The following is a 576,716-nucleotide window of genomic DNA, read 5'->3' as shown; positions in this document are numbered from 1 at the left end:
GCACGGAGTTGGTGTTCACACCCGAGATCAGGGCTGGCTCCGTGGAACGTCGGGCCCAATCACACTTGATTCAGAGAAATAGAATGGTCACTTCTTGATGAAGTATAGCCAGATGTGCAGAACATAGGACCACGCCGAATGGGGGGATACAACCAGATCTGCCCCTGCCAACCCCAGCCTGCACGTATGCCCAGAGATCCCCTCTCATTTCAGCCCAGGTGATGGGAACCAGGGGGGGAGGATAAAGAAATTTGCTTAGAACCAGCGTCACTCAAGCCTAGGCACTCCTCGTCCTAGGCATCCTCCAGTCCCTGGCATGCCCCAACTCCTACTGGTGGCTCCATGAGGAAGAGAGGTGGGACTGAAGCGAGACATCATGGAGGACCCCAACCACTGCCAGGTGCTAGGCTTGAATGAAGCTGAAAGCTTCCAGTAACCAGGAGCTGGGGTTCTCAGCTATGGATGTTTCTTAATGCTGGTCCTTGCCTGCTTTGAGAGCCATTTCAATTCAAGTGGGGCTTCCCAGGTGGCGCCAGTGGTAAAGAACCTACCTGCCAACGCAAGAGACATGGATTCAACCCCTGGCTCAGGAAGATCCCCTGAGGAGGGCATGGCAACCCACTCCAGTGTTCTCGCCTGGAGAATCCCATGGACAGAGGAGCCTGGCGGGCTACAGTTCATAGGGTCACAAAGAGTCAGACACGACTGAGCAACTAACGCTCGACACTCATTTCAGGCAGGCTCACTTATTAACATTAATCATTAATTTCTGATTTCCCTTTTATCTGTTTCTACAGGTATTCAGAACACATTTTACTTCCATCATGGCTGCCTCTTGTTTAATTATAGTGGTGACTTTGAAGAACATTCTGGAATACATTTTACCATCCTAAAAGTCTTCATTGAGGAAACCTCCAACCTATCACATATGGCCCAAGAGGAGACTGGTTACTCCCTCGGTGATAGGTACTTTGCAGGGGGCGGTGGGGGGCGGTTCTCAACACTGTGTCTTGGCCAGGGACTTTGATGTGGCCCCGTGAATGACTCAGGATGGAGGGGGTACCGACAGCCGTGCTGTTCCCTCCCTGGAACCTGGGCTATATTCTTCCCTCCACTTAGCGATTGGGAAAACCGAGGCCTTGCCAGCAACCAGGTGGATGCGGAGGTGTCTAGCCCATGCTTTCAAAGTAACACTCTTGAAGCACCTAAGTGGCAAGAGAGAGTGGCCTGTCCCGGAGAAAGCTGCTGAGAGCCATTACATAGTCACAATTCTAGGCTTGGCCACAGCACTGTAAGTTAAGAACGCGCTGCAGCTGAGGAGGCCTGGGGCTCTTGGTTCAGGTGTGTGAGCTCTGACTTTCCTCTCAGGCTCTAAATGCCCATGGAGCTTGCGCTTCCTTAGAAGGGTGCTCCTCTTTTCCTTCTCTTGGGAGGTTTGTTCTCTGGAGTAACGTTTCATCCTGTCTTGAGACTTTCCTATAGAATTGTCTGAGCCTCACTTTTTTTCCCCTGTGAAATCCTCAGAAAACCTCTTGGAGGAGAGAACATTGCTTTAAAGGAGGCTGAAATCTCCTCCCCTCACTCCCACCTGGATCTGGAAACCAACAGATTCCTATGCGCTGCACGGCGCAGCTGCAAGCCCTCCCAGGAGGGTGCGGGAGGCCTGATCCCAGTGTCACCCGCTTGCTCTGTGATCTCTGCTAAGCTTCTCCATCCTTCTGCTCTGTCATGTGCAAACCAAATGCTCCTGGAGCCACCCTGGCTTCTCCACCGCAGAGAGGCAGCATCAGAGCTGGAAGCTGTTCTCGGACTGAGCACTGCAGGTCCCTTTTTCCTGACAGTGTGTCTCAGATTTCTTCAGGAATGCCGTAGTTACCAGCACACGAGTAAGGACCAGACCAGGGTAACCAGCCATCCGGTGTGTTTAGGCGTTTCCTGGTTGGACCACTGAGTGTTCTGAGCCCCAGAACCATCCAATCGATCGCCTTGCCTGCACTCCCCTTGGCTGTGAGAGGGGGAGCTGGTGGTGTGTCCTCCATCCCTCATATCTTCTCTGCTGTAATTGAGACTGCGGGTGGCTCCTCTGCCAGGGGTGACGGAAGGGTAGAAAGGTAGAAAAGACCCATTTAACAGAGTAGAGGGAAGAGGAACCTTCAAGATGTCAAAGAGCCGGCCTCTCCTAGCTTCAAGTTTAACCAGGTTGGGATTTCTGGCCTGGTCCAGACCACCGAGGTCCTCAGCTGGGGCCCACTTTTGGTTCCTGCCTTGCTGGGTTTCCATGTGGGGCCAGGCGTGGAGATGCCCCCTAAATGCCTCCTCGCGGTCACAGACCTGATTAACCTTTCTCCAGAGGCCCTGCTTTCGCGGCCAGGGCAACTGGGTGTGCGCCCACACATGTTCTCCCCCAGCCAGCACCTTCACCTGCCACCGGGATGCTAGGCCCACGCACTCACAAGCAGTACCCAGAGCTCAAGCAAAACACCCACTTGGGCTATGCAGGGAGGGGCGCTCACACAGACACACACACAGACACAAGGACGCAGGGAGGAAGGCTTGGGAAACGGTATAGCCCGGCAGAAGATCCATGGAGACACCAGGGCATGTGTGCTCGGGGGTGGCCAGGGTGTTGTACACAGCACACACCTCTCACCCCAAGCGTCCCCAGAACTCCAGTTTGGCATCAGTTTGGGAGCAGGCCTTGAACTTCAAGAGATGTCACCCTCCCTCTCCCAACCAGGCAGGAGCCTTTAATTGGCCAGACCTGTGTGGGTACCAGGGCCTTCTGGCCCGGCTCCCCAGGAGGACAGGCAGGCCCAGGCGTGCTGCACGAGAGAGCAGGCGTGTGGAGGGCGGCTCTTACACAATCCCATCCGGGCTCGGAAGGGCGGGAGAGTTGAAAGGGCCCTGGCAGCTCCCCAGGTCCTGATGCCTGGGCAAGGAAACCACAGCCTGAAACTCCTGGGTTTCTAAAGGCGGGTCTTTTGGAGGCTTGTTCCTCTCAGACTCTGTCTTTCCTCTGAGGCCAGAGGGGCTGCCGAGGATGTCAGGCACCGAGTCACAGGCTTCCAGAAACTCAACTCGGCTGGTTCCCTCCCTTCCCACCGAGTACAGGAAGAATTTGCTGAAGACATTGTTCCTTTGTCCAGAGTCCTGCGAAAACTGTGAAGCCAACCCACTTAGGTACAGATGGCAGCTGTAAAGTGGAATCCTGAGAACCCGGACAGCTTTCCTGGTTGTGCCAGACCCTATTTTTAAGCACTTTCTGCATATGAACTCGTTCAGTTCCCACCAGAACCCGTGGAAGGTAGATACTATTCTTGTCATCTCCATTTTTCAAAGGTGGGAAGATAACTCTCCCAAATTCACACAGAGAGCATATGGCAGAGCTGGGATTTGAACCTAGGCAGCTTTACTAGCATTGATATTCTTTTTGGTCTCTTGGGTATCGAAATTGTGAGATGACCAATTAGGAATATGTTGGAAATGGCTTTGGAGCAAGAATTATAAACTTAAGTGCCTACAGGGTGAGGCAACTGAAAAAAATGTGTGCCCCAGGCCAGCAGAGAAAGGCCTGTTGTCCAGCTGAGAGTGTGCAGGCCATACAGAGGTGTCCCTCATGCCGATTCCCTAAAACCAAAACTCGCCTGGAGGCCAACTGGGTCCCCTGGCTTAAAGCAGCTCTAACCTAAGCCAGTACGCCTCAGGCTGTAAATGACCAGGGACAGGACATGTGGGCTCCCAAGGCATTACCAGTTTGTCCTGGGGTGGGGGGTGGGGTGTTGAAAGGTCACAGAAGCAGCAAAGGGCAGAGAGGCACCAGTGAGTCAAAGTGACAGGGGAAGGGGAGAACAACCTGTTCAGAAAGAGCGAAGGAGGCCAGGGGTTGCCTGTCACTGGACATATGGGACTTTTTCCTTTTTTGGCTGTGCTGAGTCTTCACCGCTGTGCTCAGGCGTTCTCTAGCTGCAGCAAGTGGGGGCTCCACAGCATGGATGCTAGGCACATGCGCTTCAGTTGTTGTGGCTGGTGGGCTCCAGAGCACTGGCTCAGTAGTTGTGGCACCTGGGCTTAGTTGCTCTACATGAGAGCTTCCCAGATCAGGGATTGAACCCATGGCAGGAGGATTCCTAACCACTGGACCATCAGGGAAGTCCTAGAATGAGGCTCTCCATTAGCCTAAATAACACCTTCACTTCAGTTCAGTTCAGTTCAGTCGCTCAGTTGTGTCCGACTCTTTGCGACCCCATGAATCGCAGCACGCCAGGCCTCCCTGTCCATCACCAACTCCCAGAATTCACTCAGACTCACATTCATCGAGTCAGCGATGCCATCCAGCCATCTCATCCTTTGTCATCCCCTTCTCCTGCCCCCAATTCCTCCTAGCATCAGAGTCTTAGGAGGTGTCAAATACCACATGCCTACGGCAAGATGGAGGTTCAAGACCATAGTTGATTCAGGGCTCATTTAACAACAAAGATTTCCCCACTCTAAGGTTTTAGCCTCAACTTGGTCACTGATTCACTTGGTTACCGTAAGTTCCTTGTTATAATCCCTTGGTCCGCTTTCCTGACCTGTTAAAAAAGGAGAGTGATAGCATATTAGAGGTTGAACCTATAAATCTGCCGATTTTCAGTTGGTTTTGACATTCAAAAAAACATCAGTTTCATAAAATCCAACCCTATAATTGTCCTACCTACTTTGGAAAGTGTGGAGAATACCTAAAAATGCTTGAAGCATGAGCCAGAGGCTCACTGCCACCTACACAGCAGGCACCCAGTGTGTGCTCAGTGAAGGGAACGCTGGTTCCAGAATCAGGTGGGCATGAGCCTTACTTACCCACCTAGCCAAGCCAGCTGCACAGGGACAGCCGTCAGGCAAAGCAGTTCTTCGAGGGAAATTCACATTCACCCAGTTCCTCCCAAGATCTGCCCCTTCCCCTCGCCTCCCCTCCCCCGTTCACTAAGGTCAGAATCCAGAACAATCGTGACCGGTTTTCGGCCATGGACACAAGAGACGACTGCCCAAGGCCACTATCCATTTAGGGAAGAAGACTCAGTCGCTCAAATGCAGCGCAGAACAAACTCTCAATGCATCCGCGTTTCATGGACTAAACAATCCCTTCCAGGGTAACGAGAGTTTAAGGGTCGCGCCGCAGGAGGCGCTCTTGTACCCCATGTAAGAACCGCACAATCCCTCCACCTTTTGGGATAACGTGATACAAAGGAAGGGTCGCAGCCGCAGCGGCCAAGGAGACCCTTCCTACTCTGGGGCGAAGGGCGGCCCCGGTCTCCGTCTCAGCAAAGGCAACTGACGGCGGGCGGGAGCGGAGTGAATAAAAAGGTTGGGACGCGTGGCCCCGGGGGACACCATTTGCCAGTCTTTTGGTTTGGCAGGCGCCCGCCCTGGGGGAGAATCGCACCTCCAGCCATCGGGGCGCCCTGGGGCAGGGCGGGGACCCGGCGGGCGCCCCACCTCCGCGGTTGCGTACCCAGGACAGGATGGCGACCGCCAGGCAGCGGGAGGTGGCGCGGTGCTCTGTCCTGTCCAGCACCTGCCCCACGTTCCCTTCTGCCAGAGGACAGGGAGTCCGGGCTTCTCTTTTCCCCAAAGGACAAACTCGCTCGGGAAAGCCCCCACAGGCCAGCGGCCAGAAAGGCAGATGTAAACGGGGATGCGAGCCTGAGAAGCGAGCGACAGGGGGACCCCGACCCGAGTGGCGCCCCGGCACTGCGCGCCTGCTCCCGGCTGGGCAGCGGAGTCTGTGACCCGAGAGGGGTGCAGCCAGGCGAGTGCGCGCTGAGCTTAGTTAAGGTGGGGGGGGGTGTCTCGCAGTGGGAACAGGGCCACGGGTCCTTGACTTAAATAAAAAAGAAGGGCGACCTAGTCTCTTCTCGCCCCCCGACTTCAAGCACTGCTGGACTTGGCAATCGTCCCTCCTCCGCGATCCCAGACTCCGGGTTTTCTCCATTCCCAAACTGGCGGCCCCCAAGAGACAGACAGAGGAACCTGCCAATGGCAGGACGCAAAGCGTCAACTTTGTGTTCGCCCGCCACTCTCAGCCAGTGTGCGATCGCTTCTCCCGAGTCCCGCCTTCCGTGTCGGGCGCCCCCTTCTGGCAACACGAGGCTGAACACTATCTGTCGCCATCTTGTGTGTGGCACAGGTATTTTTTTTCTCTCGAACGTCTTTGCACTCACTTCGATCTTTCCTGCCACAAAGCCGGTGTCTCAGCTCGACAGTCAAGTGCGATGGCAATAAGAAGAGGGTCGCCTACGGTTTTTGGATCGTCCGAGTGGGTTGGGTCGCCACGTCACGACACGCTCGCCGAGCCCAGCGCCATCTTGAGTGTGGCGTCCAGATGGTTCCCTTCGGGCTCCGCGTGTTCTCTAAATGGCGCCCAAAACTTCAAGGAGCCCCCAAGGACTAGCCCACCCGGTCTGAGGGACGATTACTTCCCCTCGAATAACCTAGCAAGGAGATGTTCAAGTGCCCTTCACAGAGCTTTAAGTGGGGCAGGAGAGCGACACTCGAAGGCCGGGTTCTAGAAGCATCCCAGTAGTTGTCGCGACGGCAGTGACCGCTCGGGGCAGGCGCAAACCAGAACCCTTAAGTGCGGGCACCCGCTGTGTGTTGCGACGCCCGTGGGCTGTTCAGCTCGACGACAGAGCCCATACCGGCCCTCGAGTCCCCTCTGTGCACGAATACCCCCAATGTGAATGCTTGGCACGAAGCCCACTCGTCGGCTGGCTTTGGCGGCGGGCGCCTAGGCTGGGTAGTGGGCGAAGGGGTCACCTGCCCAAAGACTCGGGGCACCCTGAACTAGACGCGGATAGAGGACGTAGGGGGTGGCCCAGGTACGCGGGTCTCGGCCTCACGCCCTCTTCGCTCGTCGTGGGGCTTTCCACCGACTTGCGCTGGGAAAATTCGTGGTGGAACGTGCCAAGCCGCGGGGGTGGAGGGGTGAGCATCCCCGGGCACTACACAGGGCACCGCCCGGGGCGAGCACAGCCCAGCACCCGGCCTGCCCCTCCCCCTCGCTGGCAGCCGTCGTACGGGCCAGCCGCCTCCTCCTCCTCCTCTTCTTCCCTACCCCCCTCCTTCCGAGCATCCGCGGGGAGGGGTGAGGATGGAGTATGGGGAAGGTGGGGGCTGGGCGGGCAGCTTTGCCGCGCTTTGGCTTTCTGCGTCAGCAGCACCGAGCAAAACAGCGGCGGGAGCGCGCGCCCTGAAAGCGAGCGCGCGCCCCTCCCCCCGCGGCGTCGGGCAGCCGACACCCGGCAAACTCAGACCCCGAATGACAGGGCGGCCAGCGACTGCGCAGCACGGACGCACCAAGGCACTGCCGCTTTAAGCATGCTTGCCCATTGTTCGGAATCGAGCCAATGAGCGAGCGCCCGCTCCCTGCCCGCAGCCAATGGCGTTCGGGCAAAGGAGGCCGAGCGCCGCCCACTAATCTATATTAAAGGTTCTGGCGCCGCGTGAGTTCCCCACTGGCTGCTCTGAAAAGCCATCTTTGCATTGTTCCTGTCTCCGGCTTCCCCGATCGCCGCAGCCACCTCCGCCGCGCGCCATCTCCGCCGCCGCGGACTCCGGCAGCTTTACCGCCAGAGTCCTCGAACTCCCGCTTTTCTTCTCAGTCCGTTGCATCGGATCACCGGAGTGCCCCATCATGTCAGACGCGGCCGTGGACACCAGCTCCGAGATCACCACCAAGGTGAGGTTAGACGCCGCCCGCCCGCCCTTTTGGGGTCCGCGCGCCGCTACTGCCGGAGCGGTGTTTAGCGCGCCGCACCCGGTTCTGCCCCGAGCCCGCTGTTACTCCCATTCGCTGCGGAGCCCGCCCGCTCCCGGCCTAGGCTACTAGGTAGCCCACTCTTTGTGCGCGTGCGGGGGAGGGGGCGGGAAGCGCCGTGGGCAAACGTGATGGCCATCCGGGAGTGACCTGAGGGCCCTCAGGGACCCGGAGATGCGAGTGCGGAGGCCAACAGGCTCGAGGGGAGGCTGCTGAACGGGCTCCCGAAACTTGTTTGTGACTCTTAGGAGTGGCGGCCGGAGGATAGGGGCCAGGCTATGGGGTCGTCGGCCCACGGGGCGCGCTGAGATAACTTTGAAACTGGAGCGCTTTTGGAATCGGAACTGCCGGCGTTGGGGGGGGCCCGCGTGTGCGGGCGCGGACCGGCTGTGGGAAGTGGCGGCTCCGTGGCGAGCGCCCGTCCGCGGCGCTGCTCTTTGTTAGGCGCCGGGCGGCCGAGTTTTCGCGCCTTGTAGTGGATCCGAAGAGGTTTATCTGGGCTAGGCTCCGATAAGGCGGAGTGGGGCGGCGGGGCCGCGGTGTAGGTTGTCTTGCCGCGGAGGTGTGAAGGTCTCCTCCGCTCTGGCTGCCCTCGGGGAGGGGAGGTTGGTTTCCCGGGGTGTGGAGGAGTGTGCCAGGAGCAGCCGCCCGGCCTCAGTAATTCACCAGCGGTACCAGGCATCGCTGAGGAGGCGGCGAGCCCACGCGCCTGAGGGGAGGAAACGGAAAGTGAAGGATCGGCGCGCCGGGGCGACGATGGGCGCCCCTCGCGGCTGCCCGGGGGCACCGAGTGTGCGGCTGCTTCGGGGACTACGCGGGCGAACAAAAGCTGCGGCCACGACTACCTTCTTGCGGGCCGAGCCGCGCGCCGGGGGCTGTTGAGGCCCGGTGATGCGGATTCACTGCCCTCGGTTTTGAGATCCTGCGCGTTTGGCGCAGCTCCGCTCCTGCGCGGCGCGTCGGTCCCGCTCCCTGCCCTGGGGAGTGTCTCCGCCCTTGGCGGGAGCACGGCACTTTGAGAAGGAACCGCTTTTTTTAATCCTTTGGTCCTTATTCGTGCCCCTGCGGAGACAGGCGCGATTCACCTTGGCGTCTCCTTAACCCCTGTGCCCCTGGAGTCACCCCTGGTTCTTTCCCAGGGGCGACTCCCCGAGAGGAGCGGGGCTTGGGACACGGATCTCCCCCGGGGCTCTCTCCGGTCCTCTCTGGGTCCAGCCAGGGAACTAGTTTGAAGGAGAGGGTCAGCCCTTCCCAGCGCGGGGGTTCCCTTTTCCCCCAAGGTGATTTCCCGCTAGGAGCCCTAAATGCCCCTGTGGAATGCGTCTCCGAAGGCCTCGGGCTACGGGACTGCTAAAGCCCCGCGGACTTCGTGGCGGCCTCCCGCGGGACTTTGCCCGCCAAATACAGAGACGTAGGCCCGCGCATTTAGGCCTGCGAGGGGAGGCGGCGGGGGCGCCCAGAGGCCCAGAAAGACTGGAGACCAACTGGCGCGCGCCCGGCGATGCCAGTGCAGCCAGCGGGCGCCAGGTTTCCAGGGTCAGGGGCGCACTCCGAGGCCCGGGGGCCACGTGCTCCGCGCGCGCGGTGCGTGCAGAGGCCCGCGCGCAAAGCCCGCCGGGCGGGGGTGCGCGCCTGCGCGCCACGACCTCCCCGCCCCCACAACTCCCCGGGGCTCCGGCCGCCAGGGGGCGGGAGCGGGCGGTGCCGGGTCCGCGCCGTGTCGGACAGGGAGCACCAGGAGGATGCGGCCGGCAGGTGCCTCGGGGCCCTTCACCGGAAGGCGTCCGAGCGGCCTCCAGTTCCCGGGCTGCTCGAGCCTGTTTGTGTTGGCGGTAGTGTGCTGCACTGGATGGGAAAAATTACGGGGCAGTGGGGTGCCCGCGGCGGCGCTGCCCCTTGGGGCTCGTGGGAGGCGCGGCCTGACGGACACCGAACTGGCCCTCTGTCGGGCGAGAGAGCCACGGAGGAACATTTTGGCGCTCCCAACTGCCAAATTTCAGGGACTGCGCGCCTGAGTGCAGCAAGGCCTCACTCGGGCCTAGGAGTGTGTCGCCTGAGCCGGTGCCCAAGTCCAGGGCTGTGGTCTGCCTCCTCCTGGGATGGCTGTGGCTTACGGAGGGATCGGTGGGATTCTGGTGCCTTCAAAGAAAGCCCTGCGCTTGCCAGATCGTGGGCTCCGAGCTCGAGCTCGGCTGCGGGGCCTCTGGCTGGAGAAGCGGCTTCCCCAGTTTTGCCAGTTAGTTCCCTCCCATTCCCCTTCCCAGGCTAGTCCACCCACGGGAATCCTCCCGCAGTGTCAGGGCCCTCCCCCATTGCCTTATTTATTTATGGCACATACCTGCTGTCTTCCAAGAAGGATTTGTGAGAGGCGGAGCTCTCTGGTTGGAAACAACTCTGTGATGAGAGAGTGTGAGTGAAGTGTTCCCGGGCTCGTCTGCCCGGCCAGACAGGTTTCGGTCTGTGGTGCCACATGGCTTGTTTCCTAAGAAGCATGAGTAAAGGTGCGGTGGGAACCGCTGTCCTGGATCCGTTTTTAAAAATGTGTGTGTTTTTAAGGGTAGAGAAGTAGGATGAGATCCCGGCCACAGACACTCAGTATTCTTTGCTCTCTCCCACCTGCAGCTTCGAGCTTGTTACTTGGGACATCAGGATTGGCACTGAATCCCTCCTACCTGTAGATTCGGGCCCCTTTGCCAGCCCTAGGCTACTCAGAAGACTTACTGGTTCCCTTTTCCTTTTTGAAGGACTTAAAGGAGAAGAAGGAAGTTGTGGAGGAGGCGGAGAATGGGAGAGAGGCACCTGCCAATGGGAATGCTGTGAGTGTCTGTTGTGGTCATGACCCCCCCGGCAGCTCCTGGCCTGGAGTTCTTAAGACTTTGGGCTTAATCAAGGGTCGGGCGGGGGGCCGAGGCCTTAGCCAGTTCTGTATTGGGATCTCTGGCTGGAACTTCAGGGGTCATCTCTCCGGGGGTCTGGTCTGTAGAAGCCCAGGGTAGGGTCTGGAAGAAGTGATGTTGGGGGCAGAGTGATGTTCTGTCCTCATCAACAAGCTGCTCTGCTTTCTGTCGAGGAGAATGAGGAAAATGGGGAGCAGGAGGCTGACAACGAGGTAGACGAAGAAGAGGAGGAAGGTGGGGAGGAAGAGGAGGAGGAGGAGGAAGGTGATGGTGAGTAGCTTTGTTCCTCTAGTACCTTCTGGTCTTCCTAGCAGATGGGGAGGGACTGGGGTCTTTCTGGGGGGGGTGGCAGGTCCAAGGCACCACCTCCAACTGGGCTTGTAGCCACAGAGCCAGCATCTTTCTCACTTTAGGCTAGTGACTGTGGGGCTGTGCCCCTAGCACCACACTCAACGCCCACTGGAGAGTGCCCTCCATGCCCTGATCAGTTGGTTGGTGGGGCTTCTCTGGTTTTGCTTGGGTCTTACCTCTGATGACAAGCTGCCCGTGATGGGCAGTGTGGGTGCAGTGACTGCCCAGCTTGTCAGGCAGCAGAGATGGCTCAGCGGCACTCAACCCTGGTTACTCTGTTGCTGGAGATTGCCCAAGGAGCTGCAGTTTTCCTGTCATCGTGTCCACCCCCTCACCCTACCTGTTGCTGCCTGCCGCTGAGTGGGAGAGTCCCAGGAACCACTGTGCCCGGTTAGTTGAGGAAGGCAGAGCGGTTTACCTGGGCTTTGTTCTCACCAGGTGAGGAAGAGGACGGAGATGAAGATGAGGAGGCTGAGGCAGCTACGGGCAAACGGGCAGCTGAAGATGACGAGGTGGGTCTGGTCTGGCTTGAGTTGGGCCAGAGGGCTGGGATCTGAGACAGTAACACTGGAGGGCTTGATGGAACTTAAAAGTGGTTATAAGATGCGGTGTGTGGTCCTTCTCCTCTTGAGCTGGAGTGGTGGGAACAGGGGCCCTATGGAACCGCGCATGCCTGGTTTTAGTTTGGCCCTTAGGAGCTCAGCCAGTGGGTGGGTAGGCCCAGGGGATTGGAAGAGTCCTTGACAATCCTTCCCTTCCCAGGATGACGATGTGGATACCAAGAAGCAGAAGACTGATGAGGATGACTAGACAGCAAAAAAGGAAAAGTTAAACTTAAAAAAAAAAAAAAAAAGACCGCCGTGACCTATTCACCCTCCACTTCCCGTCTCAGAATCTAAACGTGGTCACCTTCGAGTAGAGAGTCCCGCCCGCCCGCCCCTGGCGGGCAGCGCCACCCACAGACGACAGCGCTCTCCACCACCCAACCAAAACCACAACGTGAATTTGCAACAGGGGAGGAAAAAAGAAAGAACCAAAACTTCCAAGGCCCTGCTTTTTTTCTTAAAGTACTTTAAAAAGGAAAATTTGTTTGTATTTTTTATTTACATTTTATATTTTTGTACATATTGTTAGGGGTCAGCCATTTTTAATGATCTCGGATGACCAAACCAGCCTTCAGAGCGTTCTCTGTCCTACTCTGACTTTACTTGTGGTGTGACCATGTTCATTATAATCTCAAAGGAGAAAAAAAACCTTGTAAAAAAAGCAAAAACAACAACAAAAAAAAACAATCTTATTCCGAGCATTCCAGTAACTTTTTTTGTGTATGTACTTAGCTGTACTATAAGTAGTTGGTTTGTATGAGATGGTTAAAAAGGCCAAAGATAAAAGGTTTCTTTTTTTTCCTTTTTTTGTCTATGAAGTTGCTGTTTATTTTTTTGGCCTGTTTGATGTATGTGTGAAACAATGTTGTCCAACAATAAACCGGAATTTTATTTTGCTGAGTTGTTCTAACAAAGCTGTCTCAGGCCTGGTTTTTCTGTTTTGGTTTCTTTAAGCTTTCTCCAGAGGGGCAGGGGCAAGAAGAGGGGAGGATCTTGAACCTGCTGTCCTTCCTGGGGACAGTGGGTTGGAGACCTCAGTTGGGGGAGGTGTGCCCCTTGGCACCAGGGTCTGGTGGGTGGCCATCCTGTAGTCAAGTACTGAGCTGCAACTGGCTAATGGGGACATGATGGAGCACTATAGAGCTATGGGCTGAAGGGGGAGCCACTTACCAGCTTCATCCCTTCCTAGGATTGTAGTGAGAGCATCTTCACTGAAATTGTTTAACCCAGTTTCATTAGAAATCTGCCGACATCTCTATAGGCTGGGGGAACAAGCTACATGTGGGGCTGCCCTCTGGATCCAGGAGGTGGGGTAGGGGGTTGTCCAGGCCCAAGTGAAAACTCAGGGCCAAAGATCCCAGAGATGCCACCTCCCTGTGGGACAGCTGCTAGCTGTGCCCTTCACCTCAAAGGCCTCACTGGATTATCCTGGCCACTGAATGGCTCCCCCTGGTGGTGACACGTGGCACCTTCTGGTCCCTTAGGACAGACATTCCAGGATACTAATGCAGACTAGGTTTAGTAACTAAGAGCTAAGTCTGACCATTGGGACCCTGTAGATTGTAGCCTGCGAGGCTACTCTGTCCATGGGATTTCCCAGGTAAGAATACTGGAGTAGGTTGCCATTTTCTTGTCTAGGGGACCTTCTGGACCCAGGGACTGAACCTGGGTCTCCTGCATTGCAGGCAGATTCCTTACCAACCTTGCACTTATTCACAACTCCGATCTCCAGAAGAAACAAATACCTCGGTTGGGGGAGAGACACCCTGCCCCTTCAGCACAGTAAGGGGTGATAATGTGAGCTGCTTGGAATTTTCAGACTGGTGAGGAGCTCTCTTAAGAACCTTCTGGGGTCTACAGATAAGCTTCATATGTCTGGTGTGAGGGTCCACAGAGGAGCCTCGTGAGTGATGTAGGGTGTCCACAGCAGAGCCTTGTGTGTGATGTGAGGTGGCCAAAGCGGAGCCTCGTGTGTGTGGTGTGGGGCGTCCACAGCGGAGCCTCCTGTGTGGTGGGGGGGGTCCAGAGGAGCCTCATGTGTGGTGTGAGGGGTCCACTCTGGAGCCTCGTGTGTGTGATTTGGGGTGTCCACACCAGAGCCTTGTGTGTGTGTGTGTGGTGTGAAGGGTCCACAGTGGAGCCTCGTGTGTGGTGTGGGCGGTGTCCACACCAGAGCCTCGTGTGTGTGTGTGTGTGTGTGTGTGTGTGTGGTGTGGGGTATCCACAGTGGAGCCTTGTGTGTGGTGTGAGGGGTCCACAGCGGAGTCTCGTGTGTAGTGTGAGGGGTCCACAGAGGAGCCTCGTGTGTGTGGTGTGGGGTGTTCACAGTGGAGCCTCCTGTGTGGTGGGGGGGGGTCCAGAGGAGCCTCGTGTGGTGTGAGGGGTCCACTCTGGAGCCTTGTGTGTGTGATTTGGGGTGTTCACACCAGAGCCCTGTGTGTGTGTGTGTGTGTGTGTGTGTGTGTGTGTGTGTGTGTGGTGTGGAGAGTCCACAGTGGAGCCTCGTGTGTGGTGTGAGGGGTCCACAGCAGAGCCTCGTGTGTGGTGTGAGGGGTCCACAGAGGAGTCTCGTGCGTGTGGTGTGGCAGGGTCCACAGAGGAGCCTCGTGTGTGCTGTAGGGTGTCCACAGTGGAGCCTCGTGTGGTGTGGAGGATCCACAGCTGAGCCTCGTGGGTGTGGTGTGGGGTCCACAGCGGAACATCGTGTGTAGTGTGAGGGGTCCACAGAGGAGCCTCGTGTGTGGTGTGAGGGATCCACAGCGGAGCCTCGTGTGTGTGGTGTGGCAGGGTCCACAGTGGAGCCTCGTGTGTGGTGTGAGGGGTCCACAGCAGAGCCTCGTGTGTGGTGTGAGGGGTCCACAGAGGAGCCTCGTGTGTGTGGTGTGGCAGGGTCCACAGCGGAGCCTCGTGTGTGGTGTGAGGGGGTCCACAGCAGAGCCTCGTGTGTGGTGTGAGGGGTCCACAGAGGAGCCTCTTGTGTGTGGTGTGGCAGGGTCCACAGAGGAGCCTCGTGTGTGCTGTAGGGTGTCCACAGTGGAGCCTCGTGTGGTGTGGAGGGTCCACAGCTGAGCCTCGTGTGTGTGGTGTGGTGGGGTCCACAGCGGAACATCGTGTGTAGTGTGAGGGGTCCATAGAGGAGCCTCGTGTGTGTAGTGTGAGGGGTCCACAGAGGAGCCTTGTGTGTGTGGTGTGGGGTATCCACAGTGGAGCCTCGTGTGTGGCGTGAGGGGTCCTCAGCAGAGCCTTGTATGTGGTGTGGGGTGTCTACAGACGAGCCTCGTGTGTGTGGTGTGAGGGGTCCACAGCGGAGCCTCGTGTGTGGTGTGAGGGGTCCACAGAGGAGCCTCGTGTGTGTGGTGTGAGGGGGTCCACAGCGGAGCCTTGTGTGTGTGGTGTGAGGGGTCCACAGAGGAGCCTCGTGTGTGTGGTGTGAGGGGTCCACAGAGGAGCCTCGTGTGTGTGGTGTGAGGGGGTCCACAGCGGAGCCTTGTGTGTGTGGTGTGAGGGGTCCACAGAGGAGCCTCGTGTGTGTGGTGTGAGGGGTCCACAGAGGAGCCTCGTGTGTGTGGTGTGGCAGGGTCCACAGCAGAGCCTCGTGTGTGGTGTGAGGGATCCACAGCGGAGCCTCGTGTGTGGTGTGAGGGGTCCACAGAGGAGCCTCGTGTGTGGTGTGAGGACTCTCAAGAGTCTTCTCCAACACCACAGTTCAAAAGCATCAATTCTTCGGCACTCAGCTTTCTTCACAGTCCGACTCTCACATCCATACATGATCACTGGAAAAACCATAGCCTTGACTAGATGGACCTTTGTTGACAAAGTAATGTCTCTGCTTTTTAATATGCTGTCTAGGTTGGTTATAACTTTCCTTCCAAGGAGTACGTGTCTTTTAATTTCGTGGCTGCAATCACCATCTGCAGTGATTTTGGAGCCCCCCAAAATAAAGTCAGCCACTGTTTCCACAGTTTCCCCATCTATTTCCCATGAAGTGATGGGACCGGATGCCATGATCTTCGTTTTCCGAATGTTGAGCTTTAAGCCAACTTTTTCACTCTCCTCTTTCACTTTCATCAAGAGGCTTTTTAGTTCCTCTTCACTTTCTGCCATAAAGGTGGTTTAGTTCAGTTCAGTTCAGTCGCTCAGTCGTGTCCGACCCTTTGCAACCCCATGAATCGCAGCACGCCAGTCCTCCCTGTCCATCACCAACACCCAGACTTCACTCAGATTCACTCAGACCATCGAGTCCGTGATGCCATCCAGCCATCTCATCCTTGGTCGTCCCCTTCTCCTCCTGCCCCCAATCCCTCCCAGCATCAGAGTCTTTTCCAATGAGTCAACTCTTCGCATGAGGTGGCCAAAGTACTGGAGTTTCAGCTTTAGCATCATTCCTTCCAAAAAAATCCCAGGTTACTGTGGGGCAAATAACTGAGCCCTGCTGGGCCTCCATCTCCTACTCTGCCTGAAGGCAACACTAGCAGGAGGTGTGTGCCATGGCCCAGAGCTGCCTTTCCTAGGGTCTTAAGTCTGCACTGTGAGCTCACCACACTCATTTTCCCATCCGTACTGCTCACCCCTCCAAAGGTTTGGTCTGGAACAGCCCCTGCTACCTTCAGCACAACCCACTTCTCTGTAGTCCTGAGTTTCGTACACAATTTATCACTGCCTGGGACGTGTCCTCCGGGTACAGGGTCGCCTGGATCCTATTCAAGTTCTCTCCAAGGGGAAGGACAGGATGCCCGGGACCCCAAGTTGGAAGATTTGTGGGGAATGGGCGCCCCCTGGTGGACATAGAGAAACTGCATGTGGCTCTTGTGTTCAGCACCTTCCAGGAAAGAGCCATTCTGGGCCCTGGCCCCTAGCAAACGCAGCCTGGGCCAAAAACAAGAAGTTCCTCCCTCTCTGTTGCTGGAACCCCAGTCAGACATGAAGGTAGGTGGTCATTTCCCAAGCCTTCCCTCTGGACAGCTGATGGCCCATCTCAGGGTTCTGATCCTTTTTTTCCTGGAGTGCAGACCGCAGGCCTTCCAGAGCCACAGCTGAGGCCAGGGTTGGCTCCTCTGTAGTCATGGGAGTCCCCTGGATTCTGGACCCTCTTGTTTCAAACTCCCTCTTGTTTGAAAGTGTTGGTCACTCAGTCATGTCTGACTCTTTGCGACCCTGTAAACTGTAGCCTGCCAAGGCTCCTCTGTCCATTGCCCTTCCCTTCTCCAGGGAATCTTCCCGACCCAGGAATTGAACCCGGGGTCCCCTGCACTGCAGGGAGATTCTTTACCGGCTGAATACCAGGGAAGCCCTCTCTCTTGTTTAGTTCTGTTGAAATGCATGGTGTGCAGAGTGTCCTCCTAGGGCAGGCATAGCTTTTGGCCACCTCTGGGCCCTATTGTAGGACTCCACACAGTGGCTGCTGCTCTGATGAGGCTCTAGTGCCTCAACTGATTGGATTTGGGGGCAGGGGGCAGGGGTTCCCAGCTGTACTCTCTGGAACTCTGCCTCCCTTCCAGGCTGCCCCAGGCCTGAGGGCTAGGATCTGGGGTCACCTCTCCACAGCTCCGTTGCTGGCCCAAGGGCCCAAAGGCCGCCCAGGTCCCAGTCCTTCCAGGACCCTGATGCCCAGTCTCCCCTGTGGCCTCCTGTGTCCTGGATGCAGGCCAGTCCTGCTTGCCTCAGGTCCCTGGCCACTTTGGTCCCTCCTGGTGGAAGTTGTTTCGTGAGGATGGAAACCCTGATAACAGCTTTATTTGAGCTGGTCCAGTTCTGCTGTGTGGCTGCTTGTCCCTCCCAACCTCAACCCTTTATAGGCAAGGACAGGGCTATCCTCAGCCTATGGAGACCTCAGTCTATGCCCACAGGGTCTGGTCTGAGCTCAGAGAGGTGATGAAGGCTCAAATAAGGAAATAGAGGTGAAACATTCTAAAACCGCCTGGGACATTGACCTTATATACTAGGTGAATGATATGTGTACTATTTATGGAGATGGCCTAGCAGCCAGTGACTGTTGTGGGATTCCACGAAGTTCTGGGCATAGCCAAGAACCCAGTTAGAAGGGTGTATGTGCCCTCGGGAGCTTTTCATCAAGGCTGCTGCCCATAGCAACATGAAGTGCCAGGTGGTCATTTGAGACAAGCTCATTTCACATACACCCATGCTGGGGCCCAGCTGTGAGGCTCTTGGCAGCAAGCAGATCCCTTGAAGGAAGCAGATGCTAGTGAAGATTCCAGAAGGTACTGGGGACATCTGTTGTTTTTGCAACCAGCAGTCTTTACTGTTCTCTTGGCAATAATCTGAAACTGTCCAGTCTGCCTCCTGGATAATTTCCCCTCTCCCAATCTTAATCAAGCCTCACAAGAAGGATGTGGTTTTGTCCTGGCCAATCAGTGCCTAGAGGCCCCCTCTGGCTAAACAGATTGGCTCAAGTTGATCCAATCAGAGTGAGCCCTGAGATTTTTGCCTGAGTTGCTGGGAAGAGAACAAACTTGATCTGAGCCTTGGGCATTGAACTTGGGCAGCTGAGAAAGAAGCTGAGGCTGCAGCCCACATGGATAGCAGCAGAGTTGAGCCAAGAAGCAGAGGAACCCTGAGTTTTCTGATGACATTGCTTGAGCCCCTGAGTCTAGTCATGCCTGAAGCTAGAACAATCTTTTGACTTGTTAATTATACATGTCAGTAAATTTCTTCTTAGCTTAGGCCGGTTCACGTTGGGTTTTTTGTGGTCTCTGAGTCATACCAGTGAACAGGTGAATAGAGGGCTCCAGGCTCCAGTCTCCAAGGCCAACCAGGCTTCCATGAACAAAGACAACCTGAAGGAGGAGGAGCATGGAGGTGTGGGGGATTGCTTCTCTGGTGAGGTTTCCAGGTTGAGAGGGAACAGAGGGAGGTGAATCTGCCTTGGAAGAGGCTGTGATGCTCATGGCCTATCTCTCAGCAGGATGGCAGAATACTGCTAGATTCATTCTCAACTGGGGGTGGGCACTGGGGAGAGAGGGCCCGGGTCATCTGAGCTGCCCCTCATGTATCACCCGCCTGGAGACCCCCTTTCCTTCATCTCTAGTCCCAGGACTCTCTGGTCCTCTGATCTCCCAGTGACTCACTGAACTTCCAGAATTCCCACCTATGCCTCACAGTCAAAGTCTCACTGAACTAACTCAATTGCTCTCAAAGGCCAGAGGTGAGAGGTGAGACTCTGTCTTTATGCCGCCTGGTGCCTCCCAACTGTCTCTCTGCCTCAAGTTGGGCGTGAGAGGTGAGATCCCCTGTGTGGAGAAGTGCTAGGCTAACCAGTGTCCAAGTGTCTTCTTTCCACAGAACTCATGGGATCTTTAATATACCAAGGAGTCTGCAGGAATAAGGTTTAACATGCAGCTCGTCCCAAGTTTATTTGACCTGTATTTTTTTCATAGTAAGTCTATTAACATGTTGAAGGACATTCATGTCCAGAAAAAGCTGATCTTGCACAAGGACCATCTGCAGGGCTCAGGGAATATTTGCTGAACTAAGCAGATGATGGGAAAGGATTCCCTTGGGAACTGGTTCCACAGTCTGGCTTTCAGAGCTCTGGAAGGGCCTCACGCAGGCTCCCTGGGCTGCAGGTGGCCTGGGGCCCTGTGCCCACAGCAGTGACCCTTGTTAACACAGCCTGGGAGGTGACCTATCAGTAGGTTAGGGGGATAACAAAAGGGGAACTGGTACAGACCCTTCTAGAAAGCATTTGACCCTAAATATCAAGATTCACAAAATATGTACATACTTTTTTGTGATAGAAATTCACCTGCAATGCCATTCTGCATCCTAGAAAAATCTCTACCTCTTCTCACCCTTCTTGCCAGTCTCCCCACAATGTCCCAGGTCTGACTCTACTGGAGCCCAGGGCTTGGCCTGCTGGGCAGTCACCCAGCCTCAAAGAGGCTGACGAATGGTGCGGGGTGGGGCGGGGAGAGGGGAAGGGTGTTCCCAGTCCCAGGGGGAAGTGACAGTGGCTTCTACAATTCTGACCCCTTTGTCAACATTGTCCCTGGTGAGCCGCTCTAATCATCATCATACCTACTAGTGAGTGTCCCTCCCCAGGAAAAGCTCCTTCCTTTCCTCTGAGACCAGTGTGGTCTGACCCATTTTAACATTTGTATTTATTTTATTTATTCATTTTTGGCATGTGGGATCTTAGTTCCTCAACTAGGGATCAAACCTGTGCCCCCTGCATTGGAAATGCAGTCTTAACCACTGGACCACCAGGGAAGTCCCTGAATCCATTTTAAAGAAAAAACATTTTACTGACCTTGGCACTTAAGGGGTCCCATTATTAGGTGGGTGGGCTTTCTATTATTTTCCTGTTCTGCTTGGGGAGGGGATGGGAATCCTGCCAAAATCACAGATTTGACTTTTAAATGGTAGTCTTTTGTTATGCAATGACATTTTTCAGATGGGTACTCCCAGTGGCTACTGGCCTCCCAGGGAGGTCAAGGAGGTGTTTGTGAGCAGAGGCAAGCTTTCCTTTGCAAATAATTGTGTCCTCCAGAACACCACCACATCCACAACGGAGCTACCAGAATTCTGGGTCATAATGATACTATTTGAGAGCCTGGAAACACTGAGGATCACTATTGGTCATAAAACTATTTCAGTATCATGAAACATCTACTTTTAAGTAAATGTGAACTCTCCAAGAGTTTCCCAGGTGGTGCAGTGGTAAAGAATCTGGCCTGTCATTGCAGGAGACACAAGTGATGCACGTTTGATCCCTTTGTCAGGAAGATCCCCTGAAGTAGGAAGTGGCAACCCAGTCCAGTATTTTTGCCTGGAAAGTTCCATGGACAGAGGAGCCTAGTGGTCTACAGTCCATAGGGTTGCCAAGAGTCTGACATGACCGAGGGACTGAGCCTCCATGCACGCACGCACAAACCCTCCAAGAAAAACCTTAGTCTAATTCTACCAAATACATTATATATGGTTGCTGAATACAAGTCAATTAAAATAGAGTAACACTTAGACAATCTGCTGGAAGAGATGAGGTGGATTCAAGTTGTAGCCAAGGGTTGTGGTCCAAGTAACCAATATGTATGACTGACAATGTACCAGGAAAGAAAAGAAATGACCATGATCAACTTCTGTGAAAATAGCACAAAGCAGTGGAATGAAATTCTTTTTCTCTAAACAGGTAGACCAATCACGTACAGCTTGATTATACAGGGGTGTCCCGTGTACCATGCAGATGGCATATTGATAGCTCAAAATACACATTTTAGCCCAACACAAAAGCAATAATGATAATATACCTGAAACATTCAAGGTGACAATAATTTTCCTTATTCCTTTATAATTGAGAAGAGCTATTGGGGGTTGATTTGAATGAATCAACTCACCTAAGAAATCATTCTAAAAAAATTGAGTAAATGCTATTTTTTAACTTTGAATAGATTTCCTCCAAAAAACTGCAAGACTTTAAAAGCATTTCATGGAAACACGCAGCTGTTTCAGAGTTCGGACCTGGGTGCTTAATACCCCTTTGTTGGTACTGCTGTCAGTGATGGTGATATTTGTGTGTTTAAGCATGTTTCTAATCCTCTGAAAGACATAATTTTAAACTAAAGGTTTTATCAGAGAGCCCCAAATGCTCTCTGTTCACAGAAATCTTTGTGTCTCAGAAATGTTTTTCACAGTGCAACTAGACCAAAACAAATAACTAACAATTCTCTTTATTAAGTAGTTAGCTCTGAACAACTTATTCAGTATTAATGTCCTACTTACTAGCTGTCATATTATTTTGGAAAAAGAAAAGCCACATAAATAGAGAGCAAAAATATTTTTATTTCATTTATAATCACAAGGACTTACGAATGGAGTGTGTGTGCCTGTGGAACCCGGCACATCTTTTCCAACCTGGAGTCATATTGGACCACAACCCTCATTTCCTCTTCACAATGATTTTCAGCAGTCCTGGACTGATGTCCTGGACCATTACATTGCTTTTAAAAACTAAAAGATCCTGTGCCACCCCTGTGAATTCACTGCAGTGCTCTGGGGTGCCTCAGTGTACAGACTGGGAAACAAATGTATTGGGTTGGCCAGAAAGTTCGTTTGGGTTTCTGGTACGCTGCCATAGAAAAGCCCAAACGGACTTTTTGGCCAGCCCAATATTTACTAAATTTCTGCTTCTCACTCCACTGCATCGCATTTCTCAGGTTCTTCAAAGCCATAGTCAAAGTTGCTCAGTTTCATACCAAATAAAAGCACCTGAAGGAGCTGCTAAGTGGCTTCATGTTTTCACTTTGAGGGCCATTTTAACGGTGCATTTATGGAAGGCGGCAAAACGAGTACCAGGTCACTAGCCAGAAATTCTAAAAATAAACTCGCCAGTACACAGGGATTGGTGAGCATATGCACTCCCTGGGGCGCTCTCTGGTTGTGGTGTGAAGGATAAATGGGGGTGCGGGGCAGGCATGCCGCTGGCTGGACCGGCCCCAGAAGGTTATAGGAACTTTAGCAGGGGCGGTGGGGATGGAGGACACGATGGGGGAGATGCTTATGGAAGCTGAGTCAACAGGGTCCCGTCTACTGGATGGCGGGCAGCCCACCCTCCCTACTAGCCTCCAGAAGGCCCCATCATCCCCCACACCTGGGAAGATTAAAAAGAAATAATAATTATGCATTTATTTGGCTGTGCAGGTGTTTCTCGAGTTTCCGTGAGCCCGGGCTTCTCTCTGGTCGCAGTGCGCCTGGGCTTCTCGCTGCAGTGACTCCGCTTGTTGCAGAGCGCGGCCTTTCTTGAGCGCGCCGGCTTCAGCAGTTGCAGCACTCGGGCTCAGGAGCACAAACTCAGTAGCTGCGGCGCACGGGCTTAGCTGCTCGGCCGCGTGTGGGATCTTCCGGGATCAGGGGTCGAACCTGCAGGAGTTGCATTGGCAGGCAGATTCAACGGCTGAGCTACCAGGAAAGTCCTAGGCAGATGTTTCTATCCGGCCATCCCCTCCAGGCCTGAGGGGTGGAGAGCAAGGATGTCAGCACGGGCATCTGTGCCCTGCTTCCTCCTCACCCTCCTCTCCATCTTTCACCAGGTGGAAGGGGCAGGTGGTCACTCCTTCCACAGGGCAGGGCTTTCCCCATCACACCCGGAGGTCTTTGTACTATCAAGCCTGGCACATCTGGTTCTTACTTTGTTGATGACAGGTTAAAGAGTGTAAAAATCTTTCTGTTTGAGTCAAACCTGGCTTTCCAGACTGCTGGCTTGCTGCGGGGGCTTGTCAATCCTTGTTTCAGGGTCAAGGGCTGAATGCTGACTTCTTTCCGTTTTTTCACCTCCTCATTTCAGGCATGATGCCACTGCACTGCCCTGTTTTCTTCAGAGCAAATTGATTACCATCTGAAATTATCTGCTTTCTGTCTCTTATTAGGCACTCGTGGTAGGGACTTCGCTCATCTTGTCCAGCAAGTGTCTCCGTAACTTAAAACAGTGTCTGGCACATAAAAAGTGCTCAATAAGTATGTGTGGAGTGAATGTATAATACTTAAAGAATTTGACAAGTATGTTTGCAATATCAATTCAGTTCAGTTCAGTCGCTCAGTCGTGTCCGACCCTTTGCAACCCCATGAATCGCAGCACACCAAGCTTCCCTGTCCATCACCATCTCCCAGAGTTCACTCAGACTCACGTCCATCGAGTCCGTGATGCCATCCAGCCATCTCATCCTCGGTCGTCCCCTTCTCCTCCTGCCCCCAATCTCTCCCAGCATCACAGTCTTTTCCAGTGAGTCAACTCTTCGCATGAGGTGGCCAAAGTACTGGAGCTTCAGCTTTAGCATCATTCCTTCCAAAGAAATCCCAGGGTTGATCTCCTTTAGAATGGACTGGTTGGATCTCCTTGCAGTCCAAGGGACCCTCAAGAGTCTTCTCCAACACCACAGTTCAAATGCATCAATTCTTCGGTGCTCAGCCTTCTTCACAGTCCAACTCTCACATCCATACATGACCACAGGAAAAACCATAGCCTTGACTAGGCGGACCTTAGTTGGCAAAGTAATGTCTCTGCTTTTGAATATACTATCTAGGTTGGTAATAACTTTTCTTCCAAGGAGTAACTGTCTTTTAATTTCATGGCTGCAGTCACCATCTGCAGTGATTTTGGAGCCCCCAAAAATAAAGTCTGACACTGTTTCTACTGTTTCCCCATCTATTTCCCATGAAGTGATGGGACCAGATGCCATGATCTTCGTTTTCTGAATGTTGAGCTTTAAATCAACTCTTTCACTTTCATCAAGAGGCTTTTTAGCTCCTCTTCACTTTCTGCCATAAGGGTAGTGTCATCTGCATATCTGAGGTGATTGATATTTCTCCCGGCAATCTTGATTCCAGCTTGTGTTTCTTCCAGTCCAGCGTTTCTCATGATGTACTCTGCATAGAAGCTAAATAAGCAGGGTGACAATATACAGCCTTGACGTACTCCTTTTCCTATTTGGAACCAGTCTGTGGTCCATGTCCAGTTCGAACTGTTGCTTCCTGACCTGCATACAGATTTCTCAAGAGGCAGGTTAGGTGGTCTGGTATTCCCATCTCTTTCAGGATTTTCCACAGTTTATTGTGATCCACACAGTCAAAGGCTTTGGCATATTCGTCAATAAAGCAGAAATAGATGTTTTTCTGGAACTCTCTTGCTTTTTTCATGATCCAGCAGATGTTGGCAATTTGATCTCTGGTTCCTCTGCTTTTTCTAAAACCAGCTTGAACATCAGGAAGTTCACGGTTCACGTATTGCTGAAGCCTGGCTTGGAGAATTTTGAGCATTACTTCACTAGCATGTGAGATGAGTGCAATTGTGCGGTAGGTTGAGCATTCTTTTGCATTGCCTTTCTTTGGAACTGGCATGAAAACTGACCTTTTTCAGTCTGGCACATAAAAAGTGCTCAATAAGTATGTGCGGAGTGAATGTATAATGCTTAAAGAATTTGACAAGCATGTTTTCAATATACACTAACTAAAAAAAAAAAAATCCCCAATTTACCAACATTTTAGGGACAGGGCAACTGGAAGAAAATGAAGAGCCTGCAAAGTAACAAGGAGCAAACACTCAGGAAAGGGGCTCGCAGGACCCCAGCAGGTAAAGCAAGAAGGGCTGGACGGGGGCAGGGGCTCAGTGGAGTTCTCTGATGCCTCAGAGGAGACGCGGCCACAAGCCAGGTGAGCAGCAGAGGCAGAGTGCAAAGAGTGCGAGGAGATAATTCTGGGGAACTTGACTCTGTGGAGAAAGAATAGGATGAAGCAGGAGCTGAAGGCTATGCAGGATTGATGGCAAGCCTTTTTTTTTTTTGAATTCATCTTTTTTTTAGGGTAACTTGAACATGTTTTGTTGGCTGAGAGTTGAAGGATCCAGAGAAGAGAGGGCTTTCCTGATTTTTTCTGCACTGCGTGTCATCTCTTCCTTTGAATGCCCACCTTGTCCTTTTCTCGTGGCAGGCACTTATAACTGCTCAACTGGAGACGACGCTCGGAAATGCAGACCTGTGCTCTCTAACTGGTACAGTGTGGCCTGAATGGGCCAGATCCTCTCTGCCAGACTGCGCGTCCTCCAACTCCCACGCCCACCTGGGGCCAGACTCAGGGCTTCACCACATGCCCCATCACAGAAACCATCCAGCACTCGGGCCAGTAACACAGATGGGAAGGTGGATGAGACGGCTGACTCACGTCACACAGGAAACCTTAACCAAAACTCTCTAAATAGAAGTCTGTGTTTGAAAGAGTCTCTTAAGTTCTCCCAAGTCTTTCTCAAATGCCATGCTGCCTGGGGCTTTTCTGTCCTTCTCTAAAGATGACAAAGTTCCTCTGGATGGCCCCAAGCAACTGGACAGGTCAGAACTTGCACAGGTCAGAACAGGCCACTTGCACAAGTCAGAACTGGGACTGCCTTTGTTCCTTAAGCATGCTGCTTAGAGATCTCAGTTTATCTTATGGTCACCAGTGGACACATTATGTCTCTAATACTGAATGCCAGTATTTTGGATTAAAAAAAAAAATGTAAAAGTGGGTCAGCTTTTATTTTGCTTTCCAAAAATGCCTTGTCTTTTCTCGGCATCAACCTGTCTCTTTCCTTTTTCCTGGACTGTCTTCTCCCCAGAATCCACCCAGGGAAGGCTCTCGGGCCTGGACACATCCTGATGGAGAAAGGACTTCCCAAGGGGCTTCTCCACCTGCTTAGACTTCCTTCACTGCCCTGCTCCACTCACCCACCCAGTCAGCACTGTCAGGGACACAGTGTTGTATTTGTATCCCTGTTGAAATACAGGGATAGTGCTGTATTTCAAAGATTGTTCCACAGACCACCTGTAGCAGAATCAGGCGGGGTGCTTCCATAGGCAGGTATCTGGGCCTGACACCTGCTGGGTCATCATTTCTGGGGATGGGCAGATGTCCATAAATGTTAGAGAAACAGTGGCTGTACACTGTGCCAGGTCTGATCTGAATGCATCTCCTTCCAATAACATTTTGTGATCTTTAATATATCCACCCCCAACCCCACACAGATTTTCAGGCATTTGGACCAGCATTCACCCTACAGGGGCTGACCTGAACCCACCAAGGATCCTGGTCCCTGCAGCTCCCGTGTCCTCTCTTTCCACCTGGCCTGTACCACCTCCCTTCTCCTCTCACCACAGCATTCAGTTATCCTCCCCATCAGTTCAAGTCCCACTTGTGCTTGGAACTCCTTGATCAGCATTGTTCCCAAAGCACACGCTTTTCTTCCTTGTTTGTTTCATGGTTTGCTGTTGTTGTTCAGTCACTCAGTCATGTCTAACTCTTTGCGACCCCATGGACTGCAGCAGGGCAGGCTTCCCTGTCTTCCACTATCTCCTGGAGTTTGCTCAAACCCATGTCCATTGAGTCAGCGATGCCATCCAACCATCTCATCCTCTGTCGTCCACTTCTCCTCTTGCCTTCAATCTTTCCCAGCATCAGGGTCTTTCCCAATGAGTTCGCTCTTCTCATCAGGTGGCCAAAGTACTGGAGCTTCAGCTTCAGCATCAATCCTTCCATTGAGTATTCAGGCTTGATTTCCTTTAGGATTGACTTGTTTGATCTCCTTGCTCTCCAAGGAACTCTCAAGAGTCTTCTTGAGCACCACAGTAAAAAAGCATCAATTCTTTGTAAATGTTCAATATTTCCTGAGCACATGTACCTTGGAGAGATGGCAAGCTTCTAAGAAGGACTGGGCCATGGTTCTTTTTGTTTTTCTCAGAGCAGCTAGCAAAGCAGTGCTAGCTGGGTGGGTGAGTGGAGCAGGGCAGTGAAGGAAGTCTAAGCAGGTGGAGAAGCCCCTTGGGAAGTCTTTTCTCCATCAGGATGTGTCCAGACCCAAGAGCCTTCCCAGGGGGGATTCTGGGGAGAAGACACAGTCCAGGAAAAAGGAAAGAGACAGGTTGATGCTGAGAAAAGACAAGGCATTTTTGGAAAAAGAAAAGCTTGACTCACTTTTATCTTTTTTTTTAATCCAACCTTTGGTATTTAAAAATTAGGTTTTGAAGATAACAGATCTAAGAATGGAGTCATCACTGAAAGATGGAGATACAGTACTAAAAATGTTCTGCTTCTTCTCCCACCCACAGATGCAAACAGGCCCTTTGCGGTAACAGATGGAAGGAGAGCAGGGATCTAGGAGCAGGGGCTCCACCAAGAGGGCCCACTCAGTGTATTTTCCCTCCTCTGGCCTCAGACCTTACTACTTTAGGAACCAGAAAATTTTGCTTAAAAAAAAATTTTTTTTGGATGTGGACCATTTTTTAAAGTCCTTTATTGAATTTGTTACAATATTGCTTCTCTTTTAAGTTTGTTTTCTTGGTAGTGAGGCATGTGAGAAGGCATGTACATTGGAAGGTGAGGTCTTAACCCCTGGGCCTCCAGGGTAGTCCCAGAACCAGAAGACTTTTCATTGCTGGTATTTTATTAAGTACAGTGAAGGCTACTGATAGTTCACAGGCAAGTTCCTAAAAAAGAACGCTTTCTTGTTGTTCTCTGTGTTTTGTTTTTTTAAACTCTTTTGGCCACCCTACTCAGCATGTGGGATCTTAGCTCCCAATCAGAGATCAAACCTGAGTCCCGTGCATTGCAAGGCAGATGCTTAGCCCCTGAACCGCCAAGGAAGTCCCCAGAAGAACCCATCTTAGTTTTCTTTCTATTGTCAGACTTAAGAAGCACTGCAGATATAACTTCTGCTCCCCTACACGGGCTCCCTCTGACCTCGGTTTTCAAGGTCTCCCAGCATCCCTCCCCATCCAGGTACTTCCCCATCACTGTTCTCCAGGTGAGTTTAGGGAGACCTTTTCTTCATTTTGTAACTTCTAGTGTCTCGTTTAGGAAGGTAAGACTCCTTACTCGACCAACTTAGAACTTCCAACCTCTCTGGAAACCTCTTGAACAAATGCACATTATAAAAGAAGGGGAAAAGTTAAAAACAATAGACAAATGGAGGGCACGTGTATGTTGTAGAAGAGAGCCACTAAATACCACATCTAAAAGACAAATGTCAAGGTCATGGGTCTTGCTCAAGTGTGTTGTACGTTCTTGGAAAGCAGTTACTGAAGCACTCAGGAACTGCAAGATCTATCAGCCCTCTCTGGAGCAAAACAGAGCTGTGATCCTACAGTCTGATAAATGTCATTCTTCCCATCATGGAGCCAGGTTCACATTCCAAAAAAAGGAGAAATCAAAGAAGTGTCATGCTAAAGACGTAGGAATATTTTAATTAACATGTTTTAATTAATTATGTAATAATAATAATATCAGTCTATTTTACAAGTTAAATGTATGAGAATGTATGAAATAGAAATGGTAGGAAAAAACTAAACACGGGTCAGGAACATGAAGTTTTCCAAAACCAGGGGCCAAAAGATGTGTTGCCTGCAGGGCCCAAGGAGGAGGCAGGGAGGGTGATGGGAACAGCTCGTGATGTGTGTCTGTCCCTGGGTCTACTCCAGGAAGGAGTTGAGGCATGCCCTCTGCCCTGGTCTGGGACTGGGAGTTTATACCCTGGTCAACGGAAGATGGTGGCTTGAGAGAAAAAAGCCATCTGGTTACCTACACAGAGCTGGTCCCCTGGTGGCCGCAGGTGGGTTTTGCCGTAGAAGGAATCAGGGGTGAAAGTGCCAAAAATCAAAGGTATAGAGGAAAAAAGTAAACAGTTTCCTCCATCCCTCTAAAAAAATGAATTCTTGAAATGCACACACATTCTTCTCTCAAACGTAGAAAAGCCTCACTCTGGATGTGCTTACGAGAAGATCGTCGTCAAAAAACTTTGTCTCTATGATAACATTTCCACTGTAAGTCAGAAGAGAGGGCAGAAGAGTGAGCGTGTTAGCAACAGATTTCATTTCCACAAAGTAGTTTCGGTCTGGGTTTACTGGGCCCGTGGACATGCACTCACTTATACAACCTTGGCTTGGGGATATTAAGATCACATGGGGTTAGACATCTCACATGACCTTTTAACTTATGTGATGAGGTTCATCTTCTTCAAGTTTAGAAATTAGAAGAGGGAGCATGTCTTAACCCACAGTACACCCAAGGCCCTCTGAGTGCTCTGCATGCAGAGGTGCCTATAAATAAGACTTCCTGATTCACGTGAAAACCTGAGACCGCAGGGGTGGTATCTTTTCCTATAAAACTCACTCTGGTGGAAGCTGCGGGTTGGCCTGTCCTGCATCTTTCTCCTCACTTTGGGTAACAGCACTCTGTTCTTCTCTTGGGGGAACCCCTATCTCCAGTCCATGGTCAGTTAAGTGGCCCCTCCCTTGACTGACAAAGGGGCAGGCACAGCATATAATTTGAGCCAATCAGAATCTTTCCCTGAGCAAAATCCTTCCCATGGCTGCTCCTTGAGGAATCCATCCATGATTCCTGCCACCTGCATCCTCTAGCTCAGCCCTACCCTTTCAACTCTGTCCTGTAAGCCAGAGTCAGTTTCTGCGGCTTATGGCTCAATAACCCCAAACGATACGCCTGTTTTGCACACAGTGTGCAATTTCATTCTTCTTGGTGGGTATGTCAGTGTTTCCAAATCAAACTCCTCTTGAACTGAGTTAAAAGCAAGAGTGGTGCTATTCTGGGGTTCTAAAAAGTAAGACAAGTTAAATAACCTGAATATATTATCATAGACTTGCTGGTGTTAGCACCTAAAAGAAATCAGGCCTGGCCAAGAAGTCAAGTAAGGGTTAACAAAATCTAAAAAATGCCCATCTACTTATGACACTGTACTTTCCTAGGGTAGTTAATATCTACCAGATACATTTTTGCTGGTAATTAATTATAAAAAAATGGGTAAATAAGGAACTCAAAATCTAACTGACTGATTAAATATAAATTTAATTATTTTATAATTTATACCATTGTGTAGTTATAGTATTTTATAGTTTATACTATTATGTAAATAAAAATCTATCCAAGACATAAAAAAAACCTCTATTTACAAATTCAATGTGATTTTCATTAAGGACCTGTTTAAAGAGGTGATCCAATGTCACACAATTATCTATTTGTGTATATGATTTGCTACCAGCCAGTACTGTTAAAACCTTTAAAAGACTAAAATCTTTTCCCAAGAGAAAATGGTAGGTGGGCAATGACTGATTGATTTGGGGGACAAAGGACAAACTAATTATTCTTTGAGCAGGAAGCAAATTTATAAAAATGGTAAGTGAGTCTCTGAAAAACTACAATCAAACATCATCCTCTAAGACAGAATTAGGACTCTGCCAGATTCTGCTGAGGGTCAAAAGAAGTACAGAGTATCAGAAGTTTGATAGTCAGGAAAGGGAGCAAATTAGCATAGATTTAATTTATGTTATGTGCTAGTTTCCTTACATACGATCTCATTTTATCCTCACTCTACCTCTGTGAGACAGGATTATTAATTCTGTTTAGAGAGAAGTGTAAGGCCCAGAGAAGTAAAGTACATAGCCCAAGTAAAGTACACAGCTAGTCAGGGTTAATCAGGAATTTAGTCTAAAGGTCTAGTCTGAAGTTTTTAATTCTTTCCACTCTATCATACTGTCTTTTTCACGTGACTGACGTCAGTAAGCTGTAACCTTGGATACCCTGGATACTCTTACCCCTGTTCTCAACCTAGGTTGCCTGCCTGCTGAACGGAACCATGTGTCCCATGTGCCTGGACTTGCTGCTTCAAGACACCTCCACCATCCCTGCGGCCCGCTCACTCACGTTAGCACGCTGGCTGGCATCATCTGGGACTCGGGTGCGGCCTCTATCAGGGACTGCCAGGTGTTTGTTGAGTTAGGGATCACAAAGCCAAACTCGAAGAACCATTCTGACGGAAGAAGGAAAAGTGGGTAAGCTGGAGCCCTAGGCAGAGTCTCGGGGCTCTGTGTCCCCATCCTTTTGAGCAAGCCTCTTCCTACCTCAGGAACCACCAATGAAGCCATCAGAAACCTCCCAGGCCAGAGGCCACGAGAAAGGACATGGAAGCCCCCTGAACCACACCAGAGGCCTGTTCCTATGCTCTGAGATCTAAAGGACTAGGACCAGCAGCATTTTCTTATAAGTAGGCTGGATGTAAATTATACACAGAGGCATAGAACAGGCCTTTTCACTTGTCACTTCAGATCTAAGTCACAGAGTGCACTCTTATACTCAATGGTGAAGAAAACTCACTGCAGGGTGCCCTTGCCAGTGGAATCTGTATGTGACAGCATGGAGTGCACTGTACCAGGGCCTAACCAGCGGCTTCCTCGTGACCACATCAGTGACAAAGCTGGCACCACCCCTAGGCCCTCCAGGGTCAGTAATCCTCTCATTGGGCTCAGAGCCCCTCACAGTTGCCAGCTTTGTTTCTGCTTTTTGCCCAAGCTCCCAATCTGCCAGGGTGTAGGAACCCTATCCAAGCTGAGTTGCAAAATGGATGTTATCAAAGCAGGGCTTTAGTTCCCCGAGTCTTGACTTCTGCCCCTGTCACCCTAAGCCCAGATGCGAGGCATGTAGGCAGCAGAATACCTTCCAGACATTGCCCTTTGAAGTAGACTTTTTGTTCCAGGCGGAATTTTTCCATTTGCTCTGCTGAAGAGAAGTTCAATTCTCGAGACACTGCCTTGCATTTGAGGATTTTCTTGGGAACACGGGCTGGTAAAGAAAAAGAAATACTGAAACCATTTCTGGGAGCTTCTTAGAGATGATTTAGAGCATATCTTATCTATGCTAAATCTCAGAGAATGCCTCAGTAACAGAATTATACTTTTTGATTAAAGGCAGAGGTCCCAAATTGATCCAATGCATCTGACTGAAAGATCTTCAAGAAACACCAGATTTAGTGCACAGAAAGGCCTTGTCCAGCCCCTCTTATCGGAAGGAGGCTGAATGGGAGCCTTCTTTCTAGTCTGTCCTGTCGGTTTTAACCCCTTGGTTTTTCTTTTATTTCAGTGAGATAAAAACACAAATTTTCTTTCAGGAAAAAAGTCAAGATCTTACTTTATATCTTTGGGTATGTTCTAGTGCTAAAATTTTAGCACAGAGTTGGTTTTGGGAAGTAGGAGAAAGAAACATAAGGAAGACACTAGAAATCTCAGCATCACATGGATGGACATGCTATGCCTGTAGAGGCCTGCCCACTGGTGGTGCTGTGTCAACTCAGCTCCCTGACGCCCCGGGCCTGCTCTGCGTCATCAGCCCTGTGCAGAAAAGGGTGGAAAGTACCTTCGTGCTCCACGCCAGGGACTGACAGGTCTTCTGTTCCTTGCCAGAGTATCTTCCCTGTCTCAGCATCCCGAAGGTTCATCCAATTTCTGATCAAGTATATTAAGGAAAAAGAAGACCCTAAAGCCTCCTACTTTGTCCTCCAGGTATTTCAGATGTGCTCCTATTGACTCCTGTTTACTTCTCAGCAAGCTGGCCTGACTGCTAAGTGCCAAGAAAGCAAATACAACTGTGGAAGAGAGTGCAGTAGACATCTAAAGAAGATGCAGAGACCCAGGGGAGATATTTTTATCTGCAACATGAGAGCTCACAGATGGTACACGTCTGGCAATTGCAAGAAAGAGGTAGAAAATGAACAGTGCAAAATTTAAAATAAAATTTTCCAACAGAAACTGACCAGCTGAAATAAAAAGACCTGAAGAAACAGGTATGAGAGAAATCCCAGGACATGACTCATGGAGATCGCCCTACAGTGAAAATCACTGTCCACAAGTGTTACTCACAAATCCAGACCTCTCAAGCAATGCTTTTTTTTTTTTGGCTGTGCCACTTAGCTTCTGGGATTTTAGTTCCTTGACTAGGGATTGAACTTGGGCCCAGCAGTGAAAGCATAGAGTCCTAACCACTGCCAAGGAGTTCCAGTTCCCTCAAGTAGCTTTCTTCCCCCCTCACAATCAATATAAAGTCATTTATTTTTAAATTGGCAATAAAATTATCAAGTTTATATTTAAAAAAATGGAAAAAAACACCCTTCACTTTGTATTCCAAATGGTAAGCCCCAGGCCTCAATCTCAGGAAAGCCAGGGTCTGAGATTGGAATTTGGCTGTCCTTGCTGGAGCCAGGCCCGTGAAGGACATCATAGCCACAGGCAAAAGGGGGTCCCCTTGGCTCTGTCTGAGTTAAGTAGCTGCTGCAAAGGAAGACAATGGGCTATGTCTGGGTTAGCTGCTCCCCTAGCCTAGAAAACATTGAAGTCAAAGCTGAGATATCAATCTGGCAAGCTGGCAGGCAGAGACCAGCAGGGAGCCTAAGGAGGTCACATGGGCTCAGCATAGTCTTTACACTTACAAATTTCCTAGATGTTGTTTCTTGCAAGACAAGTGGGGAGGCAGGGACAAGGGATCTACCAAGTCCATTAACCTGGGAGCAGGAAGAGCTGCTGGGCACAGGACACCCAAAGGTCATGGAGATGATATTAAACTGCTGTGGGATGTTCTCAGGACAAACCTAGCCTAGGCAGCAAGAGGGGACAGGCGTCAAGCTTGCCATACCGTCTGTTTGCTATGTAGAAAAACCCAATGGGGACTCACTTAGTCCTCACCCCAAAGATCTACGATTCTCTGAGGGCCTGAGCAGAAAACAAGTTTCCCAATGACATGGGAAGATCACATTTCTATCACAATTCATTGTAAGTATGCGAATGTCTCTTACCTAACTTTTAGCCTGGGTACATGTTAAGTCACTTCAGTCACGTTCAACTCTTTGCCACCCTATGGATCTTAGCCTGACAGCTTCCTTTGTCCATGGAATTCTCCAGGCAAGAATACTGGAGTGGGTTCCCCCTGCCCTCCTCCCAACCCAGGGATCAAAAGTGCATCTCCCGCATCTCCTGCATTGGCAAGCAGGTTCTTTACCACCATTTTGAGGTTATAATATCCTCATTTCCAATTCCCTACTTCCTGAGAGATACATGCATATATGTACATACATGTCACACATATGATTATAAAAATACATTTGGAACACATAAAATGACTGAATGTTCATAGGTGCCTCAGTCTGAAACATCCTGAACCTGAACCTCAAGCACCTCATCCTCGGTCTACTTGAAGACGCCTGGTTATTCTGGGCCTCAAGGCAATGGCTTCACAAACATCACTTTAACAGTAAACAGCCCATTCCCAAGACAGAGACACAAAAACAGTGACCCCACATCTCCAGCCTTTACAGATGACTGTCTCAGGTGGTGCCTCCTTGAGTCAACATGACGAGTACAATATAGACAGAGATGGAAGTTGGCCATCGAGCTGAACACATGAAGAGCTTAACTGAAGGCTGCATTCCAAAGAAGTCAGCTTCCAAGACCAAAATGACCTCTGCTGTTCCCTCCTATTGCCAGGTCAGGGACAATAAGCTGTGAGAACTGGGACCCTGCCCCTGGGACTGCCCCAGTCCCCTGGGATGAAAGACAAAGTTGAGAGATACTTTTAGAAAGAAAAAAACACAAAAGGATAGAAAATGAGAGTAAAGATACAAAAACTGGACCTAGTACAACAGGCTCAACATCTAGCAAATATAACTTTGAGAAAGAAGAGAAAAAAACGAGAGGAAGTCATCAAAAAAATGAATTCAAGAAAATGTCCCAGATTGAAAAGGTCCAGCAAGGGCCTGAATCGCATCACTGTGAACTTGCAGAACATCAAGGTTAAAAGACAAGCTTTCAGAAGGAAAATGAGTTGTTACCCAAAAGGTCAAAATCAGAATGCATAAGACTTTTCAACAGGGACTCTGGAGGACAGAAAAAAATGGAGCAGTGCCTTTAAAATTCTTAAAGAAATGATTCCTAAAACTAATAAGCCTTTACTTTCTCAAGAAACTAATAGTAACATGCTCCTTCAAAATGACAGGGAAGACCAAGGAAGAGGATAACATGGAATCCAGAAAGCAAGGGATCTAAAACAAGCAACAGCAAAGGGGTCCTCAGAGTGATGGTGAAGGAGACCCCAACACAAGAGCTCCTTAACAGGCCTGGAGGGCAACAGGTCCAGGGTCCAGACAAGAGCAAGCCATAACACTCACGGAGACATTTAAGAAGATGAAATTAAAAACAACAAAAACAAAAAGATGAAATTCATATATCTGATGTGTTTATGCTCAGATATGCAGATGATACCACCCTTATGGCAGAAAGTGAAGAGGAACTAAAAAGCCTCTTGATGAAAGTGAAAGAGGAGAGTGAAAAAGTTGGCTTAAAGCTCAACGTTCAGAAAACGAAGATCATGGCATCTGGTCCCATCACTTCACGGGAAATAGATGGGGAAACAGTTGAAACAGTGTCAGACTTTATTTTTTTGGGCTCCAAAATCACTGCAGATGGTGACTGCAGCCATGAAATTAAAAGACGCTTACTCCTTGGAAGGAAAGTTATGACCAACCTAGATAGCATATTGAAAAGCAGAGACATCACTTTGCCAACAAAGATCCATCTAGTCAAGGCTATGGTTTTTCCTGTGGTCATGTATGGATGTGAGAGTTGGACTGTGAAGAAAGCTGAGAGCCGAAGAATTAATGCTTTTGGTGTTGGAGAAGACTCTTGAGAGTCCCTCGGACTACAAGGAGATCCAACCAGTCCATTCTAAAGGATAGCAGTCCTAGGTGTTCTTTGGAAGGAGTGATGCTAAAGCTGAAACTCCAGTACTTTGGCCACCTCATAAGAAGAGTTGACTCATTGGAAAACACTCTGATGCTGGGAGGGATTGGGGATAGGAGGAGAAGGGGATGACAGAGGATGAGATGGCTGGATGGTATCACCGACTTTATGGACGTGAGTCTGAGTGAACTCCGGGAGTTGGTGATGGACAGGGAGGCCTGGAGTGCTGCAATCCATGGGGTTGCAAAGAGTCGGACACAACTGAGCGACTGAACTGAACTGAACTGATGTGTTTATATGGAAAGAGGGTTGATTCAATTAAGGGAGGCTTGGGGGTCAAATTAGTGAGAAGTATAGAAAATTTAAGCAAATTAAAAAAAAGCAATTATTAGCATCAGGGAAAAATTAAATGTGGTACTGGAGAAAGGAGTAGTCACAGCATAACACACAGCTTTATCGCAGCACTGACAAAGTGATGATAAAAGCACAGATCATAGGTTCACCACAATCATCCCTGGAGGACGGGAAAAAGAGAAGAGAATGCACGTGTGATTAAGAGGAAAGTATTGAGACAGAACAAAACTCATTTTCATCATGTAAAGTCGATAAATAATGATTAAAAGGGAAATATTAAGATATAACCACGGTGCACTATTTGGAAATATCAAGATAAACACCAAATAAATCAGTTGGAAAGAAGTGAAAATAGTTTTCTCTAGGGAGAAGAAAATCACAGTGTGAGCAATGAAATACTCTTTGTCTTCAGAAACCAGGGAGAACTATGACTCTATGTGAAGTATAGATACAACTCTGATAAAAATAAAGACTAAGTTTAAAAAAGATAGTCTGAAGTTTGTTTTGTTTGTTTTTAAAGACAATGAACAAAGCATTAAAGGAAAAGAAAATTAATATTCTCCATGCATAGCTGAGCCTGAAAAAGATGGTTAATATTTGTAAAGAGACTGAGCTCCAGACAAATACAGTTGATAGTTTATATGTCTTTTTTTTCCCCCCCTGGCTGTCTAGCAACCAAACCTTCTTCCCAACCAGCACCCCACAGCCTTCTTTCCCCTGAGGGAGGCAGTGAGTGCTCTGCACTATAGCAACTAGAAGATTCAGCTTCTCTCCTAGTCACAGTGCAGCTAGGGGCAAGCATATGACCTAGGCTGGGACACCCCGGGCCCTGAAGCTGTCATCACACAAAGATTTGAGGAAAAGCCAGCAGTTCCTCAGGGTAGGGCAGCAGGTTGTGCCAACCTGACGCTCCCTGCAGTGTGTCCCTTGTCCCTCTGACTGCCAGTCAGTTCTGAAGCAGCAGAAAGCCTCTGAGAGTCTTTTCCATGGGTTGGGTAGCTTGCAGTGCAGAACTCTGAACAACACAGTTGATGAGCATCATTATGTATGGAATGGTTCTACATTTAACCCTCTGGAGAGACTCTTAAGTTTTGCTGCTATATAAAAAAGGTCACAAAAGAGAACCAAGGGTTATCCAGTAGTGTGCCCGAATGTGATTGGCACCTAAACCTCCCGTGCCCTGGACATGCTTGGGCACTGTCCTCGGACATGCACCCACCACTGCTCTGAAATTGTGTTGGTTGTGCTACTCTCCTCTCAGTGTGCGAAATCCTAACAAATTCTCCTGCAAGCTCATTATATCTCTTGATACAGTTGCTCTGTTGCACCTACGTGGTTTTCTCACCTCTTTCATATTTCTACATTCCACTTTTTAATTTTAGCAACTGAATCTAAAAGCAAGTTAAAAGTATCCACATTTGCTTAGGTATCTTAAAAAGTGTAAACGGTTTTTCTTTTCTTGGGCTCCAAAATCACTGTGGATGGTGACTGCAGCCACGGAATTAAAAGATGTTTGCTCCTTGGAAGGAAAGCTATGACAAACCTAGACAGCGTATTAAAAAGCAGAGACATCACTTTGCCAACAAAGGTCCACAAGGTCAAAGCTATGGTTTTTCCAGTATTCATGTACATGTGTAAGAGCTGGACCACAAAGAAGGCTGAGCATCGAAGAAATGATGCTTTCAAATTGTGGTGCTGGAGAAGACTCTTGAGAGTCCCTTGGACAGCAAGGAGATCCAACCTGTTCATCCTAAAGGAAATCAGTCCTGAATATTCATTGGAAGGACTGATGCTGAAACAAAGAGCTGACTCATTGGAAAAGACCCTGATGCTGGTAAAGAATAAGGGCAGCAAGAGAAGGGGGTGACAGAGGATGAGATGGTTGGATGGCATCACTGACTCAATGGACATGAGTTTGAGCAAACTCTGGGAGATAGTGAAGGACAGGGAAGCCTGGTGTCCATGGGGGTTGCAAAGAGTCAGACACAAATCTGCAACTGAACAACAACATACATATACTTACCCATTCTAGAGTCTCCATGTATTAAGAGAAAGCTTCCCCACCTGGAGAAATAAAACAGGCACTACTGCTCTAGCAAGTCCATGCTGAACTCAGATCTAAACAGAACTGCCTTAGACATTTAAGCCCAAGGTTTTCAGAAGACACAGTACTCATTCAACCTGCAGTGTACATGCTTTTCATTCTTTTCCTGCAGATAGTCTCTTATGTACTAATATAGCCACAATGGACACCAGCCTTTCTTAAATAAGAGAACTAAAATTACTTCTAAATTTCCAGGCTCACAATGCAAGTAGGACATTCTAGCAAAACTACTATAAGAAAAGCCTTGGGGAAGTTCTCCTCACAAAGCAACAGATGGATCAGACCTAGTAGCTTCTAGAAAAAGCATTACTGTCCCTGACCCAGGTCAGCAAACAAAAGCCTGGGACCAGGACTTACTCTTCAATCTGTCGAGGGATAAAAAGAAAATAGCCTTAAATTATTCTGTCTGATAGTGGATAGTGAATTTGTTTCCTCCATTTTATAAGGCAGAGAGGCTGCTAAAAACATATAGCTTAATTCCTTAATATAAGCATCTCTTCTCTTTATAAATAATCAGATTAAGGACTTAATTATCTTTGGGGAAAATATAGTAAAAAAAAAAAAAAGTATCTTCGGCCACTTCAACAATTAGGCATTTCCTGTATGTACCCTAATCTGAAATATTATTTACTAGTGTATCATATGTTCATTTCATAATCCTAAACCTGCGACATTTTAGCTTCAATAAATAACACAAAAAGCTTCCCAGGTAGCAGAGAGGTAAAGAATCCACCTGCTAATGCAGGAGACATGGGTTTGATCCCAGGGTCGGGAAGATCCTCTGGAGGAGGAAATGGCAACCCACTCCAGTATTCTTGCCTGGGGAATCCCATGGACAGAGGAGCCTGGTGGGCCACAGTCCAAGGGGTCGCACAGAGTTGGACAAGACTAAGTGACTGAGCACATACATACACACACACCCACACATACAATACAAAGTCAGAGAAATACAAACAGAGCTCCATTCAAAGATACTGGGGTGAAGGTTACTTAGAGACCCTCCAAGTTCTGTGATTTTAGGGGTGAAAAGAAAGGCTCTTAGCTCATGATAGAGATGCAGTCATTTTTGTTGTTATTAGTCGGACACTAAGTCATGTCCGACTCTTTGCGACCCCATTGACTGTAGCCCACCAGGCTCCTCTGTCCATCGGATTCCCCAGGCAAGAATACTGGAGTGGGTTGCCATTTCCTCCTCCAGGGCACTGTCCCGACCCAGGGATCAAACCCACATCTCCTATGGAGTCATTTGGGAAAGCTTTCTAAATCATAAAAATACAAATCCATGATACCCTATCAGTAAAAAGAAATAAAAATGATTGAGGAAAGTGTCTTAAAATAGTAATGAGAAAAGCTGGTCCACAAAAGAAGCAGCATATTTGCCTAAAAGTGCTGGAAATGAAAGACAAGCTCTTATAACTGATAATCATCTGGCTGAACACATTTTTTAACAGCTTTTTGCCGATCAGATTTTTAAAAGAAAAAAGAACCTGAGTTTTAAGGCTCAAAGTTCAAGTCACTTCCTATCTTGAGAGAAGAGGATTAGGTGGACAAGCTTTAAGGAGGGGGAGCTGGAGGACTATTTATAAATACCACCTTCTGGGTCAGCCAGGTCTTTTCTCATTTAAAAGCTCCCTGGTGATTTATATACGAGATGAGCACAGAGGAACGCTCCTTTACTAAGGGAAGCCTGTGCTGGGGAAGAGGGGTTGTCCTCGGTACCTCTATATTTGGAACCAGGCACCCAAAAGGAGATGCACTCTCACATGTAAAATCAAAGCATCTTAAAAAGAAGCTTCAGAACAAAAGCAATAGTTTGTAAAGTATCAAGCTTTACGAAAGTTAATAGAGGAAATAAACTAAGAGAAACATTATGGAAGAATGAGACATTCGGTTCAATGTGGACAGTTGTATAAGCCCTCTGATGTTTTAAAGAAAGACATGGTCTGGTATGAATTAGATGCAGTCCAGTGTAGGAGCTGGGGACAGTCCTAAGGTACAGGCAGTGGAGGTGCAGAGGTGGTAGTGGAGTGGGAAGGGAGCGTGTGGGGGTTGGAAGAAACCAGTTAGATGAGTGGTTGTGGTGGTGGTTTAGTCGCTAAGTTGTGTCCAACTCCTGTGATCCCGTAGACTGTAGCCTGCCAGGATCGTCTGTCCATGGGATTCTCCAGGAAAGAATACTGGAGATGAACTGGGTACTAGGTAAATTTCTCCTAGAGATGTCAGTTCAGGAACTGGGATACAAAGACTTAAACTACTTCATAACAATCATCTATAGAAGCATTTTGGAAGAGTACATTGAGTCTTGTGGGTCTTCAGTTCAGTTCAGTTCAGTTGTGTCCGACTCTTTGCGACCCCATGAATCGCAGCACGCCAGGCCTCCCTGTCCATCACCAACTCCCGGAGTTCACTCAGACTTGCGTCCATTGAGTCAGTGATGCCATCCAGCCCTTAATTCGTTTTAAATGGAAATAGTAAACATTAATTTTTGATTGATTACTGAATAAGATGAACATTCATTATTATACTATATATATAATATGCATTATATTAACAACATTAATATGTTGAACAGAACAGAGTCACTGGACATGCCAGTATCTCACTGGCCAGTTAAGGGAGGGAAAAATGAGGGACATTAAGGCAAGGCAAGGGAATAGAGAGGGAATGAGGAAGGCAAAGAGGAAAGAAACACAGAGCACAAGAACAGGAAAAGGGACTCGAGGTGAGAGAGTTAAAGAAGAACTCAGAACCAAGAGACAGGGTGAGGACAGAAGGGAACAGAGAGGAAGAGGTTCGGCAAGTGGAGAGGTCAGATTCTAGTTTTTTCTACTTTAATATTGCACTATAGAGCGTTTTGGTTAATGACTTTCACAGAATGGTTTGAAACTGATGGGTGGAGAAGGAAGCAGCAATCCAACCATCAAGCCCCTCTGACAGTGTTAATTGGCTGATTCATAGTTTTCTGGCATTTATTATCCAAACTGTGGTTACCAGTGGGGAGAGGGTATGTTTTGAGGGGCAATATAGGAGGACGTGAAGAGGAAGTACAAACTATTAGCTATAAAATAAGCTACAAGGACACAGTGAACAACATGGGGAATACAGCCATATTTTATAGTAACTACAAATGGAGTATAGCTTCCCTGGTGGCTCAGATGGTAAAGAATCTGCCTGCAATGCAGGAGACCTGGGTCAGGAAGGTCCCCTGAGGACAGGAATGGCTATCACTCCAGTATTCTTGCCTGGAGAATCCCATGAACATGTGGAATCTTCCCAGACCAGGGATTGAACCCATGTCCCCTGCACTGGCAGGCAGATTCTTAACCACTGGACCACCAGGGAAGTTCTGTTGCCATTCTTGCCTCCTCCTCAAACCCATTCCCACAGATGGAAGTGGTTTTTTAGAACTGTAAATCAGATGTCAATCCCCATTTTTTCCTTTGCACTTGGAAATAAAAAAGTCCTTTGTGTGGTTTCCAGGGTCCCCCAGTTGCTACCTTCTGCTCACAGTGGGCTCCTTCTATGTCTCTGACACAGTCTCTTCTTCCTGCTCTTGTCCTCACTCTGCACACCCTCAGGTCATGGCTTCAGCGCCACCTCCTCAAAGACACCTGGGACCACTCAATTTCCAGCAGTTTCTAAAATCAGATCTGCCTGATTCCTGGGTCAGGGTTTCTTCTTGCCCCAGGGTCAACACCTGGCCACAGCTGGCTTCCCAAAAGCAGAGGATCTGTGGTACCTTCATCTCCCCTGAAAAAAAGGCTACCCCTCCATCTTTGTGTGTTGCTCTCTTGGTCAAAAACCTTCAATGGATCCTCCCAGACTGATGCAGGGCTCCCCATATATCTGATTTCAAACTATCATTCATTCAGTAAATGCTTACTGACAACCTACTGTGTGCCAAAGACTGACATCAAAGTCACATATGAAAAAAATCTAGGCAATGTTGTTTCATAAAAAGTGACAGGTGACCCACTCCAGTATTCTTGCCTGGAAAAGTCCATGGACAGAGGAGCCTGGTGGGCTGCAGTCCATGGGGTTACCTGACTGACCATGAGTGCATCAGGGTGGAGGGAGATGAGTTGATAGCAATAAACTGGTAGAACTAAAAAAAAAAAAAAAAAAAAGTACCAGGTGGAGGGAAATAATAGTTCTAAATTCATATTATTTTATTAAAATTATGATCTTAAATATGTATGCAAAAGTATTTCATCCACATTCCTTTTTAAAATATTTTTTCATTGGAATGATAAGAAATTGCCTTATATTCAGGGTCACCATATATTTAGGAATTATTTTGATAATTTTGTGGGTTTTCTTTACTTAAAACCAAAAAATTTACTCACTTCTTTAAAGATAATTCATACTCCAGCTGGATAATCTGCAATGATACTGAGATAATTCTTAATGATATTAACTGCAACCCTGATATCAATCTAAGGATGGAAGATACATAAGATCTCAATTCATAGCAATTCACCAAGAAGGGAATTGGTTTATCAAGTGTTATTCTATTCTAGCCTTTTACAAAAATAAACTTTAAATTTTAGAATAGTTTTAGATTTACAGAAAAGCTGTAAGATAGTAGAGTTCTCATATACCCAATACCAGTTTCCCTTTTTATAAAAATCTTATGTTTGCTGCAACTTACGAACCCACACTGATACATTATCATTAATTAAAGTCCTGGGTTCAATCCTTGGGTTGGGAAGATTCACTGGAGAAGGGGAAGGCTACCCACTCCAGTATTCGGGCCTGGAGAATTCCACAGACCGTACAGTCCATGGGATCACAGAATCAGACATGACTGAGCGACTTTCACTTCACTTCATAGTTTGTTCACATTTCCTTAGTTTTAATGTAATGTCCTTTTTCTGTCCCAGGATCCCATTCAGGAATCCACGTTACATTTAGTTGTCGTGTCTCCTGAAGTTCTTCTTTTTTAAACAGTTATATTTATTTATTTATTTATTTTGGTTGTGCCACTATGCAGCATGCAGGATCTTAGTTCCCCATCCAGGGACTGAACTGGTGTCCCCTGCATTGGGAACACCAAGTCTTAACCACTGGACCACCAGGGAAGCCCCTGAAGCTCTTCTTGGCTGTGAGAATTTCTCAGACCTTCCTTGTTTTTGGTGACCTTGATAGTGTTGAGGAGCACTGGTCAGGTATTTTCTGGATGACCATCAACTGGGGTTTGTCTGATGTTTTTTTCTTATGATTAGACTGGAGTTGTGGGTTTTGAGGAGGAAGACCACTAAAGTAAAGGGCCATTTCCATCATATCATGTCAAGGGTACATAATGTCAACATGACTTATCACTGTTGATGCTGACCTCAATTGCCTGGCTGAGGTAGTACTTGTCAGCCTTCTCCATTGTACACAGTCATTTTCCCTTCTTTCCATATTGTACTCTTAGAAGGAAGTCACTGTATGCAGCATGAATTAAGGGGTGGGGAGTTATACTCCACGTCCCAGTGGGAAGAATAACTAGATGAATTATCTGGAACTCTGCAATGGAGATTTGTCTATTTTCCTATTTATTTTTAAATCAAATTATTTATTTATATCAGTTCAGTTGGTTTTATTATCAAATAACTGTGCTCTGATACCTAAATTATCTATCCACATGAAAATATTTCAACACTAAGCAATTTGTTTAAAAATATTTAAGATGGGACTTCCTTGGTGGTTCAGTGGCTAAGACTCAGCTGTCTCAATGAACAGGGCCTGTGCTCCATCCCTGGTCAAGGAACTAGATTCCACATGCTGCAACTAAGAGTTTGCATGCCTCAACTAAGACTTGGTTCAGCCAAATAAATAATAAAAGTAAGTAAATATTAAAAAAAATATTTAAGATGTTCACCTCTAAGTCTCAGGGATTCATTTGGATTGTAGAGGGGAAGACAAACACCACAGGGTATATTAGTATACAGTAAAAGGGAAAGCTGAGACAGAGGAAAACAAAATTGGTTTGGAGCAGAACACCTGGATGAAAGTCCAATTTCTACCGTATAATAGTTGTGTGATCTTAGATTAAGTCATTTATCCTGCCCGAGTTTTAGTTTGTCAACTAGTGATAATACTTTAAGCCTTAAGGTTACTGCAGGATTATATGAAATACTTATAAAAATGGTTTATACACTGATAAACTTGATACAGGGCTATCCAGAAGGCACCATGATAAAGAATCTGTGTGCCAATGTAGGAGACACAAGAGATGCGGGTTCAGTCTCTGGGTCGGGAAGAACCCCTGGAGTAGGAAATGATAACCTGCTCCAGTATTCTTGCCTGGAAAATAGCATGGACAGAGAAGCCTGGTGGGCCACAGTCCATGGGGGCTGCAAAGAGTCAGACAAGACCGAGCACACCCACAAACTTGATACAAAAGTATGACATTATTATATCATAATTATTCAAGACTGGAAAAAGAAAAAAAGGAAGCAACTTCTTCTGAGCTATTTCACATTCTCTAATAAAGCACATTATCTTAAATGCTGTATAATCTTCAACAAGGGAAAAATTACAAGTTTCGTTATATGAATTAATGTTTGACTTTGGTTTATTCACTCAAAACCTTATAACTCCTAGAAAATCTCTTGATGTCCTTTTCGTTGCTCATATATTAATCAGCATTTCTTTTCCCACCTTCATCTGTTTAAATGTACATATGTGTGCTTAGTTGCTCAGTTGTGTCTCTTTGTGACCCCAAGGACTATAGCCCACTAGGCTCCTCTGTCCATGGAATTTTCCAGGCAAGAATACTGGAGCGGGTTGCCATTTCCTACTCCAGGGGATCTTCCTGACCCAGGGATCAACCCCAGGGATCGTCTCTTGGGTCTCCTACATTGGCAGGCAGATTCTTTACCACTGTGCTACCTGGGAAGCCCATATAAGAGTATAGGTGAGACCTAAACCTACTTTATTGGAGAAGGAAATGGCAACCCACTCCAGTATTCTCGCCTAGAGAATCCCGTGGCCAGAGGAGCCTGGTGGGCTGCTGTCCATAGGGTCGCATAGAGTCGGACACGACTGAAGCGACTTAGCAGCAGCAGCAAACCTTCTTTATACTTGTAAATACATATATCCTAAATATTAGATAGATAGAGAGCAGAAATTGTATTTAGGGGTTTGAATACTTTAACCTGAAAAAAAAAAAAAAGGCAGGGATGGCTCTCTTAGTTTTTCCATTTGAAATGAAACCTAGCTTTTATTAATAACTCCTTCTGGCTTTTTGTTTGACTCACATTTTACACTGAGAGGGCTTCCCTAGTGGCTCAGACAGTAAAAAATCTGCCTGCAATGCAGAAGACCTGGGTTTGATTCCTGGGTCGGGAAGATCCCCTGGAGACGGGAATGGCAACCCACTCCAGCGTTCTTGCCTGGAAAATTTCATAGACAGAGGAGCCTGGTAGGCTACAGTCTATGGGATCTCAAAGAGTTGAACACACCTGAGCAACTAACACTTCCATTTTTCACTTTGACTTTACACTGATATCAGTATTAACTAAAATTAAAAATTAGGTGATTTTTTTGAGAAAAGTCACTAGAAAATGATTTTTTCTTCTACTGTACTTGTTAAAGCTAGTTCTCTTGCGGTATTTTTTCTCCTGTATATTATTGATACAATAGTCTGCCAACTAATTTCTCTCCTTCAATCTGCAGTCCATTGTTTTCTTAAAGTGTGGTTTGATGATCTTGTTAAAAACACTGTTCCCAAGGCCTCATCTCAGTCTTAGTCAGAATCTCTTCAGGTGAGGCCTGGCGATGCTCATTCTAAAAAGCAATTCTTATGTGCAATAAAGTTGAAGTACCATTTGTCTAGCCTTTACAATCTATGTCTAGAGTTACACTTCTAAAGTACAAGGTGGATCATATCATTACTTCCTCTTCAAAACTTTTCAAAAGATTTTCACTGTTCCTAATTTTTTAGCTTGGTTTTTAAAGTTCTTTACATTTCTGCTTCATATCCTTTCTGATCCCTTCCTGTACCCCATTCTTATCTAGGCACAGTGAATATACTATGGCCCATATACCTCCAGGGGCTTCCTAGATGGCACTAGTGGTAAAGAACCCTCTTGCCAATACAAGGGACATAAGAGATGCAGGTTCGATCCCTGGGTCTGGCAGATATTCTGGAGGAGGGCATGGCAACCCACTTCAGTATTTTTATCTAGAGAACCCTATGGACAGAGAAGCCTGCCAGGCTATGGTCCATAGGGTTGCAAAGAGTCAGACACAAATGAAGCAATCTAGCCTGCATGCACACGCACCTCTGTGCTCTCTGGTCAGCTTGGATACTCGTCTGAAGTCTCTCATGAGAGGAGCCAGAAAGATCAAGAGAGTTGAGCTGCTTTTTGGGAACCCAATCAAGCATTATGATCACCACAAGGCCACACCAGACAAGCTGACAAAAGGAGATGGGAAGAAACTGGTCTTTAGCTCAGAGGACCCTTGTGGAGGCAATCATGACAGAGAAGCAGAGTAACAAAGACACAGTAATTATCATTGGCAGAGGCTGGCTATAATTGCCCCAGATGCACCAACTGCAGAGCAAAGGCCCCCAGTCATCCCAAGAAAATCTCCCTAAAATATATCAAGTGTGACTAGTCTTTACTTCCATTACTGAGAGAAGGAAACACTCTTTGTGGCTTAAATACTCATTTATGCCATTTTCATATAATGCCATAAATGCTATAGAGCAAAACTTTGTCCCAAAGAACGGCAGTTTCTCATGTGATGAGACTAAGAAAAAGACCATAAAGCAGAGCTGCTCAGTATCCTAACCAAAGTTGCACAGCCAAGAGGCAGCAGCCCAGGATTTGGAATGATGGTCAGACTCTGAAGCTTAAAATCCTTCCACTATTCTCACTGCCTCTCCATGACAGGGAGTAGATTTCTTTTCCTTTCCTTCAAAGATTAAAATCCACTCTTCTATTACAATTTTTAAAACTGTCATGTTTTTTTCTTAATGGGAGTTCCAAACAACTTATTTTTAAAAAGACCCAGAAAAACTCTTAAGTCTTCAGCACTTCTAGAAACACCAAACTGCTCAAGCCAATGGCAATTCCAGTTTCAGTCAGTGGCTTCTACTCTAGGTGAAGCTGATTGCTCAGGAAACTGATTCACAGGTAGAACAGAGCTTTTAATTCTTTCAACCATTAATTCAGGTCTCCCTTACTTTTGCTCATTCGTCCACACCCTGAGTTTTACTGTTTTTGGATGATGCAATTAAGGATGACTATTAGGCGATGGAAGAACAAATACAAGTTTTTAACTATGGATGTATTCAGGGGAGAGAATGAGTCAAGAAATGTGGAGTATAAATGTACTTATTTACAAAACAGAGAGTCACAGGTGCAGAAAACAAACTTATGGTTAACAAGGGGGAAAAGAGATGGGGTGGAGGGATAAATCGGGAGACCCAGATTGACACATACACACTGCTATATATAAAATACACAACTAGTAAGGACCTATTGTATAGCACAGGGAACTCTATCCTCAGTACTGTGTAATGGTCTACATGACAAGAGAATCTAAAAAAGAGTGGAGAGGGAGTTCCCTCGTTGCCTAGTGGTTAGGATTCCAGGCTTTCACGGCTGTGGCCCAGGTTCAATTCCTGACTGAGGAACCGAGATCCCAAAAGCTGTGCGGTGTGGCCAAAAAGAAAAAACCTAAAATAAAAAAATAAAAAGGAGTGGATATATGAATATGTATAACTGATTCATTTTGCTGTACAGCAGAAACTAATACAACATTGCAAATCAACTATACTCCACTTAAAAAAAGTTCCCCTCAGTAAGCAAATCAACTATACTCCAATAAAAAAAAAAAAGAAGTTCCACTCAGTAAACTTTAAATATGCCAATATTATCTATTTCACTTTTAGAAATTGTTGGTTCTTTTTTATTCTCGACTCACGTAAGAGATTTACAAATTACAGATTATTTCCCCTTAAAAAAAAAAAAGAAACGTTAAGTAAGGGACACTTACTTTGAGGCTATCAGCCCACTGTGGCTCCCTTTGCTTGGCAAAGCAACAAAGCTACCCTTTTCTACTTTACCCGATTCCCCAAAAAAATGTTGAGTAAGGAGAAATAAAGATGTTTATGTAAAACAAGCCATGATTCATACTTACTGGGTAAACACTAGAAACATTCCCTTTAAAGTCAGAAGTAGGGCAGAGACATCTTCTAGCACCACTATTATTTACTTTATTCTGGAGGTACTAGACAACACAATTATAAGAGAAAGAAATAGGAAATATAAAAATTGGAAAAGAGAAAATAAAATAATCATTATGGGCCAGTGATATCGTTATATATCTGGAAAACTGAAAAGAATCAAAAGAAAAGTTACTGTAAATAAACAATAAAAGTAAGGCTGCTTGACTCAAGCTCTATCAGAAAAAAACTCTAAATGCTACTGAGGGACATAAAAGAAATATTAAATAAATGGAAGAGCATACCCTAATTTTGGATGGAAAAAATTAATGCCATAGATTCATCCGTAAATTTAATGCAATTCAAATAAATGTAAACTATAGGATTTTAAAAAAACTCGAAAACTGATCTTAAAATTCATACGAAAAGTATGAGAATCATCAGGAAAATCCTGAAGAATAACAAGAAATATATCCTTACAGATATTAAAACTTATAAAGTTATAACAACTAAAATAGTGTTGAATATGACTAGACAGACCAGTGGAAGAGAAAAAATCACATGGAATTCAGTACACATTAAAATTCTTAAAGAGAATTTTTAAAGAGATGGGAAAATTCTTAAAGAGATGGGAATACCGGACCACCTGATCTGCCTCCTGAGAAATCTGTATGCAGGTCAAAAAGCAACAATTAGAACTGGACATGGAACAACAGACTGGTTCCAAATTGGGAAAGGAGTATGTCAAGGCTGTATGCTAAGTCACTTCAGTCGTGTCCAACTCTGGGCAACCCCACAGATGGCAGCCCACCAGGCATATTGTCACCTTGTTTATTTAACTTACATGCAGAGTACATCACGAGAAATGCTGGGCTGGATGAATCACAAGCTGGAATCAAGATTGCCGGGAGAAATATCAATAACCTCAGATATGCAGATGACACCACACTTAGGGCAGAAAGTGAAGAACTAAAGAATCTCTTGGTAAAAATGAAAGAGGAGAGTGAAAAAGCTGGCTTAAAACTCAACATTCAGAAAACTAAGATCATGGCGTCTGGTCCCATCACTTCATGGCAAATAGATGGGGAGACAATGGAAACAGTAACAGACTTTATTTTGGGGGGCTCCAAAATCACTGCAGATGGTGACTGCAGCCATGATATTAAAAGATGCTTGCTCCTTGGAAGAAAAGCTATGACAAACCTAGACAGCATATTAAAAAGCAGAGACATTACTTTGCCAACAAAGGTTCGTTTAGAAAAAAGATATGGTTTTTCCAGTAGTCATGTATGGATGTGAGAGTTGGACTATAAAGAAAGCTGAGCGCCAAAGAATTGATGCTTTTGAACTGTGGAGTTGGAGAAGACTTTTGAGAGTTCCTTGGACTGCAATGAGATCCAACCAGGCCATCCTAAAGGAAATCAGTTCGGAATATTCATTGGAAGGACTGATGTTGAAGCTGAAACTCCAATACTCTGGCCACCTGATACGAAGAGCTGACTCATTTGAAAAGACCCTGATGCTGGGAAAGACTGAAGGCAGGAGGAGAAGGGGACAACAAACGATGAGATGGTTGGATGGCATCACTGACTTGATGGACATGAGTTTGCACAAACTCCAAGAGTTGGTGATGGACAGAGAAGCCTGGCGTGTTGCAGTCCATGGGGTCACAAAGAGTCGGACATGACTGAGCAACTGAACTGAATTGAACATATTAATAGAAACATTTAAAATCAGTGGCAAAAAAAGGATGGGACTATTGAATAAATAGTGTTAGGACAAAAGGGTGGTCATATAGAAAAATTAAATCTCTACCTCAACTCCTTCTATTAAAATGTACTTCAGACAGATCAAAGTTAAAAAAGAAAGAAAGGAAGGAAGGAGAAAAATACAAAGGGAAATATGGGGATTGTTTTTATAATGTAGGATTGGGAAAGGTACAATATGGTGAAAAATCCAGAAGCCTTTACAGAAGTCTCTTCCTTCTCTGACCAAAACTGCAAACTGCCAGAAATCCTCATTTCTTCTGTCATTGTCTTATTCCTCCCATTTAGATCTTCTAGAGGCTATTTCTTTTAATACGTAATGTATTCCTCCATCTGATTTTTTTTAAGAAAACATAGTTCAGCTTTTAAACTGCAAAAGTTTTAGTTTTCACTGTATAACCTTTTATACTATTTGAAAACATTTTAATCTGTATATTACTTAAAAACAAAAGCACAAATAACTTCAATAAGAATCACTTCCTAATTCTTCACCAAAGAAGAGGCCTAATTTTTCATACCCTAGGTCACCTGAATTTCTTTCTCTGGAAGCTTTTCTCGGTAGAGAAGACTTGGCCCTGGCTCCCTCACTGCTCTACTATATGCTAACTTCTGCGGATGGAGAGGATATTCCAGGAGGATCTATTGAATTTGATCAGATTAACCTTTGCAGCAGGTTCTGCCCCGGTCAGTTCTGGAGTCACTGGCTTTATAAAGGCAGTGGTGTGCAGGCTTCTTTAAAAAAGGGGCAGAATAATCGCGTCACATGTTTCTATCTCCTGGCTAAGACAGACACTATAATCCAACATCTCTGAACGAATCAAGATTTAAAAATGAGCCTCTGCTTGCCAAATGGCTCTCCTGAGTGCCTATTTTTGTCTTTCTCTGTCTGATTTTCTAGCACTTGCTCCTCATTATTCCTTTTATTCTGAACACTCAGGCTTTTAGCAGCTGTTTTGTGTACTAGTTACTGTTTCCCTAATTTGGTTTATGGACTTACTGAGGGCAGAGGTATTCCCACTCATTGAGTTGATAGCAAAAAAACAGGGAAATCTTGGGCTATCCTGGCTTTTGCATCACATCAATCAGTAACTTTCCAGTGTGCCAAAAGTTAATTAGCAAAAAAAAAAAAAAATTGGGGGGTTGGGCGGGGTAATAGGGCTAAGTAGAATGAACAAGAATTTGCTTCCAAATTATTAAGTCTAGGGTACTCTGTATAAGGACAGTCAACATTAGTTTTCATAGAGTATGTTTTCTTAGAAAGGATTTTTCTTTTAGGATAAGGCTTGAATTAAGGCAAAAAAGGGACTAATTTCTTAATTAGTATTTTATTTTTATTCTACTTTGTAAAGTACATTTTTTTCATGACACTTATTCTTCCCTGGTGGCTCAGCTGCAATGCAGGAGACCTGGGTTCAATCCCTAGGTTGAGAAGATACCCTGGAGAAGGGAAAGGCTACCCACTCCAGTATTCTGGCCTGGAGAATTCCATCTGAGTGACTTTCACTTCACTATTAACAAGTATCTTAAAGTTATTGTACAGTTCTTGTTTACTGAGGACTTGGTTCTCATTTCCAGTCTTCCTAAAAGTAATCAATTTCTAGACATAATCCTTTTCTTCCATTTTAATTATAGTTAAGAATTATAAACTTTCGAAAATGTAGTCTCTTGCAGATGCTACCAAAATCAAAACAGGGGCACATTCCTAAACTATGCCAGAGAAAACAAAAATCACTAGCTCTGTTAGCTTGAAATTTGACCAAAGAGAAAGGGATAATTTTTAAATGGACTATTATCATTATAAATAGAAGAGTATTCTTTATATTTTCATACTATTTTTAGAGATTGGCTAGTTTGTAAAAATAAACGTCTGTCTGCAGGTCATTTGAATGCACACATTTAACTAGAATGAGGTACCATATTTAAGATCCTGTGATATTCCTTCATATAACAGGAGAGAGAGATTGAGAGAGAAAAGAGGGAGAGAAAAGAGACAGAGATATAGATAGATATGGAGAGGGGGAGGGAAAGAGAGAGGAGGGGAGGGAGGGAAGGGAGGAGAAGGGGGAAAGAAAAATGGGAGAGAGGGAGTGAGAGAGGGGGAGAGTGCCCCTGCTTTTTTATGCAGGTGAATTTAATGTTAGCAGTTTAGAACAGTTGTGTGAAAATGAAGTGTGGCTTTTGTTTGTTTGTTTGTTTGTTTTTGTAAATTACATGGTTTAAATCGCTCTGCAGGAATTTACTGTTTTAAAAGTACCAAATAAGTTATCTAATAAATGGAGAAAATTTTCTGTAAATTAATGTTTAAAGCCCTGATTTGAGATTAACTAGGCATGGGGTCGCTAAGAGTCGGACATGACTGAGCAACTTCACTTTCACTTTTCACTTTCATGCACTGGAGAAGGAAATGGCAACCCACTCCAGTGGTCTTGCCTGGAGAATCCCAGGGACGGGGGAGCCTGGTGTGCTGCCGTCTATGGGGTCGCACAGAGTTGGACACGACTGAAGTGATTTAGCAGCAGCAGCAGCAAATCTCTAAAAGCGAATTTCTGTTTACTGTGATTTCTTCAGGCAGGGCACATCCATGGTAAGTCTTCATTGTGATAGGAAAAAATGCCAGTCATGTTAGTTAACAAATTCTGAAGATTATACTCCAGTTAGATATAATCATATTTCAGATCTGAACCCCCTAAAAAGCCAGAACTTAATTTGTCCCACCACTGTAATATATCTTTCCCTACCACACAAGGCCTCTCTCTTAGAAAAAGATATCTTTGATGTCTTCATAAAGTGACATTTTTTTCTTTTTTTTCCTAAGCCTAAGAACTTGAAGTGCATCATTATCATATCAATGGCACCGTATAATAAGCATAGCTAGGCTTCCCTGGTGGCTCAGGTGGTAAAGAATCTGCCTGCAGTGTGGGAAACCTGGGTTCTGTCCCTGGGTTGGGAAGATCCCCTGGAGAAGGGAATGGCAACCCACTCCAGTATTCTGGCCTGGAGAATCCCAGGGACAGAGGAGCCTGGTGAGCTACAGTTCATGGTGCAAAGAATCATACATGACTAAGCGACTACTACTTTCATTTTCTTTCAATATGACCTCAAGCAAGTGCCAAGACCAAATTATCTGCATGAGGAACAACGTCCAGGGCAGCACTAAGTTTACTCAACCAAGGTAACCTGAAATTCTCGGCTGTATTAGCGTTTGCTGGCAGAGGTGGCTGCTGTCAATTCGCCCCTGTCACATTATTTTGCTTTGTCTCAGTCAGAAGCCACAGGGGAGGGCAACAGGGTTTGCTTCTAACTTGTAACAACAGCAGAGGTTATGGATTCCCTCTGCTGCCTTGATGAACCTGACTCCTGGCTCCTCGCCTGAAAACACGGTAAAGCTGGAGACAGATGTATTGTTACCAAACAGGACAAGAAATCTGCTATTCTATGAAATGTTTGGTTGGCTACTTGGGGAACATGGAAAAGTCTGTCAGAGGAAGGGAAAAAAGGAAATTGTATAGAGCTGGCTTGGACCAGAATGTCTGCTACCTTCGTTGATATCCTTGGTTTCTTTACTCCACTTCTTATTTCTTTTAATACACATTGTAGAGTCTGACTGTAAATAAGATAGCTGAAAAGCAGCTACTTCCACGACTGTTTTGCATGGTTATTCACCAAGTGGACTCTCAGGGTAATCCTAGAAGATATTTGACCCTGGAAAAACAGTAGTTAATGGTACTGTACCAATGCCCCTTTCCTGGTTTTGATAATGTAGCATAGCTATGTAAGATGTTATCATTGAGGGACATTGGATGAAAGGTACATGAGAACTCACTTTCTATTTTCACAACTTACTGTGGCCTAAAACTATTCCAAAATGGAATTTGAAAATAAAAAAACCCAGACACCCATATGTATATTACACTAGTACTAGTTTCTAAGACATTTAAGACTCTATGAGCATGCTCAGTCATGCCTGACTCTTTGCAACCCCATGGACTGTAGTCCACCAGGTTCCTCTGTCCATGGGATTTCCCAGGCAATAATACTGGAGTGGGTTGCCATTTCCTTCTCCAGCAGACCTTCTCAACCCCAGGATAGAACCCGGGTCTCCTGTATTGTAGGCAAATTTACTATCTGAGCCACCAGGGAAGCCCTGCTTCATTCTATACCATATGCTAAATTCCAAATCACTAAAGAAAAATGGTTGATTATCTCATATTGTTTACTATAAAATACTGCAATTGGCCTCAAGAATTACATATAAAAAAATACAGATGAATATGTAACCTAAGGATAAAGAAGGCCTCTCTAAAAAGAAATGTAAAAGAAAAAAAACATAAAAGAATAAAGTGTGTATAAATTCCAGAAAAACAGTTTAAAACCCAAGTGGCTTCAGCAGGAGGGGGAGAGCACTAGACAGAGTGCTCTGGGGACAGAGATTGAAGCAGACTAGGTTTTTCAAACTATTTTAAGTTTTTACAAGAAGAATGTATCCCTATTACTTAATTTAAGAAGTATCTCAAAAGTCAAACCATAGAACACTTTATACCTCAAAATCATCAAAGTTAAGTCAAATGAAAAACTAGAAAAATATGACAGGCAAAGGGACAATGTCTTTACCACAGAAGGAGCACTTACATGAGAAAAAGACAAAATGGCTCAAAAGAACAGTAAGCAAAATCATGCAGGAAATGCAAGTTTTCACCTGTCACACTCCCCCAGCCCAGCCTGGCCCTCACAGAAGGAGAGAAAGAGCTGCCTCCCTGGGACCCCAAGGGAGAGGTGCCTCCTTGAGGGAGGATCAGGTTTCAGGGAAGTGGAGGGCTCCAGGAAGTGTTCCTGGAGGAAGGAGACCATGTTTAGAGCAGAAAAGGATTTTCTGATGGGGTGGTGTTGGGGAGAATTGGGTGGAGTAAGAGGCAAGAGGTGAGACCACCAGAATGGACTGGTGCCTGGAGGAGCCTGCGCTTTGGGAGGGTACAGGAAGTTTATGGAGTCACTTATAGCCTGTTCTCAAGGTTTCCAACTTTTGACAAAATTATTTTGGTACTAAACTTGCCCAAAGGGCTTTGTTTCTTTGGGCATTGACCTTCCTGACCTCTCTTGACCTTCCTTTTCAGTCAGTCACCAAGTTCTGCTATTTTCTTCCATTAAAATGCAGTTTCACCTTTTTTCCCCTCTATCCAATCTGCACACTACTCCCAGACTACTGTTTCTAAAATATCACTTCGATCTTGTCTCCTTCTTGCTCATAAACCTCTCAGTGCTTTCTGCTGTCACTGGGTCAAGCATAGACACACCACGAGGAGTCTCAGGTTCACTTCAAAAACACCTGCTCCAGCCAAATTGGTTCCATCACAGACCTGTCCCTGTATGTGCCACCATCCCCCCAAAACCTTTTTTATGTTTTTCCTATGTCTGATTTCACACTCGAAAGACCCTTTCCTTTTTACTTCTCCATGATCTAGCATTCTTTCATATTCAGTTTCATCCCCTCTTCTCCCACGAGTATACAATGTGCTTAAAGCACAAGAGTGGAGTCTCACAGCCCCGGTGATAATCATGGCACCATTATTTAATAGTTTTGTGACCTTGGGGTCACTTTCTTTATGTTTGCATGCTAAGTTGCTTCAGTCATGTCCAACTCTTTGTGACCCCATGGACTGTAGCCCACCAGTGTTCTCTGTCCACGGGATTTTCCAGGCAAGAGTATGGAGTGGGCTGCCATTTCCTTCTCCAAGGGATCTTCCTGACCCAGGGACTGAACCCAGGTCTCCCTCACTGCAGACAGATTCTTTACCGTCAGAGCCACCAGGGAAGCGATTTCCTTAAGGCTTAGTTTGCCTCAACTCCAAAATGTAATAAATATTTGTATGATTTTTGTGAAGATTCAATGAGAACTGATGTATGTAAAACTAACACAGTGCCTGGAGCACAGGAGATCAGTAGTAATGCCTGGAAGCTCACTAGATAGTACTCATTATTACTGTCCAAAATACATTTATTTTCTCTGAGTATAAAGTTTTTCTTACGATTTGGTGCTTGTGTGCACTGCTATTTTCTCTCTTACATTTAGATGTTTTATACTCATTAACACTGGACGTAAAGCCCTGTGTTAGGTGCTTTACGTACACAAAACCACATGGGTTAGGTACTGTTACTTCCATCACTTCACTTTCTGGATGGGAAAAATTTGGAGATATTAAAAACCAAACCTAATATTAAACAGCTGGAAGGAAGAAGCAGGTGATTTTCTTTTGATTGATCTATTTTTAAGGTTGAAAACTGTCTACGATTTCCATGAATGATCTCTGGACAGTCCTAATGAGTCAGGTCTGGTCTTCCCTCACCGGGAGATTTCCTCCCAGGGAGAACTGAGCACCGTCACCAGATCTGGCTTCAGCTTCGCTCCCCAAACAGCCAGAGCCTGCGCTTTCCTCCAGCGACTGCTCTGACCCTTTGACTTTAAGAAAGAAAGCACACTAGAAGCCCCATGTTTTGTTATAAGAAGAGAGGAAGATCATTTCTGGCGTGAGAAATCATGCCATAAGGCATCAGAACAAAAACCAGGTTTCCATCAACAAGAAGCACCCTGTCTTTCTGAGGAGAAAGAGAGGCTCTGAATAGAAAGAACCCAGCCTTCTGAGAACAGAAGAGGCCAACCTTTCCCAAAGGCAACATTTAAAAGAGTGTGAGTCTTAAAGAGTCAGAAAGACAAAAGGACAAAAGAAGGACAGACCCCCACAACTGTGTATTATTTATTCTGATCTATTACATGAGAGTGCCAGCACGTACAACTAGATTTGTTTGGTAAGAACTGTACGAACATAAAAATGAACCACTGTATTAACTGACATGGTAATTATGTTTACAAACCGATTGCCAGTACAATCATCACACATTAGGCCTCTTTAGGAGCCTACAGTTTCCAGACCATGAGAAAGCACTGCCTCTGTGTGAAACCTGCAAATTTTATCTTGCTAACTCTCAGTTTGTTTTGCCTGATAAAGGTTAAAGAACTTCTTTAAAACAAGCAAACAAAAGAACCCAACAGCCATAAAACAAAACAAGTTCATCTACTTAAGAAATAAACATGTCTCCCCCGCTCTACTGTTTCTTAACTACCAAGGGTACTTTAGAGGCCAGAAGGAGTAGATATACATTCCTATCAGTAGGGGAGCTGCCTACTGCCAGCCTCTGGACAGACACCCTGGGCATGGATTCTCTAAGGCTCAGTGTTAGTAACTTCCTGAGTTGGGAGACTGAGATAGGTGGATGACCAACAGGAGTTTTAAGTTTTCTCCCTTCATTCACCCACTTATCAAATTCTGCTCAGAGGGTCTTTACTTGTGGAAAGAGGGCAAAGAACTTTTTCCTTTACAATGCTTCTCTCCTACATGTTGGAAAAGAATTATGAGGACTGGCGGGATTAAGATGGTGATATTTCCCAAACTGCTCTACAAATTCAACTTAATAAAATCCCAGCTAGCTATTTTTTGGCTGAAATTGACAAAATGATCCTAAAATTCATATGGAAATCAAGGGACTCAGAGAATTCAAACAACCTTGAGAGAGAAAACAAAGTTGGCCAAATCACACTTCCTGATTTCAAAACTTGCTATGAAGCTACAGTAATCAGATGGTGTGGTACTGGCATAAGGACAGACATATAGATCAGTGGAAGAACTGAGAGTCCATAAATAAACCTCACATTTATGGTCACTTGATGTCTGACAAGGCTGCCAAGACAATTCAGTGGGAGAAAGAATAGTTTTTTCAACAGATGGTGCTGGGACAATGGGCTATCTACATGCAAAAAAATAAAGCTGGACCCCCAACATTCACATCATACATAAAAAATAACTTAAAGTGGATCATAGGTCCACATGTAAGAGCTAAAATTACAAAACTCTTAGGAGCAATACAGGAATAACTCTTTGTGACCCTGGGTTAGTTAAAATCCTTCTTAGATATGACAGACTAGAAAAACACGATAACAAAAGAAAAAAAAGAAATAAACTGGATTTCATCAAAGTTAAAAATTCCTATGCTCCAGAGGACACCATTAAGAAAATGGAAAAACAACCGACACAGTGGGAGAAAATATTTGCAGATCACGGAGCTGAGGAGCAAACTGTATCCAGAATATATAAAGAACTCTTATAAGTCAATAAGACAAATAACCCAATTGAAAAATGGGCAAGAATCTGAATAGACATTTCTCCAAAGAAGATACAGAAATGGTCAAAAGCACATGAAAAGATGCTCAACATCAGTAGTCACCAGGGAAATGCAGATTAAAACCACACTGAGATATTACTTTACACCCTCTAGGATGACTATTAGTAGGAAGACATGTGTTCAAAACCATGTAGAGAAACTAGAACCCTCATACACTGCTGGTGGAAATGTAAAATGGTGCAACTTTTGAAAGAGTCTGGCAGTTCCTCAGAAGGTCAAACAGAGTTACCTTATAGCCCAGCTATTCTGCTCCTAGGTATATGCCCAAGAGAAATGAAAACATAATGTTCACACAAAAACTTGTACATGAATGTTGATAGCAACATTAGTTTTAATAACAAAAAAAAACAGTGAAGACAACCCAAATGTTCATCAACTGATGGATGGATAAATAAATTGTGGTACATCCACACTATGGTCTATTATCTGGAATTGAAATGGAATTGGACACTAATATATGCTATAGCATGGATGAACCTTGAAAACATTAAGTGAAAGAAATCAGTCACAAAAGCCCCCAAATTCCTTGATTCCATTTATATGAAATATCCAGAATAGTGAAATCTATAGAAGCAGAAGGTAGATTAGTGGTTTCCTACAGCTAGGATGGGAGAAGGCAATGGCACCCCACTCCAGTACTCTTGCCTGGCAAATCCCATGGACGGAGGAGCCTGGTAGGCTGCAGTCCATGGGGTCGCTAGGAGTCGGACACGACGGAGCGACATCACTTTCACTTTTCACTTTCATGCATTGGAGAAGGAAATGGCAACCCACTCCAGTGTTCTTGCCTGGAGAATCCCAGGGACGGGGGAGCCTGGTGGGCTGCTGTCTCTGGGGTTGCACAGAGTTGGACACGACTGAAGCAACTTAGCAGCAGCAGCAGCAGCACAGCTAGGATGGGAGGGTGGAGGAAATGAAGAATGACTGCTAGAGGAAACAGGGTTTCTTTTAAAAAGGTGATGAAATGTTCCCAAAGTGACTGTTGATGGCTGCATAACATTGTGAACAGAATAAAACCCACTGAAGTGTACATTATAAATGGGTGAATTGTATCTCAATAAAGCTGTTAAATGTGTATTTCAAAAAGAATTACAGGTAAATAAATTTATATTAAAAAATTACCACACTAGGAAAATTAAAAAAAAGAATTACAGGGATATCAAGAAAAAGGCTTCAAAATTAATGAAAAGGTCAGGAAATGTTTCAAAAACAAAAATCCACAAAAGAAGCAGAAAAACACTTGGTAAGCATGCGAAAAGGAAAGCTGTAGGACTAGAAAGAAAGTAAAAACATCCTTGGTCTGGATCTATTCTGAAAAACAAATTTTTAAAAAACACACTGTGGCGGGGGAGGGATAAACTGGAAGTTTGGGATAATATATGAAAACTGAAAGTCTTTGAGACCCCAGGGACCGCAGCCGTCTGAGCCACATTATATAGTAGTGTGTATATGTTAATCCCTGGGCTTCCCTGGTGGCTCAGATGGTAAAGAATCTGCCTGCAGTGCAGGAGACTCCAGTTTGATCCCTGGCGGGAAGATACCTGGAGGAAGGCATGGCAACCCACTCTAGTATTCTTGCCTGGGAAATCATCCATATGATTATATGGACAGAGGAGCCTGGCAAGCTAAAGTCCATCGGTAGAAAAGAGTTGGGCACAACTGAGCGACTAACACTTTATTTCATATATAAAAAAGATAAACAAAGACCTACTGTATAGCACAGGGAACTATATTCAATATCTGGTAATAACCTATAACGAGAAAGAATCTGAAAAAGAATATCTATCTCTGAATATCTCTCGCAAAGAGTCGGACACGACTGAGTGAATGAACTGAACTGTATCTCTGAACAACTTAGCTATACACCTGAAATTAATACAACTTTGCAAATCAACTATACTTCAATTTAAAAAACATATTATATGTCAATTCTATCTCAATAAAACTAGAAAAAATTTAGAAAACACAAGAGGGAGAGTCTAACACAAACTGTTCCCCCCTCTTTTTTTTTTTGCAGTTTTATTTGATATTAATAAATGACAAAAAAGGTCTGGTCTGCACATGGACTCTTTAGATATAGGAAGAGCTTACTACTACTACTACTAAGTCGCTTCAGTCGTTGTGCGACCCCATAGATGGCAGCCCACCAGGCTCTGCCGTCCCTGGGATTCTCCAGGCAAGAACACTGGAGTGGGTTGCCATTTCCTTCTCCAATGCATGAACGTGAAAAGTCAAAGTGAAGTCGCTCAGTTGTCTCCGACTCTTAGTGACCCCATGGACTGTAGCCCACCAGGCTCCTCCGTCCATGGGATTTTCCAGGCAAGAGTACTGGAGTGGGGTGCCATTGCCTTCTCCAAGGAAGAGCTTAGTAGTAGTTATTTCTCATGCCAAACACACCTTCCACCCTAATATTTTCTAAATCATTGTTCTAATAATAATAAAAAGATACAGAATTAGGCTATCAGATTTACTAAGGCCATCAATGAAATCCATCATTCATTTGCATAGAACCTTGAAGTTTATAAATCACTTTTACACATTTTATCTCAGCTGATCCTCTCAAAGCAGGTATCACCCCCATTTTAAAGATGAAGAAATAGCCTCAGAAACATTAACAGACATTTAAAGCCTCACACCTAGTGAGAGGCATAGACAGATTAGAACCCAGGCCACTTTCTAAGTTTATAAAGAAACTGCTCTTTTGTATACAATATTCTTGTAATAAATATAATTTTTTTCTTGTTGAATTTTCTCTTACAAAAAGTGTTCAGAACTAATTTTAAATAGCAGTTTGGTCCATATTGAAACATAGTTTAATATACAGTATAATTATTCTATATTAATTTCAATCATATATTTCATTTAAATATCAAAAAACAATTACATGGGGAGTTCCCTGGTGGTCCAGTGGTCAGGACTTGGCACTTTTACTGCTGTGGCCCTAGGTTCAATCCCTGGTTGGGAAGGTAAGATCCCATAAGCTGTGTAGTGCAGCCAAAAAAACCCCTCAAAAACAATTACTCAGAAATGTACAAATTCCAAGCTGACTGTTACAGAGTTTGACTAATGGCTAAGAAGTCAAAGTAATGCTTTCGGGCAATAACTTTGCTATGCATCCAAAAGTCAAATGTGTATCTCAACCATTTAATTTACTTAATATACTAATATCAGGAAATTGTCTTTCCTTAACTTGTGTTTTCATATCTTATTTAAGAATTAAGGCACTATAATGACAGATAGTATAGTATATGTATGTCCTCCAAAACATAATACCAGCCTGAACATAAATAAATATGGTCTGAAAAGCTAATCCCCAAATTTTGATATAATTTTAGATAGAAGTTTTCCTAAATAATTTCCCCTTTATTTTCCTTCCAGAATGTCCAGAACTCCAGAACGATCATCTACTATTCAGTTGTTAAACACTGGTGTTAAGTAATGATCAACCTATAATTGTTGGGAAAAAAGAAAGAAATCAATTGAATATGGCCAAAGGGTTCTGTATTACAACATGGCTGAATTGGACATTTCATTTGTCTAACTTTACTGAGTATTTATGAGTGTTAGGCTAGCACACACCGTGATTAATAAGACATGACTGTGTGCATGTTCTCTGGAGTGCTCCTCCAGGTAGGGAAAACTATTAGGTAAAAGAATAATTACAATGCAATGTGAGAACAACTATCTATAATGAAGACTTGTACAAAGTACCATCTTTGGCTTGCTTATGATCAGGTCTTGTGAGATAAGATAAGTATCGGTGACTAAAACATGCCTCTAAAGCTGAAGAGCCACTCACTGACCTGTATCACCTTTCAGTACTGTGCCATACCCAGGTGTCTCCTCTCTTCCTGATTTGCATAATCAGGCAAGATAGCCCAGGTTGATAGCACTACTGTCTCAGGTTAAGGCACAAACTCAGATCAAATACTACTCAAAGGAACATAAATTCCCTCATGATCTTAGTAGGTATAGCTCCTGAAGTCTTTAGGTTGTGAAGCGTTTCGAAATTTTTCTCTTCAGAAGAAAAGCTAAGTTTAAAAGCTCAGTTAGAACTACAAATAGGCAAATAAAACATTAAGCCTATTTCTCTGAAATTAAAGACTGTATATTTCTGAACCTTTTATATATAGATTCTGGTAGAGAAAAGGTTAAATGGAGTAAAAGCAGAATTTTTCTCCCACAAAGTCAGCTACCATATATCTTTTAAAAGGTTCCCCAACTATAGAATGTATCTCCTTTCTTCCAATTGTAAAGACACTATCAGCAAAATTATTCCTTTCCCATATAGTGCAACTGGACTTGGTCAAGAATAGAACAGTCAAGAAGAATAGGCTGATAACTTATTTTTTCTTTAGAAGTTGGGGGAGGACTAGTATTTATTCCCAAGTTTGGGAAAAAGGAGGTACTTGAATCTTTTTAATTATAACACAGCCTGGCCCACTATAATATACCGTTGATGTTTTCAAGATTTTGCTCAAAGGATATTTTAGCTTTACATACCATAATGTACACAGTAATGCAGAGGACACTCAAACTGTGAGAGGCATTTGTTGTCTTGAAGCACAATTCCAACTAAACCAAAAAGGATTTGCAGAGGAAATTCAGAAATATAATGCCCTTCAACAGGACATGTAGGCTGCAATCCAAATATCATTAAGGATTCCCTAGGGGGCAGCATCTTCTGGGATGGCAAAGTCAAGTTTTCTGTGTTAAGTTCAAGTGCTCAAAAAATGCTGGTACTCAACTGATGACAGTTGCAAAAGCCTCTGGGAAGGTCTAACCTGACCTCACTGCAATTCTGATGTCTTCATTTAAACACAGTTCCTTCTGTGGACAGGGAAAGCTTCCAAACACTATAGGCTTCTCTAGGAGTTAGTCTCTCAAAGATTCTAGTCAGTATATAAACGTATCTTTTAAGTAAAAATACAATCCTGGGTCAAGATTTACTTTAAACAATATAAAAACCTATTTAAATGATATTTAATGGTATGAGAAAATGTTATTTGTTGGTGTGTGAAAAAAGATAAAATTTTAAAATTAAAAAGTTTACAAAACAAATATAATGTGATCACATTTATTAAAAAGTACATATATATATATATATATATATATGAGGGTTTTTTACCCAAAGGATTCATGTCTATTATAGAAAATTTGGAAAATAGAGGACAAAAAACAATAGCTGTATTCCTATAAACCAGAGATTACCATTTAATATTTGTGTTGGTATTTCCAATTTTTTCTAGCATATATATATGTCCTCCCAATAAATGTAATTGTGAAAAACTTAATCTTTTGCTTACTCATTAGTCTTGCACTGATTAACATATAATGATATTTTAGGAAACTAAGGTAAATTATAAGATTCATGCACATGAGTGGTTTTCAACCTTGGCTGCATATTAGAATCGCCTTGAGGAATATTTAAAATTCCCAATGTCTGGACCACTCCCACAGACCAATTAAATCAGAATCTCTGGAGATGGGACCTAGGCATTAGTATTTTTCAGAGTTCCCCAGGTGACTCCACTGAACACCAGGGTTGAGAACCACTACTTGACAGCTTTCCCTGCTTTGAGTAAAACGTGAGTTATAGCAGTGCTTTCTTAAACTTTCATGTGCATATAAATCATGTGGAAGTCTTGTCAAAATCTAGATTCTGGCTCAGTAGGTCTGGGGTAGGAATTGAGATTCAGCATTGGCTCAAGGGCCATGGTCTGAGTAGCTACAGGGTTCTGGGAAGGAAAACTCTTAAATGGAAAAAAACAATTTACAGCCACTGAAGCCCACGCTCTATGCCACCAGGCAGGGAGGGCAGTCTACCACGGATGGACAAAGAACTGATACGGGGAGTTAAAAGATGTTTCTAAAAAATAAGATTTTAGGGAAGCGAACGTATGGAATAACTACATTTTTCAGGGGAAAACAGTCACTAGAGCTTATATAGTTCATGTGCACAAAGAAGGACAAGAGAGAATGAAGACAAGAAAGGTGGGGAGTGTAAGGAAAAAAAAAACCATCAACTGTCTAAAAGTTGTTATGGGAAAAATAAAATCTTTGGCTGCTGTGCTGGCAATGGATGGAGAAACACTACAAGGAGATCTGTAGAATATTTCACTGCCAAAACATGTTTGGGAAGCAGTACAGCTAATAAACTGAAGTTGGTACAGATTACTAACCATCCTCTATCAACCCACTCCTGGGACCTAAGAAGAGACCCCAGGAGTATAAGTCTCTCCTGGCAGCACTTAAGGAACCAACAACAAACAGTGGACTATTTGCCCACATGCTTCTCACTGTGTGCAGAAAGAACACTGAGATGCTCAAACATGGGGTCTTATGAAGCTTCCTGGGGCTTCCCAGGTGGCACTAGTGGTAAAGAATCTGCCTGACAATGCAGGAGATCTAAGAGAAAGGGGTTTGATCCTTAGGTTGGGAAGATCCTCTGGAGTAGGAAATGGCAACCCACCCCAGTATTCTTGCCTGGTGAATCTCATGGACAGAGGAGGCTGGCGGGTTAAGTCCATGGGGTCGCAAAGAGTTGGACACGAATGAAGCGACTCAGCATGCATGAAGCTTCTTGGCAACACTCTACTTCAGATTTCTTAATTTCAATGGAGATGGAACAAAAACGGTTTTTTTTCCCTCCTGAAAATTAGAAAAGTTTAGCCTATTTTGTAGAATGACAAACTATGTAAGTATTCATAAACAGAAAACATAAGTTTTCATAAATCACCAGACTCTCCTTCAAAATAACTTCTAAAAACAATAAAATAGGAAAACTTTTGCATAAAATTATCTGGAAAATTATTTGAATCAGCTGGTATACTTTATCAGATATTCCTTATCAGCTCAGCCATGTCTGGGTAAAGTTCTGTTCAAATAAACTAAAGAGGAAGAAACTAAAGGGGAAGACTTTACCAAGTAATGAAAAGAATTCTGTCATATGATTCATGTTACACATCTCCTGGATCTAAGAATCTCTGGCAGAATCATACCCAACCATAACGGTTCCACTGATCTGTATATTCAGCACTTACTGTGTAATGGTAATGGCTAACATGTGTTGAGTGCCAGATATTGGCTAAGTGCTTTATCCACAGCTAAGTTAATCTGCACAACCCTATGAAATAGGCATGATTATTACAGTCCTTGTATGGATAATAAATCTGTGGTTTAGGGATGGCAAGTACCATGCTCAAAGGTCATGAAGCCAGTATGTCATAACGCTGGTTTTTGAGTGCCTGATTTCAATACGTATTCTCTTAATATTTATATGACATAAACAGCCCTCCTGTGTGCTAAGTCTGAACCAGGGAAAAACTATACTTAAGACTGGGGGACAGAAGGTAAGTTATGATGTCTAAGCTTGTGGAACAGGACAAGCAGTTCTTCTGGGACACGAGGCTGGAAAGGTACTTCAAACACTGTAGAATACAGGATGCCATATGGTGTTGTGGCATGTCAGCTCAGATTATGCTGCTGGTGTATTCCATGGGTCAGAACTCATTTACCTTTGGGGTCCCTGATTCTTGATCTTTTATATATTCTGGATGAGCAGAAGACATATTTACAAAAAGGACACACTATGTGACTATAGACATAATTTCTTTTAGCTTAGGCAAGCTTTCCAGAAATTACTGACCCACTCTAACCCTATAAAATCAAGGAAGCCACAACAATGTCCAGATAAGAGATCTAGTACTAGTTGAGGGGTTGGTCTCCTCCACATTCAAATGGTAAGGGGTGTTGCTGGATAATCTAGTCCAGTCAGGACTAGGAAAAAAGAAATGTGTCTCATATTGAGGTTTTTGTCTAGAATTTCTACTGAGTTTCTGTAAAAATTTCCAAAGGCTAAGGGAAACCCCACTGAAGGTATTAGCAGAACAGTGGCAACAAAGATCAATAATTCTTAATGAATGATTCATTACCAGTGCAGACAGATAAACAAAGTCCTAACTTTTTTGCATTTCTCAGAGCTAGCTACCTAGCATGCATTCGTGCTCAGTCACGTTCAGCTCTTTGGGACACTGTGGGCTGTAGCCCGCCTAGCTCCTCTGTCCGTGGAATTTCACAGGCAAGAATACTGGAGTGGGTTGCCATTTCCCTCTCCAGAGGATCTTCCCCACCCAGGGATGGGACCCACGTCTCCTGTCTTAGCAGGCGAATTCTTTACCACTAAGCCACCTGAGAAGCCTGTTTCCTAGCAGTCTTGTTCAACTTGGTAACTGCAAACTTAATAGGGAAAAGGTAAACAGTATTTCCAGCCTTATTTGGCTACATTAATCGCTTAAAGCTAGTCTTTCAAAGAAAGAGGCAGGGGAAAGAACTACTATCTGAGTACCTACATTTAATATACCAGTTGAGCACTGTCCTAAGAGCCCCTCCCTTTTCCATTTTTCAACCTTATCTCACTTGATAATGACACGCACATGAAACTGATCTCAGAAGTTCCTTTCTCAGGAACTCATGGGAAACGTACTCAGGTACTCAACACAGCTCGCATTCAGGTGAGGCCTGTCCATACTACATGTTCTTGAAAAGAAGTGACTTCAGGCAGCTGCAAGGTCCTGGGTATCTTTATGAGGACAGGCCTCCAGTGCTAGAAGAGCTGAGGAAACTGATGAGAGGACGATAAAGGCAGGCAGACCTCAAACATTCCACAAAAATGGTCCTTTTGCTCCACCTAACAATGTTCTCTTGGGATATGGTTAGTAGAGAATAAGGACTATGGATTGAGCTATTGATGCTGTACAGCTGTACCCTCAGTTATCTGTGGGGGACTGGTTGTAGGACCCCCTCATATCATAATCTGTGGATGATCAAATCCCTTCTTTATAAAATGGTATAGTATTTGCATACGACTTATGCACATTCTCCCTATACTTTAAATAATCTCTAGAGTATTTATAATATATAATACAATGTAAAGTGAAAGTGAAGTCGCTCAGTCATGTCTGACTCTTTGCGACCCCATGGACTATAGCCTATCAGGCTCCTCTGTCCATGGGATTTTCCAGGCAAGAGTGCTGGAGTGGATTGCCATTTCCTTCTCCAGGGGATCTTCGTGACCTAGGAATCGAACCCAGGTCTGTCGCATTGCATGCAGACGCTCTACCGTCTGAGCCACCAGGGAAGCCCCATAATACAATGTAAATGTTATGTAAATAGTTGCTGGCATGGCAAATTCAAGTTTTGCTTTTTGCAAACTTTCTGGAATTTTTTTCTTGAATATATATATTTTTAAAATTTAGCTGCACCACTAGGCTTGTGGGATTCTAGTTCCCCAACCAGGGATCACACCCATGCCCCCTCATTGGAAGGATGGAGTCCTAACCACTGCGCCACCAGGGAAGTCCCCTAAATATTTCTGATAATGTAGTTGGTTGAATCCCTGGATGTGGAACCCATGAATACGGAAGGCTGGTTTTACTGATCCACAATGGAAACAAGATTCTACTTATGACAGCAGAAGTCCCCTGTTATAAGCTGCATTCAATTAATTAAATATTTTAGATTAATGATCTCCTTGAAATGCAGCCGTGTGTTCAAATATCAGAGTATATCTCCTGCTTTTCTATCCTCTGAACAATAGCATGGATTTCTTATTTGAAAGGAATTCAAGACCTTACAACTTGCTTGAAGGAACTGAAAATTTGTAGTGTAATAAGCAATCTGAAGTTATCTTACCTGACACAGAAAGCTTGTTGTTTATTATAAAGTTTTTGATATAAAGACATCTTACCTTATTCAGCTAATCTTTGAAAAGATGCAAAAGGAAACAAGAAAATCTTAGGTAGGGAAAGCATTTGGCAGTATGGTCCATATTATGACACGGAGGATACTTTGACTGAAAGAGCAGAGTTACTATCTGAATCAATCCTTGCCAACTATAGCTTTGCTCCTGAAAACTAGTTCAGATAAGCAGGTTGACAGTTTTCTACAGACAGCCACAGTAACTTTTATATTTTTGTCAAGATCAAAACTAGTATTTCTCATAAATTCACATAGGTTATTTACTAGTATTTGCCTAGAGAGCCAAAGGAACAATGTTCAGAAAGTGATGACTGAAAGCTTGTTTTACATGGAGGGTAATACTGCTATGGTACTCTTTACTTTCTCACTAAATTATTTCCCTTCAACTCTCCAAAGGGAGCTGCCATTGTTCATTTTCCCTTTTCTACTACTATAATCATGCTAACCATCTCATTCACATACTTACTCTTTAAACATGCATACTTACTCTTTAAACATGCATTGAAGTTCGACTGTGTATCAGGCACAAATTGTACTGGGGATTCTACAGCCATGTTACTCAAAACGTGGTCCACAGACTGGTGCTGGTTTGTGAATGCACTGGTTACCTGTCTATGACAAGGGTCTAAAAAGTTTAACAGGAATTTAGCAGAGTAATTTGAATGCTGATTCTAATAATAAAATTTTTGACATTTTGTATGTCATCTTTCTAATAACTCATTTTTATTTATTTTATGAAAACATCAGTCTATAAAGGATTAGAAGTGAAAATCTGGCTTGTTACTAGTAATAGTTTAAGTAGCATTGATCTAAAGCTGCAGTCCCCAACCTTTCTGACACCAGGGACTGGATCTGTGGAAGATAATTTTTCCCTGGATTGGGGTAAGGGATGATTTCAGGATGATTAAAGTGCATTACAATTACTGTGCATTTGATTTCTATTATTATTACATCATCTCCACCCCAGATCATCAGGTGTTAGATCCAGAGGTTGGGGACCCCTATTCGAGAGGATAGAAAGATAAGACCTTGGCTCTTGCTTGACATGGGCACAATTAATCCCATGTGAGCATTAAAAAAAATCTTTCCATCCTCAGATACACACATTTCTAAGGAACTTTATATAAAGTTCAAGCTTTGTAAATAGGTTTGGGGAATACTGACCCTTTTTTTAAAGGTTGTAAGTTAATAATAGGTTAAAAGAACAATGGAGAAGGGTGAGATAAGAAGGTAGGTCAAGTAGAAAGGACAATTTAATAAAGAACAGGAAACCAACAGGCAGCCAGGAGGGTAGTAGGTATGATGAACTGCTGAAAGCCTGGAGTGAAGTTAAGAGGGTCAGTCAAGGCTTACTGGAGGGAGGAAGACACTGAGTCTAGTCTCAGCCATCCTTTCCATCCTCCAGTCACCTCCTACCTTAGTTCCTAGGCACAGCCTACTCTCCAGCTACCCCTAATTGCTATACTTCCCAAAGACATTATTTTCTTTCGTTTGAGTGTTTAACAGACTAGTGTTCCACTCCATCTAGAATGTGTATCCCCCCATCCAGTACTCTTCTTAAGGACTCAAGTGTTGCTGTCAACCTCTCTGACCATGGTCCCTGACACACCCTGAGGCAAAGCTCTTATCCCTCTTCAGTGCACTTCTACACTTGTTTAAACTTGCATCACATTACTTATCAGAATGTACCATGAATATAAGTCTGTGAGTCAAATTCCATTGGCACTGTATTATTTACCCTTTTCTTCTCAGTGCTCAGCACATAATTGCCTTTCACATACGTGCTGAACCACACTGAGCATCAGAGAGCAAGTCAGAGGGGTTGATAGGATTCTTGTTCAGGCTGAGCAACCAGAAAGCAAGGCTCACTGAAAAGCGCCTAGAAGCCAAACAAGTAGAGCTGCTCATTCAGGGTTCAATAGGCTATGGAAAGGCCAGCTTAGCGATGGAGCTCGGCAAAAAAAAAAAAAGGCAACAGACCCCAAAACCCCATTCTCCTTAGGGAGAACAGTTTCATCACTAAGCCAAACTGTACATGAAAACACACTAGAATGAAAAGCCCATTCTGTATTAAGTTGAATTCATCACTTGGCAGAGTAAATTATACATGGGAATGCGGCTCATTACCTATAGTCTGGAGGAATTTCAAGGTAAGTAGAATTGTCAGGCAAAATGCCTGACTAAGCACAAATGACATATGCTAACGTCTACTATGGCTGACCTGAGCAATAGGAGGCAAAGCGTCAACACCAAGGTCACAGGCATGAGGAAAAACCTCCCCCTTCTCATTCCTCTGGGGTGGAAGCAGCTGCAATGACCAGCAGTAAACAAAGGGAGTTTCTATTTAGTGGTATTCTGAGCATTTTCACCATAGGAGTGCCTTTCTTTGCTCTGCTTTCCTCATTTTTGGTTGTAGCTTTTTCTTTTTGTTCTTGTTCTCTGTACTTTAACACTCTGCCTTTATGATCTCTCCCCTCTAGAACCCTCTCTTCCTTGCTCACTTTCTAAATTCACTTCCTTCTCTTATTCCCATTATCATTCTTTTTTTCTTTTTTTTTAAATAAGGTATTCATTCAGCTATCCTTTAAAAGATTATTTATTTGGCTGCACTGGTTCTTAGTGGCGGCATGTGGGCTCTTTCAGTTGTGGCATATGGGATCTAATTCCCTGACCAGGAATGGAAACTGGGCCCCCTGCTTTGGGAGCACAGAGTCTTAGCCACTGAACCACCAGATAACTCCCCCTGCCTTTCATTAATTCTTAAATACCAAAACCCTCCTTCTAGGCTCCTTCTGCCCTAGCACTGGTTATAGAGAGCATCCTATTTTTTAGTATGTTTAAAAAACCAGTTCTAATTGATGGGCATTTAAACTCCAAGAGATGGTGAGGGACAGGGAAGCCTGGCTTCCTGCAGTCCATGGAATTGCAAAGAGTTGGATATGATGTGGCGACTGAACAACAACATTTTTCTTTGCCCGATAAGTTCCCAGTGATTTTTCCATGTGGTATTTCTCATATGCATGGGGACAGGTGAGAAAATATAAATGGATACCCTGAGAAACTTGGTATCAGTATCCTTGAAACATAGTATGCACACCGTGATCAGTGGTGATATCCCAGTGAAATAATACTCTGGCCTGGCAGAGGTTCTATGCTTGGAAAATGCGTAATCAAAATGCCAACAGGCCTGGGAAAAGAGTGGAGGCAAGTAATTTATAAGGAGAAAAAGATCAGTATTTGAAACATAACACAGCCTTCTCACTAGCAAAGACAAACAATGAAACAAACCTCTCTTTTTCTAGTAGGTGTATTCTTCTACTGATATATGTGTGGCTACGTGCCTGAAACTGCTCAGAAATAAGCTAGAAGAGACATAACCAAAGAGATTCATAGAGACTCCCTTTGCATTTTTACTCACTTCCCAAAACCTCCTGATGGAGGAAGAGACAACACAGGGTACTTTCCCAAAAGGATCAGCAGCTGTTTCTTATACATTATTCAGAGGAATAGGAATATTACCTTAAATCCTATCAAAATCCACATTTAGAGATCCCAAATTTTACCTAGCTTTAAAAATGCTACAGTATTGAAAAATCAACGTCCTCAAGTTATAACCCTTAAAAAAAAAAAAAAGGAAAACCAAAGATGATTTTGGCTTTCAAATGCAGCATATGTGCCTTGGAGGGGGCTTATTTCATCACTCCAGCAGCCATAATTACCCTCCAGAATTGTGAAAAAGGCTTCAGATGTCTAATCTGGAATTAAAAAAAGGATCACTAAGGCTCTGGTTTTATCAACACCCTGAAACATGGAACCTAAAATTTGAAAAATAGAAAGCAATCCTGAAATTTAAAGCAAAGATAAATAACTTAACAGGCTACCATTTTTAAAGTGAGGTGACAAATATTATTCCACTCAAATTTCACAATATCTCTATGAGGCAGATGGAACAAGAATTATCCTTGTCTTATAAGTGTTAAGCAACTTGCATAAAGTTGGATAAGCTTTAATAAGTGACTTCTACTCTTTAATAAAGTCTCTCTGCCTACTCAAGCTACTTCCCTAATCTCTGCTTTCTCAGGTCACCAGATTTCTTGGAAAAGTAATCTATTCTTTCTGAATTTATTTCCTCATCTATTACCCACTTTTTAAATCTTGGTAGTTAATTTGTTTCCCCAAATAGCTACTATTCTCAAAAAGATCACCAAGAAAGGATCATGGAACTTTCAGTAGAGTCTCAAATAGTCAATGAGTGAATGAAATTTCCAGCAATCTCTAGCACTTGTTTTTGATCCTCATCCTTTCTCATTCTTTTTTGTTTTTAATTTGTTTATTTATGGCTGTGCAGGGTCTTTGTTGTTGTGAGTGGGCTTTCTGTAGCTGCAGCGAGCAGGAGCTACTTTTCGTAGCAGTGTGTAAGCTTATTGTGGTGGCTTCTCTTTCTTTTTTAATTCAGCATTTTAATAAAGGATTTTACTGCAGCTTGCAAATTTTGCAGGTTCCACAAGAGAATGAGGTTTAAAGAAGTAGTGTTGCCACCCTGTTTAGCCTGTTCAGGGCACTGTGGGGGTTTCTCTTGCTGTGGAGCACTGGGCCCTAGGCATGCGGGCTCAGGAGTTGCAGCACGTGGGCTCTAGAGCTCACGGGCTTCAGTACTTGCGGCTCGTGGGCTCCAGGGCATGGACTCGGTAGTTGTGCTGCACTGGTTCATTTGATCCACGGCATGTGGAATCTTCTCAGACCGGGGATCATTGCGCCAGCAGGGAAGCCCTCTTTCTCATTTTTGACCCCAACTCCCCCCTGAAATCCTCTCTTTCCTCATTTTCCATGCCATCACTTTCCTTCCTCTATGTTACTGTCTTGTATCTTTAAAATTAAACTGCTCAACACCTACTCATCATCCAAGACCTGATTCAAATGACAATTCTGAAGTCTTCTAGAACGCCTCCAGCCACAGGTTCCACAGTATTCTGAGGTTCCTCAGTACTTCATACTACTAGGCACTTATTGCATTGTATTCTGCTTGTTATCATCTCTGTCTCGGTCTCTCCCTCCCTCATAAAAGCTCTTTGGATACAGAAACTGGCTTATTATTCTGCATCTCTTGGGTTTAGTAAATTACCTGGCAGTTACAGACCCTGCTAACAAATGTCTGAATGAACCACCAGTAAGCAGCAGTCCTAAGGCCAGAGTTCCTCTGCCTTTATCCTTCTCACAGAAAGTGGCTCAAAAGCAAAAGACGTTTATTTTAAATCTCTCAATTTCTATTCCATGAAGGTAAGTGATCAGGCTAGATTCTCAGATTTAGTCCCTTAAAAACGTTTATTTGGCAGTGACCTGCCTACGAATCACCCTTTCCAAGTAGAACTGTCGGCCAGGCAGTGGTGCCACATGTGGTAGAGTTGTGACTCTCCTACAATTTGCCCATCTATTCTCTCTCCACCACGTGAGTACTCAGGGAGAAGGTGGCCAGCTGGAAGCCAGGGACCAAATCAGTCAGTATCTTGATTTTGGACTTCCGAGCCTCTAGACCTGTGAGAAGGCCCCCAGTCTGTGGGGGAAATGTCTTTTTCTGGAAAACATCTTTTTTTTTCCCCCAGCTAATTCTGCTGCTGCTGCTGCTGCTAAGTCGCTTCAGTTGCGTCTGACTGTGTGACCCCATAGACAGAAGCCCACCAGGCTCCCCCGTCCCCGGGATTCTCCAGGCAAGAACACTGGAGTGAGTTGCCATTTCCTTCTCCAATGCATGAAAGTGAAAAGTGAAAGTGAAGTCGCTCAGTCGTGTCCGACTAGTAGCGACCCCATGGACTGCAGCCTACCAGGCTCCTCCATCCATGGGATTTTCCAGGCAAGAGTACTGGAGTGGGGTGCCATTGCCTTCTCCCCAGCTAACTCTAATTGTTAGGAAATTCTCCCTTACCCCAAGCTAAATCCTGCCCTCTGTATCTGAGAATTGAGGAAAAACAAAGAATATAGGGGGTAGGATCACAACAGAAGAGAATAATTTCCAACTGAAAAATAAACCTGTGACTTGACCACTGAGGAAAATTTTCTTTTTTTTTTTTTTTTTTTGAGGAAAAATCTGAAACTCAAAACCGATAATATAGCAACAAAAATAAATTCTCCAGAGAGGCATCATGATATGCTATAGAAAATAGTAAGTTTGTAAAAAGACAAGCCAAGGTTTAAGTTAAGATTCTGCCTTTATCTTAGTGACAACCTTGTCAATCCTTACTTTTCTTGTCAATAAAGTGAGGTTAATATTGCGTAGAGTTGTATATAATAATAATGTAATAATACATCAAAGGGCTTTGAAAAACTGAAAAAGACTACAAGAATGTGAGGTATTATTAGACTATCCCCTTTCTTCTTGCGGCTACATATAAAGTGTTTTTTATATTAGAGCTACTTATGTTTAGTTCTCTAGACTGTATTCAAATTCAGAGGCAAAAATTGCTCTCTATAACTTTGAATCAGTGGATCCACAATACACTAAACAAAACACATTAACAATACTGAGTTCCTAAAGATTTGTCTGAAAAACAAAAAGGAAACGATATCATGCTTTCATTATATCAAATCACAAAAAGTGTTTTGTCTATTTTAGGTGTAGTACATATCTCAATAGAAATAAGCTGCTGAAGAGTCCTTGTTAACTAAGAAAGTTTGTCACCAAATCAAAGAAGTGCATGTTGAAAGGATTTGAGTCCTTTTGGAAACCATCTACTCTAATATCTTGTCTGATGCATATATAATTCCCTTCTGCAATACTCCTGATGGATAGGCATCCACCTGCTGCTTAAAATATTTTCTGGAAAAAATTTTTCTCTTCAGGTAACTCTAATTATTAAAAGTGGGCTGGGACTTCCCTGGTGGTCCTGTGGTTAAGACTCTGCTTCTACTGCAGCGGGTACAGGTTTGATCCCTGGTCAGGGAACTAAGATACTGCCTGCTGCACAGAGGGCCACCCCGCTAAATCCTCCAAGACAAAAAACTGGGCTAAACACTGTCCCTTATAACTGCTAACCTTGTGTTCTCTGAGAGCCACAAAGAATATATTCAATTTTAACTCTTTAGAACAGTTTTCTAAAACTTTACAACACTCATATCCTTTGCCCAATTCATCTTCGGGTTAATCCTCCTCAGTTCTCCAATTACTGTGCTCACATTTTTCAAGTGTCTCTCCTCTGGACCAGCTCCACTTCGCTGTGTCCCCCCATCCTCACTGCAGTCTAAGCAAATTCCTCTATTAACAGTGTGCTTCTTTAGTCCAATCCACTGAGATCTTTATGGATATTGGACTTAAAAAAATATATTTGCTTTTCCTCTCAACTTCAAAATTATCAGCAGGTGAAAAGCAAAAGGAGAATGTTGTTCCTAAAATCTTGATTTGAGTTTTATGCATTCAAGCAATGGTTGGAACAGATTTTATTAGACAAGATGGCCCTGCCGTTATAGTATCTACCTCTGATGCCAAAGCTCAGGAATAGGGACAGGCCCATACTTTTAGAAGTCGAGTCCTCCTCTAACATGGTAATTTGTGGACGCAGAGTCCTGACAAGTGATGCCTGTGAGGCAAAAGTGAGGTCAAGCCTAATAAGAACCTAGAGCTGGCAAACCTCAGCACCACTGCTAGTCTTCTATCAAATACAATGATGATACAACTGGAATTTTCCATGACAGTTTTACTATATTCTGTTCCATTTTTCCAGAAGTCAATACTACATTTCACTATAAATATAATCCTGGAAAGAAATTTAGAAGGTCTGAAGAAGAATTTAAGTTCTAAATTCCTCCCCCAAATGCAAAAGCAGCAATTCCTGTTTAAAAATCCTAAATAACAAAAACAATAGGATGCTATCGTCATTTAATCAATTCAGGATAACAATAACTTCTCCAAGCCCATGCACGAAGGTTCTGGAGAACAGACTACCAATCACAGTCTCCATGCAGGCTATGATCTATGATCAAAACAACCTGTTTGGGGACTTCCCTGGTGGTCCAGTGGCTAAGACTCTGTGCTCCCAAGACAGGGCCCAGGTTTGATCCCTGGTCAGGGAACTAGATTCCACATGCCAAAAGAAAAGATTCTGCAAGCTGCAACTGAGACTTTGGGCAGCCAGATACATAAAATCAATCAATATTTTTAAAAAGTCTGTGTGTTCACAGGTTGTATGGGTGGTGTGTTTTACTTTCCCCAAATTTGGGGTTGATAAGATTAAAACTATATTTTAGGAATTATAAACTCTGGACTCACTTTTAACACTTGGTCAAGGTATCTCTTAGGCAATACTGACATTCAAGCAAGTTCAACAGTCTACTAGTCTTAACGAGGAAATCTAAGTGACTAGATGATGCAAAACCAATTATTTTTGACTGGAAGTAAAGTCAAAGATCAAGGTGCTCTGAGAAAGAGAAGGTGGGGGGATCCAAGAGCAAACTATAGAGAGGAAATGCAAGAACATAAGTGAAAATTGCTTTCAGAAACCTCTGAGTCAAACTTGTTCTTTTTTTTGTTTACTGCCATAAATTGGAATGTGACTAGTTGCTAGAAAACAAAATAAATACTAGGTATACATCAATGCTACTTAACTGAACCATTTCTTTAAAGAAGCAAAACAGATATTATAGCTGTTCAGTAAGAATGATAGCATGAAGTCATTGGCTATACCTCAGAAAAATAAGTGGCTTTCCCTGTTGGCTCAGAGGGCAAAGAATCCACCTGCAACGCAGGAGACCTGGGTTTGATTCCTGGGTTGAAAAGATCCCCTGCAGAAGGGAATGCCTATCCACTCCACTATTCTTGCCCGGAGAATTCCATGGACAGAGGAGCCTGGCGGGCTACAGTCCCTGGGGTCACAAATAGTTGAACATGACTGAGCAACTAACACTTTCACTTTTTTCACTTACAGTAATATTAACATTACTGTTACTGTTAATAATAAGTATTAATGAAGCAAATAATATAGCACTTAACATTTATTACTATGAGCCAGGCACTATACCAATCATTTTATATGCACTCTCATCTAATCCTCTTAACAACCCTCTAAAGAAATGAAATGGATCCTGAGGTTCAGAGTTGAGGGCTCTGCCTAGGGTCACAGTGGTAGAGGTAATAAAATCTGAATCTGTAGTCCATGCTCCAAAGACTGCTCTGTGCTTTGCTGCAGCTACATATACACTTTTGATAGATACCAATCACTTTCCATAAGGTCTTACACAGACACACACACACAGAGAACAAACAAAGTAGCCCTTTTCCCCAATAGTTGCCAACACTGACTATTATCAATCTTTTAAGTTTTTGTCAACTAATTGGGAAAAATTTTTTTTTTGGTCACACCATGAGGCATGTGGGATCTTAGTTCCTCAACCAGAGATCAAGAAACACTCCCTACAGTGGAAGCAGAAGTCTCAGCCACTGGAACACCAGGGAAGTCCCTTGTTGTTTTAAGAAGGTTGTACATCTCTGAATTTATTCATTGGTCATTTGCATTTTTCTTCTGTGAACTGTTTTTCATATTCTTTGCCTATTTTGAATTAAGTATTTATCTTATTGATTTGTAGGCAGTCACCTATATTCTGGATATTATATTAATATTTAGAGTATAAGGAAATGAAGAAATAAAGATAATTGCAATCTTTATTAAAAAATTAAATCACTGCTTCATACCTTATACCAAAGCAAATTCCAGACAGATTAAAAATAATGAGATCATAAAAGCATAAGTCTTTCTTCTGGCAGTGTGTCAGTTTCTTGATATTAACTTAATAAAATTATAGATTTATGTTGAGGAAAAATTAATCTGATAGGCAGAACAGTGCATTACAGCCTACACTACAAAACAAGGCTTTCCGTGACAAATCTATGTCACTGACTGCAACTCAAAGTATTAATACCTATCTTCAAAAATTATGAACATGATAAATTTGTTCAGTTTAAAAAGTTTCAAAATAATACTTATGATTCCATTTAATAAAAGGAAATACAATAAATATTAGCTACACTAGAAGACTATATTAAAATATTAACAAAGGTCATATCTAGGTAGCTGGAGTCTGTAAAAGAAAAATTTATACTATTTTAAAAAATGCATTGCTTTATAAGATATCCCTTCTAAACAGACACAAAAATAGACTTCTGAAGGGTCCGTGACTCATTCATTTTTATGTCCTTTAAGTGCACAGTGTCCTGTTCAGAAATCGCCCAACAGACATTTATTGAATGACTAAAATACAGAATGCAGAATTCACAAACAAAATCTCCATATTAGCTACTTAAATGCTCAAATTCAAAACCTTGCAGGAGAATCACATTTGCTCCCCAAGTCATATTTTATTCACAACTTTAGTTCCTAAAGTGTATGAGCTAAAAGCAGGTGGTGTAGAAATGATGTGAAAAAGAAATCTTGGGAATTCCCTGGTGGTCCACTGGTTAAGGGCTCTGAGCTTCTACTGCAGGGTATATGGGTTTGATCCCTGGCTCGGGAACTGAGATTCTGCAAGCCTGAGCAGCCAAAAAATTTTTTTTTACTATTTCATTTTTGAAAAAACTTATGACAAATATAAAGTTCATGTTGGATTCTCTTAGACACAAAGACTATCCCTGCTTTATGAAGTATTGTTATTCATATTTATTGAATACCTATTATAAGCACATGGGCAAAGTTCTGTTTGTATAAACAGTACATGAATATTTATAAGGAACTTAAATGACTTAAAACACATAACTCTGTGACATATCAATCCTACTGTAAACTATACTAAATCATGCTATAATACTATATTAAACCAATGCATACAGGAAAGGAATGGGAAGAGCTAAATGGATCAGTGAAACAGAAATATTCCAAAAATACACCCAGGTCTTATGGAGACTTAGTACATGTACATGACAAAGATAGCTTTCAAAACAGTGGGGAAAGGATGGCCTAACTACTTAGTAAATGGCAGTGGACAGCGGTCTATCCAAACAGCAGAGGAAATTAGATTTCTACCGCATACCATATGTATTAGCACTTCCCTGGTGGCTCAGAGGTTAAAGCGTCTGCCTGGAATGCGGGAGACCCGGGTTCGATCCCTGGGTTGGGAAGATCCCCTGGAGAAGGAAATGGCAACCCACCCCAGTACTCTTGCCTGGAGAATCCCATGGAGGGAGGAGCCTGGTAGGCTACACTCCATGTGGTCGCAAAGAGTTGGACACGACTGAGCGACTTCACTTCTCTACCATATGTATAAATACATTTCAGGTGAATTAAAGAGCTAAACATTGAAAAGAGAAAAAACATAGGAGGATATTTATTAACAGTAAAATAAGAAAGGTCTTCTTAAACAAGACACAAAATTCAAAAGTCACATGAAAAATATTGATGAATTTATAGTATTAAACTTCTGTTCAACAAAAAAAAAGTAAACCGTCGAGAGAAAACATTGGCAATATGTAATACACACAAAGGATTGACATTACAATAAAGAACACCTACAAAGCAATAAGAAAAATACGCAATTCAATAGTAAAATGGGCAAAAACAAAATCAACAAACAATTCACAGAAGAAAAAGAAATGGCCAGATTTTGTGACTTCTTCTAATAATAACAATGGCAGCGATAACAGCTAATACAATGTGCTTACAGGCATCAAGTGCTTGGCTAAATGCTTTAGATATCAGCTAATTTAATGCTCACAATAACTCTAGGAGATAAGATACTATTTTTATCCTTTTTTAACTGCTGAGGAAATTGTAACAGCAGTTAAAAGAAGCTCCTCAGGGACACACAACCTGAGCTGGAATTCCACTGCAGATAGTAAAGCTCTCAAGCCAGTGTATCTCTTAAACACTATGCTGTTACCTCTCCAGAGATAGCAGTATCTGGGAAACACAAGTTAAAACAAGATGTCATCTACTGTTAAAACTGACAAAAAGAAAAAGACCAACACAGTCAATGTGGAAAATAAGTACTATCAACATTGTTGGCAGGAGAATAAAATGGTGATTTCTTTTTGTAGAAATGACTCTTCTTACAGAAAAAGATACTCGGAACAATTTATACAATAAAAGGTGGATAACAGGTATTTTCTTATTAAAATATTAATTTTATTTTTCCCTGAAGGTAGTAACAAATCCTAGAACTCTCTTCTTTTCTCTCTTAATTCTCGGATGTGACTAAAAGCTACCAGAGGAGGATATTCTGTTGTCTCCACGTTAAATTTTCTTGGTGGCTGCTCCCCATGTGATTTAATCAGCCCGGTCAAATTTTCCCTGAAAGCCTGTTTCGTGATGCACTAAACAACACAGGTTCTACTTTCTATTCTTTTCCATATTTGTCCTTTGCCTCTTTCTCAAGAGCCAAAGTTTCTCTTGAACAACATTCAAGAACCAAGACTGAAGGTGAGTAGCTCAAACTTTCCCTTTTTGGTTTGAAAGACCCGTTCTTATTTTCAGCAACATGTTAACTCCAATCAGATAAAAACATGGCTTCTGAAATCTCTCAATTCTTTATAGTCTTCAGTTTATTGTTTACAGCATAAATGTAAAGTAGCAATATAAATTACTTAAGGGAAAAATAAAATCCACGTCATAGCTTTTGTAACACTTCAGCCATTCCTATCTATAGGCACTATCAGGAAGAGAAACAGGGGAAGGTACATGAAGCTATTAATATGTAAAAGAGGCTGTTAGGAAACTTCACTGCATGAAAGTATTGAAAGTTTATCATGAATGGCAGTAAGCTTAGGTAATATTGCCTTCCCTTAAAAAAAAAAAGCATAGTAGGCCAGTTCCCCTTTGAAAAACTTAATTTGTACCTCCAAAACTTTCTGTTAAACTTTTTTGCTGCTGGGTTCTAAAACTTACTACCAACTTGGTTTCTGATTATGACAAGGCAATGAAAATCTGCAGGGGTGAAATGGACTCTGTGGAAACACAGTCAGCTCAGAGAACAGTGCTTGACTAAATCTCCAGGGGAGGAGCCCTACAGGGATGACTATATGTTCATTAAGAGACGAACTGAAGAATGTTCCATATTGTAAACATAGGATGTAAGAAGAGATTAAGGTCAGCAGGAAAATGTGAGATTGGAACGGAGAAGATTGCACTTTTTCCATCTGCATCAAATAGTCACAGATAAACACTCCATTCAAACACAGTTTCACTATGGTAAGAAGGTAGTATTTGCAGCACCACAACAGGCCCGAGGCAATGATTTCTACACCCTACTAAACCCTACAGTGTCCCCAACGTAATCAAATAATTGCTGGACAGTTCCAGCCTGTCTACGCCTTAACCACACAAACTTGTGCGAGCAGACACACCCCTTCACCAGGAGTCCCAGTGCAAAACCAAAACGCCTCAAGGCATCTCACGCACACATCTAGGGTCCTCATTTCGCTAGAAAGACAACTGAGGAGCTGAGGGAGACTCAGCGACCGTCCAACGCCTCCAAGGGCCAAGACAGAGTTAAGGTGAGGTCCATCTCGGACTCCTCACTCCCAACCTTCCTCCGCTCCAGCCCTGGAAGGAGCCACAAGTGAGGAAGAGAAGTGGAAACAAGAAGGGGAGTGGCGTCTGGGGTGGGGTTGGGGGGTGCGGAGTGGGATGCGAGAACCCCACTCGCATTGAGAGTTCAACACCAGCATCTGTATTTGTCCCACACAAGGTCACTCGCTCCAAGTCACTTTCCCCCTGCTGCCCGGTGGGCTTCCCGCCAGAGGCTGCTGGGCTTCGAGGTCAGCCCACCGCGCCCCCTCGGCACTCCCCTACGGGCCGCAGCCCCTTCCCGGCCTCCCTTCTCGGACCCAAGCGCGCCTCCCCGACTCCGGTTTCCGACGCCCGGAGCCTCTCCCAGCCCCATTCGGCGGCTCCTCTGCCTCTACCCACAGGGCTCCCATCAACGTCCCCTCCTTTCCTCCAGACGCCCCTTTCCCCGCCTCCCGCGCCGGGTCCCGCCGGGGGCCCCCGGACGCCGTTCCTGTTCCCCTTTCCCGCCACCCTCTCCTCGGGTGCCCACCTGGCGCGGCCCCCGCCCCCGGCCCGTCTCCACAGCGAGCGGCCGCCTCCCGAGTCCTCCCGGCCCCGCCCCGCTCCCGGGCGGATACAGTTTGAAGCCCCTCAGGATCTCCCTGGCACGCTCGTCCTTGGCTGACATGATGCGGCGGCCGCCGCCTGCGGCTCTCTCACGCTGGCCTGGCGGAGCCTCGCAGACGGTGCCCAGGAACTGAGGACGGAGCCGCAGCCCGGCCTGAAGACCTCGGGCGAACAGCGGCAGCGGCCAGACCCAAACCGGCCTCTCCCTCCCCTCAGCTCCCGCTCCTTATCCCTTCTCCTTCCCTCTAGCCTCTGAGCGCCCGCCTTGAAGCCAATAGGAAGCCTGCCTCGGCGATTGGCATCTTGATCGACCAATAGAAACACTCAGCGGCTTCACAGGGGGACGAAGAGCGTCAATGGGAAGGGCCCTCACGGGGAAGTCCCGTAGGACAAAATTTTCATTCGGCGTGGTTACCTAGAGTTTGTCCCAGAGGAGAGTTTGCTTCAGATTTGCAGAGGCTCTCCTGCGGCTGGGTACAGTAGGGCTTTGAAATGACAGCACGTTGCCCTGTGCGATTTGGTGGAGACTACACTTCCCAGCATTCCAGGGGGCGCCCGGGGGGACCACAGATCCCAGCACGCAACAGAAAGCCCAGGGACTACAAATCCCAGCATTCCCCGCACTCAGTTCCTCTAACTTCGATTCCAGTGTGCCGCGCAGTGTGCGCAAACCCCTAAATCTGCTTGTAGGCTTGGTGGTTTCTGAATCCCAGGGGTTGAAACCGGGCGGGAAGATCCTCTTCAGCCTCAAAAGATGACAGCCCACAGACAAGTAACTTCTATTTACATGGAACCCAGAAATCTCCTGCAAATCATGGTAAGGCTGAAACAACAAACACAAACACTGATTAAATCATGAAAAAGAATGTAACAGAATGACTCCTTCAAGTCGTACTTGTTTGTTGGCCTGGGGAGCCGGTTAGGTATTTCGCAGGGATTTCTGGTGTGCTCCTGCGGTGGACCAAGAGATGTAAAGGTTGTGTACTCAGACTATCAATGCAGTCAGAATTCAGAGGATTTGCTAATCCAACCTCTGTTATTTTACGTATGAAGAAACTGAGGCCCAGAGAGGCAGAGAGATGGTCGGGGTCACAGAAAGTTGGGGCAGAGTTAAAATTCAGCTCTAAGACTACTGCAGTCTGGGCTTTTTGCACTACACTAGGGTAGTGATATTTTTAGCAACATTGCTATGCGATCTTCCTCTCCTTGGTGAAGTTTTCCTATCAAGGTTGAAACACCCAGAGGATACTGTGGACAAAAAAATGTTGCCTGACATTTCAGTAAACAACAACAAACGTTGCCCACCGTCAAGCCATCAGCCACTGAAGCCACCGTTGAAGATGGGCCCAGAGGAGGATTCAGGAGGGAGAAAAATAGGAACTTGCCCTAGATAATTAAGATGCATGTCTAAGGAATGATTTCAATGAGCCCAGACACTTGCATCTTCCCATGCATAGAAAACCACAGAAATAATTCATTTGAGTTGTCTGTTTCTTGTTAATTGGCAGTAATCTTTTGATGTTCAACTACAAGCTCTCTTTTCAGCAAAAACTACTAATATCCTGGCTCCTCCCTTTCTTTTTTGGAGCAGTTCCTCAGGGCTATATGAGGCTGTCTCCTGGGCTATAGTCCTCAGTAAGGTCCCTGTATAAAACCTAACTTGCAAGTTCTAGGTTGTGTGTTTTTCTTAAGTGGATATTAGGTGAACATTTATTTGGTGACTTTCCTGCAAGTGAAGGAGTGCAGTCTTTGTTTATCCTCAGTCTAGGTAAAACTTGGTGTTTTGATTTGTTCTGTGTTCAAGGGCTTCCCTGGTAGCTCAGACAGTAAAGCTTTAATATGATTTCAGAAACTAGATAAATACTGTAGTTTAAGCTAAAGTTTCTTTAGCGATCTGCTACTCTTTTTCTAGGCCTTCCTTCCTCTTCCTTTACCTCTTTTGCCCATCTGGGCACCCACCTGATTTTTCCTTCCGTGTGATTCAACAAACACCTTTTTCAGTTTTTGTTATTTGTCAGACTTTGTTGGTAGAAGGTGAAAGACATGGTCACTACCACCAGGAAGATAACCATCTAGTTAGGGAAATAAAGAGATTCCACTGAAATTCAAGATGAACTGTTAGGAATGGTACAAAAGAAAGGACATTAGAATGCTACAGAGGCCCCCATGAAAAGATATATTCAGTTGGCAAAACTTGATGGAGGAGGTGGCAGGAGTAGGATTTTTTTCTATGTTAAAATTTTTATCTGTAAATTGTTTTTGTTAATGAAATATAACACATACAGCAAGGGCACAATTTTTGCCTATGTATACACTTGTGTCATGAACCCCTAAATCCAGGTAATGTTTCCAGCACCCCTTTGCCCCTTCCCAGTCATCCTTCAGTCCTGATAATCACTCTTCTGACTTCTATTACCATAGATCAGTTTTGCCTGTTCTTGAATTTCATTTATTTATGTATTATTTCTTTATTTTTGGCTGAGCTGGGTCTGTGTTGCTGCATGCTGGCCTTCTCTAGTTTAGGCGAGTGGGGGCTACTGTCTAGTTGCAGTGCCCTGGCTTCTTATCATGGTGGTTTCTCTCGTTGCAGAGCATGGGCTCTAGGGCTGGCAGGCTCAGGAGTTGTGGTGCACGGGCCCTATTTCTCCATGGCTTGTGGGATCTTAGTTCCCAGACCAAGGACTGAACTATGTCTTCTGCATTGGAGGGTGGGTTCTTAATCACTGGACTACCAGGGAAGTCCCTTGAATTCCTATGTACAGTATAAGTCTGGCTTTTTTTGTTCAGTATTTTTGTGAGATTCATCTATGCTGTATGTAGCAGTACCTAAGTTTTTTATTTTTACTTTTTAATTGCTAAGTAGTATTCCATTGTAGGTATGTAGCACTGTTTATCTTCTCTACTGTTCATGGACATTTACGTTTTCATTTACCAATTTTTGGCTTTTATTAACAAAGCTGCAGTGAACATTCTTAAGCGGTTCTTTTTGTGGACTCGTGCACTTATTTGTAGGAGAGAAGTTGCTGGCTTGTGTGGAGGGTGTGTGATCAGCAATAGTAGATATTGCCAGTTTTCCAAAATATTTGTACCAATTTTCACCTTAAACAGCAACATAAGAGAGTTCTGGCTGACTCTTATCCTTGGCGATAGAGAACAGTGTCAGTTTTTAAAAATCCTAGCCATTTTGACTAAAAGTGGTATCCCATTATATTTTTGTTTACATTGTCTTTGGTGTTGAATCCTTGTCATATGCTTGTTGACTATTTGCTATCCTCTTTTGCAAAGTGCTTGTTCAAGTCTTTTGCCCACTTTTTAAATTGGGCTGATTATCTTCTTGTTGATTTGTAGTTCTTTATATGGTCTAGATACGGAGATCCTTGTCTGATACACGCTTTACAAATATCTTTTCCAAGTCTGTGGCTTGTCCCTTTAGTCTTGTACTGGTGTCTTTTGAGAAAGAGCAATTCTTAATTTTAATGAAGGGCCATAGTTCAGTGTTTCCTTTTCATGATTAGTACTTTTTTAATTGTTTAACTCTTTACCTACATAGTTGGTGGAATTTGAGCAGACAGATATGAGGGAAGAGCACTGCACAAAGGAAGAGAGAGCAAGTCTGAGCCTAGGCCCTGGTGTCAGAGAGGGAAGATCTGAGTCCTGTTGTGTTGGGATGGCATGGAGTTTGAGCTCTAATGGGGGGAGGGCAATGAGACAAAGCTGGATGGGGTGGGGGAGCCATACTGAGCCTTCAAATATGAACATTATTCTGGAGGAACTAGAGGCACAGCCAGAATATTTATGAACTTAAACAAGACTTATTAGTCCTCCTTCCAACACCAAATTTGTCCCTTCTCCTCCTCAGCCCTGTTCACTTACCACCACTTCCAGACAGCTCTGGCCTCCTCAGCCAGAATCCTAGGTGATATCTTCCTTCTCTATCCCTGCATTCAACTGGCTGCCAGGTCTGATAGATTCTATGGTCTAAATGTCTCCAACAAGGACCTTTCTATTTCAAGCCCAACTGCTGCCACCTTTGTTCAAGATCTCACATCTCTTAACCGGAATCCATCAGTCACCTCAAGGGTTTCCCAGCCTCTGCTGCTGCTGCTGCTGCTGCTGCTAGTTTTCTCCATATCCAGTCCATTCCTATAGCAGCTAGTGTCCAAAATGGCAATTATTCAGACCTCTCCACAGCTTAAAAACCCTCAACAACTCCCCAGTGCCTCTAAGATAAAAGAAAACCTCTTTTACATGGCTTGTCCTCTTTCTGATTTGCTTGCTCATTCTTCCAGGCTCAACTCAAGCCTCATCTGCTCTAGAAGGCTGCCTTGAATCACCTCTCCCCAGGGCACAGTCAGGAGAGCCTTGGCTGGACTCCTGGGATACCTGTGGCACCATCTGTCCTGGCCAGACAGGCCTGTCTCCCCCAGAACCATGAACTCTCCCAGGTAGGAACTTTGCTGTATTTAGGTTTTTATGGGTATAGTGCCTTGCATGTGGTTTCCAAGAACACAAGATGACCTGATGCCAGCTCTGCAGCCCCCATCTCTCACCCATGATCCCTGGGCTCCAGTCACTCTGGGTTTCTTTTTTGCATCAGTATACGCTACATAGTGCAGACCTCTTTTCTTCTCAGCTCTTGCCCATAAGATGCCCACTTGCTCTTCCCCAGCGCATTCTCTTCTGTGCTTCCAAAGTGTCATCTCTCTCATAGCACTTAACAGATTGAAGCTTTTTGAGGGCAAGAACTTTATCTTCATAGAACCTTCTAGAACATAATAGGCGCTAAAGAAATTTTCAAAATGAATGTGTTGGTGCTCCGCACCTTTGCCGCTGTCTGATTTCTGCACTTGAATTCACGAAAGGTAAATAGGGCCCTTTTTTTTCCCTTTCTTTTCATTTTCATGACCTTAGTCTGGTGTACATGTTAAAGGAGCCAGCTTAGGTGTTCAGTTGGGTGGCATTCCTAGCCATCTTCCAGGGGAGTTGGTAAATAGCAGATGCAACGCCACAAATATCATTTTGGTCACAGAATCATGGTTGGTTCAACCCGTCTTTTACTTATTTTTAAACATTTTCTGAATAGAGGCGAAGAACATGGTCTTTGGCTTCAGAGAGCCTGGGTTTCAAAGCAGACTTAGACACACTGGCTTTTGGATCTTAAAAAAATGGGAATAATGTTACAGGCCTGGAGTTGTTTTAAGAATTCGACGAGACGGTGTCCAGCATTCGGCACCAGCATATGCAAAGATGCTCTGTACCCCATGGGTAGCCACAGTTAGGCAGGGAGAATGGATTTACGGCCCAAAGCTGCAGATGGCGATGGTTTGGGCCCCTAGTCCTGCCTAGGCTGCATTACTCTCCTCAGGACCCCCACCCCAGCCGGCTCGGACCCCTTTTCTCTGGTGGAGGCCTCACTGGAGCTCCGAGGCTGCGAACGCGGCAGGGGAACCGAGTGTGGGCGGAACTCGAGTGCAGCGGAGGGAGGCTTCCGGGGGAGCCGCAAGGGCAACGGGTCGGCGGAGGCAGAAAAGCGTCGGACGCCGGGCAGATCATGGACGCTTGACAACCTGCGGGCAGGCGCCGGGAGGCCAAGCCAGCGACCGAGACGACAGAGAGGCGGCGGAGGACAGGTAGGGGCCGGCGAGAGGGTGGGGCCCGGCGCGCCAGGCGCGGCTGGGCGGTCAGGCCTAGCGCCAGCCGTGGGAAAAGCCCGCGGCCACACCGCCCCGCCCCCGCCCCGGAGCGCGCCCCTCTGCTCCTCACCCTGCACCCGCGGCCCTGCGCGGTACACGCTGCCCGCCCTAAAGCCCACCCCAACCCGCGACCCTCAGCGTCCGCACTGTGCTTACTCTCGCTTCTCCACTCGCAAAGGCTGCGGCTTTGCCCCTCTGCGGTCCATGAAAATAGCGCCCCCCGCAGGACGGGAATTCTCCCCTGAGTTCCTAGCCGCCTCCTTGGGCCCTCCCACTCCAGAAGAAAGCGGTTATCAGCGCCTCCTTATTATCTCTTTGCCCCCACGGGGTTTGCTTTTTAGGCCGAGATTTTTTTTGAGGGACCGAAGTTCTGTCCATGTTTTTACCCCTTCTCCATCCCCTATCATTCAGTGTTCACACATCTCCACCTGGAAGGGAGGTTTTTGTTTTTTCCTCTCCAAACACATCACCTTCCCCCGACATCTCCCTCATACCCTCCTCTTCTCCCTCCAGTTTCCCCTTTCCTTAGCAACCTTTATTCCTTTTATTTAGCACTTCATTTTTTTCTGTTTCCAACAAGACCTTCTAAGTAACCCTGGTGAAACGACGTACTTGTTCCTGTAATACTATGAAAGGACTGCAGCTCTTGGTGCCTGCCTCCAAAGGAAAACTTAGTTTCTCTTGTAGCAAGCTATCCTTTTTCGGTTTGTTCTCTTCTTCCCTCTACTACTCCTTCATTTTGTCACACTGCCCAGGATATATCATTCTTAGAGAAGTAATTCCTGTAGAGTAGATATACAGCGTGTGTATGTTCACATACACTCAGCTTGTCGTCAGTAGATTGTACAATCGAGGAACCCTCCTGTCCTAATGTCTTCAGGATGGCTATCTTCATTGTTTCCTCACATCTTTTTATTGTTTTCTGGAGGTGTTCTACAAATTCTGAAGTCGTATTTGGTGAAATGTTACATACCAGCAGGAGGCCAAATAAAGTGATTTTCCACATGGACTTAAACAGCATGTGTGCATGTATTCTCTTAGTTTGAATATGTTGCTCTTTATCTTTCAAGTTGATTCCCCTCTCCCCTTTTCTATTCAGTCAGTGATTTTTTGATTAAATGCATCATCTTTCTTGTCTGCCTTTTATTTTTCCTTATCTGTATCTGGTTGTAGGTGGGATTCTAATGACACAATGGAAGCTATAACTGATTGCTTTTGCTTATATCTGATGCCTCTGTGTTTTGACAAGAGTCTCTGCTTCTTAACCAGAGTCTAAAAATGAGGTGAATATAAGACAGCTACTGAGATACTCCTGTGTGTTTCTTCAGGTCCTGGTTAGGTTTAAGGGCTTTGAAGGTGCTGCCTTTGGGGAAGGGTCAGATGGAATAAAGTGGCTTTTATTAAATGTTTTAAACCTCAGAATAAGAACCAAATCCCTGTAACTCCAGGTTAGACCCTACCATGTCACAAAGTGAGATCTGGACTCAGGAGCTGTTTTTTCTTTTTGAATACTGCAAAACTATTCTGATGTCTGATCCGGCATGAAATAAGCACAGATTTTGCAAAGGAGGAGGAAGAATGACTGAAACGCTTTCTTTTGGACAGATCTCAAGGCCAGAGAATGGCAGGTGAACAGAAGCCCTCAAGTAACCTCCTGGAACAGTTTATCTTACTAGCCAAAGGTACCAGTGGTTCAGCCCTCACTGCTCTCATAAGCCAAGTTTTGGAGGCTCCTGGAGTATATGTCTTTGGAGAACTGCTGGAGCTGGCCAACGTGCAGGAGGTAAGGGCAGTTTTCAGATAGTTTCTCTATCTTCTTTGTTTTAAACCTTCCCGAGATTCTCCAGGCTTCCAGGGATTATTGGTGCTGAAGCATTGTGGACCTGTGAGGTGCTATTTTTGAGTGAGGGATGGGAATTGGTGAGGCAGGGGAAGTGAATGGGGATGAAATTCTGGGTTCCGTCTGGTCAGTATTTTCATCTGAATTTGGAGTAAATTGAGATTAGTAGTAGCGTTAGTTGCTCAGTCATGTCCGACTTTTTGTGACCCCATGGACTGTAGCCTGCTAGGCTCCTCTTTCCATGGAATTCTCCAGGCAAGAATACTAGAGTGGCATTCCCTTTGCCAAGGGATCTTCCTGACCCAGGGATCGAACCCCGGTCTCCTGCACTGCAGGCAGATTCTTTACTCTCTGAGTCACCAGGGAAGTGGTAGTAATTTGAAAGATAGGGGAAAAATCCAGTTGAACCTGATAAATTAGAAAAGTATAGTATCAGCATGAATGATGTTACTGGTAGTTCCAGTCATTTGTAGGGACAAAAAGCCTCTGGTGTAAATATGGACATTGAAGATTGGTCAGGCACATACATAGCAGGAAGTATTTGTTATTGAGCATGAGATGGGCATGGATAAAGAATATATTATTTCTGTGAAAAGGGCAGTTGAGTGCTAAAGATGTGTAAAAACAATGTGACATGAAAAGCTGGGAAGTAGTTCTTTTTGCTTTGTTTGCTTGTTTGTTTGGTAGTGGTTATTAAAACCTTGGGTATCACCTTTGGTTGTTGTATCTTAAAATGAGAATAATCAGGTGGAACAGAGCTGTAAAGGATCCTGTACTTTTCCACCTCTGCTTTCCACCTAGGATATTTTCGTATTTATTGATTGATGCTTTTATGTTGATTGATTTAAAAGTCTGGTGACATCTTTATTACATACTTTATTGTATTACATACTTTATTACACCAGGAGCTCTTGGTATGGAAGGCTGGCTTCCTCTACAGTGTCAGAGCTTCTTCCTGGTTGCCCAGTGTTACTCCTGCTCTGCTGAAGGCTGCCATGTGCAGGTCTGGGTGGTCCTTGTTCTTGAGGATCAGGTGCATGATGCTACTTAGAGTTGCCCGGGCTTTCTTGTCGATGATGGTCCACCTAAATCGGGTGACTGACTTTTGCTGGCCAGTTCTTCAGTTCATGACAGCAGGACAAATGCATTTGCCATTGGCTGCTGGCTTCATGCTTATAGCCCTGCTGTGAGTCAGCCCGTTGTAGCAAAAGGAGTTGGGTCTTCAGGTTACTGGACTTGCTGTTGTACATGTGCTCATTCCTCTTGATTAAGAAGCTCGAGCAGTTCCCCTGGATCATCCCGTGCAGGTGTATGGGTGTGGCATCAGTTCCTGTCCCTGCAACAGTTGAAAACAGAAAGACCCACTTTTTTTTTTTATTGTAAATTTTTATTTAACATCAGACTGGCTTGCTGGACTGTAAGCTCTGTGAGGGTAAGGTCTATTCTGCGCACTGTTGTTTTCTTAGAGCTTCTTATGTACTCTGACACACCATAGACTTTCAGTAAAAATCTAATTACCAGAGATAGACAAGGAATCCTGTGAGGAAAATTTAAGAAAATTTGAGTTCTTTTTTTTTTTAAAGACTTAATTGTTTGAGATCAGTTTAGATTCACAGCAAAGTTGAGAGGGAGGTACAGAGAGTTCTAATGTATCCCTTGCTCTCATGCATGCATGGCCTGCCCCGTTACCAGTGTCCCCCACCAGTGTGGAATGTCACTGATGCATGACTGTCACCCGGAGACCAGAGTTTCTGTTAGGGTTTACACTTGGTGTTGTACAGTCTGTGGGGTCTGTGTGTGTGTGTGTGTGCTCAGTGTGTCTGACTCTTTGAGACCCCATGGACTCTAGCTCATCAGGCTTCTCTGTCCATGGGATTTCCCAGGCAAGAATACTGGAGTGGGTTGTCATGCGCTCCTCCAGGGGATCTTTCTGACCCAGGGATTGAACCCATGTCTCTTGTGTCCTCTCCATTGGCAGGTGGATTCTTTACCATGGCACCATGTGGGAAGCCCTTATGGATTTAGAGAAGCGTTTGATGACATGTATCCACCATTACAGTATCAGGGAGAGCATTTCACTGCCCCCAAGATTCTCTTCCTCCCCTCTAGTCCCTGACAACCACTGATGTTGTTACTTCTCCCAGAATGTCATATAGTTGGAAACATAACATATGTAGCCTTTTCAGATTGGCTTCTTTCACTTAGTAATATTGCATTTAAATTTCCCCCATGCCTTTTTGTGGCTTCATAGGTCATCATCTTTCAAAGGAAGAGATGGCCAGGAGTAATTTGTTTCTTCAGGTTTGTGAAAAGCCTGAATGAATATAAACAAGTAGTTGTTTTTTATGGAAGTTTGGGTAAGAGGAGATGGATGCAAATTAAAGTCAGAAAAATGTTACTGATTTGGGCCAGTGGGAGAAATTTTGGAGTGTCTGCCCTAGAGAAAATAGTCTTTTATGGCTAGTTTTGAAATTGTCTGTCTGAAAAGTGGGGACTAGATTTGATGGTCTCATCCACTTCTGATTGAGGACCTCGGGAGATTCTTGATAATCTGAGAAGGTAGGCCAGGGTATTAGGATGCCAGAGTTCTCATTGGCGTGTTCAGCAGAGCACCTTTATCTTCCCACAGTTGATTTTCTTTCCATTTGTGAGCTGGGAATAAGCTAGTTGCCTTTCAGTGGTCAGAAATTACAGATGTAGTTTTTGGAACCTTTTAAAGTTGAGTGGTATTATTATTCTACAGAATGCCACTTGGTTCCTGTTTAGACTTTCCTGAGTTTGGTAAATTGGGAGAGTAACAGGTCATATTTGTGAGTAGGGAAAGCACATAGTTATGGTGATTGGCAGCAGAGCAGAGCAGAGTAGAGCAGCTCTCAGCAGAGCAGGACCACTTTTCTTTTTCTTCCGCAGGTGGCTCTTTGCCATTAGTATTAGTGAGGAGTAGGTAGTTTTAATAGACAGTTTTGTTTGGGGCTTTGCTAATCTCCAGCATTCACAGTCCACTTGTAGTCCTGATACTTGGAGCCACCCCTGTACTTTTTTCAGTTTGGATTAAGAGTGACTTACCCTGTACCCATCAAGCTGGGGTGTTGACAAAGCTGCCCCTGTCCTTGTTTCAATGGTGGGGAACGCTGAGAAAATTCCACTTGCTCCCAGTGCTTATTACTTTGTGTGCATGTATGCGCATCTGTGTGACAAAAGTAGTTCCCTTGGGCAAGCTGGGTAGAGTGTAAAGTGTGTATTCCTGAGAGAGATAATTTAAATATGGGCCCTTAATAACCTTATTTATTTTTTCCCAAAGAATCAGAGTTGGGAGGGATCTTAGGGACCAAGCAATAAAACAGTACAGAACTGTGGCCCGTGATCACCTGCCCTCTGCTTGAATGCTGCAGTGATGGGTAGACAGCTCACTCTGTGAACTGTTTTCTTTTTTCCCTCCTCAGCTTGCAGAGGGAGCAAATGCTGCTTATTTGCAGTTGCTGAATCTGTTTGCCTATGGAACATACCCAGATTACATAGGTGAGTTGGTTAAGATCCTCCACAGACGTCTCTTCATTATGTTACTCTGCCTGGATGTGTTGTCTTCCCGAGGCTCACAGAGGTCTGGGATATAATGGGGTGGGCGCTTACGTGGCTGTTTCTCATCTCACTGTGCTCTGTAGGTGACATCCCATGAGGTCTTTGGTTCCCTCCTTTTATTTCCCAGTGGGTTAAAGGGGGCTATGTTTATGCTCATCCATAAATACAGCCCTTGTGTTTTTTTCAGATGAGGTTCTTGAGGACTGGTGTTGGTAGAGTACTTGGAGTGTTGTGAAATATCAGAATACCCATGTGGAAAGTCTTTAAGTGTTAAATGTTATCTAAATACCATCACCATATTGAAGGTTTGGAAAATAGGGAAAAAAGTCACTTGTAGTTGTACCACCCATAACCACTTTTCGTTTTATGGTCCTGGACTTTTCCTCCCTTGTGCTTATGATTTCTGTAGGTATAATTAGATTATGTGTGCAATTTTATATCTTGCTTTATTCACTTATTTCATAGGCGTTTATCCATGTTTTACATCTTTATAGTCATTTTTAATATTTCATAATCTAATACTCCATAATCTACCCAGTTCTCTTTTCTAGATCATTTGAGTCATTGTAAGTCATTGTACAGCATAGTCATTGTAACTGTCAGGAATGAAGTACATGCATGTCCAAACACTAACTTACATTCCACTCAAACCATTTTTGTCTGGCTTTCCTAGTTTATTTTAGTGGTATGACATAGACCTGGCATTTATTTTAGTGGTGTGACTCAAGGTCCTCACTGTGGTATCCCTGACTGCTCTTTTCTCGCACTTTCTTTCTCCCTGGTCACTTCCACTTAACTCTGTGCTGCCATCGCACTGGACAGTTTGCCACTTGCCAGTTTTTTCTGACCTGCACTTTGTTCCAGTGAGTGAATCCTTTGTGTCCATCCTCACGAAAGAGCAGCATTTTACAGACTCTGGAACCAGGATTCTTGGCTTTTATACTCTGTCTCCACTTCCACCAGTTGTGTGTCCTTTGGCAAATTAAGTGATCTTCTGTACCTCAGTCCCCTCGTCTGTCAAAGGGGAGTGATAAAAAGGTCCACTTCTGCACTTCTTGGGCTGGATGTTTCATCATTTAGAATTTCAGGGATTCTAAAAAGGTTATATGATTTTAAAAAGTTGTATGATGCATATACTTTTTTATGTAACACCCTTGAGAGATGTGGGCAAAACCAGTAATCAAACACATTCAAGTTTTGCAGCAAAACAAATGACTATTCACAACAAATGGGATTAAAAAGCCTAATTCAGTTTAGGTCAGGAATTGGCACCACGTGAATTTCAGCAGGGTGCTCAAGGGGGGAAAAAGGCAGTTTGGATTCACCAATTGGAATCTAGAATTATGGGTAAGGAACCAAAGACATTAGGAATCTGATTTGTGGGGTGGTTGTGAGGACTCCCTGGTTGTGTGTGTGTACATGTGGATCTGTGTGTGCACTTGCACTAAGTACAACTTGCCGTCTGTTCCCTTGGCTGCTGCCATCGCTGTTGTTTTCATTATTGCTGTTGCTCACATTGTGCCCGTCCTTCCACAGTCATCTGAAGCTCCACCTTCTTTTCTGTTTTTCTGTCTCCCCAGTCTGATTGCACTCACTTGTGTGCTCTCTTTTTCCCTTTGTTCTTCTCACCCTCTGGTTGTCTTCTGGTAACTTGTACCTTTCTTCTGGTAGTTCTTTTGCATTTGTAGCTGTTGAAACGTCAGGTGACAACCAAGGACAAGTCCAGGGCCATTGAGTTGCCCAGCTCTGGGTGGTGGTTGGTGCTCCTGGAGTTGTGGGGTGCAGCAGCCCCGAGAAGGCCCATCTTATTCCCCTTGAATCACTTAAGATAGTGCATTGCACATAACAGGTACTCTGGGAAGACATTGAAAATAGTATTCCATTAAGATAATTTTCATATCATTTTGTGCAGTCATGCCTGGCTTCTTAGGAGACCCAGCTTAGGTGTAGACATTCAGTTTTTTTCTTCTTTGGAAGCACATGGTCTTTGAGTGAAGACAGGAGGCGCTGATGGAACATTTGCCTCATGAGTAAGTGCAGAGTCATGACAGTGATTCAGTAGTAGGTTTGATGTGGGGAGTTTGTGTGCTTATTCCATGAAGAAATCCTAATTTTGTTTTGTGTCTTGATTTTTGTGGTGGGTGGGACTGAGCAGCCAACAAGGAGAGCCTGCCAGAACTGAGCACAGCTCAGCAGAACAAGCTGAAGCACCTCACCATCGTGAGCTTGGCGTCGAGGATGAAGGTACGGCCCCAGCCCTTTCCTGTCTTCTTCCTCACCTCGAGGCAGGTATCTCGTTGGCATCAGTGTGGGAACTCCCAGCTGCACATGGCAGAGTTGCATCATAAATGCATAAAATTTGCCTGGCAAAGGACAAAAGAGAATAAGATAGCAGTTAAAATAGTGTAGATAATTACTCACGATTCCGTTTAGGAAGAGTATGCCCAGGAGTGATGTGAATCAGCAGGTCTCAGTTCTGGCATGCCGTGGTACCCCACGTGCTCAAGCATTTGCCATGCTTAAAGGAGACTGCTGTTTCAAGATACAGATTTTTCAAACAGCAAGGCATCTCAAGGCAAGTTAACCACTTCAGCTGTTGCTCAATACACAGTGAACTGTTCCCGTGCTGGAGGAATAACTTGTATGCTGGACTTACTGAGAGGTCGATTTTTTAGTAAGCTGCCTTCCTCTGGGGATTTTCAAGGTTGAATATACTAATTGGAACTTTTTGCCTATGCTGACTTCTGACCCTAACCTCCTGTAAAATACTACTCCACTATATCTCTGAGTTCTTTGTTCCACTCAGTTTAGATGACATGCAACCATCTGCTCATAGCCATTAACAAAGAAGATCCAGGTTCAGTCAATTTATAGTTGGTTTTTGGTTCTCTGCTCAATCCTAACCTAAATGTCTTCAGTTTTCTTGAAGCTGTGCCTTTGAAAAAGTTTGCTCTTTGTATTTTCCCTCTGTGATTGAGCCAGAAAGATGTATATTTGTTTTTGGATTGTTGTTTTCACTAATTAATATTATTTTATCTGGTCTAATCACAGATTTCTGATTCTCAGCTGGGCATTACAGGTGGGAGGCCTGTTTTGTTAGGGAATGAGGACCTGAACTCTTTTTTTCTTTTGTCCTGATCATGGACTTCTCAAGTATAGCAAAGAGTAGTAGTGACTCTTTACCTCGTTTTTGCAACCTCTCATTGTAAGCCCATGTACCAACTCTGGATTTCAGACCTTTAGTCATAGAACACCCCTCAGGTAGGTTTGTCATATTCTCTGCATACATCTTCCTTCTGTCTGTTTCTGCAGATTTGATTGCTCTGTTAATTTTCAAGCGAATAGTGATGTGTCAGAGGAATTGCAGAAAACTGGGTATTTAAATATCCAGTTTCCTTGGAGTCATGCAGAGTTTTGGTACAGCCCATTACAGGACTACTATTGGGGAGTTGACTTTGTTGGGTAAGAGACTAAGAAAGCAAATGTAAATTTCAGGATGACCTTTGAGCTGGCAGTACCCAGTGGCCACTTGTAGGTGGGTGTGTTAGCCTCTAAGTTTTTAAAATTTGTGCTCTGCTGGGCAAGCAGCCAGTTTGTCTCTCTGGTGTCTGAGATTGTTGGGAGTTTTTTGATGACCTAGCATGTTACACAAATTCTGGAAGCTTCCAGAAGGCAGCACAGTGTCAGATACTGAATATTTTTCTCTTCTCAGCTGAAAAGTGAGCAACGTCCACTAGGCAGAGGATGGAGGAGAATGCATTCCTAAGATACTGTGGGTCTGGTTTGGATCCCACTGGTCTCACAGCTCTTTTATCCATCTCTTGTTGCCATGAGTGAAAGTCGCTCAGTCGTGTCCAACTCTTTGTGACCCCATGGATTTTAGTCCATGGAATTCTCTAGACCAGAATTACTGGAGTGGGTAGCCTTTCCCCTCTTTAGGGGATCTTCCCAACCCAGGATTGGAACCCAGCTCTCCTGCATTGCAGGCAGATTCTTTACCAGCTGAGCCACCAGGGAAGCCCAGATCTCACCGCACTGTAAATGTTACTAATTACCACTGACTGCACTTCCCAAAGTCCTGAGGCAGACGTTGGCTATCTGGGTAATAACTGGAATTTTCTTGAATGTTTACCAGTGGTTTTGTAAGTATGATGCACACCTTCTCTACAGTGTATCCCTTACTCCGTGCTGCTGAGGGACCTGGAGATGCGGAACCTCCGGGAACTGGAGGACCTCATCATCGAGGCGGTCTACACTGACATCATCCAGGGCAAGCTGGACCAGCGAAACCAGCTGCTGGAAGTGGATTTCTGCATTGGCCGTGACATCCGAAAGAAAGATATCAATAATATTGTCAAGACCTTGCATGAATGGTGAGGCTCAGAGAAGGAGGCGCCCCCATCTTTGTTGTTGTTTAGTCACTAAGTTGTGTCTGACTCTTTTGTGACCCCAAGAGCTGCAGCCTGCCAGGCTCCTCTGTCCATGGGATTTCCCAGATGAGAATCCTAGAGTGGGTTGCCATTTCCTTCTCCAGGGGATTTTCCCGACCCAGGGATTGAACCCACATCTCCTGCACTGTAGGCGGATTCTTGACCACTGAGCCACCAGGGAAGCCAACTGCCCCCTGCCGCCCGCCTTTAGGAAGCGGATATCTAGCCTGGCCTTTGTGCTTCTGTTTGGGGAAATGTGGTCTTCAGGTATCAGCGGGGGCTGCCTGGGTGCTGGGACCTTGGGACAGCAAGCAGGGTGTGAGCTGCATTTGTGACTATAGCTTTGTGACAGCAAGAATCACTTCAGGCTGCCTAATGTCATAGTTGTAAAATTGTTCTTGTCCTGTGCAAATGGGGGCTATTTAGCAGCAGGCTGTGAAGTGCCCAGGGTTGGCAGGTGGAGTCTCTTAAGCCTGACACTGATCCTATTGCTTTGCAGACTCACCCTCAGCCTTTGACCAAGCTAGGGAATTTGTGTCAGTAAGACTTTGTGGATAAGAGAACCATATTCAGCATCAGTAACATTGGGCTAGTGTTTGTAAAACACCGTGAGGGATATTGAAGACAAGGAATGGGTTATTCTGAATTGGGACATAGACTCAGGTATTGAATATTTGATAACCATATTCTGGTATATAAAAAGGAGTGGGACATTTGCACATATGCTATTTTAATGGAATTGGATGCGTGTGAGAGCTGTTGCACATTCCCATTCTACAAGAATTTGTTATAGTTATTAAAAACCAAGTTGTGAAGGAGGGCCAGGATGAGAGTATAGTTGGAGGTGAGGAGAGTACAGTTGCAGGTGGGCTCATGGCATGTTTGAGATCATGAAGCAGGGCAGGTCGGCTTTGTGCAAGGGGTGGGGGTGAAAATTGTCTTTAAGCAGACTGACTCTCAGACTGACTCTCCGGCTTTGCTGCTGCTGCTGCTGCTAAGTCGCTTCAGTCATGTCCGACTCTGTGCTACCCCATAGATGGCAGCCCACCAGGCTCCGCTGTCCCTGGGATTCTCCAGGCAAGAACACTGGAGTGTGTTGCCATTTCCTTCTCCCGGCTTGGCCGCAGGAGGTGTATATCCAGGGAGGTACGGCCCAGCTTTGACCTTCTAGAGGTCCAAAGCCCTCTGAGCTTCCCTCGCTGCAGCTCCTGTGAGACCCCCGGGCTGTTGCTGCCCACGCTTTACCCCAGGTTCCATCCTAGGTGTGACTCCGTACATCTTCCCTTTACAACATGTGACACAAACAGGAGCTTTCAAAAGAGTGTAAAACTGTTAAGTCAGAATAGATGGGAAAGAAACTTATAAAATACCCCTAACGTGAACATGGTCTGGAAGAGAAGCTTTCGGTGTCTAGTCCTGCTGAAGTTGGCTGTCTGTTTCTGTCTTTGAGATGACCAACACAGTTTTTACCTCCAACATCTGGCGTCAGCGTATTTGCACTCAGGGCTCTCCTAGCTCCCAGGGTGTCTACGAATTCTTACCCCTTGTTTTTAGGCATTGGAGTTAGATTTGAAACAAAGCTGGTACATAGAGTGATATCACAGGTACGGCAGAATGTTCACAACTGCTGACTCTGAAGTGGAGGGGAGGTGGGTATTTACTGTACTATAGCTTCAACTTTTTTTTTTTTACATTTTAAAATTTGCAAAATAAAAAGTGTGGAAAATGAAATAATGAGAAGGTGGGTGGCAACCAGGAAGTAACACACTTCTAAGAAAAAGGGCAATCTTCAAAATAGGATGCTTTTAAAAAATAATTTTTTCTGTTGAGAAAACTGAGCAGTCATTGCCACCTGTGCAGTCTCTCCTAATTCCTTTAATTGCATGGTCTGTGTCACTTTCTTGTGGGACACAGAGGTTGGAAATTGAAACTGTATTCTAAGAAACCACCCCAGGGACTTCCTTGGTGGTCCTGTGGTTAAGACTCTGTGCTCCCACTGCTGGGGGCATGGGTTTTATCCCCGGTTAGGGAACTAAGATCCTGCATTCTGCATGCCGTGGTCAAAAATAAACTCTTAGGAATTGGCTCCATGTCCTCTGTGTTTGTTTCCATATGCCCTGTCTTATGTATTTAGTAACAACCTGTCCTATGGCAGGAGTGAAGGGGCAAGAGCCCCTGCAGATGGAATGTTCCAGCAAGTGTCTATGGAGCTGGGGAGGGAGATTTGGGAGACTGGTGGACTCCCAGGCTTCTCTGCAGCTCGGGGCTGGTTCTCTCCTGTGTAGGTGTGATGGCTGCGAGGCAGTCCTGCTGGGCATCGAGCAGCAAGTTCTGAGAGCCAACCAGTACAAGGAGAACCACAGCCGAACTCAGCAGCAGGTAGAGGCCGAGGTAAGGCAGGGACTGTCTGTCCCCACTCCCAGGTATCCCTGTTTGTTCCTTGTCTCCTGAATCTTGGCGTAGATGAAGTGCTCACGAGTGGGCCTTGGGCAAGGTGCTCGTGTAGAGGACAGTGTGACCCATCCCTGGGCTTGGTGCTCTCTGTCTCCTTTCTGATTCCCAGTCGCCAGAGGGTGAGTGGGCTTGGAGACCAGCATGTTGTAATTCCTCAGCTCACACACACTTTGCAGCTGCACAGTACAAGAAACGAGTTTGGGGATGGCCTTCAGGGTGGATGGAGGGTTGATGGTTACTAGGCTGGGTGGAGGCACCTGACATCCAGGCCTAATGCTGCGCTCCTCTGCTGTGTGGTGGGTACGCCGTGTTCGTTTTATTCTCTAATCTGTGCGTGTTTGTCATAACCTTTGAAAATGCATCATATGTTTTATCCTGAACAAGAAAGAAAGGGAAAAAATTCAATGGATGGAACACAAGTGAAGGTAAAAGTGTGTGATTGTGGTATTAGACACCTGGTTATTCAGGACACTTCCATCCTCTGGGAGACGCAGGCTCCAGCCCTGCATCTGAATGGGCGTTTGTGAGCCTGTAGCCTGGACACCCGTGGGAGTCATCTCCCAATTTGTTTGGAGCCCTGAAGATCAGAATTTTAGCACTGAAAGTTCTTTTCTGGTATGATGGAGCTTGAGGCATTAATGATATTTAATGAATTTTAAAAGTCAGATGTCCTAGAGTATGGCAGACTGGAACCCAGAGTTAGAGATAAGGAACATAAGAAATAGGTGGTCATGCCTTTCAGAGGGGGATTTGTGAAATTTGAAGATTTCCCCTACTCTTGTATGTATTTCTTGAAAATAAAACCTGTATCTTATTTAAATTAAAACCTGATCTTTGTAAGACCAGCTCTTTGTCCCGTGCCTTATGCATAATAAGTGCTCAAATGATTGTTATATATTTCAGGCACACCCTGTAAGTATCAGAGAACTGCCGAAGTCTGCTTTTCACAAACTAGAGAGAATTTATTTTATGTGCACAAACACTCGTGTATACTACATAGGCACACCTACTCTGGGAATGTTCCACCTGTTGTAAATTTTTAACCCTACTTCTTGCAGGAGAAGTGTGATCTATATTTAGTTTAGCATTAGTCAAAGACAGATATAATTAGGAAAATAAGCCTGCAGTTTCTCTAATGAGCTCTGTGATCCCCTGTTGAAGATTGTAGTTTTTTCTCTGACCTGGGATTGATGTCTGAGTGAAGTAGGAAAGGCTAACCTCTCTCCTCTTCACCGACTCTTCCCTATAAATCAGACCTAGGAAATAGGAAATTTAGAGGCAAAACGCCCACCTGACCCGGGATCACCTGAAACGCTCTTTAACCTGGGTGGTCGCCCAGGAGGAGCCTGATTGCTGCTGGCTGCCCCAGTGTGGTTGAAGTGAAGTGAAAGTCACTGAATTGTGTCTTTGTGACTTTGTGGACTATACAGGCCATGGAATTCTCCAGCCTAGAATACTGGAGTTGGTAGCCTTTCCCTTTTCCAGGGGATCTTGCCAACCCAGGGATTGAACCCAGGTCTCCTGCATTGCAGGCGATTCTTTACCAGCTGAGCCACAAGGGAAGCCCAAGAATACTGGAGTGGGTAGCCTATCCCTTCTCCACCAGATCTTCCTGAGTCAAGAAGCGAACCGGGGTGATTGGACTGCTGCCAATTGTGTGGCAGGTGGTGGGCTTGATTGTGGTGGTTTGCCAAAATGAATGATACTAGTTGTAGAACTTTGAATGGCTCCAGTTTATTTCCATAATAAATGGCATCTGATGAAAGAAGGCACTGACTGCCTAATGTGGAAGCCCGACCAGTACTTAGACAACAGTGTGGACTCCTTAAAGTACGGTTATTAAACGAGAGAGCCAGCACGCCCACGTGGACTTGCCGTCAGCAGTCCGCTGCTGGAAAACACAGCTGCTCCAGCTGGCAGGGCCTGATGCTGCCACCAGGTGGCAGTAAGGGCTTGCTTAAGTGCAACAGAAAGAAATTTGGGCCAACTAAAGGACAGGGAAGCCTGATGTGCTGCAGTCCATGGGGTCACAAAGAATTGGACACAACTTAGCAATTGAACAGCGACAACAACCAAGGTTACCTCTACTACCAATTAAAGCAGCCTTCTAATTTGGTCTTTCCTGGTGGCTCAGACAGTGAAGAATCTGCCTGTAATGCAGGAGACCTGGGTTTGATCCCTGGGCTGGGAAGATACCCTGGAAAAGGGCATGGAAGCCCACCCCAGTATTCTTGCCTGGGAAATATCCCATGGACAGAGGAGCCTGGCGGGCCACAGTCCATGGGGTCGCAAAGAGTTGGACATGACTGAGCAACTAACACTTTGACTTTTCACTAATTTGATACTCTTCTAGGAAATCTAGAACAGACAACTATGAGAAGAGTGGGAGTGTGGCTAAAGCCCAGAGCCTAGTCAGTTTTTCTAAACGCATGGCCTGGCTACTACCTGCAGGGTGCTGATTGTGCCCTGGCTGAAGGCACAAGAGGGAAGGTGCTCCCTGAGTGTTTGTTGACTTGGAAACAGATCTACCGCCAAGCTGTAATTCTGTTCTATTCTGCTTGTACCTATGCTTCTGTTGCTCTTAGTGTGTTTAGTCCTCTTCTCAGCTAAGTTGGTCTGTGTTTATTTTTAAGTTAGATTGGTGTTCTCAGAGGGGAAACCTTCGTTTTTTCCCCCCCTCAAATCTTATAACAGCAAACTTCTGGTGGCTATTAGCTTTAAGAGCCTTCCCTCTTAATGAAGTCAGCCCCATACAAACTGCCTAAGAATAATCTCTCCTTTTAGTCTTTCACAGAAATAACACTAATTAGTCACAGTGCCAGCATACCTGCAGGAGATAGAGCAGTGACGTCACGAACTGTTTGTCATCTCCAAGCAAATGCTCTGGAGGGAGGTAATGATCACCTCCACAAAGTACCTCATCACTTATATTTGATTTTGGAATGTATTCTTCTTTCTATTTGAATGTGCTTATAAGTCTGATGTTCTGTGGAACGTCAGTGTGTAGCTCTTGCTGCATTTACAAAATAGGCCATTTTCCAGTCAGGTAGGTAATACAGCATAACTGGACAAAGTACACTCTTTTCTTTCTCAATATGGAGAATCTCCCAGAAGCTGAGTTAGTGACAGACCTTGAGCCCGTGGGCTGTTGGCGTGTGCTTCCCCGTGCCTCCTGGGAGACTTCTTGCCGTCTCCCTGGTCTCCTTTTCCCTGTGGCCCTTTCCCTACTATGTGCTCTGCTTCTGTTGTCTGCCTTTGCTCAGCCCCACAGCTCAAAGGTGTTTTCCTGCCCGAGAGCTGTCTCGATTCTCCTTTTACCTGAATATCTAAAGTCTCTAGTAGAACTAGGCTGTGATTGTGTTAGCAGGCGCTCATAATCTGAGGGACCTGCTGAACTCTAAGTCATCTGGGGTAATGGGATGGCGCTGGCCTGCAAGCCAGACTGCTCAAGGAAGAAAATTAGAAGGCAGCACGACACTGAGGCCAAAGAAGCTCAGCCTGCAGGATATCAATCATTGTTTCAAGGGTGCCTCTGTGAAGGCAGAGTTAGACTTCTCAGGATTGTTCCGTGGAGCTGAGACAGACTTAATTGACGGACCTGCCTGAGTGGCCACTCTTGGGTTCTAGAAGGAGGTGTCTATGGTTAGACCTGGGGAGTTATTATAGAAAGCTGGTTGACTCTCCCTTTCAACTCTGAGAGTCTGTAACTGGCTCAGCAGTCTCCTTTGTAAGTTCCATGTGTTTAAATGCCAACAGTCAAACTGATTGAGCACGGTATATGCATAATGACCCACTGTGAGCCATGTCATGACCCCACCCCCACCCCATCCAGCTGAGAGGCCTTGTGAGGATAAAGGGCCTCATTTCTTCAGGAAGCCCTCTTTTCACCTGGGTCGTGTTTACCCAACTGTGGAGGGCTCAGCTTTGTCAGTGTGTAGTCGTAACTATAGGAAGCCAGATGGGAACCCCTGAAACACAGAGGGGACACAGCATGTAGGAGGCCACCATCTGACAGTGAGAGGCGCTGCCAGGCAGTGTAATTGAGGGGAGACAGGTCAGCGTGGGTGAGTGGTCAGAGTGAGTTTGTGGAAGAGGTGGGGTCGGAGGGGGCTAGAATGACAGGGTGTGCAGGACAGGCAGCTAGGCAGAGGGGAATGACTGCTCCCGCGTGTGCGGCCGGGGACTTGGCGTGGCTCGAATGGAGGGCATGTGTTGTGAAGGGAAGGATGGTACAAGGTCTTGAATGGTGCGTCAGAAATGGAAAACAAGCCAGATCTGTCTTTGAGGTGGGTCTCATTTCTTCATGCGGCATGGCAGTGTCACTAACGTCCCCAAATATCAGCTTATTGGGGGATAGTTTCTATGAGAGACTGGAAAGGTAAGTAGGCACTTGCATGCTTAGAGAACGCGTCAAACCGGACAAGCCTTGGAGTGTTGTTTTATGAAGCAGTGATAACTGAGAAGTTACATTTCTTAATCTCTCCTCCACGGCCATCAAAATAGGCCTTGAAGTAAGAGGAAGAGCAGCAGGCTGTCCACTTGCTTCAAATTCTTCGCTCACTACCTCACCAAGTAACTCTCCTGAACAGGAGATAACAGAGTAGCAGTGAGCATGGGAAGGTGGGATGCCCGGGGTCCTGAGATGGCAAGTCTTGGCCTGGCAGACACTGGATGAACCCAGCCTTGGATTCGGTGGCCCTCTGTGTCCACTGTCCCCATTCACAGCCCTCTGTTGATGGTCCTCTTAGAAATGTCATTGAGATGACTGAGGGGACAGCAGTTTTGAGGCGTGGCTGTTCCTACATCTCAGAACAACAAAAACAAAATGATCTGCAGTCTAGTCTAGGCCCATTTCGCAGATGACAGCTCTCCTCCAGGAACCTAATTTTTATGTTGCTTTCCTTTCTGCATTTGGACTGTCTCTTACTCAAGCTCCTGATACTCTGACTGTTGAGAAGTATTGACGGTGATAGCTCCCTTCTTGTTCTGTAAGAAACCAGGGCTTCTTCCCAGAGAACACGGAAGCCACCAAACAGACGAAGCTGCTTACTTTCTTACCAACAAGTGTACACTTTTCTCTGTACCAGCCTTCTCCTCTTTCTTCCTTCTAATGATTGGGGAAAAAAGTTGATATTTCCTCTTCTGTTTTTCTTCCCTTTATTATTATTCTCAGCTAGCTGAAGGGCAAAGATATGAATGATCCTTTAGAACTGGCATTGGGAGACGTGTATAAATATGGGCATAGGAGCACACAGTTTGTAGGACAAGTTGGTACAGTCATGTTTCAGAAGGCAGTATAGCAGTAGTTAACTAAAGTAAAATGTGTAAACCCTTTGATCTGGAAAGCTCCACAGGTGTTCACAAAAGTATGCAAAGGCTGTTCATTGAAGCACCATACATAAGTGAAAAGCAAGCTAGGAACTAATTAAGAAATGGTAGAACATTCACAGAACAGTACATCCATGTTACTGTATAGGATATGTTCAGGAGGAGGTGCTTAAATATCCATTAAGAAAGGTCTGCTGAAAACAGTACTGTGATTCCATTCTTTTTGACTACATTTTTTGTCATTGGTCACTTAGTTGGCTGAAGTTTACCTTCTAGTTGCTTATTCAAGAAAGAAAGTATTAGTTGCTCTGTCGTGTTCTTTGTGACCCCATGGAATGCAGCACACCAGGCTCCTGTGTCCATGGAATTCTCCAGGCAAGAATATTGGGGTGGGTTGCCATTCCCTTCTCCAGGGGTCGAACCCAGGTCTCCTGCATTGCAGGCCGATTCTTTACCATCAGAGCCACCAGGGAAGCCGAAATAAAGGCTCATGCAGTTGTGTTCCAAAGTTCTCGTGAAAATAGTCTGCGGTTTCATACCTCGGCAGCGGTCAGCTGAGTGTCGCGTCTTGTGTCACCCTTTCTTTTTCCATGGCCATTTTAGTCGGTGCTTTCTTCACCTGCTCTGTTGTACCTTTTTGCCAAATGGTCCACTACCACTTGGCTTGTTTCCCGTTCTCAACCAAGAAAGCATCATTCGTTCCGCTTTTCTGCTTGACTCATTTCCACATACCTTCTGTGAGCAGCCCCTGCTCATTCTCCCCTTGTGTGGGTTTCTGGAGATAATCTCAGCTCTTCTTGCAGAGGGCTCTGGTTTCTTTGCTGAGTGGCCCCCACTGTTGCAGGAGCAACTTGTGAGTTTCTAGCACGTACGAGCTGAGCACGCTGATTCTCTGTCTCCCTCCAGGTTACCAACATTAAGAAGACCCTCAAAGCTACCGCGTCCTCCTCGGCTCAGGAGATGGAACAGCAGTTGGCCGAACGAGAATGTCCCCCTCACGCCGAGCAGAGGCAGCCCACTAAGAAGATGTCCAAAGTGAAAGGTCTGGTCTCCAGCCGCCACTAGGGCCGGCTGGGGCAGCTGGCACTCACCAGGCCTGGGTCAGGTGGGGAGGGGACACTGAGGGCCTGCTTCCTCCCCTCTCCACCTTCCGTGAGTTCCAGACCTGCCCGTCCCCTCACCAGCGCCTCCCCCCTCGTTGGTACTGTTCCAGAAGAACCGTTAAAGTCCCTCCCCCCACCCCACCGCCCCTGTCCCCAGTTGCTCCCTTCAGACTCAGGGGCTCCACGGATGCCATCCCAACAGGGCCGACACTGCCCAGCTTCCCTCCAGGAGGTTCTCGTTTCTGTCTAAGGGCTTGTCTCCCTCCCAGTTCCCCTTTTGCTTCGTGTCATTTTGTCAGGCTGTTCATAAGCCGGAAGCAGCTTTAACTGGCCCACAGGGGTGGGTGCTCTCTGAGTGAGGGGGCCGCGTTCCTTCTCCAGCCCCTTGTACGCAGTACCCACAGGGGTGTGGGCGCTCTCTAGTAGCCAGGTATCAAAATGCTTCGTTTTCCCTCTCCTGCCTTACCCCTTGTTGGCAGCTCCAATCAGGCCATGGAGGGATGCCGACGCTGGGCTGTGTTTACCAAACCTGCGGGTTTTCAGCCTCTTAATGCCCAGCTCCAATCTCTCATTAGCTGGGAGCACTGGGCTGTCTTTACCCCTGGTATCTGAGCACCAGTGCTGGGTTGCCATGGGTCTGCTGGGTGGCAGAAGTCTCTTCCAGCTTGGTGTTCTCTGGTGGCTTCGCTCCCTGCTGCCTTGTGACTACTCAGACTGGCCTTTGGTGTGAAGGCCCCGGCTGCCCACGGGGGCTGTCTGCCAACATTCGCTCTCCCGAGGTCTTTAATTCCTCCCGGCTGCATCCGTGGTGGGGATGGTGTGTCGCGGCCCCTCTGGTGAAGGATTTGTTGCTGCTTCTGTTTCTTTCTTCCCACCCTCCCTGGCTGGTGCCCCAGAGCCCTCTGATGATGGCATTCTCCTGGCAAGAGAAAAGGACTTGACTAGTAGCCTTTCTGAACTTGAACAGTTTCAGGTTATATTTTAATTTTTTTTTTTTTTTTGTACAGGTTCTGATTCTAATACATTTCAACATGCCTTTTTTCCCCCTCGTGTCAATATTTGTTATAGACTAATCGCCGGGGGTTTTCACTTGCTTGGAGGGTGGTGTGTGTGTATGTGTGCGTGTGGTGGTGTTTGTTGGTTTTTTTTTTAAGGGGAGGTGGAGGTCCTGGGCCGATATTAAAGAGAGAAAAAGCACAGTTTAGAACAAAAAATAAACGTAGATTTAATGTATGTGACTGTAAAATGTGGGGTTGAATAGCTGGTGGATCTCAAGGGGCTGGAATTAGGGGGTTCAGGGAACAGGTGATACTGTGTCAGTGCCATGGTGAAGAACAGATTTCTCCTTTTTCCAAAATGTCCAGCAGCTGCCTGCCATTGACTGAATGTTAACAAAGTGTTTTTGTTTCCTTTCTTATAATCCATGTCCCCATATTACATGCCCAGCTGGAGGGTTTAATTCCCAAAGTATGTTTCATGAAACCCTTTGGTAGATGCTCTGTGGAAAGGGGGTTCTGTTGTTAAATAAATCTGGCACATCCTGCATCCCATATCCTCACTGGAAGTTCATTGTTAAGGTCTCAGAGGAGGCCTGGGGGAGGAAGCCGGTTCCCACGCTCATCTCAGCACCCAACCCTTTTTGGTAATTTTTAGTGGAACACATTTTGGGGATATTTTTGGAAACATAGTATTTTTCAAAAACACCTCCCAGCCTTATAGGTTTTCCCACCTATTCCTTCTAGATCCAAAATAGTCACTTGTTCTTACAAGTGGTCATCGATCCTTGTTTCCTGCCAGTGAGCAGGTTAGGAAACGTGACTCATCTGTAGGAAGTGTGCACCCACTTGTCTGACTGCCCCAGGCCCTCAGGGGCTCCAGGTTCACCTGCTCCACGGGTCTGCTGTTCCTTACAAATAGTAGTGACAGTCATAAGAACAAGACCCACAAGGTGCCCTACCGAATGGCTTCATCTACAGTAAGTCCCTCCCACTCAACAGTCTCCTGAGATTGGTAAGGTAAGTATTGTTAGAGCCATCCTCACTTTACATGTGAGAAAATGGAAGCTCAGAGATTCAGAGTCCCCTGGTGTTCAGGGGTGAAACGAAGACTCCTGGATCTCTGGACTTGAGTGCCCAGCTGTCATCTCTAGCTGGTCCCCAAACACCCTCAGTACCCTTCTACTTGCTTATTCCTCTGTGGGCCCCTCTCGCTCTTAACTGACACCCAACGCATCACAGCCTGTCCCCCCCCACCCCCCCCCCAGACCCAGCCAGCCACTTGGTAAGGAAGCAGAAGGTGGCATGGGGCACCAGGCATCGTGGGAACAGCTGGAGGTTCTTGGCTCTGCTGGGCTCTAGGAGGCCTGCCCTCCGAGCTCTGCAGTTTCCCGCCTGGCCTGCTATGTCAGCCAGGCTTCGGTCTAAAATCTGCATGAGTATTTTCCATATCAACACAATGAATGTTCAGAAGAGGTGTCCTCAGCGGCAGGGAACCCTCTGAGTTCGGGAAGGAGACACTGCAGTATGAAGCAGTTAGCTTGGTAGTAGCGTCCGTCTTTGACCCCTAAGCCGTCCACTTCCTCGAGGCCTCGTTGGTCGTCTTTACTTTCTCTCTGGATGAGAGGCATTATGTTTCTTCTTGGATAACATGAGGGAGGCGGTCAGAGTCCCCCAGATCAGATGACCACCACTGATAGCATTTCCGTCTCCAAACTTGAGAGTAATGGGAAAGGGTGGTCATCAAAGAAGCTAGTACCTGTGATGTTTTATGTAAAGGCAGTTTTCCGTATCTCATGCGCTGGGGTGCCTGAAACCAAACCACATTTAAGTTTTTGTACTTAAAGTCATTAACAGCTTGAGACTCCAAACATTTGTTTTAAATGCAGCAGTTGGTTCATTTTTACTGGACCTGCTGGAGTGTCTCAGTACTCGTGTTTGATTTCCAAGTGTATTATACCCTTTTCAGTCTGTGATCCTGTCTTCCTGGGGATCTGTATACAGCCATGAGCATCTGACTGCTTCATTAAGTCTTTATTCTTATAGTTACGCTTGAGATTTACAGATTAAGGTATATTTTTTATTGTAAATCTCATTTTACATCTCCTTTACATTACCCTGAGGCCATTAAGGAGATCCTTTAAGTTTATGTCTGGAACTTCCCTGGTGGTCCACAGGTTGAAAATCTGCCTGCCAGTTTGGGGACACTGGTCTAACCCACACTCCAGGAAGAGTCCATATGCTGCAAGGCAGCTAAATCCGTGTGCTGCAACCCCTGAGCCTGTTGTCTAGGGCCTGCGAGCCTCAACTACTGAGCCCTCTTGCTGCAACTACTGAAGCACACGTACCTAGAGCCTGTGCTCCACAGCAAGAGAGGCCACTGCAGCAAGAAGCCCGCACACCGAAAGGAGTAGCCCCTGCTCACTGCAACTAGAGAAAGCCTGTGCATAGCCAGGAACACCCAGTGCAGCCAAAAAATAAACAGACCATTTTTTAAAATGAACTTACCTGAGGTAGATGATTTATAATGACCTTAGGACTGTAAAAGTGGGTACAATACATGGGCATTCTGAGAAGGGAGTGTTGATCTATTCAGTTCTGTTCAGTTGCATCCGACTCTGCGGCCCCATGGACTACAGCACGCCACGCCTCCCTGTCCATCACTAACTCCCAGAGCTTGCTCAAACTCATGTCCATCGAGTCGGTAATGCCATCCAACCATCTCATTCTTTGTCGTCGCCTTCTCCTCCCACCTTCAATCTTCCCTAGCATCAGGGTCTTTTCCAGTACGTGTTCACATCACGTGGTCAAAGTATTGGAGCTTCAGCTTCAGCATCAGTCCTTCCAATGAATATTCAGGACTGATTACCTTTAGGATGGACTGGTTGGATTCCTTGCTGTTCAAGGGACTCTGAAGAGTCTTCTTCAACACCACAGTTCAAAAACATCAGTTCTTCAGTATTCAGCTTTCTTATAGTCCAACTCTCACATCTATATATGACTACTGGAAAAACCAGAGCTTTGACTAGACAGACCTTTGTTGGCAAAGTAATATCTCTGCTTTTTAATATGCTGTCTAGGTTGGTCATAACTTTTCTTCCGAAGAGCAAGCGTCTTTTAATTTCATGGTTACAGTCACCATCTGCAGTGATTTTGGAGACCCTCAAAATAAAGTCAGCCACTGCTTCCACTGTTTACCCATCTATTTGCCATAAAGTGATGGGACTGGATGCCATGATCTTAGTTTTCTGAATGTTGAGTTTTAAGCCAGCTTTTTCACTCTCCTCTTTCACTTTCATCAAGAGGCTCTTTAGTTCTTCACTTTCTCCCCTAAGTGTGGTGTCATCTGCATATCTGAGGTTATTGATATTTCTCCCGGCAATCTTGATTCCAGCTTGTGCTTCATCCAGCCCAGCGTTTCTCATGTACTCTGCATATAAGTTAAATAAGCAGGGTGACAATACACAGCGTTGACGTACTCCTTTCCCTATTTGGAGCTAGTCTCGTGTGGATCACAGCAAACTGGAAAATTGTTGAAGATGGGAATACCAGACCACCTGACCTGTCTCTTGAGAAATCTGTATGAGGTTCAGGAAGCAACAGTTAGAACTGGACATGGAACAACAGACTGGTTGGTCCATTAGGGTTGAGAACTTTATCCTTTGGTTAAGGATGAAACCCGCAATGAAGTGAACTGGGAGAGCAAAGATCAGAGGCAGCCCAAATTTTGGGGTCACTTGTTCCTGTCTTTTATTGCTTTTTCCTAGCAAAACCCTATTAAGATCTCATCCAGTTGGTTAGCTTTCCAAATTTTTGAGTCACAGGAAATGGGTGTCACCATGGGTATGGATCATATAAGCTGTGGAGGATGTATACAAGTGAAAGAAGTCACAGTGGAACCGTAGCAGATACTTTGGTGGGTTCTAAAGGAAGTGCTGTCCCTGAAGAAATGTTACAACAGAGAGCCCATGGAATCTAAGGAGAATGGGGCCTCATACAGTATTTCATACAGGCACTAGAGAAGGCACACAGCTGCAGGGTGGTACCTCTTGTCTCTAAACGGGCTCCGCAGAGCTGTGGGGCCATCCCATCACACACCTCTTGTCAGCTCTCACTCATTCCCTAGAGCTAAGTTTTTGTTTTTTTTTTTTAATTGAAAGATAATTGTTTTACAGTGTTGTGTTGATTCACTGTTGTTTTAAAATCATTTATTCCACCTTACCCCTCACTTTCAGCAGATGACTGTATTCCTCCTTCAGAGTGAAAATCTCACAAGATTTCTTGTGTTTCATCTACAGAATCACCTACATCCACCCTTTACAGGTCTTCTTGACACAGTGGAAAACACAGCCTCCTTCCACAGGAGTGTACTTTGTCCACCTGTGTGGTAGGAATCCGCCTCACCTCTTCTCCCAAGAGTTTTCACTTGTGTCTTTGGCCTCTCCTAGTGGCTGTATGAGATGGCTGGATGGCATCACTGACTCGATGGACGTGAGTCTGAGTGAACTCCGGGAGTTGGTGATGGACAGGGAGGCCTGGCGTGCTGCGATTCATGGGGTCGCAAAGAGTCGGACACGACTGAGCGACTGAACTGAACTGAAGTGGCTGTATGCAGAGAAGACAATGGCACCCCACTCCAGTACTCTTGCCTGGAAAATCCCATGGACGGAGGAACCTGGTGGGCTGCAGCTCATGGGGTCGCAGAGTCAGACACAACTGAGCGACTTCACTTTCACTTTTCACTTTCATGCATTGGAGAAGGAAATGGCAACCCACTCCAGGGTTCTTGCCTGGAGAATCCCAGGGAAGGGGGAGCCTGGCGGGCTGCCGCCTATGGGGTCACACAGAGTCGGACACAACTGAAGCGACTTAGCAGCAGCAGCAGCAGTGGCTGTATGTGATGGAGAATTTTACGTTAAGGAGACCCTCTCTGAACCTGGTGTCTCTTTATAACCGCCGCTGCTCTTTGTGTTTAACAAGTAAGTTTCTTGAGAGTTGTGTACACTTTGTTTCTACTTCCTCCTTCATCCACACCTAAATCTTCTGCCACGTGTCTCCTATTGCCAGCCACCCGCTGGTGGTTTTCTTCCCAGGTCTATTCTCATAGACAGTAGATGATGCCCACAGTTCATCAAATGAATTGTTTTATAGGGCTGTCGTAATGAAGCACACAGACTAGCTGGCTTAAGCAACAGAAACATATTCGCTCACAGTTCTGGAGGCTGGAGGTCCAGGATCAAAGTGTTGGCAGGGTTGGTGCCTCCTGAGGCTTCTCTCCTTGGCGTGCAGACAGCACATCACCTGTTCCCTCACATGGCCTTTCTCTGAGCCTCTGCATCCCTAGTGTCTTTTCCTCTTCTCATAAAGACATCGGTCATATTAGATTAGGGCTCCACCTTTATGACTTCATTTAACCTTAATTATTTTAAAGGCCTAGTACAGTCATATCAGGGTTAAAACTTTAATATATATATAAATTTGGGGAGAATGTAATTCAGTCCCATAACACAGTTACCTGAGCCAGAACTTGGGGGTTTATCCTTAATTCCTCCTACCTCACATCTGATATTCCACATCCTCACTATTCTATTTTTAGTGGTTTTTGAACCCATCTTTTTCCCATTTTTCTGCCTTTTCATGTCTTTGAACATTCATTCATTCAGTGTACTCTGTGGATACCCACTATATGTTAGTAGTAGGAAGACAGCCAAAGAAAAGTTAAAAATATGAAATTAAGAAAAGTATCTGGAAGGAAATGATAAAGATAAATGCAAAAATAGATTAACTGGCCAGATCAAAATTTAGTTTAAGAGGGCTTTTTAAATAATGAAAAAGACATATACCTGGCAAATCTAATTAATAAAAGGCAATAAGTGAATAAAGAGAACACTTTTAAAACTGTAAGATGTTACATCAATCTATTTGAAACTCAATGATAAAGAGAATTTTCTGGAAAATTGAGTGACCGTAATTCACTCAAGAAATAAAATGCTAGAACTGGCTAAAAACCAAGAAATGAAACTTAAATGCTAATGAAGATGTATCTTTAACAAGGCTCTGAAAGTGAAAGTCTCTCAGTTGTATCCGACTGTTTGTGACCCCATGGACTGTTAGGAATTCTCCAGGCCAGAATAGTGGAGTGGGTAGCCTTTCCCTTCTCCAGAGGATCTCCCAACCCAGGGATCAGACCCAGGTCTGCAGGTGGATGCTTTACCAGCTGAGCCACCAGGGAAGCCCAGGAATACTGGAGTGGGTAGACTCTCCCTTCTCCAGTGGATCTTCCTGACCCAGGAATTGAACTGGGGTCTTCTGCATTGCAGGTGGATTCTTTACCAACTGAGCTATCAGGGAAGCCCCTAACAAGGCTTCACAAGGCTCTGAGTTCATATTATTTACTGGATGAATTCTTATTAAATGACTCAGTGATTCCCTTCATCATCATAGGCTGAACAGGTTTTTGTTTAAAAAAAAGGAATGGAAAACAAGTTTCTAGGTTAGTCCTATTAACCAAAATCTAACAAAGATAATGCTTTTTTTTTTTTTCTTGGTCTCATTTCATTTATGAATGTAGATGAAAAGAATTCTATAAAATTAGATATACAATCCTAAACAACCTTTTAGGAATCTAAGAGAAGGTGCTTCCTTAACATGATAAAGTACCATATATATTAACTCCAGGGACCACATTGTCATTTCAGTAAATATGCCAGAATGTTCCCACTAAACCATTGGTCTTTCTGTGCTGCTGGCCATTGAGAATGAGTTGTGAATCGGAGTGTTCTGGCAGGTTCTGATGGTTCTGTTAGGAAGAGCACCTTCACTCACCTCACAAGTTTCTTGAACACCTGAGGTCTTGAGTGGGGCAGGGCCAGGGAGAGGCAATATGGCCTGCTGGTTGGGGCAGCAACTCTGCAGCAGGCAGTGTGGCTGGCCCCTCTGGCTTCTTCCTTCCTCTGTAAAGTGTTGTGAGAATTATAGGAAGCAAAGCCAGATTGCTATGAGCACAGGTGTTAGTGCTGGCTAACTGACTTTCATATTTTGGTTGGAGATGTTTGCATTCCAGTGAGGTCAGAATCGTGAAAAGAAAATGAAAGTGTTAGTCACTCAGTTGTGTCCATCTCTGCAACCTCACAGACTGTAGCCCACCAGGCTCATCTGTCCATGGAATTCTCCAGGCAAGAATACTGGAGCGGGTTGCCATCCCTTTCTCCAGGGACTCTTCCTGACCCAGGGATTGAATCCAGGTTTTCTGCATTGCAGGCAGATTCTGTACCCTCTGAACCACCAGGGAAGCCCAGGAATTTCTAAGTAATACCTAGAAGTCACCAGCAGAGGGCAGCAGTGCATCAGGATACCAAGGGGATGGTGCTGGAACCTGAAGCTTAACAGTATATTTTGGACAAAAACACAGCCTGGCCCCTGGGGCCTTGGCATCAATGGACTAGGGAAACTTAGAACAAATAATGTGGTTAATTTCCTCTCCAAGTTGAATTATTTGTCTGAAAGTCTATAGGTGGGCTAGGAACGAGAAGAGGACAAACCAGTAGGTCCCAGAGTGTCTGATTGGAGACTCAGGTTGTTGCCAGAATAATGGGATATGTGTGTGAATAAAAATGTACACCCACCCTCTAGAAAGATAGCTGAATAAGCTTCACATATACCATCCTCTCTCTCTGAGCTGGCTCCTCCTCTGTCTCACTGAGAAATTGAAGCAGCTTGATAGGCAGGGCCTGGGTAGTCATGTAGGAGTGGGGGGGTCCTAGAAGGGGGCCAGCCAGTGGGTACTTCTTTGCCTATCCCCAGAGGAAGCTGGATGAGCCTCAGGGACATGAAAAACCCCTGAAATCATATGCAGAATTGTCTATGTACTTACATTTGTGTGTTTGTTGCTCAGTCGTGTCGGACTCTCTGTGACCCCATGGACTGTAGCCCACCAGGCTGCTCTGTCCATGGAATTCTCCAGGCAAGAATACTGGAGTGGGTAGCCATTCCCTCTCCAGGGGATATTCCTGACCCAGGGATGGAACCTGAGTCTCCTGCACCACAGGGGAATTCTTTACTGTCTGAACCACCAGGGAAGCCCTGGTAAAAAAAAAATTAACTTTTTAAATAATTCTAGATTCAGACATAGTTGCAAAAACAGTAGAGAGGCTCTGTGTACCTTTCACCCACTTATCCCCAATGATAACATCTCGTGTAACTTTAACCAGGAAATTGACTTTGGTTCAATTCAGGCCTTATTCCAATTCATGCACGTGTGTGTGTGTGTGTGTGTGTGTGTGTGCATGCACGTGACATTGCTGGGCTGCGTGAGAAGCTCTGGATCTCCATCTTTTGGGCTTTGTGTAAAAGGGTACCTGTATTTGTTTAACTTATCATTTGTAGAGCTTTCTGTACTTGAAGCCTTAACATTCCTAACCATAACATCTAATTACAAGGTACAGAAAACCTCATGCAAACTGGCTCAATTTAAAAAGAAAAGAAAAAAGAAAGGGGGAGGAATATTGGTTCATGTAATGAAATCCAGAGGAATGACCTAACTGGTGCCAGTGGTTCAGGAGGTCATGCGAGAGCTCACTCCTTTTTTCTGCAGTGACCCCTCTCTGTGCACATCTCAGACATCCTCCCTTAAGGTCCCAACAGTGGCTGTGGCTGTGGTGATTCCAGACCTTTCATCGTCATCCCACACCACAGAAGATACAGGGTTGGGGGTGGGGGTGGGGCGAGTCTCTTCATTCCTATCGAAGTTGTAGGATTCATTCTGATTGCACTTGCTTGGATCCAGGGCTCACACCTCAACCAATCACAGGGCCAGGAGAATGAGCTACACTAGTTGGCTCTTGCCTGGACTCCTAACCCCTCCATGAACACCTGGTGATTGGGATAATTTATTGGTTTAATCTCAGACAGAAGGTTGGTTTATTCCACCCTGACTACATGGGACAGGGGAAGTGTCTGAAAAGAAATTTGGGGTGATATTACTAGAGAGCGGGGATAGATGCTGGCAGTAAACCGTAGGTGTCCCCCATCTTTGGCATGGAGTCTGTCCCTCCCTGATCAAATCAGCTGTGACCGGGAGGGCCGGACCATGTGGTACAGACATGTCTTCTGGGATAGGGGTCAGTTCTTGCTTCCAGGGAGTGATTGTTGGACAGGTGCCCCAGGAGGTCTCTACCACAGTCAGGGTTTATGTGTCTAAAACAGTGCTGCTGCTCATCTCCCCTCGCCTCAGGACGTTACCCTGGTCATGGCATTTCTAGCCACTGCCCCTGGCCTGCTGTAGGTCTTCAGGGGCCCAGGGAGCAACAGAGGAGATGCTGTGTTTGAAGCAGGATCCTGGGTTTCAACTGTATATGTTGGGCAGGGCTTGGGAGGTATTTAGGCAGGACTCCCCACAGTGCACCATGCCCACTGGCTGCCCTTGGTACCTTCCTGCTGTCCAGTGCAGACATCAGTTTCCTGCTCTGCTCTTCCCTACTCCCCACCATGAAGTCCATCCATTCCCAGTGGGCGCGGGAAGGTGGGCAAGGTGGCTTCTAGGGTCCGAGTCACTCAGGTTTATAGAAAAGGTCCGCATTTCTCCAGGCATGCTGTTCATACCATTCTAGTTTACGACTTATTTTTAATAGATATGCATCAATTTGTAAACAGTCCTTATTTTGAACATCTTTTTGTGAAATAAAATACAGAAAAAGGTATGAGATAAACATAGAGTTTAATGAAGTTTAATAAGGCAAATACCCCCAGTGCTCTTGTAACCCAAGAGATGGAACATTGCAGCCACTCCGGCAGCTCCTCCATGTTGCCTGTTCCAGTGGTAGCCCCTCTGTGCCACAGCGGGAGGAACCGCCACCTGGCTTTTTCCCCGTGGTCAGGTACTCCTGTCCGCTCTCCCCTGGTGTTCTGCAAGCACTTCCGTGTCTGAAGGTGTATTCCTGATGTATCCGTGGAGAGAAATGTACTCCACATCCACCTACTCCTCCACCATCCCCATTTGACTTTACTGCAGTCACTTACTCGTGCTTCTTGACAGTTTCATCATCCAACTGTGCATCTTTCAACTATGGTTCAGTCTTGCCCCCTTAAAAAAAAACCAATATTTTACCTCTTATAATACACAAGTTCTTCCTTCATTGCTTTCTTTTCCTTTCATTTTACTGCTTGAGGAAACCAGGCCATCTGACTGCAGTGTTTCCCACAGTCTGGATTTTGCTGGCTGCCCACTCTTGGGACAGTTGCTGCCCACTCTTGGGACAGTTCAGTGCACTCCTCTGCCCTCTGTGCTTGCTGCCCATGGTCAGCTGATCTAGAGACTCCACCAGACCCAGCTTCTGTCCTTTTGACAAGGCTCTATGGGTTCCTGCACCAGCTGCCTCTCTGCTGGATGTTCTTAGCCGTGGAGGCTCAGGCCCTGGATCCATTACTTCACTGGGGGGGCCAACATGGTGATATACATTCTTTTCACTGTGCTGTGGTTCACATTTTATTGCTTATTAATTTTGTCATTCCACACAATTTGTAAGTAAATAGTCTTTGAGAAAAATATACTTGAGTTCAACAGATGATGGCAACGTTGATGAGACTGTCCCCGTGTTTTACATAATGAAAAGCACTACAGCTTCCGCCCTGCAAAATGATGATGCTATTCTCATTCCATCATTTCTTTTTCATTTATTTGCTGGAATTCTTCATAAACAGATGCTTCCTTTCATCTATCATGAGGCTACCCAGTGGTATAGCTCACAGAAGATAGGCAGGATAAATGCTCCCTTCTTTTCCTGTATTTGCCAGTTTGCAAAATAGTGAACTGGTTCCTTATTATCCTCTGGTGGAGACCATTTCATTTTTTCAGTATCATCATGAACTCATGGATTTAAATAAATTTGGTGAGTTTTTGTTGTTGTTGTTAAATCAGTCATGTTAGATTCTTTGCGACCCCCTGGATTGTCACCTGCCAAGCTCCTCTGTCCCTGGGATTCTCCACGCATGAATACTGGAATGGGTTGCCATGTCCTCCTCCAGGGTATCGTCTCAACTAAGGGACTGAACCCTCGTCTCTTGTTTGTCAGGCAGCTTCTTGGGGGTGCTTGTGTGTGTTTTTTTTTTTTTGATGTGGACCATTTTAAAAATCTTTATTGAATTTGTTATAATATTGCTTCTGTTTTATACTTTGGATTTTTGGCCACGAGGCATGTGCGATCTTAGTTCCCCAACCAGGGGTCAAACCCACACCCCCTGCACTGGAAGGTGAAGTTGTAATCACTGGACAGACAGGGAAAGTCCCTCCTGGGTTCTTTTGGCACTGGTCCAGTCTGCATGTGGCTTATCTGTGGTGGCTTGTGTGCTGTCATTTATGTCAAGATGTTCCAGGCTCCTTTTGTACATTTTCTCTCCAGACCAGCAATCAGTCACTTCTCCACACAGCCATGACTTTTAGTGGGAAATGGTATTTCCTGACCACAGTGTGGACTCTGGGTATTCTCAGTGCTACTCAGTGGGTCGTGGTTCCTAGGTCGTTTCAGTGGTTAGAGCTAATAGATACGGATAGAATGATAGATCAAATACCTTATAAGGTCATTCTGTTATTTTCAATTAAATTTCAGAACTACAGATTTTATATTTAATCTTAAAAAAAAATTACTGCTGTATCTCTTTTCTTCCATACTGAGAATCCTGAGTTTCAGGACACAGGGGATAACACTTAAAATATCCCATAATTACTCATTTGTTTCAGGCAACATTACACACACAACAGGGAATACTAATGCTACCACCACCAGAATGATAAGTGAAAATAGTTTTAAAGTTCTCACCCCCATTATAGCTATTGAATATCTACATCAATTGAGCCTATAGCCTCTTATACCATCCTCTCTTATTTTTAGCTTATGTTTTTCATTGAAACATAGTTGGAGTATGGGGTTCCCAGGTGACACAGGTAGGTAAAGAACCTACCTGCCAATGCAGGAGACATAAGAGACAAGGGTTCGATCCCTGGGTCGGGAAGATCCCCGGAGGAGGGCATGGCAACCCACTCCAGTATTCATGCTTGGAGAATCCCATGGATAGAGGAGTCTAGTGAGCTATAGTCCACGAGGTCACAAAGAGTTAGACATGACTGAACCAACTTAGCAGACATGCACGCATAGCTGACGTACAGGATTACGTTAGGTCAGGTGTACTATATAACGATTTGACACTCGCATACATTTTGAAATGATCACCACAGTAAATCTGGTAACCATCTGTTCCCATACAGTTCTTACAGTATTACTGACCATATTCCTTATGGTGTGTACTACGTCCCCGTGACTTACTTATTGTTTAATTGGAGGTTTGTATCTCTTAATCCCTGTTGTCTGTTTCCCCCCCACCTCTCCCTTCTGGCAACCGCCTGTTTATTCTCTGTGTCCAAGGGTCTGTTTCTGTTTTATTTGTTTTGTTTTTTAGAGTCCACATTTATATTCTCTTCCTTCTACTTCTCATATTGTTTTGGTACTCCAAGTAATGTATTTAATGCTCTCTACTAGTTTTTATACTATCTTATGCTGATGGGTCTAGTAATTTTGGCAGCCTGAGGCTTGTTTTCCAGTAAATTCTTCAGGAAGGGTTCTTAGGAACAATGTTCCCTGAGCTCTTGTATGCTGATAACAGTTTGTACCTTTTATTCTTGATAGTTTTCCTGGATATAAAGTCAGTTTTCCTTGGCTTACTCTTTCACCCCCTTAGATAGGTCACACCCTTTTCTTCTGGTGCAAAGCAGTGTTGTTGAAAAGTCTGATGATAATCTAATTTTCATTTTCTCATAAGTCACTTATTCCTTTACCCATGGATGTCTAAAGGATTTTTCCCCTTTAATATCCAATAAATTTACTAAAATTTACTAAGCTATGACACTGAAAGATGAACTCCCCAGGTCAGGAGGAGCCCAATATGCTACTGGAGAAGAGCAGAGAAATAGCTCCAGAAGGAACGAAGGGGCTGAGTCAAAGTGAAAACAACCCCGAGTTGTGGGCGTGACTGGTGATGGGAGTAAAGGCCTATCCTGTAAAGATTCATGTTAGGTCCATGAATCATGGTAAATTGGAAGTGGTTAAACAGGAGATGGCAAGAGTGAACATCGACATTTTAGAAATCAGTGAACTAAAATGGACCTGAATGGGTGAATTTAATTCAGATGACCATTACATCTACTATTGTGGGCAAGAATTCCTTTGAAGAAATGGAGTAGCCCTCTAGTCAACGAAAGAGTCAATGCAATACTGTCATAATCCCAGCTGGCTTCTTTGCAGGAACTGACAAACTTACCTTAAAATTCATATGAAAACTCAAGAACATCAAAACAGTCTTCAAAAAGAAGAAAGTTGGGGGATTTATCAATTTCAAAATTTAATAAAAAGAACAATGATTAAGACAGCGTGGTAGTGGCTTAAGAATAGACATGTAGATCAATGGAATAGCATTTAAAGTCCACAAATAAACCTCACATTTTCAGTCAATTGAATTTTTACAAGGTTGCCAAGACAAATCAGTGTCTTTAAACCAGTGGTGCTGGGACAACTGGAAATTGAAGTACAAAAAAGTTAAAGTTGTAAACCCTCAGCACACCAGATACAAAATTAGCCCCAAATGAATCATGGACTTAAATATGAGTTACAACTATAAAATTCTTAGGAAAAAATCCACAGGAGTAAAATTTCATCACCTTTATTGGTAATGGCTTCTTAGATATGACACCAAAAGCATAAGAAACCAAGGGGAAAAAAGGTAAATTGGACTTCTGCAAAAGCTTTTGTACTTCAAAAGACACCAACAAGAAAATTAAAAGACAACCCACTGAATGAGAGAAAAGATTTACAAATTATATATCTGCTATGGGACTATATAAAGAACTCTTATAGCTCAATAATTAAAAGACAATACAATTGCGGTATAGTAAGAAAGATGTTTGGTCCTAGTTCCTGGCACAGAGCTCCTAAAACCTTTGAAATTTCCCAAGTGATAAGGGTAAAAGTACATCTTTTGTTACTACTGAGGTGATTTGGGTGTACCCCTAGGTAGCTCAGGATGGGAACTGGTTCCCAGAAAGACCAAGCCTTAATTGTAAGCTTGGAACTTTCAGTTCCACACCCCACCTTCAGGGAGGAGAGAAGAGCTGGAGATAGAGTTAATCACCAACGGTCGAGACTTCCATAGTGGCCTGGTGGTTAAGAATCTGCCCGCCAGTGCAGGAGACACGGGTTCGATCCCTAGTCCAGGAAGATCCCACATGCCATGGAGCAACTAAGCCAGTGTGCCGCAACTACTGAGCCCGAGAGCTACAACTTCTGAAGCCTAAGTGTCTAGAGCCCTTGCTCCTCAACAAGAGAAGCTGCTGCCGTGACAAGCCCACACACCGCAACTAGAGAGTAGCCTGCGAGCAGCAAAGACCCAAAAATAAAAAATGAAAGTGTTAAAAAAAAAAGCCACCAATGGGCACATTAAGTTCTCATAAGAACCCTTAAATGATGCTGTTTGGAGAGCTGATTTGTAGGTGAACATATCCATATGCCAGAAGGGTGCACACAGGGACTCTATAGGGACAGAGGCCCCTGTGCTCAGGATTCGCTGGCATTCTCCCGAGTTCTATGAGTTGTTAGCAAACTGTTGAATCTGGGGCAGGTGGGAGTCTCTGACTGTAGCCAAGTTGGACAGAATTACAGGTAACCTGGGAACTTGATCCTTGTGGCTGGTGTCTGAAATAGGCCAGTCTTAGAGGACTCAGTTCTTAAACCTATGGAATCTGATGCTCACTCCAGGTAACGTCAGTACAGGATTAAATTGTAGGACTCCCTTCAGTTGGTGTTGGAAGGTTGGAAAAGTGAGACTGGAAACGATACCACGTGTTTGTGTCAGGAAAAAAAAAACACTCACCAACTGAAAAATGGGCAAAGGATCTGAATAGACATTTGAAAAGGTGCCCAACATAATTTTGTTGGGGAAACGCAAATGAAAACCACAAATAGATACCACTCTACACTTACTTGGAGGAGGGCATGGCAACCCACCCCAGTATTCTTGTCCAGAAAATCCCATGAACAGAAGAGCCTTGTGGGCTATAGTCCATGGCATTGCAGAGAGTCTGGGCGCGACTGAAGTGACTTAGCATGCATGCCACACTTACTAGAATAAGCTATCATCAAAAAGGCAGTTAATACCAAGTGAGATGAGAATGTGGAGATACGGGAAGCTTCATACACTGCTGGTGGTGATGTGAAATGGTGCAACCACTCTGGACAATATGGCAATCCTCAAAAAGTTTAACCCAGAGCTCTCATTTGACATGGCAATTCCACTCTTAGGTGTATACCCAAGAAAACTGAAAATACACATCTGCACAGAAACCTGGACACGAATGTTAGCCCTTCTCTCAGTTGAAAGGTGGTGGTCAGAGATGGATCAGGCAGACTCCTGGATGAGTGTTCTTTCCAGGCTGTTTTTGATACCACTTAGAGGACAGTCTTTTCCCTCTGTCTTCTGCGTTACTGGGGAGGTGGGAAAAGCCTTATTGTAAGCCCTGAGGAGTGCTATCAAGCACTCACCCATAACTAACCAGGCACTATTGCAGGGCCTCTGGGAATGGGGCCTGAAATGTGACTTCCAAACTGTGAAGACAGTGAGTATCGTGACAGGCATATGCACGTTTTGTTGTTTGGTCCAGCATCCCAAAGGGACAGGAGGGTGGTCATCAGTGCTTTTCTGCCACGAAGAGTGAGTCCATGGGCCTCCACATTGGAAAGTAAGTACTCTAACACAAGCATGGCAGACGCTAGGTGGCTGTCCCCCTATCTGGGCTTTCCTCTCAGAGGCATCTGGGAGATTAAATTCTATCCATGATATAGTTCACCAGAGACATTAGTCAGCTCTGACATTCTGTGACCTCATAAAAATGCGAACACTCTTTTTCTCATCCATATGTAACCCTAGAAAAAAATTAACCTGGCCTCAGCCATAATTTATATGGGCATTTAACACCTCACTTATACTTTAACACTGTCATTGAAAAACTTCCTTATCTTTGTCAGTAAATGGCACAATGGAAGTTTATTATCTGGCTCGGAAGCTTTCTTTTTATAGCTCTTTGAAGATGTATGGTCCTTCGACACACACAGGAGAGTTAAACAAACCAGCCGAACTTTCACCAAGAAAGAGCTCCCATCGTGTCTCCTCCCAGCCGCCACTGACCTCAGACGCGGGGTAGCTCCTCTTGGCTGCCGCCCCTGACCTCGGACGTGGGGTGTCTCCTCCCGGCCGCCACTGACCTTGGAAAGACTAGAGATCTCTTCAAGAAAATTAGAGATACCAAGGGAACATTTCATGCAAAGATGGGCTTGATAAAGGACAGAAATGGTTTGGACCTAATAGAAGCAGAAGATATTAAGAAGAGGTGGCAAGAATACACGGAAGAACTGTACAAAAAAGATCTTCACAACCAAGATAATCATGATGATGTGATTACTAATCTAGAGCCAGACATCTTGGAATGTGAAGTCAAGTGGGCCTTAGAAAGCATCACTACGAACAAAGCTAGTGGAGGTGATGGAATTCCAGTTGAGCTGTTTCAAATCCTGAAAGATGATGCTGTGAAAGTGCTGCACTCAATATGCCAGCAAATTTGGAAAACTCAGCAGTGGCCACAGGACTGGAAAAGGTCAGTTTTCATTCCAATTCCAAAGAAAGGCAATGCCAAAGAATGCTCAAACTACCGCACAATTGCACTCATCTCACATGCTAGTAAAGTAGTGCTCAAAATTCTCCAAGCCAGGCTTCAGCAATATGTGAACTGTGAACTCCCTAATGTTCAAGCTGGTTTTAGAAAAGGCAGAGGAACCAGAGATCAAATTGCCAAGATCCGCTGGATCATGGAAAAAGCGAGAGAGTTCCAGAAAAACATCTATTTCTGCTTTATTGACTATGCCAAAGCCTTTGACTGTGTGGATCACAATCAACTGTGGAAAATTCTGAAAGAGATGAGAATACCAGACCACCTGACCTGTCTCCTGAGAAATCTGTATGCAGGTCAGGAAGCAACAGTTCGAACTGGACATGGAACAACAGACTGGTTCCAAATAGGAAAAAGAGTATGTCAAGGCTGTATATTGACACCCTGCTTATTTCACTTATATGCAGAGTACATCATGAGAAACGCTGGACTGGAAGAAACACAAGCTGGAATCAAGATTGCCAGAAGAAATATCAATAACCTCAGATATGCAGATGATACCACCCTTATGGCAGAAAGTGAAGAGGAACTAAAAAGCCTCTTGATGAAAGTGAAAGAGGAGAGTGAAAAAGTTGGCTTAAAGCTCAACATTCAGAAACTGAATATCATGGCATCTGATCCCATCACTTCATGGGAAATAGATGGGGAAACAGTAGAAACAGTGTCAGACTTTATTTTTTTGACTCCAAAATCACTGCAGATGGTGACTGCAGCCATGAAATTAAAAGACGCTTACTCCTTGGAAGAAAAGTTATGACCAACCTAGATAGTATATTCAAAAGCAGAGACATTACTTTGCCAACTAAGGTCCATCTAGTCAAGGCTATGGTTTTTCCTGTGGTCATGTATGGATGTGAGAATTGGACTGTGAAGAAGGCTGAGCGCCGAAGAATTGATGCTTTTGAACTGTGGTGTTGGAGAAGACTCTTGAGGGTCCCTTGGACTGCAAGGAGATCCAACCAATCCATTCTGAAGGAGATCAGCCCTAAGATTTCTTTGGAAGGAATGATGCTAAAGCTGAAGCTCCAGTACTTTGGCCACCTCATGGGAAGAGTTGACTCATTGGAAAAGACTCTGATGGTGGGAGGGATCGGGGGCAGGAGGAGAAGGGGACGACAGAGGATGTGATGGCTGGATGGCATCACGGACTCAATGGACGTGAATCTGAGTGAACTCCGGGAGTTGGTGATGGACAGGGAGGCCTGGCGTGCTGCGATTCATGGGGTCGCATAGAGTCGGACACGACTGAGCAACTGAACTGAACTGAACTGAGCTCCCATCGTAGCGAAATTCCTTTATAAATGATACGCTTCCAAAACCATGATTCTCATCAGCTGTCCCCTGAGGCCTGGTGCTCAGACCCCTTAGGCAAAGGCCTAGGTAGGGCGGGACTTACTTCGGGGCAGCAGGCATGTGGCTGGTATGAGGCCCATAGGTGCCTTTGCAGGAAGGGCAGGATTTTTTCTTAGGGAACTGGGGCCTGGGTGTGAGTTTGACGCCCGCTCCCATATGCTCTACCCCACCCCCTGTGTGAATGTATGTGCTACAGGATGGTCACCCCTCTCTCTCCTGCTTTCTCTCTCACAACACTTCAGCCCACATGAATATTCTTCTGTCATCTAGTTCTCCCTCCTGCTGCTAGTCGTCCCTGTCCACGAATCACCTTCCTTCAAGGCTAAGTCCTCCCTGAAAACTTCTCCCCAAACGTAGCCTCCACCCAGTGCCTGTCTCCTTCTGTACCTCATCACGAGCCTCTCTTAAAGCACTTACCCAATCCCTTCTTCACCCACCTGTAGGTGCAAGGCTCCCCGAGGCTCACTGGACTCTGTTCCTCTTTGTGTTACCTCTAGCCCTTGCCCTTAGTAGGTGCTCCATTTTTAATTCTTTTTTTAAAAAATGAATTAGTTAATTTTTCAATTTTTTGGCTGTGCTGGGTTTTTGCTGCTGCAGGGCTTTTCTCTAGTTGCGGCGAGCAGGGGCTACTCTCTAGTTGTGGGGCATGGGCGTCTCATGGCAGAGCACGGGCTCAGGAGTTGTGTTGCACAGGCCTAGTTGTTCCGTGGCACGTGGGATCTTCCCGGATCAGGGATTGAATCTGTATCTCCTACACTGGCAGGCAGATTCTTCACTACTGAGCCAGCAGGTGCTCTATTTATAAGACGTGAGAAATGGTCTCCTGTTGCCGGTTTAAGTTGTGGATGTTTTTATTTCCAGCTGGAATGTATTTCCTATGCTATGTTTTCTTTTTTGAGAAGGACCAGTTTTCACCCCTTGCCCATGTGCTTTTAAGGGCTTAGTGTTTTTATCAGCCTTTATGAACTCTTTATATAAGTTTGCTGTAAATATTTTCCATACTTGGATAAGCCTTATGATTATGGTAAGGTAAAAGAGGAAAACTACAGAAGTTATAAATTCCTATATAATCACATCTGTTCACGTTTTCCTTTGTGATTTCTTCCTTTGCATCTGAGTACATTATATTCCTTTTGTCAGCAGAGTTTAATTTTATAGTCGATCAAGTTCTCTTTTGGTCTTTGTTCTAGTTGTATTCTGGGTAACACTTCCAGTGCTGATGTGCTAATAACCCAGGAGAAACTGGGGGTAACCGGCCTCCCTGTCTTCCCCCAGGAAAAGGGGCCTGGATGGTCCTGAGAAGAGGGACTCTCCTATTGTTCAGGGTTGTTCCTAATCCTTTGTCTTTACTTCCTCAGTGTTTAAAGGTTTCTGTATCTTGCCTCAAACCAATAGATTGGAGACTCATAAAAGCAAGGACCATTTTTGCCTTGTTCACTGCTATATCCCAATTGTTAGGAAAGTAACTAAAAATAAATGCTCCTGCTGCTATGGTTTTAATGTCTGTGTCCCTTCCAAAAAAAAAAAAAATTCATATGTTGAAACCTATTGTTGTTCAATTGCTAAGTTGTGTCTGACTCTTTGTGACCGCATGGACTATGGCACACCAGGCTTCTCTGTCCTTCACTATCTCCTGGAGTTTGCTCAAACTCATGTCTATATTGAAACCTAACCCCCAAGGTAATAGTAATAGGACATGAGGCCTTTGGGAAGTGATTAGGTCATGAAGGTGGAGCCCTCAGGATTTCAGTAAGTGCCCTTACGAGACCCCACAGAGCTAGCTCATCCCTTCCACCAGTGGGGACACAGAAATCGTCAGTCTGCCACCTGGAAAATGGTTCTCACTAGAACCTGACCACGCTGAACTCTGAACTATTTTTCCTCCAGAACTGTGAGAAATATTATAAATTTATGTTATTTTGTTATTATAGCCCAAATGGACTAAGATAGCTGCCAACCCAGAAAAACTCTCCACAAAGGTGGAAGAGAAAGAAAACAGTTTTACTATTGAATAAACATTGAACAAGACTGCATGAACATTATAGGTATCCACCAAAGAGATTGGAAAGACAGAAAGACATCTCAGCCTTTCATATAGCCAGGCAGAGCCAGCCCATTACATACATGTTAACTGTCTTTATCTGAAGGAAAGGTAAAACAGCTCAGATCCTTTACTTTCTTTCTTCTTATTTTTTTTTTTTTATTGGAGTATAGTTGCTTTCCAGTGTTGTGTTGGTTTCTGCTGTACAGCAAAGTGAATCAGCTATACATACACACATATCCCCTCTTTTGTGGATTTCCTTCCCATTTGCTGCTGCTGCTAAGTCACTTCAGTCGTGTGCGACTCTGTGTGACCCCATAGATGGCAGCCCACCAGGCTCTGCCGTCCCTGGGATTCTCCAGGCAAGAACACTGGAGTGGGTTGCCTTTTCCTTCTCCAATGCATGAAAGTGAAAAGTGAAAGTGAAGTCGCTCAGTCGTGTCCGACCCTCAGCGAACCCATGGACTGCAGCCTTCCAGGCTCCTCCGCCCATGGGATTTTCCAGGCAAGAGTACTGGAGTGAGGTGCCATTGCCTTCTCTGTCCTTCCCATTTAGGTCAACACAAAGCACTAATTAGAATTCCCTATGCTATACAGTTGGTTCTTATTAGTTATCTATTTTATACATAGCAGTGTATAATTGAAAATCCCAATCCACCCCACCCCCACGTCTCCCCTTAGTATCTATATGTTTGTTTTCTATGTAAAACAGCTCAGATCTTCTCAGTCAGCAGGAAGTTGCATCTGGAGTCAAGCACCTAGGCTAAAATTCCCATAGAGACAAACAGAAGGGGGTCCCCCATATTGATGGTCACATTTCAGAGATGGCTTCAAGACCACCAAGAAAGGCATTCCAGCGGCTGCAAAACTAACAACAGACTCATTTGGCTTTTAAAAAGATTTACGTACATCTCAGAGGCAGAGAAAGCATTCCAATTTCACATTTCTAAAGGGGATGCTAAAGAGGAGGGACATTCCCTTTCCCGGTGGCTCAGATGGTGAAGAATCTGCCTGCAATGCAGGAGACCCGAGTTTGATCCCTGGGTTGGGAAGATCCCCTGGAGAAGGGTATGGCTACTCACTCCAGTATTCTGGCCTGGAAAAGCCCATGGACAGAAGAGCCTGGTGGGCTGCAGTCCATGGGGTCCGAAAAAGAGTCAGACACAACTGGCACCAAGGGAAATCAAAATTAATTTTAAATTAGGTTTGTATCTACCCTTACAGAAGCACCCAGCAGAATACATGGCACACAGTAGGTGCTCCATGAATGCATGAATACACGATCTGCTGCTTCCTTTTGGAGAGTGAGACTTGTCCTGAGCTGTCCAGATTCTAGGAATGAAGTCCTGGCTCTGGCTCTGGGTGTTATCCTTCTGCAGGGGAAGGTGATAACCCCCTGGCCTCCAGAGTGCTTGTCTCCCATCTACTGTTCCTGACTTTTCCCCCGGGACTCAGAAGGCAGGTGAGACCAGGAGTGACAGAACCTTTGGGGTGGGGAGTCTGGGTTCGGTGGGTGAAGCCTCTGCAGTGGTCTGGGAACCCCGGTGGAATCTGGGAGCTCAGGTCTGGGCCCAGTCGAGAGCCAGTCGAGAGAATCTGTCACCCTCTTCTTGAGGCCCTTGGCTTCTGAGAGTCCTCCTGCTAGTCACTTGGAGTCTCCTGGATGGGTGCCTAAGGAAATCCAAATAGGTAGCTGTCAGTGTGTGGGCAGCCTGGTCAGATCCAGGAACAAAGTCCATGGCCCCCAGCCCGAGGATTCCAACAGGGACCAGCTTGGAACTGGAGGGTGCTGGGAGTCTCCACCCAGACGCTGACACTGGTTTCTCCCTTTGGACCAGTACAAAGTCCAAAGCTGTTCCCTGGGCATTTTCTTCATCTGTTGAGAGGGGGCAGTGGGTGTGAAATCCAGGATTTTGAGGCAGCAGTTTTCCTAGAAACCATTAAAAACCTACCATTTTAATACTTTTCCCACACAAAGGGCTTCCCAGGTGGTGCTAGTGGTAAAAACCCTGCCTGCCCATGCAGAAGACGTAAGAGACAAGGGTTTGCTCCCTGGGTTGGGAAGATCCCCTGGAGGAGGGCGTGACAACCTGCTCCAGTGTTCTTCCTGGAGAATCCTGTGGACAGAGGAGCCTGGTGGGCTACAGTCCATAGGGTTGCAAAGAGTCGGACACGACTGAAATGACTTAACACACACCCAGACAAAAACTTTTTTCTGCAAGAATCTGCCTCTTCATATGAGATCACTAGGGCTTCCCCAGTAGCTCAGCAGTAAAGAATCCACCTGCAGTGCAGGTGCTGCAGGACATGCAGCTTCAACCCCTGGGTTGGGAAGATCCCCTGAGTTGGGAGGAGGGCATGGTGACCCACTCCAGTATTCTTGCCTGGAGAATCCCCATGGACAGAGGAGCCTGGCGGGCTACAGTCCAGGGGCTGCAGAGTTGGACATGACTGAAGTGACTTAGCACACACACATCTGATCACTAAATGAAGAGCATTTCAAAGCAGAAACCTATGTGGGGTTTTAAATTGAGATGTAGCATGATTTCTGAACTTGTCTATTGTTTGCTGAGGACAGTCACTTGTACTGAGACATCAGGGTCCACATGGATGCCCCCTCCTTGCCCCTCTCTTGACCACATTCTGCCGTCATCAGCCCTTTTACCTGCAGGAGAGAGAAAAGTGAGGGCAGCTGACTTGAAGTTCCTCCCTCCACTCTGTTCACTCTCAGAATAAGCGAGGGTGAGACTTTGTTGTTGTTCCTGCCAGACTTTCTGCGTTTGGAGCTCTACCTAGGACTTCTTCACCACTTCTTTTCCCTCCCTGACACGACTCCCTCTGCAGGTCAGGCAGCTTCTCGAGAATGTTAACAGTGCGCAGTGATGAAAGTCACTGCCTCTGTTTGGGGAATGCAGAGCTCCAGGTTCAGCATGTGCAGACTGGATGTGAAGTGTTGAGGCAGCCCAAGCACGGGTTGGAAAAGAATTTCCAGACACAGAGCATTTCAGAATGGAGGGAGTTTATTAAGAACAAAGAGCAGAGATAATGTGGGCATTGCAAGCGCAGTGGGCCAACCTCCTGACAAACCAGGGAGAGTTGACAGTTTTTGTGGGTTAGTAGTCAATTTTTATAGCCTCAAAACAAAGAAAATTCCTGCTGGAGGTTAGTGTTAGGTGATTGGTTGGGTGCTATAGGGTGTTTACTGGAGTGGGCATCTTTGCCAAATGGGGAGTCAGGAAGCTTGTTAGTGATGATCAGGAGGTTTTGGCAAAGGGCCTCAGTCAGCTTCTGAGGTGTCCTCGATTCTGGGCTCTGCCTCTGTGGCCTTGGTGCAAGGCCTCACACCTGCGGCCTTGGGGCAGGACTCAACATGAAGGAGAGGCACCTCGAATGCAGTAACACAGCCAGAAGACACCACTGCTTCACTCCTTCAGAATCTGATTTGTGTGACAGGAGAGACTAGGAGCTGGCAGTCGGGCTTGATTTATGTTTCAGGAGCAAAACCGAAGTTACCCTTTCGTGGTTTGCAGCTGTGTGTGTTAGTCGCTCAGTTGTGTTTGTCCCTTTGGGACCCACGGACTTAGCCCCCCAGGCTCCTCTGTCCATGGGATTTTCCAGGTAAGAATACTGGAGTGGGTGGCCATTTCCTTCTCCAGGGGATATTCCTGACCCAGGGATTGCAGGCTAGTTCTTTACCGTTAACGCCACCTGGGAAGCCCCTTGCAGCTGTAGATCATGAAACCGTAGGCTACTTTAAGGAGCTCATACTGGGCATGGAGGGTACAGGCCAATAGGCTCTGTTAGACACTGCTGGTATCAACTGGTAAAACCTTCTTCCCTCAAGTGGGGAAGTCCTTTGGCATGAACGTTGGTGTTTTAACTTTCTGACCCACTAATTTCCAGGCATTCTATCCTAAGACAATAATTCTATACATGGTGAAAGCTCAATGTCCAACTGTATCTAGTATAACATTATAATAGAAAAAAGCAGAAACAGCCTCATTATACATATGCATGGGGTTAGGTAAATATTTCATTTACTTGTGCTTTACTTTGGTTTTTCCAGCTGCAAGGAAGAGACTCATATGGGGTTTGTTGCAAGGCGGCCAGGGGCCTGGGACAGGCTCTCATCCTTCCTCCGGGGCTTCCTGTGGTCTGCTCCACTTTCCTTGTGCGTCTGCCCTAATCCCCCAGCTGCTCTTGACAGCCTTCATGTGCACCTAAGATCCATCACCCCTTTCCCACTTGCTTACAAATTCTCCTTCCTCCCTCTGCCCCAGCCTCCCAGATCTCCTGTCTATTTTCTCTCCTCTCTTTTGCTCTGAGGTGGAGGCACACTGAACATTCCTTAGAATACCATCGAAGACAAAATCAAAACTGCTTTTGCATCTTGTAAAACATTCCGTGAAATACAAATTGTCAGCTTTTATAGACAATGAGAGGCCATGAATCTGTACATCTGTACATCAGCTAAACTTATCAGATTGGTCACTCAGAAATTGGTATGAGAATTCTAACAGTGCTAAATATTGGCAAAACAGAAGATAACTCAAAAGAATTCAAGAGAAATCGGTGTAAAATGAAAATTTCTATATGAATTGTTTTAAATTTGGAATATCTTAATATAAAAAGGAGTACGTCAAGGCTGTATATTGTCACCCTGCTTATTTAACTTATATGCAGAGTACATCATGAGAAACGCTGGACTGGAAGAAACACAAGCTGGAATCAAGATTGCCAGAAGAAATATCAATAACCTCAGATATGCAGATGACACCACCCTTATGGCAGAAAGTGAAGAGGAGCTAAAAAGCCTCTTGATGAAAGTGAAAGAGGAGAGTGAAAAAGTTGGCTTAAAGCTCAACATTCAGAAAATGAAGATCATGGCATCCGGTCCCATCACTTCATGGGAAATAGATGGGGAAACAGTGGAAACAGTGTCAGACTTTATTTTTGGTGGGCTCCAAAATCACTGCAGATGGTAACTGCAGCCATGAAATTAAAAGACACTTACTCCTTGGAAGAAAAGTTATGCCCAACCTAGATAGCATATTCAAAAGCAGAGACATTACTTTGCCGACTAAGGTCCGTCTAGTCAAGACTATGGTTTTTCCAGTGGTCATGTATGGATGTGAGAATTGGACTGTGAAGAAGGCTGAGCGCCGAAGAATTGATGCTTTTGAACTGTGGTGTTGGAGAAGACTCTTGAGAGTCCTTTGGACTGCAAGGAGATCCAACCAATCCATTCTGAAGGAGATCATCCCTGGGATTTCTTTGGAGGGAATGATGCTGAAGCTGAAGCTCCAGTACTTTGGCCACCTCATGCGAAGAGTTGACTCATTGGAAAAGACTTTGATCGTGGGAGGGATTGGGGGCAGGAGGAGAAGGGGACGACAGAGGATGTGATGGCTGGATGGCATCACTGACTCGATGGACGTGAATCTGAGTGATCTCCGGGAATTGGTGATGGACAGGGAGGCCTGGCGTGCTGCGATTCATGGGGTCGCAAAGAGTCGGACACGACTGAGCGACTGAACTGAACTGAACTGAATATAAAGAGTGAAGTCAAAAGGCTAAATTGGGATAGTTTTCAACAATTTGAACATTTCTTAAAATGATGGTAAGATATTAAAAAAGAATATTAAACATTTAAAAAGCATATTCCCTAAAATAGTGCTTTGAAAATCAATGTACAATCTAATTTGGTGAAGTGATCACTTGGGGACCAATTGATAAAAAAGAATTGTGAGACACCCCAAAACTGAGAGTCAGGGGGCCCTGGAAGGTCATGGGTGGTTTTTCTGTTTCCTTGTTTCTGTCTCTCTTTTGTCCCTCTGTCTCCACCTGCATCTCTCTTTCTGTCCCTGTCCCTCTCTCTCTCTCTCTCTGTCCCTCTGTGTTTTTCTCTGTCTCTCTCTTCTGGGGACAGCCAAGTCCCTGCTTTCCCTTAAACAGCTTCAGCTGCTTTCAGCTCCCCACTCAGCTGGCAGGTGGTCCAGCCTGCCCACTGCCCCTCACTCCCCACCCCCTACTGCTCAGCGCCCCTTTACTCAAGGATTCTGTTCCGTCAATGTGTCTGATTTGAAATTCTCTGAGAGAGACTGCCTGGCTGTCTCAGGTCCGGTGTCTCTCTAACTGGGCATGGCCATGCCTTCCAGGGCAGCGAGGCTTCTGTGGAAAGGGAGTGAAGCAGGAGAGAGGGGATCGCCAACCCAGCCCTCCCCTGCCCAGCTCCTGCCCCTTGCTCTCACGGGTCCAGTTTTGGAGATGCCCTCATCCTGCAGGACCGTGCAGCAATGATCCCACCCCCCATGGGTGCCTTCCTTCCCACTGGCTCTGGCTCGGGTCCTTACAGCACCTTGATGTCTAACACAAGTTCCTGGTCTGTGGTCGGCCTCCCCAGCTAACATCAGCTCCTCAGGGCAGGGTTTTATCTTGTTTAGCACTCCATCCCTGGTTCCTACAGTCATACCCGAAGCTCAGTGAATATTTGCTGAACAACTAAAATAAACTCACACCCTCCTCAGTGGGAAAAACCCAAAGTCTCCTTTGAAAGCTCAGGCACAGTGAGACCTCAAGTGACAGCTAGTCCTCTGTCCCCATTTTCCCCTCCCACCCCTGCCATTAGGCCCCCTCACGCAGCCCAGGAGGAGAGGTAGGGAAAGGCAAGTCTCTTGGTCTCTTTATTTTTCCAGATGAGCTTCAGAATCATTTGGGCATGGTTCCCAAAAGCTTCCACTGAGATTGTGATGGACATTGTTTAAATATATACATCAATTTGAAAAAAAAAATGACATCGTTACAATGTTGAGTCTTACCACGAGTCTCTGTATTTCCTTGTCTTCTTTTATGACCCTCAGGTTTCATATAGTTCCTGCATATTTACTGTTAAAGTCATTTTCAGGGTACTTTACTCTCACAGTTGCTATGATGGAGGTATCTGCCCCCCTTCCACCCGACTCTTATTTTCTAATTGTTCGTATGGAGGAAAGGAATTGATTTGTGAATGTTTACTTTGTATCCATTCACTTCAACTAAAGTTTTATCAATCCTAAGAATTTTTCATTTGATTATCTTAGGAATAAAATCACATTATCAACAAATGACAATTTTATCTCCTTCCTTCCCTTCCTCTAGTTGAACCTCTATTTCAGCTGTTTTTTATTGCGTTTGGCAGAGCAGATCCTTTCTTAAATAAACCTTTCATTAGGGAAGACATTTAGGACTCTACAGAATATTTAAAGAATAAAAGAATGCAAGTGACATATCTCGATTTCTGGGAAACTGCCAATGCAGTACTTAGGGGAGATTTATTGTTCCCAGGGCTTATATTAGGGAGGGGAAAAAAAAGAGCGAAACAATAAATCAAGTCGATACCTGATGAACTTTGTTCCCTTTAAGTTAGAAACCAAGAGAAAGGAGAAAAAGGAAGTAATAAATTTAGGCAAAATGGAGGAAGAAGAGAGAGAATTGATAAATTTAATCAATAGCACATGGGAAGAAATGGCCCTTCAGCCGAGTGGGGCAAAGAGGGATAGGATGGAGGAAGAGACTTGGGTCCCACCAGGCAGCCTGCGGAGAAGGCAGTGGCACCCCACTCCAGTGCTCTTGCCTGGAAAATCCCATGGAGCCTGGTGGGCTGCAGTCCATGGGGTCACTAAAAGTTGGACACGACTGAGCAACTTCACTTTCACTTTTCACTTTCATGCCCTGGAGAAGGAAATGGCAACCCACTCTAGTTTTCTTGCTTGGAGAATCCCAGGGATGGGGTAGCCTGGTGGGCTGCCGTCTCTAGGGTTGTACAGAGTCGGACACGACTGAAGTGACTTAGCAGCAGCAGTAGCAGCAGGCAGCCTGGCTCTTCCTTCTACTTAGATGCTGGGGGGGGGGGGCGGGTGGGTAGGGGCGGCGGGGAGGTAGGTGAGCTTGAGCCAGGGGGTTCTGTTGACCTTGTGGCCACCCACTGGCCATGATCTCTTGACTGGAGTTCCTGCCCCAGCCAGCCTGGAAGTTCGTGGGGTGGGGTAGAGAATGCTCACAGTTAGGACAGCACCTGGTGGACCCAGTATCCAGGAAAAGCGAGGTGCAGAGCTTGTGGTGAGCAGTGTGTGTGCCCTGTGTAACCCCCTCTAGCCTCACACTGCTTGTTGTGTCTTCCATTTCCTCTGTCTCACTTGGTTTTAGTAACAGTTTAAAAAATTTCACCCTGATGGAGAAAAGGTTTTTCCTGCTCCCCGACCAGAGCAGGTGGGGGTCAGAAACCCTGTGCTGGCTATAGTTGGGGCACAAGTCGGCCAGTGTGGGCTCAGAGAGGGGAGACTGGTTATGCTGGGCTCACAGGTTCTTTGGGGATTGGTTCTTTTGAGGATTTAACGTTATGTTTATCTGAAGGGGCCATTTCCCTTACAGTCAGCCTTAAAAAAATTAATAAGTCATTAGCCAAACTCTAAATAGGAGCAAATGCAAATTAATATACTCTGGAAAAAGGAAGGAACTAATACAAAACATGTTTTACAAACAAAATGAGGGGATCAGATTCTCAGCAGCCTGCTTGCATGTTTTTGTAGCAAAATGGAAATTAATCTCTTCCCAGGGGCTCATCATCCATTCCCTCGGCTCAGTGTAATATGCAGAAATTTTTTTTTTAATAGAGAAGAAAAAGCTCCCAGCTGTTTTTTTTTTTTTTTTCTTTTGAAGAAGCCAAGACAGAAGGACATCTTGGAGCTGGGTCTGTGGGGAGTCACTGGGTGGCCCCTTTGTTTTATGATGGAAGGAGAGTGATCTCTCGTTTTCCAGGTGGGGGTCAGTGAAGAACAGGCTTAGCAGGTGCTGGCTTCCCCTGTGTGCAGAGATCTGGCACAAGCAAACCAAGGGCCTCCTGAGACCCCAGCCCCTTCTGCCTGAGATTTCGAAGTTAGGGAGGCCTGTAGAGCCATCTAACGGACTCTCGCCAAAGTTGCTTGACTGACAGGGCTATGCAGTTCCTGGCACAGTGTGGGCTGAGCCTGGAAGTCCAGCCACCCTGCTGATGTGGAGGTTTGTGAAGATGGCCTAAGGAAACTGAGGCTTTGGAGCCCCAAAGAGGGGTACCCATGGGTCAGAACCTGCAGGGGCATCACTGCAGTGGCCCTCAGCATCCTGCAGACTTTGGGACCAGTTTTCAGAGTGACGCTGGGTGATGGCATCAGTGGCAAAGACAGCATCTGGCTGCCCTCATCTGGTGCATGTTAGAGAGGCCTCAGGTGGAAGCACTGAGTGTCCTGCTCATAGAAGCCTGTAGACGTGCGATTGGAAATTCAGAGAGACGTGAGACTCCTTTTTGTGTGCTAAGCTGGTGGAGTGAAGTCCTGCTGCTCCTCTCAGTACACTTAGTTGCTTCAGTCGTGTCTGACTCTGTGACCCCATGCACTGTAGCTCTCCAGGCTCCTCTGTCCGTGGGGATTCTCCAGGCAAGAATACTAAAGTGGGTTGCCATGCCCTCCTCCAGGGGATCTTCCCAACCTAGGGATCAAACCCAAGTCTCCCACCTTGCAGGTGGATTCTTTACTGTCTGAGCCATGAGGGAAGCCCATACCCTTAGCACCATAGACTAATTTTCAGTATTTTGCAAAATCAAATTAGTTTGAGCAGCTTTTAGGAAGGAAGCAGATGTTTACCACAAACACATCTAGGTTTCAAAGTTTAGAATAAAACCACATTTTCTCTAATGGTCAAATATATCTTCCAGCTGGCTTTCCTTCCAGCTTTTACTTTACACTTTAAAATAGTGCTAGTGGCTGTGACAAACAGACATCAAAATACCTAGGGCTGAAACGTCTAGGAAGTCCAGGTGGGTATTGTGCTTGGCTCACTGGCTCTCTTCCAAGCACTGATGCCTGCACCCAGGATTCTGATCTCTGCAGCCTGTCGCTTCTGGGGTCATCATGCTTGTCCTGAACTGACCGAGGGGTGAGGAGTACGGAGACCCACGCACGGGAGCTTTCCACAGGCCAGGCCTGGGAGCAAGACATGTCATTTCTGCCCACAACCTATAGACTGGAACTCAGCCGCAGGCCTGCACCTCAGCACGAGACTGGGCAGTAACAACCAGAGATGCCTAGGAGGAAGGGAACACTGCTTGGTGAACAGATCATACTTTGTGCCCCAGATGGCACACTGATTATCACAAGACATCCAGAGCACCCCTCACAGACTCTGGCCTGGAAATGCCAAGTTCAGTGTAAACCTGGCGGAGCCCTTGGAATAGGTATGTTGGATGAATAAGTGAGCCATTGCTCTGTAGAGGAACGAGCTGATGACTGTGACCCTGGAGCCAGCTCGCTTGCGGTGTTGAAGCTGGCTTGAGTACCTTTTCAGTTGGTGGTTCTGACAGCTTGGGTCAAGGAGCAGAATGACCTTTTTTTTTTAATCTCACCATTTGGCTTGTGGGAACTTTGTTCCCTGACAAGGGATTGAACCCACACCTCCTGCATTGGAGGCAAAGTCTTTACTTCTGGACTATTAGGGAAGTCCCCAGAATGACATGTTCTTTAAGACTCACATCTGAACCATTGTTCTGGGCATGCTTCATAGCCCTTTGAGTGCCATCTGCCCAGGGGACACTGGTGCAGCTCTGGCCCTTTGAGGCATCCAAAGTATTGGAGGCTCTGCTGAAGGGAGACATCTGTGCCTGCCTGGAACAGATGGGGTGGCTGTCAAACACCCCAGGAGCTTCTGTGTGGTAACCTCTGGGGGTTCCTAGAGCATGCCTGTGGGGAGCTTTGCAAAGGGGAGCATTCTTGGGAGTAGATGGGGGTTATTCCCCCAGAATACAGATGTAGGGAAAGAGTAAATTAGCTAAGATGACGGTGGTCAGGGTCTCTCACCCCACATTTTGTAAATACAAGATTATGTAACAGCTGAGATCACTTATATTACTGTGCATGCATCATGGTGGACCTGCTTGACCATAGGCCACTTTGTTCTATATAAGCATCACCTGAGAAGCCCTTGTGGCTGTGTTACAGCTGTGTCCACTGGGTTGTGCACGAGAGGAGAGAATACAGAATTTCTGCTGCTAAGGCTGCCACACCAGCCAGGAGAGAATAAACATGTCTGCAGTTCCTATGGCTCCTCGAGTTTTCTTCCAACTTCCCTGCTCATCCCCTGTCTACCCTGGGTTCAGTGAATGGTGTGCACAGTGAGAAATAGCAAGACAATTGACATAGGTCGGCAGGATTCCCAGCAGGTAAAGAAGCCTGAGGCACCAATGGATGGAGGAAGCCAGGGGCCACCACATAGCATGTGGTACCAGTGGCTGTGGCCCTCTCGGCATGGGCCAAGTGGAAGACTGGGAGGTAGTGGACGGGTCACTGGAGAATGTTGAAAATGTGTTATGGGCAGTGAGTTCCCATTTGCCAGACAAAGTGGCATGGACTGCTGCAGGCACTGTGGGGCAGATTTTCCAGACTTCTCTGAAAGCAAATATGGACAGTGCCCTATGTGAAACCATGCAGGTGTGCAGTGTGCAGAGATGCTTGGAAGAACTAGAGCAACGTATGCTGACATTAGAGCAAGAACCCTGTGGCCCTGAAGAACCCAGGGTCTCTGAGAGTGAGGCGGTAAGGGACAGTGACGATAAACATTATGAAACTAAGGAACGTTTTGAGACTGCGGGTCCCCACTGGTTAGCGAGGCCTGTTCTGCGGCAGGATGGGGCCAAGAAGGCATGGAAGCTCCGGGAGGCCTTGGGCACTGAGGAGGCCAGAGGGGATTAGCATCGACTCTGCAGCCATGATGAAGTCCAGGAAGGCTGACAAGGAGCAAGGAGCAATCCCACTGGAGAGAGAGAAGAAAGGAAAAAGGGAAGGGAAACCACAGGGGAGAGTTTAGAGCTGGATCAGGGCCTGCCGAGCCCATCCATGCAGAGCCCTGAGGAGGCCACTGCGTCTGCAGACAGAAACGTCACTCAGGACGGCAAGTGAAGTTCAGGATATACAGTGTGGACCTGGACTTCAGGGTGGTGGACGACGATGGGGGAAACTACTGCGATGCTTGGAGCCAGCTGGAGGTCCACCCTCTCAGCCTTTACACCGGCTGGGCAGGTGGAGGAGCCTCCAGCAGATGGTGGGCATTTTACAGACATCACACGAGATGCCGCTTTAAACGATGCCCCGTCCAGCTCTTTTTGGTTCCCTAACTGCTACCTTGATAGTGGCAAGCTTGGGGAGAAGTCGAGGGACGGCAGCAGGCAAAGGGGATGAGGAGTGAGATACACCCTGAAGGGGGCCGAGCTGGTAAAGGCCCAATCTGGGTATCACAAATGTGGACCGATTTTCTGGCAGTGGGAGTTGACAGGAATGAAAATGATAGACAGCCCAATGCTCCGCTCCTGGAGCTATGGAGGCAACTGAGGCGGGAGCAGCAGTTTACCAAGTTTGGGAAGCACCCGCAGCAAGAGATATAGGCGGTTCAGTTAGAAGATTACATGCACCCAAGGATGTTCCTTTTCCGCTTTGAATAGGTCTCAGACCAAGGTGCCCACCCAAAGAGCCCAAGCCAGGCACTGGAGGCCCCATGTACAACTTGCAATTCACTGGTCACTAGCCAATGTGCAGAGAGCGACAGCCCTGGTTGACGCCGGTGCTGAACGCGGTCTTGTTTATGGCAAGCCGAAGCAGTTTCCTGGCCCTAGAGCCTGCATTGCTGGCTGTGGTGGCCAGATGATGTACACTTAGTAGGCAGTGTGCTGTAAAGGCTGTGTATGGTGTGTTACTAACATCTGTTTCTCTTGCAGATTTAGGACAGTGTGAAAGCATTTGGAATCACATGGTGGGCTGTGAACGCCACAAAAATCCTCTCTTTGATGGGGTGGGCCTTGTGCCTGTTGGGGGTTTTTCTGTCCTTGGCGGGGGAAAAGAATCGGAAGATGGACTTGCCCTTGTGGGGGCTTTCCTGCAATCTCACAAGGACACAGGGTGGACTGGCCTTGCCCATGGAAGATAAAGGCCCAGTCCTGGTGGGTGGCTCTTCTAGCCCCACGAGGGCAAGGACTGCAACAGGAGTTCCAGGTGATACCTGGCATTGGGTCTGGCTATGTGTTGGGGGTGTAACTGTTTGTTGTTGTAGCATCTATTGCTGTTGCAGATGGTGGGTTCAAAGGTCGGTGTTAGTCACCAAGAGAATATCGCAGAAGACGGACTGTGCGTGAGGCGAGAGACCCTGAAGGAGTGGAAAGGAGGGAAAGAGCAAATTAGCCAAGATGGCAGTGGTCAGGCTCTCTTGCCCTGCGTTTTGTAAACAGAAGGTCATGTAACAGCTGAGCTCACTTATACTACTGCTCATGCATGTCATGGTGGACCTGCTTGACCACCGGCCACTTTTGATCTATATAAACACCACCTGAGAAGCCCTTGTGGCTGTGTTTCAGCTGTATCAACCACGAGAGGTGAGAATACAGCGTGTCTAATGCTATAGCTGCTGTGTCAGCCTGCAGAGAATAAACGTGTCTGCAGGTCCTATGGCACTTTCTTCCAGCTTCCCCGCTTGCGCCTTGCTTACCCTGGGTCCAGCGAACCGTGTGCACAGTGAGGAACAGCGAGACAACAGGTAACTGCTGCAGGGTCTGGGGAAATGGGCCATGCAAAATCCAGAGCACGTTGGTCTTTCAGGTGGCACAGTAGTCCCTTTGAAGCATCTAGCACCTGGGGAAGATGCTTCGGGGGCATTAAATTTTCTCCTGACAAATGCACCTGCCCTCTCAGTCCCTAGGTCAACAAGGCTCTTGCTTATCTCAGTTCTTCCCGGTGGATACTCTGGAGATGGTCCTGGTTGACTTCTGTGTGGTATGTGTGCTGGGCTCCCGCTCTGGGCCAGGCCCTGTTGGGCACTCAGTGGACACTATTTCCTGGGTCCATGCAGCCTGCAGTGGGCAAGGTTCGGCTGTAGACTCTTGGTTCCAGGAGCAAGAGGCTTGCTCTGGTTGTCTCGGGTTGCGGGTGCTCCTTGAGCAATCTGGAAATTTCCAGGTGCTGTCTTCTGTGGTATCTTTTAAATGGCTATTTTGTACTATTTTACTGAAGGTGTTGGATGTGGAAAGGCACAAACTGCTTCACTGTGAATATTTTTATAGTCTTAAGGCTTTCCGTCTCCATCACAAGAATTTCCATGAATCCCTCTTAACTACCTGTAGCCTCCAGAGCGCCAGAGAGGTGCCCCCAACTTAAGCTGATTCTACTTCGCTCCCTTAAAACTCGGCCTTCTCATTATGCTGACAAGTTTAATCCCCCAACACTAGGTCCTGGGCCTCCTTGGACCTCAAACCCAATAATATTCTCTGCTAAACAGAGAGCTCCCCTAGCCCATGTTTTGGAAGCACCAAAGAAGTGCCAGAGGCATAACCCTTCCCACTTTTTTTTTTTTTACCTCCCCCACAAGCAGGTTGCCTCCATCACCTCCTCCTCCACCCCAGGCAAAGGTGTTTTCTTTATATAACAGGACAGAGAAGTGTCCTGCCACACTCCAAGCACAGGGACCCTGGGGTACCCCTGCTTGAAGATGAGCAGTTGTAGATTTAAGGCAACTCCAGGACCAGATATTCTGTCATCTGTTCAAAAGAGGAGCTTCACAACGTGGATGGACCTGAGAGCGTCATACTGAGTGAAGTAAGTCAGACAGAGGAGAACTATCATGACATCGCTTAGAGGTGGAATCTAAAAAGAAATGATACAGATGAACTTACTTACAAAACAGAAACAGACTCACAGACTTCAATAAAGAGCTTACGGTTGCTGGGGGGAACCACAGGGGCATGGGATACTTAGGGACTTTGGGAAGGTTATGTACACACTGCTATATTTAAAATGGATAACCAACAAGGACATACTCCTTAGCACAGGGAACTCTGCTCAATGTCATGTGGCAGCCTGGATGGGAGGGGAGCTCAGGGGAGAATGGATACATGTGTATGTATGGCTGAGTCCCTTTGCTGTTCACCTGAAACTATCACAACATTGTTAATCAGCTATACCTTCAGTTCAGTTCAGTCGCTCAGTCGTGTCCGACTCTTTGTGACCCCATGAATCGCAGCATGCCAGGACTCCCTGTCCATCACCAACTCCCGGAGTTCACTCAGACTCGCGTCCATTGAGTCAGTGATGCCATCCAGCCATCTCATCCTCTGTCATCCCCTTCTTCTGCCCTCAATCCCTCCCAGCATCAAAGTCTTTTCCAATGAGTCAACTCTTCACATGAGGTGGCCAAAATTTTTTTTTTTTTATAAAAGAGCTGCAGCTGGCCAGGCTTTCTGGCTGCTCACTGGTGCCTGGTCCCCAGCCCACCCCTTGACCAACTGAACGACTTGCTCCTTGTTTTTCCCAGATAAGATTTCTGAAACAAAATCTGATTGAGTCTCCTTTCATGCCAGGTACTCATGGGTCAGAAGCCCTTCTGGCCAATCAGCTGTGGTCAGTGTAACACAGCCCATGGGCTCCCTTACTAGGAACTGCTTCTTTCAGAAAGGACCCAGGGGTAGAGTGTGTTCCCTTTAGAACAGGATTCCCTGCTGCTCCCAGGACTGACTCTGTAGTACAGCCCCCTACAAATACAGTTAAAAGTGTCAGAGGCAAGCTGCAAATCTGGGTGTGCTAATGCAAAAGCCACTTAACCATCAGTCCCTTGGTCTACACTGGGCTTTCAGACGTAGATATGGGAGATACAGGAAGAATAGCCAGAAAGGTAGAAATAAGAAGGTGGTATTTTTGATTCCCTCCTTTAGTATTGGGTTGGCCAAAACGTTCATTCGAGTTTTTCCATACTTTAATGAACCTTTTGGTCAACCCAATAGATACATTTATAACCCTCCTATCAAGGATAGTTATCAAACAAACCAAAAAACCTCACACTGCAGGATAGTTTTTTTAAAAAGCCAATAAATTATTCCCCGAAGTTTGGAAAAGTGACGTGAATTGCATATTGAAAAGTCAAGGGAATGGGGTGAAGTCATCTTAAGATGGTGGAAAAGTGAGGTTGCACAGTCGTGTCCGACTCTTTGAGACCCCACGGACTGTAACCTACCAAGCTCCTCTGTCCATGGGACTTTCCAGGCAATAGTACTGGAGTGGATTGCCATTTCCTTCTCCAGGGGATCTTCCTGACCCAGAGATCGAACCCGGGTCTCTGTGCGACCTCAGAGACGGCAGCCCGTGGCGGAAGGCCCCTCAAATTAGAGCCAGCTGTGCTCAGCTCCACACCTGGCTCCACACACGGGTCTGTCCACGTGAGAGACGAGTCAGGAGCAGAATACAAACCAGCTCGGGAACCCACAGGAAGCGAGAGTCCCTCACCAGGTAGGAGTTGAAGTGGGAATGAAATGATACTAGCAGCTCTTTCAACTCTCCACAATTCAGCACTTCAGAGAAACCCTCAAAGGTTTTTATTTTTAAGCTTTCCATCCTTATATTTTCTGAATTTTAAAAACTGCATTCTCCCAATCTCTGTCTCCTCCTTTGGTCTCATGATTACTTCCTGTTCCAGGCACCTGCAAAATAGTCTCTGTTTCCCTTGATTCAGACCTCTTGAGTATTTGTCCTGAGTTCCTGTGGCAACCTCTTTGAAGAAACATTAAATGATATTCATGGAAATATTAAGTGAGTTCAACCAAGACTATCTGGGTTTGAATCCCCATTCAAATTCTCCTCAGCCTAGTGATGCTTTGTTTTTCTCATCTATAAATCAGAGCTAAGTATAAGAATCTCCTTAACACCCAGTTTTATTCTTCCTTCCTGACACTTTGCAAATCCACTCCCCTCTTTCCATCCCCTGACTGCATTCCTGCACATTCATCTCACAGGTCTCCCGCCTCTGGTCTCTATGCCTCCCCAAGACATCAGGCTGGTGGCAGATGGAACTCTCTGAGTACTGAAGGCTCATGATGGCCAGAGCTGGGGGAGATCTTGGGAACCCACCCAGATAACCATCGTATGTGGAGGAGGAGGAGAATGGAGGTTGTTGATGAAATGACTTGCAAGCTGGGGTTAGAATCCAGGACCCCAGACCTCTCCCAGCACTCTGTTATACCACACAGCCACTCATGAACCAGGAGGTAAAGTTGAAGAAGGTAGGTTGGTGATGGCAGTAAACAAACCTTTGTTTCCAGCCTCTGACCCACGCCCTTTCTGGGGGGATGCTGAGTCACTCCTGCTAGAAGAGGCATGGTGTGATTCTGTGCTCTGTGGCTCTTGGGTTTGGCCATGTGATTTTCTTTGACCATTAAAATAGGGGCAGAGGTCAGTTCAAAGAGTGTCTGTGTTGCCACCCACCCCTCTTGCACTTTCTGATGTTTATCATGGAAAGAACAAACTCCAGGTGGCCACAGGTCCCAGAAGGAGAGACATGGAGAACTAGACACCGTCGAGAGCCTGAGGAAGAGCTGCTACAGCCAGCCTGCAGGCCTATGAATGTGAACTCGATGGCTGCTGCTCTCAGCCACTGAGATTTTTGAGTATGTTTGTTACCCAGCAGGACTCAGCAGGAACCTGCCTGATAACAATGTTCTCAGCCTCAAAGGCTGAGTAGTGTCAATAGCAGAGTTCTGGCTGCAGGCGTAGCCAGGGTCTGTGGAGTGAAATCCACTGTCCTTGGCGAAGGCTCCTCTTGCCTGAAATGCAACCAATTTTTCAATCTGATCTCTTCTTTTCTCTGCCAATACCTAAGCCACCTGAACATTCCTCCCCAAGCCCAGCCCCCCTACTCTACCTAATTCAGCCCCAGACCTCATGAAGACAACCAACCCAGTCCCATTCATCCCTCCTTCCCCTGAACACAGGTCGTCCGACAGCAGGTCGCTCAGCCATGCAGCCAAATTTTCACACTCTCTCTCACCCCAGTGCCCAGCCCTTGCCCCTCCATCCTTCTGTGTTAGAAGCAGGGTCTGGCACAGCCCTGCCTGCCTCTCACCCAGATTCCCCTGTTGCATTGTCCTGGCTGCCTTGCGTCACCCCTCTGCCACGCTGTGCCCTGGTCCACCCTCATGTTAGCAGGACCCAGGTGACTCCTCGAATGGAGGAGAGGATGTTGGAAGCTGAGGGGAAAAGCCCTCAAAGTGGTGAACAAGACACAGCCCATGGGGGCTTTGACCAGGCTGAACCTGGCCAAGCCTTTCCTGCCACCTGAACCTGAGAGCCTGCCGGCGGGGACCCGGGGAAGCCCAACCTTGACACTGGGTGGTGACTTAGAGCTCACAAAGACCCTTCTCTTCCTGGCAGGTGAGCATCAAGACTTCAGTCCATTCAGAGGAGAGTGGGAGGCAGGATCTGCCTAATCATGGTGAAGGAAAACAGCCCAGTGTTTCACTGGAAATATTTTACTGACTAAACTTTTTCCTAACTGGCCACAGTGCTCTAGAGGTGGATCGCTCGGATCACAGAGGAAGTCCTCTCGAGGTCAGCGCAGCTCCTGATGCCCTGACTCAGAGAATTGAAACCACCACCAGAAAAGCTGACCCCGCGAGACCCCTGTCTGCAGTGCAGTCTAGAGAACCTGCAGCCCTCCAGCGCCCAAAGCTGGGGAATGTGCCTGAAGAGAGTTTTATTGCAGGAACCAAAATTTAACCAGTGGAAGGTCTTTTTAAACAATATACTTAAATTGTGCCTCCTTTAGCAGGCATTAAAATGGAAGATGGGACAGTGTTCTTGGCTGCATTGATCCCAGAGTCCAGGCTCCTCTTCAGGACTCCTCAGCATGTGGGAGAGGGGATTTATTGATGTGCACATGTGTTTCAGGCCTGACAGTCTGGGGGCCCACATGCCTACACAGCAAACAGCTGCCAACCTGCTGAATGGCTCATGGAGAAGCCTTTCTGAAATGATGTCATTGTCTCCTGACCTACCAGATGCCCGGAGGGGGCAGGGAAGTTAGAAAAGAGGAGTTTTAAAATGCTCAACAGATTTACCAAATCTCTGGGTAAGAGACACTAAAATGCTTTGTAGAGTTATAAAAGTTAAAATAGTGTGAAATGATTAAAAAAAAAGAGCCAGTTCCAACAGATCAGTTTTTTTTTTTTTTTCACAATAGACTTTAGTTTGCACATGATGTCAATACAAAATAAAGGGGAAAAGAGGATCACTCTTTGAAAATAACAAATGATGAATCTTGCTGGCGAGTTTTACAGAGGAAAAGTCCTCAGAATTAGAAATTAATGTGGAGACCCAGTCCCTGCGGCAGCTCTGATACCAAAACCTGAAAAAACAAACTTTTACCAAGATGGCAAAAAGTTACCAAAGAGGAATTGAATAAATGAAAGTGCTGCATTCAATATGCCAGAAAAATTGGAAAACTCAGTAGTGGCCACAGGACTGGAAAAGGTCAGTTTTCATTCCAATCCCAAAGAAAGGCAATGCCAAAGAATGCTCAAACTACCGCACGATTGCACTCATCTCACATGCTAGTAAAGGAATGCTCAAAGTTCTCCAAGCCAGGCTTCAGCAATATGTGAACCGTGAACTTCCTGATGTTCAAGCTGGTTTTAGAAAAGGCTAGAGGAACCAGAGATCAAATTGCCAAGATCTGCTGGATCATGGAAAAAGCAAGAGAGTTCCAGAAAAACATCTATTTCTGCTTTATTGACTATGCCAAAGCCTTTGACTGTGTGGATCACAATCAACTGTGGAAAATTCTGAAAGAGATGGGAATACCAGACCACCTTGACCTGCCTCTTGAGAAATCTGTATGCAGGTCAGGAAGCAACAGTTAGAACCGGACATGGAACACAGACTGGTTCCAAATAGGAAAAGGAGTACATCAAGGCTGTATATTGTCACCCTGCTTATTTAACTTCTATGCAGAGTACATCATGAGAAACGCTGGACTGGAAGAAACACAAGCTGGAATCAAGATTGCCAGAAGAAATATCAATAACCTCAGATACGCAGATGACACCACCCTTATGGCAGAAAGTGAAGAGGAGCTAAAGAGCCTCTTGATGAAAGTGAAAGAGGAGAGTGAAAAAGTTGGCTTAAAGCTCAACATTCAGAAAACGAAGATCATGGCATCTGGTCCCATCACTTCATGGGAAAAAGATGGGGAAACAGTGGAAACAGTGTCAGACTTTATTTTTTGGGGCTCCAAAATCACTGGAGATGGTGATTGCAGCCATGAAATTAAAACACGCCTACTCCTTGGAAGAAAAGTTATGAGCAACCTAGATAGCATATTGAAATGCAGAGACATTACTTTGCTGACTAAGGTCCATCTAGCCAAGGCTATGGTTTTTCCTGTGGTCATGTATGGATGTGAGAGTTGGACTGTGAAGAAGGCTGAGCACCGAAGAATTGATGCTTTTGACCTGTGGTGTTGGAGAAGACTCTTGAGAGTCCCTTGGACTGCAAGGAGATCCAACCAGTCCATTCTAAAGGAGATCAGCCCTAAGATTTCTTTGGAAGGAATGATGCTGAAGCTGAAGCTCCAGTACTTTGGCCACCTCATGTGAAGAGTTGACTCTTTAGAAAAGACTTTGATGGTGGGAGGGATTGGGGGCAGGAGGAGAAGGGGGCGACAGAGGATGAGATGGCTGGATGGCATCACTGACTCGATGGACGTGAGTGTGAGTGAACTCCCGGAGTTGGTGATGGACAGGGAGGCCTGGCGTGCTGTGATTCATGGGGTTGCAAAGAGTCAGACATGACTGAGCGACTGAACTGAACTGAGTGATCCTTTTTCAGGATGGAAAGTCTTTGTGGATATTAGTTCTACCCCAAATGAATACATTTAACACAATTCCTATGAGAAAAATTTAACTTTATATAGGTATTGTAAAATTCATCCGGAAGGATAATTATCAGTTTAGTTCAGTCGCTCAGTCGTGTCCAACTCTTTTCGACCCCATGGACTGCAGCACTCCAGGCTTCCCTGTCCATCACCAACTCCCGGAATTCACTCAAACTCACGTCTATCTAGCCGGTGATGCCATCCAGCCATCTCATCCTCTATGGTCCCCTTCTCCTCCTGCCTTCATTGTTTCCCAGCATCAGGAAATATTGTCCAGTGAGTTCCAGGGTCTTTTCCAGTCAGTTCTTCGAATCAGGTGACCAAAGTATTAGAGTTTCAGCTTCAGCATCAGTCCCTCCAATGAATATTCAGGATTAAGAATAGAAAAGCATTTTTTTGGAAACAGCAATGAAATAAGGAGAAGGCTTACCTTGTCATGTATTTTTAATTGAGATAATTTACATACGCTATAATGAACACATTTTAAGTGCACAATTGAATGAATTTTGACAAATGTATACACCAACCCAGTCAAAATATAGAACATTTCTGTTTCCCCAGAAGGCTCCTGTGTGCCCTTTAGGTTAACCTTCATCCAATACCCCTGCTCCCAGCACTAGACTTGACTCAGGTGACCACTGATCTGACATTGTAGGTGAGTTTAGTTTCACTTGCTCTGGAATATCATCTGACTAGGAACTTACAGAATGTTCTCTTTTGCATCTAGTTTCTTTCCCTCAGTGTGATTGATGTCTGTGAGATTCATACACTATCAGATATAAAAATTTATTGAGCCTATAGAAATCAAAGAACTGACTCATTTGAACAGACCCTGATGCTGGGAAAGATCGAAGGCAGGAACAAAAGGGAATGATAGAAGATGAGATGGCTGGATGGCATCACTGATTCAATGGACATGAGTCTGAGTAAACTCCGGGAGTTGGTGATGGACAGGGAGGCCTGGTGTGCTGCAGTCCATGGGGTCGCAAAGAGTCAGACGAGACTGAGCAACTGAACTGAACTGAATAGAAATCAAAACTGTCAGGTTAGCATAGGAATAAACAGATTGATCCACAGAATAGAAGAGAATCCAGATCTGACTCTAAGTTACAGTGGGAATTCAGTAGATAAAAAGATGGCAATTCAGATTAGGCTGGAAAGTACAGGTGAGTCAATAAATGGCCTTGGCTCATCACTGGGGGAAATGAAATTAGATTCCCTCCTTTCATCTTGGGCTTTCCAGGTGGTTCAGAGGTTAAAGCATCTGCCTGCAATGCGGGAGACCTGGGTTTAATCCCTGGGTTGGGAAGATCCCCTGGAGAAGTATCCCCCTCCAGTATTCTTGCCTGGAGAATCCCATGGACGGAGGAGCCTGGTGGGCTATAGTCCACGGGGTTGCTAAGAGCCAGACACAACTGAGCGACTTCACTTCACTTTTCATCTTAGGCTTTCCAGGTGGCTCTAGTGGTAAAGAACCTGCCTGCCAAAGCAGGAGACGTAAGAGATGCAGGTTCGATCTCTGGGTTGGGAAGATCCCCTGGAGGTGGGAATGGCAACCCACTCGAGTATCCTTGCCTGTAGAATCCCATGGACAGAGGAGTCTCCATAGAGTCGCAAAGAGTCAGACATGACTGAAGCAACTTAGCATACATGCACTGTTCATCTTATGCTGAAATAAATGACAGATGGATTAAATATTTAAATAAAAACAAATCTGTCAAAGAAAAAATATATAAGTAAAATACTTTATAGCCTTGAAGTTGGAGATGTTTCTTTAAGCATTGATCTAAAGCCTATAAATACATATGTAAGACTGGTAAAGATTCATTGTAAGATTTATCTGGCAAATTAAATCATCTGGGGAATATAATTGCAACATATATGACAGATAAGGAGTAAATATGCTAAACAGCTTAAGAGCTACTGAAATCAATTAGGAGGCAAATACCCAAGAGGAAAATAGGCAAAGGATAAGAACAGGTCCTTCACTGAGGAAGAAATCCAAATGGTCAATAAACAAGCTGTGAGATTCAAAGAAACACAAACGATAGCAATTGTTTAGTACCTGTTTATTATTTTTGAACTATCTGATTGACTTCAAAAATGTTTCAAAGATTTCGCCCCTGGTCCGGTGGTCAGAACTTCACCTTTCAGTGCAGGGGTTGTGGGTTCCATCCCTGATTGGGGAGCTAGGATCCCACAGGCTTCATGGCCAAAAAAACAAAACATAAAGCAGAATCAATATTGTAAGAAATTCAATAAAGACTTTTAAAATAGTCCATATCAAAAAATCTTAGAAAAATAAAAGACATCCATTTTTGGTATGCAGGTTGAGACATCCATACATATTCTTCAGAAGCCTTAGTTTTGAGTGGTGTTTTATGAAATGCACTTGTGTGTGGCCCTACTTGATCTTTAGCAGCTCCATACAGTAGGAAGGTGAGGTCTGATGTTATTTTGCAGACAAAGAGCCCTAGGTTCAGTGAAGTTACTTTCCTGACGTCACAGAGATAGTAAGTAGTCAGGTGTTCATTTGTAGTTCTCTGAATGTTTATTGTATCATGGCTTCTTCCTGGATATCTCAGTTGGAAAAGAATCCTCCTGTAATGCTGGAGACCCCAGTTCAGTTCCTGGGTTGGAGAAGGGATAGGCTACCCACTCCAATATTCTTTGGCTTCCCTTGTGGCTCAGCTGGTAAAGAATCTGCCTGCAATGTGGAAGACATAGATTTGATCCCCGGGTTGGGAAGATCCCCTGGAGACAGGAAAGGCTACTCACTCCAGAATTCCATGGGCTGTACAGCCCACTGGGTAGCAAAGAGTCGGACATGACTGAGCGGCTTTCACCTTCAGTTTCTTAGAGCCGAGCTGGCTAAATCTTTCTTCAGTGAATTTCCATCAGTTCATACATTTCAGAATTATTAATGCTAATATACTATGCTCTCATTTCAAGGAAAATAAATTTGATGCCATAAGAATTTCCAAGCTTGTTTCTTTTTAAAAATAATTTTTTAAATTTATTTATGGCTGTGCTGGGTCTTTGTTGCTGCGCGGGCTTTCTCTGGTTGTAGTGCCTGGGCTTCGTATTGCCCTGGCTTCTCTTGTTGCGGAGCACAGGCTCTAGGCGCTCGGGTTTCCATAGCTGCATCATGTGGGCTCTGTGGTTGTGGCTGTCTGGCTCTAGAGCACAGGTTCAATAGCTGTAGTGTTCAGGCTTAGTTGCTCCTTGGCATATGGGATCTTGCTGGATCAGGGATCAAACCCTTGTCTCCTGCATTGGTGGGCAGATTCTTTACCCTTGAACCACTAGGGAAGCTCCAGTCTTGTTTCTTAATAAACATTGCATCCATTTACCATAAGACACAACGGGCAGATTAAACATCTTAAGAAGAATGTGAGGATGACTGTCTGGTATTACTTCTTTATTATGGCAAAGAAGCTATGAGTTATAGTGCCAAAGGTATTTTAAATTTGTGAAATTGATTAATTGGTTAATCCACTCCTTCAGCAAATACATATTGCACACCTGCTCTGTGACAGGGCTCCTTTCCCGACATTTGGGGAAACAGAGATGAGTAAGATAGGCAAAAATCCCTGCCTGTGTGGAGCTGAGGTTCTACATTTATTTTTCAAGTATTACAAAGCAATGTTTGTGCTAGTTTATAAAATACATGATGACTGCAATGTCTTAAATAATCTAAGTAGTATAAAAAGCAGATAATCAACACAAATTGTAGTGTAAAGTATACAAAAATGTTCACCATTTTTGCCTGAAAATTAAACTCAGAATTATAAGGATGTCAGTGTTCCTTATTAGGAGTTACGTTTGCATTTTGTTCCTCTTCTCCTTGAGAAGGTATCAGAAAGCCTTCTCGGATTCACCGAGGGCAGCCCTCACCCCCATTAGGAGAGCAGGAAAGGACACGTGGGTCCCTGGACTGAGTCTGCAGGAGAAGAGGGGTCAGGCAAGAGGACTTTGGTCCTGGAGAAGGAACATGACAATGGCCTCTGCAAAGGGGAGGTAGCCAGACCCTCTTGTTTCAAAGGTTTTAAAGAAAAAACTCTGACTAACCTCTTGGAGAATCCCTGAGAGACAGAGGACCTTAGTTGTAGGGCTTCTGGGAAACTGGCTTTGGAAAAACTCTGGGCATCCTGAACCAGCTCGCCCTGGAGGTGTGGTCAAGTATGTGCTCCAGACTGAGGTCCGCCTGGTGGTGCTCTGCTAGCTGGAGGTGATGCCAGCCAAAGCTCCAGACCCCTATGTGCCCAGTGCCACTGGCAGCCCGAGCCTCTGTATGCCTGGTCGTTGCTGCGGGACATGGTGCCCTGCAGGCTCCTGGAGCAGTGGTGGTCAACCCCAGTCACACCCCAGAGCTTGACAGTCTCAGGGGCCACATGGAGGGGAACAAATGTTAGGGGTGCAGGGACCCGGACATCTGTCCACGGGACAGAAACACAGAAGGGAGCCAGGAGGACGCTGGTTACTTGGTGATTCAAAACACTGACTATTTTGACATGGACACATTGGCTCAAGAAAGCTAAACAGCTGTATGGTGCATCTAGAATGTTGCAGTCCTTTCTCAGCTGGTGTACATGTGCCTGTGAGCTTGGCTGGTGTGCATGTCAGCTGGCGGTGTCCTTTGCCCCTTGGACTTGATAGAAACTCAGCTTGGGTCCCATTACACATGCTGAAGACCTTCCCAGGAGACTGGCTAGATTTCTGCAGAACCTGGTGGGGCCTGCTTCCCCCAGGTCACTGCGAAGTGACCCTGCATTGCAAGCAAAGTTCATGGCTGGGGCTCAGGCCTCATCCCTCATCCCCTCAAAAGCTGAGCCATGGGAGGAGGATTTGTGTCTCAGCAAAACATCTTCAAAGGTTTTGCATCAGTGTCCTTCCTCATCACGCCCCATCCCCCCCCGAACCACCACAAATGGAACAACTCAGGCAGCTCAGCCTCCCAGACGCCTGTCACCTTCTATGTTCTAAAATCTCACCTTTCTCTCAAAATATCAAGATGTTTTTCTCTACAAAGACAGCGCCTCTCCCGTGGGGGTCTCTGCTGCCAGCTGTTAAACTGAGAACAAGTTCACTCCCTTTCACCTGACATTGAACCTCTGAATCAGGAAGCACGACTGGACAAGGATGAGCTGTTTGATATCAACTGTTAATTTAAAAACCAGCTATAGTTATGAAAATATTTTATGTAAGCCTCTGGCAATATACTTGGAGTTTGTTAATGATGGATATTTCAAAGGTTAAAATGTGCATGCCAAGGACTTTCTAGGTGGTCCAGTGTTAAGACTCTGAACTTCTACTGCAGGGGGCGTGGGTTGGATCCCTGGTCCGGGAACTAAGATCCCGCATGCAATGCGGTGTGGCCAAAAAGCAAACAAAAGGTGGAGGCTGTGTCCAGAGGTGGTAAGGTAACCTTTAACATTCTATGATGAATTGTACACTTTAAATGGCGAATTGTACGATAGCTCAATAAAACTGTTACAAAAGAGCTTTAATTCCAGGGTGGCTCCTGGTGAAGAAGGACCTGAGGCCCTCTGAGAGCTCTGTCCTCCTGGGGGATCGTTCACTTGCTCCGGCACCACAGGTGGAGGGGCCACTCCACTCTGCTGAGGTGGCATAGAGCCCTCCAGAGGCACTCCATTCTTGAGCACCCACTTGCTTCAGGAAGAGGCAGTGCTGCCCTGTCCAGAGCCCAGCCGGGAGGAGAGCAGACACGAGGGAGGGGGCTTACATCTTGGCAGGAGTGCTGCCTTGGCACTAGACTTGAACTCCAACCCCTGGGAGCCTGGGGAATTGTGTGTGCTCCCACCCAGCTGCTGGGACCTTTGCTTTGTCTGCCCCACCCCTCGGGAGGGTGTATCTTGTCCCAAGCCAAATTGTCCTCATGGGCAGGGGTGGCTCTCACGAGACCTCTGAACTCTGGCCACAGTTAATTGGCCCCAGGTAGGTCTTTGACCCCTGCTAGGCCAGTTGGGGTCCAACTCTTGGACTTTTCTTTCCAGAGTGACCCCTGCCCAAGCCACCAGACCCTCTCTGATGGTAGAGCTGGGAGGGGGAAGGTGTGGAAATGGCAGTGCTCGTGGTAGAACTGAGAGCAGCCCAAGCCTGACATCAGCGAACAAGCGGGACGGGGACTGGGGGTGGAGGGAGGAGAGGGATGTGGAGTCCTGGCAGGAGGCGAGAGATGGCTCAGAGGAAGAGGTGGCTCCTCCGGGGGCCCAGCCCACATTTGGGATGTCAGCCCCACAGTCTTGGGGTACAGCCTTCATCTACCCGTTGGGCCTTTGCAAGCACAGCACCTTAGAGAGAAGGCTTAGAGTGGCCAAGAAGGGCCAGACTGAAGTGCCCAGTCCATCTTCACAAAAGTAGTCTGTGCTCGTCTCTTGGAAGGGCACTATTGTAACAATCCTTCAACAAGAGTGATGTGCTTTGGGTCTTCTTGGTTTAGCTAAAATTTTTATTTTACAGTCATGGCCATGTTACAAAATTTAGAAAAATCAACAAAAGCGTCACCCATAAACTACTACTGAGATGTTGATAACTGCTGTTTTAATTAATTTCCTAGCGTTCTTTAGTCACTAAATCGTGTCCGACTCTTCTGCGACGCCATGGACTGTAGCCCTCCAGGCTCCTCCCTCCATGGGATTCTCCAGGCAAGAATACTGGAGTGGGTTGCCATTTCCTTCTCCAGGGGATCTTCCCAACCCAGGGATGGAACCCGCATCTCCAGCATTGCAAACAAACTCTGAGCCACCAGTGAAGCCTAGTTTCTTAGCATGCAGTTTAGCATTACACAAGCAAGGCATTGGGATGGATAAACCTAAACCAGTGGTTCTCAAAGTGTGGCCTCAGGAACAGCAGCAACAGTGGCAGTGTCAGCTGGGGACTTGTCAGAAATTCTGATTCTCAGGCCTCACCTTCCAAAATAGAAACTGGGGTGGGGCCCAGCCAGCTCTGCTTGAATAGATTTGATGAACTCCAATTGGGGAACCATGAGTTTGAGCAAACTCCAGGAGATAGTGAAAGACAGGGACGCTGGGCGTGCTGCAATCCATGGGGTGGCAAAGAGTCCTACACAACTTAGCCACTGAACAACAGTTGGGAAACCGTTGGTTGGCACCTTTGTAATCCCAATGCAGCCCTTCTATGTTACCACCAGAGGGCACCAGCAGGCTGTGATTTTCCCCTGCTGTTGCCAACTTCTTCATTCTCTAAGGACCTGTGACAGACAGAGACCTCGCAACACTTTATTCCTCTTTAAAAATTGGAATAAAGATTGACTGACGATATTTTGGTAATTATTGACAAACTTTAAATGCCGCCGTGTTTGGGCCAAACTGAGCTGTCATTCTGGTCCTTGCTTGACTGTGGACCCAGTGTTTTGGCAGTGGTAGAACATGTTTGACAGCACTTGTTTTGTTTGGAGCATTAAGAAATGCAAAAGCATTATGGGTCAGTAGTAAAGACGATCACTCAAGCTTTTCATGAGGATGGCGCTGACAGCGAAGAAGGAAGCCCCTGCCCCTCCTAAAGTCGAAGCCACAGCAAAGGCTTTGAAGGCCAAGAAAGCCGTGCCCACAGCCACACACACAAAAATAAGATCCAGATGTCACCAACCTGCTGGTGGCCCAAAACACTGCAACTCAGGAGGCCGCCCAAATATCCTCGGAAGAGAGCCCCCTAGGAGAAACAAACTTAACCACTATGCCATCATCACCATCAAGTCAGCCATGAAAAAAATAGAAGACAACACCACGCTGGTGTCCATTGTGGACGTCAGGGCCAACGAGCACCAGATGAAACAGGCTGTGAAGAAGCCCCATGACATTGTTGTGGCTAAGGTCAGTACTCTGATCAGGCCTGATGGAGAGACGGAGGCATATGTTTGATTGGCTCCTGACTATGATGCTTTGGATATTGCCAACAAAATTGGGATCACCTAAGCTGAGTCCAGCTGGCTAATTCCAAATATAAAAGTTTTCACTATGTTAAAAAAAAAAAAGATGATTGCTTAAGAAATGCTTGTATTCTATAAAAAGCAGGAGACAGCTCTTCCTTTTTGTTTCTCTGCATTTCCCACCTTTTTATAACCATGGCTGGGGGAATGCACCTTGGGCCAAGAGCCTGGCTCTCATCAGTGTCCCTTCCTCCCTCTGGTTCCCTCTTTTTTCCCTTGTTGTTATTTTCCAATCAAATGCATTGAGGTGTAATTTACATATGTGAGTGTACCCATTGGAAGTGTACAATGAATTAAATTCAATATACTTTGAAAAATGTAGTCACTGCCCCCATGGGTTTTTTTAAAAAGTGAAACTTACAGTTCAGTTCAGTTCAGTTGCTCAGTCATGTCCGACTCTTTGCGACCCTGTGGACTGCAGAACGCCAGGCCTCCCTGTCTATCACCAACTCCCGGAGTTTACTCAAACTCATGTGCATTGAGTCGGTGATGCTTCCAACCATCTCATCCTCTGTTGTCCCCTTCTCCTCCTGCCTTCAACCTTTCCCAGCATCAGGGTCTTTCCAGTGAGTCAGTTCTTCAGATCAGGTGGCCAAAGTATTGGAGTTTCAGCTTCAGCATCAATCCTTCCAATGAATATTCAGGACTGATTTCCTTTAGGATGGACCCAGTTATTTGCCTTTTTCCATCTTCCTTCAAACACGGTGTTTGGTGGCTATTATGTCACCTGATAGGTCTTCCCTGATATCAGGGCTTCCCTGGTAGCTCAGACGGTAAAGAATCTGCCTGCAATGCAAGAGACTCCAGTTTGATTCCTGGATTGGGAAGATCCCCTGGAGAAGGGAACGGCCACCCACTCCAGTATTCTGGCCTGGGGAATTCCATGGACTCTATGGTCCATGGGGTTGCAAAGAGTCAGACACAACTGAGTGACTTTCACTTTCAAGGTACCTGAGGGCCTCCAAGCACACCTTCAGAACTCAGACCAGTGGGGCCCGGGCAGGGAATCCCTTCTTGGAAGTCCCAATAGAAGGACAGGGTCCAGCAGTGACCGGGTGGATCCAACTTGATGACACCTCGCAGGAGCGTTTGGCTCTCTGCCTCATGTGTTTGCTGACATCCCTTTTCTGAGAACAATTCAGACCTCAGCAGTTTCTCTGAGTAGTTTGCAAAGCCCCTAGATACCTCCCTCGGGTACCCAGGTGCTCTTCCAGGTCACAGGGCTTTGCAGGGTTTTGAACAAGATGCATACGTAAAAGAGAAGTCTAGATTTTCAGAACTGGACCTTTCTTGACAAAGTAATGTTTCTGCTTTTTAATATGCTATCTAGGTTGCTCATAACTTTTCTTCCAAGGAGTAAGTGTCTTTTAATTTCATGGCTGCAGTCACCATCTGCAGTGATTTGGAGCCCCAAAAAATAAAGTCTGACACTGTTTCCACTGTTTCCCTATCTATTTCCCATGAAGTGATGGGACCAGATGCCATGATCTTCATTTTCTGAATGTTGAGCTTTAAGCCAACTTTTTCACTCTCCTCTTTCACTTTCATCAAGAGGCTTTTGAGTTCCTCTTCACTTTCTGCCATAAGGGTGGTGTCATCTGCATATCTGAGGTGATTGATATTTCTCCTGGCAATCTTGATTCCAGCTTGTGTTTCTTCCGGTCCAGCGTTTCTCATGATGTACTCTGCATAGAAGTTAAATAAACAGGGTGACAATATACAGCCCTGACGTACTGCTTTTCCTATTTGGAACCAGTCTGTTGTTCCATGTCCAGTTATAACTGTTGCTTCCTGACCTGCATACAGGTTTCACAAGAGGCAGGTCAAGGTGGTCTGGTATTCCCATCTCTTTCAGAATTTTCCACAGTTAATTGTGATCCACACAGTCAAAGGCTTTAGCATAGTCAATAAAGCAGAAATAGATGTTTTTCTGGAACTCTTCTGGAATTTACAGAATATAGTGTCAGAAGAAAAATAAAGCAGGGTGAGGGCATAACCACCGTGTGGGTGGTAAGATGGGAAGGTATTCCAAATAAGATGGTTCAGGAGATTACAGATAAGACAGTTGGGAAGGTCTGGGTGAGAGGTTGGCATTTGAGCAAAGACCTGAATAATATTAATAAGTGAATCTATCATGAGAATATCAGCCCTGAGTGTTCATTGGAAGGACTGATGCTAAGGCTGAAGCTCCTATACTTTGACCACCTGATTCAAAGAGCCAACTCTTTGGAAAAGACCGTAATGCTGGGAAAGACTGAGATCAGGAGGAGAAGGGGAGCGACAGGGGATGAGATGGTTAGATAACACCATTGACTCGATGGACATGAATCTGAGCAAAGTCCAGGAGATAGTGCAGGACAGGGGAGCCTGGTGTGCTGCAGTCCATGAGGTCTCAAAGAGTTAGACGCAAGTGAATGACTAAGACTCACACACATGCCAATAGCTGAGGCATTATTCGGACATCTAGCTCTCTCACAGCTCTCTGAATTAGGTCTTATCCCAATTTTACAGATTAAGAAACTGAGACTCAAACAGGCAAAGATATTTGTTTGACCACATGTCTCCTAAGTTGTTTGTCATAAGTCCAAAGGGTCAGAGAGACTTAGCATAGGAAAAGACCACAGAGTGGGAACATTGTCAGAAGACAGATGGAAGCCATGAGCCAGGGAAAATGGGCTTCGCAGAAATTAGCCCTGAATATTCACTGGAAGGACTGATGCTGAAGCTGGAGCTCCAATACTTTGGCCATCTGATCTGAAGAACTGACTCACTGGAAAGACCCTGATGCTGGAAAAGGTTGAGGGCAGGTTGAGGGCAGGGGATGACAGAGGATGAGATGGTTAGATAACACCACTGACTCAATGGACTTGAGTTTGAGCAAACTTCGGGAAATAGTAAAGGACAGGGAAGCCTGGCATGCTGCAGTCCATGGTGTCACAAACAGCTGGACACGACTGAGCAACTGAACAACAACAACAGGGGTCATAAAGGAAGTCTTGAAACTTTGGTGGTGGCAAGGACGGAGACTGCGGAGAAGGCGATGGCACCTCACTCCAGTACTTTTGCCTGGAAAATCCCATGGACGGAGGAGCCTGGTGGGCTGCAGCCCATGGGGTCGTTAGGGGTCGGACACAACTGAGTGACTTCACTTTCACTTTTCACTTTCATGCATTGGAGAAGGAAATGGCAACCCACTCCAGTGTTCTTGCCTGGAGAATCCCAGGGACGAGAGAGCCTGGTGGGCTGCCGTCTCTGAGGTTGCACAGAGTCGGACACGACTGAAGCGACTTAGCAGCAGCAGAGCAGGATGGAGGCTGAGCAGCCATTTCTGTTGCTCTTGAGCGGCGATGTGCAGGGAGTAGGCCCAGTTCTGAATGGGGCTTTTCCTAGAGGCCTCTCTCCTTTACCACGTGACTTGGATGAGACCTGTCCTGAGCACTCTGATTCTGGGACCATCTCAAGGGACAGACGCTCACATCCCCAGGCCAGCCACTTTGCCTTGGCTTACTGGAAATAAGAGTGTGATCTGCTCACAGCTCCCTGACCCTTCTGTGAGACCCCAGGGGTTTCACCCATGAGAGTCACTCATCTTCCCATCAGCAGGGATCAGCACTGGAATCTTCAGCCTGCTCTTTGCTGCCACAAACTTTCACTGAGCGCCTGTGATGTGCCAGTCACTGGGCTAAATGCTGGGAATATCAGGATGAGAAGACCTCAACCTTGCCCTTGAAGAACTTGCAGCCACTCTGGGGGAGCATCTTGGTTCTGCCCAAATGGGATTGTTCTCACTGGGAGCTAATGACTCCATCTGACTACCTGTTAGTCGGTGTCAATAGGCACAAAGACCTTTACCGCTTAGCTGAAGGAGAAAGGAGTCTGGGAGGGGAGTAGTGCTTGGATGGCCTGTAAGGACAAAGCAAAGGACAAACACAACAGTGTGATGAGAGGAGAGGGGAGAACCTGGGGTCACCGGCCACCCTCCGCCCCTGCCCCTCTCACTATGGATTGACTTCAAGACCCAAAGACCAGAGCAGCTGGTAGGGGCAGCTGAAGGAGGGGTTCATGAGATCCGACCCAGCAGCACCGCTTAGGGACCAGAGCCTCCCGCATCCCAGACAGGAGCGCCCAGCAAGCCTCAGGGTGGCCTCAGGGGGCAGTTTCCGTGTCCAGTAAGGTGGCCTTCCTGGGGCTGGGGGCTTCAACAGTGTGAGGTGGCCAGTGTCCCCTTCGAGGGCTGTGAGCCATTGACGGTCCATCTGGAGGACGGGGAGCAAAAGTGTTTGGGGATCTCCCTGAAATGACTGGGGTGGCTATGAGGGGAGGCACAGTCCTATGGGCTGTGGCAATGCAGGTCAATGAGGCCTGGCTTTCGTCGGCAGGCTGGGAAGCGTGGGTGCTCACGTGCTAGAGTGTGCCTGCACCTTGTCCTGTACTGGATTGACTGAGAAGTTCTTTCAGGTTTTCCCAGAAGATGCTACAGGAAGACCCAAATGAACTTTTGGGCCAGCCCAGTACTTTCTGCTTCTAGAGATTCACCTGTTCCGGACCTTTCGTGTATATGGAACCATTCAATACGTGATCTTCGTGCCTGACTTCTTTCACATGATGTTTCTAAGGTTCATCTATGTGGTGGCATGAATCAGAACTCCATTTCTTTTTATTTCCAAATAATATTCTGCTGTGTGAATAGACCAGGGGCTTCCCAGGTGGTGCTAGTCGTAAAGAACCTGCCTGCCAATGCAGGAGGCACAAGAGACATGGGTTCAATCCCTGGGTCGGGAAGATTCCCTGGAGTAGGAAGTGGCAGCTCCAGTATTCTTGCTTGGGGAATCCCATGGACAGAGGAGCCTGGGGGAATACGGTCCATAGGGTTGCATAGAGTCAGACACCACTGAAGTGACTTAGCATGCATGCACACACATGTGGCTGGACCACATTTTACTTATCTATACACTAGCTGATGGACATTTGGGTTGTGATGGACTTAAAATTTTTTTTAATTATTAATTTATTTATTACTCAAATAATTAAATGTTAGAATAGTTTTTACTAAAAGGCAAACTTAAAATATAATAATGGCTTTCATACTATAAATTAACATATAAAAATATGAAGCTAGACTATTAATTAAAGCCCATATTTAATATTAATACTATAATTATATATTATAGTATTTATTATAGTAATTATTCATATGTGTGGATAAGATGCTAAGCTTGATATTAGAGCTAAGTTTGATTAATTTCTTAGTTTTAACTTTTTCACAAGCTTTTAAAACGCTAGTAGTATATCAGAACAAACTGAAGAAACTCATTTGAGATTTTTTTTGGTTATTATGAATAATGTGGCTGTGGACGCCTTTTTGATCCTATGGACTGTAGCCCGCCAGATTCCTCTGTCCATGGGATTGTCCGGGGAAGAATACTGGAGTGGGTTGTTATTTCCTCCCCTAGGGAGTTTTCCTGACCCAGGAATTGAACCCGCATCTCCTACATTGCAGGTGGATTCTTTCCCACTGAGCCACCAAGGAAGCCCCTATATACATGTACATACAAGTAACATACATATGTGTATGTATACATACACACATACATACATATATATATATCTTCATTGCAAACAAGTACAACTAAAAAGTACAAGAAATAAAAGCAGCCACCTGAAATCCCTCATGTAGAGGTAACAGCTGTCATCACTGGCAAACGTCCTACCAGATGTTATCCCATTTCTAGTCTCAGAAGTTATCTAAAAGGTTTCTTTGAGTTTGGGCCCTGCTTCCTCCCCGTTCATGGGTCATGGATCACACAGGAGAGGGACACCTTCCCCCCAACAGGCCATGGATGCAAAGTTGCTGAAGGTTCTTGGGGCCAGTGCTCTCCAACAGGAGTTTGAGTACACCCCACGGCCTGGGAAGAAAGTATGTGTGTATACAATACTATCATACTTTTATTAACACAGAAATGCTTGCATTTATTTGAGCCCTCAGTGGTAAAGAATCTGCCTGCAACGCAGGAGATGCAGGTTGGAGCCTTGGGTCAGAAAGATCCCCTGGGGGAGGAAATGGCAACCCACTCCAGTATTCTTGCTGGGACAATCCCACGCACAGAGGAGCCTGGAGGGCTACAGTCCATAGGGTCGCAAAGAGTCAGACATGACTGAGCACGCACATGCTTGCATTTAATGTTCAGATAAATAATTATACTCAGCCTTTTACTGATGGGTATGTTCAGTGATGAAAAAGAGGTAGATTCTAGTGGATTCGGCAGCCATTCTGCAGACGGCCGTCCAAAGGCTCCCAGTCCTTCTCCGAGCTGCCTGAGCCCTGGCGGCACTGCAGCTTGCCTGCCTCACTTCTCTTTGCTCACATTCACAATTCACACCAGCCCTGGTGTCCACAGACCCCGCTAGTGACCTGAGCCCTAAGCCAGGAGAGGGAGCCCCGCAGTGCTTCTTGGGTCTCAAAACCCACCTGGGGTCCCCTACCCCAGCCTGTGCACTCAAGCCTGGGGTCCAGCTGTCCCCATCCATGGCTGCTTCATGTAGTACCCCGATGCCCTGTCTTTCTCCCAACACCCTCAGACTTGTCTGACTTTGTCCCAGGAGAGCCCTTGTTCCTCCCAGGGCTGTCACGCTCCCTGGTGTTCATCCTTTTCCGATCCTCTTGTTTAGTCTCTAGGTCGTGTCTGCCTCTTTGCGACCCCATGGACTGCAGCCTGCCAGGCCCCTCTGTTCGTGGGATTTTACCAGGCAAGGATACTGGAGTGGGTTGCCATTTTCTACCCCAGGGGATCTTCCTGACCCAGGGATTGAAATCATGTCTCCTGCATTGGCAGGTGGATTCTACACCACTGAGCCACTAGGGCAGCCTCTGACTCACTTAGTTCTAACAAATAGGACACCTGGAACTCTGTTTCTGTCCTGCTCCTAGCTGAAGCCTTAAGGCCCCAGCAGATGAGACAAAGTGATAGAAGAGATGCCTTGGAGAGCCGGACAGCCCCGGAGATGACAGGTCTGTCCATTCTCCAGCTCCGGACCTGCTATTCCTTGGCCAGAGAAGGACGCGCTGCAGCTGTGAGTTCCTCTTGGGAACGCAGTGCAGAGATCGTGTCTGAACAGCCACTGGAGAAATGAAAGGTTTGGCTGACTCTAGTGGGGAAGCACACCTGTGCTGCCCAGTGTAATGCGCAGCACTGGTACTGCCCTGAGACGCACACACACGTACACACTCACACACACACCCCATCCACTGAACCTGAAATTCAGACCTCCAACACACACACACACTCACACACACACCCCATCCACTGAACCTGAAATTCAGACCTCCAACACACACACACACTCACACTCACACCCCATCCACTGAACCTGAAATTCAAACCTCCAACACACACACACACTCACACACACACCCCATCCACTGAACCTGAAATTCAGACCTCCAACACACACACACACTCACACACACACCCCATACACTGACCCTGAAATTCAGACCTCCAACACACACACACACTCACACTCACACCCCATACACTGAACCTGAAATTCAGACCTCCAACGCACACACACACACCACCTCACACCCCATACACTGAACCTGAAATTCAAACCTCCAACACACACACACACACTCACACCCCATACACTGAACCTGAAATTCAAACCTCCAACACACACACACACTCACACACACACCCCATACACTGAACCTGAAATTTAAACCTCCAACACACACACACTCACACTCACACCCCATACACTGAACCTGAAATTCAAACCTCCAACACACACACACTCACACTCACACCCCATACACTGAACCTGAAATTCAAACCTCCAACGCACACACACACACTCACCCTATACACTGAACCTGAAATTCAACTCTCTTTCTCTCTCCCACACACACACACACACACACACACACACACACACACACACACACTCACCCTGTACACTGAACCTGAAAATCAAACCTCTGACACACACATACACACACACATACACATGCTCACACACCCCATATACTGAACCTGAAATTCAAACCTCACACTCGTGGGATGGGCCCGGGCTGCCATGGAGAACAGGCAGTGGACCGAGAAGCTAGCCCAGACTAAGATGTGTGCAATGGGGCCCTGTCTGGAGAAGTGGGTTTGGGTGGAAAAATCAGAATCTCTGATAAACCTGGGGGAACAAAAAGAAAGGTGAAGGTGTTTTGGAGAGAGGGTGTTTGGTAGCTGTAACATTCAGTGTAGGAGCTTGTCCTCAGATTATGTTAATAGAGACCCAGAGATGGCAGAGGAAGCAGGGGAAGGAGCAAATGGGCTGAATTCTTGTCCCTCGTGTGAAGGAGCTCAGTGTTTGTTTGTCATTTTGATTTGGATAATAATATAAATATGGGTTCAATAATTTTCATGAAAAACTAAATGGAACTGCTAACAGAATTAAAAACAGGATATCTACTTTCCAAATCATTGCAGAAGATAAAAGCAAGCACCAGAGTCTACAGAAGACAAAAAATTAAATTAAAAGGATCAAAAAACTTTAAAGAACCTTAAAAACACAGAGTCAAAATTCAGATGAAAAAGTTGGGCCAAGCGTAAGCAATAATGACAATAACTGTGAACAATCTAGTTTCCGTATTAAAAGGCAGAATGTCTCGAATTACATATTTTAAATCTAATACATTATAAACACACCTAAATTAAAAAAAAATACCAGAAAGGGAAAGAATCAAAGCTTGGGCAAAGATATCAAGCACAAATAAAAATTAAGTAGGGCTGTTACCATTCACATCAGATAAAGTAGAATCTGCTAGGAAGCGGACAGCTCACAGCGAAGGAAGGATTTAAATGGTGCCTACATGCGGGTGCAGGCACTCGCTCCTGTTCCCTGAAGGGCAGGTCTCCTCCAGTTCTGGGCACAAGGGAGAACTGTGCTTCCTTAGCTCCGAAAAGTAGCTTATGGGCCACGTGACTTGTTTCGGCCTGTTAAATGTGACTGTAAGTCTCGCATCCTGGGTAGAAGCCTTCGGTTCCTTGAACTCCCAGCAGGCTCTCTTCCATGTCCCATCAACTGAGGAAAAATTCTTTGGTTTGGAGGTGCCACACTGAGCCATTGAATGGTAAGGAGCTGCCCTGGAGGGTTTCCCAGCCCCACGATAGACTGTGCAAGCAGGAAATAAATATTTTAACCCACTGCAATTTTGTGGTTGTTTGTTACCACAGCAAAACCTCACATTGCCTATCTAATACATATACTAAAATTGAACCTTAATGTACTGAATAAATAACACCTATATGACTATTAAAATATAAGGACGAATAAACACTGTATCATTTCACTTATATGTGGAATCTAAAAAAATAAAACAAATATAACAAAACAGAAACAGACTCATAGGTATAGAGAACAGCCTGGTTGGGGGCGAGTGCTGAGTGAAGGGTGTGGGGGGGCTGAGTGAAACAAGAGAGGGCAATAAAGAGGTACAAACTTCCAGTTATGGAATAAATAATTCACAGGGATATGACGTACAACATGGGGAATATGGTCAATGATACTGTAATCATTTTGTATGGTGACAGACGGTAACTAGACTTATTGTGGTGATCATTTTGTAATATATAAAAATACTGAAACACTATGCTGTACAGGGCTTCTGTGATGACTCAGACAGTAAAGAATCTACCTGCAATGTAGGAGACCCAGGTTTGATCCCTGAATTGGGAAGATCCCCTGGAGAAGGGCATGGCTACCCACTCCAGTATTCTTGCCTGGAGAATTTCATGGGCAGAGGAGCCTGGCGGGCTACACCCCATGGGGTGGCAAAGAGTCAGACATGACTGAGCAACTAACACTTTCAATTACATGTTGTAACACCTTGCAAATCAATTATAAGTAATAATAATAAAAGAAAAAATAAGGATAAATAGAAAAAAATAAGTGAATTTTTCTAACACCATTATCAGTCTTCAGTGGGGCAGGAGGGACGTGAAGGGTATAGACGGTGTGGTGGGAGCCTCAGTGAGCCTCCAGACAAGCTCAGTAAAGATACGAACGTGGGAACCACTCCTAGAACGGAAACTGCCGGTCACACAGCACCCACACTTTGTTTTGTTGTTTTTAAAATATTTTTGTTTGCTTGGCTGCGCCAGGTCTTAGCTGTGGCCCGTGGGATCTTTGATCTTCATTGCGGCAAGCAGGATCTTTAGTTGTGTCAAGCGGGATGTCGTTTCCTGACCAGGGATTGAACCCAGGCCCCCTGCATTGGGAGTGCGGAATCTAAGCCACTGGACCACCAGGAAAGTCCCATGCCCATACTTTGGACCCAGTCAATCTTCTGTCTCCTACAATGAAGACAATCAGCGACCTCTGGGGAGGTGATATCACCCCTACCCCTCCTGCAGGCCTCATTCTTGCAGGAAGGAGGTGTATGTAGGACCCTGGGCTCGAGCGACATCCCTCTGGTGCTTTGTGATTCTGTCTGCCTCCCACCCTACCCACCCTGCAGGCTGCAGAACCTGGGCTCCCCTGCTGGCTGGCTTCTGGTGGGTTTAGCCAACTGAAGGCACCAGCGAGAGACGGATGGAGCTGGGAGAGAAGCTGGGGTATTTCTGCCTCATTCTGCCCTGCATTGACACAGCTCCGACTCCAGGACAGTCCCTCCCTTTGCCCCCAGGGAGAACCTGACTTCCCACTGGCTCCTCCATCACACCTGCCCATGCCTCTATCGCTTCAGTTAAACTTCCTCATGTGAACCATCTGAGTCGAATCCCTTTTCAGAGGGGATCCTGACTTGCTCCCTCCCTTCTTACATCATCCCTGTCTGGGGGTGGGCTTCCTTAGTCTGCCCCTTGCCACCCGCCTGGACTAAGAGCTTTTCCTATGGAAGAGCAGGGCTCTGACTGGGTCCTGATATAGTCCCCCCCACCTTGATCACACCCAGACTGGCCTGCTTGTGTGCAGCCCAACTTTGGACCACCTGTTTGGCATTAGGGGAGGACCTCCCATGTTTCAGGCAGAGGTGGGGAGGCTTCTGGAACCTGCCTGGCTGAGGACCTGGAGGCTCTGCCTCCCCAGCCACCATCACCTCTATGGTAGGGGTAGGGTGGTACCTCTTGCGAAAACACAGGCTTGAGAGATGGGGCCTGTCCTCCAGGTGTATTTGGGAGCCCAAGGTGGGTTCCTGGGCCCCACCTGCCAAACAGAGCTTCTGTGTATTACCAGCCACAGCATCAGGGAATTTCAACCAGGCAGATCCCCCATTCCTCGCCCTGACTCCCCAACAACTGAGAGCTTCAGGGAAGGGAATGTCTTCCTCCAGGACATCTGAGTCCTGAGGCCTTCCAGGGCCTGAAATTCTTTTAGCTTCTGCTCAACTGGCCGCATCCTAGAAGACCAGGACTCCATGGGACTCATCCCTGGAACTGATAGGACCAGCTGGTGGCCATCCTGGTGGGAGAGAAGCGGCAGGTGCCCCAGGCAGCTCTGATGGTGAGATCCTCCGTGGAGAGGAACGAGGCCGAAAGTTGGCCTAGAGGACCGAAAGCCTTGGACAATACCACTCGGAAAATCTCTGCAGGTTTCAAAACTTTTCCTGGGGCTGATGGACTACCTGTTAATCCTTCCCAGCTTTCCAGCCGAAACTCATGGCTGGGCTGACAAGGAAGCAGTTGGAGGACTTCAGGTTTAGATGTCAAAGGAGGACTTGCCTTCTGGCAGCATCCTCAGACAACAGGTGAGGGGCTGGCCTCCACGGGCGGAAGGCTGGATTGGCAACAGAGAGTCATGCGTGTTGTGTGTGTATGTGTTAGTCGCTCAGTGGTGTCTGACTCTGCGACCGCATGGACTGTAGCCGGCCTGGCTCCTCTGTCCACGGAATTCTCCAGGCAAGAATACTGGAGTGGGTTGCCATTCCCTCCTCCAGGGGATCTTCCCAACCCAGGAATAGAACCCAGGTCTTCTGCATTGCAGGCAGATTCTTTACAGTCTGAGCCACCAGAAGCCCATCATGCATGTTGTTTGCAGCTGATTCAGGGATGAGAGCCACTTAGGAGGAGACTCTGTGGTGCTTGGGCCCCAGGATCCTGGGTGTCCAGATACCGTCCATGGAGAAACCCTTTTACTTCCGGTGGCAGCTCCTTGAATCCCGGAATTCTCCATTCCTTGTATCTGGGCTTTGGAAGATATGCCTGCCTCCCTACCAGTGAAGCCCACAGTGGACCTGCTGCCTTCCTCCTCCTCCTACTCTGGCAGCACCCCTCAGCATCCTCTGGCAAGGGGTCTGCAGACAGCACAGCAAACTGAGGCACTGGCGAGCCCTGGGTACGGCAGCCCCTCACCCTCATTTGACCTGGCATCCGAGTTCTGAGCCACGGAAGCGGGGTGAGACCGAGGAAGAGAGCCAGGCCCTGGTGAACTCGGCTTAAAGAAGGGCCCCCGGACAGTGGTGGAAATCAAGGGATGGGAAGAAGGTCCCTTGTCTCCCCAGCTGGAACAAGACTTCAAAGCTGTTTCCTTACCTAGGTGAGGTCACTGGGTTGGCCATCTGCCCACCCGAGAACCTGCTGCTCAGGGAAGAGAGGTCAGGGGCTCAGATGTCCGTGGAAAAGCCAGGTGCCACAGGCCACTTCCCTACCGTCAGCAGTAGCAGCATGGGGCTTCTTGGGTGGCTCAGACAGTAAAGAATCTGCCTGCAATGCAGGATACCTGGTTTCGATCCCTGGGTCGGGAAGATCTCCTGGAGAAGTGACTGGCAACCCACTCCAATCTTCTTGCCTGGAGAATTCCATGGACAGAGGATCCTGGCTCCACTGGCCACTACACAACACCCATCCCCAGCCAATTTTCCTCTGAAGACACTTGGACAGGCCCGCTGACCCCATGATCTTGGGGCCACAACCACTCTGGATCCCCCTGAAAGGAGTCATGCCCGCCTGGCAGAACCAGCCCCAGAGGCTCTATTTGTCCTTGTTTTCACCAAACTAGGGACAGAAGGCAGACGAGGGAGCTGCCCAGGAGAGGCATGTACCAAGGATAGAGTGAGATTAGCTTGAAATGATTTAAATTTCCTGATGGCTTCAGAAGAGATTCTAAATATTCATAATTTCTCATGCAAGGCTCCATAGGGCGTATGAGCCAAACTTGTGAACAGCTTCAGGTGAAAAGAAAACCTACATCCCCCTCAAAAAGCACATCACACGATGCAAATAGGAAACCAACCACAGAATATGTTCTTTCTGAGATCCTTGGCCTCACCCCGCCAAGCCTGGAGAAAACCACCCACCCCATAATTCCTTGAGCTGAGATTCATAAGGTAACCGGACCCACTCCACAAGTTACACAGGAACCTTCTAAATCTCCCCAAAGCAGAAAGGACATGTTCAGTTATTTGTTTCCTCTAATAACAGAGAGAAGATGGAGTAGAATTAGAGGGCCCTCTGTTAGCTAAATTTAATTTTAATTTAATTCATCACATCTGACTTCTCAGCTGTCCAGTGTCCTGAGCAGAGCTTCCTGACACGCCCAAGATGATCAGAATCACTTGGGACAAAAGCCACATGGCCAATCCTATCCTGGGAGACACGGATTCAGTGGACTGGGGGTGGGTGGGAGAAGGATTCTGTATTTTTAACAAGATTCCTGGAGGATCTGGATACAAATCAATCCAGAATTGGGAACATGGCTGCTAGATCCATTCAGAGGCAAAATCCTTGTCTCCACCTCTTCCCTCCTCCTCAGACTAATTACTAAAAAAGAAGTGCCATGAGTAAATAAAGACAGCTTTCAAAATCTTCATGGAATGAGTTTTTTTTTTTTACATTTTTCAACTAGTTAAGACAAAAACATTACAATGATTGACTTCTTTCATTTAGTTACATAAATAAAATTTTTATAAATATCTCTTTATAAACAATATAAATAGCTTTACAACATAAATACATTTATGCATGACATGAATTTACAAACAGCAATGTTTTACAGCTGGTTTTGTCAGTCTCTTAAAAACTGTCCCTTGTCATCGCGTTGGTGTAGGTGTGTGTGTTTCATGTATATAATATATATATAATATATAACTTTTTATTTTTCAGTAAAAAAAAAAAACAAATGATAAAGTCATACCCCCCTCCCTAAATAATCATAAAACAGCTGGTGTTGTGTATTCCCAGTACCAGGAAAAAAAAAAAAAAAGAAATGTAAAAGCCACATTGCGCTGGAGGTGCTTCCAGATGCGAGGAGGCTGATGACCAAGGGTGACCTCAGCAAAACGCAGCAAGTCCCCAATCCTGAAACACAGAGGGCCAGGGGAACTCAGCTGAGAAAGCCCAGCCTGCCTGCAGGGCACATCTAGAACCTTCTTCCCACTCCAGCTGTAGCAGGAGGCGTAGTCCCTCCACCACTGCCCTACAGGCCCTGACGGAGGCCTTGCTGCAGAGGGATAAGGCCCTTCCACTCAGGTCCTCCCCAGGCCTTCAGCCGTCACCTGCTGTGTCCTTGGCACCTCCTGTTCAAGCACAGGTGGAACCAGAAAGTCAGCCAGCCCTCCGACCCCTCTGTCTAAGTGCAGGCCTTGCCCTGGGTGCTCAGTGGGACACAGTGAGGGAAGGGGAAGGGAAAACTCCCCCGCCTCCCCTTCATTTTAGCTACAATGCAAACCCTCAGTCAGGTGCTTGCCTTGGCTTTATAAGTCTGGGGGACAGTGGAGGGAAGGGGGAGAGAAGCGTCTGAAGAGCAGGGAATTCTGGGCCCAAATCCTGACTCGGACAAGTACTTCTGGGATGGCTCTGGAGAGCTTTTTAGGCTTGCTTTCCTCACCCATAAAATGGGATAATAGCCACCTCCCAGTGCTGCCACACAGGGCACTGGCAGAATGTCTGGGTCACAGCGGCCCAGTAAACAGCACTTCCTTCCCCAGTTGGCTTCTCCTCAGAAAAGGTCCTTTTCAGAAGCAGAGGAAAGGGCATCAGGCACCTGCCCTGGGGAGATGAGTGGGTGTGCTGGGTTAGCAGAGGCATTTGATGGGGGCTGCACCCGGTCTCTGCTAGTGGATGTGAGGGCGAACGGGTATGAGGGTCCCCCGGGACTGGAGGGGCCACCTCGGAGGCACGGTGGTGGATAGCATGAGCAGAGGGACCCTGGGCCTCAAGGCCTTGGTGAACTCTCCCCCAGCCCCCTTCTCTGGGCGTCCCATGTGTTTAAACAGATGATAGATGTGTGTGAGGTGTTCATTCAGGCATTCTCCACACCTCATCTCTGTCATTAGCATTTTATAATCAAGGCTATAACCATCAGCGATAGTCATTATGGCGGCTGGTTAGAGCCAAAGTCAACTCCTGAGTGGAGACATGGCCACTGCTTTGGAAGAGCTTTCATCAATAGGGAACCCTAAGCTGTCTTTCCTTTTTTAGCCCAGACAGTGAGATAGCTGGGGCATCTCCACTAGGAGGCTGCTGGCAACAGGAAGGATGCTCTGCCTTCTCACGGCGATAGGGGTGAGGGTAGGGCTGAGATGGTTGTGGTTGTTGGAGGTTAGCGTTCAGCTAAAAGAGAACTTCCAGGCAGTTGACAAACCTCCTCAGTCAAAGGGGTAAAGAAGTCTTAGCAACCCCAATTCCTCCTTCAAGGTCCTTCTCCCCATGCCCACCTGGTACCCACAGACAACCACATCTGAGAACAAGGAACCTACGGGGACGTGCACAGCAGGCTCTTGACCTGATGCCAGGACCTTATCCCATCCTCTGCTAACTCATAATACCATTTGTTTGGATTCTCAAGTTGGAACTTGATGCTTAAATCACAAGTTGAAAGTCTAAGGCCTGTGGCTCCATCTCTTCGTTGCTGAGATAGGAGAGAATAGAACAAACCCATCACAACGGTAGCTTCTAAAGACTGGGGCACGCGTGCTAGAATCACAGCAAGTCAAGATCTCAGATGGATGAAGCCCTTGCAGGAGGAACATACAGCTTGGCCATGTCTGGCTGCAGAGGAAAGACACCAGCTAAATGCTAGGGCAGGTGGGTGAGGAGTGCCCCTAAGTTGAGGCAAGTTTTGTGGGTCATTGACAAACATTTTTCAGAGCCCCTTTGGGCATCTTACAGACCCCAGATCATCTTTGGCTAGCATCTGGCCCTTAATGTGCTCATGAGTTCACAGACAACTATAGCTCAGGTGAGGTTTTCTGTATCGAAGCCTCAGGCGTTGTGCTGGAGAGCTTCAGAGAGGGGAACTCTTGTCCTCTGGGGGAAGACAGCGTGGACACTGATATGGCTTCTGGGATGAGAGAACAGCTTGGTCTGGAGTGGGACAGAAAGGCTGTGGGACAGGGAATGACAGCAGCTGGCCTCAGGCAAGGCTGGACACTGGGAGGGGTCAGATTCTAAAGCAGCTGAATGTCAGTTTCAGAGGCTGGATGTTGTTTGTCCACGGACACTGATGGGCAGCGGGGATGGAGAGGGTGGGGAAAGGAGGGAAGGACCTTGGCCCAGAACCTTGCCAGGATGCAGTGCTCGGCAGGGGCAGAAGGTAGCACGGGGGTTTCCAGCCTGGTGGAGGGGGAGAAGGCTATGCCAGAAACCCAGGTGTGGAGCCTAGGCGTGGTGGGGGTGGCGGGTAGGGGGTAGGGAGGAGCTCAGTTTGGGATATGTTTGAGTTTGAGGTTGGGGCAAAAAAAGATTTATTTTAGTTTCTGTTTCCTTGCCCTGAAATAGTGCCACGAACACTGAGGTTGGATCCTGAAGTCACACGGATTGCAGCAGCGTCAGGACCCTGGACAGGCCAGCTTGCCCACAGCCACGGTTTAGAGACCCAGACAAGAATCAGAATGCTCTGGGGCTGAAATGCCCCATGGTGATGCTAACAAGTGGCTATTCTGTCTATTGGAAGGGGCAGGTGTCACCCCAAGTCTGTCGCATCACAGGGACAACAGACCCAGGGAGCTGTCCTGACCCCTGGGCTGCTTACTACCCAGCACCATGATGCAGTGGCTGGCAAACGAACTTACCCTTGACTTGTATGTATGCCCTTCCTCCTTTGCTCCCACAAACCGAGGATCACCCCTCAACCTCTCCCCTCCCCACCCCCAGTTGGAGAACTGGGGCCAATGCTGCTGGTTGCTTTGTGGTCCTGGGGTGGGTGGGACCCCACCAAGCTGTCTCTGATTCTCCAGAGGAAGTCAGATGGGTTCATCCATGCTGAGCCATTTCTGACCTTGCCAAAGTTCCCCGACTACTTTTCCCTCATTTTCTCCATCTGTAAAATGGGATGATAAATGTCCCTGGGGCAAAAGTCAAGCACACACACAGTCCTATGTCCGGATGGGCTGGTCGTGAGGAGGAAAGGTCCCAGGGCCACGGGATCAGAGGGGAACCGGCCTGCGGGAGGGGGTACAGGCTTGGCTCTGGGGGCTTCGCGGGGCGTGCTGGGTGTGCAAGAGCGCCTAGAGGCCAGGGTTGGTGGTACTCACCGCCGCCAGGGGTCGCCGCACTAACAACCCAGGCCGCTCATGGAGCCGATCCTGTCCAGCTTGAGGCCGAAGCAGCCCTTGGACAAACCCTTCTTGTTGCCTCCTTTGTATTTGCGCGCGTTGGGGTGCTCGTGCAGCAGGCGGGTCCACGCCGCCCGGGACTTGGTGTCCACGCGCAGGTCCCGAAGCAGTCGCGACCGGTCGTCCTTGAGATTGGCGCCGCCGCCCCCGGGAGTCTTGTCGCCCTTCTTCTGACCGCCGCCCGCAGCCTGGGGCTCGGCCACCTCCTCGCCGGGCGGAGTTCGCGGGACCTTGCAAGGGAAAGGACGAGCAGGTCAAGGCACGCGCCGCGGCAGCGCGGGGGACTCTGCGGGGCAGCCGATGGTCCGGCGCGGAGTCCGGAGAACGCCCGTCACAGGTGTCCGGCAGCTCGGCCCTGCGTCCACCTGCCTCGGGGCCGCCGTGGTCCGCTCTCTCGGGGAGCCCTTTGCCCTCCTCTCCTTTGCCCCTTGCGGGGCTGACCACTCTGTGGTCGGGGCTGCGCATTTGTAGACGCTATCCCGAGTCCGGGCTTCGAGGGCCCCCCAGCTGTCCCCCGCGCGCATCTCAAGGGAGAGAGCCTTCCTTCCGCCCCCACTGCTCTCACCCCCCATCCCGGTGCGCCACGCCCTCCTAGACACCCCAGCCCTCCCATTGCCCCTCACAGGTTCCGACGTCCCCGCGACAGTACCCACCTTTGGCGGCGCCCCGGGCTTGGCTTCGGAGGGCCGGAGCGAGAGGAGCGAGAGCAGCAGGGCGCAGGCCAGCAGCTGGGAGAGGTGCATGGTGCCCGTGGGGTGCCTGGGCTCAGACGGGCGGCAGCGAGGGTGCGCGGGGCCGGCGGGCCGACCGGCAGGCGAGCGCGGAGCAGTCTGGCCGGGCTGCGATGCGGACGCGGGTCCCAGTGCTGCGCGGCGCCGGCTGGGTGCGCTCTGAGTCCGCGGCTCCGCTCGCGCCTTTATAATCCAACCTGCCGCTGATGTCATCCTCCCGCCCACAGGGCCGTCCGGGCCAATGGCACGCGCGCCGAGGGCCGGGAGGGGGCTGCGGGGGCTCCCCCTCGGCCCCCACCCTCACCCCACCCTGGAGGGATCCCGCGGCTCGGCGGGCTCTCTCCCGACTGCGCTCCAAGCTGCAAAGCGGCGCGCACAAGGAACCACGGATTGCAGGGAGCGCGCCCTAGCATGCCAAGAGTCCATGCACCCGGTGCCCTGCGCACAAGCTTGGCCCTCAACCCACACGCTCGTCCTGGAAAGGATCAGTTTCCCTCTTTGCAGGTGCAAAGATGGGCTCAGAGGAATTAAATCACTTGACCAAAAGCACACAGCCATAAAGTTGGCACAGTCCGAAATCCACTCAGAGCTGCCTTGTTGCCAATCTCTTCCCCGGGGCACCTGACGGGCGAGAGGCACCGATGCCTTGAGATTGAGGAGGCGGATGGTGGAGCGGGAGGTCGGGGAGGGAGGCGCAAGAAGAGAGGGATTTGCCCGGGGCCGCCGAGGGGAAGCGCAAGCCCTACACCAGAGAATGCAAGCTTTTCGCCTGCGGGTGAGAGCAAAAACCAGAAAACTGCGGGTGTGTTTGAGATCCGAGTGTTCCTGCGTGTGTACCGAAGCCCCGTGTGCCGGACGCGGTGACTCTAAGTGCGTCCTCAGCCCGGGTCGGCTGCACAGAACGTCCCCGGGTCTGACCCGCCAGATGGCTCCCGTCTGCACCGGCGGGGGCGCGCCTGACCCAGTCTGCACCCACGCGAGGATCCGCAGCGTGGGGCTGTCGCTCCAGTGTCCTGTGCACCTGCACAGTCTGGGGAGCGAGCTTCACCGGACCCCGAGCCAGGTCTGGCTTCTGTGAGCCGTAACAGGTGGTCGCGTTCGCGTTCTCTGCCGCTGAGTGGTCCCCGTCTAGTTGTCGGTACACGCCCAAGTATCCCTGCCACCAAAGACTCCTTCTCCTGGAAAGGGCGTCTCCGCAGGCTGAGGAGTTATTTGGGATGGGCAGCGGAGACAGAGGATCCTAAGAACTGAGTGAGGTGTGGGAATCTGTGACTCCGTGACTGCCTCCGAACAGGACTCAGCTGGAGAGCAGAGACCAGGGGAGGGCGCGCTGGTGAACCCCTGCGGCCAAGACGACCCGGAGGGTTGGAGGCATCCGGATGACCTTTTTCGGGGGAAGGAAGCTGCTCCCCAGGCCTGAAGGCTACCGGAGTCAAGAGGGACCGGGAGAACCAGGGGTCTCTTGGTGGATCCCATAGCAAAGGCTGATGCTAAACGATATGCTTTCTCCTCCCACCCCGGCATTCTATGCTGGAAAGTGCAGGTCCCTTTGTTTAGGAAATAACCTATGTGTGAGGCCTGAGCTTGGGGTAGCAGATCTCCTGAACTCCAAGATGACCATCAGCAGTGTGTCCTTTCTGTTTTGATGAGTTGGCTCACCACCTCCAGGCAGCCACCTTGATTGCCTGTCTATAGTCACACCGGTACAGTGTGAGGTATCTCCTTCTATCTGAATATCTGTAGGCTGATTCTTCCTGTCTTCTGTGTCCCTTGTTTGTACTTGGTGACAGCTGGGTAGCCATCTAGGTAGGTCTCCTCTCTCTTTGAGCTTTGAGATTACATGCAGTAAATCAACCCTGCCCCACCCCCATCCCAGGGTGGACAGAATCAACACCTTGGGCTCTACCTGCCCCCGTCTGTGGAAGAATTTTCTGGTGAGCCCTCACTTCTGAACACTGGCCTGTGGTCCTTTGGGGCAGATCAGATCCTGGAAGAGTTACTTGTGGCATGAGGCTTCCCTGGGACAGATCAGGGTGCAGTTCCTGCTTCCCTGGGGCCTGAGAGGTGGGATGGATAGAAGAGGGAGGATTGTGCTGGAGGGACCTTCAGGGAAGGAGGTAGTCAGCACCTGACTGCCTTGGCAATGGAAGCTCCCCATCCCTCCTCCCCGTTTCCTTGCTCAGAAAGCTACAGAGAAGGCTCTCTCTGCTTCCTGGGCTAGACCTGGGACTCAGATTCCTTCTTCCTATTTTTTCCTCCATAAGGTCTGTTCTTTCTTGCTCTGGCCCCAGAGGCTAGACCTGGGAAAGTTGGAACCACTGAGCAGCTAAACGCGAGCTGTTTGTGGCCCTTTATTGAATGCCCAGTGTGATAACTCCTCTTGATGGCAAAGGAGAAAAAGTCACTGGGTCTCAGGAGCCTGGCCGTTCTGTAGGGAGTCTTGTCATTTGTCACTTCTCCATCCACTGATTCCCCCAAGTATTCACTGAACATACATGCAACCTGTAGGGTTCCATCCTGGCAGAGCCCCCTCCTCCCAATCCCCAGGCAACAGACACTAGCTTTGTGGGCTGAAAAGGACAATGGCAGGGAGACAGGCAGTTTCCCCAGCTTGGCTAGGAGGGCAAGCTTCCCAGAGAAGGAAAATTGTGTTCTGAGCTGGGAAAGGACACCTGGCAGGCAGGAGGAGAGGAAGGAGAGGAGGGAGACAGACGGAAAACAGAGTTACTCCCTTTGGGTTAATGGAGGGGGCGTGCACCCAGGCTTAGAGGGGGCAATGAAAGAAAAACACGAGTACTCAGACTTAGGGAAAGAAAGTGGGGGAGGTCTTTGGGTAAGAGTCCCCAGAGGAGGGCAGAGTTAGGAGAGAGGCAGGTAGAGACAAGGAGCTGGGATAAAGAGGGGGAGGGGCTTGTCTTCCAAGGGTTGGGGGTGTTGTGCTCCTGAGGATAAGGAGGGCAAGCAAGCTTAGGGGATGGGGCTTGATCGATGGGGCCAAAAGAGAGTGATCAGTTGTGGAGGAGGCATAGAGAGGGAGTAGGAAAAGTCAGAGCCAGGCTGAATTGTGCCAAGCTCCAGGCACCCCAAAGTAGCATGCCTGGGACCTCTTCTTTCTCCTGAACCTCTGAAAGGTGGGGACATGGAGAGAAAAGACTCCATTCTTATTGGCCCCTCTTCCTTTTTTCTCCTTCCTCCACAAGGGCAAGGTTAGATCCTTAGGCCTACCATGGGTCGGCCCTTCCAGGGGGCAGTTGATGTCAGTCCTTTATGAGGACCCTGTAGAAATGGGTGGCTCAGTGGTAAAGAGTCCGCCTGTGATGCAGAAGATGCAGGAGACTCTGGGGTTCAGACTCTGGGTGGGAAGACCCCCTGGAGGAGGGCATGGCAATCCATTCCAGTATTCTTGCCTGGAGAATCCCCAGGGACAGAGGAGCCTGGTGGGCTACAGTCCATAGGGTCGCAAAGAGTCGGTCGCGACTGAGCACCCACGCGCAGAGATGAGAGGGGGCCTTGATGAGGTAAGAAATGTGTGTATAACCTTTAAGGAGGCTGGGGAATGTGTGGCTGAGAGGATTGTCCAGCCCCTTCCCCAGGATGGGGAACAAGCGCCCCGTGTAACAGCGCCCCCTCCTGGTCCTACGGAGGATTCTCAGGCACACAGAGGAGGGAAGATTGCTCCAGAGGCCCATCTGTTTTTCTCTGCAATTATTTCATCCCGAGGGGGCCCCCTTCCAGTTGCATAACTTCCCAGAGAGGACACTGAACAGGCGGTGAGCAGATCTCAAGGAGGCCGGGCCGGGAAATTGCAGTGGGACCCTCGCCAATCCCATCACTGCATGCGGCCTTCAGTTTCACCACCTGAATCAGGGGGAAAAGCTTTCCTTGCTTCTTGGATGGGGGCAGATGAGTCTGGAGGCCCTGTCAAGAAGTTTCAGAATCCTAGACGAAGGCAAGAGGAAGCAGCCAGGGCAGAAGAGGGTTCTCGATGTCAGTGCACCAGACACACCTCCCAGGTGGGAGGGCCCTGCAACCCTGAGACTCCCAGATCTGTTGGTGATGGGGACCCATGGAGGGTGCAAGGGCACCACCTGGCCAGGTCTCCTTGAGCTTGGACCTCTTCCAGGAGTCCTGCACCTATAGGGCCTGGCTTTAGGAGAGGAGCCAGAGGCCAAGGCAGCATCATCCATCCTTCCCAGGCCAGAAATTCCAGAAAAGCTTAGCTTCATCATGCCGTGAGGTCTTTGACCCCAGGACACCCCCCACCCAGTGAACCAGCTGCCCTCTCTCTCCTTTCCCAGGGGCCCTGCCAGCACCTGCTCCAGATGGCCTCCAACCCTCATGTCCGACGCCGGCCCATGACGTCAGAGTTTATCCCTTGCAACCCCTCCTTTTTTTTCCTTTTCAAAAATAAAAGACAGACAGGCCCTGCAGATCGGCTCAGTTCCCTGAGGGTAGTGGGTGGTGGGGAGGGGGACAAGTGCTCCCTCTGTGGCTATCAACAGGCAGGTGAGGGAGGAGAGGCTGAGGCCTAAACCCTGAGAAAGTGAACCGGGTGGTGAGGGAGAGGGCCCTTCCCAGCAGAAGACAGTTCAGCATCCTGACCTCAGCGTGGTGCGTGCACCAGATGTTTGCAGAGGGAATGGATTTGCTCCCAGGCTCCGTGCCCTGGGGACTGAGCTTGCCTTGGCTGGGTTTCTGCTAGAATATTGGTCATATGGAGCTTTTCCAAGCAGAGAGCTACTTCTTGCTGGCCTGGGGGTCCCTGAGTGCAGTGAGCCCACCCTCTTGGTGGGTACCAGAAGGAGGCTGTCTACCATGTGGTCTTGGAGACAGGGTTTCAGATTCGTTGGAGGCCACAGTCTTCAAGGAAGGGGGCTTCTCCCAGGAAGAGAAGGGCCCCCAGGTGACTTCCAGAAGCCTCTTAATTTTGCCCTTTGGCAGAAGGCACTCTAGGATGGGGCTGCCGGGACCCAGGGCCACCAGGCACCTCAAGCAGTCACCTCTCTGGATTTTCCAAGCCAGAAACTCCTCTGCAGATTTCTGCTCTCAGAGTGTGTGATCACCAACTACTTTCTGGTGAACAGTCAATTTATGAAATGAAAATGACCAGAAAACCCTAGCAACAGAGGGTCATGACCAAGCCAGATGCTAACAAGGCTTGGAGGAACATACTTTTTTGCAATCTGGTCTCCACAGGGATTAGAAAACACTTTTAAGCCCAAGGTCCATAAATTGTTTGAAAACCACCCCAGTGCCTGTGTGAATTCTTTCTTGAGCTTCATGTGCAATAATACCATACAACAAACCTTTCCTCTTGGATCGCCCGGGAAGGCCCCTGTGTCCCAGTTCAGGCTGGGCAAGGAGAAGAAGGGTCTTGCCCTACAAATGACAACCTCTTTTCCTTGTGGGTGAAGTAATTTAAGAGAGCAGGCCCCTGCTTTGAGTTGAGCAGGGTTTAGAACTTCAGATTAAGCAATTGCTTTGGGGGCTTGGGGTGCTCGGAGATGGTGAGGAGGGGAGAGTCTGTGTGTAGTCGACGCAAGTCAGTGGGTGTTTGCTGCTTGGCTCTTGGCCTGTTGAAGAAGCTGAGATGCCAAATGCTTGTCCCCAAGCCCCCACCCCCACAGATTGCACTGGTGTGTGACCTGGAGTCCCCCAGCCAGATGGGCCAGCCCTAGTTTTTAAACGAGGAGCCATTCCTGAAGTCAGGGCCGTGCAGAACACTCTCCAACATGCTGCAGGAGCACTTCCTAGGGCGCCTGGGTTCAATGTTGCAGTGCTATTATGCAAGCTGGTGGCAGTGGCAGCCTCGCCAGACCCATTTTGTAGCTGGATTAGTCCTGGATAGGTTGTTTCCAAGCCTGATACCCACCTGCCCCCCCGCCCCTTCTATGTGCTCTGTAGCATGTGGAATCTTAATTCCCCGAACAGGGATCGAACCTGTGCTCCCTGCATTGGGAGCAAGGAGTCTTAACCCCTGCACAGAGAAGTCTCTACACAATACCCTTTAAGTAGATTCTTTTCCTACTTGACCTACAGCCAGAGTCAGGATTCTTTCCTTGTAAGTAAGTACCCTGAAAGTCTTCCCAGGTGGTCCTGGTGATAAAGATCCTGCCTGCCAAATGCAGGAGACAAAGGAGATTCAGTTTCAGTCCCTGGGTGGGGAAGATCCCCTGGAGGAGGGCGTGGCGACCCACTCTAGTATTCTTGCCTGGAGAATTCCATGGACAGAGGAGCCTGGCAGGCTACAGTCTAAAGGGTTGCAAAGAGTCAGACACGACTGAAGCGACTTAGCATGCACACACAAGTACCCTGAATGATCCTCAGGGTTACCCAGGTGCTGGTGCCCACAGCCCGACCTCTCCAACATTTCATTCCTGGAATAACTAGTCTGCCAGAACTGCGCCCCGCCCTACCCCCACCCCCTTGACAGCGCCTGACGTGAAGGTAAGGACATCTAGGGACATTGGCCTTCTTCCTGCACCTTCAGTGATGGATACAAGGGTGAAGGGACAATATGGAGAGAAGCACGAGGAGGAGAGATGGAGTGGTTCCCCTATGGAAACAGAAAGCAAATAGTCAGGACAACATTTGATGCTCGGGTCCAAGCTGCCTGTGCTGGCTGGGTTGTCCTGAAAAGTCTGTTTTAAATTATTTTATAAGATGACTAAAAATATCACCCTGATTCTGTGGGAGTAGACAGCCTCTGACCCGAGCTCACAGCCCAGTGGGAGAGAGTTAACTTCAGGAGAATGGATGTGACATAGCACATACATATTATTAAATTAAGCAAATATTTTTAACTTCAGCACCTTCTTACCCCATTAGATCCAAATGTGTTTCTCAAGCAGAAAAGTCTTCATGGAGCTAAAAGCAACACGGGGTGGTGAGTGATGTGTTATGAGAAAATCCAGGAAGCTGGGTGGTGGCTGAGTCAGGAAAGCGGGGGGTGGAAGGCTGAGAGTCTGCACTCTGGGCTGGGAGAAGGGGCACCGGGCTTCAGAGAACAGGGCCCGGGTCAAGGAGCCCAGAGGCTGGGGTCCTGCCGCTTCTTTTTACCGGAGGATCTTGACTCAGAGGGATTAAGCATCGTACGCTGGCCATCCTGGCCCCAGGACCCCAGGTGCTAGGGCCTGTGTGGACCGTGGGCATGCCACCTCCTCTTCGTCCTCTTCGAGTTTTCATATGGTGCGGCCTGCAGGGCAGCAGAGAAGCTGTCAGGCCGGGATGGCCTGGCCAGGGCTGATCACTGAGAACTGGCCGGGAGGTGAGGGTCACGGACAAGGGTGTGAGACCCTTGGGACTGGTTTCTGAGCGCTGCTGGGGCAGGAGACGCTGTAGGGCTGCCTGGTTTCAAATAGAAGGGCCTGGCCTGGACCTGAAATGCTGTGGGATCTTGGTGTCATGACTCTGCAGAGCACCGTCTCTTTCCGGGCCGGTTGATGCCCATGGGCCTCTCCTCGGGTTCAGCACGGACAGCAGGGACCCAGCCCTGGCACCTGCGGGGCTTCCTTCTCTGCTCCTGTCAGCTTCTCAGGGGCCTCCTGTGTCTATCTCAGTAGCCCCAGCTTCCTGCCTGTCACAGAGTGGGCACTCCATAAATGATCAGAGACAAGCGGCCAGCACTGTCCTAGGCCAGGACAGGGGGACAGCCTGGGCAGACACAGCCTCTGTCCTCGTTGGGGGGAAGGTGCTGGCAAAATGACCAGTTGCCCCCACTTTGCAAATGGGGTCGTGGAGGCAGTGACCAGCCACTCGCTCTGCCCTCAAGCCATACTACTCGGGGCTCTTCAGGCTGCTCCAGTCTAATGGGTGAGCTGGCCGGACTCCACGAGTCACGGGGATGGGCTGGGAGCAGGCGCCCCCTCCCTGCGAGCATCTGCTGGGAGGAACAGCTGTCTCCACGCTGCGCTCGGGCTCCCGTGGGAACGTGGTGAGCGGCTTGGCAGAGGTGCGGACACGGCTCCCCGGCCACTCTGGGGCCATCCATGGGGTGGGAGTGGGACTTTGAATCCTGGGGCCTTTGTCGTATCTGTCAGCAGCTGGTTCTCCAGGACGGTACTGTCCCTCTCCTCATTCTTTCCTATTTAATTTCTGGGAGGTCTGGATGGGACAGGCCTGGATCGCTTGGAAACCCTGGGGTCGTAAGGTCTGGGGAAACACAGCTCTAATGTCAGGAAAGCAGCTTCAGTGTGTGTGGGGGTGGGGGGCGGGGCAGGGTGTCGCATGCAATTAGGTGGTCTGCGGCTACAGCCGGCAGGCATGGGAGGTGGGTTCTGAAAGAGCAAAGCAAGGAGCCACCTACACAGGAAAAGAGCCAGGCCAGGGAGACCCTAAGGAGATAATGCTGGCGGGCAGCCTGGCGTGGGGTGGGGTTGGGGGGTGGGGAGTGTGGCTGGGGTAGCAGAAGACCCACCCTGTATTTCCAGCAGCGGGGGCCTGGCCCAGAGTGAGTCCCTCACACCTGAGATCCATGAGTGAGCTAGCTTTGACCCATCTGGAGAAGGAACCTGGCTGCACCCCCTAGCCATGCTCCCCTCCCCTCAGGCTGCCAGGGAAACCACCCTTTCTGCCTCCAGCAGGGATTCTCCCAGCCTCTGACCCCCTCCCCCAGCATCTCCTCTGGCTGACACCCACCTGGGAGGCTGGGGCTCAGGGCTGCTGCGGAGTCTGGGACTGAGATGGAAACAAAGACGGTGGCGCGGGGGTGGGCAGGGGTCTGTCTGGTCACAGAGGCTGAGCAGTTCTCAGAACAGGCAAGGCCATGACAGGGGTGTGGGGCAGACTGGGAGGGCCCGTTCACCTCCAGGACCTTGACGGCACTCACACACAAGTCTCTGTTCTGCGGAACCATGGAGTGGGAGTCAGGGCAGCCCTGTGTCTCCCGGGGGCACGGGGCAAGGAGCAGGAGGCTGGGAAAAGAGCTGCCCCTGGCCGTTATCTGACCTCAGGAGGACTTGCCCAGCAGCGATGAGCTCATGGCGCAGGGGCAGAGCTGGGTGGTGACAGGAAAAGGATGGCAAGTGTTCGCTGAAGACCTGGAGGCGTGGGGCTTTCACATGAGCTCATGAGATAAGACGCGCCCCAGGCCAGAAGCCGGCGGGCAGCTGTGTCCTGCAGAAGGCGCCCCTGCTGCCTGCCCTGCCAGCCCTCTACCCTTCGTACACCTGCTCTCACTCGCTTGGAAATCTGGGGCTGAGACCTAAGAATCCAGTCTGGAGATGACCTGGGCAGCATCCAGCTTACGTGGGTAGAATGCTGAAGGTTCTTCCTAGTTTTTGTTTCTAATTTTTATGGCGTATAATTGATTTACAAAGTTGTGTTAGTTTCTGCGGCACAGCAAAGTGAATCAGTTATATGGTACATATACACAGATCCACTCTTTTTTAAAGACTCGTTTCTCATATAGTTCATTACAGAGCATTGGGTAGAGTTCTCTGTTATACAGTAGGTTCGTATTAGTTGTCCATTTCCTATCCGAGGGGATATTCCTGACCCAGGGATCAAACCCACATCTCCTGCGTCTCCTGCATCGACAGGTGTATTCTTTACTGCTGCGGCACCTGGAAAGCCATTTTACATATGTGTATGTCAGTCCCGAGCTCCCAATTTATTCTTCTCCCCCACTTTCTTCCTTGATAACCATAAGCTTGTTTTCTACATCTGTGACTCTATTTCTGTTTTGCAAATAAGTTCATTTGTGAAAGTTCTTTTGTGAAATCAGTCCTTTAAAAAAATAGAGTATTTACCCAATGATACAACATGAGTTCACCAAAAATGTCAAACCTACAGCAAATGGGCAAATACTTCTACTATTCTCCTAGACTTTCAGATACTTCTGGCAAAGTTTATGCTTAGTTAGAATCGATGTGCACTGATTATCTTGTGATCAACTTTTTCATGCAGTGTTATTTTGTATAATTTTTTCCATAAGTTTTTCTGATGCAAAGAGTGACTCACTCATTGGAAAAGACCCTAATGCTGGGAAAGATCAACGGCAGGAGGAGAAGGGGGCGACAGAGGATGAGATGGTTGGATGGCATCACCAGCTCAATGGACATGAGCTTGAGCAAACTCCAGGAGCTAGTGAAGGACAGTCAAGTCTGGTGTGTTGCAGTCCATGGGGTCACAAAGAGTCAGACATGGCTTCGTGACCAAACAACAAGTAGTCTGACACAGTAATGGTTCACAGTCAGGATTTGGGCTGTCTTAAGTGTTGTGTGCTTGCAAATCATATAGGTAAAACATCTTGATACGAATAGGGTTTTTCTTTTTTCCCCTTCCCTCCCTTCCTTCTTTCCTTCCCTCCTCCTCTCCCTTCCTCTCTCTCTTTCTTCCTTCAATCAGGGGAACTGCTGGCTGAAAGGTTTGATGATGTCAGTGTGTTGTGGTTTGGTAGCTCTTCATCAGCTCTGGGCCAATGGGCATGATCTGGTACGTGTGCCGTATATTCTTTTTCAAGTCCTCTGCTAATGCCACATCTGTATTTGTATTTGCCAGAGGCTGGGCTTTCTTAAACTTCTAAAAATCAGTTTCATATATATTTTGATATTATTTTTCATATTTATCATGAAGTGTTCTTCCACTCCATTGCTTTTCTTTATGTTTATATAGAGATGTTTGCAAATTTTAAAAATGTGTTCTATTCTTATAGCCTCCCATACTTTCTTTAATTACATACTTATATGGTTACTTGACTCAAATCTTTCTCCCCAAGGGCATCTGTTCTTGAAGATGCCCCATTGCAATCCCAGTACCCAGTCTGAGGAAGTCCACTACAGAGGTTAAAGTGGGGGCCACGAGGTGGCTCTGATTCTTGTGAACTGGGTATTTTTACCTACATCATGGAGCTTCCCTGGTGGTGCTAGTAGTAAAGAACCCACTTGCCAGCGCAAGAGACATGAGACGTGGGTTTGATCCATGGGTTGGGAAGATCTCCTGGAGGAGGGTGTGGCAAGCCACTCTGGTATTGCTGCCTGGAGAATCCCTTGGACAGAGGAGCCTGATGGGCTGCAGTCTATGAGGTCACAAAGAGTCAGACACGACTGAAGCGACTTAGCACGCACACACACATGCGCTTATACTGTACAGATAGGAAACTGAGCTCACCGATGTTCAGAGGTCTGTTTCCTCTGAAACCCACACTGACACCAGTGTCTCAGTAGACAGGGCGGGAAAACACTTTTATATTCTTCTGCTGTGGGTTTATTTTTTTAATGGTTGTGTATGTGTATACATGTGTGGATTTAACTTTAACCTGTCTGGAATGTTTTGTTATAAATGGTCTGAGTAAGCATTTGCTATTCACATGCCATTATTATCCATTTCCCTTACGAATGTAGCGATAATTATTTCTTTCACCATTCTATTTTCACCTGATTTGTTACATATTAAATACAGGTAAGTGTGTTTACATCCTCTACCATCAAGTTTTGACAACTGCCACATATGATCTGTAGACTGGTATGTATTTTCTGGTTTTGCCTTCAAGTTAAAAAAATTCCTGAACAGTTGCATTTCCGTATAAATGTTCTTCAGTTCAGTTCAGTCGCTCAGTCGTGGCCAACTCTTTGCGACCCCATGAATTGCAGCACGCCAGGCCTCCCTGTCCATCACCAACTCCCAGAATTCACCCAGACTCATGTCCATTGAGTCAGTGATGCCATCCAGCCATCTCATCCTCTGTCGACCCCTTCTCCTGCCCCCGATCCTTCCCAGCATCAGAGTCTCTTCCAATGAGTCAACTCTTCACATGAGGTGGCCAAAGTACTGGAGTTTCAGCTTTAGCATCATTCCTTCCAAAGAAATCCCAGGGCTGATCTCCTTCAGAATGGACTGGTTGGATCTCCTTGCAGTCCAAGGGACTCTCAAGAGTCTTCTCCAACACCACAGTCCAAAAGCGTCAGTTCTTCAGCTCTCAGCTTTCTTCACAGTCCAACTCTCACATCCATACATGATCACTGGAAAAACCATAGCCTTGACTAGACGGACCTTAGTCGGCAGAGTAATGTCTCTGCTTTTGAATATCCTATCTAGGTTGCTCATAACTTTTCTTCCAAGGAATAAGCGTCGTTTACTTTCATGGCTGCAGTCACCATCTCCAGTGATTTTGGAGCCCAGAAAAATAAAGTCTGACACTGTTTCCCCATCTATTTCCCATGAAGTGATGGGACCAGATGCCATGATCTTCGTTTTCTGAATGTTGAGCTTTAAGCCAACTTTTTCACTCTCCTCTTTCACTTTCATCAAGAGGCTTTTTAATTCCTCTTCACTTTCTGCCATAAGGGTGGTGTCATCTGCATATCTGAGGTTACTGATATTTCTTCTGGCAATCTTGATTCCAGCTTGTGTTTCTTCCAGTCCAGCGTTTCTCATGATGTACTCTGCATAAAAGTTAAATAAGCAGGGTGACAATATACAGCCTTGACGTACTCCTTTTCCTATTTGGAACCAGTCTGTTGTTCCATGTCCAGTTGAACTGTTGCTTCCTGACCTGCATATAGGTTTCTCAAGAGGCAGGTCAGGTGGTCTGGTATTCCCATCTCTTTCAGAATTTTCCACAGTTGATTGTGATCCACACAATCAAAGGCTTTGGCATAGTCAATAAAGCAGAAATAGATGTTTTTCTGGAACTCTCTTCCTTTTTCCATGATCCAGAGGATGTTGGCAATTTGATCTCTGGCTCCTCTGCCTTTTCTAAAACCAGCTTGAACATCTGGAAGTTCACGGTTCACATATTGCTGAAGCCTGGCTTGGAGAATTTTGAGCATTTTTAATATAAATTTAAAAAAATTAAATTTATTAGTTGTATTTTATTTCCATTTAAACTTTTCTTCCCAGGTGGCTCAGATGGTAAAGAAACTGCCTGCAATGCAGAAGATTTGGGTTTGATCCCTGGGTAGGGAAGATCCCCTGGAAAAGGGAAAGGCTATCCACTCCAGTATTCTTGCCTGGAGAATTCCATGGTCAGAGGAGCCATGGGGTCACAAAAGGTCAGACACGACTGAGTGGCTAACACTCTCACTTTCAAACTTTTCTTATGGATTTTTAATTTTACTGCATGGTGATCAGAGACTAGTTTTCATTCCAATCCCAAAGAAAGGCAATGCCAAAGAATGCTCAAACTACCGCACCATTGCACTCATCTCACATACTAGTAAAGTAATGCTTAAAATTCTCCAAGCCAGGCTTCAGCAGTATGTGAACCGTGAACTTCCAGATGTTCAAGCTGGTTTTAGAAAAGGCAGAGGAGCCAGAGATCAAATTGCCAACATCCTCTGGATCATGGAAAAAGGAAGAGAGTTCCAGAAAAACATCTATTTCTGCTTTATTGACTATGCCAAAGCCTTTGATTGTGTGGATCACAATCAACTGTGGAAAATTCTGAAAGAGATGGGAATACCAGACCACCTGACCTGCCTCTTGAGAAACCTATATGCAGGTCAGGAAGCAACAGTTCAACTGGACATGGAACAACAGACTGGTTCCAAATAGGAAAAGGAGTACATCAAGGCTGTATACTGTCACCCTGCTTATTTAACTTTTATGCAGAGTACATCATGAGAAATGCTGGACTGGAAGAAACACAAGCTGGAATCAAGATTGCCAGGAGAAACATCAATAACCTCAGATATGCAGATGACACCACCCTTATGGCAGAAAGTGAAGAGGAACTAAAAAGCCTCTTGATGAAAGTGAAAGAGGAGAGTGAAAAAGTTGGCTTAAAGCTCAACATTCAGAAAACGAAGATCATGGCATCTGGTCTCATCACTTCATGGGAAATAGATGGGGAAACAGTGGAAACAGTGTCAGACTTTATTTTTTTGGGCTCCAAAATCACTGGAGATGGTGATTGCAACCATGAAATGAAAAGACACTTACTCCTTGGAAGGAAAGTTATGACCAACCTAGATAGCATATTTAAAAGCAGAGACATTACTTTTCCAGCAAAGGTCCATCTAGTCAAGACTATGGTTTTTCCAGTAGTCATGTATGGATGTGAGAGTTGGCCTGTGAAGAAAGCTGAGCGCTGAAGAATTGATGCTTTTGGACTGTGGTGTTGGAGAAGACTCTTGAGAGTCCCTTGGACTGCAAGGAGATCCAACTAGTCCATTCTAAAGGAGATCAGCCCTGGGATTTCTTTGGAAGGAATGATGCTAAAGCTGAAACTCCAGTACTTTGGCCACCTCATGTGAAGAGTTGACTCATTGGAAAAGACTCTGATGCTGGGAAGGATCGGGGGCAGGAGGAGAAGGGGACGACAGAGGATGAGATGGCTGATGACATCACCGACTCAATGGATGTGAGTTTGAGTGTACTCTGGGAGTTGGTGATGGACAGGGAGGCCTGGCGTGCTGTGATTCACGGGGTTGCAAAGAGTTGACCATGACTGAGCGACTGAACTGAAGTGACAGAGACTAGAATGCACAATATTTCAAAGATTTGACATTTTCTTTATATTTGAATACATGTTATTTTTATAACTATTTCTTGGGCAGTTAAAAATAGGATTGTTTTCTGTAGAGTACAAAACGTAATATATGCAACTTAATTAAATTTTCTATGTTCTTTTTCTTTTTTGTCAACTGATTTGTGATAGAGTACTAGGAGTGAATAAAACCCCCATTTATTTGATCAATGACATTTCCATACTTGACTGGCCATTACTGTTGGCTGTGCCCCTCTGAAGCATGTCCTCCTTTGGAGAAATCTTCCTCTACTCCCACCTTGTGGTTTTATTAGGGTCTACTAATCTCAGTGAGGAGAAGGAAATGGCAACCCACTCCAGTATTCTTGCCTGGAGAATCCTGTGGACGGAGGAGCCTGGTGGGCTGCTGTCCATGTGGGTCGCACAGAGTTGGACATGACTGAAGCGACTTAGCATGTATGCATGCATTGGAGAAGGAAATGGCAACCCACTCTAGTATTCTTGCCTGGAGAATCCCAGGGACAGAGGAGCCTGGTGGGCTGCCTTCTATGGGGCTGCACAGAGTCGGACACGACTGAAGCGACTTGGTATGCATGCATTCAATCTCAGTGACCTGTCTGTTTGATCAGAGATATGGGCACATGGTTTAGATCTCACCAGGCTCGGGTATCTAAATTGGCTAATGACAGAAGCCCAGCTCAAGCTGGAAAGGACTTTCTTGTTTGCATAGCTGGGAAGCCCAGGGAGGGTGGCTGTTAGCTAATCCCAACCAGGTCAGTTCAGTTCAGTCGCTCAGTTGTGTCTGACTTTTTGCAGCCCCATGGACTGCAGCACACCAGGCCTCCCTGTCCATCACCAACTCCTAGAGTTTACTCAAACTTATGTCCATTGAGTCAGTGATGCCATCAAACCATCTCATCCTCTGTCGTCTCTTTCTCCTCCTGCCTTCAGTCTTTCCTAGCATCAGGGTCTTTTTCAATGAGTTAGTTCTTCGTATCAGGTGGCCAAAGTATTGGAGTGTCAGCTTCAGCATCAGTCCTTCCAATGAATATTCAGGACTGATTTCTTTTAGGATGGACTGACTGGATCTCCTTGCTGTCCAAGGGACTCTCAAGAGACTTCTCTAACACCACAGTTCAAAAGCATCGTCTTCAGTGCTCAGCTTTCTTTATAGCCCAACTCTCACAACCGTACATGGCTACTGGAAAAACCATAGCTTTGACTAGATGGACCTTTGTTGGCAAAGTAATGTCCCAACCAGGTACAGGGGTTCAAATAGTGTCTCTTTCTCCCCATATCTCTCTTCTGCCTCTGTGGAATGACTATTCTCTTCCACCACGGGGGACCTTTCTTCATATGCTGGGAGATACCCTCAGGTATCTTCCTCCACTCTATAGATAGAATATTATAGAAGGACCACCTGGTCCCATTTGACTTGAGCCTCCAATCACTGTGGCCAGGAAGATGGTTTTTCATAGACTGGCAAGTTTTAGCTCAAGTGCCCATTTCTGGGGCCAAGAGGTGGGGTTTGGAGATTGCCAGCCCCAACAGAAATGTGTGAAATGAGGAAAGAATGAGTCTCCAAAGGAAGTCTGATACTGTTACCAGAAGAGGGAGGGAGAACTGAAGAACAATAGTGTCTACCGCAAGGTACCTCCCCCTGGCTATATGATTGACTCAGTGGTGGGCATGCGACTCATGCTAGGCCCCTTCAGAGAACTTGCAGGGACTTTCCCTCTCTGGAGCTGGCAGGGAAGAAACCTCTTTCCTGTAGTGCATAAGGTGGTCAGCCTAGAGCTGCTCGTGGGTGTTCAGTTTTGGGGGTTCCCATTGTACTGAAGCTGGGCAAACTTGGGGAAATAGCTGAGGGCATTGGAACTTTATAGAAAGGAATTTGGTCCCCTCCAGCCCAGAGGGGTGGTGGTGGGGTTGATTTCCCATAGTCATAGTCCCCCAAGTGAGCCTCAAACATTGTAATGTTTAAAAAAATTATGAAGGTTTTTCATTATATTCTAACTTTTGAAAAATGAAAATAGTTTATTTTCCTGATTAATATGTGACTGGTATTGCGTCACCAAGTTCACATGTCAAGATTTTTTATGTTAAGGTTGACCAGAAAATTCTGGAAATCTTTTTTCTTGTCCATGTCCTGAGCCAGTCTGAGAAGATAAAGTCTTAAGTGATCACTATAACACGAACAAGACAATGATGCAGATGGATGTGTGAGCCACCACCTCAAAACAGGCACTGTTCACATTTTAGTTGATATCCTTCCATATGGTTTTCTACATCTATACATATAAAGAAGCATATATATATTTATTATTTTAAACATTTTTTCTGCTATTTTTTAATTGGAGGATCCTTGCTTTACAATACTGTGTTGGCCTCTGCCATACATCAACATGAAGAACACCATGGAAACATATACATAACCCTATGTAAAATAGATAGCAAGTGGGAATTTGCTGTGTGACACAGGGAGCTCAACCCAGTGCTCTGTGACAACCTAGAGGGGTGGGAGATGGGAGGGGAGGTGGGAGGGGGTTAAGGATGGGAGGGGGCATCAGTGACTGATACCAGTGACTGATTCATGTTGATGGATTTTAACCTTTTTACTTTGTGTTGGGGTATAACCGATTAACAGTGTTGTGATAATTTCAGGGGAGCAGGGAAGGGACTCCCTATGGCTTCCAGGGAGGCCATACATACACATGTATCCATGTATCCCCCAAACTCCCCTCCCATCCAGGCTGCCACATAACACGGAGCAGAGTTCCCGGTGCTATACAGTAGGTCCTTGTTGGTTATCCATTTTAAATATAGCACTGTGTACAAGTCCATCCCAAACTCCCTAACTATCCCTTCCCCTTCCCTCCAGTCCCCTGCCCAGAACCATAAGTTTGTTCTCTTAAGTCTGTGAGTCTCTTTCTGTTTCGTAAGCAAGTTCATTTGTAAAAGGTGCATATATTTTAATAACGAAGTGCTTCTGAACCATAACACTGTTTTGTAGTTTCCTTTCCCGCTTAACCACAAACTCCTGAGCACTCTCTATGTGGCGGGTCCTGTGCTGAACACTTGGATCGACTCAAGTCACAGGACCATGTACAGGTGTGTGTCATCATTCTCCACGCATTCTATGTGAGGGGGTCTCAGCTTACTCAGTCACTTTCTTAGTGATGAATGTGTACTTTGTTTTCGTATTTTTACTCTCATAAATGTAAGAACATGACCACCGTTGAGCTTAGATCTTGCAGTATAGTGTGATTATCTTAATGGGATCAGAGACTCAGACCCCAACCCCGGAGAGGCTGGAGAGGAGAGGCCCCTGAGCGAGTGGGTATTTCCTGCGGCAGGAAGTGAAGAATAGGGAGGGTAGTGGAAAAACATCCTTTCTCTGAACTCATGGTTGCGTCAGTGGGGCCTGGCTCTGCCTAAATGAGAGGGCCCGAGCCCAGTTCTGAGGAGAGTGATGACTGCCCCTGGCTGAATGGAAGCAGGGGATTCCGGTAAGTGACCCTGGCCTGGGGCTGGGCCCGCACCGGTCATTATGTTGCTGTCTGTACTGTGCTTGCTGTCCAGTTACCGGCACCTTCAGGCAACCTGACCTCTGCTCTCTGGGGGAAATCAGGAGGAGTGGGTCCCATGTTCTGGATGGCCTGAGTGGCCTAAGGGGACTGTGTCCCTGCTCTCAAGGCCAGATCAGGAGTAACAGGAGCATTATTAGGTTACAACATATCCATTTAAAAAGGCTTCTGATACATATTGAGCAATTGCTCTCCAAAAAGTTCCAGTATACTTAACACTCCTCGCACCAGCAGGGTGAGAAGCCCCTTTCAGAACCCTCACCAGCACTGGGTGTTACATCTTTCTTCACCTTTGTTCTTCTGGGGTGTGAGGAAGGACCATCCCACGAGCTTTGTTGTGGTGGCAGCATGAGTGGTTTTCTCTTTTTCTTCTTTTTAAAATATTCCCTCACCTGCGGGGAGGCTGAACATCCTCTCGTGAAGTCACTGGCCATTTGCAAAGCTTGGTCAATTTCCACTTCATATTCATTGCTCATCTTCCTATTCACTTCCGCTCAGTTCAGTCGCTCTGTCACGTCCGACTCTTTGCGACCCCATGGACTGCAGCACACCAGGCTTCCCTGTCCATCACCAACTCCCGGAGCTTGTTCAAACAGTATTCTTTTACTCCTAATTGATTTGTAATGGCTCTTCGTGTGTGTGTGTGTGTGTGTGTGTGTGTGTGTGTGTGCTCAGTCGCTCAGTCTGTCTGACTTTTTGGGACCCCATGGACTGTAGCCTGCCAGGCTCCTCTGTCCATGGGATTTTCCAGGCAAGAGTCCTAGAGCAGGTTGCCATTTCCTCCTCCAGGGGATCTTCCGAACCCAGGGACTGAACCTGGGTCTCCCGCATCTCCGGCATCGGCAGGCAGATTCTTTACCACTGAGCCACCTGGCTCTTCAGATATCAGGAACATCGTGCCTTTGCTTCTCACATGTAAAAATCCTGCTTTTCAGTTTCTGCTTTGACTTTTAAACATTTGTGAATACCATACGGAAGTCTCAAATTTTCATATAGTCAACTCCATCATATTTTGTCATGGTTTCTAGCTTTGGTGTCATTTTTAGAAAGGCCTACCTTTTCACCTCCCAGGATTAAATAAACATAGCCTTCCCTAGAACATTTATGGAGTTTTGTTATGTGTTGGTGTATGTGTACATTTTTACTTCTAATCCATCTGGAATTTATTAGGGTGTGAGGTAGGGATCCAGCTTTACTTTTTAATATGGAAAAATTTAACACAGGTGTTACCAATCACCTACCACAATCATTTTAAAAAATCCAAATAAAGCATAAAACATCTAACTTTAGACAATTATTATTTCTTGATGAAAACTCCAGGCTAGCGTTATTTACAGAACACACTGCCAGACCCAGTAATTAAATTTTTTGAATTCCTTTGTTAAGTTGTTTAGCTACAAGCCTGTCATCAGTTGAGAAAGTTTTGTCCAGAAAGCACTATTTTTAAGAAAAAAATTACTGATGCTTAGCCATCTTTTCCTGGCAGTACTTAGGTAGCAGCCCTAGCCATTAACTGGGTCCACACTAGCTCATGGCAGTCAGTCCATGTCACAGGAGGGTGTGCAACTTTTCACTCTCTCTAGTGCAGTGTTCTGTGGGGCACCGTTGGGAGAGGTGAGTATCCAGCTTATCCAAAGAAGACATCAGTTTGGCAGAAACCAACACAGTATTGTAAAGGAGTCATCCGTCAATCAGAAATAAAAAAATTTGAAAAATGACATCAAGTCATTAAAATACAACTGAAGAAGCTTCATTGATGGGGCAGTAGTTAAGACTATGCCCTTCCACTGCAGAGGGCATTGGTTCAAGCCCTGGTCAGGGAATTAGGATCCTGCGTGCTATGCATAGCCCTGCAAAATTATATATATAATATAAAATTATTTATATAATATAAATTATATAATTTATTATATATATTTGATATAAATATTAAAATGTTTTATAATATACTATGTGCTGTGCTGTGCTTAGTCCGACTCTTTGTGACTGCTTGGACTGTAAGCCCACCAGCCTCCTCTGTCCATGGGATTCTCCAGGCAAGAACACTGGAGTGGGTTGCCATGCCCTCCTCCAGGGGATCTTCTCAACCCAGGGACTGAACCCAGGTCAACTGCATTGCAGGCAGATTCTTTACTGTTTGAGACAGCAGGGAAGCCCAATATACTATAAAATACAGTATAAAATATTTATTATATATATATGTACACACATACACAAAACTTAAAGAGAAAGGAGAGCCGTATCCAACCGTTTTACTTTGCTTGAGATTCTATCTGATCAGAGTTTCTCTTTGTAACCAAAGTAGTCTGGTCCAGGGCTTTGGATGGTTAAACTCTAGATCTGTGTGAGGAGCTGGGCTCCTTCTGAGCACCTTGGGCTCAGATACACACTGATTCTGCCCCTGGAGCCAAAGCTAAGGAGAGAGCTTTAGACAAGGTGATAAATGGTCAAAGCCACCTAAAATCTCTTCATGAAGTGATGAAGAATACGAGAGGACTCTGAGTGGCAAAGTGACCGAGAGCCCAACTGCTCCCAGAGGCCCAACGTTGGGTCACAGTGTGGATTTGCTCTGCAACACTAACATGCAAGAAATGCTACATTTTTCTATTTTTCTGGATCAGATTAAACATGGTTCAGCCTGCAGCTCTTCTAGTGATAGGATGGTCAATTTCATCATTGTTGGGAGTCACTTGTCTACCCTAGGACTCCTCAAGCATCCTGGGGTGGGAGCCATTGGAGTCAGGCTCATGGCAACTCAGAGGGTTAAACTGGGAGAATTTAGTGAAGGGATTATTCACAGGATAAAGGAAGTAATGGGGGATAGTGACAGAGAGCTGGTACATGAAAGAGGAGCCTTTCAATACTACTTTTAAACAAAGAAAGTAGCTACTGCCAGAATCATGGCCAAGCAGGGCAGAGAGTGGACAGGATGGATTTGGGAGGTGAGCGGGTGAGTGGAGAATAACCAGCATGAGGACCTGTGGGACTGCTGAAAGAAACCCCCCCAGCCTGTGGTCACTTGGGGTTCCCGTGCCCTGGTGTAGGGAATCGAGTCCTCCCAGGGAGGACTCACTCCCATCTCTGGTCATCCAGGTTGAATGGCACCTTGCCTAGGCCCCCGGGGCTTAGCTGTGTGTGCACAGGAAAGGCTGCACTGCCTTGGGGTGCTGGTGCTCTCCCTGGACACTCCGGCAACATGGGGAGGCAGCCCCCTGCTACTGCTCTCACCCAAGGACCCCTGTGGGAGAGCTCACCTCCAACGTGGCAGCAGAGGCAGCAGAAAGTCTGCACCAGCATCACAGGAACCGTGTTTCGGAGCCACTGCTGGGGCTCCCCTGGTGTCAGGCGCTGCAGTTGTGCCACGGCCTGCAGGGCCAGGGGCTGGGTCCACCTCGGCATGGGGGCTACAGGGTGGGAGGCACCAAGGCCCATGAGTGAGGCTGGAAGTGGGAGCAGAAGTGGGGTGGAAATCTAAACCGGTTAAGGATTCTGGTCCTGAGGGACTGCCTGTATTTCTGCTTCCCCAGCGGGTCGCCAGAGGGGAACCAACAGGACAGATTCAGGACATAGGCAAGCACCCTAGGAGGCCCTGACAGATTAGGGGAGGCTTCACCTTCAAATAGACTGGCCTTCCTGCTGGCAATGTGGGGAGGCCCCAAAGGCAGGGTAACGTGGCCCTGAATGAATGTGGGATCCTCCTTGTCTGCCAAGCAGGCCATGACTATGGCTTTCCCACTACCTTGGTTTTGATATTGTGAAAATAATCAGTGTTTCTTGGGAAAACAGAAATGGATGCATGAAGTCCATGAACTTGCTTATATAAACCTGAAATTGAACACAACCTGGAGCTGTAATTGCCTTTTGAAAAGTCACCTTATCTGGCGAAGAGCTTTGAGTTTAGCCAATCATAAGGAAAGCTCCTTTTATGATATTGTCTCTGTGAAAAACAGAGTGCCAAATTTTTATCATAAGTCTATGCTTTGGACAAGTTTACATCTCTGGAAGGAGAAATTCACTTGACATTTTGAAAAGTTGTCCCAGAGGCAAAAAAATCTTCTCATTTTTCAGTGACTCAATATAAGTTTATAGAAATATTACAGACATGCTTCAGAGATATTGTGGGTTTGGTTCCAGAACACTACAATAAAGCCATATCATAATAAAGCAAGTCAAATGAATTTTTTGATTTTCCACTGCACATAAAAGTTACATTTATACTATACTGTAGTCTATTAAGTGTGCAATAGCATTATCTCTAAAAAAAAGTACATACCTACCTTAATGTAAAAATACTTTAATGCTAAAAAGTGCTAACCATCATCTGAACCTTCAGTGAGTCACAGTAGTAACATCAAAGATCCCTAATCACGGATGCCTAGACTACAGCAATGATGAGAAAGTCAGTGGTATCATGACACCAGAATGTGACCCAGAAACACGCATCTGTACTGTGTCTGGAGAGAAGTGAGGTAGTGTGGTCCCTCCCAGGCCTGGCTGCCTGTACCTGCAGACCTTGAGCTGGCGGGGAAACCTAGCTCAGGGTGAGGGGGGAGAAGCCCTTAGTTTCCTCCAGAGGCTGACTGATTTGGGGACAGCATGGTCACCTCACAGGTGGCAGCTCCCTGGTGGCAGAAGGAACCAAAGGCAGGAATGGAAGAGAGACTGGCCTCCAGGCTGCAACTCCCCCAAATGTGGGAGTTTCTTTATCTTGGTCTCTCTCAAGAATCCCTCCACTTGCCAAAGGTGCCCCTCCCCAGAGTGTGTTTTCTTAATATGTTCAGTGGCAAAGTGAGAACACTTCATTAAAAAAAATAAACCCACTGGCAGTTTCTTGGCAGTCCAGTGGTTATGGCCGGAACTCTCACTACTGAGGGACTGGGTTCAATCCCTGGTCAGGGAACTAAGATCCCGCAAGCTACACAACATGGCCAACAAACAAATACCACGCATGCTAAGTTGCATTAGTTGTATCCAACTTTTGCGACCCTATGATCTGTAGCCCGCCAGGCTCCTCTGTCCACGGGAATTCCCCAGGCAAGAATACTGCAGTGGGTTGCCACGCCCTCCTCCAGGGGATCTTCCCAACCTAGGGATTGAACCTGTGTCTCTTATGTCTTCTGAATTGGCAGGTGGGTTCTTTACCACTGGCCCCATCGGGGAAATCCAAACAAAAACCCCATGTCTGGAAATAGGTATTTTCAGACTGAAAACTTGCTCTTCTCTGCAGATAGATGGGCTGGCTGGTAGGGAAGATGTTGGCCAGTATTTTCGAACAGAGTCCAGGGATGATTTTTCTTCAAGAAGAACAAAACTATGACACCTGAACCAGGTGAGTGAGTTCACTGTCTATCTTTTCTCCCCATGGTTGGATACTTGCCATCCATAATATTTAGACAAAAGTGTAAATGCTTTTTACAGCTTTGGACAAGATAACACTGGTGAATATGATGCTTGATATTTAGTCAAAAATTCTCAGGGACAGAATCAGGCAGTGGGAAGCCCCAGGCTTCCCCCTCATGCCTGTCTGCAGGGCCCAGCCCTGTGGATGACTCCTTGCAGTGGCAGGAGAGATTCTAAGCTGGTAGCCAGAAAAATAGCCTGATCCAAAGAGGGGAAAACAGGAAGGGGGAGCTAAGATGCAAATCAGAGAGGGGTGCTTGAACAGAGCTCTTGAGGACAGATGACATCTGGCTTCATGGTGGTATCCATAGCACCCAGGCCTCCGGTTAGGTACCTTGTAATATATCCTCTGGATAATGTTTAAGGTAATTGTCTTTATCCTCATCTCACAGATGAGGAAACAGAGACTTTGACCAAGTGGTCTGCTCAAGGCCATAGGATGTCAGTGGTAGATGTGGGATTCAGAGCTTCCTGACCTACTGCACCTGGCTGTCTTCACACAGAGCAGACACCATGAAAATGTTAGCTGGATGGATGGATGGATGATGGATGTTGGGATGGAGGAAACTGGTAACAGAGAGAGGAGCTGGGTGCTGTCGGAAGACTTATTCACCAGCTACTCTTTAGTATCTCTTAAATTTTGCACTAGATGAATGTATTGCTTTACAAAATGAATATATGAAATAACAAGGATTTATATCTTCCAGGTAGAATGAAGATGGCACTAGTGGTAAAGAACCCATCCGCCAATGCAGGAGACAAAAGAGTCATGGGTTCGATCCCTGGGTTGGGAAAATCTCCTGGAGGAGAGCATAGCAACCCACTCTAGTATTTTTGCCTGGAGAATCTCCATGGACAGAGGAGCCTGGAGGGCTATGGTCCATAGGTTTGTAAAGAGTCAGACACAAATGAAGCAATGGAGCACACACACAAGTAAAATAAAAGGCCACTCCTGAAAGATTAAAAATCAGCTTAGCTTCAGTTTTCAATTAGAATATTCAGTTTTCAGCTTAGAATATTCCCAAAATATTCTAAGCAGCAAGATGCCCTGGCTGTTGTTTCACTCCTGTACATTACAAATAAATGAGACAAACATAGACAGGAAAATGTTTATAGCAAGAATGACAGAAAATGGTTAATATTACACTTAAAAAATAATTTCATTGATCTATTTGTTTCTGGCTGTGCTGGGTCTTCGTTGCTGCACAGGCGTTTCTCTCGTTGCAGCGAGCAGGGGCTACTCTTTAGTTGTGGTGCAGGGGCTTCACTGTGGTGGCTTCTGTTGTTGAGCCTGAGCTCCACAGTACTTGGGGCACGTGGGCTCAGTAGCTGTGGCTCCCGGGCTCTAGAGCACAGGCTCAGTAGTTGTGGCACGCGGGCTTAGTTGCTCCAGATTCTTTACCTCAAACTTCCAGGAAAGCCCAATATTACTCTTTAATAGGCGATTTTACAGAGTATTTGGATTGAAGGTCTTAATAGAGAATTGGGTAAACTCATGAAAAAAAATATACTCAGAAGAAAATACATTTAAAGTATCTGCTGCTGCTGCTGCTAAATCGCTTCAGTCGTGTCCAACTCTGTGCGACCTCATAGACAGCAGCCCACCAGGCTCCTCCGTCCCCGGGATTCTCCAGGCAAGAACACTGGAGTGGGTTGCCATTTCCTTCTCCAATGCATGAAACTGAAAAGGGAAAGTGAAGTCGCTCAGTCGTGTCCGACTCTTAGCGACCCCATGGACTGCAGCCTCCGTCCATGGGATTTTCCAGGCAAGAGTACTAGAGTGGGGTGCCATCGCCTTCTCCGTTATAGTATCTAAGATAAGCCTAATAAGTAAAAATTAAGTTATTTATTAGAGCAAAAGATTGGAAATAATCTATGAATCTAACAATATGCTATAATTATTCTGGTCAAATAGCTAATGGAAAATTCATGTAGGATACTACACATTTACTTAAACTGATGCCATAGAATTGTATTTGTTGACATGTTATGTGAATCTCTTCAAGTTTTTAAAGTGAAAAAGTTACAAAACACTGTTGAAGCATATTCTAATGGAGGACTCACTTTTCAGTTTTAAGTTTCAGAACTTACGATAAAGCCACAACAGTCATGACAATGTGGCACAGGCATGAAGACAGATCAATGGACTAGAATTGAGCCCGGAAATAAATCCATATATGTTAATTGATTTTGACAAGGATGCTAAGATCATTCAATGGGAAAAAATAGTCTTTTGAACACTGGGACAACTGGATAACTGTGTTCAAACGAGTGAAGTTAGACCTCTATCTCACTTCACACACAAAAATTTATTCAAAATGGATCAAAAATCCAAACATGTGTGCTAAAAATATAAAATACTTGGAAGAAAACATAGGTATAAATCTTTATGACCTTGCATTAGGCAACAGTTTTTCTTAAGATATGATACACTAAGGACAAGCAACCAAACGAAAAATAGATAATTTGGACTTCACCAAGCTTAAAGCTTACTTTTCATCAAAGGACATTATTAAGGTAGTGAAAAGACAACAGTCCAGATGAGAGAAAATATTTGCAAAAAATACATTTGATAAGAACCTAGAATCCAGAATACATAAAGAATTCTTACAATCCAGCAATAAAAAGACAACCCAATTAAAAATGAGCAAAGGACTTGAATAGAAAGTTCTCCAAAGAAGATATACAAATGGTCAATAAACATCATGACTAGCCATTATGGAAATGCAAATTAAAACTACAATGAGATGCCACTTTACTAGACAGTACTCCATTCGAATGACTGTGTTTAAAAAATGGAAAATAACAAATGTTGTCGAGGTTGTGGAGAAATTGGGACACTTATACACTGTTGGTGGAAATATAAAATGGCACTGATATATGACCCAGTCCATACTGCCAAGCAATTTTACTCCTATATATATATGCCCCAAAGAACTGAAAATGTATGTTCATGCAAAAACTTGTACTTGAATGTTCATAGTAGCTTTATTCATAACAGCCAAAAACTGGAAACAACCCAAATGTCCATTAACTGATGGACAAAGAAAATGTGATATATATATGAATATGATTTTATGATAAAAAAGAATGAATCAGCGACCATATTATAATGTGGATGAATCTTGAAAACATTATGCTAAGATAAATGGTTTTTCCAGTAGTCATGTATGGATGTGAGAGTTGGACCATAAAGAAAGCTGAGTGCCGAAGAATTGATGCTTTTGAACTGTGGTGTTGGAGGAGACTCGTGAGAGTCCCTTGGACTGTAAGGAAATTAAACCAGTCCATCCTAAAGGAAATCAGTCCTGAATATTCATTGGAAGGACTGATGCTGAAGCTGAAACTACAATACTCTGGCCACCTGATGTGAAGAACTGACTCATTAGAAAAGACCCTGATGGTGGGAAAGATTGACGGTGGGAGGAGAAGGGGACGACAGAGGATGAGGTGGTTGGATGGCATCACTGGCTCAATGGACATGAGTTTGAGTCAGCTCTGGGAGTTGGTGATGAACAGGGAAGACTGGTGTGCTGCAGTCCACTGGGTCACAAAAAGTCAGACACGACTGAGTGACTGAGCTGAACTGAAGATAAAGAAGCCAATCATAAAGGGCCATATATTGTATGATTCCATTTATATAAAATGTCCAGAATAGGGAAATTCATAGAAACAAAAAGTAGATTGCGATTGGCTAGGGCTGGAAGGATGGGAGGGAAATGGGGAGTGCTCGTGGCATGGGATTTCTTTTTTGGTGTGGTTAAAATGTTCTAAAATTTATTGTGGTGATGGTTGTACAACACTGTGACTATACTATAAAGAACCAAATTGTACACTTTAAAATAGTGAATTTTATGTTATGTGAATTATATCTGTTTAAATTTTCAAAAAAGTATATTTCAATCTAAATCCAAATGTATGTCTACCTACCTACGAATGTATGTATGTGTGTTTGTACGTATCTTTCTACCTACAGGGACTTCCCAGGTGGCTCAGTGGTAAAGAATCTGCCTGCCAATGCAGGAGATGGAAGAGATGCAGGTTTGATCCTTGGCTGGGGAGGATCCCCTGGAGTAGGAAATGGCAACCCACTCCAGTATTCCTGCCTGAAAATTTTCCTGGGCAGAGAAGCCTGGCGGACGAAGGTTCACGGGGTCACAAAGAGCCGGACACGACTAACACACATTCACACATCTACCTACCAGTCTGTCTCATTTTGGGTATTGGAATTATACCTACATTTTGAGTTGCTTCTCCACGTGAATGTTTATAATTTATATACTGCTACTGCTGCTAATATAACAAAGAAAAAAATAAAAGAAAACCCTAAAATATACATGGAACTGCTAAGATACAATTTGTAAAAGAAGGGATGTAAAATAGTTGCCCATTGTGCAGCTCTGCAACATAAAGATACGGTGCTAGGAACAGAATAAAGTGAAAACAAACGCGCAAAAGTGGTAAAATTACGTATGAGGTAAAAGTTGTAAAACCTTTTTTTGTGTTATAATCTTTACCTTTACAAGTAGGCAGAAAGTGAACATATTTGTCTTAAATTAATTGAGGTTTTGTTTATTAAGTTGCTATTGAAAATGTTAATGACAACAATATCAAGTCTAGATGCTTTTTCCAAAAAATTCACTCAGTCATTCTACCAATCTTCATTGAATAGGTTTTAGATATTTCTTTTTTTCCCCCAAAACTTATTATTTTTGTATTGGGGTATAGCTGATGAACAAGCAATGTTGTGACAGTTTCAGATGAACAGCGAAGGGACTCACCCATACATACACATGTATCCAGTTTTCCCCCAGATTTTCCATATTTCTTGTGAATTTTTCCTTTTGCTCATCTTTTCCTGATGTTTTGAATTTTCTTCTTGTTTGGTTTTATTCAAAGTTATTAATTCCTTTTAATTTTAAAATGTATTCAATTTTAACTTTGAATTGTATTTCTTAATAATTGAAACATTTTTGTGTTTATATAGTCTTTAGGTTTTTGTATATCTTATATTTTCTTGGGTACTTAATTGACTGTACTTGTGGTTTGAAAATATTATATTAGTTCATTTTTAATTGTTTTGCATCTTAGCAGATATTCTTATTTTCCAATTAATTTATTTGATTTCATATTTATTCCTGTTCCTTTAAAAATTTGTTACTTATATCTTTTAAAAAAATTTAGGTGTAAATTTCGTTGATATTTTTTTCCCTTTTTCTTTCTTGTTATCATAAGCCCGAAAGATACCAGAATTCTCTCAATGCAGCTTTAACTGTGTATCCAGTATCTCTTTTTTGTTTGTCTTAAAAGTAACATCCCCATATTTGGTGTTGCCTTTTCAACCTATTAATAATTGTTCCATCACAGACCTTTCTTCCATTCTTGCCTGGTCGTGTGCATATAGGTGGCATACCGGTTTTCTCTCCAATTTTATTGTCTGAGAAAGTATGTGTAAAGTCTTTGTGTGCTAGGTCGCTTCAGTCATGTCCGACTCTTTGTGACCCTATAGACTGTAGCCTGCCAGGCCCCTCTGCCCATGCGATTCTCCAGACAAGAATACTGGAGCGGGTTGCCTATACCCTTCTCCATGGGCTCTTCCCAGCCCAGGGATCGAACCCATGTCTCTTATGTCTTCTGCACTGGCTGGTGAGTTCTTTACCACTTGTGCTAGAATCTTTATCTATTGTGAGTATCTTTATCTTCAAAATTGCAGTTCATTTCTGTGAAAGCCTAATGCACATTTGAGAAAGCTCCCTATTTCCCAATTTTTTCTTTTTGGATTAGATCCTCTAATCACCGTTTTGTAGAAGGGAAAAGGAGGCCCCCTCACCACCACCCCAAGGTGTAGGGACTTGCTGACAATCCCTCAGCGGGGCTGGGTCAGAGCCTGTTTCGGGGGCCAATGAATGGAGTATTGTGGAGGGTTTCTGCCAGCAAGCTCCAACAGCACCCTGCCTTTGCTGGCGCTCCGTTCTGTTGAAAAGCTACAGAGCAGGGGGCCCCTGGGCCAAACAGCTTGTTTGGCCGGACTTCCCCTTCAGCCTCCCTGCTGCACACAGCATTATACTGACCTGCTGTCTCAGGCTTCTCCTTGGCCCTGCCTGAAGAAGGGATTATTTCCTAGGATGCTAGCTTCTCATGAAAACAGTCCTCCAGTGGGTCCTGCCATTGGTGTTCAGGGCATGCCCAGGTTTGCGGAATCGTGGGATGAACATAACTTATTCAGTCAAGCTGGGACCCGCTACTTTTGCTTTTGTGCAAGCCTGACTTATCTGAGCCAGGCTTTTAAATTATTCTCTCCCTTTTCTTTTTCTTTTTTTCAAAAAAACAAGATTCATAGGTGTGGATTTGTCTTTTTAATCCAGTCTATGATTCTATTTTTTTTTAATAGGAGAATTTAGTCTCTTTACGTGTAATCTTATAATTGTTCTAATTGTATTACTCTGTATTTTTCTCAGTTAACAAAATTTTGTTTTCTCTTTAACTTAAAATAGGATTTCTTTTGGATGCGGTGTCGTTTGATTCATTTAACTAAGATCAGATGTAACATTTTCTGAACAACTCAGCTTCCCAGTGGTTTTACTATATTTTCATTTATCCATCAAGTGACTGTGCACATTTGTTTTTATCTGTTCTAATTTAAAAAATGTTTTTCTTATAAATAGATTTAGAATTCTTTTTGTCATTCTCTCAACTTCTTCAAGTCCTCTTTGGTCAAATCTTCTTGGTTTGATTTTGGCCTTTAGAAAAGTTAAATATTTAAAAATACACTATCACACTTAATGGCAACCATAGCTTTATATCATTGCTTTTCAGGCTAGGATATGCATATCTGTGGAGACAGGCTATAATATAGTGCATGAAACTATCACTACTCCCTTCATTGAAATTTTGTTCCCCTCTCCTCCAGTAAGTCTGCACCATGCACACACACACACATTCCCCGCCCACTCCAGCCCCTAAGAAAGGTATACACTTGAGTAGCCCTAATTCTCTTTCCCTTGCTCAGCTAATTGGCTCCAGGAGACCCCTAGCCCAACTCATAGACTGGCCTGAGCCAATCAATAAGATGTTTTCTCTCTAGAATTCTAGAATTCAGAGACTCAATCAGGGTTGGACACTAAAAAGGGAGAAACAGATTCACCCTTCACTGAAATTGTTCCCCACCCCAACCCCACACATGAGTCCTTGGAAGACTGTTGATATCTGAAAAAAACAAAAAAAAAACAAAACGGGTTTAGTTAGGAAGAGAAAGTGCCAAGGAAAACTTTGGTAGGCTCCAGTGTCTGCTCTAAAAGGAAGAATAAAAGCTGCTTATGTCAATTAGGACCATCATTTATAAGATAGTTCGCTATTATATACTTCTAAGAGCAACTACTATATAGGATAACTACGTGTTAAATAATATTAACAAACACATGTATTTTACTATGTGCCAGGCACTGTTCTAGGTCCTTCACATATATCGACTCATTCAAATCTCATATAAGCCTTGTGAGATGTTATCGTCATCATCAACAATCAGAGTTGCAACTTGAGAGTGCCTTTTCTCTTACACTAGCTTCTTGTGTGGCTGGGATCTAGCAGGACATGAAGCATACAAGAAAAGTAAAATTCTGTCCTATACATATCCCCCTCTGCAGTAAATTCTCCAGCAAAGAAAAGTATAAGCATTCTGGGTTTGGGGAATGAAATATGACTCTTTACTTTCTCATTTAAAGTGCAATCATTGTTAGATGACATTTGTAGTTGCTGAGATATATGTATAATTCAAGTCCAAAACCAGAAAAAATAGGCAAGATGGAAGATCAGAGAAATAAAAATTAAAATAAGATGATGAGGGAGTATAAAAATAAAGACAAATTTAAAGCTAAAGATGTGGAAATAAACATTTAGGAAGAATAACACTGTAAATGAGGGCATTTTCTAAAATTCATATTTAAAGTAGCATATGTAAAATTAAAAAAAGAGATAAAAAGGCAAAAAACTAGAACAATTAAAAAATAAACCTAAAAATTTAAGAATAATACGTTAATGGCATCCTGATAAAATAAATGGTGAAAATATTTAAAAAGATGAAAATTTAAATAGAAGTTAGTAGGTTAAAGAGACATTAAGGCAAAAGCTAACACCTATGAGGCAAAAAATGGGAATATTATAGAAGGATTTATTTCTTAAAAATTAGGATAAAAATAATACTATGAAGCTAGAATCTGGAGAAGGCGATGGCATCCCACTCCAGTACTCTTGCCTGGAAAATCCCATGGACGGAAAAGCCAGGTAGGCTCCAGTCCATGGGGTCGCGAAGAGTTGAAAGTGAGCAACCTCACTTTCACTTTTCATTTTCATGCATTGGAGAAGGAAATGGCAACCCACTCTAGTGTTCTTGCCTGGAGAATCCCAGGGACGGCAGAGCCTGGTGGGCTGTCGTCTATGGGGTCACACAGAGTTGGACACGACTGAAGTGACTTAGCAGCAACAGCATGAAGCTAGAAGGAACAGAAAAAAGTATTTTTTTTTGGAATTTAAAAAATCTTTGTATTTTTACTTTTACAATGAAAAACTATTAAGTATTTTTTTGTTAACTGCTGTATCACACACATGCATAGAAGAAATACACAGAATCAGCATCAGGATTAACAAAAGATAAAGGTCAGTAGGTCAAGACAAGAATGAGAAGACATTAGATTCATGGATCAATAAGAAAAAATAGTCAAATAGGAAAAAAATAATGAGAAAAGACAATTCACTGAAGATGAAATGCAAATGACGGTGAACATATAAAAAGCTGCCCAACCTAGTAATTGGAAAAATGCAAAGTAAAACAAAATAAGATTGTATTTTCAAGCATAGGACTAGCAGAAATTAAAAAGATTTATGATATCCAGAGCTGGCAGTGATAAGTACAAATAAGCACTCTCATACACTGTTGGTGGGAATATATATTAATAAGCCTATTTTGAAGAGCATTTGGCAGTATCACAAAATTTCAATTTGTAACTTTTAGCCAACTAGAACTCTTTTCCACAGAAATACTTTCACATGAGAACAAACTTATGCACAGGATATTGAAAGCACCATTATTTATGATAGAGAAAACAGAATGCAAATGAAGTATCCTCCAATTCAGTAATATTGAATCAATAATTACACATTTGTACAATAAAATATTATACAGATATTAAAAAAAGTGAAGCTGAATTTCATGGATTGACTTGGAAAGATCTATAAAACATAGTGTTAAGGGAAAAAATTAAAAGCATATTGGGGATATAAATTTTTAAGACTAAATTTAAAGTGAGATGAGAACAGCATCAGACTATAAACAGACTCCAAGTTGGAAATAGTGGTCTGGACGATCTAGCTGCTGCAGTCTGGGAGGCTAAGAACAATTGATATGATGATGGTGATATATTCTGCTTACTCACAGCCCTCTAAGCCCACCATACTCTGCCTGCATAGGTATGGACTTTATAATGCATCCCACAGGTGATCTGGGCTTGATCAGCTAGTGGTAAAGAACCTGCCTACCAAGGCAGGTAGACGTAAAAGACGCTGGTTCAATTCCTGGGTTGGGAAGATCCCCTGGAGGAGGGCATGGCAACCCAGTTCAGTATTCTTGCCTGGAGAATCGCATGGACAGAGGAGCCTGGCAGGCTGCAGTCCACAGGGTCTCAAAGAGTCAGACATGACTGAAGTGACTTAGCATGCATACATGCATGCTGAGCTAAGACCTTCCAAAGTCACACTCCCAAGCCAGCAAGCACTCTTTTACTTTGGTTTTTGGAATGTGTTCTTTTTTTTTAAAAAAAGTATTTATTTATCTGGCTGTGCCAGGCCTCAGTTGCATCATGTGGGATCTTCGATCTTCACTGTGGCACGCGGGATCTTTAGTTTCTGCATGCAAACTCTTAGTCGTAGCATGTGGGATCTAATTCCTTGAGCAGGGATCAAACCCAGGTCCCCTGCATTGTGGAGTGTGGAGTCTTAGCTACTGGATTACCAGGGAAGTCCTGGAATATATTCAATTCTACCTTAGATTTTTCTCTAACCTATTTGGTAGTCCTTTCGTTATCTTTTAACTTCCTTCTAGGTAAAATTAGCAGGTGAAAGGCATTCAAACTGTGTTGTTGAATGAACTTATTCCATCCTATCTCCTTGAAGTTTTTGTGCTGTTTGGTCAGTACGTTGTTCACACACACACACACACACACACGCGTGCGCGCACACACACACACAGCTTTAGCACCTTGCGTCATCTTTGAGGTTGTAACCCCTTCTTACTGAACCCGAGTTGCTTGGCTATTTGCTTCTTTCACCACTACTGGTGGCAGTGGAATTGGGTGGGGGAAATGACACAGTCTATAGGGCTTGTTCTTGGACTGGGTTATTAGGGTGAGAGTTGGTGATGAGGGAAAGTGGAGTCAACAGTGACTCCTGGGTGTCTGGCTTTGAGACAAGGTGGATGCTGGTAAAGGAGAAACCCAAGTTGGGGATGCTGGTGGTTAGGAATCAGGATTGGCACAGAAAGCTCTGGGGCAACCAAAACTTAGACTTCATAACAGACACAGTTCCTCCTAGGGCCAAAATGGAATTCTCCTGGAGGCAGCAGATGGCTCACTTCATATAAGAACCAGGCATGGTAACTGATCCTTCACTCATATGTTGGGTCTTGGGGAGCATTCCTCTAAGCCACTAACTGGCATCCATCATCCAGAGACCAGACAGACAAAGAACATCACCTGGAAACTTCCATGCCGGTACCACTCTGAAAATACAGAGTTCACTCACAATTCCCTGCAGTTCTCTAAGAATACGCCCTTCATAGCAACGATAAATTTCTACCTCTTGAGGCATCATTGAGATGTCCCAGAAGCCTAGCCAAGTTGAGCCTAATGAATCACCTTGGCCCTTCAATAGAACACAGTTCTTTAGAATAGATGCTATATTCAAGGTTGCCAGGAGAATGTGGGGTGGGCTTTATCTTATACTTTATGTATTTGGATTTCCTTTTTCTAGGTCACAAGTTGACTTTGTCCCTTCTTTTCACAAAGAAATTAATTGATTTAACTTTCTTTTACTGAGTTGTAACAATTTTCTGGGCTTCCCTGTTGATTCAGATGGTAAAGATTCCACCTGCAACGCAGGAGCCCCGGGTTCAATCCCTGGGTTGGGAAGATCCCCTGGAGAAGGGAATGGTCACTCACTCCAGTATTCTTGCCTGGAGAATTCCATGGAAAGAGGAGTCTAGCAGGCTATAGTCCATATGGTTGAAATTTCCATGGGGTTGATGTTGCTTCTAGGCCCTCTTGGCCGATATGTTGGGTGTTCTAAACTCTTCAGCTACACATTTAGAATTTCATGGTTTCTTTCCATGGATGCCTGGTCACATCCATTGTGGACAGAGTTATCAGTCTCTCAGAGAAGAATAACATTTCTCTCTTGGGCATACGCATGCACACACACACTGTAATATTTGTGATAATGGAAATCGATTGGACTTATGGACTGGGATATAAGTTTGTGGGGCAAGCCTCTCATTTCAACTCACTCCAGAGTGTGTTGTGGTTACCCTTTGGCCTAAATGAAGAAGCCCAGGGTGCACTTCATTTAGACGACTTGGGGATATGTCTACCTAGCCCTGCAGCCTTCACCCTGGCTGACACCACACTTTCTGCCTGCAGTCCAATCTCAGTGAGCTATCTCTGTTAAACTTATGTGCAAAAATTGTCCTTCTCTCCTATTCCTGTTTCTAATTACTTTTGGCTTCACTTCCCATTTCTGGCCCTGAAAGCCCAGCTTCTATGTTTTCAATCCTTTATCTTTCTTCTGGATCTTCCCACCTCTGGCTCCACTGGGCTCTGTCCCATCTACTGAGTCTCTGGGCCTCCATCACATTCTGCTTCCTACCCCTGTTGAGTTTCTTCCACCCCCTACAGTTTGAATAGACAAGTTCTGCCCACAACACACCTTTGCTGAGGGTTTGGAAGGGACTTGTGTGAACATTAAAAATCAGAGGCCCAGGGGTTCTTTTATTCTTTAAACAAACATTGATTGAGGCCTTTGCATGTGGCAGGCACTGTAGATGCAAGGTTAAATAATATTTTCCACCTTCAAGGAGATCGGTTATTAGTAGAAGAATTCTGAAATTTGCAAATACGGTGACAGTGCTTTTAGGTACGTTAGGCATTCAGGAACAATTTTATGTTATCTCTTTCCCTTGTTTCAACTACGAGCATATGGTGGTGGACTCAATCACTACACAGATTCAAGTCATTGTCAACTTTGACAACCCAGTCCTGAATTTTGATTTTTCTATGGTCACCACTGGGCTCTGGATCCACACAGCATTTGACACTGGTGATCACCTCCTTACCGAAATTCTTTTGCTGTCTTTTCAATAGTCTTTCAAACGAACACGCTGCCTGCTCTTTGGGGGTTCTTTTTGCTTTGTTCACACCTGTGATACTGTTTTCTAGGTTCCAGCCTTAACCATACTCTCTTCTCTACACAGTTTCCAGGGCAGGCCCGTACATACCTTTCTTTCAGTGGGTTTCTCAACGGGGAGCCTACTCTCCTCCCTGGATCACTCTTCCCTACCTTTTTAACTTGGCTGAAGTCTCCACCCCTGGCTTTTCCCCACCTGAGTCTGGGTAGGCCCCCCTCGGGCTGGCTCCCCTACCTTTCTTCACTCTGAGCATCCCAGTCTGCAGGATATTGCCCGCCTGCCTGCCCTCCCACCCGACTGTCCGTTCAGCGAGCAGGAACCACGCCTGGGTGGTCCACCTCTGTATCCCAGGGCCAGCCCTGCACCTAGCTAGCTCTGAGCAGGTGTAACAGAGCGTGGAGTCTAAGTCAAGGGATGAGTTTTTTAAAAAACTTGTCACAGGAAAGGACCGGCGGGGCTACACCCGGGAGCTAGAAGCTGCGGGCTGGCGGCGTCGGGGGCGAGGATAGCGGGGGGTGGGGGGCTATAGGGGGATGGGGGAATAGGGGAGTGGGCGGTTGAGAGGCAGTTCAGCAGGGCACGGTACCGAAGACTGGGGCTGGGCGCGATCAGGAGCAGGGGCGGGAGGTCGCCCGCCAGCCGCTGGCCCGGGAGCAGGGGGCCAGCATCTAGAGCCACTGGCTACAGCTGGCCCCCGGGAGAGCCCTCCGCTAGGGCTCTGCTGCCGCCGCCTCCGCCGCAACAGAACTACCGCGGATACCACCGCCGCGGCCGCGCGCGCTCACCCTCGCGCTTCGCTTTTGGCCCCTCCCGGCCACCGTTGCTCTCTACAACTCGGCGCCCGTGACCCGGAAGAGCATTCTCCTTAGCAACTGCGGGAAGGCGGCGGCGCTGGCTTCCCGGGAGCCACGGTGAGGCCTCCCCGCCCCCGGACCCCCTGCGCCCGCGCGCCCACCTCGACCCCTCCCCAGAATCGACCCCGGGGCTGGCCTTCAAGGCCACCGCGACCCTTCGGGGAGGTAGGGGCACTTGCGCCGGCGGCCAGACGCAAGTGCTCTCTGTCTCTGGCATTGATTCCCCGGCCCTGGCGTCGCCCCTGCCTACCCCACGCCCCCCGCTCAGGGCCCACCTGGTCTCCCAGGCCCGGCTCCTCACGCCTGAGCCCCGCCGACCCTCCCTGGTACCCAGTATGATGCCCCGGGAGGAAAAGTAGAGTTAAACAGCCTGTTGCTTACTGTTTAACTCGGGACCCTTCCCGAGGTTCGGGTTACCTGTGGACGCATTCTGTTGGGTCCTGATAGATGTTTGGGATTGACAGGGGAGGGGCGCCTTAGGATTCCTGACCAGCAGCCACTTTGCTGTAATACTTGATGTTTGCCTGTTGCTTTGCGCCTTCCAGAGTGGTATACTTTTATCTGCTTCGTTGATCGTGGAGACTCATCTAGTTCAACATTTCGAACTGGTCCTTTAGCTGGGAATTAGCTTTCTGGTTTTTAGTTTATTTGTGCTGTGCTGAGTCTCGTCGGAGTCTTTGCGACCCTATGGACTTGTAGCCCGCCAGGCTGCCCTGTCCACGGGGATGCTCCAGGCGAGAGTATTGGAGTGGGTTGCCATGCCCTCCTCCAAGGGATCTTCCCAACCCAGGGATGGAACCCAGGCCTCCCGCATTGCAGGCGGAATCTTTTACTCTCTGAGCTACCAGGGAATCCCAAGAATACTGGAGTGGGTAGCCTGTTGCTTCTGCAGGGGAACGTCCCAACCCAGAAATTGAACCGGGGTCTCCTGCATTGCCGGCAAATTCTTTACCAGCTGAGCTACCTGGGAATTTTAGTTTATTTAGTATTCTGTGAGTTAGATTTTGTGTCTTAATAGTTTTCTACAGAAGGAACTCTCCTTGGGACTGAGTAGATTTTGGGAAAAAAGACTCAAGTGACATTTACCACGTTAAAAAAGTAGAGACAGGTGTTGTTAATATCTCTGATTTACATTTGAAAACAGTTTCAACACAATAGTAAAATCCCAGCTGGCCTGTTTCCAACCCCCCGACCCCCTCCCCCCCCCCACCACCCCCGGCTCCACCCCAGAAATTGACAAAGTAAAATTTATATTAAAATACAAAGGACTGAAAACCTCCCTTAACTGAGTTTGAAGCGGTGGGACTAAGGATGCTCTAAGCCAGCAAGTCCTAATCTTTTTGGCACCAGGGACAGGTTTCCTGAAGGTAATTTTTCTGGGGTTGCATGGATGGCGTTGGTTGATTCAAGTACATTACATTTATTGTGCATTTCATTTCTAGTATTACATTATGATGTATAATGAAATGGGGCTTCCCAGGTGGCACTAGTGGTAAAGAACCCGCCTGCCAATGTAGGAGATGTAAGCTAAGACATGGCGGATCGATTCCTGGGTGGGAAAGAACCCCCGGAAGAGTGCATGGCAACCCGCTCCAGTACTCAGGCCTGGAGAATCCCATGAACAGAGAAGCCTGGAGGGCTGTAGTCCATAGGGTCACAAAGAGTCGGAAGCGACTTAGCATGAACGCTCATAAAATGGAATAGTTTTACATATAATGGAATAGTTGTACAACTCACCATAGTGCAGAATCAGTGGGAGCTCTGAGCTTGTTTTCCTGCAACTGGATGGTCCCATCCAGGGGTGCTGGGGGACAGTGACACCTGAAGTGTGTTGCTTACGTCAGTCTACTCCACAGTCTTGTTTTGGTTCGAGCTCCTGTGAGAATCGAATGTGGCTGCTGACCTGTCAGGAGGTGGAGCTCAGGCTGGGAATGGGAGCGATGGGGAGCGGCTATAAATACACAGGAAGCTTCGCTTGCTTTCCGGCGATTCACTTCCTGCTGTGCTGCCCAGCTCCTAACAGGCCACGACCCCTACCATGGGCTTTGGGGACCCCCTGCGCCAAGCCTTATTTGAACGTTATTGGATAACGACATTATAATTAATCCAATGGTAATGGAGATAAAACTGAGGCATATGAACAATTTTTGGAAATATTATTTGGGACTAAAATGCAGGAGTTTAAATATAAAAATCCATTATTCAAAAGAGTATAATTTCATTTCAGTTAAGTATTTATTAAGTGCTTAGAATGCTCAGTATTTGCTTAGAGACAGAAGGGCCAGGGAAATTTATACAGGCATTTGAGTTGACTTTTTTGTTTTTTTTAAAGAATTGAGTAGGGACTTTAGGCTCAGTTGCTTTGGGCGTTCTCCAAGATTGATTTGTGAAGATGCACAAACTCCTAAGGAAACATTCTGTGATATTTTATTATTTTCTTATAGATTTGGTGCCCATTCACTTATTCAGCAGGTATTTGAGTGCTTAGTTGGTACTAGGTGCTGAGTTTAGCATTGGAAATGGGGGAAAGTGAATGCATACAAGATAGTCGTGATCAGCAGATTCCAGCAGATTAACCACACGAATGTAAAACTGCAACAGTGACAAGTATTTGAGTTAGGGAAATCCTAGAAGTGACATTTGAACTGAGATCTGAAGGATACACAGGAAAGAAAGAATGTTCCAGTCAGAACAAATGCAAGGGTAAAAAGACTGTGATGGCAGGGTTCATGGAGATAACTGGGGACTTAAGGTACAGGCCTATGTATGGATCAGGAAGCATATAGAAGAACCTGGGGGGAGAGGGGTCTGGTGAAGTGGGCCAGAAGGTGCTGGGCCTTGCAAGCAGGTAGAAGAGTTTTTCTTTATTCTTGGTATAAAGAGAAGCTTCCATACAGTTTTTTAAAAATTAAATTTAATTTTAATTTATTTGGTCACGCCAGGTGTTAGTTGTGGCACGCAGGATCTGTGATCTTTGTTGTGGCATGTGGGATCTAGTTCCCTGACCAGGGATTGAACCTGGGCCTCTGCATTGGGAGCACAGAGTCTTAGCCATTGGACCACCAGGGAAGTCCCTGTACAGTTTTCCTTGGAGCCCTAGACTAGATTGTGGGTGGGGATGACACAATTAGATTGTGTTTGACTAGCCTGCTTTGTATTTTCTACCATCACTTAGTGTTTGTATTGTCTTCTTTTGGTTTTCTCGCTCCTTAGGTTTTATTGTAGTTAAGGAAACCTGCTTGTACCATCAGCAAGGTGCGACTACTATTTTTTTCCAATTTAGGGAAAAAAGGAATTGTAGAGATTAGGACTGAACACTGAAGTTAGTCAATTTGAAATATTTTTTGCATTAGTATGACTGCCAGGGCACTAATTTCTGTGACTCTTTTTTTCTAATTGTAGTTTAAAAAAGTGCAGTCTAAAATTTACCCTCTTGACCATTTTTAAGTGTACAGTTAACTGTATTTACACTGTTGTGTAACATTGCTCACCCTGTTTCATCTTAAAAAAACCAATCTCTGTACCCATTGAACAATTCCCTATTTCTCCTTCCCGCCAGCTCCTGGCAGTCACCATTCTACCTTCTGTTATCATGATTTCGACTACTCCAGATACTTCAGAGAAGTGAAATTATACAAGCTGTGTCCCCTGTACCTTCCTTCATATTCCTCCTCTGCACATGTCCTTCCTTCTCCCATCAGTCAGTTCAAATCCTGCCTGTCCTTTTCCCTCTCGTTATGGCATGTATCGCCCATGGCAAATACCTGAGTTCCCCTGCACAGTTTGATGAAAAAGCCGTCAGAAAAGAAAAAGAACAGGTTAAACTTTTTAGCTTGACTGATTTATTTTGAGACAAAGATTTGTGCTTATTTGTGAGTTTTATTACTGCTCAGTGGTTTTGAAAGAATCGTATTTATACCACATTTTATAGTGTTCACCTCACAACACTTACAGACCAGTTGATTTTAGGTATTGGATTGGAAAGGATTTTGAGGTGGCTCAGTATTTTAAGTACAAAAATGGTATAGCAAAGGATTTTCTTGTGTGGGGAATATTTGTAAACTTTTGTTTTCAGTTTCCACATTTATCCCAAACTTTGGTTTTCTGTAATGTTGACCAGCCTTAGAGGATCAACCTCATAGGATCCAAGTTGCAGAGTGTCCTTTTATTTTAACCTTCAGAAGTATTTTGTTTTCTCTAGGGAGTTTCTGTAGGAAATGAAGCTCGTTTTCATTCAAATACTGTTGAGCACATGTGCAAATCCCGCTATGGGCCTGGAATGGTTCTGTGACTCCCTCTGCGGTCTGGCCATCTGTGCCATTGTTGGTAATGTGAAGGAAGCGCAGGCAGAATTCTTGTTATCTCTGTTAGACTGAGGGCGGTGGGAGCTACACAGGATGCTCCTCTGTGTTGTGTCACAAGAGGTAGAGGATTTGACAACAAGAGCTTTTCAGAGAGCATTTAATTTGGAACCATAGCAAGAACTGGATGCCCCAGAGCTGCAATTAGGTGATTAACTCATAGATTTAGTCAAGTGCAATCAACCACTAGTCCAAAAACACCCCCCCCGTTTTAAAAAATTGTGATAAAATACACAAAATCCAAAATTTGCCATCTTATCCATTTTCCATTTGCTGTTCAGTGGTATTAAATATATTCATAATGTCTTGCAGTCATCATCATTCATCTCCAGAACTATTCATCCTGTACAACTGAAACTCTTTACCCATTAAACCATGACTTATATTCTTCCCAGCCTCTGGCAACTATTCATCTACTTTCTGTCTCTGATCTTGAGTACGATAAGTACCTCATATCAGTGGCATCACACAGTATTTGTCTTTTTGTGCACGTGTTCTCAGGGTTCAGGCTTCCCTTAGTGCCTGCAATGCGGGAGACCCAGGTTTGATCCCTGGGTCAGGAAGATCCCCTGGAGAAGGGCATGACACTCCAGTATTCTTGCCTGGAGCATCCCATGGACAGAGGAGCCTGGCAGGCTATGGTCCATATGGTTGCAAAGAGTCGGACACGATTGAAATGACTTGGCATGCACGCACACATGAACCCGTGTCTGATTTCAAAGTCCATGATCCTTCCACAACTCTGCATTGTGCATGCTAAGTCGCTTCAGACTCTGCGACACTGTGGACCATAGCCCATCAGTCTCCTCTGTCCATGGAATTTTCCAGGTAAGAATACTGGAGTGGGTTGCCATACTCTCTCCAGGGGATCTTCCCAATCCAGGGATCGAACCCTCATCTCTTAAGTCTCCTGCATTGGCAGGTGGGTTCTTCACCACTTGGAAAAGGGAATGGCAACCCACTTCAATATTCTTGCCTGGAGAATTTCATGGACAGAGGAGACTGGCGGGCTGTAGTCCATGGGGTTGCAAAGAGCTGGACATGACTGAGCAACTAATACTTTTTTTTACCACTACCACCACCTGGGAATCCCACCCTGAATCATCCTACTTCTCTGAGTCAGGTTCTGATTTCAGCATGAATGCTAGATGTATCAACATCAACCTAAGATCGAAAGCAGCCCCAAGGAAAAGGGCAAGTAATGAAGTAGGTGGATACAGTAGGAAGTCACCTGTTCCCTGTGGTTTGAAGAATCCTTCAAATGAAGGACAGTAACTGTTGGCATATTTAAGAGACTTGAGAGCTTGGGTGCCCAAACCAGGAGGCAGGAAGTTATATAATGCTAACTGAGGAACTTTGCTGTCTCCCATTAGGCTTTGATGAGGAAGAGGTTTCTAGTGATTGTCTAGGTGCTGAGGGATTTCCAGAGAATCTCCAAACATTTCTGTGTAGTTTCATGTCTTTTAGAGAGCATTTCTCTGCGTGGGAATAGTTGCTTCTTTCTCTCTTTGCCATGGTCCACTTTAGTCAGTTTTAGAGTGTTGAAAATATGAAACTGTAGTAGCAGTTGTACCAGGAAGGAGATAACAACACATGGTATTTTTGTTTAATCCAGTTTAAGATCCATAATTTACATGGTGGTTATTCTTTTTAGTTATCTTACATTTAAAAAATGAAAATATATTTGCATTGTTCATGTATCTTTTGCTGCATTAAGACATTTGTTACCATGATTTACTGAATTTTGTCAGTTCAAATCAATCTTGCTTAGTATTTTGCAAGTAAAGATGCTCTGTGAATTTTATAGCTATACATTATTCGGGCTTCCCAGGTAGCTCATATGGTAAAGAATCTGCCTGCAATGCGGGAGACCTGGGTTTGATCCCTGGATTGGGAAGATCCCCTGGAGAAGGGCATGACAACCCACTCCAGTATTCTTGCCTGGAGAATTCCATGAACAGAGAAACCTGGTGGGCTATAGTCCATGGGATTTCAAAAGTTTGGACACGACTGAGTGACTAACACATACATTATTAGCAGGAAATACTTTTAATAATTGGACCCTGAAGCATTATTAATTATTGGTTAAGACCATGTTTTTACAAAGCTGGTTTACTGAGATATAATCAACATATATAAACAGTACTTATAAAAAATTTGTAATTTATAAAGTTTTGATAGATATATGTACTTATGAGACTGTCATCACAGACAGGATAGTGAATATATCCATCACCCCCAAAACTTTCATTACATCCTTGGCTCCTTGACCCCCATCCAAGACAACTACCGATCATTCTGTAATTATATATTAATCTTGTTTGGTAGAATTTCCTAGAATGGTATATAAATGGAATCATATAGTCTGTGGTTATGCTTCTTTCACTTAGCGTGATTATTTTGATATTCATTCTTTAGTATGTCAGTAGTTGATTCCTCTTTAATGCTGAATACTACTCCTTTGAAGGGATATACTGCAGTTTATTGATACATTCACGTATTGTTGGACATATTGGTCATTTCCAATTTTTAGTTGGTAACAAATGAAGTTGTTATGAAAATTTGTGTACCAGTCTTTCTGTATGGATATGTACTTTTATTTCTCTTGGTTAAGCACATAGAAGTAAAATGGCTAGATCATGTGGTAGGAACATACTTTTAAAGAAACTGTCAAAATTTTCTAAAGTGGCTGTATTCTTTTGCTTTACCACCAGCAGTGTATAAGAGGTCCAGTTCTTCCACATCCTTGCCAACACTTGGCATGGTCAGTCTTTTCAATTTTAGTCTTTCTTATAGATGTGGAATGGTATCTCATTGTGATTTTAAATTGTATTTCTCTAAGGACTAAGATGTTGTGTGTCTTTTCATGAGCTTATTTCCTTTCCATATAACTTCTTTGGTGAAAAGGACAAAAAATGGTTTGTCCATTTTTAATTGAGTGTGTTTTCTTATCACTGATTTTTAGAACTTCTTTATATATTCTGGATGTATATCCTTTTTCAGACACAGGATTTGCAAATGTTTTCTCCTCAGTTCAATCCAGTCTCTCAGCTGTGTCTGACTCTATGAACCAATGGACTGCAGCACGCCAGGCTTCCCTGTCTATCACTAACTCCCGGACCTTACTCACACTCATGTCCATCAAGTCAGTGATGCCATCCAACCATCTCATCCTCTGTTGTCCCCTTCTCCTCCTGCCTTTAATCCCTCCCAGCATCAAGGTCTTTTCCAGTGAGTCAGTTCTTCCCATCAAGTGGCCAAAGTATTGGAACTTCAGCTGCAGCATCAGTCCTTCTAATGAATATTCAGGACTGATTTCCTTTAGGATTGACTGGTTTGATCTCCTTGCAGTCCAAGGGACTCTCAAGAGTCTTCTCCAACACCACAGTTCAAAAGCATCAATTCTGTGGCACTCAGCTTTCTTTATGGTCCAACTCTCACATGCATACATGATTACTGGAAAAACCATAGTTTTGATTAGACAGACTTTTGTTGGTAAACTGAAGTCTCTGCTTTTTAATATGCTGTCTAGGTTGGTCATAGCTTTTCTTCCAAGGAGCAAGCTTCTGTTAATATCATGGCTACAGTCACCATCTGCAGTGATTTTGGAGCCCAAGAAAATAAGTCCATCACTGTTTCCATTGTTTCCCCATCTATTTGCCATGAAGAGATGGGGCCAGATGCCATAATCTTAGTATTTTGAATGTTGAGTTTTAAGCCAGCTTTTTCACTCTTCTCTTTAACTTTTAAGAGACTCTTTAATTTCTCTTCACTTTCAGCCATAAGGGTGGTGTCATCTGCATATCTAAGGTTATTGATATTTCTCCTGGCAATCTTGATTCCAGCTTGTGCTTCCACCAGCCTGGCATTTTGCATGATGTACTCTGCATTTAAGTTAAATAAGCAGGGTGACAATATACAGCCTTGACGTACTCCTTTCCCAATTTGGAACCAGTCAGTTGTTCCATGTCCGGTTCTAACTTGCTTCTTGACTTGCATACAGATTTCTCAGGAGGCAGGTAAGGTGGTCTAGTATTCCCATCTCTTGAAGAATTTTCCACAGTTTGTTGTAATCCACAGTCAAAGGCTTTGACATATTTAATAAAGCAGAAGTAGATATTTTTCTGGAACTCTCTTGCTTTTTTGCTGATCCAACGGATATTGGCAATTTGATCTCTACTTCCCTGGTGGCTCAGACGGTAAAGCATCTGTCTACAATGTGAGAGACCTGGGTGTGATCCCTGGGTTGGGAAGATTCCCTGGAGAAGGAAATGGTAACCCACTACAGTACTCTTGCCTTGAAAATCCCATGGATGGAGGAGGTTGGTGCAGGCTACTGTCCATGGGGTCCCAAAGAGTCGGGTACGACTTAGTGACTTCACTTTCTTTCACTTTCCTCTGCCTTTTCTAAATCCAGCTTAAATATCTGGAATTTCACTGTTCACATACTGTTGAAGCCTAGTTTGGAGAATTTTGAGCGTTACTTTGCTTTACGTGTGAGATGAGTGCAATTGTGCAGTAGTTTGAGCATTCTTTGGCATTGCCTTTCTTTCGGATTGGAATGAAAACTGACCTTTTCCAGTCCTGTGGCCACTGCTGAGTTTTCCAAATTAGCTGGCATATTGAGTGAAACACTTTTACAGCATCATCTTTTAGGATTTGAAATAGCTCAACTGAAATTCCATCACCTTCACTAGCTTTGTTTGTAGTGATGCTTCCTAAGGCCCACTTGACTTCGCATTCTAGGATGTCTGGCTCTAGGTGAGTGATCACACTATTGTGGTTATCTGGGTCATGAAGATCTTTTTTGTATAGTTCTTCTGTGTATTCTTTCCACCTCTTCTTAATATCTTCTGCTTCTGTTAGGCCTATACGGTTTCTGTCCTTTATCATGCCTATGTTTGCATGAAATTTTCTTGACAGGATCTCTAGTCTTTCCCATTCTGTTGTCTTCCTCTATTTCTTTGCGTTGATTACTGAAGAAGGCTTTCTTATCCCTCCTTGCTATTCTTTGGAACTCTGCATTCAAATGGGTATATCTTTCCTTTTCTCCTTTGCCTTTTGCATCTCTTCTTTTCTCAGCTATTTTTAAGACCTCCTCAGACAACCATTTTGCCTTTTTGCATTTCTTTTTCTTGGGGACGGTCTTGATCACTGCCCTGTGCACAGTGTCTTAAACCTGTGTCCCTAGTTCTTCAGGCAGGCACTCTATCAGATCTAATCCCTTGAATCTGTTTGTCACTTCCGAACAGAGTTCATGATGTGAGCCACAATCAGCTCCTGGTCTTGTTTTTGCTGACTGTATAGAGCTTCTCCATCTTTGGCTGCAAAGAATGTAATCAATCTGATTTTGGTATTGGCCATCTGGTGATGTCCACGTGTAGAGTTGTCTCTTGTGTCATTGGAAGAGGGTGTTTCCTGTGACTAGTGTGTTCTCTTGGCAAAACTGTTAGCTTTTGCCCTGCTTCATTTTGTATTCCAAGGCCAAACTTGTTTGTTAGTCCAGGTATCTCTTGACTTCCTACTTTTGTATTCCAGCCCCCTATGATGAAAGGACATCTTGTTTTGGTGTTAGTTCTAGAATGTCTTGTAGGTCTTCATAGAACCTTTCAGCTTCTTCAGCATCAGTGCTTGGGGCACAGCCTTGGGTTACTGAAATATTGAATGGTTTGCCTTGAAAATGAACAGAGATCATTCTTGCACCCAAGTACTGCATTTCGAACTCTTTGGTTGACTATGAGGGCTACTCCATTTCTTCTAAGGGATTCTTGCCCACAAGAATTTAATTTAATTTAATTCATCTGAATTAAATTCACCCATTCTGGTCCATTTTAGTTCACTGATTCCTAAAATGTTGTTGATGGGCTTCCCTGGTGGCTCAGAGGTTAAAGCGTCTGCCTCCAATGCGGGAGACCTGGGTTTGATCCCTGGGTCGGGAAGATCCCCTGGAGAAGGAAATGGCAATCCACTCCAGTATTCTTGCCTGGAGAATCCCAGGGATGGAGAAGCCTAGCAGGTTACGGTCCACGGGGTTGCAAAGAGTCAGACACGACTGAGCGACTTCACCTTCACCTTAAAATGTTGATGTTCACTCTTGCTATCTCCTGTTTGACCACTTCTAATTTACCTCGATTCATGGACCTAACATTCCAGGTTCCTATGCAATATTGCTCTTTACATCATCGGACTTGACTTCTTTCACCAGTCACATCCACAACTGGGTGTTGTTTCGCTTTGACTCTGTCTCTTCATTCTCTCTGGAGCTATTTCTCCACTCTTCTCCAGTACCATATTGGGCACCTACTGACCTGGGGAGTTCATCTCTCAGTGTCACATCTCTTTGCCTTCTCATACTGTTCATGGGGTTCTCAAGGCAAGAATACTGAAGTGGTTTGACATTCCTTTCTCCAGTGGACCACGTTTTGTCAGAACTTTCCACCATGTTTTCTCCTAATTTCTTTTTATTCTCTTAAATGATGACTTTTGAAGAGCAGTTCTTAATTTTGATTAAGTCCAACTTAACAATTTTTTCTTTTATGGATTCTGCTTTTCTTGCTCAAAAACTTTCTTTGCCTATTTTCACAACAATATGTTTGTAATATGTTCTAGAAGCTTTAGTTTTAGATTTTACTTTTAGACCTATATCCCTGGTGGCTCAGATGGTAAAGAATCTGCCTGCAATGCAGGAGATCTGGGTTTGACCTGGGTCAGGAGTATCCCCTGGAGAAGGGAATGGCAACCCACTCCAGCATTCTTGCCTGAAGAATTCCATGGACAGAGAAACCTGGCGGGCTACAGTCCATGGGTTTGCAAAGAGTCTGACAGGACTAAGTGACTAATACTTTCACTTTACTGTAGACGTGTGATCTGCTTTCAGTTAATTTTTATACATAGTGCAGGGTATGGATCAGAGTTCATTTTTAAGTATATGGAATCTGATTGTTCTGGAACTGTTTGTTGAAAAGACTATATTTTCACTAAAATATAAACCCTTGTACCTAGGTTATACCACAGTTGAAAATTTGTATATGTTTTTGGTTCCATTTCTGGACTTTTTTTTGTTTTCATTCATCTGTTGATCTGTATTGATGCCAGTACTATGCTGATTTGATTACTAGAGGTTTGTAAAAAAGACTTGAAGTCAGACAGTGTAAGTCCTTCAGCTTTGCTGTTCTTTCTGCAGACTTTGGCTTTTTGAGGTCCTTTTCACTTCATATTAATTTTACAGTCAGCTTGTCAGCTTTTCATAAAACTCTGCTTGAGAATTTGATTCAGGTTGTATTGTATCTATCAATAATTTGGGGAGAATTGCCATCTTAATGTAATCTCTGTGGTTGTGGCATACAGGCTCAGTAGTTGCAGTGCATGGGTTTTAGTTGCTCTGCAGCATGTGGGATCTTAGTTCTCAGACCAGGGATTGAACCTGTGTCCCGTCCCCTGCATTGCAAGGCAGATTCTTAACCCCTGGACCAGCAAGGAAGTCCCCAACACAGCTTTTTTATATATGTCAACTGCTACGTGCTTCTGATTCAGAGATGTAGACTTTAAAATTTCCCTTCATTCCTTAGTACAGTCTTGCACATAATTCATTTCTAGGTTTATTGATTGATTAATAATATTTTCTTGCATAGCACTCTTCATTTCAGTCGCTCAGTTGTGTCAGACTCTTTTAAGACCCTATGGACAGAAGCGCACCAGGCTTCCCTGTCCATCACCAACTCCCAGAGCTTGCTCAAACTCATGTCCATCGAGTCAGTGATGCCATCCAGCCATCTCATCCTCTGTCGTCTCCTTCTCCTCCTGCCTTTAATCCTTCCCAGCATCAGGGTCTTTTCCAGTGAGTCAGTTCTTTGTATCATGTGGCCAAAGTATTGGAGTTTCAGCTTTTGCATCAGTCCTTCCAGTGGATATTCAGGACTGATTTCCTTTAAGATTGACTGGTTTGATCTCCTTGCAGTTCAGGGGACTCTCAAGAGTCTTCTCCAGCACCACCTTTAGTTCATAGCACCCTTCTGTTCAGTTCAGTTGCTCAGTCGTGTCTGACTCTTTGCGACCCTATGGACTGCAGCACACCAGGCCTCCCTGTCCATCACAAACGCTAAGAGTTTACTCATACTCATGCCCATTGAGTCGGTGATGCCATCCAACCTTTATTAGTATTTGTGATTGCATTGCTTATTGTATAAGAAGTCTTAAATCTTGTGTTCATAAAATTCCTTCTGAAGAAGTCAGCATACTTTACGCTAATTCATTTATTGATTGTGTCAGCAGTCAGCTTACCATACCCTAAGAGTATCCCACTTTCTCAGGCATCTAGAATCTTGCTTCAACTTAAGGGTCATTGTATAATCTTGTATTGTTCTAATGAAAGGAATGCTCAGATGACAGTGTTGTGGGCAGAGCCCAAGCCTGTTTCTTTGGGACTTTTTTACTTCTGGCTGCTAGTAGGAAGGAGTACATGTGATACTGTCTTTGCACTCACAACTGCCCACCACATGCAGAATTGGTCCTGACACTTCAAGTGCTCAACTGGACTCACTCTGATCTGTATATATCAGAGGAATTGAGAGCTGAGGTTTCATCCAGGATTTCATTATGTTTCAGTTGGTTAAAAAATAATTAATGGAAAAATGTCTTACTGTTCAAGTCACATCATTCTTCTTGCAGGGCTTTTAATTATCTTCAGCAAACCTTTTTACTATTTGGTTCCGACAACTGCCCGTCTTTCTGGAGCCCCCTGAAGTGATCACTGGTGGTTCTCAGTGAGTTTCGTCAAAGAGCACACACGTCTTTTGCTGTAAACCCTCTCTACCCCTATGAGTTCCTTGCTGATGCAACTTTCAGAAGAAAAGATGAAAATTAAGGCTTTCTAACTCCCTACCAGGTGACTGGGCTTCCCTGGTGGGCTCAGCGGCAAAGAATCTGCCTGCAGTGCAAGCAGACACAGGTTTGATCCCTGGGTCGGGAAGATCCCCTGGAGAAGAGATGGCAGCCACTCCAGTATTCCTGCCTGGGAAGTCCCATGGACAGAGGAGCCCGCAGGGCTATAGTCCATGGGGTTGCAAAGAGTCAGAGGCAACTGAGTGATTAAAACTGCCACCAACAGGTGTCTAGGAGTTATTTTCTAGATTTGAGTATGAATGGAGCCTCATTGTTTTTGATTTGTATTTTTTAATGACTAATGATGTTGGACATCTTTTCATGAACTTCTTGGCTATTAATATATCTTTTCTGAAAGAATGTCTATTCACATTCTTTGCCCATTTTTTCTTCCATTTGATTTTTAAGATCAGCTTCTTAGTTTCTGTAAAAAAGTTGTGACTGGAATTCAGTTGTGCTTAGGTTGGATTTTTTGACTTATCTGACCTGTGCCCCATGCATTGGAAGCACAGAGTCTTAACTACTGCACCGCCATGGAAGTCTCAGTTCCTCAACATTTTGTGATTTTGGTTGTTACTTAGAATTGATCTTTTATCCTCTCATATTTTAAAATTAATTATTGTGGGCATATAGGAATTTTATTGATAATTTGTTGTTGAATCTGCCTTTTCTGTCATTCTTGCTGAAATCATTAGTCTTAATAATTTGTGAGTTTATCCTTTGAGATTTTTCAAGATAGGCAGTCATATTATCTGTAAATATTGAAAACCTCTTAAATTACTGAACCAACTTGATTTATGAGAAAACATAATTATTTTTAATCAACAAATCTAGACTGTTTTTATTATTAGTGAATAGAGTTAAAAAATAAATGTATATGTAATGTTTGACAAAAGTAGTTCATGCTCTTATAAGAAAGAAAAAACCAAACATTACTAAAATGTATGCATTAAAGTGAGAATCCTTAGTAATCCTACTTTCTGAAGAGAATGATCATTATGAATGTGCTGTGTCTGAGTGGGAGTTTCCTTTCTTACACTTTGGGAAGCAAAGGCAATTAAAGAGATGGTTCATTGCTAGACTGCTGGCATTTTTAGGATGGTGTAGGCCAGTGCCATATTTTATTTGAGAATTTAATCCCCTGCTGTTTTTGGAATGAAAATGTTACAAGAGAGTTGAATTTATATTAAAATAAGATTAAGGAAATTCTTCCTTTTCTTAAAATTCTATGCCATTCTTTCCTTCTCTAATAGGCTCCATGCTCTTCAAGAACTATGAAAATAATTTATTTCCTTCTATCCTTTTTGCTTCTTAACTGAGGATGTTTCTTGTTATCCTGGGAGACCTCGAACTTAGCAGGAACATATAAGGACTCTGTGTAAGGACCAAGACATGATCTTGGCTTTTGCCTAGGATGCACCACGCAACAGATCCACCTGGAGGAAATGGATTGGGCTGATGGTCGTTTAGCAGCAGCTCGAATTTGAAATGGGGGCTCATGTGAGAGGCCCTGACTAGAAATGGATGGATTAAACGTGATTCTACTCTAGAATGAGCTTCACTGACTGTGAAATTGGAATTCATAGGAGAGAGAAACCTCTTGAAAATGTTCCTGAGGTCTGCAGAAGGATGCACTCTTAGAGTCTCCTAGAGCTAATTGAAGGGATTCTAACTCCTGGCAAGATGGAGATTCAGAGCTGGAAGAAACCTTAGATCTTCATCTTTATATCTGGCTTAGGCTTGTTCCAAGTACTTGAAGCTTTGGGGAATTGGAAAATAGGTTAGAATCTGCTTTCTAGAATCTTTGGGTTCTCAAGTGAAGTGAGGACTGGATACTGAGGAGCAAATCAGAGAAAAATAAACACAATACTTAATGGGGGAGAACTGGGAATACATTGTTTTGGAGAAGCTTATTAGAGGTAGTCATTATATTCCTGGGGAAAAAATTTAGGTATTAAAAAATAATTGCAAATGTCTTATGTAAACAATTTAAAAGTATATATAAATAGAACAAAATTCTTTTTTACAAAATTTTCTAATTGATTATTCAGTTCAGTTCAGTTGCTCACTCAGGTCCGACTCTTTGTGACCCCATGGAAATTGATTATTAGTGGAATATAATAAAAAGACTGTTGACTTTTATATACAGATCTTCTTTATGATGGGATCCTTGTTCAGTCACTAAGTCACATCTGACTCTTTGAGATCCCATGGACTGCAGCACACCAGGCTCCTCTGTCCTCCACTATCTCCCAGAGTTTGCTCAAATTCATGTCCATTGAGTTGGTGATGCTCTCTAACCATCTGATCCTCTGGCGTCCCCTTCTCCTGCCTTCTGTCTTTCCCAGCATCCAATGAACCGGCTGTTCACATCAGGTGGCCAAAGTATTGGAGTTTCAGCTTCAGTCCTTCCAATGAATATTCAGAGTTGATTTCCTTTAAAATTTAGTGATCTGATCTCCTTGCAGTCCAAGGGACTCTCAAGAGTCTTCTCCAGCACCACAATTCAAAAGCATCAGTTCTTTGTCACTTAGCCTTCTTTATGGTCCAGTCCTCACATCCATACATGACTACTGGAAAAATCATAGCTTTGACTAGAGGGACCTTTGTTGGCAAAGTGATATCTCTGCTTTTTTAATACCCTGTCAAGGTTTGTCATAGCTTTTCCTTCAAGGGGCAAGTGTCTTTTAACTTCATGGGTGCAGTCACTATCTGCAATGCTTTTGGAGCCCAAGAAAATAGCTTTGTCACTGCTTCCACTTTTTACCCTTCTATTTGCCATGAAGTGATGAGACTGGATGCCATCATCTTGGTTTTCTGAACGTTCAATTTCAAGCCAACTTTTTTACTCTTCTCTTTCACCCTCATCAAAAGGCTCTTCATTTCTTCACTTTCTGCCATTAGAGTGGTATCATCTGGGATTACTTCTCAAATCAGTGAACCAGCGAACTTGCTTAGTCATAATTGACCCTTTGCATCCATGGACTGTAGCCTACCAGGCTCCTCCATCCATGGGATTTTCCAGGCAAGAGTACTGGAGTGGGTTGCCATTTCCTTCTCCATTACTACACCTAATCTACCTAACTGGGCTTTCCTTGTGGCTCAGTTGGTAAAGAATCCTACTCCAGTTTGGCTCCTGGGTCGGGAAGATGCCCTGGAGAAGGGAAAGGCTACCCACTCAAGTATTCTGGCCTGGAGAATTCCATGGACTGTATAGTCCATGGGGTCGAAAAGACTTTCACTTAACTTCACTTAACCTACCTACCTAACATCATAGCATAGCCTTGCCACCTTAAACACATTCAGAACACTTACATTAGCCTTCAGTGGTGCAGAATCATCTAACACAAAGTCTGTTTTATAATAAAGTGTTGACTAGCTCGTGAAATTTATTGAATGCTGTACTGAAAGTGAAGAACAGAAGGGTTGTCTGGGTCCAGAATGATTGTACGTGTATCAGTTGGTCACCCTTGTAAGAGTGTGGATGACTGCTTGCTGCAGCTCATTGCTACTATTCAGCATCACAGTAGATCATCTCCCATATATTACTAGCCTAGGAAAAGACCAAAATTCGAAGTAGAGTTTCTACAGAAACTGTGTGTCGCTTTCACACTGTTTTAAAGTTGAAAAACCTTCAGTCAGTTCCAGATAACAACCATCTGTGTTGTATTTGGACACTACTGAACTCATATTGTAATACTTTATCACTTGATTATGTTGGATTTTCTAGGTAGATGATGATTTCATTTATAATTGATCATTTTGTCTCTTTCCTAATATTTATATTATGCTTTTTGTCATATGGCAACAACTAGCTTCTTTAGAACAATACTGAATAACAGTATTATAGCTGGCAGCCTTTTCCTGTTCTCAGAATGCCTCTAGTGCTTTACCATTATCCGTGAATTATTTTCTGGCTGTTTGTCGTTTTTAACTTTTATCCTTTTTAAGCTTTACTTTTAAATTAGGCTCTTTGTTTTGAGATACTTGTGGAATCACATGCAGTTGTAAGAGAGAAGCATACAGAGAGATCCTGTGTGCATTTCACCCAGTTTTCTCTTGTTGAGCTATAGTATATCACAACTTGGAAACTAATTATCAATACAACTCATCCATCTTATTGCAATTTTACCAGTTTTACTTGTAGTCTCTGTCTCTGTATGTTGTTCATTCTGTCACATCTGTAGTTTTGTATGATTACCACCACAGTCAAGACAGAGAAGAATCCTTGACTCGAGGGATCTCTTGTCTTACACTTTCATAGCCGTAGTCATTTCCCTTGCTCTCTGCCTCCCTGAACCCTGGCAGCCACTAAACTCTCTCTCTGTAATTTGTTGTTTCAAGAATGCTTTGTACATGGGACGAGATACGTAGTACATAACCTCTGAGACTGACTTTTTTCACTCAAAGTGGTTCCTTTGTGATTTCTCCAGCTTGTTGCATGTAGCAGTAGTTTGTTCCTTTTTGCTGCTGAGCGGTATTCCGTGGCATGGATGTACCATCACTTACTTAATCATTCACCTGTTGAAGGGCAGCTGGGTTGTGTTCAGTGTTTGGCTGTCATGAATAAAGTTGCTATAAACATGCATAAGCAGGTTTTTATGTGAACCTAAGTTTTCAGTTCTCTGGGATAAATGGCCAAGAGTGCATATACCCTTTTTGTGCTTACTCACCCTCCCTCTGTCTCATCCTCTACACACAGGCACACACACATATATAAAATAAAAGTTTTCTTGAGCTTCTTGAGATTATTGTGCATGATTGCATATGATTACCCCTAAATACTTCGGTCAGTATTTTCCAAGAGTAGGGATATTTTTTACACACCTAAAGAAAAGTTATCAACTTAGCTTATTTAACACTGATACAACTTTGATGATCAGTTCAGTCTCTCAGTAGTGTCCGACTCTTCGCAACCCCATGGACTGCCGCACGCAGGCCTCCCTGTCTATCACCAGCTCCTGGAGTTTACTCATAGGCCCTCTCTTACAAGTTGTCAGCTGGTCGAGTAAAGTCTCTTTCAGCATCTTCCCCCTCGAGGATAGGCTCTGTTGAGGGGTCACACGTGGCATTTGCTTGCCATGTTTCTTTTGTCTCCTTTAATCTTGAACAGTTCTGTAGTCTTTTTTGTCTTTTATGACATGATAGGTTTTGAAGAAGACAGCCTTTTTTTCTTTTTAAATATGCTGTTCCTCATCTGGTTTGTCTGGTGTTTCCTCATGGTTAGATTCAAATTGTGCATTATTTTGGTCTGAGTGCTGCCGGGGTCCAGCCCCGGTGGATCCAGGGAATTCGAAGGTGGGGACGGCGTTGCCGTCCTTGGAAAAATACATATTTAATTACAGATATATAGAGAGATTAGAAACGGATAGTGTAGTAGGAAGATTAGTGGAGAAAAAGAGGCCGAATATCTTGGATTACTTGGAATAGCATCCATGCTCCAGATGGGAATTCAGCCAGAAAAACAGGGAGCAAGAAAGAAACGACATGGGGGAATCAGTCTTTCCAGAAACTGATCCGATTTCTTTATTTTTGGGTTTGCTTATATACCTTTTGTTACATATAGGGATGAATACAGGGTCACGCGGGGGTCAGCAGTCCTGACCTTTATCAAAATCAGGTGCTTCACATAAAAAGGTCTTAGGGATTTTATGATCCTTTCTTTCTGATAACCAAAAAACTTATTTTTTCCAAGGGTGTTTTTTCTTAAACCAGGCACCACCCTCCAAATAAAGTTACATTCCTATAGGATAAGGGTGTAGTGAGTTACAATCAAGAAAGGAATTTATTTAACCCAAGGTTAACATGATTAGTCTTAAAGGTCAATACTTATTTCTCCTATATGCTTAAAGGTTAATACTTTATTTCTCCTGTATGTTAGTTATATTCGTTATAAGGGCAGGGAACATGGAGATTTAGCAGCAAACATCAGCCCAACAAATGAAAATCCTTTTACCAGTGTTCCCCTTAAGATCTATTTAGTTTTAAGATAGTGATAAAGTTACATTTTTACATAGCAAGGACACAGTGATTTATAACAAAGCACAGTGATCTATTACAAAAGAGAAAATTCATTAACTCAAAAAGTCTAGTATTGCTAACCTTAAAACTATTATATTTCCTTTTCTATATTCCAAATACATTGATTAATATATTCCCAGGTGCCTAAGGATATGGAGGCCTGGTGACAATCATTGACTCAACAATGAGAAAAGCCCTATGCTAATTAAGACTCTCAAAATACTCCAAAACTCTCTGTGCTGTTTATGGTTAAGAGGTAGTAAACAATCATGTGCGTAGTGGCAGCAGTATGGATAATCCTGTCACACAAGCTAGTCTGTCAGCAGAGAGGTTTGACCTGAGACATCCTTGTCCCACCCAGAGCAGGGAATTAGCAGCAATTATTGACACAACAAATGAAAAACCCTTCACCAATATAATTCCTAACCAACCCACTATACTAATAATTTCTAACTCCCCAAAAGAATTTGCCTTTAGTAAGTCTAAAACATCTCGTGCCTCTCAGGTTGGGAGGCTGTAAACAATCACATGTGGCCGGACGAACCTTTACAGGCGGGCTAGATAACCTTCAGAGGAGTCCGTAAGCTGAAACACTCCTGTCACGCCCAGGAATTTTTATTGCCTTGGAGCTGCACGTTTACTCCTTCTCTGAGAGAAACGGTTATGGGGGAGAGCCCCCCGTAAAGTCAGAGGTGTAGGTGAGAGCTTAAAACAGACTCTGGTTTTGGGGTAGATGCTCGGGAACAGGGGGTTTCCTGAGGCTTGATCACGCCCTTGCGTATGCCAAGCCTCCTTCCTCATGACCTTTGCCATGGGCGGAGTTCCTCACGCTGGCCGCCCGGCAGAGTGCTACATAAGAGGTGTTGCTTCCTTGGCATAGATCTTATCATATCAGAAGAAAATTTCTTTTTAGTCCTAGTTACTAAGAAGTCTTAATTAAGAATGGGAGTTGGGTGCACATCGTTAGAGCTTGTAGTTGAGGCTGTTGGCTGGCCAATGAATTCACAGATGTAGGTCGTGTACTGTGTGAGCGGCAAGAGTGACTGGCTCAGAGAGTGGAGTTTGATAGTAATCCTTGCTCCAACTAGAAAGAAAATGAAATGGATGTGGGACTTGATCAGTGCCTTTTGTCTTTTAGCTTGATGATAGCTTGATTCCATTGCATTAATTTACTGTATAGTGAATATGTTCTTAATGTTAGAGTAAACATTCTGTACCATGCATGCATGGAATATAATTTTTAACGTTTAAATGCTGGATAGATGTTTTATTTCATTTTGGGTTTTGCGTTTATGTTTGTAACAGATTCTTCTGTAATTCTGTATGTGAAAGAGCATGTGTTCTTTCTTTGTCACATTTGGTGTCAAGTTTATTAATTATCCTTAGAGCATAAATCCAAAAGCTTTTTTAACCCCCTCTCTCCCCCCAGCAGTTTAAATGACACTGAAATTACCTGGCTCTGAAACGATCTGAACCCAGTGCATTTCGGGGAGGGCTTGTGGGTCTTTGGCAGCATTTTCTAGTTTCTGTTCTGGTTAAAGATCTATATAGGTTTTTACCTCTTCTTGGGCTTCCCTAATGGCTCAATGGTAAAGAATCTGCCTGCAATGCAGTAGACGCAAAAGTTAATGCGGGTTCCATCTCTGGGTTGGGAAGATCCCCTGGAGGAGGAAATGGCAACCCACTCCAGTATTCTTTCCTGGAAAATTCCATGGACAGAGGAGCCTGGTGGTCTACAGTCCATGGGGTTGGAAAGAATTGGACATGACTGAGCGGAGCAGAGCCTGCCTGAGAGGACTTCTTCATCTACAGAATTGATCAATTCTGCTCCGTGCAGCTACCCTACCCTTTGCTCTTTTGTGACTATAGTTATAGTCTACTGGAACTATTTTTGCTTATGTCTTTTTCTATTATATTCTGTGTCTTTTAAGGGCAGACTCTGTGTCATCTTTGCATATAGTGTTAGCACACTGCTTGGCTCCGTAGATTCTCAGATGCTTGTTGAATGAGTACAAGGTGTATTTAGAGGACTGTGAGAAAATTAGCTGAAACAGAAGGTTCTTACAGGAGTATGCAGGATGTTGAGCCAGGATGGGCCAGCAGAGATGATGGAGCAATTAGAGTGTTTGGCTGAGGAGTTCGGATTTTTTTAGTTACGAGACTGATAGAGAACAGAGGCAAGAGGAGAGAAGGTCGTTTATTATTGTTGTGCTAAAGAGACTGGTTAAAATTTCATTATAGTATTAAAATTATTTTTAGTTTTTTAAAATCTTTTTGTGTGGATGCTGGTTTATCAAATAAAGATTGCTGCCAAGGTGAAATAAATAGCTTTATATTAATAATGTGTGCTTCATCGCTCAGTCATATCTGACTCTCTGCGACCTCATAGACTGTAGACCACCAGGCTTCTTTGTCCATAGGGATTCTCCAGGAAAAAGTATTGGAGTGGGTAGCCATGCCCTCCTCCAGAGGATCTTCCCAACCTGGGGATCGAACCCAAGTCTCCCACATTGCAGGCAGATTCTTTACTGTCTGAGCCAGCAGGGAAGTCCATGAATGCTGGGGTGGGTAGTCCATCCCTTCTCCAGGGGAACTTTCTGACCCAGGAATCAAACCAGAGTCTCCTGCATTGCGGGTGGATTCTCTACTAGCTGAGCTACCAGGGAATGCTTATTGAGTGCTTACTGTCTGCCAGTTACTGCTCTGAGAACTTTGCATATATTACCTCATTTAATACTCAAGACAGTTCCACATGCTAGCTTTTATTACTGCCTGTTTTAGATGGTGAAACAGGCACAGAGACATCAAGTGACTTGCCGAAAGCCTCAGCTTTTAAGTGGTAGAACAGGATTCAAACCTGGGCTTTTTGGCTTCAGAAGTCTTTTAACTACTAAATTCTACTTTCTTCCATTAGCCTTTTAGCCTATTCTAGTAGTACTCAGCCCTCTGGAATCTGGCATTTTAACCTTAAATTAAGAACCAGGGAACCATTCTTTGTGTTAACTGACATAAGCAAGTATTATTTGACTTGTTTTACAATAGATGATCTATTTAGTAATAACTTAAATGTTTCATCTGTTGCTTCAAATGAGAACTAAAATTGAGCCTATTCTGCATCTGATTAGCATTTAAGTTACTTTCTGAAAGTATTAAATATTTGAAATGAAGTTCTAAATATCTAACAGCTGGTTGTCTTAGCAAGTTAGAAGTGAGTGTTCAGAGGAAACCCTGTTAAGTTGTCTGGCCCTTGTCCTTCAGGCCAGGTAAGAATTATTCCAACATAATGTTCTTCAGTGCTTGGTCTAGTCTTTGTTAATTGTCTCAAAGAAGGAGCTCCACTCTCTCTGAAGGAAGGTAATTTTCTGATCTCCGATCTGTCTGGGAGTTTTTCTTTGTGATTAGTTGTGGAGATCAAAATGTGCTTTGTTCTTTTTAAGGTCACTACCATCTGAAGTAGTACAAAATACATGTGTGTGGGTTTGCCAAGATTACAGTTGCCGTGGGAATCGTAACTTTGGAATTCCTCACATCTGGATTAATGCCGTGTACACAGAGGCTCTGTGTGAATATAGGTTTTCTATTTTATGTGGATAGGGCAGTAGCAAGGTCTTAATAGTGGAGCTTCCCCTAAGTGACAAGTTGAACTCTCGTAGCTGAAGTTTTAAAGTGACCCTAAGACCCTGAGCTTTGCTGTGGAGCTGTTGTCCAATGTTCTGCTCATCTGCTGGGAAGGCTTATGTCAGTGCTGGGAAACTCAGGCTCTGGAGTGGAAGTGGAGGCCCAGCTGATTTCCTGGTACCTGTAGACTTTTAGTTTGTTTTGTCTCCCTGAGAAGCAAGGGTTCCAGTGCTGCTGTTTTGAGTTCTGTTTTTGAAGCAGTGAGAAGGAAGGCCGCAGGTCTGTCTTTGTTGCATTTCAGTATTGTTGGAGTTGTTTCAGTTATTTGTTTTCTTGGATTGTCCTGTTTCTCTGCTATCTACCTGAAGTTCAGTTCAGTTCAGTTCAGCCGCTCAGTCGTGTCCGACTCTGCGACCCCACGAATCGCAGCACGCCAGGCCTCCCTGTCCATCACCAACTCCCAGAGTACACTCAGACTCAACGTCCATCGAGTCAGTGATGCCATCCAGCCATCTCATCCTCTGTCGTCCCCTTCTCCTCCTGCCCCCAATCCCTCCCAGCATCAGAGTCTTTTCCAATGAGTCAACTCTTCCCATGAGTGGCCAAAGTACTGGAATTTCAGCTTTAGCATCCCTCCTTCCAAAGAAATCCCAGGGCTGATCTCCTTCAGAATGGATTGCTTGGATCTCCAAGGGGCTCTCAAGAGTCTTCTCTAATACAACAGTTCAAAAGCATCAATTCTTGTGCTCAGCCTTCTTCACAGTCCAATTCTCACATCAATACATGACCACAGGAAAAACCATAGCCTTGACTAGACGGACCTTAGTCGGCAAAGTAATGTCTCTGCTTTTGAATATGCTATCTAGGTTGGTCATAACTTTACTTCCAAGGAGTAAGCGTCTTTTAATTTCATGGCTGCAATCACCATATGCAGTGATTTTGGAGCCCGCCAAAAATAAAGTCTGACACTGTTTCTACTGTTTCCTCATCTATTTCCCATGAAGTGATGGGACCGGATGCCATGATGTTCATTTTCTGAATATTGAGCTTTAAGCCAACTTTTTCACTCTCCACTTTCACTTTCATCAAGAGGCTTTTTAGTTCCTCTTCACTTTCTGCCCTAAGGGTGGTGTCATCTGCATATCTGAGGTTATTGATATTTCTCCCAGCAATCTTGATTCCAGCTTGTGCTTCTTCCAGTCCAGTGTTTCTCATGATATACTCTGGATAGAAGTTAAATAAGTAGGGTGACAGTATACAGCCTTGACGTACTCCTTTTCCTATTTGGAACCAGTCTGTTGTTCCATGTCCAGTTCTAACTGTTGCTTCCTGACCTGCATATATATTTCTCAAGAGGCAGGTCGGGTGGTCTGGTATTCCCATCTCTTTGAGAATTTTCCACAGTTGATTGTGATCCACACAGTCAAAGGCTTTGGCATAGTCAGTAAAGCAGAAATAGATGTTTTTTTCTGGAACTCTCTTGCTTTTTCCATGATCCAGCGGATGTTGGCAATTTGATCTCTGGTTCCTCTGCCTTTTCTAAAATCAGCTTGAACATCAGGAAGTTCACGGTTCACGTATTGCTGAAGCCTGGCTTGGAGAATTTTGAGCATTCCTTTACTACCATGTGAGATGCGTGCAATTGTGTGGTAGTTTGAGCATTCTTTGGCATTGCCTTTCTTTGGGATTGGAATGAAAACTGACCTTTTCCAGTCCTGTGGCCACTGCTGAGTTTTCCAAATTTGCTGGCATATTGAGTGCAGCACTTGCACAGCATCATCTTTCAGGATTTGAAATAGCTCAACTGGAATTCCATCAGCTCCACTAGCTTTGTTCATAGTGATGCTTTCTAAGGCCCGCTTGACTTCACATTCCAGGATGTCTGGCTCTAGGTGAGTGATCACACCATTGTGATTATCTGGGTCGTGAAGATCTTTTTTGTACAGTTCTTCTGTGTATTCTTGCCACCTCTTCTTAATATCTTCTGCTTCTGTTAGGTCCATACCATTTCTGTCCTTTATTGAGCCCATCTTTGCATGAAATGTTCCCTTGGTATCTCTAATTTTCTTGAAGAGATCTCTAGTCTTTCCCATTCTGTTGTTTTCCTCTGTTTCTTTGCATTGATCTCTGAAGAAGGCTTTCTTATCTCTTGTTGCTATTCTTTGGAACTCTGCATTCAGATGCTTATATCTTTCCTTTTCTCCTTTGCTTTTCGCCTCTCTTCTTTTCACAGCTATTTATAAGGCCTCCCCAGAGAGCTATTTTGCTTTTTTGCATTTCTTTTCCATGGGGATGGTCTTGATCCCTGTCTCCTGTAGAATGTCACTAACCTCATTCCATAGTTCATCAGGCACTCTATCTATCAGGTCTAGGCCCTTAAATCTATTTCTCACTTCCACTGTATAATCATAAGGGATTTGATTTAGGGCATAACTGAATGGTCTAGCTGTTTTCCCTATTTTCTTCAATTTGAGTCTGAATTTGGTAATAAGGAGTTCATGATCTGAGCCACAGTCAGTTCCTGGTCTTGTTTTTGTTGACTGTATAGAGCTTCTCCATCTTTGGCTGCAAAGAATATAATCAATCTGATTTCGGTGTTGGCCATCTGGTGATGTCCATGTGTAGAGTCTTCTCTTGTGTTGTTGGAGAAGTTATTGATTATTAAGTCCATGGTGATGGTCTCATGAGTGGTAGAGGTTTTTATCTTGGAAACAGAGTTTTGAAAACCCTGCAAACCCTAGAATCACCATCTTTCAAACATACATTAAATGGTGTGAACATGGAACATAGTTTCTCTACAAAAAGGAGGACTGGCAGCAGTTTGTCTTCGTAAGGCCTCTTTCAGGTCTCCCGGTACTGGGTGCTCACCTGACAGACCAGATCCAAAGTCCGCAGATTGGCTGAGTGTCATTAAAGTGCCCTTGTCTTTCTGTCTGTGGTCTGCATTTTGTCTTAGTCTTTTTGCTGTTTAGGATTTTAGGTCTGGCATTCTTCCAGGTGCCTTGAATGATATTAGAATTCTTCTCTGTGACTTTGAGGGGACAGTGCAACTGCTTCTGAGTTTGCATGTCTTCTGGAATGTCCTGCGAGATGCCATGGTGACCTTGTGTTGGAGGCAGGAGCACGGTCCTTAGTGAGACCTTATCTTGCTTGGGGCTGAATCTGTAGGTTCAGTTCAGTTCAGTCGCTCAGTTGTGTCTGACTCTTTGTGATCCCATGGTCTGCAGCACATCAGGCTTCCCTGTCCATCACTAACTCCTGAAACTTCCTCAGAGTTGTGTCCATCCAGCCGGTGATGCCATCCAACCATGTCTGTAGGTAGAAAGTTCCAGATGTTTGTGGCTGCAGCCCTGAGAGCAGGCATTGGTGTAGCAACACCTTCCTGAGAAGAAAGTCAGATAGAACTGACATTAAAAAAGAGTAAAGAAAAAAAAAAAGTAAAAGAGAATAAAGAAGTAATAGAAGCCAGGTTAATGTTAATCTCTTGTTTAACGTTTAAGAAAAAAGTAGTTTTCATGGAATCTCCATTTGAAATAATATGAACCTAGGGATGTGAGAGTTGGACTGTGAAGAAAGCTGAGCACTGGAGAATTGATGCTTTTGAACTGTGGTGTTGGAGAAGACTCTTGAGAGTCCCTTGGACTGCAAAGAGATCCAGCCAGTCCATTCAAAAGGAGATCGGTCCTGGGTGTTCTTTGGAAGGAATGATGCTAAAGCTGAAACTCCAGTACTTTGGCCACCTCATGCGAAGAGTTGACTCATTGGAAAAGACTGATGCTGAGAGGGATTGAGGGCAGGAGGAGAAGGGGACGACAGAGGATGAGATGGCTGGATGGCATCACTGACTCGATGGACATGAGTCTGAGTGAACTCCGGGAGTTGGTGATGCACAGGAAGGCCTGGCGTGCTGTGATTCATGGGGTCACAAAGAGTCGGACACGACTGAGTGACTGAACTGAACTGAACAAAACTGAGGGAAGACTGTTTTAAATTATTGTATATTTTAGTCATTTTGCCCAGTTGATTATAGATTTCTGAAAGTCACATATTTTTCCAAACTGCCGTGGTAAAATTGGACATATGAATAAGCTTTGTAGCTTTTTTCCTTTGTCTTGATTAATTTTGAGATTAATGTATGTGGCTCGATGATGGCTTTTATTATCATTCACATTTTGCACATAGCTGGTGGATGAGTTATTTTTCAGCTCAATGATTAAATTAGTTGCTTCTGTACCACAGCATGAAATTCGGGCTAAACCTGTTAGGATAACCTTGCTCCATAAAATGTGTGCTTTATGTAAGTAAAGGCCTTAAGTGATAATATTAGTTTTTATTGAATTGTTTGCTGAGTAGAATATTTTACCATTTATGACTTGTAATTTAGAGTTTTTAAAAGGGAAATTAAAAGTCTTCTCACATGCTTCAGCATGATTTAGTATATGTATGTGTGTATGGGGGAGGTGAAGTGCTCTGTGTGTTTAGGGGTAGATGAAATAACTTTGAGTATTGGTAATTACATGAGCATATATTCATTACATCTTTCTACTTTGTGATTGTTTTAAAATTTCCAAAATGAAAGATAAAAAAGTCTTCCCCAAAGTAATGAAAATTTTAGGTAGACTTTTTGTTTGATAACAGGAGTTAGGAGTTCATGAAATACATGTCACAATTTTCAGTACCTTCTGAGTAGCTTTTTCAGTGCTGCTAAAGTACTGTCCTGAGTTACTTCAGGCAAGAGAATATTGTTTTATCCTATTATTGCCCGAGTTTACTGATCATGGAGAAGATATTCCAGTGTGACCACTCTCTCATATTATGAAAATAAAACCTTTTTTTTTTTTTTAATGAGACACTTTCTTTTGCTATTTGGAACTGAGCATGAATTCTGATACCAGTGGATGCTTTCTTGTGTTGGTTTAGATTCTGATTTCTGTTTTAAAAAAAACGAAGTTTTTCTTGAGTCCCTGCCCCTTTAGATTTCACAAGTTTCTCTATCTGTTCCCTCCCACACAGGATGAGAAGAGATTTTTCCTCGTTTCCTAAAGGTACTTTTGTTCAGCCTGAGCCTTTTGCTACTTTGGCTAGAATTTGTCTTCAACGTCTGTACATTTATCCCCCAAAGAGAAGATAGAATAAATTTCAGGGATTTGAAAGTACCAACTGGTATGAAAGTCTTTAAAGCATAAGAAGTAATCTTGTTCCAATTTAGAAATTCTGTAGGTGACTTTAATCGTAATAATATAATATGGAAGAGAAATATAAGATTGAATTTATAATATAATTCTGTACAAAGTACACATGAGAAATGAAGCTGTTTGTTGAAAAATGGGGCAACTTCCACCTCATAACATTTTGGAGCCTTATTTGGTAGCAAAGTTTGTATTTGAGAAGATCCTGGATGATCTTTTTCAATTTTGGTTTTGTATGCTGCTGCCTCATAGAAAATCTTACACTTATGGTTGTGTAATTTATGACCTGAACTCTGGTTCTTCAGTGACATTAAGATGATTCTGTCTTTATCCTTAATGTCCTTCCTGCCTTTATTGATGTACTACTGTGTATTATCAAGATGTGAACATATTAAACTTACGAATTCAGATAATATTACAATAAGCACTATGGTTCTAGAGTATTATATGAATTTAGAAGAGAATTTCATAAGCAGGGGAAAGGTAGTTCACTTGCTTTAAGAATTTTCTTAAATTCTGGAATATGGGGAAATGTTGTAGTATTTTGAAGCTAACTATTATTATTGCCTTTTAAAATATTAGTTGGGAAACATTACATAGACTTTTCTTTCTTTTTTAGCAGTGTCAAAGTTTATTGCCAGATTGTCTTTTTAATTCCTACTGTGACATTAGGCTGTGATCACTTATCATCACGTTATCAACAACATTTATTTAGTGTCTACTTTGTAGGGCACTGTGTAGAAACAAGCATAAGACATGGTTCCTGCTCTACAATAATTTATAGTTGTTGAAGAGTAACAGGACAGCTTTTTTTTTTTAGATATAGTTGATATACAATAGTATGTATAGAAAGTTTCAGGAATACAACATAGTGATTCACAATTTTTAAAGGTTATTCTTCACTTATACTCATTATAAAATATTGGCTAAGGGCATCTGTTTTAATTACTTCATTCTTTATGTGCCAGCCCTACTAAGGGCTGGGATATAGTGGTAAACCAAATGGACAAGGCCTCACGCTCACAGAGCTTACATTCTAGATCTGAGAAGAGCTCCAATATTCAACATGTTGAGTAAAAATTTTAAAAATTACCATTCAGCTATGTCAATGACCAGGTCCTAGAAATGAAAAAAGAATACTAGTTTTTTTCTTTATGGATGATGTCATAGAATCTAAGACTCAATTTGGAGTTTTTTTATTTTAGAAGTTGTGGGGGTTGGGCCAAGGTTTATTTTTTTGTCTATTGATGTTCATTTACTCCAGCGCCATTTGTTGAAAAGGCTGTTTTTCCTCCCTTCTCTTCCCTTGCACCTCTGTCAAAAATCAGTTGGCTGTATTTGCTTGGGTCTGTTGTATGTTCTCTGTTGTTTCATTGGTCTGTGGGTCTGTCTCTTATCATACTGTCTTGATTCCTGTAGCTTTAGAGCTTAAAATTGGGCACTTTATTCTCTTTTTCTCCCCTCATTATTTTGGTTATTCTAGTTCCTTTGCATTTCCATATAAATTTGAAAATAAGCTTGTCTATATCTTAAGGAAATTGTGGGATTCTGATAGGAATTGTGTTGAATTTATTTATTTTTTAAAATCTTTTATTAAGGAAAAAAACCCCCTCCCATGTCCCTCCCCATCCCATCCCACTGGGTCATCCCAGTGCACCAGCCCTGAGCACCCTGTCTCATGCATCGAACCTGGACTGGAGACCTGTTTCACATGAAAATATACATGTTTCAATGCTATTCTCTCAAATCATCCCACCCTCGCCCACTCCCACAGCGTCCTAAAGACTGTTGAATTTAAAAATCAGTTTGAGGGAGTTTCCTGGTGGTCCAGTGATTGGGACTTGGTGGTTTCGCTTCCATAGGTCTGGGTTCAATTCCTGGTCAGGGAACTAAGATAAGCTTGGCAAAAAAAAAAAAGAAAGTCAGTTTGGGTAGAATTGACCTCTGTACTATGTCTTAATCTGTTAGTGTTGATATCTTACCACTTCTGTTAAAATGTGGGAAACTTACCACCATTTAGGCCCCTTTATCTTCCCTACTTTCTAATTAGTTGTCTTAAATATCTTCTTTACATACATTGAGGATCACATCAGACAATATACTTTTGTTTTTAACTAAATTTGGAAAACTCAGCAGTGGCCACAGGACTGGAAAAGGTCAGTTTTCATTCTAATCCCTAAGAAAGGCAATGCCAAAGAATGCTCAAACTACCGCACAATTGCACGCATCTCACATACTAGTAAAGTAATGCTCATAATTCTCCAAGCCATGCTTCAGCAATACGTGAACCGTGAACTTCCTGATATTCAAGCTGGTTTTAGAAAAGGCAGAGGAACCAGAGATCAAATTGCCAACATCTGCTGGATCATGGAAAAGGCAAGAGAGTTCAGAAAAACATCTATTTCTGCTTTATTGACTATGCCAAAGCCTTTGACTGTGTGGATCACAATCATCTGTGGAAAATTCTGAAAGAGATGGAAATGCCAGACCACCTGACCTGCCTCTTGAGAAACCTATATGCAGATCAGGAAGCAACAGTTCAAACTGGACATGGAACAACAGACTGGTTCCAAATAGGAAAAGGAGTACGTCAAGGCTGCATATTGTCACCCTCCTTATTGAACTTCTATGCAGAGTACATCATGAGAAACGTTGGGCTGAAAGAAGCACAAGCTGAAATCAAGATTGCTGGGAGAAATATCAATAACCTCAGATATGCAGATGACACCACCCTTATGGCAGAAAGTGAAGAGAAACTAAGAAGCCTCTTGATGAAAGTGAAAGTGGAGACTGAAAAAGTTGGCTTAAAGCTCAACATTCAGAAAACGAAGATCATGGCATCTGGTCCCATCACTTCATGAGAAATAGATGGGGAAACAGTGGAAACAGTGTCAGACTTTTTTTTTTGGGCTCCAAAATCACTGCAGATAGTGATTGCAGCCATGAAATTAAAAGATGCTTACTCCTTGGAAGTAAAGTTATGACCAACCTAGATAGCATATTCAAAAGCAGAGACATTACTTTGCCAACAAAGGTCTGTCTAGTCAAGGGTATGGTTTTTCCAGTGGTTATGTATGGATGTGAGAGTTGGACTGTGCAGAAAGCTGAGAGCCAAAGAATTGATGCTTTTGAACTGTGGTGTTGGAGAAGACTCTGGAGAGTCCCTTGGACTGCAAGGAGATCCAACCAGTCCATTCTAAAGGAGATCAGTCCTGGCTGTTCTTTGGAAGGACTGATGTTGAAGCTGAAACTCCAGTACTTTGGCCACCTCATGTGAAGAGTTGACTCATTGGAAAAGACTTTGATGCTGGGAGGGATCGGGGGCAGATGGAGAAGGGGACGACAGAGGATGAGATGGCTGGATGGCATCACCGACTCGATGGACATGAGTTTGGGTGAACTCCTGGAGTTGGTGATGGACAGGGAGGCCTGGCCTGCTGCAGTTCACAGGGTCGCAAAGAGTCGGACACGACTGAGCGACCGAACCGAACATGGTAAACTATCTAATGTTAAAAACTCAAGAGGAAAAGCAGTATAGTTTCATTTACCTGTGAAGTTAATCACTATTAGTTACTTTTTACTTCTAAAAGTTTTAGTTCTTTTAAAATGTGTCTTTTTGTAAGGGTCTTTCAGTTCTTTGTATTTTTTCTTTTATTTCTTTCTGTACAATATAGTTTTAAAATATTATGTACTTGTAATCTTTATGACCCCACATTCCTTTGCACCACATTTTTCTGTTTTTGATTTCCGGTTATGGTGGCGCTCTTCCTCATGTGTTTTCTAAGTACTTTTCAGGCTTTTGACTGTGGGAATATTCTGAAGCGAATAGTTGTGATGATTCTTTTGGTTCAGCCAGCACCCTGGTAGGCTGCAGTCCATGGAATCGCTAAGAGTCAGACACAACTGAGCAACTTCACTTTCACTTTTCACTTTCATGCATTGGAGAAGGACATGGCAACCCACTCCAGTACTCTTGCCTGGAGAATCCCAGGGATGGGGGAGCCTGGTGGGCTGCCGTCTATGGGGTCGCACAGAGTCGGACGCGACTGAAGCGACTTAGCAGCAGCAGCACCCTGGGACACTACCAGCATGGGGTCACTTTAAGTTAGTGCCTGTGTTTGGGGTTAGCATGGCTACAGTGCATGAATGCAGGCCTGTGGTTATGAATCTTCTGGGGCAGCTCTCTTTTGCTCCCATTTGGAGCCCAGGTTGATACAGGTACATCTCTTGATTTTTTTTTTTTTTTTATCAGTAGGTGTATTTTTTTCTGGCCTACTTTTTCACTGATTGGCTGCCCCTCTGTGGTCTTGAGTTTTACACGGGCTGACCTCTGCTCAGCTGCGTTTCATACGGCCAGGGCTTTGTCTCCTTCCCCCTTGTAACTTTATAGGCCTTTTGGTTCTTGGTTCTGATGCCAGGACATGCTCCCACGGTCTCTGTAGCCTCAGTTTCTACATATTCTGGTTTCTACCTCTCATTTGATTTTTAGCTCCAGGGGATTTTCTTTTCTCTCTCGAGAGCTCAGCTGTGCTCTCAAGTTCGTAATATTTTGTTCAGCGGTTGTAGTAATTTGGTATCAGAAGGTTTTTTAGAGAATATTGACTCCAGTGTGTTACCAGAAATAGACTGTTTCTGACACATCATTTGATAGATCATAGATTGTTGGGATAGGGACCTATTCCTGGTTCTTTTTAGAACTGGTTCCCTGGGACAAAGGTTGTCATCTCTCAGGCGGGGCTATGGATGTGACCCTTGCTCTTTGAAGGAAGAACTGTGGGTGTCTGCAGCCGTACTGTCTTGTCTGCCAAGGAGGTAGAGTCTCAAGAAGAGGTGGAATTTTCATCTGTGTGTCAAGTGTTAACACCAAGGTCAAGTGAGATCAAGTCCGAAAACTGACAGGATTTCACAATCTGGAGATCTTTGCCAGAACATTCTCCAAGGAATGGAGGGGAAGAAGCCTACTGTGTTTTTTTAATCTCTGGGAGGATTGTCCTTAGTCCAGGCAATTCCTGTTTTTCTCAGAGAGAATGACTTCTTGTTTATCAGTATGTGGCTGTTTATTTTATAGTCTCTCATTTGGATGCTCTCTGGGTTCCAAACCTGCCTTAGATAGTTTATTTCTGTTTGTTATAAAAACTGGACTCAGCCATAGAGTGTCAGACCTGTCTAGTGTGTACTTGTTCTGAAAACTTTCCTTTATATCTCCTCAGATGAGGTAATCAGGATACAGAACTGACGAGGTAAGAGCTGAGCTGAAATATTAAAGTAAGAGAGAGAAAATATGAGGTATTGCCATTTTTTGCACGAAGTTTCTGTTATGTGGAGTTTTCTAAAATAATTACAAAAAATTTCGAACGTACAAAATATAGAAAGTAGTTCATCACCTTCATTTTTTACCAAATTCAAGAATTTTTTCACTTTTGCCTTATTCATTCATATTTTATATCTCTTTCCTTTAATGAAATATTTTCAAGAAATCTCTGGTGTCGTTTATTTTCTATACACATACATATACCTATGCAATATGTAAATTGTCATACAGAGTCACAAAGCCACTGTAACACCTGATACAGACTTGACAATTCTGTGGTGTCATCTACTGTATTGAGAATATTAATGAGGTCCCTTTTTAAAAGCTCTTCGAACATTCTGAGATTGTTTCTCCGTTGTTGTCTTTGCGCTTGTCATTCCCTCCGCCCAGAAGGGCGTATGCTGAGACCTTCACATGGATTCTGTGTCATTCAGATCTTTGCTTGGGATTAACTTTTCACTTGAGGCTTTTCTAATTGCTAGGGGTATAGTTGTGCCCTCTTTCCCCATCTCATTTGTTACTACCTCATCATTCTGTTTCACTGCCTTGTTGTCTGTTCACTTGTTTATTGTCTTCTCCATCCCCTAGATTATCAGTACTATGAGAGGAGAGACCTTGTCAGTCATGCGTTTATTGCTCTGTGCTCAGGGCCTGACGAGGTCCCTAGGATATATTAGGTTGGTGCAAACATAATTGGGGTTTCAGACTGTGACTTTTAAATCATTGTAGCTAGGCTCAAAAACATCTTTAAAATAAGAACTGTTGTAATCAACACATTTTTGCCAAAAAGAAATAAGTGTGTTCATTCCTGTAGTATAAAAATCTGTGCTTTGGGATTTAACAAACTCTTGGAAAGCATTTTCTGTCTCCTGCTGGTTGTGGAAGTGGTTTCCCTGCAAAAAGTTGTCGATATGCTGGAAGAAGTGGTTGGCAAGGGGTCAGGTGAACATGGCTGACGAGGCAAAACTACATAGGCCAATTTGCTCAACTTTTGAAGCATTGGTTGTGCGACGTGTGGTTGGCATTATTGTGGAGAATTGGGCCCTTCCTGTTGACCAATGCTGCTGGCAGACATTGCGGTTTTTGGTGCATCTCATCACTTTGCTGAGCATACATCTCAGATGTAATGGTTTTGCTGGGATTCAGAAAACTGCAGTGGATCAGACTGGCAGCAGACCACCAAACAGTGGCCATGAACCTTTTTTTTGGTGCAAGTTTGGCTTTTGGGAGGTGCTTTGGAACTTCTTCTCGATCCAGCCACTGAGCTGGTCATCACTGGTTGTCGTATAAAATCCACTTTTCGTTGCACATCACAATCTGATCGAGAAGTGATTCATTGTTGTTGCATAGAATAAGAGAAGATGACACTTCAAAACAAAGATTTTTTTGATTTTTGGTCAGCTTATGAGGTACCCACTTACTGAGCTTTTTCACTTCCAATTTGTTTCAAATGCTGAATAACTGAAGAAATGGTCAACGTTGAGTTCTTCATCAACTTGTCCTCTAGTTCTAAGAGGAATAGCTTCGATGATCCTCTCAATTGGGTTGTCAACCTCCAGTGGCTGGCCACTGTGCTCCTCATCTTCAAGGCTCTTGTCTCCTGTGCAGGACTTCTTGAACCAACCACCACTGCACTGTACATTCATTAGCAGTTCCTGGGCCAAATGTGCTGTTGTTGAGAGTTGTCTCCGCTGCTTTACGGCCCGTTTTGAACTCAAATAAGAAAATCACTTGAATTTGCTTTTTGTCTAACATTTCTCTGAAAAAGTGAAAGTGAAAGTCGTTCAATTGGGTCCAGCTCTTTGCAACCCCATGGACTATACATCCATGGAATTCTCCAGACCAGAATACTGAAGTGGGTAGCTGTTCTCTTCTCCAGGGGATCTTCCCAACCCAGGGATCGAACCCAGGTCTCCTGCATTGCAGGTGGATTCTTTACCAGCTGAGCCACAAGGGAAGCCCTAGTCTAAAATAAATATAAAATAAACATCAAATAATAAATTATTAGCAAAAAAACATCAAGTGAGAAATGCACATTAAAATGATACAGAACGAAATCACATTTATTTAAGGATGTATTTCAGTATCAAATGGCAAAGTTCAACAATGCAAAATCGCAGTTACTTTTGCACCAACCTAATAGTAATAAAGTACATATTTAGCAACAGGTCAGCTATTAAGGAGATTCCAAAATTTTCTTAGTATTTTATAACGATTATCTCTTCCTACAAGTGATTCTCATTCCAGAGCTTTTCTTTTCTCAAGAGCTTTAACCAACAGCTGTGTTTGCAAAAAGTGCTGGTTTGTTGTCCCTTTCAGGACATTCAATCTTTTAAATCCTCCAAATATTTTGTAAAATGTAAGTGAGTAAAGTCACTTCTGACCTGTTGAGAGGCAGTGTTTTTATTGACATAACTCTCATTTGAGATCACTTTATTAGAGCCTGCAGCTAATAAATCTCTTGGCCCATGTGAAACAGGATGGAATGATTTTCTAGAACACGTATCCTTTAACTGATTATTTGAGCTTCTTTTATTTAGTATATCATTTGTATGATGTTAGGGAGTGTTTTTCAATTGATATATTGTTAGCTGTTGGCAATGTTCTTTAGCATGATAAAATTATAACTCAATAAACAAATATGGTTTTATAATTAAAAACTTGTATTATTTTTGAAGATGTGTAATTTTAGACCAACAGAAAAGATGTGAGAATAGTACAAAATATTACTCTCTACCTTTTACCAGATTCCTCAGCATTAATATCTTACCACATTTAGTTTAATAGCCCTTCCCACTTGCCCTTTGTTTGGAGCTATTTGAGAGTAACTTGTAGATAGTCAGAACATAGCCTTTCTCTTTTGTGACCATTATGCAAGGATCAAAATCAGGAAATTAACATTGATATAATGCCATTAGCTAATTTATAGATCTTATTCACACGTCTTCAAGTTTCCCAATCCTGGATTGCGAGTTGCAAAGAATTGTCATGTGTCTTTAGTTTCCTTTAACTTGGGAATTTTTCCTTTAATGAATTTAACATTTTTGAAGATTATAGACCAGTTATTTTGTAGCAGGTCTCTTAGTTTGGATTTAATTGATATTTCACAAGTGACATGTTTTTCTTAATGTGTCCTATCAGGAGGCATATGATATTGATTTGTCCCATTACAGGTGTTTACTTTGATCACTTGGTTAAAAGTGGTCTTCCAGATTTCTCTACCATCAACATATGCTTTTCCTCTTTGTTTTCAATAAGTATCTTTGAGGCTATTTTCAGACTATTTAATATTCTATTATTCCTGAAATTTTCACCCACTAGTTTTAACATCCATTGATGAATATTAATTAATTATGATTATTACCAATGGTAATTTTCCAATTCCATAATTTTTTTCTACATTTACTATTTGGGGTTCTTAGGTAAGGAAAGCTTCCCCCATTTTATTTATTTACATATTTGTCTTTTTCAGTATGAACTCATGGATTCTCATTTTATTTAATGGGTTATAAATAATCTGTTATCATGTAAAATTTTTGATACTTAAAAGTTGTCATAATTTTGGCCAGTAGGAGACTTTTTAACTGCCTCCTGTGAACTTTTGATATGTCCCCCTCATTTTTTGAGTCTTTCCTTTCTTTCTGGAACAAGAAGACATTTTCGGCCAGGGCTTGGCAAACTTTTTCTGTAAGTGGCCAGATAGTAAATATTTTTGGCTTAGTGGGCCGTATGGTCTCTGTTGAAACTACTTGACTCCACCCTCACAGCAGGAAAGCAGCCATAGACAATTTATAAATGAACGAGCATGGCTGTGTTCCAATAAAACTTTATTTACAAAGACAGGTGGCTGATTGGATTTGGCCTGTGGGCTATAGTTTGCCAACTCCTTTTCTAGGCTAACTTTGTACTTTCCCTTCTGCAGTCTCAGAGTTGGCCCTTTTTCTAAGGAGCCTTGATTCCTTTCAACAGTGAGACATGGACCCCAGATATGCTCATTGCTACTGGAATATCACTGATTCCTGGCCCTCTTAGAAGACAGTTAGGTAATATATAAATATATACATACATACTTGTATTACATTTGTGTGTGTGTATGCAATACAGACATATATATTTGCATGATATTAACCACTGAATTACAGTGATAGCTCCAATTACATTTCTGTACTATGGGGTTTGTTCTAGCCTTTCTACTTTCTATATTTCTTTCTCCAACATTGAAACACCTTGCTCTTATTATCTACAATAGTACCAATAAGTAAATAAATATTTACTTATTTCTTCAAGCCTAGACTGTACAGAAAGAGTTGCTAACTCATATCTCTGTGAAAAACTAATCTATGATTAGAATTTAATTCTCATTTACCCTTCTTTTTTGTCTTTAGCCTTAGGGTTTAGTTAAATAATATGCTTAAAAGTTACTTGGGTTAGTTTTGTCCCTCCATTCCTTTATTATGTTGTATTTTTTCATTTTAAATATAGTAAGGATCACTTGTTTTTATTTGTACTGCATTTTAGCTATTTCCCCCATTCTTATTTTATTTTATGTTGCTTTTTTTTTGAGTATGTGAAACATGAGTATGATTTCAAAAGTTAGACTATACAAGAAGGCATATGCAGTAAAGTGTTACATCGACTTCTTTTAGTGAGAAAAATTTCAGTTCCTAGTTTTCTCCTTTTTACCCTGTTCTCACCTACCCCCTGTAGTTATCTAGTCTCACTAGTTCTAATTTATTATTTTGTGTGTCTTTTTGCACAAACGAGCATATGTTTGTGTGTAATTTTTGTTTTTCCTTTTTTATATATATATAAAAGGAAGCGTACCGTGCTTATGATCTGTCCTGTAATTAATTCACAGGCTCATAAGCTGATGAAATAAGAACACTTGTGTGTGGTGAAATGAGTGACTTCAGCTGAATCAAGTTACTGCAGGAGTGAGTGGGGACTTCATCTGGTTATGGTCAAGTTGACCCAAGAACAGGAAGCAGACTGGACTCACTCAGACTTTCCGCTTTAGGTTGAAAAGACAGTAATGATTTTGGCAGCAGGGGTCTTCATATCGTTCTCTCTCTCTCGGGACTATTCTAACCTACTCTCGTGCCCTCCGGTCTAGCAGCTGCCCTCTATGCCCAGTGCATTTGTGATCCTGGAGCCTCCTTTCTCTGTCATCTTGGGCTTTGTACTTCTTTTGTGCTGTGTTTCTTCCTCATTGTACCCCATGGCATCCTTTTTCGTAGTTTACTTTGTCATTTTGTGGAGCATATCCTTTTTTTAGCTTCATAAGAAAATAATATGTGAATTTTTTTAGATCTATACTTCTGAATGTCTTTCATTCTACTCCCCCGTATTTGATTTTTAGTTTGACTGCATATAGAATTCTAGGTTAGAAATAATCTTCCTTAAATTTTTTTTTAGTATTTTATTGAGATCTAATTTATGTACATTAAATATTTCTAATACTTAACAGTTTTTTCTGAGGATCCAGTTTTTGCTCTGGTATCCCTTACCTTCAGTCTGAAGAATTTCCTTTGGTGTTTCTTGTACTACAGTTATGCTGGTGATGGATTTCCTTGGTTCCTCTTTATCTGAAAATTGTTTTTATTTTGTGTTCATTCTGAAGAATATTTTTAATGGATGTAGAATTCAGGTTCAATAGTTTTTTCTTTCAGCTCTTTAAAAATGTTGTCCTGTTGTCTTCTGGCTATCATGAAAGAAGATGATGTGTGCTATGTCACTTCAGTTGTGTCCGACTCTGTGCGACCATGTAGACTGTAGCCTGCCAGGTTCCTCTGTCCATGGGATTGCCCAGGCAAGAAATACTGGAGTGGGTTGCCATTTCCTTCACTAGGGGATTTTCCCAACCCAGGGATTGAACCCAAATCTCTTAGGTCTCCTGCATTGGCAGGCGGATTCTTTAGCTGTAGTGTCACCTGGGAAGCCCCTAGGAGATGATAAGAAGATGTTTTAGAAGTGCTGACAGTGTTCCACTGTCTTCTGGATGGCTTGAAAGAAGACAGTAAGAAAGGATAAGAGGAAATTCCCTGGTGGTCCAGTGGTTGGGACAACAAGCACTCACTGTTGAGGGCCTGGGTTCAATCCCTGGTCTCAGAAATAGGATCCCACAAACTACGTGTCATGGCCAAAAGGAAAAAAGAAAAAAGATGAGAAATCTGCTGCCATTTGAATGTATTCCCTTCTGTGTAGTGTACCATTTTCCTTTGGTTGTTTTAGATTTTGTCTGTATCTTTGGCTTTTAGCAGTTTGCTTATGATGAGTCTATATGTAGTTTTCTTTGAAGTTTTCCTTTTGAAGCTTCTTTTCATTGAGCTTCTGAAAGAGATGGGAATACCAGACTACCTGATCTGCTTCTTGAGAAATCTGTATGCAGGTCAGGAAGCAACAGTTCGAACTGGACATGGAACAACAGGCTGGTTCCAAATAGGGAAAGGAGTATGTCAAGGCTGTATATTGTCACCCTGCTTATTAAACTTATATGCAGAGTACATCATGAGAGATGCTGGACTGGGTGAAGCACAAGCTGCAATCAAGATTGCTGGGAGAAATATTAATAACCTCAGATATGCAGATGACACCACCCTTATGGCAGAAAGTGAAGAAGAACGAAAGAGCCTCTTGATGAAAGTGAAAGAGGAGAGTGAAAAAGTTGGCTTAAAGCTCAACATTCAGAAAACAAAGATCATGGTATCTGGTCTCATCACTTCATGGCAAATAGATGGGGAGATAGTGGAAACAGTGTCAGACTTTATTTTGGGGGGCTCCAAAGTCACTGCAGATGGTGACTGCGGCCATGAAATTAAAAGACGCTTACTCCTTGAAAGGAAAGTTATGACCAACCTAGATAGCATACTAAAAAGCAGAGACATTACTTTGCCGACTAAGGTCCGTCTAGTCAAGGCTGTGGTTTTTCCAGTAGTCATATATGGATGTGAGAGTTGGACTATAAAGAAAGCTGAGCACGGAAGAATTGATGCTTTTGAAGTGTGGTGTTGGAGAAGACTCTTGAGAGTCCCTTGGACTGCAAGGAGATCCAACCAGTCCATCCTAAAGGAGATCAGTCCTGGGTGTTCATTGGAAGGACTGATGTTGAAGCTGAAACTCCAATACTTTGGCCACCTGATGTGAAGAGCTGACTCATTTGAAAAGAGCCTGACACTGGGAAAGATTGAGGGGAGGAGGAGAAGGGGACGACAGAGGATGTGATGGTTGGATGGTATCACCGACTCGATGGGCATGGGTTTGGGTGGACTCCGGGAGCTGGTGATGGACAGGGAGGCCTGGCGTGCTGTGGTCCACGGGGTTGCAGAGAGTCAGACATGACTGAGTAACTGAACTGAACTGAACTGAGCTTCTTGAATCTATATATTTATGTCTTTTACACCAAACCTGGGATGTTTTGGTCAACATTTGTTTTACGTTTTTGGACTCATTCTCTATCTTTTGAAACTCCAAGTACCTATATGTTTGGTCTTTTGACATGATCCCTTAAGTCCATAAGACTCTGTTCATCTCTTTGTTCAATTTTTTTCCCTCTGTTTTTCAGATTGTATAATATGTATTAGTAAATTTAAGCTCATTGATTTTTTAATTTTTATCTCTGTTTTGCTATTAAGATTATCCCCTGAATTTTTAGTTTTAGCTATTGTATTTTTCAGTTTTAAAATTTCCATTTTTAAAGTAAGTTTTATTTTTCTGTTGAGATTTTCTATCATTTTATTCATTCACATGTCTTTTCCTTTACCTCAGAGAGCATAGGATTCATGGCTGGCTTAAAGTCCTTGTCTTTAGTTCTAACTTCTGTGTCATTTGGAGATTGGCATGTATTAATCTTTTTCACTTTAGAATAGGTCAGATTTTCTGGACTCCTTATATGCTTTTTGATGTGGTTACCATGGGCTTCATCTATGATGACCTATAACTGTACCTACTTGTTTTAAACTGAATGTCATATTAGTTCAGACACATTCTAAAAAATCTACTGTTTTTACTCCTCTCCCCCAAATTTTATGTTTTTAATGTCTTATTTTACATTTTCATGTTTATCCTTTGCTGTTTATTATAGTTATACATGCGTGCTAAGTTGCTTCAGTGATATCTAACTCTTTGCAACCCTATGGACTGTAGCCCTCCAGGCTCATCTGTCCATGGGATTCTCCAGGCAAGAATACTGGAGTGGGTTGCCATGTCTTCCTCCAGGGGATCTTCCCGACCCAGGGATTGAACCCATGACTCTTACACCTCCTCCATTGGCAGGTGAGTTCTTTACCACTAGCACCATCTGGGAAGCACTATTGTAATTAATAGTTGCTTTAAAATATTTTTGTCTTTTAATCTTCATAACACTTTATTTAAGTGCTTGATATCAGCCCTTACAATTAGTTTGCCTTTCCTAGTGGGATTTTCTTTTTCCTGTAAATTGTTACTTCTTGTTATAGCCTTTTCTTTTTTACTTAGAAAAGACCCTTTAATATTTATTTTAGGGTAGGTTTAGTATTGGTGAACTTTTTTAGTTTTTGATTGTCTTGAAGTTCTTTATCTCTCCTTCAATTTTAAATGATAATCTTGCTGGTTAGAGTATCCTAGGTTCCAGGTTTTTCCCTTTCAGCACTTTGAATGTATCAGGTCATTCCCTTTTGGCTTGCAAAATTTCTGCAGAAAAATCAGCAGATAGCCTTATAGGGATTCCCTTGTACATGACTCTTTTTCTCTTGCTGCCTTTAGGATTCTCTCTTTATCTTAAGTCTTGCTGTTTTAATTATGACACAGCTTGGTATGAGTCTACTTAGGTTCATCTTGTTTGGGTCATTCCATGCTTTCTGTACCTTCTTCAGGTTGGGAAAGTTTTCAGCTGTAATTTCATCAAGTACGTTTTTGACCCTGTTCTCTCTCTTTTCTCTTTCTGGGACCTCTTTAATGTGAATATTGGTATGCTTGATGTTATTTCAGAGATCTCTTAAATTGTTCTCATTTCTTAAAGGTTTTTTTTCTTTGCTGGTCTTATTGGGTGATTTCCATTATTCTGTCTTCCAGATCACCTATATATTCTTCTGTTTCACTGAGTCTGCTACTCATTCCTTATAGTGTTTGTTTCCTTTCAGTTATTGTATTCTTTATTTCTCACTAGTTCTTTTTTATATTTTCTAGTTCCTTTAAAAAAAGTCTATTCTTTTGCCTAATTCAGCTAATTTTCTTATTTACTAATGCTTTGAATTCTTTATCTGGTAAATTGTTTATTTCTGTTTCATTATTTATTTATTTATTTATTTTTAGGTGTGTTCACTTGCTCTTTTAGTTGAGAACATTTTCTCTGTATTTTTATTTTGCTCAACTTTTTCTGTCTCTATGCATCTAGGTGAAATGGCTACCTGTTGAGATTTTAAAATGTGACAGTGTTCCTGTACAGTCTCTGTTTACTAAGTGCCTTCGGTGGGGGAGCTGGATTTGTTGTTAACAGGAGTCAGCACCTTTCTGTGGGGAGTGCTGTCACCTTGGTAGGAGGTCGGGCTGGACATGGAGGGGCCGGGTGGAGCCAGCTGTCAGGCAGGGCTTTCCCCTCTGCTCAGTGACCATTACTTCCTTATTAGGGGTGGAGTTGGATCTCAAGTTGATGGAGCAGAAGTCCTGGAGGTTCTGATCCAAGTGGCTCTGCTCCCTTTGAGTGTGTGTATCTCCCCTCTCCCAGCACTGGTACCCTTGCCCCAGAGGGGGTCATTGCTGGAGCAAGAGGGGCCTGGGTAGACTCTGAACTCATGACAGGGCTTAGGCTGTGGTGAGCTGGCTGCCGTCACAGATTGGAACTATCCCCGTGTGCTGCCCATATAAATGCCAGCAATGGCTGCCTTTGCCATGCTGAGAGACACCACCCTGGTGTCACAGAGTCACCTCTGTGTCACACAGCCAAACTCTCTTCCCACTTGTGGTAGCCCTTGCTCCGGTGTAGAGCTGCAAGGTGAATAGCTGTGCCTGTGGTATTCACTTAGCTCAGGCTTGGGCATGTGCCAGTGCAGTTGTGGGAAACTTGGCAGCCACTGGAGCAGTCTTCAGTCTGCCTTCTCCACCCTGCTTAGGATGCAAGCCAGCACTTGGGCACTCCTTGTGAGTGGAATCCAGGTGTCCTGCAGCTCTCCTGTTAGTCCGAATAGCTGTCTAACCAGCCAAGGGACCTTGTCTTCCCTGGCTTGGACCCCAGGACTGGGGCACCCAATATGTGGCTCGAAACACTCACTCCCCAGGGTGAATCTCTGCCTTTGTATTCTCCCTTTGCCTCTGAATCTTCTCCCAGTGGCACAAGTCCTGACCTGATTGCTTCTCTTCCCTTCCTATTCAAATCTGTGTAGATCTTTGTTATAGCCTCAGTTGTACAGGAGTCTTTCTGCCAGTTTCCAGTTAGTTTTCTGTGAGAATTGTTCCTCATGTAGATGTATTTTTGATGTGTTTGTCAGGGGGAGGTGAGTTCATATCTTCCTTATTGTCATCTTGACTGATTCCCTCCCCACTCCCCCCAATTTGGTTTTAAGCTTTTCCAGCTTTGATGCCAAGCATGGGCTCTTCTGACTTATTTTCATCAGGGATTCACATGGTGTGATAAAAAATCTTTAGTAAGGGATTGTTTTGCCAAAAGTTTAACTTTCATTTTAGATTCAAAGGATTTGTTAACAAAAGAAACCATTTGTTGTACAAAAACATTTTCAACTTTTTTAGAAGATTATTGACTTAATTTCAATATACGGGCATTAAAAGAAAAGAAATAGAAGCAATAGAGAGAAGTAATAGTGTGTACATCACCAAATTGGGACAGCAACCTACATCTAGACTTGAACAGTGCTGGGAATTCCCACGTTAACAGCAACCTGGAGTTTCAGTTGGGAAGGGGTCCTAGGAGGTGTGTCCACTCTATGAGCGAGACTTCAGATTGCAGCTTTGAGGGCTGTTACTTATAATTCCAGGCCACAGACTGGTATCATCATCAGTTTGCACTGCACATAAAAATACAGCTCTGCTTTTCTTTAACTTTTATAAAGCTATTTGTTTCACCTTGTGAGTCAGAAGATTTTGTTAGACCCCAGGGGGTTAGCCAGGCCCCCAGGGGCTTAAGAAATTCCAAGACCCACTCCCTTTCTTATCCTGGACTTGCTCCTTCCTGGACTTGCTGGTAACAGTTGATGTGTTTGCAAGTAGGCACATAGTCCAGGCAAGGTCCAGGCAAGCTCAGAAGCTGGGTCAGAGGCCTGCTGTCCTACTTCTGAAGTCTGAACAAGACTACCTCTATTTTAGTTTTCCTAACAAAGATGAGACCTGGACGATAGATGCATTAGGGTTTTAAAGAAACAAAACTGCTAGGACATGGATATTGGAGGATATTTATTATGAGGATTGGCTCATGCAGTTATGAAGGCTGAGAAGGCCCATGTTCTGCTCTCTGCAAGCTAGAGACCTAGGAAAGCAGGTGGGGTAATTCAGCCTGAGATGAAGGACTGAGAACCAGTGGGGCTGAGGGCAAGAGAAAACCAGGATCCCAGTTTAATAATCAGACTGGAAGGGTCAAATTCTTCCTTTGTCTGCGTTTTCATTTCACTCAGGCAGTCAACTTATTGTATGATCCCTCCCCCTCATTAGGGAGGGTGAACTGCTTTACTGAGTCCGCCAATTCGAACGCTAATTTCATCCGGAAACACTTTCACAGATGGACTCGGAAATAATATTTAGCCAAATTTCTGGGCACCCTAAGATCCAGTGAAGTTGACAGATAAATTTAATCATTACAGTAGGTTAGATTAAAGAGTTGCATTGAAGAACCCTGAAGAGTTTTGCAAATGCTGTGCATTCAATATATTCTGTGTTTTTAGGTGAAACATGGATTTAAAAAAAGATCAGTGGTTGAGAGACCAGTTAAACTGTTTTCATCTTAGGCTTAGGCTACAACCTGAATTCACACAGTGCTAATCAAGTTGAAGAGGAAGGAGTCTGTTTAGGATACATTTTGAAGACAGAATAGACAAAATTTGGTAATAGAATATTCTTAATGGAGAAAAAGAAATCAGATGACTACTGTTTGCTGCCTAGAGATGATAATGATGTCATTAATCTGGATGCAGTAGAAGGCTGAAAGTCTGGTTTGAAGACAATAATAACTTGAATTAGCAACATGTTGCATTCAAAGTGCTTGCCAGTATTCAGCAGGAAGTTGGAAAGTTCAAGAACTGTAGAGAGAGGGGTTGGAGATGTAGATTTAAAACTTTTTAACAGAGAAGTGAGATGAGACTTGATAGAATGTTGCAAATGGTAGAAACTGAAGAGGTACAAGAAAGAAGAGGCTTCAACAAGGAAATCTGAGAACTGCAGAGAGAGAAGAGCGAAGAGAGTGCTGTGTCCTGGATGTCAGTGGAGAAGAATGTGTAGTTCAAGGGGCTGATCAGTGGCATCTCCGTTCTAGGCAGGGCCTGGAAGAGGACTGAGACTGTACCATTGTTTTAGTGATGAGGATTTTTCTCCCTCAGAACAGTGAAAGCCTTATTTCATTGTAGAGGTGAGGACAGAAGTCATATTCCAAGGGGGATTACAGAGTATGTCATGGGGAAATGGAGCTTATGAGTCTTGACCATATTCTCAAATTTGGCAGCGATGAGAGTGAGAGAAATGGAATGGTAGCTGGTAGCTTGAAGTGTGCAGAATGAGAGCAGGGCCAGTCCCTTAATTCGAATGCATTCTGTTGGGGGGGCTACTGTGAGAGAAAAATGAGTATGACCAAGTTCTAGAGTAGATAAAAATTGGGTGAAGAACACACATTAAGGAGGATGGGTTTTAAACCTGTAGGGATATTTCTTCCTCTCATACAGGATGAGAGGATAGGATAGATGAAATCATAAGACGGCTTTTGTCAGCGAGAAAGAAGAGTGAGTCTGTATAGGTGCGAATTGGGAATTGAAGGTATTGACTATGAATGAGAGAGTTAAGTGTTAGGTTGATACTTCCACTTCGAGTTATAGCATAGAAAATAATTTGAAACCAATCTTTCTTCTGAGAACTAGAAAAGGTCACTACCACCCTCTCTTCCTCAGCAAAGGAAAAAAAAAACCACTGAAAGGTATTTGAAAGGTCATAAATGAATATCTAGGAGAGAATCAAAGCTTATGTTTTGGATTGTTTGCCTCCTACAGATGTTTACTAATTGTTTTGGAGGGATCAGCTGAAAGACTTAGAAGCTGAGAATCTGAGTAGTGCATATGATAGTCCCTTAGGGCCAGAGTGATAAGGATTAAAATTTAGGCCCTGCTCACGTGGGAAGTGTCTGTCTACAATGCAGGAGACCTGGGTTCAATCCCTGGGTCAGGAAGATCCCCTGGAGAAGGAAATGGCAATCCCCTCCAGTACTATTGCCTCGAAAATCCCATGGACAGAGGAGCCTGGTTGGCTACAGTCCATGGGGTCGCAAAGAGTCGGACACGACTGAGCCACTTCACTTTCATTTTCTTTCACATGGGAATCTGCCTGCAATGCAGGGAGACCCAGGTTCAGTCCCTGAGTTGGGAAGATCCCCTGGAGAAGGGAATGGCAACCCACTCCAGTATTCTTGCCTGGAGAATCCCATGGACAGAGGAGCCTGGAGGGCTACAGTCTATGGGGTTGCAAAGAGTCAGACGTGACTGAAGTGACTTAGTACAACAGAAGATTAGATAGAGCTGGAGAGAAAATTAATGAATTGGAGAATTACTGAAATGATTGAGGGAGCCATCAAGACGTTGAGAAGGTCAAAAGTGTGTGATTGGAGTCCCAGATGAGGGGTTGAGAGAGAATGGGGCAGAAATGATACCGAAGGAGATTTATTTGCTGGAAGCTTCCTATTGGGTTGACTGAAAAGTTCGTTTGGGTTTTTCCATAACTTCAGCCATTCCTGCATAACTGTTGAAACTTACCAAACAGTAGATTCTCAAAACCTTACTAACACCAAGCAGAATAAAAGTAAGTTCATACCTTGGTTTATTGTAGTAAACCAAACTGTAGATAACTAAAAAAAAAAAATTCAAAAGGCACCAGAGATGAGGAGAAGTCATAGAGTATATTTTCAAAGAACCAACAAGAAAACTAATGGCTAACTTCTCAACAGACACAGTGGAAGCCAGAAGGCAATGGAATGACTGACAATCTAGAATTTTAAAACCTGCAATAGTGTCCTATAAAAATAAAGATGAAATACAGATAATTTAGAATTTAGTTTTTCAGTTGCACTAGCCACTCTTCAAAATGCTCGGAAGATATGTGTGGCTAGAGGCTACTATATTGGGCAGCACAAAAAATGAAAATTTCCATCATTTCAGGAAGAATAGCAGACTGCTACTAGTACTAAAAAGATCATGAGGATATTTTAACATCCATCACCACACCCACCCACCCCCCACAGAAAAAAGGAACCTTTAAGTGAAATTGACAAATGCCTAAAAAATGCAAATTAACAAAACTGATCTAAGAAGAAATTTAAAAATTGAAACTATTTAAATGTTAAATTTTTGGGATGTATTTGTCTGCTTGTAGTATCAGGGGAAACACTGTCTCCATAAAATTAATTGGGGGAATATTTCCCTTATTTTTTAGAAGAATTGGAAAAGGATTGGTATTATTTTTTCTTTCACTGCGAAGGTTCCTGGACTTTTTAAATTGGAAGATTTAAAATCACCAGTTTAATTTCTTTATTTTTTATATGTCTATTTAAAATTTCTGTTTCTTAAGTCAGCTTCAGTAATTTGTGTTTTTCTAGGAATATATGCATTTCACCTAAGCTGTCTCGTTGGCATAAATTTGCTCATTGAGTCCCTTATAATTGTTTTCATTTCTATAAAGTTAGTAGACCTGTCCCTTCTTTCATTCCTGTTTTGTGGTCACCCTGTGGAGGTGGAATGGACCCCTTCCCAATCAGTAGCATGCCTGTATTGATTGCACTCCATACATCAAGAGTTTGAGAGAAAATTTACTACTTACCCAGGAGACTCCTGGGCAAAGCAGGTTGGGTATAAGCATGTCTGGCCTGGCTTGAGCCAGGTGGAAGGAGTGAGTTACGCCTTTATAGTGGTTAGGGAACTGGAGATTCAAAGGTCCATGTGCAGGCTGGGCATTTATGAAATTTGAATTTCCCCCTTGTGCCAAAAAAGGTGAGGATGCAGTAGATTTTCTTACCAACCTGTCCAGGATGGATCAAAGGAGGAGGGGGAGATGAGGCTTAAGATGAGTTAGTGGTCATGCATGAAAAAAATGGAGCCTTATTCTTTATTACAAATCCTGAATTTGAGTTAGTTTTTTTGTTTTGTTTTGTTTTTTTCTTCAGCTTGAATAATCTTGATTGATCTGTTTTTCTATGTCTACCTATTATTTCTTCTGTTAGCTCAAATCTGCTCTTGAGTTCTTCAAGTGAAATTTTCATCTCAGTATTCTTTCTTTCAACTTGGAATTTACATTTAGTTCTTTTTAAAAAATAATTTGTATCTCTTTATGGATATTTTTATTTGATGAATCATTGTCATCATGCTTTCCTTTAAAGACAGCTTCTTTTAGTTCTTTGAGCATATTTATAATAGCTGCTTTGAAGTCTTTGTTGACTGAATCTAAAAATCTAGACTCAATTACAGATAATTTTTATTGAAACTATCCCCTGCCCCAGTGTATGGATCACACTTTCCTATTTTTTTTCCTTTTTTGCATATCTTATAATTTTTTGTTGAAATCTGGACATTTTTGATAATATATTCTGCATTATGATTCCTTTTCCTTCGAAGTTGGAGGTGGTTGCTCTTTTTGTTTAGTGGCTTGCATGGGCTAATTCTTTAGAGTCTGTTTTCTCCTGTAGTATGTAGCCACGCATGTGTCTGTTCAGTTCTTTCTTTCTTGTTTTTTTTTAAGCATGACTGTCTGGTAGTTGCCTCTGAGTCTGCATGTCTTAGCAGTCAGTTTATGATTAGTTAGAAGTTATGTTTTAACTCCTTGCAACAATGAGGCCCCCATCCTGTATCAGTGGTCCTGGCGAGACTTGGGAAATGTATTCAAAATTGAGGCATTATGTGGCTCTGCCCTGGCTTTTGCTTTCTGTATTTGCAAGGCTCACATTCATCCAGGGATGAGCTCTCTAGGGCCCACTCATTTCCCTCCTGTATGTTTACTGTCTTTCCTGCACACAGGAGGAAAAAGTAGATTCTTAACAAGGAACCCGTTGGTTGTCTTATTGCCTGATTCTCTCTGTTAAATTTCTGGTTAGTTTACTGGTCTGGTACTTGCCCTAACTAGTATTGCAATCTCAGACTGGCTGTGATATTGGCCTTGGCCTTCCCTGTTGTTTTGCACCTTGAGTCACTATTGTTTTTGAAAATGCCCATGGACAGGGAATTCTTCTTCTTCTGCTCTAAACAAATTTAGTTCCCTGTGTCCGTGGGCTTGCTTGCTGCTTTAGTAGGACTTCCACATCAAGGAACTGGGAGTAGGTTGTAGGATGGTGGGAGCTCCAGCCTAAACCACCACACATTCTCACTGTTGTTACTGAGATTCAGTAGATTTTCTTGAATAAACACTTCTCAATTTGTTGTAGCCTTTGGTTAGCATCTAGACCCTTAAAATGGTTGGTTTTGATGATTTTGTCCATATTTATTGTTAGGGGTATATAATATTTGTCAGACTCTTCATTCAGCCATCCTGGGAGATTCTTCTTCTGGCCTTCTCTTTGTTTCTCTGAGTCATTTTTAAACATTTATATTTTATTTAAATCTTAGTTCAGAATATGTTATGAAGTAGGGATTTATTGGCTATTAAAAAAATAATATTAAGTAGTGTTTTAGCACTACTTAACTATTTTAGTGAAAGTGAAAGTCTCTCAGTTGTGTCCGACTCTTTGTGAGTCACATGGACTATATAGTCCATGGAATTCGCCAGGCCAGAATACTGGAGTGGGTAGCCTTTTCTTCTCCAGGGGATCTTCCCAACCCAGGGATCAAACCCAGGTCTCCCGCATTGCAGGCAGATTCTTTACCAGCTGAGCCACCAGGGAAGCCCAAGAATACTGGAGTGGGTAACCTATCCCTTCTCCAGCAGATCTTCCTGACCCAGAAATTGAACTGAGGTCTCCTGCATTGCAGGCGGATTCTTTACCAGCTAAGCTACCAGGGAATGCCTTAATTATTTTATGTGTTTCCTAATTGTTTGTAATGTTAATTTTCTATTTTTTAAATGTGATACTTATTATAATCCCATCTATTTTTTTTATTCCTTCAATTATATCCTTTTCATGTGTTTTTATGATCTCTCACTTTCCATTGGCTCCATCTTGGCTTCTGAATAGGCTCAACCTTTTCTTTCTTTAAACCTCTCATGACTTTATCTCCTTGAGTTTCTTTCCTTCACTACCCAGATTCATAAATTTCTCCCGTTCTTGCTACTCATAAGGCTGACTGAGACACAGGGCTAAGGCAGGTGAGATACCTAGGGCACAAACATTTAAGGAGGCATGTACTCTCAGACTCCTGCAAGCATGAAGTTGGCACTTGTGTGACTTTGCCTTTATAAATATTTTATGCTACATACCTTGCTTGCCTGTCCCTAGTCCTAGTCCTGCTACTCATATTTCTCTCTAGTATATATTCATTTTAACCTGGTTTTTGTCCCAGATAGTCTTCATTTATTTAGAATTTCGAGCACTTACTCTGTACTGAACATGGGGTCTCAAGCCATCACTTCTTTCCCCCAAATGCTTCCTTGGTTCTCACTTCCTCGAGTCTAGTGCTTTTGCTTCCTCATGCCTGCTTTTTTGTACCACGCAGCACTCTTGCCCACTACTGCATGTTCATCCTCATCCCAGCCCAGCTTTTCAGAATGTGTAGCTATTTCCGTGGCAAACACCCTCTCTAGGAGCTGGTGGGCAGTTGGGCGGTGTGGCGGTGCCACGCATTCTGGTGAAGATTAGAGAGTAGCCTGTGCTTTGAGCGTGCTTGTGCTTTCAGGATAGGAGCATGCGGGTCTTCTCCAGGGGTAATGGCCTTCATAGTCATCACTGGGAAGGGAAGAGTGCTTGTTTGTCCACCTGCTGCTTAGCGTCTTATATTCTCGGAATCTTTCCGTCTCTTTTCAGTACTTTGAAACCCAAAAGCAGACTGACTCTCTGCTCTGCTCAGCTGGTCTGGCTTATTCTTGCCAACAGGGTTTCCTGGTTTTTCCCATTCTTTGCTGACTTGTTTTTCGCATGGTTTCCCTGAATGACCCTGCTTTGCTTGGTGTTCTCACTGCTTGTTCATGAAAACAAAACTCATCCAGTCATTTAAGGAATGATTATTGGGCACCTATTCTATCCTAGATACTATGGGAGCCAGTGGGGTTTACAGTAATGAACCCAACCAAACATTTCATATCTTCCTGAGCTAGAGAGGAAAGTTAGGTGCATATCACACCAACGAGATATTTGCTGTGGAAAAAAAGTTTTACAAAGGCAGCTTGCCTGTGGACTTTTGAGTTGAGATCTCTGTACCTCCGTCTCACTGGACTGGCAGTACCTCCCTTGAATTTTGAACTCTTGCCTGCATCTAGACTTGATATGAAGTACCCCATTTTCAATTCTAGCTCTTGTTTTTGAATTGTCTTTCTTCTGCTTGCAGCTAGCTCCAACCCCTCGCTCCACCCTAAGGCTCCCATTATTTGTTTTCATACCCAGTAGTTGGTGCAAACCCTGAACCTGCCTTCCTTTGAAACCGTGAACCTGTCTTCCTTTGAAAGTTATTTTTCTCATCAGACTATATTGGTTTTTTTCCCCACTATATCTTTACTAGCTTCTTTGTTATGTTTTCTGCTTCTTCTCTTTGCATTTCTTAAAAGTTGCCCTAACCCAGATTTTGTCCTAGGCCCTCTTCTGTATCAGCTTACCCATTTTTGGCAGTCTCTTCCATTCTAGAAAACTTTGGCATACTATCTTTGTGCAAATGGCTGGCTAATTTATCTAAGTGATGCTTCAGTTTTCAAGTTTTTGAGGTAGAAGTGTGTAGTTCCATGTGTAGAGTATAAATAGAGGTATGTATTGCCACGTAGAGGGATGTAATACTTCACGTCGTTTTTAATCTCCCAGCCTCCTTACTTGAAATCTCACCCAACTGCCACCTCCTTCCTCTCTTTCAGATACGCCTGGTTGCCGAGTGGTGCCAAGTAGGCCTGTGTAAGGTCATGTTCACAGTCTCTTTGTTTCCGTGTCTGCAGCTGCAGCTCTAGTTCAGGCCTTCCTTTCCTCTTACTAGTCTGTTCTGGTTCTTTCCGAAGGTGCAGCTGCTGCCAGTCTCTCTCGACTCCAGATGACTCTCAGTGCTCTGCCAGGTTAACTTTTCCTGAAACACAACTTTGATCTGTTGTTCTTCTCTTCTGCTCATTCATGCTTCAGAAATTTCCCTACTGCCTTTGAAAATGGGGCTGGTTTTCTAGACCTTCCAACTTGTTTTGTTTTCCTTGCCACTGCCTCCCTTCATATAGGCTGGACTCTGTCCAAATGGAATTAACGTTGCAAGAACCTCCCTGTGTTTTTCTGTTTGCGTGTCTGTATTTCCCTCCCCCTACCCCCGCTTTTGCAGCAGCATGCATTTCTCACATTCTCAGCTCTTCCTTAAAATCTTTCTTGAAGCTCTCTCAGATTTCTGGACCTCAAAGTACTCTTCTTCCATCATATAGACACGTACCCATACTTAAAAAAAATAAAGTGCTTATTACTCCCCACCTGTATTACTTGTTATTTTGATATGATTTTTAAGTCTCCTTAACTTTTGTATCCCTCCTTGTGCCTAGCATAGTGCCTTGTGGAAACAGTTGTTGGATGAAGGAGTGGGCGAGTACATTTCTGAATAAAGCCAGTGGGACAGTCTGGACTCTGGAAGGTGCCATCCCTCTGCCTTGGTACATGTCTCAGACCATCTGTTTCTCTCCCTTCTTGGAACTTTTCAACTTTATCTCTGACTCTCGTCATGTATCACTGAGTGGTTTGTTACTCTTGGTCTCTGTTGCTTCTTTCCTGAGTTAGTATTAATTTTGACTTAAAGAAGAATGACATCATTTTGGTGAAGGATGTGTGTGGGAAATTTAGCGGAAATGGAAGCTAGTGTTCAGAATGACATCTTGATCCATTTTATTGGAAAGCAGGCTGCCCACCCGGATTTTGGAAATTTGCAAGTATAGGCTTGAAGCCTGGGCTGGTGGCCAGCAGAGAGTAGATGGAGATGTCGTGATGACATGTTCAGTATCCAGGTGGAAGGCTGGGGTTTGGGGGACTGGCTGCAGGGCCCCACATTCCAGTCTGCTGAGCCAGGCAGCTGCTTGTATTCCTTAGGAGCAGCTGCCTGAGCTTCTGGTCAGAGGACTGTTTTGAAGTGATGGCAGGTAAGAGAAGGGAAGTAGATGTCTAACTACATGATGGCAGGTAAGAGAAGGGAAGTAGATGTCTAACTACAATACTGCATTTTTTTTTTGAAAGCTAGTGAATCATTGGGGGTTCCACACATAGTTTTGGACATCTGGTTGTGGCAGTAAGTTAGGTTATGTTGCTGAACTCTGAGAAATTGATTTATTTGATTTCACAGAAGAACATCATTTGTCTAAGGTTAAATTTAGTAAATATGCATCTCTTGAGCCCTAGTTTAGTACTTATTTCATGATAGCCTTTAGATTCTAGATCTGTATACCATCTTCAAAACCATATTCCCTCCTGCTCTTGTGCATTTCACTAGCTGAACAGAACCTCAGAATTCCTTAATTTTCACCCCGTTGCCCTATTTGTGGAGGTTTTTAGTAGAAGTGACTGGGCCAAGCAAGCAGGCTGTGATACCCATGAGGTTGAACGCTTTGAAAAGCAGCTCAGGACAGATGGTGTGCTTGACTAACTGCCGACCAGAAACTGACGCCGGGATCTGGGGCGGACACTGCATTGCCTGTACCATCTAAGTCCTGAATCTCCTAGAGCACAGAGGAGGCTTCAGGTTAACTGTCCTTCAGTCACCTGTCTCTTTTTGGTTTCAGCTAGTGACACCTGAGCTGCTCAAGGCGGGAAGAATTCAGAGCAGTGGAGGCCCTGCAGGATCTGGAGAGAGGAGGTGACCTTGGAACCAGTAATGAGCCATCCTGACTACCGGCTGAACCTCCGGCCCCCGGGGACCCCCAGAGGTAGCAAACGGAAAATGGAGTTTACTCTAGCAACTGGAAATAAAATTGGAATGGAGGCACAGGGCAGGTCTTAGGACTAAAGAGGGACTATAATCCTTTTGGTGACCTCTTAAATATTGTCCTGTAGGTTATTTACTTTAGAATTGTGTGGTTTCTTATTATCTTAATATATTGTTATAATGAGTACAGCTGTTTAATTTCCTCTAGAAAAGTGATGATCTTTTAGTAATTCATGTTTTTAAAAGTTTGTGTCTATAAACAGCAAAGCATACTGAGCCCATCACTTGTGTTCTGTTCCATGTATATTGTGGTGCTGATTTAAAATTCAGGTCTCATATGTGTACATTTTATTTATGTTTTCTTACCCAGTTTTCCTTTTTATAACTATCTGAAATCATTATCAGGGGATTTTATTCTTTTTTTCGGTCTTTAATTTTTTTTTTTTAAAAGGTAAAATATCCCCAATTTTAAAAATACAGAGATGTTTGAGGAAAAAGTTGATTGCTGCCTCATGTTTCTAGGTGTGTCCTCTTTGCTTGGCCCACATGGTGTTGGTGTTTCGCCAGGTGACAAAAAGTCAAAGAGCAAGACCACACGAGGGAAGAAAAAGAGCATATTTGAAACCTACATGTCCAAGGAGGATGTTTCAGAAGGCCTGAAGAGAGGAACACTTATCCAGGTGCTTAAAATATACTAGAAGGCTCTTCCTTGAATATATGGAATCAGAAGTAATCAATTATTCATGAAACTATTTTTCTGTGCTGTGTGCATGAAAGAAACGATGCCATTATAGGCTCAGGGCTTTCCACTTCTTGGACCTCCAGAGCAGCTAGAGGTGAGAAGTGTCACAAGACCATCACAGAATGGTCTGAGACTTGAGAGGAGGGAGTCATGACTTCCTGTAAGGGTTGTCTGCTACTGCTGCTGCTAAGTCGCTTCAGTCATGTCCAACTCTGTGAGACCCCAAAGACGGCAGCCCAGTAGGCTCCTCTGTCCCTGGGATTCTCCAGGCAAGAACACTGGAGTGGGTTACCGTTTCCTTCTCCAGTGCATGAAAGTGAAAAGTGAAAGTGAAGTCGCTCAGTCATGCCCGACTCTAGGAGTGCTTTATCGGAAGGGGTATATTAGAGCCAGGCCATGGATTGGTGCAGTTAAGTGAAGAGAAGGAGCTTCTCTTGGGGACCAGTGTGAGCTCCTAAGAGAGAAGTAGGATATAGGGTCTGGCTGTAAGATACATTGTAGGTCAGTTTGCCTGGAGCACGTGGACGCTGACTACAGAGAATAAGGTTGAAAAGGAAACAGTAAACAGCAGCAGACAGTATTTGTTGAGAGCTGTATAGTTTGCTAGATAATTTTACAAGCTAGCTCAGCAGTTTGGCTCGGCAAAGGTTGGAGTATCCACTGTGAGCCAGGAGCCGTTGTATAGGAGCATCCCACATAGGTGCTTCCGAGATGAAGGTGGGTGAGGCTGCCTTTCCGTATGTTGAGCCTGTGGCCCCGTTGTGCAGCAGACATTTGTGTGGACAGATGATTTGAAGATAAAGGGTAAGTACTCAGATAACAGTGTGACCAGGGTGTATGGGAGAATGTTCGGGGAAACCGGGAAACTGTAGGAGGTGACCCCTGCGGTGAATAGTGAAGGATGACTGTGGTAAATGAGTGATGTGTGTATGGGAGGGAGATAAGGAGAGGGCGTGGCACTAATGAAGACAGGACCTGTGAAACAGTATGGAGCAGGACAGCTCGGGTCTTTTCAAGTGTGAAATCTGAGGCAGGTAGTCGGTAATGAGATGAACAGGGTGGCAAGGCCACATATCCTTTGAATTAAGTCTGTTTTATGTAATTCTTAGATTAGTATACAAACATTGCCATGTGTTACTTGGCTCACTTGAAGATGTTGACTGTGTTCCATTTTCTCTCATTCTGAGTGTCTGGCTTCTCTATTTGTATTTGGGGCTGGAGATCCAGCCAATTAATAGATACTCTCATCTTCTTGTCCTTTTTTTTTTTTTTTATCACTTTTTGTATTTACCTGTGGGTCCAGTACATATGCTTAATATAGACTTTGAATGAAAAATTATTTTTAACAAATTAGTTGCTCTTTATGATTTCAGAGGTACCATTGGTGGTTTTTTTTTTTTTTTTTTTAAAGCATCCCTTGGTTTCCTTGATAAGGCCTCTCAGGAAGGTTAAAGCTTTAGCTGGACATTTGTTCATTCATTAATCCATTTATTTGCTGTTTATTGTTCAGCGCACACACTGCACTCCGTTCCTCTGCAGGTGTCTTGGCCCTCGTCTTGTTCCATGTATGAGGACCTGTTGTGCTTTTCCCAGTCTTATCTCCTGCCCTTCTCTTCCAGGTACGCTCTGCTCCATTCACTCTCATCTTCGAAACGTCCCCAATAAAAACTCTGCTCTTTGATTGCTCTGTGACTCTGTACACGCTGTTCCTGATGCTGGGAATGCTCTCTCCCACTATCTTAAGATAATCATGCTTGACCTTACCTGAATGTTACCCCCTTTGTGAAGCTTCACTTAATTCTCCGACCAGAATTGGTCACTATCACTTTTCCTGAAGCCAACCTTTTTGTTTACCCTTTATTCTAAACTTATTATCATTTCTTGGCATTTGAGTTTCCTCAAACAGATTGTTCACTTCCCTGTGGTCAGGGTCATGTCTTATTCCCACAGATTGGCCCAATGACTGGCATTTGATCGATGCTTAATACATTTATATCGAATGAATATTTATTTACTGACTGAATAAAGGATCAAGGTACTGTCTTGGAAGAAGAGTGAGTGGACCCTTAGTCGTTATGCCATGGAGGAAAAATCGTTTATAAAATCCATAGAGATAGGCTGAGGGAAATATTCTGCAATGGTACTATTTTTGCTCCCTCATATTAGTTTTTGCTTTTGAAACAACTCTTTGCTAATATTAAAACAAAAAGCTGATCAATATAACAACTCTGGTTCCCAGGAGTTTGTAAGTGATTCCTCCTGGCCTGTGACATCATGGGACTCTGCAGCCAGAGTATCCCCCCCACAGATGAGAGCAGTTGTTCTCTGCAGATGGGAAAGGAATGGGTTCCAGATATGAGGTCACCTTGTGAAATATACAACACTGTAAATAAGGGTTTCATAGGCAGAGAAACAGTCCATCTGTGCAGGCCCTGATTGGTAAGGTAAGGAGCTAGTCAAGGAAAGATATTTGAATGCTGTGGCATTCAAATCTTAATGCTACATCTTAATTAGATGTAGCATTCGTTAACTTTTGTATGCAGACTTAAGTATATTGTGACATCCTTTGTCTTTTCCCCTTCTAAAGAAAATTTTATTGAAAGACAGATATTTTTTAATAGGAGTGGAATAATTATTTTATTTTCAGTGCTTTCGGTGTTGTTTTGTCATGTGTGGCGAAGAGAAGTCCACAGTGACCAAAGAAATCTCTTTCCTGTGTTTGAACTGACTGGCGACAGCACATGGTCATGTACATGCAGTTTTGAAATTTTTTTTGGAAAATGAGCTTTCGTGTTGAAAAACATATGTCCTTTTTCTCTCCATAGGTACAGTATTGGGAAGTTACTATGGGAGGTATTGGGGAAAATGAGAGTCTGGGATAGAGTGGCCTGGAAGGAGTTCAGGTTTGGGGTGATGACCAAGGTGACATGGGTATAAAGATGGTAAAATTGGTTTGTTTCATAGTCCTAGGTGGTTCTTTGGCAAAAGATGGTTCAGGCTGAGCCCCAAGAGCTGCCTGAGGCATGAAATCAAGTTTCTCCTAGGCTAAAATGTTGGTGTAAAGTTGTTATTGGACCTTGAAGGAAATCCTTGCCCAGGAAGACAGGACAGGATGTCCTGTCTCTAGAACATTCACCATTTATTAAGAGGGAAAATCAGCTAGAGAACATTAAGATATGAGTTAAAGAGAAGAATAGTGGGTTATAGTGGACTGCCCAGTCATTTAGAAGGAACAGATGATATTCATGACATGAATACTGGTGGGGTGGGAGAACTTCAACTCTGCAGACATGAATTAATACGCTTTAACAAGTGTCTCTTGACCACCTGCTAAGTGCCAAGCATATACCAGTGAGCAAGACAGGCATTTCTCTGGGGGAGACAGGCAAAAACAACTGAAGAAATAAAGAGAAAATTACAGTCTGTGTTGTGTGCTTATAAGAAAGCAAGAATGATGAGAGAGAATAACTATGGGGTGCCACTCTACATAGCGAGATTAGGCCTCTTTGAGGAGGTGACTTGAGTTGAGATCTGAAGGGTGAGATTGCACCAGACATTTGGAGAGCTAGGAAAAGAACATTATAGGCAGTGAGATAAGTTAGTAGAAGAATGGCAAGTGGTGATTGTGAAAACTGATAAACATCTTTTACTGTTGTGATTATGTAACTCAATACCATTGTATCATGATTGGTCAACAGAAAAAATAATAGAACTCTATATCACCAAAACTGCCATTTAAGAGAAAAACCTGTAATCATTTAAAAAAATCCAGATGCATATCAGAATTATCTTGGAAGTTTTTGAAAAATACAGATGTGTAGATCTTGCTTTCTTTTCACTAGAGCTCCAGATATGTTTCTTATGAGCAGCCATGTTAAAAACAAGTGAACTATATGATGACCTTTTACTTTTATCAGTTTGTTTCATGTTTTCTATTTCATATTCAGTGCTCCTATTTCATTTAGTTTATGTTTTCCAATTTCTTTATCTCTTCATTTTTTTTTGATCTTCTTTCTCAAGACTTTATCAGGTTTAATACAAAAGCTTTTGTATAGCATATACATATAAATAATATGTATACTATATATATTTTAGAAAATCAGTTTTTGCTTAACCAAAAAAATTATGACATTTCGATTGTTTGTTTGACTTAGTATGAATAGAATGCTAGATTTCTAATTAAAACAAAAAGATATGCAACAAGCAACAAAGGTTTACTGTATAGCATAGGGAATGATAGTCAATATCTTGTAATAACCTATAAAGGAAAATAACTTCAAAAATAATATATGTGCATATGTATAACTGAATCACCTTGCTGTGCACTTGAAACATTGTAAGTCAACTATACATTGTTAAAATATATATATTAAATTAAAAAAATGAACCTATACAAGGGAACAGATTGGAAAGTGGAAACAAACCTAATCTTGAGCTGTCATTTTATACCTCACTTGAAGCCACATAACCTTGGATTTTTTAAACACATAAATCAATAAATGCCTCTATTCTATTTTTTTAAAAAGAATGGCAAGTGGAAAAAGGCCTAGTATTTTTGAGGACTTAGAAGAAGCCCTGTTGAATATACTGAGCAAGGGGGATTATGTTGGGAATGAATGGGAGAGTTAGGTATCTGCCAGTCTGTGTAGGTTCTCTAGGCTGTGTTGGAGGGTTGGATTTTCTTTAAAGAACTGATGGGCAGTCATGGAAGAGTAATAAGCAGGGGAAGGACATGGTCTATCTTATGCTTTTAAAACAGCTCTCTGGCAATTGTGAGATGAATACAGTAGAAGCTGGGAGACCACGTAAAAGGCTATCACTCTAAACCAAGCAAGAAAATATGGCGATGGCAACATGGGTGGTGGCAGTGAAGTCGGAGAGAAGTGGGTGGACGTGGAGCTAGTGCTGGCATGACCTGCTGACGAGTGAATTGTGGAGGGTGAGGCAAAGGGAGTCGTAATGGATGGCTCTGCAGTGTTTGAGCTGAGCTGCTGGGTGGATGATGATGCTATTCACCAAAATAGGGCAGACTGAGGTTTGGAACTGGTACTGGTTTGTTGGGAAAAGGAACAGATGGCACAAACGAGTGAAGAGGGGTCTGGTGGTGGCTGTGGCAAATGGAGAGGAAGTCTGCAGTAGTTAAGACCAAGGACTCTAGAACCAGACTGCTTGGGCTTGAATGTGGTGTGCAAGTGGGCACCTCTCAGTTCAGTTCAGTCACTCAGTCATGTCCCACTCTTTGCAACCCCATGAATTGCAGCACACCAGGCTTCTTTGTCCTTCACCAGCTCCCAGAGCTTGCTCAAACTCATGTCTATCAAGTCGGTGATGCCATCCAACCATCTCATCCTTTGTCATCCCCTTCTCCTCCTGCCTTCAGTCTTTTCCAGCATCAGGGTCTTTTCCAATGAGTCAGTTCTTAACATCAGGTGGCCAAAGTATTGGAGCTTCAGCATCAGTCCTTCCAATGTATATTCAGAGTTGATTTCCATTAGGATTGACTGGTTTGATCTCCTTGCAGTCCAAGGGACTCTCAAGAGTCTTCTCCAACACCACAGTTCAAAAGCATCAATTCTTCAGCACGCACCTTTCTTTATGGCCCAACTCTCACATCCATACATGACTACAGGAAAAACCATAGCCTTGACTAGATGGACCTTTGTTGGCAAAGTAATGTCTCTGCTTTTCAATATGCTGTCTAGGTTGGTCATAGGTTTTCTTTCAAGGAGTAAACACCTTTTAATTTCATGGCTGCAGTGATTTAGGAGCCCTCCCCACCTCCCCGCAAAAATAAAGTCTCTCACTGTTTCAGTTGTTTCCCCATCTATTTGCCATCAAGTGATGGGACCAGATGCTAGGATCTTAGTTTTCTGAGGCATGTCTCAGTGCCTCCATTTTCTCATTTTATAAAATGAGGGTAATGGTACCTACCTCATAGGGTTGTTTTGAAGGTTCAATTAGTTGATAGACATAAAGCCCTTAAAACTGTGTGACATGTAATAAGCCGGTATAAGTGTTATTTGCGATTGTTTTCATTGCTGTAAGAGAAGCATCTCTTATTCAACTCAGGTGGTTGCTGCCATGTGGCTGATTTTTCATGGAAATCTGGAAATACATATTTATGTGTGAAATTCCTCAGTTTTAAGCATTTTCATACATTCTGTAAGCCAAATAAAACATGTTTGTGATTGCCAAGTTAGACTCATTAGCCCAGCTATATGGTATTTTTCTACAGTAATGTTCAGCTCCTTGGGTGTAGGCATGGACACTCAGGCAGGTAGTTGGAGTCAACCAAGAGTGAGGTTTCATTAGTAGTTGACTATAAGAGGAGGAGGACCCTTGGCTCAGGGTTTGCAGGGGTGATAGATAATGACAAGCCATGGCAACTCTGCAGCTGAGGAAGGAAATAAACATAGTGAGGGGAAGAGAGTGAGCTAAGAGGCAGAGTATTAGTAAATCAGGGCTCTGACCAGAAGGTTTGAAGATGACAGCACCAAGGAGCTGGAACAGGAGCCAATGAATGAACTGCTAAGGATTCTGGGGATCTGGAGAGAGACTGGGCAAAAAATGGATACTCTTAAAGTTGCAGTGGGGAAGCCAGGGGGGAGAGTTTTTCTTTTCTGGTCCTTGAGCTGTATGGGATAGGAGAGAAAAGCAGCTCCCTCTGAGAGGACTTGAAGGGAAGTGTTCCATGGTTTCCATGGAGGCCAGGAGGCACCAGAGCCTTAAGCAAAGAGATGGAGGTTGTAGGAGCCAATTGTCCCAGGCCTAGGAGAGGGTTTAGGGGGAAATGAGGGGTGAGGGTTTGGGGCAGATTAGGCGAAGGTCATAAAAAGGTGGAAATGGAAGTCCTAGATTTACGTAGGCAGTGAGTAAGACAAGGCATCTGCTAGACATCTCTTTCAGTTTCAAGGCCATTTCTTGACATGCTTTGCTGACAGCGTCTTCGGTCAGGCTGTGGGGATGACTGAGGTCCTCTCTGGACTCTGCTAGAGATTCTTCTTTCTTAGTGTGGTCACTCACATGGCGTTATGTTCCTGAGGTGTAGTTCGTAAAGTCTGCTGCAGTCAAATTGCAAATGCTTTTCTTGAAACAGGCTTCTCTCCCTCCTTGTACAATTTTATGTATCAGGAAGTTTGGAACAGACAATCAAGAATAGAATCTTGGGACTTCCCTGGTGGTCCAGTGACTAGGACTTCGAGGTCCCAGTGCAGAGGGGCCTGGGTTTGGTCCCTGGTTGGAAACTGGATCCCATATGCCACAACTAAAGATCCTGTGTGCCACAACTAAGACCCAGCACAACCGAATAAACAAACACTTTAAACAAAGAATAGGATCTTTTAGGTCCTTATTAATATTTGTTCTTTTAAATAGAGTTGAGATATTTTATAATAACTGTTAATGGAGTATATAACCTTTAAAAATTGTAAATCACTATGTTGTACACCTGTAACTTATACAATGTAGCACATCAACTATATCTCAATAAAAAAATCACACACACACACAATCAGGCCAAGATACAGCCCTGAGCAAACCTGTTTCTTTCGCCTGAACCCAGTCATGGCATCTCTGAGTGCTCTATACTTAAAGGAACTTTCAAAGCAGAAGGTATTCTTAGCTCTATGCTTCTTCATGTACTAACCATTCACTGGGAAAAAAAAGAAACTTGGGTCAGAAAATGAATTTTAAAAAATCAACTAGTTTACTTTTATTTATTTGGAGTGTTTATTTCCCCTCACTAGACTGTAAGCTCTGAGGGGAGAGACTCTCTTTCCATTGTGTCCTCATCACCTAGCAAAGTGCCTGGGATACTAGCTGTCAGGAAATAAGGATATATTTGTTGAGTGAGTGGATAAATGTAATAAGCTTTTTCCTCCCTCCCCCACCAAGAAACAGCTGTCCTAAAAGTTAAGTTGTAATGACATTTGTAAGAAGGGACAGGCCTCTGGGGGCTTTCCCTGCCTCACTTCCCAGTCCCCTGTCTCTTACCCTGATATAGCATGGTGGTAGAAAAGTATTTGTTCTGTTAATCACTCTTTTTAAAAATACATATATTAAAATTTTTTTTCATTGATTTATTTTTGGCTGCACTGGATCTTTGCTGCTGTGTGCGGGCTTTCTTTAGTTGTAGTGCGTGGACTTCGCGTGGTTGTGGCTTCAGCACAGACTCTACAGCGCTCAGTCTTCAGTAGTTGCAGCGCAGGCTCAGTAGTTGCAGCTCTTGGGCTCTAGAGCACTGGCTCAGTACTTGCGGAGCACAGGCTTAGTTGCCCCTGGCATGTGGGATCCTCCTGAACCCGTGCTCCCTGCCTTGGCAGCAGGGACTCCTGGCCACTGGGCCACCAGAGAAGTCCCCTCTTAATCAGTCTTGCCTGCATTTCTCTTCTGACTTATCTTCAAAGTTTGCTCCTCCATCAAGGACCAAATCGGACACCATCTCTGGAGCCTTGCTTAGTATCCCCAACTGAAAGTAAGCTGTCTCCTCACTTGCAGCTTTCTTCATGTTTTACTCTATAAATAAGGACTGAACTTGGTTCTCATTCTCTCTTCTACATTGTTTGTCTGAGGATCTTGCATGTAATCAGAATTCAGTAAATAATTATTGAATTAAGGACTGAATGAGGGTTTGTAGTAGTCTATGTGGGATTTAATAGTAGTATAAACTGTTACATGGAAATTTGTAATTTAAACATGGTGTACCAGTGAAAGAAAGAATTACTTTCTGCTTTATTTTATGCCCTCACCTATTTTTTAATTGTGTATCTTTGAGTCTTTCAGTATTTTAGGGGAGAAATGTTATTTAAAACACTTTTTCAAGACTCCCTTTGAGTCTAACTCTTAGGAAAATAACTGCCTCCATCCATGTGTTCTAGTGGCCTTCCAGTGCAGCTGTAAGTGGGGAGGGTTACAGCTTCCTGCAAGGGCCTAAAATACTGAACTGCTATTGAAGACAGCCCCCACCTGCACCTCTGAGCATAAACAGAAGCAGACCCTGATTTGGTGCTGGAATAACATGAAGTTGAAGGCAGACTGGGTGGCCTGGCTGTTGGAGCCAGGATTCCCATTTACATTAAGAGCTGGTTCTGGACCAATTTGAATTATTGACTCATTCAGCTCTGCAGAGGGGCCCAGAGTAAAAAATATACATCGAGTATCTTGAGACTCACTCTTCAACTTGGAAGTCAACCTGTGTCATTTTGAAAATTGTCACAGAAACAAGCAGTTGTGGGAAGGTCCTGTAGAATTAAAAAAAGGGCGTTGTATAATGATGCCTAATCCCCAGGTAACCTTGTGCTTTACACTTGAAGACTAGCGTATAGGGGCACAGAAAACCCCAATAGCTGCCACTTTCCCATTTCACACCAAGCTCTGTTGCTTCTCACCTCTACCCGTTCACTGCAAGGTGCCAGTATGAGCTTTCAGTGTTTGATGGAACTCTGTAGTATAGACATCAATATAAATAATTTTATGCATTTAATGAATAGTTCTCATACATCTAACTTGTTTCCTAGATCGAACTGTTTAATTAATTTTAACTTTTTTATTGAATAATAACATATGTATGGAAAAATCTTAAGCATATAACTAGTTAAATTTTCACAGATTTTATTTTATTTTTTTTATTTTAAAGGGTGTTTTGAGAATTAATCCAAAGAAGTTTCATGAAGCCTTCATTCCTTCCCCGGTAAGTTCAATAACTTTATAATAAACCTAATGTCATGTTTAATTTTTTAGATGTGCTATGAAACTGAAATCATATATTCTAACTAAAAAAACAGAGTAGTGAAACAGAACTGAAGATGGGCAAGGATTTGTTTCAAATTTAAATAAACAAATTTTCCTTGGGTTGACAGCCCCTTCTGCCAGTCTTAAAAATCACACTTCAAATGAAAAGGATGGCATTTGTTACTGGCTGCAAGGCTCAGCTGAACCCTCACAGACAGCCACCACTTCTTAAAGGATTTATGGATGTTTCCACTGGTTTAAGTTTAATCTTTCTTAAACAAATATGCTATCTACTTTCAATCTGCTGCATGAGCTAATCTTCAGATATGTCCAAAAATAATGTGTAATGCTTTTTTTTTTTTTTTGGTTAGAGTTTCTCACTTCACCTTTCCACAGGTGATAGGACTTGGTACAAGGCTCTTTACTGCTGAGTCTTTATATGCTTTCTTAGTTCATGACTCATTTGAACACACTCTCTCTGATTAAGGGAAGTTCACTCTGACATCTAATTAGCAGCAGGTCTCTGGATAAGGCTTGATTGTGCAAAGCTGGAAGAGCAGTATTCTTAAATTCTTGGCCTGTCTTTTTCAGGATGCCATAAACAGTGTGCCCGTAGAAGTAGACTTTTCACAGTGGAAGAGATTATAGGAGGAAACTTTGGCTTCTACTTGAAGAAATGGAATACATATATTTCGGTTACTGCATTTCATTATGAGAAACGATACGTTTAACGAGCATACAAGTTCAGTGGTGTACTCCATAGGTGGTATTGTTGTTGTTGTTTTCAGTAACCGAAGACCTATTCCAAAGCTCAGTTTAGGCCTTTTTTCCCTTGCCCGTGTCCAGAAGCTAAGGATTCATGTTTGTATCTGAAGTTTAGGTCTTACCACTGGGTTAGATAAGCAGTATCCCATGTCACCTTATGCTCTCGTAGTCATCTTCTGTTCCCGTGACAGAACATGGTATGTATGTACTGACTGTGGTACTTAGATGAGAGAATTGAGTGTCAGCTTTGAGTTAGTAGCTTAGCTGTGGGAGCTGTTCCATCATGCAGTGGAAGCAGAGTTACATGGGTGTTAGATTTCAGAGTTTGCTCGTAAGGTAAATTCACAGTCAAGAATGATAAAAATTACCCATGAAAACTTCTTAGGAATATGCAGTGTTGGAGATGGATTAACCGTCTTTCAGAAATCTAGCATAACCAGCATTTTCTCTATATTTGAAAGAAGGATTGTTTCTTTATTGGCACACCAGTTGGAGGAGCTCAGTTGTATGAGGGGCCCCAGTGTGTGAAAAATATGGATTTTTTAAGCATGAGAATCATACCTGTGCAGTAAGGAGTTGGCCCTGAGACGTACCTGGTTTCAAATCACCCATCTCCCTGCATACTGACATTTGCTCTCATTGATTTGAATGATAAGTGAAACTACATACAGTATTTTGAAAACTTCACTGCCTGCTTTCTCTCTCTCCTGAGTACACAGTATTGAATTTCTGTAAGTTAGTCCCCTGTGAGGCCGGTTCCTGATGAATGTATGGCCTAGGACCAAAGTACAAGTGGAGGCATGAATACCTTATATTAAATACTTAAAAGTTATACACCAGACAAACAAACTGTTAAGTGAAATATGTTCCTTGTCAAATATACCTCCGTGTTCTTGAACTTGGTTTCAAACGTAGAGTTCTCAGACTACTTGGAGCTCCATGCTGAAAGGTGGCTGCACAGAGAGGGTCCACCTTCTGGCCTGCCTCTCTTCCATTCCCAGTCCTGGCTCCGTATCCCCTCTTTGCTGCCTTCCTGCCTCCTCCCCCCATTCAGTGAGAGCCCTTGCCCTCTAGGTGAGCATCTCATCCCACATACCCCTTAGAGATGCCCACCTGTTAGCCGCCTGTGGTGTGTGTTTGGGAAGACAGGCCTGGGGAAGATGCTCATATATGCCCTGGAAGTGGGCTTGGGTCTGATTAAAATTCATCTGGCCTTGAGAACTCCTTACCTGATGAGGAGGGATACAGTCAGAAGAGGGCCAGGGCAGGGGTTCTCTGAAGTGTGGGCCTACTTAGGGTCCCTTAAGTTAAATTCATGTGATTTAAATTTGCAAGTGATGTGCTGCCACTGTTTAATCTGGTTTGTTAAAGTTAAGAAGCAAAAGTCATTGATGTTTCAAGAGCTCAAGTTGTTCTACTTGAAATTGTGTTCCTGGCATGTCCTACTTAGAATTTTTTACAAAGTTGTGATATTAAGATTGGCTTATTTCTATACCTCTTTTATTCTTTTATCTGACTATTGATGGAGTAATAAAATTGTCTCAGAGGGAGGGAAAAAGTGCTGAATGACTCACCTCTAAGTAATCAAGAACCTAGCATAGGGAGCTTAGCTTGGTGCTCTGTGATGACCTGGGGTGGGGGGTGGGGGTTGGGAAAGAGTGGCCCACGAGGGAGGGGATATATGTATACCTATGGCTGGAGAAGGCAATGGCACCCCACTCCAGTACTGGAAAATCCCATGGACAGAGGAGCCTGGTGGGCTGCAGTCCGTGGGGTCGCTGAGAGTTGGACACGACTGAGCGACTTCACTTTCACTTTTCACTTTCATGCATTGATTGGAGAAGGAAATGGCAACCCACTCCAGTGTTCTTGCCTGGAGAATCCCAGGGATGGCGGAGCCTGGTGGGCTGCTGTCTATGGGGTCGCACAGAGTCAGGCACGACTGAAGCGACTTAGCAGCAGTTAGCAGCACGGGTGATTCACTTTGTTGTACAGCAGAAACTAACACAACATTGTAAAGCAGTTATACTTAAAAAAAAAAAAATAGCCCAGTTGTAACTGATTGTAGATAGTGTGGTGTTGGACACTGGAACAATCCTGCATTCCAGTTTTGCTGGTTTTCTGGTCAGTTTCAGGTTTTAGAAGCATTATAGAAAGCAGTTGAAGGAAGAGATAATAGAGGCAATGAATTACATGCCTCTGTAAATCCCATCACTGGTCTAGATTTCTGAGTGTATGTAGCTCATGTCCATGTCAACTGTGAACTTGTATGAACTGGAAACATGCTCACAGGTAGGCTGGAAGGTGGGCTGTGAGATCAGGGCCTGAATATTACCTGCCCCCTGCTTTACCAGGGAGAATAGAGATAGGAATTGATAGGAGATGTGGCTTCTGCTCTGACAGTAAGAAACAGAAAGTTTGCTTAATTATAAAATAAAGGGGTAGACTAAATATTGTCTAATGTTCCTCATAACTTTAAAATTCTGAAACGTTTTGAGAAACAAAGTTAGACTAGATTTGATGAAATTTACTCTTGTTGACTCTGAAAACAGCTGAGAACTTACACAGTGTCATTTTCTGTGTTAAAATTGCTACCTATGTCAACAGGAACAGTGAATTGATCGTCAGGTATAAAAAAAGTACTTTGTTTTGGGAGAATATGTTTTAGGTTTCTTATAATTTCTACTGATGGAAAGTCGATACTCATTTTCTTATGACAAACTCAAGAAACATACAGAAGTCACGTCTATGTGTGCCTGCTGGTGTCCTGTTGTTCTCAGTGAAAGTAAGATACAGAATTAGAATAAAATCATGCATCTTTTTCCAAAAGACTAAGATAAACCGATGTTATTGAGATGCTTTTTTATCTTCTTTACGGATAAGATAAAGAGAAGAAATAGACCAGATGTCAAAACCTGGTTTTTTATTAAAAAAAGCAAAGTTTCAGCTCAGAACTATATTGCAAAAAGTTCTATACAGCTTTTTTGTGCATCTTACCACCAAGAGGCACTCTTTGTGTATCTGTAGAATTTATGTTTGGCCCAAAGGAAGCTGTTCTATCGATGGAGGATGTTCTGACCATTATGGCATACTTGGGTTGCTTCCCAACTCCAGCCTCCTAAATACTTAGTTAGAATACCCCCAGATCCCTTTGTATTTCCAACAGATTGATCATTAACCACTTCCTCCCCGCCCGTTCTTTCTGATGGGTAGAGCAAGTCTTATGGCATTCAAATAAAGGACTGAACTCTTTGGCTTTAAAAGGTAGTTAGAAGAGGTTGACTCGAACTTTAAATTTTGAGCTGCTTGTGAGTATCTTTAAAATAAGAGATTCTGTAATAGATGCAAACTTCTGAATGAATCAAGTGTGAGCTGAGTTGTGATGCAATCTACTCATAGCTCTGGATTGTTTGAGATTCAGCTCAGCTCTTCAAATTGCCGTAGATAAAATAGGTAAGCAACAAGGATTTACTATATAGCACAGGGAATTATTAGAGAAGGAAATGGCAACCCACTCCAGTATTCTTGCCTAGAGAATTCCATGGACAGAGGAGCCTGGCAGGCTACAGTCCATGGGGTCGCAAAGAGTCAGACACAGCTGAGTGACTAACATTACGCTACATTACAGGGAATTATTATATAACCAATATCTTATAATAACCTCTAATGGAATATAATCTGAAAAAATTAATCACTATGCTGGATACCTGAAGCTAACACTACAACTCTACTTCAGTTAAAAAACAAACAAACCATGATTTGCTTTCTCTGCTGCCTTCCTGGGGGGTGGGGGTGGGGGGTGGGCAGGGAATATGCCAGCTTCCTTGTAGAGAGCCCAAATCCTGGAGCTGGTTGTTTCCCCTGCCCGTGGTTGGTTTACTTAGGGTATTATATGTTGATTTTCTTCTATCTTCTTTCAAACTGTCTGCTTTTTACCTTTCCTTTTGCTTAAAAAAATTAAGTATAGAAGGGGTACCATCTGCTTTATTTTATTCAAAACAGAAAAGGATAACTTACTCCTTTCGCATTTTGGTTATGAAAGCATGCAATCCTAGTTTTTTGCTTTATATATTTTTGTTTTTGACCTGCCTATAGTAGATCTGCTCTTATTTGGTGATTCTTTTTTAGAATCATGTTAACCTGCTCTTATGTGTTTATCACCAATTCTATTAGTTCTAAAGAGACTGAACTTCCTCTAGGTCTGTTTGTGGCTAAATAGCAATACCAGTGTTCCTGTTAAGTCAATGGGCAGATTGTAGAGTCTACAGTTTGTAAGCCAAGGGAGTTATTTTTGATTCCAAGCCTTGGTAAGCTGACTCTTATATTCCTTTCTCCAACCTAGGATGGTGATCGAGACATTTTTATCGATGGCGTTGTTGCTCGTAATAGAGCCTTGAATGGGGATCTGGTGGTCGTGAAGCTGCTTCCAGAGGAGCAGTGGAAGGTGAGTTAAGTTTTCCTCTTAACACTAGAGACTTCTCAGGGCCTTTTGCATTCCATAGTGCATCAGCGAGACAGCATAAACTGATGCAGTCCCAGACCCCTCAGGCCCTCGTTGCCTCAGAAGCAGGCCACAGAACTCTTGGGACGTAGATTCATTGGATGGGCATACACCTAATGATTTGAGTTCTCCTTGTTCCCTCCCCTGTGATCTGTCTTCCCTCTCACATGCTTTGCCTTGATTTCTGGTAATTTTTCAGGTAGAAGAAAAGCTTGCAGGGGACATTCAAACCCGATAACGTGTTATCCAACATGTAATGCTGGGAGGACTGGAAAGACAAAGCCACAGGGATGGTGACAGTCTTCACACGTCCTTGCTGCCTTTCCTGTAAACCCAGGCAGTGCATGTCTAGTTCTGTGATGTCCAGTTTGGTGGTTGGGCTTCCCTTGGCAGGCAAAAATAGACTGTGTATTTTTATAAAACAGAGATTTGATAGCAGATGAAAATGTTTTTAATATGAGAATATTCTGGGTTTTAGTTTCTGTCTATGTCTGTCAATTGAAAAGGAAGATTTGCTTTTGTTTTGACTGTTGTTTTAAATAAGGATCAGGCACCAGAATAATTCATAGCAGTTTCTTTTTAATTGTATAAAGCTGGTAACATATATCTAAATATTAATTTTTCTTCCTAGTATGTTTTATATCACATCTTTTATTTTATTTGGCTCAGTTTATTGCCACTTGAGATTTTGGTGTCGTCTTCAGTGAGAGGTATTAAAGCAGAGTGATTAATAGAGTGGGCTTTTAGGCGAGGCTACTTGGGTTTGCAGCTCATCTTTGCCACTTGCCTGTATAACCTTGGGTGAGTTATATAACCTCTCTGTGCTTCAAATGCCTCATCTATAGATTGGGAATAATCATAGTACCTACTTCATACCTACTTCCTAGGTTTGTCATAGGATTAAATGTGAATATATGTAAACATCTTAGAATAATTCTTGACCCATGGTAGCAGCTCAAGTTTTTATTCTTAATTTTTCCAGAAATGTGGGAAGTACTACCTTTTCTCAGAGCTTTGTTGAGGCATAAATTAAATTCTTTTTTGTTGTCTGATAGGGCTATAGTAATTGAGTAAGACCTATGTGTCGGGGATTTGTAGGGTGCATGGACATTAGTAATGATCAAGATGGACATAGTTGTTGCTCTTATAGAGTTTTTAGTCTGGTGGGGATGGCAGCTAGAAAGAGACAGATACTACTCACACTTACATGAATTTAAGGTTACTTGATTGACTGAAGTTAAGTGCAGAGGGTGAATTATGCTAGTCCAGATCTACCCCTCCACCCTGCCCCAGCTCTCATCCCTCTGCTGTGATGTGCTTAGTCGCTCAGTTGTGTCTGACGCTTTGCGACCCCCTGGACTGTAGCCCGCCAGGCTCCTCTGTCCATGGGGGTTCTGCAGACGAGGCTACTAGAGTGGGTTGCTGTGCCCTCCTCCAGGGGAACTCCCATCCCTAGTTGCTGCCAGTTGTGCAGTCTCCTTCCTTGATCCCTTGAAAGCGCCAGCTAAGGGTTGGCTCCAGGTCCTAGGAATATAGATTGATTTAGGTCATTTCCTTTTTTCTTGAAAGCATCATCTAGCAGTGTTGACCAGGTTTGAGATGACAGGAAGAGTACATTACAGTCTGGTCCAACCAGAGGAAGTATTTCTAGAGGTCATTAGAGAGCTCTGTAGGCAGCTTTGTAGCAAACAGGCAGCTGTATAGTAAAGGTAAACCAGAGAAGGAACAAGAAAGATGAAGTCTCCCAACTGCTCCATTCCTGGATGTTTACCTTAGAGGAATAAAGGTATTTGTTCATATAAAGATTTATATATGAAGGTTCATAGCAGCTTTTTTAGTGATAGCCCCAGACAGATTGGAAACCACCCAAATATCCATAAGCACGTCAGCCAATTTTGTTATATCCATTCAATGGAATACAACTTAGCTGGTAAAAAAAAAAAAAAATATGGTATTGATTGATATATGTAATACTTAACATGGGTGAATCTCAAAATAGTTGTGATGGGTGAAAGAAGCTAGACAGTACCTGCTTTATGATTCCTTTATATGACTAGAAAATGCAGACTGATTTATAGTGACAAAAGGCAAATCATTGGTTGCCTGAAGTGGGAGCAGGAGGGATGGATTACCTTGGGGCCCCAAAGAGACTTTTGGGGGCTCTAGGCATGTTCATTTTCGTGATGGGATAGTTTCATAATTGTGTATGTTAAGACCAATCAATTTGTGTACTTTCAATATGTGTAGTTTATTGAATGACCTGTAAAAAATCCTGAAAATGAAGAAACTAATGAATGAAATAAGATATTTGGACAAATGAGTCTGGAGCTTCAAGACCAGCTTGAAGCTTGAGATGTCAATTTGGGAATCATCAGCCATATAGTGAATGAGGTCACCTAGAGAGTGTAGCCAGAGAAGGCAGCTGAATACTGCGTTTTGGGGAAAGCCAACATTTAGAGCTCAGCAGGAGGATCTTTAGAGGTCCTGGAGAGAGGACTCTGTTCCTGATAAAGTGGAGTGTGAACCATGATGGTTAAATTCCACCTCTGCCTGGTTTAGAGAAAAGGCTGCTGCATTCTGAGGGTACAAGGGGCAGAGGTCTAAGTGAAATGGTATCAACACACTCAGGTGCTCATAGTCCATATAACCTGCTTGAATCTGGGGAGGCATTTTTTAATCTACCTTGCTTGATGACTTTTTCAGCCCTCTTGCTGGCAAGAGGAAGCTTCATGGAAGAAGTCAATATACCTTTAGCCCTTAAGCATGGAGGAGGAAGATGTTTAGTGAAATCTGTTCTCAGGATTAAGCATAGGAAGCCAAGTCCGAAGAGGGGCAGAGTCAGGATCTTTTGAAGTCCTTTTAGCAGTCATTTGTGATGTTCCTTCTTCTGTATTTCCACAGTATAAAAATTGCTTTTCAGTTCGCAGTTGCTGTTGTTTAGTTGCTAAATACGTCAACTCTTTTGGGACTCCACGGATTGTAGCCCACCAGGCTCCTCTGTCCATGGGATTCTTCAGGCAAAAATACTGGAGTGGGTTGTCATTTCTTTCTCCAGGGGAATCTTCCTGACCCAGGGATCGAACCTGCATCTCCTGCCTTGCAGGCAGACTCTTTACCACTGAGCCACCAGGGAAGCATGCACTTCTTCAAATGCTAGTGCTCCTTGTTTATCCTTTATGTTGTCCACTTTTAATCTCTTTAATAGCAGTCTTGTAGTGAGAAATATTGCAGAGACTAGAGTGGACCGTGGCATCTTTCAAGTCAAAAGGCTTGAGTCCCTAAATCTTTAGGGACTTTAGGCTGAGTCCCTAAATCTTGGGTGCTAGGTATTGGCTGAGACCCCAGAAATTGTGCTAGAGCTTAATTGTAGAAAAGCCTCTGATGATTTTCTTACCAATGCCTAAGACTTGTGAATCAGCACAAAAAGAGGAACTTTGGAGCTCTCTTGGCCCTGGAGGCTGCCTTCAGAGTTACTGGAAGGTAGGCCAGGCAGCTCATCAAGAATTACAGCAGTCACTGCCCCGTGTGGGAATGCTTTCTAGGCAGATGGGTAGAGGGGAGTCTGGAGAGGAGTGGTATTCATGAAGGAGGTTTTCAGAGCAAAGCTAAGAGTAGCTGTTTGAGAAAGATGAATGCAAGACTATCTCATTAGAATTGAGGCCAATCCTATAGGCCAGTACTTGTCTCTAAGCTGCAAATCATTCAGCCCAGGGATTTTGTTCAAGTGCAGATTCTAATTCAGTAGATCTGAAGTGGTGCCCCAAATTGTGCAAGGCTCCAGCCAACATTGGTGCTACTGGTTCTGGAACCACACTGAGTAACATGGCTATGCTATGTGGCTCAAGAGGGAAAAAGAAAGAAGAAGTTAGGGAGCTGGGGCCGAACTCTCTGGACCTGGGATCTGAGACTTGATTGGCAGAAAGATAGCTGAGGGAAGAAATGTGAACCTTAACACCTTGTGGCTGGGCCATGACCTCCCCCTGGCACGCTGGATCCTTTATTAATGATATCCTTTTGAGCAGAGATTGGCATGGATACAGATAAAGGTCTAGACTGGCAAGGGGGCCCCTACCCTTGGAGTTGCTGCTTGAAGTAGAGTCGGGGCAATGACAGGGGGTCTGTCAGCCTGGGTATGTGTGTAGGCCCTCTTGGGCTTTCAGAAGATTTGAAGTGTAGAGGATGGCTCAGGGTTCCTTACTTGTTCCATTTCTTTGGAGTTCCTGAGGGTCTTCACAGCTGCTGCTTGACAACTGCTTTTTGTATTAAAGTCAGCCCTGTCTGCCTACCAGTGTAGGAGACGCAGGAGACGCAGGTTTGACTCCTGGGTTAGGAAGATCCCCTGGAGTAAGAAATGGCAATCTGCTCCAGTATTCTTGCTTGGAAAATTCCAGGGACAGAAGCCTGGCTCCAGTCCTTGGGGTTGCAAAAGGGTCAGACACAGCTGAATGACTGAGCACACACACTAAGCGCAAGTATTTTACGACTTCCCCTCCTGAAGAGGGGAGCTCTGTTGGCCGTAGCCCACCTGCGACAGTTGTTGGTGACAGGGTCAAATGAGAGAGAAGAGAATATTCAGACTGTCATCAAGAACCCCTGACATCTAGAATATAAACATCTCACAGCATACTGGCCAATTGTATTACAGGTTTGTTAGTACAAAAGCATATTGTTATCAAAGGAATCTGTAGTCAATGGTGTGAGCAAATGCGAATTAATTGGATTATTCATCTTTGCTTCTTTATGCTTGTGTGCAAACCCCTCTTGGGTATGTAAACAACAGTTCTTTTCGCTGTAGTAGTAAATAGTCAATTTATTTCACAGCATGTTTTTTGGCAAAATAGATAGCTGTGAAAGTATCAAGCTGTGGAGCAGTAATAAGAAATAATTTGCTCTTATATAACAATTTTAATTTCAGAATTCCTGTATGCTTTTGGTATGTATCTGTATTTTTTATTACAGAAATCTGATGAAGGATAGTTGAGGCAAATGATAGTTTCTTCACTTTGTCAGCTGGGAAGTTTGGTGACTTGTTTGAGAACTTGGAGTTTTGGGAACCAAAGGAAACTCCGACATCTCTCTTGACATAGCTTATTGCTTGTTGCTTTCCTTATGCTTGCTTTCTTTTTTTTAAAGTGCAGGTGTGTGTGTGGATTTTTATAGGCTGAGGGTCTGTAGCTTTCCTCAGGTTTTTAAGGTAGATGGTCATATCCCCAAATGGGTAGAACCATTGATCTTGATGATTCTGCCTGGAACAGTGGAGGGTACCTGAAGGCTTCTCACCCTCCACTCATCCTGCCCTGTGCTAGATGCTGGAGGTACATGCTCGAACAGGTCACATGCCTTGCTCTTAAGATGCTCATAGGCTGGTTGGAAAAGGGATGGGAACACCTGTAGTATAGTTTGTACGATGGAGAAATACATGTTGTTGTGGGAGCACTAAGCTCTTGAGATAAATGGGGACGATTTCATAGAGGTTTCATTTGAACTATGGTGTGAAAGATGGGAATGGAGAAGGAGAGAGGTTTGGCTTTTTTCTCTGGGGGAGGGGCCGTGGAATGAGAATGACCTGGGCTGAGAATTAATTTGGCAGCAGAGGGCTGTGAAAATTTCCACTTCCAGGGAGGAACACATGAAGTAAGGCTCTGTCTTCCTGCCATGCAGTTGGCTAAGTGCTGCAGCCCCTCAACCAGCGCTCTTAGACACTGGGAAGAGGAGGGAATTCCTAACTGTTATCAAGATTTCCCCCCTCCAGGAAGACTAATGTCCTTAACCCCTCATTTACTGAAGCTCCCAGAATCTTGCTCTTTGCTCTGTAAACTCTTCTGATTGCCATTTATTTGATCTTTGCCTCTTCCATTTCCTTTCCTTTCCCCATCAAGTTCATCTTCCATAATCATAAACAACCTTGCCCTTTTTAAACTCTAATAAAATTAATCCTCTTATTTTACTTCTCTTAATAATCTAATACAGTGCATTGCAAATAAGTTTATATAAACTCTGTGGCTGCTGCTGCTTGCTAGCGTTTTAGTATTGACTGTATACCAGAAATGTGTTTAGTGCCTCACACCATTCTTGAGTCTGCCCGTTTGTCTATCTCAGTTTCGTAAATGGGAAACCTGAGGTTTAGCTTAAACATCTTACTAATTTAGGTAATGTATAACCAGGGAGTGATGGAGTTGGAATTGAGTCACATCTCTTCAATTCATGATTCCATTGTTTTTTGTTATTCCGTAGATACAAAGGAGAGAGTTATTTGATCTGTAGATATGACGGTGTCATAAAAATCAACATAAATCCAGAAAACAATAATATATACTTTAGCATAAGGCAATATCCTGAGTTACCATCATGGGTAAAGAATTGACTTTATCATTTGAGATGCCCAAAGGCCTAGTATTATTCTTATACGATAAAGAATTTAGAAACAGTTAATTAGAATTTGAGTGAGTTGAGTGTTTGTATCCTGAAACTAGAGAGATATGATAGTTGCCCAGGACATTATGGAGGCAGGTGTTAGGAATGTATCTTACCAGACATCTGCCCTACATAGTAGATAAGAAACTGAGCATGCTCACCCAGTTATAAAGTCAAACCAAGAGATACAACCCGTTGGACAAGAATAGAATCAAAGAGGTTACAGACACCGATGCCATTCTGGCTGTTGGCACCAAGTCTCAAATTCATGGGGCATGTGACACGGGTATTCCGAAGACAAGTAGGCATTTGTCATGTAGGGAGTATGTCCTTCTGGGACTTTGGGACAGGGTTCTAATTCTAAAGATGCGGGGCCATCTTATTACGAGAAGACTGGTAGATGCAGCCACTAGGCTGGGAGTCAAGGATAGTGTATAATCCCTAAGCTAGGACAATTGGTTAGAGCAATACTGGGGATGAGAACCAATGCAGAAGACCAACCTTGAAAACCAGAATTCTGGGTCTTTTTTGACTGTACCAAAGGAGATTTGGGAGCCCAGACCTCAACTGTGGTATCTTGGATCTGGGAGTTGGGTTCAAGCTAAGTCCTCTATATAGGAGGAGCCAGGGTTGTTTAAATATTAACTTCTTTGCTTGATTGGGAACTAGGGTGAGCAGATTAGTTGATGCAGCCATAGTGAGTGGCCCAGAGAAAATCAGAGTAAAGGAGGCTGATAAGAGCATATTACAATTAAATCAGATGAAACTGAAACAGAAGTTGACTGGCTAATGAGTCAGGGGTGGATTTCAAGTGAAATTTCTTCTTATTGGAACTTAGCCTCTTTATTCTTTTGTCTGAATATTTAAAATATAGTAAGATAGACTGGAATAGATTTGGTATATTGATGCCCCCTGGAAAACTATAATGTTACTCATTTATCACCTAGGTATTTGTTAAATACCTGTATTGTACTGAGAAGGTAGAGTGAGAATAAATCAACCAAGCACTTTGTTCAGTTCAGTTCAGTCGCTCAGTCATGTCCAACTCTTTGCAACCCCGTGAATTGCAGCACGCCAGGCCTCCCTGTCCATCACCAACTCCCGGAGTTCACTCAGACTCACGTCCATCGAGTCCGTGATGCCATCCAGCCATCTCATCCTTGGTCGTCCCCTTCTCGTCCTGCCCCCAATCCCTCCCAGCATCAGAGTCTTTTCCAATGAGTCAACGCTTCACATGAGGTGGCCAAAGGACTGGAGCTTCAGCTTTAGCATCATTCCTTCCAAAGAAATCCCAGGGCTGATCTCCTTCAGAATGGACTGGTTGGATCTCCTTGCAGTCCAAGGGACTCTCCAGAGTCTTCTCCAACACTACAGTTCAAAATCATCAATTCTTTGGCGCTCAGCCTTCTTCACAGTCCAACTCTCACATCCATACGTGACTACTGGAAAAACCATAGCCTTGACTAGACGGACCTTAGTCAGCAAAGTAACGTCTCTGCTTTTGAATATGCTATCTAGGTTGCTCATGACTTTTCTTCCAAGGAGTAAGCGCACTTTGTTAGCCAAGTCTAAATTTCTCTTGGGACAGGATTATTTCATTTAGTTTACAACAGAGCAAAGTTAATACATGAATTAAGAAGGATGGAAAAACAGGGACAATTATTTGATGTTTTCTAACATGTCTTTTGTACAGTTGAAATAAGAAAGAAAACTTAGTTTTATTCAGAATGCTCATACTTCAACAACGAAATAATAGAAGTATAGATGGGTATTTTGGGAAAGATTGGCACAGAAAGAACTTGAGCTTGAAAGGATAAAGGAAGTGCTGATAGGAATAACTACTCTTGTTCTACATTAAACAAACAAACAAAAAATCAAAGTGCACATTTAATCCCTAATTTTCAATGGCTGTTCCAAATCTTCTTATGGTCACATGAAATTGGTCTAGTACAGTAAATTGTTTCCTTTGACAACTAACTTTTCCTTCAAGTGATTGTTTTAAAGTTTTGTCTTCCAAGTTCTTCTTTAAATATGCACCTATCATACTAGATTATATTTAATCCAATCTCTTATATAACCACTATCATTTTGGATTGTTCTCAATTCCAGTGGAATTAGGATTTCTTAGAACTGTTTGGTTTCTTGGCTGGTGTGGCAGGCCCAAAAAAGACTTGGAAGGTACTTCATCTTGAAGGGCAAGGTCTCCGGAGCCTCCACCCATAACAGTATGGTAGGTAAGGTATATCTACTACCATGATCAGATTTTCCCCAAATTGTTATATACACAAACCTATTTTTAACGATCTTCTTTTCTTCTTCTTTATTGCCAGCTTTCGGATCAAATACTTCAGGTTCTTGCCTGCTTTAAACATGCCTTCACATCTCTATAATTCAAATTGAAATGTCTAAAATAAGAAATGTATCATTGAAGGATAGAATTGCTTATTTGTGCTGGGAAACTCCCAATTAATATTTTAGGATTATTTGCTAGAAAACTAATTCACTCCTCCTTAGATCCATAGAGATGGTTTGGTGAATTCACATTCATTGTAAGGAATGAGTTAACATAGATGAAGTACTTAAAGCAATATCGGCACATTATAAATGCACAAGAAATGTCAGATATTATTATTCTTCTTTGAAACGAGGACTGAGGGTTATAGTTTGGCCAAGATCATGTAATGACTCAAGTTTACTATTCCTAGCTCTTGAATTTACCAGTGATAACATTTACTTATAGCAGACGTAAAATGCTCCTACAAAGTGTTGACATAAAATGTTAGTATTTCAGTATACATTCCTTTGAGGAAATTGCTGGATAATTGGATGGTAGGCAAGATTATGCAATGACGTGGTTTATTTCTTACTCATGCCCTTTGCCCATCACTGTCATCTAGGGTTGTGTTTTGCCTGATCATCACTCCAGAGTCCAGGCTGAATGAAACAACTGCCGTCAGGAGGAGTCCTCTAAAGTGGCAGAAGGAAACAGAGCCTCGGAGGGGCCATATTTAAAATGCCTTTGTCCTGAAGCAGCTTGTCAGTTCTGTTCACATCTCATTGGCCAGAATGAGTCACCTGACCCTGCTCAACCACAGGAGGGCCAAAAAGTACAGTTCTCCAAAATGTTTGCAGTTTGGGGTAGCAGGATATATCTGGTGAACTGCACTGATAACTGTCATGCTGGATTAATTAGATTCATTATATGTGGCATTCCTGGCTAACCATCTGAAAAACGTATGCCACTGGTCATTAGGGAAATCAGGCAGAAACTTCTACATCACTTACTATAAATTCATCCCCACTAATGGAAAAAGAATTCAGAAATACCTGAAAATGATCTAGATGGGCTTTAAGATCACCCTTAATTATGTAATTCTTGCCTTAAAGTACAATGTGTAGTACAAAGTAAATTTATTAATCTTTGAATTAAGCTAATGATATAATTTTTATAATGAAAGGCAAGGAAATTTTAAGGCATTTATTTGGTAATATTTATAAACCATAAAGGGCTTCCTGGTGGCTCGGACGGTAAAGAATCTGCCCACAGTATGGGAGACCCTGGTTCAATCCCTGGGTTGGGAAGATCTCCAGGAGAAGGGAATGGCATCCCACTCCAGAATTCTTGCCTGGAGAATTCCGTGGACAGAGGAGCCTGGTGGACTACAGTTCATGGGATCGCAAAGAGTTGGACACGACTGAGTGACTGACACACATACACACACACACACAAAGAATTTATTGTTATTATTAGTATTTTGATATTATTGCTTGCTACTGCTACTGTTAAAAATTTACATTTTTCATTTAAATTTTGTTAAAATTTTCATTTTTAAACAATTTTTCAATAGGCATATATTACCCTACCTTTTATAGAAACTAGTCATGATTTAGGACATAGACATAATTGTTTTATGAATTTAGGCAACTAGGGAGAGGAATGTGGTAGATTTGGAAACACCTACTATTTTAGTATTTTAGAGCTTAAAATGCAAGATAGAGATATAAAGTGGCAGGAAATGAGGCTGGGCTGGTAAATGGCAGGTCAGGAGAGCCACATCATGAAATGTCTACATACTGTGTAAAAGAGTTCTGCTGTTACCCTGTAGGTATTGGGGAGCCATTCAAGGATTTTGAGGAGAAGTGATGTAGTCAGATTTGAATAGTAGAATATCATTTTGGTGGTAGGGTGGAGGATTTAAAGGAAAGGAGTAAAATTGGTGGGAGATTGATAACAAAGCTATTAATATTTAAGAGTCTCAGTGAGAGATGGTAAGAGTCAGTGGCCATGAGGGTTGTAAGGAGATGAATTTAAGCCTGTTTAGTAAGATAGAACATGGCAGTTGGATGTAGTAGGCAAGAGAGAAGGAAGAAGCTAGGATGACTCCTACTTTTCAGGCTTGGGTAATTCAGAGGATGATGGTACCATGTGCTGAGTTAGGAAGGGGAGCAGGGACAGATGATGGGTTTGTTTGGATATGGTGAGTTTATGAGGCCTGGGGATGTATAGGTACGTAGAGCTAGGAGACAGTTGGATATTAGGATTTGGAGTTCACAGGTGAGACCTTGGCTAGAGGTAGAGATTTGGGTAACCTCAATGACACTTGAATAAATTTCCTGGGGCTGATTTATGGAGAGAGAAGGCCACTGGGAATGGAGTCTGAGGAACACCAACACTTCATGGCCGTGGAGAGGAAGAAAGATGTCGGAGACTGAGAAATGGTGTCCAGAGAGGAAGGAGGAAAACCAGGAGAGAATGTTAGGCTGGGAGCCTAAACCAGGGACATTTGAATGAGGAGAAGTAGTCCACAGTGCCCTGTTGCTGATAGACCCAGTGAGAAATTTTAATGAGAAGTTAGATTTTGCTAATATGGAGCCATCTGTGGCGCAGATCAGAGCAGTTTCAGTCGGGAAGAAAAGAAAAGGCAGAAACCAAATCACAAAGAGCAAAGGACAGCACAGAGAAGGCTGAGAAAAGGTAGTTGTTCGAGGAAAGAGACACAAGGATGATGGTTACCTTTGTTTTCATATGAGAAAGAAAAACTTGACTTAAATGTAGTATCTTAAGTCAGATTTCCTAGAGGCAGAGCTTGAGATAGAAAATCTTGCCCAAGTTGTCTATTTTTAATGAAAGATTTCTGAAATATACCAAACTACTTAAAATTTAATCAGTCAAATCATGACAGATTAAAAGTTCAGATTTGAGAACTGTGTACAGAGTATGAACTAGATTTAATGCTAAAAGAAGTTGGGACTGGGTGGTAAGAGAATGAACTGATAATGCAGAGCACAGAACCAAGGGTAGGACAGGAACATGCTCTGAAGAAAACCAGGTCAGATTTAGAAGCAAATGGCCTGTGAACAGTTGATGTCCCTATGGTAGCTTGGGGGACATAGGCACCTTTTAGGGTAGGAATTGGCAAACTTCTAAAAAAGACAAGATAGTAAAATGTTTGAGGCATTGTGGGCCACATGGTTCTGCTACAACTTCTCAACTCTGCCATTGTAGCGCAAAAGCAGCTATGTTCCAGAAAAACTTCATTTTCAAAGCAGCTGGATGTGGCCGGTCAGCGGTGGTTTGCTGATCCTCGTTCTAGGGGTGCATTAGACCTCATGAAGTACCTTACTCCTGCCCAACTGACCAAGAAACTGTAGGAGCCTTCACAGACTCCTGCTGCTCCTCTTAAATAGCATGACAGCTATGCTGGGAAGAGTTTTCCCGTTTTGACTCCATCTCAGTATTTCAAGCTTTTAGTTCTTGAATCTTTTGATTTTGAATCGGAAAATGTTAGAGTCTCTAGGGAAGAATGGATTTGTGTGTGTGTGTGTGTGTGTGTGTGTGTGTGTGTGTGTGTGTATATATATATATATATGTATGTATATGGCTGAGTCCCTTCACTGTTCATCTGAAACTATCACAATATTGTTAATTGGCTGTACCCCAATAAAAAATAAAAAAGTTTTTTTAAAAAGAAAATGTTAAGAGTCTCTATCTCTGTGAGTTCTTGGAGATTAGCTTGCTTGGATTCTGTGTTTTGTTTTGATTTGTTTTCCTTATAGTTTTCTCTTGAACAATAGATGTGAACATTATAGTGGCAAAATTAACCTTAACTTTGTTTCCTTACTGCTGCTTATTCCAGCTTCATTCAATTTCTCATCCAGTGTCCCTGGGCTCTACCCTTACGCTTCAGGCCTTTTTGCCATTTACTTGAGCAATAGGTAGTATGCATCTGTGCTTGAAGTGATCAGAGAGAAGATAAGCAATTTTCCACTCAGTCCGTGTAAAGTACCAAACGAGGCCTATTTGTGTTGCAGGAAAAATTGTCAGTGGCACGGTTAGAGGCCTCCTGTTGTAGATCAGCTGAAGGTCAGTGCTTGAAGCAGTTGACAAAGATCAGTTAAGGGATGAGTATAAGGCTTCAAATGGGAAGTGAGCTCATGGTCAGGAACCAAAATTTCTAGCAGGTTGGAATATAGAATGAATGGTAGAGATAAATATTTTAAAATATAGACTGTCAGCATGGTCAGGGTAGGGCTTGTCCACTAATGCAACTCCTCTATTACCTCTTTGCTGCGTACTTACTGTGAGTCAGGCATCACGCTATGCCTTAGAAATGCAATATAGAATGAGATCGGTGGGATCTGCTTCTGCATCTAAACCACAGACCATGGAAAATGACTTGAATTTTCTCAGTTCTCTCAAAGATGATACTTAAATAGTGCCATTCTAAATTCAAGTAGAGAAGGTAACTCATTATATGTAACGGATGCCTCAGTGTATATGGGCTTAATTTTCTTGAGAAACCTGGGTTGAGAAGGTCAGTCTAGTAGAGCAGCATTGAGTGCTGAGGGCAGTGTATAGTAAATCCTGGAGTGCAGTGGGCCTGCACAGTAGGGGTATTCTGTTAGGCTGCAGAGGGTCTGGGAATGCTTTCTGGGGGACATGAGGTCTGAATGGAAAGTAAGCTTTAACTTCATGAAGAATAAGGAAGAGAGATTGGATGGAAAGGAGAGCCTGCTGCTGCTGCTGCGTCTCTTCAGTCGTGTCCAACCCTGTGTGCCCCCATAGACGGCAGCCCACCAGGCTCCCCCGTCCCAGGGATTCTCCAGGCAAGAGTACTGGAGTGGGTTGCCATTTCCTTCTCCAATGCATGAAAGTGAAAAGTGAAAGTGAAGTTGCTCAGTCGTGCTGACTCTTAGCAACCCCATGGACTGCAGCCTACCAGACTCCTCCATCAATGGGATTTTCCAGGCAAGAGTGGGTTGCCATTGCCTTCTCCGAAAGGAGAGCCTAGCCTGCTGTAAATCCTAACAGTTGTTTGTTAGCTGGAATGGAGGCTGGGAGGAGGAAGGCAGTGCCTGGAGATAAGTCCTTGTCACCCGTGTTGTGGGCTCCTCCTCGCTGGGCACTGGCCAAGGCTGGTTGTAGGCTCTAAGACCCTGATCTGTGAGTGTTAAGATGAGCTGGGTACTGTGGCAATTCTTGGTGCATGGTCATTTCTTTTCCTGGAACTGCTGGTAGAATGAGTTTTATAATACACTATGATGGAATTGTCAGCCCATGAACATTGTAGTCTCAGATACTTTGAGATAAGGTTGGGTTGTCTTTTGACAGTAAAGAGTTTGGTTCTTGGCAGCCTGGGTGCATTGTTTTGGGGCCTTCTGTCTCTCCTCTTCAATATACACTCAGTGTTGGGTGTGGTATTCCTTTCGGGGTGATCTGGATCTTTGCAACTCAGAGTAAGGGATGTGTACCAGGAACATTACAGACTCTCGGGCTCTACCCCAAGACCCACTTGGGACAAGATTCCCAAGTGATTTGTGTGAACATTTAATTTTGTGAAGCACTGATGTGGATGATTAAATAATTAACTCTTCGGTTTTTGTTTTTAAATTACTTTGGCACTATAGAGGAGAGAGGAAGAGATATATGACACTATTATAGGAGAGTCACAAATTCAGTGTAACTTGTTGGGGCTTCAGAAATTTGAAGTAATGTTTGCCATGTTTTAGCAGAATTAGACTTTGGACTTCCCCTTACTCCCTGCTGTTTCCTCAGTTAGCTCTAGCAAATGAAGGATAGAGAGATTATTCTTGTAGCTGTAGTTAGAAAAAGTCTACTAATTAGTTTATTGAAAAAAAGATTTCAGTCTATATCTTGAGTTGCTTTTATGCCAGTGAGTTTTCTGTAGCCCCCTTTCTCCCTCATTTTTGGAGTTTAGAGGAGAGGAGGGGACAGTTTTGCCTAAGGAAATTGGTTAAAATTTCTTAGAACAAATGACATTTGAATTTTAGTTTAAAAGGAGAGTTTGCCAAAAGAAAATTCAGGCAAGAAGAGAATCTTTTAGGCAAAGGAACTATGTGTTTGAATGAATATAAGCATATAATTCCTCCCGGGTCTAATCTGGTAGGGGCAAGCATTGTGTCCTATTTATGTTTATATTCATGGCATCTTGGGAAGAACATGAGCTTTTTGAGTTAGACTGGGACCTGCACTCTAGTGCATATGTGCTCAGTTGTGTCTGACTCTTTGCGACCCCATGGATTGTAGCCTGCCAAGCTCCTCTGTCCGTGGGATTTTCTAGGCAAGAATACTGGAGTGGGTTGCCATTGCTTCCTCCAGGGGAATCAAGCCCTAGTCTCCTTTGTCTCCCTCATTGCAGGCAGATTCTTCACCCCTGAGCCACCCGGGAATACTAGAGTGGGTTGCTATTTCCTCCTCCAGGGAATCTTCTGACCCAGGGATTGAACCTGAGTCTCCTGCGTCTTCTGCATTGGCAGGTGGATCTTTACCACTGTGCCACCTGGGAAGCCCCTGCATTCTAGGCCCTTTGCTTATTGACCCTGAGGTTCGGAGACCTCATTTATAAATATGATTTATACTTAAGTTTTTTGGTAAGGATTAATGAGCTACAGTCACCTAAAGTAGTGTCTGGGAAGTAAGTGTTTTAAAAAGTTCTTTCATTTCTTTCCCTTGTATCTAGTTTCCCAGTAACAGATGTACAGTAGGTACGGGATAAATACTTGAACGATTTTAGTGTTTCCAAACAACATGAGAAAAATGACTGATTTTGTTTCTTTTGATGTAAAATTTTGTAACTAAAAAGCACAGGGTGAATTCACTAAATTTAGTAGTCTTACAAAGCAAAAATCTGTTTTCTTAAGAATGAAGTTTAATTGTAGGAGAAAGCAGCACTGGATCAAGTCAGGTTTGCTGGGTGTTTGAATATGGGAGCTGGATGTGATTTATACCCTCTGAATATCCAAGATGGACTGTGTTGATTGTAAATGTTTTCTAGAATGTTTGTTTCTTCACTATGGATGATTTTTTATTTATTTTCATCTTACCTTCCTTTGGTTTGAAGAGTTAAATAAGTATGGTTGTAGAATAAATTGTTCCAGGATAGTCTTTTTCTCCCCAAGGCCCAGATGCTGTAGCTCACCTACTTCTCAGTTAGTATTAGCTCAGACTGGAGTCATCCAGCCCTTTGTTCCAATTACGTTCTTACTCCTTTGAGTGACATGAAAGCCGTTCATGACCTGCCCTCTGCCCTCTTGGGCAGCCTTAAGTGTACCCTTAGACTTTAGACATGGTAGATTGGAGGTCTTTAAATAAGTACCATGTGGCTGCATGCCTGCATTTTCTTTTCACACATATTGTTTGCTTTGCTTGCAGTTCTCTGCCTGTATCTCTCCCTCTCTCCCCAACTCATCTTTCAAGACTGGGTTCACAGGTTTTTGCTGCTGGGAATGTTTCCTTTCCACAGTTGTTACCCAAGGTTGCTGTTTTATTGAATTGAAAAATCTTCAGTTTTTTTAATCCTTATTATGGAGCCTTTTATTATTTTAGTTCACATTCCAATGGTATTTGATGTTTTCTTTTGGTTTTTATTTATTTTGCTTATTATGAATGATTCCAATTATATGGTGATTCCAATTATATGGTGATGTTAAAATTCACAGCTACTATTTATTGAGTCCTATTCTGTAACAAGCACTCCAGTAGGGCCTTTGTAAACATTGTATATTGCAAATATAAATTACTTTGTAAGGTGGGCTGAACTGTAGTATTTATTTTTCATTATTCATGTACTCATTTCTAAACAGGCCAAAGCATATTGATTTAATTCATGAGAGGGCAATGTGTGGCAACAGATGAAAAGTCAGTCCCTAAATCAGAAAATTCTTGAATTTAGGTTTTTGTTCATACTTCCATCTTCAAGGATTTCTCTTAAGGCTGAAAAAACTTAGAAAATAGGTTGGTATCAGTTTTATTATTAAATTATTTTAAAAGTAGTTTAAAGATGTGTTTTTTAATAATAAGCAGGCAGATACTTACATATGTATTAGTGTCTCCTTTATCATTGGTGTGATGATTCATTGAGCAAATATTCTTCTGGGTGTCTGCGGTGCACCAGATAAAGGAATAGATATGTCATTGAATATAACAGACAATGTGCTGCCCTCATGGAACATGCAGAAAGTTTATATCATCTAGTAGGCATGAATGGATCCAGGGAAGCTTTTTTTCCAAACCTCTTTTTGTTTCTTTGTTTATGAACCCTAAGGAGATTTAACTAGATTTCCTAACATTTGGAAACTACTTTAACTAATGCAAAAATGAGAAGTGCTTTTTAACTGTTTCTAATTCAAAGGAAAATTCTGTTCTTTCATCAGAAAAATAAGTTCTCTTTAGCTGAGTTCATTTGGGGAAAGAAAAACCAGTACTGGTATTATATAGTTATGGTATGATTTTTGTCTTAGAATTAATAAATGACTTTGCTAAACTCATTCATTTTAGGGTTGTTTGGCACATTTTATGAGGTGTAAAACTGATTAAAAACGAATCACCTTTCATTTTATTTTCCTTTCTTCCATTTTGCCTTGCAGCCTTCCACTGATAGCTTTTGTTTCTGAGAAGCTGCATTGGGAAAAGGAATAGCTCCCTCCCTCCTTCCTTGTTCTTTAGGCCATCATCTTGAATCCCTAATGTGAGTTGAGAAACAGAATGTGCACTTATGTCTGTATGCATTTGTTTTGCCTAAAGTTTTACTTTTAAGGATTCGTTAACAAAAGAAACCACTCCTTACATACAAATAAACAGTTTCAATTTTTATAGATTATTTGACTTAATTGTAATACACAGTCATTAAGAAAAAAGAAGTAGAAATAATAGGGAGATGTAAAAGCATATATATCACCAAATTGGGGTGACAACTATATCTAGACTTGAACAGTGCTGGGAAGTCTCATGTTAACAGCAGTCTGGAGTCCCAATTGGGAAAGGGTCCTGGGCAGTGCATCCACCCCACTGGTGAGACTTCAAATTACAGTTTTGGGGGCTTCCACTTAGAATCCCAGGCTGCAAACTGATATCATCATCATCAGTTTGTGTGCAGAAATACATCTCTGGTTTTACTTTAACTTCTATAATGCTGTTTGTTTCACCTTGTGAGTCATTAGACTTCTTAGACCCTGGGGGCTTAGCCAGACCTCCAGGGGCTCTAGAAATTCTAAGACCTACTCCTTGTCTCATCTGAAGTACTGTTTGCTTGCGGGTAACAATTGGTGTGCTCAGAGGCAGGCACATAATCCAGGCAGTGCTAGGCAGGTCAGAGGCCTGCTCTCCTGTTTCTGAAGCCTGAACAGAAGGAAAGGAGAGAGAGAATGAGACTCAAACAGTATATTAAGGAATAATGGCCAAGAATTTCCCAAAACTTATAAAAGACATCAGGCCCAGATTTGAAAGACTTGAAAAAGCCCAAACAGGATTTAATACAAAGTGAATCATATGTAGGCACACTATAAGAAAACTTACCAAAGCCAAAGGGAAAATTCTTGAAAGGAGATAGGAAAATAAGATACCTTCAAAGGAACAACAGGGGAAATAAACACGGACTTTTCAAATGAAACTGATGAAAACCAGAGGATGATAGGATGGTATCTTTTAAAGTACAGAAAGGACATAATTGTGAACCTAGATATCTGTACTCAGGAAGAGTATTTTTCAAAAGTAAAAGAAAAATTTTGATGTAATAGATTTCTTGAAATGTCCAACAAAATGTTCAGAAGAAAAATAGAAAATCTGAATAATTTTATATCTAGCAAAAAATTGAATCTTTAATTCATTTTTTTAACAAGGTAAATTCCAGGGTCGAATAGCTTTACTGATGAATGCTTCCAAATATTAAAGGATGAAAAATAGCATCAATCTTAAAAAAATTTTCAGGGGAATAGAAAAATGTTTTATGAGGCCAACATATCCTTGATATTAAAAAATGGCAAAGATGGTCCAATGTAAGAAAATTATAGGAAAATCTCTCGTTAACAGAGATAGAAATATTAAAACAACAGGAAATTGAATCCATAGGTATATAAAAAGAATAACATATTAGGACCAAGTGGGGTTTATTCCAGGAATGGAAGGTTGGTTTACTATTCAGAACTCAATTAATAGGGGAGGGGATGGTCCAAGAGTACAGAGTTATAGTTTTGCAAGATAAATTCTGGAGATTTGCTCTGTAGCTTAAAATTTGCTAAGAGGGTTGATCTTAAGTATTTTTACCACAAAAATAAAATTAAAGTGAGTGGGAAAAAACTTGGGAGGTGATAGATATATCTATGGTCTTCATAATGGTAGTCATCGTTTCACTGGATGTAAACTTATCCCCAAACTTACTGACTTACATATGCTAAATATGTAGAGCTTTCTGTACGTCATTCATCATCTCAATAAAGTGGTTAAAAATAGGGGGAGAAACTCAATAAAATTAACCACATTAATAGAAGAAAAGGAAAAATCATATGATTTACCTCAGTTTTTGCAGAAAAATGTTTGGTAAAATTCAATACCCCCCCCAGCCCCTTTTTGGGGGCTATCAGTCAGTTGAGTTGCTCAGTCGTGTCCAACTCTTTGCGACCCCATGAATCACAGCACGCCAGGCCTCCCTGTCCATCACCAAATCCCAGAGTTTACTCAAACTCACGTCCATCGAGTTGGTGATGCCATCCAACCATCTCATCCTCTGTCGTCTCCTTCTCCTCCTGCCTGCAATCCCTCCCAGCATCAGAGTCTTTTCCGATGAGTCAACTCTTCGCATGACGTGGCCACAGTATTGGAGTTTCAGCTTTAGCGTCAGTCCTTCCAATGCACACCCAGGACTGATCTCCTTTAGGATGGACTGGTTGGATCTCCTTGCAGTCCAAGGGACTCTCCAGAGTCTTCTCCAACACCACAGTTCAAAAGCATCAATTCTTCGGCTCTACTATGCCAAGAAAAATCTTGTGAGATCTTAGTTCTTGAGATCTTGTGGGATCTCAGTTCCCCAGCCAGGGACTGAACCTGGGCCATGGCACTGAAAGCCCAGAATCCTAACCATTAGGCCACCAGGGAACTCCCAGTACTCATTTTTTTATAGAAGTTCATAGCAAACTAGTAATAGAAGAAACTCCTTTAATGTGATAAATACTTTTAACCAAAAACCGCTGTAAAACATTGTAATTAATAATGAAACTCTGAAAGGTTTCCTTCTGATAGTCGAGGGTATAAAACAAAAATGCTCCTTATCACAACTTCTGTTCCACATTGTACCAGAAGTCATAGTCAAAGCTATAAAGCATAGTGAACAAGGCATAAGGATTGGGAAAGGAAACCAGTGGTTGTTATTTTTTGACTGCTTGATTTTATACATGAAAAAATCCAAAACAGTTAAGGCTGCTACATGCAAAGTCAGCCTGTCAAAATTATTTGTATCCCTGAATACCTATAACAAACCAATAATCATTAAAAAAATGATACCCTTTATATTAGAATATAAAAAGGAACGCCTTAGGGTAGATATAATGAAAGATTTATAAGACTGACTTCAACATGAAAAATGACATGATGTTATCAAGAGAAGTTAAAGATGCCTTAGCTAAACGTTCATGAACTGAAAGGTTTGATGTAGTAAAAATATTCTTTCCAAACTGATGTATAGATTCCATATCATCCCAGCAAGCTCCCTGTATACTCACTCTGTTGAGATTTGTCGTCTTCTTTTTTCTAATAATAAATGTATGTTGAATTTTGTCAAATGGATTTTTCTCCATCTATTGAGATGGTCAAATGATTTTTTATTTTCATTTTGTTAGTGTAACTTCATTATTTTAAAGGTGAGGAAGCTAGGATATGTTTCCAGTTAGAAGTAATGTGACATGCTTCAAGTTAAGCAAATCTAGGACCTTAGCTCTTGAGGGCTCTACTTCTGTGACTATTTCTTTAATATCACAGACGTTCTGGAATCCAGAAGGTATCAGTGCACGCTGTTTGGTTGCCATGTCATGCGTCAGTTTGGGTCAGGATGGAGGATGCTGAGAGTGGGTAGATTTCTCCGGTTCTAATTAGAAATATAAACTGATATTGAAGATTGTAGGGAGGTGCAGCCGAGAAATTCATTTAGCCATAAATGTGTACTATGCCTGTGTTTATGCTTTGCCCTGGGATGTCCTTGTCATTGATTTTCATTGTTTTGGGTACTCACTTCCCAGAAATTGCTTCCTGCTGTTCCAGGTTTTTAAGACTCATGCTGGTTTATAGCCTTCCTTTTCCTTGAATCAGGATGAAATTAGATAATACCCTTACTTTTCTTAAGTGTGGAAAACAGGAACTGGCCTGTATATAGTTGAATGAGTAGAAAGACAGGTTGAAGTCAGTCACTGCTTACAAAGGATCTTTGGGGTAAAATGCCCACAGATTGAAATACTGCCTAAATGGTTGAAGGAAGCTCTTGAAAATTGTAACAGGTGTTGCAGGTAAATGCATGTAAACATGTTTGATCCATAAAACATTTTTATTTGTGCCTGTTTTTAAAAAGACAGCTTTATAACTTAGGGTTTCTTCCTTTTTACATCTCTGATCCTGAGTTCGTAGTACTGTATTTTGGAAAAGCTAGAGATATTAAATAGTGCTTTGAGGGTAAAGCATCTCTCAGTATTTCCATTATAAAATGCAATTTTAAAGGGTTTAGAAGTCAACTATAAAAATTTGTTCTTGGCTGATACTTTGTATACAAAAATCTCTGCCCAGGGTAATTTTCAGAAGAATTTTGCAGTGGCATAAACTGTGAGGTTATATGGCAGTACCAGCTTACATTGAACTCATTTTTTATGCTTCTATCAAAGTGGAGGAAAAATGACAGCTTTTAAAGCGATTCAAATAAAACAATATGAAAATTATATTTCTAGCTCTGTGCCTTTAGAAAGTTTTGGTTAAAAAATGTTATTCTACCAACAGAAGACTCACTATTGGCATAAGTATCCAAATAATAGCACCACCAAACCCAACGTAAGCTACCAATCAAGATGATTTTAGAGTAATTCTTCTAAAACCAGATCTTAACAGCTGATTTTGAAAGTAGCATTTGGCCCATCAGTGACTGTGTAACCCCAAGGAGATCCTTTTGGGCCCCGCTTGTTGAAAAACAGACACAAACCGTAGGGCTTCCTTGGTGGCTCAGATGGTAATAGAAGATGCCTGTAATGCAGGAGACACGGTTTTGATCCCTGGGTTGGGAAGATCTCCTGGAGAAGGAAATGGCTACCCACTCCAGCATTCTTCCCTGGAGAATGCTATGGACAGAGGAGCCTGGCAGGCTACCATCATGGAATCGTAGAGTCGGACACAACTGAGCAACAAACACCTCACTTCACTGTTGAAAAATGGCTGTTTCTTTGGTACCTGAGCTTACCTGTCTGCAGATTAAGGAAAAAGAGTACTAGTGGGAAAGCAAAAATATGTTTCTTACATGATTGGAGACTTACCCAGTGAAGCTGGAAAGCCTCTTGTTCTTGTGACGTTCTCAAAGCTTTGGACAGGTCTTAGCTTGAAAAGGTCGACCACAGTGTAGATAAGCTCCTGGCTCTTATGTTATTGTGAATACATGTGCACTTCATAGCCTGTGGCCAGGTTTCCTTTTTGTTTTTTTCCTACTTCTTCTTCAAAGTTGAATCACATAAGCAGATTTCCTCAAGGGATAATTCTATATGTGGTGGCCAGACTGGTCCCAGAGCGCATAATAACTTTCTCTGGTATGTCGACTTGTGAATGTTGGAAATACAGTTCTTGTGCATAGAGCCCATAGGGAACATTAAAGGTCTTGTCAGTTTGAGATGAAACATGACTTTGTTTGAAATATGAATAAAAAATTATATTGGGTTATATATAATTGTTCAGAAATGTAGTCTGCATGGTAGAGAAGGGATTACCTCATTAGTAAAGTCTTCCCTAGTCTATTTAGTAATGATGCTATACCATACTTTGGTCCAAGCAAGATAAAAACAACAACAGGACCAACAGCAAAACCTTTTAGTTTTTGCTCTGAAAGCAAACAACTTTCTTAAACAAAAATATTTATCAACATTTATTCAAAGATCTTGGGAGGTTTGCTTTAGATTTATAAGGTCCTCTTGTGTACCTGCTGGGGCTTATAGGTCTGGGTGTGCCGAGGTAGAAGAAAGCTTGCCTTGGCTTCATATTGCTTTCTTTACATAGAGTAAAATTTAGCCTTTTTAACATTCAGTTCTATGAATTTTAAAGCATGTGTAGATTTGTGTAACCTCTACCACAGTCAAGATAGAAAACAGTTTCATCCTACCCACAAATTCCCTCTTGTCTCTTTACTCAACACTTCCCCTTACCCCACAGCCCCTGCCAGCCATTAATCTGTTTTGTGTCCCTGTGGATTTGCCTTTTGCAGAATGTCATATAAATGGAATTGTTTTGAGTCTGGCCTTTTCCGATTAGCATAATGCATTTGAGATTCATCCATGTTGTTTAGAGTTGCTGAATAGTATTCCATTGTATTGATGTTCCAGAGTTTGTTTACCCATACACCAGTTGAAGAACATTTGAATTATTTTCAGCTTTTGACCATTAAGAAGAAAACTGCTGTGAATGTTGCTGTATATGTCTCTGTATGAACATATGTTGTTTTTTTTTTTTTTCCCTCTTGGTCAAATGCCTAGAAGCGGAATTGCTGGGTCATATGGTAAGCGTATGTTTGTCTTTATAAAAAACCATGCAGCAGTGTTCCAAAGTAGTTGTACCACTTTTCACTCCCATTAAAAATATGTGAGAGGTTCTGTTTTTCCACATCCTCACCAGGATATAGTAGTAGTATTTTAGCTGTTCTCATGGGTGGATAGTGATATTTACTTTTCGTTGTTATAGTTGTTGATTATCTTTGGTTTTTGTGTTTTCCTGATGAAAGAATGATACTAAACAATTCGTGGGTGTGCTCACTGGCCATTCATATAAATTTAGTTTTTTCTGGGATGTCTGTGCAAGTTTTTTATGCATTTTGCAGTTGGTTTGTTTTTGTGTTAATGAACTGTAAGACTTTGTATCCTATGAATAAAGACTTCTGAGAGGTGTGTATGTGTATATACATTTATTTATTTCAGGTCTTCTGTTACTGTTTTTTTTGTCTAGTTGTTTTATGACTTGATAAATATCTGTGATTGAGGATCTTTTTTATGAGGTACATGTAATTTACAATCATTATAACTTGGTAATGCATTGACTCTTTAAAACTTAAAAAAAATTTATTATCTTTAAGATTTATTTGGCTGTGCCAGGTCTTAGTTGCAGTGCATGCGACCTCTTAGTTGTGGCATGTAGAATCTATGTCCCCGACCTGGGATCAAACCCAGGCCCCCTGCCTTGGGAGCGTGGAGTCTTCGCCCCGGACATCAGGGAAGGCCCTGCATTGGCTCTTTCATTAACATGAAATGTAATGCCTTTTTTTTCTTGACTTCCACTCTGTGTGATTATTTAGCTACTTCAGTTTTATAAGAATGTTTTCCCAGGTGGGAAATAATAGAGAACATCTGACATGACATAAGAAAGGTTAATCATGGAGGAGGAGGGGGCAGTGACATAGTAGGGGAGAAGGTCCTACCCAGTGAGCAAGCACTCAAGGGAAGAGAATAGGATTCCAAGCTGGATCACTCTGTCTGTGGTTTGAGGTGGGAGGAAGGAAAGGATGGTTGCAGATACAAGTAGATTTTTTGGAGTTGGCCATACCTTAAATCTATTTTAAAAATCTAGCAGTAAGCACACAGCTTATAGTATGCCAGTAACCGCTAATCAAACGTGGTTTCAGTTTTTATTATCAGTACATGAGTATGGTAGTTAAGTGTTGGCTGACTTTTCAGATAATTGTGGTTAATCTGTTAGTAGTAAATTGGCTATATGGAACATCTTAGGTTCTGGGATTGTGGTCCTGTTTATATTAACGTCCTGAATATCCCTTGCTCTGAAACATTTTTATTGTATACTGCCTGGTGTTTTGAAATGGTGTCTACAAATTGAGCTTATTTTTCAGTGAGGGCCAGCATAGTGAAGTATGTCTCAAGGATGTGAAATTCATTTTGCTACAGATGGTGTGAAGTGAAGGAATCTGAGGGCAGGCGCCGCAGCTACGTCTCTGTACGTGTAAAAACTTCAAATACAGATAATCTTTATTTGACATGTGCTCTACATCCATGAGCATGTTGTGTAAATTTTTTAGTTTTTTTTCTTTCCTGAATGATGTTATGTTCTTGCTTTGATTCCATATCAAAAATGATCATGATTCTAAAAAGGGAGTGATCTTTGGTTCATGCAAACAGTTGAAAATTATTATTACTAGTAGGCTTCTACTGTGAATACAAATGCAAAGAAATTACCTTTAAAAAGAACCCCACTTTGATCATTTCTGAGGAGAACTTCAACTTTGTTCTTTACTAGGATTGAAAACTGGCCACAATCCTCAGACACAGGAGGGTATCAGTCCAGTCTACCTCCTTGCTGCAGGATTAGGCATGTGATTGATTCAGGAATGGACATGTGACCTGAATCAGTCCCAGCAATGTAGTCCTGAGACTTTTGTGCAGAGCACCTGGGCATGAATTTCTCTCTCTCTTTTTTCCCCCACTCTGGTCTCTAAAAGAATGGGATATATTCTAGAGCTATTGGAGTCCTTCTTGACACATGAAGAGAGAGGCTGCCCTGGTTTTGAAACTGATATTGAGGAAATCTGAAATCTCTCTCTCTCTCTCCCTCTCTTCCCCACCCTCCCCCACTTCCATTCCCCCCCTCTGCAAATATCAGATGAGCCTCTTAGTCTGATCAGAATGACTCAGTTATGTAAGCTAATCAGTTACTTTAAAAAAGCCAATTCAAGTTTTTCTGTCTCTTGCAGCTAAAACAGTCATTATTAATACACTGAGTATATTTTAGAGACTTAAGTCAACATACAGTAAAGAGTAAGGTTAAGAGAAAAGAAAGCACTGTGTACAGAGTTACCAGTAAGTGTGTGTATTCCGTCACTAAATCTCAATAATTGTCTATTCCTTTCATGAACTCTGCTCTTGGAAGTTCTTCTATCCAGTTCTTCTCTCTCTTAGAAACTCTTCCCTAGGGTTTGCTTTCCCGCTTTTGCTTCTATCTACCGTCTTACCTGACTGTATTTGTTCCTGAGTTTCAGAACTTGGTGTGATATTCTGCCAAATTCTCTTTCCTACCTCTGTACTCTTTCCCGGCATCAAAATATTTGATACCTTGCTATGGAGAGTATTCTCGGTGGAAATCTGCTGAGTTCTGTGAATTATCCCCATTCTAAGGGGAAGTGTGCCTGCTTCCTACTCTCCTTGGTGACTAGGCACAGAGGTTTGGTTGCATCAGGGTGAGGTTGTGGGTACTTAGTTTCTTGTGGTGGCCATGAAGAAAAGAGGGCATGTATTATGAGACATCCAGAATTCTGTTTCAAGCCCTGTGATCTCTTAGGAACCATGTGCAGAAACCCTAAAGCCAGCCTCATCAGACCTCTGCGCTCTGAGAGTGATTCTTCTCCTGAGCCCAGGCCTGCTGCTGTGTAGGCTCCTTGATGAATACAGATCGTTTCTCCAAGAGCCCTTTTTCCTTTTTTTCTTAAAATATTAAAAAAAAAAAAAGCTGAGCAATTTAAAAAGGGAGTTAATAGTTCTCTTAACTGTGCTTACAGAGAAATAGAAAGGAGGAATGGATCCTACTGTTCTGAGTTGTTAGAAACCTGTGTTTGAGTTGGTGTGATCTAAGCCAGGAAGCAGTTTGAAGTCTGAGTGGTGTCTAATGGAACGAATTGGTAGAAGATTAAAATAGTTAAAAAATGTCAGTGGATACTGAGAAGGTAAGGTCTTTGAATGCTAAGTCAAAGAACAGAGAATTAGTTTCTTTAGGGAAGAAAAAACCATGAAAAATTTTGAGTAAGAAGGTAATTTAATCAGATTTTTTTTTTTTTAAAATTCTGGAAATCTGTAAGATGGTGGCACTGAGAATACCAGGGAATTTGTGGAAATATAAGAGCTCTCGTAGAAAAGACAAGTGAAGGACTTGGCAAAGCAGTATGCTTGGCAGTAGAAAGAGTCAAATTTGGTTGTGAGGTTTTGAGTTTGAAAGGCCTGGAAGAAAATGCTTGTGGTATTAATAAAAAAAGAGAAGAGGAAGGGGAAATGCTTTGAGGGAAGGACTAGAGTGGCTTTTGATGGTCTGAGTTTAGGTGATAGTAGCGCATTAGGGTGGCATTGTGTTGGAGACATTGTGCTAGGTACTATATTAAGTGCGGGGAATACAACATTGAACACACAGGTGTTCAATGTTCAAAAAGTCCCTGCTCTCATGGAGCTTGCATTTCACTAGGAAAGACATAATAATATACATACAATGCCATGTTCAATAGTGATAAGGACTGAAGAGGAAAAATAAAATAAGGAAGAGAGATGTGAATTTGAGGGTGGGGTTGAGATTTTAAATAGGGTGACCAAAGAAGGCTTCATAGAGAAAGTGAGGATGAGTAAGCACTGAAGGACGTGAGGGTCCTTGTGAGGATCTTGGGGAATAGTGAATACATACCTAACTTGCTCAAGGAGTAGCAGAGATGCTGAGTAGGGGAGCGGTTGAAGTTGAAGTCCGAAGGATCACCCGGTAGGGGTAGAGCTCGGGTATAGCCTCTGCATCACTCAGGATCTGCCGTTTAGCTCTGAGGGAGTCAGAAAGCCTTGCAGGATGTAGAGCAGAGAATTGACCTGATTTGACCGCCTTCCATGGGCTCACTCTGACTGCTGTGTTGGGAGAAGGCGAAAAGAGGACAAGAGTAGGAGCAGCCCCCTTACGAGACTCTTGCCTGTATCCAGGTGAGAGATGATGGACCTGAAACAGGATGGAGGCCGTGGTGGCCACGAAGCTAGGGCTGATAGGATAAGCTGATGGCTGTGATGAGGGTGGGGGGAGAAAAGGAAGGAATTGCTTCATTGATAAGGCTAACAAGAGTTTTGGCCTGAGTAACTGGAAGAAATGGGAATAGTTTTTTCTACTTTTGTTAACTGAATAAAAGGTACTTTTGGATTAACTACTATAGGCAAACAGAATTCCCAATTAACATATATACCTTTAAGAACATCTGTAGTATGTCTTTAAATTGATAGGATCCATGGTCCTGTTTTAAAATGAAAGAAGCATATTGGCAAGCCTTGTCAAGAGCTCCCTGTGGAAATATCAATTGCTTTTCTTGGCTCCAAGGTATTTCCTGAACAGTGTATTATACTTTGTCCCAAGTGTGCCATTAAGGGATTTGAAAGTTTGTTAAAACATGTGTGGCAAGTGAGTGCCGTCACTTAGGCCCAGCCAGAGAAGCCAGGAAACAAAAAGCAGCTCCTACGTGGACTTTGTGACATGCATTACCTGTGAATCAGAGGCTCAGGTGGTGGGTTAGGGAGAGCACTATCTCCAGTGCACAAAGCCAGCAGACTCTGTTGTAAACAGCCCTTTCAGTAGAAAGTGCCCGAGGACATCGGCATATATAAATCTTCTCGGAGAAGCTCCATCCTACCAAGTTGATAACAACTCCTTGCCCCCCCGGGAATGTCATAGAATTTATTTGCTTGGAACAGAATTTTCCAGTGCTAATATAGACTTGCTCTTTTATGCGATTTAAAATAGTACTCTTCAGTGATGGCTTTTGTGTTCAGGGAAGGGTATTTCTATATCAGTACACAGGGAGGCTTCATGCGTGGAGCTTGGGTAAGCCATCAAGATGAAATGTTACTTGGCAGTTTTCTTTAGGATTCTATTTAAATTGGTTACAGGTACTCTGTCTATTGCTCCCCAGTTTAAAATACATTATATTAATTATAAAAAGATGGGGAAGAAAAAAGCTAATATGAGTTTTGAAGTCACAGGTTTCTTGATTCTGGTGAATTTGAGTTGCTCTCTGCAGTTGATCATGTATACCACTCAGTGCAGACATCACCCACCCCTCTTCTAAAAACAGAGGCATCACTTTGCTGACAAAGGTCTATCTAGTCAAAGATGTGGTTTTTCCAGTAGTCATGTATGGATGTGAGAGTTGGACCATAAAGAAAGCTGAGCACCAAAGAATTGATGCTTTTGAACTGTGGTGTTGGAGAAGACTCTAGAGAGTCCCTTGGACTGCAAGGAGATCCAGCCAGTCCATCCTAAAGGAAATCTGTCCTGAATATTCGTTGAAAAGACTGATGCTGAAGCTGAAACTCCAATACTTTTGCCACCTGATGTGAAGAACTGACTCATGGGAAAAGACCCTGATGCTGGAAAAGGTTGAAGGCAGGAGGAAAAGGGGACCACAGAGGATGGTTGGATGGCATCACTGACTTGATAGACATGAGTTTGAGCAAGCTGTGGGAGTTGGTGATGGACAGGGAAGCCTGGCGTGCTGCAGTCGATGGGGTCACAAAGAGTCAGACACGACACGACTGAGCAACTGAACTGACTGACCCCCCCTTCTAAGGGATGGATTGGTACTTCACACTGCGGGAAGTGGTGCTTGCATCTTGGCTTTCTCTTCATCTAGGCACTCGTGGTTTTTCTAGCTAAAACTGTTGTTTTCAAATTGGTGGCAGTGTACTTTATGGTTACATTTGGGTTTATATTGAAACTGGGGTTATGATTTAGATATGAAGGTTTAGAATTATTTTAGAAAAATGCATTTATGTAAACATCTTCTGGTTTTATTCATTTGCATGTATACTTACGTTTGTGTCTTGTGATAAGTTTCATCTCTGGTGAAATAGCCAGGTTTCCAGATAGGGCAGTCATGGAGGGCAGTGCAGTATGGTGTAGACAAGCATACTCGCTTTTCCTGAAGGACAACCTGCATTTTCTTGTCTCCCTCTTTTGCATGTGTGCCCTTCCCCAGCTTAGTCCCCTTTTCGTGTGTTCATCTGTCCAAATCTTGAGGGAGGCGGGGCGTGCAGTGAATAAGCCAGGTTGGGAGTTGAGTGAATCTGTTTTTTGCTTTCCCTCCTCTGTTTCACAAAGGACTGGACCAGTTTATATTCATTTTGCTGTACATTCTGGCTGATATTTGGTGTTATCAGAATATTTAGTTTTTGCCCATCTGTGGGTCTGTAGGGATATCTCATGGTGATTTTAATTTGGATTTCTGTGATGACTTAATGAGGCTGAGCTTCTTTCCATCTTTATTGGCTGTTTGGCAATAAAGATTCACTATTTTGTTAAGTGCCTTTAAGCCTTTTCCCCATTTGTCTATTGGATTGTCTTTCACTGATCTATAGGCGTTCTCTATGTATTCTGGATATGAGCACTACCATGGCTTATCTTTTTAAGTTTCTTTTACATTACTGTAGGATAAAAGGAAGATTTAATGGAGTTCAATTTATCATTATTTTGTTTCATGGCAGTGCTTTTTGGTTATGTTTGAAATGTATTTCCCTATATATTTTCTCAAATATTATTTTCTAAAATTCTGCCAGCCTTTTAGATTAGCATCTTCCTTAGCCATTTTCCAATCACATGGTTGCACAGGGTCTCTGATTTAGCAAGTGTTCTTGTTTTCAAATTAGGGATGCTCCTTAAGGCCTTTTGCCATCCCATTGTTAACACAGGGCTTGTGTTCCCCATAAATTACAGAAGTCATGCTGTACTCACTGTCCTTTTCCAAAACATGTATCTTTTCTTCTCTGTGTCTCTAGCCTCAAGATTCTGGGCTTAGGCCTATTCCTTTCAGAGGTAAGCTTCTTGTAACCTCCTCTCAATTTCATCCCTGACGGGTTCTCAGGGTCCCAGCCAGGTCCTACTGAAGAGGCCACATTAATGCTCTCCAGCTTCCAGAGACTGCAGCCTGTTGGAAAAAGGGGATCACCTTTTCCTTTCATTACACTGCCATACCACCCTGTCTCCAAAAGGAGACAATAGGGAGATTAGAGATGTATCCATGGTAAAACTAACTGCAGGGTTTATTTGACGAACATTTCTCTGTGTGTGCATGTGTGTCCTTTTGTGTTTCTCCTGCTCACTTTAATTGGCAGGGTTTTGTCATCTCATCCTGCCCCGTTTATGGAATGAGACTGAGAGTGAAAAAGTTTTATGTGACCCAGTGATTTGGTTCCTGCAGAAACCTGTTTCTGTCCTGTCCTCCAGAGGCTTGACTAAACCTCCAAGGGGGAAATAGCCCCAGTTGCAGTGTGCACTCTCAGAATAGTAAGTGCAGGCAGCTGCCTTGTTCCCTCAGGTCTGTGGAGGAAACCTGAGGAAGTTTTAAAGTCCTCACTTAACCAGGTCAATAATGTATCCATTTTCCTAAGGCTGCCCTCCTTTCACCCTGAGCTCAGAGCTTTCCAAAATACCGATCAATCTAAACTAGTAGCCTCCAGCACTAGATATTTCGTATTGTACAAATATAAATTGTATTGTACATCCACACAGAGCATTTACTGTCTACTTGTAGCTGTGCGTTTTTCTGTGGAGGAAGCGTTTATAGCTTTCATGTGATTATCAGAGGGAATGAAAATTATCAGAGGGAATTCTCAGTATGTCATCTCTGTGAAACTTCAAAATTGAGAACCACTGAACTAGACTTTCTAACTTTTTCAAGATCGGTCCCACAGAAGAAGGCCTGTAACTTTACAGATGCAGGAAAAATTGGGCTACTACTTTCTAACACTCGTACTCTTGTGTCTGGAAACTGTTCTGAAAACTGTCTTGCATCCTGATAGTCTTTTATATTCCTTTTTTCAATTTTCTACCCTTTTATCCATCTGTTTATTCCTCAGATATTGAGCACCTAGATTGATTATGCAAGTTGCTGTAGAATAATCAGATATATAATTGGCGAACATATAATCTTTAACAGATGAGGAAAATCACATGCATAGATAATACTTGTGCTTGTGCTCAGTCACTAAGTTGTGTCCACTCTGTGTGACCCCAGAGACTGTAGCCTGCCAGGCTCCTCTGTCCATGGGATTTCCCAGGCAAGAATCTTAGAGTGGCTTGCCATTTCCTTCTCCAGGGAATCTTCCTGACTCAGGGATTGAACCCTCATCTCCTGCATTGGCAGGCAGATTATCACTGAGCCACCTGGGAAGTCCATAGATAAAGGGAAGTCCAATAGAGGAGGTACGTATAAATTGCTTTGGGACTTTAGAAAAGGATACCTGCCTCTGTTCTGGGGCAAGCAGCAAGGCGTGAGGAGGAAGTGAAAGACTATGTGGTGGATTCTAGGGTTATAGAATCCAAATGATTTGGGTCTTTAGAGATGGGTGGATTTTAGATATGTGTAGATGTTAAAGAAACCTGAGCACTGAAGAATTGATGCTTTTTAACTGTGGTGTTGGAGAAGACTCTTGAGAGTCCCTTGGACAGCAAGGCTATCAAACCAGTCAATCCCAAAGGAAATGAGTCCTGAATATTCATTGAAAGGACTGATGCTGAAGCTGAAGCACCAATACTTTGGCAACCTGATGTGAAGAACTGACTCACTGGGAAAGACCTTGATGCTGGGAAAGATTGAAGGCAGGAGGAGAAGGGGGTGACAGGGAATGAGATGGTTGGATGGCATCACCGACACGATGGACATGAATTTGAGCAAGCTTGGGGAGTTGGTGATGGACAGGGAAGCCTGGCGTGCTGCAGTCCATGGGGTCGCAAAGAGTCAGACACGACTGAGCGACTGAACTGAAATGAGATGTCAAATGCAGTCATCTCTGGTTCTTTATTCATTCAAATGCGACTTGAGTATATATGTGACCTAGCCTTGGTCACTTTATGGAGTTTATATTTATCAGGGCAGGTGGATTCTGAACAGGTCATTTTCTAATTAATTGCTATTTATTCATTCATTCAACAAATATTTGAGTGGCTACTAAATGTTTTACCCAACTCTTAGGATATAGCAGTAAAGAAAATAACCTCTATGCTCATGAAACCCACATCCTAGTTGAGAGACAGAAAGTAGGTAAGTATATAATAAATTGCCAGGTAGTAATAAGTGCAGTGATGACGTGGGGCTGTTTCAGTTAATGTGATCAAGGGAGGCCTCTCTGAGAGGAGGATATTTGAGCAGAGACTTAAATAGAACAAAGATAGCAATTCCTGTGAATAGCTGGACAGTTTCCTGATAGAGGGAATAGCAAATGTTAAAATCTCATGATGAAGATTTTAATGTTCTAGGAATAGCAAGGAGATCTCTGGGATTGGAGTGTAATTTGCAAAGGAAGAAACTATAGAAGATGAGAGTGGAAAAGTAGATATGGGCCAGATTGGACAAGACACCATGGCCTGGTGATGGATGGATGTTGGGACGCTATTGGGAGAATGGCATGGTGTGATTTGTTTTAAAAAGACAGCTCTATCTCCTTTGGTCCAAAATAGAAGTTGGGAGACCAGTTATCATAGTAGTTCCACAAGGATATAAAGGTTGCTTGGATTTGTACAGTGACAGTTGAAACATCACGAAGCTATATTTTCAGGGAAGGGCCAGTGGGCTGTCTTGCTGGATTGGATGTGGGTGTGTGAGGGAGACAGTCAAGAGTGATGTCCCAGTTTGGTGCTGTGGGCTGAGAGAGGCAGTGCTGGGAGAGGGGTAGGATCTGGTGGGGACCAAGGGTTCTTCTGTTTCAGCTGCCAGCTGACATTCAGATGAGGTCAAGTAGGCAAATGGATATGAATCTGGAATTCAGGGAATGGTTGAGGCTAGCGTTTTAATTTTTTGGAGTTAATAGCATATAGAGAGGTTTAAAGCCACGAGACTGGATGAAATCATCTCGGGAGTGAGTGTAAATGATCCCCTCCCTAGTGGTGTTTAATGTCTTCCTCTGTTCCTTAATCACATCAGATTCAAGTTCAATGTAGGGGAAAAATACTTCATAGATAGTGGTATGTACTTCCTAATTATATTACATCAGGAAGCAATTTGGTTCTTTCTCTTTTTTATGATATTTGTATTAATCAGTGGGCTCAGGTATTGCTGTTCTGGTCTATCTGTTATAAAACTCCATCCCCATCAGCATTTAGCAACCATTGATGATCATTTTTGGAATCCATCATATCAATGGGGATAGCAGAAAGGTGTTAATGGATGTCTTTCCTTCCTTCTTAATTAGCTGAAGTTCTCCTGTAAAGAAGCACTTTGCCTCATCTGCTGTTTGGTTAGCCTGAGGTACAGTCTGTACAGGAAAGGTAGGATGAGTGTTTAGAATTTCCTAAGGTTGACCAGAGATACCTCTTTCATGATGATTTCTGAGTCCTTTTGATGAGACTCCAGTAGCCTGTAAGTGCTTCCTTGTTTCTCCCATATGACAAGATCTTCCAGGTTCATCTTGCTGATTTCTTTTTCTAGACTTGAATTAGCCATTTCTCTAAGGAGTTGCACAGCCCTCTTAACCGCTATGTGGTATGGAAGGGTTTTAGAGTGCCTTTTGTATCCTGTGACCTTAAGGTGATCTTTTCCCCCCATAACATTTATTCTCATGTGTACTGTGATAATAAAAATAGAATGAAAATACTTTAAAAATGCAGTGTATTGATTTATATTTTAACTACACAGTTTTGAATGGCTTGATTTATACATTAAACCCTACTACCTTAACAGCATTTTCTGCTTTAGTAACTCAAAATTGAAATTAGTGCCTAAAACACTAATTCTTGAGTATAGCTAATCTAAACCATGGAGATTGGGTTGATTTTGAAATGTGCTCTTCAGTTAAGCTTGCTGTACTCTGGTTATTGTTTCCCACTGGGCTCTTCTTCCCATTGACTCTTCCTTGAACTTAGTGTGTATAAGCTAAAGCATAATTCTTCATATGTAGGTAGGCAGAATCATGGTTTTTACAGAATTCTTTTTATAGATTATTCACACACGTATACACCCATACAAAGACTACCTTTCAGTGTGGGATAGTTAAGCCTTCACACTGTATGAAGTCCATATTCTGGTTACCCCTCTAATATTTTCTCCATGGTCTGTAGGAACCAAATCCTTTGTGGAAGCCATTAGCAGCAGAAATAAAAACATAATAGAATGTAATTCAGGTATGACCTAAATCAAATCCCTTATGATTATACAGTGGAAGTGAGAAATAGATTTAAGGGACTAGACCTGATAGACAGAGTGCCTGATGAACTATGGACAGAGGTTCATGACATTGTATAGGAGACAGGTATCAAGACCATCCCTAAGAAAAAGAAATGCAAAAAGGCAAAGTGGCTGTCTGAGGAGGCCTTACAAATACCTGAGAAAAGAAGAAAGGTGAAAAGCAAAGGAGAAAAGGAAAGATATACCCATTTGAATGCAGAGTTCCAAAGAATAGCAAGCAGAGATAAGAAGGCCTTCCTCAGCGATCAATGCAAAGAAATAGAGGAAAACAACAGAATGGGAAAGACTAGAGATCTCATCAAGAAAATTAGAGATACTAAGGGAACATTTCATGCAAAGATGGGCTCAATAAAGGACAGAAATGGTCTGGACCTAACAGAAGCAGAAGATATTAAGAAGAGGTGGCAAGAATACACAGAACTGTACAAAAAAGATCTTCACGACCCAGATAACCACGATGGTGTAATCACTCACCTAGAGCCAGACATCCTGGAATGTGAAGTCAAGTGGGCCTTAGAAAGCATCACTACAATCAAAGCTAGTGGAGGTGGTGGAATTCCAGTGGAGCTATTTCAAATCCTGAAAGATGATGCTGTGAAAGTGCTGCACTCAATATGCCAGCAAATTTGGAAAACTCAGCAGTGGCCACAGGACTGAAAAAGGTCAGTTTTCATTCCAATCCCAAAGAAAGGCAATGCCAAAGAATGCTCAAACTACCACACAATTGCACTCATCTCACATGCTAGTAAAGTAATGCTCAAAATTCTCCAAGCCAGGCTTCAGCAATACGTGAACCATGAACTTCCAGATGTTCAAGCTGGTTTTAGAAAAGGCAGAGGAACCAGAGATCAATTTGCCCACATCCGCTGGCTCATGGAAAGAGCAAGAGAGTTCCAGAAAAACATCTATTTTTGCTTTATTGACTATGCCAAAGCCTTTGACTGTGTGGATCACAATCAACTGTGGAAAATTCTCAAAAAGATGGGAATACCAGACCACCTAACCTGCCTCTTGAGAAATCTGTATGCAGGTCAGGAAGCAACAGTTAGAACTGGACATGGAACAACGGACTGGTTCCAAATAGGAAAAAGAGTACGTCAAGGCTGTATATTGTCACCCTGCTTATTTGACTTATATGCAGAATACATCATGAGAAACAGTGGGCTGAAGGAAGCACAAGCTGGAATCAAGCTTGCCGGGAGAAATCTCAATAACCTCAGATATGCAGATGACACCACCCTTATGGCAGAAAGTGAAGTGAAGTGAAGTTTCTCAGTTGTGTCCGACTGTTTGCAACCCCATGGACTACAGCCTTCAAGGCTCCTCTGTCCACGGAATTTCCCAGTCAAGAGTATTGGAGTGGGTTGCCATTTTCTTCTCCAGGGGATCTTCCCCACCCAGGGATTGAACCCAGGTCTCCCACATTACAGGCAGACACTTTACCTAGTGAAGAGGAACTAAAAACGAAGATCATGGCATCCAGTCCCATCACTTCATGGGAAATAGATGGGGAAACAGTGGAAACAGTGGCTGACTTTATTTTTCTGGGCTCCAAAAATCACTGCAGATGGTGATTGCAGCTGTGAAATTCAAAGACGCTTGCTCCTTGGAAGGAAAGTTATGACCAACCTAGATAGCATATTAAAAAGCATCTTTCCAGAAGACTGCATTTTACCTTATAGTAGACAGCAGACAGCATATTAAAAAGTGGAGACAATACTTTGCCAACAAAGGTCCATCTAGTCAAAGCTATGGTTTTCCCTGTAGTCATGTATGGATGTGAGAGTTGGACCATAAAGAAAGTTGAGTACCGAAGAACTGATGCTTTTGAACTGTGGTGGGTGGTGAAGACTCTTGAGAGTCTCTTGGACTGCAAGGAGATCAAACCAGTCAATCCTAAAGGAAATCAGTCCTGAATATTCATTGGAACAACTGATGCTAAAGCTGAAACTCCAGTACTTTGGCCACCTCATGCGAAGAGTTGACTCATTGGAAAAGCCTTTGATGGGGGGAGGGATTGGGGGCAGGAGGAGAAGGGGACGACTGAGGATGAGATGGCTGGATGGCACCATGGACTCGATGGACGTGAGTCTGAGTGAACTCCGGGAGTTGGTGATGGACAGGGAGGCCTGGCGTTCTGCGATTCATGGGGTCGCAAAGAGTCAGACACAACTGAGCGACTGAACTGAACTGAACTGAACTAGGTTGGTTATAGCTTTACTTCCAAGGAGCAAGAGTGTTTTAATTTCATGACTGCAGTCATCATCTGCAGTGATTTTGGAGCCCAAGAAAATAAAGTCTGTCACTGTTTCCATTGTTTCCCATTCTATTTGCCATGAAGTGGTTAGACCTCTCAATTATAGACACGTAGGGAAACCGCTAGAAGCTCTCTCACTTCAGTCAGGTCTCTGTTCAAATGTCGCTTCATCCAGGAGGTATCCACCTTAACCACCCTGCTGGTAAACCAGCCTCAGTCTCCAGTGTCTGTGTATGCTTTTTCATCAGCACTTATCGCTATTAAGCTTTTTGCTGTTTACAGTGCTGCGTCCTTGCCACTTAGAATAGTGCCTGGCACCATGAAAGGTGTTCCATAATGATTTGTTGGATGAGTAAATTGTTTACCGTCTGTCTCCCCAATAGAATTCAGGCCTTATAAGGATGCCTGGTACAAGTTTGGCCATCTAGCATTTGCTTGAAACAATGAAGTGAATGTAATACCAATAGTATTCAAATTCGTGTGTGTGTGTGTGTGTGTGTGTGTGTGCGTGCGTGTGTGCGTGTGCTGCTCAGTCGCTTCAGTTGTGTCCGACTCTTTGCGACTCGATGGACTGCTGCCCATCAGGCTCCTCTGTCTGTGGGATTCTCTAGGCAAGAATACTGGAGTTGGTTGCTGTGCCCTTCTTCATATATATGTGTGTGTGTGTGTATATATATATATATATATATATGTAAACATATATGCATGTTTACATATATATATATATGATCACATCTTGATTATATGTTTAAACTGCACATAGATTTCTCATCCAGAAATGGATTGTTGGAAGGATGTAGTCTCTAAGTAAAGTCTAGAACCAACACAGTCTGCTATCTTTTTTGCTAATGTGGATGGGCAGATTTACATATAGGGTCACCTTTTTTTCAGTGGCTAAATAACACTGGTATATGTTAATATCATGCTGATAGAAATCGAAGGGTACTGTCATATGAGTATCACGTGACTAACTCATTGAATGGATTAGTAGTGAATTCTTTTCTCTTTGCCTCATTTTTTAAAGTTGAAAAAGTTTGTCATTCTTATTTCTAGTGTAAATGTCTGTTAGTTGTGTGCTTTCTAAGCTGATCTCAGGTCTCAAAATGGAGATTAAGGGCTTATATTTTTTATGAGAACATTTTATAAACTCTTGTTCACATTGAATTTTGTTTCTGTTTCATTTTACATTCTTGTGGTTTTGTTTGGGAATGCAGTAACATACTGTGTTGAGTTCTTCTATCATTTCTCAACATCCTGGTTGGTCCCATGTGATGAACCCTTGTGAAGCAGGGTGGTACTTCTGGTATTCAGGTCCTTTGTGTGAGAGGGGATGAAAGTATATGTCAGAAAACTGAGAAATGGATATCACATTAATCTTGGGCATACTGAAGAGCTGGGTTGATCATAAGGCAGTCTGTACATCTGGAAAATAAAGATTCTTTTTCAAACTACATGGTGAGTATCTACTGCTTTCGAATGTGCAGATTTTTCCTTAGGAAAGAATGAAGACAGAAGAATCTGCACTTTCCCTTTTTCTCCTCCAGTGATTTAGCAGAACATTTCAATTTTCTTCAGGTAATTAAACCGGAGAGCAATGACAAGGAAACAGAAGGTGCCTATGAGTCCGATCTCCCCGAGGAGCTCTGTGGAAGCCAGCTTCTGCAACAGTCCCTGAAAGGCTATAATGACAGTCCTGATGTCATTATAGAAGCACAGTTTGATGACAGTGACTCAGAAGATGGACATGGCAACACTCAAAATGCTCTGGTTGATGGTGTTAAGAAACTCTCAGTTTGTGTTCAGGAAAAAGGTGAGTACAGGACAGCTTTCTGACATTTTTATTTTGGTAGATTGTCTTAAATATTGGAATTCTTTCTGGGCTACAGAATTCATCACACAGTACAATTGGTGTCTTTCCAGTTTCTAACCTGTGGCAGCTTTTAGGAAAGGGGGATCTTTGACAGGCTTCCAGCTGCTGTTTATGAGGCAGGGACAGACTGCTGCTGGTGATTTGTGTGGTCGGTGGCTGCTGTTGTCACAACAGCTGTTGTCCCAGTGGGCTTTGCATTGTGTTGATAGCTCACCTTGACATTCCTGTGATGAGTCCAGTCCCACCCTGTGGTTGATGGGAACAGAATTAAACCAATCATTAAATCCTTCCCCCAAAAAAGCACTTCATTTTACCCTAGAATTTGCTTTAATTTTAACTCAGAACATTTTGTCCTTAGTGATGGGAATGAAAAATGAAAAGTGTTTGAAAGTGAAAATGTTAGTCATTCAGTTGTGTCCGGCTCTTGCAACCCCATGGACTATAGCCTGCCAGGTTCCTCTGTCCTTGGAATTCTCCAAGCAAGAATACTGGAGTGGGTAGCCATTCCGTTCTCCAGGGGATCTTCCCAACCTGGGTCTCCTGCATTGCAGGGAGATTCTTTACCATCTGAGCCACCAGAGAAGCCCAGTGGTGGGAATGGATCACTTTACCTGATAAGTAGATGATCCTTACAGAGTGTTTCGATTGCAAACCTTTAAAAAAGCCAGTCTTATTTTCTCTGATCAAAATTTAAACCATGAGTCCCCTGGATGCTGAAAAAGCAATTGCAGACATTTAGGGGAGGAGCTGTGACCAAAGGCTCTACCTGAGTGCACTCTGAGAAGCTTAAGGGAAAGCAGCAAAAATTGGAATATTTCAATGAATAGATTTCTAGAAGGTTTTAAGTGCAGGGAATCTGTTTTCTAGCCAGATTGAGTTTTATGTATGTCGTGAAATGGAAAAAACTGACCTGGCTAGGCCAACTAGATTATGAGGTTTTTTTTAATCAGGAAGAAGTTTCTGGCACAGCCCCCATGAAAGGCTGGAAGAAGTGCCAGAAGATTACTAAAGGAGGATGTTGAGCAGACACGCTGTGATAGAGACTGGTGAGCACAGTTCTCTGACTCCTGAAGAAAGTTGGAGGTGATTTCAGGAAGTGACTGCATATAAGGGTCACCCTGTGTCTCTACTGCTGATGAGGGAGTGATCTGGGGCAGTGAGCATTTTCTAAAAGCATATGTTGTGTTCTGATGCCAAGTACTGCTCATCCAGAAGGACTTTCCAACTTTGAAATTCTGTCTGAATAGGAGGCCCCTGCTTCCTCACTGCCCCACCAGGTGTGCTGACCTGAGGACACCCAGGTTTTTCTGTTTTTGTGGCCTGTTTATAGACAACTAGTGGTTTCACTGTTCACGGCCCAGCCAATTTCATTTGGATGTTATTCCTTGAAAATTCATTCTTCTGATGTTTCTTCTTTTTTCTTTTAAAAATAGTTGGATGCTGTGACCCTCTTTTGAGAGTACATGTGTATCATAATGGCATCAATACTGTGAGTCATGTCTTTTCTGTGAGAGGACCCTAAATAGTTAAATCGTTTATCAACAAGGTCACCAAGAGAGAGATACTTGAAGGACAAAGCCAAGGGGAGTTAGTACTTTGGAACTGATGGGGTAATTATCCCAAAACTCCTTTGTGGAATCCTTGCTCAGGTGATTGAAGTTGGCAGACCTCAGCAGCCTCTTTTTCCCCAGGCTCCAAGTTGAAGGATTAAGATGCCTCAGTTTCTCATTAGTGGTTGGTATCAATACAAGGGCAAGGAAGTATTGATGGATGGAAGTGATGGCAGAATTGGTGCCTGGGGTGGATATTAGTAATCCACTTGGCTCTTTGTTTGGGAAATTCTGATGCTGGACCTACTCTTGATATGTCATCTAGTCCCTCCATCTCTGTAAGTATCATTGAGTGTTTTGCAAGCCCACTGTATGCAGTGTTTTCCGTACTCTCTTTATGGTCTTCCTATCCTACTGTTATTTATATTGCTTCCTTACTGGCCCTGACTAAGGGAACAGCCTTAATCCTTCCCTCAGTATCTGGTACCAATTTCTCTTTCCTGCTAGCCTCTAAATAGAGAGTTGGTGAAACCGCATGGCTGTTTCTCATTTCTTGCCCTCTTGATATTTAGGAAAATTGCAATTTGCTCTTTTAAAAATCATGGTGTTTTTAGAATATTTCAACCAGCTTTTCTTCTCTGGATAGTATAAAATCTGGTTACAGTTAGGATGTTAGTACTTTTTGCACCATTTAAGGGTTTGAAATTTGTTATTGAAACAAACCATAACCTTAAGAACATCATAAACTTTTCCTATGACTTCTAGAAAGGTTCTTTGCTTTGTCTTCTAGTTACAGATGGATTATCAATCCTAATCACACTTATGTGCAGAAGAGGGCTTTTTATCTATTTTTGTTTTAATATCTTTTTTAAAATCTGAAGCAAATGCTGTATATTGCAGTATGCATTGCATATCCCTCTTTGCCCAGGATTCATATCTTTACTGTAATTACCAGTTTCTCTGCTAAGTGAGCAAGTAACCTCAGCTGTCTGCAGCAAGTACTTTGCATTCAGAGAAAAGTTTCTCTGAGCATCTCAGACCTACATAGTAGTTTCTTCTAGAAAGACAGCATGGATCTGGATCACCCTCAACCCCTGAGAGAGAATGGGCCAAAGACCTGGGGCCCTTTTCTAGGTCCAGCCCCACAGCCTCTCAAGGCTAAGCTTTTACCACTTTCTGGGCAGTGGCATTATCAGCACAGGAAATGGCCATCTGGTCGAGACCAGGGGCAACCCAAATAAATATCCTTTGGTATCAAGTATTTGAGTAACAGCCACCTGATTAGCCAGCTCCTAAGGAGAGGAAAAGTCATGACTGAGTGGTCCAGTAGCTCTTTATCATACATCTTTGGGAACTTTAAGAAGAGTTTTGAATCTTGGCATTGGTGAGTCAATCAGGCTGTGACATACTTTTCCTGATCTCTACCTTAGTAGGGTCTGTCAGAGATCTTGTTCAGTTTCCTGGTCTGGAAGTAGGCTTCTGCAAGTACCCTGAAGGCTTGGGTTTGAATGTAGAGTTGGTGACATTTTAAATTCTCTCTTTTTGTCTCTGGCCGCCTTTAGCTTTTTCTTGAAGGGAGAATCCACAGGGAATCCTTGTCCCTTTATGGGGTTTGACTCAGTCTGTTACTCCTCCTGCTGAGGCCTGCTCAGGTCAACCTCAGGAATCAGGAAGAGCTACCTCACTCTCTTTTTTTTATGGCTGAGTGTATTCCATTGTGTGTGTGTGTGTACACAATATTTTCTTTATGCATTCATCTGTCGATGGACTTGTCTTCCTATGTCTTGGCTTTTGTAAACAGCGCTGCTGTGAACAATAGAGATACGTGTATCTTTTTGAATTATGGTTTTGTCTGGATATATGATCAGGCTTGGGATTTCTTGATCATATGGCAACTCTGTTTTTAGTTTCTTAAGAAACCTCCATACTGTTTTCCATAGTGACTGCATTAATTTACATTCCCACCAACAGTATGGGAGGGTTCCCTTTTCTCCACACCTATGAGGCGTCTTCTGTTTTCTTGTTCCTGCCAACAGTTTTCAAGTTTTTATCCTCTAGAGATTAAGTTCTGTAAATTGCCTTTTCATATTGTTTGCCCATTGTTCCATCAGAGTTACTGTTCTGTCGTTGATTTGCAGGAATTTCTTGTCTATTCTCCATAATAATCCCTTTTCCATTTTAGGCATTGCAAGCAACTTCTGTTTTTCTGTCCTTTATTCATTCCTCTATTAACTTTACGGTGTTTTCATTGAACAAAATTTCTTAATTTTACTGCAGTAAAATTAATCAAATACTTTATAGTTTTTTTAGTTTTTCCCTGTGCTGAGGTCACACATCCCACACAACCTTTATTAACTCCACAGTGTTACCTTTTGCTGAACTTTATGAAGTTAATTTTTTACACTGATTGAGAGTATTATTTGGTTTCTCTCCTTTAAATTTATTTTTGTTGTTGAACCATCCTTGAATTCCAAGGATAAATCCTACTTAATCCTGATATGTTTTTATTTTTTAAATATAATACTAGATTTACTTAGGTAATATATAGTGTAGGGCTTTTTGTATTATGTTGAATAGCCCTATCATTTTCTTATCATAGGTTAGCTTCATGAAGTGTCCTGATCAGTTTTTGACTGTTTACTGTTTTCCTGGAACAGCTTGTATAAGAGAGGAATTAAGTGTTCCTTAGAATTTGGTAGAACTCATTGTAAAATTGTCTGCACCTGCTGTTTTTCAGAAGGTGAGATCGTTGCTCTTTCAGTCTCTTTTATACTGATTGGTCTGTTTAATCTCTCTCTCTATTTTTGGTGCCAATTCTGGCATAATTTAAGGGGAATTTATCTATTTGAATTTATGAGCACATAGATATTCCTAATACTCATTGAAAGTGAAAATTGCTCAGTCCTGTCTGACTTTTCATGACCCCCGTGGACTATACAGTCCACAGAATTCTCCAGAGCAGAATCCTGGAGTGGGTATCTGTTCCTTTCTCCAGGGGATCTTCCCAACCCAGGGATTGAACCCAGGTCTCCTGCATTGCAGGGGGTTTCTTTATTAGTTAAGCCTCCAGGGAAGCCCAAGAATACTGGAATGGGTAGTCTATCCCTTCACCAGGGAATCTTCCTGACCCAAGAATCAAACCAGGGTCTCTTGCATTGCTGGTGGATTCTTTACCAGCTGAGCTACCAGGGAAGCCCGTTAATATTCTTTAATTGTTAAAAAATTTCCTTGTGTCTGTACTTTTGCCTCCCTTTTCATTATGTATTTTAATTGTTTGACCCTTTTCTCGTTTTTCTTAACTCTTGCTTGCCAAAGATCCATCTTATTAATTGTGTGGCTAATCCTGTTTGTGATGCCAGTTGTCTTGCTCTTCACACCATGCACACTGTTGCGAGCTAATAGGCTGGAAGGAGACTCAAGGAGCCATAGGAACTGCAGACATGTTTATTCTCTCCTGGCTGGCATGGCAGCTGTAACACAGCCTCTCTCCTGGCTGGCGTGGCAGCCGTAGCAGCAGCCACAACATAACCATAACGTAACAATAACGAAGCCATAACGTGACCTCATATAACATAACCATGATGCTGCTCCAGTGTAGCCCTGATGCAGTTCATACTGGCATTCCACGCAAAGTAGCCCATGACCAAGCGAGTGCCTTGTGATGTGCATGTACCGTGCTGTAAGTAATCTCAGCCATTACACGACCATGCAAAGTCATTGTTTACAGAAAGTGGGGCGAGAGGGCCTGAGAGTGTGGGGTGAGAGAGCCTGACTGGCGCCATCTTGTTAATTTACCCACGTTAATCTTTTCAAGGAGCATGATTTTTGGTTGTGTTATTCTTCTGTTTATTGTTGATGGGATGTTGTTCTTTGTATCATTGATATTTACCCTTATCATAGTCACTTAATTCCTTATTTGGGAGGGTTTCCTTTTTTGCCCTTTTCCCAACTTCTTTTTTTAAAAATTCTTTTTATTCAATTAATTTATTTGGCTGTACTAGGTCTTAGTTGCAGCATGTGTGATCTAGTTCCCTGACCAGGGATTGAACCTGGCCCTTTGCATTGGGAGCACAAAGTCTTAACCATTGGACCACCAGGGAAGTCCCTTCCCAACTTCCTCAGTTCAATAAGTCTTTGCGGCTTTTCTTGTTTCCTTTAAATGCTTTTAAAGCTATAAATTTCCCTCTGAATACTACTTTTGCCATATCTAGGATATACCTGGATATATTTTAGTATACATACTAACCATATATGTAGTTACAAATAATAATCACTGATATTTATTGAGCATTAGCTATGTGCTAGGACCTAAATACTTTATAATTAGTGATTATAACAGATTTCTATATATTAATCTTGTATCCTGTAACATTACTGAATTCATTTGTCATCATTGGGGGTGATGTTAGCTCAGAGTTTGTCATAAATGGCCTTTATTATATTGATATATATTCCTTCCCTAACAACTTTGATGAGAATTTTTATCATGAGTGGATAATGAATTTTGTCAACTATTTTTTCTGTGTCTGTTAAGATGATTATGTGATTTTTATCCTGTTTGCTAATGTATCACATTGATTGATTTGCAGATATTGACCCATTCTTGTGTCCCTGGAGTATATCCCACTTGATTACGGTATATGATCCTTTTATATATTGTTGGATTTGGTTTGCTAGTATTTTGTTGAGAATTTTTGCCTCTGTGTTCTTCCCAAATATTGGCTTGTAGGGCTTTTTGGGTCGTGTCTTTGGTTTTGGTATTAGGATAATGGTGGCTTCATGGGGGTACTCTGTCCTCTTCACTTTTTTTAGACTAGTTCAGGGAGGATATTATATTAGTGCTTTTTATGTTTGGTAGAATTCCCTTGTGAAGCCATACAGTCCTGGACTTTTGTTGGCTGGGAATTTTTTAAAATTACAAATGCAGTTTCACTACTAGTAATCAGTGTGTTCAAATTGTTTGTTTCTTCTTGATTTAGTCTTGGCAGTTTGTATGTTCTAGAAATTTTTCCATTTCTTCTAGGTAATCTGATTTGTTAGTGTATAAGTGTTTGTAGTATTTCCTTATGATTTTTTTTTTTTTGGTATCTCTGTGGTATTGGTTGTTATTGTTCCTCTTTCATTTCTAATTTTGTTTGTTTGAGTTCTCATTTCTTCTTGGTGGTTCTGGTTAAAGGTTATCAATTTTGTTTATTTATTTATTTAAAAAAATAACAGCTCTTGGTTTCATTGATCTTTTCTGTTGGTTTTTCATCTCTATTTTATATCCTCTGTGATCTTTATTATTTCTTTACCACTGCTGACTTTGGGTTTTGTTTGTTCTTCTTTTTAGATGGTGGGTTAGATTGTTTATTTGAGATTTTCTTGTTTCTTGAGGAAGGCCTGTATTACTATAAACTTCCCTCTGAGAACTGATTTTGCTGCATCCAATAGAGTTTGGAAATTGTTTCCATTTTCATTTGTCTTGAGGTATTTTCTGACTTCCCCGTTGACCCATTGGTTTTTTAGTAACATGTTGTTTAGTCTTTACATGTTTGTTCTTTGCCCATTTTTCTTTCTGTAATTGACTTCTAGTTTCATAGTGTTGTGGTTGGAAAAAGTGCTTAATATAATTTCTGTCCTCTTAAATTTGTTGAGACTTGTTTTGTGGTGTAGCATGTGATTTATCCTGGAGAGTGTTCCTTGTGTTCTTGAAAAGAATGTGTATTCTGCTGCAGTTCATTCTCATTTTCTCATGTCTGTAAAGTAAGGATCAGTGAGCTTAACTGGCCCCACAGGCCAAACCCAGTCATGTCCACTCATTTACATATTCTCTACATTCACTTTCAGGCTACAAAAAGAGCTGAGTAGTTGTGACACAGAAGTCTGTCTTTGGGTATCCCACAAAGCTGGAAATACTTACAACTTATTTAAACCTGTAATTCTCAGGTTATTTGGTCTCAGGATACTTCTATGTTCCTAAGAATTACTGAAGACTCCAAGGTGCTCTTGTGTATGTAGGTTATATCTGTCAATATTTCTGTATTTAAAATGAAAACTAAGAAAGCTTTAAAATATTGCAAAATAAGTGTATTTGCTTGTATAAGTACACAAGTCAACATTTAAGAAAAACTTCAGATTTTAAAATAGTGATTTAAAATTGGGTATTAGTGAGGTTAATGAGATTATAGTAGATAAAACAATAGCCAAAATCCAGAGGCAAAAAATGGAAGTAACATCTAAAATGTGCTTGTTTATACTTTAAATTGATTACCTTAGAAAATTCTAGAAAACACAGGATACATCAGCACACATTCCAGTAGTCATTAGAGCAGGGGGTAGCAAAGGTATTCTGTAAAGGGCCACATTGTAAATATTTCCAGCTTTGTGGGATACCCAGAGATAGACTTCTGTGTCACAACTACTTAACTCTTTTTGTAGCCTGAAAGTGGATGTAGAGAATATGTAAATGACTGGACATGACTGGGTTTGGCCTGTGGGGCTGGTTTAGCTTACTGATCCTTATTTTACAAATATGAGAAAATGAGAGTGAAAGAGACAAATAATGTCTTAGTATTATTATGAAGAGTCTTGACCTTGTGAATCCTTTGGCAGGATCTCAGACCACACTTGTAGAACCACTGGCTTATGCTATTGAAATTGATAGTTGATGCTGAACAAGACTTTAGTGAATGTTTTAATTCTATATTGTTAGGAAATGCAGCACTGCTTCAGTTCCTTAGTTTCTTGTGGTTATTGGAATGGTTTTTTGTCCATGTATTGGTGCTTAAAATAATTTGGATAAAAAGTTATTGCCTCAATCCTTTTGCTCAATTGTGTGGTCTGTATATGTCTTGGTTTATCACACCTGTTCACAGTGTGAATTGCAGAATCTTTACATCCTCTTAAAATGTTTAATAGTTTATAGCATTATTGTACTTTAGAAAAAGCCAATGAGTGTTTTGTGTTTTTTAGTATTAATTTGAAAGGAAATTTTTCCAGCAATTTCCTACATATAATCGTTGATACAATAAGAAAGCTATTGGTGTTGTTTTGTCTCTTTAAAATAGATACCTTAATGAATGCTCTTATATTTCCAATAATTTTCTCATTGGTGGTTTTGATTTTCTAGGTATAAAACAGTTTTATCTACAAATAATTTTGCCCTTACCATTCTAATTTTATGCTTTTCATTTATTACCTCATTGTGTTGGCCATTACTTTAAGAACTGTATTACATAATGGTGGTGAATGCCTTCTTCCGGACTTTAATAGGAATGCTTCCAGTATTAAGCCATCAAGCACTGTGCTGGTTGTTGGCTTGAGACCTAGTTAACCAAGTGTCCTCTTTCTTTTCTACTTAAAGTTTATATGGGAATGGATATTGAATTTTTATTTTAAGTGCCTGTTGAGCTTCTTTCAAGATTTCATTTTTTCCCCTTTGGCTTGTTTACTTGATGATGTATATAACATTGAATAATTCTTAAATCCCTCATACAACCATGACCCTCATTTGGTCATGGTGTATAGCATGTTTTAACATGTAGCTCAATTCTGTTTGCTAATGTTTATTTTTGATTTTTGGGTTTATAATACAAGATGTGAGTTTCTTCTTACTAGGCAGTCTTTGTTGTGTTTTGGTGTGTGTGTATATGTGCTCAGTTGCTCAGTTGTGTCTGACTGTTTGTGACCCTATAGACTGTAGCCTGTGGGATTTCCCAGGCAAGAATACTGGAATGGGTTGCCATTTCCTCTTCCAGGGAATTTTCTCCACCCAGGGAGCAAACCTGCATCTCCTGCATTGGCAGGCAGATTCTTTACCACTGAGCCACCTGGGAAGCCCTATTTCTTGGTATCAGGCTTTATTAACTTTGCGGGAAGAACTGGGAGTCTTTCTTTTTCTCACTGCTTTGGAGCAGTTAGAATAGCATTGAGAAGGATAAAGTGTTCCTGGTACTTGAACCATTTAAAGCACTGAAGATTGAAACATGGGTTAAGACTTTATCTGGCATCTTTTTCCATGTCTAATGATTGTTTGTTTCTGTAGGGTTTTCCCCTCTTCTTGTGTTAATGTTGATAATTTGTATTTTGCAAGAAAATTATACATTTTAGCACCTATTCTAATATTAATATTTTACAATAGAGTTGTACAAAGTTTTTTTCAATTAATTTCCTCTGCATCTATAATCAAACCTTTCAGTTTGCCAGTAATTTTTTTATTACACTAGGAAGTGATGTGTCTGTTTTTTAGTAGAGATTTATTTCTCCTATTTTTATTTATTGTCTGTAATCTCTACTTTTATCTTTAGACATGTTAAGTCTGAGGGAGTTAGGTGTAGTTGGAAATGTGGGTTGAATTTCACGTCATAATTTGGGCGGGAAATGTAATTTAAAGAATCATTGGTGTCTAGTTAGTTCCTTGAAGAGAACCCCTCGATTCTAAGGGTTACTTTAAGGGACTATCAGAGTGCAGGGCCTACCTGTTCTCTCCTGCCACCTGAGTTTCCCTCCTTGAAAGAAATAAATATTATCAGAGCCTGGTAGGCTGCAGTCCATAGGATCGAGAAGAGTCGGACATGACTGAGTGACTTCACTTTCATTTTTCACTTTTATGCATTGGAGAAGGAAATGGCAACCCACTCCAGTATTCTTGCCTAGAGAACCCCAGGGATGGAGGAGCCTGGTGGGCTGCCGTCTATGGGGTCACACAGAGTCAGACACGACTGAAGCGACTTAGCAGCAGCAGCAGCAGCAGCAGCAGCAGCAGCAGCACACTGCTCCCTGCCCTACAGACTCCATAAGAAACTCTTGTAGGTTTAAAAGTCTTCCGTGTATGTGATAAGATATATATAGCACAAAATTTGCCTTTCTAGTAATTTTAAAGTTTACAGTTCAGTCCTGCTAATTACATTCATGATGTTCAACAGCCATTACTACTATCTAGTACTATGCCCACACTTTTTAAATCATGTTACACAGAAACTCTGTAACAAGTAAACAGTAACTCCCTGTTTAATCCACCCCAGCCTCTGCTAACCACTAATCTTCTTCTTCTCTTTAAATGGTCTATTCTTTTTTTTGTTTTGGTCTATTCTCGATATGGCATATATAAATATGGCATATATAAATGGAGTCATACAATATTTCTCCTTTTGTGTCTGGCTTATTTCATTTAGTCTAATGTCTTCAAGATTTATCTGTGTTGTCACATGTATGAGAATATCATTCCTTTTCATGACTGAGTAGTATTTCATTATGTTGAATATATATTTTGTTTATCCATTCATGTTAATGGACACTGTTTTCCTTCTACCTTTTGGCTCTTGAATAGTGAATAATGCCGAAATGAGCCTTGATGTGCAGGTATCTGAGTGAAAGTGAAAAGTGGAAGTGAAAGTCTCTCAGTTGTGTCAGACTGTTTGCAACCCCATAGACTATACAGTCCATGGAATTCTCCAGGCCAGAATACTAAATGTACTGTAAAAATGAGCACTGGTGTGCAAATATCTGAGTACCTGTTTTCAGTTCAGTTGGAATTGTATTCAGGAGTAGAATTGCTGGTTCATATGATGCTAAAGCTGAAACTCCAGTACTTTGGCCACCTCATGCGAAGAGTTGACCCATCGGAAAAGACTCTGATGCTGGGACGGATTGGGGGCAGGAGGAGAAGGGGACGATAGAGGATGAGATGGCTGGATGGCATTACTAACTCGATGGACATGAGTTTGAGTGAACTCTGGGAGTTGATGATGGACAGGGAGGCCTGGTGTACTGTGATTCATGGGGTCACAAAGAGTCGGACATGACTGGGTGACTGAACTGAACTGATTCTACTACCAGCATATTCTACTACCAGCATATACTACTACCAGCATATACTACTACTGTATTCAGTATACTACCATATACTACTACCAGCATATTCTACTACCAGCATATACTACTACTGTATTCAGGAGTAGAATTGCTTGCTGGGTCATATTCTACAGCTACCTACATCACATTGCCTACACTACCTATATCAGCTGTTTGAGAAATGTGGGTATTTTTAAAAGAATTTTTAAATCATGAAATACGTAGTGATTAGAACGGTTAACAAAGATAGAAAACCATGAGGAATGTTGAAATAATAACAGTTGCTTTTGTTCCTTATTGAAATATACCTAGAGCTTGTCCAGTTCTTTCTCTGGCTTGTTGTTCTCACCTTCGCCTCTTTCTGTTTTTTATCAAGTCACTCCTACCTATTTTCTCTTTGATGTTTCACTGGACCTGGGAAATTGGAGCTTCAGAACATTTTTCTAACATTACAAGTAGTTTATTTTATAGAATGTACTCTGCTCCAATCCATTCCTTACAGCACCTAGGAATAGGCATGCTTGTCAGCCTTTTTGCTAGCACTTAAACACTGAATTATTGGGATAGAAATTTAAATAAAAGGACGTAGTCTGTATTGAGTGCAGTTCATGCTGTTACTGAGAAACAGAAGTTCCCGGGCCTCTAGCAGTCAGTTTCTATGTGTGCCTGCCCTTCTCCCAAGTAGAGGTGAATGAAGACTTGAAGGTCTCTGGAGCCACCCACTGCCCCCTAGTTCTTTTAACATTTTTTGTGGTATTACATTCCTAATTCTCTTGTTTGACTTTTAGCTTTATACTTGCCTACCAGGATTAGTTAATAATCTACTTTTGGGGTGCTTACAGATCAATATCTTTGTGTGATGGTATCATTTTCTTCCTTTTTCCAGTCATCCTTGGAATCTTTCTTCCAAGTATGTCTACTTAAACCCCTCTCTGGTACTTTTCAGGTTAGGCAAGTCCATGCTAGTGACAAGAATCATATCTGTTTACAGTTACATTAGACATCATAAAATTTTGGACCTACTTGAGTCCTAGAAGATCAAGGACTCTCCTTGACGTGTGTTAGTCTACCCCAGGGGCTTCCCGTGGAGCACTATTTCATGACAGTGAGTGAAAATAGTTCATTTACTTTAAGTAAGATGGCAAGGTCAACTTATTTTACTTTTGATACAAATGATACCAGCCCACCATGGTAATACAGACTTTTCCTGCTGATCAGAGGCTCTAATGAACAGTTGTATCCTTTTGATTAAGAAGTAGGATAACATTAATTTTTGATGCATGTAAGTTACTAAAAACACTTCAAAGTGTGAGATCTGAGGCAAAAGTTAATTCAAAATGTATTGTACAAAATTCTGCTTTGATTAAAAGGTTAGAAACAACTGATCTAGTTCACCCCTTTTGTTTTACAGACGAGGAAACTGAGACTCAGAGAAGTTACTTGGCATGTCCAGTGTCCCACAGGAAGTTAGTGAGTTCATTAAAGAAAAACACCTTATACCTCTAATTACAACAGATAATTTCTCCAAATGGGTTACATTTTTTGAAGAGCAAATCATGCCAGATCAGTTTAATTTCTTTCTACAAGAATTTGTTGAGCATTGTTCATTGCCCACCTAGAGTCTATTTCCCTCTTTCCCTTTTGCCTATATACCCAGATTTTCATCTGGACATCTGCCCTTTCCCCAAATTCCTTGGACTTTGAGCTAAGTTGACCCCAGCTGCTGAGTTTTGGTTGCCTTATACCAATTGGTTAAGTTGCTTGGTCACCTTGTGCCGATAGGACTTTCTGTACTGTTCAGTACTGTCTCTAGCCACTTAGTCACGTGTGGCTGTTGAGCACTTGAGATATGTGACTGAGAAACTGAATTTTTAATTATATTACTTTTACTTTAATAATAAATAGCTCAATGTGGTTTGTGACTACTGCATTGGGCACATTGTGGTGTCATACCATTTCCTCTTCTCGTAGGCACATGACCTAAGCTGTCTAATCAGGGTGACTCCTGTTTAGAATTCTGGGATGTAAATAGTGTCCTGATGGATGTGAACACGAAACACATATCCCTGATTGGTACTGGAAGCTCTCCTATGACTTGCCAAGTGTCGTGGAGAGAAGAGTGAAGAAGCAGAAAAAACTCTGGGCCCCTACAACCATCACTGGGCTGAGCCTTGGATCAACTGACTTGAGGCCTGCCTTCCTTCTGAACTTCTAATTTCATTATCCAGTGAATCACCTTTGAGATATAAGCCAGTTTATGTGGAATGTTCTGTCATCTCAGCTAAGCATTCAGACAGATACAGAGGGAACGACCAGGCAGGCATCCTGCCACTTCCTCAGTAAAGAAAGGTGAATGAAGAGTAAAATCCAGATGCTTGTCCTTGAGGTAAAATTATTCCATGAGAGGAGATAAAGAAACAGACATGTGTTCTGGATCTTGACGGCCCTCTTCCCCTTCCATGGGAACTGCCTTTACTAAAGTGGTCAATGTGCTCTGCCCTGTCCCCAGGACTTATTTGGATACTGAGTGGACATCTGACCTAAGTCATATCAATACATTGGCTGGCCAGGGACCCATGAGATTTTTTTCTCCACAGCTTGAGGACTCTAGGGAATAGCACAGGATGCATGGGGTGGAGGGTGAGGGGTAGTCTGGAGAGGAGGATAGAGAAACAGGCTGTGGTGAACTTCCGTCCAGTTATCTGTGTTTGCTAAGAGATCTGGGTAATGGGAAGTCACCCAGCATTGTTAAGGAAAGGAGACTGATTGTAAGGAAGAGGGGAGAGATTGGGGCACGGCATTGGGACCAGTTAAGATGTTTGAAGACCTGGCTGAGAGCAAAGGCAGCTGGCATGCAAGGGAAGGGATAGGGAGGCAAGACATTTTGGAACCAGAATTGACAGAGTTTGTTAGTAGATCTGATATGGAACATAAGGCAGAGGAACACTCAAGAATGAGACTAACTTGATATCTAATTAGGCAACTGCACAGGTGTTGACATCTTAAATGAGAAAAATAAGACCAGGTTTGAGATGGACGATGAATCTAGATTCTGATTACGTGTTGAATTTGAGTTGTATGGGGGACATTCAGGTTGTGACATTCAGTGAGTGATTGAAAATAGAAATATAGACCCAGAGGAGGACTGATGCAAGTTCTAAATCTGAATATTGTTAGTTAAAGCTATGGGAAATAGGAGAGATTATTGGGTAGATGGTCCACAGTTGGAGTTACCTGATACAGTCATTATCCTATAAACCAAGGCCTGAGCTGGTAGATATGGAAAACTCAGGGTCAAGGGTGGTGGTTGGTACATAACTCTGATAAAGATTTTGAGAGCCTTGCACGGGGCCTAACAGAAAAGTATATAGAAATAAGTGATGACTATTTTCTAGAAATGAAGGAATGTCTCTCTTACCTTAATGAATATCAAATGATTAAAGATTATTTTTTTAAAAAAGACTGATTCTCACAATTATTTAAAGTAACTTTTATTCCTATCCACTCCAGTTTTCTTGGGCTTCCCTTGTAGCTTAGCTGGCAAAGAGTCTGCCTGCCATTCAGGAGACCTGGATTCGATCCCTGGATTGGGAAGATGCCCTGGAGAAGGGAAAGCCTACTCACTCCAGTATTCTGGCCTGGAGAATTCCATGGACTGTATAGTCCCAGGGGTCACAGAGTCAGACACGACTGAGCGACTTTCAAATTATTCAGGAAGGGGCTTTTTTTTTTTTTTTTGCATTTAACCATTATTTTGAAAGAATGGCTTGAAAGAGACAAGTTTAGTTTTGTACTTATTGAACTGGGAAAGTGAGAATCATTACAGGTGGGGATGGTTAATGTCTTCATCCCACTTAGCTCGACCTGGGATTCTGAGCAGTTTTGTCTGTAAAGTTAGTTTTCAGGTCCTCAGACTCCAAGAAGGGAAGGCCCCATTAAGACACCCTTCCTCGTCCACCCCTCTCGTCAGCATATGCCAACTTAATTCAGTCAAGTAGTGAAGCCTTTTTTGTAGCTTAGTGTTTGACCTGCTTTCATAAGGTTTCATTTGGCTTTTTGCTTTGATGGAGACCCTTTCATTGCCACTCTGCAGATTTATGACTCATCTCTCTGACATCGGTTTCCCCTTTCAGTTCGGTTCAGTTGCCCAGTCATGTCCAACTCTTTGTGACCCCATGGACTGCAGCACGCCAGGCTTCCCTGTCCATCACCAGCTCCCAGAGTTTACTCAAACTCATGTCCATCGTGTCGGTGATGGCATCCAACCGTCTCATCCTCCATTGTCCCCTTCTCCTCCCACCTTCAGTCTTTCCCAGCATCAGGGTCTTTTCCAAGGAGTCAGTTCTCATCAGGTGGCCAAAGTACTGGAGTTTCAGCATCAGCATCAGTCCTTCCAATGAATATTTAGGACTGATTTCCTTTAGGATTGACTGGTTTGATCTCCTTGCAGTCCAGGAGACTCTCAAGAGTCTTCTCCAACACCACAGTTCAAAAGCATCAGTTCTTTGGCACTTAGCCTTCTTTATAGTCCAGCTCTCATATCTATACATGACTACTGGAAAAACCATAGCTTTGACTGGACAGACCTTTGTTGGCAAAGTAATGTCTCTGCTATTTAATATGCTGTCTAGGTTGGTTTTCAGATAGTGCTTTAAAAAAAAAAACCCTCAAAAATGAATGAGTCACCTCTATCAGTTTAAGTGGAACCAGCCTCCCACCCCTGCACACCTTTCACTAGGCCCCTGAGTCAAGCTCAGCTGCCTTAGTGAAGTCTCTCAGCTCCGCCCCCAGTTAGTTGACCCCTGTCTGGCCAGTCCCCTCCACTCTGACTCATTTGCTTGAGCCAGAGGCAGCAGTCGAGTATGAACTTGATAGGCTCGGCTTGGGAGCTGATGTTCATTTCTACCCTCCTCATTTCAAGGCTCTCTTAATATCCGCTTCTGCAGACTGAACTACTGTATTCTCAATTCTGCAAGTCACCTAGGTTTCCCTGTACCTACTATTGCAGGTATAAGTGCTCCTTGAGCCCACTCTGGAGCATTGGGGCCAGGATCCAAACCTGTCTGGCCAGTCCTGTTTGCATCTCCACCAGGGAAGGAGGAGCCAACAAAATGTGGCAGTGCTCTTAGTAGGAAACAAAAAAGTATTGAACAAAAGCTTTCGTCAGTCATTCTTGCCTCTTAGTGCTTTTCCTTATTTGTTAAAAAAAAATTTCCTTATATGTTAAAATTTCCTTATTTGTTAAAAAAAAAAAAAAAGGACTTGAGATGCCTGCCTTGACTTCTTCACAGGTTCTTACATAAGTCAAATGAGGTAATGGAAGGGAAAATACCTTGAAAGGGATAAAGCGTAACATTGAGTTGTGGGCCTTTTCCAAATCTTTTTTTTTTTTTTGAAGCCTGTTGCCTCTTAAAGCAACAAGTGTCAAATGAGTTTTCCTGTAGAGGTTCTCATGCCACATGATGTCAGTGATGAGCTCTAACGGCTCTTTACGGCTGTCCTTGTCCATCAGGGGCCTCCTGCCTGTCTCTCCAGCTTATGTTCTTGCTCCTGCCCACTCAGACCTCACCTCCAACCAAACTGGACCTTATATTGTCCCTGAACACCCACTTCCCTCTTCCATCTTGGTGTCTGCATGCCTCCTCTTTTCTGCCATGCTGCTGCTGCTAAGTCGCTTCAGTCGTGTCCGACTCTGTGCAACCCCACAGACGGCAGCCTACCAGGCTCCTCATCCCTGGGATTCTCCAGGCAAGAACACTGGAGTGAGTTGCCATTTCTTTCTCCAATGCACGAAAGTGAAAAGTGAAAGTGAAGTCTCTCAGTCATGTCGAGCGACTTTGTCTAGCAAAGTCAAGTCACTCATTCATTAGCCATGAATGCTGCCTAATTCCCCAACTCTTCCTCTGAAAATTCCTCTAACCTTCTAATGTCAACTATCATTTGAAGTGTATATTAATTATCACTGTGTAACAAATTTGCCACAAGCTTAGTGGCTTAATAGAACATGTTTACTATCTCACATCTTCCTGTCCCACTGACTTATCCCACTGTAGGTCAGTGGAACAGTAAGAAATATATACTTGGCTTCTGCGTCTGGCTCCTGACCGGCTTCCCTGGTGGCTCAGCTGGTAAACGATCCACCTGCAATGAGGGAGACTGTGTTCGATCCCTGGGGTTGGGAAGATCTCCTGGAGAAGGGAACAGCTACCCACTCCATTATTCTGGCCTGGAGAATTCCATGCACTGTATAGTCCATGGGGTCGCAAAGAGTCGGACATGACTGAGCGACTTTCACTTCTGGTTCCTGACACAGAGCTCCTAAAGACCTTGGAATTTCCTGAGTGATAGGGGTGCTTGTTCTCATATTTGGTCTTTGACCCTGGTTCCTTGACACAGAGTTCCTAAAACCCTTGTAGTTTCCCGAGTAATGGTGGTAATAGGAGCATCTTAACAGAGCTCCTACATCTCTTGGAATTTCCCAAGTGGTAGGAGCATTTACTGTTCTATGCGACAAGTCTTGGTAGACTCCTGGATAGCTTCAGGATGGGGTTGTTCATGAAATGATTCTAACCGTTTCACACAATGGCTAGAAGCTTGACATTTTCAGCCCTACTGCCATCCTTCAGGGAGCAGAGAGCAACTGAAGGTTGAGTTAGTAATTGTTGATGCCTACGTGGTGAAGCCTCCGTAAAAAGTCCTGAACTGTGGGGTTTGGAGAGCTTATGGCTTGGTGAATACATTCACGTCCTGGAAGGGTGGTGCACCGCTCGACTCCATGGGGACAGAAGCTCCTGTGCTTGGGGTCCTTCTAGGCCTCTCTGGCTGTATCCTTTATACTAAGCAAGTCAATGTAAGTTAGGTGCTGCCCTGGGTTCTGTGATGACTCATCAGTCATAATGACGACGGATTATCAGGCCTAAGCGTGGGGCCATGGGAACCCCTCCATTTGTGGCCAACTCAGAGTATAGGGTATCTGGAGACCCACAGCTTGTGTTTGGTGTCTGAAGTGGGCAGGGGCAGTTTAGTGGGACTGAGCCCTTCACCTGTGACGCCTGTGCTAATCCCAGACAGTTCGTGTCAGGACTGAATTAAAGCGTAGAACGAGCAGGCAGTGTCCGCAGAGGACTGGAGACTTGCTTGGTCTGGAAACCCATACAGTTGGAATCCTAAGTATTGTGAGTAGAGGTTCCCCTTTGGTCAGGAATCTGGGCATGGCCCAGCGCAGTCCTGCTTCAGGATTTCTCACAAGGTTGCAGTCAAGGTGTTGGTCATCTGAAGGCTCTACTGGGGAAGGGTCTTCTTCCAAGTTTATGTGGTTGTTGGCTGGCCTCAGTTCCTGGTGGGCTTTTGGACTGAGCACCTGTTTCCTTGCCAGCTGCTGCCATGGGTCTCTCTGAATGGCAGTGGGCTTCATCAGATCCAGCAAGGGACAGAGTCTGTTATTAAGTGGAAGTTACAGCCTATTGGAACCTAACCATGGAAGTGACACCATGCTGTCTTGGCCATGTTCTGTTGGTTAGAAGCAAGTCATCGTCCTGCCTCTCTCAGAGGGAGGAGGGAATTGTGTCATAGTGTGAAGAGCAGGAGGTGTGAGGGTCCCTGGGGGCCCTCTTTAGAGTCCACAAGAGGTTTTCCCCATGAGCTCTACTTCTTCCACTAAATGTGTGATCTTTCCTTTCTGTGACTTCTTTTTTTCTCTGTGTGACTCTTCTTTATAGCTACTTTTTTGTTTTTTTTTTCAGTTCACTTTCCATGACTGATATTATTGGGGTTGAATATTTTCTTTGTTTCCCTCATATAACTGTTTTTGCTCACCTTTCATCTACTTCTAACCTCCAGAACAAAGTCTTGTACTCAGGAAATGTTCTCCAAAAGATTATTCTTTCCTCCTTTGAAACTGTAGAAGGACCAAACTGGTTGCTCTCCTGTCTAACACCTGAATCCTTTTTCTCCGTAGCAGCCACACAGGATCCATTATCAAACTTTCAGATTTGCCAATTAGGCATCAGCAGCAGTGACTCATCCGCATCTGTATAACCTGGCAGCAGTGACCTGCCTGATTTGCATTTAGAGCTATTCTTGTTACCTTATTAAGGAGAAGCAATTTTCCATTAAAGAAGCTTCAAACATTAGCTACTTTCGAGTGGTGCATTGTTCGTTTGCTGGGGGCTTGATGGCTCTCAGGAATGACGTAACCTCTAAGAATTTTTTTCTTCGTTAAACTGTTTTCTTTTGCCTGGTAATGATTATTTTGGAGCCCTGCCATTTTTAGGTATTTAATAACAACTGAATTGATAAAGGGGGCTGGTTCTTTAGAAGCAGCATTTTAATTCTTCCCTTTTGCCCAAGCAGTGAGCTGCATCTTATTATCCCTGTTGGAAATGTTCAAGAGGATGAAATGTCACATGTGCTTTAAGGGACTTAGAACATGATATACATATATATATATGTGTTTGCTGTATGTGGGGTCTGGGCTCAAAACACAGCAAAACTCATTTTCTTTAGCTTCCCATGCTTTGAGGCCAGTCTCTACCCTCTACAATAGCACGGCACCTTTTTCAGTTTTTGAAGTTTTGATGGATAGCTAATCTTTAGAAGGCAGGTAAAGAAACATTAGTCAGACACTGTTATTTCAGGTACTGAAAAGTAACAGGTCAAGTTTGGTCCCTTTAAGAAAAACTCAGATGGAAGTCAGCTTAAACTTGGAGGAGTCATTCATCTGTGGGAAAAATGCAGAATTAGTAAGTCAAAGCCAGCTATAGATGGGAGCACATAAGTATGTGTGCCTACATTTTGGGTCTTTGGGGAGCCATGAAGCTCAAAACCAATTAAAGCTTTAGTAGAGAGAAATTTAAAAGTGGTTTCTCCTAAGGCAAGGGAAAGATTTGGAGCAGAGCGTGCTCAAAGAAAAGCGATGTTGATGATGTAATTAATACAGTTAACAGCTGGAAATGGGAATTGGTGCAAAGCCCCATTTGAGAGGACCCTGTGAAGAACTCAAGTTTGGGCCCCAAAGTCCCTGTATCCAGGGCACAGCTTCAACTCAGGAACCTGAGCGTATCTGCGTGGTCAGCCTGGTGAGAAGGGTGACCAGGTCCTGCCACAGTGAGTCCCCCCGTTCTTCATCTCTCATCAGTCTATTAATTAGAACAAGGAAGGGAACTGGTTGCCGAAGGAATTTTTTTTCCTTTTAATGCTGGAGTGTTAGTATTCTTTTCATTCATTTTTTCATCTTGTTACTCTTATGTGAAATCCTTCTTTTCCAGTCTATACACATCTGTCTACTTTCAGACAGTGTTATCATCTGGTTGATAATTCTATCCTCTGCCCCAAGATGTAGAACTGGATCTCCAGCTTGAGTGGAGGAGATAGTCACACTTATATCGCATAGTCACCCAAACTCAGGATGGGCCCAGCAGCTGATGACTTCTCCTGGTATCTTATTCAGGCACATCCCTCTAAAAGCATGTTTTCTTTTTCATTCTCCCTCCCACTGTTGTTGTTGTTCAGTCACCCAATCGTGTCTGACTCTTTGCGACCCCATGGACTGCAGCAACTAATCACTTCCATTAATGCTGTTCAAATCTTGGAGGTTCTTAGGCATCATGGGAGAGGGTGAGATTTAGGACTGAATCCTGCCCTTGTCATTTCCTAGCTGGTATCCACAAGCAAGCGTGTTATTTAATTTTTGTGATCCTCGGTTCCTAAACGATCTTTTAGAGCCTCTTCTTTAAAATTGACATGATAAACATGCCTACCTCATTGGATCATTGGAGAATATTATGTGGGAGGGCATATAAGTCCCCTAACCCAGTGCCAGACGTGTGCCGCAAGTGCTCAGTAACTAGTTACCGTCACTGTTTTGAGATCATGGAGCACGGTTCCCGGCATGGGGCGGCTGTTTGAGGATGCCATTCGTTTGTAATCCTCCCCTGGGGTTGTGGAACCTAGCTCTGAACGTATTAGGTATCCTCTGCCTCCCCTAGCACTTTTCAGCAGATGAACTGGCTTCTGTGTTGCAAAAAGCAAGAGCTGTTGCCCACCTGCTTCCCCTCTGGAACCCCCTCAACTTTCCAGCGCCAGACAGCAACTGGCTTGTGTCCAGGCTCATCCCCCACCTGATTTATTTTGATGCAGGGAAGGTGGCCTCTCTCTGTCCTGCTGCCTGAGGTTAGTCCTTCCCTCTGGTTCTGGATCCTATCCCTTCCTGCCCAGGGTCCCCTCCTTTTCTTCATGGTGCCCTCTTCAACCACGCCTTCCTTACTGATTCTTTCCTATCGGCAATTAACTGTGTTCAGGCTTCTCTTATCTTAAAAGCATAAAAGGAACCTTGTTGTGATTTCCTTCTCCCCCACAGCTTCCACCCTGTGCCGCGCCCACCTTCACAGCCAGCCTTCCGGAGCCTGGTGCACGCACACCCTTGACCCCTCAGTTCCCACGCCCCGTGCTCTGCTTCACTCCATTTCCTCCTGTGACCTTGTCACCACGTACACCCTGCCGACCACACTTTCCTTATTGAGAGGCTTGCTTTCTTTGGCTCCTCTGACTTCATATTTGCCTGATCGTTCTCCTACCTTTTCTGATCATGCCCTACATGCAGACTCTTCTGCTTGTGCTTTCTTAATGCTGTTCCTGCAACCACTGTGCTCTAGACTCTCTTCCCTTCTGATTCTGAACCATTTCCAAGGGAACTGGTCTATTTGTTCATCTGTCCTATGTACACGTGGAATATGCTCTTTTTTCTCTCCCACCCAGACCTATCTCTTAAGCATCAGATCTCATAGCCATCGCCTCAAACTCACCTGCACTTAGGTCCCTGCCTGGTTGCCTGAAGACTCTTTCTCTAGCTGGTCATCGCACAGTGGTTTAGAGCAGTGGTTCCGCACTTTAGTGGCCATCAGAGTCCCCTGGGAGGTGTGTTCAGTGGCTCGGCCCCATCCCTGGAGAGTCTGAGTCAGTAGGTCTGGGGTGGGGATCTGAGAATTTGTCTTTCTAAGAGTTCTCAGGTAATGCTGATGTTCCTGGTCGGGAAACTATACTTTGAGAACATCTATTACAAGGAAATGAGGCAATCTTTTCCCATTCCTTGTTGTTGTTGTTTAGTTGCTGAGTCATATCTGACTCTTTTGCGACCCCATGGACTGTAGCCCTTCTCTATCCATGGGATTTCCCAGGCAAGAATGCTGGAGTGGGTTGCCATTTTCTCCTCTAGGGGATGTTCCCGACCCAGGGATTGAACCCACGTCTCTTGCATCTCTTGCATTGGCAGGTGGATTCTTTACCATTAAGCCATAAGGAAGCCCATTCCCATTCCTTACTCTACCCCATGTAATCTCCCCAGCCTCCAGTTCCCCACTAGCATCTGAATAATCTGGTAAGTTGTGCCTTTTAAATACCTCTCTATTTGGAATCCTCCATTCCTTTTGCCACTAGTCTGATTTATTGAAGTCACCTGCTACCTGGCCTTTCTGCCTCCAGTTTCACTTCTAAATCTGTTCCCCATACAGCCACCGGTTAAACCATGAGCTGATTAAACCATGTCATGTTAGTCCTCTGTATGCTTCCTTCCCTAGCTCTCCATTGCCTTTGGGATAAATCCAAACTTCATGATGTTGACCTAGCCTCTGCCTACCGACGTAGCACCGTTTCTTCTCCTTCCTTCCTTTGCACAGAATGCACCTAGTGTACAGAAAAGCGCAGGCAATTTAGATACATATTGTATAGCAGTTAGTGCTTGCTGTGCTCTAGCCACTGTATATATGTTAATTTCATTTACTATTATTCCCACTAACTCTATAAGATGGGTTACATTTTACAGATGAGGAGATGTGACCCATTTTGTAGTGTTGCCATTGTCCTGCATACCAGTCCCTGTCCAGTCAGTTGAGTTCAGGGTAACAGGGTTGGATTTACTCAGAACTTACTACCAAGAGCTAATGATAATGACTATGACAACAGCAACATTAATAGTGATATCTAACAATTTTTGTTAATGTACTTTCTGCCAGGACACTACATGTAAACATAACTCACGTGTACTGTTCCTGATTTCCAAAGGAGGAAGTTGAGAGAGGAAGTAACTTGTTCAAAGTTACAAGTTCAAGATCACAGGACCTAGGTTTGATTTTAGGTCTTGGGACTCCAAAGCTCATGCTTTTAACCACTCTTGCCATTTCTGTGAGTGGAAGCAGGAAGTTATTTAGAGAGCTGTTTATCATTTGGCACCTTCTAAAATTTAAAATCCAGAGGTATCTTTCGGTGAATTATATAGTTTTTGGCAACCTTCCTATCTCCTCATTGGAACCCACCCACATTCACCGTCTTTCTTCTAGATCTTGTCATACTGTGATGAGAAGACTTTAGACTTGGAGTCATACTGGGTTCTGATGCTACCTCTACTAACCATCTCCTTGGATGAACCCTGGTATAAGTTATTTTACCTCTGTGAACTGCTGATTGCTCTAAAAACCAGAAGAGTAATGCTTCCCTCATGGGGTTGCTGAGAATCAGTGTGACAGTACCTGGCTTTTCTCTCCATCCCTTGTGCTTCTGCTTAATGTACCACTGGGCACTGTCACAGTACCTTCCCTGCTCTCATAAGAAACTTCCTTGCTGCATTTCCAAGGTTACTGGTATCCCTCTCCTGTTCTCACTCCTGTCATTGCTCTCTAGGCTCTACGCTGCCACCTGAAAAATATTTCTAAGATAGAAACCTTAGTGACTTTCTGTTGATAGTAATGGTTGACGGTTACTCAGTCATGCAACCCTCGTACTGAAACAACAAAAAACACTTGGATAAAATACAAAACCAAGACCAAACCCAACCCAGCCTTCTTCCTAAAGCATTAGAGAGCTCATAGGCATTACCATCGGAGAAGGCGATGGCACCCCACTTCAGTACTCTTGCCTGGACAATCCCATAGACGGAGGAGCCTGCTAGGCTGCAGTCCATGGGGTCACTAGGAGTTGGGCACGACTGAGCGACTTCACTTTCATTTTTAACTTTTACGCATTGGAGAAGGAAATGGCAACCAACTCCAGTGTTCTTGCCTGGAGAATCCCAGGGATGGGGGAGCCTGGTGGGCTGCCGTCTATGGGGTCGCACAGAGTTGGACATGACTGAAGTGACTTAGCAGCAGCAGCAGGCATTACCATGTTAAAATTGTAATGGAGAACCCATGCAAGAGTGCAGATTTGCCCAGCAGCTGTAGGAGACAGAAATACAGCCTAGATTTCTCAAAAGAAACTGGGACCCCAAAGGACTACACTATCAGACTGAGGGTAGACCTGAAACATACCAGTTCTCTTGTGGAATTGCAGCCCAGGTTCAAGCTGACTGGATCAACCAAGGAATCGAGTCTTGAATCGGTTTATGGGTTGGTTGTGCCTCGGGGTATCTGGCAAAATCTAGTGGAAACTCTTTCAAAAGGAAGGTTTCTTCAGCCTAGGCCTCAAATTATTCAGTAAGCAGCACATAAATATAATCAGGTACCCAAGGAAACCATACTCAAGGGCAAGAATCATCAGCAACCACAGACAACAGAAACAGCCCTTCATAGATGTCATCAGATATTGGAATCATTGCCATCTATAAAAGCTACTGTTAAAGGAAATAAAAGATAAGCTTGAATATATCTGCAAAGAATAGGAAACTGAAATGTGACATAGCAAATTTAAAAAGGAGCCAAATAAAACTTCTAGAAGTAAACATAACTAATGAAATTTAAAACTCAGTGGATGAGGAAAGGTATATTAATAAAAGTTTTGAGAGAAGAACTCAATGGATAAATTTAACAGAAGACTGAATAAAGCTGAAGAGAAAGATTAACAAACTGGAAGACAGTAGGAAGAAGTTATCCAGAGTAAAGCACGGAGAAAACAAATAGGAAATGCAGAGGGAGAGGGTTAGAGACATAGAGGATAGAGTGAGGTCTAAATAAGAGACCTAGAAAGGAGATGAGAGAGAAAATGAGCCAAGGTGAAATTTAAAGGTAATGATGATGGTTTCCCACAACAGTTGAGCTACCAGACTTCAGATTTATGACCAATGATTATATGTAGAATTTAAAAAAATTCAAACTTAGATACATCAAGATGAAGTTACAGAAAACCAAAGGGAAAATCTCAAAAGCAGCTAGAGAAAAAGACAGATTATCTTCAAAGGAGCAATAGGCTGACCCTTGACTCCTCATCAAATATAGTTCTGATTATGTTATTCTCAAATCTTTGAATCTCTTTCAATCCCTACAGGTAAAATACATGCTATTCAGTGTGAAGCCTTTTGTAGTCTGGTCCCTGCAACATGTTTAGACATAGAGAACCTTTGTTCTTCTCATTTTAGTCTTGATTGTGTATCTTTACACTTGGTTTTGTCCCTTTCTGGAATGCTCTGCATGCCTATACATCTAGCCAGCTCCTACTTAGCCCTCCCGTTTCAGCTCAGGGCTTCACCGTCAAACTCTCTAGCCCCCTTCTTACTGTAGGCACCAACTCTGTGCACTTTCAGTAGTGTTTTCATTTTGCTTCCCCTTGTGGCTCAGCTGGCAAAGAATCTGCCTGCAATGTGGGAGACCTGGGTTCAGTACCTGGGTTGGGTAGATCCCCTGGAGAAGGGAAAGGCTACCCACTCCAGTATGGGGTCCCAAAGAGTTGGACACTGAGCAACTTATACTTTCACTTTCCCGCACATGAGTTTTCTGAGGACAGAACCAGGGTCATTTGTAGTGCCTGACACCCCACAGGTACCCAGAAACTTCACTGAGTCGATGCTTCAGGAAACATTTCATACTCAATGGCATACCATACTTGCTTTGAGTATGGTATGGCCTTGAGCATTTCAGGGAGTCCCATGGCCACTTAGTTCAGTTCAGTTCAGTCGCTCAGTCGTGTCCAACTCTTTGTGACCCCATGAATCACAGCACGCCAGGCCTCCCTGTCCATCACCATCTCCCGGAGTTCACTCAGACTCATGTCCATCGAGTCTGTGATGCCATCTAGCCATCTCATCCTCAGTCATCCCCTTCTGCTCCGCCCCCAATCCCTCCAAGCATCAGAGTCTTTTCCAATGAGTCAACTCTTCTCATGAGGTGGCCAAAGTACTGAAGCTTCAGCTTCAGCATCAGTCCTTCCAAAGAAATCCCAGGGTTGATCTCCTTCAGAATGGACTGGTTGGATCTCCTTGCAGTCCAAGGGACTCTCAAGAGTCTTCTCCAACACCACAGTTCAAAAGCATCAATTCTTTGGCGCTCAGCCTTCTTCACAGTCCAACTCTCACATCCATACATGACCACAGGAAAAACCATAGCCTTGACTAGATGGACCTTAGTCGGCAAAGTAATGTCTCGCTTTTGAATATACTGTCTAGGTTGGTCATAACTTTACTTCCAAGGAGTAAGCGTCTTTTAATTTCACGGCTGCAGTCACCATCTGCAGTGATTTTGGAGCCCCTCAAAATAAAGTCTGACACTGTTTCTACTGTTTCCCCATCTATTTCCCATGAAGTGATGGGACCGGATGCCATGATCTTCGTTTTCTGAATGTTGAGCTTTAAGCCAACTTTTTCACTCTCCTCTTTCACTTTCATCAAGAGGCTTTTGAGTTCCTCTTCACTTTCTGCCATAAGGGTGGTGTCATCTGCATATCTGAGGTGATTGATATTTCTCCTGGCAATCTTGATTCCAGCTTGTGTTTCTTCCAGGCCAGCATTTCTCATGATGTACTCTGCATAGACGTTAAATAAGCAAGGTGACAATATACAGCCTTGATGTACTCCTTTTCCTATTTGGAACCAGTCTGTTGTTCCATGTCCAGTTCTAACTGTTGCTTCCTGACCTGCATACAGATTTCTCAAGAGGCAGGTCAGGTGGTCTGGTATTCCCATCTCTTTCAGAATTTTCCACAGCTTATTATGATCCACACAGTCAAAGGCTTTGGCATAGTCAATAAAGCAGAAATAGATGTTTTTCTGGAACTCTCTTGCTTTTTCCATGATCCAGTGGATGTTGGCAATTTGATCTCTGGTTTCTCTGCCTTTTCTTAAACCAGCTTGAACATCAGGAAGTTCACAGTTCACGTATTGCTGAAGCCTGACTTGGAGAATTTTGAGCATTACTTTACTAGTGTGTGAGATGAGTGCAATGGTGCGGTAGTTTGAGCATTCTTTGGCATTGCCTTTCTTTGGGATTGGAATGAAAACTGACCTTTTCCAGTCCTGTGGCCACTGCTGAGTTTTCCAAATTTGCTGGCATATTGAGTGCAGCACTTGCACAGCATCATCTTTCAGGATTTGAAACAGCTCCACTGGAATTCCATGACCTCCACTAGCTTTGTTCATAGTGATGCTTTCTAAGGCCCACTTGCCTTCACATTCCAAGATGTCTGGCTCTAGATTAGTGATCATTTCATCATGATTATCTGGGTTGTGAAAATCTTTTTTGTACAGTTCTTCTGTGTATTCTTGCCACCTCTTCTTAATATCTTCTGCTTCTGTTAGGTCCATACCATTTCTGTCCTTTATTGAGCCCATCTTTGCATGACATGTTCCCTTGGTATCTCTAATTTTCTTGAAGAGATCTCTAGTCTTTCCCATTCTGTTGTTTTCCTCTATTTCTTTGCACTGATCGCTGAGGAAGGCTTCCTTATCTCTTCTTGCTATTCTTTGGAACTCTGCATTCAGATGCTTATATCTTTCCTTTTCTCCTTTGCTTTTCGCCTGTCTTCTTTTCACAGCTATTTGTAAGGCCTCCTCAGACAGCCATTTTGCTTTTTTGCATTTCTTTTCCATGGGGATGGTCTTGATCTGACAGAATGTGGTCCACTGGAGAAGGGAATGGCAAGCGATTTCAGTATTCTTGCCTTGAGAACACCATGAACAATATGAAAATGATAGGATACCAAAAGAGGAACTCCCCAGGTCATTAGGTGCCCAGTATGCTATTGGAGATCAGTGGAGAAATAACTCCAGAAAGAATGAAGGGATAGAGCCAAAGCAAAAACAGTAACCAGTTATGGATATGACTGGTGATAGAAGCAAGGTCCGATGCTGTAAAGAGCAATATTGCACAGGAACCTGGAATGTCAGGTCCGTGAATCAAGGCAAACTGGAAGTGGTCAAACAAGAGATGGCAAGGGTGAACGTCGACATTCTAGGAATCAGCGAACTAAAATGGACTGGAATGGGTGAATTTAATTCAGATGACCATTATATCTACTACTGCAGGCAGGAATCCCTCAGAAGAAATGGAGTAGCCATCATGGTCAACAAAAGAGTCCGAAATGCAGTACTTGGATGCAATCTCAAAAATGACAGAATGATCTCTGTTCGTCTCCAAGGCAAACCATTCAATATCACAGTTATCTAAGTCTATGCCCCAACCAGTAACACTAAAGAAGCTAAAGTTGAACGGTTTTATGAAGACCTACAAGACCTTTTAGAACTAACACCCAGAAAAGATGTCCTTTTCATTATAGGGGACTGGAATGCAAAAGTAGGAAGTCAAGAAACACCTGGAGTAACAGGCAAATTTGGCCTTGGAATGTGGAATGAAGCAGGGCAAAGACTAATAGAGTTTTGCCAAGAAAATGCACTGGTCATAGCAAACACCCTCTTCCAACAACACAAGAGAAGACTCTACACATGGACATCACCAGATGGTCAACACCGAAATCAGATTGATTATGTTCTTTGCAGCCAAAGGTGGAGAAGCTCTATACAGTAAACAAAAACAAGACCAGGAGCTGACTGTGGCTCAGTTCATGATCTCCTTATTACCAAATTCAGACTCAAATTGAAGAAAGTAGGGAAAACCGCTAGACCATTCAGGTATGACTTAAATCAAATCCCTTATGATTATACAGTGGAAGTGAGAAATAGATTTAAGGGCCTAGATGTGATAGATAGAGTGCCTGATGAACTATGGAATGAGGTTCGTGACATTGTACAGGAGACAAGGATCAAGACCATCCCCATGGAAATGAAATGGCCACGTAAGCAATGTCTTTTTTAAAAAACATGGAACCGCGGGGTTTGATTTTTTAATTTAATTTATTTCATTTTGTTTTTGATTGTGCTGAGTCTTTGTTGCTGCACGTGGGCTTTCTCTAGTTGTGGCCACTGGTGGCTACTCTTTGTTGAGGCGCACAGGCTGCTCATTGCAGCGGCTTCTCTTTCTGCAGAGCACAGACTCTAGGGCACTCGGGCTTCAGTAGTTGCAGTAGTGATGGCTCCTGGGCTCTAGAGTGTGAGCTCAGTAGTTCCGGTGCACAGGCTTAGGTGCTCTGAGGCATGTGGAATCTTCCCAGACCTGGGACTGAACCCATGTCTCCGGCACTGGCAGGCAGATTCTTATCCACTGTACCACCAGGGAAGTCCTTAAGCGATATCTTGACATAGGTTTTCATGGCATTTCCCCTGATGCTCTGACTCTTGCTTATGTGGAGAATAGGCTGCCACCGCACCAGGATCTGCCTGTCGTCATCACCTGCTCTGCCCCTTCATTACTCCCATTCCCCTGATGAACCTGCAATAACAACATCCGCTCTACCTATTGTGTGAAGTTATGTTGTGGCTCAAACGAGGTGATGTATGGGAACACACTGTAAACATTCTCTGGCACCAGGCGATTTCAGTAGCTTTGCTTCAGAGTGAGAGGCTTGCTCAGGCTGGCAAGCTTGCAGCACAGAAAGTGAGGAGAACATGAATGTTTCCTGGCCCTGTGAGGACCTGTGTTGTCATTCCTACATTTCACTGGGGCCTGTAAAATAAGTTCTCCTCATTCGCTCATTTTGAGAGATCTGAGGGGAATTATTTTCATATACCAATTTATATGACTTTTCATTGAATTCTTGGTGGAAATTGTAAATTTCTGTGACCATTCAGAGATGGAAAAGCTTAGATTTGTCAGAGTTTGTCACTCTTTGCATTGGAAAGGTTGAAACACCTTTTTTGCCCAATTCCTTGCTTTTTTTTCACATTGCTTTCACTTGGCATCACAGTCTAATCATCTGAAAAGCCGATGAGTTTGCAAGTGTTCAGAATCATCAGCCTTGTCAATTTATTGCTTATGTATGAGAAAGCCAAATCAGAATCATTTTTAAGTAAGTGGCAATGCCAGCTCCAGCAGACCATGGTGTTTTACTTTTTGAATGTTTAAAATAGAAGTTTCAGATAATCAGTGTAAAGAGATTAGGATTTCACTGGGTTTTTCCTCTTAGAGTATTTCTTGGAGAACATCATGAGCAGTTGCTGTACTTCTAGTGTGTCTAGTTTTTAGAAAGTTCTCTTTTTTAGATGAAGAATATTGGTGGTCGCTAGTTTCTAGACATTTTTAACTAGAAGGGGCCACAGAATGCATGGGGCCAGCTCTGCCTTCAGTATGGCAAAACTGAAGACTGAGGGCCACACGGCCTTTTCCTTTGTTGAGGACTGCCAGCAACTCTGCCCTATTCTAGTAATTCATCAAGGAGCTTTATTGTTCTGTCAAAGCATTCTTCCTGATATTCAATCAAAGGTCTTTTAACGTAAGCCCCTTTTCTTGTACTAGGTCATTCATAGTGATGCAAACACACTTAGCAACATCCTTCTCAGAAATTTCTCTCAGATTTTGCCTTTGTTCACTCCCACTGCCACCATCTTAATTTAGATTCTGATTGTGTCTTGCCTAGCCTGTAAACCCAGCTTTCAAAGATCTCTTTAACTGTTGTTTCTCTGCTCCAGAATACTACCAAATTCAGAGCTATAAAATGTATGTGTCCCTGGCCTTTATAGTGCTTGGTAGGATAGTATCTAAACTTACCAGTTTCACTGTAAGGACCTGTGTGTTCGGTTCAGTTCAGTTCAGTTGCTCAGTCGTGTCTGACTCTTTGCGACCCCATGGACTGCAGCACGCCAGGTTTCCCTGTCCATCACCAACTCCCAGAGCTTGCTCAAACTCATGTCCATGTGTGTTAGGAAGTATGTTCTGCTGAGAGTGGCATTAAATCCTAAAATATCACTGACTTAAGAAGATTTATGTCTAGCTCACAGAAAAGAAGAACAGAGGTAGACAGGTTAAGTCTTGTAGGATAGCTCCATAGTCTTCAACTGTGTTGTGCTTCTCTGCACAGTAGAATGCACCTTGGACCTGTAGCCTCTAGGACCAAGATGAGTGCACGAGGGCCAGCTCTCACATCCAGATTCCAGCCAGCAAGAAGGAAGAAAGGAGAAAAGGCTGTGCCTCCATCCTTTAAATCACAACTTTAATCTTCGTCTTCCTTTACCATGTCAGGCTCTTTCACAGCTCTGGGCCACTGTACCAGGGCTGGCCTTTACCTGGAATGCCCTTCAACTTTCTTTGTTCAAAACATCTGTGTATCCTTCAAGTCCCAACTCACTTCCTCAGTGAATCGTTCTTTCTTCCTTAACAGTGGCAGTACATCACTCCAAACTCGGGCATGTCAGTGCTTGAGCTTCATGAACTTACCAGCCGAAGTGGCTTGGGTTTGAATTTCTTCTCTGTGGCTTGTGCTGTGAAATATAAATATGGTTCAGTTCAGTTCAATCACTCAGCCATGTCTGACTATTTGCAACCCCATGGACTGCAGCACCCCAGGCCTCCCTGTCCATTACCAACTCCCAGAGTTTACCCAAACTCATGTCCATTGAGTTGGTGATGCCATCTAACCATCTCATCCTTTGTCATCCCCTTCTCCTCCCACCTTCAATCTTTCCAGCATCAGGGTCTTTTCAAATAAGTCAGTTCTTTGCATCATGTGGCCAAAGTATTGGCATTTCAGCGTCAACATCAGTCCTTCCAATGAACATTCAGGACTGATCTCCTTTAGGATGGTCTGGTTGGACCTCCTTGCTGTCCAAGGGACTCTCAAGAGTCTTCTCCAACACCACAGTTCAAAAGCATCAATTATTCAGCACTCAGCTTTCTTTATAGTCCAACTCTCACATCCATACATGCCTGCTGGAAAAACCATAGCCTTGACTAGATGGACCTTTGTTGGCAAAGTAATGTCTCTGCTTTTTAATATGCTGTCTAGGTTGGTCATAACTTTCCTTCCAAGGAGTGAGCGTCTTTTAATTTCATGGCTGTATCACCATCTTCAGTGATTTTGGAGCCCCCAAAAATAAAGTCTGCCACTGTTTCCCCATCTATTGCCCTAAAGCAATGGGACTGGATGCCATGATCTAGTTTTCTGAATGTTGAGCTTTAAGCCAACTTTTTCACTCTCCTCTTTCACTTTCATCAAGAGGCTCTTTAGTTATTCACTTTCTGCCATAAAGGTGGTATCATCTGCATATCTGAGGTTATTGATGTTCTTGGCATATAAATAATACTTCAAGCCAGGGTCCAGATCTCTTTTCTTGAGTTCCAGAACTTCATGTTGAACTGCTTACTCAATATCATCACTTGTAGGTCTCACTGGTGGCTTCTCAAATGGAACCTCCTCTGAAATACTGATTGAACTCCTGATTTTCACCTCCTCTAGTCTTCCTGTGCCAGCAATTCCTCCATCAACCGAGCTGAAGATATCAGAAAGCTGAAGTAATCCTTCATTTCTTACATGTAATAATCCTCACACTCTCATATTTAATTACCACCAAAGTCTATTAGTTCAGCCCCAAAATATGTCTTAAATTGATCATTTTAGTTCCATCTCCAGTGCCGGCCTTATAGCACTATCCTCTCGTGTCTGGACTTGGCAGTAGCTCTTCACTGGCCTCCCTACATCCACCCTCTTAGGTTGGCCCAATCTCAAGTCAGGCAGTAACTTTCTTGAACAAAATCCTTAGCCAGCTTCCTAATGTATGCAGGTTTAAACTCAGGATCCTTAACTTCTGCAGGGCCCCATCTGACTTGACTCCTGTCTGCCTTTCATTTCCATTTCTTGCCACGCCTTTTCTTGCTCACGTGCTCCAGCCTATTGGTCTTTCCATTCCTTGACCGTGCCTAGGACTTCACACCTCCACCCCTTCCCAAGTACCATTCCCCACCCAGGGTCTTTTGTCCCCTTCCTCACTCCTACACACAGCTCCTCATGTCTCAACTCAAATGTCACTTGCACACAGGGCCTTTCTGTGACTTCTTAATCTAAATCCTATGTTCTCTGTTGTTCCTCCTTGCGAGTGTTCATTCTTAGCATTTATCACAGTTTATAACTTCATATTGATCAAGTGCGTATTTATTGAATATCACTCCAGTGTTAAACTGTGTGTTCCCTAAGAGCTGGGATCATCTTTCTTTTATTCACACTGAATCCTCAATGCCCAATGCTAATAAATACACATGGAATAAGTATAATAAATGGTCTTGTGATTAAACAATGCAGTAGGTTCTCTCATTAAATTGACAGCTTTGCTATTTGATATGCCAAGATGTAGGTTTGTTGGAAACTTATTGAGGTGACTCACTTTTCTAACCTGGCAGTGTGTTTCTTCACATTTATTGAACATATTTTTGGTGCTCACCTGTAAGGCTACAGGCTTCAGTTTAACTTATAATATTGGAATGCATCTTTGTCTGCACAAGCCTTATTTCTGCCAGGATATCCATATGCAGCATGCAGGGCTTCCCTGTCCTTCATTATCTCCTGGAGCTTGCTCACACTCATGTCTGCTTAGTCAGTGATGCCATCCAACCATCTTAGCCTCTGTTGTCCCCTTCTCTCCTGCCCTCAGTCTTTCCTAGCATCAAGGTCTTTTCCAGTGAATCAGCTCTTTGCATCAGGTGGCCAAAGTATTGGAGCTTCAGCTTCAGTATCAGTCCTTCCAGTGAATATTCAGGGTTGATATCCTTTATGATTGACTGGTTTGATCTCTTTGCTGTCCAAGGGACTCTCAAGAGTCTTCTCCAGCAATCCTTATGAACATAGACCCTGAAAAGGTCATCTCTGAAAATCATGATTGGCCACTTCCTCTTTTTTTTTTTTTAATGCAACCTGGCATAACCATTAGAACAGAAGAGTTGCTTATGGTTGGAATGGAATCTGAAGCAATAGTCATTTTAAGATGGAGCCATCGGTGACCATCACAGAAAGCTGCCTGCCCAGGATTTTGGGCTATCTTGGAAACCCCCTCACTACCTTTTCTTGATTGCCAGGTCTTGATATCAGACATCTAGGTAGAGTATACTTGTTCGTGGTAATTCCAGCCTCCTAATCTTTCCTGAATTTACCTTGTTCTGCAGAACACATTGACAAGATATGTTACGGGATAGGTCAACAATTTGTATAGGTTTTTTTTTCTCCCTAAGAGTGTCAATCTTCCCTGGTAGCTCAATCAGTAAAGAATCTGCCTGCAGTGCAGGAGACCTGGGTTCGATCCCTGGGTTGGGATCCCCTGGAGAAGGAAATGGTAACCCACCCCAGTATTCTTGCCTGGAAAATCCCATGGAGGGGAGGAGCCTCGTGGGTTATAGTCCATGGGGTTGCAAACAGTTGAATAAGACTTAGCAACTAAGCTACCAAGAGTATAAAAAAGGTTGTTCTGGAAGCATATGATGCATTTGGAATCCTGAACTTGGTCTAAAATAAAAGATGAACTTAGATGATGACCCTCTTTTACTGATAAACATGATGATTGACAATGGGAAAGTTTTCATTTGGTTTTCTTTTCAGAAAACAGTAAGAATTCTGCTTTCAATGGGCACTAGGTAGGTAGATTTTAGCATAGATGGAAAAGCATACAGTTGATGGTTCTTAAGCCCCAGTAGGTCAGATCATGTCAGTGTTTCCAGAGTATGCCCAGAGTAAAATTGGCTTTCAGCTGAGCCTTTGCTAAGAGGCCAGTCCTGAAAAGGATTTATTTATTTATTTTGGCCATGATAATGTCTAAATGATGATAAGTACAAGTCTCTCTTAGCTAGCTGGAGTGGGTCCCACATGAATTGGTTGTGACTCCTAACATCTAGAAACTCCAGGATAGTTGGATAAGAATATTTTGTGGGGGAAATCTAATGTAACACATGAAAATATAAAATATTAAATGTTCAGAAGTGTGTAATTTGCTGCTTTTTTTTCATGAGTGGTTTTAATACTTCTGGTCCAGAGCCTAAATCCCTCTTTACTGGAGAGATGTGGTTTCAGTTTTTTGGGTGAATGTGCATTTTATAAGTTTTTAAGAAAGGAAATTAAACATTAAAAGACTTTAAGTACTTTACTCTTTATATAATGTCACTAAGAAAAGCCAGGAAAATCAGGGTTGGGTTTTTTATTTGTTTATTTAATAAATATAATCTATTTTCCACCATTTTGTTTGTTATGGCTGGTACCAAAGTACTTTTAAAAGTTAACATTTATTTTGATTTTGTTTTATTTCAGCAGATGTACATGTAAGTTAACATGTCTCTCTTCTTCCTTGTGGATGGGGACAGTGTATAGCATTTAGTTTTTTTGGCATTTTGACATAGGCGATTTAGTTTAATTCAACATATCTCCACTTATATGATGCCTAATATATGAATAATGTTAAACAGATAAAATGTGGCCTGCTGAGTGTGAGCATTAATACAAGTTGGTGACGTAATTGACCTTAGCCAAGTCGCCTAACCACTGTGGGCCCGGGTTTCCTTTTCTGTAAAATGAGTAGTTTGGGGTAAATGGTATCCAGGAATCCTTGCGGCTCTGAGTTTAGAAACACTATGAGTCTGTATGCCTCATACTCTGCATCTACCTGATGTCTCCTCTTCTTCTGTTCTCTTGTTTTAAATTAGGCAAAGAGGATGCTGGTGCACCAGTGATAAAAGATGAGAACACCTTCACATCACAGGACTCCAGAGTGTTACCAGAGAAGTCGCTGCAGAGATCAGCAAAGGTCTTTGCCTGTTTCTTTCACTTGTCTCGCTTGTAGCTTCTTCCTCTTGCAGGCCTCGCATACAATTCAGTTAGGACTGTAGTTGCTCAGTTTATCAGAAAAGTCAATGGAAGCAGGGAATCATAAAAAGTGAATCTTTTAAAAAAAAAAAAAAATATATATATATATATATATATATATAAACTTTAAACATGTACCTATATATTCACTTGCCTGTCTTTGCCTAAAGGGCCAAGGCCCTTTCTTGGTGTATGGAGGTATTTATTGAGGTTCTGTGTTATCTTTCTGCATAAACTGCACTATAATTTCTGGTTTGTTTTATTTAAAGCAGAGTGAGAATTTAGGCACTGGTGAAGCAATATGAGTGTAGATGCCTAGATTTTTACAGTTTTTGGCTCCAATGGCTTTTATTGTTGTCATGCTGCTGCTGCTGCTGCTAAGTCGCTTCGGTCGTGTCCGACTCTGTGCGACCCCAAAGACGGCAGCCCACCAGGCTCCCCTGTCCCTGGGATTCTCCAGGCAAGAACACTGGAGTGGGCTGCCATTTCCTTCTCCAATGCATGAAAGTGAAAAGTGAAAGTGAAGTCGCTGACCATATCTAATTCAAAAGTAAGTTTTTAATAAAGTATTTTTTAGTTCCTCCAAAGCATTTAATTTAGTTATCATAGTAACAAACCAATTTGTTTGTTTGTATTTTTTTTCCATAATTCAACTTTATTTTTTAATGATATATGCAGGTGACATACTCAGATATGGGATCAGATGCAGCTGATCCTCCCTATGGGGATAGCTCCGGGTGGAAGAAGTGGTACCAAGGGTGAAGTGTGTGAGAGCATGTGGTCTCCCCTCTTTTGGCACGTGTACCCTGGGAGTGCGGTGTTGATACTCAGTCTAGCAAGTTGGTTAGGAGAGTGTCTCCTGCATACCGACATGGGGAATTTCTAAATTATATTACATATATATTATTGCCCACCCCCCACCCAGCCAAATATCCATTCAGTTACCTAGATCTTTATTTTAAGAAGCATTTTGAATACTAACCATATACTAGGCAACATGATAGGTGTGAAAGATTATAACGAATGGAAAGACCATGGGCTGGATCTGGCTCACAAATTTGTGCCTTAAAAAAAAAAAGAAATACTTCAGTTTTTTAATTTTTTGGCCACACCATGCAGCTTGTAGGATCTTAGTTCCCCAACCGTGGACTGAACCTGGGTCCTCGGCAATGTAGTGGTAGTGGAATCCTAACCACTGGACCACCAGGGAATTCTCACAAATTTTTGTTTGACCTATGCAATATTTAAAAATTTTGACTTAGTAGCTTTCATTTAAAAAAAAAAATGGCATGGTTTGAGTTAAAAAAGAAAATCAGGCTTCTGGCTTCTCTCGACAAAACAAAACATCTGGGAACACTGGGCCGCATTCTTAAATGACTTTGACTTTGGTCAGAACTGAGTAGAGGCAACCTCTGTAGATGGGATTTGTGTTCTGCAATTTGCTGCTGCCCCCCAATGGTGCTCCCTCTATTTTTTTTTTTTTTTTTGGGTATAATTTCTTAGTTTGATCTAAAATTACCAGGCAAACAGTACTCATATGCAAAACTGACACTGTGGTAAAGTCATTTAGTCACAGAGCATCACTGAGAAGTATTTCAGTAGGACTTAGAAAAACTCTTGGACCCAGCGAGGTGACCAGGTAATGTTCTGCCTTCTCCCAACTGTTGTCTAGTACTGTAGATAAACAACATATATGTATCCTTGGTATTTTCAGGTGGTTTACATCTTGGAGAAAAAGCACTCACGTGCAGCGACTGGCTTCCTCAAACTCTTGGCTGATAAGAACAGTGAACTGTTTAGGAAATACGCCTTGTTTTCTCCCTCGGACCACCGGGTGCCTAGAATATACGTGCCTCTCAAGGACTGTCCGCAGGACTTTGTGACCCGGCCCAAAGACTATGCCAACACGCTGTTCATCTGCCGCATTATGGACTGGAAGGAGGACAGCAACTTTGCCCTAGGGTAGGTGACCTTTGGCGAGAAAAACTACCGAAATCAGACACAATTTGGTTTAGGTAACATTTAGATAAACATTTTTGTGTGTATTTTAATTATTCTTTCTTCATTAAAACATGGGTCCTAGGCATATTTTGCTCCTAGTTCCTCAGAAATGGCCCTTAGCTACCACCTCAACTGGTCACCTATAGGTTCCTTGAATTGCCAGGCATTCACCCTTTTTGTTTATTTCTGTTTTTTAGCGTAAAACATAAGTACATTCTAAGCCTCGACTTACTTCCTGTTATGCTATGAATCCTGTTTGTACTTGTGAATTTGCAAAGAATTCATTGCATGCAACAGTCACATCCCTCCTTTCAGACACTAGTGTTAAAATATGTGAAATTGGAGGCATATTCATGGGACCTCAGTTTCCCAGGCTTAAAAACTAAGAATGTCAAGATATGTTTGAATGATGTGCTTTTTTGGTATTGATCCGTCAGAGGTTTCCTGGAGGAAGAAATGGCAACCCACTCCAGTATTCTTGCCTGGAGAATCCCATGGATCCAGGAGCCTGGCGGGCTACAGTCCATGGGGTTGCAAAAAGTCAGACACGACTGAGCAACTAACACTTCAGAGGTTTCACTTAATAGTATTCAATGTTAAATCTCCCTGCCAAAAGCAGGGGAAGGGTGCCATGTTTTTAGGGAATCTTTCAGAAACCAATCTCACTTAAGTATAGATTCTATAGCCACAGAGCGTCATCACTAGCCACTTCATTATCATCTGAAGAAGCTGCTGGACCCAGCTGTTTGAGCAAATGCTGCGCCTGTTCCCTTCTTACAATTGATGTTCATTTTGAAAGAGAAGCAGTATTAAGTTTTAGCTATATCTGTAGCCCTTTATTATGGGTGGCATCTGGTTTATGCTTCACAGGAAATGTAAATGAAGGCATAAAAGCTGGAAGAGTTTGCTCTGATGCTACTCTCAGCCTGATTTGGTGCCTTGCTGTTGGCCAGCTAACTTGTACAGGATGGACCCTCCTGGGAACGTTCCTTGGTTATGAGTGTCAACACAATGGATGGCCACCAAGTGCAGCCTTGATGAAGTTTATTCTCTGCTTAGCCTTTTATGGTTAGTGAAGAAAAGCAGGTCATATCTGTGTGTCCTAATAATGCAATTTAAAATATACTATCCTGGGACATCCCTGGTGGTCTGGTGGCTAAGACCCTACACTTCCAATGCAGGGAGCCCAGGTTTGCTCCCTGATTAGGGAGCTAGATCCCACATGCTACAACTAAAAGTTGGCATGCCACAGCTAAAATTTCCACATACAGCAACTAAGACCTCCTGGTGCAGCCAAATAAATAAATGAATATATTTTATAAATATATACTATCCTGGGCCACTTTCTCAGTGATTTGAACATCACCGCTATTGATATATTCTCAGAGACACTCAGGAGCACTTGCACTTTCTTTTCTGTTCTCAAGTGATGTGATTGCAGTGTCATAATTTTGAAACCTAACTCATTATCCAAAAGTGACGTCAACCCTTTGAGCCCTAAATAGCCCTTCTCAGCAGCTTGCCAGTTTCTCACCATCCACTCAAAAGGGTCGATAATGGCTGTGCCACCTGGCCCTGGTGGTTGTGCCCGCCACTGTCTGCTTGGCAGTGAAAAGGGAACATTTCACATCAAGGCAGGAAATCCAGCCTTGTCTTTATCTGCCTTTCTGTCATATCCCATTGTGTATACTTGATTGGGCTACTTCCTTAGTTTTTGAGCTGTAAGGGTGTAGTCAGGGTATAGTCAGGAAATCTTCACAGACTGAGTTTCTTATTGTTCAAATGGCCCTTCAGGTGCTATTACTTCATCAAATGATGAAGCCTTACTTCATCAAAAACTCTTTTCTTGTGGGTAAAGTACAACAGTAATCAAAAAAGGAGTTGAGTCTTTGAAGCAGCAAGGACATTTGCTGAATCCAGAAAACTAGTATTTTAAAATAATAACCATATGTTATATATAAAAAATTAAAGATTCTCCTATTTAGATGGAAAGGTGTGCTTTTTCACTACCTTCTTACTATAAAGACATTAAAAATTGTCTTTTATGGAAGTAAACCTGTTAAAAAGTCTTTGTGGAAAAGAGAAAATTTATCTTTGGAAGTAAAGTGCAGCAAGTTTCCACGATGCAGTTCCCCGCTGACGTCTGTCTCACGGCGGGTGCAGGCCACAGCTGTTGCCCGTTGGTGGTCGCCTTGCCATTTTGTTCTGGCTATCAGTTACTGATCTTCAGGAGCTGAGGTCACCATTTCCCAGCCAGGCGTGCTGTGCTATGACTGCCTGGGTTTCCTTTCTCATCCTTGCTAGGTTTTGACCAGGAGTGTGGAGGTAGTGCTTGCTACAGGTATGAATATGTGTGGTTTGCTTCCATAGAAATCATGCCTCAAAACCAAGTTTAACCAAAATGCCTTCCTTTTGAATTTGTTCTCTGCCCCAACACTATCCTTGAGAATTATTGAACCGCTACCTATACAGTTGCCATGGATCATCCAAGTCCAAAGCCATTTACTTCATCTATAGTTAAATTCAGTTCACAAGACAGGTGTTAATCGTATGTGTAAGTCGCTGCTATATTATGTGAGAAATACAAAGGTAAATAAGCCCTGGTTTCTTTAGAGAAATTATAGCCTAATGCAGAAGGACTTTACATAAATGTCGTAGGGTTAATTGTTTTCTAGAAAATAGACTGCTGCTTGTACTAATTGAAGTGAAAGTGGCGGTTGGTGTAAGGAATTGGTTTGCCTAAAGCCCAGGGCAGTGAGTATAGCACGTCTCATGGGGAATTCAGAACTAACAAGGTAGCAAAGGAAACAAAGCTTCTGTCTCAACCACCCTGACCAGTCCAGCCACCACACAGCATCTTTTCTTTACCCCGTTCTGCACATGAGCTGTATTTTTCTGCTCTTTTCCACACAGTAGCCATTTCCCTTCTCAGTAACACACATGGCCCCCAAATGGTACTGCCCGTCCCCTGAAGGTCACACACTGAAGTCTAGAGCACAGAATTTCTAGAGTAGAAAATCTTTATTGGTCTACTGAGACAGTTATTTGCTCAACAATTTTAAACAGAGCTGGGGGGTCCAAGGTCCCACGATCCACTGCCTGATTATCAGGGATCATGGGACTCAACTCTCTCGCGTGGAATGTGAACAAAGCAGATGGATTGAATGGCCTGTCTTTTTAGCCCTATGGCAGAATGCTATATGTTCTTCCTTAGGAATAAAATACTTTTCTGAAAGTGTAGAGAAGGTGGATGAAGGGGGAAGTCTAGAGTTGTTTCTTGGAGAGTGGAAGCCTCTTTGCTAAAGAATCATTCTGACTGGGAGTCCAGAGTAGGTGGGAAGGGCCATGGCTGGAAGCAAGCCAGATGTCACACTGAGATGAGATGTGAGAACCTGAAGTGAAGGAGCTGTACAGAGGGAGTCAGAAGGAATGAAAAGAGTCAGGGGAGAGGAAGAAGCAAATTTTCTCAGACATGGTGACCAGCTGGAAATGGGGCATGAAGGAGAAGGACAGAATCTTGAATGAACTCTCAGGCTTCTGATTGGGTGACTGGATAGATAATGACAATGGCATTTAATCACGATTCACCAAGAGCATCTTTATCTCTTGCTGTTCCCTTCGCTTGTGCCTCATTGCTTGCCATTTCATTGCTAACTCTGTTCATAGCTCCAAACTTCTGCACACAGCACTTCCTTTCTCAGCAGTGGCTTTCTCCTCTCTGTAGTGTTTAGTGAAATACTCAACTTTTAAACTTAAGTCAGTTATCTGCTCAGAGAGTATTCCCTGACTGAGTCTTCTATCATGGGTACTCCCATCATTTCTAATAATATCACTCTTACAGCTCTTGTCTGTATTACAGTTGCTTGTGTAAGTTACTTACTTAGCCATGAGCTTCTTTAGGACAAGGATACTCAGTGAATGTTTACTGGCTGGTCAGATAGGTAGATGAAAATGATTTGCTGACCCCAGGGTCTTTAGCCATGTTGACTAGTAAGATATTGTACCATAAATCAAACTAGAAAACATGAGTGGTTTAGAACAGAAGGTGATGAGAACCAAGGTTCTTTGGCTTCAAAATCAACACTTGATAACAACATCCAGTCAGTATATAAACTCAGGGGGGAACCCCAAGTTTGGAATTTTTAACAAAAAGGTTAAGTAGAATGTGCACATTGATAGAATATATAATTTCAGTAGCTTTGGAAGGGGCCTTCAGGAGGCTGTCAGTCTTGGTGCCTCCGTCAGTGTAAGCATTGCTTCCCTGGCACTCCCAGTAGCACCAAAGTGCCAGTTAAGACAAAAGAAAGAAAGAAAGAGAGTGAAGTTTCTCAGTCGTATCCGACTCTTTGCGACCTCATGGACTGCAGCCTGCCAGACTCCTCCGTCCATGGGATTTTCCAGGCAAGAATCCTGGAGTGGGTTGCCATTTCCTTCTCCAGGGGATCTTCCTGACCCAGGATTGAACCTGGGTCTCCCACACTGCAGGCAGACTCTTTACCATCCGCACCACCAGGGTAGCCCATTTAAGGGGAGCCCAAAGAGTATTACAGTACTAGAGACTTCTGGTTGTTAAAAAGTTATTTTTTATTTTGTTCTTGGAATAGTCATGAGAGATTTCAGTTGAGCCCTATTCACCTGTGTGTGTGTATATATATCATATACCACACTTTGATGAATCTTAATCCTGTAATGCTATCAAAAGCCTAAAGGTAATCTGTTCTTGAGGAACTCTCACTGGCTTTTAGGCATCACTGCTTTTTGCTATGTATCACAACATACTTAGTACTTTTTATATTTAGTACTAGAACTCTTGTCCAAGATACTTAAAAAGCCACATTTGCTTCCTTGCTGGAATGATTTGTAATTATATAATCAGACTTACAGTTTTAAGAGCTTCCCAACTCTCATGAAGGGATAACTAGAAAGTTTGGGATGGACATGCATGTACACACTGCTATACTGAAAATGGATAACCAATGAGGACCTACTGTATAGCACGTGGAGCTCTGCCCAGTGTTATGTGTCAGCCTGGATGGGAGGGGAGTTTGGGGGAGGATGGATACTTGTACATATGTGTGTATGGCTGAGTCCCTTCACTGTCAACCAAAACCATCATAACGTTTGTTAATTGGCTATACCCCAATACAAAATAAAAAGTTTAATTAAAAGAAAAAAGAGCTTCCCGACTCTCTTAAATCATTTTTTCCTTTAGAAACTCTTACAGTTGAATTCATGCCTGTATTTTCTCAGATCTTTGTGAAATCTGTTCTCCTAAAGTCTAGAGTTTACAGTCCAAGCCTTTCCTCCCAGGATGTTATGAGCATGGAGATACCAAGATCACTTTCTCCTAGATTGGTCATAGTTTCTTCTTCTGGAATATTTAAAGATAAATCTTAAAGAAAATGGAAAAGTTTTACAGCAACTACTGTGAAAAACATAATAGTGTTTCTTGGCAACATTGAAGACTGACTAAAGATCTATGGCATGAATTGACACAAAGCAAACTGACGTATTTTATTTCACTAATACCATAAACTTGCAAAGTTTGGCAGCTTTGAGGGCTGAGAAAGAGGAAGATGAATAGGTCAGTGCGCGTGCCGCATGGGTGAAAAGCTTGGTGTTGAAGATGGGATTGTCCAGGCTTAATGTCATGGCACCACACATTTTAAGAGAGGGAATGGACAACAACATGCATGGGAGAGGACTGGGTGAGGTGGAAGGAGGGGAAGGGGAGTTCTGATTGACGGCGCGTGTGGTGAGGAGGGAAGTGGTTGATGGGGAAGGGAACCGTTCTGGTATCTTCTTCAACTCTTGCCTTTGTACCCTTAACATTTCAGTAATCAGACCATCAGATACATTTATTGACTGACAGAAGCAAATACTTTTACTCTTCTATTCAGGTTTGATAGATGCAACATTTCTTATGTGGTAGATATGAATTTAAGAGGTGGACATTACATTAACGTGTATTTAGGAAGATGAAACAATAACTAGGTTGGTAGAAAAAACCAAACAGGATACATTGGTTTGTTTCATGGAAGCATAGCCTATAAGATTAGTAAACTGAAAAATATCTCCATCCAGTCCTTCCCCCTGTGCAGAGTATTTCACCTTTTCAAGAGGATGTTCGTTGTCTGAAGACTCTGCTGAGGAAGAAGCTGTGTTACGTAATCCTGAAAACTTGTATTACCAAACTCAGACTTTGTAAGACCTTTTCAGGAGGAGTGACTCTATCTTGGCTGGTGGAAATGAAACAAATTAGGCTGAGGAGGGGGCTCTTTCTGTGTGACTGTTGGGCTCTACCTCGTGGCTTCTGAGGACTCACTTTGGAAAAAGCTATGTGTGCAACACTGAGAGAGCATCTTGGTCCAAACAGAGCAAAAGTGAAAGGAGTGGAAGAGAGTAGTCCTGATGTAGGCTTTGCTTCCGAGTCGTTCCCTCCTTGCACCACATGCAATCATTAACACTTCTTCCATGGTTGTCAGCTTCATCCACAATCTTCTTGAAAATATTAAAGTATTAGAGAACCTTAGCTGCTATCAGCCTTCTCCTTTACCCCTTAAATGCTTTCAGCCTCCTCTTTGCTCCCTTCACATTGACGTTAAACTCTTTACTGTCAATCTTCTGGGCCTTCCCTAAAATCAAACGTTGTTGAGCCTTGCTTCTCTTCCGCATTTTATCATCACTAATCTGCCCAAGCTTTTTCTAAAATCCCCAGTTCCTTACTTACTGACTTTTGCTGCATCATAATACTGAGCTATAAAAGGGGAAATGATGTGTTCTTTTCTCTTGATTTTTAGAAAATAATACCTAAAATGATACAGCTCAAGTCTTTGCCACACTCTGTTTTCACTGTGTCTCGTTACTGAAGTTCCAAGCCCTAAATGCGGCCTGTTTATTGTTTTCCACTTGCAGGTTCTCAGGGATCGGATACCATTGTGTCTGTTTGCATAGAGTTTCCAGCGTGGGCCAGTATACATGAAGGCGTGAGGGCAATAATGATAGTGATGATCACTGTAAGAGGGTAGGGCTGCCTTTCTGTGTGTAGCTGTGTTTTAAGGCTAAAACTTGATGAGCAGTTGTGATGGAAAAGGAGGATGAATGGCTTGCAACACCAGTGTTGACTGTTGCTTTTCCAGTTTTCCTTAAGGCCCAGGGGCCAATTTGTAGGACTTTCTTGTCTTAATTTCTCCTGCCTGTAGCTGGTCTTTTCCCTCGGTAAGGTTTTAATGGCACATTACCCAGAACAGTGAACCCTAAAAATGCTGATTTGTATAGAATGTTTACATGAACACATAGCTCCCAACTCTAAGGAGCTAGAAATGTTTCAGCTCTGTCCTGATGAATTTTATAGTAGGACCCAGTTGTCATGTCATGGATTGTGAATGGGAAGAGTATGTGTGGAAGAACTCTGGTGAATGAGAAAAATTGAGGTAGTTATCATTTAAATTATTCTAACTAGGAAAGCTTTCTCATATCTATTTGTTATTGCAGTAGCAAAATTTTTAGAAAATTTTAATTTTTTCCAGTATATATATGCTATAAACTTACTATTATTTAAAATATATACTATAGAAAGTGAGATATTTCCAGAATTTCATCTCCTGAAATAATCACTATTAAGGGTTTGGTATATATTTGTCTAAAATATTATTTTTAAAATATTTATTAACATCAATTGCAAAATATGTTTCACAGTTAAAAGAATACATGTAACATTTATGTGATTTTTGAGTTCTGGTATTTAAACCAACCCTTGAACTCACCACCCAGATTAAGGAATCTGTCACAATAGTGTTAAAACTCCCTGTGTGTTCCTCTCTATCCTAACCCCTAATGTTATCCCAAGAGGTAACCATTGTCTCAGACATATACTATTCCTTATAATTTGCTCATATTTATGTACCTGAAAGTGTTAGTTTTGCTTGTTTCTGAGCCTTATAAAAAATACAAATAGAAGGCTACACATATTCTTCTTTGACTTGCCTTTTTTTCTTTTAACATTATGTTTCCAAGATGCATTCATATATTTCATTCATTTTAATTCATAAAATTTCTATTTGCAGAAATATGATTTATTTATCTAGCAGTAAAGAGTAGGACTTGGCTTAGCAACTGAACAGATGACAACAAATTACTAATGTGATTGAGCATCTTTTCATATATTTATAGTCATTATGTTTCTTCTCTTAGAGACTATCTCTGTGTCTTTACTCATATTTTTTCCACAGTTAATTTTTTTGTTTAGATAATTTAGATTTACAGAAATTGCAAAAATGGTAGAATGTTCTTATATTCTTTACCTAGCTTTTCGTTATGTGAACATCTTATCATAGAATATTTGTCAAAACTAAGAAATTAACCCTGGTACAATACTATTACATAAAGTATAGAATTTATTCAGATCTTACCAGTTTTTCTACTAACCCCCTTTTTCTGTTCGAGATTCTGGTCCAGGATTCTACTTTGCAGTTGTCATGTCATTGCAGTTTTTCCAATTTGTGACCATTTCTCAGCCTTGTCTTCTGTTTTGACAATTTTGAAGAGTACTGGTCAGGAGTTTTGTAGAGTGTTTCTCAGTTTGTGTTTGTCTAATGTTTTCTCATGGTTGGATTGAGCTTAAGCATCATTGAGAAGGACAGCACAAAATGAAGTGCAGCATATCAGTGGGTACGTGATATCAGTATGTATACTGGTGATGTTAACCTTGATCACTTGACTAAGGAGCTATCTGCCAGAATCCTTAACTTTATTATTTTCCCTTATAAATATACTATTTAATATACTTGGGATGATATTTTTGAGACTTTATAATTCTCTTTTCTTAAAATTTTACCCACTCATGTTAGCATCTTTTTAAATTTGGCCTGTTTGTCATTTGATTTTCTGGAGTTAAAAAAATACCTAGAAAGTAACCTTTTAGCAGCTAATAATATGGAAAATACCTTTTCCTTGGTTTGTGAATTGTCTGTTCATGTTGTTAATGTTGACTTCTGAAAAGCAGGCACTTAAATTGCATTTTTTAGCTTTTTGGTGCTCGTGTATAAAGTTATAATTAATTTTTTAAGTTATAATTAATTTTTGTGTGTTAATCCTTTATCCAGCCTCATTGCTAAATCCCCTTATTAATTTTAATACTTTGGATATAGTTTCCTTTGGATTTTTTCTGTAGGTAATCGTATCATTGGTAAACAGATTTTTTTCTTTCATTCAAATCCCTAAAATATTTCTTTTTCAAGTCTTCTTGAACTGGCAACTCATAATTAAAGAGGTGATATTTTTCACATCAGTAAGTAATGTCAGGTCAATTTTGAGTGAAAGAAATAGTAGCAGGCATTTTTTTTCTTGTTCTTAATTCTTTGATATGTTAATATTAGTAACTTTGCTAATGTGGCAGCTGGTTATTAAAGGACTCAGGTGTTTACTTAGGTCCACGTCATTGGGTTTTATTTGTTTGTATTTTACCATCTTCAGTTTTCTTTTCGTTTGGAGTTTCATGCAGGAATAGAGTACATTTTTCCCAGGCTCAAGAGCATTACTTTGTTTACTCATTCAACCATCTTTTACTGGGCTCTTAAGATGAACAAAGTCTCAATGTAAGATACAGAAACAAAGAAATGTGTATTCCCTCTAGGATGATTCTCCTCATCTATTAATAAATAAGAGATGTACCTAAAACATTGTTAGACAGCTGGAAAGAGGCATGTTCCAGGAAGGAAATAGAACCAAAGGAGAGTAATAGTTCTGAGGAGCGAGAGCTGCTCTGGTGGAGGAATGGTTCCATGGCCTTGCTGCTGTTTTCTGAGGTGAATGAGCTTGTTTTGTTCTGTGGGCCTAGTTCAACATGGAAGTCATAAAGGAAGTGCCTTTAAGCTAGAGATACATTGCTTAAGGAAAGAGCTGTATAGTCCTTTTATGCTCTAGAACCAGCAGTACCATGTCAGTATGTCATGGATTTGTTACTCAGTTGCTCAGTTGTGTCCAACTCTTTGTGACCCCATGGGCTGCAGCACACCAGGCCTCCCTGTCCATCACCAACTCCCGGAGTTTACTCAAACTCATGTCCATTGAGTCGGGGGTGCCATCCAACCATCTCATCCTGTGTTGTCCCCTTTTCCTCCCACCTTCAATCTTTCCCAGCATCAGGGTCTTTTCTAAGCAGTCAGTTCTTTGCATCAGGTGGCCATTCTAGGTTCAGGTTCAGCATCAGTCCTTCCAATGAATATTCAGAATTGATTTCCTTTAGGATTGATGGGTTTGATCTCTTTGTAGTCCAAGGGACTCGCAAGAATGTTCTCCAACACCACAGTTCAAAAGCAGTGCTCAACCTTCTTTATAGTCCAGCTCTCACATCCATACATGACTACTGGAAAAAATCATAGCTTTGGGTATATGAACCTTTGTTGGCAAAGTAATGTCTCTGCTTTTTAATATGCTGTCTAGGTTGGTCATAGCTTTACTTTGAAGGAGCAAGCGTCTTAATTTCATGGCTACAGTCACCATCTGCAGTGATTTTGAAGCCCAAGAAAATAAATGTCTCTCAGTTTCCATTGTTTCCCCATCTATTTGCCATGAAGTGATGGAACCAGATGCCATAATCTTTGTTTTTTGAATGTTGAATTTTAAATCAACTTTTTAACTCTCCTCTTTCACTTCCATCAAGAGGCTCTTTAGTTCCTCTTCACTTTCTGCCATAAGGGTGGTGTCATCTGCATATCTGAGGTTATTGATACTTCTCCTGGCAGTCTTTATTCCAGCTTGTGCTTCCTCCAGCCCGGCATTTCACATGATGTACTCTGCATAGAAGTTGAATAAGCAAGGTAACAATATACAGCCTTGATGTGCTCCTTTCCCAATTTGGAACCAGTCAGTTGTTTCATGTCTGGTATTAACTGTTGCTTCTTGACCTGCATACAGGTTTCTCAGGAGGAGGTAAGGTGGTCTGGTATTCCCATCCCTTTCAGAATTTTCCACAGTTTGTTGTGGTCCACACAGTCAAAGGCTTTGGCATAGTCAATAAAGCAGGAGTAGATGTTTTTCTGGAATTCTCTTGCTTTTTTGACGATCCAACAGATGTTGGCAATTTGATCTCTCCTTTTCTAAATACAGCTTGAACATCTGGAAGTTCTCGGTTCACGTACTCTTGAAGCCCAGCAGAGAATTTTGAGCATTGCTTTGCTAGCATGTGAAATGAGTGCAATTGTGCAGTAGTTTGAACATTCTTTGGCATTGCCCTTTTCTGGGATTGGAATGAAAACTGACTTTTTCCAGTCCTGTGGCCACTGCTGAGTTTTCCAAATTTGCTGGCATATTAAGTGTAGCACTTTAACAGCATCATCTGTTAGGATTAGAAATAGCTCAGTTGGAATTCCATCACCTCCACTAGCTTTGTTCATAGTGATGCTTCCTAAGGCCCACTTGACTTTGCATTCCAGGATGTCTGGTTCTAGGTGTGTGATCACACCATCGTGGTTATTTGGGTCATTAAGATCTTTTCTGTACAGTCTGTGTATTCTTGCCACCTCTTCTTAATATCTTCTGCTTCTATTAGGTTCATACTGTTTCTGTCCTTTATTGTGCCCATCTGTGTATGAAATGTTCCCTTGGTGTCTCTAATTTTCTTGACGAGATCTCTAGTCTTTCCCTTTCTTTTGTTTTCCTCTATTTCTTTCCATGTTCGCTTTGGAAGACTTTATTTCTCCATACTATTCTTTGGAACTCTGCATTCTTATGGGTATATCTTTGCTTTTCTTCCTTGCCTTTTACTTCTCTTCTTTTCTTAGCCCTTTATAAGGCCTCCTGAGGCAACCATTTTGCCTTTTTGCATTTCTTTTTCTTGGGAATGGTTTGATCACCCCCTCCTGTACAGTGTCACGAACCTCCATCCATAGTTCTTCAGACACTCTATCAGATCTAATCCCTTGACTCTGTTTGTCACTTCCACTGTATAATTGTAAGGGATTTGATTTAGGTCATACTTGAGTTGCCTATTGGTTTTCTCTACTTTCTCCAATTTAAACCTGTATTTTGCACTAAGGTGTTCATGATCTGAGCCACAGTCAGCTCCTGGTCTTGTTTTTGCTGACTGTTTAGAGCTTCTCCCTCTTTGGCTGCAAAGAATATAATCAGTCTGATTTTGGTATTGACCATCTGGTGATATCCATTTGTAGAGTCATCTCTCTGTGTTGTTGGAAGAGAGTGTTTGCTATGACCAGTGAGTTCTCTTGGCAAAACTCTGTTAGCCTTTGCCCTGCTTCATTTGGTACTCTAAGGCCAAATTTGCCTGTTACTCCAGGTATCTAGGAAATGGCAACCCACTCCAGTGTTCTTGCCTGGAGAATCCCAGGGACGGGGGAGCCGGGTGGGCTGCCGTCCATGGGGTCACACAGAGTCGGACATGACTGAAGCGACTTAGCAGCAGCAGCAGCCAGGCATCTCTTTACTTGAACAACAACAATAAAGTTGGTTTTTAAGAGAATGGGCCAGACATTTTGATGTAACATTGAGTCATATTGTCCTAAAGCAACTGTTTCCATCTTTGCAGACAGTGAATGAAAGACAGAAATTACTTAGAACGTTGGAATATTTGAGCTCTAACAGATGAAAGTTACTTTCAGTATTCATATAAAATAAAATTTACAACCAAAATAAAAATATAAAACAGATCCTTCTGTTAGAGGAAAATATACAGTGTATAAATCGATTCTCTACTAGATTCTGCTTTTGTTTAGATCCTAAGACATGATGGATTTTAGAGTGGCAGCAGAATTTATAAGTAGGCAGCATATGATTCTTTCTGGGGCATCTAAGTTCTGAATGCATCTAAGTTTAATGCTGACCTGTTAGATTTTTATCTCCTGCAAGCTGTTCAGTCTATGCTGCTATCACATACATCTCAAGTGAATATCTGTAATAAATTATTTAAATATGGCACTTGAGAAATGTTTTCTGGAACTTAATAAAAATAAATATTAATTACTACTAATAGAAACTTGGAGTCATTGATCACAGTTGGAGGCCCTAATCAAAATATAATTCAAAATATAATTTCGTGTTTATGAGCCATGTTCCAATTTCAATGAACAATTCAAGATTCTTTGGACTTAGAGCCTGGTGAAAAAAAATTGCCAGAACACAAAGCAAGAATAAAATTAAATGAGATGAAAGACAAAGTGTTTTTTTCTTTAAATGTCAGCAAAGGGCTGATGATTGCAGTGACTTGTTCTGACACATACTAGGTCCATCATCACCTGCTTACTTTTGTCCTTTCCTTTCACCTTCTCACCCCAATGGAAGTGGATCCAGCACTCAGCACTAGTCTTTTTTAATTTTATTAATGTTACATTTATTAATATGATACAGTAACATTTTATATTGTTATTTTTTAAAACTTAATTTGACAACCAGGTGTCTAATTATTTTGTATTAAACAGCTTCTTACCAAGAATGGCACAACGTATAATACTTTCTTGTATTTTTTATGCAACTTTGCTTTGTTTTTGCAATGGTTTCTTTAGCAGATTTTCACCCAGTTCGTGGCCACAGTCATAATTGTGCTTATATACTTATCTATAAAGATAGAGCACAGGAAAATACTCTGAGAGCAGAATTAGTACAAAACAAGAAACTATGTTGAAATACATAGAAATAACATACGTGTGCATGATACAGATGGAAAAATCAGTGAGGATGACTCGGCAGACATTTACAAAACATTTGTTTTCGTCCAAACATAAGGCTCAGTGCAGAACTGTGAGCGCTAGTCTTCTTTTGGAAAATTTCTCTGTCTCTCAGGAGGCTGTTGTTCTCACTTAGTAGTCTTTCAGAAAGGGTTTGTGAGAATTATATTCCCTGAGTTCTTGCCTGTTAAAAAAAACCCAAAAACTTCATCTTTAAGTACACAAACTTCAATGATAATTTTCTGTATTAGTTTTTCCTGAGACATAGTATATCATGTCCGTAAAATTTCTTTGATTTCAGGGAAATAGTCTTAATGATATTTTTGAAAACGCTTTCTGTTTCATATATGTAGTTCCTTCCTTCAGGAATATGAATCATGCCAAAGTGTGTTCTCCTTCACCTGCCTTTCATATCTGTTTTCCCTAAAATCTTTTCACACTCTTTGTATATACTTTCTAATTTCATTTTTCCCCACTTCTTCCAGACTTTTCTCTGTGAGTCTTATTTTTTTCAAATAGTGTCAGTTCTTCATTAATTTTATTTTTCCTTTCTACTTATTTCCTATTTCCTAGACATAGTTAGAGAACTAGAAATCACACTAGTTTTTATTTCCTTTTGTGAAATTTATGTCTTATGCACTTGGATCTTTACTTTGAGCTGTTCTTTAGTGGTGATATTTTCATAAAATTTTTGAGTTCTTGCTAGCATCTGTGGTCAAATGAGTAATTTATGTGTCTGCATGCATGTAAACTATGTTTTATTCTTCTCCTATTTCTCTTGCCTGTTTCTTCCTTTTTACATGAAGTATTTTTTTTAATAGAACACCTGGAATGGCTCCTCTTCTGCCTCCCACTCCATCTTTAAATAATGAGTTCTTAGATTTTAGTGTTATATTTTAAAAGTTGGGTATTACAAAATGCCTTCTGTTCAGGCATTTAAGCCCTCCATTACAAGCATAAGATAATCAGTTTTGACCACTGCAACCTCACCAAATAGGAATAGGATGGCCACTGTGTTTTAAGGCGGCCTCACAAAAACTAAGACTCTTACCGCGTATCAGAATGTGTTTCTTTTCATATTCTCTAATAAATGCTATAAGATCTGCTTTGTTGTTTATGCTTCTCCCAGAAACTGTGTATGCTGTTGGATTATATGTATGGTTAATTATTTTACATAGTTTTTAATACTATGGGGAGAATCATGTGAAATTGTGTTTTCTAGGCAAAACAAGGTCAAATATATTGGTAATTTCATGCGTCTCAATATATGATTATCTTCTTTACATCATTACTTGCTACCCTTGGATCCTTATTTCTGAATCATCTCTCAGCTGACTTGAATTGCAAATAGTTTTTTTAGAAAATATTTTTTCGCTGTGTCTGGTCTTAGTTGAGGCAGAAATTCTTGACTACAAAATATTGAATGAGATAATATAATAAGCTTGAACAGTATTTGATAAATCTATGGATTATGATGCTTATATAGCCAGGGTGGGTAGAACAAATGAAGACATCAAGCCAAATCCAGAATTAGTGTTTCTTTTAATGGAGAAAGATTATTGCCCTCTCCATCAAAGGAGAGCTCAGTGAACTTCATCTGCCTTCACCAGGTTGGTGGGTCTTCCTGCCATGGCTCTGTATTAGAGGCTCAGAGTTGGACACAACTGAGCGATTTCACTTTCGCTTTTCACTTTTCATGCATTGGAGAAGGAAATGGCAACCCACTCCAGTGTTCTTGCCTGGAGAATCCCAGGGACGGGGGAGCCTGGTGGGCTGCCGTCTCTGGGGTCGCACAGAGTTGGACATGACTGAAGCGGCTTAGCAGCAAGTGTGGTGGCCTGGTTGGCATTGATGAGAGGAAGCTCATGTGTGGAGCTCATTTCCTGCTACCAGGTACTTTGTTCTGATGCCGGCTGAGCAAACACTGTAGTACCTGGGGAAGGGGGTTGGTTGACATTTTCAAGGTAGATCATCTTGCCCCCACAGTGAGAATCTTATGCTGCGCATTCTCATGGAACACAAATAGCTATGCTCTAGGCCCATTTCTCCATGTCTGTCCCTCAGATGTCTTTGTCACCAGTCCTCCAATCTTTCTTCTTTCAGGTCCCTATGCATCTGGCTAAACTTGTAGCCACTGCCCATCAGGCCATCTTTCCTCAGTCAAAGTAGACCATGGATGTATTGCTTCAAGTTCTACCTGCAGGGAGGAAGTTTCTGCTCCACTGTCTTTTCAGAGACCATCCCTTAGAATGGATATACTACCAGAGTCCACTTATGATTCGTGACAATGAAAGGTCAGTTGGAACTAGGCATTCAAGGTATTCAGACCTTTCTGCATCTTCCTGTATCTTGTATTTCCTAATCTTGTATTTCATATATATATATATGAAATATATATCATATAACATATATCTATATATACATATATAGATAAATATATATGGTTTGGTTCTCTTAAGGCTTACTCTTTCCTACTTTTCATGTAAGAGACTTAGTGAGACTCTGAATTTAATGATGGTAGTGATTTATCACCCTTGATTTTTGTTTATTTGCTGTCTTAGCCTGGAAGCTGCAATAGACTCAGAAAACTTTTTTGATATACGTAGGAAGTCACTGAGTTTCCATCTGAGCCTGAAATTAAGACTTTAGAGGTTGAGCACATAATTCTTTTGTTTCTATCCTCTTTTCAGGTTTTCCACATGTCTCACTGTTTCTGTGAGCTTTTGGTATCTTTCCAAAAAATTTCTTTTCAAACCAGAGTTAGTTTCTCATGCTTACACCAAGAACCAGACAAACATGTTCGTATTAGGAAATTGATGTAGAGAACAGAACCTTAGGAACTTTGAGAATAATTAATTCTTTAAGTGGGTTGGACGTAACTCATGTCCCACTTGATTTTCAAAATACTAATCAGTCTCCAAAATGTCCTTTAAACTTAAAAGGCATTGACAACAGGTTTCCCAGATCCTCAACAGGAACTTCATTCTAGTGAATGAGGATAATACACAGATAATAATGTTGTCATTTTGAAAATTAGTGAGACCTGAGTTTTTAACTATTTGGATCCTTGGTTGCAAAATAGGAGAAAACAACTGTGGTTGAAAAAGGAATTTATTAGAGGGATATTGAAGGGTTCGTAGTAACAGTGAGTCTTGAACATCCTGAGAAAGTTATGGGAAGGAACAAAGGCCAACCTGGAAAGCCAAGAACAAGGTCTAGCCATTGTCTTTATCAGGATTAGTTTGGCCACGATGGCAGTGGTTCTTACCACTGAAGACAGCATTGCTACTGGGCACTGCTACCAGCACTGCTTTCACTGGCAGCCCTGTAGCCACCATGAGTGAGTCCTAAGCACCCCTTTGTCTTTGTGTCACTGTCTTCCCATTCAAAGCCTTGAGCTGAAGCAGAGTCTTAAGTAGGAGGCTGCTCATTTCTGTAACGGGAATTATACTCCTTTGGCCCACTTACTCGCAGTGTGGAAGTCTTTCTAATTTGCATTCCTTTTCTTCATTTTCTTGCTTTATGGTTCTCACTGGGACTTTTGATACCATGTTTGGTACTATTGGTGAACAGTACCAACTGAACCAAAGAGAGTGAACTTGTTTTCTTCCTGATCTTGAGGAAAGCATTTAGACTTTCACTGTTAAATTGAGGATGTTCCTGTTCATTACTCATTTGCTGAGTGTTTTGATCATGAATAGACGTTGAATTTTGTCAAAAAATTTTTTTATTCTGTTAAGATGATTGTGTTTTTTCATTGTTTACTATCTGAGTAATTAAATAGATTAAATTTTTGAATGTCAGACAGATCTTGAATTATTTGGCCCTTTTATATATTGCTGAACTCTGTTTGGTAATATTTCATAAGAATTTTAAGTCTGGTTTTCATGAGGGATATTGATCTCATGAATCTTTTGCCTCATTTTGGTATCAGAGTAATTCTGGCTTCATAAAAATAGTTAGGAAGTGTTCCGTCCTATTCTATATTCTGAAAGAGTTTGTGTGAAATGAGTATTAATTCTTTTGTAAAGACTTGGCAGCATTATCCAGTGAAACCATTTGGGCCTGCATTTTGTCTTTGTGGAAACATTTTAAACTATGAATTTGGTTTCTTTAGTAGATGAAGGGATATATAGTGTTGGTATCTCCTTGACTAGCCTTAGGCAGTGTGTGTCTTTCATGGAATTTATCCATTTCATCCAGGTTATTTGATTTATTGGCCTAAAGTCATTTATAGTTCCATATGATTATTTTAATGCTCAAAAGATCTATAATAATGGTCCCTCTCTCATTCCTGACATTGGTAACTTATACCTTATTTTTCTTGATCAGTCTCACCAGAAACTTATCTATTTTATTTTCTTTTCAAAGAATCAGCTTTTGATTTTATTGGTTTTCTTTATTGTTTATTAATTTTCTAGTCATTGATTTTTATTTCTTTATTATTTCCTTCCTTCTGCTTACCTGGGATCTAATTTGCTTTTCTTTTTTCAGTTTTTTAAGAAAGAAGTTTAGTTCACTGACACATTTCTTTTGTGTGTGTGTGTGTGTGATAAAGTTTTATTAAAGTTTAAAGGAGATAGAGAAAGCTTCTGACATAGGCATCAGAAGGGGGCAGAAAGAGTGCCCGCTTGTTAGTGTTAGCAATGAAGTTATATACTCTCCAGTAAATCCAAAGAATGGAGGTTGTAAAAACCTCACCAGACCTACTCCCATAATTTGCATTTTAAGAGAATAGAATTAGCCAGAAGGTTTAATCCAGAGGCTGTCTTCAGGCAGAATACATTGTTGTTATATAATCCTTGTTTTGTAATATGAGCATTTAAAGCTGTAGAATTTCCTCAAAGCACTGCTTTAGCTGCATCTCACAAATATTGATATATTGTATTTCATTCAGTTCAAAATATTTTCTAATTCTCTATTTATTTCTTCCTTAACCCATGGGTTGTTTAATTTTCGTATATTTGTGAATCTACCAGATAGCTTTCTTTCATTTTTTTCCCATGTATTTTTGCTGTCTTTGGCTTTTTGATGTGATTTGTGGGCAATCACCACCTACCTTTGAGAAGAAGACACTGGTCTGAGCCACCATTGTATGTGAAATGCCCGCAGGCTGCCTCAAGCCTGTGCTGGTGGGCAGGTGTATATATCAGCAGTGGGCTGCTCTCTCTTGGCTGGCATATGAGAAGTGGGGCCAACCGTTCTACCACCACTGCCATGTTCCAGTATTGAGGCCGAAAATGTGTTAAAAGTCTGCATATAAGGCAACCACATCCCCAGTCCTCCTATACCACTGTGTACCTATGAACTCTAGTAGCCAGGCATCTACCCTTATATAAGGAAATGGAATCTTCTTCAAAGAAGTCAAATGGTCCCAGAGAAGGCCCTAATGCCAAAGTTAAACTCCTTGCAGGAATTACTGAAGTTAGATTCCTAGGTCACCCTAGTAGATGAATAGACCTGTGCAGTGGAGGAGGTAGCCAACTCTGGTCTCCTCAACTCTCTCAACGAAGGCAGCTGATTTAAGACTCATGTTGTATTTCCTATTGACTATCAGCATTCACCACTTAACTTTAGGCTTGGCTGTATGTGGCATGCCAGTATTTACAAGAATGGAGAGTTATCAGTTTTGGTGTATGTGTAGATGACCCACAGATAAAGAGTAAGATCAGCCCTCTAAAAGATGGAACCCTACGCATAGTGACAGGACTGTCCTGTTCAATAGAGTCTTATTTTTAATGGACCAGGACACTAAAATGTGAATGATCATTTGCTGGGTGACTGGATTAAAGATAATTTCAGTTTTCTTCTTGTTGTATTTCTATCTTTTCTATTAACAACTTCTCTAAAGTGAATATATATAGCTTTTGTGTTCAGACAAAATGTCTTAAACCATTAAGGCAAAAATTAGTAGAATTGTGAAATAAACGAAAACATCAGATCTGATCTAGTGAGCATGACGTAAGGTGTAGTCAGTGTGAAACTAGTGATTTAACAGCAAACTGGGTTGATCAGAGTTGTCTCTGAAGGCGTTTACAAGAGAAGTAATTGACAAAAGCTTTCACTTCTCCACGAAGAACAACTGCAGGAGTCACACAGACGGTTGTCTGGCCCTTCTCCGTGGGTCAGCATTCCTGAGGAAAGGTAACAGTACACTGTAATCACGGCGTTAACAAGACAAGAGTATCCTAAGCTCTTCAGCTTGGCCCCCTGTTCATCCACTGGTGATGGTGTTCCTGCTGGGGCAGGGACAGGAGAGTCTGAAAGACAACCTTAACTTAAGAGAGGAGGCAGGTTGCCCGCGTTCCATTACTGACACAGTCTTTCCTGTCCGTCCTGTACACAGGCAGCTGGCGAAGAGTCTTGGGCAGGCTGGCGAAATCGAGCCTGAAACAGAAGGGATACTTACAGAATATGGTGTGGATTTCTCTGATTTCTCTTCAGAAGTTTTAGAATGCCTCCCTCAAGGCCTGCCTTGGACAGTTCCACCAGAGGAACTCAGCAGGAGAAGAGATTTAAGGTAAATATCTGAAACCCTTTAAAGAACGACACGTTTTCTACCTTTCTGTCTTCTGACTTAACTTTCTGAGGAGCTGGCCTCAGGTGTTGCCATCTTTCCACCAACACTCAAGTGCTCGTGTACCAGAGGTTGGCCAGTGATGCCTTGTGAGCTAAACCTAGCCTATTGCCTGTTTACTCACAGCCTTGAGCTAAGAAGGCTTCCTAGGTGGCTCAGTGGTAAACAATCCACCTGCCAATGCAGGAGACACCAGAGAGGTGGGATCCAACCCCGGGTCGGAAAGATCCCCTGGAGAGGGAAATGGCAACCCCACTCCAGTACTCTTGCCTGGGAAATCCCATGGACAGAGGAGCCTGGCGGGCCACAGCCCATGGAGCTGCAAAGAGTCAGGCATGACTGAGCGCACTTGCATGCACTTGTGAGCTAAGAATGGTTTTTATATTTTTTCATGGTTGAAAAAAATTGAAACAATAATTTTTTATGAAAATTATATAAAATTCAAATTTCAGCATTCATAAAGTTGTCCTGAAACTTAGCCATGCTTATTTGATTATATATTGTCTTTGGCTGTTTTTTTGCAATACAATAGCAGGGTTGAATAGTTGCAACAGAGGCCATATGGCCTGCAAAGCCTAAGATATTTGCTGTCTAGCCCTTTATTGAAAATGTGTGCTGACTCTTCTTCTAGACCATTCTTACTTCAGTGGGTACACTTGCCACCTTCTTTTCTCATTGCTAAGCCCCATAGGTCTGGTCCAATAAATACAGTGTTATCTTGTTAGAAGTGCCCTCCTTTATATGGGCCTCTTCAGGCACAGAGCAAAGGATTCAAGACTTCTGTGCTTGGAGCTTCACTTTAAAGCTTTACTTTTAGGTCTGGAATTTGTTGGAAAGTACTTTTGTGGTATTTTTTTAAACAACATCTTCTTTGAAGATGTTTCTTCATTGTGGGATGTTAGTTCTTTTCTGATATTTCTCTTCAGAATTTGGTTTCAGTGCTGGCATTCATTTTGGATGCCACATGGAGATATTCAGAACCAAGAAACTTTTCATACAACCCACTGAGGCCGTAGAAGGTTTTTTGCTAAGGTCATCCCGTGTCAGAGTCTTTTCCACCACCACACTTGCTCACTTCATGTAGCTGAACTTACGATACCTTAAGCTTGTGGTGCCCATTACTCCACCTAGTTTGAGAATCCTCCTTTCCAGCTCCCTCTTGCTTTTGTATCTTTTAGGAATTTACTTCTTTTTTTTTTTTCCTTTTCTTGCCAAGGGTAGGCAAGGAAAAGGAGTTGATGGTTCCCTTTCCTACTTGTTAGTGGCTCATATGGAACACACATTATATTTGAAGTCAGCTTTCAGCAGTAACCATTGTTCATAGAACTGCTTCTGGTCAGTTATCTGGTCAAGGATTTTGGGATCCTGAGGCCATAATCTTATTATTCTCTCTGAACCTTCTTATTCTCATATATAAATGGAGGGACTTATTTTCTGAGATCTTTTCCTAAATATAGGAATCTATTAAAAAATTAATAAGAAAAAGATAGAATGGATGACTGAATTTTCTTGTTTGAAATGTAAGTTAGTAGAGCTAATCCTCTGTAGCTATCGACATTTTAAATGTACCTACCCTTTCAATTCATGCTATTCAAGGAAGTATATTAGGGTACATGTACATGAATGTTTGTTGCTACCTTATTGTAAAAGTGACACTGCTGATGTCCACTAGTAAAGGAATGGTTACATAACCTATGTCATATCAATAAGCTAGCATTCTCTGCCACTGTAAAAAAGAAGCTAGACCCATGTGGACTTTCCTAAAAGAATGGCCATCATATATTGCAAAGCGAAAGAAGCAAGTTTCAGAACAGTAAGAATATGAGCCTAGTTTTTAATAGTCAAATTATATAAAAACTATGTAAATGTATAATATACATGTATACATAAAAGTATATATATATTAAAAAAAAAAAAGTCCTGGAAGGAAACATCAATCTGCCGACAGTGATTATTGTGCATGGACTCAGTGAAGTGGTAGGAGGTATGGAGGCAGTGTTTCACTTTTCATTTTATAAATTGCCCTATTATTCAGGTTATTTAAACAAGTAACCTTTATAACTTTGTAAAATTATGAAAGGAAATATCAGAAGAGAGAGGTGCTCAGTCTTTCCAAGCCTGACTCCTAGTGTGCAGGTAAATGACAAGTCATGCTAATAGTCCCCGCAGCCAGTATTGCTAATTCCCCTCTCATGGCCCCACATTATCTTTTCCTTTGGCCTCTTGTTACCTTCCGAGTTAGACCACAGACTAGGAGGTCTTGCTCTGCAGAAGGCTTCTGTTAAAATATACCTATGTGTCCTGCAAAAGGATCCAAAGATTCAGGGAGCCTGTGGAATGCTCTCTGCCGTTAGCATAGTAACAGGGATTCTTTTTTTTCACTTTTGTAAATATCATTTTTGCCTATCATATCTTTTTTAAATTTTTTATTTATTTATTTTAATTGGAGGATAATTACTTAACAGTATTGTGATGGTTTTTGCCATACATCAACATGAATTGTTACAGGTATACATGTGTCCCCACCCCAAACCCCCCTCCCACCTCCCTTCCCACCCTATCCCTATGGATTGTCCTAGAACACCAGCTTTGGGTGCCCTGCTTCATGCATTGAACTTGCAGTGGTCGTCTGTTTTACATATGGTAATATACATGTTTCAGTACTATTCTCTGATATCATCCCACCCTTGCCTTCTCCCACTGAGTCCAAAAGTTTGTTCTTTATGTCAGTAACAGGGTTTTTTTTTTAAAAAAAAAAAAAAAAAAACACTTTAAAACTTCCAGGAGGTTTTTACCTGTCCATTATCCTCTAGAGTTATTTTTCTAAAATTCAAATCTTATTCTTTTGCTTTTACTCCTTTGGCTTAAAATCTTTCACCTGCTTGTGATGCCTAAAGTGGTAACCTCTAAACTTTGTTGGACATGCATTTCCTGTAACTTCTGTGCCTGTATTCTAAAATTACAAGTGTATGTACTACTTCACTAATTTATTATGTTATTAACATACATAAAAGTGGAAAAATAAGAATGAAACAAATTTTAATGTATTTTATTTTACTTTAAAATGGTAGAGAAAGATGTTCATATTATCATTAATCTTTTGGTGAAAGCAATGTGATTGAATATTTTATTTTTTTATTTTGCTTGAGCAACTTGCAATATGGAAATACAAAGGTCTGAGTGTTAGTTTTTTGTATTTTGATACTTAGTTTTGGTTTTAATGGTTATCATAACTGAAAAAGATGCATCATATCTTAGGAAGAAATGAGCTGAACTCACTAATCATGATACTCATTTTTCAATCCTATTCACTGATCATATTCAGATTCATTTTGAAATCCATCTAATAGACTTCTGCCTTTCATGATGTCAGTCCTTTCTTGTGGGCAAATTGAAAGGTGCTACATTTTTAGAGTTTTTAAAAATGGTTTCATTATCTTCAATTATTTTGCAGTTGGCATCTTTAAAAACTAGTTATAAAATTACATGAGAAAATTTAAGTGTACAGATATGAGCAATTTGGTAGCTTATAAGATTAGGTCATTTTAGGTCCCCAAATTGTGTAATAATGAAACATTTCACAACATCCATTTTTAGAATTTTATATTAAAAACTTGAGTTTCTTGTTTTATTTTGCTTTCAAAAGGCAATAACTTTTAAAAATCATTGTTAAAAGATCACATTTACTTGAAGGGAGAGATTAAGTGTAAATTTTTTTCCAAGTATCTGCTAGGGAACATATGATTGACAGTCATTGTTTTGAAATCATAATGTGGCTGATGATGAATTCATGTTAGGAGCAGAAGAAAATGTCAGCTTTGCTATTTTCATGGTATTAGTGCTATTACTATTATTAGTTTAATATTATCTTCAATCTGGATCTTTGCAATAGTCTTTTTTTAGCCACGTACCTATTTTGTAAGGATTAACTTTGCTAAAACCATAAATCCATGGTACTGGACATGTGTCATTACCCACTGTTCATAGTTGGCTGAAAATAAAATAACCAGCAAACGTGCCAGTATCGTTGCCTTTTGTGTTTTGGAACACCTGAGGGTCACCTCATTTACCACCTGATCCACACATCTTGTGAGTACGCCAGGGTTCATGTGTTTATGTAGCCACAGTAAATAATTTCTTATTTTTTTACAATAAAAAATAGAGAAGTACTTAGTATGCTGAAGCGTTTGGATCTGATTACCTTTTCCTCTCTTTGATTGGTCTTGTAATAAATTTATTTCATTTTTCTATCAGTCAACAAATATTTATTGAACACCATCCACGGGCAGTAGAAATTCAACATGAGTAAAAGTAGATAATGGTTTCTGTTCTTGTGGAACTCTGTCTTGGAGCAATAGTCAAATATGGAATTATAATGGAAGAGAGATACTTGGTACAAGAATTTATAATACTGTTATTTCTTCTGCTCAGAAGTTCAGTACCCTCAAAGAGGTTTTGCCAATATTTTTCTAGGAAAGTCAAAAGAACTAGGAATGAATCCTAATATACCCTAAGAAACATGCTATGAATAAATAATACATATTCTGTAAACTCCTAAATCAAACTTTTTTCCTTTTCCTCTCTTCTTCTCTCTATGGCAGTTTAGTCGCTAAACTGTGTTTGACTCTTGCGACTCCATGGACTGTAGCCCACCAGGCTCCTCTGTCCATGGGATTCTCCAGGCAAGAGTACTGGAGTGGTTTGCCATTTCTTTCTCCAGGGTATCTTGCCGACCCAGGAATCAAACCTGGGTCTCCTGCGTTGCACTCAGACTCTTTACCAACTGAGCTATGAGGGAAGCCTCTTGTGTTTATATATATTATATATATATATAATATATGTGTACATATAATATATACCAAGTATACTAAATCAGTCACCGGAAATGCAAAGGCAAGTAAGGCCCAGCCCTTGTTCTTCATGACTTTACTGTTCGCAAGAAGGCAGATTTATACTCAGATAAATTACAGCAGAGAATGGCAAGCCCAACCATATCCGTATGAACAAATTGCCAATGTCATTGGTGCTAGAGCTGAGATCTGAGAAATGAGCAGGCATTTCTAGAACTAGAGTGACTAAGTAGTCTTCAGTTTAGTGGCAGGCTGTGGCTGCAGAAAGGGTGGGGTGTTCCCTTAAGCCTCCCAGATCTACTGTAACAGGGCTCACAACTCCTATGGTTTTGATGGCTTCTTGACCCCCTCTGCTGGGCCGCCCTGCTGTGGAGCCTGTGATGTTGCCCTGGCTCTAGCTACGTAAGGACTTCTACATACCCGTTTAGGTTTGGTATTTGAACAATTATATTTGGAACAGGAAAGTTCCATCAATCTTTAAACCTCATAATCCAATTATGTCAGTAAAATTCCAGTTTTTTAGTCCAGTGGAATTGGGGTAATATTTTGCAAACTGAAGTTGAGAGAAATAGTGTTTATTTTGAAAAGAAAAATGGATGGTTAGCAATTTTCAAGAAGGAAGGCTGGTGTGAACTCCTAGGAGGAATCTGGCCCTTCTGATTGGGAGCACCATTTTTCTGGACCTTGGGCTTCAGTCTCTGGAGAATTGGTGCTTGCATGGCCTAACCTGCAGCTTTCCTTAGCAGGGCATTTGAGGTTAAAAAAAAAAAAAAAAAGCAACACCAATACTGCAAGCTTTTGGGGATCAGGAGGAGAATATATCCAAGGAAACTGCTTAAAGGGTGTTGCACCAGAAGCCCAAGAAACCCCAAGGTTATTTCTGAGACTGGCTCCAATTATTTCCAATTTCATTCATATTGTTTTGCTTCCTTTGTTGCTAAACTGAAACCAAAGCTTAAAAGCTTAATTAAAGTAGAAAGTGAAAACCTAAATTATTGGAGGGGGAAAATACCATGCTAAACTGATTTTTATACTTCAGTAGTAGTGTAGAAGTTTGGATCATGTCACTTTTCAGTAAAACCATGAGCTTCCTTGAAGTGGAGGTGATTTCTATAGTTTTTCACAGCAGAACTTGTGGATATCTATTTCTTTACTATTCTCTCAATAAAAAGGAAGCCCAGTGACCTCCACTGGACCATTACAAATGCAAAACTTGGCACTTAAAATTGCTTGCTCTAAATTTTCCAATTGCTTTCCCTTTTTTTTTTCCATTTAATGTCGTTCTGCCAACTAGTGATTTTATTATTATAAACAGGACATTGTATTCACTTTTAAGAAGAAATATGAAGCTGGAGGTAAAATTACAAACTGCACCTTCTCAGCTGCCAAAATAGAAAACAATGAGCTAAAAATACTGAGCACAGAAAGGGTGTTGTGGTGAGAAATATTGAAATATCTTCAGGATGGAACTGTTCCAGATAGACAGAAATTTCCTCTCACTCCAGGTAAAACCAACCTTGAAATAGCAACTTGAAAGGAGAGACATATAATACTAACCTCTTTCAGGTCAAGCCTCTTGTGGGAAAGCTTTCAAACATAACTAACATTAAATGACTAATAATCTTGCTGTTTATCAGGAAGTCCAGTCTGATTAAATTGCCATTTAGAAAAGGTCCCTCTGGTGAGGGAGTGTGGCAGCATAGAAAGAGCACTGGAAGTCAGGGACTAGCTGGGTGACCTTGGGAAAATCAGTTACATTTGGGGAAACAGTGAGCACAGATGAAACTGAAGTTTCATCTTCGGTAAAACGGATTATTTGACCAAGTTAGGTTTTCCAAAAGGTGTTGGTAGGCTGCAAGTTCTTTGGGATTTTAATATGTGCTATGGAGAAAAAAGATCCCGTGGCCATCCTGTTTTGGGAAACATTGGGTTAATACATTTCTTACAGTATTTTTTTGTGTGGATCATCTCGTGAAACTGGTGTTCCTTAGTATACACTATGAAATTGCTGAACTAAATATCTCACAACGTAATCGGTCTAATGCTGTGTGACTGTATTTGGGATGTCCTTTCTGAATTATTCAGAGCAAACTTCTTGGATTTGAAAGAAAGTGGTATTCCACTGGTGATTATCTGCCACATTTATCTGACAAATATTGACTGTGCTTCACTGTGGGCAACAGAAGGGATTCAGGAACTGTGCTTTAAAGCACTCTCAGCTCTTCCATTGCCAAGGGAACCCCTTCTTCTCTTGCCTGGTGGGAAGCAAAGTTTAACTGTGTTAACTGCTTAGTTGTCTCCTACTGTTGCAACCCCATGGACTGTAGCCTGCCAGGCTCCTCTGTCCAGGGAGTTTCCCAAGTGAGAATACCAGAGTGGATTGCCTTTTCCTTCTCCAGGGCATCTTCCTGACCCAGGGGATTGAACCTGGGTCTCCTGCATTGCAGGTAGACCCTTTACCGTCTAAACCACCAGGAAGCCTGGAGAAAGCTGTCATTGTCATTTGAAACAGCCATGCTATTCCCTTCATATAAATCCTAACTCACTGTTTATGAAAATACATGAAACTCATAGATAGGAACAAAGATGAATGGGTCTGAAAGTGGATCCACAAGTGGGTATTCTTAACTACAAGTACTTCAGTAGTTTGTTAACATAAAATTTATGTTGATAAGTAGCGCTAAATCTCAAAGGAAATAAATAGCCAAAGATTAGTAGATTTTATCTGAACAAGTAGAAAAATGCCTGTTGACAGAGAAGACAGTATTTGAACTTATACTCAGAAATAATTTTGTACCATTTTGCAAATATGAATGCATAGGAAAGATGATTAATTTCTATACATTTTAAATACATAAAATTTGTTTGGAAGTTATACTGTAATGATTAAAAATTATTTTTATGTGGGTGGCTGAGGATTTAGAGTAAACTAGTAGGATTTAGGGATAATTAAATGTCAGAGTGGCAAAGTCTCTGAAATGTTTTTTATATTGAGATATTCAAATACCATAAAATTCATCTTTTTAATGTACAATTCAACAATTTCTTGGATATTCTTAAAATTATGCAACCATCACCACTAATTTCAGAACACTTTCACCCCTTGCAAAAGAAATCCTAGACTTACTGGCAGTTGGTTCCTATTCTCTCTCCACCCTAACTCCTAGCAACCGTTAATCTACATTCTGTCTCTATGAATTTCCCTATTCTGGACATTTCATATAAGTAGATTCATGTAATAAGTGGCCTTTGTATCTGGCTTCTTTTACTTGGCATAATGTTTTCAAGGTTCACCTGTCCTGTAGCATGTGTCAATATTTCAACCCTTTTTATGGATGAATAGTATTCCACTGCATAGATAAACCAAATTTTGCTTACCCATTTGTTGATGGACATTTAGGGTGTTTCTAGTTTTTTGGGGGGGTGTTTCTAGTTTTTAATGGTTATAAATAATGCTGCTGTGAATATTTGTGTACAGATTTTTGTGTGGACCTATGTTTTCAATTCTTTTGAGTGTATACCTAGGAGAGGTTCATGTTGTCACTTTATATTTAACCTTTTGAGTAACTCAAACTTTTTTCCAAAGTGACTGCACAGCTTTACATTCCTACTAGCAGTCTGTGAGTGTCCTAATAGCTCCAAGTTTTCACCAACACTTGTTATCTGTATTTGCAATTATAGTGATTCATACAGGTATGGAATAGTAGCTCTTTGACAGTATCTTGCTGATAACATTCACTGGGTGGATTGATTCTATTATCATTATAAACTGTCCTTTTTGTCTCTAGTAACAGTTTTTATCCTGAAATCTATTTTGCTATTAGTTTAGGTACTCCACTCTTTTTGATTATTGTTTGCATGTGTATCTATATCAAAAAGGTATAGCTATATCTCTTCCATTTTAAAAGATATAAGTGAGAAATAGATTTAAGGGACTAGATCTGATAGACAGAGTGCCCAATGAACTGTGGATGGAGGTTCATAACATTGTACAGGAGACAGGAATCAAGACGATCCCCAAGAAAAAGAAATGCAAAAAAGCAAAATGGCTGTCTGAGGAAGCCTTACAAATAGCTGTGAAAAGAAGAGAAGCCAAAAGCAAAGGAGAAAAAGAAAGATATACTCATTTGAACACAGAGTTCCAAAGAAAAGCAAGGAGAGATAAGAAAGCCTTCCTCAGCAATCAATGCAAAGAAATAGAGGAAAACAATAGAATGGGAAAGATTAGAGATCTCCTCAAGAAAATCAGATACCGGGGGAACATTTCATGCAAAAATGGGCTCGGTAAAGGACAGAAATGGTCTGGACCTTACAGAAGGAGAAGATATTAAGAAGAGGTGGCAAGAATACACGGAAGAACTGTACAAAAAAGATCTTCACAAACCAGATAATCATGAAGGTGTGATCACTCACACTCACCTAGAGCCAGACATCCTAGAATGTGAAGTCAAGTGGGCCTTGGAAAGCAGCACTACGAATAAAGCTAGTGGAGGTGATGGAATTCCAGTTGAGCTATTTCAAATCCTAAAAGATGATGCTGTGAAAGTGCTGCAGTCAATATGCTGGCAAATTTGGAAAACTCAGCAGTGGCCACAGGACTGGCAAAGGTCAGTTTTCATTCCAATCCCAAAGAAAGGCAATGCCAAAGAATGCTCAAACTACTGCACAATTGCACTCATCTCACACACTAGTAAAGTAATGCTCAAAATTCTCCAAGTCAGGCTTCAGCAGTACGTGAATTGTGAAGTTCCAGATGTTCAAGCTGGTTTTAGAAAAGGTAGAGGAACCAGAGATCAAATTGCCAACATTCGCTGGATCATTGACAAACAAGAAAGAAAGTTCCATAAAAACATCTATTTCTGCTTTATTGACTATGCCAAAGCCTTTGACTGTGTGGATCACAACAAACTGTGGAAAATTCTGAAGGAGATGGGAATACCAGACCACCTGACCTGCCTCTTGAGAAACCTGTATGCAGACCAGGAAACAACAGTTAGAACTAGACCTGAACAACAGACTGGTTCCAAATAGGAAAAGGAGTATGTCAAGGCTGTATATTGTCACCCTGCTTACTTATATGCAGAGTACATCATGAGAAATGCTGGGCTGGAAGAAACAGAAGCTGGAATCAAGACTGCTGGGAGAGAAATCAATAACCTCAGATATGCAGATGACACCACCCTTATGACAGAAAGTGAAGAGGAACTAATGAGCCTCTTGATGCAAGTGAAAGAGAGTGAAAAAGTTGGTTTAAAGCTCAACATTCAGAAAACTAGGATCATGGCATCCAGTCCCATCACATCATGGCAAGTAGATGGGCAAACAGTGGAAACAGTGGCTGACTTTATTTTTTGGGGCTCCAAAATCACTGCAGATGATGATCGCAGCCGTGAAATTAAAAGACGCTTACTCCTTGGAAGGAAAGTTATGACCAACCTAGACAGCATAGTAAAAAGCAGAGACGTTGCTTTGTCAACAAAGATCCGTCTAGTCAAGGCTATGGTTTTTCCAATGGTCATGTATGGATGTGAGAGTTGGACTATAAAGAAAGCTGAGTGCTGAAGAATTGATGCTTTGAACTGTGGTGTTGGAGAAGACTCTTGAGAGTCCCTTGGACTGCAAGGAGATCCAACCAGTCCATCCTAAAGGAAATCAGTCCTGGGTGTTCATTGGAAGGACTGATGTTGAAGCTGAAATGCCAATACTTGGGCCACCTCATGCGAAGAGTTGACTCATTTGAAAAGACCCTGATGCTGGGAAAGATTGAGGGGAGGAGGAGAAGGGGACGACAGAGGATGAGATGGTTGGATGGCATCACTGACTCAATGGACATGGGTTTGGGTAGACTCTGGGAGTTGGTGATGGACAGGGAGGCCTGGCATATTGTGGTTCATGGGTTCGCAAAGAGTCGGACACGACTGAGTGACTGAACTGAACTAATGTATGAACTCTGAAAATCATCTCCCTATCTCCCTAAGGTTTGTTATTGTTACTGTTTTATTGCCCTTTGTGACTTCACTGAACTAATTCTAATTGTGTAGAGTCTGTATTCTCTGTTGTGTGAAGTCACAAAAATTTTTGCTTTGCTAGCTTAATGGTCAGCTAATGAATGAACGGAGATTTTGTTAAATGCTTTGAACCAATAGTGTCCTAGCCTTTGCTGAGAGCCTCTGTGCATGTATTGATAGGGTCATACCTCCAATGTTCAGACGTGCACTTTACAGCTCTGCCTTAGTCTTCACTTCCTGCTGTGCAGAGCTTCAAGGTCAACCAGAGGTGAGAGCTTAAGTCCTTTTCTGGTGTCTCTTGGCATGTACACAGCCTTATGCATGTGTGCAGCTGTCTCAACCCCTAGGAATATGTCAAGTCTTTGCAACGACCCCTGGGGAGTCCTTTAACTTTTTTGGTTAGCTGTATTTTCCAGCTGTTACTGCTATCTCAGAAATCTGTGATGTTAAATAATTGCTGCTGACTGTTTTTAGCAAGCACCTCTGAGGCTATAAGGCTTTTTGCATAGGAGTTAGATATGAGTCAGGTCAAAGTAACATGAATGGGGTTTTTCAGGGAACTGCCAGACAACTCCCAAAATGACAAGAATGCAGATTTTGGTGAGCTTTTGAACCTGTTCTGTCCCCTCCAGTGGCTGCTAGGCTGTTGGTTTTCACCAGAATTAGAAAGATGTTGGGTTTTCAAGGCTACCTCAGAGCTGAGGAGAGGGCCATGGGAATAAGGCAAGTAAAAACCATACAGAGCTCACTGTTCTAATTGAAATTCATCTATTTCTCTTGAATAAATGTACATCAGATTTTTGTAGGCTTCTGGTTAATTTCTGGAATTAAGAAAAAGTTCGTTTTAACCATTTCACCAGTTACTAAAGCTTGTGTGGAGAGGCCCATACTCTGCCAGCCCCAGTGCTCTCATTCTCAAGTCTCTTCACTCCTTATGCCAGGGATGGGGCGAAAAGGAGGCAACTTCCAGCACAAGGTGTTGAGAAAGACGCAAACCCGCACTGAAGATAACAGAGAGGAGAGAAAGAATTTGAAAATGAGGGCCATGAGAAGTAAATGATTGTATGGGCAAATCATTCTTAACATTTAGAAATGTTGGACAGCTTGACATCTATATCAGTGGAGTGAAATTAACAATTTTACTGATAATAGGAAAAGAGGGGGATAAATTTCTTAGCTTTCTATGCAGTATCTTGTTCTGTACTTAACCCGTCATCTTTCCCCAAACATTTAACTCCGCGGTAGTTCTGTATCTTGCCCTTGCCCTGTACTGCATTTCATCCATTTTTCAGGACCCATCTTCACTACTGTGAATCTTTCAACATCTCACTCTGAAAGTATTAGTCATGCCCCATTCTTCTTTCCCTTGACCATTTGTTCATACCTATGTTATAACACTTGCCATACTATATTTCTAATTTACCTGTGTACAGCTCTCTCTTTCTGATGGAGAGCAGTGTCCTCAAGAACAAGGATTAGATGTTACTTGCCTTTCTGTTTCTAGAAACTAATTGGTATATAATAAACCATATATGTATATATATATGTATAAGATAAGGGAGAAAAAGACAAAAAGAGTTTTATATAGAAGTTTGCAGAATGTGTTAATGTATTCAGAACTGAACTGAATGTGTTTTTAAGCAAGAGTAGGAATCATTCCTATTTCTTTTTGATATTCCTTGGCAAAAATATAGATAAAACACAGTCCAGTGCATTTAAAAAAGAAGTTGTTAAGATGTTTTCCTATCTGATTTTAACACTAAAGAGTAAAGTGTTAAAATTACTGTAATAAAATAAGGCACAACTTCTATTTCTGACAAAGATGGAGTAAACGCATTCTTCCTGGCTCTTTGTGTTAACAGCTATAAACATGGGACATAACACAACAAACACGTATAGGAAGATTCTGAAAGGAGGGGAAGAGAAGGTGGATTGCCTAGGGGGTCTCAGGACTCGAGGGCCAGCATGCCAGTGATCCCCCGGTTTTCTTATTGTCTCCTACATATCCTAAATAGGGTACTGTGGAGATTGCCAACCTGGAATGGCCAAAAAGCACAGGAAAAGCCATCTCCAAGAGAAACCTTTCTGTTCTAGCCAAAAGACAAAGAAAAGGGTGGTCTAAAACAGAAAAGCTTTTTAGCAGTGCTCACCATACTCCAACCAAATGCCAGTGGAAAAGACACACACACACACACCGTGGTTTCTGTGGGCCTGGGCACAGTGTTAAGTCTACACCCCGCCCCATCGTATCTCATGAAATCATGCCGCAGTGCTCCAATTGCTCCCTCCCTCCGCCCCACTTGGTGATGTCTGTGGAGCCATGCAGGGACTTTATTCTGCCTGCCACATTGCAGGTGATGCTGATTTCTGCTTAGGGAGATGTCTGCGGATCTGAGCAGGGGCCTAATCTTCCCTCCCCTGCCCAGGAGAAGTGGTTGGCGGTGCTCTAATTCCCCTCCCAGAGTGGTGTCAGTGAAACTAAGCATGCAGCCGTTCTTCCTTCCCCTCCTAAGTGGAAGCAGGCATGCTCCAATTCCCTAACTGTGATAGTGTCACTGGGGCCAAGCAGGGAGCTCACCTGTTCCCATCCAGTGGAAGCAGACTATTCTGTTTCCCCGACATGGGTAGAACTGACAGAACCGAGAGTGGAGCTGACCTGTCTGCTGTCCAGTAAAAGGAAGCATTTTCCCACTGTCCCCTGAGAGCGCTATCAGCAGCTTCCAGTGATGAGATGAGCCTCCATTCCTGCCTGGCAGCAAAGAGACTATTGGTCAGGGCCACTCACCATAACATCCTTGCCTGGTGTCAGTGGAGCTCAGGGCAAGCTGAGCCTCTGCCTTCTGCCAGCATAAACAATGTGGTGAGAGAGGGATATTTAGCCCTTACCTGCTACCCTCTCCTTGTGTCAACAGGGATTTGAGCTTCTGCCCCCAAATTATAGTGACAAAGTAGTGTACACCAGACTTTAGCTTTTCCTATTCCTGATGGCAGTGGGGCTTAGTGGGGAACTAGGCTTATACCCAGCTAATAATGGTTGATAACTTCCCAAATTTGGCCAAAGACAAGCCTGCAGACTCAGTAAACTTTGCATGCCCTTTAAGGAAAAGCGCATTCCTCCGTGTGTCTTCTGCTCTCGGTACTTGCACGCAGCGTTGCTTTGCTTCTGACACCAGATGTGTGTAAGAGCAAATCTTTGTCACCTTTGGTCAGACAAAGGAAAAGTGATCACAGGAAAAAAACAGGTTAACTAGGATAGCTGTGGTCAAAAATGCAGATAACAGATGTTAATGAGGGTGCAGAGAAATTGAAATCCTCACAGATTGCTGGTGTGAATGCAAAATGATGTAGCCACTTTGGAAAACTGTTTGGCAGTTCCTCAAAGGGTTAAACATAGAGGTAATAAGCTATCAATTTGACTGTTAAAGAATTAGAAACATATCCACCCAAAAACTTAAATGTGGATGGATGTTCATAACAGCATCTCCTTAATAGCCAAAAGATGGAAACAACCTAAATGCCTGTCAGCTGTAAACAGGTTAACACTATGTGGTGCATTCATTCATTGGAATATTTTTTGGCCGCAAAAAGAAATGAAGTACAGATACATGCTGCAACATGGAGGAAACCTGAAGACATAACACCAAGCTAAAGGAACCAGACATAAAAGGTCACATGGTGTACTACAGATAAGAAAGTCACATAGTGGTGGCTAGGGGCTGCAGGGAAGGGGAGGTGTGGAGTAAGTGCTAACGGGCATGGAGCTTCTGTTTTGGGTGATGAAAATATTATGAGGGTAGGTAAGGGAAATGATTATGTAACTCTGAAGTGTCCATGTGATTTCTTTCCAATTAGCAGTAATTATGCCTTGACTAAACCTCACTGGTACAGTACTTTGTACAGTACTACAGCTGTACAAAGCTTGAATTGTATATTTTAAAGAGTGAATTTTATGGGGTGTGAATTATATCTCAATAAAATTAATTATTAAGGGCTTCCCTGGTGGCTCAGTGGTAAAGAATCTGCCTGTCAATGCAGGAGACATGGGTTCAATCCCTGGTCTGGGAGGATCCCATGTGCCACGGAGCAGCTAAACCTATGTACCTCAACTATTGAGCGTGTGCTCTAGAACCCACGAACCACAGCTACTGAGCCCTCTTACTGCAACTGCTGAAACCTCTGTTCTAGAGCTCGTGTTCACAGCAATGAGAAGCCTGCATGCCACAACTCGAGAAAAGTTTGGGCAGCAATGAAGACCCAGTGCAGCCAAAAAAATATAAATAAATAAAAACTTTAAAACCCATGGTTAAAAATCAATACATGTAATCTGTCATGTCAACAGAATAAACAAAAATGTGAAACTGTAAGATCCCATCAATATGACAGAAAAGGCATTTAGAAAAAATTCAACACACATTCATACCAAAAGCTCTCAGCAAACTAGACAAAGAAAAGAACATTCTTAGCTTGATTAAAAATCAGCTACAAAAAACCTATGGGCGATAGGCACATTGATATCTGAAACAGAATAGAAAGCTCAGGATTACTTCCACACAAATATGCCCAATTAATTTTTGACAGAGGATCAGAAGCAGTTCAATGGAGGAAAGATAGCCTTCCAGCAAATGATGTTTGTTGGAGAAATTGAGCATGTATATACAAGTGAATAATCCTTGACCTAAACCTCATGCTTTAGGCAAAAATTAACTGAAAATGGACTTCATTATAAACTATAAAACTCACAGATAAGTGTATAGAATACTTGCATGATAGAAGGTTAGTAAAGGGATGGCTTCTACTTTGCCACTTCCCTGGTGGCTTGGTAGTAAAAGAATCCACCTGCCAATGCAGGAGATCCCTGGTGCAGGAAGATCCCCTGGAGAAGGAGATGGCAACCCACTTCTGTACTCTTCCCTGGGAAATCTCATGGACAAAGGAGCCTGGCAGGTTTCAGTACTTGGGGTTGCAAAGAATCAGACACAACTGAACACACATGCTTGCACACTTCAAAAGAGTTCTTAGACTTGACACAAAAAGCACAGTCCATGTCAGGAAAGATTGATAAATTGGTTCTCAATGACATTCAGAGTTTTTGTTTTTCTGTGAAAGACTCTGTTAAGAAGATGAAAAGACAAGCTAGACTGGGAGAAAATATTTGCAAACTGCATATCCAACAAAGGAATAGTATCTATGATATGTAGAGAACCCTTAAAACTCAACAGTATAAAAGCAATCCAGTTAGAAAATTGGCAGAAGACACATGCTGCTTATGGCAAATGCATAAACAAAAAAATGTTTAAGAACTTCCCTGACTTTGGTCCAGTGGCTAAGACTCCATGCTGCCAATGCAGGGTGCCTGAGTTCAGTCCCTGGGCAGGGAACTAGATTCCACGTGCCACAACTGAGAGTTTGCATGCTGCAACTAAAGATCTCCCTACTGCAGTGAAGATCAAAGAAGCTGAGTGCTCCAGCTATGACCTGGTGCAGCCAAATGAATGAATAAATAATAATAAATATTTTTTAAGTTGAATATCATTAGCCACTACTGCTGCTGCTAAGTCACTTAAGTCGTGTCCAACTCTGTGCGACCCCATAGACGGCAGCCCACCAGGCTCCTCCGTCCCTGGGATTCTCCAGGCAAGAACACTGGAGTGGGTTGCCATTTCCTTCTCCAATGCAGGAAAGTGAAAAGTGAAAGTGAAGTCGCTCAGTTGTGTCCGACCCTTAGCAACCCCATGGACTGCAGCCTACCAGGCTCCTCCATCCATGGGATTTCCAGGCAAGAGTACTGGAGTGGGGTGCCATTGCCTTCTCCGTCATTGGCCACTAGAAAATGCAAATTAACTCTACAATGAAAATACCAGTACTTACCTATCAGAATGGCTAAAGTAAAAGTAAAAACCAAAGTCTGTGAGAAGTTCCAAGCAGAGAAAGTGATTCATTCCCACACTGCTAGTAGAAATGTAAAATGGCACAGCCACTCTGGAAAAACTTTTTGCAGTTTCTCAAAAAGCTAAATGCAACCACCATATAGCCTGGTAATTGCATTCCTAGGCATTTATCCCAGAAAAATGAAAACTTATGGTTCACACAAAAACTTACGCACAGGTTTTCATAGCATCTTTAGTTGTAGTATCCCCAGACTGGAAACAACCCAGGTTTCCTTCCATGGGTGAATGGTTAGACGAGCTGTGGTACATCCACATCATGGAATGGTTCAGCAACAGAAAGGAATGGACTGTTGATATACACAACAATTGCATGAATCTTCAGGAAATAAGCTGAGTTTTTAAAAAAAGCCAGTTTGCAAGGTTTATAGCTGTGTGATTCTGTTGATGTCACTTTTTAGGAAAGACACATTTTGAAAATGGAGAATAGGTTTGTAGTTGTCAGGGACTGAGGCGTGCAGACAGGTGGGAGTTAGGTATGATTATTATTAACAGACAACTTGAAGCATCCTTGAGATAAGATAGCATTCTTTATCTTGACTGAGGTGGTGCTTACATGAACCTCCGCGTATGATGAAATTGTTGAGGACTTCATGAATACAGGTACCAATGGGTTATCTAAATAAGATCAGTGCACTGTCTCAACGTCAACATCCTGATTTTGGTATTGTACTATAATTTTATAAGATTTACCATTGGAAGTCACATAAAAGGAAGATGTGTGTCCGACTCTTTGCAACCCCATGGATTGTAGCCTGCCAGGCTCCTCTGTCCATGTAATTTTCCTCTACAGGCAAGAATACTGGAGCCAGGTGCCATTTCCTCATCCAGGAGATCTTCCCGACCCAGGCATCGAACCCACATCTCTTGCATCTCTTGCATTGGCAGGCAGATTCTTTAACACTGAGCCACCTCAGAAGCCCCAACAGGAAGACAGCATCTCTCTATTATTTCTTACATTGTGTATTAATCAATGATTATGTTAAAATAAAAGTTTAAAATTTTTTAAAGGGGCACCAGGTGAACACAAATGAGAAAGTAATTAATTTTGCATGAGGAAACTTTAAAGCCAGATAATCTTTGAACTTGATCATGAGGGATGAATAGAATTTCCACAGGCTTTTGTCTTATTATTATTTAAAAAGGAAGAGGAAAAGGTAATTAACACTGTCACTGACATCCTCTGAGAAGACCTTTCAGTAGGAGAATATGTCTGTATGTCAGTAACCTTAGGCGTAGGTTAAGTTCACGGAAATCTGAGGGTGTGAGTTAGAGGGCAAGAACAAAAAGTTTGGATGGAGGAAAATGAGTAAAATTTGGGTATTAAGTGTCTAGGATAATCAATAGGAGATGTCCAAGAGACAGAAAGAAAAACCTGGCACTCATGAAAGGAGTCTGGGCTGCAGATACCTACTCAGGTACGTGAAATAGTAGTTAAAGCCACAAAGTAAATGAATATACCTAGTAAGCCTATAATCGGAAAAGGGAAAGAGGGCCAGTGATGGACTGTGAAGAGCTCCAACATTTAAAGGGTGGAAGCTTCTTTCACTCATTATTAGAGAAATGCAAATCAAGACCACAATGAGGTACCACTTCATACCAGTCAGAATGGCTGCGATCCAAAAGTCTGCAAGCAATAAATGCTGGGGAGGGTGTGGAGAAAAGGGAACCTTCTTACACTATTGGTGGGAATGCAAACTAGTACAGCCACTATGGAGAACAGTGTGGAGATTACTTAAAAAATTGCAAATAGAACTGCCTTATGACCCAGCAATCCCACTGCTGGGCATACACACCAGGGAAACCAGAATAGAAAGAGACACATGTATCCCAATGTTCATCGCAGCACTGTTTATAATAGCCAGGACATGAAAACAACCTAGATGTCCATCAGCAGATGAATGGATAAGAAAGCTGTGGTACATATACACAATGGAGTATTAGCCATTAAAAAGAATACATTTGAATCAGTTCTAATGAGATGGATGAAACTGGAGCCAATTATACAGAGTGAAGTAAGCCAGAAAGAAAAACACCAATACAGTATACTAACACATATATATGAAATTTAGAAAGATGGTAATGATGACCCTGTATGCGAGACAGCAAAAGAGACACAGATGTGTAGAGTGGACTTTTGGACTCTGAGGGAGAGGGAGAGGGTGGGATGATTTGGGAGAATGGCATTGAAACATGTATACTATCATGTAAGAAACGAATCGCCAGTCTATGTCCGATGCAGGATACAGGATGCTTGGGGCTGGTGCACGCGGATGATCCAGAGAGATGATATGGGGTGGGAGGGGGGTTCATGTTTGGGAACTCATGTACACCCGTGGTGGATTCATGTCAGTGTAGGGCAAAACCTATACAGTATTGTAAAGTAAAATAAAGTAAAAATAAAAAATAAAAAAAAAAGGAAAAGGTGAGGAGCAGGCTACAGAAAGGAGGATGTTAGAAGAGTTAAAGAGAAGGCACAGGAGGTGGCAAGGGTGAGCTGCCCTGGGCTCTGGGACAGAAGTCATTACATTCATCTATCAAGCCCTTTTCTTTGTCTTTGGACTATCTCATGAGTTGTTTCAGTGGTATCACCAGAGCCGAAAGAGTGGAAGGGACATGAAAAAATGGGACGCTAAATACACACATGCTTTTCAAAGAGCTTTGCCACGCCAGAGGCTGTGATGGGGAGCCTGACAGAAGCAGGATCCTGAAGATGTTTGTGAGAATGAGGAGGGTTTGAGCCTGCTGGCAGGCAGCGGGTAAGGAGCCATACACATTTTTGGACTCCTCTTCGGAAATTGCCTTCAGAGCCTAAGGCACATTTTCAACAATGGCAAATCTTCATCTTTTGAGAGCATTTGAATTTTGGAAACAGCCAAGTCAGTTTGGAGCCAAGAGTGGTAAATCAGGTGGGTGATCAGGCTGGATAATACGACTTCAAAAAAAAAAAAAGTATAATTATAAAGTAGTAAAACTGATTTTCTTGTGAAGCTTGTGAATTGGCCTAGAAAGTAGTTCTTACAGAGCTCCAAAAACCTCTTGAGCAGTTGTGGCATGATGTGAGCAAGGGAGTGAAGTCTCTGTAGGTTTCAGAGGAAGACACTGATGTGCATAGAGGTCCTGTTACATGTGTGATAGTTTTTTTGCATATATTTACTCATATTTGTTACATATATTCACTCAGAGTATGCAAATGTAAAGTTGCCTTGTATTCTTTTTGCCTGAGAGGTGACCTAGTGGAATTATACCAAAGTTTGTATGTGGGAGAATCCAGAGTTTCAAATTGTGATTGTTTAAACAGTTCTCCTGTGGTCTTACAGATGTAATTAGAATTCCTAGGATAGGAGTGTTCCCACAAGCATAATAATGCTTTAAATGTGTGTTCAATTATCCTCTTCTATAGCCATATTTAATCATTTCTTTTTGAAATAGAGTTACTTTGAAAATATTAAATCTCTCGCATGATCTTAACTGTTGGTCAGACCTGATGCGGTGCTGGGCGCGTAGGAGGTGCTCATTGGGTGTCCCTTTCCTGTTGTCTCTGCCTTGGGCCTTGATGCACACCAAGGACACAAGAGAAAGACCCGTTTCCTAGTAATAGATCATCTCTGTTAAGTTCTGCCAGAAATATCCAGGATAAGGAAAATTATCACATGGGAAAGTTTGAAGTTTTCATTTAGCCTTGTTGTTAATGTGGCAAATATACGTATGTGCTACGTCGCTTCAGTCGTGCCACCCCATGGACTGTAGCCCTCCAGGCTCCTCTGTCCATGGACTTTTCCAGACAAGAATACTGGAGTGGGTTGCCATTCCCTTCTCCAGGGGATCTTCCCAAACCAGGGATCGAACCTGGCTCTCCTGAATTGCAGGCAGATTCTTTACCATCTGAGCGACTGGGGAAGCCCAAACACACATATACCAAAATATAATTTATTGACTGTATCCTTTGTGCTTTTTGATAGGTATAATTATTTTATACTTAAGCATTACCCTGTTTAATCATTAAAACAACCCTGTGAAAATATTGGATTGGCCAAAAAGTTAGTTTGGGATGGTACAGAAAAACCCAAATGAACTTTTTATCCAATAATCACCCCTATTCGACAGATGAAGAAACTGTGGCTCAGGTGAGTGTAGTCACTTGCCCAAGGTCACATGGCTGAGAGGGGCAAAGCTTGGACTTGAATTCAGTTCTGCAGTCTAGGAGCCTCTTACCACCATCTCCGTATGTCTCCACATTAAAACTCATACCCTTGATAAAACATTAAAAAAAATTGAGGAAAACATCAAATCAAAACAAACAAACAAACACCACATGCTTCCCCTCCCCATATTGAGAAAGGAGAAGTTAGAGCCTCCTTCAAATCTCTACTGGCCAAAAAAGATGTCATAGCATTGTACTTTGTGTAACTCTAATTACAGAAGCAATCCTAAAAATTAATTTGTTTTTGAAATAGAAACTTGAGGGACTTCCCGGGTGGTCCAGCAGTTAAGACTCTGGGCTTCCACTGCAGGGGGCACGGGTTGGATCCCTGGTTGGAACTAGATCCCTATGCTATACAGTGTGGCACGCCCCTCCTCCCACAAGAGTAACTCAGCTGATACCCTGCCATGCCCTCCCTCTGCTTCCCAGCACCTGGTGCTCCCAGGAGTGGGCAGCGTGGAAGCATCAGCTGTAACCTGTCATGGCTTGCTAACGAGAAAGCCTTGGGGAAAGCCACACAGAGTTAGCCATTCTAGGAAACTTTCCACAGCTGTTGCATTAATTAAGACTTTTGGTCCCAAATAACAGAAACCACTGGAGCTCACTTCAGCAGAAAGGGGAATTTGTTTTAAGGATCCTGTGGTGACTCCCAGAATTCAAGGGCAGGGAACCAGGGACTGCAGTGAGGCAGGAAATCCAGAAAGGCTTCTTGCTTCACCTCCGCCCCTCACGCCCTCTACACCCTGGCTTCCCCTAACTCACACCAGCCTCTCTTGCTTCCTGCCCCTCAGGGGGATGGCTGCTGCTAAGAGCTACCGCAGCCACCCAGAAGGAGCCTTGTTTCTCTCTTCCTCTTCCCCCCTCACATACCTTCCTCTTTCTCTCACTCTCCCTGTCCTGATTCCAAATTCAAGGGTGAGAATTAAGTTTTGTCCTGCTTTGGGTTACATGTTGGTTTGGGAGAGGGAGTGTCAAGCCAGTTAACAAAGCAGTCCACCACAGCTCTTGTTTCCTCCTCCCTTTATGCTGTGGTGCCACTGGTTACTTTTCTGTCCCAGGAGTTTGAACATGTTAATGGCCCTGATAGCACAGGAGTGAAATACTAGAATGTAGGTTTCAGAGACAGATTTGGCTAGCGTTATCCCTCTGCCACTTACTAGGTATGTGTTCTTGGGCAAGTTACTTAAATTCTCTGAGCCTTTCTTTCTGTACAAGTTAAAAGGAATGTGCAGTTACTATATTTCTTATGAGGTCATGGCAGGGATTAAATATAATAACACGTATAATGCTTAGCCCAGGTCTAGCATACATTATGCTTGATAAAATACTGCCCCTTCCTTCTTTCTGGTGAGCATTAAGATGCATTGCCTTGGACTTGGCAAAGGACTTGGGTTCTAAACCTAGAAAAATGTCTAGGGTTGTATTCTCAGGCCAGAGCTAGAGGTCCCTAGGTATCACCTGAAGTGGATTCCACTCTCACAGATAGATGGTACTTCCAGTCAAGGGGGTATTAGCTTTACCACAGCTCCAGCCTTTTTTCCTGTGGTTAGAGCTGAAGGAGCCCAATTAAAGATTCAATTCAGTAAATATTGATTATCTTTACTATTTGCAAGACCCTGAACTCTAGGTTCTAGATCCAACCAGTCAGTCCTAAAGGAAATCAGTCCTGAATATTCATTGGAAGGACTGATGCTGAAGCTGAAACTCCAATACTTTGGCCACCTGATACGAAGAACTGACTCCTTAGAAAAGACCCTGATGCTGGGAAAGATTGAAGGCGGGAGGAGAAGGGGACGACAGAGGATGAGATGGTTGGATGGCATGCCCGACTCAATGGACACAAGTTTGAGTAAACTCCAGGAGTTGGTGATGGACAGGGAGGCCTGGCGTGCTGCAGTCCATGGGGTCACAAAAGAGTCAGACACAACTGAGTGACTGAATTGAACTCTAGGTATTGTTAGAACTGAAAAGTATGTAATAGAAAGAGATAGTCCTTTCTACCAGAGGTAATAAAATCTAGAAAAAGAAATGATGGATCTACGCAAGTCATTAATTCAGGATGCTTGGTAGAACTGGCTTACTAAGGCACTAAGTTAATGAAGATAGGTCATCTTACGTAAGGGGGGAAAAATAGTTTAAAGCCAGATCATGGAGGATATGTAATGCCAAACTGAGGACTGTAATGTCAGGATTGCTAGAAGCCAGTGCAGATTTTTGAGAAAGCATACATTATGAGAAAGGAGTAATCTAATGGTGTGTTTTAGGAACTTCATCCTGGTAGTCAAATGCTAAAGGATCTGAAAGGCAGGAAAGCAAGAGAGGAAGGAGACTGGAGTTCAGCTGGGGAGCTGTTTCAGTAGGATGTGAGGGTGGGATTATGAATCCGTGGTCAGTTCAAAATGTCATAAAGGCTAAAAGATGGGGATTGGGCTGAGATAGAGGAATTATGCTGGATAACTTGAACCCTGAAAGTGCAGGAAGAAGTGTAGGCTGTGGATGAGGTCATTGGGGATTACTTCAGGGCTCCTCCTGTCTTGAAGTTGGAGTGGGAATGGAAAAGGGAACATTACATGGTTCACTGCACCCTGTGGCTGAGGGAGTACCTACTGTAACTAGAGGTGCTGTTATTAGAGCTTGACTTGCCTGGAGAATTTGTGGGTGGTGGTGGTGTTTTGGGGGAAAGGAAATCTAGATAAATTTCAGTGCCTTATTTGGAAACTCTATGGAGCAAATGGTATTTTGAACACATTTTCATCCAAAATCTAAGTATTCTATGTTAAAATCAGCCCGAAAGTTATTACCAGGCTGCTTTTTTTTTTTAGCGATGGAATCAGTTCTGTGAACAATGAAAGAGAATTTTGACCTAAAAGTAATATTTAAAAGACAAGACTAGAGTTTGCTTTCCCCATTACTCATTTCTGTTAAAAATTACAAAATCCTACTTACGTTGGCCAAAGTGATTTTTAAAAAGAGTCCCTGATCATCATGAAATACAGCTGAAATTTTGACATTTTAGTTTGCTATATTCATGTTATTATTATTTTCTACAGTAAATTTAATTAAAATGCTTATGTGTTTTCTTAAATCTCTCACTTTTCCTGAACTGAGACTCTAGTAAATGTTCTCTGTACTTTGCAGAACTGATCGAGGTCTAATAAGGCTCATTCGTGGTGCTCTTATTCATGCTTATAATAAAATCAGTCATTTAGGGGAATACATTTTCCAGGCAGTTCCCCTGCCTCCCAGGGGAAATATTTCTAGGCCTCCCAGTGACCATGAGATTAAAAGGCTTGACAGGGAAGTCCTAGAATTCTTGAAGAACTAGGCCTTTGAAAGATTCATTGTTGTGGACTCTCCCTTTGAAAGAGACCACTTTATCTTGCTCCTAAACATCTATAGGACAGACATAGCGCTTTCTGAAAAGAAATTCTGGGTGATGCGGAAGAGCCGACTATGTAGGTAATCCAGTATGGGTAGTGTGTAATTTGAAGAATGATAGTTCCATTTTTATGGTTGCCATAACAATCATACAGTTGTGCAGAAAATGTGTATAGCTTTTATAGAAGGGAGCTGGCACCATTGTAATGATTCTTCTCATATCAGAACAACTGTTTTCAGATCTGAAAAATAGGGGTGGCTTAACCCTTCCCCAGTTAGCTCAGCATGCTCCCTGAGAAGGCTCTTTGGAGCTCCAGTGCTGTGGAAATGTATTCACCACTTACATTTGCATTTTAGCCTGATAAATGGATTGAGAATTAAGGATGATGATCCTTTCAACAGCAGGTTCTGAATTCCTGGCTTGGGAATTCAAAGGATGACTGTTCCTCAAATAGAAATCTAGGAGAGATGTCTAGACATAGTTAATTCCTTGACTTTGTGACTATTCTTAATTCTGTCCACTAGAATTTAAATCTGTCCAATACTGGCCTTTACCATTGTGCTTAAGTTGCTAATAAAGTCATATTAAAATTTGGTTTACATTTTCTGTTTTATTTAAATATATTAACTATGGCTTTTCTGGAAATTGCAAAGCCAAATTAAAAAGAGTAGTATTTTAAAGTGGTATACTCTATGTTCCTCTTTGGCTACTTTTTCCTGCTTTTGTATACTTAGAACTTGACTTTCTCTGGCATACTAAAGGGTATTCATTTTGAATAATAACTTGATGTCAGAACTCTGTATATGGATTTTAAGGCTGAGGGTAAAAAGTTGTCACGTTTAGATTTGGTACCTAAAAGTGAAGTCATTGTCAATTTAATCAACCATAGAGAAACGTTTCTCAAAGAAATTTGGAGTAATTATTGGTTCCACCAAAATGCTTCTGGGCTGTTTAAATCTTAAGTTAAACTATGGAACTAAGGGAGACTAGAAGAGATTTCAGCTTCCATTTGAAATCAGACTTCTTGGTCTAATTAACTTCTTTTAACACCTTCTCTTTTGAATTCTTCTTCCAGTAAGTTAAAGTTCGTAGTTCTATGATGTTAGCAAGTTACTTTATCTCTCTGAGCCTCAGTTTCCCATCCATAAAAAGAGAGTGAAAAGTCACCTCTCACGAGATGATTTCTAGGTGAGGTAGGGGGAGGAAAAAGCATTTTTAATGAGAGCGAGATTTCCTGTGTCTTGAGCTGAAGACCTCAGATACATATTACACATAGGAGAACTTTTCATGCCTAAACTCTTAATCTTATATTTAGGGGTTTAGATATTTGATCCCCCTATGAGAGCATTTCCTTTAAGCTTACTGTTACTTCATTTTGTCTGATTTTAAAACTTATTATGTATCAATCACTGTTCTTCCACTCTGTTTTAAAGTAACCCCAATGTGATATTTTAAATCTGGGTTATAAGAAAGTTCTTCTACCAGAGGTCAAAGGAGAGAGTGAGATGTTCAGTGAGCATTTCTGGTAGAAAGACTTTCTGGTAGAAAGACTTTCTGGACCCAGTGGAACTGGGCTGTTCTCATTGCTCCCTTAGCTGTGCAGAGCTGCGTTCTGAACACCTGCAAGCCTGGGTTTTAGACTTGGACAGGAAGTGAAAGAGCGAAGAGGACAAGGCATTCCTGATCTACACATCAACTGTTTTGGTTGAATTGTGCCCAGTAGGTCAGGGCTTTCAGATAAACTAATTGGTGGCTTCCAGGCTTTTGCATTAGCTCTTTCTTTTGCCCAAGTCTTTCTTGCATAAAAAGTCTGTGGCTTACTCCTCACCTCCTTCAAGTCATCTTGAAATGTTACCATCTCTTTTGAAGCCTGTGCTGACTATCCTATTTATATTTGTTATCAGTACTTCCAGCCCTCCTTATTCTGTTCTAATGTTCTTTTTTTTTTTTTTAACCTCCATCACACTTAATTACAATACTGTTTTATTTTCTGCCGTCCCCTCTCCCACTAGAATGTAAATGGGTAAGATTCTTTACCCTGATGTTGGGAAAGATTGAAGGCAGGAGGAGAAGGGGACGACAGAGGATGAGATGGTTAGATGGCATCACCGACTCAATGGACATGAGTTTGGGTAAACTCCGGGAGCTGGTGATGGACAGGGAGGCCTGGCGTGCTGCTGTTCATGGGGTAGCAAAGAGTTGGAAACAACTGAGCGACTGGACTGAACTGAACACTTAATTACAATACTGTTTATTTTCTGCAGCCCCCTCCCCCACTAGAATGTAAATGGGTAAGTTTCTTTGTTCTCAAATGTGTCCCAGACACCTAGAGTAGTAAATGCCCATAAACAATGAATGGAGGAATTCTGGCCTTCTTTCTGTTAACCTCTGATAGCTTCACATTGACATTCTACTGGTTCCTACAACTTCAATTTGTTCTTGACACAAAATAAGTGAAAATTTATGAAAAGAGCTGCAACTATACATAGGTATCAACCATTTAGTACAAGAAAGTCGGACACAACTTAGCAACTGAACAATAACAAAAGCAAAATATCTAAAGCTGACATAAGACAATAATAAATGGTCCTGATGTTTATAAAATGTATGGCATCACCACACGGAGAAAAAATTAACTTTTGGGCATTGTGCTTTTGACCTCTTTCCTGCCTATATTCTAAGGATAAAACTCCAAAGAAATCTTAACAGATACTTTGTTTCTGGTAGATATTGGGATTGGAATTCTGAAACTGTTTTGAATATGGAAGCTCTGGGGAGCTGAGGTTCTCAGTGGGAGAATAAAAATGTAAATATGGAATGGGAGAAGATGAGGAGGAACTCTGTAGTACTAGAGTACAGTCAGGTATCAATATGACTGAAATAGTATACTAGGTTTTGCCATATACTAGGTTTTACCTAGTATACTAGGTTTGTACCAGTTTTAGGTCATAAGTAGTCAAATATCAGCAATTTCACATGACTTAACTCAGTATTTTCTAATTCTGCTCTTTAAAAGGGCCAAGTAATAATGAGCATAGCAATCTCTAGGACCCTATCCTGGTTTCTAAATACCACTGAAAGAAATTTGGGCTCCTTAGCGACATGCTGATTATTAGTCCGGGGCAGGAAATGTATAAGGTGAGCCTGAAATATTTACTGTTCCATAAAGCATAGAAGTGCTGGAAGACTTAAGGAGACACAGCACAAGCACGTAGAGATCACTGGAAGGGCTTCCACCAGCCTGCTGCTGCTGCTGCTGCTGCTAAGTTGCTTCAGTCGTGTCCGACTCTGTGTGACCCCACAGAAAGCAACCCACCAGGCTCCCCCGTCTCTGGGATTCTCCAGGCAAGAACACTGGAGTGGGTTGCCATTTCCTTCTCCAGTGCATAAAGTGAAAAGTCAATGAGAAGTCGCTCAGTCGTGTCTGACTCTCAGCGACCTCATGGACTGCAGCCTACCAGGCTCCTCTGTCCATGGGATTTTCCAGGCAAGAGTACTAGAGTGGGGTGCCATTGCCTTCTCCACCAGCCTAGTTTGGGACAATTTGAGTATTAGAAAGAATAGTAATGGTAATGGATTATACTTCATATCATTTTTTTAAAGTCAGTGTACCTATAATAATACTCAAAGAGAAACCAGCAACAAACAAAAAAGTAGGGAGCAGAGCAGGAAAAGCTCTTGGCAGAAGAGTGTCTGCTAATAATACAGAAGGTTAAAGTACCATTTTTTAGCTTGCAAAGCTATGATTGATTCAGGCAGAATTCATCAGTGGAAGCTAAAATCACTGGCTAAAAGGTTATTTGAACCTTTCTCTAATTGTTGTTTTTGTGGTCTAGTTGCTAAGTCATGTCTGACTCTTTTGCGACCCCATGGACTCTCACCTACCAGGCTCCTCTGTCCGTGGAATTCTCCAGGCAAGAATACTGGAATGGGTTACCATTCCCTTCTCCACGGGATCTTACCCACGCAGGGATTGAACCCACGTCTCCTGCGGTTTGGTAGGTGGATTCTTTACCACTGAGCCACCAGGGAAGCCATGAAAAGTTGTTTCCGAACTTGATATTCACATGATCTAAAAATTTTATCCCACAGATTAGTTATTAATTAATAAAGAGTAAAAGGGAGCCAGAATGATCTGGTCTTAGCACCTTAGCAGATCAAACCTGGCACCCTGACAGCTTGTACCTTCTGAAGAAATGTAGTACAAAGCATGCCGTCACCTGTGAAGGGTTCATGGCAGACGTTCCCCCTGAATCTAGTCAAGACTTAAAACCTAACTTTCTATTTCTTGGAAATTTAGAGATTAGTTTTGCCACATTTTATTTATTTCTGTCCTTTCCTCTCTTCCTCCTTCCATAAGAAAACAAGCTGATAAATCTAGAACATGAGACATTCTACAAAACAACTGGCCTGGACTCTTAAAAAAAAAAAGGCAGTGTTATATTTATAGAAAAAAAAAAAAGAGGGATTCATATACACTAAACAAACTAAAGAGACATGACTACCAAACACTATGTAAACCTTGATTAGAGCCCAAGGCAGGAGGAATACAAAAAGCTAAAGAGCCTCTGTGAGAGAACTGAAGACATTTAAATATGATCTGTAGATTGTATATAGGGAAGTACATTTCATCTTAACTGTGATAGTAGTATTGTGGTTCTGCAGAAGAATGCCTTTATTCTTAGAAGACACATGCAGAAGGATAAAGGGGTAAAGTTTCCTGATCTCTACTACATAATTTAAAATAGTTCAAATGTTTAAGAAAAGCTAAGCATATGAAAAGAGGGACAGAGGGAAGAGAAAGATAAAAGAAATATGTCAAAGTGTTGACATTTGATAAGTCTTAATGAGAGGTATATGGATGTTAATTTTACTATTCTTTAAACTTTCCTGAAAGTTTCACATTTTTCAAAGTGAAAATTGAGGAGAAAGTTAATTTTAACATCTTCTCTAAGGTTTTAACATCTTCTTAAATGTTTTAAAAATTTGTTTTCTTTATTGTTAATTGGCAGAAAATTGCTTTACAATATTGTGTAGGTTTCTGCCATACATCAACATGAATCCATAGATTCTCTAAGGTTAAACCATGGCTTTCCTGGCCTGTGCTGTGACCTCTGGCTCCCAGGGTACCAGGCTAGCCGCATCTGCTCCAGGGTGTTGGGTTTTTGAAGTATAAAAGAAGCATAGAATGGCGAGAGGTTCAGTGAATGGGTGAGTAAACAAATATAACAATGGAGACCATTTTGGTCATTTCTGACCCAGTTCTTGTCATATCACAATCCTTTGGAAAGTAACCTAACAACTACATTCATGTGGTCCGGGATTTTGCTAAAGCTGGAGGTAGACCTTCTGTGGACCTTAGATTAAAACCCTCTGAGAGGTGAACAGATGCTCAGAGCACTGCACCCTTTCTTTATGTTCACTCTATGGCCTTATGGACTTCCCTAGTGGCTCAGACAGTAAAGAATCTGCCTGCAATGCAGGAGACCCGGGTTCAATTCCTGGGTCGGGAAGATCCCCTGGCAAAGAGAATAGACCCACTCCAGTATTCATGCCTGGAAAATTCCATGGACAGAGGAGTCTGGCAGGCTACAGTTCATGGGATCACAATGAGTCAGACATGATTGAGCGACTAACTCTTAACAGGATGGCCTCGTATGTGTCATTTCATCACTTGGGGGGAGTGGAGGGACAGATGGACCAAGATCTCTTTCTGCTTTAAATAGTCCTTAGTCTTTTTCTGTTCTGAAAAATCTGTGATTTGTGTCCGGCTTTTTAGCATCTGTTGTGGTAGTAGTCGTAAGTGAAAGAGTATTAACATATCTGCAGCTGCCATCAGAAAAAAATAAAAGGTCCAGCCCCGCTGTACTTAGAGGGGCTGATTTAGGTTTGAATGGTGCTCCCAGCTCCTTTTGCTTTTGACAGAAGTTGGCCTGTTCTGGAGGAAAATCAGTGTAAAGTAGAAGCTCGGATGAATTCAGCATCTGACTTGACTGGTTCGTCCTAGCACTCATCTGGCTGGATTCTGTACGTGATGCTCCATAGAGATGCATTATCATAGTGGAGTGCTTCAGTTCCTTAGTTATTTTTCCTGCTCCAATTCACATAAAATTTTCTGGTTTCTATATAAACTGTGTTGTTATTTTTCAGTCACTGAGTTGTGTCCAACTTTGTGACCCCAGGGAGTACAACATACCAGGCTTCCCTGTCCATCACCAGCTCTTGGAGTTTGCTCAAACTCATGTCCATTGAATCAGTGATGCCATCTAACCATCTCATCCTCTTTTGTCCCCTTCTCTTCCTACTTTCAATCTTTCCCAGCATCAGGGTCTTTTCCAGTGAGTCATCTGTTGGCATCAGGTGGCCAAAGTGTTGGAGCTTCAGTTTCAGCATTAGTCCTTGACATGAATATTCAGAGTTGATTTCCTTTAGAATAGACTGGTTTGATCTCCTTGCTGTCCCATCTAATCTAAGAAGGTGAGTAAAAATCATAGTCTTTATCCCTTTAAGTTTATTTCTGAAATATTTTTCATCCCTTTCCATCCATTCACCATCATTGACCCAGATCTTTCTCACCAGAATTGCTTGCTAGCAAGGAGACAAACCCAGAGTCACGGACAGAGGAGGGCCTCTATAAATTTTGTTAGTCTGGAAATGGTCCCTGAACCGCAGTTTGTAAAACACTGTTTTATGAGAAAAGAAGATGGGATGAAGACAGAAAAGGACACCCTTGGAAACAATAACAACTGTGGTGTGACCACAGGGTTGGACGCCAGGAGGTCATGAGTTCTAATCCTAAATGTATTTCCCAAGACACAGTGGCAAAACTGAATGGAAAAGTGCTCAAGGGAGCCCTTTTGGTCATTTTTTTTCATTCACTTATCCATCAGCTATTCATTACATGTGTGCCTTCAGTGTGTTGGAAGAGATCTACAGGTCGGTCAGTGTCAGAGCCAGACCTTGAGGAGCTCCTAGTCTTGTCACAGTGCTGAGGCATGCGTCCGTAAGTAACCCCCAGCATGCCGGGCGTAGTGGTCAATGCTGTTGGATCGGGCCCGGCTGCAGGCTTGGGCAGGGCAACTGTGGGGAGGTGACTTCTACTCTATGGAGCCACAAAGATTCCCTGGATAAAAAAAGCAGAGCATTGCAGCCAGGCCTTTAAAAGCTAGGTAGGTCTTAGGCGTTGGAGACTGGTGGGATAAATGTCCTAATGTTAGGAACTTCACCACCAGTGTGTGAGGGACCAGAAGGTGTAGAGAAAAGGTTGGCACATAAGGTGCGCTTTGGGAGTATGCAGTCTGATTAGAAATACACGCGTGGGGGCTGTGTCATGAAAGGCTTTGAATTCTAAGCTGCATTTCTCTTTTCCTCAGTAAGGAATTGATGAAGGTTTTTGACCAGACTCATGCTCTAAGATGATTAATCTGGCAGCAACCATGACCTTGGGGAGAACAATTTCTGTGATGTGGTAGGGGCCACGGCCCAGATCCAGGGAGGTAAATGGTGACAACGTGGTGAGTAAGTGTTGCCGTGGAGACTGGACAGCTGCTTCCAGCTGCAAGGAGGCAGAGCGATGGGTGCCCTGAGGAGGAATAGGACTTAAGGTCAGAGGAAGAGCATGTGAGTGACAGAGGAGCAGAGGTTCTTTCTATGCTTCTGCTGTTTCCTGGGATCCTTGGCCAGGTCCTAAGAGATTGCAGAAGGCTTCTAGTTATTCTTCATGTGTTCTTTTCCAGGACCAATGGCCTTGAGCAAAACAGTCTTCGAGGTTTTCTGTCACTTTAAAAAGTTTGACTAAGCCCTTGAGTCACGTGCCTTCAGAAGCTGGTTACATAACCCGGCTCCGGATTGGGTTTCTGCAGCCTCATGCACTGGAGCCCTGGTTCTCTCCCTCCCCCACCTGGCACTTGATTTTCTGTGGGTCAGGGTTAGTTTCTTTCTAACCATTGTTGCGGAACTCTTTAAATATTTGGTCTCACAGGTTCTAAAATCTGGCAGGCCAGGCTGCTCCCTGCAGGTTGTGAGACCAAAGGCTTCCAGAAGAGGAGCCAGTACAATCCCAAGCATGTTAACCGAGTATAACAGCTGCACGGAGCACCGCCTCTGCAGGGCCGGGCTCCCAGGGCTGAGGCCAGCAGCTCCCAGCCGCTGTGGCCCGCAACCAGGAAGAGCCCTCCTGCACCACATCGTGGCCGAGTCGTAATTGTGGCGATGACAACAGATTAAATCGCTGGCTCTCAGCACTGAGGACTGGGGTTTGTCAGGGTCACTCACTGTTCCCTCGCTTCTCCCAATTTTCCATAGTGAGAGAGCAAGCTTGGAGTCCACTGCTAGAGTGCAAATGCTGGCTGGGAGCTCTCCGAGTTATTACTCTCTCTAGAAGTTAGTTCTCTTAGTAGCCTAGACTGCCTGTCTCTTTTCTTCCAGCACCCCCTCAAGATTCCGAATGTTGTAACCCCTCAATATATGTGCATATGTTTTTATATGCTGTTTTTTTTAATAATGATTTAAGACCACTTGCAGATACACATATAATGCAGTGAATAACTTTTATATCAGGTTTCAGGGCAAAAGGAATGTATGAATAGGAGAGTAGGCACCCCCAGGATAAAGATTAGCTCATAAAGTTCAAATTATAAATAAGATTCTCTCGAAACAGATCACATGTTTTTTTCTGAGTTTCCTAGCAGCCAAAGCAAAGAAGGAAACTTAAAAAGGATAAAATTCACACGTGTGTGTGAGGTACAGGCAGACCATCAGCTCAGGAAAAGAAGAGGGAGTCTTTGCACTGCGTAAGCTTGTTGCGTAAGTGCCCGTGAAAGGGGCACTGAATGAGCAAGAGCAAGGCCTTCACCGGCTTCCCTGCAGTGAATAGCACAGCCATTCGGTTGACTTCTTGCGGTGTCCCATGGGGTAGGCTTGGTGGTGAGGCCTTGTATGACAAGATCCCACTGTGATGGGTGTCTCAGGGGTGCATTTATCACCCCTCAAATCTGGGAGATTCTCTGCCACAAAAAAAGTACCAAGATCAAATGACTCTGGCAAGCATTATGCGATTCCAGCATGTTGAAGGCTCTGAGAAGTTCTCCAATTAAAAAATTGGCTCAGCATTTACCAAACTGATTTAATTATATGACCTTTAAAAAAAATTAAAACACTTACTTTGGAAACACTGAAGGAAATGGCAACCCATTTCAGTATTCTTGCCTGGGAAATCCCATGGACAGAGAAGCCTGGTGGGATACAGTCCATCGGACAGTCCACGTGTCCACAAAGAGTTGTATACAACTGAGTGACTAACACTTTGACTTGATCTGAAACAAAGATCAGCACACTTTCTGCTAAGGGTCAGACAGACATTTTAGTAAACAGCCCCTGCCAAAAGTACCCACCTCAACTCTGCCATCGTATTCTAAAAGCTTGATGATGTTTTGATAAAGCTTTGTTTCTGTATGCTGAAATTTGAATTTCATACAATTTTCACATGTCATGAAATAATGTTTTTCTTCTTATTTCTTTTTCAATCATTTAAAAAGACAAAAACCATTCTTAGCTTGCAGGCTGTTCAGAAACAGGAGGCAGGCCCAGTTTGGTCTGAGAGCTGTAGTTGGCCAAACCCTGATCAAGATACTGTTTGGATGGTACGTCTTCCAGCAGTCCTTCCTGAATACCATTCCTCAGAGTTGTTTTCATTCAGACTTTTATCCTTCTGGTTTAAGAGCAGATTTTCTTGAAAAAGTGTAATGGAGCATTGGTTTGAGTGCTTATGGGCTAGTCTTAAGATTTTTCTCAAAGGTTGTATGGGCCCTCTCAGACATATACAAACTAATAATTGAAGCCTTAAAGTTTTATTCTGCCACATATGGCTGAATCATTTTGAGGCTGGAAATGCTTTAGTGAGCCTTATCTTTTTTTCATAGAAATAAAATTCTCAAAGCACCTAGAGACATTTGATTTTAAGAAGACTTAACTTCCTGGTTAAATCTCTAAGTAAACCAGTAAACTGTGGCCCTCGTCAAGCTAACAGAATATTCTTTTTGATTTTTACTAGAGGAACGTTCTTTTAGTTTCTTAAGCTGCCCTTACGGTGATTGTAGGTGGGTCAAAACTTTCCCACCACCAAGTTGGACGTTTCAGTTTCAATTAAAAAAGTATTTATTGAGTACTCAGGATTTACAGTGCAGTTTGCTGACTTTTATGGAGGATACTAAAAGGAACAAGAAACAGACAGCTTTACCTTATGAATCAAGTTCAAGAGCCTCACCAATTTAGAGCCCATTGCCATGGTATCAGGATTAATTTCATCTCGTTGTCTCTTCCCGTAAGGTTACACTGATTACTTCCTGTCAGGATGCATTCATTACTTCCCATCAGGTGGCATGCATTACTTCCCATCAGGATACACTCATTACCTCTGGAAGAGAGTCCAGTGGGAGTGGGGAGTGCTGACTCAAATAGCCTGACTGTGGGGAAGGGAGGGTGGTTTCTGCCAAACACCCCAACCTCCAGTCCAGTGCCTGAGTAGATGGGGCGGGCAGTATGGCGAACTAAGGACTGCCCAAATCTTAGATATTTACATGGTAGGAATGGCTGGGTTAGGTGGGGCATGTTACTTGGGAAATTCTAAAGCAAAATGAGACTATCCAAGGGCTTCACAGATTTGGAATGAAATGTGCACAGGGATACTGTGGTGATAAATAGGCATGGGGTGTACTTAAGTGTATGAGCTTGGGGGAAGTATACAGTTATTTTCAAGGAAAATACAATTGTTATTAGGGCCATTTCCAAGTAGAATTGCATCACGGCCAACTAAATGGGCCCAAAGCTTTTCACAGAACCTACTCTTGGGGCTCATCCCTGTGTCATGAGTCAGGCCATTTATTCTTAGGCACATCCTGCTTTTGCAAGGCCAGAGAAGGCTCAGTAAGTCTTGCTCATATAATCCTTGAAGGACAGGTTCCCATCAGCCATCGAGAAAGAGGGAGGCAAAGAAAGGACGGACCGTCAGAGAGTTAATTTACCGAAGGGACTTGCCCCTCTTCAGATGGACTTCTTGGGAAGCCTCACTCCCAGAGGCTGCCTCACCTCCACGTGCCCACACCTGTTTCTCAGGATCAAGGAGAAAGAGGGGCCAGGCTACAGAGAGGAGGAGAATGGCCCTCAGAGTCAGTACAGAGCCTTGTTAACCTCCCTAGTTCACAGTTTACTAAAGATCCCCTTCTCAGAGAGACAAGAGAGAAGTCCCTCCCCACTTTGCCTACTATTTATACATTTGCAAAATAACTGTTCTTTAAAGCTGCACTCCGGTGGGGTCAAGTTTCAGTTATTTGTGGCCTTGCTAATTATGTCTTCAATCTTTCCTAGAAAAGACTGTATCTTCACCATTGACCCGTCAACTGCCCGAGACCTCGATGACGCCCTCTCCTGCAAGCCCCTTGCTGATGGTAGGATGGGGTTTCTGTGCACGCTGGGTGGTAGGCCAGCCAGGGCAGACAGTGTAATGTGCAGGACTAAGTTTGCTCTGTCCCTGAACTTGCCCCCTGCCTCTGAGCCTCCACAAGTATATGACCTCAAGACTCTTCCCGAGCCGACTTTGGTGAGAGGTGGGAATAAGAAATGTCCTCTTAAGGGATCCTCCTCAGGCCTCAGAAGGGGCAGCAGGGAGGGCGGAAGAACTGATTTCAGGCCTGGCCCTGCAGGCAGTGCCAGAGTGGGCATGGCATGTAGAGAAGAAGAAGCCCCTGAGCCCTGCCTGGGAGAAGCACGGAGTTATTCACCTGAGCTGAACGACACACAGCGGTGATTCCAGGCTCAGCAGGGTAGCAGGACAGCCCCTCTGAGGAAGCCCCTCAGGGCCAGTGCCACTCAGCAAGGGTCTTCAACCTGCCCAACAGGCTGTGGAAGGCAGTCATCAGTGGCCCTTGGAACCTTCTTTGGGGACAGAGATAGTCAGGAAAAAGTAGGATTTGAAAACTACAGTAGCGGGAAGGGAAAGTGTGTGAGGTATGAGAAGAGTAACCCTGCTATCTGCTTCTTCACGCCCCCAACCCCAACCACCACCATGTGCTGCTCCAGCTTCTCAAGCTGCTTTCTGCCCTGCTCTGGGGTGGGCAAGAGGGTGTCTGGTGACTGCTGTGGCATGAGTCATTCTCTGGTATGGCTTTCGCCAGCCTGCCCCTGGGGCTTAAATATGCTGCAGAGTGTTGGTGGCCCAGCGACCTGGTCTTTGCAAATCCTGCAGAGATGTTCACATATTCCATTAATATCCAGAACTCCACGGGTTCAGTGTGTTGTGTCTTCTCCATAATAGACAGGGAGGCTCTCAGTAGATGGAAAGCTGAGAGACAGAAAATACTACTGCCCAGAAATGCTCTCATCTTCTTCTAGTAAGAGTTCTCCTTGAGATGCTGGGCCATGTTGCTTGGTGTTTTCAACCACAGAAAACTGAAAGGACCAGAAGGGATAAAGGGAGAGGAAAGGTCTCATGGGAATTTCAGACGAATTACGTATTTTTACGTAAAAGTTAGAGCAGTCTACTTTAAAAAGCAAGTAGCACATTGGTTTCTTATATCTGAGCAATCTTTGCTACCTGCAAAGGCTTGGGCCTTCTCACACTCACGTCCACTCCCCTGAGCTCCAGCTGAAAAGCGTTCCCCGGCAGAAAGCCCAGTGACACTGGACCTCACTTCCTGTATTTCCTTTCTCTCCAGGTTCATAGCCCTGCTCTGTTTGTAGCCAAATGCTTGGAAACTTGTTTCATTTACTTTGGCCACTTCTGTAGTAGTTAATGGCGGGAGGGTGGGCCTGATCCCCATCTCCCCTGTCTCAGCTGGCCCGCATGGTATTCTCCTTGGGGGACACCAGGGAGCAGGCACATCTCCTGCCCCGCCTCAGTCCACACACTATGTGTCGTGTCTAGGGCACCAGGTTACCAGCAGAGGCTTCATGTAGGAAAATGGCAAATGTTTAGAAATTTCCAACGTATTCCAAAGAATATGCCTCATCAGATAATTGAAAACTGATTGTTTTTAAACTGCTGTTCAGGGAAAGCAGTCCCAGTGAGGGAAGTCATTTAGCAGTGCAAGGTAGAGGAAAAGGACAGGATTAATAGCTGAGAAACATTGTGATCGTTTAGAGAGACAGATGGAAGCGCCTGGACTGGAGAGGAGAGAAGTCTTAGTTGCTCAGTCATGTCCGACTCTCTGCGACCCCATGGACTGTAGCCCTTCAGACTCCTCTGTCTATGGAATTCTCCAGGCAAGAATACTGGAGTGGGTAGCCATTCCCTTCTCTGGGTATCTTCCTGACCCAGGGATCAAACCTGGGTCTCCTGTGTTGCAGGCAGATTCTTTACCATCTGAGCCACCAGGGAAGCCTGGACTGGAGATGCTGGCATTATTATTAATGGGGGTGGGGAGGACAGCTGTGGAAAAAGCAGTAATGACAGAAGATCAATGGGGGTGGATGTTGGAGTAGAGGGAGGGGAATCCAAGATGGGGCAAAAGTGCCAACCTGGATGATGAGGACATGGAATCTGTGTGGTGGAAACTGGGAAATGAGGACAAGCTGGTTTCAGAGAGAGCATGTCTATATGGAATTGCTGCCTGATGACATGTGTTTGGGTTTCCCTGGTAGCTCAGATGGTATATGTAAGCTGCTGCAGATGCTTTGCAGAGGAGGTAGGGGACAGGTGGGCTAAATGTGTGCAGTTCATCTTGTCATATCCAGGGAGCCGTGGAGATGAGTAGATAATGCAGCAGAACTCAAAGGGTGATTTTCTTAGGATGATGGGACCATAAGTGATTTTTCCCTTTTCCCTAGTTTCCAGATTTTCATAATGTGGTAATAATAGCTTTATAATGAAAAAATTTTGTAATAAAAAAAATTATGAGGTGCCAGAAATTACAGGCTGCCCAGTAGCCACCATCCCAGGTGATGAGATACCTTCCATCTGCTTCACTCCTCCTGCATGCCAGAGGAGTAAGGAACGCCTGGTCATTTGGCAGAGCAACAGTACAGGGACATGGAAAGGAGTCAGGGAAGAGTCTGAAAAGACCTGAGTTGGGCAGTCAAGCATTTTTTTGGTGGCACTTCTACAGTTGGCCTTTGTGACAGCAGTTTCTGCCAAGGCCATTTATCCAGGGGGATGAAAAGTGAAAGTCAATTCCAGTTTGGACTGGGGAGAGGTTGGCTAAGTTCAGGTTCCGTTAGTTAACAGTTCGTGTCAGTTCTTGCTTAGAGGAAAAACTGTTTAATGTTTCAGAAAGCAAGTGATGTTTTCTGGGCATATGTTCATCATCTGCAACCGTTTTTATGTAAAGAAAATGTAAAGGCTAAATTTGCCTTTGGTCCTGTTGAAATCGTCTGAATGACTCTTCTGTGAAAATGAAACACACAGACTGAAGTAACTTATTTAGTCCTTACCCTCCCTTTCTGTAGAGTTCAGAGGCCCCCCAGGACTTGTTACGAGTATCTCTCCCATAGGTATGAGATTTAGGCATTACTGTCTGCGATGAATCCTGCAGAAATGCTATGACACCTGCTCCCCAGTAGGCTGTGGTCAGGTTGGGAAGCTGAGGAGGGGGTGCCCTCTCCCTTTGGAGGGATATTGGCCTTGGGAGAGATTCTGCTAGTCATCTCACCTGGTAGTTCCCCGCTTCTTACAGCCTGTGAACACACTCAAGGGCCCCATGAACACACTCGAGGCCCCCAGGAACAGCCCCCAGGAACACACTCGAGGGCATCATTCCCACAAGCATTACCAGCCTTAACATGGAGTCTTTCAGCTTAGCTCAAGAAAGTATTTAAAAGTGCAAATGAGAAAGACTGGTGTCATAATGAAAACCCAGCACCTAAAACCAGTAAATCACACGCTGCAGTGTTTAATGGCTGTAGCAGATCACTCACCGCACACCCCACAGTTGACCTCACCAGTCAAGTGTGGGAACATCACAGTTGTCACACTACCCTCTGCTTTTCAGATTACTTCTCCAGCGTCTGCTTATTGAATATCCAGATTGCACTTTAACTCTCTACCTGACAAGCAGCCCGTTCGGCCTTAAGATTGTGTGACTATTGGGAAATCCTCCCCGGTAATGATCTGAAATACTCTTTCTTCCTGTGACTTTCCACTTGTTGGTCTCATGTGTGGCCCTTGGGGTCCTAGAGAATAAATCTTGTCTCTCATGTGACAGCCCTCAGATACTATATAACAGCTGTCCTGTATGTCGAACCACAGCTTCTCAGCTGAGCATCCGGTATATTTTTCTATGTCCTGTAGCTTATGAAATTTGAGCCCATTTCCCATGTCACAGAGTTACTTCTGCCTCTGTGAGTTCTGAGGTAGGTGGCTGCCTGTATTCGGACTTCTCCGTGTCTGCTAGAGCACGGTGACTCTGTTCCAGCCAGTTCCAGCCACCCATTTTAAACCTGCCTTATTGCTTTGCTCTAGTCTCTGAGAGAGGAAGTCATCAGCCAGACAAGTCAGGACTTTTATTCAACTTTTATTCAGGCTCCCATCAGATCCTACAGGAAATTGCTGTTCTCTGCTTCTCTGGCATCTCTTTGCTTCTCTAGTGTTTTATTCTGCAGTGAGTGCTCTGCCATTGAACACGGCAGGAGCAGCCTTGCCAGACCTTAGAGCTGAAGGACTGGGGAAGGAGTCGGGGGTTGGGACTGACTGCTAACAGGTTTGGGGTTTCTTTGGGGGGTGCTGAAAATGTTCTGAAATGACTAGTTATACAACTCTGTGAATATACTAAAAACCATTGGAGGAAAGTGAGTGAGTAAATGAATAAGAATAAATACATAAACAAATCCCTTCATCCTTGAGGCTTTCTGGAAATGGGAATTCACACCTTGACGATCACTGAACAGAAGTCTTGATGGAATACCTGGCTGGATTCCCAGAGTCGCATCCCTCTGGCCTGTCTCTCCTCCATGCTGCTTTCATCCCTGAACCATGAAAATCCTGCCCAAGGAGCGAGCACACACCTTAGGTACTCAGCCACCTGCGCCTCTTCTCCACCCCCTCAGAGGGCAGCCGTCTGACTCACAGAAAGGAGGAACCGTCCAGCTGACTGGGTGTGAGAAAGTGCTCCTGGAGTGGCCAGCGTCCTGCCTGAGGGACCCCAGGAGAGCACTATGCCTACGCTGCTGTAGGGGGCACCAGTCTCCCTGCCGCTTTGTCTCTGTGATCTGGCTTTTGCTTTCCCTTCCCTGAGGAGAGAGGACTCGGGAGCTCTGTTCCTGGGAGCCCTTCTCACTCAGGGAATAGGAACAAGACACTAGGAGAGAGAATTCCATAGAAGTCTTACCTGTGTGGTTACATGTGTCACTTGCTGATAGTTCTTGTCATGACTCGTCACCTTTGGAGGCAGTGAGGAAGTAGGAGCTGGAAAGACTCTGCCCCTGCTGTGTGCCAAACTTAGGCCAGAGAACCTGAGCCATAGAAGGGGGCGGGGGGTCGTAATTTTAATGAGTGGAGAGTGGTCCTGAAGGCTCTGGGTCTGCTGCTGGAAAGGGAGGGCATGGGGCTCCTGAAGGTATGAGCACGGGGTTCTGGCGAATCCTAGCAGCCAGACTGGACCCTGTTCCTGGGTTCAGTCCTGCGTCTAGAAAGATCTCACCCCACCAGTCGCTCTCCACGCCCCCTTCATATTTCCCTTTACTCTGGCTTCTTCCTTTCACAAACTTAAATCTCCATCCTGTAAAACCTTCCTCAGCCCCCTGCAGCCTCAGGAGCAGTTGTCTTCCCTTGCCCATCAAAGACCCGTCTGTACTTGCTGCAGTCACTCTCCTGTCTCCCACTTTTTTCTTATTCCTTTGCTACGTGGCTCCAGAAAGTTCAGTGGCACAGGTTGTGCCTGATTTCAGTTCAGCAAATGTGTGCGTTGTTTCACTTTTCACCTACTCTTCTTTGGGCTCTGGCGGCTCTAGTTGCTCTTGGTCATTGGACTCTTTTTCTCTGGTTGTCCTCTTTAACTCTTCTCTATCTTCCCCCTTCTCTGTCTGCCTCATGGGAGTCTGTGGGACTTCCACTCCAGTCCCCTTCCTTCCTTGTGCCTCAGCCTTTGCGCCCTGTTCCCTCTGCTTGACTGCTCTTTCCCTGGAGAGCTGCGTGGCTGATTCAAGATCTGACAGGTGGCTGTCTTCAGAAAGACCTTCGCTAGCCATCTTGCCTCTAATTTCTCCATGCCCCCAGCCCCTCTCCAACATCCTTGCTGTACTTTTTTCCTTACCACTCATCACCCAGTGACATGCTGTTGACTGTCTTCTTTCTTATCTACCTTCCCACCATCCATCCACCCCCTTGCAGTGCGAGACTCAGAGGAGGAGCTCAGTGAGTCTCTGTACCTATGCTGATGTTCATAGCCTCCCAAGAGGGGAGGGGGTTCTCAGGTAGAGGGAAGATTGTGTGCAGAGCCCCAGGTGACAGATACATGGTGATTTGGAGGGAAACACACAGAACCAGGACTCTGGACGGTGAAGTTCAAGTAGGATGGTGGTTATAGATGAAGCAGGGAGGAGACTGAATTCTTTCATAGGTCCTGCTAGAAAGTTTAGATTTTATGGAAAAGACAGCATTTAAGTTGGAGAGCAACATCATCCGTCCATCCAAGAAATGAGAAATATGATTTGAGGAGCAAGGGCTCCTCTTTCTGCTGGATCTACAACAGAGGAAAAGCCCCGACAAGCTCCCTGTCCTTCCCAGTTCAATGTCAAGTAACTGTCAACCAGGAAGTATGGGAATGGCCCATGGTTGATATGCGAGAGTGGCATGGGGGACAGACAGTAGTATTTAAACCTAGATTTGAAGAATTAACGGAGTGAGCCACACGAAAGAGTGGGTAGAAGAACGTTTCAAGCAAAGGGAACAGAGCATATGGAGGCCCTGAAGTACAAAGACTTTCGTACGCAAAGGAACCGGAGGTCAGGGTGGCTGAACTGTGGCTGGGTGGGAGGAGCCTCTGAGGGCTTGCCGGAAGTCAGCATGGCTGAACTGTGACGGGATGGGAGGAGCCTCTGAGGGCTTGCCGGAAGTCAGCATGGCTGAAGTGTGGCGGGGTAGGAGGAGCCTCTCAGGGCTTGCAGGCTCTCTTCCTGAGTGAGAGTTTTATCCCGAGTGTAATGGTAAGCAGAGAGCTTTAAGCAGGAGAGATTCGGGATCCAGCCTGCAGGTTGGAGAGCTCGCTGTGGCAGCAGTGAGGAGTTGGGATGGAGCATGGGGTTAAGATAGTCTAGGTGGGAGCTGGCAGTTGCCCCAACCAAGGCAGAGGCTGTGGAGCCAGAAGTGTGGGAGGCACTAGCCAAGGGGGACATTGGGGCAGCTGCAGGAGCCTCTTAAGTGCTCTCTCGTGATGACCCTTTTCTTCCCACTCATGGAAACCAAGGCAGTCCTTATAAAATGAAGATCTGATCAGGTCGTTCCCCTACCCCACCGCCTCTAAGACTTCTCATCCTGCTGAGGATAAAAACCCAAGTCCTCACTGGGACCTACTGCTCTCTCTCTCTAACCGCCTCTCCTCCCAGGTCCTCACTGGGACCTGCTGCTGTCTCTGTCTCTAACCACACCTCCACCCTTCTTTCCTGCAGTCACTTTCTCACCCAAACTCCTCCAGCCATCATGGCCTTGGTGCTGTCCTTCAGATAGGCCAGGCTGCTCCTGCCTCAGCACTTTGTACTTCCTGTTCCCTCTGGATCCCCCTTCTCCCAGATCGCTTCTGCTCAAATGTCATCTGAAGGAAACCCTTCCTGACCACTCTGTCACTACATTCTTCTCTCCCCACCCATTTGTTGATTTTCCTTAAAGTACTTGTGTGGGTCTGTCCCCCTGGAGGTGAGCTTTATGAGAGAAAGGACTGTCCTATTGTTCACTGTTGAACCCTCAGTGCCCTGTGTACTGTGTGTTACATAGTTGACATGCATGGCAATGTTTGTAGAACGAGCAAGTTAGTAAGCTTTTGATATTATAAGTAGGAGAAGAATCTAGAATGTCATCTAAGCTTCTGGCTTGGGCAGTAGCTGGAACATAATAGAGGAAAACAATAGAATGGGAAAGACTAGAGATCTCTTCAAGAAAATTAGAGATTCCAAGGGAACATTTCATACAAACATAGACTTAATAAAGTATAGACATGGTAGGGACCTAATAGAAGCAAAAGATATTAAGAAGAGGTGGCAAGAATACACAGAATAAGTACAAAAAAGTACAAAAAAGAACTACATGACCCAGATAATCACGAAGGTGTGATCACTCACCTAGAGCCAGACATCCTGGAATGTGAAGTCAAGTGGACCTTAAGAAGCATCATTACAAACAAAGCTAGTGAAGGTGGCGGAATCAGAGTTGAGCTATTTCAAATCCTGAAAGATGATGCTGTGAAAGTATTGTACTCAATATGCCAGCAAATTTGGAAAACTCAGCAGTGGCCGCAGGACTGGAAAAGGTCAGTTTTCATTCCAATCCCAAAGAAAGGCAGTGCCAAAGAATGCTCAAACTACTGCACAACTGCACTCATCTCACACGCTAGTAAAGTAATGCTCAAAATTCTCCAAGCCAGGCTTCAGCAATAACGTGAACCGTGAACTTCCAGATGTTCAAGCTGGTTTTACAAAAGGTAGAGGAACCAGAGATCAAATTGCCAACATCTGCTGGATCATCGACAAAGCAAGAGAGTTCCAGAATAACATCTACTTTTGCTTTATTGACTATGCCAGAGCCTTTGACTGTGTGGATCACAATAAACTATGGAAAATTCTGAGAGAGATGGGAATACCAGACCACCTAACCTGCCTCTTGAAAAACCTGTACGCAGGTCAGGAAGCAACAGTTAGAACTGGACATGAAACGACAGACTGGTTCCAAACAGGAAAAGGAGTATGTCAAGGCTGTATATTGTCACCCTGCTTATTTCACTTATATGCAGAGTACATCATGAGAAACGCTGGACTGGAAGAAGCACAAGCTGGAATCAAGCTTGCCAGGAGAAATATCAATAACCTCAGATATGCAGATGACACCACCCTTATGGCAGAAAGTGAAGAGGAACTAAAAAGCCTCTTGATGAAAGTGAAAGAGGTGAGTGAAAAAGTTGGCTTAAAGCTCAACATTCAGAAAACGAAGATCATGGCATCCAGTCCCATCACTTCATAGCAAATAGATGAGGAAACAGTGTCAGACTTTATTTTTCTGAGCTCCAAATCACTGCAGATAATTATTGCAGCCATGAAATTAAAAGACGCTTACTCCTTGGAAGGAAAGTTATGACCAAACTAGACAGCGTAGTGAAAAGCAGAGACATTGGTTTGTCCACAAAGGTCTGTCTAGTCAAGGCTATGGTTTTTCTAGTGGTCATGTATGAATGTGAGAGTTGGACTATAAAGAAAGCTGAGCACGGAAGAATTGATGGTTTTGAACTGTGATGTTGGCGAAGACTCTTGAGAGTCCCTTGGACTGCAAGGAGATCCAACCAGTCCACCCTAAGGGAGATCAGTCCTGGGTGTTCATTGGAAGGACTGATGTTGAAGCTGAAACTCCAATACTTTGGCCACCTCATGCGAGGGGCTGACTCATTTGAAAAGACCCTGATGCTGGGAAAGATTGAGGGGAGGAGGAGAAGGGGATGACAGAGGATGAGATGGTTGGATGGCATCACTGACTCAATGGACATGGGTTTGGGTGGTCTCCGGGAGTTGGTGATGGACAGTGAGGCCTGCATGCTGCGGGTTCATGGGGTCACAAAGAGTCGGACATAACTGAGTGACTGAACTAGACTGAATGCTGTTCAACAAGAAATACTGAGAAGAGCCAACTTTGGAGGGGAGCATGGTGTGTTCATACAAGCCCATGTTGGGTTTCCAGTCCAAGGGTCATCCAGGTAGAAATACCAAGGGGACAAATGAAAGGAGTCACTTGTCCAAGGCTGGAGATGGAGATTTGGGGTCATCAGTGCACGGGTCTGGGAGAGATGACCCAGGATGGGTCACAGGCAGAGAGAAGGACCCTAGCTGGACTCCTGGGAAGATGAAGAAAATTAACCAAGAGATGAGGCCAGGGAGACTGGAGGCAAAGGAGAGGCGGCTGGCTGAGCAGGCTAAATGGTGAAAAGTCAGAAAGCCTGAAGAAAGTCAGGTAGAAGAGCACTGGAGAGTCTGGGCTTGGCAACCAGGTCATTGACGACCTTGATGAGACTAATGTCAGGGGCTTTGAGGAGGGGAGGCCAGACTGCGGGTGGCAGAGAAGGGAGTGGAAAACAGGAGCGGAGATGGTAATGAAGGGTGAACAGCTCTCTCCTTGAGACAGAAGCAGGACATAGGGAGTGGGACCCCTGCTGAGTGTTTACAAAGGATAATACTTCAGTCATGAGAGGAAGTGACTGGCCTGTTGAGGGCAGAAGGGGTGGGGGCTCTGGGGGGAGCAGGGGACAGTGGGAGGGCTGGATGGGAGCTGACCAGGAGCCCATTGCACCTAGCTACCCTGGACTGAGCTGGAATACTGTCAAGCTTGGCTGATTTCCTCTAGCCTCTTAGATGTGGGAGCAAAAGTTGCAGTGATCCAAATTTGGGGGGTTGCTGCGAGGGAGGACATGGTGGGCACCAGGACAAGGGCGCTGGGATCTTGATTCCCCTTAAATCTGTTTCTTCTCCGTCCCCTGCTTTTATAAAGACATCATCACCTACTACCTAGTCAACCAAAGCTTTTTTTCAAAAGGGAATCCTGAAATCACAGTGAATTCCTTTTCCTCTCAACACTGTTGTCGTGGCCTTGTAATCTCCCCCTCCTCCTTGTCCGTCCTGCACTTGGCTACCCAGCTAGTGTTCCTTTATGTACACACAAATATCAGCTCATGTCACTTTTCTGCTTGAAAACCTCCTCGTGCCTACAGCACAGTCCACGTTTTTTGGCAGAGCCTTGGTACCAAAGCCGTTTACTTTAAGATTAGCACCCAGCCTCCTTTCTCTCCTTCCCCACCTCCCCACTTCTCCCAACACACACACTAATGGGATCTGGCCACTCCTCCTTTTGCATGTGCACTGCACTCTACCCTGCGCCCTGGACCCCGCTCGCCCTCTGCCCTCGCCTTAGAACGTCTGGCCTCCCTGGATACTGCTGTGTCAGAATTTTGGTCAAGAATGTGATGAAACCTGTGTGGAGCTTTCCTTTCCTCCTGGCAGAATGAACTGTTCCTAGTCTATCAGCAGGTTGCCTTCATGTGCCTAATGCAGTAGACATCATGGCTTGTGGATGTGGATTCTTCTTTTTGCTTGTTTCCTAAAAGCAGGGCATTCCTCGGACATCTCTGTGTCCTCAGGATCCTGTGTGGTACCCTGCGTTTGAAAACTGCTTGATCTAGTCAGCCTAAGCATCTCGTTACAGACTTTTCGTGTTTCTCTCCCCTTTTTCTGTTTCTGGCCTTGCCCTTTTTATTTCCACCTTGCTTCAGCCCTTAAGTTTGTGGGTTGCCTGTATACTTAAAAGCTGACATATAAACTTATACCGCATGTCCTCCTGTGATATCTGCTTCTTTATAATTAGGTGTTCCTTTCCCGTATCACAATCAAAGTTTTGAGTCCATCTCATCATGTCTCAGTGATCGTGTAAGATCACTGAATTACATCCATGATCATGACATTTGTCCCTGCAGCTCTAGGAGTTGGCATATCTGAGACACACTTCTTCCCCAGTATTTTCTTGCGTGAGTCTGTTGTATAGCCTGTACTGTTTTTCTCATTTCATACCTACAGGCTTCCATAGTAACTTGTTTATTGCTTTTATTTGTCATTTAATCCATCTCCTTCTTGTTTGATCCTTGCCATTTCCAAATTCGAGGGCTCCCCTGGTGGCTCAGACAGTAAAGAGACTGCCTGTGGTGCAGGAGACCAGGGTTTGATCCCTGGGTCGGGATGATCCCCTGGAGAAAGAAATGGTGACCCAAAATTCACTTAGTGCTAATTTTCTGATAAAATTTACCTACTGAATGAACCTTGACATGATAGTGAAAAGCAACAATAACAAAAACTGGTTTATGATACAAAAGCCAGAACGTTTTTCCTTTAAGTATTAAGGCAAACAGGCTTGCTAGTTACAAAAGGGCTTTTAAACAGCCAAGCACATCTGCAGTGACAATATGATCATCTGTTAGGTTGGAGAAATGGGAACCTGGTATTACAAAAAAACAAGTTTTCCATTCGTAACAGATCTTAATTAATGGCATGTTGCAGTTCAGTTCATTCGCTCAGTTGTGTCCGACTCTTTGTGACCCCATGAATCACAGCACGCCAGGCCTCCCTGTCCATCAGTTCGCTCAAACTCATGTCCAACGAGTCGGTGATGCCATCCAGCCATCTCATCCTCTGTCGTCTCCTTTTCCTCCTGCCTCCAATCCCTCCCAGCATCAGGGTCTTTTCCAGTGAGTCAACTCTTCGCGTGAGGTGGCCAAACTATTGGAGTTTCAGCTTCAACATCAGTCCTTCCAATGAACACCCAGGACTGATCTCCTTTAGGATGGACCTTTAGGATGGACTGGTTGGATCTCCTTGCAGTCCAAAGGACTCTCAAGAGTCTTCTCCAACACCACAGTTCAAAAGCATCAATTCTTCGGCGCTCAGCTTTCTTCACAGTCCAACTCTCACATCCATACATGACCACTGGAAAAACCATAGCCTTGACTAGACTACCTTTGTTGGCAAAGTAATATCTCTGGTTTTGAATATGCTGTCTAGGTTGGCCATAACTTTCCTTCCAAGGAGTAAGTGTTTTTTAATTTCATAGCTGGAACTGTCCAGTGATTGTGGAACCCAAAAAAAAATAAAGTCTGACACTTTCTACTGTTTCCCCATCTATTTCCCATGAAGAGATGGGACCAGATGCCCTGATCTTAGTTTTCTGAATATTGAGCTTCTGAATGTTGAGCTTTAAGCCAACTTTTTCACTCTCCTCTTTCACTTTCATCAAGAGGCTTTTTAGTTCCTCTTCACTTTCTACCATAAGGGTGGTGTCATCTGCATATCTGAGGTTCTTGATATTTCTCAAGCAGAAGTGAGAAATAGATTTAAGGGACTAGAGCTGATAAGAGTGCCTCATGAACTATGGACGGAAGTTCGTGACATTGTACAGGAGACGGGAATCAAGTCCATCCCCATGGAAAAGAAATGCAAAAAAGCAAAATGGTTGTCTGAGGAGGCCTTACAAATATGTGTGAAAAGAAGAGAAGCGAACAGCAAAGGAGAAAAGGAAAGATATAAGCATCTGAATGCAGAGTTCCAAAGGATAGCAAGGAGAGATAAGAAAGCCTTCTTCAGCAATCAGTGCAAAGAAATAGAGGTAAGCAACAGAATGGGAAAGACTAGAGACCTCTTCAAGAAAATTAGAGATACCAAGGGAATATTTCATGCAAAGATGGGCTCGATAAAGACAGAAATGGTATGGACCTAACAGAAGCAGAAGATATTAAGAAGAGGTGGCAAGAATACACAGAACTGTACAAAAAAGATCTTCACGACCCAGATAATCACGATGGGGTGATCACTCACCTAGAGCCAGACATCCTGGAATGTGAAGTCAAATGGGCCTTAGAAACCATCACTATGAACAAAGCTAATGGTATGTTTCAGTTCAGTTCAGTTCAGTTCAGTCGCTCAGTCATGTCCGACTCTTTGCGACCCCATGAATCGCAGCACGCCAGGCCTCCCTGTCCATCACCAACTCCTGGAGTTCACTGACTCACGTCCATCGAGTCAGTGATGCCATCCAGATATCTCATCCTCTGTCTTCCCCTTCTCCTCCTGCCTCCAATCCCTCCCAGGATCAGAGTCTTTTCCAATGAGTCAACTCTTTGCTTGAGGTGGCCAGAGTACTGGAGTTTCAGCTTTAGCATCAGTCTTTCCAAAGAAATCCCAGGGCTGATCTCCAGAATGGACTGGTTGGATCTCCTTGCAGTCCAAGGGACTCTCAAGAGTCTTCTCCAACACCACAGTTCAAAAGCATCAATTCTTCAGCACTCAGCTTTCTTCACAGTCCAACTCTCACATCCATACATGACCACTGGAAAAACCATAGCCTTGACTAGGCGGATCTTTGTTGGAAAAGTAACGTCTCTGCTTTTGAATATGCTGTCTAGGTTGGTCATAACTTTTCTTCCAAGGAGTAAGTGCCTTTTAATTTCATGGCTGCAGTCACCATCTGAAGTGATTTTGGAGCCCCAAAGAATAAAGTCTGACACTGTTTCCACTGTTTCCCCATCTATTTCCCATGAAGTGATGGGATCAGATGCCATGATCTTCAGTTTCTGAATGTTGAGCTTTAAGCCAACTTTTTCACTCTCCTCTTTCACTTTCATCAAGAGGCTTTTTAGCTCCTCTTCACTTTCTGCCATAAGGGTGGTGTCATCTGCATATCTAAGGTTCTTGACATTTCTTCAGGCAATCTTGATTCCAGCTTGTGCTTCTTCCAGTCCAGCGTTTCTCATGATGTACTCTGCATATAAGTGAAATAAGCAGGGTGACAGTATACAACCTTGACGTACTCCTTTTCCTATTTGGAACCAGTCTGTCGTTCCATGTCCAGTTCTAACTGTTGCTTCCTGACCTGCATACAGATTTCTCAAGAGGCAGGTCAGGTGGTCTGGTATTCCCATCTCTTTCAGAATTTTCCACAGTTTATTGTGATCCACACAGTCAAAGGCTTATGGCATAGTCAATAAAGCAGAAATAGATGTTTTTCTGGAATTCTCTTGCTTGTTCCATGATCCAGCGGATGTTGGCAATTTGATCTCTGGACCTCTACCTTTTCTAAAACCAGCTTGATCATCTGGAAGTTCATGGTTCACGTATTGCTGAAGCCTGGCTTGCAGAATTTTGAGCATTAGTTTACTAGCGTGTGAGATGAGTGTAGTTGTGCGGTAGTTTGAGCATTCTTTGGCATTGCCTTTCTTTGGGATTGGAATGAAAACTGACCTTTTCCAGTCCTGTGGCCACTGCTGAGTTTTCCAAATTTGCTGGCATATTGAGTGCAGCACTTTCAGAGCATCATCTTTCAGGATTTGAAATAGCTCCACTGGAATTCCATCACCTCCACTAGGTTTGTTCATAATGATGCTTTCTAAGGCCCACTTGACTTCACATTCCAGGTTGTCTGGCTCTAGGTGAGTGATCACCCCATCGTGATTATCTGGGTCGTGAAGATCTTTTTTTGTACAGTTCTGTGTATTCTTGCCACATCTTCTTCATATCTTCTGCTTCTGTAAGGTCCAGACCATTTCTGTTCTTTATCGAGACTATCTTTGCATGAAATATTCCCTTGGTATCTCTAATTTTCTTGAAGAGATCTCTAGTCTTTCCCATTCTGTTGTTTCCCTCTATTTCTTTGCATTGATTGCTGAGGAAGGCTTTCTTATCTCTTCTTGCTATTCTTTGGAACTCTGCATTCAGATGCTTATATCTTTCCTTTTCTCCTTTGCTTTCACTTCTCTTCTTTTCACAGCTATTTGTAAGGCCTCAAAAAAAAAAAAAAACAAAAAACCCCGGAGCTTACTCAAACTCATATCCATTGAGTTGGTGATGCCATCTAACCATCTTATTCAGTCTCTCCCAGCCTCAGGGTCTTTTCCAGTGAGTCAGTTCTTTGCATTAGGTGGCCATCATATTGGAGTTTCAGCTTTAGCATCAGTCCCTCCAGTGAATATTCAGGACTGATTTCCTTTAGGATTGACTGGTGGGATCTCTAGAAAAACTAAAGTTTTTTTTACAGTAATATTCCATTACATATGTGAATGTTTGTACACACACCATATGTTCTTTATTCATCTGTCCTCTTGATGAAAGTGAAAGAGAAGATGGAAAGGTTGGCTTAAAGCTCAACATTCAGAAAACTAAGACCATGGCATCCCATCCCATTACTTCATGGCAAATAGATGGGGAAACAGCGGAAACAGTTGCTGAGTTTTTTTTTCTGGGCTCCAAAATCTCTGCAGATGGTGATTGCAGCAATGAAATTAAAAGACACTTACTCCTTGGAAGGAAAGTTATGACCAAACTAGACAGCATAGTGAAAAGCAGAGACATTACTTTGTCAACAAAGATAGTCTAATCAAGGCTATGGTTATTCCAGTGGTCATGTATGGATGTGAGAGTTGAACTATAAAGAAGGCTGAGCACAGAAAAATTGATGTTTTTGAACTGTGACGTTGGAGAAGACTCTTGAGAGTCCCTTGGACTGCAAGGAGATCCAACCAGTCCACCCTAAGGGAGATCAGTCCTGAATGTTCATTGGAAGGACTGATGTTGAAGCTGAAACTCCAATACTTTGGCCACCTCATGTGAGGGGCTGACTCATTTGAAAAGACCCTGATGCTGGGAAAGATTGAGGGGAGGAGGAGAAGGGGACGACAGAGGATGAGATGGTTGGATGGCATCACTGACTCAATGGACATGGTTTGGGTAAACTCCAGGATTTGGTGATGGACAGGGAGGCCTGGCATGCTGCGGTTCTTGGGGTCGCAATGAGTAGGACATGACTGAATGACTGAACTGAACTGATGGCTTGGCTATTGTAAATAGTGCTACAGTGAACACTGGGATGTATATATCTTTTTAAATTATAGTTTAAGACTGGAAATCAGCTTTAAATGGTTATCTTAAAATTTCCTCTAACCTGGATATTTGTAAAACATAAGATAAAATTTGCTACTTTAATTTGCATAAGGTTGAAACAGAATGTATGCTAGTGATTTTAATCTGTATTTAGAGTCACAGTCTCTCCTCTGAGAAAAGTACACAAATGTATATATACACTACATTTTTCGTAGGACTTACATTTCCAGTGGACTCCCCTGGTGTCTCAGACGGTAAAGATCCCACCTGCAATACATTAGACCCAGGTTCAGTTGTTAGACTATATCATGTATGGGTCAGGAAGATTCCCCTGGAGAACGGAATGGCTGCACTCTGCAGTATTCTTGCCTGGAGAATCCCAGGGATAGAGGCTCCAGTCCATGGGAGTCACGAAGAGTTGGACATGATTGAGTGACTAACACTTTCACTTTACATTTCTAGCAGTTTGATAGAATGGATAGCCTGAAAAACTCTTCTTCAATAAAACTCTATCAGATGATGCATCTTTTAGAAACGTATGTCTAAGGTGGCAATAAAGGGCTTTCTAGCCCTAAGAAGCCAAGAGTGAAACAGGAGCAGATAACTGAAGAAAGAGGTATGTGCCATCACAGCTAGTAGTATCGTCTAATATCTAGTGACCTAGAAAGTTTGCTCCAGACCTGAATTAATACTCCGTGCATGGTCCATAAAATTCCAAGCCAAGCGTCTGGTTTAAAATGGCACCAAATGGACGGTTTTTCTAGAAATCAGTCAGAATCAAAAGCATGTCTTTCCAGAAGAATTAACTCTTAGCCAGAGCCTTGAAAATTTGCCAGAGATAAAGTTCTAGTGAAACTGAATGTACAGAAAAGTTATGAAACATGGAATGATGCAGCTAAAGCAATACTTAGAGGAGATTTTATAGCTTGAAGTGCTTATAATAAGACAGGAGAAAGTGTAAAAATTTGAGCCTATAAAGGTTAGCCTCACAAAGGTTCGGAGATCGCAAAAGGTAGAAGATGACTTGCCGCAGGAACGTAATTGTTGATACAAGTACTGAACCAAAATATGAGAATTATCTATTATAACTGTAACAGTAGACATTCCCTCTACTCCCCAAAGAAACACAGCAAATAACTCAACTCTACTGTTCCTTTCATGCATGTCGTTGTGAAAGGCAGGATTCATTTACTTGATTAATAGAAGTTCCTGTTTCTCCTTTGGCCCTGCCAAAATGGAAAGCTTAAAAAGTAGAAACAAAATATCAAACATTGCTATTAGATCTCATTTTCAATTTTATAGTATTAGAGTTACTATTAATTATCAAATTAAGGTCTTTCCGAAAAGTCATTATTGTTTGAAAACGATTTGCCATGTTATTGTTAACTTTCTAACAGACTTGGAGGCATATAAATATAATGATTTTAAGTATTCAGTTTCTGTGTTATTTTGTATTTTATATCATATATATTATATTTATAGTGTTCATGTTCCATAAATGTTTCAAGTACCTTTTAAATAATAATAGAAATACAGTAAATAACTTGCAAAGTAGTAGAGAGTGCAGGAAATATAAAAAGCACATATTAAAGTACAAAAAAATTAATAAGCACATCAAATTTAACAGCATTTAAAAAGCAAAGATTGTTAGACTGGGTAAATCTAGCTATATGCTGTTTATAACTACATGCTTAAAACATGAAGATGAAAAGATTAAATGTAAAAAGATGAGGAAAGCTTAACCAATAAGGTACTAAGCGAAAGAAAGCTAGTATTTTTTTTTATAATGCCTGACAAATAGCTCTTAAGATAGAAAACATTACTAAGTGTAAGGAGAGTATCTAAATGATAATTAGAAGGATCCGTTCATCAGAAAAGATAGTGTCTAAACAGTGTGTCAGGCCTTCTCTAGCCTTTTGGAATTTGACTTCACCTCTGACAAGGTACCTTAGTTTAAGCCCTTAGATTCAGCCCCTCATATTCTTTTAGCCCATTGGTCATGTATGCTTCTCTGTTTCATTCACTTCAACAAGCTGAACCCTGAAGCACCATGTTTCTAAGGGGTGTCCTTCCTAACTACTGATTACTATATTGTAAGAGGCAACTCACACTTAATTAGGAAAATTTAATTTATTAGCCATTGGAAATATATACCACATGTGGCTTAAAAATAAGATTTATGGGAATTCCTTGGTGGTCCAGTGGTTAGGACTCAGCAACACTTAATCAAAAACAGTGTTCTAAACCCATTCCTTGTTTTCTAGAAGAGAACCCCTGATAACTCTAACACAGATTTTGGAAAAGAAAAATTGCACTTCAAGGCCATTTTCTACTTGGATCCATTTCTGGGTTTTGTCCCTGACATCTTTATGATGCCCAGCGCTTCAAACACTATTCCTCCTACACTCCTCTTCTATGTGAAATAATTTCTAATCCTGGTTTTGAAACCCTGATTGTTGCTCTTACAGTCACTTATGTCAGAGGTCATTCTGACCTCAGGCAAATACCAGGCAACCCAAGTACTTGATCACAGACAAATCCTATTTTCATAGTATGGCTCTTGATAATGAACCTGGGAAGAGAAATGGAAAATTTCTGTAGAACCATCAGCTCGTAAGAAAGTGCATGTCTTCTCCATTCATCTGGGCATTGGTGAGTGAACAATTTTAACTGTCCATGTTGAATGGTCATTTTTTTAATTGAATTGTACCTTGACTCAAAAAATCCAAGTAACTGAATAGTCATGCGAAGCCTCTGGCATGGAAGTGGGCTTCTGGGATGCTTGCCAATGAGTTCCTGTTTTGAGGACACAGAATCGAAGTGGAAAGATTAAGTGGAGAGGCAGCTCCACCCCTCTAAGTCTTATTCCTATGTTCCATTCAAATCTTGCTCGCCTGATTCCTGTGGGGTCTGGGCTTTGGAAATTCTCTTTTTTCATGGATGTCTCAGTGCACCTTGTTAAACCAAATTTGGACTGTGGCCTGTTCATCTGCTTCCAGCTCTGCTGATTGGTTCCAGTTTCCTTGCTCATTAAAGCCAAGATAATCTGGCACCCACCACTCAGGCATCCTCAAGGACCTGGCACCAGGGTAAACCTGGAGGCCAGCTAAGAAATCTCCGTGATCCAGCACATTTGACTGCCTGATGAGAGGCAGTTGTGGTCCCAAAAAGAGCACTGAAATAGGAGCAGAGCTGGGTTCCTGTCTCCTTGTTGCCTCTACTACATCACGTAAGTTGGGGCATATCTGCAATCCCTCTGGAAGTCTCTTTCCCCAACTATATATGTGTTTGGACTGGACAGTTTCTCAAGTGTCCTGCAGTTCCAAAATACTGAGTATATGAAAAGCTAAAGGAGCAAAACTCCATTTGTGCCTGTTGTTGCAAAAACACAACCTAGCTTTAAAGGTTTTAGCATAAATGCCTAGAGTTGCATAGGTTACTGATGCTTTTTCACAAAGGTAGATAGTGTGGCCACAAAATAAGAGCACAGTTCATATTCTAGAGGTGAGAATTAACCTCTCTAGGCCTGTAAAACTGGGATAATAATGCCCAATTGGAAATTGCCTGGAAGATTAAATGAGAAAATCCTTGGTACTTAGAACTGTGCCAGACAAAAAGTAAGTGCTCACTGAAAACTATCATTAGTATAACAATGGAAAGTTTAAAATTGGTGCAGGATTTTAGTAATCTTGTGCTGAAATAATAAATACTCAATTGCTGTTCAGAAGTCAAGGTGAGAACAGAATAGAGAATCCAGACATAGACCCACGTGTATATGATCACCTGGTTTGCAGCAAAGGTGCAGCATATTGAGGAAAGGATGGGTCCATCACTACCTGGATCAGTTGACTGTCCATATGGAAAAAAAATGAACTTGGACTCCAACTTCGTGCCATACATAGAAATCAGTTTCATGTGGCTCATAGCATGAAAGGTAAAACATTAATGCTTCTGGAAGTGTCAGCTCTTCTCTAGAACATTACATAGAAAAATAACCTCATGACCTTAGCAAAGATTTATGTGAGATACAAAAAGCATTAACTTCAAAGAAAAAGAGTGGTAAATTAGATTTCATTAAATTTAAGAACTGTTCATCAAAAGACATCATTAAGATAATGAAAAGGCAAGTCACAGAGGAGAAAATGTTTGTTTTACATATATTTGTGTGTGTGTATATATATATGTGTTTGTGCGTGTGTATCGAGCAAAGGATTCTTATTGAGAATATGTAGAGTTAGACACTTCATAAAAGAAGATAGCCAATGGCCAAAAACATATGAAAAAATGCTTAATATCACTAGTCCACAGGGGAAATGGAGATTAAAACCACAATAAGATATACATGTTACTACAAGAATAGTTGACAAATTTTAGAGCTGACAACACCAAATATAATGGGAATATGGATGGATCCATGGATCTAATGGATACATTAGAACTCTCATACACTGAAAAAGCTGACTTAAAGCTCAGCATTGAAAAAACTAAGATCATGACATCTGGTCCCATCACTTAGTGGCAAATAGAAGGGGGAAAAAGTGGAAACGGTGGCCAATTTTATTTTCTTGGGCTCCAAAATCACTGCAGATGGTAACTGTGACCATGAAATTAAAAGACACTTGCTCCTTGAAAGGAAAGCTATGACAGACCTAGACAGTCAATTAAAAAGCAAAGATGTTACTTTGCTGACAAAGGTCTATATAGTCAAAGCTATGGTTTTTCCAGTAGTCACGTACAGAACTGAGAGATGATGGACCATAAAGAAAGCTGAGCATCGAAGAATTGATGCTTTTGAATTGTGGTGCTAGAGAAGACTCTTAAGAGTCCCTTGGACTGCAAGGATATCAAAGCAGTCAATCCTAAAGGAAATCAACCCTGAATATTCATTAGAAGGACTTATGCTGAAGCCCCAATACTTTGGCCACCTTATGATGAGTGGACTTATTTGAAAAGACCCAACTCATTGGAAAAGACCCTGATGCTGGGAAAGATTGGAGGCAAAAGGGGAAGAGGACAGCAGAAGATGAGATGGTTAGATGGCATCACTGACTCAATGGACATGAATTTGAGCAAATCCCAGGAGATAGTGAAGGACAGAGGAGCCCGGTCTGCTGCAGTCCATGGGGTTGCAGAAAGTTGGATACAACTTAGTGACTAAACAACAACAATAATGAGTAGGGAAAAAGTTAGGTACAACTACTTTGAAAAACTGTTGTAGAGTATGTAATAGATGTGGATAGATTTATTCTCCATGACCCAGCAGCTTCATTCTTAGATGAATACCCACAGGAAGAGTACATGTGTAGAAGAATGCTGATAGCAACATTATTTATAATAGCAAAAACTAAAAACAACTTAAGTCTCTATCAACAATAAAATGGATAAATTGTACTATAGAATACTGCACAGCAATGACACAGAGTAAATTCAGACACAACATGGATAGATCTCAAAAGCACATTGAGAAGAAGCCAAATACACACATACACACCGAATACATAGTGTACAAATCCATTTATATAAAGTGCAAAGACAGGCAGAAATGACCTATGGTTATAGATTATAAAGATCAGAAAAGCAGTTATCTTTGGTGTGTATGGAGACTGAGGAGGGCCAAGAGAAGCTTCTGGAATTCTGGTTACATTCTATTTTTTGAACTAGGGGGAGGTTCAGTTCAGTTCAGTTCGGTCACTCAGTTGTGTCCAACTCTTTGCGACCCCATGAACCACAGCACGCCAGGCCTCTCTGTCCATCACCAACTCCCGGAGACCACCCAAACCCATGTCCATTGAGTCAGTGATGCCATCCAACCATCTCATCCTCTGTCGTCCTCTTCTCCTCCTCCCCTCAATCTTTCCCAGCATCAGGGTCTTTTCAAATGAGTCAGCCCCTCGCATGAGGTGGCCAAAGTATTGGAGTTTCAGCTTCAACATCAGTCCTTCCAATGAACACCCAGGACTGATCTCCCTTAGGGTGGACTGGTTGGATCTCCTTGCAGTCCAAGGGACTCTCAAGAGTCTTCTCCAACACCACAGTTCAAAAGCATCAATTCTTCCGTGCTCAGCTTTCTTTATAGTCCAACTCTCACATCCATACGTGAACCACTGGAAAAACTATAGCCTTGACTAGACGGACCTTAGTCGGCAAAGTAATGTCTCTGTTTTTGAATATGCTATCTAGGTTGGTCATAACTTTCCTTCCAAGGAGTAAGAGTCTTTTAATTTCATTGCTGCAGTCACCATCTGCAGAGATTTTGGAGCCCAGAAAAATAAAGTCAGCCACTGCTTCCACTGTTTCCTCATCTATCTGCCATGAAGTGATGGGACCAGATGCCATTATCTTCGTTTTCTGAATATTGAGCTTTAAGCCAACTTTTTCACTCTCCTCCTTTACTTTCATCAAGAGGCTCATTAGTTCTTCTTCACTTTCTGCCATAAGGGTGGTGTCATCTGCATATCTGAGGTTATTGATATTTCTCCTGGCAATCTTGATTCCAGCCTGTGCTTCCTCCAACCCAGCATTTCTCATGATGTACTCTGCATATAAGTTAAATAAGCAGAGTGACAATATACAGCCTTGACATACTCTAGGGGGAGGGGTGAATACCTAATTGTGTCTCTTTTATAAAAATTCACTGAGATGTGTACTTAAGGTGTGTATTCTTTATGTATTTTGTGCCTCAATAAAAGTTTATTTTAAAGAGTAAAGGAGTGCCCCCAAAGTGGAAACAGCCCGAATGTCTAGGAACCAGTGAATAGTTAAATAAATGTGGTGTAGCCACATGACAGAATATTATTCAGCCATGGAAAGAAATGAAGTACTGATGCAGGCTACAACATGAATGAGCCTGGAAACCATTATGCTAGATGAAAGACAATCACAAAAGGCTGTGCGCATACCGAAAGACTCCAGTTAAGTGAGATGTCCAGAAGAGACACATCTCCACAGACAGAAAGTCAATTAGTGGTTGCCTGTGGTTAGGATGGTTGGGAAGAAGCAGAGAATGACTGAAAACAGATATGGAGTTTCTTTTGGGGTTGTTGAAATGTTCTAAAATCAATTATGGTAATGGTTGCACAACTCTGAATATACTAAAAACCATTGAATTGAACACTTTGAGGGAATTGTATGTGAATGAAATCTCAAGCTGCTATGAAAGCAAAAGCCAAGGGATACCAGTAGCTGTGGAATGATTAAACCCCTTAGGAAAAGGCTGTCCCGTGTAGACCTGTGGCATGATGGTTAAGAACACTGATTCTAGAGTCCAGCATTGCTGTAATCCTAGCTCTGATGTTTGCTGCGTGGCATTGGGCAAATCATCACACCTCTCTGAACCTGAATGTTTTCATCTGTAAAATATGAATATTAATAGCATCTATTCCATAAAACTTTTATGAAGATGATTCATTTAACTGAGAATTATTTGAGTATTTTCTGTTTGCCAGGTCTAATCAGTGATAACTATTGTTATAGTTGGCCAGGAGGTTTTGGATCTGAAGAGTCTTTACTCCATTTTAGTGATGGGGGTGACAAGTAAATTTGAGAGTGTGTCCTGAGGCCAGGACACATTTGCCCTGTTGTTCCACACCAACATCTTTTGCAAAATGTAAAAGAAATGTTCATTTTAGTGACCCTAAGTTATTAATGTTGAATTATATTCTGCTATTCAGAAAAGGAAGTATATAATACATTTAATAGAGGTTCCTTCCAGAAATACTAAAGGTATAAACAATTGATTATTAAAAGTTTGTCATTCAGTTATCTAGAAGATTTAGCAATTTGGAATATTTTATACAAAAACTGAGTTATAACCACAATTGACATATCCCACCAGGCTCCTCGGTCCATGAAATTTTCCAGGCAGGAATAATGGAGTGGTGGGGTGCCATTTCTTACTCCAGGGAATCTTCCCGACCCAGGGACTGAACCTATATCTCTTGCATCTCCTGCATTGACAGGTGGATTCTTTACCACTAATACCATCTGCTGCTGTTGCTGCTGCTAAGTCGCTTCAGTCCTGTCTGACTGTGTGACCCCAAAGACAGCAGCCCACCAAGCTCCCCCATCCCTGGGATTCTCCAGGCAAGAATACTGGAATTGGTTGCCATTTCCTTCTCCAATGCATGAAAGTGAAAGTGAAGTCGCTCCGTCATGTCTGACTCCTAGCGACCCCATGGACTGCAGCCTACTAGGCTTCTCCGTCCATGGGATTTTCCAGGCAAGAGTACTGGAGTGGGGTGCCATTGCCTTCTCCGAGTACCACCTGCTGCTGCTGCTGCTGCTGCTAAGTTGCTTCAGTCATGTCCAACTCTGTGCAACCCCATAGACAGCAGCCCATCAGGCTACCCCGTCCCTGGGATTTTCCAGGCAAGAATACTGGAGTGGTTGCCATTTCCTTCTCCAATGCATGAAAGTGAAAAGGGAAAGTGAAGTCGCTCAGTCGTGTCCAACTCTTAGCGGTACCACCTGAGAAGCCCACAATTGACACATGGGTAATTCGAAAATAGAAAGTGACTATTGATTACAGGAGTGCATGACAGGGTTTTTGTTTCAGTGAATATGTATTGTTCCCAAAAAGGAGTCACATTCAGTCATGTTGAAAGTGATACTCTTTTTTACTTAGTCGTCTTAAAAATGTATGTTCTGTGAAGTCAATGTATAATCCCTTTTAAACGTTGCATTGAGAGTTGAGAAAGCCCATAGGAGTTGAGAAAGAAGGAATTACAAGTTAGGCAAATACCTGACACTAAGGGGTGAATCCCATAAAGTACAGGTTAAGAGCTTAGTTTTAGGAGTCTGACCTGCCTGGGCCCAGTGTCCGTATCCTTATCTAAAGAAATCTGTCTCATGGCATTGGGAGCATCGACTGAATTAATACAAATGAAGTGCTCTAACAAGCAGGCAATTGAAACACTGTTATTATGGGAGAACCAGTATGGTGGATTCATATTGTCAATGTGCATAAATTACAGATACAATTTTTGGTTAACTTTTGTGAAGCTTTGGGCAATTAGAAAACAGTTTCTCCTTAATGCAAAGAGATTAATTCCATAAAACTGAGTAATTAGATCTCAAAGGAGCTGATTGGATATGGTGAAAAAAAATCATGAACCCCAAAAGAGTTCTCCAGAATGAGAGAAAAGCCATGAAAGGGTTTTGTCACCAGGATATGTTAAAAAGATTTTACAAGCTTTCTATACCTCAGAATTTAAGGTGACTATGAAAGGTGCTTTGGGCTTCCCTCATAGCTCAGTCAGTAAAGAATCTGCCTGCAATGGAGGAAGTTCAGTTCAGTTCAGTCGCTCAGTCGTGTCCGACTCTTTGCGACCCTATGAATCACAGCACGCCAGGCCTCCCTGTCCATCACCCACTCCCGGAGTTCACTCAGATTCACGTCCATTGAGTCAGTGATGCCATCCAGCCATCTCATCCTCTGTTGTCCCCTTCTCCTCCTGCCCCAATCCCTCCCAGCATCAAAGTCTTTTCCAATGAGTCAACTCTTTGCATGAGGTGGCCAAAGTACTGGAGTTTCAGCTTTAGCATCATTCTTTCCAAAGAAATCCCAGGGCTGATCTCCTTCAGAATGGACTGGTTGGATCTCCCTGCAGTCCAAGGGACTCTCAAGAGTCTTCTCCAACACCACAGCTCAAAAGCATCAATTCTTTGGCACTCAGCCTTCTTCACAGTCCAACTCTCACATCCATACATGACCACAGGAAAAACCATAGCCTTGACTAGACGGACCTTAGTCAGCAAAGTAATGTCTCTGCTTTTGAATATGCTATCTAGGTTGGTCATAACTTTTCTTCCAAGGAGTAAGTGAGGTCGCTCAGTCATGTCCGACTCTTTGTGACCCCATGGACTGTAACCTACCAAGCTCCTCTGTCCATGGGATTTTCCAGGCAATAGTACTGGAGTGGATTGCCATTTCCTTCTCCAGGGGATCTTCCTGACCCAGGGATCGAACCCTGGTCTCCAGCATTGTAGACAGACGCTTTACCATCTGAGCCACCAGGGAAGTCAAGGAGTAAGCGTCTTTTAATTTCATGGCTGCAATCACCATCTGCAGTGATTTTGGAGCCCCCCAAAATAAAGTCTGACACTGTTTCCACTGTTCCCCATCTATTTGCCATGAAGTGATGGGACCAGATGCCATGATCTTCATTTTCTGAATGTTGAGCTTTAAGCCAACTCTTTCACTCTCCACTTTCACTTTCATCAAGAGGCTTTTGAGTTCCTCTTCACTTTCTGCCATAAGGGTGGTGTCATCTGCATATCTGAGGTGATTGATATTTCTTCTGGCAATCTTGATTCCAGCTTGTGTTTCTTCCAGTCCAGCGTTTCTCATGATGTACTCTGCTTGTAAGTGAAATAAGCAGGGTGACAATATACAGCCTTGACGTACTCCTTTTCCTATTTGGAACCAGTCTGTTGTTCCATGTCCAGTTCTAACAGTTGCTTCCTGACCTGCATACCGAAGGGATAGGCTACCCACTCCAGTATTCTTGGGCTTCCCTGTGGCTCAGCTGGTAAAGAATCTGCCTGCAATGCAGGAGACCTGGGTTCAATCCCTGGGTTGGGAAGATCCCCTGGAGAAGGGAAAGGCTACCCTCTCCAGTGTTCTGCCCTGGAGAATGCCATGGACTGTATAGTCTGTAGGGTCCCAAAGAGTCGGACACGACTGAACAACTTTCACTTTCATGAATGGTGCTTTACTTTTAACTGAAAGGATGGTTGGAATTGAAGTAAGCAGTTGTCTTCTTAAAAATTTGTTTGTTTGGCTGAGCTGGGTCTTAGTTGCAGCACACAGGATCTTTCGTCTTCTAGTTACAGCACGCAGGATCTTAGTTGTGGTTAGTTCACAGGGCTCTATTTCCCCCACGAGGGATTGAACCCGGGCCCCCTGCATTGGGAGTGTGGAGCCTTAGTCATTGAAACACCAGGGAAATCCCTGGATTAAGCAGTTGTTGATAACAGTTAACATTTTGTAAATAGTCATTTAAATACACATGGATGTTTATATTTTAAACTTCTTGAAGAGTGTTCATCTCTTTAAATTTGTATTTTGAGACACTAGTGATTATGTTTTGTTAATAGCAAGGCTTTTTAAAATAGATAAATCCATAAGTGAGTGTGTAAACATGCTGAAATTTGGTTTTCAGGCTTGTATCTTTGAAAAACCAGCCTGCTGGACTCCTGCAAGCCTTGTTACGCTTTTGCGGGCAAGAGAAATAGGCTCCTCAAGCGAGCCATATACACCAAACCTCCAGAGTGGTGGCAGAAGCCTGGGAAGTCACCTTTCAGGCATGGGAATGGTTGTTTCCTGTTCCACAGGGGTGGGGTAGGCCTAACTCCTGCTGCTTCATTTACTGAGCACACCTTCTGAGAGCTTGCCTGCAGAGTGCGGAGGTCCGCTATCCTCCAGGACAGGTGGCTCGCGAGCTGCCACTGGCTCTTCCTGCCTCCTACCTGGGTGGCCAGTGGTGCTTTTCTCTTGCTGTGTGGTGAGGAGTCAGGAATAGGGGGCGGCTGATGAGGAGGGACCCAGCATTTTGTTAGTGTGTATTAAAAAAAAAGAAACACAACAAACTGTAAAATAAGTAACCCACTTACATAAAAATTAGAATTTATGTATTAGCAGAAAGAGAAGTCGGGGTCCTGCCCCTCAGAGAAAACGACTCTTACCATCTTGATATATTTCTTTCCAGACATTTTTAAGCTGGTTTACATTGTTTTTACTTTAGACTTTTCATCTTTATTCCCTTTCCAGCCTTTGGAAGCTGAAAACATGAAAAATGTATATGATGTAGGAAGGAACAGTCCCTGTATCCTCAGGCTGCAGAGGTCGTCACTGCGGGCTTTTTAAATTCTGTTCCTCATAAGCGGTAACCCTCTCCTGCCTCTGTTGGCTGGCCTTCCTTTGAAAACTTGTAGCTAGTTTTACTTAACTGGATTTTTCCTTTTTAAACATTTTTTTATTTCCTTGGCTTCAACCTCTACAGTTTTTTTTTTTTTAAATTTTGGATAGAAAATGTTGAACACGCACAAAAGCAGACAGAATAGTATAATGAAACCCCTTGTTCCCCTCTCCCAGCCCTGGCAACCCTGAAACCATGGCCAGTCCACCCCACTCCCAGCCCACCCACCCCACCCCTACTCTCAGCCCTTACATGGATCTGCGAACCTTATAACTGCCTTTGAGGGTCCTTCTTGGCCCTTCTGAGCTCACTCTCTTCTGGAAGTGAGGAAGGACGAAGTGCCTGCCCTCCTGCACTCCAAACTTCTCGTGAGCCTGTGCTCTCTGTCCCAGGTCTGACCTGGGCTCTCCCCGCTCCTGAAACGCCTGGAAGTTCCCAGACGTTGGGTGTGGCAGCCTCCCATGTTCAACTCCTCATTCTCTTCCCTGTATTAATGAAGGAGGCCATCGCTCAAATCATTTAGAAGGGGAAAAGTGGAATTTACTACCTGGGTGTTCCTCTTCCATGCTGTTCGTATAAATTTAAAACTTAGATTCCTGAGAATTAGATTGAACATGACAAAAATTGCTGTGTGGGCAGTTTAGTGAGCACTTGCAGATTGATAGAGCCCTTTGTAATAATGAAGGAAAAAGGTTCTGTAGGCTGCTTGGTTCCAGAAGGTGAGCTCACCAGTTATGGTGTTTGAAGCTAATGCTTCTCATTAACCCTTTGCTGGATGGCCAAAAGAAAATACAAGAAAGACAGTCCCAGACTCCTCAAATCCTAGCCTTCAGGAGAACCTAAGAAATCATCTTGTATAACCCCCTTCTTATGCACGGGGACCTTACATTGCATTTAGATTTACTTATCCTAGAATTTTTTATGTTGCCTCCTTTTAAGCTTATGAAATATTCTCAAACCATCACCACGTCATGGCCATGGACTTCTGCCATGGCTTGCTGTACCAGTGGTCAACTTTTGCATTTGATTACATAACCAAATACCACACAGAACTGGAAGACGTCAGACTTTGACTTGCCCCTCTTACCTGGCAGCCCAATCATGTTTCCACCAGAGTCAGAGGGAATTTTCTTAGCCTAACTAGAAGATGGAGTTGGTTGTGTGACTACACGGTGATCCAAGCCCAGTTGTCCCTAGCAAAGGGAGTTGGTCTCTAAAATTTAGTGGGACCAAACTAAGGTGTTAAGTTTGGCTTCCCTCGTGGCTTTCCTGGTGGCTCAGATGGTAAAGCATCTGCCTGCAGTGCAGGAGACCCAGGTTTCGATCCCTGAATTGGGAAGATCCCCTGGAGAAGGCAATGGCACCCCACTCCAGTACTCTTGCCTGGAAAATTCCATGGACAGAGGAGCCTGGTGGGCTACAGTCCATGGGGTTGCAAAGAGTTGGAGATGACTGAGTGACTTCACTAAGGTCAGGGCCTGCATTCCGATTGGGTTGCTGCCCTACGGGAGGCCCCTCCCAGCTGGGGATGTCTGGATGGCAGAAAGTGCCTTTCTCTCCATCCTCTCGATTGGCTTACCATTTCTGAGCTTCCAGAACACTGTTGTTGTTTTTTTTTTTTTTTTCACTCTCTTAAGACATGTTTTTGGGAAAACCGACCACAAGGTCAAGAGAGTGACCCTAGCCAGAGCAGCGTGTTCCCGTCACGTGGACTGGATGGAAACCAGTCTGCGGGGCAGGAAGCCCGACACCTGCTGCATCTGTCAGTGTGTCTAGTGGGCTGTGCTCCTTTTCATCTACCTCTGTTTATCACACGTGTGACGTCACCGAAGGATTGCTCAACTTTGTTTGCCTGTTGGTGTTGTTCCTGAGAGATCGTGTTCTCCTTCAGGCCCGCTGTTTTCAGTGCATCAGTAGAACATGGTACGAGGATGAAGGCACCGACAACATGAGGAAGTGGACGTGGCATATTCAATGCGTGCACTTCTCTGCTTAAAACTCCCTGGTGGGTTCCAAGTACACACGAAATATAAACACTTCCTCCTGGCCCATCGGGGCATCTCTCACTGGGCCTCCTCTCTAGCCTCCTGGCTTCCAGTTCCCTCCCTTCCTGTCTTCTTTCTGTTTCTGAGATGCACCCAGCCACCCCCCACTGCCCACACCCCCAGACCTTTGCTCTGGTTAGTTTCCTCCCTTGGGTGCTCTCCACTCTGTCAATACATGACTTCCTTTTATATACACAAATCTCAGTCTGTTTCCTCAGAGACACCTTTCCAAACCAAATCTGAGGTAGGTCCCAGGCGTTCTCATCACTCACTGTGTTTTATTTTCTTCCAAGTTGTTTTTGCTGTGGTAAGCAATCTTAGCATTTAATTTGTTTGTTTATTGTCTTTCCCTCCCCTTCGAGAGTGTAAGCTCCACAAGAGAAGGAACCTCGTCAGTCTTGTTTACTTGTATGTCTCCAGCGCCTAGGAAAAAAAAATACCTGTCATAGAGTAGGAGCCTAATAAGTATGTGTTAGTGGCTAATTGAGTGAATGAAGGTGGTTATTAGGAGCACGTTTGGGAGGAGGGTTTTGAGGATTCTGAAGTGACTTGATGCCAAGCCTTGTGGCTGTTTCACCGAGAGAAGACCCAGGGGCTGCAGACTCCGGGGTAAACATTCCGAGCTGCTGCTGCCCCCCATGGAGAGCCCCCCTCCCTGCCACCCCCGCTAGAAGAGTTGGGCCACTTCACTCATTATTGAAGGCAGAGTGCTGTCCCTGGAGGAGATGTGGCAGCCCCGTCGGGTGGAACTGGGCCATCAGGTGGGGGCGCTCAGCAGGTGTTTTGGCTCTGAGGGGAGATTTGTTCACATCGGGATTGCTGTCTGAAGGTGGAGTGGGTTGCGCTAGCAAGTAGTGGTTTCTCAGGCACGTTGGATGTGCAAGCGAAAGGTTGGACACATTCAGGGAAGAACCCGGTGTGGGGAGGATTCTGCACAGTTAGACCAGGCGGGTTTACAATCCCTTTCCACCCAGAGTGGCAGCGAATCTGCCCTGTGTTTTTATTTTCTTGCGTATGTGCTCAATCATGTCTGACTCTTTTGCAGCCCCATGGACTGTAGCCCACTGGGCTTCTCTTGTGGGGTTCTCCCAGAAAGAATACTAGAGTGACTTGCCATTTCCTTCTCCGTGTCTCTTCCCGACCTTCTCTTCCTGACCCACAGATCAAACCCACATCTCTTGCGTCTCCTGAAATGGCAGGCAGAGTCTTTACCACTAGCGCCACTTCATGTGCCAGCCATGCACTCTATCTTTTCCTTGCTCTTTGTGCTGATTACAGAGGATGGGGGAGATACCTATGTCAGGACCTCCTTCCAGTGGGGGCGGAGGCTGCAGGGAGGGTGTAAGATGCTGTAGGAGACACCAAATTTGGGAGGGAGGGGGGTAACCTGGTTTAGGTCATTGGGAAAGCCTGCCAGAGGGAGCGGGTTTTACACAGGGGTCTGCAGGACTGGTGGGGGTCATCAGGAAGAGAAACAGGAGAACGCCCTGCAAGGGAGGTGATGGGTTTGAACGGTTTAAGAAGTTTGGTGACAGTTTCTGGTACTCAAGGGCTTAGGGCCAGGAAAGTTGAAAGTGCTCAGGGCAGACCCACATGATAACAAATTTTGTCACGATTACTGACACAGTGACAGAGCACAGCATACAGAGAGAGGAGTGGAAGAAACAAGCCAAAAGGCAAGAACGCTGGCAGGAGCCAGGCTAGTAAGACCTTAGAAGCCAGGACTGGGCTGCATGCTTAGGGCTGTGGGGGCCTGCAAGGTTTCCGCAGGGGGTAAAGGTGAACGCCGGTGACCTGCGTCTGGAAGGCCCTGCTCTCACTCCTGGTAAAGGGACACTTGGTACTTTCCCTTCTGTAACAGGCTTGCCCCTTTCAGGTGCTTCGGACAGTCACTCTGCCACTGCTAAGATGACTGCAGACCAGAAGTGTGGAAAGGAGTGATTCGATCTCAGGGACTTGTAATTGAATAGGACTGGAGTTGATGGCTTAGAGGCTGTTCTGCAGTCAGTCCCTGTGACAAGAGGCTAAAGAGATGGCCGTGGGAGCAGGGATGTGGCTGCAAACAGCGCCGGGAAAAGTCCCTGACAGGACTGCTGAATCCAGAGCCAAGAATGTGGCTTCTGCTCAATGAGAAGAGACAGGGAGGGACTTCCAGCTGTGACCCACTGAGATGGAAACGTGGGATGTGTTGGCTCGTTCTGGAGTTACCCCGACAGCAGTTGCTGGTGGGGGCGGTCATAAAAGGGAGCAGAGGCTCTGGATCTGCCCCAGTTTTGAATCCAGTGTTTACTGCATTACTAGCCAGGTAACCTTAGACAAGTGACCTGGAACCTCTCTGAGCCTCAGATGACTCATCTGTGAAACATGGTTTATATGGCTATTGTCAAAACTACATGAAAGTGTGTGGAGCCCCTGGCACAAAATAGATATTAAGTAAATGGTCACTACTGCTATCCTTATCATTTTTATGATCTTTATTGTCAATGTTACGTTCATGTAGTTGTTCTAAATGACAAAACACTTTCACATGTTCTCAGAGAAGTAGAAACAGACTTCAGCTCAACTTGCTCCCACAGAATGAGGTTTTGCAACCTTCCTCTCTCATAGCCCTGGTCACACCAGACCATCACCATGTTAGTGTGTCTGCCCACCCCATTAGACTGTGGGTGCCTTAAGCAAACGGATTCTCTTACAGATGCCCAGTGCTAGAATAATCTCATGGCCCCATTTCCGTGCATCCTGGGTCTGTGTAAGGAAGCCCTTGTTCACGACCAGAGCTCCTCAGAAATAGAGCAAGTGGCTTCAAGACGTGATCTCCCCATCCGGGAGGGTTTGTCGTGGGCTGCCTGACAGGGATGCGGCTGGGATGCGGCTGAACTGACTGGGAGGCCAGCTTAGAAGAGAAGGCCCTTAAGCCCCTGCCTTGTATTCCGTCAGCGTTTTCATCGGGTGGAGCGGCTCTGGTGTTCACTCCAGTTCATCCAAAGGGGCAATCGTGCAAGTCTGGGAGCCCTGTGCACAGTGAGCCACACATGGCTGGCCTTGGGAACTCTCCCTTCCTCTGCTTCTGCAGCTCTTCAGAACTCTCAGGACTCACCTTGGCCCCAGCAGATGAACGTTTTTAATGTAAAAAAAAAAAAAAAAATTAAGGAATACTTTTATATGGAAGACAGTACTTTTTGAAACATCAAATTGGTCCTAGATGTTTTGACAGCATGTACTACATAACCTTTTGGATTTGTATTTTCTCTTTCATAGAATAAAAACTCAAGAGTTCTGCAAGTTCACATTATGTAAATATATGTAATAAAATATTTACTTAGGGTTTCCATAAAAAAGGGTCCAAAGGAAAGAATAAGAGAGCTCCTCTTTGCTGGTTTTAGAGGTTCTGGGAATCCCGAGAGAAATTTAAGCCTCTCAAATCTGTTTTGATTGGCCCCCTGCATGTTTTATCTCCTGTAATGAGCTCTTTGTCAGTTTGTCAATTTTGACTAAGGACAGAAAGTTCATGTGTAGTAACAGCACACAGACTGAATTTAAAATTATGGTTTATATCATGATGTAATAATCCTCTCTCTTTTCCTTTAGTCAATATTTACCTGGTAGGCCAGTATATTACAACTCTGACTTCAAAAGAAGACACTTTATTTTACCTTCTCCCAGTGTTGGTTTTAGATACTGGTAATACGGAAATTGGGAGTTGAGCCGTCTGAGACGCTTGGCCACGTTCTCTCCGGGCTGAGTTCCTCGATCTTTGCAGGCAGGTCTCTCTGCTCCTGGTGACCCAACAACACAGCTGCGAAGCTCACACAGGGAAGCAGCTGAACTTTGAGCCACATGGTTTTCCTCAGCCTTCCAGACAGCCCCTTCCTCTGTGAGAAATAGTCCTGTTCTGTGATCCCATAGCGGCCAATATTTCTTAGATGGATTTGGGTTTCCCCTAAAGTATTAATGTGACAAGACTAGGTGGAAAAACCTGATACTGCCCTGTAGGAGGGTAGGCCCTGAGTGTGAGACAGATGAGAGTGGGGAATCTTAAATTCTATTTTTTCCCTGAACCTCTTATTTTAACCACCCCAAGTTTAAACACTTATCCATTTTAAAAAATTAAGGGAAAAATCCTCCCCCAGTGAAGAAGAAATAAGGGAACAGTAAATAGCTACAACAGCAAGGAGATCAAACCCTTCAATCCTAAAGGAAATCAACCTGAATATTCATTGGAAGGATCGATGCTGAAGCTCAAGCCCCAGCTCCAATACTTTGGCCACCTGATGTGAAGAACTGACTCATTGGAAAAGACCCTGATGCTGGGAAGGATTGAGGGCAGGAGGAGAAGGGGACGACAGAGGATGAGATGGTTGGATGGCATCACCAACTCAAAGGACATGAGTTTGAGCAAGCTCCGGGAGTTGGTGATGGACAGGGAAGCCTGGCGTGTTGCAGTCCATGGGGTCACAAAGAGTTGGGCATGACTGAGCGACTGAACCGAACTGAAATAGCTACACATTTGGCAGCTGAAATGTGAGATACCTTAAGACTAATTATCCAGGTAAAGCAGAAGAAAAAGTGGTGACATGTTAGTGAGTGCCTCTGAGTCAGCTTGGCTATCAGGCATGGTTATTTTAGTGATTCATAACCAAAAGGAAATTGATCGACAAGTGAACTTCCAAGTCTACAGGTAGGCTGGTTTCATGTTCAGCTGTGCCCTCAAGTCCAAATAAGGCCATCGTGTGTCTCCCTGTGATTCTCAGCCCTGTTGTTTTCTCTGTTAGCATAATTATGGAGCAAAGGTGTTTCCTTGACAGCTCCAGACTTCTGTCCAGAGTCTGGGGAGAGAGACCCTCTTTTCTGAAGTCCATATCAACCCCTGAAAACAGGCTCAGACAGTAAAGAATAGACTTATGGACATGGAGAGAGGGGATGAGAGGGTGAGATGTATGGAAAGAGTAACATGGAAACTTACATTACCATATATAACATAGATAGCCAACAGGAATTTGCTGTATGGCTCAGGAAACTCAAACAGGGGCTCTGTATCAACCTAGACCGGTGGGATGGGGAGGGAGATGGGAGGGGGTTTCAAAAGGGAGGGGTTAGGGGCTTCCCTGATGGCTCAGAGGTTAAAGCATCTGCCCACAATGCGGGAGACCTGGGTTCAATCCCTGGGTCGGGAAGATTCCCTGGAGAAGGAAATGGCAACCCACTCCAGTATTCTTGCTTGGGGAATCCCATGGACGGAGAATCCCATGGAGGAGCCTGATGGGCTATAGTTCATGGCATCACAAAGAGTCGGACACGGCTGAGCGACTTAACTAATATGTATACCTATGGCTGAGGTTCGACAGAAAACAGCAGAATTCTGTAAAGCAATTATCTGTCAATAAAAAATAAATTAATAAAAAAAAAAAAAAAACAGGCTCAGAGTAAATCTACTTGGATCACATGCCTATGCCTAGACCAGTCGCTATGAACCGGAATGGGGTATAGTAGAATTCCGTCAAGCACATATTTAAATGGTAAGCAGTTCCCCTGTGCTTGTGTCATCAGTGCCCATGCGGCTCACTGTCTCCAAGCCTAGGGCTATTTCACAGGTGCGCTCTTTTCCATATTCTGTCCATTCTGTGCATTTTCACGTGGACATGTTGGTGTGTATGAGTATAATCACATACAGTATATCCGATAGATGATGTAGAGGATGTTCAAGAGTAAATCCTAAATGTATACCCTGACTAGCCCCCAAGCCCACTTTGATGCAATTCCCACCAGCCTGAGTCCTCGGATCAGGTCTCTGGTAGAACTGATAGAGCAGATGGGACCTGCTGAAGAAAACTCTGCCAGGAAGGGAACAGGCAATTCTAAAAGGGAAAGAAAGTAGGTCTTTTACCAGAACAGGAAAGACAACAGGCAAATACACTAATTGTTGATTCATTCACTCAGGAAGTACTTATTGAGTGCCTACCATGTCAGGGACTTCCCTGGTAGCTCAGATGGTAAAAGCGTCTGCCTACAATGCGGGAGACCCAGGTTCGATCCCTGGGTCGGGAAGATCCCCTGGAGAAGGAAATGACAACCCAGTCCAGTACTCTTGTCTGGAAAATTCCATGGACGAAGGAGCGTGGTAGGCTATAATTCATGGAGTAGCAAAGAGTCGGACGCAACTGATTGACTTCACTTTCACTTTTACCGTGTCAGGCGTTCTTCTAGGCACTGGGCCTCCAGCAGTGGACTTGACACTGAAGGCACTGCCTCCCTGGAGCCTTCACTGTAGGGGCAGACAGTGAGCGCAAGAGCCAGTAAAGACGCACTGTGGTGTCTGGGAGTGATGATAGCTCTGAAAAGACCACGATAAGCATCTTCAGCTATGGGTTAGGTACTGTAGCAGTGCAGGTGGGGGAAACAGGTCAGAGCATCTTGTCTTGTTCTGGGATTCTGTCTCCATTGACCCTTACATGGTGAGAAGGATTTGGGAGGGCAAATCCTGTTGCAATTATTATCCCAAGTGTAAGAAAAAGCATGAGCCAAGCAAGCATCCAAATGGGATGAGGTAAGATACGTCCTGGGAATGGGAAGAGGTTTCCGACGACGTCTGCATAGAGAGTGCGTGGAAGATGAGCTGTAAGGCTGGCAAGGTGGATTGAGGCGAGCCCGTGCAAGGGCATGAGTAAGAGGCTCGACATCACTGGACCTGTGGTTCTGACGAGTGTTAGCAGCAGTGTGGAGGGTTGGGGTGGGGGGAAGGGTGAAGTCAAGTAGGAAGGCCAGCCCTGGGGCTGAGTGAAGGCTGGCATAGACCGAAGAGGCTTCAGGGACTAATTCCTTCTGGTGAGCTGAGGATTCAGTCATCATCCAAAATGAGTCTTCTTCTGCAAGTGTACTGATGTTTACTCAAAGACAAAGAAAACTTTAGCAGTGGTAAACATCTTGTAAAAATGGTTAGTGTTGTCTATTCAGGGTAAAAAAATCTCATATTCTGGACTACAGTGAGGAAAGTAACCCTAGCATACACCCCAGAGGGTCAGTGGAGAGCCTGAAGGCGGCCGCCTGGGCTCCACACCCCCTGACCTTGGAGAGCGACCTGCCTTCTCGGGGTAGATTCCCAGGAGGGGTCACCCTGGCCTTCAGTTCCAGGCTGATCAACCTTCTTGTGCATTTACAGGCAACTTTGAAGTGGGCGTGCACATTGCTGATGTCAGTTACTTTGTTCCTGAGGGATCCAGTCTGGATAAAGTGGCTGCTGAGAGAGCTACGAGTGTCTACTTGGTTCAGAAGGTAAAAATCTAGTTTCTTGGGTTGAAAAACATGCTTCCATTATGTTCTCTTCCTTTGTTTGTTTGTCCTTTAAAAAAAAAATCATGAGGAACAGCTCTTGTGTGTGCTGCTCACTCTGGACATGCCCCACTCCTGGGGTCCCAGGAGCCTGAGCCCATGCTCCTATCATGAGTGGGCCATGGCCATAGGACTTAGCCTAGGATGTCTAGTATTTACCAAGTTCCTCTCGCATGCCCAACCTGTCCACCCCAATCACTGACCCCCTCAGAAGGGGAAGGACAGGATTAACTCAGGTGGACCACAGACCTAAAGGGAAGGACTCACGTCATCCTGGCAATGTGAAGGGTGGCAGTGGATCTTTTTAAGAGGTGGTACTCTAGTGGGTTGTTTTTTACTTGGTAGAGACCTTAAAACTATCACTGATGACTTCATGTCAGTTTTCCTGCATGGCCCTGTGGCACCACCATGCCCACTGCCTCCCCATCACATCATTTCCCAGAATGTGCCATCTGCCAAGGGTGTATCTTTTCAGATACAAAGACAGAGGAGCCACATTCCAAACACGTGATTGGCATGGGGCCCAAGGCCTGTAAGTTCGCCCCGCTATGAGAGTATACATTCTTTCAAGTCTAAAACCAAGGCTCTGTACAAATAGAGGCATCAGCTGTGTCAGAGATTTCTCAGCCTCTCTCTCTTGTGTCTGGAGCTCACTTTGGCCAGGGTCACTGCAGCTTCAACATGGCTGTCATCTGAGGTTGTCACCTTGGATAATGATGATATTATATACCCCATCATTCCTCAGCTCCAGGACCTTCTAGAGCTGTGCTCTGAAGTCTGAGCACCTCAGCCGTACCTGGCAGCATGTGTGACATGTGGAAGATAGACTTCCAGACATGTCCCTGCCAGGTTCCAATAAGCCATATCAATTGGCCTATGAGTGCCCCAGCCATCTGCTAGCAGTAAGAATCTCTGCTGGGCAGAAGGGTTGTTGCATAGTTCAATCCTCATTCATTTCCCCAACCCAGTCCTGTACAGTCCAGCACTCCACCCACCCTTACACACATGGTCTTGGATAACTTATACCAGCAGTCTCCATGCCAACCCCAAGAGGGGTACATTCTAGAATCCCTGGACTCTGGTTTCAGCAACGTGCCTGTGTTGTGCCCACAAAGGTGCTGACAGTTCTAGAACAGGAGTCCTCAGGTACAATCCAAAAGTTCCTAGGATGTCTAGTATTTACCAGGTTCCTCTCACATGTCCACCTTGTCCACCCTAGTCACTGACTCCCTCAGAAGGGAAAGGACAAAAATTAACTCAAATGGACCACAGACCTAAATATGAAATATGAAACTATAAAACTCTTACAAGATAACACTGGGGAAGATTTAGATGCCCTCAGTTTGGCAATGACCTTTTTGATGCAATACCAAAGGCACACCTCTGAAAGAAAAAATTGATAAGCTGGGCTTAATTAAAATTAAAAATCTCTGCTCAGCAAAAGACACTCAAGAAAATTGGACATCTGATTTATTCAGGTGTTCAGCTTTGCCTGCCATTTATACTAGGTGCTCAGAACCTCCATGTAGGTGTTTTCTGCTGTTCCAGATATGAGAATACTGAGAGAGAGGGGGATGGAGTTGATTACTGAGCTGTGAAATTCTGGGTCAGATGCTGCATAATCATTCAGACCCAGTTATAATTAACTGTGTTATCAGTGACAGGTAACCTCTAGGCATAGTGGTATTGAAAGACCCAGAACCTTCAGTCACCCCTCAGTGGGAATGGAAAGCTGTATCCTCATCTGAATAGGAGGTGTTCTACCCCAAGGACTTAGCTTATATCCAAGCATCCATGCCCCTGTCTGGCCTCTGTGGCCTGTTCAAACCTAAATGTGGTGTTTGAGGACTTCTGTTGGACCCCCATCCCACATGATGTCTATGACACCTGTGCCCAAGCCGAGGGCAGGTATAGGTGGCTTAAGGGAATGCAGCCCAAATGTGCCAGCCACACAAATCACTGAACTTCAGCATGTGAGGCTGGCTGCCTGACCTCCCCTCCATGGCTGTGAAACCTGAGCCATCACCATTGCATTTCTATCCATGTGAATGAACAAGGCTGGCCCTCAACGTGTGTGTGTTTTTGGAGGGTCTGCTCAACATTTTTCAAGTTCATATTCCACTCAGTGTTCACTCGCAACCAAATAAGACCTATCAACTGGGACCAGAAGAAGTATTTATTGTTATTGTTACACCCATTTCTACTGATGACATTCCTTGTCCACAGTTTGTCATGCCTTTATTTAATATCCTCATTCCTTGTAGCCTCAGTTTCTGAGCTTCCCCACTATAGGGTAGCCCACTAGTACCTAAGGAGCCATGAGTTACTTAGGAGGATATTGCAGTTCTGGTAGGCTGACCTGGAGTGAGAAATAAATCATCAAGCCTGGGTCTCATAAGGCATCCATTCAGAGTTATGGACTGAATGTTTGTTTCCCCCTCAAACTGTATATTGAAATCAATTCCAATTCCAAAGAAAGGCAATGCAAAAGAATGCTCAAACTACCACACAGTTGCACTCCTCTCACATGCTAGTAAAGTAATGCTCAAAATTCTGCAAGCCAGGCTTCAGCAATACGTGAACCTTGAACTCCCTGATGTTCAAGCTGGTTTTAGAAAAGGCAGAGGAACCAGATATCAAATTGCCAAGATCCTCTGGATCATGGAAAAAGCAAGAGCGTTCCAGAAAAACATCTATTTCTGCTTTATTGACTATGCCAAAGCCTTTGACTCTGTGGATCACAATAAGCTGTGGAAAATTCTGAAAGAGATGGGAATACCAGACCACCTAACCTACCTCTTGAGAAATCTGTATGCAGATCAGGAAGCAACAGTTAGAACTGGACATGGAACAACAGACTGGTTCCAAATAGGAAAAGGAGTACGTCAAGGCTGTATATTGTCACCCTGCTTATTTAACTTATAGGCAGAGTACATCATGAGAAACGCTGGACTGGAAGAAACACAAGCTGGAATCAAGATTGCCGGGAGAAATATCAGTAACCTCAGATATGCAGATGACACCACCCTTATGGCAGAAAGTGAAGAGGAACTAAAAAGCCTCTTGATGAAGGTGAAAGAGGAGAGTGAAAAAGTTGGCTTAAAGCTCAACATTCAGAAAACGAAGATTATGGCATCTGGTCCCATCACTTCATGGGAAATAGATGGGGAAACAGTGGAAACAATGTCAGACTTTATTTTTGGGGGCTCCAAAATCACTGTAGATGGTGACTGCAGCCATGAAATGAAAAGACACTTACTCCTTGGAAGAAAAGTTATGACTAACCTAGATAGTATATTCAAAAGCAGAGACATTACTTTGCCGACTAAGGTCCGTCTAGTCAAGGCTATGGTTTTTCCTGTGGTCATGTATGGATGTGAGAGTTGGACTGTGAAGAAGGCTGAGCGCCGAAGAATTGATGCTTTTGAACTGTGGTGTTGGAGAAGACTCTTGAGAGTCCCTTGGACTGCAAGGAGATCCAACCAGTCCATTCTGAAGGAGATCAACCCTGGGATTTCTTTGAAAAGACTGATGCTAAAGCTGAAACTCCAGTACTTTGGCCACCTCATGCGAAGAGTTGGCTCATTGGAAAAGACTCTGATTCTGGGAGGGATCGGGGGCAGGAGGAGAAGGGGACGACCGAGGATGAGATGGCTGGATGGCATCATGGACTCGATGGATGTGAGTCTGAGTGAACTCTGGGAGATGGCGATGGACAGGGAGACCTGGCGTGCTGCAATTCATGGGGTCGCAAAGATTCGGACACAACTGAGCAACTGAACTGAACTGAACTGAATCCCTAATGTGATGATCTTAGGACGTGGGCCTTTGGGAGGTGATTAGGTCTTTAGGGTGGAGTCCTCTTGAATGAGATTAGTGCCCTTATAGGAAGAGAGCCTTGAGAAGGAAATGGCAATCCACTCCAGTATTCTTGCCTGGAAAATCCTGTGGACGGAGGAGCCTGGTGGGCTGCTGTCCACGGGGTCACACAGAGTCAGACAGGACTGAAGCAACTTAGCATGCATGCATGCATTGGAGAAGGAAATGGCATCTCACTCCAGTATTCTTGCATGGAGAATCCCAAGGATGGAGGAGCCTGGCGGGCTGCCATCTATGTGGTCGCACAGAGTCGGACACGACTGAAGCGACTTAGCAGCAGCAGCAACAGAAAGAAAGCCCAGAGAGCTTTCTCATCACCATATGAGGATCCTGCAGGAAGGTGTCATGCCTGAACCAGGAAACGGGCCCTCTACTAGACATTGAATCTGCCATCACCTTGATCCTAGGTGTCCCAGTCCCCAGAACAGTGAGAAATTAGTGTGTGTTGTTTAAGCCACCTGGTCTGTGATATGTTTATTATAGCAATCTGAATGTGATAAGATAGGCAGAATCTTTTAAAGTTGAATGTATAAATATACTTTGTGGCCTGACAGTTTTACTTCTAGGTACATACTTAACAGAAATGTGTGCACATGTTAGAAGGAAAACGTATGAGAATATTTGTTGCAACACTATTAAAGTAGCCAAAAAACTAGAAACTATTCAATACCATCTGCTGTGGTATAGGCACTCAGTGGGATGCTGTACAACAGTGAACGACAGCTCCACACACAGACATAATGGGGAAGGAAGCCAGACACAAGAGAGCACACTGTGTGAGCCCATGTACATAACGTTCAAAAACGAGCAAAGCGAGAAGTCAGGATAGTGATGGCGCTCGGTGGCTTCAGTCGTGTCCAACTCTCTGTGACCCTATGGACCGCAGCCTGCCAGGTTCATCGTCCACAGGGCTCTCCAGGCAAGAGTACTGGAGTGGGTTGCCATGCCCTTCTCCACAAGATAGCGATTACCCTTGAGGAAAGGGGCCCATCTGGTGGGGGCTTCTTACGACTCGTGGTCTGGGCCCATGAGTGTTCAGTTTGTGAAAATACTTCAAGCTCTTCCTTATGAATGGTGCATGGGGTGTGTGTGTGTTGAAATCTTTTTTCTTCTGAAGCTTGCTGGGGTGACTTTCAGCATTCCACTCTGGCTCCTTTTAGTGTATGCAAGCAGCCTACTCAGGCAAAGGAACTGACCTCAAAATCCAAGACCCCCACTCAGACTTGGCTCTCCTGAGAACACAGCTCTGATGTTTGTACCTTGATGACACTTAACATAACCTCAGGTTGGAGACATCCCATCTATGCCTCCTACCCAGAAATGCAGTTGACTCAATCCAACCTTTGTCTGGCCCAGAGCCTTACTTAGGGAAGGGAGATGAGACTTTAAAACCCCTTTTATCTGCAAAACCTATAACATTGTGATGGAAAGAGAAATAGAGGTAGCAGTCAGACTCCATGAGGTGAATAAATGTGAAACATTCTTCCCCTATAGATTCAAATGTTTAAGAAATTTCGACCCAACTAGAGGTTCTTATTCCAAGCAGATGGCTTTCTCTTATCTAGCAGCCGCACTCTCCTTTTTATAGCCAGGAATTATATTTCAAATTCAGAAAATGAAAATGGAGTTAAGTAACTAATCAGCCTGTTTCCTTTGCTCTTCTCTTTCCTTTGGTTTTGTGACTGTCACTGTTCTAGCATTTCTCTCTGGGACTGCAGAGTTGGGGCTTTTTGGCCCTGAAAGGCCAGGAGCTGAGGGGAAGGAGGGCTCCTGCTGCCGGGCCCTGCCCCCAAGCTTGGCATTTGCGAGTGGTGCCGGCCCCGCAGCCTTGGGCTGCAGCAGCTGTGCGTTTTGATTCCTTTGAACCACTGCTCTGACCTTTCTTCCTACTCATTTGTGTTTCTTAAAGGACCGTGTCCAGGAACTTTTCTGCTGTTTTCACTTGACTTTGCCTATAAAAGTCTGCTTCAAAGCTGCTGCTCTCCCCACCCCCAACCCAGGTTCCCTCTGTCTCATTTGGCAAAATCGTTTCTCTCTCTCTCTCGAGTTCATCAGACGGGGGCAGAGTGTGTGTTGGGGGGTGGGGGAGGAAATGCCAGTTGATTTCTCATCTGTAGGGAAGGTGGCATCAGTCTCTTTTCATTCTGTGTTACTCACCTATAGGTAACTGACGTCAGCATTATAGTCTAAGCTTGATTTGGGAAATTCTCCCATAGATTAGGACAGTATACAGTGAAACAGATCTTGGGTCCAGATACCATGTTGCTGTCCAGATTAGCACCATGTGCGTGCTTTCTAAGTCGCTTCAGTCATGTCCGACTCTTTGTGACCCTATGGCCCTGTAGCCTGCCAGCCTCCATGGGGAGTCCATGGGGATTCTCCAGGCAAGAATACTGAAATGGGTTGCCATGCCCTCCTTTAGGGGATCATCTCGACCCGGGGATCAAACCCACATCTCTTATGTCTCCTGCATTGGCAGGTGGGTTCTTTATCACTGGCGCCACCTGGGAAGCCCCAAATATCACCATACTATCTTATACATGAAATTCTTTTTGTTGGGATTTTACTCACACTAATACATATTTAGTTACTCCTTGACATTAGGGTACCCTTAGAAGGAAAGATAAATTTGTATATTGGATTTAAATCCTGTGAAAAAGCACTCTTTTTGACAAAAGATAGATATCTGTTAGGACAGGGGACAGCTGTCTACCTTAGCTTAGTCTTATCCTGCTCAGAAGGATGTGACATCTAGCTACTTAATATCCCCAAGCTATCTTCTCTGAGAGGGAAATACAAGGCAATAATAGAATTTAAGGTAATGTTTAAAAAATAAGTGAAGAAGTTTTTAAAATAAAACCTAAACAGTTGAAACCTAAACCTAAATTTTCTGCCTGTTGGCTCAAGCACTTGTGTTATTTTAGGTGTGAAACAGCTCAAATGAAAGTTCTCCCATAAATCTCTACGATATTTTATTGGGACTGCTTTATAATAGAGATCAAAGATGGAGATTGGAAGCCCGTTTTAATATGGAGTCCAAAGAGTTTTAAGATGTTCCTTTATGACCCCAGCAGGTTGTCAGAGTGTTGATGTTTTGTTAATGTCAAACTGTGGAGCAAAGAGTTGATCAAATTCAGAATTCATGGAAGTGTTGATATGAAAAAGAAAACTCTTTAAGCAGAGATGTTGGCTGGCAGATGAATTATCTCTTCGCTGTAAGTCATTTCAGCCTGTGAGTGGGGAGCTAGCTACCTTATCGTTAAATCCTCGAAGTCCTCAGAGAACAGGAGGAAAAACTCACCAAGTTCTCAGGCTCTAATAGCCAGTGGGCACTGCTGGTGGGAGGGAGGTTTGGGAGCGGGCAGAGGCCTGGGGCAAAAGGGGCAGAAGAAGCCCCCGCAGCCTGCCTCTACCCCCCGGTGCTGGAGAACCCTCAGCAGGTCTGGCCCCTGCAAGCTGTTGTGACCCCCGTATCGCGGCTAGTCCCTCCTGTTCCTTTTTTCCTGGATGATTGATTCTTCCCCCTCTGTGGCCCTTTCTGCTGGTCACAGGGCTGTCCTGGCTAACCCGTTGCTGAACTTGGCCAGCCTGCCCGCTGTGGCTTTAGCAGATGTTTCTGCTCTGTGAGGCTAACAGAAGATTTTATAGTCTTGATGGTACCCCCACCCAGCTGTCTTGGGCAGTTTACCTAAATGATCCATTTCTCTCCACTCTCCTAAGCCCTGATCCACAATGCTTAGAAAGTCAGTGTGGGATCTTCAGTGTCCTTTTTTCCCCTAACCGGCTTTTAAGATCTGCCCTGACCCAGCTTTGATTCTGGCCCTGAAACAGGCGTAAGAAGACTTAGCACCCTTTAAGCCCCTTTCATTTTCTGTGGCCTGAAGTGTCACAAGTTAGCATTTGTTGAGTACTGGCTGTGTACCAGGTCTGAAAAGACAAGAGAGAGGCTGATCTTGCCCTGGGGTGGTTAGGGGAGGTAGGCAGGGAACAATGACATTACCCTGTACTACCTGTGGGTGCAGAAGTGCTCCGTGGAGAGGAAGCATCAGAGGAGAGAGAAACTGTCTCTCCCTGGGTTGGTGGTGGGAGAGGAACTTTTTCAAGAGCCAGGAAGGCTTCATCAATTGATTTTTGAGCAGTGTTTCAAATTGTGAGTGGAAAATTCCTTGCTAGACAAAACTGGTTGGAGAGAGCATCTCAATTAGAGGTTAGAGAAAGCATGGAACATCCAGGGAACAGTATATAGTTTGGAATTGCTGGGGTATGAACTGCAGGGGGAGCCAAGAGATGAAGTTTCAAAGGCAGACCAGGGAGCTTGGGTTTCATCTTGAGGTCGAGCAAGGAAGTGACATCATCTCCTTTGACTAAGATAGAAAATCACCTTAGCCACTGTGTGGTTGAGGAACAGTGAGACCAGAGCAGAAAGGTACTTATCAGTACGAGGGCCCCTCCCCTCAGTCATGGCCCCTTGAGGCTTTGAGTAACCACCCCAAAACAGAGAGAGATCTTTGCTCACAGAATCATAGGCGAGTTGAGCACCGTGGTGGTATCCAGCTGGACCCCAGAGAACAGAGCAGTAGATGTCTTCAGCCTGGTGGTTGAGGAACATCCGGAACAAGGAGCATTCACATCCACCCCCAGACTCATCTCCCAGTCTAGCAATCACATCCCACAGCAGAGCATGGCCAGGTACGTGGGAGAGGTTAGCATCCCATCAGCTCTGCCGTCTCTTTGGAGACAGGTTCTGTGGGCCCTCTGCCGGCTTCCTCTTGAGAGCTCCGGCCGCTGAACGTGGAGGATGCAGGCTCGTACTGAAGACCTCTTGGCCTTCATGATGATGTTTGTGCCTTTCCTCATTAGCGGGACGAGCAGAAAAATAAAATTTCTGAATTCAGCTCATCAGCCATTGTGGGAGATAAAGACAATGTGTCCCAATATAAATAGGATCCCAGATTATCACTGGGTGGAATTTAGTAAGAAGATTTGAAAGTCTGGAAAATGATACGGAAATCTTACCCAGAGTAATTTCAACTCTCGAACTCTGCTGCTTGTTTAGGAGACTTAGGGTATGTTCCAAGACAGACAAAGGTTGCACACTCGAACAGCAGAAGGAAGAGAGGAAAGACTCCTTAGAGAGATTTCAAATGCAAAGCTTGCGGGACCCGGAGCTGATTGGGTGGAGGAGGCAGGGGGTGGGCTGGGGTGGGGGGTTGGGTGGGGGGAGGACCCGCCCCTCACGGCTATTTACTCCATCCCACTCAGCCAGGACCTGCGCAAGACTGTCAGAGGACTTGTGGATCTGTAGAGCTGGGACAGGGAAAGTGAGAGCGTTTGAGAACTTAGAAGGAACTCTCCATGTGGGCCGCACTGAGTAGTGAAGCTGAAAAAGTCACTGTGGAAAACTCTCCAGGGATGAGGGATGCCTATGCATTCGCAAGATGCTGGTGACGGTCAGCGGTTCCTCACCTGCTCGAGAGCTCACTTCTGTTTCCCAGTTAGACATTGTGTGCTGTACCCAGCACCCTACCCCAGGGTCTCTCCAGGATCGTGGCAGGTCTCAAGTTCTGAAATAACAGAACTGGTACATGTGGAAGCCACTTTTCAGAGTGGCTCTCTGTCTCAGCCTTCCTCCCACAAGGGTCCCTGATGGGCTGTGCACTTGACACACGTGCCGTGTGTCACGGGGCAGTTCCAGTGACACCAGCAGAGAACAGGCCCAGTTTATGAGAGGCCCTGACATGCCAAACCGTGGATGTAATTGTAACATCTTCATTCCTTTCCTTTTGGGAAATAACTGTCTACTTACAAAACTATATGGATATAAAGACTGTTTTCTCAGAAGTCCATCTGAATCCTGCCTTAAGAGCTAATGAAAGCTTATTGAAAGGAATGCCCTTTAAAAATTAGGCATAATTATACTACCCCAAAAGTTTTAATGTTTAGCTTGTTTTCCTCCCTGGTGGCTCAGAGGTTAAAGCGTCTGCCTCTAACACAGGAGACCTGGGTTCGATCCCTGGGTTGGGAAGATCCCCTGGAGAAGGAAATGGCAACCCACTCCAGTATTCTTACCTGGAGAATCCCATGGACGAAGGAGCCTGGTGGACTACCGTCCATGGGGTTGCAGAGTCAGACATGACTTAGCGACTTAACTTAAGATATCAAGCAGTGTTTATAACCTTGGGCAGCTGCTGAGTGTACCAATAGTTTTTAAGCGAAAATAGCCAAAATAGTTTAATGACAATAACAATAATAATAATGTGTGCTCAGTTGTGTTCAACCCTTTGCATCTCCAGGGACAATAGCCTACCAGGCCCCTCTGTCCATGCGGTTTTCCAGGCAAGAATGCTGGATTGGGTTGCCATTTCCTTCTCCAGGCGATCTTCCTGACCCAAGGATCCAACCCTGGCCTTCTATGTTGGCAAGTGGATTCTTTACTACTAGCGCCAACTGGGAAGCAGGCTTATCCTACACTTAAAATACTAGCTGCCTATCAACTTGTTAAGTATAGATGTTTAAGTGGAAGTTTACGATGTATTTCATAAAATGTTTCATGTGATAATGATAAACAGTTAATGTAGAAAAAAATAGGTAATTTGTTTTCTGGACAAAAGTCAGTCATTCATTTGTAAACTGAAAGTGCCTGCTGTATGTCAAAGCGCTGGACAGAGAGACAGAAACAGTCCTCATTCCTGAAGATTGCATGGTCTAGTGGAGAGGAGAGTCACATAAAGGGGCAATTAGGCTGAGAGCAAGAGCCATAGATGCGTCATGAGAGCTCAGGGGGATACAGTGAGTGACAGTTTAGAGCCACCTCAAGTCCTTTTGGAAAGAACAGGAGCAGGTAGGAGGGAGGTATAAAACACAGGGCCTGGTCCCCTGGGGAAATCTGGATAACTGTTTCAGAGATGCTGATGAGCTGAATCTTAAAGGATGTACAAAAGTCGGCCAGATGCGAAACTCTCAGAAAGGTGCTCCAGAAAGAGGGAACCACAGGTGCACGAGTGGAGCAGCAAGCAGGCCTGGGTGGCTCTGGTTACTGGAGGGGGCCCAAGGCAAAGACTGACAAAGAAGGAAGGTCCCCTTAGAGGACTGAAGGACCTGGCAGACCGTGGGGTGGCCAGTGAGCTGACTTCGAGCATCTCCAGTGTTGGTTTACTAATGACAGAGCCAAGACTCAGAGAATTACACTAGGTTTCCCAAATTACACAGGGTAGGACCCTTACGTCTGTCTTTTTTGTTTTTTCAGTGGTAAAGGCCTTTTTGCAAATCAAATCTTAACCCCAATCTCCAATATGTAAAAATAGATCAGGTTGTATTTCATTAACATAAACTTCTTCCACATTTAAATGTATAACAACCTCACACCAGTCACAATGACTGTCAAAGATTTATAACAGTTATGAGATCAAGTAATGAAAACCGGTGACCTTCTTTTTACAAATTCTTCTGTTTTTGTAATAAATTTAAATTTACAGAAAAGTTGCAAAGATAGTACAGAGAGCTCCCATATACCACACACTCAGCTCCCCCCACCCTTTGCTAACATCTTACATTACCATGGTACATTTGTCATAACTGAAAAGTTGACATTGGAACATTACTATTAACTAAATCCATACTTTATTTGGATTTCCCCAGTCTTTCCACCAATTATCTTTCTGTTCCAGGGTTCAGTCCAGGGTACCACGTTGCATTTAGTTGCAATGACTTTCTTTTCACAAACACTAAAACACAAAGTCAGGAAATATGTTACATTCTCAGATGTTCAGCTGTATGATTGAAAAAAGATACTGCCTTGAACCCTTAGAAGAAATACTGCTGCTGCTGCTGCTGCTAAGTCGCTTCAATCGTGTCCAACTCTGTGCAACCCCATAGACGGCAGACCACCAGGCTCCGACGCCCCTGGGATTCTCCAGGCAAGAACACTGGAGTGGGTTGCCATTCCCTTCTCCAACGCATGAAAGTGAAAAGTGAAAGTGAACCTGCTCAGTCGTGTCTGACTCTTCGCGACCTCATGGATTGCAGCCCACCAGGCTCCTCCATCCATGGGATTTTCCAGGCAAGAGTACTGGAGTGGGTTGCCATTGCCTTCTCTGAGAAGAAATACTAACTATATGTGAAAAAAAAAAAGGTACTAAGCTTGGACTGCAAGCTTGCAGGGCAAGGAGCTTGCTACTGAAATGCTGTGCTGTGCTTAGTCACTCAGTCGTGTCTGACTCTTTTCGATCCCATGGACTGTAGCCCACCAGGCTTCTGTGTCCATGGAATTCTCCAAGTAAGAATACTGGAGTGGGTTGCCATGCCCTCCTCTAAGGGATCTTCTCTACCGAGGAATTGAACCCAGGTTTCTCACATTGCAGGCAGATTCTTTGACATCTGAGCCACCAGGGAAGCCCAAGAATACTGGAGTGGGTAGCCTGTCCCTTCTCCAGGGACTCTTCCCAAGCCAGGAATTGGAACCGGGGTCTCCTGCATTGCAGGTGGATTGTTTACCAGCTGAGCTACCAGTCTGGTAATGCAGTGCAGAGAAGAACCCAATAATGCACACTCAACAAACTGAGTTTACTCGGTTTTGCTCAGCTTAGGCCACCATACAGTATACCATAGACTGGGCATTTTTTTTCACAGTGCTGAAGGCTGGCAGTCCTAGAAGAAGGTGCTGGCCAGTTCGGTTCCTAGTGGAGACTCTCTTCCTGGCTTGTGTAGGGCTGTGTGGGTCTTCACAAGGCTTTCTTTCTGTGTGTGTGCAGGGCAGGGAGCCACGAATGACTTCTCTACTTATCAGATCAGGGCCCCACCCTTATGACCTCATTTAACCTTAATTACACCTAAAGACCCCACCTTTGGGAGATGACTGTATTGGGTACAGTCACATTGAGGGTTAGGGCTTCAATGTAGGAATTAGAGGGTAGAGGAGACATGGTTCAGTCCATAGCCTAGTCCAAAGGCTGAAATTATTTGAAATCTTTACAATTTAATCCTGAGACAATATGGTATTAAAATTTTCTCCATTTTTATAGTAACTTTATGCATGTTAATATGTGTTATTTTGCAAAACACTCAATGCATGCAAGAAAATATTAATTATTTAGATCACTTTTGAATACTCATTAAATAAGCTAACAAAGAAAATACAGTGTCATCTGAACAGATGGTTCAAAAACAATAGCAAGAAAATTTTTTCAGAAGTAGTTGCCTTATAAAAAGCTGTTGGGCCTCCCTGGTGGCTCAGTGGTAAAGAGCCTGCCTGCCAGTGCAGTAGACAGGTTCAGTCCCTGATTCAGGAAGATCCCACATGCTGTGGAGCAACTAGGCCCATCTGTCACAACTATTCAGTGTGTGCACTAGAGCCTGTGTTCTGCAACAAAAGCCACGGTGATGAGAAGCCCACCCACCACAGCTGGAGAAAGCCCACACAGCAACGAAGACTGTGTCCCGAGATTAAATAAACAAATAAAATTAATTTAAAAAAAAAGCTGTTGCCAGAAGTCTTCAGGTGGTCATTAGGTTTTTATATACAAAAGCTGTAGCATCCTTCAGGATAATGCTGAGTAATGCCATAGTTATTAACATTTTTTGTTACTGGTGTGGGCTTTTCCATATCAAAGGTTACTATAACGTACTGAAACAGAATAAATGTCCAACACTCTTCACACAGAGTAAGATACCACTGGGGTTTGTTTTGCTTTTGCTGAGGAAGGATCTTGACTAGCTGACTTGACCTCAGCTAGTTCACAGTTGCTGCTCCGTTGCAGCATTCCCTTGCCTGACACTGCACATCCAGGAGGCCTGCAGTAAGTGTGTTGGGTAAACATCTGTCAATACGGCCATTTTTAGTTTGGGAGGTGGATGGGAGTCAATGATGATGTCATTAATCAAAACTATGGGAGAAAAAAAAGATTTAAAGGCAGGAGGGAGACAGTCAGAAGTATCCTCAGGACATCCAGGAAGAGCCACTCATTTTGTCTTTGGAATTTTAGAGAAAACAAATAACATTCCAGGATGGCTCTAAGTCATCATTTGAAAGTACGTTGAAGAGGATTTCTTTTTTCCTTTTTGTTTTTTAAAATTAAAGAGGGTATACCATTGAACTGAGGTAGTTATATCCAAAAGTACAAGTCATTCTTGAGTCTTGAGCTTCAATTTTAGTATATAGTAAACGTAGTTATTTTTTTATTGCTATCATGTATTTTTCCCTGTATTACCAGTTCTCAGCTTTCCAGTTCACATTCCCATGTAACATTAAAGCCTCACAGAAAAGTTTCAGATAATGTGGTCTTTCTGCCGAATTTTCAGGGAAAAGAGCTTCCACCATGTTCATCTCACCCTGGAAGCTCAGGCTATTTACCGGAAGGAACCCGCCTCTCTGGGCTGCTTCTCTGCTGGCAGGTAACTGCTGCAGATCGGGCAAAGCCGCTCATGGCCTATTCCCTGTCCGCAGGTTGTTCCCATGCTTCCCAGGCTGCTGTGTGAAGAGCTGTGTAGCCTCAATCCCATGACCGACAAGCTGACCTTCTCTGTGATCTGGACGCTAACTCCGAAGGGCAAGGTAAGGACTTAACACACATGTCCCTTCCATTTGTGACTCCCTCATAAGCACTCACTGTGTTCCTGGCATTGGTCTGGAGCCCCGTGGTGGGAGGATGAGGGCAGCGTAAGAGCCTCCCCAGCAAGGAGGACATGGGAGAAAAGCTGTCAGTCTGCTTAGAAGGCTGAGCCTCAGTGGCGTTCAGTGTGTCATGTGAAGGAAGAAGCTGTGTAAGCAGAGTCCCATGGGGGAGGCCTCGTGCAGCAGAGGGTGTCCGTGAAGGGGACAGTGGGCCGGCCCTGGCTGCAGTTAGGGTAGCAGATGGGGTGAAGGGGGTCATTTGGGGAAAGGGTGGCAAGTTTGGGTAGGTGAGGTGGACTCAAGTGCCTGCAAATGCCAGGCCCCATGAATGATGGCTGTTAGGGTTCCTCTGAAGAGTCATGAGAAAGGAGACATTTTAGATTAGTGCTGGGACTTTAAGAATCCACCTGCCAGTGCAGGGCACATAGGCTCAGCCCCTCGTCCGGAAGACTGCTCATGCTGCAGAGCAGCTGAGCCTGTGTGTGCCCGAGAGCCTGTGCTGCACAACAAGAGAAGCCACTGCAATGAGAAGCCTGCACACCGCAGCTAGAGACAGCCTGAGTGTAGTGACGAAAACCTAACACAGCCAAAAATAATTAAATAAGTCTTGTTTTAAAAAAGAAAGACGAGTGCTGCATCATGGTGCTGTTTGAAGAGGAGCAAAATTTGCATGAGATCGTGCTGTAATCAAGGCCCAAGGCGATGAAACCATGGACTGAGAGCAGAGGGGAGCAGGATGTCAGCAGCCATTCCCTAAATATAGGGAGTAAATGAGACAGATAAATGAAAGATGACTCGAGAAGAAACTAGTCCCCTCTCCCACAACAGAAGCAACTCTGAACTTCTGAAAATAGGGTAATGATTGGGGAAGCTATGGTCCCAGCTCAGTGCAGTGCTGCACAATTACTAAAGCTCTTACAGAGACCATGTAAGAACATGGGAACTGTTTATGCTGTAATATTAAATAGAAGTTTAAAAAAAAGATATTTAATTATAAAGAGGTTCCAAATAAAGATGGAGGATCAAATGCCTACATTTACTTTCATTCCCTCCCAAAACCTCACTAAAACAACAGTGAAGAGATTTTTTTAAAGACATAAACCCACAAGGACAAAGAGAATGGGAGAGGAGACAACAGCAACAAAAATTTGGAAGCTGGGAAGCAGATGGATGAGTGGTAACTGACTTAGCAGTCCCGGGAAAGCCAAGTCCTGAGCCAACAATAGCGAAAGCCAAGGAACAACCCAGTTTACACAGAAGAACCCTGAAGAAGTTCAGAAATTGACAGCAGCAGCTATCTTTGGGAAGCAGGGGAGAGGTGGGTGAAGAGGAGACCAACTGTATTAGCTGAAGGTTTACTTTAAAAGATTGTCGCTTCCATAACCTAGTGGAAGATCAGAAATTTGTCCCCAAGACAGGATGAAGGACAGGATGCTGAACTGGGGGTCACCAAACACAGCTGTGGTCGTGACCCACTGGGGGAGGCTGAGTGAATGCTGGCACACCAAACATTAGGAGGCCCATCTTTTCTTCCCCGCCAACCTCAGAATTCTAGTAGCCAAGCCTATAGCCTTGACTCAGAAGATAGGAAAATCTTTCTCTGAGGAATCTGAGTGGTGAAGATTTAAAGATAAAAACCTCAAGGATTTCCCAACCAGCAGCTCAGCTGTATTTCCCTACAGTAAAGCTGGCGGACAATAAGCTCCACCCACTCAAGCAGAGCTTTTTAGGATTTCACTAAAGAATCAGCCTTTTTGCATTTCGCTTTCCTGTATAGAGACAAGAGGAAAGCCTCTAACGTGGAACAGAAAAACCAAAGTAAACAAGTGGAGAACAACTGGAACAAAACAAGCTACGTATGGAATGGAGGGGGAAATGGCTACCGCTCTAGTATTCTTGCCTGGGAATCCCATGGACAGAGTAGCTTGGCAGACTACAGTCCATAGGGCTGCAGAAGAGTCAGACTTGACTGAATAACTAAGCAACACATAAGGAGGAGAAACTTTTTTGTATCCTCAGAGAGTCCCTTTCTAAAAGAAAGTATCTATACTACAAGATCTAGGTACTTTGAAAAAGACACATTCAGAAAGTGGTGGGGGAGAAGGAGCTCTTTTTAAAAAATTCCATTAACAGCATGAAATTAAAAACATGATAGAAGAAATGAAGTCTCAGGGTTCAGATTGGAAGATAAAGTTGAAAAATTGTCCCAGAATAAGATGGAAAAGTAGAGCACCAGTCCAAGATATCCAACATCTATTCAGTGACCATTCCAGAAACAGGGAACAGAGAAAGAGAGAAGAAATCATCAACAAGATCATTCAGAGAGAGGCCCCATCACTGTAGGATGTGACCCTCCAGGCCAAAAGAGTGCACTGCCTGGCACAGTAAGGGGAACACTGTCTCCAAGCCACATGGTCATAAAATTTCAGAGCACTGAGGACAAAGAAAAGATCCTATAGGCTGCTAAGAAGAAGAATTAAAAAAAAAAAAAAAAAAGGCTCATACAGTAGATCAGAACTCAGAAAAAACGTAAGACTTTTTTATTAGAACCCTGGAAGTTAAATGACAGTGAAGCTAAGTTCTCTAATTTCTGGAAGACTATGACCTCCACGCTAAAATGCTGTGCCTAGCTAAGCCATCGGGATAATGTGAGAGTAGGAGAGGACATTTTGAGACTTGCAAGGTCTCAAACAAAAGATGTGCATCTTACATACCCTTTCTCAGGAAGCCTTCACCAAAAAGAAGGAGTAAATCAGGAAGGAGGGAGACATGGGACTCGGGAAACTAATAAACCCATACAATAAAGGAGTGAAAGGCTTACCTAGATCACAAGTCACCAGACTTCCTGGTCGGGGGCCAGTTAGTAAACCTGGTTTTGGGTTTAGACACCATGTGGTCTGTTACAGTTACTCATGAAAGAAGAATATATAAATAATGTGAGCAGGCTGTGACCCACTAAAACTTCCCTTAAAAACAAGTGACTGAATTTGGCCCACAGACCATAATTTGTTGACCCCTGACCTAGATGATGGTGAAGAAAATTCCCAGGGTACCAGCTCTATGTAGATGCAGAAAACAGAGGATCAGATTGGAGCAGGTCAGAAGGTGACCATCTGCAAGTCAGGAAGAAAGCTGGCACCAGAAACTGAATTGGCTGCCATCTCAGCCTCCAGAACTATGAGAAAGAAATTGTTCAAGCTCCCCAGTCTATGGTATTTTGTTACAGCAGCCTCAGCAGACCAACGCCACATCAACTTGACTTTTATACTGGGTTACATTAAAATCTATCCATCTGTTTTATACTTTGAATGGATCTTTTATTCATGCATGATTTTTTATCCAGTAGTCATGTATAGATGTGAGAGTTGGACCATAAAGAAGGTTGAGCACCAAAGAATTGATGCTTTCGAACTATGGGTTGGAGAAGACTCTTGAGAGTCCCTTGGGCTGCGAGGAGATCAAACCAGTCAATCTAAAAGGAAATCAGTCCTGAATATTCATTGGAAGGACTGATACTGAAGCTAAAGGTTTAATACTTTGGCCACCTGATGGGAAGAACTGACTCATTTGAAAAGACCCTGATGCTGGGAAAGATTGAGGGCAAGAGGAGAGGAGGGCAACAGAGGATGAGAGGGTTAGAAGGCATCACTGGCTCAATGGACATGAGTTTGCGCAAACTCAGCCATGAAGGACAGGGAAGCCTGGTGTGCTGCAGTCCATGGAGTTGCAGAGTCAGACACGACTAAGTGACTGAACTGGCTGATATTTTCAGACTACTACTACTACTACCAAGTCGCTTCAGTTGTGTCCGACTCTGTGCGACCCCATAGACCTAGGCAGCCCACCAGGCTCCCCCGTCCCTGGGATTCTCCAGGCAAGAACGCTGGAGTGTGTTGCCATTTCCTTCTCTCTTTTCAGACTAGTAGTCTGATTTTTTAAGTGTTGACACATTTCATTATATTAAAAAGTCACATTCATTAGTGTCACTACAGATCCTAGAAAAGTCTTTAAGTATTGGAAAACATGTATCATATACATGGGTATATGATACAGGGTTTCCAAAATTCTAATTTTTATGATGGCTTGAATTTTATCATTAGCAATGAATAACGTTCGTTGTTTTTCTTGACGTGCCAGATGACCATAGTGTGTCACTCTTCCTCCAAGTAAAAATGGTATTCTGTAAAAAAAGATGGTCATTTCACCTCACTACTCAAAGTATGTAAATGCTTTTCCCCAAGACAGCCGTCATACTTGGCCATGCTGCTAAGTGGAAAAGACGAGTACACAAGAGTTGAGCCACAGTAAAAGCAATGAAAGCACTAAGTTCCTTACCGCTTCATCAGGAACATGCTGAAGTGAAGTAGGTTTTTTATTTCCTGTGAGTGTGAGCCAGTGACAAGACCCTGGCCTCTGGCAGCACTTGTTGCTATTGTGTGATTCGTGCCAAGGCATCAACAGTTTTCCCCACCAGTGCTTCTGTGCCATCAATATAAATGAAACATACACAGAAAAGGCCACATGATGCCTTAGTATTAATACTATTATAAAAATAGTTTTGACCTCATGGATCCCTGAATGGAGTCCACAGACTGTACTTCGAGAACCACTGTTTTAAACAATTGATGGAAAGCTTGAAGTGGATTAATGTACAGAGCAGATAGAAAAACCAACCAAATTGAAACAAAACAGTTACTAATTTCAGTAAAAATAAAAAGCTGTATAGGAAAGAATAGTAACCCTGAGTATTTACATAGTTATAATAGTTAATTCTCATAGTGATGATGTAATTTTATTGGGAGAATGAGGGCCTGGGAATGCTTATGTGTGTTTGGTTGGGGGAAGGCAGCATGTGTGGCAGGAAGTTAATTTGCCCCTTCTATAGTGAAAAAGTTTGTGAATGATGCCTAAAACCGGAAAATCAAGAAGAAGTAATCTGGCAGATTGTATAGAACTGTGAAAGTAAATACCAAAATAATCTACTGAGAGATGACAGTTGTTACCCCTGGGAAGGGGCAGAGGACTGCTGTTCTTCTTAACAAGCCTTTAAAACCACTTCACTGTTTGAACTGTGGCGACTTTAATTTTTTTATTTTTATTTTGAAAAATTTCAAATATACATGAAAGCGCAGAAAATAGCACAATAGATCCACCATCCCTATCTCCTAGATTTAACAACTGTCAACATTTATTTTCTTTGCTAAAGCATTTTATTTTATTTTTTTAATATAAATTTATTTATTTTAATTGGAGGTTAATTACTTTACAATATTGTATTAGTTTTGCCATACATCAACATGAATCTACCACAGGTGTACACGTGTTCACCATCCTGAAGCCCCCTCCCTCCTCCCTCCCCATACCATCCCTCTGGGTCATCCCAGTGCACCAGCCTCAAGCATCCAGTATCATACATCGAACCTGGACTGGCGATTCATTTCATATATGATATTATACATGTTTCAGTGTCCTTCTCCCAAATCATCCCACCCTCGCCCTCTCCCACAGAGTCCAAGACTGTTCTATACATCTGTGTCTCTTTTGCTGTCTTGCATACAGGGTTATCATTACCATCTTTCTAAATTCCATATATATGTGTTAGTATACTGTATTGGTGTTTTTCTTTCTGGCTTACTTCACTCTGTATAATAGGCTCCAGTTTCATCCACCTCATTAGAACTGATTCAACTGTATTCTTTTTAATGGCTGAGTAATACTCCATTGTGTATATGTACCACAGCTTTCTTATCCATTCATCTGCTGATAGACATCTAGGTTGTTTCCATGTCCTGGCTATTATAAACAGTGCTGCGATGAACATTGGGGTACACATGTCTTTTTCAATTCTGGTTTCCTCAGTGTGTATGCCCAGCAGTGGGATTGCTGAGTCATAAGGCAGTTCTATTTCCAGTTTTTTAAGGAAATGGCAACCCACTCCAGTACCTTTGCCCGGAAAATCCCATCAACGGAGGAGCCCAGTAGGCTGCAGTCCATGGGGTTGCAAAGAGTCGGACACAACTGAGCGATTTCACTTTCACTTTTCAAGGAATCTCCACACTGTTCTCCATAGTGTCTGTACTAGTTTGCATTCGCACCAACAGTGTAAGAGGGTTCTCTTTTCTCCATACCCTCTCCAGCATTTATTGCTTGTAGACTTTTGGATCGCAGCCATTCTAACTGGCGAGAAATGGTACCTCATTGTGGTTTTGATTTGGATTTCTCTGATAATGAGTGATGTTGAGCATCTTTTCATGTGTTTGTTAGCCATCTGTATGTCTTCAACCTGTCTACTTCGGGCTCTACTACAAAGCCACAGTCATCAAGACAGTATGGTACTGGCACAAAGAGAGAAATATAGATCAGTGGAACAAAATAGAAAGCCCAGAGATAAATCCACGCACCTATGGACACCTTATCTTTGACAAAGGAGGCAAGAATATATAAGACAATCTCTTTAACAGGTGGTGCTGGGAAAACTGGTCAACCACTTGTAAAAGAATGAAACTAGAACACTTTCTAACACCATACACAAAAATAAACTCAAAATGGATTAAGGATCTAAAAGTAAGACCAGAAACTATAAAACTCCTAGAGGAGAACATAGGCAAAACACTCTCCGACATACATCACAGCAGGATCCTCTATGACCCACCTCCCAGAATATTGGAAATAAAAGCAATAAACAAATGGGACCTAATTAAACTTAAAAGCTTCTGCACAACAAAGGAAACTATAAGCAAGGTGAAAAGACAGCCTTCAGAATGGGAGAAAATAATAGCAAATGAAGCAACTGACAAACAACTAATCTCAAAAATATACAAGCAACTCCTGCAGCTCAATTCCAGGAAAATAAACGACCCTATCAAAAAATGGGCCAAAGAACTAAATAGACATTTCTCCAAAGAAGGCATACGGATGCTAAAGCATTTTAAAGCAAACCATAGACATCACATCATTTCACGCATACATATTTTCATATGTGGCTCTAAAAAATTTGGACATTTCCTTATATAACCACAATGTCATTGGCACACCTAACAGTTAATATTCGTGCCTCGGTGTCATTTAAAACCCAGTTCATAATTGCAATTCCCAGATTGTCTCCAACTGAGAGACAATCCACTCCAATCCACAGGAGAATCAAAACAAGTTACCTACATAACATTTGGGTTTTGTGACTTTGAATATCTGATAATAAGTTCCTTTTTAAGAGTTAAGAAGCAAACACTATCTGAAATACGAAGAAAGAAATGTGAAGACAGTAGGCCAGCAATCATATTTCTGTGGAAGTGGGAACTTGTATGGGGGAAAAAAATGAATGGAAAAAGACCAGAAGGAAATAAAATAGAATGCCAGTAGTGGTTGTATTTGGGTAGCAAGGCTATGAGTAATTTTTTCTACTTTTTTGTATTTTCTAGTGTTTTTTGAAAACATGTATTGCTTCCATATTTTTATAAATGTTTATTTTTGCAAAAGTTTAACTAAACAGAAAAATAAAAGCCTAAAAGTTAGAAGAAAACTAACTGAGTCAACAGAAAAGAACTTTGAATCTAAACTAAGCCTGCCAGGGTCAGACCCAAGAAATAAAAAGCCGCCTGATCTAATGAGCTTCTAAAATATGAGGGTCATTAAAAAAGCACTCGGAAGAGGCAGACCCTGAAAACTTGGTTGGTTTTCTGTCGGAGGCAGTGTCTGGTGACCAAGCCTTCTGGCACGGGGGGCTGGAGAGCAGGTGCAGAGGAGGCACAGGGTTCAGGAAGGGATGCTGGGCCTCTGGCAAACCCAGCCACAGAGGAAGTGTGAGGCTTTGGACCTGAGACAGTGGTGGAGTGAGACTCACTAACCATACTCCTTATGCTGTAGTCCAACATCCTACCCCAAACAAGAGGCCACACAGTGGGTTGACCTGGTCAGTTAGTCCTGGGGTGTAGTGACAATAAGTGTCTTCCTGCTCACAGTCAAGATACATGAGAGTTCAGATCCCAGACTCGTGTCCAGGAGCTAGTACTTGTTGAAGACACTGGCAAAGGAGAGCCTGAGTTGGTGGGGTTGTTGTTGTTCAGTTGCACAGTCATATCCAGCTCTTTGTGACCCCATGGACTGCAGCATGCCAGGCTTCCCTGTCCTTCACCATCTCCCAGAGCTTGCCCAAACTCATGAGTTGTTAGGGAGGGGTGGGAAAACAGATGGGGTGGTTCAGGGGGCCAGAGAGAACTTCCCAGGTGGTGCTAGTGGTGAAGAACCTGCTTGCCAGTGCAGGAGACATGAGAGACATGGAGTCAGTCCCTGGGTTGGGAAAATCCCCTAGAGGGGGGCATGGCAACCCACTCCAGTATTCTTGCCTGGAGAATCCCATGGACAGAGGAGCCTGGTGGGCTGTGGTCCACAGGGCCTCAGAGTCAGACATGACTGAAGCGGCTTAGTACAGGGGGTGAGAGAAGCCCAGTAAGGAGGAAAGTGGCACGCATCAAGAGCCCAGTAAGCCTGAGACTTGGTTAGTACACAGTGGTGGCTTCTCATAGTGCACAGGCTTGGACTTCCAAGGAGCTAGGGCAGGGCCAGCAGCCTCAGGCATGGCTGCCAGTCTCCCCTGGAGCTGAAGTGGAGAAAGGTTTTGTTTTTTTCCTTTATCTACTGGAATGCCTTACTTTGTAGAGCTATAGAAAGCCTATTCCAACTGTTTTTAAACACCCAGTAGATTTTTTTAAGTATCTACTAGGAAACCTTGGTGTCATATATGTTAATACTTTCCTTAAGCCAGTGTTCAGGTTTTTAGAATGGAAAACTCTGAAAGATCAGATTTTTGGCATGTTTCTCACATATTGGTGGTAAGAGTGTTGTCCTCTGATGTAGATAGCTCTGATTCTGTTTTCCTAAGAGAAACACACCCAGCTGAACCTTGTGCTTTGAAAGTTCAGCTCTGGACCCATGAAATCCTCTCCGACCATGTCAGTGCAGTCTCATATCTGGTTACCTCCAGCACGTCTGTCTCACTGGGCACCAGGCTCCTGCAAAACAGAGACCATGTCCACAGGCCCTGGCTCATCAGAGGCGTCTCAATTTGAAGTCACCTTTGGGAAATAAACACCAATGTTACACTTTAAAGAAGGTCACAGACAATGAATCTAACTTGATACCTAAGTCCTAAAGCCTTGGAACCCTAAAATCTCAGGTCAGAGGTCAGAATAATAAAGGAAGAGTCTCACAGTTACAGTAGCAATTCACAGCCTGTGTCTCCTGCAGCGTACCTGGCCTGTGCTGTCTGGCTCAGTCAGAATGCAAGCGTGTACCTCTTGCCCAGAGGTAAGAGGGGCCCAGTTCAGCCCCAGTCCATGGCGCACCTCTTTCAGCCACTTCTGTAGCTCCCAGCCCCAGTCATTGTTGACTCTGGTCATCTTCTGACCCCTCACCTCCAGGCCAGCAGTGAGTCACCTCAGCTTTGTCTCCAGCACCTCCAGATTCTGTCCTCTTCCTCACCACTGTCAGCGCTGACCACTGCCTCCAAGCTGCCCCCCCGCACCTGGACTCCAGGGGCCTCCCAACTGTCCCCTGAGCTTCGGCTCCTGCCCCACTTCATCTTCTCCCTACACAGTGGTCCGAGGGAGTCTTCTAAATCAGAAATCAGGTCTCATCTCTCTGTCCTTTTTAATGACCCTCCAGTCTCTCATTCGGAATAAAATCTAAGAAACCTTTAAAGTGGGATTTTTTTTTTCCTGTTCTTTTTTTTCCTCTGTCTTCTCTGCTAGAAATGCATGGATTCTAGAGAGTTCTTGGGACTTGAGTCTTTCCTCGTTCCCGGACCATCTTTACTCACGTGAGAAGAGTGGCTTTTAGGGTGTGGCCAAGCTCTCAGCTGTGTGGCAGCTCCCCAGGCCACCTTCCGGGACCTGACCTCAGCGGGGGTCAGCCCTTCTCAGCCGCCACCTTAGAACACCCTGCAGGTTGCTGGCCACTCCTCGTGGTTCTGGGGAAGTGTTTCCAGTCCCCACCTAACACCTCTTTCTGAACGGCAGACATTGTAGGGGAACTGTGGGATGTGCCAGTCCAGGCTGCCTTTTTTCAGCTGGACCTTCAGTGCTGCTTAGAGGGATCCTTTTATTTGTTGCTTATGTATTTGTTTCAAGCCTTTATTCTTGGACATCCTGGCAGTGCAGTGGTTAAGACGGCACTCCCAGCTTAGGGGCACGGGTTCTATCACTGGTTGGGGAGGATCTCACTTGCTGTGTATGGTGGCAAAAGAAAAAAAACCAAAAACGAATAACTTTGCAGTCAATAATAAAGGTAAATAAGTGTGAAATGATATTAAAAAAAAACTGTATTCTCGGTTCTGGCTTCCAACTTTGCTTCCATTCCTCTCTACTTCGAGATCAACCATTCCCCCAGATGATTTTCAGTTTTCCTTCTGGGAAACCAGAGAGACCAGCCAGCTGGGTCTGCTGAAGTTCCTCCCTTCAGAGTCATCTTTCCCGTCTCATGATGCAGAAAAAAACACACTCCTGCTCCAACCAGAGGGTAAACCCTCCGTCCTCCAGATCTGAAATGGCATCAGCATCCCTCTGAACCGCTCAGAGCCTCAGTCTGTAGCCCACCTCACCCCTGCCACATCCTAGCAGTTCTCAGTGATAGTAGCTCTACCTTTGCCAAGCGTCTCCCATCAGTCCTTCCTTTCCTGTTGCCACAGTCACTGTCCCTGCCCAAGTCCTCACCATCCTCCTTGGTTGGCAGAGACTGTTCATGGCCTCTTCATTCCATTTCCTTAGTGGTGTTAGGTGACTTTTAGAAGCTGAATCTGGTCCCGCTACACTACTACTTAATATCCTCTTACAGTGGGACAGTGGGTTATGATTATCCACAGAAGTCCGTAATCTCCAGAGCATGACCAGTGAAGACCTCCACCAACCCCTTCTCGCATTGCATGGCCATCCTTCAGCCCCTCAGCCTCTGCTGACTGGTTCATTTGGCCTCATACAGAATCGTTCCACTACTGAGACTTTGCATATGCTTTTTCCACTTCCCAGAGTGTCCTTCCCCTCATCCCTGCTAACACGAATCCTACTTATCCTATGAGACTCAGCTAAAATGCCACTTCTTCCATGAAAGTGTTAATTATTCATTCATTCATTTAGTAAATACTCATTGAAGATTTGCTGTGTTGAGACACTATAAAAGGTGTTGAAGATACAAGAATTAAATATGCACCAAAATAGAAACAGTAGTTAATTCCCAATGGTGGATTCATAGATTTTTTTTTTCCTTCTCCTTTTCCCACATATATATATATTTTAAAGTTTTCTGCAATGAATTGATATTGTCATTGTAGTAAAAGTAAGATTTTGAGGGTTTTTTTTCTGTTTTTTTTTTTTAAGTGGTGGGGGAGAGATATTGGAGTATGTTTATAGGCTGCATAGGGAGGCGAATCAGAGACATTGCTGATGAGGAAAAAAGGAACAAAGCTTTGGAACCAGGTCATGAAGGAAAGGGCTTCCCTGGTGGCTTCCTACAGTGCAGAATCAATCCCTGGGTTGAGAAGATCCCCTGGAGAAGGAAATAGCAACTCACTCCAGTATTCTTGCCTGGAGAATTCCATGGACAGAGGTGCCTGATGAAGGAAGTGGGAATTTCAGGACCTAAACTCCAGGGTGGGTAGATTAGCTCTCACTAGGAGGATGAGGACCACAGACTTCCCTAGTACAGAGAAGGTGGAGCGTGGGGTCCCTGCTGAAATTTGGAAAGGAGGCAGGTTGGCCTTTCTGAGAATGTGCTTAGATGGGAAGACCCCCACCCTCCCTGTCAGAACCCATTTTCCCATCTTGCTGCCCCTACAGCACCTGTCAGTGCCATTTGTATACAGATCTATCATCCAACTGGACCTTAACATCATTCTTAATTTTTTAAAATCTCTTCTCCTCATACACAGCACAGGGTCAAAAGCCCAAAAATGCTTAAAAATTACTTCATAAAGTGAATTGCATATCCATTTTCCGGGGCTTCCCTGGTGGCTCAGTGGTAAAGAATTCACCTGCCAAGCAGGAGACATGACTTTGAACCCTGGAGGTCCCCTGGAGGAGAAAATGGTAAATTTTCTTGTCTGGTAATTTCTCTTGTCTGGTAAATTCAGTGGATAGAGGAGCCTGGCGGGCTACAGTCTATGGGGTCACAAAAAGTCGGACAGTTGTTAGCGACTAAAACAACAACATACCCGTTTACATAGTTCTGTTTAGCCTGCTTTATTAGTATGGTGTTTCCTTGGTAAGGATGTTTATTGCAGCAGCCTTGTCAGCACCCTGAGCTGTGTCCTGGGGTTGAGGAGGGTCTGACACAGCTGCCCGAGTGTCTTCCCCCCACTGCCTTCCCTGCTCACCCTGCTGCTAACACACCAGCTGCCACCCATGGAAATGCTGCTGCTGCTGCTGCTAAGTTGCTTCAGTCGTGTCCAACTCTGTGCGACCCCAAAGACGGCAGCCCACCAGGCTCCCCCATCCCTGGGATTCTCCAGGCAAGAACACGAGTGGGTTGCCATTGCCTTCTCCATGGAAATGCTATAGAACTTGAAAAATAAAACTAGGATCCCCCTGGGTCATCTTGTGTCTGCAGCAAGCCCACAGAGCCAAGCACAAGCGCAGGACTGTGTGACTGGGGGCTGCAGGTCATGGTAAAGAAACAGTGCCGGGTTTTATGCCTCCTCCTAGGACACTTCAGTGGAAATCTTGCCCAATCAACTCCCAGTGAGAGACCATAGGTCCCGAGGCTGATTCTGAAAATAATAGAAAAGTTCCCAGAATATTCATTTTTAGTCCTTAGCAGAGCAGGGCAAAGTCGCTTTATTTCAGACCTATAGAGATAGCCTGGGACCAGAAGAGCCTTTGGAAGAACTTTGTTGTGTCCTTTGTGTCCTGGTTTGCTAACGAAGATACCAGGCAATTAGAGGCTGACCTAAGGTCACTTCAAGGTAACAGCAGACCTGAGCACAGATTTTGCTGTGAATCCTTGAGTTTAAAGTAAAAATTCAAAATAAAATATTTTCAAGAATTAACAAAACAAGACATGTATCATTTATAGGATTGTTGTCGCTGTTGTTTAGTCATTAAGTTGTGTCTGACTCTTTTGCAAACAAAAAAAATTTTTTTAATCAGCCTTTCCTGCATTTAGAGGTTACTAATCATGAAGTTGATTTAAATTTAAGGACTTGGGCTCTGAGGTTAATAAACAACGTGTTGCTGTGCTGCATGCCTTTAAAGGACGGATGGACCTCGTTGTTGGAGAGATGACTTCGTTTGGTCTTTTTGGAAGGCTGGAACTGAATTAACCTCATTGGCTTTAGAAATCTGTGATTCTGTTTTCCCTGGGTCTTTCTGAACCCAATCCTCAGAAGCTTCCTCCATGGCTCTCCTGTGCTTTGCTCCCTCTCCCCCACCTGCAGCTTCCTTCCCACAGCCCTCAGGCCTCCCAACCAGTCCACCACCTCCAAAGATTCCTCCTGCCCGCCCCCCACCCGCCTCGCAACTGTCTGCAGTAAAGGGAACGCTTTTCAAAGACTTCCCTGGCTTCCCTGGTGTTTCAGATGGTAAAGAATCTGCCTGCAGTACTGGAAACCCGGGTTCAATCCCTAAGTTGGGAAGATGCCCTGGAGAAGGGAATGGCAACCCACTCCAGTATTCTTGCCTGGAGAATCCCATGGACAGAGGAGCCTGGCGGGTTCCTTGGCATTGCAAAGAGCCAGATGTGACTGGGCGACTAACACTTTCCAAAGACTGCCCAGTCGGGGTCCCTCATCCTCTGTCACAGGAATGGAATTCTTGTCTCTTGACCGTATCCTGCCTTCAGACTCCTGTGCCATTTCTAACGTTTACAAGGCAGACAGTTGAGAGAGTTTCCTTATTTCTTTCATCTTTGGCTTTGAAGTTTAGACCTTCAGGTCAAGATGCTGGAGGGGAGTAAAATTTGCCATTCCAGGATATCTTTTGGGCTTCCCCTCATAGCTCAGTTGATAAAGAATCTGCCTGCAATGCAGGAGACCCCTATTCAATTCCTGGGTTGAGAAGATCCACTGGAGAAGGGAAGGATAGGCTGCCCACTCTAGTATTCTTGGGCTTCCCTTGTGGCTCAGCTGGTTAAGAATCTGCCTGCAATGTGGGAGAACTGGGTTCAATCCCTGGGTTGGGAAGATCCCCTGGAGAAGGGAACTGGCTACCCACTCCAGTATGCTGGCCTGGAGAATTCCATGGACTGTATAGTCCATGGGGTTGCAAAGAGTTGGACACGACTGAGCGACTTTCACTTTGACTTTCAGGATATCTCTTGGGCATGTGGATTGTTTCAAGCTGAAAACAATCAGGACCCAAAAGACTCAGGAAGAAACTCTGACTTTACCTTCACTGTCTAAAGAATGTAGAGGACCTGCTTCTAAAAGGGAGAGAGCTATCACCACAGATAACTCTAGGATGGACTAGGTATGGTAGACAGGAGGAACCTTTCAAAATCTGTTTTTTTTTAAATTCCTGTGTGTGTCCCATTGTCTCTGCCTGGTCCACACATTGTAAACATTTGTTTACCAAGCATTTGCTTTTCCACCTTCATGTGAATTTCCTTCCTCTCCTTCTAAGTCCTGAATCACTAGCCCAACATTCTCTTTTGTTATTAGCTGAAGATGGTATTTAAAGTGAAGCTTTCAGCCATTTTAGTGAGTTACTCAGCTTTCCTGAGTCTCTCCCATGTTTTGTTTGATTTTCTCCTGTTAATCTGTCTCATGACAATTTAATTCTTAGACCAGAAAAACCTGGAAGGGTAGAAAAAATTTTCTTCCTTCCCAACAATAGAAGTAGGCCTGATTATAGTCTGAGGGACAACAGACTAGGCTGGTGGCAAGTGACCTCAAACTGTAGAAGAGAACACAATTGACTCCATACAAATTAATCTTGCAGAAAATTCTTGTACATACACTGCCTTATAAACTAAAACTAGCAAACACATGGCCCTCTGGTACCCATGCTCCCTCCTCAGCTTCCGAAAACTGGGTTTACCTCTTGATGGGTGTTGAGCCACAAGACACCACCAATCCAAAGAGTGGGAGAAGGAAGGATTTATTACTTGCAGCAAGTAGGAATAACATGGGGGATCTTTCCCAAAGCAGTGCCTCCCCAGACAGCAAAATTGGGGAAGTTTTAAGCTAGGATGCATGCAGACTCCTAAAGGGGCTTCAGCCAAGGAGGGTTCAGCATAGAATTGGGGCAGAAGTTGGCAGAGTCCACATGATAGTTGATTGAAGTCACAGGCATCAGAAAAGGGCAACATCATTATTCATAGTTAATCTGGTAATTGAGTATTGTTAAGGGTGGTTAAATTTTGCAAAACAGCTTCAGGCTAATCTTTACCATTGGAACAGAATTAGGAATCTTTACAACTGATATATCATCTCCAGTCTGGTTAAGTTAGCTCCCTGGCCTGGTAATAGCTGTTTGTTTTTACCTTCTTTCATTCCCTTAAAATCAACTACTGAGACCCATTCTTCTGTAAGAGCAAGCATTGTGGCCAGGCTCAGATCATCGAATGGCTTAGGCCTAAAGTGGTTTCTCTTATTTAAGAAAGTCCTGTCTGGCTCACTACCTCCACGGACCCCTACCTAATCTACTTACACAGTACCCCCCACATTGAGATATTTCACTCTTCTTTCTTGAGGGGCACAGAGCCAAAAGTCATTCTTTTGTAACTACTTCTTGCTGAGAATGGGCATTGCCGTTTCCCTAGTTAGAGGAGTGAAGCTCTCTCTGCTAGAGCTAGAGAAGTTTGGGGGTCCACAGAGTAGTGGCTGAATGTGCATAGCGTTATTCTAGCAGGTGTAGGTGAGGCACAGCAGGAGAGGCAGTTAATAGCAACTTTGCAGCTTCACTGGCAGAGTCTTGAGCCAAGAGCCCCCTGACCCAAACCATTTTCTCTAAACTGGGAAGAGGATCCTTCAGAGGAGATTTAATTTTTTTTTCATATACATCATGAGGTGAGTCATATTAGAAACTCATCAGGTATAAAACCCAGCATTCAGTATGTCTTATAAGTTCCTCCTTGAACAGCTGTTAAAATATCAAGGACCACGCAGTTCTAGAGGATGACTTTTTGTATCATAGAAACTTCTGAGTTCATCGTTCTTACTGAGTAAATTTCACAAAGCCCTGTGTGTGAATGATGATGTCCTCTAGTTTTTTTTATTTTTTAATGCATTTTTTTTCCTTAATAGCCAAAGCAGATATACATTCAACAGGCCACTTTGGTCACTATAAACTTTAAGGTAAATCATGTATTAGCTGGAATGGCTTCCCAATACCTAACTGAGTTCGTGAAAATTTATTTTATCATTTTTCCTTTTGATTGCAAATCTCTTGGTAGGTCAGATTTGTCCCTCAATGCCAGGGTGATTGCTGCCTGGCATCCATCATGTTCCCTGGTGCCACGCTTCCTTTTTATTTATAAGTAGTGGCCTACTCATCAGATACAGTGAACAAGCTCAGAGGTATGTTAATAGGGAAACATTTTATAAGCTATATGTTGTATCAGTTATACTGAATTGTCACACAGACATCATACATGCGCTTTTAGCAGTAGACTTAAAGCAAGCAATGATATTTGTTGTTATATGTCACACAGTAGTTATACTCTGTGAAGCTTCACTGGATAATTTCCTTTAGTTTTGTTGCATGTGCACTAGTTAAGAGTACTTGATAAGGCTGCTGGGAATCTAGAATCTTCCATTTTTAGAGGAATCAGGTAGAGACAAAAGATTAATGTCTCAGTCCTACCCTCAAGTTACAATTTACCAAGTTGGTGTAGGTTATAATTAGCTTAAGGGGAAAGGTATCCTTATATCTGGAAAACAGATGAAAAACCAACGATATTTCTTTGGGAAAGATCCCCAGTGATCTCCTTACTTGCCACAAGTAATAACTCCTTCCTTCTCCCGCTCTTTGGCTTGGTTGCATCTTTTGGTTCAACATCCACCCAGAGGCAAACCCAGCTTTTGGGTAACAAGCCCAGCCGGGCCACAGCATGAGAGGACACAGCTAGGTCTAAATAGGAGTGTGTGGCTGACAGTGTCTCCATCTTGTCACTTACTCTTTGATCTTACCATGGTCTTCTCTGTTCTTCTTTAAGAAGGGACCTGTGCCTCACTTTGTCACCACTGGCCTGGCCAGGAGTGGGTCCAGCAGAGGAGACCCCCTGCTTGCTCCTCGCGAGCCACCCCCCTCACTACCTCTGCCCTTTGCAGTCACCAGCACCTCTGCATCATAGACATACTGCCGTCAGCTTCTCCTCACTGTCTTCGAGCAGTGCCTCTTTCTGCCCAGTTTCTTTTTGGATACGTTACTCTTGGCATCTTTGACTTTTTTCACCCCTGGGCCCTCCCTACCCTAGGGGGGTTGCCTCGTGTTCACAGTAAGAAGAGGCAGAAATCCGTGCACCCTCCTACCCCTGATCATCTCAGCAGCCTAGTTTTGTTCCAATCAGGAAACTGTTTCTTTCTTCCTATTACAATTTGTTTTTATTGAATTATAGTTGATTTACAATGTTGTGTTATTTTCTGGTGTATAGCAAAGTAGTTAGCTATATATATATATATATATATATATATATATATATATGAATATATGTATTCTTTTTCATCATAGGTTATTACAAAATATTGAATATAGTTCCCTGTACTATACAGTAGGACCTTGTTATTTATCTGTTTTATATACAGTACTGTGTATCTGCTAATCCTGAACTCCCATCCCTCCCCTGCTTTCCCCTTTGGTAACCAGATTTGTTTTCTGTGTCTGTGAGTCTGTTTTGTAAAGAAGTTCATTTTTCTGATATATTTTTTGAACCAAATAGTTTATATACAGAAGCCCAAAGCTGTAGTGGAAGTGATTTTATATCTAATTACTTAAAATTACAAATTAACCCCATTAGCAGTGTTTTGAACCAAATATTTCTTAATGAGACACTGACTTTTTTAGAAGCTTAAAATTTTAAATACATTTGAATGGAAATTAATAGTTTTCAAATGATATGTTTTCCCCATGACTTTGTATCTATTAAATAGAAAGTCAATATTTTACTTTATTTACTTCACTGTCTGTCTCTTTTGTGACCTTCAGCAAGCTATAATAAAAAATAACACTTGATTTTGAGTCTTAGGTCTTTAGCACAGATCTGATCCTGGCCTCCACTTAGGAGTTAGCGTGACTTTTCACAAATCCCCAACCTCTTCTCTCAATGTAAAATGGGCCAAATAACGTACTCCCAGGTGTGTTGGACTTCCTAGGTGGCAAAGAACCTGCCTCCAATGCAAGAGATATAAGAAATGCAGGTTAGATGCCTGAGTCAGCAAGATCCCCTGGAGGAGGGCATGGCAACCCACTCCAGTATTCTTGCCTGGAGAATCCCATGGACAGAGGAGCCTGGTGGGCTACAGTCCATGGGGTCAGAGAGTCAGCCGTGAGTGAAGGGATTTAGCATGCACACACATCCAGGTGTGTTAGAGAGATTTGAGAGGGTCAGAGGTGTGAGAGCTCTGCCACCAAGCAGAGCCAGGTGGTCCCCGGTGTCAAGCCACTTCCTGTCCTACCTGGTACCAGAAAGTAGATCTTGAGGTAGGCAATATTTTCTCCTTTCTAACTAGTTTTTTTTTTTTCCCCCAGCCGGATACCTTCAGTGGATATTGGCATGCTGTTTAATCCAACATCCTAAATAGCAGTGTCCTAGAGTGTACGCAGGAAGCTTGCGCCTGCAGAAAGAGAGTGACCCAAATCCTGTGATGAAATGAATGGCAGAGGAAGGCCATGATTCTTCTCTGAAGGGTTCTGTTTACGAAGCTCCTCGTGGCTTTTTTGCTTTTTCCATGAAAAACTCTTTGTCTTTTTGTCTTCTGCCACTGGCCCTGGTTACAAACCGGGCGTTGATGTGAATCCAGTTTCCAAATTGGAAATTAATGAGGTGTCCCATCCAGAGAGGCCTTCCTCCCGTTCTGTAAGGCGTGCTGGCCCCAGGAACCAACACCCCCGCCCAGTCAGGTCCCTGCTTTCCTGTTGACCTTCAGTGGGTGAGGGGGCTGTGGGCATCCTTGCCACTTCATCACAATGTGGTTTCTTGGCCTGAGAGTTTTTTTAGTCCGCGTGTCAGGTGTGACTTCCAGAATCAATGGGTTGTTTTTAAGCTGCCTGGCCGTCTCTGGGCCAGGAAGTTCTTATTGGCTCTTTAGAGCTCCTACTTCAGCCCTCCGTATGTTCAAAAAGAAGGTGCAGACTTTCTGGAATGGAGGCATTAAGGGAGGGGAGGCCTAAGTAAGGTGACAGAGTTGTGGGAAGCTTCTCATCAGTGCTGAGTCCCAGGTTTGCTGGTGTTTGAGTTGTCATTGACAGATGAGGAGACAAACCGAAGGGGCAGTGGGTCCAGTGAGGAAGAAGAGGCAGCTCAGACTGAGAAGTGCCACCCTTGTGAGTGGCTAACAAGTTTTGATCAGGAGTGGGGGACCTCGGATTTTGCCAAGTTACAGTGAATATGTTTTAAGAACTCCTCGGGATTCAAAATGGCCCCTGGTCAGGGACCAGCACTACAGAAGAGGGTTTAGAGGGAGCCACTGAGCTGTTTAGACCCAGGATATATGGATGTCGGGGTGGCAGAGTATCTAGGAACCTCGTGGAACTTACTGCAAAAGTTTGTCCATAAATACTTCAAGGGAGAGGGCCTGGAGCTGTCACTAGCTTTTTAAAGTAGTTCTTGACTCAACAGTTTACATGAAAATGGATGCCCAGTCAGGGTGATCCAAGTCTCCCCACCCTCTGTGCAGTGGTGACCCCTGGTACATATGTAGGGCTTTCCTGTGTCTTCTAGGAAAAGGGGACAAAAACCCCAAGAGGCCAGATACCCTCGGACCTGGATGTCTGAGGGAATGTGTGAAAAAAGAGCAGTGGAACTGAATGAAAAGGGACATTTCCCCAAGCTAAAGACAGACTGTCCAGCAAAATGTTGACACACGGAAGGAGGAGGATTGACTGACTGGGTTTGGAATGAGTCGTAGAAAAGGAAACAAGCTGAGTCTCCAGGGGAAATCTTTGCGACCACAAGAATGAAGAGGTCGTGGCCCCGTCATCCTAGAGGAGGTTGGAGCAGCTCCACGAGTGGGAAGTTTTCAGGAAAGATGGCTATGACGGAGGGACAAGCATGGGCTGACCTTGAAAGGGGCTCTTCTGGGGACCTGCACACACTGCTTCCCCCAGGACTGCTGGACAGTTTCTCTAATTGCCCCTACAATTTCTTCTGCATTCAGTGCATGCGCGCGTGTGCGCACACACACACATACACACAGTCCCTGGAATTGCCTCTACAATTTCTCCTGCGTTCAGCGCATACACATACACATCTCCTGAGAGCCAAAGTCAGGACCCGCTTGCAACAGCAGAAGAGTCATCAGCGCGTGCACACACATACACACACACACACAGAGAGTCACTGGGATTGCCTCTACAATTTCTCCTGCGTTTAGCGTGCACACACACATACATACATCTGAGAACCAAAGTCGGGACCTGCTTGCCACAGCAGAAGAGTCATCAGCATAATATTTTGAGTTGCTTGTATTTTGAGATGAGAGTAGTTTTTAAAATAATTCAGAAAGTATATTTTGAGGGGTTTTTTTTAAGAACATTAAAGTCTGATATTCCAGAGCAAGACTCTTCATAATAAGGCTCTTTGCACTAAACCAATGAAAAACATAAGTGGTTTCTATTGTTCACTTCCCCGTGCTTAATGGCTGCCATTATAAACAGTAGTGGTTCTTTCTTCAAAGGTAAGGAGAGGGTGTCAGAGGGGTCTCTCTAGCTCTTCAGGTAGAAGCTGTGTGCCCTCGAATTTTCATGGTATGGACAGCTGTGGGCTGGGCCCTCCCTGTTCCCCACTGGGGAACACCTAGTAACCTTCAGACAGGTGTTTTCAGGAAGCCTTGTCTCTGGAGTTGCGACCAAAATGGTTTACCTGGTAAAGGGGGAAGGGGTGGGAGGTGCTCAGTTAAAAAAAAAAAGCCGGTGCTCGTCCCTCCTCGTTTCCTCAGTCTCTGTAGAATGTGTACAGATGAATGGTTGCGTGAAAGAAAAAACTGAAGGAAAAAAAAAATTCTCCCTCACAATCCGTCCATCTCTGCAGATCCTCGCTGAATGGTTTGGCCGGACCATCATCCGCTCCTGCACCAAACTGAGCTACGAGCACGCGCAGAGCATGATTGAAAGCCCGACCAGGAGAATCCCGGAGAGGGAGCTGCCTGCCATCTCCCCCGAGCACACGTGTGACGAGGTGCACCGGGCTGTCTTGAACCTCCACGGAATCGCGAAGGAGTTACGCAGACAGCGGTTTGCGGACGGCGCACTGCGTCTGGATCAGGTCAGTGGCTTCCTCTTTTCAACGCCGCCCACAGACCTGACTTCCGCCAAAGCCCAGTGTGTGCGAGAATTAGCATGGCAGCCCTGGGGCTTGTCCCTCTGCCCTTTCCTCAGTCTCTGCCCTCAAACAGTGGCATTCCTCGCGACTCCGCAGACACCCGGGGCCTCATGACGTGAGCCCGCTGGTCCTGTGGCAGAAGCCTCTTCCCTCAGCTCAACTCTGGCATTCCCTGGAGTCTGCCCACCCTCCTATTTATTTCTCTTTCCACAATCCCTCCCTGAATGAACCCCTGTATTCTTATTTTAACTTCTTCGTGTCCGACTCTCTGTGACCCCATGGGCTGTAGCCCACCAGGCTCCTCTGTCCATGGACAAGAATACTGGAAGTGGGTAAGCCAGTCTCTTCACCAGGGGGTCTTCCCAGCCCAGGGATTGAACCAGGGTCTTCTGCGTCTCCTGTCTTAGAGATGGATTCTTAACCTCTGAGCCACCAGGGAAGCTCATTTCTTATTTGACCTATCAGTTAGATGCTGAGGACACCAACATTAATTTCTCCATCCCTGCCCTCCTTCCCCAGGCCCTACATCTGCCACCCGAAACTCCTCACCTGGCGCTTGCTGTCCCTTCCGCCTGACACAGTGACCATCACCCCAGTGAGCTGCACACGTGGACTGTGTTCCCTTCCCTCGGCTCCCTCCAGGGGAGCTGTGTGTTTCAGTGGTCAGCCTTCTTTACCCCCATCCTGGCTATGCCGGTTGTACATGTTATAATTACTCACTGTAACGGAATATTAGGTACACTGATCAAATAAGAACATTTTAAAAAGCTGCTGTTCCTATGAAAACTAAGTTAAATTGTTTGCAAACACTTGATGGAAGATGAATCTTCAGAAATTGTGCTGTTTGGGTGTGATGACTATAAAAAGGAGGGGGGGAAATCATAAAAATTCAGGAGGAACTTTGTACTCAGATTGCATTATAGATATCTAAGCTCGCTCTTTTAATGAAACAAAAATGATAAATTATAGGCAATGAAGTATACATAGTTGATCAGAAAAAAGTATGTAAAAATCTAATTAGCATACTCTTTTGTAAAAGTGAGAGTGAAGTGAAGTCGCTAAGTTGTGTCCAACTCTTTGCGACCCCATGGACTGTAGCCTTCCAGGCTCCTCTGTCCATGGGATTTTCCAGGCAAGAGTACTGGAGTGGGTTGCCATTTCCTTCTCCAGAGGCTCTTCCTGACCCAGGGATCAAACCCAGGTCTCCTGCATTGTAGGAAGACGCTTTACCGTCTGAACCACCAGGGAAATCCTAAAAGTGAGTGTATATGCATTTATATAAATTTGTTGTTATTGTTCAGTCACTTAGTCACGTCCGACTCTTTGTGATCCCATGGACGGCAGCACACCAGGCTTCCCTGTCCATCTCTGTCTCCCGGAGCTTGCTCAAATTCATGTCATTGAGTCAATGATGCCATCCAACCATCTCATCCTCCATCGTCCCCTTCTCATCCTGCTTTCAATCTTCCCCAGCATTAGGGCTTTTTCCAATGAATTGGCTTTTTGAATCAGGTGGCCAGAGTATTGAAGCTTCAGTTTCAGCATCAGTCCTTCCAGTGAATATTCAGGATTGATTTCCCTTAGGATTGACTGGTTTGATCTCCTTTCTGTTCAAGGGACTCTCAAGCATATTCTCCAGCACCACAGTTCAAAAGCATTATATAAATTAAGTTAAACAAATGTTTAGTTATGTATGATTCCCCTTTTCATCCAGCTTCTGGAAACCTAACCCACCATCACATCAAGCACATCAAATGAGAGAGTTCCATTACACCATTTTAGAGACCCTTCCCCATCAGATCGTTATAAAATTGGATTGAATTAAATATGTTAAATACTCTAAATACTGTAAAAGACCATCAGTGATCTCAACTTGCATTAGGAGGTGTCCATGTAGAAGAATGATCAGTTTCAGATTGTTACTGATCTGTTGGCATGTCTTAGAGTGAGAATTTTATTGCTGAAAGTAACTATTTTTTTCAATTATTTTTATTGGAGAATAGTTGATTTACAGTGTTGTGTTAGATTCTGCTGTTCAGCAAAGTGAATCAACTATACACACACATATATCCACTCTTTTAGATTCTGTTCTCATATTGTCATTACAGAGTATTGAGTAGAATTTCCTGTGCTATACAGTAGGTCCTTATTAGTTATCTATTTCATATATAATAGTGTGTATATGTCAATCCCAATGAAAATAATTTGAGATACTTGTATTCCATCAGCCCTCTCAACTTGCAGATTAGAAGCTGAAGTCCTCAAGGGTTCATTGAGTTTCTTATATGCAAGCAATCCAGATAGCCAACTCTTCATTCACTTTTCTTCCATTTACACCATGCTGACTTGAGAAAGAGAGGTTTCCCTTCCAAGTGGGAATGAAACCCTGAAGTCCTAATTAGTCCTAATTCCAGTTAATTAAGGTTTGAAGATAATGGAATTGCACCCTTGGGGCTGATTCCTTGGTTCCAGCTCAGTGGGTAAAGAACCCACCTGCCAGTGCAGGAGAGGCAGGTTCGATCCCTGGGTCGGGAAGATCCCCTGGAGGGGGAAATGGCAACCCACTCCAGTATTCTTGCTGGGACAATCCCATGGTCAGAGGAGTCTGGTGGGCTACAGTCCATAAGATTGCAAAGAGTAGGATGCAGCTAGACTTATGGCACACCAGAAAACAAGTTTGTGGACCACAGCTCTGGAAGAAGGGGCACGCTGGTCTCCTGCAGCAGGTTCCTGGCAAGATCGTTGATAAATCAACCAGACAGCCCATCCAGCAGTCCCTGCGTTTGTTCCCCTCTGCCTGCTGCCTGCATATGCCCTCATAAAAATCCATTTTTCCCAGTGCCTTTGGCACAGCCTGCTGTTTGGAGTTGCTCTCTCATGCTTTGTGTGCCCCAGTTCACTGTGTCCACATTTTTGGTGGCAGGTCTTAAAAAAATACGTCCTTCTGCCCTCCTGTAAGAGGAGACAACATCTGTGCTGCATGCCCTTGAATGCAGAAGAAATCTGCTAAGCCAGAAATTTCCCCTTTCCAAGACATGAGTTTACCCTGATGATCTCCAGAATGAGTGAGGTGGAGGACACCAGCATGGGGCCTGTTTGTTGAGTCAAGGGGAGATTGGTTCGGCGGTCACAGTAACTACCAAACAGAGCAACTTGATCACCGGCTGACTGCAGGCAGCAGCTTATTCCAGAGCTGCCTGGCCCATGTCTGAGATAATGTATTCCCCGAGCTACAGGCCACCTGGGCTGGCTCCTGTCCCCTGGGACCATCTGCCTGCAGTCCTGTGCACTTACCCAGTGTATGCTCAAGTGTTAGCAAGTTCTCTGTGAACTGTGGTGTGAAACACACCGGGAAGCACTGCCTTTGGGTCGGGTTGCTGAGAGGTCCTAGCTCAGGGAAGTGACATACCTTTGTTTCTCTGCCCCAAAGGTCAGGTCAGGTGCTGAGCGCGTTCTATTTGCTTTTTGGTTGGTTGAGTTGAAAACTATCCCCTTTTCTGCTGCCATGTTAAATCTAGAATTTAACACAGATACTTGTATTTATTTATGACAAGTGCTCAGTTGCTAAGTCATGTCCGACTCTTTGTGACCCATACGCTGGAGCCCGCCAGACTCCGCTGTCCGTGGAAATTTCCAGGCAAGAATATGGGAATGGATAGCCATTTCCTTCTCCAGGGGATCTTCCTGACGCAGGGATCAAACTTGCATCTCCTCCATTAGCAGGCAGATTCTTTACCACTGAGCCACCAGGGAACACACACCACTCTCATTTCTTAAAAAGTGTGCAGTCTTGGTGGCCTGCTCCCTCCTAGGGGTGAAAGTGACCCTGCCTGACTCCAATGTGATAGGATGACAAGGCCTCAACTCCTGTTGGAGTTGTGGCCTGAGCCATTTCCTTCAGAAAGGTCAGCAAGGGAGGATGGTGGGGTGCCAAATAGAGCCCCTAAACAAAGACATCTTAGGGAGTACTGACTGTTTTCAGGAAACTACAGCTTTCTGGTGCTTTTCCTCCAGCCTGCCCATCCTCAGTCAGGTGAGAGTGCTTAGAGGCCACCCTGTGTGAGGGCTTCTAGAGAAGCAAGCATGACTGCGGGAGGGAGACAGTACCGCGTCTGGAGTCCCTGAAGGCGGGCAGGGCATGTGAACAGCTCCTGCTGAGCCACTGACTTTCTGGGTTTAGAGAAAGTTGTAGTGAAGAAAGTTTGATGTTTCCATCTTCTTAACTTTGGAGGCAAATTCCTCCAAACTAATAGAACCTTTAGTACATTCTCAGCTGCATCTTATATGGATCCCACACAGCTCAGTTTTGAAGCCCAAACTTAAAGCAGTTTCTTTGAGTGGACCTGAGTATAAAGATCAACTTGGTGGGAACAGTTTTTAAATGCCTTGGAACCCAGGCTGCCATAGAAGGTACCATGGATGACCTTGACCCTGCCCAGCCTTTAAGGCAGGCTCTGCAGATTTCCAGTAGGGAACCAGTTTAGGGAAAGAGCAAGTTAGCCAAGATGGCATGGTCAGACTCTCTTGCCTCACAGCCTCTTGCTCTTGCCCCAAGTTTTGTAAATAATGGTTACGTCACAGCTGAGATCACTTATAGCACTGCACGTGTGTGTCACGAGGTACTCGCTTGGCCACTGGCTACTTTTGTTCTGTAAGCATATATAAGCTCCACCTGGAAAGCCCTTGTGATTAGGTTAGGTTATGTTCTGGCTGCTGCATCAACCAGGAGAAAATAAACGTGTCTGCAGTTCTACAGCTCCTTAAGTCTTCTTCCAGCCTCTTAGCTCATGCCTTGCCTACCTTGGGTTCAGCAAACAGCGCACACAGTGAGATACAGCACGGCAACCAGATAAAAACTCTTGTTGTCTTTCAGTCACTCAGTCGTGTCTGACTCTGCAGCCCCACGGACTGGCAGCACACCAGGCTTCCCTTTCTGCACTCTCTCCTGAAGTTTCCTCAAGTTCATGTCTATTGAGTCATTGATGCTATCTAACCATCTCATCCTCTGTCACCCCCTTCTCCTCCTGCCCTCAATCTTTCCCAGCATCAGGATCTTTTCCAATGAATTGGCTTTTCACATCAGGTGGCCAAAGTATTGGAGCTTCAGCATCGGTCCTGATTTAGGCTTTGTGGGCCATCTGGTCTCTGTCTCAGGTACTCAGCCCTGCTGCCATGGTGTGAAAACAGCCAGGGACAAACAGACAGATGAGCACAGCTGTGTTCCAATACAGCTAGAAGAACACTGAGAACTTTGGATTTCATATAATTTTCATGTCAAAAAATCGTATTCTTCCTTTGATTATTTCTGAATCGTTTAAAAATGTAAAAACCATTCCTAGCTCATGAGCCATGCAGAAAGTAGGGGGTAGGCCATAGTTGACCTGTGGTCCATCATATGCTGAGCCCTGCCTAAATGAGATGCAGCTCTCTCCTTAGTCAGCTTTCAGCAGCACGTCAGCACTGTACTGGGAAACTGGGCTGGGTCCTAAAGAGCACTTGTGCTCAGTTACCTCTCGGGATGGTTTCATGCAATTAAGCAAATTATTCCTTTGATTAGCACCATGCTTGGCAGGTCCAGTTGGAGGCCTAAAGGAATGGATCTGTTTAGCCCCAGTCCCCTTACTCTGTTTTCAGTCAGGTAGCTTTCATTAGCCTGAAGCAGAAAGAGCAGTGGTTCTTAGTTTCCCACCTCTGCAAGCTCGGCAGCCTCTTCACAGTCAGATCTCACCCCACTCACCCCACCTTCCTGAGCCCACGTGCAGAGACGCTGGCTCCGCCATCTGGTAGGGTGTGCCGAAGTCATGACTGTCAGAGCGAAGCGCAACTCTGAGGAAGCTCAGTGGCGTTTCTTCCCCAACCCTACCCCTGCTGCTCTATGCAGCAGTGTATTTTGTCGAATTATACATTTAAAACTATCGTTAAGCATGTTTCTGTTCCTTCTCTGTAATGTTGTTCGTAAGAAATGAGCATTCCAGCTCTCTGTTGTTTAATTTTTGTACAGTATAATAACTGGTGCCAGATAAGGAGGATGGAAAGTTCAAAGACGCCTGCCCCTTGGAAGGAAATCTATGACAAACCTAGACAGTATATTAAAAAGCAGAGACATCACATTGCCAACAAAGGTCCATCTAGTCAAAGCTATGGTTTTTCCAGTGGTCATGTACAGGTGTGAGAGTTGGACCATAGAGAAGGCTGAGCGCCAAAGAATTGATGCTTTCAAACTGTGGTGCTGAAGAAGACTCTTGAGAGTCCCTTGGACAACAAGGAGATCAAACCAGTCAGCCCTAAAGGAAATTAGCCCTGAGTATTCACTGGAAGAACTGATGTGAAAGCTTCGATACTTTGGCCACCTGATGCAAAGAGCCCACTTATTGGAAAATACCCTGATGCTGGGAAAGATTGAAGACAGAAGGAGAAGGAGGCAGCAGAGGATGAGATGGTTAGAAGCATCACTGACTCAATGGAAATGAATAAAAGCCAGCTGCGGGAGATAGTGGAGGCTAGGGGAACCTGGCGTGCTGTAGCCCATGGGATCGTGAAGAGTCACGCACGACGTAGCAGCTGAGCAACAGCAAGGAAGATGGACATAACCATCCTGTCTGGCTCTTCCTGTCTTGTCCCTTATGTCCTCACTTACACACAAGAGACAGCTGTTGATCTGGCAGCTGGATGTGTTGGGAGACTTGGTCTGTATTTTCTTAGTCACAGGGTCCTCTATTCAGCCTGTCTTCAGAAAGTGTTTACTAAGTACAGAAAGCAGGTATGTGGTAGGTGCTGGAAATGAACAGTCCCCATTCTCAGGTTTACCATGCAGTGCAGGAACCAGCAGACCACACAGTAAACGCACAGTGCAGAGCTGTCCCAGGGTGCGTGAGACCGCACGGGGGAGGGCGGGCCCCATCGCGGGATCAGGGACGACGTGCAGGGATGGTGCGCATTACAAGGCTTTAAAAAGCTTGAGGGACTAGCCAGGCTGTGAACACAAGGGGGGTGCGTTTCAGGCAAACTGCTATTGCAGGCATGGAAGAGGTGGGAGATGGCGCCTTTGGACAGCGTCCAATTGTTCCAGATCGTGGAGTGTGATGAGAGGACAGCTAGGGGAGAGGGCAGGGGCCAGGCTCGAATTCTGCAGGAGCGGGCATGGGAGCCACGGGACCATTTCAGACGCAGAAGGGACATGAACGGAACTGTGTTTTAGTAAGAGCTTACTGGCTGCCTCATGGAGAGTAGACTGAAAGAGAAGAAATAAAAAAAAAGAAAGCTTATGTTTCAGGAGAGAGATGATGAGGGCCAAACCTGAGACTGAGAATGTGGGGAAGTAGAAAATTACAGATTGAGAGAGGAAGGAAGATTGGCAAGCCTTGACAAATTGGCAAGCCTTGTCCTAATTAGATGTGGAAGGAAGGGGCGCGGGTGCTGAGGGAGGAGAGGTGTTTTGTTTCGTTTTTTGTCTCTGCTGCATCTTCTTTGCTATCCAGGCTCTTCTCTAGTTGCGGCGAGAGCCGGGGCTTCTTTTCTATCAGAGCACAGGCTCTAGGGCATGTGGGCTCAGCAGTTGTTTGGCTCCCAGGCTCCAGAGCACAGGCTCAGTAGTTGAGGTGCACAGGCTTAGCTGCTCTGAGGCATGTGGAGTCTTCCCAGACCAGGGATTGAACCCGTGTCTCCTGCACTGGCAGGCAGATTCTTTACTGCTGAGCCACCAGGGAAGCCCAAGGGAGGAGAGTTGAATCAGGGACTCAGGCTTCAGGTTCGGGCACGTGCACTGATGCAGTACTAGGACTGACGAGGAAGTACCTTAGATTAGGAGAGCTGAGAAGTACCTAAGTACCTTCGGAGAGGAGAGTTGAGTTTGAGGGGCCACCTGGAGACAGAACAGGTCGAGATGTGGAATAAGCATGTGGGCATAGAGGTCTGGAGGTCGGTCGGCCTCACCTAGAGGTAGCCATTTGGGAGCCATGTCATCTCTGCCACCATAAGAATCGCTACCCTTCTCTTTCGGGTAGTGATAAACAGCGCAGGAGGCTTCTACTAGAAGTTCAGGGTTCTGGTTGAATGTGGACAAGCCGTGGAGATCGTTCTAGAACCAGGGAGGCTTGAAGAGTATTTATCACTCTGTCAGATTTCCCCCTTTTTTCCATTTACCAGCTTCATGATAATCGTATAAGCAGGATTTTCATTTCCATGTGTGCATCTCATTTATAAGTAAATCCACAGCCCAGGGTCTGTGCTCTCTTGAGAGGCTCCGGGAGTGAGGCTGGGCAGGGAATAGCCTCGGGTGCCAGCTCTCGGGGGGCGTGGGGCACAGGACTTCCCAGTCAGAGGGTGTTGAAGTCCTTCCTTTGAGGGAGAGAGTGACTCAGTGATCACACTTTAATTTCATGTGGAATCAGGCAAAACAGTACACATTTATGCATCCCAAGGCATGGACGAGACTTGAAAACTTGACCTGGTTGTATATAAACAACATTAATTACACCCACTTGTGTGAGCTGATCACTGTTTGTGTCTTGTTAGCATACACATAAAAACCAACGCATATCATTAAGTGTTGGAGTAGGTCTGCTGAGCAGCTTGTTATTATAACCCTAAACTTTCATGTGCTCACCCTCCCTTTAGGCATGTCACATAGTCATTTACTCATAATTTTCAAAAATTAGAAGGAATGCAGGGAGTAGTATTCTGGAAGTTGTTAAAAATACAGACTCAGACATGATTTCCAGCCCTCACTGGACAGATGTTTCTTGGGCTCCTAGTGTTACAACCACCGCTTCTAGTCCTACAAAGGAGCCTGAGGGCTGTGGAAGACAAACTTTCTTCTACCCTAGAGGTGCTTAGTGAATTTGTGAAGAGCTGAATTTGTGAAGAGATCTGCACTTACAAGAAACTTCAGCAAGAAAAGCAAGGGCATAGTAAATTGACTTCCCTGGTAGCTCAGTTGGTAAAGAATCTGCCTGCAATGCAGGAGAACCCGGTTCGATTCCTGGGTTGGGAAGATCCGCTGGAGAGGGGATAGGCTACCCACTCCAGTATTCTTGGGCTTCCCTGGTGGTTCAGCTGGTAAAGGATCCGCCCGCAATGCGGGATAACCTGGTTCGATTCCTGGGTTGGGGAGGAAGTAAAAGACCCTGGGCTGTGGATTTACTTTCCCAGTTGGAAAGGCTACCCACTCCAGTATTCTCGCCTAGAGAATTCCATGGACTGTATCATCCATGGGGTCACAAAGAGTTGGACAGGACTAAGCAACTTTCACTTTCTATGTGCTTATGAGAAACTTCAGTCAGATAAAAGCAAGGGCATAGTAAGCTGACACAGCGAAGGAATACCCAGCCTGATGGCTCTTAGGTAGATGGAGTTAGTGAAAGCAGGCTGCTTGGGACGGGCAGTCCAGAATCACAAGGTGATCAGAGTGAAAGGCATGCTTGGTGAAGAAGAGCTGAGGGCCAGCCAGTGCCCACTCCATCGAGATTCAAGGGATGTGTTCCATCACACTCCTCTCCCATCTGAGTTCTGAACCCACTGAGAAATAGACACACAAGTCAGACTGAGATCAAAATCTCCCATCTATTACTGGTGAAGTTTGGATTAGAGAAAGGCAGCCTGAGCCAGTTCAGGCATTTGGAACAGCTCAGAAGTTAATGCTGTAAAAGGAAACTCTGATGGGGCAACTCGAGGGAGGAGGGGTGTGTGCTCTGCAGATAGGGCGCTGGGCACCAAGTGCTGGAATGGCCTTCGCAGCTCGGCGCCCTCCAGTGAACAAAGGTAAGTAGCTGATGCTTCAGCTCTTGGTCAGAATGGCCAGGATGCATCCTCAGCAAAGGCTGAAGACTGGTATTTATATAACTTCAGAAAGTGAACGTGGCTCCCACTCGACCTCTGGAAGCTTGCCCTCCAGCTCTTTCTGCTTGCCTGTTATCCAGGCTCATCTCTTACAGAAGGGAGGACCTCCACCCCTATAGACCTGTCTTAAGTTTTCAGGTAGCTGAAGACTGAAACTCTAAATCCTGCTGCAGAGAAGCTTGCCTTGGCCAGCCCCTCCTGCCTTCCCGCTTAGGGCTCCCAGAGCATCTTATTTATACCCAACACCTGTCTGGATCACATTTTCACATTGCTTTCACGTTTTCACATTTTCCATTCACTTCCCTGTCTCCTTTTCTGAAACTGTGAGTTCCCTCGGGCTAAGGACAGCATCTGTTCATCTTTATGTCTCTAGCCGCTGCCCAGTGCTTGTTTTTAAGGGTGTTTCAAGGTCTTTAAGCATCTCTCTACACACTGGTCTTTTTGAAAACAAAAAACAAAAAAACGATGGTAGTTGTGATCTGGGAGAGGGACTAGCTCTGGAAGAGAGGTGTGCTTATGTAAGAGAAGCAAACACACGTTATGAATCAGAGGCTTCCTCCTCTTTTGAATAAAAGGCTTGGGTGTTTGACTGCTTGCCAGGGCATACAGGGTTTAGGACAGGGTGTAATGAGGCCTTTCTCACGGAGGAGCTGCCTGGACAGGTGTGAGGAGCCGGGAAGCTTTAGCACCCCAGGGGGTTGGCAGTGCTTCTAAGGCTTCCTGAGCACTTCTGTGTGCACCTCTGCATCCTCAGCCTTCTGTGCCCTCAGGGAGCCTGGCAGAGCAGCTCTCAGGGGAAGGCACAGAGGCCCCCAATGTGCCAGTCTGGAGATGGAGATGCTCAGGCTTGTCCGCAACCTGATTTGCCAGCCTAGAAAGGTGGGCCAGGCACCCATTCCCTCCCGCCCGCACCTGCCTCTTGAAAAGCATCCTTCCTGGGTGAGCTAATACCAGCTGTCATCCCCCACCTTGCTGGTGAGATGGAAATGATTCTTACCCTACGGTGGGATCCCCAGCCTAACGCTTCCTCTGTGAATTCTGATAAGAGCCTGGTTTCGCTTTTAATGGAAATGATTTCCACAAGACAGGGGTTGTGTTAGTTGCTGCTGGGCTTTCTGAGAAGAGAAGATAACTCACATCACAGCTGGAGTTGAGAGTGTGCCCGGATGATTCAAACCTAAGTCCCTAGCATCTCCAGGGGGCAGTGAAGTGAGATAGTGGGCTCTCACCCCAACCAGATGATACATGAGAAGCTTCTGGGGGTCGAGCAGGGCGGTGGCCGATTCTCTCTGAGACACAAGCCTTGCAGGTTAGTGGCCTTGACAGATGGAACGGATTTGGCTCTCCCAGGACCCTGGCTTTGGGTAATTGTGCTCACAGTGAGGAAGCTCTTGGACTCTCCCCTTCTATTCACAGGACACGCTGCACGTCCTCCTCCTGCCCCCATGTCAAATCCCACGTCACTCGAACGTGAGCCAAACAGCTCCGTAAGAGGCATGGAATCCTTTGACGTTAGTAAAACCTGCACTGGAGAAAGGGAACCCTTGCAGCTGATCCTTAGATTTCAACCATGACCGCTTCTTGGGGCAGGCCCAGTTGATTTCGATTTCCGTGGTTCTGCGAGCTGGGGGCTCCGCTGCTGCCGTTCGGTCAGCCATCTGTGCTGAACCCCACTGCCAGACCCCGCTCCCCCAAATGCCACGTTCACCTGTCACTCAAGAACCTGCTGTCTCCTCCAGCAGATTTCACGGGTAGTGAGATTTTTGTTAATATTCTGGGATGAGAAATAGGATTTGGGGGTTACATTTTGCCAAATGAGAGCGTTTTCTTTAAAAGCCAGCTGCCGTCTACCACCTCCACGATTTTATAAATGAAACAGTTTAGCACCAGTACAAAGGAAGACTTCATTTCACAGCTCAGGGCGGTCTCTTCCATTGACCTGGTTGAGCTTCATGGAAAACCTTCCTCTCGTATTGTAGATTTCAGACCAGGCTTTGAGAGCTGCTGGAGAGTTCCGTAAGATCCACACGCCCCCTGGCTTCGGAGGCCCTCAGCAGTCAATTCCCTATTTCCCACCCAGCTGTCTCCCTTACTCACTCATCCTCCCCTGCCTTCGCATAGCCTAGGCCTCTACTCACTTCCCCCAGCTCCCCTGCACCCCACTTCCTCCAGAAGCCGGCTTCAGAGAGGCCGCCTCCTCCTCCATCCATGTCTCTTGGCCTCCTTCCTCGTCTCCCCTCTCTGTGCCTGATCAGTGTCATTCATTCATGTCACCCCGTCGTCTTGTCTCTTTATTCCCTTCCCCTCCCTCGCCGTAGAAGGCAGATACCTTGCTGACACTTCTTGCTCACCCATAAATCTGCGGCGTTGGTATGGGAGAGGCAGGCTGCAAGGTGTTCCTAGCACTTGAAGTATCCCTGTGGTCAGTGCACCCGTGGTCAATGGTGCTCCAGGATATGGTGCCCGTTTTACAGTCTAGAACTTGAAAATATAATCCTGTTTGTTATTCCTCAGGAAATTCCCACGTTTTTCAAGAATGGCATTATTATAACCCGGTTGCTGCATTCTGTAACTGCTTCTGTTCCTGTTTTAAATGGCACATGACAGACGTCTTTAACCAAAGAGAACTTAAGAGCTTTAAAAGTATTTTATAACTTTAGATCCTCCCTGTTGCCTTCTGGTTTTAATTTCTCACATTAAAACGTATCTACCAGATGGAGAGTACTGTGCTAGATTCTGGGACCAAGAGATTAGAATGTGGCCCCAGCTCTCAGAGTAGCTTAACGTTTCATGGAGGGAACAGGGACACGGACAGAACAAGCAGGCGCACGGGGCAGGTTGGTTCGGGTGAGTGTGAAAGTGGCCGCCATGGTATTTTACCTGAGAACTTTAGCTATGATTTGAAGCGACCACTTTAAGACAAGGTCATTCTGTTTTTTTAACAGTTTTCTCCGGTACAAAATAAAAACTAGCAGTTTGCTGTAAGAAAATGCTAGAAATGCTGAAAGTAAATTAGAAATAATTTAATTGCCCCCTGGAGTTGTGATACCCACCCCATGTGTAATAGCTATGCTACGAGGATGTTGTTAGATTAAATAATTTGTGGTCGTAAAACACTTAGAATGGCCCCTGACACAGAACAGCAAATGGATGTTAGCCGTGTGCCGGGATGCTGAGAAAGGACATGAAGCGAAGATGCAGGGGCGAGGAAGGGTGGGCTCCCACTGCTTGGAGCGAGTGGTCCGGTTAGGTTGGGTGTGTGAAGGGAACACTGCAGTCGGAGGTGAGACTGGGGGTATCCTGAAGCACTCAAGAGCCATTACTGATGCTGGAATCACAGGGAGAGCTGGCAAGATCTGTGAGCAAGGAAGGAGGGAAAGTCACACGTCACCCCCCACCTCCCATCACTCAGATGTTCCCTTGGTACAGACATACCACCGTTTACATAACCCTTCCTAATGCTGTTACTGTTAGTGTTATTATAAATAACACTCCAATTAATATTCTTATGCATTGTTAATCACAGTTGTTTCGGATTCTTTCCTTGGGAATATATGCTTAGAATGACCAAATTAAAGAGGAATAGCTATTTTTCTGTGATACTTTCTCTTTTTATCAACTTTTGTGATTGTATTATAAAAGTAACACATTTGTGTTATGAAAATTTTAAATTAGCAAGTAAGCGCCAAAACAAAAGCAAAAAACAAGTAAACCCCAAATAGCCTTCACCTGCCAATAACATGTTTCTAGGTATCTGACAGCGCGCACGTTTTTTTTGACACAAGCCGTAGGATGATTTTCCAGAGAGGTTAGACTAATTTAGATCTTTCCCCGGCAGGAAACAATAGCACATTGTCCCTGCCTCTCACCAAAGTGAGAGTTTGTGGGTTTTATTTAATCTTTGTTAATATGGTGGCTTGGAAATGGTATTTTATTATCATTTTGGCTTGCCTTTGTGTTAACTGCTTGTGGGTTCAATCCACTCTTGAGTCTTTCTATGAAAGGAAGAAGCTTCCTTCTACTATCAGTACTCTCCTAAACCCTAGACACACAAGCCACAATTTTAGCCAGAATTACTCTTTTTCCCCAAGTAAGGTAATAATTTATATACAGTAAAATTTACTCTTTTTAGTATATAGTTCTGCAAGCAAAATCACTGCAGACAGTGACTGCAGCCATGAAATTAAAAGACACTCCTTGGAAGAAAAGCTGTGACAAACCTAGATAGTGTATTGAAAAGCAGAGACATCACTTTGCCAACAAAGGTCTGTATAGTCAAAGCTATGGTTTTTCCAGTAGTCATGTATGGGTGTGAGAGTTGGACCATAAAGAAGGATGCTTTTGAACTGTGGTGCTGGAGAAGCTCTTGAGGGTCTTTTGGACAACAGGAAGGTCAAACCAGTCCATCCTGAAGGAAATCAACCCTGAATATTCATTGGAAGGACTGATGCTGAAGCTCCAATACTTTGGCCACTTGATGCGAAGAACTGACTCTTGGAAAAGACCCTGATGCTGGGAAAGATTGAAGGCAGGAGGAGAAGGAGGTGACAGAGGATGAGATGGTTGGATGGCATCACCGACTCAATGAACATGAGTTTGAGCAAGCTCAGGGAGATAGTGAAGGACAGGGAAGCCTGGCATGCTGCAGTTCATGGGGTTGCAAAGAGTCAGTCATGACTTAGCAACTGAACAACAAGCTACACACACCACAACCAAGACACAGAACAGTTTCCTCACCCCAGAAAATTCATGCACACCCCTTTGTATTCAGCCCCCTCCCCTACCCTGGCAACCACTCCCCTATTTTCTTTCCCTGTACTTTTACCTTTTCCAGAATGTCACGTAAGTAGAATCAGAACGTGGGTAGCTTTTAAGTCAAGCTTCTTTGACTTAGCATCACAGCCTTGAGGTTCACCCCTGTGTTTTGTGTGTATCAGTGTTCGTTCCTTTTAATTGCAGAGTAGTATGCCATGGTATTGGAGAAGGCAATGGCAGCCCACTCCAGTGCTCTCGCCTGGAAAATCCCATGGATGGAGGAGCCTGGTGGGCTGCAGTCCATGGGGTCACGAAGAGTCGGACACGACTGAGTGACTTCCCTTTCACTTTTCACTTTCATGCATTGGAGAAGGAAATGGCAACGCACTCCAGTGTTCTTGCCTGGAGAATCCCAGGGACAGGGGAGCCTGGTGGGTTGCCGTCTATGGGGTCACACAGAGTCGGGCATGACTGAAGTGACTTAGCAGCAGCAGCATGCCATGGGTATAGATGTTCCATGGTTTGTCCATTAATCAGTTGAAGGATATTTGGGTTGTTTCCAGTTTGGGGCCATTATAAATAATACTGCCATAAACATTTGCCCATAGGTTTTTCTGTGATGGTTAAGTTTTCATTTCACTTGGGTAAATACCTTGAAAGTGGGACTTGCTGGGTCATGTGGTAAGTGTATATGTAACTTTATAAAAAATTGCCAGTGACGTGGCATGCAGCAGGCGGAGAGGACATGCATGCCCTTTCTCGACTCCATCTTTGCGGTAGTGGTGGTGGTGTCCGTGATCTAATCGCCAGCACGCAGCTCTTAGTCTACGCCTAGGAGCTACACACTCTCGAGGTGACCGGCCAGGAGACGGTCGCCCAGATCAAGGCTCCTGTAGCCTCGTCGGAGGGCGTCTCTTCAGAAGATCAAGTCCTGCTCCTGGCAGGCATGCCCCTAGAGGATGAGGCTACTCTGGGGGCTAGTGTGGGGTGGAGGCTCTGAGTACCCTGGAAGTAACTGATTGCATGCTTGGAGGTGAAGTCCATGGTTCCCTGGCCCATGCTGGGAAAGTGAGAGATCAGACTCCCAGGGTGGCCAAGCAAGAGAAAAAGACGACGACGACAGGCCGGGCCAAGAAGCGTGTGCAGTACAACCTGTGCTTTGTCAATGTTGTGCCTGCCTTTGGCAAGAAGAAGGGCCCTAGTGCTAACTCCTAAGTCCTCTGTAATCTTGACTTTCTCTAATAAGGCCACTTAACCCAAGGAAAAAAAAAAACATTGCCGGAGTGGCAATTCTGTTTTCCAGAGTGGCTGTACCACTCACCAGCTAAGTATGATAGTTCCGGTTTCTTTGCCTGCTTTTCAGCACTTGCTATTAGCCAGTTTTTTGTTTGTTTGTATGTCTTAGCCCTGCTAGTAGGTGTGTAGTGGTGTTCCATTGTGGCTGTAATTTGCACTTCCCTAGTGACTGAAGACCTTGAGCTTTTTCATGTGCATATTTTCTTTTTTTGGTGATGTGTCTCTTTGTATCTTTTGCCCACTTAACTGAATTGTTTGGTTTCTTATTACTGAGTTTGAAGAGTTCTTTTTATATTATGGCTTTAAATCCTCCATCAGATTTGCGAGATCTTTTCTCCCTGACTTTGTCTTGTCTTCTCATTCTCTTGTTTCTTTATTCCATCTCGCTTAATCGTTTTAGACTCTTTTGAAGAGCAAAAGTCTTAAATTTTGATAAAGTCTAACTTACTGAATTTTTAATGGGTTGTGTTTTGATGTCACATCTAGGAAATCTTTGCCTGACTCCAGGTCACAAAGATTTATTCCTATGTTGAAGTTTTATAGTTTTAAGATTTACATTTAGGTTCCTCACTTATTTCCTAGCCCCAGAAGTTTCTTTTAGAAAACATTTCCATTAAAGAGACAGACACCCCTGGGCAGATTTGGGATGGATTCAGTCCTGGCAGCCTACCCAGGAAAGGTGCCCTCCAGGAACCATCTGGAAAGGAGATGTGGGCTTCAGAAACTGCCCAGGAGTGGCTGTTAAGCAGATAGGAGTTTTCTCTGGCTTAAGACTGGGCATAATAGTGAAGATTTCATCTTATAAAGGAGAGTTAGGGTACTAAGAGAAAAACCTCCAAACTTTCTGGATAAGTCCTCTGACGGCTGCCCAGAGTCCGGATGGTGAATGGTGCCAAGCACAGGACTTTGTCGATTACATGCAAACACCCATGTCAGTGACTCACCCGATCATGCTTTAATCTCATAACCGAGAGAGAGGCTTTTAAAAATTACTGTCAACAAGGCAGCTCGCTGGTTATGACTGCCATTGAAGTTGGGCTTTCCTCAGAACAGCTGGGGTGTAATGTGGTGGGAAGAAAGCCTGATGTGAGTGAGAGGCCAAGGACTGCTTGCCTGGGAAGGAAGGATGTGCAGCTAACGTTTGACAGAAATCTGTGAGCTGAATGACTTCAGCCAAGCTGAGTAGAGGCCTGTCATCTTTCATCCATGGGAAAATACACTGCAGCAAAAGAACTCAGAAAACAGCACTGATTGTCAGTTTTGTGTCAGTCACTGCAGGGCAGGTAAGAAACAGTAGTCCGGAGCACACGCCAACCAGTAAAGTTGATGGGAACCAGGAGAGGATTCCTGTCCCAGTAAAGGAGAACACATAAGAGTAGGCCGGCCATGGCTTCCCCAAGGGTCTTCCAGGCCGAGCAGTGCGGGGGTTGGAGTGTTCTGGCAGGTGCAGGCCATTGGCCCAGCTGGGTTGTAGGAAGCACTCACAGAGACAGTGGGAGATGCTATTAGAAGCATGTGTGCATGCTAAGTCATTTCAGTCGTGTCCAACTCTTTGCAACCCTATGGACTATAGCCTGCCAGGCTCCCCTGTCCACTTTATTCTCCAGGCAAGAATACTGGAGTGGGTTGCCATACCCTTCTCCAGGGGATCTTCCAGACCCATTGATCAAACCTGTCTCTCATATCTCCTGATTGGAAGGCAGGTTCTTTACCACTAGCGCCACCTGGGAAGCCCCATTGGAAGCGTGAAAAGTGAAAGCGAAAGTCACTCAGTCGTGTACAGCTCTTGGCGGCCCCATGGACTACATAGTCCATGGAATTCTCCAGGCCAAAATACTGGGAGGGTAGCCTTTCCCATCTCCAGGGGATCTTCCCAACACAGAGATCAAACCCAGGTTTTCCGCGTTGCAGGCAAATTCTTTACCAGCTGAGTCACAAGGGAAGCCCATTGGAAATGTAACCAGGGTCAGTCTCACAGGACCTTGTTTGTTCTACCCTGGTATACAAGTTCCTTCTTGAATTCAACTTGGTACCATTGAAGTATTTATCATATGGGCATGATAGAACAGGACTTTCTTTTCAGAAAGATCTCTCTGGAAGCTCTGTGGAGAATGAATTAGAAAGGGCCAGTTAGATGGCTGCAGTGGTCATCTGCGGGAAACCCCATAACCTGCAGTCATACAGCCAACAGGAAGCCACAGGTGAGGAAGACCCTGAGGAGGTGGAATCAGAACCCAAGAAAGGGAGGGGCGCCTGGATGGATGTTCCTGGGTCTCTGGGCAGCGGCCTGGATGTGGCACCACCCGGGAGAGTCTGCCCACCATTGAGGGACCAAGAGCAGGACTGAGGACCCTCTGAGCTTGAGGTACACAATGGCCATCCCATTAAAAGACTCCTGCATGGCAGCCGGCCTCAGAAGCCTGATACGTCTCCGCCACCCCGCCCCAGGGGAACTGTGCCTGTTCCTGGAAGCATTAGAAATACACGTGCCTGCCCAAGTGCAGTGAGCAGGACAGGAAACATGCTATAAAGCTAGCGAGGTGGTGCAGACGCACAGAACATTGAGGAGCAACAATGTGGCACAGCGCGGAAGCCTCTGTCCCTGACCGTGAGCCAGGGTGCTGGACAGGGCTTCCCCAGGGCATGGAGCCGGGGCAGGGCAGCCATCCTCAGGACTCAGCCTGCCACCAACCCCTTACCTTCTCTCTCTTCCCAGCCCAGCTCTTCTCATCTTTTTTTTTTTTTTTTAAGTGAATTCACTCTCAGTCCTTTTGAAACCCAACATGTCAGTGATAGATGAGGCAGTATTCTTTAACTTCAAAGGAGAAGAAGTGAGTGAGTGAATGCAGTCCAGGGGAGTTGAAAAGTCCAAGGGAACAAGAGACGCATGGGGTGACCCCGCCGTCAGGAGGAGCGCCCTCAACCCCACCCCTGCTGGTGCCCTGCGGAGGCCCAGACAATGCCACTTTCAATAAATCATGAAGGATCCTGAATACCCGTTTTTGTCCGTTTTCAATGAACCCTGGGCATGTTGCTTAAGATATGACCAGCCATTTGTGCTGGGTTCCCAGCTACTCAAAGGCTCGAAGTCAAGTGCTCTCTCGACTAAATAATGGAGTCTTTGCATATGAGATTTTGGGGGAGCTTTTTTTTTTTTTTCAGATTTCCATAGCTAGTCACGGTAAAGGTGACCTTGTGGGTAGTGTGGGCCATTGTGACCCTTCACACATCCATCCTTTGAGTGATGCTGAGCTTTGTGGGGTATCCATGCAGCACCTAATTCAATCATGCGTCTGACCCCTGCCTCTCTTTGGCACTGTCCTCCTCCCTGTGCTGCTGGGTTGGGGGGAGGCTCTGCACAAACCCTGGCTGTCCTCGGGAGGCATTCTGTGCTAAACAGAGAGCTCTTGGCCATCTTTCCCACTTTGGGAATTCTAGGCCCCCTGGTGACTCTGGCCTGGGGAGCGGGTGCTTGTTCTCAGGAGGGTTTGCTCATGAAGATGCCTGCTGGAAGCACCTTTTAAGAGTCCCCGGGTAGCTTCCACACTGGAGTCTTGGAAAGCAATGAGAAAAATAACCTGGGGTCATTTAAGGGCTGGCTGGTTATTTCCTTAATCGTCTGTGACTGTTAAGAGCCTGACTTTCTATAAAGAAGCACAGAGGCTTCCTTGACTTGTTATTAATAATAACAAACAGCTAGAATTTATTGACCACCTGCCATTTGCCAAGTGCTTTCAGATGTTACCTCATTTAATCCTTAAATCTTATACCCATTTTTACAGATGAGGAAACTGAGATTTTCAGTTAACTTGTCAAAAGTCACATAGCTGGAAACAGCAGAACTGTGATAGAAACATTCCTTATTCGGCTTAATTTTTATCATCATCTCTTGTTTTATATTCTTTTATGAACCTAAACAATGGATCAAGGGCTTCCCAGGTGGTGCTAGTGGTAAAGAACCCGTCTGCTGGTGCAAGAGATGTAACAGATTCAGGTTTGATCCCTGGGTCAGGAAGATCCCCTGGAGGAGGGCATGGCAATCCACTCCAGTGTTTTTGCTTAGAGAATCCCATGGGCCAAGGAGCCTGGCAGGCTATGGTCCATGGGGTTGCAAAGCATCTGACATGACTGAAGCAACTTAGCACATACATAGCACATGAACCTAAACAATGGGTCAAGTCCTACTTATAGGATAACTTTGAAAGGTTATCTTAAAATACCATGTGATCTCATTTATACAACATTCTTAAAATGAAGGAATGATAGAACTGGAGAACAGAGTTGTGGTTGCCAGGAGTTTGGGGATGGTGGGGGACAGGGAGGTGGTCTAAGGAAGATCTCAGTGGTGAAGGAAGAGTTGTATATCCAAGTTTCAATGAGAGTTACACGAATCTACACATGTGACCAAGTGACATAGAACTAGACACGCATATCATGCCAGTGTGTTAGCTGGGTTTGATACTGTGTTAGAGTCTTAGAAGATGTCACCTTTGGTGGAAGCTGGGTAGGGCCTCTCTGTTCTGTTTTTGCTACTTTTGTAAATCTGTAATCATCTCGAAAAGTGTGTAGTTGAATTCACCTGAGTGGGACCCCAGCCTTGCACCTGGGAAGAGGCCAGGTCTCAGCTCAGAAGGCAGTCCACATCAGAAAGCTGCAAGTGGCCTAGGAGAGGAACCCACACTAAGAAGAGGGCCCGGGATTCAGCCTCCATCTGAGCCTCTTTCATTTCATGGGAAAGGACTGAGCTGAGAGTCAGGGCTCCTGGGCTCAAGGCCCGGGGTTGCAATTATGTGACTTGGGGCAGGCCTCCCAGTGTCTGTGAGCCTCCATGTCCCCAGCCATAAAGTAGGGGTGGTCACAGCACTCACCCTCTGAGGTTGTTAAGAGATCCACTAAGAGGACACATTAATGTGCACACGTTTAGCACAGAAGGATTTACTGTGCGTATTCATCTTGTTACCATCGTCAGCGTGATTTTATCTGTCCCCAGGTGTACCCTCTACTTCGTAGTCAGACCAGTCTTGTATGTATTCACAGTGAACGTTCTCTCTTATTTCTCTAGTTTGGATCACTTATTATTCCAACAGTTATTTCTTGAGTGCCTACTTTGTTGAAGACTCCTGGGGACACAGTGATGGACGTGACCTGTGTGGTCTGTGCCCAGACAGAGCCGAAGTCCTGTTTTCCCCCATTCCCTGCAGTCTCCCACTCAAATCAGGGTGTCCTGCAGACTCACAAGGCCTTGTCTTTTCCATGCAGCCATGCTAGCAGCCCTTCTCCAAGCTCCAACCGTGCTAGAGTCAGTGTGACTGGCTCATCTCTGCCAGCCTGGACTGTCCTCTCCCCCTGTGCCTCCCGGGGTGCCTAGCCTGGTACTGAGCAGAACAGGGAGCATCTTTAGCAAGTAGTTGCCCAAAGAACTGTAAAGTTCATGGCTAGAGGCGCCCAGGACAGTCTCTTCTGAGGCTTTCACTTTACAGATGACGGGAGGGACGGCCCATGGTCTACATAATGGAGACTGGCTCTCTGGGTCCCCAACACATTTCTTCAGTAGGATATTAATAGATCCTGTATTAATCTTAGTTTTTGTTGTCGCTCTTTTTTTTTCATTCCTGCTATTCAGTGTTTTGACTAGCTGGCTGGCACTTCTTTTAGCCTTTTGCAAACCCGGAAGCCCTTGGCTGCGGTTTTGCTCTTCTTTCTAACTGTGTGACTGAGCCGTGTCAATCAGAGGCCAAGTGCATTGAACTGGAGAGGCAGAGCCAGCCCACGTGGCTCTCTCTCCCGTGCCTTCAGTTGAGTGGGCTTACCTGGCACCCCTGGTCTGCCGGCAGGCCCCGGCCTCTGGCAGGCCCACCCAGGCATCTCCCTTCTGTGGCCCAGCTTCTCCACCTGAAGCTGGGCGGGCGGTCTACACAGTTCTCACTAAGGCAACTGGCCTTTAGTTTCAGTTGTTCTTTGGTCAGACCTTTGCCAGCGAGCCCTGCAAGACTGACGCTCTGAACCCCATTTACTGTCCTCTGTCTCTTGGAATCTAAGAGAGAGAAGTACATGGTTGGAGCCCCAGCATCCAGCTTAGTGCCCTCTTCACAGATGAAGGAATAGCAGGTGTGGCCCCCGGGACTGCCCAGACTGCAGTTAGGTGGGTTTGGGGTCCCTTTCTGGCTCTGCCAAATGGGTTGATAAAGCACCCGACCTTGGGTAGGCAAGCTACTTAACGTCTCTGCACCTCGGTTTCCTTGCCTGAAATGGCAGTAACAGAATCTGTACATGTGGTGTGCTCGGTGCTGTGTCTGGTTGAATGTTGGAGCCTCTTATTTCTGCTGCTAATGGCATTGCCCTACAGCCCCTCGGAGTTCTTTTTTTTTTTTTTTAAGGTTCGTGGGGATCAAAAGCAGAAATCGATGGGGCTGTCTCTTGCAGCTGACAATCTAGTTGGATGGTGTGAGAGTTAAACAAATATACAGCTGGAGACATGTTTCAACTTGAGAATAAATGGGAAGAATCCGACCACGATAGAAGCAGTTTTCCCACATCCGGACTGTGAGAAGCCAGCCTCCGCCGTGCTCTAGCAGGTCGTTGCGGCCTCTTCCCTTCCCAGGCAGGGATTAACAGACAAGTTGTTGCTGGTGCAGAGGTGCAGGGCAGCTCCACCTTGAGACACATCTGCCAACCTGGCGAGGCCTTGGGAGCTTTTCTGTTGAGGCGCGAGCCTCGCGTTGGGGCACCATGGCCTCCCTGCCTGCTGCTGCAGTGGGGAGCAACCCATCCGGAACACGGTCCAGTAGGGCTGCCTGTGACGGACGACCCCGCAGCAGCACGGCCCCCCAGCCACCGCAAGAGCTGGCAGGGCTCCTGAAGCCAACGGGGAGGCCATGAAGCGTGTGTCCTCTTGCAGAGTACCCCCCTGCTGCGTGTCCTGCACACAGAGAAGAGTCTTCCCAAATACCACTCCAGTTAAGAAACTGAACCCTCTTATTGTGGAAATGCCTCTTATTGTGGTATTAGAGTGATCACGTCTGGAACTGTTGGGTCTCCCCCAGTCACTTGTTCCAGTGTGCTGTCCTCTAAATTTGATCTCAACTCATTATAAGGAATAACTCTAAGGCTTATTACATCAGGAACATTTATTTTGCCATAGCCAGGTACTGTTCTAATGTGCTTTCTCTCATGTGATTTCCATACAACCCTGTGAAGTAGGTACCATTATTGTCCCCATTTTACAGAGGAGGAAACTGAGGTGCAGAGAGGTAAGGTAACTTGCCTGGGGTCGAGTTGCTCATAGGAAGTAAAGCCAGGATTTGAAACCAGCTTCTGAAGTGTCTGTACTCTTTCCTTCTCTGCCGCGTTGCTTGTTGTTTAAAGGGACCCCCCACTCACAGGTGAAATGAACTCCTTTCTAATATAAGGCCTGTGTCCCAGGCAGGAGGGTCGCTGCTAAAGGTGACCTTTTAAGAGTGCTGGAAAGAAAACCTGTCCGGTGCTCTGGACAGTTATCCTAGAGGATCCCCAAGGTCCCTGTAGTCTGTGGGGGGGGGCCTCTGACAGCCCCCTAAGTTCCAGCTCAGAGCCCCTTGAGAGATTACACAAACATTGGAGGGAAAACACATTTCTGCCCAATGAAACTGTTTCCTTAAGATTATTGTGGAACTTATTCTTTTTAACATTGAACATTACGTCTAGTTTCTTAAACGATTTTCAACTCTGCGAGATTATCCAAAGATTCTCAATTACCAAAGCTGATTTTTCAGTTAGCAAGGCAAACAGAAAGTCTGCTCTGCTGGATCCGAGCCCTTTCTAATATCCTCCCCTAACCTCCTTAGATGTTTTTGATCTTTGTATATCATCCTAGCTATAAGCTGCTTTCTGTATTTTCTTTAAAGATCACAGTGCTCATCTGCTCTCTGGTTTTTGCCATAGTTAGAATGGTACCTATTTGAGTGGTATATTGTTCAAAAAGAAAAGGCTGTTTTAAGACACTAATCATTATTTTGGACGAGAATAGAAAGCTCCCGTAACCCCAGGAATGGTTCCCCTAGGTGTCCCTTTCAGGCTGTTGTGAGCAATCGAGTAAGTGTTGTCCGATCAATAGGCATTTTGTGACTGGATGGCTGTGGACAGTGATGGTTTTGCCAGGAGGCGCTGCTAAGCCACTGCTGTAGGTGAAGGCAGGAGCAGGACAGTGGGGCAGATTGGCAGCCCTCAGACCAGAATGTTGTCCTGGAATACGTTGTCCAGACACTTGGCCTCATCTGGGTGGAAGGAAACACAGCGGTGTGGAACCAAGTCATGAACTTTGACGGTTGCTCTTGGCCACATAAGACAGCAGGATGCAAGGGGATTCTTCTCTGCCGCCTCTTTATGAAACATTTAAAGATGTGAGCACTGGGCCTCCTAAAATCTTCAGAGCTTCTCTTCTGACAGATTTAGCAGGAACTTATTACCATGGCTTTCTTCCAGTAAACCTAGAAAGTATCTTACATTCATCCATGAAACAAACCATGAGGAGGACTGTAAAGGAACTCAGCCCCATTTTACAGGTGGGAAGGCTAAGGCCTTCAGAACCCCACACCAGCCCGGAGTCCAGGGAGGAACAGAGGCAAGGCCAGGGCTGCTGGCTTCCAGCGTGGGGTTATATAACTGCAACTCCTCAAGTCCCTGGAAACTGAGGCCAATTCCCTGGAAGATCATTCTGTTCTCTTCTGTTTTTTCAAGAATAGAGCCAGCTTGATCACTGGCTCTGAGGCTTGTGTCCCGTTTTCTTTCTTCCACAAACTGAGTGCCTACCATCAGGATCCTTGTTCAGTCAAGTTGTATTCGAACTTGCCCGAATCTCCTATTTTGACGTGTGTTTGGCTTTTATTTTATTTATGTGTACTCTTAACTGTTTCCAAAACGGATTTGAGGAGACTTACAACAAAGGGAACACACAGTAAAATGAACACAGTAGAAAGAAAAATGGAAAGTCAGAAGCAAGGAGAGGAGGCAGGAGAGACAGGGCATCTAGAAGAGTGAGCATAATTCCTGTGATCGGGCGTCATATTTCCTGGTTCCAGTATCGGAAATGCAGAGGTAGCTTCCTGCTTTGCGGAGAAGAGAGAGATTTCATAAGGTTATTTCTTAGAACAAATCTCATTAAAAGTCAAGGGACCCTTCTCCTGGCACTGCAAGCAGTTCTTCACATGAGGCTTGATCTCGGGGCCTTATGTGTTGTAGTGGACAGATTTTACATGTTTGGCCCATGAAGAAAGGAGGTGTGATAAGGTTATTCACAAAAACACTCGGATGAAAGTTGGATAAAACACAGCTTGAAGAAGGGAGATAAGCTAGTGAGCAAGCTCATGTCGTCTACAGATGTCACTTCCCTGCAGCCTAACCTGACTCAAGGACAGAGTTGAGTCCACTTCCCTGAGTGAGCAGGTAGCCTGTCACTTAGGCTGCTTAGGAGGCAGAAGTAATAGGACATATAGAATGTGAGCATAGTTCCTGTGATCGGGCGTCATACTTCCTGGTTTTAGTATCAGAAATGCAGAGGTGAAAACTAGGTAGCAAGGATGCTGAAGTGGGGCCCCTGCTGAGGGGATATTCTCCACAGTTTGGGGTCAGCCACAGGCTTTAGAAAGCAAATGACTAGGCCACAGAACGGATGACATATTCTAAAGGCCAAGGGACCCAGACAGTCTCTTTCCAAAATGCACAGCCAGCTCCATGCACATGGAGGGGCCACGTGCAGCCCGCCACCATCCACAGGGGCACTCCTCTGTGGAAGCAGCTTCAGGCAGCTCCCATCCCAAAGAGTGGTTGGCTTGAGCCCTAGAGCTGGGCAGAGATAGTTCTGATCTGGTCATGTCCCAACACAAGTCACCCTCTTTGGCCATGAAGACCCTCAGACCAGCTCCTGCTGTAGGGGTGTTGAGCACCTTTGTGACACCATCCCCACCTCTGACTGCGTGTGACAGCTGTAGACTTGCTCCTCATGCTTTGTGTTCCTTGTCGTCATATTTCTCAGGGATTTGAGGAGTCTAAGAGGAGGCCCAGTGACCAGGGAAGGGCCTGGTCAGGAAGGCTGGGGCAGAGGAGTGCCTTTTGTGCCAGCCCAGGTGCTGGGGAGGGCAGTGAGCACTTCTGTGCTGGTCTCATCCAGTGAGAAAGACAGAGGTGCCGTGGGGCCACGCCCGGCAGAGCTCCAGTGGCCTCGCCATGCTGGTGAGCCATGAGGTAACCCTCGCATGGTGGGTAGGACTGGCTTGCTGACTGAGGGAAACCCAGCGTGAACCAACCAGGCTGTGTCTCCCAAATAAGAGCACCCTTCCCCATGGGCTTCCCTTGTAGGTCAGTCTATAAAGAATCGGCCTGCAGTGCAGTAGACCTGGATTCAATCCCTGGGTCAGGAAGATCCCCTGGAGAAGGAAATGGCAACCCACTCCAGTATCCTTGCCTGGAAAATCTCATGGACAGAGGAGCCTGGTGGGCTGCAGTCCATGGGGTTGCAAAGAGTTGGGCATGACTGAGCGACTAACACTTACTTACTCCCCATGGGTTGACCATAGCTGTGGAGACAGGTGGCTTTTCTGAGCAAGTAAAAATACCTTAGCCCTGAAGAATCTTTGACTTGTCATTCTCTTAAATGAATATTTGTTGGAGTATAAGTGCTTTACAATGTTGTGTCTGTTTCTGCCATACAGCAAAAGTGAGTCAGGTATATGTTTGCATATATCTCCTCTGTTTTGGATTTCCTTCCCATTTAGGTCAACACAGAGCACTGGGTAGAGTTCCCTGCGCTGTGCAGTAGGTTCACATTAGTTATCTATTTTATACACAGGAGTGTGTATATGTGGCCTGGTAAAGAGTTCACCTACCAATGCAGGAGACCCAAGAGATGCAGGTTCAACCCCTAGGTTGGGAAGATCCCCTGGAGAAGAAAATGGGGAAACAGTATATTCTCCAGGCAAGAATACTGGAGTGAGTATTCTTGCCTGGAGAATCCCATGGACAAAGGAGCCTGGCGGGGTACAGTCCAGGGGGTCACAAAGAGTTGGACACGCCTGACTGACCACACACGCATGGTGTGTATATGTCAATCCCAATCTCCCAATTCATCCCACCACCCCTTCCCCCCTTGGTGTTCATATGATTATTCTCTACATCTTTGTCTCCACTTCTGCCTTGCAAATAAGATCATCTATACCCTTTGGGCTTCCCTGGTGGTTCAGATGGTAAAGAATTGCAGGAGACCCAGGTTCATTCCCTAGGTCAGGGGGAAGATCCCTTGGAAAAGGGAATGGCTACCCATCTGAGTATTATTTCTTGGAGAATTCCATGGACAGAGGAGCCTGGTGGGCTGTAGTCCATGGGGTTGCAAAGAGTCAGACACGACTGAGCAGCTTTCACTCACATACCCTTTTTCCAGATTGCACATACACACATTAATATACAATATTTATTTTTCTCTTTCTGACTTCACTCTGTGACTTGACCTGTCATTTTGAACCTTAATGAGGATAGAACAAGCCTCTGGAACAAGGTGCGATGGAGTCAGGAGAAGTGGCCTTAAGTGAAAACACAGCTGTGGGGTTTATAGACGCCACTGCAGGGAGGCGTCATCCAGTGGGATCGGCCAGCCTCGCTATAGACTTTCCAACACTAATGAATTGGGAACTCCATGCTGAACAGGATTTAGTTTGATGGGTCGCTGTGCCAGCAGATGGATGTATTTTTCTTGAAAGACCAAGGTGCCAGAAACCTCCGTGATTACGTTACTGGAGCAAGGTTCTTTTTTGTGGTTTGTGCCGTTGAGCGTCAGGACTGCAGGATTCTCTTGCTCTTTCTCACTCTTATTTTTTCCAGGTCAGAACCAGAGCTTGGGGTGGGGAGGAAAATCCTGCTGAATGAGCAAGTTCTTTCTTAAAAAGCTCTCTCCAAGTCCAAAAAGACTTCAGTGGACTTAGGAGAAAGAAACTTAATACATTGCCATAGAATCACTGTGAACCAAGTGAAAGCCAAGTCCACAGCATCTTTGTCTTATAAAAGAAAGCAGAGAGGAGATGGAAAAAAAAGGAAATAATGCTGAGGAAATCCAAACCAAACAATGAAAACTAAAGAAGAAAAACTAACGATCACCTCAGAGAGAATGTGAAGATTTCCTTCTAATAAGATTTTCTCAGTTTGCAAAACTGAGGCTCAGGTAGAAGTAACTTTTCTATTCTTTTTTAAGTGTGCCATAAATAGCATACCTGAGATGTTTGAACTGTGATGGGATTTGCCAGTTTGGGCTTCAGCAAGAGTTGGACACCCTGCAGGACCCTTGGACTGTGAGGGAAAAGTCGGCTATGGAGAGGCTGGAGGTGTCCCAGCCTGGTCCCTGACCTGCGTTTGAACCTTGGTCCTAATAGCAAGCAGATTGAAGCAAACTCACAGGCCTCCTGCAGAAACCATGTTGGTTTGAACCAGAGCAGTCCTGGCCCCAGATCCAGCACTCTGCTTTCACCAGCTACCTCTCTTGTTACACCCCTGTGAGAGGAACTCAGAGAGGGGTCATGGGGCTTGCCCTTATTCCGTCACCGAGCAGCCTGCAGAGAGGGAAACCACTCTCTTCTGCATGGCCTGCAGGTGCAGTCCAGACCATGGCCAGAAAGAGAGCTGGGTGCCCATCAGAGGCCATCTTGGTTCTGAACTAGACAGGCCATTCCTAAACTTCTTAATGCATCTCTTACCCTTCTAAGATTAGGCCAGCATTTTTAAAAGCACTGGAGTCTCTGAGATATTACGTAGCTGTTTGGAGTTTAGTACCACATGGCCTGTGTGTCTGTTCCCCAGGAGTGTGGCTGTTTGGGAGTGCCAGCTGTGCACCTGAGCGGACTAAAGACCAATTTGCTCATTAGCCCAGGGGAACATCTCACAAGCCACCCTCAGCCATCTTTGTTGCCAGTCCCATTCCTCTCTTCCAGTTATTCTCATGAATGTAATCCGGCCCGTTGGCATCCCTGGGCTGATGTACAAAGAAAGGTCTCTTTCCTTTCATGAATACATTAAATGACTCCATGGACCCCTCTGTTGCTTGGCCTGGGGCATTCGTTCTTCCCCTGAGATTCACCCGAAGGCCCTTCCTCAAGCGGTGTCTGAGAGCCCTGAGGAAGCCTGCCTCAGTCCTAAGTCAGTCAGTCTCAGTGCTCACCTATTGCGCCAGCTAGGAAGATGGCCCTGTAGTCTCGCTTGCCAAGACTCAAGGAGGCTGAAGGAGGACCTTTGTAGGCCCAACAACTCCAACAGGGCCTGCACCCCACACTCCCACAGTCTGTGGGGGAGGCCTCCAGCCTCTTCCGCTCACCCCAGCTCCTTCAGATCACTCACAGTGCCAGTTTCCCCAGGGCCCACCCTGAAGTAGACAGGCAAGGTCAGAAGGGGTCCCAACAGGAGTCTCTGCCCTCCTCTGGGGTCTAGCCTAAGCCCCTGGGCGCCATAGGCTCTTCTCTTCCTGCTAGAGAGACTGGCTTGTCTTTTGTCCAGAAGAAAACCTTACCTCTCAGCAGACCCATTTAAAGCCTCCCTCCTCTGCTGGTGGAAGTCGCAGAGCAGCCTTGCCACTGCCTATCGTGGTTCCTTTGCTGCCTTCCCCCCGTACGCAGTACAGGAATGTCGTGCAGTTGGAAACTGTCCTCCCAGGGAGAAGGTTGACTCATAGCGGGCTCTTCTGCTTGACATGGCACTGCTTCTGGAAAGGGAAGGCCGGACCTCATGACGTCTCAGAGCAGCTGTCATCCTGGCAGGCCAGCGGCCCAAGCCGAGCCACTTGGTGGACGGGCCCTGATTAGAGCCAGCACTGGCACAGAGGGTGGCCTCTAGGCCTGCCTGTTTCTTCACCACGCTTAGCTCATGAGGCATCTTCCATAAGTATTGTGGAGCAATGGACTGAGCTCCTCTTCAGAGGCGCTGTGAGATGGGAGCCCCTGGGCACCGAAAGGACTTGAGCCGCTGCTGGCAGTCTGGAGATACAGTGACCAGAGGCGGCCAGATGTTCACAGGCTCTCTTTACAGAAGTGAGGACTTACAAACTCCATAAAGTGGGGTGACTTCAGGAGCCTGCAGGGGGCGTGATTCTGTGTCTGTAAATGAAATGACCGGAGCAGTTTGTGGCTGACAGGTAAACAAGATGCTCTGAACCTCTGCTCTGCAGTTCAGCTCAACACCAGGCTTTGGGCACCTGCTGTGGACAGAGCTAGGGCACCAAGTACCTGGGGTACCTGGTGAAGCTCCCACTCCTGATCCCTTGGACACCCTAGGGAAGAACAGCCATGCCTCCAGTCCCTGGAGGAGGGAACTGGAAGATCCACTCTTACAGAGAGAATCTTGAAGGATGCGTGAGATCTTGCTGGGACGGACCAGAAGGACTCCCCCAGAAGCACACGGAAGGGCCTGGAGGTCTGACATGCCTGGCACTGTCCAGGCTTGCGGTGAGCAGTGTGGTGTGGAAGGAGAGCATGGAGCCTTGTGGCAGGAGAAGGCCGGGGCGCTCTTCCCATCGGGCCGACTCGAGCTTCTCCTCCAAGACTTCGTCCTCTCCCCCAAGGCCCTCCCCAGTGGGCTCACCCCCCTCAGCACTTGCCACCTCACCCGACCCTCGGTCGCAGTCCACATTCAATTATGCGGCAGGCAACCCACAGAAGGACTGGCCTGTGTTTCATTCATTTCTATACTTCTGATGCATAGACAGCAGGAGAAGCCATCAAAGGTCCTTACAGAGGGCCGTGTCATCAGGCTTGTGTTTAGAAGGATGACTCAGCTGCGTTATGGAGAGTGGATTAGAGCAAGCAGAGCCAAGGAAGTGGAGTGTGTCGGTGTCCTCGAGAGAAACAATGAGTGGTTACAAAGAGCAGCCGAGGCCCGGGAGGCTGGCAGGGAGCAGGCTCGGCTCTTGTCAAGGCCCTGGCTCTGCTCTTCTCAGGTCTTTTGAGTCTGCTTCCTTCCTGAGCTGGCTTCCTCCTTGGGCTGGTAGCAAGCGAGTTGCAACAGTTCTGGCCCTCGCGCTCAGAAGCACCCAGCAAACATTGGCCTCCACTGGATCACATGTCCCTTCCTGAACCCATTCCTAGGGCCAGGAAATGCCATGCACTGACTGGCTTAGGTTCCTGATCAGTTACTGGAATGTATGTGAGGTCACCTTAGAACTGCCAGGCCCAGCCCTGGAGACTGGATCTGCTTCCCTCTGAATCCCCTGGCCTGGGGCAGGAGGGTATAGCTGAATGAAGCTAGAGTCTCATGAGGAAGGAGAAAGTGACTGCTGGACATGCTCTTACATCTGCAGAGGGACCAGTTGGACTGATTTATTCATGGACAGAGTAACCAGTTGGACTGATTCATTCATGTAGAACTGTTCACAGGTAGGTGCCTACACACACCCACACAACCTGAGCACCTCCAGGACACGCCTTCTGAATTGGTTTATCTGGGAAACAGTCATCATCCTGAGGACCCCACCCCCACCCCAACTTTGGACTCTCCATTTCTTGACCTTTCTTCAATCTTGTGATTGACTGTTCCATCTCCAAGATCATATACAACCTACTCTCTGACCACAGCCCCCAGTCCTTCCCACTCCCTCATCCAGTTCAGTTCAGTTCATTTCAGTCATGTCCAACTCTTTGTGACCCCATGGACTGCAGCACACCAGACTTCCCTATCCATCACCAACTCCTAGAGTTTACTCATAACTCATGTCCATTGAGTCGATGATCCATCCAACCATTTCATCCTCTGTTGTCCCCTTCTCGTCCTGCCTTCAGTCATCCCCAGCATCAGGGTCTTTTCTAATGAGCCAGCTCTTCGCATCAGGTGGCCAAAGTATTGGAGTTTCAGCTTCAGCATCAGTCCTTTCAATGAATATTCAGGACTGATTTCCTTTAGGATGGACTGATTGGATCTCCTTGCAGTCCAAGGGACTCTCAAGAGTCTACTCCAACACCACAGTTCAAAAGCATTAATTGTTTGGTGCTCAGCTTTCTTTATAGTCCAACTCTCACATCCATACATGACCACTGGAAAAACCATAGCCATGACTAGATGGACCTTCATTAGCAAAGTAATGTCTCTGCTTTTTGATATGCTATCTAGGTTGGTCATAACTTTTCTTCCAAGGAGTAAGCGTATTTATTTCATGGCTGCAATCACCATCTGCAGTGACTCTGGAGCCCCAAAAAATAAAGTCTGACACTGTTTCCACTGTTTCTCCATCTATTTGCCATGAAGTGATGGGACCAGATGCCATGATATTTGTTTTCTAAATGTTGAGCTTTAAGCCAGCTTTTTCTCTCTCCTCTTTCATTTTCATCAAGAGGCTCTTTAGTTCTTCATTTCCTGCCATAAGGGTGGTGTCATCTGCATATCTGAGGTTATTGAGATTTCTCCCAGCAATCATGATTCCAGCTTGTGCTTCATCCAGCCCAGTGTTTCTCATGATGTACTCTGCATTTAAGTTAAATAAGCAGGGTGACAATATACAGCCTTGATGTACTCCTTTTCCTATTGGAACCAGTCTGTATTCCATGTCCAGTTCTAACTGTTGCTTCCTGACCTGCATACAGGTTTCTCAAGAGGCAGGTCAGGTGGTCTGGTATTCCCATCTCTTTCAGAATTTTCCACAGTTCATTGTGATCCACAAAGTCAAAGGCTTTGTCATAGTCAATAAAGCAGAAATAGATGTTTTTATGGAACTCTTTTGTTTTTCGATGATCCAGCGGATGCTGGCAATTTGATCTCTGGTTCCTCTGCCTTTCCTAAAACCAGCTTGAACATCTGGAAGTTAACAGTTCACGTATTGTTGAAGCCGGACTTGGAGAATTTTGAACATTACTTTGCTAGCATGTGAAATGAGTGCAGTTGTGCAGTAGTTTGAGCATTCTTTAGCAATGCCTTTCTTTGGGATTGGAATGAAAACTGACCTTTTCCAGTCCTGTGGCCACTGCTGAGTTTTCCAAATTTGCTGGCATATTGACTGCAGCACTTTCACAGCATAATCTTTTAGAATTTGAAATAGCTCAACTGGAATTCCATCACCTCCGCTGGCCTTATTTGAAGTGATGCTTCCTAAGGACCACTTGACTTCTCATTCCAGGATGTCTGGCTTTAGGTGAGTGATCACACCATTGTGATTATCTGGGTCGTGAAGATCTTTTTTGTACAGTTCTTCTGTGTATTCTTGCCATCTCTTCTTAATATCTTCTGCTTCTGTTAGGTCCATACCATTTCTGTCCTTTATGGTGCCCAGCTTTGCATGAAATGTTCCCTTGGTATCTCTAACTTTCTTGAAGAGATCTCTAGTCTTTCCCATTCTATTGTCTTCCTCTATTTCTTTGCATTGATCACTGAGAAAGGCTTTTTAATCTCTGCTTCCTATTCTTTGGAATTCTGCATTCAAATGGGTTTATCTTTCCTTTTCACCTTTGCTTTTGGCTTCTCTTCTTTTCTCAGCTATTTGTAAGTCTTCCTCAGACAGCCATTTTGCTTTTTTGCATTTCTTTTTCTTGGGGATGGTCTTGTTCCCGGTCTCTTGTACAATGTCATGAACCTCTGTCCATAGTTCATCAGGCATTCTGTCTATCAGATCTAGTCCCTTAAATCTATTTCTCACTTCCACTGTATAATCATAACAGATTTGATTTAGATCATACCTGAATGGTCTAGTGGTTTTCCCTACTTGCTTCAATTTAAGTCTGAATTTGACATTAAGGAGTTCATGATCTGAGCCACAGTCAGCTTCTGGTCTTGTTTTTGCTGACTGTATAGAGCTTCTCCATCTTTGGCTGCAAAGAATATAATCAGTCTGATTTTGGTGTTGACCATCTGGTGATGTCCATGTGTAGAGTCTTCTCTTGTGTTGTTGGAAGAGGGTGTTTGCTATGACCAGTGCGTTCTCTTGGGAAAATTCTATTAGCCTTTGCCCTGCTTCATTTTGTATTCCACGGCCAAACTTGCCTGTTACTCCAGGTATCTCTTGACTTCCTACTTTTGCATTCCAGTCCCCTATAATAAAAGGACATCTTTTTTTGGTGTTAGTTCTAGAAGATTTTGTTGGTCATCATACAACCATTCAGCTTCAGCTTCTTCAGCATTAGTGGTTGGGTCATAGACTTGGATTCAGAGAAGGGAATGGCAACCCACTCCAGTACTCTTGCCTGGAAAATCCCATAGACAGAGGAGCCTGGTAGGCTGCAGTCCATGGAGTCGCGAAGAGTCGGGCACGACTGAGCGACTTCACTTTCACTTTTCACTTTCATGCATTGGAGAAGGAAATGGCAACCCACTCCAGTATTCTTGCCTGGAGAATCCCAGGGACGGAGGAGCCTGGTGGGCTGCCGTCTATGGGGTCGCACAGAGTCGGACGTGACTGAAGCAACTTAGCAGCAGCAGCAGCATAGACTTGGATTAAGAATTAAGTTTTCCAATTTTCCTGTTACTAAGGACAACAGATTTTATTTCATCATGTTTCTCATAAAGACTTTGGAAAATGCAAAAAAAGTTAAGACATCACTGTTGCAGTCTTGAGAGTCTCTTGGACAGCAAGGAGATCAAACCAGTCGATCCTAAAGGAGATCAACCCTGAATATGCATTGGAAGGACTGATGCTGAAGCTGAAGCTCTGATGCTTTGGCTACCTGATGAGAAGAGCTGACTTATTGGAAAAGATCCTGATGTTGGGAAAGATAGAAGGTAGGGAGAGAAGGGTATGATAGAGTTGAAGATGATTAGAGGGCATCACCAACTCAGTGGACATGAGCTTGAGCAAGCTCCTGGCAATGGTGAAGGACAGGGAAGCCTGGCATGCTGCAGTCCTGTGGGTTGCAAAGAGTTGGACATGAATGAGCAAATGAACAATGACAACAACAATTGCTGTTGCCATTTTGACATTGTTCCTTCCAGTCTTCTATGCCATCTGTGGTTTTTTTTTTTTAATGTACTTTTTTGGGGGTATGGGATCAAATATGATTATATTCTTTGCAGCCAAAGATGGAGAAGCTCTATATAGTCAGCAAAAACAAGACTGGGAGCTGACTGTGGCTCAGATCATGAACTCCTTATTGCCAAATTCAGACTTAAATTGAAGAAAGTGGGGAAAACCACTAGACCATTCAGGTATGACCTAAATCAAATCCCATATGATTATACAGTAGAAGTGAGAAATAGATTTAAGGGACTAGATCTGATAGATAGAGTGCCTGATAAACTATGGAAAGAGGTTCGTGACATTGTACAGGAGACAGGGATCAAGACCATCCCCTTGGAAAAGAAATGCAAAAAAGCAAAATGGCTGTCTGAGGAGGCCTTACAAGTAGCTGTGAAAAGGAGAGAATCAAAAAGCAAAGGAGAAAAGGAAAGATATAACCATCTGAATGCAGAGTTCCAAAGAATAGCAAGGAGAGATAAGAAAGCCTTCCTCAGCAATCAATGCAAAGAAATAGAGGAAAACAACAGAATGGGAAAGACTAGAGATCTCTTCAAGAAAATTAGAGATACCAAGGGAACATTTCATGCAAAGATAGTCTCGATAAAGGACAGAAATGGTCTGGACCTTACAGAAGCAGAAGATATTAAGAAGAGGTGGCAAGAATACACAGAAGAACTGTACACAAAAGATCTTCACTACCCAGATAATCACCATGGTGTGATCACTCACCTAAAGCCAGACATCCTGGAATGCAAAGTCAAGTAGACCTTAGAAAGCATCACTATGAACAAAGCTAGTGGAGGTGATGGAATTCCAGTGGAGCTATTTCAAATCCTGAAAGGTGATGCTGTGAAAGTGCTGCAGTCAATATGCCAGCAAATTTGGAAAACTCAGCAGTGGCCACAGGACTGGAAAAGGTCAGTTTTCATTCTAATCCCTAAGAAAGGCAATGCCAAAGAATGCTCAAACTACTGCGCAGTTGCACTCATCTCACACACTAGTAAAGTAATGCTCAAAATTCTCTAAGCCAGGCTTCAGCAGTACGTGAACCGTGAACTCCCTGATGTTCAAGCTGATTTTAGAAAAGGCAGAGGAACCAGAGATCAAATTGCCAGCATCCACTGGATCATGGAAAAAGCAAGAGAATTCCATAAAAACATCTATTTCTGCTTTATTGACTATGACAAAGCCTTTGACTTTGTGGATCACAGTGAACTGTGGAAAATTCTGAAAGAGATGGGAATACCAGACCGCCTGACCTGCTTCTTGAGAAACCTGTATGCAGGTCAGGAAGCAACAGTTAGAACTGGACCTGAACAACAGACTGGTTCCAATAGGAAAAGGAGTACATCAAGGCTGTATATTGTCACCCTGCTTATTTAACTTAAATGCAGAGTGCATCATGAGAAACGTTGGGCTGGAAGAAGCACAAGCTGAAATCAAGATTGCTGGGAGAAATCTCAATAACCTCAGATATGCAGATGATACCGCCCTTATGGCAGAAAGTGAAGAGGAACTGAAAAGCCTCTTGATGAAAGTGAAAGAGGAGAGTGAAAAAGTTGGCTTAAAGCTCAACATTCAGAAAACGAAGATCATGGCATCTGGTCCCATCACTTCATGGCAAATAGATGGAGAAACAGTGGAAACAGTGTCAGACTTTTTTTTTGGGGGGGTGGGGCTCCAAAATCACTACAGATGATGACTGCAGCCATGAAATTAAAAGGCGCTTACTCCTTGGAAGGAAAGTTATGACCAACCTAGGTAGTGTATTGAAAAGCAGAGGCATTATTTTGCCAACAAAGGTCCGTTGACTCAAGGCTCTAGTTTTTCCAGTGGTCATGTATGGATGTGAGAGTTGGACTATGAGGAAAGCTGAGTGCCAAAGAATTGATGCTTTTGAACTGTGTTGTTGGAAAAGACTCTTGAGAGTCCTTTGGACTGCAAGGAGATCCAACCAGTCAGTTCTAAAGGAGATCAGTCCTGGGTGTTCATTGGAGGGACTGATGTTGAAGCTGAACCTCCGATACTTTTGCCATGTCATTCGAAGAGTTGACTCATTGGAAAAGACCCTGATGCTGGGAGGGATTGGGGGCAGGAGGAGAAGGGGACGACAGAGGATGAGATGGCTGGATGGTATCACCGACTCAATGGACGTGAGTTTGAGTGAACTCTGGGAGTTGGTGATGGACAGGGAGACCTGGCGTGCTGCAATTCATGGGGTCACAAAGAGTCGGACACTACTGAGCAACTGAACTGAACTGAACTGATCAAATATGCATCTTGCTTCTTTTCACCTAACCCGTATATTTCCCCAGGTTAATAAAAATTCTTTATAAACCATTTAACAGCCGTATGCTATTCTGCACCTGACTCTAGTATGGTTTATTTAACTGTTCTGCTATTTCTGGTTTTTCAGAGTCTTTCCAATAAATAATCCTAAAGTAAATAGTTTTTTAAAAAAGAAAACTCTTTCCTCTACATTTATGATACTTTTCCAAGCCATTAATTTGTAACTTGAATCACTGAATCGAAGGCTTTGAAAATTTCTAAGCAGTAGAGTCTTTGAATTGGACTAAGTATAGAGACCTGAATTTATCTACAAAAAGGAAAGTAAAGAAAAAAGGGGGGATTGTAATTAACAGATATTTGTAAATAACTGCTTTCTGTTTTACTGAAAGAGGGCTGGGAAGATCCAAGCGGTGCTCTGTGGGGAAAACATGCCTTTGACTTGAAGTTCCTGGCTCCATGCTGGTGAAGCAGGGCTTGTTTCTGCTTTTTTATTTTCATCTGGGTCAGTGAGAGGACAGGCCATTCCTACAAGCTCATGTCCCTCTAAGGAAGAGGAAAGGCATCCAGAATCTAATGATGCACATCAGTAGTTGTGTCAGCAGCTTTCAGTTAAAAAAAAAAAAAAAAAAGCTATAATAATATATCCTCCTAATGTGCTGTTAATTTTAGTTAAAAATTTCCCTGGTGATTTTTTAAAATTTAATTGAACTATTTTGGCCACACTGTGTGACTTGCAGGATCTTAGATTGAACCCCAGACCATCACAGTAAAATCACCAAGTCCTAACCACTGGACCTCTAGCAAATTCCCTCCCTAGTGATGTTTAAACCCAAGAAATTTGTAAATCTGGTAACTATCTCTGCATTTGGAAATAAATGTTAGCGCTGCCCTAGCTGTCCAGGCCCCAGCAGGACAAACACACCTCACAGAGCTCTGGCTTCTCAGCCACACCTGAACACTCCTCTTAGAATCCGGAAAGAAACCAAGACATCATCACCAGAATCCTTGTTCCTGATCTTCCCTAATCAGGAAAAAGCTAAGGAGCGCCTCCAAGTCAACATGGCCAAAATCAGACGTTGGACTGTCTGCCCGTCCCTGCGTTCAGTCCTCCAGCTCAGCAGTGGAACCACCACCTGCCTGGTTGTTAACATCAAAAACCTGAACCATCCCCGACTTCCTGTTTTCTGTCCTCACATTCTCCAGCACCGAATCCATCGACATGTTCTGTCCATTCTGTTGCGGAACCTTTACTCAAGATCTCACATTGTCCATTTCTCTCCATCTCGCCCACCTGCCCTCTGGTCCCAGCCGCATCACCGCTCACCTGCACTGCTCAGTTGCCTGCCACAGGGGCTCCTACTTCTGCTCTCCCCACTGCGGTCTTTTCTCTAATAGACAAAGGTCTTTTCTGTAATAGACAAAGGGATCCTGCTAAAACATGACTTTGGTCATGTCATCTACCCCTTTCTTAAAACATGTCAGAGGCTTCCCTTTGCTAGTAAGGTAAAGGTCAGAAATTCCAACATGGCTGAGAAGGCCCTGCGTACCCTGCCCTGGCCTTCCTTTCCAGCATCATTGCCCAATATACACCCCCCGCCCCCAGTCCATCCTTCAGCTCCTGCAAGTCTTGCACCCAGGGCTCTGCCAAGGAGGGCCCTCTTCTCTCCCCTCCATCCTTCCCACTGTCTAGGTAACCCCGTCTTCCCACTTTCCCAGTCTAGGTCAGGTTATTTACCCCTGTAGAAACACAGGAGGTTTTTTTTTTTCCTTCTTCAGAGAACCTATTTAAAGTTTCACACACACACACACACATATATATATATATATATATATATAAATGTTTTTTCCATTCATCAGCATGATTATGTGATGGATGTCTGTCTCCTCTACTAAACCACAGGATCCTCTCTGCTACTGTTCTCTGCTCTTTCCGCATCAGCTCACTCAGGGTCTGGCACCAAATAGGGGCCTTAATAAAAGTTGGTTGCTCGCCGAATGGAGAACTTGAGTCCTGGTGACAGTTCTCCTTGACACCCGTGTCCCTGTAAGGTGCGGGCTCTTCCCAGGGCGGGCAGGCCAGGTTCTCCACACCATGTCCTCTTGAGGGAAAGTGATTTTGCTTGTTTTCTTGTTTTTTGTTTTTTCATTTCAGCTGTCAGAATTAACAGAGCACACTGCCTAAAACGTACCCTTTTTTCTCTTCTCTCCTTATGCAGCTAAAGCTGGCTTTCACCCTGGACCACGAGACTGGGTTGCCTCAAGGATGTCATGTCTATGAGTACCGAGACAGCAACAAGTAAGCCACTCTGTGGGAAAGCGTGTTGCCTGACCCTGTCCTGTGGAGGTAGCATCCCTGGGCTTCCGTGTACGCGGCCTCCCTGACTAAGAGATCCTCAGGGAGGCAATCACACTTTTTGTGACTGTATTAGAAAAGAGCTGGCACAAAAGTATTTCTCCTGTAAAATCTCTTTTGCCCTTCTGTATAGGGTGTGAAAATACTTGTGTCAGAACAGATGTAGTGTATTAGAAGTATTGGGTTGGCCGAAAGATTAGTGCAGGGCTTACGGGAAAACCCAGACGAGGTTTTTAGCCAACCCAATATATTCCAAAGCGAACCTTCCTTTCCAGGCTGCAGCTCTTCTTGACCCCCCACCCTACTTCATCTCCAATCATGGGCTTGCTTATTGGGCTCACTGTGTGACTTTTGCTGTAGTTCAGTCTGACTGTATTGTTTATAGGAGTTTGTTGTGATAATCCACCTGCCTTGTGAATTTGTTTTCCATTTTTTAAATAATTTTTATTGGAATATAGTTGATTTACAATGTTGCATTAGTTTCTGCTGTCCAACAAAGTGAATCAGTTTTCCATATACATGCATCTGCTGTTTTTTAATTTTCTTTTCCCATATAGGTCATGGCAGAGTAATGAGCAGAGTTCCCTGTGCTATGCAGCAGGTTCTCGTCAGTTATCTATGTTACATATAGTAGTGTGGATATGTCGGTCCCAGTCTCCCAATGTGTCCCTCCTCCTTACCTTGGGAATTTCAGAGATGGGCCATTCGTGGGTACCTACAGAGGTTTAAGTTGGTGACCTTGTTCAAAGATGGCTCCTGGCATAGTTTTATACACTTCTTTTCTTCATCACAGGCTGCCTCCTTGACTGCGTGTGTTTGTCTGTGGGACAGTGAAAGTGGTGATGAGTGAGGTGAGGGGTGTGCTCTGAAGAAGACGATGAGCGTGATGAATGGCGAAGGCAGCTACCATTGAGCACCTACTGTGTGTATCACAGGCGAAGGATCAGTCAGTTCAGTTCTGTCGCTCAGTTGTGTCTGACTCTTTGCGACCCTGTAAATCACAGCACATCAGGCCTCCCTGTCCATCACCAACTCCCAGAATTTACTCAAACTCATGTCCATTAAGGTGGTGATGCCATCTAACCATCTCCTCCTGTCATCCCCTTCTCCTGCCTTCAGTCTTTCTCAGCAGCAGGGTCTTTTCCAGTGAGTCAGCTCTTCACATCAGGTAGCCAAAGTAGTGGAGTTTCAGCTTCAACATCAGTCCTTCCAGTGAACACTCAGGACTGATCTCCTTTAGGATGGACTGGTTGGATCTCTTTGCAGTCCAAGGGACTCTCAAGAGTCTTCTCCAACACCACAGTTCAAAAGCATCAATTCTTCGATGCTCAGCTTTCTTTATAGTCCACCTCTCACATCCACACGTGACCGCTGGAAAAACCATAGCCTTGACTAGATGGACTAGTCGAGGGATAGTACGGTAATCAAGTGTTACCCCACTTAATTCTCATGATAGCCTGAAGAATTTTCTGCTATTACTATTGTATTTGCAGAAACTGAGGTCTAGGGAATGTAAGTAACTTGTTTAAGGTCACTTGCCACAGCTGAGTGAGGCAGAGTCAACATTATCACATTAACTCTGGGAAAAAAATAGATGAAAGACAACTGATGTCCCAGGGTGCTACTCAGTGATGACAAGAATAGTCCCAACCTGGACGTGAGGACTAATTGTTTTAAGTACCCAAGCTGGTTAGTTTTACCCAGTGGAAGGATCAAATAGGCACATGCCAATGGAATCTTCTAGAAGAAAACTTGATCTTCCTTAAGAACTCTTGCTCTGTTATTGGTGGCAGATGGGTTACTGAGTGCCTTCAAGACCAAATCTCCATTCAGATTACTTTCAAAGTGTTACTCGTCTTTGTAATTTATCCTTAGGAGAATGCTATCCTAAGCTATTATGTACCCGCAATTCCTACCAAATCAGTCATTCAGGAAAGTTGACCAAGCATCCTTTAACACCATCATTCTTCTTGGATGGCTCTGTTTCTGGAAAACAGTTGCAGGAATCTAGGCTGTTGTGTCAGAAGGCAGCCCTTCATATGACAAACTGTGGCCCTGGAAACACAATGGTGTCAGCTTCATGGCCTGACTCTCTGCTCTTTGAAAATAAGGTTGGCAGAGTTTCTGTTCAGTGGGAGAAGGGCAGTAGCTTAAAGTGCGTGTCTGAGCAGTTCAGAGGTCTGGTGACAACAACTCACATTGTCATTGAAGCTGATCAGAGAGAAGAGCCAGCTTTGTTTCTTGGCCTAATCCCCAATTCTGATAACTATCATGTTATCAGACAAAGCAATGTAGGAGAGAATGTAGGAGTTGTGAGTATTGAAAAGCTTTGACTGAAGACCTGTAAGAGAAAGGCTTTGTGCAGGAAACTGGGGAGGAACCATGATCCCGGGAAGTGTGATAGATGCCTCGGGGCCCCCCTCTGTGGTTTTCTGTTGCTCCTCTTAGAGGCAGCCTTGGGGTTCATTCTCAACCTGTGGACAAGTTTTCTACCCTCCCTGAGCCTCAAGTTTTTTCATCTCTTAAGAGCAATGGGATTAATGATACTTTTCTGATATGATTGTCATGGGGATTCACTGGGATGACATCATCGCCCGCCTAGCACATAGAATGCTTGCAGTAAGTGTTGATGGCCTCTCCTTCCCAAACAGAAAAATCATCTCATGACTTCCCTTCTGTTTTCCCAGTGAGCTACGGCTGCAGCTTGCAGAGTACTGATGAGGGCAGAGGCTGGTGCACACGCCTCTTGTAGGCCTCAGCCGTGAGCACTCTGTCCGAAGGCAGACTAGACTCCTCTCCCCGCTGTGACCTTGAAGTCAAGCGTGGAGAACCCCCTGAGCTTGGCTGAGACATTCCTCTCTCTCCCCTGGCTCTGCCCTGTCTGTGTTTCTCTGTTCACTTTCAGGGACAATTCCTCGACTGCCTGAATCTCAACAGTGGTGTTTAGGAAGTGAGATTTCAGCCCAGCCCCTAAGGGACTCATTTTGTCTCAACCAAAAAAATGAAGGCAACAGCATCAGAGAAATAAGGTTCTACATATAAAAGAAATTAGTGAATATTGTTGTTTTAGTCGATCAGTCTCGTCTGACTCTTTTTGTGACCCCATGGGCTGTAGCCTACCCGTCTCCTCTGTCCATGGGATTTCCTAGGCAAGAATAGTGGAGTGGGTAGCCATTCCCTCCTCTGAGGGATCTTACCCACCCAAGGATCAAATTCAGGTCTCCTGCATTGCAGGCAGATTCTTTACTGTTAAGCCACGAGAGAAGCCCCAGCTGAATATTAGTTGGGTACAATTAATTATTGAAACTCCTACTTTTATCTGGGTATTCCCTGAAATATAATTTGTAATCATTTTAGTATTTATCACTGCCAAGTGCAATCCGTCAGCAAAGAAATTTTTCTGAGTAAGTACTGAGGCTCTCACATTTTCCCCAGTGGTCTTTCCCATCAGATGGAATAGCTTTGGAAAATAGGCACTCTGCTTTTCTGCTACCTGGACTCTTGTATCCACATCCTTTCCTAGAACATCCTAGTAACCCCGATCCATGACTCCATGTCATGCCATTCTCCTTCTCCATGAAGTTCTTTTCGGCCTCTGGGCTTCAAGGAAAGCAGACCCTCAGACTTGTCCAATCTCTAGTAGGACCTCAACTCTGGAGGGCAGAGTTCTCAGGTAAATGTTCTTTTTTTTTTTTTTTTTAAGTTTTCCTTTTCAATATTAGTTTTATTTGGCCACACCCGGTCTTGGTTGTGGCATGTGGGATCTTCATTGGTGGCAATGTGGGATCTAGTTCCCTGACCAGGGATTGAACCTTCATTGGGAGCATGGAGTCTTAGCCACTGGACCACCAGGGAAGTCCCCAGAAAAACATTCTTAAAGCTCTGAGATCATTAGGGGGGAAGAAGCTGCCCTCTTGTGCCTCAGGTTAGATTAGTAAAGCCTTCTGCTCCAATTATTCTGCCAGCCTCCCAAGGCTGTTCAAATCTGCATCTAAGGGGTGTGAGGCCTCTGTCTCCCCACCGCCCTTCACAGCCTATACACCTGCAGACCACCTTCTTTTTCTCTGTTGCAGAAACTTCACCTCCCTTTTGTATGAAATCCGGTGAAGCCAGAGCTGATTCAGTCATGTTCCTCAAACTGGGTTTTGGAGATCTCTTCCTAGAGCAAGGAACAGGCCTCAAAGGATGAACAAGTGATTCATAAGAATTCAGTTCAACATTTAGTAAGCCCCTACTCCAGGCAGTATGTGTGTGTGTGAGGCGCTACGGAAACAAAGATAAATCAAGCCTGGCCCATGATTTCAAAGTGGTTGTTGTTTAGTCGCTAAGTCATTTCCAACACTTTTGCAACCCTATGGACTGCAGCCTGTCAGGTTCCTCTGTCCGTGAGATTTCCCAGGCAAGAGTACTGGAGTGGGTTGCCATTTCCTTCTCCACGGGATCTTCTGACCCAGGGATTGAACCCACGTCCGTCACGTCACCTGCACTGGCCGGCAGGTTCTTTACCACTAGCGCCACCTGGGAAGTCCACTGCCCTCCTGATAGCTGTTTATGGTCTGCTCTTTGATACTCCACTCTGATTTGAGTGTTTCGTTTTTATTTTTAATTTTTAGGTGTTATATTTGGAGCTTTTAAAAAATCAGCCTATTTTTTTTCCTGTTCTTTTTGCGTGTCCTAGTTTTTCACTATTTCTATTCCTTTCATCTCTTCTAGTTATTTTGATTATACTTATTTTATAACTCTTTTCTGATTGTTCGCGTATTTCTACTTCTAAGAGTATCTGTTCTCCCAAACGTGGTCTCTGAGGGTTTGGCTTTAGGTGGTTCATTTCCTCACGTGGTTTGTTCCGTTTTTTCAGGTCATCTTAAGTGGGGATTGTGTTCTCTGTGAGAGTCCCATACGTTCCTGGGTTGTGCATGTGTCCTTTCACTGCTTTGGCATTTATTCTGCCAGGACCCCGAGAGTTCCATAGGTCTTGCCAGTTTGACGTTAACCTCTTAGTTTAGGATTCCCAGAAGTTGGGTGGTGTGCATTCAGCCTCCACACCTACAGGCAGTCCAAGCTTGCTTAGGATCCCCATCTCAGAAAGGAGCACCTCCCCTCTGCTCCACCTACAGATAGATGTTCCTCTGGGCTGCTCAAGAGGGCTTCCTGATCCCTGTTCGAAGACCAGCAGCCCTTCCTGGGTCCTGGCTTTCTGCGGGCCTCTCAGTTCCAGCTTCCAGCAGATGGTCTCCCTCCTGTGGGCATTAAAACCTTCGCTCCTGTAACTGTATCAGGGTATCATACTCCCAGCTCCCCTTTGCTCTGGTAAAGATTACCGCTTTGACTTAGTTTCCTCTTCATTTCAAGTAACTGGCGTTTTCCCTTCTTTCTTCCATGCTCAGTCATACACTTTGGTCAGTTCGGTCGCTCAGCTGTGTCCAACTCTTTGAGATACCATGGACTGCAGCATGCCAGGCCTCCCTGTCCATCACCAAGTCCCAGAGCTTGTTCAGACTCATGTCCATTGAGTCGGTGATGCCATCCAGCCATCTCATCCTCTTTCGTCCCCTTTTCCTCCAGTCATACACTTAGATGATTCTTTCGCAGTATCTTGTCCATCTTTTCCATGTGTTTGTGTTGGGAAAGAGGCCTACCTCAGTTCAGTCTACTGTCTTGTCAGAAACCAGAAGTTGAAATAAACCTTGTAAACTGTGACCCATTCAACAAGCATACGGAGAGTTTCTGCGGGACACCAGTACAGAATTAGTCACTGAGGCTGGAGAGCTGAATGAACACTCATGTGACCCTCAGGGGCTCAGGGGCTAGTGGGAGGGACTGGGTGCCATCAGCTCTGTGATGGGATGCCTACCCGCTCCAGCAAACCCATCTTCCAGCCCTGCCTGGCACCTCGAGCCTGCCGTGTACACGGTGTCTCTGGGTGACAGGGCCACGCCCTGCTTCTAGAACACCGACCTTTCCCACCACCCCTTACGCCCATCTGGGTAACTTCTACTTCTCCTTCCACCCTCAGCGAAGCGTCACTTCTTTGGGAAAGCCATTCCAACCCCTGACAGCCATTATGAAAGGCTGAATCACGAGTGTCATCTGAGTGGTCCTGTGCCCCTCCTGCCTGGCTCTGCTCTGGCACTCAGTGCGCTCCAGATGCTGGTTGGCTTGTCTGCTGCCTCCTCCTGGGCTGAGTCCTTTTAAGGTCAAGGCCTTGATTGGTTCGTTTCAGCACCCCTAGTGCCTAGCCCAGGACCTGGCACATATTGCTTGACGAAGGGGTTGGGGGACCTAATTGAATCCTTTTAGAGGAGGAACCTGGCTCTTGAGAAGTCAAATCTCTTTCCAGCCTTTGTCTTTTCTTTCTTTCCTTTTTTTTTTTTTTTTTTTTGTGGGATTATCATGAGGATTACATTATGTCTGACGTCAGGGAAAACTGTCTCCTTGGATAGTTTATGAATTCTGAAGAACTAACACATAGAAGAAACAGGCTGCAAAAACTTCACTTGACTCTAAATATAGAGTAATTATAGTTACTTACATTACTCCGTACCATTTTTTGCCTGATAGGAGGGCATAGTAATCATTATAAAGAGCATTAAATATGCCAAGCATACTTGGAGAAGCTGAGCTGAATTGCAAGGCTGCACTTCACTCATGACCTCTAGAGTTTCTGATCCATGCAGCCTGACTATGGTAGAGGCGACCACCTCCTGAATGCCCACAGCACACCTGCCCTGGGCTAGGGGCTTTGACCCCAAACCATCCAAGACAGATCTTAATTTTTATAACTTTACCGATTTTTTTAAAAGTCAACGAGATTATATTATTTTCACAGTTTTAGCAGATTAAATAAAACAAAGCTGAGAGAGGGGTTAACCTGCCCTGGGTCACACCATGGTCAAGAGCAGAGCCTGGATTTCACTCTAGTTCTAGCAGATTCCAGAGCTCATTGTGCCCTGTTCCTGTGAAGGAGAGGGGTGGGGAAAGGAGGCCAGGTGAGCAGAGTGTAGCCCACAGTGCCATCCTCAGGGGCCAGTCTGCTCAGGACCTCTGCCCTGCCCAGTCACCTGGGAACACAGATCCAGAGGGCCAAGACCCTGTGTCTGGACGGGGCTTCTGGTGACAGCCACCACTCACCCCTTGCCCTTTTAATTCGCTTCTTCCTCTGCTCAGGACTTGTCCTCATCCCTCACCTAAATAAACAGATGGAATATTTCCCAGCAGCCCTGACAACTTCAGACGAACACAAACCCTTCCCAGCATTTCCAGGGCTTTGGAAATGACACTCTGTGTCTGCACCTCGGACCAGATGCCAGTTCCTCGGGCTAAGGAGCGATGTAACGGGGTGAGGGGGCGGGGAGCCTGCAGACCTCCCACTGACACTGCCTGGTTAGAATGAAGAATGCCTTTCTTGTTCCTGTTGAAGCCCTTGGTGAGGAGAAAGGGGAGCTGGAAACCAAAGGTGGGGGGTGTGAGGAGAGGTCTGGGGGGAGTTGGAGGCAACTGAGCCAGAGAAAGGTGCCAGCAGTGAGCTCACAGGGCAAGCTTGCAGCTGCGGCGTGCGTGTTGGAGTCGGCCACTTGCAGGTTTGCGCTCACTGCCTCCATCGCAGCCTGGAGTGTCGGCCTGTGGTGTATGCAGGCCCGACTCCTGCCTCAGCCTCTGGAGTAAAGATGGTGATGGGCGAGGGCTGTGCTTCTCTGCTGTCACACCGCGCAGAGAGATTGGGGTGGGGGTCGGGGGCTCCTTTCCCTCCACCACCCCACTCCGGGCAAGAATGATATCCTGGGTGCCCAGATTCAGTGTTTCATTGGACCTCAGTCTTCTCTATATGAAGGAAAGGAGGTATGAACACTCCCACCTAAGAGAAAAGGAAGCCAGGTCCCCAAGAGGTGCCCCACCCCAGGTCAAGCTGTAAACTGGAGGAGAGCCAGCCAGCCAGCTTCCCTCCCTGGGAATCTGCCTCAGCCACGTGATACACGGCAGGGTGGGGCCTGAACAGCTGCACAGAATGGGGCCTGGGGCAGGGAGGGCAGCCAGGCCTGGGTCAGCGAGGCCGCCTCCCGCGTGGCTTATGTTACCTCTGGGTTACTGTCACCTGCTCTCCTACCAAGGCAGGGCAGCCCACAAGTGGCAGGGCAGGGCACCTCTTGCTCAGCTGTGTTGAGTCAGCATCCTTTCGCTACCTCCTGGGAGAGTGGGGGAGGGCTGGAGCCTGAAGCCATGCTGTGAAGCACTGAATCCTTCATTGGAGATTTCCTGGGGCAGCTGGGCCAGGGTGTTCAGCCCCTAATGGATACCCCCAGCCCCTCGGCTCCTGCTGGCATTCTAAAGGGCAGAAGCAACTAGAGTGAGGAAGCATGGAAGCCAGCGGCAGTGGGGACATTGCACTGGACAGCAGCTGGGCGCAGACACAGCCTCTACACTGGCCCATGTCTCAGCACATAGTGTGGCTTAATACCCGCTCCACTATTTTCTTCCCTGGTCCACACACTGGAAAATAGATTCTTACATAAACTCATATTTGAACTTTGACATGCACAGAGAAAAGTGCACAAGCCATGGGCATCTGGTTCATAGAGTATTAGAAAACAAACACACCACGCAGCTATTGCCCGGATCAAAAACTAGAGCATTTTCTGCATGCCCCTCTGTCCTCCAGAGAGTAATCCACCACCGTACCTTCGAACACTGTAGACTCGTTTTGCTGGGTTTGGACTTTGTTGCTCCATTTCTCAGTCGTGTCCGACTCTGCTTACCCCATGGACTGCAGCACACCAGGCCTCCTTGTCCTTCACCATCTCTCAGAGTTTGCTCAGATTCACATCCACTGAGTTGCCGACTCCATCCACCCATATGAATGGAATCCTTTGGCATCTTCTCTTCTGCGTCTTCCTTTTTTCAGCTTTGTGAGAATTCATCTTTGTTGCTGCATATGTTTGTTGCTAGTTCATTCATTTTCATTGCTGTAAGACTTCCTTTGTATAAATACATTGTAATTGATCCAATCTGCATTAATTCAGTCAGCATTTGGGTTGCTTCCAATTTGGTCCCAATTTGTATAAATAATTATGTTTATACATGTCTTTTGGTGCACACATTTCTTTTGAGCAGATACCTGGGAGTGAAACTGCTAATTCAAAGAAAATATCCACTTTGGTGGATATTGCCAAACAATTTTCCCAAGTGGCTGTACCAGTGTAACACTCCCACAGCAGCATATGAGATTTCATATATGTATTGGAGCTCCTTTTCAAATTTTGTGCCCATTACTCTTCTGGGTTTTCCATTTTTCTTGTTGACTTATCCTTCTCTCTATTCTGGGTAGGAGTCCTTTGTTAGTTATCCGTGTTGCTAATATCTTCTTCCACTTGGTAGCTTGCCTTTTTGCTCTCTTTGGTGCTGTTTAAATGAACAGTGTAGTTCCGTGTATCAGTTTTTTTCTTTATGGTTAATTCTTCTTATATCCCTTTTAAGAAAACTATAAAAATCATGAAAACACGTTTGTGTTAGAATTCTCTAAGAAAATCCATAGGACATATATATTTATATTTGCACTTATATTTGTAGTATGTAAAAGAAGATTTGTTATGAGGGATTGGCTCATGTGATTATGTAGCCTGAGAAGTCCCATGACCTGCTGTCTGTAAGCTAGAGATCCAGAAAGGCTGGTGGTAGAATTTAGTGGAGTCTGATGGGAAATAGATGGGGAAACAGTGGAAACAGTGTCAGACTTTATTTTTTTGGCCTCCAAAATCACTGCAGATGGTGATTGCAGCCATGAAATTAAAAGACACTTACTCCTTGGAAGAAAAGTTATGACCAACCTAGATAGCATATTAAAAAGCAGAGACATTACTTTGCTGACTAAGGTCCGTCTAGTCAAGGCTATGGTTTTTCCAGCGGTCATGTATGGATGTGAGAGTTGGACTGTGAAGAAGGCTGAGCGCTGAAGAATTGATGCTTTTGAACTGTGGTGTTGGAGAAGACTCTTTAGAGTCCCTTGGACTGCAAGGAGATCCAACCAGTCCATTCTGAAGGAGATCAGCCCTGGGTGTACATTGGAAGGACTGATGCTGAAGCTGAAACTCCAGTACTTTGGCCACCTCATGCGAAGAGCTGACTCACTGGAAAAGACTCTGCTGCTGGGAGGGATTGGGGGCAGGAGGAGAAGGGGGCGACAGAGGATGAGATGGCTGAATGGCATCACCAACTCGATGGACATGAGTTTGAGTGAACTCCAGGAGTTGGTGATGGACAGGGAGGCCTGGCGTGCTGTGATTCATGGGGTCGCAAAGAGTCAGACACGACTGAGCGGCTGAACTGAACTGAAGTGAACTGAAGGCCTGAGAACCAGGAATGTCAGTGGTAAATCACAGTCTGCAGACAGGAGAAGATGAGATGAGATGGTGAGCAGTGAGAGGAACAAATTCACTTTGCACACTTTTGTTCTATTCAGGCCTCCCACACTGGGGAGGGCAATTCACTTTATCCAGTTCTACTCACAGACAACCAGAAACACACCCTCACAGACACACTCGGAATAATGTTTCACCTGGGCTCTCTGTGGTCTGTCTGGTTGACACATGAAAGTAACCATCAAAATGTTCTTATATTATCTTCTAGAAGCTCTGTTGTTTTACCTTTTCTATTTTAGACCCATAATCTATTCACAATTGAATTTTGAATATGTAACAGCAAGTTTCTTTTTTTTCCATATGGACATCTAATCAACCCAGCAGCATTCCCACTGCTCTCCAGGGTCACCTTCATCAAAATGGAGGGTCTCTATCCACACGGGTCTCTGTCTGCACTCTGTTCTGTTCCACTGATCTACAGGTCTCTTCCTGTGCCAATACCACACTGTCTTAATCATTGTACCTTTGTTAAAAGTCTCGATATTCAGCAGAGTTAGACTTTCCACCTTGCTCCTCCTCGGTTGAGAGCACCTAGGCTATTCTTGGCCTTTCTGTTGCCCTGTAAATTATAGAATCAGATTGTCAGTTGCCGCACATATGCACACAACTTGCTGAGATTTATTTTGAGATTGCTTTAGATCTATAAATCAATCTGAAAAAAAAAAAAGAACCCTTTTACGTTTCTCTTCTTCTCCATGGTATATCCCACTCTTCAGTTCAGTTCAGTCGCTCAGTCATGTCCTACTCCCCGCGACCCGATGAATTGCAGCACACCAGGCCTCCCTGTCCATCACCAACTCCCAGAGTTCACTCCAGCCCACGTCCATCGAGTAGGTGATGCCATCCAGCCATCTCATCCTCTGTTGTCCCCTTCTCCTCCTGCCCCCAATCCCTGTCAGCATCGGGGTCTTTTCCAGTGAGTCAGCTCTTTGTGTGAGGTGGCCAAAGTGCTGTACATGTTTAATAGATGTGATGACAGCAGGTGTCCGTGTCTTGTTCCTGATCTCAGAGAGAAGAGTTTTTATCACAGACTCACTTTTAAATTATGAAGACTTAGGGTAAAATTCCCTTGGTATACATTTGATTTTACTTTTCCCCAAGATGACCTTTCAGTTCAAGGCTACTTTTAAGTTTGAAATGTGGCGGTGGCAGTTTGTATGCTGCTCCTGTTGTTCAGTTGCTAAGTCTTGTCCAACTCTTTGGAACCTCATGGACTGCAGCACACCAGGCTTCCTTGTCTTCCACTATCTCCCAGAGTTTGCTCAAGTTCATGTCCATTGAGTTGGTGATGCTATCTAACCATCTCATCCTCTGTATGCTAGGAGGTAGGCAAACGGGATTTATCATAAGACTGTGACCCCTTATTTTAACCTTGTGAGACACATTCTGCCCTGTCTGTTGTACAGAAGGATCACATGGCTGATAGAGCTGAGCAGGGATTCTAACAGGTGGTGCTGGACCCAAAGCCCAGGCTCTTCTTCCTACCCTGGGACTTCCTGGTAGAATATTGAATGTGTAGCCCTCAAGTTCACAAAATAACCACTTGTCCTAGATCTCCAAGAGAAGAGTTGTTAGACTCCCTCACAGGCCATCTGTTCCTTTTCCCTCCCCCACGTCTCCTCCACCCTTGTCGGCTGCCCATCCCACTTTCTCTCGTTTCCCGTATCATGGACGGAAACTGGGGCAGCCGCAGTGTCATGCTGAAAGGAGCCCTCTCTGCCTGCCTGTGCCCCTGCAGGGCCACACCTGCAGCCATCCTCAGCCAGCTGGCTGAGCCACCCACCGCACCAGGGACAAAGCCTTCCCTGGCCTCTGCTGCCGTGTGACCTTTCGTCTGGTGCCAAGGAGATGTGGGCGGTGAGGACTGAGGGCTTTCCTTCAGGTCAGGCTACTTGGGTTGCTGGTAGAACTTTGGATCTTTAAGCCACCAGCTGTCCCAGTTTGAGGATTATGGCCTGTGCAGACGCACAGAATCTTTCTTTGCTGAGAAGTGGGAAGAGGAAGGAAGAGTGCAAGGAGACTAGAGACCCAAACCGAAACAGGCCCTGGGGCTGTCAGGGGCTCCCAGGGCCCAGCCTGGCTGAGAATGTCCCTTCCTGCAGCCCAAATAACTACCCAAGGATGACCCAAGACAGAGAATTCTAGGCCACCAGGAACTCTTGAAACTAAGTACTTTGAAACTCTCAAAGATCTTATAAGAGAGAGTTCCCTTGGTTGACTTTACACAGGGCTACATTAAGCAAACAGCTTTTTTTCCCTTGTTAAATTTCCTTTGTACAGTGTCCCTGTTCCCTTTCCACCTCTTTCTGTGACAGGCTGCACTTCTGTCCATTCTAGGAGCCTCTCGGGGCTGCAACCATCCAGTGTGACTTGAAGCTCTTCAATTGTTTTCTTCCAGATGCTTTTTGAACATATGGTGACATGACTGAAATCAGCATTTTTGTTTTCTCTGTACCTCTCTCCATCTGCCATATACCTTTTTCCAAAATTTCTGGCACAATCTATGTCTCTTCTGCCTCTCGGGGTGTTTGTCCATTCACAGATTCCCATTCCAGAGGAAAGACTGCGCTTTGGCTCCCCGCAAGGCTAACCTTTCTAAGTTGATGGCTCAGCCAGTTAGTTTTTAAACCCAAGGAGGCCTGCCCTTTTCCAAGACTTAAAGGAGTTCTAGACGCTGATGGTATTCAGGCCTGTCCCCTGCTTGACGAGCAGGCCCACTCTGCTCTGGCACGTGCTGCCAGCGTGCTGCACCAACCTCTAGGGCACCTTCAGGCACTTAAGTAGCAAATGCCCCTGCGGTAAACACCCCCTCTCAGGGAACTGGAAGCCGGAGCCCAGGCCCAGGCCACAGGGCCTGCAGTACTCTGAGGGAGGTTAGCCCAGACAAGAAATGGGCCATAGGACTGTGTGCTGGCTCTGAGCCTGGAGGAAGGTGCCCGTGGCTGTCACCTCCTGCAGCTGCCTGGCAGGTAACCAGAACGTGCTTGGCTCTCTCCGCTTTTGGCTGCGCTTTCTGTGGGGAAGTGATTCTGATCTGACTTCACTGCCATTCCCCACCTCTCCCCCTGGGCCACTGTGGCTTTTTCTTGGTGGCTGGGCAGGAAGCCTCCAGAGCCTGAGGGAGTTGCTGTGCTTGATGACAGAGGCCATCAATGGATGTAAATCACTGAGATATAAATCACTGAATTTATTGGAAAGGAATTGAACACAGTTTACTCTCCCCTCTGGGCTTCCCTGATAGCTCAGTAGGTGAAGAGTCCACCTGCAATACAGGAGGCCCCGGTTCGATCCCTGAGTTGGGAAGATCCCCTGGAGAAGGGAAAGGCTACCCACTGCAGTATTCTAGCCTGGAGAATTCCATGTACTCTGTAGTCCATGGGGTTGCAAAGAGTTGGACATGACTGAGCGACTTTTACTTTCACTCTCCCCTCTGAGCACACTTCTCCAGTGGTGGGCACCCAGGTGGACAAGGGCCTCACAGGGTGACCAGACCAAGTGCCCAGCCCATGCCCACTGAGTTAGGCAAAAAGCACATGGCCAACTTATGCAGCTGCTCTGAAAACCCAACCCAGCAAAGCCTAGCTGAGATGCAGGACACACAGCTCTCTGCTGACCACAAGCTGCCCGGGCCAGCCCCATGTGACCCCGTGACCCAGGGACATGCTGGGGACTGCAGGCTCCAGGTCGGCATGGCAGAGGGTGTTTCCTGAGGTTGAGGACCTCCCTGTCATCACCCTGGACCTGACGGCCTGTGGGGAGTGCTCAGAAGCAGAACCCACAAAGGCAGCGGCACTGCTCTCCAGGCCCCAGGGGCCCGGCTCTCCCCCCAGCTTCCTCACCCCACGCTTCTCACTGGGTGTCTCACTCAGTGGTGGGCCAGCCTCGATCCTTCTCTGGACACCTTCATATTTGAACTCCCTGGAACCTTCCAGAAGGAATTGCTCTCATTTTAATTTATAGATCTTTTGTTTGCTTTAGTAGTGTCAGTTGGACATCATGTGTCCCTTTTAGTAATTTAGGATTCTTCACACTGTGTATATGGTGATACCAAAGCACTTTTCTTGGGCTCTGCTGTGCCACGAGGCTTTGCCTCTATGCTAAGTACCCCGACGGCGCCTTGTGATTTCATTTGACTTTATTGAGACTCTGCCCCAGCTGCCTTTGTGTCCACCTTGACAGTCCCAGCCCCTTATCACTTCCCCACCACTGTCCAGATGAAACCAGTAATACCCTCTCAGCCTGGTTGTAAGCATGAGGCCCGGTGGGGGAATGGTTAGCTGGGAAGCCAGGTCTAGTAGTCATAATTGTTGATGGCGAAGAGGAAAGGGTCTGAGTGAGGAACCAAGGAGGGACTTGCCTGTGAGTCACACCTGACGCCTGGCTCCGGCACCTGTGTTGGCCACCACAGGCTTTGTTAGGTGTTTCTTGCTTCTGCCCCGTGTGTCAGATACTCAGAATTGCGTATGTGGTTGAATTTTAGATCAGTGGGTTGGTGTTATACTTTTTAAATCAACTGGAATTAAATCGCTTAATGCATTTGTCATGTTGAGAGATTCTTCCTTAGTTCTGACAGCCCTCCAGTTTCAACCCCGTCTGTTTCTTCTCGTTAGTCTTCAGTGCAAATGGTCACCATCTTGTTGTGTCATAAATATTCTAGGAAACCATCAGTGTTCTGTTCTTGAAGCTGAAGGAACCCTTTACTCCTTTAGGCTTTTTTCCTGTTGTATTTTCCAACTGTTAGATTCATCAAGCCTAACTTGTACGTTTCTGTGTAATCATTTGCCTCAGAAACACTAGCACTTTGCTGTGTGCCCCGTGAGGCAGGCTGCACCTGAGGCTTCGTGGCCCTTGGCCTCCTTGTAACAGAGTGGAGGCGGGTTTGAGGGTAGAGTGTGGAGGAATGAGTGTGAAACCACCTTCCTAAGATCCTCTGAGGGATCTGTTGCCCAAAGTGCTGGGAACACTGCTGTGGGAACTCAGTAAATAAAAGGCAAAGCAAAGAGCCCGTTCATGACTAAGAAAATTCTCACAGGGGCATGGGAGGTGGGTGTAGGAGAGTGAGTATGTGTCCATCTCCTGACTCCCTGGGCCCAAGGGTGAGGACAGTCTCTCTGTCCCAGCCCCCCGCACAACTCCTGGAGCCCACAGGTGCCCAGCAAGTGCTGAATGCTTGTTTCCAGGGAGCAGGCTGCGTTTGTTCTTTGCCCCTTCATGTTTTGTGTTTCTGCATTCTTCAGTATTCTAACGACACCAGACGCTTGTCACCTTAAGGTTTTCATACTAGTAAATAACATGCCGGACCCTGATATAAGACCTTTACCATCACCCCATGGTGTGGGAAGTGGAGGTGAGGAAAGTTAGCTGTCGGGCTACGCAGGCCATGTGTGGTGGACCCCCCACCTTCCCTCTTGACTTTAACAAGCAAGAGTACTAGGAGGTTGCTGCTGCCCTCTATGCTTTGTTCCAAAGCGAAGCTGCCCATCCATGGGGAGAAGCCTGCCTTCCTGCGTGTCCTTCCCATCCAGGCCAGACCAGGTCCTCACAGAGGGCTGAGGTCAGCGCTGGTCAGAGCCCCGAAAAGACTGAGCTCGTGCCAGGAGACCACAGGATTCTTCAAGAAGCTGTTTTACATCCAGAATCGTGTTACATGCCAGATGGATCATTTCCCACTATCAGACTTAGAAAGTGACCCCTGGAAATTCCTCAACAAGGGGAAAAGGAGGTCTGCCCATGTGCCTTGTGGGCAGAGCATTGCTGGGTGTTTCCTGGATCAGATCAAGACACCTTTCCTTTGTCTAGCAAACTATCAGACCCCTGCTAGTGCCAGCTACCGTGCGTCCCCAGAGCACACAGCCCACTGAGGCAGACACACGTGAAAGACAACATTCACAGGTGGTGACAAAGGCTGTGGTGGAGGTGAGCGCCCAGGCTCTGTGTGAGGTCAGCAGTGGACACTTCCCTGAGCTATGTGCTGCCTATAAGGATGTTGTGGTGAAGTCAGCAGCCAATCCTTTGTGTTGCTGCAAAATCACCAGTGGGCAGTGATTCTGCAACACTCAAATGTGACATTGGAGGAACCAAACTTGAGTTTCCCATAGATTTGCCGGGAAGTGGACTGGCATAGACACCACTGGGCAGGGAGCGTGGTCCCTCTCCACAGTGTCTATGGAAGGTCGGCCACAGCCAGGGGACTACGCAGGACCCTGCAGGGCACTGGGCAACTGTGGGCGCAGCTGGGCTGAGGCCAGAGAGCCCTGGGTGCTGTGGCCTCTGCCTGCAGGAACAGTTCTTACCCTGAGGGAGGCCCAGATGGAATGGGCTGGTCCTCCCAGTCCTGATGGCTGCCCAGGCCTGGCCTGAGCCACCTGTGGGAAGCTCCCAGAGGGCATTGAAGACGCAGAAATCTGGTCAGCTTCCCAGGTACCCAGAGGCCTCTTTTAGAGCATCTCTAGGTCCTGGAAAAGCAGGACTCTGTCTGCATCCTGGTCTGTCCTAAAAGGTAGATTTGGCCTGCAGAGTGGTAGTTTGAGAAAGCATGGGCTCTAGGCTGGCTTTGACATCCACTGGCCTAGACCCCATTAATCCAGCTCACCTGGAGGAATGAAAGGCCTAATCCAGGTTGTTTAGGCCTTAGCTCTAAGATAGAGTTGAGGGTAGCCCCTGGAAAGGACTGGAGTCTTCATACAGCCTGTATCTGAGAGCTTCCCTCAGCCCAGAAGGAAGGGTAGGGTAGAGTGGGGGTGAAAAGCAGCAGACTCCTTGCTCACCACCCCCACCAGTGCACCAGTGTACACAGCCCGTGTGTGTGTGTGTCTGTGTGTGTGTGTGTGTGTGTCTCTAGGTGGGGATATGATGATGTTGGGGAAGCCCAGAGACCCTGGATGGGAACAAATCCACTTAACCACTCTGAACTCAGTTCATGAAACCATGGGTCAATATTTGAAGAGCCACATAATTAATAAGAGCTCTGCCAGACTCAACACACTGCATCCCAGTGGGAGATAAGACAAGTGTTAGTTCAACAGAAACAGCCCAAGAGGAGAGATTTTTTTTTTGTAATCTGTTAGGTTTCATACTTAGAGTGAGGTGGTCTGCTCTGGACAAGAGTGTTCATCTATCAGGTGACCAGCAAATGAGCCCCAGCCACACTGACACCCTGTGTTGGATCTAAGTGATGACTCTCTACAGGCAAGGAAGAATTGCATTAAAGCAGATTCAGCAGGTCCCATCAGGCCAGCAGAATCTGACATAGCTTCTGTTTTGTTCCCATGCCTGCCTTCCACCTGAGGGAAGCTACAGGAACCTCACTCCTAGGCCCTTTTCCTGAGGGGGTTGCTGCTTCCACTCCCTGCCCCCAGAAGTAGGCCTCCTTCCCTCTTTTCCCTGGAGCACCAAGCAGATCCTGTCTCAGAGGTACTTGGTTCGTTCCCCAGACAGGCATTTGACTTTGTGGTTCTTGGTCTAAGCCAAGTTGAACAGCGCCTATGTGTGCCCCCTTGGCCCCAAGACACAGAGATGGGCAAGGCCTGGTCCCTAGACAGGAAAAGTGGCCTCAGAAGAGACAGTATCAATCAAGTGATGAGTTCTGGGGCTAGAATCAGCTGAGAGGACCATGGGCTGAGAACGGTGATGCCTGAACTGAGCCTTGAAAACTCAACCATGATGCATGGAGGTGGGCTAGGGCATGGTAGGCGAAGGGAGCAGCCTGGAAACCCCAAGGGTGGGACCCTAAGAAGTGTGAGTGTGCATCACCCAAGAGGAAGCCCAAAGAGAGTGCTGGTTTCCTCCTGGCTGCTGGGGGAGCTGGGCTGAGGCCAGCTGCAGGTCAGTGAGAAGTGCAGGGGTCAAGGGAGCTGCAGCCTTTGAAGCTAGACGCCAGCCTGCCCTCAGCTCAGCCCCTGTGAGGGCCCTTTACACAGTCAGGGGTGGGGCAGTTCTGACAATATGGAACTCCCCAGGGGAAACAAAAAAGTACCTGAATTCTTTGCCCAGCTCAGAGTTCAGTGAGGAAACACCCTCTTGGGGCATACTTAGAAAGGCTTGTGCGAGGCTTGTCAAGGTATCTCAGCGGCTCCCAGGGCAGGCTTCCAGACCAGACTGTCTAAGGGTCGAGATGGCCACAGCCCCATGGACAACTCTCCCTGGCATTCTGACCTGCTGGGCCAGCATGTTTCCGCAAGTGGAACAGGAGTTCAGTTCAGTTCAGTTGCTCATTCATGTCCGACTCTTTGTGACCCCATGAATTGCAGCACGCCAGGCCTCCCTGTCTGTCACCAGCTCCTGGAGTTCACTCAAACTCACATCCATCGAGTAGGTGATGCCATCCAGCCATCTCATCCTCTGTTGTCCCCTTCTCCTCCTGCCCCCAATCCCTCCCAGCCATCAGGGTCTTTTCCAGTGAATCAACTCTTCGCATGAGGTGGCCAAAGTACAGGAGTTCAGTTCAGTTCAGTTCAGTTGCTCAGTCATGTCCGACTCTTTGTGACCCCATGAATTGCAGCACGCCAGGCCTCCCTGTCCATCACCAACTCCCGGAGTTCACTCAGACTCACGTTCATTGAGTCAGTGATGCCATCCAGCCATCTCATCCTCGGTCGTCCCCTTCTTCTCCTGCCCCCGATCCCTCCCAGCATCAAAGTCTTTTCCAATGAGTCAACTCTTCGCATGAGGTGGCCAAAGTACTGGAGTTTCAGCTTTAGCATCAGTCCTTCCAAAGAAATCCCAGGGCTGATCTCCTTCAGAATGGACTGGTTGGATCTCCTTGCAGTCCAAGGGACTCTCAAGAGTCTTCTCCAACACCACAGTTCAAAAGCATCCATTCTTCGGTGCTCAGCCTTCTTCACAGTCCAACTCTCACATCCATACATGACCACAGGAAAAACCATAGCCTTGACTAGACGGACCTTAGTCAGCAAAGTAATGTCTCTGCTTTTGAATATGCTATCTAGGTTGGTCATAACTTTTCTTCCAAGGAGTAAGCGTCTTTTAAATTCATGGCTGTGATCACCATCTGTACAGGAATAGTGTTTGCCAAAAAGAGGACCACAGATGAAAGAGGCAGAAGCTTCGAGGCTTTAGCCAGTGATAGGAGAACTAGAGCAGTAGAAGCAAATTTTCTCAGCACCGTGTTCATCCCAGAGGCAGCACCAGGAGGCCGGAGCCCCAAAGGCAGATGACGGGAAGCGTTCCTATGGGGAGGTGTGGCGTCGGGGGAGTCCTGTTCCTGTCCTGGCCCGCTGAGCAGGAGACAGACAGAGGTAAAGCATGGGCTAAAGATAAGACCTCCAAGGTTACAGAAATGTCTCAGCCTGGCCGAGCCCCGAGGCAGGCTTGCCTGTTTGCTGGCGCAGCATGGCCGGCCTCCGACATGAGGGCCGGGAGCCCAGGGAGACATTCTGGCTCTCTGCGGTTACCGGGGAGCTGGCAAGCCAGGTGGGGATGAGTGGCCATGACTCCACAGCCACTGCAACCCTTGCTGAAGGCCAGAGGTGCCCTTGACAGGAAGGAGAGACGGCAGTGGTAGTGACGCAGCATACCACCCCAGGTGTTTGACCCCTTGGGGGCCACTGTGGCCTCAGGGCAGGCCCTGTGCTCACCCTGCGCTGCCAGCAGAGCCCGGGGTCGGGCGCTACTCAGGAAACCCTGCTGCCCAATCCTTAGAAAGCTTAAGGCAGCAACATGGGACCACCTGCACCACTGCTTTGGGAGTGGCGGTCATGTGACCTCTCGGAGCCTCCCTTGCTGATGTGAAGGGTCTAAGACTCCCTGTGAAACTCGGAAAGTGCCAGCAGTGGAAATGCCCAGAGGCATCTCTGCTCACCCCTGCAAGACTCAGGCCAGGCCCCCACCCCACAGCAAGGTGGACAGTGGCTGTACCGCCAGCCTGTCCCCTCTTCTGTGAAATGGAGATCTCAGAATCCCTTCTCTCTCCCTGTCCCTCAACTGTAACGAGGGTCATGTGGCTCTCACACTTACAGACAACGTACACTCAGTTCAGTTCAGTTTCTCAGTCCTGTCCTACTCTTTGCGACCCCATGGACTGTAGCACGCCAGGCCTCCCTGTCTGTCACCAACTCCTGGAGCTCGCTCAAACTCATGTCCATTGAGTCAGTGATGCCATCCAACCATCTCATCCTCTGTTGTCCCCTTCTCCGCCTGCCTTCAGTCTTTCCCAGCATCTGGGTCTTTTCTAATGAGCCAGCTTTTCGCATCAGGTGGCCAAAGTATTGGAGCTTCAGCTTCAACATTAGTCCTTCCAATGAATATTCAGGGTTGATTTCCTTTAGGATTGACTGGTTTGATCTCCTTGCAGTCCAAGGGACTCTCAAGAGTCTTCTCCAACACCATAGTTCAAAAGCATCAGTTCTTTGGTGCTCAGCTTTCCTTATGGTCCAACTCTCACATCCATATATGACTACTGGAAAAACCATAGCTTTGACTAGATGACCTTTGTCAGTAAAGTGATGTCTCTGCTTTTTAACATACTGTATAGGTTTGTCATAGCTTTTCTTCCAAGGAGCAAGCATCTTTTAATTTCAAGGCTGCAGTGATTTTGGAGCCTAAGAAAATAGTCTGTCGCTATTTCCATTGCTTTCCCATCTATTTGCCATGAAGTGATGAGACCAGATGCCATGATCTTAGTTTTTGTATGTTGAAGGAACCACTAGACCATTCAGGTATGACCTAAATCAAATCCCTTACGATTATACAGTGGAAGTGACAAATAGATTGAAGGGCTTAGGTCTGATAAGAGTACCTGAGGAACTATGGGTGGAGGTTTGTAACACTGTACAGGAGGTGGTGATCCAACATTGTGAAGCACCATAGAAATGTAAGGGATTGGTCTTGCATAGGCAAGGCAAAAAACTGCAGATAAAAAACTTAGTGAATGCCTACTGTGTGCCCAACACTGTTCCAGGCCCTGGGACTCGAGGCAAATGGAGCTGGCTGAGCTGGCCAGAATGAGGCCAGAGTGGGACAGGTGTGAATGGCAGGAAGGGGGCCTGGCCAGTAAAGGTGTAGGTGAGGGGAGACCTGGGGGAGCAGAAGCCAGCACAGGGCCACAGGGTGAGAAAGTAGGATTTGTGTCAGCTAGGAGCTGAGGGGCAGCACCAAGGAGGCATCTGACAACACAGTTCTTGGTTGCTCTCTGGGCCAGACTGAGCAGAGGCTGTGGAGCATGGAGACCCTCGCTGGGCCCACAGCCCTGCCCCTGCCCCAGCACTGAAGACTCGTGGCCCTGGCTCCACAGGTCTGCCTTGGGTTCAGGGTGAGAAAGAAGGACTGATGTTTTCCCAAAAGATTTGACAAGAAACGCTGTCTTCAAAGAAGCTGATCCCACCCACCTGCTTGGCTAAAACTGTAGTTCACTCTTGGGCCTTGTTCCCAAACAAAGCCAAAAAGGGCATGTCAGGGTTCTGAGGAACCTCACAGGGGCCTTTGCAGGGACGGGAGCCCTGGCCCATCCTGCCCAGGCAGTCTCCCTGGGTGGTTTTATACAAGACCTGCCTGCCAGTGTGCGTCCCTCCTGCGCCTTCCACCTGTCTGTCTCTTCCCAGTGGCCTCAGCACTGGTACCCACGGGAGGTCACTGTGTTGGGGCTCAGGCCCCACCCTGCTGCTGCAGCTGGGCAAAGCAGCAGCCTGTGGGGAGCTCACTGCACCCTCTACCGCCCCCCGGCACTGCAAGCCCTGATCGCCTGTGTGCCCTGGGCAGCTGCACCACCCCACCCCACCCCCACACATACACAGGAATGCTGGTCACCCGACAGAAATCCACAATCCCACAGGGCTTGCTGGCAGTGGAGCTGATGTTCTGGGACCAGGTGGGAGGAGAAGGTGGAAACTCAGGTTCCTTCTTTATGTCAGAGGAGCCACTACTTTCCAAAAGCCTCGAATTCACAATCTGCCATTCCAGAAAATCCTTTTCACCTGGACACGTCCCTTTCCTCCCAGTTGCATCAGGTAGGCCTGGCAGCCCCTCTCATCAAGTTGGGGCTGAGGACAGTCTTCAGAGTCAAAAAGGCTAGTGTCCTGACCACAGTCCTGCCACACCCTGGGTCTATAATCTACATGGTAAAAAAAAAAACACCACTTTGCCGACAAAGGTCCATATAGTCAAAGCTGTGATTTTTCTAGTAGTCACGTACAGACATGAGAGTTGGACCATAAAGAAGACTGAGCGCTGAAGAACTGATGCTTTTGAATTGCAGTGCTGGAAAAGACTCTTGAGAGTCCCTTGGACAGCAAGGAGATCAAACCAGTCACTGCTGAAGGAAATCAACTCTGACGATTCATTAGAAGGACTGATGCTTAAGCTCTAATTCTTGAGCCACCTGATGTGAAGAGCCGGTTCTTTGGAAAAGACCCTGATGCTGGGAAAGATTGAAGATAGGAGGAGAAGGGGATGACAGAGGATGAGATGGTTGGATGGCATCGTCAACACAATGAACATGGGTTTGAGCAAACTCTGGGAGATGGTGAAGGACAGAGAAGCCTGGCGTGCTGCAGTCCATGGGGTCACAAAGAGTTGGACATGACTTAGGGATGAAACAGCAACAGTCCGCATGGTCATCATGCTTGACCTTTCAGACACTCGGATTCCCTCTGTGCAGACTGGGGCTGACACCCCCCTTCCCGAGCAAGGTTTTGTGAGCATCTGATGAAATCATGTGTCCAGCCTAAGCCCAGCAGTTGTTCTTATTTCCTTGCAGCCTTTAGTGGTCATGTGGCTGGGGTGGTGGCCCTGCCCAAGGGGAGCTGACTGTCTGGGAAGTGAGCACAGCACGCTCTTAACTTGCAAAAGCAAAGGAGCTTGAGTTCCCAGGGACATGAGTCCTGTCCTCTCTCTAGCTGCCTTTTATAGTGTGTGTGTGAGAAAGAAAGACCTATATGTTCCAGAACACCCCATCTCTCATGTATTTCTGTACCAAAAGCCTAAGTTCTGAATCATAGTTGAGCCCTCCCAGGGTCAGTGATGACCCAGTTGGCTCCCACTGTGGTTGTCCAAATTCTGTCCATTATCCAAGGCTGCCCAAGCAGCCCCCTCTGTTGGGCTGGGGCATTAAAGGGGCCCCAGCCAGGGGGTCCAAGCTGGGCAGATAAGCCATTGCAGGGGCACCTCAGTGGCCCCCAGAGGTGGCGGAGCTTCTGTGTGGCTTGGCCCTTTCTCCTCTGGTCAGCGGCTCTGATTCTAGTTGGATAGCCGCTGCAAGTGGAGGAAGACGTGTGTCATCAAAAGGCAGAGCGAGCAAGCCCTAATTACTAGCTCTTCGGGGCAGCACAGCACAAACTGCCTCCTGGTCCTGCTTTGGGGCAATTTTTGGCCTCTAGTGCAGCCCAGGGCACTGGCTTGCCGGTCCTTCCAGAGCTGAGCCCTGAGCCTGGAGAAGGGAACGAGGCTTCTCTAGCTTCTTTGCGCTGACAAAGGGCTTTCTGCCTGTCAGCCCAGCTCCAGGCAAGTCCCCTCCCCACTCCCTACCGCAGCCACTGGGCCTCCCTTTTGGCAGGACCCGACGCTAGAGGCTCAAGGGCCCTGCTGAACTCCCAGCCTCTGGAGACTTCTCTCGGAGCTAGAAAAAACAAGCAGCTGAAACGTGCCTCCTTGCTGCAGCTGGGCCCCGCCCGCTGAACCTATAGGAAGGCCCTGGAGGGGATCCAGCCTCCCCCGAAGAGGAAACCTGGCTCCGGCCTCACCCGCAGGGCCTGTTATGTCTGGCTCCAGAGGCCTTCTCCTCTGGGGTTTTCCATGCCTGTGAACCCGGCCCCATTCATTTCCCTGTGGTTTCATGGGAATGTCCAAAACGCTCAGCAGGTTGCAGCGAGCCCAAGGAGGAGAAGGGTCAGCGAGAGGCCCGGGCCGCCAAAGCACCCTCTACTCAGAGGCCTGCAGCGGGGATAGAGGCCGGCTGTGGGTGGGCACCCACCTGTCAATCAGCTGAGTTTTCCTCTGGTGCGATCCGCCCCCAGCCACCCACCCACCACCCAGGCGACTCTGCCTGTGGCTCCCTCTCTCCAGGCCTCCCCTTTCCAGCTCTCCAGGATATGAGTTCCCCCAACTGCCACCCTCCCATCTCATCCCTAGCAGCTCCCACTGTTGTGTTATTTAGCCACTGACTCTCCACCTCACCTGGGCCAGGCCCTTGCGTTTTCCACCTCACTGCACTCGGTTAGGGGCCGCAGGGAGAGCCACTGGACCCCCTCCAGGGCTGCTCAACTTCAGAGAAGGGGCCATGCTCTGGCGCACAACTCTTGCGAGAGGCCCAGCGGCCGCCTCCATGGCCCACGCAAAGCCCAGGGGCTCCCGGCCCCGCAGAGAGGATGTGCCCAAGTGGAGAAAATGTATAGTCTTCAGAAGAAACGAATTGAAAACTGCCTGGGAGCAATTCTTATCCAATTTCCAAGTTAGCAGTTTTCACCAAGAGCTAATTGAAACTGCTCTCTGTAAGTGGCCTGATTTCCATCTGCATGAGGCTCCCGCGGAGTGTCTGCAACAAGGGCCCTGGCGGCTCAGGGCAGCAGCAAAGAAGAGCCTGTGCTTGAGTTGTTCTTGAGCTTTGAAAATGGATGCACTTTCTGGTTTGGGCAGCGGCCACGCCACTGTGCCCTGGCTGCCCGGCTCCCCAGTCATTTCCAAAGCCGCTTTCTGAGTGTTCTGGGTAGGGAAGGGGTGGGCTGAGTTCCTCACCTGGTTAGCCTAGTAAAAATGTATCTGGAAATGGAACATCCTGGGAGGCCCAGCCACTCTCGCCAGGCAGGGTTCCTCGGATGGGTGCAGAGGAGTGCGGGGGCCAGGGGCCAGGGCCCTGCCTACTGGTCGGCACAGTGCCCAGGCTGAGACCCCACTGCCAGTGCCAGCCTCGGCCGTCGTCTCTGGGAGTTCTGTGGGAGCACAGAGTAGCCCACCCAGTGTGCCCAGCCCCACTCTGACCTCATCTGGACTGCGGCTGCCTCTTCCACGGTGCAGAAGACAGCAATCCCCACCCCAGGTCAGCCCATGGAGGGTGCCCTGTCCATTGTCCCTTTTCAGGGGGCACCCCACTTCAGTATTCTTGCCTGGAGAATCCCATTGACAGAGGAGCCTGGTGGGCTGCAGTCCATGGGGTCGCAAACAGTCGGACAGTCTGAGTGACTGTCACTTCACTCTGTTGACCCAGATGGGTATGGACCCTACTCTTCTCTCCTGCACCCAGTGGCCTTGAAACAATTTTAGGGTCAGTGCCTTGGGTGAAGCTCCAAGGTTATCCAGTGCTCCTCACGCAGGGTCTCCCCACGGGTCCTCCCATCTTTTGGAAGCTTAAAACAACAATTGGAAAATATTATACAAGCCCTTCACAGCATCTCTGCAAACTCTTGCCTGTCTCACCCACATACGTGCTGAGAGGAGTCCACACGTGACCTCCCTCGCCCTTCAGTCTTTGGTTTTCTGAGCCTACGTCCCTAGCCCCACGGCCATGGCTTCAGGCTGCTCCTTGCCAAGTCCAGGGCTCTCTCGCTCTCTCTTGCCTCTTCCTCCCCAGCATAAGGTCTGCACAGCAGACACCTGCCCACCTGCACCTTGCTCCCTGCTCTCACACCCCTCGGACCTCCTCGTCCCCCTCTGCGCCCCCGCCCCCTCTGGCCTCTGTGCCCATGACCAGCTCACTCCCTCACCTGTATGCAGCTCTGAACGCTGGCCTGCCCTGTCCTCCTCTGTCTCTGCTGCTGCCTGCAAGCCTCAGCCCCTCCGCTTCCACCTGACTGCCCCGGGCCCCTGCTCCCTGAGCCCCAGGGCCACGTGATCTCTTCCCTGACTGTCCTCATCCAGCGTCTCCCCCAGTTCCCCCATGCAGCCCCATCCTGGAGTCTGGCTCCCCAGGGCCCGCCCTCACCTCTTAGCCCTCCTCCCTTGATCCCTTATTTTCCAGACACGCCTGATGCTTTCTTCGCTCTCCTCCATAGTTGACTCTTTCATCCTGTTTGTGTAAAGTGTTTCCCACCTCTTGGCCATTGCTTGAGATTGATCTTAGATTTGTGAGCGTATCCCACCCCCACCCTTGCGAGGTTGGGGGCTCCTGGAGGGCAGGCTGAGGCTTCCTGAGCAGTGCCCGGGACACAGCAGAGGCAGCAGGGCCTCCAGGTCACGCAGGTGGGCGGTGAATCCCAGCTGCTGGTTACGGAGCTGTGGGACCTGGGCCTGATCACCTCTTGTTTTTGCACCTTAAGCTTCCCCACGCATCAGAAAGGGGTGAGAGGACTGAGAGTACAGAAAGGGGTGAAAGGCTGCAGGAGGATTTGATGGGTCTGTGGCCTGTCCACTGTCACAGGTGCTTAAAGAATGTCTCTTCCCTTTCTCCTTGCACCGACCCACGGCAGCAGCTCCAAAGAAGTTTTGGAGGGTGAGGCAGTGAACAAATTAATGGCTGTAGATGGGAGACACCTTACTCTGGTTGGTTGAAATGACAAGGCCACCAGCTTCCTCTGAATAGGGATTGGTGCTCTGTAGACTTGGAAGATGGGGAAACAGCAGGCGAGGGCTGTAGGGGAATGATGTCAGTAGAGCTCTTTTCTTTGTTGTTGTTCAGTTGCTGTCATGTCTGGCTTTTTGCAACCCATGGACTACAGCACACCAGGCTCCTCTGTCCTCCACTGTCTCCTGGAGTTTGCTCAAATTCATGTCTGTTGAGTCAGTAATGCTATCTAACCATCTCATCCTCTGTTGACCCCTTCTTTTGTCTTCACTCTTTCCCAGCATCAGGGTCTTTCCAGTGAGTTGGCTCTTTGCATCAGGTGGCCAAAGTATTGGGGCTTCAGCTTCAGTATCAGTCCTTCCTTTGAATATTCATGGGGTTTTTTTCCTTTAGGATTAACTGGTTTGATCTCTTTGCAGTCCAAGAAGACTCTCACGAGTCTTCTCTAGCACCACAGTTCAAAAACATCAATTCTTCAGTGTTCAGCCTTCTTTATGGTCCAACTCTCACATCCATATATGACTGCTGGAAAAGCCGTAGCTTTGACTATACAAATCTTTGTCAGCAAAGTGTTGTCTCTGCTTTTTAATAGGCTATCTAGGTTTGCCATAGCTTTCCTTCTAAGGAGCAAGCGCCCTTTAATTTCATGGCTGCAGTCACCATCCATGGTGATGATTTTGGAGCCCAAGAAAATAAAATCTGTCACTGTTTCCACTTTTTCCCTTTCTCTTTGCCATGAAGTGATGGGACTGGATGCCGTGATCTTAGTTTTTTAATGCTGAGTTAGGGGATCAGAAATATATGTGTGAGGGCTGTGTACCCATGAAGAAAGAGGGCATTGTGGCAGGGACATGGCCCTCTGACTCCTGACTGTGCCCCTTCCTGGGAATCCTTCATCATGCACAGGTTTATTGAGCATCCACACTGTGCTGGGACTCACACTGGGCTCAGGGTAGGCGGCACAGGGTAGAGAGGGGAGACACAGCCTGTGATCAAAGGGGTGATGACAGTGCAGGCTGAGTGCTGTGACGGGACAGGTCTGGGTGCCCTGGAAGCATGCAGCCGCCAGGTGGGCATCTCTTGCTGGCTCCGCAGAGGAGGGGACATCAGAGAAAAAGAGATTTGAGGAGAAAGGTCCCAGATTCCAGGCTCAGGGAACAGCAGTGCAAAGGGACAGAAGCAAGAAAGAGGCCCGAGAATGAGCTGGAGTGTGAGGGGTTGGGGGGCAATGAGGGGGAGGTGATGCTGGCACCAGACAAGGGGAAACCTCGTTTTACCAAGAGGTGGAACTGTCCCAGGACAGTGGTCACCACTGAAGGGCTTCATGTGGGAGAGGGGGGTGACCAGATTTGCCTTCGAGAAGGAAAGCATCTCTCTGGATGTAAAGACAGAAACAGCTGGGAGTGGCCAGAAGTAGGGAGGCTGGTTGCTAAGAGATGAAGGCTGTGGACCGAGGCTCTGGCATCAGGGTGGGAAGCCTCTAGGAGCTTGCTCGGTTCAGTCTGCATCCTCGGTTTGGGGCACCCAGGCCAGTCACTGCTGTAGTATGCATGCTAATAGTGTAATATTTAAGACCAGGTTATTGCATGCCCATTTCTTCAGGTAAGTAAGTTGAGATTCAGAGAGGTTAAGAAATGTTTCTGAAATCGCACTGCTTGTGAGTGGCAGAGCTGGGACTCAAGACAAGCTCCTGAGCTGATACCACTAACTTTTCCCCTTCTCCTGTTGCCTTGGGCTGTCCGCATGCAGGATATCCTATAATAAAAAAAAAAAAAACACGTAAAATTAGACCTTAGTATTTCATACATGTTTATACATTTTCGTTAAGTAACGTACTTCGGCAAACGTTATGCTAGACAAGGCGTCGTTGCTGCGTGAGGAGGGCGTGTCCTTGTGTGTAGGTTGCTTGTGGTCTTTCCCTGCCATCTGCTGTAGCAGGTGATTGTGACACCTCTAGGCTTGCTTACCTCCTCCCTGGGATGAGAAGCCTTCCCCTCCGGCACCCAGAAGCCCAGAACACAGGTGGGTGGGGTGCTATGGACTGAGTGCTGCTGAGCTTGCATCCTGGCATGGCCCCGGTGAGCCGTCCATGTGTTTGTCACAGCAGAGCCTGCCCCGGCTCTCCAGGTCACAGGGCCCCTGGTTGCAGTGGGCTCCAGATAGATGCTCAGCCGATGCCAGGCCTGGTGCCCAGCTCTGACCATGTGGTGTGCTGTCTGGAAGGTGCTCCCAGCTGGTGGCCTTTCCTGAGCCCTGTTTAGGGCAGTTGTCAGGCAGAAGCTGAGATCCAGCATACACACACACACCGCCTTCCCTGCAGAGGGTAGTGATGATCTCACACCTGTGTCAGGCTGGGGCAAGGGTGGGATTACCATCAGAGCATGGACCCCGACCAGGGAGCGTGCCCGGCTCCATCCCCACTTGGGTATCAGATCCCAGTATGTGCAGTTTGCTCTCAGAGGATGTCCTAACCACCCAGGGCATCTTGCAGCCCCATCTGAGCTCTGGCTGCGGGCCTGGGTGTGCAGCTCTGCCTCTTAAAGGCGGGAGGAAATCAGGGTCAAGGGTGACAGGTCAACGGCGGGAGCTTCTTCTAACCAGCCTGGTCCTGCCAGAGCAAAGCCCTCAGCCCAGAACTGGCCTTGGACAAGGAAATACACACTGACTGGGAGCCCAGAGATCCCTGGGCCTCGGTTTGTAGGGCTGCAGTTTACAAACCAAGGCTCTCTTCTGCCCAGAAGTTCCTGGGTTCTAAGCGGCTCCTGCCACATCCCGGGTCCTATGGGAGGAAGATGCTGGGCGCCCCCTGCAGGTCTGTCCAGAAACTGACCTGCGAGGGGCCCAGGGGAGCCCTGAGAGGGGCCCCTTCACTGGCCCAGATGAGAGCCCCCAGGACTGGCCAGCCCCCTTCCCTTCCGGGTGCCCAGCCCCATTGCTGACTGTGAATCTGAACTCACTAGAATCTGACTGCTGACCGCTGGCCTTCCCCTTGGCCTCCTGTTCCCTGAGTGCACAGGGGACCCCCACCATCTGTGCTATGCCCTTCGCTGTCACCCCCACCCCTGCCAAGGCTCCCCTTGGCCTCCTGCTCCCCGAGTGCACAGGGGACCCCCACCGTCTGTGCTGCACCCTCCAGCTCCCCCCAGGGCTCTGCCGGCTCGGGCCCCAGGCCCCGGCTCTACTTTCTCACGTCCACACACTTGCATTTCCTCTCTCCCCTCCCTCCCACCTGCAGGGATAAGGACAGGTTGTGGGGACGTGGCCCCTGAAGCTGTCCTAGACACTAGAGGTCTGTGTCCCGTCCCTCCCAGGGGACATTGATGTTTTTCTGGCAGGAATGCTCTACCTCTCTGAACCATGTTGGAACGAGTTCCACAGGCTGCCCCTTAACCCCTAGCCCCCGTCCTGAGAGAAGCACGGAGATACCCAGGGGTGGGAGCCCCCAGAGGCACCAAGGGTCTTGTCCAAGGTCAGCCCCTGTGACCAAGGCGTCCCCAGACTCTCTTCTCAAGGTAAACAGCAGCGCACTTGTCTCTTAGCACCCCAGCTGACGCATGGGACAGTACCAGGGCCCAGGGCAGACAAGTAGTGGGGTGACTGGAGAAGCAGGGCCTAAGGGCTGTTGTCGCTGCTGGGGCTCCGGGCTTCACCCCCACCCTCCTGTCCCTTCCCTTTGGGGTCTCCCCCTTAAGGTGGGGCGGGGGGAGGGGCCCTGCAGAAAATAGGGGCACAAGCACAGCTCCTTACTGGAAGGTCCACGCACATTCAGTTCCTTTGACCCGAGGCCGTGTGGGTGGGGGCTCAGGCTGGAGCCCCCAGCCCTGCCCTGCTGCGTGCTGGTCCTGGGCTGAGCTCACACAGCCCTGTCATGGGGCCATGCTGTCCCCTGCTGGCCGCGCTGTGAAATGCAGCCCAGGTCAGCCCCACGGTGCAGGCTGGAGACGCCGGGCTCCGAGCGGGCCGGGTGCCCACCCCACCACCACCCCCAGCCACAGCAAAACTTGGACTGCATGGGGAGACATGTCTGGATCCGCCTGACACACAACCGTGTGTGCTGAGCGGGCAGTGAGTGGCAACTGTGTCTGAAACATTTAGGTGATAATGCTCCATAGGGTCTGACCAACAGCAGTGTGGGGAGAAAATTGTTAGTGACTCAGTGGTGTCTGACTCTGAGACCCCATAGACTGTAGCCCGCCAGGCTCCTCTGTCCATGGGATTCTCTAGGCAAAAATACTGGAGTGGGTTGCCATGCCCTTTTCCAGGGGATCTTCCAGACCCAGGGATCGAACCCGGGTCTCCTGCATTGCGGGCAGATTCTTTACCATCTCAGCCACCAGAAAGCAGAGAGGACTTGAGACTCCTCTTCAGGTGACGGATCTAAATGTGGAAACCAACGCGTGGTGTCAACTGGCGCTAGACCTAGACGGGCTCAGTCGGGTCCGACTCTGCCCCAACAGACTATACAGCCCATGGGACTCTCCAGGCCAGAATACTGGAGTGGGTTGCCATGCCCTTCTCCAGGGGATCTTCCCAACCCAGGTCTCCCACATTGCAGGCAGATTCTTTACCAGCTGAGCCACAGGGGAAGCCCCCTAGACAGGCTGACCCTCGACAAAGTGGCTAGTTGCGCAGTAAGCGCCCAGGAGTGATGGAGGTGGCCTTCATAGAAGCATGGAGAGGTCAAAGAGGGCGTCAGATGGCAGGGATGGAAATCACAGGACCCCACGAGGAGACCCCAGGCTGGCCACTTAGCATGGAAGGTAGAAAGAGGGAAGCACCTCTCGTGGGTTGTTGTTTTTTTTTTTGTTTTTTTTTTTTTTTCGTTTTTTTTTGGCTTGGCCTTGGTGTCCCAACGGCGGGATCTTAGTTCCCCAATGACCAGTGCTTGAGCCACGCCCTCGGCAGTGGAAGCATGGTCCTAGCCACAGGACCTCCAGGGAATTGCCAGCACCTCCCGTGTCTTTGATGCTGATGTCACACCAGGCACATTTTCCTCCTGTTGTTTCACAACCATTCTGTGAAATAAGTGCTATTGTTATCCCTGAAGAAAATGGATCAGACGCGGTCAGTGCCTTGTTCGGGGTTCTACAGCAAGGACATGCTGGAGCCAGGATGCAGGTCTCACCTCTAGAGATTTGGTGTTCAGGTTCCCGCGTGTGAACTCAAGGGTTTTCAGCAGGAAATGATGTGCTCAGGACAGACGATAGGGAGGTCAGATGGCCGCTTGAAAGACTATTACTGCAACTCAGTGGGGAAAGGAGAAGCTCCTTGTTCCACACACAGGCCTCCTAAATGGCAGAAGGGCCTCTGAGACCAGACCTGTGGCCTCCTTTGCCCAACCTCTGTCCTACGGTGGGCGGTGGGCTGGGGGCGGCCCAGCAGGGTACCCAGAGAGGAGGAGCTGGCAGTGCAGGCATGGGTGGGCCTCCTTCCAAGGTCCAGGCCTGGCGCCGGTGGTGTCTGGCCTGGGCCATCCCACCACCCGTCCTCAGGGGGAGGGCTTTGTTGAGGGGCGGACATGCTGTTGGGGGCAGCTTGTTAGACCAGAGCCAGTCCTCAGCGGTGAGGCCCATCAGGAAGGCAGGGCTCTGCCTGCTCACACTCTCATCCCCCCTCACCGGCTGTGACTTAAGAGCTTAAAGAGGGGATGGGGCTCACCTCAAGCACTGCCTGCACCTCCAGGAAGGGGACACGTATCCCTCAACTGCCGCCCAGCCTCCCAGGGCTCCTCCCTGACCTCTCCCGCCCCCATGGGAGCAGCGCAGGCTTGACGTGCAGCCCAGGGTGGGCTGCACTGAGGAGGATCTCCCCTAGGCTAGGCAAGGGCCCAAGAGTCTCCCCTGCGGTGGCGGGGGTTGGGGGGGCAGGCTCTCCCATACAGTATGTTTGGGCTTCCCAGGTGGCACCGTGGTAAAGAATCTGCCTGCCAATGCAGGAGACATAAGAGACATGGGTTCGATCCCTGGGTTGGGAAGATCCCCTGGAGAAGGGCATGGCAACCCACTCCCGTATTCTTGCCTGGAGAATCCCACAAACACAAGAGGCTGGTGGGCTACAGTCCATAGTGTCGCAGAGAGTCAGACACACCTGAAGCAACTTAGCACGCAGGCACACACATACTACATTTGCTTTGTCCCCAAATGCCTGAGTTTCCTCTGCCATCTGTGACTCTCCTGTTCATCCTCAGAAACCCTCATCTTTCCAGGGAGGAAAAGGAGCCAAGTGCTCCTGGGAACAGGGAGCCCTGGGTCCGCACACCTGCCTCTGCACGGCCCCGCAGAGCCCCCTGGGTTCTCCTGGCCTGCTCAGGCACAGGAGATGCTCCCAGTGTTCTGGGAGACTTCATCATTCATCAGCGATCTTTACTAAACACCTTCTCTGGGTTGGGTGAGGTCCCAAGCACTGAGGCTGCAGCCGGGAATAAGACAGGCACCCTCCCCAGACCCCCATCTGGTGGGAGACGCAGCGCACGAGCTGACCCACCAGCGGAGAGGAGTACAGACTGGTTAGTGCAGTGAGGCGCATGAGCAGAGGGATGAGAGAGAAAGCAGCTGGCAGGGGACAAGCTGGGATGCGTGCTCCATGATGACCTAGAGCGATGAGGTTGGGGCGGGGGGAGGGAGGCTCACGAGGGAGGGGGCTTATGTATACTCACAGCTGGTTCATGTTGTTGTGCAGCAGAAACCAACACCACTATTGTAAAGCAATTATTCTCCAATTAAAAATAAATTTATAAAAATATAGTGGATGCCAGGAGGGCATCTTTAAGCCAAAACAAGGATTCAAGAAAGCCAGCCAACCGAGAAGTGAGAAAGAATGACCCCCCCACGTTCCCACCCCACCCCCCGCTGCAGGCTTGTGGAGGAGTTCATGCTTTTGGCCAACATGGCCGTGGCCCACAAGATCCACCGCGCCTTCCCCGAGCAAGCCCTGCTGCGGCGGCACCCCCCACCCCAGACCAAGATGCTCAATGACCTGGTGGAGTTCTGTGACCAGATGGGGCTGCCCATGGACTTCAGCTCTGCAGGGGCCCTCAACGTGAGTGCCGGGAACATGGGGGCTGGGGAGGCCCTGCTGGGGAAAGCAGGAGGCAAGCCAGAAGCCAGGGTTCGGCAGCCAATTGCATCCCACCAGGGTCCTTGCCCTTTAGCCCTATCTGCCCCGCAAGGGAGACAGGAGGCCCTGGGGACAAGGCCTTCATCTTGCAGGGCCTGGCGGGGAGCCCAGGAGACTGAGGGGGTGCCCTCAGGCCTAGCTGTGGGCAGTCCTGTGGGCAGGGATGGGCTGAGCTCAGGCTTTCTCAGGGCACTAGGGTTGGCGGAAACCAGAAGCTGTTTTTCATGGGGGGCTGTCAGATACTCCCCACCAGAACTGAGCGTCATGTGACTCAGGAACCCATGGCCTCGGCCCTGATTCCACAGCAGGGGGACCAGCCCCATCTGCTCTGGGCCTGGGGTTCCTGAGGTCAGACAGGAAGCCAGTCTTTCCAGGCCAGCCAGCCAGATGTGGAAAGACTTCCCTCGAGCCAGGACCCTCGAGGCAGGCCCGGCCTAGGACACAGGCTAGGGGCTGCTGGCCATCCCCCATCCTGCCATCAAACCCCTGCAGGCCACCTGTGGCCATCTGAGCAGGGCTGGGGCCCTCGGCTGGTCTTTCCTCCCAGAGCCAGGTCTCAGGTGATCAGCGGGGGACAGGGCCCCCGAGCCTCTCTCCCCAGGCCTGACTGCATTTCACGTGGTTCTTCTAGAAAAGTCTGACTGAAATGTTTGGAGATGACAAGTACTCCCTGGCCCGGAAGGAGGTGCTCACCAACATGTGCTCCCGGCCCATGCAGGTAAGGCAGGGCCAGTCCTCCGTCCACCCCACCTTCCACCCCCCGCCAGCCGCCCCCCGGGAGCACACAGGACCTCTCCAGGCTTGGAGAACCTGAGGGGAGAGGGGCGATGTGGGGAGGATGCCCCCTGGGAAGCATGCAGAACAGGTGGCCCCTGGGCTCCCTGCCACCTCCGGCTCCAACTTGCCGGCCTGTCCTGCTCAAGGGCCCCTTGTCTGGGGCTCAGTTAGAGGAGCCGATTGAGCCTCACTTCTCCCCCTGCACAGCCCCTGGGGCTCTGTTTCCTGACAGCAGGAGGGGAGCCACCCCAGGCACCCCCCCACCAAGACTCCAGGGCCTGGTCCCCACAGATCAGACCAGCTTGGGCTCAAATGCGGACTGGCCAGCAACTCATGGGCAGATGGGGACCTGGAGCAGGAGCGTGCATTGGTCTCCCCAAGTCCTCCGCCCCCACTGTGGCTTGGGGGCCCCAGGCACAGAAGTCTCCTTGCCCCAGATGGTCACGAGAGGAGGAATCAGGTGTGGGGCTCTGTCTGCAGCTGGAAGACAGGCTGGCCACCCAGGAGGTAGACAGTGGGCTGGCTTCTGGCCACCAGTTTCGGCCTTTGGAGGCGGAGCTTGGAGGCCCTGGGGGGCCGAGCATTTTGGGAAGGACCCCTACCCACCGGCCCCCAGTGCCCTATCTGGTCAGCAAGAGCTGCCAGTGTGAACAGGAGCAGTGGTGGGCCCAGTGTAGCCTAGGGGTGCTGTCCAGAGGCTCCATCACTGGGCAGATCCAGTCTGTCCACAAGAACCTCAGCAGCTCACAGCTGACTTCTGAGGCCTCTGGCTCTGCCAGGAATGGGGCCATCAGGTCCATTTGGGTCTGGCTGCCATAACCCTGCCCCCACTCACAAATGTCTGCCCCACACCAGCCACCATAAAACACCCCACCACCACCAATAGAGAGGGAGGGCATGCATCTCTGGCCACTGGGCTTGACACCACAAACAAGGGCAGTGGGGACCCTGTTTCCTCCACCAGCCTCTGGAAGTCACCCACCCCCAAGGTGAACCCAGCCCTGAAGCTCCAAGGGAAGGGGTCCCGTCCTCAGTCACCCAGAGCCTGACAAAGACCAGACTCACCCTGGCCTCGCCTGCAGTGACCTCAGAGACCAGCCTTAGCCTGGGATCTGATCTCAGGGAGGGACCAGAGAGACCAGGGTGCCTGGTCCCCTGCCTCTGCCCCATTTCTGGGTCCCCATCCATTCCACTCTTCCCAGAGACACCTCCACTGCCCAAGAAGGGGCTGGGACCCTCCACCCTCCTCACCCAGCTCATCTGGGGACCTGGGCCCCTGCTGAGGACAAAGGCCAAACGTGGCTTCCGAGGGAAGCGGCCCCCATCTCCCTCGTCGACTCACCCCAGACGTAACCAGGGCCCAGGGGGGACCAGAAGGGCAGCGGAGCCGGGCAGCAGAGCAGGTCAGCTCCAGCTGCATCCTGGCTTCCAGGGCCTTCGATCACAGAGTAAATAGAGCTGACTGTGCGTTTGGCCCAACACACAGGAGGGTGTGAGGGTGTGAGAGAGTGTGAGGGTATGTGTGAGGCAAGGGCGGGAGCGAGTGAACACACGTGGGTGTGACTGAGGCCCTCGCTGAGAAGCCTGGTCACTGGCTCCCAGGCATCATGGCGTCTCCAGGGACGGTGGCCCAGGCTCTCGGCACAGCTGCCCCGTGGGAGCCGGGCTGTTTGCTGCTCCCCTAGCGACACTCAGCACTTGGGTCAGGACAGGTCGTCAGGGATAAGAAGGGCCGATGGGAGGCTGGCTGACCCCTGCCTCCCTTGGCTAACGAAAAGTCAAGCCTTGGGGGCACAGGGGTGCCAGGGCGCAGGCGTGGCCATCAGCAGGTTAGGAGTCAGGGCCAGAGGGCCGGAGGTTGGTCAGTCATGACCCAAGGCAGGACCAGGGCCAGAGAGGACAAGCCAGGGACCTGTTTTGCTCTGGGTGGGGGAGTCCTGGACCTTCTCTCCTATCTCGCACTCTGGCCAGATGGGGCCATCAGGCTTGTGTCCTGATCAAGGACACTTCCGGCCCCTGGCCCGGCATGGCCATGGTTTCCCGCATAGCCACCCCCAGCCCCATCCTAGGGAGGGGCAACCAGAATTGCTCCTTCCTCCTGGGTCCTGGCAGTAACAGCCCCTAAAACCCAGCAGTGAGCTCTTGTGCACGAGGATGGGACTCCTCTCCGAAGTCCTCTGACTTCAGCCCGTGGTCCCCCTGCCCTTCCTCCCACCTCCCCGAGGGCTGGCATGGCTGCTCCCCCAGGACTCTGAGAGAGGAGGCCTTTCAACATCTTAAGGGTTCCTAGCAAGAAGCACCAGAGAAGGCAGTGACAACCCACTCCAGTACTCTTGCCTGGAAAATCTCATGGACGGAGGAGCCTGGTAGGCTGCAGTCCATGGGGTCGCTAAGAGTCGGACACGACTGAGCGACTTCACTTTCACTTTTCACTTTCATGCATTGGAGAAGGAAATGGCAACCCACTCCAGTGTTCTTGCCTGGAGAATCCCAGGGATCGGGGAGCCTGGTGGGCTGCCATCTATGGGGTCGCACAGAGTCCAACACAACTGAAGTGACTTAGCAGCAACAAGAAGCACACGTCCTTCCCCCACCACCCCCCACCCCAGTGACTCCACTTCCAATCCCCAGCAGAGGGGTCTGGGTAAGCCCCACACTGGGCCTCAGCAGGAGACGGGTGAGGGCCCCCATGACTCCAGTCAGCCCATGGCAGCCCCAAGGATAATCACCACCACCCCACCCCCGCCACCCCCCACCACCCCCCACCCCCCCCACCACCCCCACCCCCCACCTCACATGGAACAGTCCCTGGTCTCCGCAGGCCTCCCCAGCTTTGTTCAGCTGCCCACAGCCTGGCAGGTGGGCCCATGCCCCCAGTGCCCCACCTGGTGAGTCTCCCAGGCTCGCAGAGTACACCGGACCCCAACCTGGTCTGGCCCGGCCCTGAGGTACCCCCCCATTCCTCCCCCTACCCCCCAGATGGCCGTGTACTTCTGCTCAGGAGCTCTGCGGGACCCAGCCCAGTTCCGCCACTACGCCCTCAACGTGCCGCTCTACACACACTTCACCTCCCCGATCCGCCGTTTCGCGGATGTCCTGGTTCACCGCCTTCTGGCCAGTGCGCTGGGTAAGGGGGCAGCCCGGGGGGGTGCGGAGCCAACCACGCCCAGAGTGGGTGCCTGGCAGCTAGAGGCCACACTGCCATCGCTGGGGAGGCTTCGCTGGGTGGGGTGGGCACCCTGAGCCACCGGGCAGCCTGTGCCCAGAACCTCTCCCTGTGAGCACATGCTCGGGGCCCCAGGGCCCTGACCGTGGCCACACCCCTTTCTTGGCCCTCCCGAGCCCAGGACAGGCAGGCCTCACTCCGCCTGGGCCAGTGGCACCGTGCTGCCGCACCCCGCGCCTTGACTGGCGCACACAGGGCACCCACCGGTGAACCCCTGACCATGCTCTGCCCAGGCTACCGGGAGCTTCCAGACGTGGAGCCTGACACCTTGCAAAAGCAGGCCGACCACTGCAATGACCGCCGCATGGCGTCCAAGCGCGTGCAGGAGCTCAGCACCGGCCTCTTCTTTGCCATTCTGGTCAGGGTGAGACCACCAGCCGTCCCCGCCCCTTTCCCTCCCTGCGCCCCACCGCCCTGCCTGGCGCCTACACAAGGAGTCCCCCTGGGAGTCCGGCCCTTCAGCAGCTGGGGTGGGCCCTGGGGAAATGCCCCATTCCTTGGCCAGCCCTGGCTGGAGCGCTACCCCCGCAGGAGAGTGGCCCCCTGGAGTCGGAAGCCATGGTGATGGGCGTCCTGAACCAAGCCTTCGACGTGCTGGTGCTGCGCTACGGGGTGCAGAAGCGCGTCTACTGTAACGTGAGTGCCGGGCTTCTGGGGGGTCGGGATGCTCTGGGCTAATTCAGGATGCTCTAGGAGTCGGGATGCTCTGGGCTGGTTCAGGATGCTCTGTTCCCCAGGGAGGAGTCGGGATGCTCTGGGCTGACTCAGGATGCTCTGTTCCCCAGGGAGGAGTCGGGATGCTCTGGGCTGGTTCAGGATGCTCTGTTCCCCAGGGAGGAGTCGGGATGCTCTGGGCTGACTCAGGATGCTCTGGGCCCCAGGGGAGTCGGGATGCTCTGGGCTGACTCAGGATGCTCTGGGCCCCAGAGAGGAGTCGGGATGCTCTGGGCGGTTTCAGGATGCTCTGTTCCCCAGGGAGGAGTCGGGATGCTCTGGGCTAATTCAGGATGCTCTGTTCCCCAGGGAGGAGTCGGGATGCTCTGGGCTGATTCAGGATCCTCTGGGCCCCAGGGGAGTCGGGATGCTCTGGGCTAATTCAGGATGCTCTGGGCCCCAGGGGAGTCAGCATGCTCTGGCCCCAGGGGGTCAGGATACTCTGGGCTGACTCAGGATGCTCTGTGCCCCAGGGGAGTCGGGATGAGTGGGCAGAGGGAGCACCAAGCTGTGTCCACTCAGCACACTCCCTTCCCACCTGCCTGTCCCTGTTCCCGCTGTGGATCTACTTTGTTTTCCCAGCATCTCCTGCGGTCTTGGCCCAGGGACAGCCCTTGTTAGACTCACGAGCAGGCAGGATGGGAACCTAGGCCAAGAGCCCCCATCCCTGTTCACATGGGGTGGTGACACCGCACCCCTCACTCACCTGTGGTGGCACCAAGTCCACCGAATGGGCCTGCTGAGACACCCAGCTGTCCTGCCTGGGGCCAGGGGTCCAGGTCAAAGGTCGGCCTTGGGCCTCTTTCCCAAGGACTCGAGCAACCAGAGACCAGGTCCATCCCAAACCAGTGTAGGTGGCAGGGAAGGCAGGTTGAGGAGAAATTTTTTTTTAAGGAACATGGGAAAAGGAAAGATCAGAGAGAATGGCCCGAGGCCATGCTGGAAGCTGTGTCTCCTGAAAAGAAAGAAGAGGCCAGCCTTTGTCTCTGTCCCACCCTGGAGGCACTCTGTTTGAGGTTCTTGCTGAGGGTAGTTGGTGCCACTTGAGGAACCTGTTCTAGCTGACCTCTGACCCCGGCTGTGATTTCCTGACACCCAAAGCACTTTGGGAAGTGCAGAGCCCAGCATGGAGTGTGAAATAAACACAGTGTGAATAAAATGGACTAAAGCAGGGGAGACGATATGGAGTCCAGCAGGAATCAAGTCGGGCTTCTGTCTGGCTGTCCAGTGGTTAGGGCTCTGCACTTTCATTGCTGAAGGCAAGGGTTCGATCCCCAGTCAGGGAACGAAGGTCCCACAAGCTGCACGATGCAGCCAGGAAAACTGCTGGACTCTTGTCCTGAAGTTCATTGACACAGTGGGATTCAGGTCTCAGTCATCTCTGCTCACAGCCCAGCCCCTCCTCTGTCTGTGCTAACAGACCCAGGCCAGGAGGGGTTGCGGCCCTCCGGCCCCAGGTGCCCAGTCCACCTCCACCTACGTGGACAGTCCCTGATGAGACAGACAGGGCCGCCACCTGCCCCAGTAACACACCGAGCCCCCAGCCCCTCCCCGCCCCCGTCCCTTGGCGAAGGTGGCCTGTCTCGGTGGCCTCCTCAAAGCGGGCAAGAGGCAAGAGGCAAGGATTGGAGAGGTCCTCCCCCATCAAAGGTCAAGCAGCCCAGAGCCAGGCGGCAGGGCGGGGAGCTCCATCATGGGTCAGTCAGAGGTCGGCCAAGGCGGGGACTGCTTCCAAGCACTGGGGGAAGGGGGTACCTTGCAGGCTCAGAGGTTAAGAGGCGGTGCCTAGAGCCTGAGTCCCGTGGCACAGGCGTGTGCATCGCCCACACCGTCCCACATACAGATGCTGCCTCTGCGGTCCCACCATTTCCAAAAGGTGGGCAAGAAGCCGGAGCTCACGCTCGTCTGGGAGCCCGAGGACTTGGAACAGGAGCCAGTGAAGCAGGTGAGGCGAGGGTGGGGCCGCCTTCCCAGATCCGCGCTGCGTCCCTGTCCGCCCAGCTCTTTGGCAAGCCGCCTCCTGCCTCGTGGGGTGTCCTCTTCAGGGCTCCCTTCCTAGGTCCCCCTGCCCCCACCCTGCACTCAGCTTCCCCCCAACCCTGGGTGGCAACTCAGGTTCCCCACCTCCCCACCCTGTGGGCCCGGCCTCCTGGGATCACCACTCTGGGGAGAGGCCGGGCCTCTGCCTGCCCCTCTAAAGCAGGGGTCCTCAGCTTTGGGGTCCTTTTGAGATTCTGATGAACACTGTGTAGACCTCCTACCCAGGAGGACAGATTTCACCTACAGTGGGCATCACAGGCCAGACCCAGACGGTGAAGTTTTCTCCCTGGTGCTGAGCGGCCTCCACCAGGCATTGCACACAGCAGCATCAGGCTCCTTCCCTTCTCACCAGGACCCCACGGCCTCCTCGGTCCTTGAACAAGCACGGCTTACTGACGGGTCCGCGGAGGCCGAGACAGGCAGAGCCAAGGCCACCGGGGCCCAGCTGGGTGCACTGGCAGAGCCGGGCTTTGCCTGAAACCCCAGCCCCTGCTGTGCCCCTGGCCGGGCCCTCCCCAGTCACCCTGCCGGGCCCTCCTCACCCTCAGGTCATCACCATCTTCAACCTGGTGGAGGTGGTGCTGCAGGCAGAGGCCACCGCCCTCAAGTACAGCGCTGTCCTGAAGAGACCGGGCACCGAGGGCCTCCTAGACCCACAGGACCAGCTGGGGTGTGGTGACCACAAGGAGGAGCAAGACTGAAGCCACCAGCCTGGCCGCACCCCTCTCCCCTCTGCCCCTCCGCCCCCCGCTGGTTTTTAGGAATAGGACCTTTTGACACCAATGGGGATTTTTTTTTTAATTTGGTTTTTAACAACTCAGGGTTTTGTTTTTATTTTTTTCATCCTGTTCTATTTCTGCAGTGCAGTTTTTAAGCTGGAGGGGGTAGAGGGTGGGGCTGGCTGGACAGAAGGCTGAGGCCTGGCCGGTACTCAGCTGCCCAGAGCTAGACCCGGTCCTCCCAGAGGCCGCCCCTCTTCTGCCCGTTACCCACTGCCCGCCCCTGCACAGGAAACCAGGGGTTTTCAGCAAATCAGTGTCATGGAATAAAATCAAGTGTGAAGTGCTGTCTGGTGTGTGGGGCAGCTGGGTGCCCCTTAGACCCGTGGGGCCTGGCCCGGCTCCACCCCTCACAGCTCAGCCAGGGCGGCTGCCCTCAGGAATCTCCCATCAGGTCCAGGATGATTCATGGAGCTGGCCATGTGACAGATGGATGCCAGGGCCTCAGTCTGGCTGATTAGAAATGGAATTAGAATGCCATACAGCAAGCGCATCCATCACCCTGAGCAGATGGCTGTGTCCATCCCCACCCCCCACTTCCTCTCGGCCTGCTGGCCCTCCTTGGCCTCAGGAGGGGGGCCAGGGTCCTGTGACACCCCTACTGCCAAGGCCAGAGCTCTGGAAGGGAAATAGGTGAGGTCTGGTGGTTTGGTGATGGGTGAAGGGGTTTCTGCAGCCTGGGCAGCCTGACTGAGAGCCCAAGGGCAAGACATCTCCACCTGCCCCCCTCACCATCACACCCCGCCCCGGGGGGATCAGCCTCCTCTCCTCCAGCTGTCCCCAAAGGCCACCCACAGAGCCTGGGACCCGAGGGCAGAGGAGAGCCTCCTCAGAGGGACACCCTCAGGGCAGAGCTGGGTCAGCATGCTGGGTGGACCCAGGGCAGTGAGGCCCCAGGCCGGACACCCTTCCTCACGGCCCCAAAGCCCCAGATCCCGGTGAAGCGTAGCCAGCTTGGTCAGCAGGGAAGGTGTTTGCTGCCTGGACTTGCCAGGGAGGCAGAGGCTGGCCTCGCCCCGATGGGCCCAGAGCCGAGGGACCTGTAGCAACCCCAGCACCTCCTCTCATTTACAGAAGGGGAGCCGCCCCCAGAAAGGGGGCAGGTCTCCAGCCAGGCCCAGCATTTGGCACCTGCCCACCCCACACCCCCAGCCTGAGGGCCCAGAGCAAATGGCCCAGTGCTCTTCCCGCCTGACTGCAACCGCGCCCTTCATCCACATCTGCTTAGACAGCAGGTGTCGTGGACACCATCCGAGTGCCATGCGCTGGGGCACACATCCACCAGTCCAATGAGAGACCGTTGTGGCCCCTTGCTTGGGGTTAGGGGGCCGTGGATAAAGGCGGTGATGAGACACAAAGCTTGTCAAAGAGACTTCCCTGGTGGTACAGTGGATAGGTACAGATTCCTGGTCCAGGAAGATTCCACACGCCACAGAGCAGCTAGGCCCGCCAGCCACAACTCCTGAGCCCACGTGCTGCAGCTCCTGAAGCCCGTGCACTCTGGGGACGGTGCTCCCAACACAGACTAGCCCTGCTCCCAGCAACTAGAGAGAGCCCTCGCAGCAAAGAAGACCCAAGACAGCCAAAAAAAAAACGTCAAAAAGGAAGCCTGTCACTCCTTCAGCTGCCCCAGAGCACCTGTGTGTCTCCCCAGGGACCGGCCTCAGGGCACTGTGGGCAGGGATGTGTAGATGCAAAGAATGTCACCGCAGGACAAGGCTCCAGTGAGGCTCAGAGGCTGAGGTGAGTGTTCCCAGCCGGGAAGGGGTGACGCTCAGAAAAGGAAAGCGCTGGCCCCTGGCCCGCGTGTGTGAAGGCGCTGAGACTCCAAGCTTTCTGACATGAGCCGTGAAGGGCAGAGGTCACCAGGGTCAGAGGTCACCCAGAGGACGGGCGAGGAGATACTGGTGAGCTAGGAACAGGTAGGTCCCCACGGGCCACCTATACCAGCCCGAGAGCTTGACTCTGCTAAAGGCCGTCAGAGCCAGGGGAGGATCTCATCGGGGCCGTGACATGATGTGACCTTTTCCTTCACTCATTTGTCAACAACCGTGAGAGCCTCCCTGTGCCCGTGTCCTCGGGGAGCGTGGGGTCGGGAGGGGAAGTCGAGTTTCTAGAGTGGCAGGTGGTGAGTGTGGTATGGACAGCCGGGGAGGAAAACCAGTGCTGAGGAGGGGGCACGTGCGGCTAAGATGCCTAGGAGCTGCCCGTGGCCACTTGTGGGCACCCCTTAAGGCCAGAGTGGGCTTGGTCAGTGAAGGGGGCCTCTGGGGCTGTCTCCCCAGTGGACTCATCTCTTTGTGGGACCTGCTCTCCAGCTTCTAGCCCATTCCACCTTCTCAGGTTCCTAGGAGCCACCATTCTGTACCATGACGTCTCTGATAGGACTCCAATGGAGTGGACACCTGGCCAATTCTGGGGGTCTCTCCTAACTAGAATAGGGGGAAGGGGCCAGTCTCTCCCTAGGATGGTAGGCTGCGAGATCCAGAAGCCTGGGTTTCCAGAAAGTCACTGCGAAAGAAGCAGTAGACACCAAGAGGAAGGGAAGCGGCTCAGAGAAGGGAGACCGAGAGCCGCGCAGGCACCGGGTTTCCTCCCCAGGAGACCTGGAGGACCACCACGTGGGGGGTTTCTCTGCCTTCTGGTGGTTCACACACCACCAGGAGCCTTCCCGTCAGTTCCCTTCCCCCAAAGCTGCTTCACATTGGGTTTTTTTCTTCGCAATCAAAATAGGAATCTCCTTAAAGCCTCAGGATGTTACCAAAGGAAACCTGGCTCCCCTCCCCCAGTTCAGTTAGTTCAGTTCAGTCGGTCAGTTGTGTCAGACTCTCCGACCCCGTGGACTGCAGCACGACAGGCCTCCCTGTCCATCACCAACTCCTGGAGCTTACTCAAACTCATGTCCATCGAGTCAGTGATGCCATCCAACCATCTCATCCTCTGTCGTCCCCTTCTCCCGCTTTCAATCTTTCCCCGCATCAGGGTCTTTTCAAATGAGTCAGTTCTTCGCATCAAGTGGCCAAAGTATTGGAACTTCAGCTTCAGCATCATTCCTTCCAATGGATATTCAGGACTGATTTCCTTTAGGATGGACTGGTTTGATCTTGCAGTCCAAAGGACTCAAGAGTCTTCTCCAGTGCCACAGTTCAAAAGCATCAATTCTTCAGCACTCAACTTTCTTTATACCAGCGAACAGCAAAGCCAATCTATTGACATTGCTTGTGGGGAAGTAAAATTTTTTGCAGGTGCCAAGCAAGGAGAAAGGGCAACTCATACTCAAAAGACCCAGACTCCATGATCACTTTCAGGGGAGGGTTTTAAAGGCAACATCAGGGGTGAGGGTCTGAGGTGTGAGATCCACTCATGGACCTTCTGATTGGCTGGTGGTCCAGGTGCTGTGTGGGGAATCTTGGTCATCAACCTCCCGGTTCCAGGCAGTCTGGGGTCTGACTGCTTGCAGTCAGCATGTGGTCACCATCCTCTACCTGGGCAGGGGCGGGCAGCAGGTGGGCTTCATTCCTGCAGAACAGCTCAGAGATTTGTGTCGGGTTGTTAGGTATAACTAGGTCTTCTGTGACTCTGTTGTTTAAGCTCGTCTTACTTTTCTGTTTTTAAAATTTTATTTATTTAGCTGCACCAAGACTTAGTTGTGGCATGAGGGAAAATCAGTTGAGGCATGTGGGATCTACTTCCCTGACTAGGGATCGAACTCCAGCCCTCTGCATTCAGAGCGTGGTGTCTTAACCACTGGACCACCAGGGAAGCCCCTAAGCACTTCCTTGCTTGACTGCTTCCTCTGTTTCCACATTCCCTTGCCTGTCTAGTTAGTAACTGCTTGAGTCTGTTCTTTGGAATTCAAGGAAGGCCTAGGAGACTTTTCTCCTACAAACAAGAAGTGGGGGCACAGTGGGGCTTTTGTACCCAGAAAGACTTCACGGAGCCCAGCTCAGTTTCAGTTCCCCATTTCCTTTGATCCTCTTCAATCCTGAGGGGAACAGGGACAGAACGAGAAAAGGAATAAAGGACTGGGGTGGGGAGATTCATCATAAACACGGCCAAGGAACTCGGTTTTAGGGGGCCTCGGTTTCCGGAAGCTGCCTGTTCTGACCCCATGTCCAGTCCAGCCACCCTGGCTAATGGGTCCCAGAGTAAACCCAAGCTACTCCCTTCAAGTCCCACCCAAGTCACAAATTCGTGACGAATTAACTGTTGTTCTTCCTCAAGGCTCTTTTGGTTTGTGACACAACCATCAACTGCAGAATATCGATAAATGTAGTTTCACATTGAAAAATGGGGATTCCCTGGTGGCTTGGTGGTCAAGAGTCAGCCTGCCAATGCAGGAGACGCCAGTTTGATCCCTGGTCCAGGAAGATCCCACAAATCATGGAACAACTAAGTCCGTGCACGCGAACCACTGAGCCTGTGCTATAGAGAATGGAAGCCAAAACTGCTGAAGCCCGCTCCCCCTAGGACCCTTCTCCGCAACATGAGCAGCCACTGCGAGAGAAGCCCACGCATGTCAACGAGAGAGCTGCCTGTGCTCGTCACGACTAGAGAAGAAGCTGGCAACAACAAAGACCCAGCACAGCCAAGAATAAATAAATTTTTAAATTGAAAGATGAAAAATATATAATTTAGAAACAGTGGTAAATATCAAAATTAAAACCCAACAGAGGGGAAAATGGTTGCCTCGGAGATGGGAAAAGGCAGTGGGGGAGACAGGAACCTGCTGCTTTGCTTTATTGTAACAAACCTTATGGAGCTTTGTGATATGTCAAACTACATTAATGTATAACTTGGATAAAAATTAAAGCTAAAACTCAATTTTTTTCCCCTTTTTTGGGTTTCTTTTTCCTTAGCAGAAATGGGCCTACAGTGGGTTTAAAAGGTTTCTTGTACACTCAGCAAGGGGTGTATTAAACAGTCCATTATCCCAGTAGCCAAGATAAAATTCTCGCTGACAGGAGGGCTGGTATTGCCACTTGGCTAAAATGCTGCCTAAGGTCTTTCTTTTAAAGATTCAGGTAACAGTCTGGGTGGTGATGAGGCCCGGTTGCCTCACTGGAGCCCCTAGGTGCCTTGTTTATTCTGTGTCTGCGCCCAGGCCAGGGCGGTCCCTCAGGTGAGGCTGCTGGCCCAGGGGTGGCGGCTCCACAGAAGAGCTGTGCCTCGGGGGGCCCTGGCTGGAGGAGTTGGTGGCTCAGAGTCATGGACTTCAGGGTTAAATGGAGTGGGGGGCGGGTGGGCGTGGAAGCAGATTGAATGGAAGGAGGATGGTGCCTCCCACTACAACTCCTACCACCCTGCCACCCCCAGAAGGGAGCCTGCCTCTGCCAACTGCCTGGCCGAGCCTCCCTTCCGCCTAGGCCTCAGCTGCACCCCAGCCGGTGGCAGGCTGAGCCCGAGCTCGGTGCTGAGATGGGGCTCCATGGTCATCGAGAGTCCTCCCCAGGGACTTCCCTGGTGGTCTCGTGGCTGACTCCATGCTCCCAATGGAGGGGCCTGGGTTCAATCCCTGGTCAAAGAACTAGATCCCATGTGCTGCACGTGGCAGCTAAAGATCCCGCATGCCACATCTAACACCTGACACAGCTGAAAAAAAAAGAATCCTCCCTAGGAATTGGGGAGTGGGGCTGTCCTGGTCTGTCTCCTGCCTTGGTGGTGGGGTGGTCCCCTTTCCTCACCCACTCCAGGCACCTGAGCCAAGTTCCTCTGTGGAAGAGAAATGCCTGGATGTTTCTCCCTGCTTAGGAGGAATGAGCCAGAGGGAAACTGTTTACACAGACCTTCATTAGGAATTGTAAAACATTTGTTTTCTGGAAATGAGCCGCTTCATTTAACATTTAGCCACTTGTGTGTGGCTTTCTATGGGCTTCCCAGGTGGTACAGTGGTAAAGAATCCTGCCAGTGCAGGAGATGCAAGAGATGGGTTCAGTCCCTGGGTCAGGAAGATCCCCTGGGGGAGGGGATGGCAACCCACTTCGGTATTCTTGCCTGGGAAATCCCATGGACAGAGGAGCCTGGCAGGCTACAATCCATGAGGTCTCAGAGTCAGATGCAACTGTGCACGCACACACTTGGCTTTCAGACACTCAGCTTACCTTCAGAATATCAAGTCCTGCCTTCAGATTAGGGTTTCACCCCTTCCCCACCTCCAGAACTGCCTCTGCACCAGGCCCACGCTAACAGCCCTGTGACATAGGTACTGTTATTTTTCCCATTTTGCAGATAGAGGCATTAAGACTTGAAGAGGTTAAGTGACAAAGAATATCCGTAGTAATTGGTAGATGTTGAATGAGCTCAGGCCCAAAATCTACTGATTTCTTTCAAATCAATATTTCTCAAAGCTATAGCTGTTCATATATCACTTTTGGGGGACCACACTACATGGCTCATGGGATCTTTGTTCCCCAACCAGGAATCAAACCTGAGCCCTAGCAGTGAAAGGGCCAAGTCCTAACCTCTGGACCACTAGGGAATTCCTCACTTATCACCTTAATGAGTGTTTGCCATGGCCACAAGCTGCTTGTAGTATTCCTAATTTAATTTTTAATTAAATTCCGTTTGTTTTTTAATTGAAGTATTGTTGATTTGGGCTTCCCTGGTGTTTCAGATGGTAAAGAATCCACCTGCAATGCAGGAGACCTGGTGATCCCTGGGTTGGAAAGATCCCCTGGAGAAGGGAATGGCTACCCACTCCAGTATTGTTGCCTGGAGAATTTCATGGACAGAGGAGCGAGGTGGGCTACAGTCCATGGAGTCGCAAAGAGTCAGTGCTGTGTTTCATGTATAAAAGCCATTCAGTTATTTATATATATATCGTATTTTACATAACTATATATTCTTTTTCAGATTTGTTTCTGTTTTAGGTTATTATAAGGTTGACTATAATTCTCTGTGCTATACAGTAAGCCCTTGTTGTTTCTCTATTTTATATATAGCAGTGTGTATATATTAACCCTAACCTAATTTATCCCTCCCCCTCACTTTCCCCTTTGGTAACCAAAAGTGTACAATCTATGTCTGTAGTCTATTTCTCTTAAATAAGTTCATTTGTAGCTTATTTTTAGTTTCCACATATCAGTTCAGTTCAGTCGCTCAGTCATGTCCGACTCTTTGCGACCCTATGAATCGCAGCACGCCAGGCCTCCCTGTCCATCACCAAATCCCGGAGTTTACTCAAACTCATGTCCATCAAGTCAGTGATGCCATCCAGCCATCTCAACCTCAGTCGTCCACTTCTTCTCTTGCCCCCAATCTCTCCCAGCATCAAAGTCTTTTCCAATGAGTCAACTCTTTGCATGAGGTGGTCAAAGTATTGGAG

The 576,716-nt window shown here is 44.8% G+C and overlaps 5 protein-coding genes, 2 non-coding genes and 2 pseudogenes across 14 annotated transcripts; 5 read left to right on the top strand and 4 right to left on the bottom strand.

Moving 5' to 3' along the window:
* Positions 7,317–12,559, top strand: PTMA (prothymosin, alpha). Of its 2 annotated transcripts, none has more exons than XM_018058366.1 (5): positions 7,317–7,714; positions 10,537–10,608; positions 10,866–10,959; positions 11,479–11,552; positions 11,803–12,559. In XM_018058366.1, exons 1-5 carry the CDS (start codon positions 7,670–7,672, stop codon positions 11,848–11,850), a joined length of 333 nt encoding a protein of 110 aa, XP_017913855.1. In that variant the 5' UTR covers positions 7,317–7,669; the 3' UTR covers positions 11,851–12,559. The 2 variants fall into 2 exon arrangements, with proteins under 2 accessions (XP_017913855.1, XP_017913849.1); XM_018058360.1 differs by having other exon boundaries at positions 7,473–7,714; positions 10,863–10,959.
* PDE6D (phosphodiesterase 6D) lies at positions 28,335–82,432 on the bottom strand. Its single transcript, XM_018058229.1, has 5 exons — positions 82,168–82,432; positions 32,319–32,407; positions 31,623–31,748; positions 30,834–30,939; positions 28,335–28,934 (listed from the first exon to the last, which is right to left on the bottom strand). Exons 1-5 carry the CDS (start codon positions 82,215–82,217, stop codon positions 28,853–28,855), a joined length of 453 nt encoding a protein of 150 aa, XP_017913718.1. The 5' UTR covers positions 82,218–82,432; the 3' UTR covers positions 28,335–28,852.
* Positions 82,784–108,128, top strand: COPS7B (COP9 signalosome subunit 7B). 2 transcript variants are annotated; one of them, XM_018058209.1, is made up of 9 exons: positions 82,784–82,973; positions 86,446–86,601; positions 87,522–87,786; positions 89,455–89,632; positions 93,133–93,208; positions 95,424–95,512; positions 97,439–97,641; positions 99,984–100,089; positions 106,387–108,128. In XM_018058209.1, exons 4-9 carry the CDS (start codon positions 89,471–89,473, stop codon positions 106,543–106,545), a joined length of 795 nt encoding a protein of 264 aa, XP_017913698.1. In that variant the 5' UTR covers positions 82,784–82,973; positions 86,446–86,601; positions 87,522–87,786; positions 89,455–89,470; the 3' UTR covers positions 106,546–108,128. The 2 variants fall into 2 exon arrangements, with proteins under 2 accessions (XP_017913698.1, XP_017913705.1); XM_018058216.1 differs by lacking the exons at positions 82,784–82,973; positions 86,446–86,601 and having other exon boundaries at positions 87,064–87,786.
* On the top strand, positions 155,982–156,434 carry LOC102189257 (annotated as a pseudogene).
* On the bottom strand, positions 170,245–174,886 carry NPPC (natriuretic peptide C). Of its 2 annotated transcripts, XM_018054341.1 has the most exons (3): positions 174,647–174,886; positions 173,913–174,223; positions 170,245–170,736 (listed from the first exon to the last, which is right to left on the bottom strand). In XM_018054341.1, the coding sequence occupies exons 1-2, from the start codon at positions 174,734–174,736 to the stop codon at positions 173,933–173,935; spliced, it is 381 nt and encodes a 126-aa protein (XP_017909830.1). In that variant the 5' UTR covers positions 174,737–174,886; the 3' UTR covers positions 170,245–170,736; positions 173,913–173,932. The 2 variants fall into 2 exon arrangements, with proteins under 2 accessions (XP_017909830.1, NP_001272608.1); NM_001285679.1 differs by lacking the exon at positions 170,245–170,736 and having other exon boundaries at positions 173,933–174,223; positions 174,647–174,736.
* DIS3L2 (DIS3 like 3'-5' exoribonuclease 2) lies at positions 211,316–569,679 on the top strand. Of its 5 annotated transcripts, none has more exons than XM_018058183.1 (21): positions 211,316–211,498; positions 265,852–265,995; positions 266,517–266,674; positions 276,371–276,424; positions 281,573–281,674; positions 320,405–320,639; positions 356,782–356,882; positions 358,656–358,903; positions 378,968–379,141; positions 414,949–415,028; positions 452,295–452,407; positions 466,785–466,892; positions 488,124–488,357; positions 527,745–527,824; positions 561,595–561,778; positions 562,488–562,574; positions 565,613–565,760; positions 566,093–566,223; positions 566,391–566,495; positions 568,417–568,518; positions 569,162–569,679. In XM_018058183.1, exons 2-21 carry the CDS (start codon positions 265,944–265,946, stop codon positions 569,312–569,314), a joined length of 2,649 nt encoding a protein of 882 aa, XP_017913672.1. In that variant the 5' UTR covers positions 211,316–211,498; positions 265,852–265,943; the 3' UTR covers positions 569,315–569,679. The 5 variants fall into 5 exon arrangements, 4 of the variants coding, with proteins under 4 accessions (XP_017913672.1, XP_017913686.1, XP_017913676.1 ...); XM_018058187.1 differs by lacking the exon at positions 211,316–211,498 and adding an exon at positions 248,756–248,864; XM_018058188.1 differs by lacking the exon at positions 211,316–211,498 and adding an exon at positions 253,051–253,092.
* TRNAG-CCC lies at positions 214,439–214,510 on the bottom strand. The gene has a single exon. It is a non-coding gene; the product is annotated as a tRNA-Gly (tRNA).
* On the bottom strand, positions 326,278–326,349 carry TRNAG-CCC. The gene has a single exon. It is a non-coding gene; the product is annotated as a tRNA-Gly (tRNA).
* Positions 503,752–504,265, top strand: LOC102189808 (annotated as a pseudogene).

The sequence above is a fragment of the Capra hircus genome, chromosome 2 (assembly GCF_001704415.2).
Source record: "Capra hircus breed San Clemente chromosome 2, ASM170441v1, whole genome shotgun sequence".
In the NCBI taxonomy this organism is placed as follows: Eukaryota; Metazoa; Chordata; class Mammalia; order Artiodactyla; family Bovidae; genus Capra; species Capra hircus.
Note: the sequence above shows the minus strand (reverse complement) of the source record. Positions and strands in the feature narration are given on the sequence as shown.

Coding starts and splice junctions, on each gene's coding strand:
- PTMA (XM_018058360.1), top strand. CDS start 7,670: ATGTCAGACGCGGCCGTGGACACCAGCTCCGAGATCACCACCAAG. Junction 10,609..10,862: donor CACCTGCCAATGGGAATGCT/GTGAGTGTCTGT, acceptor CTTTCTGTCGAG/GAGAATGAGGAAAATGGGGA. Junction 10,960..11,478: donor GGAGGAGGAGGAAGGTGATG/GTGAGTAGCTTT, acceptor TGTTCTCACCAG/GTGAGGAAGAGGACGGAGAT.
- COPS7B (XM_018058209.1), top strand. CDS start 89,471: ATGGCAGGTGAACAGAAGCCCTCAAGTAACCTCCTGGAACAGTTTATC. Junction 89,633..93,132: donor AGCTGGCCAACGTGCAGGAG/GTAAGGGCAGTT, acceptor TTCCCTCCTCAG/CTTGCAGAGGGAGCAAATGC. Junction 95,513..97,438: donor GCTTGGCGTCGAGGATGAAG/GTACGGCCCCAG, acceptor CCTTCTCTACAG/TGTATCCCTTACTCCGTGCT.
- PDE6D (XM_018058229.1), bottom strand. CDS start 82,217: ATGTCAGCCAAGGACGAGCGTGCCAGGGAGATCCTGAGGGGCTTCAAA. Junction 32,408..82,167: donor ATCCTGAGGGGCTTCAAACT/GTATCCGCCCGG, acceptor ATACTTGATCAG/AAATTGGATGAACCTTCGGG. Junction 30,940..31,622: donor CAAAGGGCAATGTCTGGAAG/GTATTCTGCTGC, acceptor TTCTTCCGTCAG/AATGGTTCTTCGAGTTTGGC.
- NPPC (XM_018054341.1), bottom strand. CDS start 174,736: ATGCACCTCTCCCAGCTGCTGGCCTGCGCCCTGCTGCTCTCGCTCCTC. Junction 174,224..174,646: donor AGCCCGGGGCGCCGCCAAAG/GTGGGTACTGTC, acceptor TTCCCTTGCAAG/GTCCCGCGAACTCCGCCCGG.
- DIS3L2 (XM_018058183.1), top strand. CDS start 265,944: ATGAGCCATCCTGACTACCGGCTGAACCTCCGGCCCCCGGGGACCCCC. Junction 379,142..414,948: donor AGCAGGAGAAGAGATTTAAG/GTAAATATCTGA, acceptor AATCTTTCCTAG/AAAAGACTGTATCTTCACCA. Junction 568,519..569,161: donor AACAGGAGCCAGTGAAGCAG/GTGAGGCGAGGG, acceptor CCTCACCCTCAG/GTCATCACCATCTTCAACCT.